General features: G+C 40.0%; 1 protein-coding gene, 3 long non-coding RNA genes and 1 pseudogene across 6 annotated transcripts; 1 reads left to right on the top strand and 4 right to left on the bottom strand.

The window, feature by feature from the left end:
• Positions 1–63,116: 63,116 nt before the first annotated feature.
• On the bottom strand, positions 63,117–241,380 carry LOC145523298 (uncharacterized). The gene is made up of 8 exons (XR_014066473.1): positions 240,901–241,380; positions 212,515–212,619; positions 189,623–189,693; positions 83,816–83,864; positions 83,266–83,499; positions 80,912–81,002; positions 76,540–76,775; positions 63,117–63,277 (listed from the first exon to the last, which is right to left on the bottom strand). It is a non-coding gene; the product is annotated as an uncharacterized LOC145523298 (long non-coding RNA).
• Positions 85,995–133,192, bottom strand: LOC145523296 (uncharacterized). The gene is made up of 7 exons (XR_014066471.1): positions 132,699–133,192; positions 131,611–131,734; positions 112,408–113,865; positions 101,218–101,414; positions 92,995–93,235; positions 92,500–92,723; positions 85,995–86,484 (listed from the first exon to the last, which is right to left on the bottom strand). It is a non-coding gene; the product is annotated as an uncharacterized LOC145523296 (long non-coding RNA).
• Positions 149,663–150,951, top strand: LOC145522767 (ubiquitin-like-conjugating enzyme ATG3 pseudogene; annotated as a pseudogene). The gene has a single exon (XR_014066158.1). The product of XR_014066158.1 is annotated as a ubiquitin-like-conjugating enzyme ATG3 pseudogene (transcript).
• An 11,025-nt stretch (positions 241,381–252,405) lies between the features above and the next one.
• LOC145523297 (uncharacterized) lies at positions 252,406–262,370 on the bottom strand. Its single transcript, XR_014066472.1, has 3 exons — positions 257,553–262,370; positions 252,829–253,836; positions 252,406–252,745 (listed from the first exon to the last, which is right to left on the bottom strand). It is a non-coding gene; the product is annotated as an uncharacterized LOC145523297 (long non-coding RNA).
• Positions 262,371–263,355: 985 nt separating this feature from the next.
• On the bottom strand, positions 263,356–542,597 carry TMEM135 (transmembrane protein 135). 2 transcript variants are annotated; one of them, XM_081533337.1, is made up of 15 exons: positions 542,246–542,597; positions 494,663–494,790; positions 491,929–492,021; positions 474,549–474,582; positions 416,514–416,579; positions 346,757–346,803; positions 291,157–291,198; positions 288,026–288,172; positions 283,985–284,054; positions 280,598–280,765; positions 274,899–274,962; positions 273,851–273,927; positions 268,392–268,490; positions 267,527–267,594; positions 263,356–265,749 (listed from the first exon to the last, which is right to left on the bottom strand). In XM_081533337.1, the coding sequence occupies exons 1-15, from the start codon at positions 542,384–542,386 to the stop codon at positions 265,617–265,619; spliced, it is 1,377 nt and encodes a 458-aa protein (XP_081389463.1). In that variant the 5' UTR covers positions 542,387–542,597; the 3' UTR covers positions 263,356–265,616. The 2 variants fall into 2 exon arrangements, with proteins under 2 accessions (XP_081389463.1, XP_081389464.1); XM_081533338.1 differs by lacking the exon at positions 416,514–416,579.
• Positions 542,598–576,716: the final 34,119 nt, after the last annotated feature.

Raw genomic sequence — 576,716 nt, 5'->3', positions numbered from 1 at the left:
TTCTGCTACTGTCAGTCTGCTGCCTTTTATAGCCCCTTTCATGCTTCCTAATTTGTTGCTTTGAATCTCCTGCAGACTGAGAAAACTAGATAACCAAGCTGGTCGAATTGAGTGTGAAGTCAGATTGACATGTTCCAAATGAGCCCCAGAGGGTTCTTCTAAATTCAAGCCAGTGACCTCCAGTCCCCTCTGCATGCCTGAGATCAGCCACCTTCTTCCCACTCTGCACATAGCCTAGCTTCTTCTCCTCCTTCATATATTTTGTTTGTTCAAGATTGACTTTCGGTGGACTTGCCAGCTAATAGGAACTTTCCTCTCCCCACTGAGTGGCAAACTCACCAGGATGATCGAATTAATCTTCAGGGTTTCAATGGTATGGTTGGTTTTCACTGTTTTTCAGTTCAGTTCAGTTCAGTCGCTCAGTTGTGTCCTACTCTTTGCAACCCCATGAGCTGCTACAGCACACCAGGCCTCCCTGTCCATCACCAACTCCCGGAGCCTACCCAAACTCATGTCCATTGAGTTGGTGATGCCATCCAACCATCTCATCCTCTGTCGTCCCCTTCTCATCCTGCCCTCAATCTTTCCCAGCATCAGGGTCTTTTCAAATGAGTCAGATCTTTCCATCAGGTGGCCAAAGTATTGGAGTTTCAGCTTCAACATCAGACCTTCCAATGAATACCCAGGACTGATCTCCCTTAGGATGGACTGGTTGGGTCTCCTTGCAGTCCAAGGGACTCTCAAGAGTCTTCTCCAACACCACAGTTCAAAAGCATCAATTCTTCAATGCTCAGCTTTCTTTATAGTCCAACTCTCACATCCATACAAGACTACTGGAAAAACCATAGCCTTAACTAGATGGTTTGTCAGCAAAGTAATGTCTCTGCTTTTTGATATGCTGTCTAGGTTGGTCATAACTTTCCTTCCAAGGAGTAAGCCTCTTTTAATTTCATGGCTGCAATCACCATCTGCAGTGATTTTGGAGCCCGCAAAATAAAGTCAGCCACTGTTTCCACTGTTTCCCCATCTATTTCCCATGAAGTGATGGGACCAGATGCCATGATCTTAGTTTTCTGAATGTTGAGCTTTAAGCCAACTTTTTCACTCTCCTCTTTCACTTTCATCACGAGGCTCTTTAGTTCCTCTTTGCTTTCTGCCATAAAGGTGGTGTCATCTGCATATCTGAGATTATTGATATTTCTCCCAGCAATCTTGATTCCAGCTTCTGCTTCCTCCAGCCCAGCGTTTCTCATGATGTACTCTGCATATAAGTTAAATAAGCAGGGTGACAATATACAGCCTTGATGTACTCCTTTTCCTATTTGGAACCAGTCTGTTGTTCCATGTCCAGTTCTAACTGTTGCTTCCTGACCTGCATACAGGTTTTTCAAGAGGCAGATCAGGTGGTCTGGTATTCCCATCTCTTTCAGAATTTTCCACAGTTTATTGTGATCCACACAGTCAAAGGCTTTGGCATAGTCAATAAAGCAGAAATAGATGTTTTTCTGGAACTCTCTTGCTTTTTCGATGATCCAGCAGATGTCAGCAATTTGATCTCTGGTTCCTCTGCTTTTTCGAAAACCAGCTTGAACATCTGAAAGTTCACAGTTCACTTATTGCTGAAGCCTGGCTTGGAGAATTTTAAGCATTACTTTACTAGCGTGTGAGATGAGTGCAATTGTGCGGTAGTTTGAGCATTCTTTGGCATTTCCTTTCTTTGGGATTGGGATGAAAACTGGCCTTTTCCAGTCCTGTAGCCACTGGTGAGTTTTCCAAATTTGCTAACATATTGAGTGCAGGACTTTCACAACATCATCTTTTAGGATTTGAAATAGCTCAACTGGAATTCCATCACCTCCACTAGCTTTGTTTATAGTGGTGCTTCCTAAGGCCCACTTGACTTCACATTCCAGGATGTCTGGCTCTAGGTGAGTGATCACACCATCGTGATTAACTGGGTCATGAAGATATTTTTTGTACAGTTCTTCTGTACTGTTTTTAGATACTTATTAAGGTAAATAAAGCTTCCCTGGTGACTCAAGTGGTAAAGAATCTGCCTGCAATTCGGGAGACCTGGGTTCTATTTCTGGGTTGGGAAGATCCCCTAGAGTAAGGCATGGCAACCCACTCCAGTATTCTTGCCTGGAGAATCCCCAAGGACAGAGGTGCCTGGAAGGCTATAGTTCATGGGATTATGAAGAGTTGGACATGACTGAGCAACTAAACACAAGATAATTAAAAGCCTTCCCAGGTAGCACTAGTGGTAAAGAACCCACTGCCAATGTGGGAGACATAAGAAATGTGGGTTCAATCACTGGGTCAGGAAGATCCTCTGGAGGAGGGTATGGCAGCTGACTCCAGTTTTCTTGCCAGGAGAATCCCTTGGACAGAGGGGCCTGGAGGACTAAAGTTCATAGATTCACAGAGTCAGACATGACTGAAGGGACTTAGCAAACATGCAAGGTATGTAAGAGTCTACCTCTTCCCTTGTCTCATGCAGAAGCTCAAGAATTGGAGGAGTTTTCCTTGAATAAATGGGATTTTACTCTAAAGAGAGTAACACCGAAGACATAAAGCAGTTGTTTGAAGCACGTGGTACCCAGACGAATCAAGCCTAGGTTTAGGTGGTAAAAACCTTGCTCCCTGCTTAGTCACAAAGATTCTCCCTTTTTTTCTATCCAATTAGAATTGTATTAATTACTCCCAACATGGGTTAAAAGGAAGCAGTGGGGAGTAAAACTATTCATTATAAACCTGGGAAGAACTTTGCAGACTGTGGAAGGACGCCAAAGCAAAGAAAGAGATCAGGGTAGAGAATTTCACAAGTACAGAGCAGCCAAGAAGGCGACAGCTTTCATTCCCATCTTGAATTTGAGCGCTTGTCCCTTTCAAGTTGATTGCATGCTTCAAGAATGCATTAAGAACAGCAAGGAAAAGGGAGAAAACGAAATTTGGAACGAAAGTATTATTATGAGCTGAGGCTCTGATTTGGAGAGCAACTCCTTGAAAGGTTTTGGAGACTTGGTCTGACACTTGGCTTTGCGCAGCCAGCTAGGGCCGCCTTTGGGGTACCAGGCAGTACCCCCCACCTTGATGCACAGGTGATGTTAATGACAGGTCAGAACTAAAGGTGAACCAAAATTACAGCACTGTCTTCCCCCCCAAAAAACAGTTATTATCACAATTTTCTACATGCTAGTGAAAGGCCAAAGACTCGGGGCTGGAAGACATTCTGATGGGAAATAAAAAGGCCAGCAAGAACCCAGGTGACTAAGCTTCATCGGGGGGTTAAGAATCGGACCTACTTATATAAAGGAGGCCCGTGTCCTTCTATATCTGCGGAATAACCGGAAACCATACGGCAACTCTAAGTATAGTCCATTGTAGGTAATTTTCCACCCAGGTACATTTTAAAGCTGCTTTCCACCCGAAGTGCTTATTTGGCTCTGTCTTAAAGTGGCCCTTAAAAACCAGGCTACTCGAAGAAGCTATGTTTGTAACAGGCAAAAGAAGGCAGTAGCAGGGGTAAGAACAACAAACGGGTGAGCGCCAAGATGTAGAGGAACGCACCCTAGACAGGGAGCCAGAGATCTGAAGGCTAGTTTCACTATATCACTCAGGAGCTAGCTCTGTGACCTTGAGCAGGGTCCAGTTTCTTCAACTTTAATTGGCAATGTTGCTTCTAAATTTCCTTCCAGCTAATTACAAAAATGTATGATTTTTAGGAATTTTCTGAACCTGCAATCTTGTTTTTCATGATGTTGGATGATCAGAAGGAGGGTGAAGAATAAAAGAAATCCTGGTCATATAGTAAATGGAGCGTTAGACTTGAAATAACAAGTAACAATTGACGTCCCTAAGCCTCAATTTACATCTCTGAAAAATGGGTATAACAATAGTGTACTTCACATGGTGGTTGAGTGGATTAAATAAATACATGTGCACCTAAACTATTCCTATAAATCTTCTTCTAATACGTCATGCCCTATTCTTAAAAGGATCTTCCAGTTTATTGTGTGGGTGGGAGGTGCCAAGGTTAACATAGAGAATCATGGTTTTCAAACTTTAATTACATAGGAGTCACCTGGAAAGCTTGTTAAAAATGCAGATTCTAGGGTGGAACCCACGCTGCACCTCTAACACACTCCCAGGCTAGATTTTGAGTAGGAAGGCTATAGAATAAACACTTAAAACAGGACATTCCATGATAAAGTATGTACATTGTACATACTATGACTGAAAGCCTCTATTCCTTTCCAAATGTGTAAATCCTATGCTTCCTTCTAGACCAGTTCAAGCCCTATCGTTCATAAATGCAGCTCAGACTCCTACAGTTCTCTGCAAACTCTTTCTTCCTAACATCTGTTAAGTCTACTGTTGGTAACTGCTCTCATAATCCCAAAATGTAAGTCTGCTGGCCAACTGCACCAGAACCATAAAGTGAAATTGTTAGTCACATCTGACTCTTTTGTGACCCCATGGACTGCAGCTTGCCAGGACTCTCTGTCCCTCACATCTCCTGGAGTTTGCCCAAGTTCATGTTCCTTGCATCGGGTATGCCATCAAGCCACCTCATCCTCTGATGCCCTCTTCTCCTTCTGCCCTCAATCTTTTCCAGCATGAGGGGCTTTTCCAAAGAGTCGGTTGTTTGCATCAGATGATCAAAATACTGGAGCTTCAGCTTTGGCATCAGTCCTTCCAATGAGTATTCAGGGTTGATTTCCCTTAAGATTGACTGGTTTGATCTCTTTGCTGTCTAAGGGACTCTCAGGAGTCTTCTCCAGCACCACAGTTTGAAGACATCAATTCTTTGGCACTCGGCTCTCCTTATGGTTGAACTCTCACAACCATACGTGACCATTGGGAAGACCATAGCCTTGACTATATGGACCTTTGTCGGGAGAGTGATGTCTGCTTTTCAATACACTATCTAGCTTTGTCATAGCTTTCCTGCCAAGAAGAAATTGTCTTATGATTTCATGGCTGCAGTAACAATCCACAGTGATTTTAGAGCCCAAGAAGAGGAAATCTGTCATGGCTTCCACCTTTTCCCCTTCTATTTGGCATGAAGTGATGGGACTAGAGGCCATGATCTTAGTTTTATTAATATTTAGTTTTAAGTTATCTTTTTCACTCTCCTCCTTCACTGTCATCAACAGGTTCTTTAGTTCCTCTTTGCTTTCTGCCAATAATGTGGTATCATCCACATATCTGAGGTTGTTAATGTTCCTCCCACCTATCTTGATTCCAGCTTGTAACTCATCTAGGTGTGAATCATAACAAACTGTGGAAAGCCCTTAAAGAGATGGGAATACCAGACTGCCTTACCTGTCTCCTGAAAAACCTATATGCAGGTCAAGAAGAAACAGTTAGAACCCTGCATGGAACAACTCATTGGTTCAGGACTAAGAAAGAAGTACAACAGGGCTGTCTATTGTCACCCTGTATATTTAACTTAGCACATCATGAGAAATGCCGGGCAGTATGAGTAAAAATTGATAGCTATTTTTATATTTCATCACTGAACACATGCTTGTTTTTAGAGCTGTGCAAATGCATAGATCATTGAATACTGTCCTGTCATTCAACCAACAGGTATTTCTTAAACACCATTTCTATCGCTATTCAAAGAATTTGTTAGTGTAGACATAGCAGCAAAAGGAGAAAACTGGGACTGCTTTAAGCTTATTTAAAATACAGTAGCCAAGGGGTCGCAAAAGAGACAGACATGACTGAACATACTGAGCACAAAAAGTAAAGGTGTGTGCTGACCTAGTTCTTTCAAAACTGACGAGCCATAGAAAGTTATTTTAAGCGTAGTGATTATTACAAACGGAATCAATCATGAAAACATAGGAAAAGAGTGGGAAAGTAACTACAACAGTGTATAACAGGATCTGTTAATGATATTGATTTCAATGTTATCGGAAGTCAGGCAAGGCTTCCTAGAGGAGGGATTCTCAAACTGGTTTAGCTAAGCAAAGGGAGGAGAGAGGTTGGAGAGCATTCTAGGCAAAGGCAAGAGCCTCTGGAACCAGGGAAAAGCACTGCATGTTTTAGGCACTGCAAGAAGTCAGATGTGGCTGGGGCAGATCATACCGGGGAGGGCTTGGGGACACATGGAAACTTAGATTGGGTTGGGAGTGATGGGTACCATTACGAAAGCGATAAGGAAAACAGAGGTAGTGGAATGCTCTGTGGTTAGGACTCCACAGTTCCACTGCATGGGGCATGGATTCCACCCCTGCTGGCGGAACTAAGCTGCATGGCATGGCCAAAAAATAAAGAACGAAAAAAGAAAACAGAGGGAGTGAAGCAGGAAGGTGAGGGTGAACACGGCATTCATTCATTCATTCAGCTTCTACAGCGTGCTCCAAATTAAACACAAGCAGTGAGTGTACATCCTTTCTTCCCAGGATGTACATTCTAGTTGGAAAAGTAGACAATAAGCAAGTAAACTAAGTAGTTACTTGCTTCCTTATTTAGTTAAACAAGACAATGAGAGATTATTGTAAGAGCCACAAAGGAAGAAAGCAAGATGACGTGATTGGGAATAATATCTTTTTATGGGCAGAAAGGAGCCATGTCTGATAGGATTAAGGAGGACCTGCTGATCACCATGTCATGTGACTCTATGGGAACAGACATGACAACTTACAGCCACCCTAGGGAGCCAAGGAAACTACTACAAAGTCTTTAGGAAACTAAGGCTGCTCACTTCATGGCTGTCTGCCCTGTCTGCCCTCTTTCACCCTCCTCAGGATTCAGTCCTCTTTTCTACTAATGTTCCTTCATTAGCATCTCCCTTCTTTCCTTCTCTTCCAAAAATAAATAGGAGAGGGAAGGGAATGTCATATAAATATCAATGGTGTGTCTCAATCATAAATCAAAAGAAAGAATTTTAAGGTATAACTGTTATTAGCTGTGGGATTTTGATACCTCAGTTTCATTTGTAAAATAGAATAATAATATTTATATTAGATATCTCCAGAGAGAAAGAACCAATAGGATATTTATATACAGAGTATATGTGTAATATATATAAAGAATATGTATACACACATCATACATACATATCCTATTATATATTGGGCTCCCCTCGTGGCTCAGATGGTAAAGAATCTGCCTGCCAATGCAGGAGACCTGGCTTCAATCCCTGGCTTGCGAAGATCCCCTGGAGGAGGGCATGGCAACCCACTCCAGTATTCTTGCCTGGAGAATCCCCATGGACAGAGGAGCCTGGCGGGCTACAGTCCATGGGATTGCAAAGAGTCAAAACATGACTGAGCGACCTAGCACATCATAGTACATTATACATTATACAATACGTATATGATGTGTGTCTATTATATGCATAGTATATGCGTACACACAAAAATATACATCCACATCAAATATACATATATATTCTATTATATATTACACATGTCTGTGCATGCTCAGCCATTTCAGTCATGTCTGACGACTCTTTGTCACCCGATGAACTGTAGCCTGCCAGGGTCCTCTGTCCATGGAATTCTCCAGGCAAGAATGCTGGAGTGGGTAGCCATGCCTTCCTCCAGGGGATCTTCCTGACCAGGAAGTGAACCCACATCTCCTGTGTCTCTTGCTTTGCAGGTGGATTCTTTACTCACTGAGCCACCTGTGAAGCCCCTAGAATACATTACATATTAACATATAAATATATGTTCTATGTAGAATATGTGCTTTAGTCTGTCAGTCGTGTCTGACACTTTGTGACTGCATGGACTATAGCCCACCAGGCTCCTCTGTCCATGAGGATTCTCCAGGCAGGAATACTGGAGTGGGTTTCCATGACCTCCTCCAGGGGATCTTCCCAATCCAGGGGTTGAAACTCCATCTCTTGTGTCTCCTGCACTGGCAGGCTGATTTTTAACCACTGTGCCACCTGAGAAGCCCAACTATGTAGGAGATAAATATATATATAAATATATATATATATATGTCATACTTAATAAGAGAGAAAGATTTATTTTGAGAAATCAGCTCATATGATGGGGACTGGCAAATCTGACGTTTCAGGGCAAGTGTGCAGGCTGGAAACACGCAGAAGAGTTAACGTTGAAGTTCGAGTCTGAAGGCAATTTGGAAGCCGAAATCCTTCTTCCTTCAGTAGCTCAGTCTTTTATTCTTAAGGTCTTCTTCAATGAGGTTCACCCACATTGTGGAGGACAATTTAATTTATCAAAATCTACTCAATGAATGTTAATCATATCTAAAAACACCTTCACAGCAACATCCAGATGGGTGCTTCACAATTATCTGGGCCACATGGCCTAGTCCAGTTGACATATAAAATTAACCATCACATTATCCCTTTACTAACATCAATATTGGATCATATTAATTCATGTTACTCTGTCTCCAGATCTCAGTTTCCTTATCTGTACAATGCAGGTAAGACTACCTCCTCTTAGGGCTATGGTGAGAATTAATGAGCCAGTCCAAATAAAAACCTAACACAGGGCCTGACACACAAAGAATTAATAAATAATGTTTCCTATGATGATGATGCTAGTGATAATTTTAAATTGTATTTATAAGTAATGATTAAGTTAAAATGCCAAAAGAAACCTTATCTGACTATTGCTGCTAACTGCTTTTTATAATAACCAAAACTGCTTCTTTCAGCCTCAAAAACTGGCCTGTTTGCTTAAAATGAAGGGTGATGTTTTTCCTGGATAAACTAACGTACAAGCTTATTTTTCACCAATCTATTTTCCAAAGCCCAAATTGATCTCTCCAAACTCTGAATCTGATTTATGCAGTCATTCCACAAATGCTTACTGAGCACATCCTTTGTGACAGACACTTGATGGATGTGGGCTGCAAGCATGCAACGAATACAAAGATGCTGCCCTCTAGAATTTAATAAACTGGGGAGATAAGATTGCAAACCGTCATAGCTACTATTTTCTTGAAGACCTACTAAGTGGCAAACAACTTTGTACTGATTATGACATTTAATCTTAACTCTTAACTTTATGATGTGGGAATGAGCTCATCCTACAGAGCATAACTTGCCATTTAGAGAAGTATAGTGGCTTGCCCAAGGAAACAAGGGAAAAAATGCTGGAAAGAAGGAGAAATTCTATGGTGGGCATTTGAACCCTTTTCTATCTGACTCAATTCCCATGTGCTCTTTTGCCTTTCAGTTATAAACAGTGGGGATTCAGTGAGATAATTGGTGAAGAAGAGGTGTGTAGAACATTCAGGGTATAAGAAAAGCCATGCCTAACTCTGCCTTGGTGAGTCAGACACAGCTTCGCAATGGTCACACTAACCCTCTGTTTAAAATAACCGCGGGAATTCCCTGGTGGGCCAGTGGCTGAGAATCTGCCTGCCAATGTAGGGCATATGGGTTTGATCCCTGGTCCAAAAGATTCCGCATACTGAGCGGCAACTAAACCTGTGTGTCGGGGTGCCCTAGGGCCTGTGCTCCGCAGCAAGAGAAGCCATCACAACGAAAGCCCAGGCACCGTGACTAGAGAGTAGCCCCCACTCGCCACAACTAGAGCAGACCCTGCTCACAGCAGCCAGAGAAAGCCCACGCACAGTAGTGAAGACTTGGTGCATGAATTAAAAACTAAATAAAAATCACTATGGCCTTTGGGGGAAAATTCCAGAATATTAGCATGGCACGCAAGGCACTGTCCGCTAGCCCTCTTTCACACTGTACTGGGCACTGAGCACTTCACGCTGTCTTCTCTGCTGATTTTCGCATGTTCTTTTATGCATACCACCCTCCCCTTTGACTAAATTCTGCCTATATCTCACAATTCGGTTTAGATGGGAATCCTTCCCTGAACACTTTCTGCCCCACATTCTGGGTTAGCTGCATTGTTTTCATGTGTCTGTCATAGCACTGAGCACACTGTATTTTATTTTGTTTGGCTGGAGGGCTTCCTCACTAATTTTAATCCTAGAGGGTAAAATTGTGACCTCAGTTTCCATACTCCATCACTAAGTGCAAAGCATGACAGATTATTTGATACAATTGCAAAATAACAGAATCACACAGATTTATTTATGTTCATGCAATGCAATGTATATTTTGAAGCATTTTAATCTTCTTCAGGGGCTTCCCTAGTGGCTCAACACTAAAGAATCTGCCTGCCAATGCAGCAGACGCCAGTTCAATCCCTGGGTAGGGAAGATCCACTGGAGGAGGGAATGGCAACCCTTCCAGTATTCTTGCCTGGAGAATCCCATGGACAGAGGAGCCTGGTGGATCACAAGAGTTGGACACGACTGAGTGACTAAACCACCACTACCACCAATCCTCTTCAGATTACACTTATCCACCCCTTCTCAAACCTTCACGGTGATCATGAGAGCCTCCCCAGCCCCCAGCTTCTGGAATCATAATCATTATTTATCTCTCTATTTAGAACTATTGAGTAACACCCTTCGATTTATTACAACTATGTAGTAGTCAAGCAGAAAAGTATGTTCAATGTCCGCTGAATGGAAATGAATTCATGCTGGCATCTTATGGTATAACAGATTCAATGGATTTCACCAGTGATTCACCAGTAAAAGAATGTGCCTGCAATGCAGGAGTCACAAGGACACAAGCTTGATCCCTGGGTCGGGAAGATCCCCTGCAAGAGGAAATGACAACCCACTCCAGTATTCTTGCCTAGAAAATTTCATGAACAGTAGAGCCTGGCAGTCTGCAGTCCATGGGGTCACAAAGAGTTGGACATGACTAAGCAACAGCAAAAAACAATGGAAAAGTCAGGGATGGTTTGTTTATATTTGCAAGAGGGAGTGTTCTCAGTGTGATAAAACTGTTCTGAATCCTGATCGAGATAATGGTTACCTGAATATATCCTTATATCAAAATTCATAGGATTTTATACTGAAAAGGCCAATATTGCTCTAGTGTAATAGAAAAAAAATCAACAAGTGGAAAGTGCAGATAATGAAAGACTGAATATACAATCTGGCAGTGGTCAAGTCATGCATGACAGTAAAATTCTGACATATAATCCCTGCATCAGCTAGCACGGGAAGCCAAACCACAACTTCAGATCACAACTTGGTCAGGGATAACCAGCTTCCCTGTCTGTTGTCCCCACTTTCATCTCTGGACAAATCAGAGCAGGCCAGACTGATCGTATAGGAGGCTCTGCTTCTAATTAGCCCACCTCTAGCTTCCCCAGGCCAACAAACTTTCATCAGCGCACGTTGGATGGCTCCTCTTTGCTTCACTGTAAAGTTTTCCCAGTCTGCTGCCATGCTTTGGGTCTCTGTCAAACATAATGATGGTGGCTGACTTTCTTGCTATGGCAAGCTCTGAATAAACAGGGATTTTTTTCTTATATAGGTGATACTCATTCATTTCTACAATAGTTTGCTATCATTTGGGTTAAAATAGAATTAAGTCAGTATGTGTATGTATGCATAGGATACAACTAAAAGTATACACACAGGAACACACACATCACACACAAGCACAAGCAACAGCTGTTGTTTCCCAGCTAGGGAACTGGTTGGCTAGGGAACAGAGGTACTAATGAGACTGAATTTTCAGAGAATTCTCTTTTGAACATTTTAGATGCACCCCTTCCCAGTCAAATCAATGAATTAATTTAGAACTAAAACCTGAAGCTCAATAAACTATGAGCATTTCATGATTAAAGGGAGTTTGATTTATTACTCAAATTTACAGATGATGGAGAAGGAAATGGCAACCCCCTCCAGTATTATTGCCTGGAAAAGTCCATGGACAGAGGAGCCTGGCACGTGTGCATGAGAGTGGAGGGAGATGGGTTGGTAGCAATAAATTGATAGAACTTTAAAAGAAAAAATTTACAGATGAATACAAATAGTTTCAAAAAGTAATTTCACAATTTGTATGGAAATACAAAAAACCTCGAATAGCCAAAGCAATCTTGAGAAAGAAGAATGGAACTAAAGGAATCAACCTGTCTGACCTCAGGCTCTACTACAAAGCCACAGTCATCAAGACAGTATGGTACTGGCACAAGGACAGAAATATAGATCAATGGAACAAAATAGAAAGCCCAGAGATAAATCCACGCACCTATGGACACCTTATCTTTGACAAAGGAAGCAAGAATATACAATGGAGAAAAGACAATCTCTTTAACAAGTGGTGCTGGGAAAACTGGTCAACTACTTGTAAAAGAATGAAACTAGAACACTTTCTAACACCACACACAAAAATAAACTCAAAATGGATTAAAGATCTAAATGTAAGACCAGAAACTATAAAATTCCTAGAGGAAAACATAGGCAAAACACTCTCCGACATAAATCACAGCAGGATCCTCCATGACCCACCTCCCAGAATATTGAAAATTAAAGCAAAAATAAACAAATTGGACCTAATTAAAATTAAAAGCTTTTGCACAACAAAGGAAACTATAAGCAAGGTGAAAAGACAGCCCTTGGAATGGGAGAAAATAATAGCAAATGAAGCAACGGACAAACAATTAATCTCAAAAATATACAAGCAACTCCTGCAGCTCAATTCCAGAAAAATGAATGACCCAATCAAAAAGTGGGCCAAAGAACTAAACAGACACTTCTCCAAAGAAGACATACAGATGGCTAACAAACACATGAAAATATGCTCAACATCACTCATTATCAGAGAAATGCAAATCAAAACCACAATGAGGTACCATTTCACGCCCATCAGAATGGCTGCTATCCAAAAGACTACAAGCAATAAATTGCTGGAGAGGGTGTGGAGAAAAGGGAACCCTCTTACACTGTTGGTGGGAATGTAAACTAGTACAGCCACTATGGAGAACAGTGTGGAGATTCCTCAAAAAACTGGAAATAGAACTGCTATATGACCCAGCAATCCCACTGCTGGGCATACACACTGAGGAAACCAGACTTGAAAGAGACACATGTACCCCAATGTTCATCGCAGCACTGTTTATAATAGCCAGGACATGGAAGCAGCCTAGATGCCCATCCACAGATGAATGGATAAGGAAGCTGTGGTACATATACACAATGGAATATTACTCAGCCATTAAAAAGAATACATTCGAATCAGTTCTAATGAGGTGGATAAAACTGGAGCCTATTATACAGAGTGAAGTAAGCCAGAAAGAAAAACACCAATACAGTATACTAACACATAAAAATGGTATTTAGTCAATCGGTAAAGATAACCCTGTATGAGAGACATCAAAAGAGACACAGATAAATAGAACAGTATTATGGACTCTATGGGAGAGGGCGAGGGTGGGATGATATGGGAGAATGGCATGGAAGCAAGTAAATTATCATATGTGAAACGAATCGCCAGTCCAGGTTCAATGCATGATACAGGGTGCTCAGGGCTGGTGCACCGGGATGAGCCGGAGGGATGGGATGGGGAGGGAGGTGGAAGGAGGGTTCTGGAAGGGAAAAACATGTACACCCATGGTGGATTCATGTCCATGTATGGCAAAACAAATACAATATTGTAAAGTTAAAAAATAGAAAATAAACTAATTAAAAAAAAAAAAGTAACCAGCTTGAAATGCGGAGCTATGGTTTAATGGGTGCAATGTTTCAGATTGGGAAGAGGAAAGCATTTTGGAGATGAGTGATGTTGATGGTTGCACATCTGTGTGAGTGTATTTAATGTCACTGAACTGATACTTTAAAATGCTGAGATGGGAAATTTTATGTTATGTATATTTTACCACCAAAAAAAATATTACTATGTATATATACACTTTATAGCGCTAAGTCTCTTGTGATCCCATGAACTGTAGCCTGCAAGGATCTTTTGTCCATGGGATTCTCCAGGCAAGAATACTGGAGTGGGCTGCCATTTGCTTCTCCAAGGGAACTTCCCGACCCAGAAATTGAACCCAGGCCTCCCACACTGCAGGCAGATGCTTTACCAACTGAGCCATGCTTGACTGACTGAGCTATGTGGGAAGTCCATTATATTTAGTGATAAGGTATTTGGTAATTTGGGCTTCCCAGGCGCTAGTGGTAAAGGACCTGCCTGCCAATGCAGGAGACATAAGAGACTTGGTTCAATCCCTGGGTTGGGAAGATCCCTTGGAGGAGAACATGGCAACTCACTCCAGTATTCTTGCCTGGAGAGTCCCATGGACAGAGGAGCCTAGTGGGCTACAGTCCGTAGGGTCACAAAGAGTTGGACACGACTGAAGCGACTTAGCATGTATGCACATTTGGTAAGTTGTTTAATAGCTCTGAGTCTCATTCACCCCGTGAGTAAAATGGGAACAAAACCAGTTTGAGGGAATTGTGGGAAGATTAATTACTCATTCATATGGGCGGTTTCTGTCCTGTATTAAGTGTATCATCTGGGCAGGCCACTTGCTGAGGGAAAGAGAACCCCACAGTTTTCATAGCTTAGAGACAGTGGATGTACCTTTCTTGCTCACAGAACAGGACAAAGAGGAAGAATGAATGAGCAGTGGCCCTCCTTCATGCCACCCTCAGTAACCCAGACTGACGGCGGGCCTGCCGTCTTCAATGTCAGGCTTTCAAAGTCTCCCTGAGCATCATCTCTATCCAGCCAGCTCAGTCGGGAAGGACACGGAGGAGCACACTGGGAGGTTTCCGGGAGCTCTGCTTGGGAGTGAAACCTGTCACTCTACTTCCGTCCCGGAATGCCAGATTTAGCAAAATAAAATACAGGACAGGCATCCTGTATTTTAACGAGTTAAATTTGAATTCCAGATAATTAAGACAGTTTTTTAGTATAAGTCATGTGTCCTATGCAGTGTTGGGGACATATTTACACTAAAATGTCATTTATCTAAAATGCAAATTTAACTGAGTATCCTGTATTTTATTGAGCAAGCCTAGAGGCACATTCCATTGGTTAGAACTCAATCTAACAGGCCATGTCTGACTACAGCAGAGGCTGGGAAATGTAGTTTAGCTGTTTCCTATGAAGAACAGGATGTGGACTTTGTTAAGCAACTAGCAGTCCATTCTGTGTGAAGAAATGAACAAAATTTAGGTCCCTTCCCTTTCTCAGTAGTCCAGGAGTTATGGGACCTACGGAACTCCTAGAAATTAGTGGTTCCTGAGCTATGGCATGCATTAAAATCTCCTGAGATGCTAGTTTAAAGTTTCACATCTCTTGCCCCTGCCTCACCCCATCCTTTCAAGTCTGGGGGCTCAGAATCTCCCTTCCTAACCAAGTGGCTCTATGGCAGGCAGCTCACACCTTGAGCTCTCAGGAGCTAGATGTATGTACATAGAGAAGATGGGAGAATCATCTGACAGTCGGAAATGAAGCTGTCTGTTGGTGGGAGGGCACAAGCTTTAGATGTTTGCATCACAATGGAGAGGGGTGTACTTCCCAACCAGTGTGTGCAGGAAAATGACCTGGAATGCTGGCCTTGAACTTTGGGTTCAGGACACAATTCAAACACCTGCCAAAACTGGCTGGGCAGAAGTTCTGCCGCTTGGCACAAGTCCTTGGTAGACTACAGAAATAAAATAACAAGAAGACAGCGACACTACTCAGGCGTTTTCCATCAGAGTCAGACAGCCCTGGCACAGACTCCCCTCCGAGCTTCATGTCGAAGCTCTGGGGCTGGTGGAGCATGCATACAGCCTCTAATAAGCCACCTCCTAGGAGTGATTTGAGTCACGAAGTTGATTGCTGTCTCAGGCAGTTTAAAGAACGCAAGAATTATTTCTTAACAAATACCCTTGTAATGGTTGAGATCCCAGCCAGCATTCATTCGTATTTATTTTGGAAGCTGGCACCCACTGCTTACAGAACTGGTTATAAAACTGACAGTCTGTTCCAGTGGAACTCAGTCAGGTGTTATTAACTTTACCTGAATTGATCTCAACTGTCAGGGATGATGTCGTAACAATTGATTTTTTTTCCAGCTCTGAGAGAATTATCAGTTTACTTATTTCCATCTCTCCACAGTCATTTCCCACCCCACCCCCCCTTTTGCTTGCAGCTTTACAACAGCATCTCTTTCTTCTTGCTTTCTCATTTCAATGTGTACAGTATGCTTTGAAGCACAATGTTTGGAGAGGAAAGGCAATGGAATTTAGTAGTCTCAAAAACAACTCATCCAAGCCCATACATGTGACAGCTATAGAGGATGTTTAAACAGGCTGTGGGAAAGAAGGGCATACTCTCTGAACATGATGCATTTCAACCATGTGTCCCCCGAAATCCACATGTTAAAGTGTAACCCCCAACGCAACCAAATTGAAAGATGTGCTATGCTGTGTTTAGTTGCTTAGTCATGTCCGATTCTTGTGACCCCCATGGACTGTATCCCACCAGGCTCCTCTGTCCATGGGATTCTCTAGGCAAGAGTGGGTAGCCATTCCCTCCTCCAGGGGATCTTCCTGACCCAGGGATTGACCCTGTGCCTTCTGTGTCTCCTGAATAGCAGGCAGATTCTTTACCGCTGAGTCATGGGGGAAGCCCCAGTTGAGAGACAGGGCCTTTAAAAGTAAGTAAGGTTAAATGAGGAGGTAAGGGTGGGTTCTAATCCAATAGGACTAGTGTCTTTATAGGAAGAGAAAGAGACACCAGGGGTGCACAAACATAGAGGAAGGGCCATGTGAGGACACACTGCAAGCCAAGGAGAGAGGAACCAAACCTGCCAGCACCTTGATCTTGGACTTCCAGCCTCCAGACTGTGAGAAAATGACTTTCTATTATTTAAGCCATCCAGTCTGGGGGCTGTTGTTACAGCAGCCCAGGCTGACTAAACAGCTACCTACACAGGCCCCTTTGGGCAGTAACCCCTGTGCTATGGTCTTTCCTAATGGGCTCGGGAAAATAGGTCTTCTCTTAGGAAGAAGTTGTACGAGGCACCAGGATGCACATTCCAGGCATGCACATCCAGTTGCCCAAACCTAGACTTTACACATCCCTCTCCTACGCTCACCTGCATCAGGAGCCAGTGCAGAAACACAGGCTTTACAGGGAAGGATGGAGCATGCAATCTTCATCTCTCTGGGAAGGCTGGTCCTAGTCCTGCAGTTTCCAAGCACCATGACCTTGGGCACTGTGACCTTGGGCAGTGCAGTTCTATAGACTCCACTGTCATTATCTTATTATCTGGACAACAGGGAGAATAATACGGGTTATCACATATCTGTTGCTATAATTATCCAATAGAATAATGAATATATGAAAGTATTTTGTATGATGTACAGTTCAAAACACAGAGTACATGGAAATTTCCACTACCATATGTAAAATAGATAGCCAATGGGAATTTGCTGTATGACTCAGGGAACTCAAACAGGGGCTCTGTGACAATGTAGAAGGGTGGAATGGGGAGGGAGATGGGAGGGAGGTTCAGGAAGGAGGGGACATGGGTGTACCTATGGCTGATTCTGTTGATGTAAGACAGAAAACCACAAAATTCTGTAAAGCAATTGCCCTTAAATTAAAAAAATAAAGTGGCAAAAAAAACCATAGATCAACTGTCAACTACTAACAGGAGTACCAAGACTCTGATAGTAACAGATTATAAAAGTCACTCTGTAACCTTAGGAAAATAATCAGCAATTTATATTTTATATTTTAAACTGGAGACTGTCGGTGGGAGTAGGGATCAGCTCTTCCACTGGCTAGGAATTATATTTATTTTTAACAAAAACAGTAAGATGTTCTGTGCTAAGAGGAGGTCTAATTAAGAGTGACTCCTGAAGATGTAGGCATGAAATAGGATAAATTATAAATAATTCAAGGTATGGGGAAACCTGGTTCCTTAAAGGATAAGGCTCTAGACTCAAAGTCCTACGTCAGAATCCCATTTTCATATTTTCTTTACAGACTGTAAAGTACAAAACACAGGCTCAGACAGTAAAGAATCTACCTGTGATGTGGGAGACCCAGGTTCGATCCCTGGGTCAGGAAGATGCCCTGGAGAAAGGAATGGCAACCGGCCTTGGTATTTTTGCCTGAATTCCATGGACAGAGGAGCCTGGCGGGCTACTGTCCGTAGCGTCACAAAGAGTCGAACACGACTGATACTTTTCACTTTACAAACTGTGTTGTAGGCAGGTTATTTAATCTTTCTAAGGCCCATAGGTTGAAGGTTACATAAAATAATGTATGCATATAAGAACTACTATTTTGGACATAAAATTCTGAAAAGAATTTGGTTCCTTCTTTATATTAGGATGCGATTGCATTGACTTTTTATTGAACCCTAATTTTTCAGTGTTTATTTTCTTTTTTTTTTTTAATAAATTTATTTATTTTAGTTGGGGGCTAATTACTTTACAATATTGTAATAGTTTTTGCCATACATTGACATGAATCAGCCATGAGTTTACATGTGTTCCCCTTCCTGGACCCCTCACCCACCTCCCTCCCCAACCAATCCCTCTGGGTCATCCCATTGCCCCGGCCCTGAGCCTTTGTCTCATGCATCGAACATGGAATGGTGTTCTGTTTCACATATGATAATATACATGTTTCAATGCTATTCTCCCAGAAATTCCCACCCTCACCTTCTCCCTCAGAGTCCATAAAATTGTTCTATGCATCTGTGTCTCTTATTCTGTCTCGCATATAGGGTTATCGTTACCATCTTTCAAATTCCATATATATGCATTAGTATACCGTATTGTTGTTTTTCTTTCTGGCTTACTTCACTCTGTATAATGGGCTCCAGTAGATTTTTTTAACTTAAAAACTTAACTTAGAAAGCATAAATGATAAAATTTTAGACACTAAATAAGAAACATTGGTGACCAGTGTCTTAAATGGGAAGTAAGATTTGAAACAAGTTTCTATCCTTTAAAATAGCACAAAAATGTCAGCTTAAATTCTCTTTGAAGACTATCAGGATGACAAATTTCTGAATTTTGATGTTACACCTTTCGATTCACTTGTCAATACTGATAAAAACAAGGCATTTAAGCAACAGTTTTTTTAATCAAGTAAAGTGAATTAGTTAAAAAAAATGATGCTAGGGTACAATATGTCTCTTTAGAAAGTGCATCGTCCTCTAGAAAGCATTTTTTACAAATTTATGTGGCTGTTCCATGCAAGATTAAGTCTGTCTTTATCTCAAGAACTGCAATATCTGATGATAAACTGTCTTATAATAATATATGATAATAATATATGATAATAATATGATAATAATAATAATATGATAATAATAATAATATATGATAATAATAATATATGATATTCAGAAGGTCTGATAATAACAGATTTCCACCATTGTCCCAGGCAGGGAAGAAACATGGATATTGAAAATAAATGCTTTTAATTATCTTTCAATAAAACATAAATTATTTTAAAAAAAAAAAGAAAAAAAAAGAACTACTATTGTACTTTTTGTATAGGAAATACAAAAAGTTAAATACAAAATATTTAATACAAATACAAAAAATTGAAGTTTTTTTATTTCTAAAAAATTTTATTGGGATGTAGTTTCTTTACGATGTTGTGTTGGTTTCTGCTGTACAACAAAGTGAGTCAGCTATATATATACATATGTTCCCTCCCTCTTGAAAGTATATATATGTCCTCCCACCAATCCCACTCTTTTAGATCCCCACAAAGCACCAAGCTGAGGCCCCTGTGCTATACAGCAGATTCCCACTAGCTGTCTATTTTACATATATCAGTAAATTCTTTCTTGTCACGGCTCCTCCGTGAACTCATTGTCATGGCTGTACCGTGAACCATGAACTCACTGTGTGACCTTGAACTCACTCTTCCTCAGTCCTCATTTTCTCATCTGGTTGCTGGAACTTCCTGCTCTTCTACCACCCTGCGATTTTAAAACAGTGACCATTGTGATTCTGTCACAAGGCTAATCAGTAATTCAAGCTTCTTATGTAACGGTGACATAAGACTTACAAATTAGGACTAAACAGACAAACAACAAAAACAATGAGTTGATTTGAAAACGGCTTTTTGTAAAAATGTTCTACAGAACCATCAATGGAAAACTGTGTCTCATGAACCTAAATATTTCCTTGAATTGGCCTTTCAAAAAATGTTTATCGCATACCTACTGTGTGCAGAGCACAGTTCTAGATGCTGGGGATGTTCCCCGGGCAAAGCCGGCTTTGAGGAGCCCACGTATGGGACTGCAGGGTTTAGAGCAAGTCCTACTGCCTGGGGCACAGGACCTGAGAACGCATCCGGGAGAGCCAGCCAAGTGCTGAGAGGAGGGTAAAGATGTAGGGTTGGATACTGGTCCCTAACAGTTCTTGGAGAGGGCTTCCCTGGTGGCTCAAACAGTAAAGAATCTGCCTGCAGTGGAGGAGACCTGGGTTCAATCCCTGGGTCAGGAAGATCCCCTGCAGAAGGGCATCGCAACCCGCTCCTGTATTCTTGCCTGGAGAATCCCAGGGACAGAGGAGCCCGGTGGGCTACCGTCTATGGGGTCACACAGAGTCCGACACGACTGAAGTGATGCAGCAGCAGCAGCAGCATCTGTGAAACGAGTCTGGCCTCACAGGGTTTTTCTAAAAACAAAATTAGATAATATATGTTAAAGCTGCTCAGAGAAACCACACAAATAAAAGCTCTCATCACGGCTGCCACCATTTGTCTCCACAGGATGCGCCACGTGGCAGGACCCACTCCAGCCTGCTTCTGCAGCAGATGGCTGCCGGAAATATCAATCGCAGCAATTTTTCCAGCTATCCTTCAGATTCCATTTAGTGCTCGTTATCACCTTTGTTGACTTAGCCCAGCTGCAGGCACCGGCCGGCTCTATCATCCTGTCTCCAGGGCTTGGCTGGGCGATCTGTGGTTTCCCAAGGAGGAGGACCCGGGGTAGGAAGGCAAGGGCCGGAGGGGCCGGCGCGCCCCCAGGGCGGTCTCCTTCCTGCACCTCGGCGTCCTGACCCGGTGCCCACAGAGGAGGGGAGGACTGATTCCGCCCTATCCTGGGAGTCTATGTCTGTAATCAGGAGAGGAGAGCTCCAGCAGGAATAGAGATGCAGACGAACGTGGAGAGCGGACTTGTGGACACAGGGTGGGCGCGGGGAGGAGAGGAGGACGTGTGAGACACTGTGGTGGTGTCTCCGCCACAGTCGTGTCCAATTCTTGCGACCTCACGGACAGTAGCCCGCCAGGCTCCTCTGTCCATGGGATTATCCAGGCAAGAATACTGGAGTGGGTTACCATTTCCTTTTCCAGGGGGTCTTCCCAACCCAGGGATCGAACCCAGGTCTCCTGCATTGCAGGCTGATTCTTTACCAAATGAGCCACGAGGGCACCCCCTATGAGACACTGCTACTGCTGCTGCTGCTAGCAGGAAGCCTCTGTAAAGCGCAGGGAGCTCAGCTTACTGTGCTCTGTGATGACCTAGAGGGGTGGCGGAGGGCGGTCCAGGAGGGCGGGGATATATGGACACATGTAGCTGATCCACACGGTTGAACAGCAGAAACCAATACAACATTGTAAAGTAATTATACTCCAATTTAGAAACAAATTTTAAAAAAAAAGGAGAGAGAGGAACAAAACCTTTAGCGGTGCCAGTCATTGCTTCCATAGGAGGACTCTCAGGGCTGTAGAGATTTAGAAGCAATGTGATGCAGATGCAGCGCCTCCATGTGTTAGGGAGGAACCATGTGCCAGACTCTCTGTAGGTACTTTACAGACTGCCTACATTCAAATGCCAACCTTGCCCATCCCTACCTGTGTGACCTTGAGGATGTCACTTTGCCTCTCTCTACCTCAATTTCCTCCTATGTAAAATATTTTTGTGAGGGTTGTTTGAAATATTATATAAATATATAACCTATGAAATGCATATGAATGTAAAATATATAAAACATTAATTAATATGTCAAATAAATGCTAGCTAATATATAAAATCTATATGCATTTATAAAACTTAGAAAAATGTCCAGGACATAGATACTATATTCAGCATTATTATTCATTATTGTTGTCATTAATCATCATTATTATAAATTATCATTATTACTATAAATCTCCCATGTGCATTTCTTATCATTGCAGTAACAAATGACCAGATTTAGTGGCTTAAAACAGCACATACTTGTTATCTTAAGTTCTGGGGGTCAGAAGTCCCAAACTCAAGGTGTCAGTAGAGGTGTGTTCCTTCCAGAGGCTCCAAGGGAGAATTCGTCTCCTTGCCTTTTCCATTGCCTGGAGTCTGCCTGCAGTTCTGGGCTCATGGCTCCTTCCTTGCTTTATCCAACTTCGACTTTCATTGTCACATCCCCTTCTCTGACGCTGACCCTCCTACCATTGTCTTATGTGGACTCTTGTGATTACATTGGGCCCAACAGAGAAATTCAGGATGATCTTCCCATCTCAAGATCCTTCATCCCATCTGCCAAGTGCCTTTTGCCATGGAAGGTAACCTAGTCACAGATTCTGGGATAAGGATGTAGATGTGTCTGAGGGACCAGTATTTCCCAAGAGTGAAGTATTTGTATGGGGATTTTACAGCAAGGGGCTGAGACTTGGAGGAGTTACAAAAAGCTAAGCATGCTAGAAGGGGTTCTGTATACAGGATGCTCTCCTTGTAAAACCCATATTCTTTGTACCAACATCTTCTAGCCATGGAAATGAAAACTCTGAGTCAGCTTCCTAGCTCTGCTACCACGTTACCAGTGGCTCTGGGTTACTGAGAGATGCCAGTGAGAGAATGACTATGAAGTGGATCTAAATGCTGCTTCACACGTACAAGATAGCTCTGTTCCTTGTTTGGGTGTCCGGATGGGAAAACCAGGGTTCAGGAGCTGAGTGATTAGCCAAGGACAGCCAGTAGGTAAATGGTATGACCAAGATTTCACCTTAAATTTGCTTGATCCCGAGGCAAGTAGCACCTTCATACAGTATTGCACCATTGCAAAAGAAATGTGGTTTTGTGACTGGTTGAGGACATAAGGTGTAACCTTTTAATGCGCTCAAGTACATAACCTTGAGAGTCCAGAATATAAATTGCTTCTATTCAGTCTTGCTCTTTATACACTGAAACTGTCATACTTTCAACATGGACATGGTTGAGATGCACTTCCTGCATTTGACTGAAGCTGATTTTTTTTTTTAACTTACTGCTCCCACACATAGCAGACCTCCTCCTCTATTTCTGTTTGTGCTACCAAACCATGTGGCGTAAGCTCTCTATGGCACAGCTGCTTTCCAGAGGCTGTTTCTGCTTCATTTGTGCTGCTGGTTCTAGCAACTCATACATATGCCTACTTTGTGTAGTAGAGACCATCTTTGTCATAAACTCACCTATTATACTGAGGAAAGGAGAACGAAGACTTACCCTAGTATATGGAAGACTGTGTACTATATTGGTTAACAGCTTTGGCTTTGGTAGTTGCAAGCATCGGTCTGCCTCTAAGTAGTTCAGACCATTAGGAGTGATTGTGGACAGCTAAGTCAATCACCCTGGATCTCAGTTTTCTCATCTGTAAAAATGAAGAGAACCATCTCTCCCTCATTTGATTTCGCTGATTAAATAATATATGTAAACCACTTAGCACAGGCCTGGCACCATAGCGAGCACAGAATAAAAGATCACTTTTATTTCTTCTGATAAAACTCCTTTGTTCTCATCAGAATTAATTTAACTTCTCTTAGTACCAATCACAGAATGCAGTGGCCACAATCATTGGCCTCAGCATGTAAAGGACAAGAACCAGGCGGTCATAAGGTCTTTCATCCATCCTAATGGCACAGTTAGATAAAGTCATTTCCTCCTTTAGTCCCTAATTTTTAATCTGCAATAAAATGTGGTTTCTGTGTTCAGTTCTGACTAAAATACTAGCTCTTAGTCATCTGTAAACACTACCCTCTTTAAACCTTAAGGACAGTGATCCTTCATCATAAAGTCTTTACCAAGTATGCTGATTGAAACCATACTGACACAGGACATTCTACTCTAATGAATAATTTGTGAATCTAGCAAAAGCTGTAACTTCAATCTCCTTCTGAGGAGGAAGCATTCCCATCTAGATCCTGAGAGAATGGGAGGGGTTAGTAGCACGGGAAAGCAATTAGACTTAGCTTTGATTGCCTCCCACCAAATGGTCACACAGGGTGATGTCATAGCAATCAGGTGAATCCAGCTCTGGGAATAAAGATACAGAGTAATTATCCTTCAAACAGCTCCAGACATTGCAATGTAATTCAATACAAATATTCCAGCGGAACTGACCACATTGTTTAATCCTGTTGCTCAGTCGCTAAGTCGTGGTCGACTCTTTGCAACCCCATGGACTGTAGCATGCCAGTCTTCCCTGTCCATCACCAACTCCTGGAGCTTGCTCAAACTAGTGTCCATTGAGTCAGTGATACCTTCCAACCATCTCATCCTCTGTCGCCCCCTTCTCCCACCCTCAGTTTTTCCCAGCATCAGGGTCTTTTCCAATGAATGAGCTCTTCTCATCTAGTGGCCAAAGTATTAGAGCTTCAGCTTCAGCATCAACATTGTTTAATAATGTAAAGCATATACCTACTCAACTCTTTCCACCTTCACAAAAAATATAATCACATGTAAGTGGTTCACAGAATCATTAATTCATTTATGGATTCAACCACCTTTACTGAATACCTACCCATGTGATAGATGTTGAACACACAGGGAAATGCAAATGCAGTTTTTTCCCTCAAGTCTAGTGTGCAAAGCAAACAATCAACATGATGCCCATGTGTTAAGGTGATGAAAGCACCAAAACACATGTGAGGGGGGGCAGTGTGCTGATAGCCAGCTCTAGGGGTGGCAGAAGCTCTGATTTATAGCTTTTCCTGATTTCTGTGCTGGAAAAGCTCCCACCGAGGCCAGTGTCAAGCTACCAACAAGACATCGTTGAACAGAAAGTTGGTAAGAGTGATGATAGTTAGTCTTACAAACCAGTACACCCTGGCAGTATAGGGCAGGTTCTCAGAAGCAATAACAAAGGCTTTCTTGTGTGTTTGACCTTTCAACTAAGAGTTCTCTAAACAGAGAGATTCCCCTAAAAAGCTGGGGAACTCAGGATGCACAAAATTTATTAAATTCTGAGCAGAGAGTCTGGACCAACCTAAGCTCAGAGAGACCTTTTGTCATTGAAAGCAGAGCTGCCTGACTGCTGGGTCCCACCTATGTTTACCTGCATCTGGGAAGAGTCTTTGGCATTCTGGAGTGGTGTGTTTGCTCAGATAATCAGCTACATGCCCTTGGAATAAAAAGTCACTGAACCTGCCATCAGAAGAAGTTCCCCCGCAGTGGCAGAGGGCAATCAGCCTCTTTGGTGGAATATAGTTAAATCAATAAGCTGGGACGTTTTAACACATCTCAGAAAATGCCAAGAACCCTAACCAGAGTTTCAGAACATCCCCAAAGTGAAACTTTTCCTGTTTTGTGTAGTGATTCAAGGATACTAGGGAAGTTATTCATGAAATTTAACTTCTCTTTATAGAGTTTAATCCCTTGGTTTAGCCATCTCTAAATGAGGCAGAACCCTTTGGTTTCTTCAGTAAATTTTCATTTAATGTGTATTTCAGAGTAATAGACCTGTGCAATGTTAAGATCAGCAACGCAAAAAACAAACAGATTTACTGCTGCATGGTCTGAATAGTTGAGAAACTGCTTATTTGGTGGGTGTCTTTAGTGCAGATTTCTCAGAACCTTTATTCTGTGTTAATTATGGCTACCTTATTAAGCCATATTTAAGCTATAAGTCAGACAATGTGCCAAGTGCTTTAAATACTTTACCTCATTTAATCTTTTCATCAAATTTGTGAAAAAGATATTATCATCCATTTTTTTGACGATGAAACTATAGCTCATAAAATTGAAATACCATGCTCAAGATCATAAACTCAATGAACAGGTTTTGAACTCAAATCTCGCTGACTTCAAAGCCCATTCTCTTAAGCTTTATAAGGTATGATCCCTACACTATGAATCTCTATCGCTGGGGCAGTATGTGCAGTCTTTTCTAAACATATTTGAGGACTAAATGATTTTCCATAGTACCTTTTTGCTGTCCTAGTGTTCACTACAGTTTGCTTTGTGAAGCCATGAACCACAAGACCATAGCACTTATTTTTGTGGATATAAAACAAAGCAAAGGAATACATAAGGAATCTTGTTTAGCAGTTGAAAATCGTGGTACAGCTGTAAGGAAGATGAACGACAAAAGTAATATAGAGAGTCAAGGGTAGTGCCCTGGAAAGAGTGTCGGGGTTTAAAGTCTGGAGAAATGGGTTTCTGTCCCGCAACAGGTATAGCCGTGAACAGGTCATTTCAGCTCTCAGAGCCTCCGTCTTCTCTGCATCATGTCAAAGTGTCTTCCACCACTTTGGTGCTGGATTCAGCCTGCCACGGGCGTCTCACCCTCCCTACGTGTCTTGGCTGTGAAGGCCCAAATTACAAGTCCCCGTCCAGGCTTTTACTCCGTGGAAATGCCACGTGCTGCTTCTCAGGATTTTTCTGTGTGCAGCTGGAGATCCTGAAAAGTGAGAAATGTGCCACGTGGACCTGTGCTGCCAGGTGCTCTCCATCTGGTCACAGGACAGGCTTGCTCACCGCTTGCTCTAAGAGCAGCAGAGGCTCGAATCTCAAAGCCCCTCTCTGTGGTCACCCACTGAACAGAAGGCTCTACCTGGCCTTTTTGTGGCCTCTTTGTGGCCGAATAGAACTTGGGGATTGTGGAACGGTGCAACTATGCTAATACTCTTGCTACTGATTTTACAGTGGATGATAAAACCCTTTGTCTCTGACCCAGGGGTCTCGTGTTTTCTGTCTATACCCAAGCAGCCATATGAGACGAGCTTATTAAATTAACTTAAGCACTTGTCCTGCTTCTAGCTTTTTTCTGCTCTCGTCAAACTTATTGAGTAAATCCTTAGCAGATGACATCATAAGGGCACACATGGTGCACACTAAATTTAGTAGGGAGAAACACAAAGTACAGGATGTGACAGTTTCCTGCATCACTCACTCATTCATTCTTTCAACAGACATATTTTGAGTCAGTGCCCTGTGTCAGGCTCTAAATGATAAATGATATGGATGAGACAGCTCCTGGGTTCAGCAAGCTCTTCATAGACTATAATCAATCAATTCTATAATAAGCAATTAGACAATTGCTGAAATTACAAATATATTTTTAAGCAGATTCACACAAGTCCAAAATAAAAGGTCAACGATGCAAAAGTTGTCCAACAATGAGATAATTTATAGGAAAGATGCTGAAATTATCATTGACATAATTAGACAAAGGACTGTATATGTAAGTATCTGGCACTATGTAACTCGTGTGTGACCCCTTATATGTGTGTGTTAGTTGCTCAGTTGTGTCCGACTCTGCAACCCCATGGACTATAGCTGGCCACTCTCCTCTGTCCATGGGATTCTCGAAGCAAGAATACTGGAGTGGTTTGCCATTCCTTTCTGCGGGGGATCTTCCTGACCCAGGGATGGAACACAGATCTCCTGCTTTGCAGGCAGATTCTTTACCATCTGAGCCACCAGGGAAGCCCTGACCCCTTGTAAGTAAGTGCTCAATAATTCTTTCCTGAATCTTAAATTCAGATGACCTTTGTATTACATACATTGGTCCCAGTTTTTCCCAAAATCAAGAAAGCAGATTGTTCCCATCAAAAAATAGACAAAATATTAAAGTCTACTCAAAATCTAACAAAGTGCCACTATATTTGAAAGAGCAGTCAAGCCATTCATGGCATGTAACTTTGTGTATGCACGCTCAGTTGTTTCAGTCCTGTCCGGCTCTTTGCAACCCCATGCACTGTAGCCTGCCTGGCTCCTCTGCCCATGAAATTATCCCAGCAAGAACACTGGAGTGGGTTGCATACCCTCCTTCAGGGGATCTTTCTGACCCACCCAGGAATTGAACCCACATCTCCTGCGTTACAAGCAGATTCTTTACTGCTGAGCCACCGGGTAAGTGCCAAGGCATGTGATTACCTGTGCACTAAACAAAGAAATCACACAAAACACCAAGGGCTGTTAGGGCACCCTTGGGAGATATTCAGATTTTTAAATATTAATTTTAATGAATTAGAGGAGCAGAGAAGGAGACAAATTACAATATCTTCTTGTGAAGAGAACTGTTTGCCTTGCTGCTCATAAGGCAAGGCAAACATTTAATGGTTCTAAATAGCCCTGAATATTCCTTGGTGATATTTCCCAGGTCAGCCTATCATACAAGCGACTGCTCTTATTACTGTGGCCCGGGGAATTGTAAAATATAGATAATATTTATCAAAAAGATGGTTGTAAAAATGTCTATGGAGTTGTCCATGTATTAATTCATTTAATAAATATTTATTTAGCTCTTATTTTATGTCAGCTAATATAGGAGGAGCTAGCTACCCCGCACCTGAGGTCGGGGGTGGCGACCGAGAGGAGTTACCCCACATCCAAGGAGCGGCGGCTACACAGGCACAGGAGGGCCGAGAGGAGCTACTCCACATTCAAGATCAGGAGGGGCGGCCATGAGGAGATACCCCTTGTCCAAGGTAAGGAGCAGCGGCTGGGCTTTGATGGAGCAGCCATGAAGAGATAACCCTACGTCCAAGGTAAGAGAAACCCAAGTAAGACTGTGGGTGTTGCGAGAGGGCATCAGAGGGCAGAGACACTGAAACTATAATCACAGAATACTAGCCAATCTGATCACACGGACCACAGCCTTGTCTAACTCAATGAAACTAAGCCATGCCATGTGGGGCCACCCAAGACGGACGGGTCATAGTGGAGAGGTCTGACAGAATGTGGTCCACTGGAGAAGGGCATGGCAAATCGCTTCAGTATTCTTGCCTTGAGAACGCCATGAACAGTATTAAAAGGCAAAAAGATAGGACATTGAAAGTAGAACTCCCCAGGTCGGTAGGTGCCCATTATGCTACTGGAGATCAGTGGAGAAATAATTCCAGAAAGAATGATGGAATGGAGCCAAAGCAAAAACAATACCCAGCTGTGGAAGTGGCTGCTGATAGAAGCAAAGTCTGATGCTGTAAAGAGCAATATTGCATAGGAACCTGGAATGTTAGCTCCATGAATCAAGGCAAATTGGAAGTGGTCAAACAGGAGATGGCAAGAGTGAATGTAGACATTCCAGGAATCAGCGAACTAAGATGGACTGGAATGGGTGAATTTAATTCAGATGACCATTATATCTACTACCATAGTCAGGAATCCCTTAGAAGAAATGGAGTGGCCATCATGATCAACAAAAAAGTCCAAAATGCAGTACTTGGATGCAATCTCAAAAACTACAGAATGATCTCTGTTTGTTTCCAAGGCAAACCATTCATTATCATGGTAATCCAAGTCTATGCGCCGACCAGTAATGCTGAAGAAGCTGAAGTTGAACAGTTCTATGAAGACCTACAAGACCTTTTAGAACTAACATCCAAAAAAGATGTCCTTTTCATTATAAGGGACTGGAATGCAAAAGTAGGAAGTCAGGAAACACCTGTAGTAACAGGCAAATTTGGCCTTGGAGTGCAGAATGAAGCAGGGCAAAGGCTAATAGAGTTTTGCCAAGAGAATGCACTGGTCATAGCAAACACCCTCTTTCAACAACACAAGAGAAGACTCTACATATGGACATTACCAGATGGTCAACATCGAAATCAGATTGATTATATTCTTTGCAGCCAAAGATGGAGAAGCTCTATACAGTCAGCAAAAAAAAGACCAGGAGTGGACTGTGGCTCAGATCATGAAATCTTTATTGCCAAATTCAGACTTAAATTGAAGAAAGTAGGGAAAACCACTAGACCATTCAGGTATGACCTAAATCAAATCCCTTATTTGGAAGTGACAAATAGATTTAAGGGACTAGATCTGATAGACAGAGTGCCTGATGAACTATGGACAGAGGTTCATGACATTGTACAGGAGACAGGGATCAAGACCATCCCCATGGAAAAGAAGTGCAAAAAAGCAAAATGGCTGTCTGAGGAGGCCTTACAAATAGCTGGGAAAAGAAGAGAAGTGAAAAGCAAAGGTGAAAAGGAAAGATATTCTCAACTGAATGCAGAGTTCCAAAGAATAGCAAGGAGAGATAAGAAAGCATTCCTCAGAGATCAAGGCAAAGAAATAGAGGTAAACAACAGAATGGGAATGACTAGAGATCTCTTCAAGAAAATTAGAGCTACCAAGGGAACATTTCATGCAAAGATGGGCTTGATAAAGGACAGAAATGGTATGGACCTAACAGAAGCAGAAGATATTAAGAAGAGGTGGCAAGAATACACAGAGGATCTGTACAAAAAAGATCTTCACGACCCAATCACGATGGTGTGATCACTCACCTAGAGCCAGACATCCTGGAATGTGAAGTCAAGTGGGCCTTAGAAAGCATCACAACGAACAAAGCTAGTGGAGGTGATGGAATTCCAGTTGAGCTATTTCAAATCCTCAAAGGTGATGCTGTGAAAGTGCTGCACTCGATATGCCAGCAAATTTGGAAAACTTAGCAGTGGCCACAGGACTGGAAATGGTCAGTTTTCATCCCAATCCCAAAGAAAGGCAATGCCAAAGAATGCTCAAACTACCACACAATTGCACTCATCTCACACTCTAGTAAAGTAATGCTCAAAATTCTCCAAGCCAGGCTTCAGTAATACATGAACCGTGAACTTCCAGATGTTCAAACTGGTTTTAGAAAAGGCATAGGAACCAGAGATCAAATTGCCAACATCCACTGGATCATCAAAAAAGCAAGAGAGTTCCAGAAAAACATCTATTTCTGCTGTGTTGACTATGCCAAAGCCTTTGACTGTGTGGATCACAATAAACTGTGGAAAATTCTGAAAGAGATGGGAATACCAGACCATCTGACCTGCCTCTTGAGAAACCTGTATGCAGGTCAGGAAGCAACAGTTAGAACTGGACATGGAACAACAGACTGGTTCCAAATAGGAAAAGGAGTACATCAAGGCTGTATATTGTCACCCTGCTTATTTAACTTATATGTAGAGTACATCATGAGAAACGCTGGGCTGTAAGAAACACAAGCTGGAATCTAGATTGCCGGGAGAAATATCAGTAACTTCAGATATGCAGATGATACCACCCTTATGGCAGAAAGCGAAGAAGAACTAAAGAGCCTCTTGATGAAAGTGAAAGAGGAGAGTGAAAAAGTTGGCTTAAAGCTCAACGTTCAGAAAACTAAGATCATGGCATCTGGTCCCATCACTTCATGGGAAATAGATGGGGAAACAGTGGAAACAGTGGCTGACTTTATTTTTGGGGCTCCAAAATCACTGCTGATGGTGATTGCAGCCATGAAATTAAAAGACACTTACTCCTTGGAAGGAAGGTTATGGCCAACCTAGATAGCATATTAAAAAGCAGAGACATTACTTTGCCAACAAAGGTCCATCTAGTCAAGGCTATGGTTTTTCCAATAGTCATGTATAGATGTGAGAGTTGGACAGTGAAGAAAGCTGAGCGCTGAAGAATTGATGCTTTTGAACTGTGGTATTGGAGAAGACTCTTGAGAGTCCCTTGGACTGCAAGGAGATCCAACCAGTCCATCCTAAAGGGGATCAATCCTGGGTGTTCATTGGAAGGACTGATGTTGAAGCTGAAACTCCAATACTTTGGCCACCTCATGCGAAGAGCTGACTCATTGGAAAAGACCCAAATGCTGGGAAGGATTTGGGGCAGGAGGAGAAGGGGACGACAGAGGATGAGATGGCTGGATGGCATCACCGACTCGATGGACATGGGTTTGGGTAGACTCCAGGAGTTGGTGATGGACAGGGAGGCCTGGCATGCTGCGATTCACGGGGTCACAAAGAGTCGGACACGACTGAGCGACTGAACTGAACTGAATATATGAGGTGCTGAGCCAGTGTTTCTGTATTTCCTTGTAGTGTGTTGTGTATTTCCTTGTAGTGTGTTTGAGTGTGAGTTTTTGAAATAACTGGAGCTGACCTCAAACTCAGTAAACACTCTGCAGAAATATAACCCCCTTTTAGAATTCTCCTGAATGAACAAAGCATCTTCTTGTCCAAAGAGATGTATTGTGTTTTTTGTTTTTTTTTTTTTTTTTTTAGTTTTTTGACGGCACCATGCAGCCTGTGGGATCTTAGTTTCCCGACCAGGGATCAAACTCTTGCTTCCTGCCAGTGGAAGAGTGTGGAGTCTTAACCACTGGACCACCAGCTAAGTCGCCATCATTCTCAATGATGAAAATTTTAGTTTTCGTTCCTCTAAGATCAGGAACAAGACAAGGATGTCCATTCTTACCACTGTTATTCAAGATAGGTTTGGAAGTTCTGCCACAGCAATCAGAGGAGAAAAAGAAATAAAAGAAATTCAAATTGGAAAAGAAGAGAATATTATATTTTGGAATCTCATGATTTCATTAACTAACTTAGTTTCTGCCCTAACACAGTAATTCAGAGGAGGGCCTCTGAGGAGGACTAACCTTTGAGGCAAGACATGAATGATGGAAGAAAAACTGTTAATTTGAAGGGTTGGGAGAGAGAATAAACAGTGTAGATGCCTGAAAGAGTTATTCTGTGTTCAAAGAGTCAAAAGAATGCATCATCCAAGCACAATATAAGACATCCTCTCTCTCCGTAAGCAGTAAATGAGCAACACAAGCATTTACCCAATTTGCCTCCAAATAAAGGCTCAATTGTGATCACACAGACGCTGGAAGATGGTCTATTCATTGTTTTGTAGTCCTACATAATGTCCAGAGATATACCTTACTGGCCCTGGAAGCAGTAAAGCAATATCCACTGAAATGTCCCATGTCTAGTATTCATCATCTGTGTCTACACCTTGTTAATCCTGCTCCCTTAACTTTGTCATTCCCTCCCTTCTCCACGCTCACTGTGCTCAAACTTCCTTCCTCAGTTAAACTCAGCTCTCAGCAAAGAACCCAGAAAATACCTTCAGACTCAAATAGAAGCATATGGCCACCCTCAATCCACAACCCAGAATGAGAATATTCACAGTTAGCCTGTCTAAAAGAAAATTATTATACCGGGATTTAAGCATGGGCATGTGTGCATGTTCAGTCGTGTCTGACTCTTTGAGACCCCATGGACTGTAGCCCACCAGGCTCCTCTGTCCATGGGATTTTCCAGGCAAGAATACTGGAGTGGGTTGCCATGTCCTCCTCCAGGAGATCTTCCCCACCCAGGGATCAAACCTGAGTCTCCTGCATTGCCAGGTAGACACTTTACCATCTGAGCCATCTGGAAGTCCTTTAAGCATGGGAGTTGGGACTGTCTGTCTAACTCAGCTACCATGAGGTCACAACCATATCCCAGCCTGATTAAAAAAAAAAAAAAACAACTTTATAATCAGTCAAGACTTTATATTATTTGATACTAAATTTAAGCCAGATATCTATCTGCTGAACCAGTAAAACCTAAGTACTCAAAGCTTAAATAATCTTCATGTGCTTTCCTTCCCAAAAGAGCATCTATGGAGAAGGTGACCTGTTAGAACTTCTCTGGGATTAATTAACTGTGCTTGGTTCTAGGCTAGGTAGCAGCATTTCTGACGGTGAGAGCAGAGCAGGTGACCCAGACAGCCTGGCAAGTGACAAATGGCTTTTCACAGCTGGCCATGGAAACAGAGAGCCAAAGTGCAATAACATTTATTGCTGTAAAAAAAAACATCATCTCCACAATTAAATTTACTGGCCATTAAATAGTTATTGCTTTGCTCATACCAGGGTGGTCAAGTTGCATTTTTGGCTTTATTGGATTTTTTTATTTCCTCTAATGGCTGAGGATGCTTTCCTTCACAAAGAATTTGTAGCTCTAACAGCATGCCCTGTTGGCTGCTTAAAAAGCTCTGAGAAGAGAGGAGACAAAGAAAACAAATCTGGGAATCACTGTGGCAGTGGAGCTGCAGCTTCCAGACTGAAAGCCAAGGACTTAAGGAAGCTGTGGTTATTCTTGGGCTTCCCACAGGTGGCGCTAGTGGGAAAGAACCCGCCTGCCAATGATGGAGATGCAGGTTCAATCCCTGGGTGGGAAGAGTCCCCTGGAGAAGGGCGTGGCAAGCCACTCCTGTATTCTTGCCTGGAGAATCCCATGGACAGAGGAGCCTGGCGGGCTACAGTCCGTGGGGTCACAAAGAGTTGGACACGACTGAAGCGACTTAACAGGCATGCACGCAGTTGTTTCAGAGGGATACAGAGCCCAGCATTTGTGCACCAATGTCACAGCCCCACCTGTAATGGATAAAACATTAACTTCAAAGTGGTGGTCCACTCACAGCAGCTTTTTATCGTTAATTATAATATGGTAACCTGTGATATCTTTTACTTGAAGAAGAAGACTCCATTCTAGAAACTATAGACAACCACTGAAAATTTAACATGGTATAAAACACAAGAATAGCCTTCAATGATAGTAGCTTATTAGGAGTACAGTTCTTCTCAGAACCATGGTCATGTCAAAATGCAGATTTTTCAACCCTTCAGGACTTTAGTTGAGGGAGTAGTGGCTTTTGTAGGCACAAACTAGAGAGTAAATTTTGAACATATCAAAAGTGTACAGATTTTCTTGGGAGAAATGGTTTTGTATGAAGAATGTTCTCCCAAAAGAGAAACTTCAGTAGGCAGGATATCAGCAGAAAAAGTCAACTTGTTCAAGTCTCTAAATAAAAAAGAGGGCATGGCTGCTCATTATTCACAACCTGGGTTGCCAGGAGCCCCAGTTCAACAGGAAATGTTGACTGGTTGTCATGTGAGGGAAATACAGCTCCTAGTTTGTACATGTCCCTGAGACTCAACTCTGCCAGGGGACCAGTACATTCTAGACATGAACCAAAAGACCATGTCCGCCACCAGACGCAACCTCCAAGGGGAAAGAGCCGATCGTGATGTTTCCAGCCCTGGGACCAGGAATGTTGTTCTGGGTGGAAGAAAGTTGTTGTGACTTCATATTTTATGACATGAAAAGTTGCCTCATTTTTTTTCATGCCTGGAGGAAAGAAAGTTTGCTTTGGGTGAAGCATGCACTAAACAAAGTTAAATCAAACTATCTGTCTATAAACAGCTCAAGGCAACCTATTGTCATGTCATAGCACTCCTGGGCTGTAAATTCCTTCAAGAAAAGAATTATGTCCTGACCATTCAACACTGTGCCTGGACTATAGCAAAAATTCGATACATATTTGTGGAATAAATTACTGAATTTCTAAGTAAGACACTCAAAGCTGAGTTGGGTCTCTGAGTTGCCCCCTTTCCTGTTACACTGAGAGATTGTTGCTTTCTGTGCCTCTGAGATGAGTAGCTAATGTAGGAAAGCTAGGTAATTTCCTCAAAAAGTATTGTGATTCTAAGAGACTGATGTCTTTGGCCATTGTCCCATTTTCCAAGCAAATAGATCCAAGCAGTAGGTTGAAAGAGACTTGCCCAAATCTATACTTTGATGCCAAAAGTCTCTTGAAACATTAAAGAGCTCTGAAAAGCCTGACAGTATCAAGTACATTTTGCTATTGAAATTTCTAACTTTCAGAGAAGCAGGAACATTGTACGACATCTCTTATATGCGGCATCTAAAAAGACATGATTTTAAGAAAAGAACTTATTTACAAAACAGAAACAGACTCACAGATTCAGAGAATGAACTAATGGTTGCGGGGGTGGGTGGGAGGGCAGGAAGGATGGGGGAAGGGATAGTTAGGGAGTTTGGGATGGACAGATACACTCTGTTATATTGAAAAAGGATAACCAACAAGGACCTATTGTACAGCACAGGGAACTCTGCTCAATGTTATGTGGCAGCCTGGATGGGAGGGCAGCTTGGGGGAGAATGGATACATGTATATGTATGGCTCAGTTTCTCTGCCTTGCAACTGAAACTATCACAGCATTGTTAATCAGCTATACTCCAATATTAAATAAAAAGTTTAATTAACAATAACACAGTAAAAAAATAAAGACATAAATTTTTGACTTGATTTCCCTTCCCTAAAACTAAAACCATAGAGGAAAAGGGTGGGGGACTTCCCTGGCAGTCCAGTAGTTAAGATGCTGTGCTTCCATTGCAGGGAGCATGGGTTCAACCCTTGGTCAGAGAATTAAGATCCCACATGCTGAGTGGCATGACCAAAAATAAAGTAAAACACTAAAGAAAAAGAAAGAAAGAAAGAAAGAAATGAGTGTTGCCTGAGCGTTACACTGTGAAACTCTCAATGCTCTAGACTACAACCATAATTAAATCAAGTCTTACTCTTGCCCAACATGTACCTGCTCATAGTTCAATCCCAGCTCTCTAGTCTGTAACTGAGAAGACTCTGATGCTGGGAAAGATTAAGGGTAGGAGGAGAAGTGGGTGGGAGATGATGAGATGGTCAGATGGCATCACTGACTCAATGGACATGAGTTTGGACAAACTTCGGGAGACAGTGAAGGACAGGAAAGCCTGACATGCTGCAGTCCGTGAGGTCTCAAAGAGTCAGATAAAGCTTAGCAACTGAACAACAACTCCCCTAAGAGATCATAAGATCCTTGAGGACGACGACAATCTCATGCCATTACCCATGCTATTAGTGTCTGTGACTCCTCAGTCCAGACAGGGATGGGCACAGGCTCAGTGAAGCATCAATGGTTGTCTGATGCCATTTTTGGTCTTTGTTCATGCTGCAGTGAAATCCCTGATAAAACTTCTCATTTCTGTGTTTTTAGACCAGATTTGTATCTCACCTGCCCTTACTCTTCCTGTTATTTCATTTCTTTTACTTTGTTGAGTCCATGACATCGCCAAAGGGCGAGGCTAAAAACCCTAGAGACAGGATCAAGTCAGGCAGTGAGCAACAATGCCACGGCCATCCCTTATTCCCAGCCCCGAGCCTAGAAACAACCTCATTCTTTAAAAGATAAGACTCAGTTAAAACACCCACCTCCAAGGTAGTCCTTCCTTTGCTGAATCTTTTGCCAAAGAAGTCAGACCTTAATAAGAAAGATTTTTTAAATGTAAATTGAGATTTAATAGCCAAGAACCTTCCTATCTTTCTTCCAACCATGCATCATTATCATCATCATCACCATCATTTATTATTTACCACATACTGTTCTAAGTCCTTGGTAGGTAATTAACAATGCTTATATACATTTATATACATATATAAATATACACAATATTTTATATGCATATAGTTTTCCTTTTTGTTTCTTTTTCTTTTATATATATTTTTGCATATATTATTTTTATCTTAATTTTTCAGATAAGAAAACTACCCAATGTCCCACAACTAGTAAATACTACAAACAGCATTGAAACCAAACAAAATGAATCCAAATCTGCCTTCCTTACCTTTCACATCTAAACTGGCAAATATTACTTATAATCTTCCCTGTTAAGAGTGTTAGCTTTCAAGCATGCGATTCTTAGAGAGTGAATATGAGAAAAGGACGTGGAAAATTGCCACCTGAAAACAGTGATTATGGTTTACTTCTGCATCCACATTTATTGAGCAACTACTATATGTTAGGTACTATTTTAGATAATGCAGATGGAAAAAGCAAAAGTTCTTTTTTGAGTCCAGACTCGATCTTCAAATTAGAATTCAAGCTTCCCCACTTGCATACTATGTGACTGTGAACAAATCAAATCACTTAGCCTCTGTTTGGGTTGCAGTTTCTCCATCTCTTAGTCAAAGATGATAAGGTTAATAGTCTCTTAGGGAGTGGTCTAAGGATCAAGTTGAAATCATGAGACCAAGTCGTTGCAATGGCTGATATAGCCATAGGTGATCTCACTACATGACTCTCTTCTTCACGCTATTTAACCACGTTGGTGCTGGCAGATACTTCCCCACATGTGCTCAGAGAACTCTCCCAGCTGTTTTGTTTTGCTCAAATATCACCTTTGAAGGAAGCCAATGATTATTAGAAAATCCCACCTGTCGTTCCCTCCCTCTGACATGCCTGATCTCACTTGCCTTAAATCTATTTTTTTTCCTGTGACATCTATAACCTTTTTAACATGCCATGTAATTTAAGGATTTACTATACTTATAGTCCATCTCTTCCTTATCTATTCATTTCCTTTCATGGAGACAAACATTTTTGTCTATTTTATTCACTGATGTCTCAATTACTGGAAAAGGTCCTAGTTCACAATAGCTACTCAATAAACAGATTAAATGAATAAATATGTATGAGTTTGCATAGTGCTTGGAAAAGACCCTGATACTGGGGAAGACTGGAGGCAAAAGGAGAAGAGGGTGGCAGAGGATGAAAATGTTAGAAAGCACCACCAACTCAGTGGACGTGAATCTGAGCAAATTCCAGGAGATAGCAGAGAACAGATGAGCCTGGCTTGCTGCAGTCCATGGAGTTGCAAAGAGTCAGACACAATGACTCAACAACAACAACAGTGCTTGGCCTATATTGTTCAAGGTACTGTTATAACGTGTCACCTTTCTCTAGGAAGCTCACATTTTATTTAAGAAATAATCAATTTGAAGACATTTCCCGCAAACACTTTTTTTTTTGGTTGCAAATTTTTCTCTCCCTGAAAAAGCTCTTTTCAGTTTGACTGGCATTTACATTTTTCTTGCACACAGCATGTACCTTTCCTGGATGACATATTCTTCTGGAGACTGATTCTGCTCATTCGGGGCTTTTTGCCAATTCTCTTATATGCTGGGCAGTGACTGGGTAGGAAAAGCTAGCCACTCTGCCATTTGCTTCTTGAGAATAGCCTTGACCATCCCACAAAGTGATTATTAGTAATATTTCTTGGAATCTTACCATGTGTCTTTCTCTGTTATCAGGATGCTGGGTATAGAGAAAGGACCAGAGGGGTAAGAAAACATACAGGATGCAGCCAGTAGCTTCACGGACTGCCCAATACATGACTCTTTCAAATATAGTTTAATAGACCAGAGTGCTTGTGTTCAAATCATGGCTCTACCATTCTCTAGTTTTATGTGACCTTGTACAACTTAACCTCTTTCTGTCCTGAATTCCTTGCCTGAAAAAAAAGTGATAATAATACTACTTCATCAGATTGTTGAGAAGTAAAAAATTATGCCTAGGAAAATAAGAGATAAAAATGTTCAGAGCCATGCTTGATGCATTGCAGATACTGCTTAATAAATCCTAACTTTTAATCTAAATATCACCTGACAGAACACAGTGAAAAGTGAAAGTCGCTCAGTCGTGTCTGACTCTTTGCGACCCCAAGGACTATACAGTCCATGGTATTCTCCAGGCCAGAATACTTGAGTGGGTAGCCTTTCCCTTCTCCAGGGGATCTTCCCAACCCAGGGATCGAACCCAGGTCTCCCACATTGCAGGCGGATTCTTTACCAGCTGAGCCACAAGGGAAGAACAAAGGCATATGAAATAAGAACCAATAAAAATCAAGGGTTAAACAAGCATGAGTGGCATTAGAGTCAGAGGATTCAAGATGGTGTCAGTAATCCTGGAGAGCTTCTCTTCATTCCTTAATTCATTTTCTAAACATATAGTGAGAGAATCCGCTGCTTCACCTCCAGGAGTTTTAAATCTGATAGAGGAACCAGGCAAAGAAACAAAATGTATTGTGAAATATGTGATGGGAGCACTACTGAGAAATGTCACTCTGATGACAGTGCAATGTATATAGATATATAGCGCTGGTGAGTTGGCACAAGAAGACCTGTCTGGAATTTTCATGTAAATTTCCAAGTGAGATGTTATGAAAGTTTGAAGCAAGGATACTGACAGTAGGAGAGGATAAAAGCAAGAAATATTTAACAGGTTGCTAAGGGCTTCCCTGGTGGCTCAGTGGTAAAGAACCTGCCTGCCAATGCAGGAGACTTGAGTTCGATCCCTGGCTAGGGAAGGTCCCCTGGAGAAGGAAACGGCAACCCACTCCAGTACTCTTGCCTGGGAAATCCCATGGACAGAGAACCCTGGCGGGCTACAGTCCATGGGGTGGCAAAAGAGTCGGATGTGAAGTAGCGAAACAACTCCTTCCCCTCTTTAAAACACTTCCTTCTGTTGGAGTCTAAGACATCACACTCATGTTTTTCTTCCCACTTCCCTGGTAGCTCCTTTTCAGCAGCCTTGGTTGGCTTGTTTTCTTCTTCTATCCTCTTTACCTTGGGTTTCCCAGGACTTAGCATTAGGGCTTCATCTCTCTTCTAGCTACACTCATCCCCTTGGTATTCCCATTAGTCCCATGATATGACATTCCACCTATATCTTGATAACCTTTAATTTCTTATCTGTAGATCGGATATCTGTCTTGAACTCCAGATTTGTATAATATCTACAATTGTCTTCTTTACCCATCCACTTGGCTATCTAACAGGCATCTTTAAGCTAACACGTACCCAAACAAGCTCCTAACCTTCTGCCCAGTATCTGTTCTATCCATGGTTTTTCACATCTCAGTTCATCACAACTTTATTCCTCAAGTTGTTCAAACATAAAACTCAGAGTGAGGAAAGTGATCTTGACTTCTCGTCTCTCAGTTCTGTTGGTTCTACCTGCAAACTATCCCAAAACTACTTCCCTCCAAGTCCATAGCTCTCATCCTAGTCCAAGCCACCATCCCCCTCACCTTAAAAGCTTCAACCATCTCCTAAATGGCCTCCCTGTTTCCACTCTTGACCACCTGCAGTCCAGTCTCGACCCAGTAGTAAGGCTTGATGCTTTCACGGCCGTGAGTCAGATAATGACACCCCGGGGCTCACAAGATTCACAAGGCTCCTAGTTCGTTCAAAGTCCAAAATAACTTACAATAACTAAAAAGCCCCGAAGCAATACAGTCTCCATCTTCTCCTTGTTCACGTCTTCTAACTCCCTCCACGTCACCCTTGCTGGTCTCTTGCTGTTCTTGAAATATTGCAGGCATGCAGGATTCCAACTGAGGGCTCTGCTCCAGCTCTTCTCTCTACCTGAATCTTTCCTTAAATAGCCCCATGGCTTCTTTCCTCAACTACTTTAAATCTTTGTTGCTCAAATGTCATGTTTCTAAAAACCTTTGCTCATCACATTGTTGTTATTATTTAGTCACTCAGTCCTGTCCTACTCTTTTGCGACCCCCGTGGACTGTAGCCCACCAGTCTCCTCTAATCATGGAAATTTTTAGGCAAGAATACTGGAGTGGGTTGTCATTTTCTTCTGCAGGGGATATTCCCAACCCAAGGACAGATCCCTATTTCCACACCTCCTGCATTGCAGGCAGAGTCTTTACCACTGAGCCACCCGGGAAGCCCTTCCTCATAATACTGTTTTAAATTAAAATTCCCAACTCCTCCACTCCTTACTCCTTCCCTGCCTAATTGTTCTCCATAGTCCATATCATCTTCAAGCATTTTATATAATTTGTTTTCAAAACTGTTTGACTTGCCCTGTAAGAAGGTAAACTACAAGATGCCAGGAATTTTGTCTGTTTTGTTAGTGGGCAATTTTGGTACCTAGAAGATTGATACTCAATACAATAAATAGTATCTGAATGAATAACTGAAATGGCAATTCATTGTATGTGAAGAGAAAGCAATTGGAGATAAAGATGACTCTAACATAACAGTGCTACTTTTGTTGAACAGAATAAATGAAATCCACTTATGTCTGGAAGTTGATAAATTAAGCTTGGAGCATTTTTTATTTAAGGTTTCTTTAAACTAATTAAATAAGTATGTCTAGGTTGGCTATAAGAAGTAGGAGCCAGGAAAGACAAGTTGGAGAGACCTAGATATCACAATGATTTAGAAAAATGCAAGTAGCCACAGGCAGTACAAGAAGGAAGAAACCTGGGAACTGAAAACCTAGAGGGGTACAGAGAAAGAGAAACCTGCTAACTGTCTTCTCCACCACCCTGCCTACAGGCTCAATATTGACCATCGATACTTGCTCCTTGGAAGGAAACCTATGACAAACCTAGACAGCATGTTAAAAAGCAGAGACATCACTTTACATTACTGCTTTATACTTTTCATTAGTGCTTCAGACGTATCAGACACTGTAATAGATGACTTTACAAAAGTGTTGGAGAAGACTCTTGAGGGTCCCTTGGACAGCAAGGAGATCAAACCAGTCAATCTTAAGGGAAATCGACCCTGAATACTCATTGGAAAGACTGATGTTGAAGCTGAGGCTCCAATACTTCGGCCACCTGATGCAAAGAGCCAACTCATTGGAAAAGTCCTTGATGCTGGGAAAGACTGAAGGCAAAATGAGAAGGAGGTGGCAGAGAATAAGATGGTAAAATAGCATCACCAACTCTATGGACATGAATTTGAGCAAATTCTGGGAGATAGTAGAGAACAGAGGAGCCTAGCGTGCTGCAGTCCATGGGGTCACAAAGAATCAGACATGACTTAGCAACGGAAAAACAACAACATTGACTCTCAAAATTCAAATGTCACTGTCCTTGACGTAGTGTGTGCTAAGATGCTTCAGTCATGTCTGACTCTTTGTGACCCTATGGACAGTAGTCATCCAGGCTCCTCTGTTCTTGGGATTCTCTAGGCAAGAATACTGGAATAGGTTGTTGTGCCCTCCTCCCAGGGGATCTTCCAATCCCAGGGATCAAACCCATGTCTCTCATATCTCCTGCACTTGAAGGTGGGTTCTTTACCACTAGCCCAACAGAGTAGCAGGGACTATGTTTACCCTCTAACTGAGAAAAATAATAAAACACAGACAAAATCTATGAAACAACAGTTTCAGACATTGAACAGAAAATTGAACAGGACATTAATTCCTGTCACAGGGGAAACTAAGTAGATTAACACTGTGATAACATACTGTCTTGAAATGATAAACTTACTTTTCATCTTGCTTATGATAAACTTACTGTCTGGAGAGAGTTTTCAGCTGCAGTGTAGGGAAAGTGTACCCAGAGTTCAACAATCTCCCTGAATTGAGAGGACAGAGTTCAGAATTCAGGGGGGGCCATCAGTTCAGTTCAGTCACTCAGTTGTGTCTGACTCTTTGCAACCCCATGGACTGCAGAAACCAGGCCTCCCTGTCCATCACCAACTCCCAGAGTTTACTCAAACTTATGTCCATCGAGTAGGTGATGCCATCAAACCACCTCATCCTCTGTCATCTCCTTCTCCCCCCACCTTCAATCTTTCCCAGCATCAGGGTCTTTTCCAATGAGTCAGTTCCTTGAATCAGGTGGCCAAAGTATTGAAGTTTCAGCTTCAGCATCAGTCCTTCCAATGAACACCCAGGACTGATCTCCTTTAGGATGGACTGGCTGGATCTCCTTTCAGTCCAAGGGACTCTCAAGAGTCTTCTCCAACACCACAGTTCAAAACCATCAATTCTTCAGCACTCAGCTTTCTTTATAGTCCAACTCTCACATCCATACATGACTACTGGAAAAACCATAGCCTTGACCTTTGTTGGCAAAGTAATGTCTCTGCTTTTTAATATGCTGTCTAGGTTGGTCATAACTTTTCTTCCAAGGAGCAAGCATCTTTTAATTTCATGGCTGCAGTCACCATCTGCAGTGATTTTGGAGCCTCAAAAAATAGTCTGTCACTGTTTCCACATCTATATGTTTCCCCATCTATTTGCCATGAAGTGATGGGATCAGATGTCATGATCTTAGTTTTTAGAATGTTGTGTTTTAAGCCAACTTTTTGACTTTCCTCTTTCACTTTCATCAAGAGGCTCTTTAGTTCCTCTTCACTTTCTGCCATAAGGGTGGTGTCATCTACATATCTGAGGTTATTGATATTTCTCCCAACAATCTTGGGATTTCCAGATGTTTTTCTGGAACTCTCTTGCTTTTTTGATGATCCAGCGGATGTTGGCAATTTGATCTCTGGTTCCTCTGCCTTTTCTAAAACCAATTTGAACATCTGGAAGTTCATGGTTCATGTACAGTTGAAGCCTGGCTTGGAGAATTTTTAGCATTGCTCTACTAGCGTGTGAGATGAGTGCAATTGTGTGGTAGTTTGAGCATTTTTTGGCATTGCTTTTCTTTGGGATTGGGATGAAAACTGACCATTTCCAGTCCTGTGGCCACTGCTGAGTTTTCCAAATTTGCTGGCATATTGAGTGCAGCACATTCACAGCATCATCTTTTAGGATTTGAAATAGCTCAGCTGGAATTCTATCACCTCCACTAGCTTTGTTCATAGTGATGCTTCCTAAGGCACACTTGACTTCACATTCCAGGATGTCTAGCTCTAGGTGAGTGAGCACACCATCATGATTATCTGGGTCATGAAGATCTTTTTTGTATAGTTCTTCTGTGTACTCTTGCCACCTCTTCTTAATATCTTCTGCTTCTATCCTTTATTGAGCCCATCTTTGCATGCAATATTCCCTTGGTATCTCTAATTTTCTTGAAGAGATCTCTAGTCTTTCCCATTCTATTGTTTTCCTCTATTTCTTTGCACTGGTCACTGAGGGAGGCTTTCAAACCACTTCAGTATTCTTGCCTTGAGAACGCCATGAACAGTATTAAAAGGCAAAAAGATAGGACACTGAAAGATGAACTCCCCTGGTCAGTAGGTGCCCAGTATGCTACCGGAAATCAGTGGAGAAATAACTCCAGAAAGAATGAAGAGATGGAGCCAAAGGAAAAACAACATCCAATTGTGGATATGACTGATGATAGAAGCAAAGTCTGATGCTGTAAAGAGGAATATTGCATAGGAACCTGGAATGTTAGGTCCATGAATCAAGGCAAATTGGAAGTGTTTAAACAGGAGAAGGCAACAGTGAATGTCGACATTCTAGGAATCAGTGAACTAAAATGGACTGAAATGGGTGACATTAACTCAGATGACCATTATATCTACTACTGAGGGCAAGAATCCCTTAGAAGTAATGGAGTAGCCATCATAGTCAACAAAAGAGTCCGAACTGCAGTAGTTGAATGCAATCTCAAAAACAACAGAATAATCTCTGTTAGTTTCCAAGGCAAAGCATTCAATATCACAGTAATCCAAGTCTATGCCCCAATCAGTAATGCTGTAGAAGCTGAAGTTGAACGGTTCTATGAAGACCTACAAGATATTTGAGAAAAAGTAGGAAGTCAAGAAACACCTGGAGTAACCAGCAAATTTGGCCTTGGAGTACAGAATGAAGCAGGGCAAAGGCTAATAGAGTTCTGCCAAGAGAACACACTGGTCACAGCAAACACCCTCTTCCAACAACACAAGAGAAGAGACTCTACACATGAACATCACCAGATGGTGAATACCAAAATCAGATTGATTATATTCTTTGCAGCCAAAGGTGGAGAAGCTCTATACAGTCAGTAAAAACAAGACCAGGAGCTGATTGTGGCTCAGATCATGAGCTTCTTATTGCCAAATTCAGACTTAAATTGAAGAAAGTAGGGAAAACCACTAGATCATTCAGGTATGACCTAAATCAAATCCCTTACGATTATACAGTGGAAGTGACGAATAGTTTTAAGAGATTAGATATGATAGACAGAGTGCCTGATGAACTGTGGATGGAGGTTCGTGACATTGTACAGGAGACAGGGATCAAGACCATCCCCAAGAAAAAGAAATGCAAAAAAGCAAAATGGCTGTCTGAGGAGGCCTTACAAACAGCTGTGAAAAGCAAAGGAGAAAAGGAAAGATATACCCATTTGAATGCAGGGAGGCCATAGTGGAAGGAATTTGCAACACAAGGAAAGAAGAATACATAGATATACAAGAGTCCTCTAGAGATTTGCAAAGCATGCCCCTCAAAGCTTCAGCTGAGTAGTAATGCTCACATGTATTTGAATAAAACAGTCAAGGCCAGGAGAAAAAAGCACCCAACAGTATCAGGAGGAAACAATCTTGAGAGGTCACACGTGGCTGGGCATAGTTCCTGGGTCCATCAGCTCAAAAGAAAAAAAAAAACTGCCATATGACGCATCAAGCTGAGCCCTTAGAAGAGTATTGCCTCAGTAAAGGGAAAAATTGCTAATGAAGGGAAAGGGAGAGAAAGTGTGTCTCTGGGGCTGTCCAGGTTCTCTCAAGGAGAGAAACCGTCAAGTGTTCAAAAACACTGCTGCGAAAAGATCAAGAAAGTTCTAGTTTAAGAGAATCCATGGTTCTGGCTCTTAAGACATAACCGTTGACTTGAATGAGAGTAAACTTGGTAGACACTGGATAGGCAGAGGGGAGAATGATCTGTAGGGAGGAAATATGGAGCATTCATAGGACAGTAAGGAAGCAATTTTAAGAGTATGATAATAAACTGGTTTATAATCCCAGATCAAACTAACAAGAGCCAAGAAGAATATACTCTGGGGAAAGACAAGGAAGGCAAAAGTATGATAAATTTCATATAACCTATAGGGGAGAATCACAAAGTTACACTATTTGGTTCCTTATTTCAAACTTGCAAACTAATCCCAGGTATAATTAAAAATTGAACTGATATTTTGCAAATCAACAGAGGCTAAAAACAAACAATATATAAAAATCAAAGGAAACTTAAAGAAAGCATTTAAAGTCTAAAACTAAGTGAGAGCCAAACCCCAGTTATGACAGTAAATGCAATTCAGTGAGCATATCTAACTTATTAAAAAGAAGACATACTTTTTTTCCCAAAAGAAGGAGAGCTGCAGAGGGTTGCAAATTTTATATTAAAAAAATGATTGCCCAAAAAGAGAATTGTCTCTTTTGCAGATCTGTTTATACCCTAAAGATAATTCTGTTTTGTTCCTTTTTGCCTGAAGTCAGAGCAACAGATTAAATGACTTTCAAAAGTTCTTTCCATCTGTGATTGCAACAAAACATAACATAAGCAATCAAATACATCAACTCTTCTGGGATAGACTATTATATTTCTAACAGAAATAAATCTGAGAAGGAATATCCATTGAAAGATTGATTGTATTGGAGAAAATATCCATCACATGTAAAGACAGGAAGACATCCATCTGAGATAAACACCAAATGAATTACGATAGCAAAAAAATGGAAAAGTCAACTACAGTAATAAATAATATTGTAGCATTGCATGCCAACTGTTTGCACATTTTAGAGCAAGTTTGTTGAGAACAATAAATTACTCTAAAACTTATTATCAACTGCCAATTCTTTATTAGAAAAGAAATAGAGTAAAGTTGCTATGGTGTGGTTATATACTCATTAATGGATAAATAAGAACATCTAGATATCATTGGCAATCTTCACTGAGGCAAGAGAAACAAGAGAAATTGAAGACCTATCTCATCTCAGAATGTGCAGTAATGTAAAAGTCAAAATACCTGGGAAGAAGAAATAAAATCATTAAAATACATTTCTTTTGGGAGAGTATCAGAGAAAGAAACAACTAGAATCCTGAACTAATGAGTCGTTATTATCGTTTAGTTGCTCAGTCAGTCAGTTCAGTCGCTCAGTTGTGTCCGACTCTTTGCAACCCCATCGACTACAGCACTCCAGGCCTCCCTGTCCATCACCAACTCCTGGAGTCCACCCAAACCCATGTCCATCGAGTTGATGATGTCATCCAACCATCTCATCCTCTGTCATCCCCTTCTCCTTCTACCTTCAATCTTTCCCAGCATCAGGGTCTTTTCCAATGAGTCAGTTCTTTGAATCAGGTGGCCAAAGTATTGGAGTTTCAGCTTCAACATCAGTCCTTCCAATGAATATTCAGGGTTGATTTCTTTTAGGATTGACTGGTTTGATCTCCTTGCAGTCCAAGGGACTCTCAAGAGTCTTATCCAACACCACAGTTCAAAAGCATCAGTTCTTCGGCGCTCAGCTTTCTTTATGGTCCACCTCTCACATCCATACAGGACTACTGGAAAAACCATAGTTTTGACTGTACGGACCTTTATTGGCAAAGTAATGTCTCTGCTTTTCAATGTGCTCTCTAGGTTTCTCAGCCATGTTCAACTCTTTGCAACCCCATGGACTGTAGCCTGCCAGGCTCCTCTGTCCATGGAATTTTCCAGGCAAGAATACTGGAGTGAGTAGGTTGCCATTTCCTTCTCCAGGGGATCTTCCTGATCCAGGGATCAAACCCAAGTCTCCTACATTGCAGGTGTATTCTTTACCACTGAGCCACCTGGGAAGCCTGAGCTAGTACATACCAAGATCATAATCAATCCCATTTGTCCTTAATGATGTGTGAATACAGGATGAGCATAGATGTTATATGTCTTTAAGATGAGGTTTTGGTCCTAAATCGCTGTGGAAACACTGGCATCTACGAATCACAGATTTATTCCAGACAATAAGGAATTTTGTGTATACCATCTTGAATGGCCTAATGGTGTTTTTCCCCAGGAAATATACTTGCAAAAAATTGTATAACATTTTAACGGGAAACATTTTGGCCTGGATTAAATGTATAAAGAAGGCCTTGTTATAACTCCCACTTCACTTATGCAAACACTGAGTTTCCTAGAAACTAGAGAGCTGCTTTTAAAACTCAGACATAAATGGCAGTGCTGGAGTTTCAGCCCCCATCACCAACTCCTAGCGGAGAGAACTTCGCAAGGTCTTTACAAGCAATTAACACTAATAAAAGATTTTATTCCGTCCCTGTGCATCAAGAAGATTTGTGTGCAGTCGCTATTGATCCAGAGCAGATGAGGCAGGTCAAATGTAGTAGATGCCAGAGAAATAAGTTAGAAGAAGCCGTGTGAAGAGTAGTGTGAGCAGAGTCATGTGTCTAGGAATCTGTTCTCAAGTCAACAGGGGAGCAGAGGTTTATGTGCAGGGCAGTCAGAAAGCCAGAGGTCTGATCTGAAGGTGGACAGGCGGCTGAAGATATGTCTTGAGTGGAGACAGGAAGAGTCCTAGAGGCTGGGTGAGCTAATCCAAGGATAGCAAGTTTTCCTTTATTAAGTTAAAGGACTGTTGCTACCCATCAGATAAGGAAACTGAGCTACAGTGGGGTTTGGTGTTTTAACTCTCTGGTCCAACTCTCGGGAAATAAGACCCAGTCCTTCTGAGTCATCATCCCAACAGGCTAAAATTGAACAAAACAAATAGGCAAAGCATATAGATGACTTTGTTTTGTTTTCCTTTTTTGGCCGCGTGGTGCAGTCGGCATGCAGGACCTTAGTTTCCCAACTAGGTATCGAACCCATGCCCCCTGCATTGGGAGCACAGAGTCTTAACCACTGGGCCACCAGGGAATCCCTACATGACTTTAAAATCAGATTATTTAGCCTTCTGAATGGAGACCAAGGGGAAAGGGAGGCAGAAAGAAGGTGAAAGTTTTATTCCACAAATTGGCAAAGTCTAAAAAAATATGGAACTTTGGTGATTTTGTTGAATTTGTGCTCAGTTATTTCTAATGAGCTTGAGCTTAATTAGCCAGAGGTTTCCTCTTTGTTTTCCTGTGTGTGTAAAAGCAAACTAAGGAAAAACTAGGGAAGGAAGAACTGACGACGAAGGGTGAGATTGGTCCAAAGACAACAGCGCTTGCTGAGCCAAATGACAGGCCAGGAAGTGAGCTGATTACCTTTCCCCGTTGTTTTTAAAGGAGAGAGGAAAAAAAAAAAATATAGCAGAAAATGCTATTGTCCAAGTGGGGATAATTATAACAGAGAGGAAGGGAGCCAGACGGAGGAAACAAAATTAAGCCAAGTAGAATGCAGGCTGCCCACCAAGGGAAATGGCAAAGCAAGCACACAGAAGACAATTAGGTTGGGAAGCTATCTTCAAGGGAAATTAGAGGAACCCCATTGCTTGTGTAATTAAACACAGATATGGTACTATAGGGAACATACCTAAGAAGATGGAGGAAGGATAGAAAAGCCCATCTGAGGATCCTGGGCATTCTCATGGAAAATCATGAAAGAGGGAAAAGCCCTGCCTCACCGCAGGTTTATTATGGAGAAAAACTAGCTCACAGCTGATGTTCCTCTGCATCTAAAATGCGGTTCAAAGTCTTCTTCACATCCCCTCCCTCCAATGGTACCTACATGTTTTAAGCATCAGTCTTTCAGCATTTCATCGCGAATATTTGAATTGAACAAATATCTCCCACTGTGTCAACATCTCGTGTATGTTCACACTCTTCTAAGTGGTAATCATTCACACAGTCATAACAAATCACTAGACGTAGCCTAAAGGACTTTACCACGATTTGCATTATAAACTGCAGTGGTTAGGACTTCCCTGGTGGTCCAGTGGGTTGAGAGTCTCACTGCCAATGCAAGGACACGGGGTTTGAACCCTGTTCTGAGAAAATTCCACACGCAGTAGAGTAACTAAGCCCGTGCACCACAACTTTTGAAGCCCGAGTGCCTGCAGTCTGTGCTACACAACAAGAGAAGCCACTGCACCACAACAAGAGACTACCCCCTGCTCGTGGAAAAAGAGAAAGCCTGCACAAATCAACAAAGACTGAGCAGAGCCAGAAATAAATAAATTTTTTTCAATTAAAAAAATAAATAAGTTGCAGTGATCAAAGAAACAGGCTATGGAGTCAGAATTGGGTTTTAATCTCTCATTAGAAGTGGTCTTGACCAAGTCAATTAACCTTTCTCAGTTTTACCATCTGTAAAATGGGTATGAAAATATCTCTCCCTTAAGATTATGTGGTGGTTTAGTCACTAAGTTGTGTCCAACTCTTGTGACCCCATAGACTGTAGCTCACCAGGCTCCTCTGTCCTTGGGATTCTCCAGGCCAGAATACTGGAGTGGGCCATCATTTCCTTCTCCAGGGGATCTTCCCGACCCAGGAATTGAACCTGAGTCTCCTGCAGTGCAGACAGATTCTTACTGACTGAGCTATGTGGGAAGCAGCCTTAAGATTATTGTGGGGAATAAATCAGATGATAAGGTTTTGTTAAATTAACACAGTGTCTGGACAAGACATGCCAAAGAGCCTCTTAGTAAGTGTTATTGATAATAATTATAGTCATAAAAATGAAAAGTAGAGCTCTCAAGGGATTACAGAGAGATCTGGTAGAAAATACAAAGCATGCATTTTACCTCTTAGTTCTAGGTATTAGAAGGTTCTCAGTGACTGTTGACTGATGTCATTTTAGCATATGATAATAAAGGGTAATTATAAGAGAGTGATGACATTCAGGCATTTGTTACATCCAGGGTCATTTTAAGAAACATATAGAGAGAAGAGATTAGGAAATGCCCATTTCTTATATTTGTGTAAGATAGAGAGGTTTCTTTAAAAGTCTGTAACATAAGTAAATATAAATTGTTCACAGGACTTACCTGGCAGTCCAACAGTTAAGATTCTGTGCTTTCAATGCAATGAGTGTGGGTTCGATCCCTGATCAGGGAACTATGATCCTACATGTCATGTCGTGCAGCGAGGAAAAAAAAAATCATTCACACTTTATTGCTGAGGTAATCTTGGCTCTTTGTGATAGAAAGTGTAAGAGGTTTGGATTCAGGAACATGAGAGTCTGAATTCCAAAACCACCACTTTCTCAGTTTTAGTAAGAACTTCTCTGAGACTTCATCCTCATCACAAAGGGAAATAATTATCTTCTCTCTGACTACTTCACAGGGCTGTTATAAGAATTAATTAATAACGTATGTGGAGGTGCTTTGTAACATAATGTCTAAATACTACTTTACCACATTCAGATCTCACAGGAAAGTAAAGTGAGTCTTGAGAAAGAAAACGGGAAGAAAGTGCCAGTAGGGTAGGCACTACATGAGAACCATGTGTCTGGTATTCAGCCATTTATGATGGTGACCCAAGATTTCCTTCTCTTATGCAGCCAGCCACACTACATTTAATCTATTCTTTAGAAAAAAGAATTGTACTTCCATGGAAAACTATGCTCTGCCTAGAGGATACCCCTCCAGATTATCTGATTCTGTACTTTCCTTGTCTTTGAGCTATGTTATAGCCATGTAAATTATAGGTAACCAATCACAATGTAAAATAATTCTTATCTATGGACATGCATATTCTGTTTTGCCCAGTAGAGATTCAATTGTCTCCTCTCCCACTGTGATAAAAAATTAGTTTGCCACCTTTCATATATTCATGCCAATTATTCCTAATCTATGACCCAGATAATCACAATGGTGTGATCACTCATATAGAGCCAGACATCCTGGAATGTGAAGTCAAGTGGGCCTTAGGAAGCATCACTACAAACAAAGCTATTGGAGGTGATGGAATTCCAGTTGAGCTATTTCAAATTCTGAAAGATGATGCTGTGAAAGTGCTGAACTCAATATGCCAGCAAATATGGAAAACTAAGCAGTGGCCACAGGATTGGAAAAGGTCAGTTTTCATTCCAATCTCAAAGAAAGTCAATGCCAAAGAATGCTCAAACTACTGCACAATTGCATTCATCTCACATGCTAGTAAAGTAATGCTTAAAATTCTCCAAGCCAGGCTTCAGCAATATGTGAACCGTGAACTTCCAGATGTTCAAGCTGGTTTTAGAAACGGCAGAGGAACCAGAGATCAAATTGCCAATATCCACTGGATCATCTAAAAAGCAAGAGAGTTCCAGAAAAACATCTATTTCTGCTTTATTGACCATGCCAAAGCCTTTGACTGTGTGGATCACAATACACTGTGGAAAATTCTGAAAGAGATGGGCATACCAGACCACCTGACCTGTCTCTTGAGAAACCTGTATGCAGGTCAGGAAGCAACAGTTAGAACTGGACATGGAACAACAGACTGGTTCCAAATAGGAAGAGGCTGTATATTGTCACCCTGCTTATTTAACTTATATGCAGAGTACATCATGAGAAACGCTGGGCTGGAGGAAGCACAAGCTGGAATCAAGATTGCCGGGAGAAATATCAATAACCTCAGATATGCAGATGACACCACCCTTATGGCAGAAAGTGAAGAAGAACTAAAGAGCCTCTTGATGAAAGTGAAAGAGGAGAGTGAAAAAGTTGGCTTAAAGCTCAACATTCAGAAAACTAAGATCATGGCATCTGGTCCCATCACTTCATGGCAGATAGATGTGGAAACAGTGGCTGACTTTATTTTTTGGGGCTCCAAAATCACTGCAGATGGTGATTGCAGCCATGAAATTAAAAGACACTTACTCCTTGGAAGGAAAGTTATGACCAAACTAGACAGCATATTAAAAAGCAAAGACATTACTTTGCCAACATAGGTCTGTCTAGTCAAGGCTATGGTCTTTCCATTGGTCATGTATGGATATGAGAGTTGGACTATAAAGAAAGCTGAACACTGAAGAATTGATGGTTTTGAACTGTGGTGTTGGAGAAAACTCTTGAGAGTCCCTTGGACTGCAAGGAGATCCAACAAGTCCATCCTAAGGGAGATCAGTCCTGGGTGTTCATTGGAAGAACTGATGTTGAAGCTGAAACTCCAATACTTTGGCCACCTGATGCGAAGAGTTTACTTACTGGAAAAGACCCTGATGCTGGGAAAGATTGAGGGCAGGAGGAGACGGGGACAACAGACGATGAGATGGCTGGATGGCATCATCAACTCGATGGACATGGGTTTGGGTGGACTCTGGGAGTTGGTGATGGACAGAGAGGCCTGGCGTGCTGCGGTTCATGGGATCGCAGAGAGTCAGACACGACTAAGTGACTGAACTGAACTGATAGATATGTCTTTTCTACAAATTTTCTTTTGAATCAGTTATCATATATGCCTGATTCCCTCAGGAGAGGTTAAGCAAAATCTTTAATATGTGTTCATTTTTGTCTGTATGAGAATAACAAATCTAATCTTTTTTAGAAATTACATTTAAATGGCTTGTTCATTTATCACTTATCCCACAAACATTTGCTGGGTAGTTATTCTGTGGTCAGCTCTGGCCAGAGACTTAAGCCTACAGAAGTTAAAGAGGTCATCAGAGCACCACTTAGCATGCTGCAGCAGTATTGTAAATTCAGGTACCTGCCTCCGCCCCCTGCTTCGCCCAGCACGCAACAAACATTTGATCATTGTGTGTTGAATGAATTTTAAGTATCTTTCCCCAAAGACACATAGTCTAGTAATTTCTGTTCTTGTAAAGGCCTTGCAACTAGAGCCTAGACAGTGCTAGGCATGTTGAAGACTTTTGATAAGTGTTTGTTGAATGAATGAATGTAGAGTCTGCTTTTAAAAAGAGACTCACAGTCTGCTGACTTTTCTGGTCATATGAAGGTCCACCATCCCAATTTGCCCAGTGCCCCACACTTGTTAGCTATGCAATCCGTATCTAGCGACTGATTTCTAAGGCATGGAAGGTATAAAAACCCAGCCTAAGCATTAGATCCTCCTCAATTAAATCACCTCCTTATAAGTAAAGCAATTATTAGTCTTTATTATTATTTCTTGAGTGTTTCGATTTCCACAACAAAAATTCAGTGTCTTTGTTAACTTTTTCTTAGTCTGGGAGGTTAAATTTTTATTGTTATTTTCAGGAGTTGATGTCATCCATGTTCCTTTGCTAATGTTTACTCCATCCTCATCAACCACAAACCTAGTGTTCATTTTAATCAGACAAGCTGTAACAGTCTCTGTCACTTAACTAACAAGAACACTGATATGACCATCAGGTTTCTTTCTTAAAATGGGAAATAAGGGTTGTGCTACAAATTCCTAAGCTCTTCACAGAGTGAGGATAAACCTATGTCTGGCAAAGATAATTTAGTAGATAGAATTAGGTATAAATCTTGTCCGAAAAAATAGAAAGAAACTGCATGCTTAGAATGAAGTACAAATCATTGTCTCCAAAAGGGAGCAGGCATAAACCCTGAAGAGACTTATTGATAAGCCTCCATCTGCCCTGAAGCCTTCTCAACACCAGTGGGGAAGAATGTTCTTCACTGACCGTGCTATAAATATAGCTGGCGGCAGAGGGAGTTTTATGGTCTCTGAATGAGTTTGGATCACTGCAAGGGTTGCTCCTGAAACCAGAGGGAATTAAATTGGCTGCTCCAAGAGTTCTCAGAAGGTGGAAATGTGCTATTGTGCCCATAGCACATGTGACAATTGATGTAGTCAGTCTGGTATTTTCAGCAATAAAAAGTTGGGAAAAAAAGGTCAAATTTACTATTTAAATTAACTAATTTTGGGACGTCCACAACAACTGGCATAGAATATATAGACTCATCATCAGATCATACCTTTGAGAGGTCATAGTCTTATGAGGAGAATGAGACTTGAACATAAATAACTAGGTAGGTAACCCCATGTAAGAAGTGCTAAGGAAAATAAGACAGAATGAAATTTAAAATATGGCTCAAGGAAGAGAGATTACAATCCACAGTGGTTTTAAAAGGCTTTCCATGGGAGGGGAATTTGCACCAGGTTATGAAGGATGGTTCCAAATACAACAGACTGGTTCTAGATAGGGAAAGGAGTACGTCAAGGCTGTATATTGTTACCCTGCTTATTCAACTTCTATGCAGAGTACATCATGAGAAATGCTGGGCTGGATGAAGCACAAGTTGGAATCAAGATTGTGGGGAGAAATATCAGTAACCTCAGATATGCAGATGACACCACCCTTATGGCAGAAAGTGAAAAAGAACTAAAGAGCTTCTTGATGAAAGTGAAAGAGGAGAGTCAAAAAGTTGTCTTAAAACTCAATGTTCAGAAAACTAAAACCATGGCATCTGGTCCCATCACTTCATGGCAAATAGATGAGGAAACAGTGACAAGAGTGAGAGACTTTATTTTTGGGGGCTCCAAAATCACTGCAGATGGTGACTGTAGCCATGAAACTGAAAGACTCTTGCTCCTTGGAAGAAAAGTTATGACCAACCTAGACAGCATATTAAAAAGCAGAGATGTTTCTTTGCCAACAAAGGTCCATCTGTTAAAGCTATGGTTTTTCAGTAGTCATGTATGGATGTGAGAGTTGGACTATAAAGAAAGCTGAGAACCAAAGAATCGATTCTGTTGAACTGTGGTGTTGGAGAAGACTCTTCAGAGTCCCTTGGACTGCAAGGAGATCCAACCAGTCCATCCTAAAGGAGATCAGTCCTGACTATTCATTGAAAGGACTGATGCTGAAGCTGAAGCTCCAATATTTTGGCCATCGGATGCGAAGAACTGAGTCATTGGAAAAGACCCTGATGCTGGGAAAGATTGAAGGTGGGAGAAGGGGATGACAGAGGATGAGGTGGTTGGATGGCATCACCGACTCAATGGACATGAGTTTGAGTAAGCTCTGGGAGTTGGTGATGGACAGGGAGGCTTGGTTGCTGCAGTCCATGGGGTCGCAAAGAGTCGGACACGACTGAGCGACTTAACTGAGCTGATGAAGGATGAGAGACTTCGGCTATGTGAACATGAAAGGCTGAATATTCCAGGAACAGGGCCCAATGTTAGCACACAGGGAAGAGCTGAAGGGACATACAATTGGAAGAAGAAGAAGCTCTCTGAACTCCTAGATGCAGGTGCACTGCACATCTGCCTTGCTCTGATGGCTTTCTCCTTGGTGAGACCATCTCCTTGGTGATAATCACTACAGCATTTCTGTGTGTAGAGACTATACTGATGAACATGAACACAAGCACCCAGATATGCGAATGCTTGGAGCATAGATTTGAAAGAGTGAGGGACTCAATTTTTCTGGAAGAGCAATGGTTTTCAAACTATAAATACATGGAAACTCTAGCTTAAACAAAATCTGTGGAATCCCAGAAGCACAATAGAGCTGCTCTGCTTGAAACAGAGATGGTGATCCAGGAGCCCACCTAAACATAGGCTTCTCTTCCTGAAGGTAGACCCTGAGCAGGGGCACCAAGGGTGGACGATGGTCCATTGCTTTCTGGAATACAGTCTATAGAAAGCACTGCTCTGAATAGAGTGTGTACCATAAACAGAGTGGCAGGGAATAGTGGCTCAGGTCAGATGGAGAAGGGCCTGGAATGTCAGCTTACAGATATGGCCTTTGTTCCTTAAGGAGCAGGGAGTCTTGAGAGTTGTCCGGTAGGAGCGAGTGAAACCTGAGTGAGAGGAGACAATAGGAATAGAATGCTGGCAAGACAACATTATTGAGAAAAGGCTTGATACGCAGGATTTAGCAAGTGATTGGTGTGAAGGGCAAAGAAAATAAAGTCCACAAAATAAGGTGGGATTTCAGGCTGGATGACTGAAGTCACTAGAGAGGGACAGCGACTGGCAAAGGCTTGAGAGGAAAGATGCTGAATTCAGTTTAGGACTCGCTGCATAGGCTGGGTGCAGAAGTAAAGGTGCCAACAAAGAACTGAGCTCATGACACTGGACTTTATCCGTGTGGTCAGAGCTTCCAAGGATGAATTCAGCTCAAAGAGCCAGAGACTACTATTCTCGGTATGTATGAAGGTCCATCCATAAAATGCTGGAGTTCCATACTCAAGGAAGGAACTTCTGTAAGAGTTTTCTCTTTTCCATGTCCCTCTTTTTTTCACTGATGAGCTTCCTCAAACTTTAACCTATTTCTTCATACATTCCTTCTTTCATTCATTTGCCCCTGATTAATTAATTACCAGTTGGGTTCTTGGCAAAGTGCTAGAAAGTGTGTTAGTCACTCATTTGTGTCAAATTCTTTGTGACTTTGTGAACTATAGCCCATCAGGCTCCTCTGTCCACGGAATTCTCCAGATCAGAATACTGGAGTGGGTAGCCATTCCCTTCTCCAGGGGATCTTCCTGACCCAGGGATCAAACCACGGTTTCCTGCATTGCAGGTAGATTCTTGACTGTCTGAGCCACCAGGGAAGCCCATAGTGCTGGATCCTGTGTACCACAAAAAATGTGATGCTGACCACTGGAGGCAGAGCGGAGCAAAGAAAAGAGCGAAGATCTGTATGTCAATCAACCTGGACTAGAGTTCTAGCTTCACACCTAACCCCCTGCAACAACTTGGCCAAGTCAGTTTCACTTTCTGTAACAACAACAAAATGGGGAATTTGAATCCAGACCTCAAGGACAGGCCAGCCCAGAGGTGTATACCATGAGACACACCAGAGAGTTTAAGGCATGTGAAAGCGGAGAAGAGACAAAATCAAGAAATCAAGCCCCAAGGCATGAATATGCTAACTCCTTACCCTCTGTTAGTGACAGAATTGAACAGATAGTGAATAGTGGTTACTAATACCAGTGTTACAGCCAGACAGACCCAGGTGCAAATTCCAACTTGGCCCATATCTACTAGTAGATAACAAAAAAAGTACACAAACTATCTCTGAAAGTGAAAGTGGCTCAGTCGGGTCCAACTCTGCCACCCTGTAGTATTCTCCAGGCCAGAATACTGGAGCGGGTAGCCTTTCCCTTCTCCAGGGGATCTTCCCAACCCAGGTCTCCTGCATTGCAGGCGGATTCTTTACCAACTGAGCTATGAGGGAAGCCCCAGGACTATCACTGATATCGCTATCAATGATAGTGAGTGAGGACGATCATTCAGTTCAGTTCAGTCGCTCAGTCGTGTCCGACTCTTTGTGACCCCATGAATCGCAGCACACCAGGCCTCCCTGTCCATCACCAACTCCCGGAGTTTACCCAAACCCATGTCCATCGAGTCAGTGATGCCATCTAACCATCTCATTCTCTGTCATCCCCTTCTCCTCCTGCCCCCAATCCTTCCCAGCATTAGGGTCTTTTCCAATGAGTCAACTCTTCACATGAGGTGGCCAAAGTATTGGAGTTTCAGCTTCAGCATCAGTCCTTCCAATGAATATTCAGGACTGATTTCCTTTAGGATGGACTGGTTGAATCTCCTTGCAGTCCAAAGGAATCTGAGGAGTCTCCTCCAACACCACATTTCAAAAGCATCAATTCTTCAGCGCTCAGTGTTCTTTATAGTCCAACTCTCACATCCATACATAGCTACTGGAAAAAAGAAAGAGAAAAGATACTTTCAGACATCTTTCATTTTTTCTTGTTCTGGGTGGATAATAGCTCATTACTTTATCCTCTTCTTTCCAGATCTTAGTCTCTGAAGAATCAGTTTGTTACAAGATGCCTGTTCTTCATTGTTGCTGTTCAGTCACCCAGTTGTGTCCTACACTTTGTGAGCCCATGGACGGCAGCATGCCAGGCCTCCCCATCCCTCACCATCTCCTGGAGCTTGCCCAGGTTCATATTCATTGCACTTGTGATGCCATAGCAGCTAAAACAAGATGGTGCACATTCCCACTTCATGGAGTCCTGGCAGCACCTTCTCTTCCCCTGGAATCTGCTTTACACAAGGTTTGGTGTCTGAATAATCACACTTGTATAATTTGAGTTAGAAAATCAAAAGGATAAAGGCCAAATCTCCAAGTCCTTAATTATCTTTACCTGACCTATCAGAATAACTGGAGAAAAGTGAAAGTGTTAGCCACTCAGTCGTGTCTGACTCTTTGTGACCCCATGGACTGTAACCCACCAGGCTCCTTTGTTCATAGAATTCTCCAGGCAAGAATACTGCAGTAAAAGTTTGTCTTAAATAAAACAGGTAAACTTTTCCATCTCAAATCAGTGATTGTAGCCTCTTAACAGAGCCCAGGAGCTGATCTAAGGAAACTTTTATCCAGACATCTAATTTTAAAAATTGATTACATGTGCATCACCCCCAGATCCTGTGAGTTAGTTACTACCAGCCCTGATAGTCAATCCTGTTCGGAGAAAACAGACCATGGTTCCTGTAAGAATCAGTTCAGTCATTCAGTCATGTCCAACTCTTTGCAACCCCATGGACTACAGCACGACAGGCTTCCCTGTCCTTCACCAACACCCGGAATTTGCTCAAACTCATGTCCATTGAATCGGTGATGCCATCCAACCATCTAATCCTCTGTCGTCCCCTTCTCCTCCTGCCTTCAATCTTTCACAGCATCAGGGTCTTTTCCAATGAGTCAGTTCTTCGAATCAGGTGGTCAAAGTATTGGAGTTTCAGCATCAACATCAGTCCTCCCAATGAATAGTCAGGACTGATTTCCTTTAGGATGGACTGGCTGAATCTCCTTGCAGTCCAAGGGACTCTCAAGAGTCTTCTCCAACACCACAGTTCAAAAGCATCAATTCTTCTGCGCTCAGCTTTCCTTATAATCCAACTCTCACACGCACATATGACCACTGGAAAAACCATAGCTTTGACAGATGGACCTTTGTTGGCAAAGTAATGTCTCTGCTTTTTAATATGCTGTCTAGGTTGGTCATAGCTTTTTCTTCCAAGGAGCAAGCGTCTTTTAATTTCATGGCTACAGTCACCATCTGCAGTGATTTTGGAGCCTAAGAAAATAAAGTCTGTCACTGTTTCCATTTTTTTCTCCATCTATTTTCCATGAAGTGATGGGACCAGATACCAAGATCTTCGTTTTTTGAATGTTGAGTTTTAAGGCAACTTTTTTACTCTCCTCTTTCACTTTCATCAAGAGACTCTTTAGTTCTCCTTCCCTTTCTGCCATAAGGGTGGTGTCATCTGCATATCTGAGGTTATTTCTCTCGGCAACCTTGATTCCAGCTTGTGCTTCATCTATTCTCACCTATTAATCTATTCTCACACAAAAGGTGTGAGAATAGATTCCTCACATGAACCTACTACACTTACCAAGAAAATGCATATACCTCCCCCACTACAGGTGAAGTCCAAAGCCCTCCATGAAAGCTTTGCTAAGTACTGGGTGGCTAGTAATTTGATCCTGGAAGCCATGGTTTTCTAAGGAAGGAAGGAAAGTCGCTCAGTCGTGTCCGACTCTTTGCGACCCCGTGGACTGTAGCCTACCAGGCTCCTCCATCCATGGGATTCTCCAGCCAAGAATACTGGAGTGGTTTGCCATTTCCTTCTCCAGGGGATCTTCCCGACCCAGGGATCGAACCCAGGTCTCCCGCATTGGAGGCAGACGCTTTAACCTGTGAGCCACCAGGGAAGTCCATGGTTTTCTAAACCGCTCTGTAAATTGTCCCTAAGCCTGTCTTCTTCCCTGCTTTCTGTTAATACTAACTCTTCTGTTTACTCCCCCCGCCCCAATTTTAAACATCCTATGACCCTTCTTTTAAGCATTTTTAATCACTTTAGTCGGAGACGGAAATGGCAACCCACTCCAGTACTCTCGGCTGGAAAATCCCATGGACGGAGGAGCCTGGTAGGCTAAAGTCCATGGGGTCTCGGAGAGTCGGACACGACTGAGTGACTTCACTTTCACTTTTCACTTTCATGCATTGGAAAAGGAAATGGCAAACCACTCCAGTGTTCTTGCCTGGAGAATCCCATGGACAGAGGAGCCTAGTGGGCTGCCGCCTATGGGGTCGCACAGAGTCGGACACGACTGAAGTGACTTAGCAGCAGCAGCAGCAGCAGCAGTCACTTTAGTCATGTCCGACTCTTTGCAACCCTGTGGACTGTAGCCTGCCAGGCTCCTCTATTCACAAGAATCTCCAGGCAAAACTGCTGTAGTGAGTTGCCACGCCCTCCTCCAGGGGATCTTCCCAACCCAGGGATCGAACCTGAGTCTCCTGCGTTGCAGACAAATTCTTTACCACTGAGCCACTGCGGAAGCCCAAGGGTTGCCCTAATAAAGTCTAAAGTTAATCAGTATTCCTTCCCTCCTTTCAAAGGATATAGGAACCTTAAGACTCTGATCTGAACTATACTCTCAATCCCAGTTTTCTGTCTAGTCTAGTTCCTTTTATTCTGAACCTTTCTGTGGCCTTTGTCGTCATGACTCAAAATCCTCTTTTCACAGCACGGATTTTCAGAAATTGTGTGTTTACAGAGACTGAGTGGCCCACCATCTTCCAACTTGATGTTTAAGAGGAAGTTGCTAGACATAGTAGAAGCAGCTCACCTAATAAGGTATAAATTTGTCTCTCCTGATGAAACATCATCTTGAATGATGACTTCCTGTGCTGAAATCTGAGTAGTTTCCACAACTTTCTTCTGCCTTTGGAGTGATATTTTCAGACCAGCTCTGAGTCAGGCTCCACTCCTCAGAGCTGTTGTCCAGCATGTGTGGTGAGAAGGCACACTTCTGGCTCAGTGCTAGAGAAACAATCTATTTCAAGATGCAATTGAGTACTTACATTATGGTTCAAAGAGCCTGGGTGGACTCACCTGGTCATTCACATGTCACTTTGAGTTCTCCTGTTCCTCCTACATAACCAATCTGTGGGAAAGCCCTACCTGCATTCTTCAAAACATGTTCAGCCTTTCTTCCTCAAGCTCTCCTTGCTTAAGCTTTTATTTCATTGTCTACCATCTTTGTTCTATATGAATCTAGTAACTTTATGGAAGGAAGGGTTGTTATAAGAGGAATTGCATCATAATTGGCAGCCTTCTATAACCTCAATAGCTCTCTCTTCCGTTTTCCTATCATGCTCTGATACCCACTTCCTGGTCAAGGCAGATTCTGGAATGTGAATTTCAGTCCTGTCTTCCTCTGATTTCTTTGGAATTCCTTGGCATAAATTTCTCTCTACTTACTCCCGCAGGCTGGGTTAATATCATTAAGAACCGGGTGCTTGGACTTTTTTCTTTTTTTCTTTTTTTTGTTGGGCTTTTTTCTTAAGGCTTTCTGACTCAGTCTTCCCAAAAGTTCACAAAAGTTTCATGGAATACAGTAAATCTACATATGAACCTTCAAGTTGTGAACTGTCAAAGATGTGAACGTGTGTTCCATCAATGTCAGGCATGAGCGAAATGGCAGCTTGCCCTCCATCTCTGTTGCTGACAACCCTTCAGCTCTACCAACTCCCACCACCTCTCCCTCCTCCAGTAAATAACTCTTCTTGCCTGTTCACCCAATGCCAGCCCCTGTGTGCCAATTGTTATACTGTACTACTGTACTTTTCAAACTCCTGTACTGTAAGATTTTAAATGTTTTATTTTGGTGTTTTTTTAATGTATTGTTTGTGTGAAACATATTATAAACCCATTACAATACAGTACTAGGCAGCTGATTGTGTTAGTTGAGTACCTAGGCTAATTTTGTTGGGCTTACTAACAACTTGAATTTACAGATATGCTCTTGGAATAGAATTTGTTTCTATGTAAGGGATGTATTGTAACAGGAAGCCCAAATATATTGGCTTCTAGGCACTCCCTACATCAACCAAATATCTGTAATTGTCAGAGACTTTCCAGTAATGGAAGCAGAAATAAGAGATCAAGACCTCTAACAAGGAAATATCAGTGGAACCAATTAAAAATATGCTGAATGTCACTACTTCTTTACGAACACCGTGACACCTGATAAACTGAAGGTTAATGACTTCCTTTCATAACAAGCAAAGGAAGATGACTTCTTCTCTCATGGGCCTTTAGTGAGATCACTGGCGAGAAAAATATTTAGAAGATAAATGAGATTTCACCAGTGAGTGAGCACTTTACCACCAACGCGATAATAAAAAGCAAACGTTTTTCCACAGTATATTTAAGGCATTATGAAACCACACTGATTTTACTTTATAGCTTCCCCTTACTTCTACCTCCTTTGTGATAAATAACCATTTATTAGTTTCTCCTTTCTTCTTTGTGGATTTTGTTTCACCCGATAGGCAGCAACTAATTACTGGAGCTGAAAGACAAAGAAAAAGAGAAAAAGTCAAGAAACTTCCTTCATCTCTTGGTGACTCTTTAACAGAGATGTGAAATAAAACCTTTACTGTGCTGAGGGTAGTCATTATCCACTACAGATATCTGCTCGATTGGGCTCAGCAGGTCCTAGGAACTTGGAGGGTTTTGCCCAATAAAATCTGGAAAGATAACACAATAGAAGATAAAAGTGAATTTTGCCTTCATTCCATTCACACAGAGAGATGTTTCTCCTCTTTCTAAGCCATAGGAACTTGGAAAACTTAAGAAACATAAGAAAAGATGAAATGGTAACCTAGTTTAAGTAGCGGTGGGAAGACAGTGGTTGAAAACCACGGGATTCAGAATCCTTACCTAGAGAGATGGATTTTTCGTTATGATTGTGATTGTGACTATGATTGTTATTTGCATTCACACTGAGAGGAAAGAAACTTATTTGGGTAGCTAGGATTCAACTGCAAGACTTGTTGTCAACTAATGTATTTAGACTTTTATCTGACAGGTCAAAATGAGGAATCACTGCTGGCCAAGAATGAAATCATTCCAAGCTCCCTAAGTCAAAATAGTTTAAGATTTCACTCCAAGTTGAATTTGTACATTGTAAACCAGACCCAAGTTTCAGGAGAAAAGAAAGTAGGTCTTATACAAGAAGGCAGTCAGTAAATGTACCAATCAATAGCTGAGTGGACAGTGGACCATATTATAAATTGTCTCCATCCTAAACCTGATCAAAGCTGATGGAACTATACATGAGGAATTGACTCAAAGCAGTATATTCATTGGCTTGTGAGTGACCAGATCAATCCTCTTTTTTGTTGTTGTTTGAATTAAGAGACAGAGATGGAGCTTATGAAAAGGTAAGGGATATTATTATGTTCATCAAAAAGCATCTTATTTTCATGTGTATAGATAATGCTGTTGCCTAGAAAATATTTAGAAACTATTATGTCAATAGGAAATGAAAAACCATTGTTACAGTCCTATTTTCTTTTTTGATGACTAAACTACATGAAACTGGATTGGTCATCTGGAACTAATTTACTATGCTTGAAAAACATAATGTTTCTAGAAAATCACAGGTATGAAAATGATATTTTGCCCTTATAAAGGACATAGAGAAATAACTGAGCTGTGAAACTTCTGCAAATTCAGAAATGCTGGATATGATGTAGAAGAGGGTTTGGTGAATAATTAGGGAATGAGGCATCAATTTCCATGACAAGTTAAAATGGAGGAAAAATTTCTGTACTCTTCAGAGTTTATGTGTCCAGATTTGCTTAGGACATGCCTGGTTTATGCCTTGTTTCCAAGCTTTGTTATTCACTATACCAGCTTTCAGACTTCCCTGGTGGCTCAGATGGCAAAGAATCTGCCTGCAATGAGGAAGACTCGGGTTTGATGCCTGGGTCAGGAAGATCCCCTAAAGAAGGGAATGGCTACCCATTTCAGTATTCATGCCTGGAGAATTCCTTGGACAGAGGAGCCTGGCAGATTACAGTCGCTGAGGTCACAAAGAGTTGAATGCAACTGAACAATTGACACTTTCACTTTCACATCAGCTTTCATTCTCAAAAATGTTCCAATATGGATGATAAGTTATGTGATCATACTAATTATGGTCGCAAGGTAAAGACTCACAGATTTAAAGTAAAATGGATAAATGCTGGAATTTGGTTAACTAATAAAATGTATTTCCTGAAGGGATGGATAAAATGGTAGAGTAGGAAGACCTTGAGTTCACCTCCTCCCATAAACACACCAAAGTTGTGACTATTTATAGAGAAATTATTGATGAGCAAGACCAGAATCTAGAAGAAAATGTCTTTCACAACCAAAGATATAAAAAAGGAACAAAAACAAGGCAGGTAGGAGGGGCAGAGACATGGTATAGTTGATACCCATACCTCCAGGTGGGTGACCCACAAAGCGAGAATTAACTATAATTGCAGAAGTCCTCCACAAGGAATGAGAGATGTGAGCTCCACATCCAGCACCCCAACACTGGGGTCCTGCATGGGGAAGATGATCTCCCAGGATGTTTGTCTTTGAAAGCAAGTGGAGCTTCTTTCCTGCAGAGTCAGAGGTCTGTGGGAAACATAGGCTCTACTCTTAAGGGCTCACGTGAAATCTCACATGCTCTGGGACCTTGGGTAGAGGCAGTAATTTAAAAGAAGCCTGGGTCAGACCCAGCTGCTGATCTTACTAGGGTAGAAGCAATATTTAAAAGAAACCTGGGTCAGACCTAGCCACTAATCTTACTAGGGTAGAAGCGATATTTAAAAGAAGCCTGGGTCAGACCCAGCCTCTGATCTTGGTGAGCCCTGCCACAGTGGCAGGGGGCAATTGGAACTCACCCTGGGGACAAAGACTTTGATGGCAGCCATTTGGGGGAGCACATCTACCACAAGGACAGTGGGGCTGGCAAGCAATATTTCACAATCCTCCACAAAGACAGTGGGGCTGACAAGCAACATTTCACAATCCTCCCTCTAGCTTAGTAACACCAGAATCCAGACCTGACCACCAGCCTGTCAGTACCAGAATTGGCATGCCTCATGCCAAGCAGCAAGCCAGGTGGGGACACAGCCCCACCCACTAGAAGGCAGGCTGCTTGAAGACTCCCTGAGCCCACAGCCACCCTAGCACAGGGCCCACTAGAGGGCCCGGGACCCGCCCCAAACACGGTATTCAGGCCCTAACCTACAACACCCAGAGCCCTGCAGCCAGAGGCCCCAGGACCCGGCTCCATCCACTAGCGAGCAGACACAGCCCTGAGATTCCTTGGGCCCCAAGTCAGAGGACACCAGCCCGGGACCACTGCAGCCCTGCAGTCTGCTATGGCAGGACCCAGCCCACCCACCAGCAGGCCAGCACATGCCCTGGGACCCCTGAGTCCTACCTCCACCCTCTACCAGGTGAATCCAGCCCTGGGAGTCCCCAGGCCGAGCCCCTCCCAAAAGCAGGCCTGTACCAGCTCTGAGACATTTTGGACCTTCAGCCAAGGGGAGGAGAGTAGGGGAAGGACAGGAATAGGTCAGGGAGATTAAAAGGTACAAATTCTGTTTACAAAATAAATGAGTCACTGGTATGAAATGTACAATCTGGGGAATATAGTCAATAACTATGTAACATCTTTGGAAGGCGACGGAGTAACTAGACTCACGGTGATCGGTTTAAAATGCATAGAAATATCTAATCATTATGTTGCATGACATGAACTAACAACTTGGTGCAGGTCGGTTATGGTTCAAAAGCAAACAAACTCATGGAAAAAGAGTTCAGAGTTATGATTACCAGAGGCAGGAGGGGGTTGATGGGGGAAAGAAGGAATTTGATGGGGACAGTTAAAAGATGCAAATTTCCAATACTAAATAAATACTAGAAATGTAATGTACAACATAAGAAATACAATTAACACTTCTGTATATATTCTGGGGCTTTTTTCCCTGTACTGGCTACCTAACCCAACCAAATCTTTAGTGTGAAACAAAAGACTCAGTTCAAGTAGGAGCAAAAACAAGAGTAAGAATGAGAAATATAATTAACACTTCCATATATTCTGGGGCTTCCCTTGTGGCTTAGCTGGTAAAGAATCTGCCTGCAATGCTGAAGACCTGGGTTCAATCCCTGGGTCAGGAAGATCCCCTGGAGGAAGGTGTGGCAACCCACTCCAGTATTCTTGACTGGAAAATCCCATGGACAGAGGAGCCTGGCGGGCTACAGTCTGTGGCCTCACAAAGAGTCAGACATGACTCAAGTGACTTAGCACACATGTTCTATATAATAAGTTAAGAATAAAACCTAAGAGTTCTCATCACCATGGAAGAGGAGGGAGGGGTAGGCTCCTATACACATTTAAAAATTGTTATCTTGAGGGGTGGGATGAACTAGGAGATTGGGATTGACATGTATACACTATTGATACTGTGTATAAAATAGATAACTCCCTGATAGCTCAGTTGGTAAAGAATCTGCCTGCAATGCAGGAGACCCCAGTTTAATTCCTGGGTCAGACGATCCCCTGGAGAAGACATAGGCTACCCACTCCAGTATTCTTGGGCTTCCCTTGTGGCTCAGCTGATAAAGAATCTGCCTGCAATGCAGGAGACCTGGGCTTGATACCTAGGTTGGGAAGATCTCCTGAAGAAGGGAAAGGCTACCAACTCCAGTATTCTGGCCTGGAGAATTCCATGGACTACATAATCCATGGGGTCACAGAGACTTGGACATGACTGAGTGACTTTCAAAGAAAAAAAAGAGAGCATATTGTGTAGCATGGGGAACTCTATTCAATGCTCTGTGGTGACCTAAATGGGAAGGACATCCAAAAGAGGGGATATATGTATGCATGTAATTGATTCACTTTGGTGTACAGCAGAAACTAACACAACATTGTAAAGCAACTATAATCCAATAAAAATTAATAAAACAAACCCCTCTGTTTTGTTTGCTATAGACCTATGGGGCTGTGTGTACAAGCACCTGTTAAAAAGGAAACAATAGTCCCCAAATGGAGTCACTTGTGTGAGGTATCCCCACCCCTGGCAGCAGACCAGACTTAACACCTAACCTAATTACTTCCCAAGGAATGTGACCTTTAACTATCCATCCTGGAATTTCCTGGTCAGCCCTAGGAAATCTACTGATAGACCCTTTTCTTTCCCCTTAGGAGGGTTAACTTGCCTAAAGCAATGCATTCTTTGCTAATAATTTCCTTTTTTCTCCCTCTCTGCCTTTACAAACCTTTCCTTTTCAGCGGTTCAATGGAGCTCTTTCTAGCCATAGATGGGATGCTTCCCAGTCTGTGAATCATTTAATAGAACCAATGTGTGGTTGTTCAGTCTCTAAGTCATGTTTAGCTCTTTGGGAGCCCATGGACTGCAGCACACCAGGCTTCCCTGTCCTTCACCATCTCCTGGGGTTTGCTCAAACTCGTGTCCATTGAGTCCGTGATGCCATCCAAACATCTCATTCTTTGTCACCCTCTTCTCTTCCTGCCCTCAATCTTGCCCAGCATCAGGGTCTTTTTCAGTGAGTCAGTTCTTCGCATCAGGTGGCCAAAGTATTAGAGCTTCATCTTCAGCATTAGTCCTCAATGAATATTAGATCTTCATATTTATTCAGTGGAATTTTTGTTATTTAACAGATTTGTTGGCAGTGATGGGGCTGAAGAAAACTTCCTATGGCTTCAGGGACAAAGTGACACATAGATACCTGCAAACTCGTTTTTGAATATGAAGGAGTCCTTGGGCCTAGAAAAGAAAACGATGGTCCCAAAGGCCCTTGCTGAGTCATCTAACTTTGGGGAAAACAAAACCAAACTTTAAGTCCCACTCTGATGGTCCAGGCTGGTTGCATCTACCTGGGACTTATCACCCCCTGCCCAGAAACCTCCCACCCACTACATCTGCCCGAAACTTATCATCCCCTGCCTATAGGACTTATCACCCCCTGCCCAGGGGACTTATCACCCCCTGCCCAAAACCTCCCACCCCCTGTTCAACTGCAAATGCCATCTCAACTAAAGAATACCCAAAACGTCCCTCCTGACTAACATTTCCCTTATTGCTTCCGCAAACTTCCCTTTAAATATGAAGCCTCCCTGATCCCTGTCACGCTCAGCATTGTCCTTAGGCCAACTGTCGCTCCTCCTTGCCTGAATAAAGGTAACCTACCTCCGTTGAGGTCATCTCTCCTTCTTTTCTGTCTCGGCCAGAACTATACCTTACAGAATACACTGTCTTTCTCAGCGTTCCCAGGGATCAGTGGGGATTTCTCTCTTAGTTCTAAGCTCCACTTCTTTGGGTTAAGACCCTGAGCAAACTCCGGGAGACAGTGAAGAACAGGTCACGTTCCTGATCTAAACTGGCTTTACAGTTCAGGGCTTAACAGGTCAACTTGAGTGGCAGACCCGTGATCCATCTCTAAATTGAGTCCCTGGTCCTCAGTTCCATCCGCAGTTCCCAGTTGTTTGGAATCCCTCTCTCCAGTTGTAGTCCACAGTCTCTATTCCCTGGAGTCTGTTGGTGTTTAGTCCACCCTGCATTTGAATTGTTGGTGGAGGGCATGACCTTGTCTCGGTCAGTCCGCAGTGACATCTTTCGCTTACTGCCAGTGTGTTAAGGTACACATTTGTTTGTCTCACAAGCCAAATATCCACAAAAATTGGTGGGCAAAAGTCGAGAATTGACAGGCAGTTAGACTCTTTTCCACCTAACTCCAAGACTCTTGTGTTAGAGTAGGTTAAATTCAGAATGGGTTAGACTGATAGTAGGTCGCCTACCAACCTCAAGAAAATTTCCATGCAACGATGTAAATTATAAAAACATGCAAAATTCCTAACCTAGAGGTCCATCCCTTTTAGGTTTTCAGCTCCAAGAAACTCAAGTCTGAGCCAATGGGACCCTTAAATTCTGAAGTGTCAAGTGTGCCACCTTCCAACATATCTGTTTATTTTATGTCCAAAGTCTATGGTCCCAGGAACTATAAACATCTACAAAAATGGCAAAATGTTTTTAAGAGCAACATAAAATTACAATAGCCATTATGGGAAACATTCTAATTAGGCAAGATCATTCATTTAAGATCGGTTCCCAAATTAAACAAATTGAAAAGGATGCCTATTTTAATTGGTGTGCAGAAGCCTCCAAAAGGTGCCAAGATTCCCAAATAACTTCATTAAAAGACTCCTTACAGAAAGCTAATGAAAATTTAAATACACAAGAGATACCCAAAACAAAAGACAATAGGAATGATGTGACTTCTACAGCCCCTGTCTCTCCTTCTTCACCTGAGTACCCAGGACATTTTACTAATTAACTGCCTTTCCACTTTCAAGAGACTATTAAAGAATTACTTTTAAAAATAAAACTACCCAAGGTTATAGGCAATCCTTCTCAGGTATCTTTCACTCCATGGTCAAAGACAAAACCATTGTTAAAGAAATTACTAAGCCCAGGGAGGATCCACAAAAGTTTTTCAAAAAATTTAGAATCCCTATCAGAGCTTCAAATGGTAAAGAATCTGCCTGTAATGCAGGAGACCCAGGGTCAATCCCTGGGTTGGAAAGATGCCCTGGAGACAGGAATGGCTAACCACTGTGGTATTCATGCCTGAGAATTCCATGGTCAGCCTCATGGGCTATAGTCCCTGAGGTTCTAAAGACCTGGACATAACTGAGTGGCTAACTTTTTCACTTTATAGAACTCTTATCAGGGCTTATGATCCCGGGCTGCCAGAACATTGCTTATGAATATGTTGGTAGGACCTGGTCAAGCCCCAAAATGGAGCTAATAACCAGAAAAAGATCCCAAAATAGCAACTGATCTTTTGAAAACCATTCCTAGAGTCTTCCTGGCTCACATTGATTGGTCTATTATTCAAACATGTAAACAAAAGACAAACCATGGCAGACTTTAGATCCCATTTGGAAAGGCTCCTCCTACAATACTCTGGGTTCCGTACAATAAGTAAGGCCACCCAACCTGCTCTAGTTGCCCTGTTTGTAAATGAATGGAATTTGATGTTAATCGGTTAGTAAAAAGGCAGAAAATAGAATTGGAGGCCACTGCCTGACCGAACCCATGACCACAGCTGAGCAGTTTGAAAGGACTTTGGGCCAAGATCGTAAATAAAGATTCATCAAACTAATGGTCTTACAATTGCAACAGCTCCAAAGCTATAGACCTCAAATAATATCTAGACATCCCTCATTGCACCCCCTTATGGGTCCATCATCAAAATTTGACCCAAGAAGTTCCCTGGTGGTTCAGTGGCTGAAACTCCATGCTCCCAGTGCAGGGGGCCCAGTTCCATCCCTGGTCAGGGAACTAGATCCCACAGGCCACAGTTAAGACCTGACACAGCCCAATAAATAAAATTAAAACAACAACAACAACTGACCCAGAGTTCAGAGTCTCACATGTAAACAATTAGGGCACTGGAGAAAAAAATTGTCCTCTTCGGTCTCATATAAATCCCTCAATATCCACTCATAATTCCTCAAGGGAAAGCCCTCTTATGGGACCCTCCCAGGGCTGATGGGGCTCCCTGGGACCCTCTAGTAAACAGCTACCAGTAATACCCTTAAACAGCCAAGGAGAAACTAAAATTAAAATTAATCAAGAAATCTTTCCAAATTCTGGTAGATACTCAGGCTATACTTTCTCCTTTAAATCCCACTCTCATAAATCAATAGAAGCCTCAGAGTGAACTAAAGTTTTCCATAGCAGAGGTATTTAATAAAGTTCAGAGAGTATTTCTATCTCAACCAGTACAAATGACTCTGGGACCTTTTATTGAAAAGAATTATTTTTTTTTTGCTATGTGACACAGCCCCCGTCAATCTGTGAAGTAAAGATCTCCTTTCTAAATTAAAAAGGCTAATACATTTTACTTCTAATGGAGGCCTCAGCTTAGAATTTGCTGAATAACTTGAATCTGGTCTTTTATGTTCTTTATACTATTTCCTTGATGTAGAAGAGGAAGAATTACAGTAAATTTAACTGAGGCATTTGAAAATCCATGGGCTACCTTTAATGTTGACATTGGGAGAACGAAAAGTTCAGAAACTATGAAAGTAAAGGGATGAGTCCCTCAGTTATGTCTGACTCTTTGTGACCCCATGGACTATAGCCCACCATGCTCCTCTGTCCATGGGATTCTCCAGGGTTCTTCCTGACCTAGGGATCCAACCCAAGTCTTCTGCATCTCCTGTGCTGGCAGATGGATTCTTTACCACTGAAGCATCTGGGAAGCCTCCAAAATTCCAATAAATCTGACTAAGCCTCCCCATTAAAATCTGAGGTCTATAAGGCCTCACACCAATAGTAAAAGATCTATTTATTTCCTGACCAGTTTCCCTAACACACTGATCTCTCCAGTCTGGAGGCCTTATGGGTGATTTGTCATATCATGTCACCCCCATGGGGATGGTGATTTGTCTGGGTCTTAAGAGCCATTAACAAGATGTCACTCCCCATTTCCCAGTTGTTCTAAACTTGAACACTTTTGTTACAAGTTCTATCTGACTCAAAATGGTTGAGTGTTTCAGACCTTTTCCTGCCTTTTTCAGCATTTCTGTAAACCTGAACAGCTAGTATCCATTTGCCTTTACTGGAGACAAGTAACAATGTAGCTGGATAGTCCTGCCTCAGAGTTTACTGAGGCCTTTCTTATTTCTCTCAAGTGCTCCCTCAAGATCTAAGCTCCTGCCAGTTCCTAGGAACCCAACCCCTTTATAATATGTAGATGATCTCATCCTGGGCTCAGGTACCAAAGAAGCGTTCATAAAAGATTTCATTTGTTTGCTGCAATAGTTTGCTGAGAAGGGACATAAAATATCTAAAGAGAAATTACAGTGAACAGCCAATTCATTGGAAAAGATTCTGATGCTGGGAAAGATTGAAGGCAAAAGGAGAAGAGGGCGGCAGAGGATGAGATGATTGAAAAGCATCACTGACTCAATGGACATGAACTTGGGCAAACTCTGGGAGATAGTGAGGGACAGGGAATCTGCAAGTGTGCTGCAGTCTATGGGGTTGCAAAGAGTCAGATACGACTGAGCAACAGAACAACAGCAACAAATTGGACACTGTTCATTACTTAAGGAATAATCGAAGAGCTATCTCCAAAAATGATTAAATTCATCGAAGAACTTCCTAGGCCCACAACTAAATGACAGCCTCAGCTCCATGGATTTCTAGGCAAGGCTAGACTGACAACTGCACACTATGGGTTTCCAAGTTTTTCCTCTGTTGGCTTCCCCAGTCTATGAACTTCATAAAATTGCAGTCCCTGAACCTCTTCCATAGGAAGATAAACATGAGCAGGCCTTTACAAGACTAGAACAAGCACCACAAGAGCCATCTGCCCTAGGGCTGCCGAACCATTCAAAACGTTTCACCAGGACTGATGTTGAAGCTGAAACTCCAAGACTTTGGCCACCTGATGCACAGAGCTGACTCATTCGAAAAGACCCTGATACTGAGAAAGATTGAGGGCAGGAGGAGAAGGGGATGACAGAGGCTGAGATGGTTGGATGGCATCACCGACTCAATGGACATGAGTTTGAGTAAACTCTGGGAGTTGGTGCTGGACAGGGAGGTCTGGCATGCTGCAGTCTATGGGGTCGTAAAGAGTCAGACACGACTGAGTGACTGAACTGAACTGGGACTTCCTTAGTGGTCCAGTGGTTAAGAATCCACTGGTGGTTAAGAAGGCACATGGGTTCAATCCTGGGTAGGGGGACAGTCCACATGTCAGGCAGCTAAGCCCTTGCACCACAGCCACTGAACCCAAGCACCCTAGAGCCTGTGCTCTGCAACAAGAGAAACCCATGTGCCACAACCAGAGAAAGCCCCCAAGAAGCAACAAAGACCCAGCACAGCAAAAAATAAAAAATAAATTTTAAAAATTTCACCTTATTTGTACATGAAAAAGATGTGGAATGCTCACACAAGAACATGGCAATAAGCATGAGTCTAGCGCCTATTAGAGGATGCCACTTGATTCGGTTGCTTTTGCCCATCCCAACTGCCTTAAGGCTAGAGCCACAGCTGCAAAACTGGCAAAGGCCTCTGCAATTCAAACTTAGGGTATGACATTTATCTATAAACCTATATGCTCGCCAGAGTTTTAACTCTGAATTAACTCAGTATCTCTCTGGGATCAGAGTAACCTGCTCTGAGATCTTTCTGCTTTCATCACCTAATCTGCATTCTAAACATGGCAATCATCTTAATCCAGCCACATCACCACCTCTACCTGACGAAGGCGAGCCCCATGACTGTGAGGTCATAATGTCCCGTTTCATGACACTGGTCCCAATTATGAGACACCGTTTTAACTAATCCTGCCCTCATTTTGTTTGTTCATGGGCAATATTGTAAAAATGAGAAAAGGAATTTCTAAGCTGGTTATATCATTACTATCTGATATAAACTACTTGAAAAGGGAGAATCTCCCACAACATAAATCAAACCAACAAGCAGAGCTCTATGCCTTGACCAGAGCATGCCACTTATCAAAGGGGTAAACTGTTAATGTTCATATTTACACTGAGAGCTGATATGCCTTTGAGGTCATCCATGATTTTAGGATGTAATGGAAATAAAGGGGTTGTCTTAAGTCCACAGAGACCCCAATCAAAAATGGGCAACAAGTAAATGAACTTCTTATTGCTATTCTCTTACCTTCTGAAATTGTGGTCATAAAATTGCTTACACTAGAAGACTGAACCCAAAGGCCAGGGATGTGCCCTAGCCACTTACATGCAAAGGGAACAGCAACAGAATCTGTAAAAGTTATGACATGGATGAAGTCCATCCTGTTTCTACAAAAAATGGCCCCTCATTGTCAGATTTTTGCATCCTAATGTCCTTGTAACATGGTGGCTGTTCGTTCAGAGAAATTAAAGTGGGTAAATAATGGTTATAAATTAAATGAACAGGTGGGCTTATGGGAAACCCAAGACAGCTGTTTGGTTCTTCTTCCCTGTTCCCTAGTAAATACCATTTTTTTGCATCCATCAAGGTGCATTTAAGATGATTCAAATTATAACTAAGCATTGGTGGGAAAACGGCTTCCCTGGTGACTCAGTCAGTAAAGAATCCGCCAGCAATTCAGGAGACCACTTGCAATGCAGGAGACCCGAGTTTGATCCCAGGGTTGGGAAGATCCTCTGGAGAAGGGAATGGCAACTCACTCCAGTATTCTTGCCTGGAAAATTCCATGGACAGAGGAGACTGGCAGGTTACAGTCCATGGGGTTGCAAGAGTTGGATATGACTTATCGACTAAACTGCCACCATCACTGTTGGTGGCAAGACTTCTATAAAGCTGCGAAAATAGTTCACCAAGAATGTCTAACTTGTTAGGTCCATAATCCTAGAAAATTATTTTTATTCCTTGGGAGCTCAAAATTCCTCCTTCTGGATCCTTTGAACACCTGCGGCTGAACTTCTTTCAGTTGTCATCTAGTGTGGATCATCAATATGGTCTTGTTGTATTAATATTATGTATGTTTTCTGGGTGAGTAGAAGGCTTCCTCTGATACTCCTAATCTGAAGAAGAAACTGTTAGAAAGGACCTTCCAGCAGTAAATGGAAATGAGAATGTGATCAGGAACCTTTCCTTACTTTTGGAGATATTGCAGATTTTGCTGCTAAGACAGTATCTGCCCCCAAAAGATCCTTAGATTCTCTGGTTAAACTTCTTCTTAAAGGACTTCCCTGGTGTTCCGGTGATTAAGAATCCACCTCGCAATGCAGGGGACCTGGGTTTGACACCTGGTCGGGTAACTAAGATCCCACATGCAGCCGAGTAACTAAGCCGGAGTCACAACTACGAGCGTGTGCAGCACACCTAGAGAATCTGTGCACTGCAGCAGAAGATCTCTATGACGCAGTAAAGGTCCCATGTACCATGACGAAGACTCGACACAGACAAATAGGTAAATATTTTTTTAAAGCTGTTCTTGATAATGGGATGTTGCTATTGTTTAGTTGCTGAGTCATGTCCAACTCTTTGGCAACCCCATGGACTGTAGCCCACCAGGCTCCTCTGTCCATGCGATTTCCCAGGCAAGAATACTGGAGTGAGTTGCCATTTCCTTTTCCAAGGGTTCTTTCTGACCCAGGGCTTGAATCTGCATTTCATGCATTGGCAGGTGGATTCCTTACCACTGAGCCACGAGGAAAGTCCTATAATAGAATTTGTTGCTCAGTTGCTAAGTCATAAATGACTCTGTAACCCCATGGACTCCAGCATATCAGTCCCCTCTGTCCTTCACTATCTCCTGGAGCTTGCTCAAACTCATGTCCATTGAGTCTATGATGCTATCCAGCCATCTTATTCTCTGTCACCCCCTTCTCCTCCAGCCTTCAATCTTTCCCAGCATCAGGGTCTTTTCCAATGAGTTGACTCTGCATCAGGTGGCCAAAGTATTGGAGCCCCAGTGAATAATCAGAGTTTATTTCCTTTAGGATTGACTGATTTGCAGTCAAGGGACTCTCAAGAGTCCTCTCCAGCACGACAACTCCAAAGCATTAATTCTTCAGCACTCAGTCTTCTTTATGGTCCAACTCTCACATCTTGTACATGACTACTGGGAAAACCATAGCTCTAATAGGATAGCCCTCAGTTATGTTTTAGCTGAGCGAGGAGCTAACTGTGCTGTGGCCAACACCACCTGCTGCACCAAGATTAACATTTCCAGGGACACTGAAACTCAGTTACATTCACTCACCAAGCTAGGCACGTGGCTTCAATAGATGATCCTTCCACAGAGTCTGCCTCTGACTTATTTTATTTTGATTGGTTCAGGCCTTAGGGACCATGGCTCTGAAGTGCACTCCAAACAATGGGACTTATCCTGCTTATAATGATCATAATAATCTCCATGGTACACTGAGTTCTCTCAAAGGCTTTACATGCACGTTTGCAGTTGCTAAATACCAAGCAAATGATCTAAGACCGGAATTTCTGAAAAGGAATAAAAAGGATAATCAACTTGAAATTTGTGAACTTAAAAGTCATGGACCGTAAATATAACAGAGATTAAACAACAACAACAACAACAAAAGGTCATGACCTGCAAATACCACAAAAAAAGATCAACCAAATTTCACAAAAGCTGCAAGAACTACAGAGCAGCAGCCAAGAATGGCGCTAGCGTCTAAAATTTTGATCATATCTCTCAGTTAGGCTGAGAGTCTGATCAAAAGGGAGGAACTGTTGAAAAGAAAACGGGCTCCAAATGAAGTCACTTGTGTTAGGTCTCATGGCCGCAGACCAAGACTTAATATCTCATCTAATTACTTCCCCAGAAGTGTAACATTTAACTGGCCAACCTGGACTTTCCTGGTCAGCACTGGGAAATCTGATGACAGTCCCGTTGTTCCTTTCCTATTAGGCGGGAGAACTTGCCTAAACAATAGGTTCTTTGCTAACAGTTTCCTTTTTTTTTGCTCCCTCTTTGCCTACGAAAACCTTGCCTTTTCTGCTGCTCATTTTGGAGAGCTCCTTTCTCTTGCTAAATGGGATGCTTCTTGATGCATGAACCATTTCATAGAATCAGTTGGATCTTCAAGTTTACTCAATTGAATTTTTATTATTTAACACTCCATTGGCTGTCAGAGCTAGGTGATTTGGGGACTCATTCCTTGGATGGCAGCTATGAAAGTTGGGGTGCTAAGTGTGTGGACAAGCTCCTTCCAGGGAGATGCTGGTGACAGTTCTATTGGAGCAAGTCAGAGGGACAAGGCAAAGTAAGTGCCACTGGCTCTTTTCAACCAGATCCAGGTAGCATTTGTCAACTTAAAAAAATATTCATAATCTAAGAGTTATGTTTTATTTAGTGTGAATTTTTAGAACTTCAAGGCTAGGAGACAGCATCTTAAGTAACCCTAAGAGAACTGTTCTGAGGAGGCGTGGGGAGGAGCCAGGTTATACAGAAGTTTTGCAACAAAGGACAAGTAGTTTGAACATCAAAAGATTATTGTTATTTAGAGAAAACCAGATAACCCAGGGTAAGGAATTCAGCACTTTCCTATGTATGAGAAGATGCAAGATTTGGGCTCACTGAAATCATTTCTCTGCTATGCACTGCAGCTCTCTGGGGCCACTATCCTGTGTTTTTCACATCTGGAGCTTCCCTGGGAGTCAGTATAGCACGTGGCCTGTAGCTGCTAGATGGCAGGTGTTCTTTTCCTTCCTGGGTTCCCTCAGAGCTCACCGGCTCACATTGGAGGGCTGCAATTGTTGATGGCTGTGACACTCTTGCTCACTGATATGGCAGGAAATATTTCATTTGTCAGATGCATGCTAATCAGATTACTGATCCTCAGTCAGCAGCTTGTAAAGTATGTAGTCAAACCTCTTCCAGGGGAAGACTAGGACATGGATGTTTTTGCCTTCACCCTCTGCACTGAGCTCTGGGGGACAGGCAAAGCAAGTGAAATCTTTGTTTGCTAGAGGCTGGGGAGTGGGGAGTGGGCTTATGAAAGCCCATTCCAGACTTTAAGCTGGGTGGCAGCTGAAGGTCTAGGTGGCAACCCTCCAGTGGCAGCCTTAGAAGTTGGCACACTAGCTGTATGGTTTGCTCCTCAGAGAGAAGCTGGGATTTGGGAAATCCCCTGGTTGTATGGTGCTCTGCCGGGAGTTTATTTTATTTTGAGAGTGTGTCTACCTCTCTGAAATATCAGTGTGGGTATTTTCAGTCATCAAAGTATTGAAATCACTCAATGGGTTGGTGGGTGTCTCTCAGAGGGAACTGCTCCATGTGTAGTTTGGTGCATCCATGTGGAGGAAATTTCAGGAGCTTTCTGTGTTGCCATCTTGGTCTGGAATTCCCAAAGTTTTCTTAGGAAATGGACAGTTCTTCAGTATTTCTATCCTTCTCCCAGATTACAAGATCATTAGTATACTTTCAAACTCCTGATCTGTTTTTGCTTAGAATTTTGTAATTTCTTTTTGTGTAAAAAAGAGTTAAGTGATTAGCACTTTAATGTTCATTAATTAAATGTTATCAGTATCTGTGTCATGATATTATCCTATTCCTTCTCGTTGGTGACATTTGCTCTTTAATAGTTCTTTAAGTGAGGATTTAGAGGTTGCTTTTTGTACATCTAAGAATGTCATTTTCACTCCCTCTGTAATGATAACTGGGTATAAAATCCCAGGCTAAAAATAAACTTCCCTCAAGAGTTGGACAATATTACTTTACTTTCTTTCCACATCTACTCTCCCTTGTCTTAAATCTACCATTTATCTAATTGCTATTTCTTTGAAGTCAATCTTGCTTTTCCTTCTGATAGTTTTCAATATTATCTTTTTTACCAGCTAAGCCGCCAGGGAAGCCCTATATTATCTTTTTTAAGAGTTGAAAGTAGTTGGATTTATTTTATTTATTTTTAAATTTTATTATTTATTTTCGCTGTACTGGGTCTTTTTTTTAACTTCTAATTTTGTAACAGGGTATAGCCGATTAACAAACAATGTTGTGATAGTTTCAGGTGAACAGTGAAGAGACTCAGCCATACATATCCATGTATCTATTCTCCTGCAAATTACTCTCCCATCCAGGCTGCCACATAATACAGAGCAGAGTGCCAGGTACTATATAGTAGGTCCTTGCTGGTTATCCATTTTAAATATAGCATGTGTACATGACCACCCCAAACTCCGTAACGATCTCTTCCCTCCATCCTTCCCCCTGGAAACCATAAATTTGTTCTCTGAGTCTGTGAGTATCTTTCTGCTTTATAAGTTCAGTTCAGTTGCTCAGTTGTATCCAACGCTTTGCGACCCCAAGGACTGCAGCACACCAGGCCTCCCTGTCCATCACCAACTCCTGGAATTTAGTCAAACTCATGTCCATTGAGTCAGGGATGCCATCCAACCATCTCATCCTCTGTCGTCCCCTTCTCCTCCGGCCCTTGTTTATGTAATGATGAAAACAGAACATGCTTTAGCCTACTCAGCATATCCTATTTTTTCTTTATCTCTTAAATGTTGATAAAGTCAATCTTGATAAAAGCATTTTTAATTGTCCGAGTGTTAACTTATACTTCTTAAATACAACTAAAACCCTCTCAGCTTCAGCTCTCATTCCAGCCACTGCTGCAAACACCTGGGGTTGTTTTTTGTTTCCACTGGAAAACTCCTTCCTCTGGCCCGCCCCCACAAACTCACCCCTGCTTCATCATATCACAATCCAGAAGCAGGGGGTTTAACAACAGGCAGGCAATCCTTGACCAGTGGAAAGGTGAGCTCATGGGTACATGTTTCCTCTTTCTCCAATCAGGTGGATTGGTCTTAGACATATTTTATCCCAAAGGATTAAGCAAAAAATCACGCATCACAGTAGCCATTGTATTAGCTTCAGTGTATTGTCTCTGCTTCTCTGTTTATTCCCTTTCTTCCTCACTTCTGCTCCTAGGACATATTCCAAATAAACCATCTGCATTCAGGCTTTTTACTCAGGCTCCATTTTCAGGGAAACTTATAGTAAAATAAAGATCCTTTTGAAGAACCTGACCATTGAGTGCAGTGGTGGACAGTCAATTGCAAAGCTCTCACCTGTTTAATGAGTCCATTCTTTCCAACTGCAAAGTAAATCGATGTCTACTTTCCCACTGGAGATGAGTATCCACACTTCTATTCTGATGTGTTTTTTTTTTCACAGTATTGGACATTAAACACTTGACATTAAATTCTTGCAATCCAATTGAAATAATCTGCCTTAAATCAAGGCACCTGCACATTCTGCTAGTCTCAAGGGTCCACCAGATAAAATGCCCAGAAACACTTTTTGAGAGAAAACAAAGGTCCAGTGATGCATTTACTAAACTATTAGATTTCATAAATATTTGAAAATATGAAATAGGAGCCATCTCTGCCTTCACTGAACTTATATCATGGTAAGAGAAACAGAGGATAGATCCATATACATACATACATATGCATGTATGATATATTAAAGACAGTATACTTATGTGATGGTAGCTTCCCTGGTGGCTCAGTGGTAAAGAATCTGCCTGCCAATGCAGGAGATGCAAGAGATGCAGGTTCAATCCCTGGATTGGGAAGATCCCCTGGAGGAGGAAATGGCAACTCACTCTAGTATTCTTGCCTGGAGAATCCCATGGACAGAGGATCCTGGAGGGCTATAGTCCATGGGGTTGCAAAGAGCCAGCTATGACTTAGCAACTGAAAAGCAACAAAATTTACATTATATACAAAACATAATTTTGTTGTGTAGAAAATGAATGCAAAAATAATGTGATGTTTAGATTTCAGACCCCACCCCCCCAAACAAAAATCTTAGTTTTAAAAATTTTGGATACATTATTAAATTTCTGAGGCTCAGTGTTCTGAAATGTTACATAGAAACAGTGATAACTACCTTGAAAACTTTCTGTGAAGATTCAAATAGACAATATGTGAAAAGTTTTTGGCATTTAATATGTGGTACCTGTGAAAGTGCTGCACTCAATATGCCAGCAAATTTGGAAAACTCAGCAGTGCCACAGGACTGGAAAAGGTCAGTTTTCATTCCAATCCCAAAGAAAGGCAATGCCAAAGAATGTTCAAACTACCACACAATTGCACTCATCTCACACGCTAGCAAAGTAACGCTCAAAATTCTCCAAGCCAGGCTTCAGCAATACGTGAACCGTGAACTTCCAGATGGTCAAGCTGGTTTTAGAAAAGGCAGAGGAACCAGAGATCAAATTGCCAACATCCGCTGGATCATTGAAAAAGCAAGAGAGTTCCAGAAAAACATCTATTTCTGCTTTATTGACTATGCCAAAGCCTTTGACTGTGTGGATCACAATACACTGTGGAAAATTCTGAAAGAGATGGGAATACCAGACCATCTGACCTGTCTCCTGAGAAACCTGTATGCAGGTCAGGAAGCAACAGTTAGAACTGGACATGGAGCAACAGACTGGTTCCAAATAGGAAAAGGAGGACGTCAAGGCTGTATATTGTCACCCTGCTTATTTAACTTATATGCAGAGTACATCATGAGAAATGCTGGGCTAGAAGAAGCACAAGCTGAAATCAAGATTATCAGGAGAAATATCAGATATGCAGATGACACCACCCTTATGGCAGAAAGTGAGGAGGAACTAAAAAGCCTCTTGATGAAAGTGAAAGAGGAGAGTGAAAAAGTTGGCTTAAAGCTCAACATTCAGAAAACTAAGATCATGGCATCTGGTCCCATCACTTCATGGGAAATAGATGAGGAAACAGTGGAAACAGTGAGAGACTTTATTTTGGGGGGCTCCAAAATCACTGCACATGGTGACTGCAGCCATAAAATTAAAAGACGCTTACTCCTTTGAAGGAAAGTTATGACCAACCTAGATAGCATATTAAAAAGCAGAGACATTACTTTGCCAACAAAGGTCCATCTAATCAAGGCTACGGTTTTTCCAGTGGTCATGTATAGATGTGAGTTTTGGACTATAAAGAAGGCTGAGCACCAAATAATTGATGCTTTTGAACTGTGGTGTTGGAGAGGACTCTTGAGAGTCCCTCGGACTGCAAGAAGATCCAACCAGTCCATCCTAAAGGAGATCAGTCCTGGGTGTTCATTGGAAGGACTGATGTTGAAGCTGAAACTCCAATACTTTGGCCACCTCATGTGAAGAGTTGACTCATTGGAAAAGACCCTGATGCCGGGAAGGGTTGAGGGCAAGAGAAGAAGGGGACGATAGAGGATGAGATGGTAGGATGGCATCACCGACTCGATGGACATGAGTTTGGGTAAACTCTGGGAGTTGGTGATAGACAGCGAGGCCTGGCATGCTGCGGTTCATGGGGTCGAAAAGAGTCAGACATGACTGAGTGACCGAACTGAACTGAACTGAGTACCTACTACTGTTCCTCTTTGCACATGATTTTCATCATTATCATTAATAACAAATTTCATTTGGTGTCACTAATGTTAAGGTGACCATGACCATTAATTCAACAAAAGTTTGAGAACCTACCTAATGACAGGCACTGTGATAAGCAACACAACACAACAAGAAAGCAATAATGGTAAAAAGAAATTCAGTTAGTTTGTTTAGTGGAAAGAGAAGTGGGGAGGGCTAGTTGGACTCTTTAAATAGGCTTTAGACATAAAAGTAAAGAGAAGGGAGAAGTCCTAATAAGAAGCTCACAGCACAGTACCAGAGAACTAGGAGTTCTAACTTGAGCTCATGATTTCCTGAGCCTGGCATTGGGAAAGCAGCAGGATTTCCATCACTTTTGGGATGCAAGACAATGACACCATTGTTGTCTCACTGGCTTCTCTTTAGCAAGTGTTGAGTTGAAACTCACTCAAGCAGAGCTATTTATCTGCCCTTGCCTCTCTGTTCCATTGTCTGTGTTTTGTCATCATGTCTATTCAATTAAGATTGATATCTGTATCAAGGGAATCTGAGTTCTCACCAAGCCCCAAAGAGAAATTACTCACTGGAAACCAAAGTACTGTTGCTCCATTATGTTCTGAGGGCAAACAGCTGCTGAATGATGAATGGCGTGCTCTGTTTTGTTGTGGTTGTTGTAGTTGAATATATTTCAAGCAATAGTTAAGGTGACACTCAGCAGAAACACATCAGTAACCAGTGCAAACAAGATTACTCCTTTCGTTAACGGATGGATAGTCCTTACATTCTTCCTCATTTTATTTTATCCACAGTTATTGTCTCTAAGAACAAGGAAGATTTACTCTTATTTAGACCCATTTGAATTAATAAGATTTATTTCTTCCTTATAAATTGTGTTGAATTAATCCTTTTGGACTACACTGAGGAGCAAGTATTGGATGAGCTACTTAATCAGGAGCTCTATAGAACCCTAGAATTAGTAATGGAAAATTGGGCAATGAGGATATTGACAGAACAGATGAGCTGTCCAGACAAGCTTGAGAAATGACCTCCTTGGGGTGTGTTACAAACCTTTGCACACACGTCAAGAAAGACAAAACATGTCATTATTAGCTAGGATCGCACAGTCTTACTTACCAAACCAGGTTTGGGGAATCCTGGATCTTACCCAGTTTGGAGGGCCATTCTGAAGAAAAAGAATTTTTAAAACATAAATAGGACATTTGGTACAAAATTCAAACTGAAAAAAATAAAGTCCAATAAATTGCAAATCTTAAAAAGCTGACAAATGCCACAAATGTCACCAACATTCAGGAAAATAACACTTACTATGAATGACTGAACCACTTCTGTTATACTTTCTTTATACATGTTTTTGCTGCTTACTCTTTGATTGCTTCTTTATTTGACAATGTTGTTGTATTATTCTTTGTAGAAGAAAATAAAAAGAGCACTTTTTCTAGCATGGTTGATCAAATACTGTTTTATATTATTAACAGTTTCAACAAACCTAGACAGCATATTAAAAAGCAGAGACATCACTTTACCAACAAAGGTCCATAGAGTCAAAGTTATGATTTTTCCAGTAATCATGTACAGATATGAGTTGGACCATAAAGAAGACTGACCTCCGAAGAACCGATGCTTTCAAATTGTGGTGCTAGAGAAGAGCATTGAGAATCTCTTGGCTGCGAGGGGATCAAACAAATCAATCCTAAAGAAAATCAACCTTGAATATTCATTGGAAGGACTGATACTGAACCTGAAGCTCCAATACTTTGGCCACCTAAAAGCCAACTCTTTGGAAAAGACCCCGATGTGGGAAAAATCGAAGGCAGGAGAAGAAGGGGATGACAGAGGACGAGATGGTTGGATGGCATCACCGACCCAATGGACATGAGTTTGAGCAAGCTCCAGGAGATAGTGGAGGACAGGGGAGCCTGGCATGCTGCAGTCCAAGGGGTCACCTCCAAGTAAGCCTGGCCCACATATTCCAGGGTCAGGAAGAGTAGGACATACACTGTGATGTGATGTCTAGCCCTGCATTTTGATATCATAATGTCTAGCAGAGCAAGTGTTAGGACTATTCTTGGAAGCCATTGCTATGCAACTGTTTGTGGAAGAGGCCATTTTTCATGAAAGAGCTGGTAGCATCACTCAGATTGTTAGTGACAAATACCGGTCTACATCCTCATATGGCAACTTTGTTATCCTCTTGTTCTTTCCTAAGTGTGTATGCATTTGAACTCAGATCCTTTCAAATTTCTATTGATATTTTTGGCTTCCTCTGTATTTCTCCAAATCCTTTCTAAGTTGAGAAACCCAGGAAAGAACATAGATCCTTCCTAAGCATGATGTTCCTGCTGCTTTTAATGGAAAGATTATCCCAGTAGTTCTACAGGCATATCAGAGGACACATTTCTGCCAAATACAGCAGATACAGTCATCAAAAGGACATTTAGAAAGTATTTTTACTGAAAACACATTCAAGACTTTCAAAGGTAAAAGAGAAATAAAAATATGATTCTTAAAGCTAATGTAACATTTTGCCTACAAACTTGGCAAAATTTGCCGACAAACGATGACAATTCTTGAATGATTAACCATAAATTAATGATCCTGCATTTTAATTTTGGTATAAGATCTTGGAGTTTTAAGGAAAACATAGCTGAAACCACTAATTTTGAAACTATCTGATAATTATATGACATGCTTTTCTTCCTTTTCTGAAATTTGTCAATGGTTTTATAACTGAAAACAGTGCTAGATATGGAAGCAGGTACAGATTTAACACACAGAATTCCTTAATGTCATTTCTTCTCCTAACAAGCTTGGTGAGAAATGGAAAGAAGAAAGAAAAGACATTTCTTATTTCCATGCTTCCTCCAAGTGAAGCAGAACTGTAACAGATTCCATGCTTTAGTGAACACTCCGTTACCTCATTTTGCCAAGAATCAAACCATAAAGGACATCTGTGCCCAATAACTCCTCTCTCTTCCATACCCACAAGCTGCCACCAGCAGTGGAAGAACTCGGCCATGCCAGAAAGAACCGTTCTGGCTTCAAACAGAACGTTACCATGAAGATCAGGTGTATATACCACCAAAAATGATTAATGCAAATAAAAAAAAATCAAATGGGTAACAGTTGATCTTCTGTTAATCAAATGGTCAGGAAGCCTCCATTAGATTGAATTTGCCAGTTTAAATGAAGGGACAGCACGGCACCATTTTTATGAGAAAAGCGGGCTCATGCTTTTCAATGCTTTTTAAACTATGTTCTTTAAAAAAATAATAATAATAATGTATTTGTCAGATTGCCTTTGCATTCTTTTTATTTGTGAATTTTTTGGCCGTGCTGGGTCTTGGTTGCTGCATACTGACTTCTCTCTATTGCGGCGAGCAGGGGCTACTCTCTATAGTGGGCAGGCTCCTTGTCGCGGAGGATCCCCTCGTCGCGGTGGCTCCCCCTTGTTGCGGAGGCTCCTTGTTGCGCTGGCTCCTCTCGTTGCAGTGGCTGCTCTCGTTGCCGAGGCTCCCCTTGTCGCGGAGGCTCCTCTTGTTGCGTTGCGGGGCTCTAGGCACACAGGCTTCGGTAGTTGTGCTGCACAGGCTTAGTTGCCCCATGGCATGTGGAGTCTTCCCGGACCAGGAATCAAACCTGTGTCCCCTGCATTGGCAGGCGGATTCATAACCACTGGGCCACCAAGGAAGTCCACACTAGGCTCTTCCTTGATGAGCAGCAAAATCTCTCCCACTTTCCAGCATGCATCCCAAGGCCTTGCTCATGTCTTCTTAATGAAATCACTGAGAGACAGAGGAAAGTTTATTTTCTTATGTGAAAGACCTTTCCTTCCGCTTTCCTGATGGAGTTTACATCACAAAAATAATGACTTTGGGTGGCGTCTCAGTTTTAAAATTTGTGTAATATTAAATACATTATTTTCATACACCCTCCAGCAGAGAATGATACGTCCTCCAGGGGAAGAGTGTCTCTGCCCACTCCCTACCCACAAGGGAGAAACGCTGCTCTAAGACTAAATAATTCCAATTTTCTGCTTTAGTAAATAGGATGGAGAGAACATAATTGAATTCCCATTTAGCGTTAGCATCTAATAGTGCCTCAGGCTCTGGGTGATAAACTTGACTCTTCATTCTAGCCCTAGAGCTGCAGATCTACAAGAGAGGAAAGCTAGACTGGAAGGTGCACCACGAAGCCAGGAAACTATAGGGTGCCCCTCTCCAGTTATTTTTTTTTTAAGTCCCTATTAACATGATCATGGTTCTGAATTGAAACTTGAAAATATCTAGACTACATCACGCAGTTCTGTCTTTGGTGTCCCCCTCACCCACCCCCTACCCCGCCCCAAAGCATCTTCTATCATTTATAAAGAAAAAAGCTAATCTCATTTTTACCCACTGGCTTGAAACCCTCCTGTGTTTGCAGATAGGTGACGATTTTCTCATGTTGGTATTTGCTCAGGCTCTGGATATTAACTGCCATAATTCTTCTCACAGGCTCCTGGCAATTAATCCCTCATGTAATATGCATAGTTTAATGCCTGACCTCCACTCTCACATCTCCTCAGGCTAATACCTCACTAACACCTGGACTCTGCCTTCCAATTTTAAGACACATTGAACTCAGGAAACAAAAATAGGAGAGGATGGAAGTATCTCATTTTCATTCCACCTTTTCATGGCCCTTTGAGTTTCACCTTGAAATTAATTAAGAGAGGACAGTAAGGTGAAATTGCATCATTTCATCTGGGTACTATACCCTGCTTCCCCTTTATGCTGACTCCTGAAACATCAAGATTTCAGACATATTTAAACAGTAGTTAAGGATTACAGCAAGTTATACAGTTCCTTGGTCATACAAAAATGTGTTTCTCCTCCTCAATTTTTCTACTCGTTAGTATATAAATCTATTGCCATGGTGTTAAATTACCAAAGAGGGAAATAGATTTTTAAATATGTTCATGAGATGAAGATGTATGGTTGACTCTGGGTGGATAATGAAAAAGAGGTTTTGGACAGCAGATCCTGTATCCCACAAAAAGGCTTGATATCATTATAGTAAAGGTGTGTGTGTGCTCAGTAGAGTCCGACCTTCTGCCGCCCCACGGACTGTAGCTCGCCAGGCTCCTCTGTCCACGGAATTTTCCAGGCAAGACTACTGGAAAGGGTTACCGTTTCCTTATCAGGGGATCTTTCCCACCCAGGGATCGAACCCATGTCTCCTGCCTGCATAGGCAGGCTCATTCCTTACCACTAGCGCCACCTGGGAAGCCCAAGGGACCATAGTGAATACAATCCCTCTGGCTGCAGAGAGATCAGAAGACTAAGAAGGTGCTTCCAGGGCTGCACACAGAGGAGAAGGATGAGAGCAACTGGATATGCCTGCAGGTGAGAGCATGTGGGGTGAACAGTGAGATGAGGCTAAAAATACTCATCTTTTTGCTTCAGTCTCAACTATGTCACTAAGTTTTATAATATTATCAGTTAAAAACTAGTATTAAAAAAAACATAATAGATGCAATGGAGTCCAACAAGTTCATTTAGGCCTGTTACTAGGGGGAGTACTGAAGCTGGTTAGACTGGAAACAGTGTAAATAAAGCAACTAACAGATGCAAAGGAAGTATGGATATGCACCATTCCAAACCAAGAAAGAATCTAGCACCAATCAGACCAGGTATGACTTCTAAACAGGCACACATACAACTTTAAAAAAAAAAAAATTGGAGTATAACTGCTTTACAATGTTCCGTTAGTTTCTGTTGTACATGAATTGAATCAGCTATGTTGTTGTTCAGTCACCAAGTTGTGTCTGACTCTTTGCAACCTCATGGACTGCAAAAAGTGGTACAGATGAACCTATCTGCAAGACAGGAATAGAGATGCAGATGTAGAGATGGATCTGTGGATACAGCAGAAGAACGGGAGGGTGGGATGAATGGGAGATTCAGGTTGACATATATACGCTACCATGGGCTTCCCGAATGGCTCAGTGGTAAAGAATCGCCTGCAAAGCAGGAGACACAGAAGATACAGGTTTGATCCCTGGGTCAGGAAGATCCCCTGGAGGAGGAAATGGCAACCCACTCTGGTATTCTTGCCTGAGAAATCCCATGGACAGAGGAGCCTTGCAGTCTACAGTGCATGGGGTTGCAAAGAGTAAGACACGACTGAGCGTATACACTACCATATGTAAAATAGATAGCTAGTAGGAACATGCTGTATAGCACAGGGAGCTCAACTTGGTGCTCTGTGAAGACCTAGAGGATGGGAGGTGGGAAGGAGGTTCAAGAGGGAGGGATATATATATAGCTGATTCCACTTTCATTAGGATAATACAAATCAAAACCATGATGAGATACCACCTCACACCTGTCAGAATGGCTGTTCTCTGATCCACATTGTTGTACGGCCAAAGCCAACATAATATTGTAAAGCAATTACCCTCTAATTTAAAAAAGCTACATATTCCCCCCTCAAAAAAAAAAAAAAGATAACAAAGTGTTAGCAAGGATTTGGAGAAAAGGGAACACTTGCTAATTGGTGGTGAGACTATAAATTGGTATAGCCAATATGGAAAACAGTATCTAAGCTCCTCGAAAAGTTAAAAATACATTTACCATATGATCCAGCAGTTCCTCTTCTGGATACATATCCAAAGAGAATGAAATCAGCATCTCAAAGAAATATCTGCACTCCTGTGGTCACTGCTGCATGGTTTAGATAGATAGATAGATAGATAGAGATCTCAATATATAGATATATCCCATATCTTCTTTCTCCATTCATTTATGTCTATATATGAGCTTCCCTGGTAGCTCAGTTGGTAAAGAATCTGCCTGCAGTGCAGGAGACCCTGATTTGATCCCTGTGTCTGGGAGATCCCCTGGAGAAGGGAATGGCAACCCACTCCAGTATTCCTGCCTGGAAAATCCTATGGATAGAGGAACCTGGTGGGTTACAGTCCACGAAGTCACAGAGTCGGACATGACTTAGCAGCTAAACCATATATATATATATATATATATATACACACACATACATACATACACACACATATATGGTCACCCCAGGTAGTGCAGTGGTAAAGAATCTGCCTGCCAATGCAGGAGACACAAGAGACACAGGTTCAATCCCTGGGTCTGGAAGATCTCCTGGAGTAGGAAATGGCAGCCCACTCCAGTATTCTTGCCTGGAAAATTCCATGGACAGAGGAGCCTGGTAGGTTATTGTCCATGGGGTTGCAAAGAGTAGGACACACCTGAGCAACTGAGCATGTACACACACAGACACACACAGACACACATACATATACATACAGTGGAATATTATCCATTCATGAAAAATAAAGAAATCTTACCATTTACAACAAGATGCAAAAACCTGGAGGTCATTATGCTAGTTGAAATAAGCCAGACACAGAAAGACATATGTTCTCACTTACGTGTGGAATCTAAGAAGACAAGACTCACAGGAACAGCAAAGAGAACAGTAGCTGCTAAGAACTAGGGGAGGAGGAAATAGAGACTTACTGTTCAATGAGTGTCAAGTTTCAGTTACACAAGATGAATGCATCCTAGAGATCCACTGTACAAACTTTGGCCTACAGTTAATAACACTGTATTATATCCTTGATTTTTGGTAAGAGAGAAGGCCATACTGTTCTCACCATGCCCCCAAATAAGTAACATGTAAAGCAATTATCCTTCAACTAAAAAATAAATTTAAAAAAATCAATAATGATGTAAAGATGATGAATATATTAATTAACTTGATTGTGGTAATCATTTCACATTGTACATGTATATCACAATGTACAATGTATGTCAAAATACCACATTGCAAACTTTAAATATATGTACTTTTCATTTCCAATTACACCTCAATAAACCTGAAAAAAGAAAGAGAAAAATATTTCATATAATTCCCTGCTGTATGAGCACAGGTTTTTGTTAGCTAAGACAGTGGCCATATAATGTGCATTATCCATCCACCTGCTGTATTACAGACAGAGTAGAAGCTGGCTGACTACAAGGACTTTATCATCATAAGCAACTCTTTCTTTCCAGGTGCTGTCAGAGTGATTTGCATTTAAATTCACACATCTGCCCATCTGCCAATCAGGAAATAAGCAGAGGAGAAAAAATAAGGGGAGATTATTCTTGTGTATGGTGTTCCTGGGTCGGGAAGATCTCCTGGAGAAGGGAATGGCAGCCCACTCCAGTACTCTTGCTTGGGAAATCCCATGGACAGAGGAGCCTGGCAGGCTATATATAGTCCATGGGGTCCCAAGAGTCGGACATGACTTAATGACTAAACCACTACCACCATGGTGTTATGAAGTGTTCTAATTTCATTCTTTTACACATAGTTGTCCAGTTTTCCCAGCACCATTTTTTGAAGCTATTGTCTTTTCTCCACTGTGTATTCTTGACTCCTTTGACATAGATTAGGCGACCATAGGTGCACGAGTTTATCTCTGAGCTTTCTACCCTGTTTGATTGATCCATATCTTTGTTTTTGTGCCAGTACCAAACTGTCTTGATTACTGTAGTATAGTCTGAGGTCAGAGAGCCTGATTCCTTCAGCTTTTTTTTTCCCTCAGCCATAAAAAGGAGTGAAAATGGGTCATTTATAGAGACGTGGATGGACCTAGAGTCTGTCACACACAGTGAAGTCAGAAAGAGAAAAACGCATGTCATATATTAATGCATATATGTGGAATCTAGAAAAATGGTACAGATGAACCTATTTACAGGGCAGAAATAGAGAGGAGACGTAGAGAATGGACAGGTAGACACAGGTGGGGAGGGGTGAATTGGGAGATTGGGACTGATGTCTGTGCACTGCCTTGTGTAAAACAGGCAGCTAGCGGGACCCTGCTGTACAGCACAGGAAGCTCAGCTTGGTGCTCTGTGATGACCTGGAGGATGGGGTGGGGGCGGAGGGGAGAGAGATGCCCAAGAGGGAGGGGATATATGTACACGTAGAGCTGATTCAGTTTGTTACGCAGAGGACTCTAACACAACGCTGTAAAAGCTTGTAAAAAAAAAAATTCCCCAATTTAAAAAAGAAAAATGAAGGAAGTGAATCTGTTCCAGTTGGCTTGGCTTTCTCACTGAGACTGCAAAGCTAATTTGGACAGATTTCTTTTAGTACTTTAATGACTAGTAAGTCAAAAACTTCATATATTTTCAAACTTTTGTAACAGCCTTGCATAGATGCAGGCACCACCTTAGAGATCAGGATAGCTTATTAATTAATCTTCATGCTCTTGTCTGGTTTCTGAAATTTTAGAGCCAGCTCAAGCTACAAAATCTGCTTCATCAATAAGTTATTTCCCGTAATGCTAGAGGCACAACGACATCACTTTTTATAACTTCTTGAAAATTTCATACTCAGTTACTCAGTGCAACAAAAACATTTCACAATATTTCCGGCCAGGCATTTCCACCCTGTTTTACTTCAAATGAGGGCTTCCCTGGTGGCTCAGCTGGTAAAGAATCCACCTGCAATGCGGGAGACCTGGGTTCCATCATGGGATTGGGAAGATCCCCTGAAGAAGGGAACAGCTACCCACTCCAGTATCCTAGCCTGGAGAATTCCATGGGCTGTATAGTCCATGGGGTCACAAAGGGTCAGACAGGACTGAGCGACTTTCACACTTTCACTTTCACTTTCCTTCAAATGAATTTCTTTCTGAGATAAGTTTTCAAGCTCTCCATTTTAAGTCGCTTGTTAAAAAAAAAAGAAACTCCCCAAAGTAAACCAACTGTTCTCGTTCAGTTTATGGCCAGAGCTACCTGAGCACCCCCTCCTTTAGCAGTCTCTCTCCTGCCTCCTTTTCCCTTTCTTATCATCGCAGTGATCAACTTTTAATTGGTCCACCAGAGACAACCTGAAATCCAGGGAGAGCAGTTCATTGTCCTCTTCTTCCCTCAGTGTCTAACGCTGGCTCTGTGATGCTCTCCCACTGCTTCCTGACAGGTCTGTGAGGAGCAGTCTCAGGGAGATCCATTTTTAATAGCTGCACAACATGAATGAAGCCAAGAGATGGGATTATAGAAAGATAAATTATACTCCAACTAAATGAAAATATGATACCGCTCTCAGAAGTCAGTCTCCAAACTTTTTACATAAAATTCTACTGAGACCATACTTGGTCAGACTTTAGCAAAAAGTGGAAGATCATTGAAAAGAAAACTTCAAGAAAAGATTTATTGTATATTCACCAGTAGACATGACTTAATATTTGAAAAGTAGGAAATATGATTTGCAGTGAAACCACCCGAACTCACCCTGCCCTACAACGATACCCTCTTGTTCACAAGTGAAAGTGAAAGTTGTTCAGTCGTGTCTGACTCTTTGTGACCTCATGGATTGTAGCTGCCCGGCTCCTCTGTCCATGGGCTTCTCCAGGCCAGAATACTGGAGTGGGTAGCCTTTCCCTTCTCCAGGGGATCTTCCCCACCCAGGGATCGAACCCAGGTCTCCCACATTGCAGACAGATTCTTGACCGTCTCAGCCACCAGGTAAGCCCTGTTCACAAGTTGAGAATACAAATTTTATAGGACAATTTGTAACTTATAAAGGGCCTTCACAGAAATCATCACATGACCTGTCAGATGGATAAAGTATTCTTAGGTCCATTTCTGTGACTAGGAAACTGAGCTCAGCCTTACTTCCCCAAGATCACATAGGTAATCAATGAGGGAGTCAGGCTCTAATCATGTCTTCTCACTTTTGATTTCTGACCATTTTCTTTCCAGTAACCCTCAAACTGATGTTTGCCACTACTTGTTCCATAAAAATTAAGCACTTGACTGTGCCAGTCATTCAAGATGCATAAGGCCCTTACCAGGTCCTCTTCCCTTAGTCCCTCCAAGTTTGAGGGGAATGATGTCAACTGTCCCATCACATTCCAAATATGAAACAGATCAAGAAAGCACATATTTTCACTTTTATTACCATTATAGCCACCTTGTCTATGGAGGGTGCTCAGCAAGAATACATTTCCATATACTTTATAAAATATTTTCTTCTATTATAAATATTTTATACAATTTTTTATTTTGTAAATATTTTCTTCATTTCCTGTTTTGGTCTAGTGATGGATCTTTAGCAGGGGCAAGAAAATCAGTCCAGTCTCATTCTATACAATGAGACAGCCACAAAATCTTTCACATGCTTTAGAGTCTACTAAAAGCCCAGAGTGTGCTCCGTGCTCAGCTGCTCAGCTGTGTCCAACTCTTTGGGACCCCATGGACTATAGCCCACCAGGCTTCTTTGCCCCTGGATTAGCCAGGCAAAAATGCTGGAGTGGATTGCCATTTCCTCTTCCAGGGAATCTCCTGGACTCAGGGATAGAACCTGCATCTCTTGTGTCTCCTGCACTGGCAGGTGGATTCTTTACCACTGACCCACCTGGGAAGCCCAATTCTGCAACCACAGAGAAAGACGAGTCTCCATCCACCATCCATCCTCTGCTAACAGCTTTCTCTATTTGCAACATAATATATTCAAATTCCCTTGGGGCTGCAATGCAGTAGACCCTGGTTTGATCCCTGGGTCGGGAAGATCCCCTGGAGAAGGGAATAGCAACCCACTCCAGTATTCTTGCCTGGAGAATCCCATAGATGAGGAACCTGCTGGACAGCAGTCCATGGGGTCATAACGAGTTGGACACGACTAAGCAACTAACATAAATGCCCCAGCCTTTGCCTAATTCTTGATTTACTTTTTACTTAACATAGTCTCTAAGCAACCTAAAGTTACTTATATTATTTCTGGCCTCTTAAACCACCACTCTCTGCCTTGGCTACATATGAAAAATCTGAATAAAACACAGTGCCAAGCCCTCTTAAGACTTACATTAAAAATAGAACTCACGATGAAGGCAAATTTTGTGTGAATTTTCTGAGTCTACACAGTGCCTAATACCATAGACTACATTTGTTCCTGTTGCTGTTTAGTCACTTGGTCATGTCAAACTCTTTTTGGCACCCCATGGACTGTAGCCCATCAGGCTCCTCTGCCCATGGGATTTCCCAGGCAAGAATATTGGAGTGGGTTGCCATTTTCTCCTCCTCTGAGGAATATCCCCAACCCAGGGATTGAACCCACATCTTCTGCATTGGCAGGCAGATTCTTTACCACAGAGTCGCCGGGGAAGCCATTTTAAGGTACTAAATTAGCATTTATTAAATTGAATTATAATTATGAAAAGAGTCAGGAATGCACATTCTGATAAAATGCTTGTTTTAATCACTGCTTCCAGGGAAATATAAGATAACAGGGAGCAGGAAGAGAACTGATGATAACATCTAAAGGTAACAGAAATGTCTCAAATGTCTCTCATTATTGAGTTGCCTCATTTGTAAAGAAATGTCTCTACACATGAGATAAAGAGTCATGAAACATAGTGGGCTAGTTAGCCACTTTTAAATCAGTTTTAAACAGGTTTTTCTATGTTTCTTTCAGAAATCCAGTTCAGTTTTTGTTGAGCCCCTTTTTTTTCATTTTTGGTCATTGAATCCACCTAACACTTATAAGCTTTTTCCATTCAATGAACCAAAATTTCTTTCTAAAAAGTTTTGAACTAGTTTTCAAGTGGGCTAGTTGCTGTCCTCAATGTTTCATATTTTTCCATTACTCTTTAGCAAAATTGCCACATTAGTTTTATGTGTTGTGATTCAAACACCAAATGATCTCATGGGTTAGATCTATCATTTCCAAGTTATAGATGGAGAAGCTGAGGCTCATGGCACCTAGATGGCTTCATAGGTGACTTTAAGAAGGATACTTATTGAAGATGATAGCTGGATGGAGATTTATGTTGAGGTTTGACAGAAAACAGCAAAATTCTGTAAAGCAATTATCCTACAATAAAAAATAAAAAAAAGAAAGATGCTGAGCAGAACAGACAAACATTCCAGGTGCAGGGAAGAGCCATTCAAGCCTAAATGGAAGTGCAGAGCTGAGAGAGGAGCTGGCTGGCCCAGGATCTTTAATTTGGGGGGAACTCTCCCCTGCCATCATCATCCTAGAGCTGTTTCACATTTCGAAGGACAACCTTACCTCTGGTGAAATATAATAGGTGTGTAATGACTTAAAGGAGATATAGAAAATACTCCTTTACTCTGTAATACTCCTCTCCCTCTGACTCTTCTCTCTAATCCTTTTTTACCATTGACTCTGACCCAAATCTTAAAATTACCAATACACAGTGTGTTAGTATTTCGCTTCTTGCCACTATGAGTGCATGCTAAGTCACTTACTTAAGTCATGTGCTACTTTTTACAACACTATGGACTGCAGCCCACCGGGGTCCTCTGTCCATGGGATTTCCCAAGCAAGAATACTGGAGTGGCTTGCCATGCCCTCCTCCAGGGGATCTTCCCAACCAGGAATTGAACCTGTGTCTCTTAAATCTCCTGCATTAGCAGGCAGGTTCTTTACCAGTAGCGCCAGCCACCTGGGAAGCCTTTCCTGTCACTAACATGCTCTGTAACTTTGCTGATAGGCATCTACAAAGTCAAGATAACACCTACTCCATATGGCTGTTGTGAGAACTAAACAAGGTGATGTGTGAGGGCACCCAGTTAGTGCCCTGCACACACAGACACACGAAAGTGTACTTTGGGGCTGGATGAAATTGGCTGTATTTGGCCACTCTTTTTTTTTGTTTGTTTGTTTTTTGTTTTTTTTTTGGCCACTCTTGACATCCTTCTTCTTCCTGACTTTTCATAGCCCTGCTAACATCTTTGATGTAAAAACTGTCTACAGTAGCCATTCCAGCCTAAAAGAGAAAGCAACAAGCAACTGGAGACTCTAGGCAGCAACTTTCAATAATCTTGTTCTTAAAGCAGTAGCTAGGAATCTAAATTCTACCAGCTGTTTTCAGAAATTGAGAAGTGTTTTCTATTTCTCTCCAGAATCATGCTGATGCCCAAAACACATGTTAAAAATTGTGCGCAGGCCACTGTGTTGGAGCAAGTGGCTTAAATTTTTAAAACCTCCCTCCTGATGGATCAGCTAAGCCATTGACACCAAGGGCAAACCTGGACTTCTTTCTAGGAGCCTAGTTTAAACCATAATCTCCTTACTCTAAGAGAGGAGGTGTTCCTATCACATGAACTGTTGAGAATGACTTTGTTCTAAACAGAGTCTGGTGCCCCGGCTATTTTGTATGGGGAATTTAACAGCTCAGATCATTTCAATGTAAAGAACATATGCTAGGAGTTGACAGGAATAGAAACAATCAGGTAGTGAAGATCAGTCCAAGCAAACCTAAAGTTAGGAGGCACTGGTGGACTGATAAAGGGGATACACAAAGGAGAAGGAAAAGGGTCAGATGGGAAGTTTAGTCCAGTGACCAAGAGGCAAGTCAAGAACCAACAGGTCAGAGGCAGGTGGGAGACCAGGAGCAGCAGCAGCAGAAGCGGCAGATGGAGATTTGCTGGTGCGAGGTCCTCCCTCAAGGGCAAGGATGGCCTGAGGTTAGTATCCGAGACATCTACGGAATGAAAGCTTCTAGAATCCAGAGGACAAAAGCTTTCCATGGCCAACTAGCTAAAGGCCTACTCGCTACAAAATATAAAGCAGAATTTTCAGTTTTCATCTCTCTGATCTTTGTTTTTTGGTTATCTGACCACATTAACCCAAGAATTAAAAACATTTCTTCTTGGCTTCTTGGACACTGAGGTCTTCATGACTAGGTCCTTGCCTTTCCTCAACAGCTCTTTTAGCCAGTCTGCCAGCTTCCAAGTATTAGTGTTTCCTTCCCACTCCCTCTGAATAATCTTGTTCCCTCCATGTTTTATCCACCACCTATCTACAAATACCCTGCACGCAAATTAGTATCTTGACCTAGATCTCAGCCCTGAATGCCAGCCCCATGTTGCACGTGTTTCAAGGACAGCATGTGCACATTTCATTAGCTCCAGCCTGGAATCAATCACTGAGTCATTTTTTTCTCTCCCTGCCTCTTCTGCCTGCCCCCACCTCGTGCCCTGACCCTCTTCCCTTCCTTTCCTACCTTGTTGCCCCTCACACACATACACTTATGCATGCGTGCATGCTCACTCTTTGCGACTGCATGGACTGCAGCCCACCAGTCTCCTCTGTTTACAGAATTCTCCAGGCAAGAACACTGAAATGGGCTGCCATTTCCTCTTTCAGGGGATCTTCCCGATCCAGGGACTGAATGTGCATCTCCTTCATCTCTTGCATTAGCAGATGCATTCTTTATCACTGAGCCACCTGGGAAGCCCATACATACACTTTTACACAGCTGCAAACACCTACAAAAGCAGAAGCTCAATTTAGTATAAAACAGTGCTTCTTAAGCAATATACATAGCAGTCATCTGGGTATGTTGCTACAATTCAGATTCTGATTTAGTAAACCTGGGATAGGGTCCCAGATTCTGAATGTCTGTCATCTCACAGGTTTCATTGATGTTGCTTGTCCCTGGGCCATTCTTGAGTCACAAAGGTAGCCAGGGGGTAGGTCACCTAAGTTAGAATAGCACCTCTGTCACTACCTCTCTTCAGACCTTGATAGTTCACTTCCCTTGTTAGGTCTCAGTGTCTTCATCTGTAAAATGAGACAACTAGACCCCACAGATCCTGAGGTTTTTTTATCCATTTCTAATAGTATGGGTGAAGAGCTGAAACCTAGTAACCTAGCTAACAAGATGTACCCCATTTCTGCATTGTGAATTCTATGAAAAACTAACCAGGATTTAGTAGCAATGCTAGACTAAACTAAGATATAGTAGTGCTACTGAAGTGTTCAGAACACTGTCTGCGATAGATATGGGTCCAGAAAGCACAGATTCTTTTTTATTTTTTTAAATAAATTTATTTATTTTAGTTGGGGGCTAATTACTTTACAATATTGTAGTAGTTTTTGCCATACATTGACATGAATCAGCCATGAGTTTACATGTGTTCCCCATCCTGAACCCCCCTCCCACCTCCCTCCCCATCCCATCCCTTTGGGTCATCCCATTGCCCCAGCCCTGAGCATTTGTCTCATGCATCGAACCTGGAATGGTGTTCTGTTTCACATATGATAATATACATGTTTCAATGCTATTCTCCTAGAACGTCCCACCCTCACCTTCTCCCTCAGAGTCTATAAGACTGTTGTATGCATCTGTGTCTCTTATTCTGTCTCGCATATAGGGTTATCGTTACCATCTTTCAAATTCCATATATATGCATTAGTATACTGTATTGGTGTTTTTCTTTCTGGCTTACTTCACTCTGTATAATGGGCTCCAGTTTCATCCATCTCAATAGAACCGATTCAAATGTATTTTTTTAATGGCTGAGTAATATTCCATTGTGTATATGTACCACAGCTTCCTTATCCATTTGTCTGGAAAGCACAGATTCTTAAAGGCATTAGGCCAGGGGCAAAATTGGAGCTGTTAAAATAGGGCGCTATTTTGTGAACTAATAACAGTTTGAAATTACTTCTTTTCACAATGGGTCTGTAAATCAAATGATAGCCATCAGAAAGACACTTAGAGAATAATCACTAAATAAATAGTACTGAGACAAAACCCAAAGACGAAGTTATTCAGAGCCTAACGGTTATTTTTATGGCTTGAAGCAAAATGTTTAGAGACGTTCTGTATTTTTCCCTGGTAGGTAGATGACACACAAGCCCTGTACTGGTTTTTATTTTCCTCTGGTAGTGGAGTATAGAAGAAATAGGACAAGGCTTGAAATAATAAGATTGGGGTTTAAGTATAAATTTGGCCTCTTACCAACTGTTTCTTGTTTCGTGCATGCTCAGTTGTGTTGGACTGTTTGCAACCCCATGGACTATAGCCTGCCAGGCTCCCCTGTCCGTGGGATTTCCCAGGCAAGAACACTGGAGTGGGTAGCCATTCCCTTCTCCAGAGGATTTTCCTTGACCCAGGGATGGAACCAGCATCTCCTGCATTCAGTTCAGCTCAGTTCAGTCACTCAGTTGTATCTGACTCTTTTCGACCCCATGGACTGCTTCCCTGTCCATTCCCAACTCCCGGAGCTTGCTCAAACTCATGTCCATCAAGTCAGTGATGCCATCCAACCATCTCATCCTCTCTCATGCCCTTCTCCTCCTGCCTTTAATCTTTCCCAGCATCAGCATTCTCTTTTCCAATGAATCAGCTCTTCGCATCAGGTGGCGAAAAGTATTGGAGCTTCAGCTTCAGCATCAGTCCTTCCAATGAACATTCAGGACTGATCTCCTTGAGGATGGACTGGGTGGATCTCCTTGCAGTCCAAGGGACTCTCAAGAGTCTTCTCCAATACCATCTCCTGTTTACCAACTGTGTAATCTTGATCAAAGTGCATGAATGTCCATTTCCTCAGTGGTAAAATGTAGATAGTAATAATGCATATACCAGTATATTGCTTTAGGGATTAAATTAACTAATGGGAATGAATGCTTAATGAAATTTATACAACATTATAGAGATACCAGCAGAAGAGAGTAAGGAGGGGAAGGAGGAGAGGAATAGTGGTAGTTATTTTATGTGAAGAAGTTGAAAATAGATCACTTCCTATCGCCACCTTCCTAAAACCCTTTAATTGCTCCCATTGTCCACCAGAAGGTGTGCTCTTCAAGGACCCCTACAACCTCATCTCTGCCAGCATTTCTAGCCCACTTTCTAATAACATTGCTCTCTATTGACAAGTGTCTGTGGGGTTTCATTGTTGAGTAAATGAGTGACATATGAGTGACTAAATGCTTCAGAGGTCTAAGAGGAAAATAAAATCCATTTAGAACTGCCTGCCCACCATGTTCCAAATACTGTATTTTCCTTGATGAACTTTTACAGCCACCCTGTAGAGATTGAGCTTGGGCCTCATGGCCAATAAACATCAGAGCTGGAGGGTGAACCTCTGAATTATATTACACTTGATAATCCCTTCTGATTGCCTTGGTTCTACCAGTTAAAGATGAAGGGACAGAATCTGCTCCCCAATTCTGTTCAGTTCCCATTTATCCACTCTGTATCATCTCTTTGGCTTATCAAAACAGCATTTTTTTAACTTTTCAAAGATTAGAAATGGAATCTATTTTCTTTTCGTTATGCAACAGTGAAGACAATACTTCTATCATGCTTCTCTGTCATTGGTTGACATAATATTTTCTTTACAAATAACTGAAAGTAGTAACAATTATGTGTATACCCTTATATGCCTAGTCAAGGTTTACTATCGTTATAGAATATCATGTGTCTGATCACTAAGGTGCAAGAATTGATTCACAACTACTGTTTGGGCACTGGTTGTACAAGAAAAGAGGAGAGATACTAACTTGTCTACAATGATCTCATTTTAATTCACTGAATCCCCAGCACACTGTAAGGTAATGATTTGTAGGTTTTTAAAGGGACAGAATTGTTCTTCAGCTCTCTCTACCAGTGTCTTGTTTATTGCCTCACAGGCAAATGTGCAATGTGTGTTCATTGAATCTAATTAATTTTAACACCAAGTCAAAAACAAAAACTTAACTGTGAACTTCATGCAACTTTCAGCTTTCTTCAGGTGATTGCGTGCTCTGTCGCTCAGTCATGTCCAACTCTTTGCAACTGCATGGACTGGAGCCAACCAGGCTCCTTCTATTCATGGGATTATCCCAGGTGAGTTGTCATTTCCTCCTCCAGGGGATCTTCCCAACCCAGAGATCGAACCCATATCTCCTGCAGCTCCTGCATTGACAGGCAGATTCTTTACCACTGAGCCACCCGGGAAATTCTTTCTTCAGGTAAGATTTTTTAATTGATTCATTTAATCCAGTGGTTCTTAACAGGATAATTCTCTTTCCCCATTGTTAACGTATGGCAAGAGCTCTTTTGCACAGCTAAGGATGGACATCTAGTGGGGAAAAGCCAGGTTCGTGGCTCAGCATCTACATATGCAGGCTGGCCTCTAACAATAGTTATTCAGTCTAGAATGTCAACAGTGCCAAGACTCGGGAACTTTGAATTCACTCAGTCAATATGGAGCACCTTTCTGAACCTTAGTTTTCTCGTATATAAATTTGGAAGTCCATGGTTTCTAAAACACAATCTTTGAGTTGAAGGCACTCTCATCCATGCTTGCATTTTCTTTCTAGCAACCCTATCAGCTGTCCCTGGCCATCTACCCAAATAGCTCATCTTCAGAGGCCAGAAATGTATAGACACTGGGGAAGCCCACACATTTCCAGAACCACCCATTTTAATTTCCAATTGCACAAGCATGGCTACGACTCTGCTCAGCGTAACAGCAAATAAACCAGACTCTACTACTGTGGGCTGATAAAAGTACCATTTAAAAAATTGCTCATGACATTTTTCAAATGACTTTTCTTTAACATCCAGTCTCAGTTCACTAACTAAACCATTTCTTCATCTCAAATGCAATTTTCAAAGCAAACTATTCCTGACTAATGGTTCTTAGAGAATCCTCAGAAATGTCAGTACCCTTCACTAACTCAGATCATCAGGGGAAAGCCAGTCTCAAATAAAGGAAATTTCTAAAGTATGGCACAGCTCTAAAATTGCCTCTTTATTACTTTTAAATACTACTTTCATTCATCCAGGCAATAAGCCCTTTTGTATTCCCAGGCTGAACTTTGAAAATGCAAAGATGGAATAGGGCAAAATCCCCATGCTTAAGGATCCACAGGCTGTCAGAAGAGGCAAGCAGGCTGCCTTTCGATTGTACTCAAGGAAAGCATTGCGGTGGAAGTCACCAGCTTGGGGTGGGGGGCAGTTGGAGGAGAATTACAAAGAGCATTTGCTTAAGCTAGGATTTGGAGGACTTGTCACTTTTCTCAGGCAAACAGAGGAATAGCATGTGCACGTACTCTGAGTCTGAAGGAGTAGAGAGCATCAGGTGAATGATGGGGGAGAAACACCCCAAGGCCTGGGTGATGAACAAATGACAAAGCAGGAGATTTTGTGGGTTCCTTTATTTGCCTTTGATAATTCCCTGATGATTCAGATGGTAAAGGATCTGCCTGCAATGCAGGAGACCTGGGTTCAATCCCTGGTTTGGGAAGATCCCCTGGAGAAAGAAATGGCAACACACTCCAGTATCCTTGCCTGGAAAATCCTATGGAAAGAGAAGCCTGGTGGCTACAAGCCCATGGGGTTGCAAAGAGTCAGACAAGACTGAGCAACTAACACTTTCACTTTCACATTATGTGCCTTGCTAGAGAGTATGGACTTTATCCTAAGGGCCTGAGAGCCACTGCATGGGAAGAGACAAGGTCAGAACAGACTCTTGGAAAGATTGCTGGCAAAAGTGAGAAGAACAGATTGGAGCTGGGAGAGACTGGCATTCTAGAAGTATGGCAGTTTATCTAGATGTCGTAGCACAGAATACTCCTTCCTACTACAACGTTTGGGTGGGTTGCCTGGCTTAATGAAAACTTAGGGTTTGTTTTTAGAGTGAACACGTCAACTGTTATTATTGCATTAAGTTATAAAAGTCCATGGAGAATCACTTCTGATTTTATGGTGGAGCCAGCTGAGTCCCAAGGGGAAGGAGGCAGTGTGCTTGAGTTACATGGTTGTGACAGATGAGCTAGAACAAGGCATATACTCAGAACTCTAAACACCTAGCCCTTTCTACCCTACCACTGCTATGAGATTGCTCTTACTTGTTTGTAAAGGGTTGCTTTTATCAAGAGAGCAATTTAAAGCCTCTTGTTCTTCTGCTTGCCTCACCACCCCCCCATCATTCACCTGATGTTCTATTTACCCAGTTAATTTTCACTGTGTATGAAGAAAGTTTTTTCAAAGCATAGGTACATTTCAGTCTAGCTCTTATCAGTCTGCTGGTTGATTCCTAATGAACTGAAATGAAATGAATGGAGGTTTATTGTTATTGAGCTTTTAAAGCCCTCTGGATAGATTGGATTACCAAGCATCTGGCAGGAGAAATGTGTTTAACCCTATGATCTGAAATAGACAACAGACAGATGACAGACAGCAAGGGAGGGATTACCCGCCTCTAGAGCTCCAGGTTGGCAGGATGTTTCCCAAACACCTTACTAACTACTGCTCTGATGAGGGGTGGGTGGGGAGGTGCTCCAGCTAATGGCATTGTTGCAGTAGGGTCTGAGGTCCACATTCGGGACGTCCTTGTATGTATCTTCGAATAGAATAGCTATGAGACCCTGGATGTTAAGATAAGAAAGAATTACTTCTCCAGGGAGGAGAAGCAACTTTAATACTGTGACAGTTCCCACTCACACAAATTTATGGGGCTGGTTATGATCCTGTGGAAGTCAGAAACATAAGACAACTCATCATCACATATGCCTTAGAAGCTGGTATTGTCCTAAGAAAAAGACAGAAAGAGAGGGAGAGAGATGATAGGAGGTAGACGAGGAACACATATTATAAGGTTGTGGGGCAGCTTCAAAGAGGAAGAAATAAGGTTAGGGATTATTTCTTCCACGATCACTTGGAACAGATATCTGCTGTTGAACTCACTCTCTTTATGAGACCATTCATCTCCATTCCTCTAGCTTCCACAGGGAGATACTTTTCTTATTGTGACATTCAAAACCTCTTTCAAAGTCCACACTAGTTATCCCCATGAGAGGAGGAGTTGTTTATCTGTAGAATTTGGGAGATAGAGCTTCACCTATCTCCTCCTCCTCTTTCCTTATGGCATGTCCCTACTTGTCTTGGAGAAACATTCATTTCCCCTTCAGGCTACAAGTTTACCTGGGTGGGTCCCTGAGGTTGGCCTGTATTTTTTCAGGCCATCAGTGACTGGGTTAAGTCTGTCTAAATCACACTGGAATGTTAGTGAGCTGACTGCAAATCTTGGCTACTTTCTCCAACTTTTATAAAAAATGAGCATATCTCAGAGTCACCATTTCTCTCACTCCATAGCTGTCTCCTAATTTAATCTAAATATGAGAAAAGAAAATAAATTTATTTACTAGGTGCCCTTGCAACACATAAAATTTTAACCACTACAGTGTCTGACACCTACTGCCTTGGAGTCCTACTAAGGCGTACATGTCACTGAAGATCTAGAGAGAGAACAATGTACCCTCCCTCTGAAACAATCCAAAAGTGGATGAAATGTATGAAATGGTGGTTCTCAAGATACTGGAAATCAGGCAAAGAAGGACAGTGCACCATGAGAGATGGGAAATATATAAGGTAAGGGCTACAATAATACCACTCTCTTGAGAGTTCAGTGTAGGGAGCAAGAACCAGGCAGAGTACCCTGGACTCCTCCCAGCTTCCTAAGTTGAGGAAATGAAGCTGAAAGTCCAGAAGGGCCAAGCAATTGGAGAGCAGATGACTAATGAGGAAAGAATAGTACAGAGAGTGAACTTGGGGATCTGAAAATACTTTCTTAGGTTATTTAGCTAAGTATAGATCAACATATGCATGTGAGGAAACTACCTGAGATCACAGAAAAACCCACTCAAAAGGATTAGGAGAAACAGTGCCTGGCCGCACATGGGCACATTGGAAAACTTTATAAATAAAAAAAAAAAAGTCTGATAGTGGGACATAGTGACCTCTAAATTGAGCACAACTTCAGACCCACCTAATAGATCATAAAAGCATGACCCAAAAGTATCACGCTATTTCCAAGTAACATAACTACATCCAGAACAAAACTCATGAAAATTTATCGGAACATAAAGATCTGCAGAATCCAACAAGGTAAAAATCCATGTCTGGCATCTAGTCACACATGCAAAGCAGCAGGAAAATATAACCCATAATGAGGAGAAAAATCCTTCAACCAAAACCCACCCAGAACTGACATAAATGTTAAAGTTAGCAGAAAAGGAAGTTAAAACAGATATTATAATGGTATTCCATATGTTAAAAAGTTAACTAGAGACATGGAAGATATTTTTTAAAGTCCCAAGTGGTGCTTCTAGAACTAAAAGCTAAAATGCATAAAATGAAAAATATGCTGGCTAGGATGCATGGCAAATTAGAAAATGCAGAAGAGAAAGCTAGTAACCTGATGACATAGGGATAGAAACTCTGCAAAATGAATCACAGAAAGAGAATGTGTTGCAGGGGAAAGAGAAGGGAAAGGAGGAGAGGGGAGGAAAGCATCAAGAACCCTAAATCACAAATGAGTGGGCCTCTGAAATGCTGGCAGGTATTTGAAGAATAAGGGTCAAAATTGTTCTTTATTTGATGAAAACTGTCTATAAGGCCTTCTCAGGTGGCTCAGTGGTAAAGAATCCATCTGCCAATGCAGGAGATGTGGGTTCAGTTCCTGGGTTGGGAAGATCCCCTGGAGAAGGAAATGGCAGCCCACTCCAGTATCCTTGCCTGGAGAATTCCATGGACAGAGGAGCCTGGCGGACTACAGTTCGGGGGTTCCTAAGAGTCAGACATGACTGAGCAACCGAGCACAAGCACCATAAGTCTATAAAACCAAGAATTTTAAAGAATCCCAAGTACAAGAAACATGAAGAAAACTATACCATGTATCAAATTTCTCAAAACAATGATACAGTGAAAAATCTTGGAAGCAACCAAAAGAAAAAAAATTCAAGTTTCATGTAAACAAGAATAAAGACAAGAACAGCAACAGACGTCTTGTTGGAAAACACAAACATAAAAAGAGTACAGCAACATTTTTAAACGACAATAAGAAAATACTGCTAATTTAGACTTCTATACCCAGAACATATCTTTTACAAATGAAGGTGAAATTTAGACTATTTCAGACATACAAAAGCTGAAAAAATTTGACATCAACAGATCTGCATGGCAAGAAAGGTTGAAGTGATTCCTTCAGGTAGAAGGGAAATTATGTCAGAGGAATATATGAATCTACAAAAAGGAGTGAAGAACACCAGCAAAATCTTTAAAAAGATAAATGATTATTTAAACCAGGGATTTGATATTCAAAGGACTGATGCTGAAACTGAAGCTCCAATACTTCGGCCACCTGATGTGAAGAGCTGACTCATTGGAAAAGACCCTGTTGCTGGGAAAGATTGAAGGCAGGAGGAGAAGGGGATGACAGAGGATGAGATGGTTGGATGACATCACCAACTCAATGGATATGAGTTTGAGCGAACTCCAGAAGATAGTGAAGGGCAGGGGAGCCTTGTGTGCTGCAGTTCATGGGGTCACAGAGTCAGACATGACTTAGCAGCTGAACAACAGCAAACCAGGGATTAACAAATCATAGCTCACAGACAATGCTATGGTCTGAATAGCCTCAAACTTCACATGTTGAGATCCTAATGCTCAAAGATGATAGTATTAGTGGGTGGGGTCTTTTGGAAGTACTTAGGTCATGAAGGTAGAACCCTAGTGAATGGATTTAATGCATTATAAAAGGGGCTCCAGAAAGATCCATAACTCCTTCTCTCATACAGCAAGAAGTCTATGACCTTGAAAGGGCCTTCACCAAACCATGCTGCTTCTGCTGCTGCTAAGTCGCTTCAGTTGTGTCCAACTCTGTGCGACCCCATAGATGGCAGCCCACCAGGCTCTGCCGTCCCTGGGATTCTCCAGGCAAGAACACTGGAGTGGGTTGCTATTTCCTTCTCCAATGCATGAAAGTGATAAGTGAAAGTGAAGTTGCTCAGTCGTGTCTGACTCTTTGCAACCCCATGGACTGCAGCCTACCAGGCTCCTCCGTCCATGGGATTTTCCAGGCAAGAGTACTGGAGTGGGGTGCCACTGCCTTCTCCTCACCTGACCATACTAGCACCCTATTCTCAGACTACCAGTCTCCAAAACTATGAGGAATAAATTTCTGTTGTTTATGAGTCTGTGATATTCTGTTATAGCAGCCCAAATTGACTAAGACAGACAAAACCTTCTTGCTCTTTTTAAAATGAAGTACTATTGGAACACAGTTATGCCTATTCATTTATGTATTTTTTATCTAAGGCTTCTTTGAGCTACAATGGTAGTGGTAAATTGTAATAGAGACCATGTGTCACACAAAGCTTAAAATATTGACTATCTCTTTATAGAAAAAGTTTTCCAATCCCTGGTTTAAACAAAAATAGAAAAAATGTAGTATGATGCTTGTAATATATATAAAAGTAAAATGGGTGACAGAATAGCTCAAAATTCAGGAGGGAAAAATGGGAGTATACTGTTGTTAAGGTTCTTCACTATATGCAAAATGGTACATTACTTGAAGGGCACAATAAATTAAAGGTGTATGTTGTAGACTCTAAGGTGAAAGTGAAAGTGTTAATTACATCCAACTCTTTGCGACTCCCTGGACTGTAGCTCACCAGGCTCTCTGTCCATGGAATTCTCCAGGCAAGATTACTGGGGTTCAGATAAAGAAAAATCGTCTTTCAGTCTTGTATTCCCCATATCAGGAAGGATCCACGGACGCTGTGCAATACCACCCTTCCCGACATGAGGAATACAGACTGAAAGAGGATTTTCTTTTTCTGAACTGATAGTCCAAAAAAAAAAAACCAAATCTATCCACAGACTCATCTTTCTTAAATATGAAAAGGGCAAATTCTGTATTATCACTATATAATGTATTCAATCACATTTCTGTGTCTGAGAGCAGATGAAAAGTGGGATGCCTGGGATTCTAAATTAATTTCTTTTATTCATTTTCAAGACACAGCTTCTGTGCTGTATAAGGGTCTCACTGCTCCCTTCTCATTTCTTATTTATAAGACAAACTCCTAGTCCTAATCATCTCTAGCTCTTCCCCAAAGCTAAATAGTTTCAAAGAAACTGAAGTTTGGCATTTTTTTTTTACTCCTAAAATACTTATCTTTCCCTGGCAGTTAAAAAAAAATAAAGTGAAGTTAGTATATCCAAGGATAACTTCATATACCTACTGCTATATCTGATTCTGACTGCTAATCTCATATGGTCATTGAAATAATCAGAACTCTGACTGCAAGTGACAGAAATCCAACCCAAATGAGTTTATGCCAAAAGGGAAAAGTATTACAGCTACAAAAAAGGAAAAGGGTGGTAAGCTTCTCTCTTTTGCTCTGTGTATGTGTGGATATGTGCTACTCATCTCTGCATCTCTCTGTGCTGTGGCTTATTCTTCCCCATTATAGATAGGATTTTTTTCCTACAAGCCCGTGAATATAGCTGTAAGCAACTCAAACTTATTTCCATGGCCAGAAAGCAAGAAAGCTTCCTGTCTATCTCCAATTCAAGAGATGTTCAGAAAGAACTCTGATTTCTGTATCCCAAGCCTGAGGTATAATGATTTTCATGACTGACAGCACTTAGATTTTGATGTGGGACATATTAATCTCAAATATTTCAACATGCTATTAAAAATAGAAGTCTATCTGAGTGATATCTAGATGATGATAACCTGTTTCAGAAAATGACATTCTCATGGTGGTAGGAAAGATGAAAAAAATCTTGACTAAAATTACATAGTTTGGATGAGGAAGGAGCTATTTAAAATAAGCAAGAAGAAGGAGGAGATACGCTACCATGTATAAAATAGATAGCTAGTGGGCTTCCCAGGTAGCTCAGTGGTAAAGAATCTTCTTGCCAATGCAGGAGACTCGGGTTAGATTTCTGGGCTGGGAAGATCCCCTGGAGGAGGAAATGGCAACCCACTCCAGTGTTCTTGCCTGGGAAATCCTGTGGACAGAGGAGCCTGGTGGGCTACAATCCACGGAGTCACAAACAGTCAGACACGACTGAGAGCTAGTTGCAAAGACAACTTTGTCGCAGAGTGGGACACCACTGAGCGTACAGCATGAACATGAGTGGGCACCTACTGTCTACCGTGTAGAGAGCTCAGCTCAGCGCTCTGTGGTGACCTAGAGGGTGGTTTGAGGTGGACGGGAAGGGGGTCAAGAGGGATGGATATATGTATGCATCTAGCTGATTTACTTTGTTAAACAGCAGAAACTAACACATCATTGTAAAGCAACTATACCCCAATTAGAAAGAAAAGAAGGGGAAGCTGAAGAGGGGACTGGGGAAAAGGTCAGGACACATAAAACCACTCAAAGGATAGTTGGAAATCTGGACCAGTCTGCTACAATCATCCATCTGACACTTCAGATTTGCTTATTCAACTTATAGTTCACCATCAAGTGATGGTGAAAAAAAAGAAAGTGAAAGTGTTAGTCACTCAGTCATGTCTGACTGTTTGTGACACCGTGGACTGTAGCCTGCCAGGCCCCTCTGTCCATGGGGATTCTCCAGGCAAGAATACTGGAGTGGGTATCCTTTTTCTTTCTCCAGGGGATCTTCCCAACTCAGGCATGAAACCCAGGTCTCCCACATTGCAGGCGGATTCTTTACCATCTGAGCCACCAGGGAAGCTCAAGTAATGGTAGGGGTCTTAACTGCACAATCCAAAGAAATAACTAAACTACGAGCAGTCGAACGTGACCTAGTGACTGAACAACAACTAGCAGTTTTATTTGAAGTACAGATCAGAATTTTCTTCCTAACATATCTAAGTTAACAAATTAAAAATATCAAGAATTATGATAGAAATAATAGGTAGACTTTATGTTTCAAATAAAATAGCCCCTGCACAAACCTCCGTGCTCCCTCAGCACTTCTCAAATGTTAGAATTCTTTGCCTTCTGCCTTCTTTCACTTTATAACTTCAAAGAGGAAAATAGTTTCTCCCCTATTCGCCTTTAAGTCTCAAAACTTTGAGGTTTGAACAGCAATTTTCCAACACACGCTTTCACCTAGAACACAAATCTATAACATGTTTTCTGAGTGGTGGATCTGGACTCTGTCCTCTATCTCAGTCATGGGAGGAAGGCTGTTAGGGGATGGGAGGAAGATGTGCTTTGTATTTGAAAAATGTGCAAGAAACACCACGTCAGCAAACAACACATGCTGCCCTACCACCCTCTAATGTGTCCTTCAGCCTCTTATCCAGAGTGAGATCGCCCTTCCTCAGGCAGTGTGTCTAGTAGATGCTGTCCCAAGTCACCACAAAAATTGAAACAAAATTAATTAATTAATTTAAAAAAATGATACTCCCCTGAATTGAAGTCAATCCTTAGGAACCTTGTATGTGTATGGGGGAGTGGGGGCTAAGTCGCTTCAGTCGTGTCCGACTCTTTGCCACCCTATGGGCTGTAGCCCACCGGGCTCCTTTGTCCATGGGGATTCTCCAGGCAAGAATACTGGAGTGGGGTGCCATGCCCTCCTCCAGGGGATCTTCCGGACCCAGGGATTGAAACCACATTTCTTATGTCTCCCACATCAGCAAGTGGGTTCTTTACCACTAGTACCACCTGGGAAGCCCCATAGGAACCTTAGTAGTTTCCATAAGCAATGTCAGCAGGAAGGAGCTAGACATTCCCTTCATAAACACCTGCTATCTCCTCCAGCACAAATTACCTCAATAAGGCTTATTCTTCCAAATTTTCTTATATGTAAACATGTGTTTCTTATAGAAAGCTGAAATTTTAAATATAAAGAGGACATTTCAAGAGATAACTCCAGTTTTTTTCATTAGACATTATATCACAAGTATTTTTCATGCAACTAAATTTTTGAAAACATGGTTATATTGTCTGCAAACTACAATGCAGTCATATTAATGGGCCATAATTTACTTAATCACTATTTAGTATATGTTTCCATGTTTCTTTCTTATTATAAATAAGACTATTAAATATCTATATCCATAAATCTTTCTACAGCATTTATTATTACTTTGAAATTAATCCCCAGAAATAGAATTACTGGATCAATGGGGATAAATCATTTTTAAAACTCTTGGTACACATTGTCAAATTTCTTCTCAGCAAAACTGCATTAATTTCCACTCTTCCTAGCACAATCTGAGAGTGATCATTTCCTCTCATCTTCTCCATCAATAGTATCATCTTGTGAACAAATAATTTAAACAACAAATTTAAGTAAGTTTTCTAAAATAGAAATTTTAAATGGATTCATTGTTCACTCACCAGATGGCTTAATTTGCACTGTGACTAGCATCCAAGTAGCTGATGCCTCTTTCAAATGAAGACATTTTTACCAACAACCTACATGTCTATCATAAAAGGGATGGTTAAATAAATTTTGGTACATCTATACTATGAGATAATACATAAACAAGAAAACAATTGAGGGATATCCATGTTTCTTTTTCTTTAAATTACATACATTACTATATATGTGTGTATATATACACATATACATATGTTCCATATATATATGGGCATGTATGTTTAGTCATTCAATGGTGTCTGACTCTTTTGTGACCTCATAGACTGTAGACCACGAGCCTCCTCTGTCTGTGGGATTTTCCAGGCAAGAATACTGGAGTGGGTGGTCCTTTCCTCCTCCAGGGGATATTCCCAGCCCAGGGATCGAACTCCTGCACTGCAGGTGGGTTTTTTGCCATCAGGGAAGCCCCCACAAACTAATACATCTCAGTAAAAGCCGCTGAACGCCAGCATACAAGATGTAGGAACTGACATTTCCCAGAATTTGACAGTGAACCTGTAACAAATCTTAGCCTTTGAGCTATGAAAGCTTGCATACTCTCAAGTAAAGGAAAACTTACTTTCACTTCTCCTAAAAACATTTCTATATGCCATAAGGATTAGATTTATAGATTAATATTTCTCCTATTGATCAAAAAGTTAAGTGAGTATGTCCTAGGCTGGGTCCCTAGATTAGTTTAGAAGGTGCTTGGAGGAGGGTGCATTGTCTCCCTAGGTTTTTCCATTTCAAGGAGGAATGAACCCCTTACCTTGGGTACCTTTTTGTCACAAGACACTGCTGCTGCTGCTTAGTCGCTTCAGTCATGTCCGACTCTGTGCGACCCCACAGAGCTCACTAGGCTCCGCTGTCTCTGGGATTCTCCAGGCAAGAATACTGGAGTGGGTTGCCATTTCCTTCTCTAGTGCATGAAAGGGAAAAGTGAAAGTGAAGTCGCTCAGTCGTGTCTGACTCTTCGCGACCCCATGGACTGTAGCCTACCAGGCTCCTCCGTCCATGGGATTTTCTAAGCAAGAGTACTGGAGTGGGGTGCCATTGCCTTCTCCACACAAGACACTAGAGGTAAGGAATTCTCAAACTCCTGGAGAGAGGCTATTTGCAAATCAAAGATCTATAGTCTCTTCTTTCAGGAGAGATTGGAGACAACTGCCTTCTCCTTTTATTAAAAAAGTTGACATTTTTTAGATTATTACTTATTTGGCTGTGCCGAGTCTTAGTTGAGGTACACAGCATCTTTGATCTTTGCTGTGGCGTGTGGAATCTTTAGTTGTCGCATGTGAATGCTTAGTTGCGTCATGTGGGATCAAGTTGCCTGACCAGAGATTGAACCCAGGCCCCCTGCATTGGGAGTGTGGAGTCTTAGCCACCAGACCACTAGGGAAGTCCCTGCCTTCTTCTCTTTTGTAAAAAGAGAAAATTATTTTCTTCATTTCTCAACTATAGGGTTTCCAGCTACTTGCATTAGACAGTTGACATGGCTCTCATCACATCATCCCATGAGCCAAAACGAGGGCCAAGAGAAGCCTAGTGCACTTATTCACTTGTTTTTTAGTCTCTAAATCTGTCCAACTCTTTGTGACCTCATGGGCTGCAGCACACCGGGGTTCCCTGTCCTTCACCATCTCCCAGAGTTTGCTAAAACGCATGTCCATTGAGTCGGTGATGCCATCCAACCATCTCATCCTCTGTCATCCCCTTCTCCTCCTGCCCTCCATCTTTCCCAGCATTAGGGTCTATTCCAATGAGTCAGTTCTTTGCATCAGGTGGCCAAAGTATTGGAGCTTCAATATTCACTATGACGTATTTAATAAAGAAAATGTGTCTCATATAGAACACCTCTTGTGCACAGGCAGCCTAAAATTAATGAACATGAATATTAAAAATCTAACACAAGGCCCACAAGAACTTCAATGTGGCCATTACTTGTCTTCATCTGTGTATTTTGCTCTTGTCATTGTCTCTCCCTCAGAGATGCCAGCAGTCAGTGAATTCATTCCCCCAACCATCCTCTCCTCATTCCAGTTACTCATCTCCACCTTTCACAAACTTCATTCATGTTTACTGTTTTGTATGTTGTCGCAATCATGACATATGGCTGCTCATTAAGATATTGTTATTTTCCAGAAGTTATCACTTTTCCATAATGATGCAGAACCTTTGAAATGTAATTATAGGCAGGTGAGATTGTAAGTCAGCTGACCAGGAAGATCTGTGAAAAAGGCATGAAATCATAAATTCCCAATCACACCTCCTTGTACTAGCTTGTAGCCATGAAAAAAAGATGCAGATGGTATTAAAAGAACACGTAGGAGATGGAGGTTAGTGAGCTATGATGACCTATCCATGTTCATTATTCTTCTACTTAATATATTCATGGAAATTCTCACACTTATTTAACATATTCATGAAACTTCTAATACTCACTTAAAATATTCATGAAACTTGCTTATTTCAGTCCTATGATGGTCACAAAAGTTATTACAAACAGACAAGGTGGGAAAAATAATCTGAAGCCACAGTGTGTCTGCCTCTCTCAATTGTATTAGCATCTGGCCGGGGGCAGAAACTGTATCTAATGAATTTTGACTTCTGCAAATATCTGATACTATACTTCACACAGAATGAAGTTTTACAAGATTAAATATTTGTTGAATCAAGTCATTTCCACTAGGAAAAAAAAGTGAGGTTAATAGAGGATAAATTGTGAATTATGTCGATAAAAAAAATTACTCTTCGCACAAAAGAAAGTTATCACAGTGTTGGTAAATGTGTGGGGAAATAATTACAAACACATTGTTAGTGGCTGTATAAATTGGTTCATCCTCTCTGGAGGTCAATTGAAGAATATTTATTAAAATTTTATTATACCCACCATTTGACCCAGCAATTCAGCTTCTGAAAATCCATCCTACAAATAAATGTATGCATATGCAAAAAATAATGTGCACAGATGTTTGCTGCATTATTTTTAAAAACAAAGAAAAATAGCCTATAAGTCTATTAATAGGAAATGGATTACTTAAGCTAAATAGGAAACTAAAGACAATATTACTTCCATTTATTTGGCATATGATGCAGCTATTACCCGGAGAAGGCAATGGCAACCCACTCCAGTACTCTTGCCTAGAAAATCCCATGGACGGAAGAGCCTAGTAGGCTGCAGTCCATGGTGTTGCAAAGAGTCGGACACGACTGAGCGACTTCACTTTCACTTTTCACTTTCATGCATTGGAGAAGGAAATAGCAACCCACTCCAGTGTTCTTGCCTGAAGAATCCCAGGGACAGGGGAGCCTGGTGGGCTGCTGCCTATGGGGTCGCACAGAGTCGGACACGACTGAAGTGACTTAGCAGCAGCAGCAGCAGCTATTACCATGTCATTGACATGAACCAAATGTAGAAGATTTATATGTGTTGACATGGAAAGGTCTTCAAGATAAACTGGCATTGGTGGAAAGTTTGGTTAGGATATAGAACAAGAGATATAAAATAATATGTGTATCTTACTGTGTAAAAGTAAACAGAGAGAGAGAGATAGCCCAAACATTTCCTGAAAGAATACACAAAAGACAGTTGATAGTAGTTAAGGATGTAGATGACAGAGACCAACACCATTCTCCACTCACTGTTGGAATTTTTGTTCTTTGTATTGTTTTATCATAATTAAAAAGTTAAGAACAGAAAAAGAAATAAGTTATAGAATTATAATGGTAGAAGTGGCATTAGCGGTCATTAGCACAGAAAGAAGTGATAAATAAGTTGCTCAAGGGTACGCAGCTGTTTATGGTAGAACTTCAACCTGGACCTGGAGAAGGCAATGGCACCCCACTCCAGTACTCTTGCCTGGAGAATCCCAGGGATGGAGGAGCCTGGTGGGCTGCCATCTATGGGGCTGCAAAGAGTTGGACATGACTGAAGCGACTTAGCAGCAGCAGCAGCAACCTGGACCAGGTCCTCGGAATCCTAGTTCGGATCCCTAACCAAGTTTCTCTAACAATATACATAGTAGCTGGCTTCTCAGGTGGCACAAATAGTAAAGAACCTGCCTGCCAATGCACGAGATGTAAGAGATGCCGGTTCCATTACTGAGTTAGGAAGATCCCCTGGAGGAGGGGATGGCAACCCACTCCAGTATTCTTGCCTGGAAAATCCCCATGGACAGAGGAGCCTGGGGGGCTACAGGCCAGAGGGTCACAAAGAGTCAGACACAACTGAAGCAATTTAACACACACACATGTGTACAAGGTGATATTTAAAACCCAGCTTCTTGGGACTTTCCTGCTGGCCTAGTGGCTAAGACTCTGCGGTTGGTTAGATTCCAACCTGTTTACACAGCTCCCAGATTCTTATTTTTGATACTATCAATACTTCTATTCTACTCCTTAAGGCTATGAATATGCTGAGAGAACTTGATTCAAAGTTTTGTTAATTGTTATGATAAGGCTTCCCTAGCAACTCAGTGGTAAAGAATCCACCTGTAAAGCAGGAGACTCAGGGTTCAATCCCTGGGTCAGGAAGATCCCCTGGAAAAGGAAATGGAAACCCACTCCAGTATTCTTGCTGAGAAATCCCACAGACAGAGAAGCCTTGGCAGACTTCAGTCCATGGGGGCAGAAAAGAATTGGACACGACTTAGTGACTAAACAATTGTTATGATAACTTGTCAATTAGTTATTACCAGCAAATCAATAGTATTATTCCTTTATATATTGGCATCCCACTCAAAAATCATACATTTCCTTGCCGAACTGTAGCATCTAGCTCTTTCACTACCACACTCTTTCATCTGTAATTCCTGAGCCAGAATCTTCTTTCACAGCATTGCTTGCCAACATTCAAGCCCTGGCTCTCTGCAGAAAAATAAATCCTGAAAACACTTCAGATTCTAAATCCAATTCTGCCTGTCCATAGTTACTTCTCCTCTTTTAGAAGGTATTGCAAAAATCACAAAGTAAAAAACTTAGTGCTATAAGTTAATTACTGTACATCTGCCACTGTCTTACTATATTCAGCAACTTACACTTACAACTCAATTCATTTATAATTGGGCTCCGCATAGCTCCCGGTGATAGCTATTTTAGTTTCAAGACTTAAAATTCAACTCAACAGTTATGTTCATCATTAACATTATGAAAATGCCCAGCTCCAACTATACCCCCTAACAAAGAGCCAGTGGGAGCCAAGGTTTCGGCTTCTCGAATATACATTTTTCTGTTTTTCATCTTTGGGGCTAGAATCATGCTGTATATATACCTTAGGTTTATTTCCATGAAGATATTTAAAAGATAAAAATATTTCTAAATGGTTACATTTATGTTTTGCCTAGCATATATATCTCTTATCTTAAAGAAAGAGATAAATAAATAATTCCTCATGAAAGTTGCACAGTTATCTAGTTTGTTTTATTGAGATGTAATTAACATACTATGCACAATACATATGTACAGGGTAAAATTTAATACATTTTGTCATATATGCACATACCTGTGAAACCATCACCACAGTCAAAATAAGCATATTCATTACCCACAGTGAACTCAATGCATCTTTGTAATCTTACCATTACATGGTAGAATGTAATCTACCATTCTCCATTTCAGACAATCACTGATCTGCTTTCTGTCTCTAGCGTGAGATTAGATTGCATTATTTAGAATTTATATAAATGGAATCACACATTGTATACTTTTTTCACTCAGCTTAGTTGTTTTGGGACTCATCCATGTTGTTATGCATATAAATAGTAGTAATAACACAGATAAAGCTTCTTTGAATAGTTATGTATGAATCAGTGTATGGATGTATGCCTTTATTTCTCTTGAGTGGAATGAGTGAATTATGGTAGCCCTATGTACAACTTTTTGTTATATATTTTGCATCACCACCAGCCACAACTGGTGAGCAGAAGTATGAGTCCCAGTTACTCCACACTCTTGCCAATGTTTGATATGACAAATCTTTTTAATTTTAGCCATTCTAAATGGCATGCTGTGTTAACTCACTGTAGTTTTCATTTGGCTTTCCCTAAGTACCAACCTCTTGATGAAAGTGAAAGAGGAGAGTGAAAGTGAAAGAGGAGAGTGAAAAAGTTGGCTTAAAGCTTAACATTCAGAAAACTAAGATCATGGTATCCGGTCCCATCACTTCATGGCAGATATATGAGGAAACAGTGGAAACAGTGGCTGACTTTATTTTTCTGGGCTCCAAAATCACTGCAGAAGGTGATTGCAGCAATGAAATTAAAAGACGCTTACTCCCTGGAAGGAAATTTATGACCAACCTAGACAGTATATTAAAAAGCAGAGACATTACTTTGCCAAAAAAAGTCCGTCTAGTCAAGGCTATGGTTTTTCCAGTGGTCATGTATGGGTGTGAGAGTTGGACTATAAAGAAAGCTGAGTGCCAAAGAATTGATGCTTTTGAACTGTGGTGTTGGATAAGACTCTTGAGAGTCCCTTGGATTGCAAGAAGATCCAACCAGTCCATCCTAGAGGAGATCAGTCCTGGATGTTCATTGGAAGGACTGATGTTGAAGCTGAAACTCCAATACTTTGGCCACCTGATGCGAAGAACTGACTCATGAAAAGACCCTGATGCTGGGAAAGATTGAGGGCAGGAGGAGAAGGGAACGACAGAGGATGAGATGGTTGGATGGCATCATCAACTCGATGGACATGGGTTTGGGTGGATTCCGGGAGCTGGTGAGGGACAGGGAGGCCTGGTATGCTGCGGTTCATGGGGTTGCGAAGAGTCGGACATGACTGAGTGACTGAACTGAACTGAAGTACCAACAACTTTGATGATATTTTCATATGTTTATTTATTATCTGTATATCTTCTTTGGTAAAGTGTCTGCTAAAAGTTATCACCCATTTTTTGTTGTTGCTGAATCATTTGTTCTATCATTATTGAGTGCTGAATGTACTTTAGAAATTCTAGATAAAATTTCTTTATTAGATCTATGATTTGCAAATGTCTTTTTCCAATCTATAGCTAGTCTTTTCATTCTCTTAACTGTGTCTTGCAAGAAAGCAAGGCTAGTTTAATCGAAAGAGAGAGAAGTGAGAAGACAAGTTATCTGCATTATAGATCCCAAAGCCATAGAATAATGAGGATATATTATGAGCAATTTTATGCAAACTAATTTGACTTCTTAGATAAAATGGACGAATTTCTTAAAAACACAACTTGCCAAACTAAAACAAGAAAAAATAAAAAATCTTAATAACTGTATTAATACACAAATACTTCTACAGTTCAGAAAATATCCTCTTCCCAACTCATTTTATTAGGTTAATGTAATCCTGATAAAAAAATTTTTGAGGATATTTTTAAAAAATCCCTCATTAAACCAAAATTGAAAAAGACACATATACCCCAATGTTCATTGCCACACTATTTACAATAGCTAGAACAAGGAAGCAACCTAGATGTCCATCAATGGATGAATGGATAAAGAAACTGTGGTACATATACACAATGGAATTCTTCTCAGCCATAGAAAGGAACACATTTGAGTCAGTTCTAATGAAGTGGACGAAACTAGAGCCTATCGTACAGAGTGAAGTAAGTTAGAAAGAGAAACAAATATTGCATATTGAAGCATATATATGGAATCTAGAAAGATGGTACTGATGAATTTATTTTCAGGGCAGCAATGGAGAAGCAGACATAGAGAACAGATCAATGGACATGGGGAAGGGGAGGAGGGAGGATGTAATGTCGGAGAGAGTAACATGGAAATCTACAAAACATCCGTAGGATAGACAGCCAATGGGAATTTGCTGTATGACTTAGGGGACTCAAACAGGGGCTCTGTGACAATCGAGAAGCGTGGGATGGGGAGGGAGATGGGAGGGAAGGTTGGGAGGGAGGGGACATAGGTGTACCTATGGCTGATTCTTGTTGATGTGTGACAGAAACCACAAAGTTCTGTAAAGCAATTATCCTTCAATTAAAAAAAGAAATAAAGTGGCAAAAATAAAATAAATAATCTCTCATTAATATAGGCACAAAAATTCTGAACAATATAATGGCAAATGAAATCTAGCAATATACAAAAAGAATAATATATCATGACCAAGTGAGACTTATCCTGCAAGTTTGGACAGAGATTACAGAAAGATGCTAAAGAAGTCAGATAAATTTAGGAAAAATTAATTTTATTCATGAATTGGAAGAGTCAATATTATAAAGTTGCTAAGTCTGTCCAATTTCATCTAGTCAAAATTTCAGCATCATAAATCAATTGAGTTAAGACACCCAATAAACAGAATAAAGAAAAAAATATGATCACAGTAATAGGTGCAGAAAAAACACTTGACATAAGTCAACACTCACTCATATTAAAGAGTATCTTTCAGCAAAGAAGATAGAGGAATATTTTTTCAATTTGATAAGGAATATCTACAGAAATTCTCCAACTAACATCACACTTAATGATGCAATGTTAAATGTCATTCTATAATTGGGAATAGGACATGTTGATCCATTTTCAGGATTTCTACTGAACATTGTCCTAGAGATTCTAGCCAGTGCAATAAGTCAAGATAAAAAGTTAAAAGGTATGAAGACTGAAAGTGAAAGTCACTCATTTGTGTCTGACTCTTTACAACCTCATGAACTAGACACTCCAGGCCAGAGTACTGGAGTGGGTAGCCTTTCCCTTCTCAAGGGGATCTTCCCAACACAGGGATCAAACCTAGGTATCCCACTTTGCAGATGTATTCTTTACCAGCTGAGCCACAAGGGAAGCCCAAGAATACTGGAGTGAGTAGCCTACCCCGTCTCCAAGTATAAGTAAAACTGTCTTTATAATAGACAATATGATTCCTTACAGGGGAACGCCATAGCTACCCTACCCCAAAACCTACTGCTATCGATAAGAAAATTTAGCAAAGACACGAGATACAAGTTCAATATCCGAACATCAATTGCATTTATATAGTAGAGGAAAATAACTGAAAAATGAAAACTAAAAAACAATACCACTTACAATAGCATTAAAAAATATAAAATACTTTGGAATGTATTTAACAAAAATGTGTGAGATCTCTATACTGTGGAGTATAAAACGTTACAGACATATACTACAGAAGACAAATAGATTTAGGAAAAAAAATTGATTTTATTCATGGATAGGAAGATTCAATATTACATAGTTGCCAAGTCTACCCGAATTCATCTAGTCAAAATCTCAGCAGGCATGGCAAGACTAACATTTCTAAATGTTATCTAGAAATACAAAGGACTTTGAATAGACAAAATAATTTTGAAACTGAACAAGGATGAAATAATTATACAACCTGATTTCAAGATTTACTGAAAAGCTACAGTAATCAAGTCAGTGTGGTATATGTGAAGAACACACATGTAGATCAAAGAAGACAGACCAAAGATAGATTCACATATACACAATTAATTTATTTTCAACAACACCTCCAAGGTATTTTCATAGGAAAATTACATTCTTTTTAACAAATATTACTGGAAAACCTAGATATCAATATAATACAGATTGATCTTTGACTTTTAGCTCACACAATATGCAAAAATTTATTCAAGATGGATCACAGATCTAAGCATAAAAGATGAAACTATAAAACTGCTAGAGAAAGATGGTGGAAAACACCTCCATATCCTTAGTGTAAGGCAAGTTACCTAAGATGTACAAAGCATCAATTACAAAAGAAAAACTTGGTAAACTGAATTTCATCCAAATTCAAAACATCTGTCCATTAAAATACACTATTAAGATAATGAAAGATAAGTCACAGATTGGGGGAAAAAACCTTAATACATATATTAAACAAAAAATGGAATTCAGAATATGTAAATAACTCCTATAATTTAATATTTTGAAAGACAAATTAAAGAGTGGGCAAAAGATTCAAGCAGGCATTTCTCAAAGAAGATATATGACTGTCCCAGAAAGACATAAAAAGATATTTAACATCATTAGTTATCAGAGAAATACAAATTGAAACCACAGTGAGATACCACTTTACAGTCACTAGAATAATTAAAAAGATCAACAGTGCAAAATATTGGTGAGGATATGGAGCCACTGTAACTCTCCAAGGCTGCTTTCTGGTGGGAAAGCAAAAGAGATGCAACTCCTTTATAAAACAGTTTTGTTAATCATACACTTGCCGTATGACCTAGCAATTCTAGGTATTTACTCAAAAGAAATGAAAACGTGTGTTCACACAAAGTATGATAATGTTCACAGAAACTTTGTTCATAATAGCCCCATATTAAAAAAAATTCAAAACATCAAGAAGTAAATGAATTTTAAAAGCATGGTAAATTCATACAGTGGACTGAGTAATAAAACAAAATGAAAATAACCCCCATGGCATCATGATGAATCTCACAAACATTATGGTGAGTGAACAAAGCTAGACACAAAAGAGTGGCTACATGACTTCAGTTACATGAAATTCTAGAACAGGCAAAACTAAGCTATGTTAGAAATCAGAACCTCGCAGAACCTCATTTGAGGAGAGAAAGAGTAGAAGGTGGGGTGACTGAGTGCACAGAGGACTTTCCTAGGTGATAAAAATCTTGTTTGGGGCTGTGGCTGCACCAGTGTATTCATTTGTGAAAACCCATTTAACTGTGTACTTAAGATCTGGGCGCATCATGTATGTAAATCATATCTCAGACACATTTTTAACGGTGCCAATCTATGGGTAGATAGAAAGGCATTTTAGACAGGAGGACAGCTTTTGCAAAGGCTCAGAAGAGGGGGAAAAAAAAGTACTGCAAAGTGGTTTATAAATTACTTGGATGTTTAATGGCCAATTTTAATCCTCTTTACCTCTGCGTTTTAATCCTTTTTAGTCTGCCCCTATGAATTATACACTCAACAGAGCTCTGTCAGGCTCACCATATACCCATATGGTGTGGGAGAGCATAAATGTTTAGGGGTTGGGCTCTGGAACCAGGAAGCGTGGATTCAAATCCCAGCAACATCTCCCCTCTAGTTAAGTAGCTGTGAAAGTCTTCAAATATTTGATCTCTCAATATCTCTATTTTCATTTCTCTAAACTGGAGATGATGAGAGTACTTCCCTTCTAAGTTTGCAGGGATTACATGAGTTAATACATGCAAAATATTTAGTGCCCATCATATAAAAAATATTAATTAATATTGATGAAGTGGCTCTGCCTCTCTTACTCACCATCACTTCCTGATACTTAGTAGATTCACAATTGATATTTACTAGTTGGCAATAAAAAGAAAAGAGGTCTGATTGCTGGATCTAGAAAACAAAGAAGGGAGAGGCACCAAGTGACCAAGGCTCTTCCGCAGCTCCTGGGCTAGAAAAGGCTCTGTTTCTAGTTCTGGCATTTTGCCTGCAGATAGAAGCTCCTCAAAAACACCCCTAGTAGCACATTCACTGGAATGTGGCCTTTTGTGCAGCTACAGAACTAGAGCTAGTTCATCCTAAGGTCCATGCAGAAAATAGAGGGACAAATAAGTTTAACCTCAACAAATTTATCATGCTCACCCAACAACATTGAATAAAACTTGGAAATTAAAACATGTTCCTATACAAATCTCATTGGCTATGACAAAATTATTTTTATTCATTTATTCAAAATAAAATAGTATAAATCACATACTTAATGCGGCCTCTAGCTCTTCTGCAAATTTGGCCTTGGAGTACAGAATGAAGCAGGGCAAAGGCTAATAGAGTTTTGCCAAGAGAATGCACTGGTAATAGCAAACACCCTATTCCAACAACACAAGAGAAGACTCTACACGTGGACATCACCAGATGGTCAACACCGAAATCAGATTGATTATATTCTTTGTAGCCAAAGATGGAGAAGCTCTATACAGTCAGCAAAAACAAGACCAGGAGCAGACTGTGGCTCAGATCATGAACTGCTTATTGCCAAATTCAGACTTAAATTGAAGAAAGCAGGGAAAACCACTAGTCCATTCAGGTATGACCTAGATCAAATCCCTTATGAGTACACAGTAGAAGTGACAAATAGATTCAAGGGACTAGATCTAATAGACAGAGTGCCTGATGAACTATGCACAGAGGTTTGTGACATTGTACACAAGACAGGGATCAAGACAATCCCCATGGAAAAGAAATGAAAAAAAGCAAAATGGCTGTCTGAGGAGGACTTACAGATAGCTAGGAAGAGAAGAGAAGCAAAAAGCAAAGGAGAAAAGGAAAGATATTCCCATCTGAATGCAGAGTTCCAGAGAATCACAAGGAGAGATAAGAAAGCCTTCCTCAACGATCAGTGCAAAGAAATAGAGGAAAACAACAGATTGGGAAAGACTAGAGATCTCTTCAAGAAAATTAGAGATACCAAAGGAACATTTTATGCAAAGATAGGCTCGATAAAGGACAGAAATGGTATGGACCTAACAGAAGCAGAAGATATTAAGAAGAGGTGGCAAGAATACACAGAAGAACTGTACAAAAAAGATCTTCACGACCCAGATAATCACGATGGTGTGATCACTCACCTAGAGCCAGACATCCTGAAATGTGAAGTCAAGCGGGCCTTAGAAAGCATCACTACGAACAAAGCTAGTGGAGGTGATGGAATTCCAGTTGAGCTATTTCAAATCCTCAAACGTGATGCTGTGAAAGTGCTGCACTTGATATACCAGCAAATTTGGAAAACTCAGCAGTGGCCGCAGGACTGGCAAAAGTCAGTTTTCATTCCAATCCCAAAGAAAGACAATGCCAAAGAATGCTCAAACTACCGCACAATTGCACTCATCTCACATGCTAGTAAAGTAATGCTCAAAATTCTCCAAGCCAGGCTTCAGCAATACGTGAACTGTGAACTTCCAGATGTTCAAGCTGGTTTTAGAAAAGGCAGAGGAACCAGAGATCAAATTGCCAATATCCTCTGAATCATCGAAAAAGGAAGAGAGTTCCAGAAAAACATCTATTTCTGCTTTATTGACTATGCCAAAGCCTTTGACTGTGTGGATCACAATAAACTGTGGAAAATTCTGAAAGAGAAGGGAATACCAGACCATCTCACCTGCCTCTTGAGAAACCTGTATGCAGGTCAGGAAGCAATTGTTAGAACTGGACATGGAACAACAGACTGGTTCCAAATAGGAAAAGGAGTCCGTCAAGGCTGTATATTGTCACCCTGCTTATTTAACTTCTATGCAGAGTACATCATGAGAAACACTGGGCTGGAAGAAACACAAGCTGGAATCAAGATTGCCAGGAGAAATATCAATAATCTCAGATATGCGGATGACACCACCCTTATGGCAGAAAGCAGAGAAGAGCTAAAGAGCCTCTTGATGAAAGTGAAAGAGGAGAGTGAAAAAGTTGGCTTAAAGCTCAACGTTCAGAAAACTAAGATCATGGCATCTGGTCCCATCACTTCATGGGAAATAGATGAGGAAACAGTGGAAACAGTGTCAGACTTTATTTTTTTGGGCTCCAAAATCACTGCAGATGGTGATTGCAGCCATGAAATTAAAAGACGCTTACTCCTTGGAAGGAAGGTTATGGCCAACCTAGATAGCATATTAAAAACCAGAGGCATTACTTTGCCAACAGAAGTCCATCTATTCAAGGCTATGGTTTTTCCAGTGGTCATGTATGGATGTGAGAGTTGGACGGTGAAGAAAGCTGAGCACCGCAGAATTGATGCTTTTGAACTGTGGTGTTGGAGAAGACTCTTGAGAGTCCCTTGGACTGCAAGGAGATCCAATCAATCCATCCTAAAGGAGATCAATCCTGAGTGTTCATTGGAAGGACTGATGTTGAAGCTGAAACTCCAATACTTTGGCCACCTCATGTGAAGAGTTGACTCATTGGAAAAGACCCTAATGCTTGGTAGGATTGGGGGCAGGAGGAGAAGGGGCCGACAGAAGATGAGATGGTTGGATGGCATCACTGACTCGATGGACATGGGTTTGGGTAGACTCTGGGAGTTGGTGATGGACAGATAGGCCTGGTGTGCTGCAATTCATGGGGTCGCAAAGAGTCAGACATGACTTAGCGACTGAACTGAACTGAACTAGCTCTTCTGGGCTTCCGTGGTGGCTCAAACAGTAAAGAATCTGCCTGCAATGCAGGAGATCCAGGTTCAGCCCTTGCGTCAAGAAGATCCCCTGGATAAGGAAATGACAAACTATTCCAGTATTCTTTCCTGGAGAATCCCTTGGACAGAGGAGCCTGGCAGGCTACAGTCCACAGGGTCACAAAGAGTTGGACATGACTTTGCAACTAACCTACCACCAACACTACCTCTTCTTTGGTAATAGGGTTAATCATAAACAACATTTTCCAAGAAAATTCCCCATGTGTATAAGTTGCCCCATGGGCTCATCATAAGCCCTCTAATCATTGTGCTACCCTGGTTCTCAGAGTCTGATCCCAAGGGAACTTGTCTGCTGAATCAGAATCTCTGTCACAGTCTAAAATTCACTAACCTATTCAAACCACCTGTCTGCAGGAGTGGAAAACTCAGACTCAGAGAGGGAAAGAGTCTTGTCCAAGGCCACACAGGTTATTGTTCATTCAACCAACAGAGATGTCAAATAAACATGTGTAGTGTGACAACTACAGTAAGTCCGCTACTTATGGATGAATTCTGTTCCAAGAGTGTGTTCATAAAGTCAGTAAATAAGTCCAAGAAAGTTGGCTAACAAAGTTAGCCTAGGTACCCAACTACCACAGTCGGCTAAAGCTAACTAACTAGTTAACTAACTGGCTAACCAACAGTATATAGTATAGTACTGTAGTAGGTTTGTAATGCTTTCACACAAGTAATATATAAAAAAACAAGCAATCGCAAAAAAATAAAGAAAACATTTTTAATCTTATGGTACCATACCTTGAGAAGTACAGTAGCATAGTACAACATCTGGCTTATAGGGACTGGCATCAGGTGAACACACAAGAAGAGTTACCGATTGGAGGCGGTGGGAGAGCTGAAGGATCGTCAGCAATAGGAGACGGAGGGCAAGCTGCCGTTTCACTTGTGCCTGATGTTGATGGAACACATGTTTGCATCTTTGAAAGTTCACAATTTGAAGGTCTGTATGTAGAGGACTTAGTGTATATGCCTTGTATTGGACATATTCTGGAGCTCCAGGAAAACGAGAATTGGTCAGAGTCTAAGATGCCAACCTTCCTCTTTGGGCGCCCTTTCTCCTTCTCACAGCAACTCAAAAGAAGAAAGGCAGAAAGAGTGTCTCTGAGAGAAGACCAGGAGGAGCCTGGAGTGGATTAAACTGAAGATAATTTGGTAAACTCCCTAAGTCATTTCTATGATGGGCTGCCTGGGATTTATGAACCTTCATGCGTCCCTGGATGGCTAATAGGATGTTTTGTCCTTCCATGGGGGCTGGGGGTCTCAGTTAGTAGAATAGAATTTTATATCTAATAAATGAAATGAAACTTGCAAAACAGATAGATGGAATGGAAGGGGATGGGCTGAGCTGGAATGGGATAGGATGGAATGGGGGAACAGAGGAAGGGACTCCTTTATCTTGAATTGAATGAAATCAGGTAGAATCCCATCTGTGGGGAGTGAGCAGGAAGCTGTGTTCATCCATCCACACTCTCACTTCTCCCTTTGTGGCAAGAAATACCAGGAGGGCAGCAGACTTCTGTGGTGAGAGATGGCTTCACACACCATGTTGGCCTCTCAGCCTAAAGTAATAGTCCATGGGGTCCACGAGTCCCGACCAGAGAGTTGGACTAAGGTCCTAAACCTCTAATGTGTTCAAACTAACACAGACAAGGGAAGGAGAAACGCGCTTTGCTGGGTCTCCATGGTGGTACATGGGCTCATCTAGTTGGGTGCATGTGGGACCTAAGTTCCCCGACCAGAGATCAAACCCACATCCCCTGCATTGGATGGTGGATTCTTAACCACTGGACCACCAGGGAAGTCCCCCATCCTGAGCTTTTTATAACATCTCACCCACAGAAACACAAATTAGCATCAGAAAGGCGTCAGATTTTCAGCTTGCTTTCCACGTGCCAAAAAAAGTTTCTGAGCACTTTCCAAAGGCAACAAGTACGTGGATGAACACAGTATTCTTTGCTTGAAGAAAACAGGCCAGCCAATTTTCCACATCCTGAAGACAGAGAGTGTGGAAAAATGGGCTTAGGAAGGAGCCTGGGACCTGGTCCAATTTCATCTGGAACTAAGACTGAGGACAGCACCACTGCTTGTATCTGTGCCAGATCTTTGTAAACCTGAAACCTAAAGCTATGGTTTATCATTATCTCAGCGAGCACCACACTCACTTCAAAGTTTGCAGGATTTTTTTGCTGCTTCTTTGATGACAAGCACAGCTCTGTGCGGGGAAATCATTTCCATCTACACAGAGGCAGAAGGGCAGCCCTCCAGGGCATAGTGATTGGAGTCAAGGCTACTTCAGACAGAAGACCACTTTGCTTCTGCTGCAGTTCCTCGTGTCAGAATATTTCAGATCCTTTGTAATTGAGAGTCCTCAGAGCAAAATGTGCGGTGGGCACAGGCTTTCACCATCCTCCTTTCAACCTCTGTGTTCATGGGCCAGCTCACTCACGGCCTGATCTACCTGTCTTGTTTTGGACTCAATACCTTCTCCATAAATCTCAATAAATCCTGTGCCTACCCTGTTCTCCCTAATTTGCCTAACCACTAAGCCCCAGATCATAATACACAGGGAATACAAGTTAACGTCCTTATGACTCTTCTTCCCATAGCAAAAGAAAATCAGTCCCTGGGGTGCCATAGCATCACATGCTGGAAAGCTCTACAATGGGAGAGGATGACTCTGTTAATGGTTTGACTTTAGGTTGGTGGTTTTCTGTGGACAAAATAGGGCAGCAAATTGGAGGACTGGGCTTCTACTCACAACTGCACATTGACCACAGAGGCTGTCGAAGCCATTCTCTGTAACCTGTTAGATTCTACACCATCATTCAGTCATTGGACAAAGCTGCCTTCATGTAACAAGAACTGTCCTAGCCGCAGGGGAGTGAGGTGATACAGATATCCAGCACACAGAGTGGCACGTGGGAGCTATTCCTCATGTGGCGGAGCCTTTTATGACTATTACATTCACTACCGTTATTGTCAGCTCTGCTCATGGCCTTCCGTCTTCTTAGGCCAAGGGTTGTTCTCATCTGAGGCTGACAACAGTGACCTTTCCAACACTGAACATTATGTTAGGTGGGCTTCCCAGGTGGTGTTAATGGTAAAGAACCTGCCTACCAATGCAGGAGACATGATGAGACATGGGTTCCATCCTTGGGTCTGGAAGATCCCCTTCCAGAATGGCAGCCCACTCCAGTGTTCTTGCCTGGAGAATCCCATGGATGGAGGAGTCTGGCGGGCTACAGTGCACAATGTTGTAAAGAGTCGGACATGTCTGAAGTGACTTAGCATGCACGCAAGCATTATGTTAGGTGAGATACTTCCTTCTAGACTCAGTGAATCATTCAGAGGATGGTTTTCAGGTCTTCCAGAGAGTCCCAGAGAAATCGTTTATTTGGAGCATGACTGCAATCCATCAGAATCAAGCTAAGGAGATCTTTTTTACATCTATCTAGGCCTTTCTTCCCTGGGATTTGCTAACTCCCCTCAAGTTCACAAATTATCTTTTCTATTGCCTTCCTGACATTTGACTCCAATAGACTGAGAAGCAACAACACCTTGGAAAATGGAGTCTTTCTTGTCAAAGTAAATCAGGTCAAGAAAGCGCAAAAAACAAAAGAACCTTGAAAGTAATGGGAAAGCATGAATGCCTTTTGTCATCTTTGCCAGTTATCACCAATCCAATGTCCGCCTCCCACGCATTAAACTTCTCTTCCAGATAACACAAAGACACCACCTAGTTATTTTCAGTCTCTGTGGTAACTTTCATGGAGATTTCTAGTTCCTGCTGAAGCACACCAGAGCTCAAAGTCCTATCCACCTTGGCAAAGCCACAAAGACAACCAGGAGATGTCAACAAGTCAGGCTTCAGGGGAGGCCCCGCCTGTGGTCCCACCTGCGGCTTTCCTAATTAATAGAGTTGGTCCTGAGCGATGGTGGGAAGTAACACATGGCTGCAAGTGATCTACCTTCTTCTATCAAAGTAGACCCTGCGGGTATCCTCTCAAACTTTGGGTACATTAACAAAAAATGGCTATAGGTCTTTTGACAATCCCACCATGGATTGCCACAGATGGGATCTGTGTCCCCTCCCCTTAAATCTGGGCAAGTTTGTGACATACTTGTAACCAATAGGATGGGATAGAACAGAGGCTTGGAGACTTCTGAGGCTCAGTCAGCAGAGGTGATACTGCCTTGTTCACTGGGATGCTCACTCTTGGATCCCTGGGATTTCACAGAAGATGTGCAACTCCCCTGGGGTTGCCATAATGTTAGCAAGTCCAGGCCGCTTGGAGAAGCCACACATGGGTTTTCTGGTCCACAGCACCAGCTGAGGTCCAAGCTGGTAGCCACCATCAACTGCCAGATATGGAGGTAAAGATGCCTTCTTGTTAATCCAGTCCCAGACATAAACTCACCCTAGCCATTTAGGAGTGAGACAAGGCATTCCCACAGTGCCTTGTCTGGAATTTCTGACCCACGGACTACATGGGCATAATATTAATAAAATGGTTGTTTTCAACTACATTTGCATTAATTTATTAGCAGCAAGAATAACCCCTTATTTGCAAAACAAAAACACGAACAGATTTTGAAAACAAACCTGTGATTACCAAAGGGAAAAACGTGGCTGGGGGGATGGGAGGCAGGGTTCATGCTAAGTCTCTTCAGTCGTGTCCAACTCTTTGTGACCCCATGGACCGTAGCCTGCCAGGCTCCTCTGTCCATGGGATTCTCCAGGCAAGAATACTGGAGTGGGTTGCCATGTTCTCCTCCAGGGGACCTTCCCAACCCAGGAATCAAACCTGCATCTCTTATGTCTCCTGCATTGACGTACAAATTCTTTACCTCTAGTGCCACCTGCGAAGCCCAAATAAGGCGCTTGGGATTAACATACACACTGTACTTTATATAAGATAGCCAACAAGGACGTACTGTATAGCATAGGGAACTCTACTCAATATTCTGTAAAAACCTATACGGGTAAGAATCTAAAAAAAAGTGAATATATGTAAAATTGAATCTTTTTACTGAACACCTGAAGCTAACACAGCATTGTAAATCAATTATACTCCAATATATTTTTTTTTTAATAAAGAGCACCTAGAACAAACAGTGTATATAGGATTTAAAGTCAAACAGGCCTGCATATAAGTTCTAGCTCTACCCCACTACACAGAGTTCATGAGTACTCAGTCTTTCTGGGCCTGTTTCTGGTCTGTAAAGTACTGACAATAAAACTCTTAATAGCGTTTTTGTGAAGAATTAATGAAAGTGTATGGAAATTGTATTCCTCCCACGGGTGTATGTACCCATTTCCCTCGGCCACCCTTCCTTCCCCTCAGATATGACAAGCGAACCGTTCATCAACTATTGCTGTCAATGGTGCTGATGAAACTAATGCATTATCTTTCATCTGAAACTGACTTCATTATATAAATAAAAAGCAGTTGAAGGCCGTGTTTGCTCAGAAGAGAACTAAAAAGAAAAAGGGTTTTCCTCTTCCTGGCTGATTGACAGGAGGGACTTTCAATCAATATTGATATTTGTTCCATGATTCTAATTAGAAGCCTGCTGAAAGCCAGTTTCGTATGGACTCTACCAGTCTGCAGTGCTTCTCAAAGTTCAGTGAACAGGGGAATCAACTGGGGATCTAGTTAAAATGCTGATTTCAGTTCAGTGGCTCCTGTGTGGAGTCTGAGATCCTGTCTTCCTAATGACATGCCAGGTGCTGACCTACCTACAAGGCTTTGAGAGCAATGTCCTAAATGACTGTATGAAAGGCTAGTATCGGTTATTCCATACACAACTCCACCTGCCCCCTCATCCTGCAATAATTCATTCTCACCTTCACTCTGACTAGCATGACTTGAGGTTGCCAAATCCAGAACCTGCCTTCTTAGAAGAGTGGCCCACCTGGCCTCAGGGTATCTAAGAGTCATGGCCATCTTCAACCATCCCTTGTGAGGGTCCTAAAAGTGAAAAGTGAAAGTGAAGTCACTCAGTTGTGTCCGACTCTTTGCGACCCCATGGACTGTAGCCTACCAGGCTCCTCAGTCCGTGGAATTTTCCAGGCAAGAGTACTGGAGTGGGTTGCCGTTTCCTTCTCCAGAGCATCTCCCCAACCCAGGGATTGAACCCGGGTGTCCCACATTGCAGGCTTTACCGACTGAGCCACCTACAATGCCCTAATGTTTTCTCTCCAATTTCTCATGCAGTCTTTACAAAAAGCTGGTGATCTGGGATGATTCCACCCTTTCATGTTGGGAGAGAGTGAAGGAGAGACTACGGTGCAGAACTGGAGTCCAGGTATTCTAACTTCAGGAGCGGTGGGTTTCCCCCTCGGCTACGGCACACTAGAGTAGCGACACCACGGAGGGGCAACTATCTCACACACCATAGCTCACTCAGGTTTACCAGGGCTCCAGGTTGGCAGCTATTGGGAAGATATATGTAAGAAAATACAAGAGAGTTATCTCTGCTCTCTTATGTAACTTAGTGATGTGGGGCTAGAAGAGAAACATGTATTGAGCATTTGCTATGCCCTGAGTGTTTTGCTATGAATTTTCCTGCATTATACATTGTAATACTCCTAAGACATCCCAAGGGAGAGGCTATTAACCTTACTTTCAACACAAGGAAATGGAGCCTAAAAGGAGTTAAGTGAATTTGCTCAAACTCATGAAGGAAGAAGTGATGGAACAGGCTGCAAAGTGGGTGTGTCTGGTTGTAAATATGCTCTTTTAAGACCTCTTATTTCCAGGTATAATGTTTTATTGAATAAGTCCTATAATCAGTGAATTTGTGCAGATTTGATAGAATAGTTGATTTATTGACAGATTAGTTGACAGAGCTGGTAGGGGAGGTGTCAATATATCTTTTGACCAAGTCAGCCCACAGTTTCCTAGCTGACTTCCATGGATTCAAATTGCTTACCATTGATGGGGCTCAGAGCTCTGGTAAGATGATCTCACTTTTGGGGTTTGGCTCCTAAATCCAGAGAGTTTATATATTAAAACTTTCCTCAGATTTGAGTCTTGGTATATTCCAAACAAGACTAAGATTCTCAACCCAGCAAAAGGAAGGGAGAACAACTTTAGCCCAGGATTAAATAGAAAACCAGATGGGATTCATCAAAGTTAAATACAAGATGGCAGCTTGCTGTGGGACCCCCAAGAGCAAGGAGCAATGGGGTAGCTGGTGGCCTTATTTATGCCAAGGTTGCCTGTGGATCTTTCCTTGGCTCACTGTCTTCAGTTTCAAGGGAGAGATTCAAGCAAGCTTAAGATGAGAAGCATTGGTTATAAGGAATTGGGAGGGCAATGAGGGGAAACAGAGCTGAGCCACATAGGAAGCAGAAAACCAGTGAGCTGCTAGCTTCTTGATCCATCCAAACTGCTGCTCTCTGGAGGCACCTGGCCTCTTGTATTGCTAGAAATTGACTACATTCTTCTTTATTCCTTTTCTCTCTGGACCATCTTCTCTGCAAGGCTATTCCTTCATGAAATCTCATAATACCAGCTTGCATGGACCACTGTGTTGCCATGGTACTGACTGTTTGCAACTTGACCTTTCAGCTCCCCTGCCCATGGCCATCTGACAACCTCTGGATCGCTTGGTTTAAGTTCTGAAAACAGAATCTGATGTTCATTCAGGGAAGTTGTGCCTGAAAATTGAAGTCCCTTCAAACAATCGTCATTCTGTTCTTTCTGGACCCAAGAGTGGCAGAAGGGTTTGGGGAAGCACGTCCAAAAAAAGAGAATGACATTAACAGACTCCCCAAATATATTTACTACATTCCTGAGAGGAAAGGGATAGAAATAGCCTCAATAGAATCTAACCTAAAACTTCAAACAAGCATAACAGAAAAATAAGGTTCTAGTGCCCCCTCAAGAGTTTCTATTTTGTGATATTTTTTCCCTCTTGTGCAAACCACCTTTCATGTGAAATATAGGTTTCACTCACAACTCTCACACCCAAACCTGGGTTTTAATGCCAGTTGGGTGTCCCATAAGCATCTTTTTATCAGTAAAATGGTGATCTTTTCCCCTGACTTTCTAGAACAGTGAAAACCTGCTATGCGCCAGACATTGTGCTCAGCACTGGAGCCTCCATCATTTCATGGGAAACAGGCCAGTTCAAACAAATAATTATTTGACCACAGAGTTTTCAAAGTACTGTCAGATGATTCCCCATTTTTGGTGGAGCAATGGGACTCCAATGTTAGGATGCACAAGAATCTCCTGGGGGCTTCTTTAAATGCAGGGTCCTAGCCTCACCCCAGGTATACTGAGCAGAAGTTCTGGGGTTGAAATCCAGGAATCTGTGTTCTAAACAAGCCCCCAAGAAATCTCAGAGTGCAGGGTTTGAGAACCACTGTCTGTCTCGTAGGAATCATAGTTGAGGCCATGCTTTGGCCATGGATTCAAAGGGCTCCCTGCGTAAAGAAGCCAGAGACTGCATCCCCAATGTGACATTGAGTTGAGTCCCAAGTGTGTTTGCCAGGAAGAGAACTCTAAGCAGAGCAAAAGCAAAAGCCCAGAATCATGAAAATCTTGGCACTCTCTGGAGAGGGGCATGGGGGAAGCAGAGAATAGATGTTCCACCTAATTGGAACATCAAAGGGTAGTAGTATATTAGGCCAGAGGCAGACTAGGAAAGGCCAACTATGCAAGCCTTAAAAATAAAGGTTCCACAGTCCTTTAAAACAGTTTCTCTGTATTTTCATTTAATATTGTAGTTGAGGAACAATTTTCCCTCTACCCTTCTAAATTCTTGGCTGAAATTGCCCTATAATTAAAGACAGATTAACAAGAGAAGCACAAAGAGACATTTAATAACATGTATACCTCCTGTACTCATGGCAGAACCCAGGAAAACTGATTAACTCTTGAAATGGTCCAAACCACCACCTTAAGTACCATCTCCAGCTAAAGACAAAAGAGAGATTAAATCCATTCCTTCTCCATTGATAAATTTCTAGAGATTCAGTCATTCTTTTTTTCTGGGTACTAAGAGGAAGACACCCTTACAAATGGAGATTTCACTTGTAAATATTTCTTGTTGTTGTTGTTTAGTCACTAAGTCCTATCTGACTTTTGAGACCCCCATGGACTGTAGCCCCCCAGGCTCCTCTGTCTGTGGGATTTCCCAGGCAAGATTACTGGAGTGGGTTGCCATTTCCTTCTCCAGGGGATCTTCCCAGCACAGGGATCAAACCCACATCCCCTGCACTGGTAGGGGGATTCTTTACCACTGAGCCACCAGGGAAGCCCTTACAAAAGGGTGGCTTCTTTACTCAGAGCTTCTCCAGTAGTCAGCTGTTTGTTAAAAATAATCAAAGTGATTCTTATGCCAAAGAAGTACATTTTGAGGTGGCAAATTCTATTCCCCTTTCATATCATTTCTCTGAACTTTACTTTTCCTGCCATTTCCCTGGCCCTTGAAAGGCCTCCAAAATCTCAGAGAAACTGCTCATGCAACATGATTGTTGAAACAATATGGAGACAGAGGTAGCTGGTTACAGATAACCTCACTAACGTGAGGGAGTGAAAGTTGCTCAGTCGTGTCCGACTCTGTGCGACTCTGCAGGCTCCTCTGTCCATGGGATTCTCCAGCAAGAACACTGGGGTGGGTTGACATTTCCTTCTCCAGGGGATCTTCCTGACCTAAGGATCGACCCCGGGTCTCCCGCGTTGCAGGCAGATTCTTTACCATCTGAGCCACCACTGATGGGAAGGATGCATGAAATGTGTCCTGAGATCTGGCTGCTCAAGGGAAGAGGAATCCCTTCCCAACTTCTCTGGAAAGCCTGAGTAGACTGGGACATCTTTGGCCCTGGTCATCGCTCCTAGAGGGGCCTTGTCTCCCTGCCAGACAGGAGAGGCTGAGATTCTCCGACAACTTCCTCCTCACAGAGGAATACCAGTGACCTTGAGACAGACTTCCTACTGCCTGCTGCCTCCCGGAACCAGGCAATTTTTCATTTCAAAGTCTTCCAAATATCCAGTTAGGTTAAGGGCAAAAATGCATATCCAGAAATGCCCTTGCTTTCCTTTTTTTTTTTCTTTTCATGTCAATAGGGACCATTTGCTTTTAAAATAGTCACCTAAGGTATGATTGATAGGAAATCACTGCTTGTCATTTCCGGCTCCATAGGAAACGTCATTCAGTCAAACTTAACTAAGCCTTTTATTTCTCATGTTTTCTCCCCCATGAACAAGAGCCTGTCAGCCGCTGTTCTAGAAACAGCAGAGAGCTTGAGTATGCTGTGTATTTTCCATAGAGAAATTCCCCCAGCCTAACAGATCAAATTTCCAGGTCTCTTTGTTCTTTCTTCATAAAAATATACCCCTCCCAGAGCTGCATGTCCAACCCTATTTAGGTGCCAGTTAGAACAAAGAGTAAGGGCATAATTTTCTGCCTTTCCTCCTCCTCACCAACTCTAGCCACCACCTCCGCCTGGCAACTCCACAGGAACCCTGGGCTTTCTAAGAGAATCAAATAATCCTCTGAAGTTCGAACATTTTCTTTCTCACCCTTCCAGCATACAGGATTTTCAGGAGCCTGTTTTAGAGCCAGCAGAGATTTTCATGCAGAAAGTCTGAGAATGTACCTGACCATGAGTAAGTTTGAGCCTGCCAGGGCTCAGAGGAAAGACAAGGACTTTGGCATCAGAATGTCCAAGATTTTTGAATTCTAACTCTCCTGGGTACTAGTATGATTTTCCTTATGAAGCCTCCTCAATTTTCTCACATATAGTATGGAAATAATATTAACATCTGAAATAAATAGCATAATTATAACAGACACTTTGGGCCTCATTCTTACTACCCCCGACACTTCTACTTTAGAGACTGAAAGAACTTAATACTCACTTTCCCAGTGTGCCTTTCAGCAAGGCATGACCAGGAAACAAATTTCCAGGGAGTGGGATAAAAGCAGAAGTCTGAGGGCAGGTTCTGGAAATGTTTCTGTTTTCCTAATAAGGATAGATGAAGCTCTTTCCCCCCTTCTTTTACTTCCTGCCTTGAGCAAAAATGTGATGTCTGGAGTTGCAGGAGCCATCTTGTGACCAAGAGAATATCAGAGTCATTAACCCCGAGAGCATCAAGATATGAAATCAATGCTGAAGCCACCGATTTCTCATGATATGTAAAATTGTGCCTGTTCAATTTAAGCCACTGCAAGGTGAGTTCTGTTTCTTGTCACCAAATGCATTATTGATAGGAGTAAATGATGTATTTAAAGCAGTTATAATAGTCACTGTGTTTTTTATACTCAGCTGTGTCCAACTCTTCGTGACCCCATGGTCTGTAACTCACCAGTCTCCTTTCTCCATGGGATTCTCCAGGCAAAAATACTGGAGTGGATTGCCATTTCCTTCTCCAAATAGTCACTGGTATTTGACAAATATTATTTCCATTCTCACCCCCCATATATCTTCTTCTGAAAATGGAAAACCCTCATCTATATCATCGTGTACATTTTTAGGTTGGAGTTGGGGTGTGGAATATGGATCCAGAATGGCTTTTAAGACATTGCAGTCTGTTTCTTCCTTTCATAGCCGCTTGCAGGCTCCTGTAAGAACCCCAGTTAATGCCAGGCAAGCCAGCTAGTTATCCCCTACATGAGTCATGTCTGTCCTGCCCCTAGCTTCCCTCCATTCCTGCCTTCCCTCATTCTCTTCCCTGTCCCTCCCTTCAGCCTGCCTGAATCTTCTCCACCCTTCAGTTCCTAGCTGCAGCCCATCATCTCCCTGAGATACTATCTCTGATATGATCAGCCACAGCCAGGAGCAAGAAAAGTCATATGATACAGACATGGTTGCCCCATTTGGCCATGGCAGTGATCCGACAGGAAATCATGGCTCTCGGAAAAGAGGGATCCAGAGCCTTTATGTCAATTACAAAAGACAGAGCTCTACTGCATGGTTGCAAAGCAGCCATCAGGGCTTGACTTTGGCTGCTGTCATCATGAAAATAAAAGAGCTGGAGTGCCGAGGTCAACCAGCAGTTGCCCTTGAGATAGCAAGAAAAGGCATCTGGGGAGCGCAGGAAAGAAAGACAGGAGGCATAATACAGGCAGAAGCCTGGGAGCTCCACGAGGTCCTTGGACAAAGAAGAGGGGAACTGAATTGCCAAGGCTTTGGAAGACTCCGTCCCCTCCTGCGACAACCCCTCAGTACAGGAGGGGTGTGGGTTACTGGGTGGTCAATCAGATAGATGGTGAAAGGTGACGAAGTAGCCCATATGGACCCTTCAGGTAGAATTCCTGGGGTAGGTCATCACCTGCCCACAGCCCACTTGTGCTCTTCTTGGATAAAGTGTGACACCTGCTGGTTTACAGGGGAGAAAACTGAGACTTCAGGCCTCAGTAAAAAGTTGTGCCGTGCTGACAGTGCAAACGGCCTGCAGACAGACTGAGTTCTCTGCTAGTGTGAAACTGTGTCCTGGAGACACTACAGCCACATACAGTCAGCCTTCTAGGCCACAGTTGCGCCTCAAGTTGTGGAAGAACAATGGAAATAACCAGAAGGTGAGCCACTCTCACAGGACGGTGTCACCGAGATGGACTGAGCACAAAGAGACTTGATTTTAGATCCCCCTTTACTTCTGCCTTTTTGTGGTCTGGAGACATTAAGCAAATTACTTGTTCTGTTGTTATTTATTTATCTTTTTGAAGGAATTTGGTATATTTATTCTACCTACCTTGCAGATGGGGAAACAGTGGAAACAGTGGCTGACTTTATTTTTCTGGGCTCCAAAATCACTGCAGAGGGTGATTGCAGCCATGAAATTAAAAGACACTTACTCCTTGGAAGGAAAGTTATGACCAACCTAGACAGTATATTGAAAAGGAGAGACATTACTTTTTCAACAAAGGTCCATCTAGTCAAGGCTATGGTTTTTCCAGTAGTCATGTATGGATGTGAGAGTTGGACTATAAAGAAAGCTGAGCATCAAAGAATTGATGCTTTTGAACTATGGTGTTGGAGAAGACTCTTGAGAGTCCCTTGGACTGCAAGGAGATCCAACCTGTCCATCATAAAGGAAATCAGTCCTGAATATTCGTTGGTTGGACTGATGTTGAAGCTGAAACTCCAATACTTTGGCTACCTGATGCGAAGAGCTGACTCATTGGAAAAGACCCTGGTGCTGGGAAAGATTGAGGGTAGGAGGAGAAGGGGACAACAGAGGATGAGATGGTTGGATGGCATCACTGACTCAATGGACATGGGTTTGGGCGGACTCCGGGAGTTGGTGATGGACAGGGAGGCCTGGCGTGCTGCGGTTCATGGGGTCGCAAAGAGTCAGACACGACTAGCAACTGAACTGAGCTGAACTGAACCTTGCAGCTTTATGTGTAAGGAATCAAGAGATATGATTATTGAAGCAACATATGTGTTTTTCAAGTGTTTGAGTATCTCCATGTACTAACCACCACAGTACTTATACACATATACATACTTACATGCACAGTACATAATATTGGTGATACAAAAATGAGTAAACCACCATTCTGCTCTAGGAGGAAACCAAAGAATCCTATTCTGTTAGCCTGAAATGCTTCTCCTCCACCAGCAGATCTTTCAAGTCTCAGCTCAGATGTCACCTCCTCCAGGAAGCCTTCCCTCCACACATATCCCAATCAAGCCAGGTCCCTAATGACACTCTCAGAGGGTGCCCTGTCATTCCCCAGGAGCATAGACCCAGGATTCAGGTGGCAGAGGGTTCAAAGACTGGCTTTGGGACCTTGGCCAAGTTACTTAGCATTGCCATGTATTGGCATCCTCTTGAAAAATGGGGATAATAATACCTAATTTCTAGGGTTTTATAAGCATTAAATAAGGTGGTATATGGAAAACTCTTGGAGGAGTGCCTGACAGATAGTAAGGTCTTAGGAAATATTAAGATTTTATTATTGCTTATGAAAGTTTTACTTTAATGTCCACCCCTCCCTCCAGACTGCTAACTTCAAGAAGGCAGAGGCCCTATAGGTTTTGTTCATGCCATATCTACTGCACCTATCACAGGACCTCAAAACGCTAGTTTTTCCCTCTAGAAAAATGCAAATATAGGAACTACTTCATGGGCATGTTATAAAGATTAAAGGCAATAATCTCTCCAATAAGCAGTAAAGCAGTTAGCATATAGCTGAACACATAGATAAGTGTTCAATTGATGTTATTATTATTAATAACTTAAATGGAGCAAATACAGTGTTCAGAAGTAATATAGAAAGGCTAAGTAACTAATTTTCCCTGGGAATAGGAACGTCCTCATCTACGGTAAGGATGCTTGGGTAAGGGCCTACGGGCTGAAAGGAGTTGGCCCAGCTAACTCTGAGATCACTTGTGGATAGATACAGATACTATACCCCGTCCTGGCCCTCCGGGAACTTAGCTCCAGAGAGGAGGACACCTTCTCCCACAGTCCAGGGCCCTTCACGGGCACAGAAGGACACAGCCTACCCCAGAATGCAGCCAGAAAAGGCTTCCAGAAGGTGAGTGGAGTGGAGACAGGAGGACAGGGAGGGTGACCAGGCTGTCAGACCAGACAAGCTGTTCAGGAGGAAGAGCAGGCAAGGGTGTAAATGCCGGGTAACTGCAAAGCGTCCCAGGACACACAGCCTTTGAGAGCACGGGGAGGATGAGACAGAGTGGAGCTGGAGAGGGGAGCCAGGAGCCACATAAGGAAGGGCCTTGCTTGCCATGCTGAGGAATCTGGGTCTCGTTCAGCAAGCAACGGGAGTAGCTGATGTTATTTCAGAAAGGGAAAGTGGGGCTATACTATCACAGTTACACTTTACATAGTCTTTCTAGAGGGACAGTCAGATAGCTTCTGGGGATAAGTTAAGAGGCTGTTGGAAGACTCCAGACAGGTAATGGTGATGGCCTAACTTACAGAAATAGAAGTAATGAGAGGCCTGAGTGAATTCAAAATGTAATTAGGAAGCACAATCAACAGAACTTATGGTCTAATTTAATGAGGGGAGCAAAAAAACAGCAAATGAGCCAGAATCTGATTGGGGCAATCAGGGATCTGGGTGAGCCATGCGCTTGATTTTATTGGGGTATTGTTCATTTCCCATGTTGTGTTGGTTTCTGCTGTACAGCAAGCGAGTCAGCTACATGCATACGTATATCCCCTCCCTCCTGAACCTCCCTGCCACCCCCCAACTCTCCTCCCTAGGTCCCCACAGAGCACTGAGGTCAGCTCCCTGTGCTATACAGCAGCTTCCCACTAGCCATCTATTTTACACATGGTGGTGTATATATGTCAGTCCTAATCTCCCAATTCTTCCCATGCCCCTACCGTGTGTCCATATATCCATTCTCTGTCTCTGTGTCCATTTGTGCTCTGGAAATAGGTTCATCTGTACCATTTTTCTAGATTCCATACATAGGCTCTAATTCAAAGAACAAGAGCAGCAAGCTTCCAACAGGAAAAGGGTCAGCACGGTTTTGTACATATTTCATCTGGTTTCTACATGGCCTGTGATGACCCTGTTTCTTGATATATGGAACACATCATTTCCTCATGCACAGACCTCCTGCGGGTTTATACGGTCATCCCAAACCTTTGTCGTTGAGTTCCAACCAACTCGCGTATTGATCCAGCACTGTCAGTAGTTCTCTCCAGCTTCCCAAGGATTTTGTCACAAGCTGCCCACCTTCCCAAGCTTCTCCCTCACCCACCAACCTCTCCAACAGGGTGACTCAGCCCATCAGGCACCCAAGTCTCCAGTCAGCAGCTTCATGAATGGAGCTGCAGCTCAAAGCGAAATCTGAGTGAGAAGTTTCCACTTGAGATTAATCAGGGCAGAGTTTGTACAAGGGCAGCCCTGAGAAGAGATGTATTCACCCTAGAGACCCCGGTGGCTCAGACGGGCGTCTGCCTGCAATGAACCCACCCAGAGTAAGGAGACCTGGACACAGATAGAAGCCTGAGGAACAAGAACTATTAAGAGAAGAGCAATGCAGAGGGAGAAGAGCTGGCAAAGGGGACAGCAGAGGGGCCAGAGACATGGGAGGAAAATCATGAGAAACTGAAGGTAGGAGGGAACTGGACACACTGCACTCAGAGGCAGCAGGGGCCACGGACAAGTCAGGACTGAAGTCTAAATTGGGGGTTCTGGGTGCTTGGGTTTCTTCTGAGATCTGCTGCAAGCAGCTGAAGATGAAGTGAGGAAGTGGAAAAGATATTTTGTGAAGATGACTCTTTCAAAAAATGTGAGAGATGGGACAGTAGCTAAAGGCAGAAAAAAATATCTTGGATTTCTTTCTGGAACATTTTTGCTTGGGTTGGAGCAGTATGTGGTGAAGAGCATGTATTATAGTTCAAGCTCTAGAAGCAGTCCTAGCTCCACACAAAAGCTGTGTGACCTTGAGTGTATTCCTTAATATCTCAGGATCCTATTTTACTAATCTGTAAAGGTGGAGATATAACAATACTAACCACTATTGCAAGTATTAATAAATAAGTTACAAGATGGCAAGTGCAAAGATAGTATCTGCTACTCTGTAAATAATAAATATTAGCTGGTTCTATGGTTGATATTCCAACTTGATGATAAGAAAGAGCATCAAAAAAAGACACTGAAGGTAAAGAAAAGATAAGGAAGTAGTGATGGAGCATGTTAGAACTCTTTTTCAATCCCATGGACTGGAGCCAGTCAGATTCCTCTGTCCAGAGGATTTCCCAGGCAAGAATACTGGAGTGTGTTGCCATTTCCTTCTCCAGGAGATCTTCTCAACTCAGGGATCGAACCTACATCTCCTGCATTGGCAGGAGGATTCTTTACCACTGAGCCACCTGAGAAGACCCAGGGAAATTTTATTCAGTTCAGTTCAGTTCAGTTCAGTCACTCAGTCATGTCCAACTCTTTGCAACCCCGTGGACTGTAGCACACCAGGCCTCCCTGTCCATCAACACATCCTGGAGCTTGCTCAAACTCATATCCTTTGAGTCGGTGATGCCATAAAACCACCTCATCCTCTGTTGTCACCTTCTCCTCCTGCCTTCAATCTTTCCCAGCATCAGGGTCTTTTCCAATGAGTCAGTTCTTCGCATCAGGTGACCAAAGAATTGGAGTTTCAGCATCAGTCCTTCCAATGAATATTCAGGACTGATTTCCTTTAGGATGGACTGGTTGGATCTCCTTGCAGTCCAAGGGACAATCAAGAGTCTTCTCCAACACCCTAGTTCAAAAGCATCAATTATTTGGCACTCAGGTTTCTTTATAATCCAACTCTCACATCCATACATGACTACTGGAAAAACCATACCTTTGACTAGATGGACCTTTGTTGGTAGAGTAATGTCTCTGCTTTTTAATATGCTGTCTAGGTTGATCATAGCTTTTCTTCCAAGGAACCAGCATCTTTTAATTTCATGTCTTCAGTCACCATGTGCAGTGATTTTAGAGCCCCCCAAAATAAAGTCTGTCACTGTTTCCATTGTTTCTCCATCTATTTGCCATGAAGTGATGGGACTGGATGCCATGATCTTCATTTTTTGGATGTTGAGTTTTAAATCAACTTTTTCACTCTCCTTTTGCAGTTTCATCAAGAGGCTCTATAGTTCTTCTTCACTTTCTGTCGTAAGGCTGGTGTCATCTGTGTATCTGAGGTTGCTGATATTTCTCCCAGCAATCTTGATTCCAGCTTTAGCTTCATTCAGCCCAGCATTTCACATGATATACTCTGCATATAAGTTAAATAAGCAGGGTAACAATATATAGCCTTGACATACTCCTTTCCCAATTTGGAACCAGTTTGTTGTTCCATGTTCAGTTCTAAATGTTGCTTCTTGACCTGCATACAGATTTCTCAGGAGGCAGGTAAGGTGATCTGGTAGTCTCATCTCTTGAAGAATTTTACACAGTTTGTTGTGATCCACATAGTCAAAGGCTTTGGCATAGTCAATAAAGCAGAAGTAGATGTTTTTCTGGAACTCTCTTGCTTTTTCAATGATCCAACGGATGTTGGCAATTTGATCTTTGGTTCCTCTGCCTTTTCTAAATCCAGCTTGAACATCTAGAAGTTCATGGTTCACGTACTGTTGAAGCCCGGCTTGGAGAATTTTGAGCATTATTTGCTAGCATGTGAGATGAGTGCAATTGTGCGGTAGTTTGAATATTCTTTGGCATTTCCTTTCTTTGGGATTGGAATGAAAACAGACTTTTCCAGTCCTGTGGTCACTGCTGAGTTTTCCAAATTTGCTGGCATACTGAGTGCAGCACTTTCACAGCATCATCTTTTAGGATTTGAAATAGCTTGACTGGAATTCCATCACCTCCACTAGCTTTGTTTGTAGGGATGCTTCCTAAGGTCCACTTGACTTCACATTCCAGGATGTCTGGCTCTAGATGAGTGATTACACCATCATGGTTATCTAGGTCATGAAGATCTTTTTCATATAGTTCTTCTGTAGCATTTTTGCTACCTCTTCTTAATATCTTCTGCTTCTGTTAGGTCCATACCATTTCTGTCCTTTATTGTGCCCATCTTTGCATGAAATATTCCTATGGTATGTCTTATTTTCTTGAAGATATCTCTAGTCTTGCCCATTCTATTATTTTCCTCTATTTCTTTGCACTGATCACTGAGGAAGGCTTTCTTATCTCTCCTTGCTATTCTTTGGAACTCTGCATTCAAATGGGTATATCTTTCCTTTTCTCCTTTGCCTTTCACTTCCCTTCTTTTCTCAGCTATTTGTAAGGCCCCCTCAGACAACCATTTTGCCTGTTTGCATTTCTTTTCCTTGGAGATGGTCTTGATCACTGCCTCCTGTACAATGTCATGAACCTCCATCCATAGTTCTTCAGACACTCTGTCTGTCAGATATAATCCCTTGAGTCTATTTGTCACTTCTACTGTATAATCATAAGGGATTTGATTTAGGTCATACCTTAATTGTCTACTGGTTTTCCCTATTTTCTTCAATTTAAGTCGAATTTTGCAATAAGAAGTTCATGATCTGAGCCACAGTCCGCTCTCAGTCTTTTTTTTTTTTTGCTGACTGTATAGAGCTTCTCCATCTTTGGCTGCAAGGAATATAATCAATCTGATTTCAGTATTGACCATCTGGTGATGTCCACGTGTAGAGTCTTCTCTTGTGCTGTTGGAAGAGGGTGTTTGCTATGACCATTGTGTTCTCTTGGCAAAACTCTATTAGCCTTTGCCCTGCTTCATTCTGTACTCCAAGGCCAAATTTGCCTGATACTCTAGGTGTATCAGTCCTGGGTGTTCATTGGAAGGACTGATGTTGAAGCTGAAACTCCAATACTTTGGCCACCTCATGTGAAGAGTTGACTCATTGGAAAAGGCCCTGATGCTGGGAAGGATTGGGGGCAAGAGGAGAAGGGGACGACAGAGGAAGAGATGGCTGGATGGCATCACCGACTCGATGGACATGAGTTTGGGTAGACTCCAGGAGTTGGTGATGGACAGGGAGGCCTGGCGTGCTGCAATTCATGGGGTCGCAAAGCGTCAGACACGACTGAGCGACTGAACTGAACTGACTAGGTGTATCTTGACTTCCTACTTTTGCATTTCAATCCCCTATAATGAAAAGGACATCTTTTCTGGGTGTTAGTTCTAGAAGGTCTTGTATGTCTTCATAGAACCGTTCAGCTTCAGCTTCTTCAGCATTACTGGTTGGGCATAGACTTGGTTTACTGTGATATTGAATGGTTTGCCTTGGAAACAAACAAAGATCATTCTGTCATTTTTGAGATTGCACCCATCTCAGACTCTTTTGTTGACTATGAGGGTTACTCCATTTCTTCCAAGGGATTCTTGCCCACAGTAGTAGATATAGTGGTCATCTGAATTAAATTTTCCCATTCCAGTCCATTTTAGTTCACTGATTTCTAAAATGTCAGTGTTCATTCTTGCCATCTCCTGTTTGACCACTTATAATTTACCTTGATTCATAGACCTAACATTCCCGGTTCCTATGCAATATTTTATTAGACAGCACTAAATAACCAGAACAATTGGACTTAAGCTTTCAGAGGTGTTGCAGTCTAGGCTGAAGAGAAGAGCCAAGGAATAGCCATGATAATATGGGTGGGAGAGAAAAATGAAAGTGAAACTCACTAGGGTCAAGAAGGCCACACCAGAGAAAGAAACCCTTACTCAGGACACAGAGACACCAGACAGAGAGAGGGGAGGAAGAGAGACTTGTCAGATGTGCAAAACCCTGCAAGAAAATAATCTCCTTCTCAAGTACCATAGGAACATCTATTTTTATTTACACATGTTTATTAGGTATCAATCTAACTGTTCATGAACACTGGTCCCAAGGAACATACTTGGCAAGTGTTTAGAGTGTATGATGTTGGCCTAGGTGATCATTCTATCAATGTGAAATGATACATTGCATCTCTTTAAAATAGTTTTCTTAAATATAGATGTCCTATTACTCAACTGATTCTACCACCTCCCCCTCAACTCCCATGTATTGCCACATATAGTCCTATTTCTCTTGTGTTGAAAAACATTCAACAAGTTTGTGTGGAGCATCTGCTCTGTGACAGGTACTGGACTTAGATTTGTGTCCATGAAATAATGTCCATCTTTGGTGATTGTAATGGAGGTGTTTATCAAGCACTGACTATAAGCCACATCAGCTACTATGCACTTTACAAGGTTTATCTCAGTCAAACAACAACAATAAGTTCTATTTCAGGCAGGAATCTATCAGAGAAACAGAACCACTATAAATATATAAGGGGATTTGTTGTAGGAACTTGACCTTACACAATCATGAGAGCTGGTTGCCTTCACACCTGATGCTGGAGCATGAAGCCATCCGGGGAGGCAGTCAGGAAGGGAAGACGGATATAGACTGAGAGGAAGAAAAAAGTGAACCAAAACCCACAAGAATGGGCTGAAACCATGTCAGGTTTTCTTTGTTTCTGATCTTGTCCTGCAAGTGCCTTGTCCTGAAACAAAACAAGACATACCTGGCCTAGGAGTCAGAGACGCTGAAGGAGGATTTAGTCAAGGGAGGAGGGCATGGCAACCGACCTCCAGTATTCTTGCCTGGAGAATCCCCAAGGACAGAGGAGCCTGGCAGGCTACAGTCCATAGGGTCGCGAAGAGTTGGACATGACTGGGTGACTAAGCGCGCACAGACAGAGTCATTGCAGGCCTGGTTATTACTTCCCTCCAATTAGGTGAACCAGCAGGTAAGTGACAACATGTGTGAACTACAAGATGCCTGCTGTCCAACTTGCACTTGGCAAGTCTCCCACTGGCATTTCTATGGGGGCCCGCCCTAACAGGAAATGTACAGGAAAGGGAATTCTGAGAAATGTAGTTCAGCCCCGCCAAGTTGTCAGAGTACAAAGCAGGACAGATATTGTTCAAATAACAGTAGTGAGTAGACACCATCAACCATCATCGTCCAGATTTTAACAAAGGCAGAAACTGAGATTCTGTTCTCAGAAACTGATTCTCTGAGCAGACAGACTTGGACTTGCTTGATGCCAAAGCCTGTGTGTCGAGCCATCACATAGACATTCTTTGCTTCTACTTTAAGAAACTTCAGAATGGTGGGCAGACAACAAAACACCATCTCTGAAGCTCCCAGTTTGGCCCACACATGGGCAAAGGACTTGGGACCTATGAGCTCTTCAGAGGCCTACATAAGAGGTCTAAGATCTGACAAGGAATATATATCAACCGCAAAATACAAAAAGAAAACTTAAATTCAAACAAATATGCACTTAACTGTGTGTCAACACATCTTCAGCTCAGCTACACTTTACTACATGAAATTTTAAATAAATTTTATATCATGCCATATGTATAGGGATTAGTACGTGTGATATAACGAGGTTAGAGCGCTAACACTGAGTACTTAGGGCTTGCTGATATCTTCTGGGCAGGGGAAATCTGTGGGGTGGAGGCAGGGAGGCTGACACTGAAAATCTATTTTAGAGATCACATTTGGGGCAGCTACTGCTGTCCTGTCTTCATCAGCAATTTGAAATCTCAGATGTGGCAAGAAAAGAAAAAATCCTACCTGATATTCACTTGGGTTATATATAAAACGAAGCAAAAACGGGCAGCCTCAGTCCTGGCACGGTGCCCACCTTGCTGATGTGTCGGGAGCATTTTAAACATATCACTGCAGGTGGTTGAATGAGAACAGAAACACGCAGATTAGATTTAGCAGCAAATTGAATTGCACTTCCCGAGATGTTTGCCTCTCTGCCTGGCCCCTTCTTCCTCTCGGCTCAGGCGGCAGGATGCCTAATCACCGAAGGCAGCCTTCCAGTGAATTCAATTAGCCAGAGAGAGCCTTGCATGGGTTAATGGATAAGAGAAATGGAAAGAGACACAACTTCTTCACAGAAACAGCCACGAGCAGCACGGGTAGGATTCAGCCCTCTGCTCGGCAAAGCACATCCTTCTCTGGGGGCCAGATACCTCGACAGGTGTGGCAGCTTCAGGTTCCAGATGTGCTGGGGAAGGAGGACAAGCTCACTATAAGGCAGAACCGGTTTGGTTCCTGCCTCTGCAGGATCTCCGCTCTTTAAGATTGCACAAGTGTTAGTGGCCTGATGTTTATGGATTCGCAGCATTTGTTCTAAATACTCAAAATACTCTAACACAGTGGCAATGGATAAAGGTTGTGGACTGATTGTTTAGTAGTTAGTCAGTCTGTCTTCTGCCTTCACAATGCTTACTCTTGACCACTATGATAAACTGACCTCATGTAACATGGGACGGTCACCCCACCACCACTACCACCTCGTAGGCGCTCACGGCTTTCCCAGCAGGAGGGCACTCCACTTGAGCTTGAACTTCTACAGATGCTTACATTCTAAGATATGATGTTATGTGCATAGTTGACCTATCACAAATCTGGGCCTATCTTATCTATCTTGAGTGAGTGAAAGTCCCTCAGTCGTGTCCGACTCTTTGCAACCCCAGGGACTATACAGTCCATGGAATTCTCCAGGCCAGAATACTGGAGTGGGTAGCCTTTCCTTTCTCCAGGGGACCTTCCCAACCCAGGGATCAAACCCAGGTCTCCTGCATTTCGGGCAGATTCTTTACCAGCTGAGTCATAAGGGAAGCCCAAGAATACTGGAGTGGGTAGCCTAGCCCTTCCCCAGGGGATCTTCCTGACCCAGGAATCAAACCAGGGTCTCCTGCATTGCAGACAGATTCTTCACCAACTGAGCTATCAGGAAAGCCCTCATACATCTTAACTTGTCTGAAATAAGGGGTGTCTCTTTCTCTTGAGGCCTCAGACAGGGAATATTTGTTCATCTCACATTTAATTTAATTCAAACACATATGGAAATAGTATTGGTAGCGTTGTCTTTGTTAGTGCTGTCTGAGTTTGAACTCTGTCTTATTGCTTAGGGTCTCACTTGTAACATCTTTACCAGTGACTTAAAATCCCTGTGATCCTCTGTTTTCTCAGATTTAAAATGGAATAGTACCTCACGTGGGATGTTGAGAGGAATAACGAATTAATTTATGTAAAATATGTTTTTACATATATTACATATGTATTACACCTGTAATACAGTGGGATCAGTACTAGAAAGAAGTCCAGGTTTGCAATGGTTCACAACCTTCTTTCTGCCCCCTGACTCCTGAGGAAGAGGATGGATTCCTATGACGAGTAGTGGCTCAGTGTAGGTTTGGCATGGGTGATGCTTACCAGAATAGAGGACATTTTTACTTCCCAACCAGCCCAAACTACCTGAGCAACTCTGATGACATGATACAGACTGTAGCCCCCTGACTCTTTCAACAGAAGTTTGATAAACACAGATGTGTGAGACCCTGTTTTAGGCATCGCACTGTATTTGTAATCTAGCCAGAAAGATAACATTGAACAAAAAATTGCAAGTGTTCTCTGCCCTCGCGCGCCGCGCCGGCTGCCCCTCCCCCTCGTCCCGCCATCCTGTCGCGACCCGTCCCCTCGGGTGCCGCAGGCCGGGTGCTGAGGCGAATCGGCAGCAGCGGGGACATTTTCTGACTCTCCTCCGTTCCCTGCCCCGTCTGCCCTTTCCACTCCTCCGTGGGGCCAGCCGCCCCTCCGGCCCCAGGATGCAGAATGTGATTAACACGGTGAAGGGAAAGGCATTGGAAGTGGCTGAGTACCTGACCCCGGTCCTCAAGGAATCAAAGTTTAAGGAAACAGGAGTTATCACCTCAGAAGAGTTTGTGGCAGCTGGAGATGACTTAGTCCACCACTGTCCAACACGGCAATGGGCTACAGGGGAAGAATTGAAAGTGAACGCTTACCTACCATCAGGCAAACAATTTTTGGTCACCAAAAATGTTCCATGCTATAAGCGGTGTAAACAGATGGAATATTCAGATGAATTGGAAGCTATCATTGAAGAAGAAGATGATGGCGATGGGGGATGGGTAGATACTTATCATAATACAGGTATTACCGGAGTAGCCGAAGCAGTTAAGGAGATTACACTGGAAAGCAAGGACAGTATAAAACTCCAAGATTGCTCAGCTTTATGTGAGGAGGAGGAAGAGGAAGATGAAGGAGAAGCTGCAGATATAGAAGAATATGAAGAGAGTGGATTGTTGGAAACAGATGAGGCTACTCCAGATACAAGGAAAATAGTAGAAGCTTGTAAAGCTAAAACTGATGCTGGAGGTGAAGATGCTATTTTGCAAACCAGAACTTATGACTTTTACATCACTTATGATAAATATTACCAGACACCACGACTATGGTTGTTTGGCTATGATGAGCAATGGCAGCCTTTAACAGTTGAGCACATATACAAAGACATGAGTCAAGATCATGTGAAGAAAACAGTGACCATTGAAAATCACCCTCATCTCCCACCACCTCCTATGTGTTCAGTTCACCCACGCAGGCATGCTGAGGTGATGAAGAAAATCATTGAGACTGTTGCAGAAGGAGGGGGAGAACTTGGTGTTCATATGTATCTTCTAATTTTCTTGAAATTTGTACAAGCTGTCATTCCGACAATAGAATATGACTACACAAGACACTTCACAATGTAACAAAGAGAGCATAGAATCTATCCTAATTATTGGTTCTGATTTTCAAGGAATTAACCCATAGATGTGACCATTGACCATATTCACCAGTATGTACAATTTCTCTAATAAAGAGACTTATGTTTATGCATTAAATAAAAAAAGTTCCACTACCAGCCTTATTTGTTTAATAAAAATGAGTGTAAAGAGACCAAAAAAAAGTTGCAAGTGTGCTGAATATCAGTAAGTAGAGACACTGATGCCAAGAAATTTAAAACTTCCTGAAGGACATGAGACCAAGGTTTGAGTAGGAGTTAGTTCAGAGAAGGGACTGAGAAGACTTATAAGTATGTTCATCAAAATGAAAGAAACTTCATTCAAAATTATAACCTGTACTATCCTTAAAATATAGATGTAAAAGCAGACACAGAATCACTTAAGATGCATATTGGGGATAGAATTCTAGCTCCTCCATAAGAGTTTGAAAAACTATCTCATGAATAAAACTGACACTGGAATCCTAAAGGATACTATTGTAATTTGTAGCCTTTAATAAGAAATAGGAAAATAGTAGATAGTTATAAGAGTGCAGCTATAAACACAGTTGAGTATAACCTGAATCATCAATACAAATATAAAGCATACATGTAAGCATATATTTTGGATCTCTTCCTCTCTGCCCCTAGAATTTCTCTTCGGGTTGCCAATGACCACTCTTATCTCACAAATTATGAAATCAAAGACCACTACATTCATTCTTGATATAATGTGTCAATAAACTAATTAAATAATGCGGCCACCTTGGTTTTCGTCCTAGGCGTCTCAAACCTTCCTACCCTAAACAGGTCACGGCCATTTCAGTTCCGGTCATTATCTGGCGGTCTCTACTGTCTCCTAAGAAAAAGCCATCTGGGGAAGGGTCCCAGCTTCCCTCATATCTGCGAGATTAATGGGCCCATCACGGCCTGGGTCACAGGCAGCCGGGGAGGAGGCTCCTTCATGGGGCTTGAGTTACTTGAAAGGGAGTGGGGAGGAGTTTAAATAGAAGAGTCTACAAATAAATTTGAATTTGACTAAAGAGGGGACTGAATACACAAAAGAGCAAAGACACGCTGATACTGCTGAGACAGGGTGACCAGGGACCCAGGAGAATGACAGCCCCTTCCCCTTCTCCACAGACTGGCACTGGGGATGCTCAAGGCCATGAGTAGTTGTCAAGGCCACATGTCAAAAGAAGTAATGGAAGTAATCAAGGCAGTAAGGGTTTTAGAATCAGACAGACCTGAATTTGAAACCTATCTTTACCATTTAGTAATTGTGTATTTTTGTACAGGTAACCTCTCTGATTTTATACCTAAAAAGAAGAGAGGGAGACTGTGGTGAAAGTTATGAACCATTTATTCAAGCCAGGGGATCTTGAATCAAAAAGCTTAATTCAGGACCTCCCTGGGAATTTAGTTGCTAATCCTCTGAGTCCCCAGTGCAGGGGTTCTTGGGTTTGATCCCTGGTTGGGGAACTAGATCTCACATGCCACAATTAAGATACTGTACAGCCAAAAATAAAAAGCTTCATTCAAGCTACTTTAAGATTTTAAAAAAATGAATGTGTCACCTAACTAGGAAGTCCAAGGGAAAAAGAGGCCCAGGGACTCCATGGACTCAAACAACATGGTCAAGACTGTTGTCTCCTGTATGTTGATGTTGTCTCCTATATGTTGACCTGATTCACATCTAGTGCAGCTGGTTTTGTTCCATGCAGCTGTAAGGAGTCGAGAAGGAAATGGCAACCCACTCCAGTATTCTTGCTTGGAGAATCCCTTGGACAGAGGAACCTGGTGGGCTACAGTCCATGGGGTCGCAGGGTTGAACACGACTGAGCAACTCACACACACATACACACACACAGCCGTGAGGAGAGAGGAAGAAAAATGGCTGATAATCTACCAGGAGGGACATTCAGCCTGTCTTGCCCAGGCTCTGCATGTGACGCAAGAAGAGGACTTTGATGGGTCCATCTTGGATCCATGCTCACCCCTGTGATAGCCACTGTGGCCAGGATAGTGGAGTATGAGAATGAGTGAAACCAAGTCTCAAACACACCCTGAAGCTGGGGAGTGCATTTCCTGGATTCCGATCGGCACGTTCCAAGAGCACTTTAACTTCTCAGTCTTTCTGCCTTTGAAAAGTACAACTATCATCATACAGAGATCAGAATACCATATCTCACTGGAAAACAAAATCCCCCTTGACACTTCCAACTGCTCAGTAAGTGTGAAGACATTCATCTGTCAAGATCTCCACTATGAAATAATCACCAACCCAACAGAATGAAAGGTAGATGCCTTTTGTCTTTGGCAATTCTTTTATGCAAATGTTTATTATCTTATTCATTTACTGAGCATTTACTAGGTGTCCGACCCATGCTATGCACTTCATGTGCATTACATTGCTTAGTCTTCATAATAACCCTATGAGGCACTATTATTAACCCCATTGCGTGGTAGGAAAACTGAAGCTCAGGGAGGTTAAGTAACTTGCCTAATATTTCACAGCAGCGGACATGAATACAAGTCAAGTCAAAGGCCAGGGTCTTATCCACTAGGCTATCACATGGTAGAAGTATGAACAAAACAGAGGAGCATAGGGAAATAGTGACAAGTTGGCCACGGAAGTCTTCAAGGACAAGGTAGAATTTACCCAGCAGAGACCACGGTAAGGGACACTGAGTGCAGAGGAAAGAAAGTGTGAAAAGACCACATGTGCAGCTTATGCTGTAGTTCAAGATCAATTAATCCCAGTAACTCAAACTGCTAGAGGGGGATGTCTGAATTAGTGAAAGATCCGAACTATGTTCATTTATTGTTGCTATTGTTGTTTAGTCACTAAAGTCATGTCTGATGCTTTTGCCACCCCATGGCCTGTAGCCTGCCAGGCTCCTCTGTCTGTGGGATCCTCCAGGCAAGAATACTGGAGTGGGTTGCCATGCCTTCCTCCAGGGGATCTTCCCAACTCAGGGATCTAACCCACGTCTCTTGTATTGGCAGGCAGATTCTTCACCACAGAGCCACTTGGGAAACCCCTGTTCATTTATAAACAAAACTAAATGTAGTTTTATTACATTTGGTATGCCTACAAACACAAAGTTCTTTTAAAAAAAAAAGAAGAAGAAAGAAAAGTTGTCAAGTGATCTACCTGTTTAATTTTAGTACAAACTATTTTTGGCCCTATTGACATCTGTATATGGACCCAAAACTTTCTTGAATTGTGTATTTAGGGATTATACACACTTTCTGTCTTTGAATTCTCACAACCACCTTTGCCAGCCTAAGAATTCAAACGTTATTACATCTGTAAGTAAGATAGCACTCTTTTCCGTAATATAAATGAAGTTTAATTTTCATTACATGAGTTTTTTAAATCAGAGGTGACAATTACAGCCTTTAAAAAAAACCAGAGGAAAGGTTTAAATAATGATGGCAAGTAAAAGAGGAAGAGTGAATTTCTTCTTTCCCCGTGATAAAATGTTTCTACCTCACCCCTCTGTAAAGACTTCCTTCATACACCCAATGGATCAAGTGCAAAATGGAGGCAACAGCGTCCAGGCTTCAGACTTGCATTCTCCAGCCCTGCCCCTTCAGGCAGTCCCCGTGCCCTGCGAACTCTTCAGAGCTTGGACCTGCCCCTCCACACTCCTCACTTTGTCGCTGCCTCAGTTCAGGATTCAGCATCTTCATCCTCCCCGCCCCTGGCCTCACTGCTCTCCTCTCCATCTTCTGGAGTGAGCTCCTGGATACCCAGTTCTGTCCAGTATCTCACATCACTAGTGAGAGTGACCAGTCCAAGCAAACCTATGCAGAGTGCATCACTAGAACTGCCACACAGGCTGAAAAATGAAACACCCTCTCATGTCTTCTGCCTGGTGGGGAAGGCTGTGTGCAAAAGGCGAGGCTGAGGCCAGTGCTGAAAAGGAGAAATAAGCAGATGCAACACGGAGCATCCTGGCAACATCAGTGCCTTGGTTCTCATCCCTCGTCTGATTCCTTACAGTTACCACTGTATCTCTGTGAACTACAGAAGCTGGTAAGTTACTCTTTTGCTTAAAGACAAGCAAAAAACAATACTGATTGTGTTTACGCCTGGATCTTCACCAAGTCCACAATACTTTGAGTGTGAAGTTCCAGCTTGTAAGTCTGGCAAGCTCAGCCCTTGTTGGCATGCCCTCTGCCTCTCATCTCAGTCTGGTCTCAGTTCTACCACAACCAAAGTTCAGAACTGCCTCCACATGGAGCTGTGTTTTGTTGCTTTTATTGCTGCTGAAATTATTGTTGTTTTTGTTGCTGTTAATGCACTGACTTCACCAGACTCTACTCCTCTTGCTAGACCCTTGCATATCACATAACCATGCTCTGATTGGTATCTACTGAGCTTAGCCTTCCAAAGACACCTTCCTGACCAAGCCCTCTCCCCATGTCCCTTTAGCTTTTGAACACATCTCTACTGCACCAAAATAGACACAGGATTTTGTAAATCTGTTTACTTTGCTCTCCTGTCCTGTGAAAACAGGGAAGGATTGTTCTCTTTCTTCTCCATAGCTAACACAGTGTTGGTTCATAAACTGGTCCCCCATCCTCCCCAGAGGTCATGGAGAGATGAAAGACAGAGACAGACACCCCAGGTTGGTAGCTGCTGTGCTGTGCTCAGTCGTGTCCAACTCTTTGCAACCCCGTCAACTGAGCCCGCCAGGCTCCTCTGTCCATGGGATTTTCCAGACAAGAATACTGGAGTGGGTTGCCATTTCCTTCTCCAGAGGATCTTCCCAACCCAGGAATTGCACCTGCATCTTCTGCATCGGTAGGCGGAGTCTTTACCACTGAGACACTGGGGAAGCCCCAAGATTGGTAGATGGCTTGTTTAATAAGCCGGGGGACTTACCTACAAGCCTTGCTTTGAGCAGTTGCAAGGTGAGTAGACCTCCCAGCAGAACCTTAGAAGTGTACAGAGCTAAACAGACATTTCTCCAAAGAAGACATACAGATGGCTAACAAACACATGAAAAGATGCTCAACATCACTCATTATTAGAGAAATGCAAATCAAAACCACAATGAGGTATCATTTCACACCAGTCAGAATGGCTGCTATCCAAAAGCCTACAAGCAATAAATGCTGGAGAGGATGTGGAGAAAAGGGAACCCTCTTACACTGTTGGTGGGAATGCAAACTAGTACAGCCACTATGGAGAACAGTGTGGAGACTCCTTAAAAAACTGGGAATAGAACTGCCATATGACCCAGCAATCCCACTGCTGGGCATACACACTGAGAAAACCAGAATTGAAAGAGATGTGTGTACCCCAGTGTTCACCGCAGCACTGTTTACAATAGCCAAGACATGGAAGCAACCTAGATGTTCATCAGCAGACGAATGGATAAGGAAGCTGTGATACATATACACAATGGAATATTACTCAGCCATTAAAAAGGATACATTTGAATCAGTTCTATTGAGATGGATGAAACTGGAGCCCATTATACAGAGTGAAGTAAGCCAGAAAGAAAAACACCAATACATACTAATGCATATATATGGAATTTGAAAGATGGTAATGGTAACCCTATATGTGAGACAGAATAAGAGACACAGATGCATAGAACAGTCTTATGGACTCTGAGGGAGAAGGTGAGGGTGGGACGTTCTAGGAGAATAGCATTGAAACATGTATATTATCATATGTGAAACAGAACACCATTCCAGGTTCAACGCATGAGACAAATGCTCAGGGCTGGGCAATGGGATGACCCAGAGAGATGGGATGGGGAGGGAGGTGGGAAGGGGGTTCAGGATGGGGAACACATGTAAACCCATGGCTGATTCATGTCAATGTATGGCAAAAACTACTACAATATTGTAAAGCAATTAGCCCCCAACTAAAATAAATAAATTTATTTAAAAAAAAAAAAAGAAGTGTACAGAGAGGCTTTAACAGGGTTCGGTCATGTACACCATCCTCTCAAGGCTCTCTCAAGGCTCCATCTTTGAAATGGCTCTGGCTTTGAATGGTGGGTGGAATATACATTCCAAAAAAAAGAGTGGGGTGGGAGGGGATGGTGAGGAGCCTCCCATTGCCCAGGGTCATCTCTCAGGTCAACCAGCGATCACATTTTGATGACCTTCTCCAACACACAGCAGGTAGTCAGAAAAGTTTGCTGAATAAAGGAATAAATACTCTGAGATACTTCAGTTTTGACATCTTGAAAATTATATCACTCCATCTTGCTTTAAGGGCTTCCATTATAGCTCAGTTGGTAAATCATCTGCCTGCAGTGCAGGAGACCCAGGTTCAATTCCTGGGTCGGGAAGATCCCCTGGAGAAGGAATGGCAACCCACTCCAGTATTCTTGCCTGGAGAATCCCATGGACAAAGGAGCTTGGCAGGCTATAGTCCACGGGATCGCAAGAGTCAGACACAACTTAGCAACTAAGCCACCACCACCATCTTGCTTTAAAATTCCTGCGAGGCAGGAATGTCCCCCCAACCCCGCAGTCACTGGAGACTGTAGTATATATATATATTCAATGAAGAGTTTAATATTTGCTTTTAATTGCATCCTGCCATGCAACTAGTACTTTGTTAAATGTAAGGGAAGAAACCCCTCTGCATATCAACAGAGGTTAAGTTCAATTCAATAATTGTAGTTAAATAATTTTGTGCTCTAATAGTCAAACTGCTACAGGAGATATCATGTCCATAAACTTGTCACCTGTTACTTGAATACCTTTTAAGGGCTTCCTGTTTGAAGTTGTTTAGTTGCTAAGTCGTGTCCGACTCTTTGCAACCCTATGGACCATAGCCTGCCAGGCTCCTCTGTCCGTGGGGATTCTCCATTCAAGAACACAGGAGTGGGTTGCCAAGTATCTCTCGGGGGATCTGACCCAGGGATTGAACCCACATCTCCTGCCTTGGCAGGTGGATTTTTTACTGCTGAGCCACCAAGGAAGCCCTTCAATGGTCTAACCTACGTGAAAGTTCATCGCCTCATGACTGGCATGAGGTTCAAACCACTGTTCAAACCACTCCTTACAGTCCTGGTGTTTGGGACTTAAACAGCTGTCTGATAGTTACACAAAGGGGACATCTGATAGTCACATTTGATTCTCCTTCAACCAGATTCCACACCCGGTGGTTCTCAGCTAGGCTATGCATCCAAGTACTATGCAAACAGTTTTGCAAAATAGAAATCCTGGGTCCTGCTGAATTGGAATCTCAAGGTCTGAGCTGCACAAATATTAATGGCTCATTTGTTCCATTGATGCTGATAAGAAGCCAGTACTGAGAACTTCCAAAGACACAAAAACAGAAGCACCTCTTCTGCTGAACAGATGACCAGACAGGAGGAGGCTTCATAACCACACATTCCCAGCCCACAGTCATGGAGACGTGGACAATTAGGGAAGTTAATTGGCTCAAGAGGAGGAAACTCCCCGAACCACAGGCAGCTGGTGAATCAACTCATCCAGGTGCGCTGGAAAAAAGAAGGGAAGCCCTTGCCTTTCTGAATGAAAGCAGTCACCTCAGCAGGGGCATGATCAAAAAGACAACTGTGTTTGGTGCACACTCCCAAAAGCTGGCTCTCGTCCAAGCCCCACAGCATCTGCTTGGAAAAGGGGCAGACGAGGATAGCAGTAAGGCTGTCTGGGTCTTGCTGACTTCCACCTGGAGAGCCTTACTATATGCTGAGTCTCTGAATCTTCTCAACAGTCACGGAAGCATCGCTGTTCCCATTTTACAGAGGAGGAAACTGGGGCATAGAAAACTTCTATGACATTGCTAGTATGCAGCAAGGCTGGACTCCAAACTCTGCCCTTCAGGGTTTGGGGGATGTAAGTCATTATTTCAATTCTCTGAGCCTTCCTTGCTTGACCTAAAATAATGGAGATTTTACTATTGTGAAAAGTGAGGTAAGAGATTAGGAAGAACACACAGCCATCAGTAAATGGCAGCTGGTACTGCTGATTAATGCTGCTAAAGGAGCCCTCTGCAATCTACGAAATGAGGCAACGTAACCCGAAGAGCGAGTGCCAGGCATTTGCAAAGGAGATTTGAAAGCTAGATTTAACTCTGTAAGATGACGGCCTAGTTATTTACTGACAGCATGCTTTGCTGTGCTCCTCTTTGTCCTTTTTCAGTTACTCTTGGACAGTGATTGAAAAGACATCCCTGAGTGGAGAAGGCCTTCAAATTAGAGAAATCAGTTATTTAAGGTTGGAAAGTCAGATACTGTTGTGATGGGACGATACACATATTAAAACACACACACACACACACACACACACACACACACACACACACACACACACACACACAGGATCTCCCAACAGAAACACAATTCCAAGCATCTGTTCATACTACAGCCCAAACACCTTCCAGAATCCAAGATCAGGGAGTGCCCAGGAGAACGGAAGGCACCTTTGCCCAGGGTTGTTGCTGTTGTTTAGTCGCTAAGTTGTGTGTGACTCTTTGGGACCCTTTGGACTATAGCCCTCCAGGCTCTTCTGTCCGTGGAATTTCCCAGACAAGAATACTGGAGAGGGTTGCTATTTCCTTCTCCAGGGGATCTTCCCGGCCCAGAGATCGAACTCAAGTCTCCAGCATTGGCAGATGGGTTCTTTACCACTGAACCACCAGGAAAGTCAGGGTGCCTTCTGCTTAAATGTCTTGGCCCTGGGCCTCTCTGCTTCCCTTCTCCTACTGTTCTCTGTTTGCCCCTTCAAGCAGGCAAACAACCCATTTTGTTTACTTCACGTTACACGATTTTCCAATCTCCCCAACTTGGGTTTTGCAGTTTAACCATTTCAAGCCTGCTTCTGTGTCTAAAACAGCAAGCAGCGCCTGGAGGTGAGTAAGCACTGGAAGTGCTGTGTGTTTGTGAACCATGAGGAGCTGAATGAATGTTGGCCCCGCCATACCTGGGTGCCCTGTGTCTTGAGGGTCTCTGCATCGCCAACGAATACACTGCAGCTAACGTCTGACAGGTTTAAATGAACATTCATTCAGTGAGTAAATAAGAAACAGTAGGGTCTATTGGGGTAAATAAAGGCCCAGCATACAGCTCAAAGGCAATCCCTAAGAAGTACTGAAAATTGTTTTACTGAGGACTTCGCTGTATGCTAATGCTTGTGCTAAGGACATCATTTATGGAGGGCCCTTGGTCATTATGCGGAAATGGAAACAAAGAGAGGTAAAGCGGTTACCCCAGACAGAGCTGAGACTAGAACCTGGATGCTCCAGCTCTGGAATCCATGCCTTAATAAACGTGCCTTGCTCTAACGAAAGAGCTGAGCCCACAGAAATTTCGGATTTGGAAGAAAGCGTCAACATTTACAGAATCAAACACATATTTTACTGATGGTGCATATGAGGCATAGATTAATTCCAAACTACATCTACAACCCTCAGTGGTGAAAAGCACTTAGGCTTTTATCGTCAGACCACAGAGGGTTGGAATTCCAGCGGTCACCTGAGAGCTGTGTGGCCTTAAGTTTATCACTGGGCCTCTCTGAGCAACAATGTGCTGTTTCAGTGGATGTTCCCTTTGGGAGCCTGGAAAAGGGGTCCATCACTGTAATTCCGTTGTCAGGCTTAGAGATGCTGAACATAAACACCCAACAAGAGCATCACAAACTGTCTGCTAAATAAATGGCAAATTTGTTATCTGTAACATTTTGTTTCGTACTTCTGTCTCCTTATAGCTCAGTTGGTGAAGAATCTGCCTGCAGTGCAGGAGACCCAGGTTCGATCCCTGGGTCAGGAAGATCCCCTGGAGAAGAAAATGGCAACCCACTCCAGTATCCTTGCCTGGAGAATCCCACAGACAGAGGAGCCTGGTGGAATGCAGTCCACAGGGTTGCAAAGAGTCGGGCACAGCTGAGTGACTAACACTTTTCTTTTTTCTGTCTCTGTACATGCTTTCCTATTACTTCATGTGCCTGATACAATCCTACTCATCCCTTAAGACAGCAGGTCCAGCTCAGACCCTCTGGGAATTCTTTCCTGGCCCTCTCTCCAGCTCTTTTCCCTTAGAGAGGTTCTCATTCCTTCCTTGAAGCCATGAAGGTATCTGGAAGTAGCAGAAAGTTTCAGAGATCAGGGCCATGGCTCTGGGACCAGGCCAGGAGAATGTAGAACAAATTCAACACTCATTGAGCTTCTGCCCCGTGCCATGCCCGGCTCCAGGCACTATTGACTTCTGCATGGTCTCTGTCTTGATGCAGTTAAATGTTAATATGGAGGAGAGAGACAAAACAACTCACCCATCAGGGTTCAGGTTGATAAGAATGAAATCACAGTGCAGATTGAGGCAGAACTCTTGTACTATACTTTGGAAGACAAGCAAGAGTTTGCCGTGAAAAGAAAGGCAGGAAAGGTAGAGGAGGCGGGGCTAAGATGGCAGAGGAATAGGACGGGGAGACCACTCTCTCCTCCACAAATTTATCGAAAGAACATCTGAACGCTGACCAAACTTCACAAAACTACTTCTGAAGGCTGGCAGAGGACGTCAGGCTTCCACAAAAACAGCGCATTATCTTCAAAAGAGTCCTCTATTACACCTTTAACTTTCATTTTCATAATCCACTATTAACTTGCAAAAAAAAAAAAACCCTATTTTTGAAGCAAAATACATACATATATCTTATACCTTTTGTGTTTTCTTATTTTAATGTTTTTTTTCCTGTTCTACATTTTTTTACTGTTTCTTTTTTTACTGTTTTACTGTTTTTTTTTTCTTTTTACACTGTTTCCTTTTTTCTTTTTTGTTTTTTAGATTGTAAGTTTTATAAGAGTCTAACCTCTACTCTAGATTTTTAATCTTTGTTTTACATATTTGATATCAATTTTGTACATTTAAGAACCCAATCTTTAGGACCCATATTTACTCAGGAGTGTGGTCACTGGCCTGATCACTCTCTCCCCCTATTGATGCTCTTTCTTCTCCCTCAGGGAACCTCTATCTCCCACCCTCCTCCTTCTCTTCTCAACCCAATTCTGTGAATCTCTGAGGGTGTTCTGGGTACCGGAGAACACTTCAGGAACAGGATACTGCCCAGATCTCTCTCTCCCCTCTTGATTCCTCCCTTTCTACTCATGCTCACCTCTGTTACCTTCCTCCCCCCTCTCTATGTATCTCTGTGAATCACTCTGAGAGTTCCAAACTGTGGAAAGCACAGAGGGAAGTGCTTACTGGCTAGATTGCTCTCTCCACATTTGAATTCCCCTCTTCCCCTCCTGGTCACCTCAACCCACCCCCCCCACCACCTCATCTCTCCATGTAACTCAGTGAACCTTTTTGGATATCCCTCACTGTGGAGAATCTTTTCATCATTAACCTAAAAGTTTTATTATTGAGGCTGTATGGAAGGAGAAGTCTTGAGGCTACTGCAAGAATAAGACTGAAAGCCAGGGGAAACATTAATTAATAAGAGACCATCCAATAGCCTCCATAAATACACTGAAACCAAGCTCCACCCAAGAGACAATAAGTTCCAGAGCAAGACATACCACGCAAATTCTCCAGCAACGCAGGAACATAGACCTGAGCATCAATATACAGGCTACCCAGAGGCACACCAAATCCATAGACATCTCAAAAATTAATACTGGTCACTCCATTGCACTCTAGAGAGCAGAAATCCAGCTCCACCCACCAGAACACCGACACAAGCTCCCCCAACCAGGAAGCCTTGACAAGCCACCTGTCCAACCCCAACCGCAGTGAGGAACCTCCACAACAAAGAGGAACTTCATACTACCAGAATACAGAAGGGCCACGCCTAACACAGCAATCTAAACAAGATAAAAAGGCAGAGAAATACTCAGCAAGTAAAGGAAAATGAGAAATGCCCACAAAGCCAAACAAAAGAGGAGGAGATAGGGAATCTATCTGAAAAAGAATTTAGAATAATGATAATAAAAATGATCCAAAATCTTGAAAGCAAAATGGAGTTACAGATAAATAGCCTGGAGACAAAGATTGAGAAGATGCAAGAAATGTTTATCAAGGACTTAGAAGAAATAAAAAGGAGTCAATATAGAATGAATAATGAAATAAAGGAGATAAAAGACACTCTGGAGGGAACCAACAGTAGAATAACGGAGGCAGAAGATAGGATAAGTGAGGTAGAAGATAGAATGATGGAAATAAACGAAGCAGAGAGGAAAAAAGAAAAAAGAATCAAAAGAAATGAGGAAAACCTCCAGGACCTCTGGGACAATATGAAACGCCCCAACATTCGAATCATAGGAGTCCCAGAAGAAGAGGATAAAAGGAAAGGCCATGAAAAAATACTCGAGGAGATAATAGTTGAGAATTTCCCTAAATTGAGGAAAGAAATAGTCACAGAAGTCCAAGAAACCCAGAGAGTTCCAAACAGGATAAACCCAAGGCGAAACACCCCAAGACACATATTAATCAAATTAACAAAGATCAAACACAAAGAACAAATATTAAAAGCAGCAAGGGAAAAACAACAAATAACACACAAGGGGATCCCCATAAGGATAACAGCTGATCTTTCAATAGAAACCCTTCAGGCTAGAAGGGAATGGCAGGACATACTTAAAGTAATGAAAGAGAATAATCTACAACCCAGATTACTGTACCCAGCAAGGATCTCATTCAGATATGAAGGAAAATTCAAAAGCTTTACAGACAAGCAAGAGCTGAGGGAATTCAGCACCACCAAACCAGCTCTCCAGCAAATGCTAAAGGATCTTCTCTAAACAGGAAACACAGAAAGGATGTTTCAACACAAACTCAAAACAACAAAGTAAATGGCAACGGGATCATACTTATCAATAATTACCTTAAATGTAAATGGGTTGAATGCCCCAACCAAAAGACAAAGGGTTGCTGAATGGATACAAAAACAAGACCCCTATATATGCTGTCTACAAGAGACCCACCTCAAAACTAGGGACACACACAGGCTGAAAGTGAAAGAATGGAAAAACATATTCCATGCAAACGGAGACCAAAAGAAAGCAGGAGTCGCAATACTCATTTCAGATAAAATAGACTTTAAAATAAAGGATGTGAAAAGGGACAAAGAAGGACACTACATAAAGATCAAAGGATCAATTCAAGAAGAAGACGTAACAATCATAAATATATATGCACCCAACATAGGAGCACCACAATATATAAGGCAAATACTAACAAGTATGAAAGGGGAAATTAACAATAACACAATAATAGTGGGAGACTTTAATACTCCACTCACGCATATGGATAGATCAACTAAACAGAAAATTAACAAGGAAACACAAACTTTAAATGATACAATAGACAAATTAGATTTAATTGATATTTACAGGACTTTCCACCCCAAAACAATCAATTTTACCTTTTTCTCAAGTGCACACGGAACTTTCTCCAGGATAGATCACATCCTGGACCATAAATCTAGCCTTGGTAAATTCAAAAAAATTGAAATCATCCCAGCCATCTTCTCTGACCACAATGCAGTAAGATTAGACCTCAATTACAGGAAAAAAACTATTAAAAGTTCCAACATATGGAGGCTAAACAACACGCTTCTGAATAACCAACAAATCACAGAAGAAATCAAAAAAGAAATAAAATTATGCATAGAAACGACTGAAAATGAAAACACAACAACCCAAAACCTATGGGACACTGTAAAAGCAATACTAAGGGGAAGGTTCATAGCAATACAGGCGTACCTCAAGAAACAAGAAAAAAATCAAATAAATCAACTAACTCTACACCTAAAGCAACTAGAGAAGGAAGAAATGAAAATCCCCAGGGTCAGTAGAAGGAAAGGTAGAAAGTACAGATCCATCAGAATGGCTCCCACAAAGTGTGGGTATAGAAAACCAAGTTACTTTATCCTAAATGATGTGGATGTCCCTGATGGAATATAAGCAGCTCAGTCATGTCTGACTCTTTGCAACCCCATGGACTGCAGCCTGCCAGGCCCCTCTGTCCATGGGATTCTCCAGGCAAGAATACTGGAGGGGGTTGCCATCCCCTTCTCCAGGGGATCTTCCTGACCCAGGGATAGAACTCTGGTCTCCTGCATTGCAGGCAGATTCTTTGCCATCTGAGCCATCAGGGAAACCCAGAAAGTACAGGTCCGTCAGAGTGGCTCCCACAAAATGTGAGTATGGAAAACCAAGCCGCTTTATCCTAAATGATGTGGATGTCCCCAAAGGAATATAAGCAGAGGAGTAACATGAAATTTACTTTCCAAATAACTGCCAAATCCCTCCTTCCATCATGGATCATTCTATGTCTTCCCACACATTCATTAAGACAACGTTCTTCTCAACACCCACTTTGAGATTTCTGTTACTTTCAGCCACTCTTTCAGATGTTGATCAGGACTCAGCCTTGCCTTACAGAGCAGAGATTAATGTAGTCCAACCCCATGTCTTCAATTACATGAAGAAATGTGATAAAGTGGTGATGAAAGCTGTGAACAATTTTTTTTTCAAGAAAGAGAAATACCCAGACACTTGGCAGAACACATTTTATCATCCTGTGTTACAATCAGAGAGAAACAGCCTGTCTCCCCACCCTCTAGGCCTTTTCCACCACTGACTCAGTAAGTAGTTTGCAATCAATCGAGGAGATGGTGCTTGAATTCTGGATGGCATGTCTCTGTCTGTCTCCCCCCACACAAACAAGAAAGACTCTTTGCATGACAGGGCCATTTATTAAGAGCAAGATTTCAGTACTCCTCTCTGTGATAAAACAGCCAGAGTCAGCTTTAGGCCTCCTCTGGGATCAAGATATCCAATGTCTTCAAAGCTCAGCACAAAGACCTTGTATCAACAAAGCTATTGATCTAAGAGAAGAGGAATTCTCTCAAAAGTCCCTCCTCTGGATATCATCATTTTTTAACACCTGCTTTCTTCTCTGACTCCTTGATTTGGTATTTGTCTTCCTAGTTCTCAGACATTGCTATTTCTCTAGCTAACACTGAATTCATTTGCTAGAATTTAATAGTCTTTTAATCATGTCTTTTTTTTTTAAGTCTTTAAAAAATTTTTTTCCAACATTGCTTCTGTTGTTTATGTTCTGGTTTTTTGGCTGTGCGACATGTAGAATCTTGGCTCCCTGACGATCAAACCAGCATTTCCTGCATTGGAAGACAAAGTCTTAACCCCTGGCCTGGACCACCAGGGAAGTCCCTAATCATAACATCTTATCATTACCTATCTCTTTACTAGGTAATGCACTTGCATTACCTGGTCTTAAATGGTCTCTCAGTTATTCTATTTATTGATTTTTTTTAAACTGAATTTCACAATCCTAGTAACCTTGAAAATCTCTCCTCTCTTGAAACGGTTTTTAGTTCCTGATCTTAAGTCCCTAGTCTATGTCTCACTCATCTATTGGTCAGCCTAGAGTATCAGTCAACTTTCACTAGGTAATGCTGTGGTAACAAACAATCCTACTATCTCAGTGACTGATGTCAAAGTTAATTTGTCAGTGCATGTCAGCTGCAAGTTGGCTATAGTTCTATTCCATATGTGCTCCTCTTTCTCGGACTTAGCCTGAAGGAGAAAACCTACTTGGAAGATGCCATTTTTGTGCAGTGAGGAAAGGGGCAGTGCAGTGATATTTCTTAATGACTCTGTTCATCAGAAATGACTTCTACTCACATTTTATTGGCCAAAGTAAATCGCAAAGCTCAGCCTAAAAGCAATGGTACACAGAAGTGTAATCTTACAGGAAAGACAGAAAATAAGTGTAAACAATAATGCAGACTACTACACTCAGAATGCCTTGCTGAATTCACTGCTAAGGAATCTATGATGTTTTCCAGTAATAACGCCCCCGTTCTCTTTCTTGTATCTGTTCTTAACTCTGGAGCCCACTTGGCGCTGTGTCTTGCTCTCTCCCTTCCACTGTAGAATCTGGGAGCGATGGTCTAAAAATGGAGTTAATGATCCCCAACACCTGCAAAGTTGATCATGGCCAAAAGTACACTAGTTATTTTATGAAGAGTTATTGGGTTGGAAGTGCCAGATAAGTTTTCTTAGATTTTATAAATCAAAAGGGTGTTTTAATAGACTGACAGATTTTATTTGGGGGCTTCAAAATCACTGTGGAGGGTGACGGCAGCCATGAAATTAAAAGACACCTGTTCCTTGGAAGAAAAGCTATGACAAATCTAGACAGAGTATTAAAAAACAGAGACATCACATTGCCGACAAAGGTCCATGTAGTCAAAGATACGATTTTTCCAGTAGTCATGTACAGATGTGAGAGCTGTACCATAAAGAAGGCTGAGCACTGAAGAACTGGTGCTTTCTAACCGTAGTGCTGGAGAAGACTCTTGAGAGTCCCTTGCACTGCAAGGAGATCAAACCAGTCAATCCTAAAAGCAATCAGCCCTGAATATTCTTTGGAAGGACTGATGCTGAAGCTGAAGCTCCAATACTTTGGCCACCTGATGCAAAGAACTAACTCATTGGAAAAGACCCTGATGCTGGGAAAGATTGAGGGCAAGAGAAGAGGGTGACAGAGGATGAGATGGTTGGGTGGCATCACTGACTCAATGGACATGAGTTTGAGCAAGCTCCAGAAGACAGTGAAGGACAGAGAAGCCTGGTGTGTTGCAGTCCATGGGGTCACAAAGAGTTGGACACACTTTAGCAACTGAACAACAATTTTATAAACTTCAAAAAGAGAAAACCCTAAGGCTCAGAGAGATATATTTATTTGCCAGTGCTCATAAGTCTAGAGAATGATAAAGCAAAGAATATAACTCAGATTTTTTTTTTTAATCAAGGCTCTTTCTACCACCCAAAGACATGTAACCTGCTACAGACAAATTTCAGCAAAGGCTTTGCCTTGATCTTCCGTAATATACTGCAAGGAAGATTGTAAAATGTGGTCCAGAAGTCATTACATTCAGTTGACCTTATATTTTGTTGAAAGAATGTACCCAAAGGGTACTGATTAATGCATCCATACCCGTCTTAAAGGATATCTCTAGGAGGATACTATAGGGATATTCTCTAGGTCTTATCCTAGCCAACATTTTTATTAATTACAGTGTCAAGAACATGGAGCTCGTGCTGTGATAGTCACTGGCACTGCTCATTAACTATCTCTGAGCACATGATTGAATTGCAATTTCTGACCTCTGTGTGACTGACGAGGTCATGAAACTAATTCCAGCTAATGAGAAAAAGTAATGAGTATTATTTCCAGGCTGGGGCATCTCATTTCTGGCGTGAGAGCTTCAGAGCTTTTCCTTCGCCATGTTGATCAGCAACGTTTGAGGTGTGGTTTCTCTCTGCCTGGCTCCTGGAGTGAGATGACATGGAATAGGGTCTCTGCCAATTCATCATGGACGGTAACATAATCAGAGAATGAGCTCTGGGCTTTTATTGGCCACTGGGGCTTTAGGACTCATTTATCCTTCAATATAGCTAAACATACTCTGACTGACTTTCATATTAAAAAAATCTGTTAAAATAAATCAAAGCTGAGAGAGATTGCCAGTATAACAATTGGCTGATTTAGGGTGGAAAATTCAGCATTGTGATAGGTTGGGATTAAGAGCTCAATATATCTGCAAGATAGACTTGAAGAGCACAAATATAATTTCCGGCACTTTAAGTTTCAGAAACCAATAGAGGTTCATAAAAGGAAAGGTTTGTAACCTATAAGCTCATTAGGAATTAATATTACACTTGGCTGCCAAAAAAACCCCGAACTCATTGGTAGTCTGTATGCATAAAAAAATACAGTGTCTAGAGAGCAAGGAAATTAATAGTCCTACATGACATAGAGAACACACCAAAAGCCCCGGGCTTCGGTGAACAAAAATGTAGCCGATAGAGAATGACTAAGATGCTGAAGGGACTTGAAATTGTGTCAGAAAGGAGTTGTTAAAGGATCTGAGATGTATAACCCAGAGGAGTCTTGGGAGACATGTGATCTCTTTCTTTGAATATCTGGAGAGCAGTGATGAGTGAGGAAGTCCTGTTTTGCGTCAAAGCCCATAGCAGTGAGTAACAGGGGAAAGCTGCAAGGAAGAGGAGGCAGGTTCAGGGAGGTCTCTCTTCATCTTCACAGAGATCTGTCAACAACTCCCTTGGACCCATAGCTAAACTCGACTTTATTGTTAAGATAAGCATCCAGTTGAATTTTTCTATATGAATATGTCTGAAAATTGTGAGATTCTTCAGGGAAAAGAGAGTACGTTATTTATCTATATTCCAGTGTTCAGGACCCACTCAGTATTTATAGGAGTTGCATCAGAATGAATGTTCTAACAAGCAGAATCCCACAGCGGTGGGAAGGGAACAAAGGCCCGCCCTCAGGGAAATCCATCCAGTGATGTGAGGGCTACAGGAGAAGACCCTTCAACATGTGCTTCCACTCCACTCCCACCCTTCTGCAGTTCAATTAAGTTTGCCCTGGGATCTACTCATACTCAACACCCACTAGCAACTCAAGTGCTCTTAGGACATGGATAATTTGTACTGCTTTCTTCAGAAAAGAAAGAAATAGAAAAGCATGATATTCAAAATGGTAGACCATATTAGATGCCTGCTTTCTTTGACTATTCTCCCGTATCTAAATTTCAATAGATGAATTTGTAAATAAATTAGGTACTATACTTTCAGAAACACATTTGATTTTCAAAGCAGTGTGTGTGTGTCTTTAACTTATATATAAGGTCTTATAGAACTATGTAACATGTCTGATGTAGAGACTAGAGACCAGAAATACAGTTTGAAATCTCATGGGGTCACTCTACATGAAAGTGTATTCACTTAGTCAAGAAATATGTATTAAGTATCTACTGGGTACCTCACACTGTACCAGGTCTGAACACATAAAGATTCAGTTCAGTTCATTTCAGTCGCTCAGTCGTGTCCGACTCTTTGCGACCCCATGAACTGCAGCACGCCAGGCCTCTCTGTCCATCACCAACTCCCGGAGTCTACCCAAACCCATGTCCATCGAGTCGGTGATGCCATCCAACCATCTCATCCTCTGTCGTCCCCTTCTCCTCCCGCCCCCAATCCTACCCAGCATTAGGGTCTTTTCCAATGAGTCAACCCTTCGCATGAGGTGGCCAAAGTATTGGAGTTTCAGCTTCAACATCAGACCTTCCAATGAACACCCAGGATTGATCTCTTTTAGGATGGATTGATTGGATCTCCTTGCAGTCCAAGGGACTCTCAAGAGTCTTCTCCAACACCACAGTTCAAAAGCATTAGATAGGTCAATTCCTACATACAAGGAATTCAGAGTTTAGGAGGGATATAGGCAATATATGAGAAATTGTGCACAAAAATCTGTGCAGAAAAAGATCGATTGTCATGCATTTAATCGCAATAAAAATATAAGAGAAAAAGTGTAAATATCCAGCAACTATGGACTGTCTTAATAAATTTACATCCATTCAAAAGAATACCACACTTTTATAATTGACTTATTAGGTGAATAGGTATAAAGTAAAAAGAATTTTTTAAGTAGATAAACTTTATTTCTTGAAACAGAGAAGTTCAGAGCAGAATCAAAAAGAAAGTAAAGAGTTTCCCTACACTCCCCCCTCCACATACGCATGGGTTCTCCCGCTGTCAACACCCGGAACCAGAGTGTCACGTTTGCTACAATGGATGAACCTACGCTGACATCATATTATCACCCAGAGTCCATAGTTAACAGTAGGATTCACTCTTCATGGTGTATATGCTAGGGAATGAGCGACTGTTAGTCGTTCTGTCATATCTGACTCTTTGCGAACCCATGGACTGTAGCCCACTGGGCTTCTCTGTCCATGGAGTTCTCCAGGCAAGAATACTGGAGTGGGTTGCCATTCCCTTCTCCAGGGGGTATTCCCTACCCAGGCATCGAACCCAGGTCTCCTGCACTGCAGACAGATTCTCCACCATCTGAGCCACCAAGGAAGCCACAAGCTATGGGATCTTGACAAATGTATGATGACATAGATCCATCATTATAGTTTCGTACAGAATAGCAAAGCAAACCAAGCTTGAATTCAGCAAAAATTTTATTTCCAAACTCCTATTTGGTGATCAGTCACTTACTGTAACAGACCTTACCAAGTCATCTGTAATGAGCCACCACATTAAAACAAATAGCAGGAACAAAGCAGGCAACAGTGTGCAGACCAGTGCAGAGCTGGCCCATCTAAAAGGTGGGTGAAAGAAAATGTCCAATTCACAGTGGAATCAAGTAGCAACAGACTCCTAGAATCAGAAAAATATGTTTGGATCAGCCAAATTTTAGCACCTCAAATCGAGCCAGCTGGAACTCTATTTCAAATTCAAGATTTGCCTTTTAATGGGAAATCTGTGCAGAGAGAGATCAGAGGAAATAGTTTTATTTTAGCATCATGATTTCAGATTGTAGTGAAGTGACAGTAGAAAATAACTCAGGCAAGACAGAATAAAATCACTTTAATAAAAAGTCCATCTGGGTTTCTGGTGTAAACCGATGGGTTGAAGCCATGTGTTGATTCTTGTTCTGTCCCTCTGCACCCTTCTAAAATGATATTATTGGAATTCAAAAAGCATAGACTGCAAGGGCAATGAACAAGAGAGAGACAGGTGTCAACAAATTTTTGGAAACGAAAAGTAAAAGAAAGCATTGGTGGACTTTGAGAAAGTTGAGTGCCAGATTCCACAGGAAAGGAATTCAGTGAGACAGGGCCCATTCGTGCAGCAAGGCTCCAGAGAAGCCTGTGCAAGGAGGTGCCAGCTCCCACCATAGGGGAGTGTGAAGCAAGGGGGTTTGGGAAAGTCTCTTTAACAAACAGAATCTCATTGTTTGAAGCCAGAAAATTTTCTCTCTCTCTCTCTCTCTCTCACTGGCAGGAAACCAGAGGATTATTATGTGAGAAACTGGCATGAAGCAGTTCCTAATTTGGGGTTAGCAGGAAGAGGGCTATACTGAAAACAAGGGAATGAATTGGGATTTTACACATTGAAATATGGGATTTCCCATTCTGCTAGTACAACCTGGCTCTTGGATTGATAGTATCCAGGTGTGTTTTTTCCAGGGAAGAGACAAGTTTCCAGGAAAAATCAAATGACCCACTGGAAAGCTCTATAAACAGGTGTTTGGGAATCTCCCAACAGAAAGTCCTGGTTCTGACCAAATCAGTCGGTGGTGAAATTGACAGTCCACAGCGAAATTGACACAGAGCTGTCAAACTCCTTCCAGAGATAGGATTTCAAACCACCTGTTACGATGTCTTTCTTAACAGTGAATAATCTAAGAATCCCCAGACATCCATCTAAAGTCTTTATATGAAAGACAGAGACCACAATAAACATATTTTAAAGTAACTCACCTCAGCGAAAACAGAGAAAAATGGCGAGGAAAAAGTTAGAAACTACAATTGATATCTTTAAAGAGCCAGGGAAAGAAGAATAGTATGCTATTTTGTAAGATAAAGTTTGTAACAAAAATTTTATAGAAAAAAGAATCTTGTAAATTAAAAGTATAATAGGAAAAATACAAATTCAATAGAATTATTAAAAGAGAAAATAAAGGAAAACATTGGGAAAATAGACCAACTGATGGGTTACATGGGGAAAAAGTATCATGTAAAATAAAATGGAGAACAGGTTTGACAACCCTCTGATCAGACAAACCCACTTAAGCCACATAAGGAAAACTTAATCTAGTTTATTTCATTTATGTAAGTGAAACAAGTTAATTCTTATAAATACTTCTAATAATCATAATCAAAACTTGTCATCCTCCTAAAATGATATGATAATCATTTTTAATCAATCCCATGCTGTCCACCCTGCAATAACCTATCATCATGAAGATCAAACAGCATCTTCATTCTGGCTTTAGAAGCCATCCTGTAATGTCATGCCACTGAGATTCCTACCAGTCCCAAGTTTGAAATCTCCCAGTTCACAGTTTGTTTTTCGACCAACAAAATTTTCATATCAAGTGAGGCTTTCTAAATTTTCTTTTGGCAAAAGATAAAGCAATTAGAGGATCAGTGTAGGAGGTCCAACATGTAGAATTTCAGGAAAAGAAGACAGGGCTAGAAGGACGTTATATAAGAAGTAATATTGAAAATTTTTCCAGAACAGAAGGATCCGAGTTTCTGAATTGAGTGTTCCCACTCATTGCTTGGAAAAGTTGATGGGAAATGAGCATAAATTTCAGAACTTAGGAGACGAGAGAAGACCATAAAACTTACAGAGAAAAAAGAAAAACAGAAGTGATGTACTAAATACTAGGAATCGGTATTTTATTACTTACAACAACACTGAAAGCCAAAAATCAATCCAACAAAGTCTTCCCAATTCTGAGGTTTCTAACCTAGTGTCCTAACCAGACTTACTACCATTAAAATGTGAGTATGGGAAAAAAGATACTTTCTCCTACATGCGTGTGTGCATGATCAATCGTGTCTGACTCTTTGGGACCCTATGAACTGTAGCCCACCAGGCTCCTCCGTCCATGGAATTTTCCAGGCAACAATATTGGAGTGGGTTGCCGTTTTCGCCTCCAGGGGATATTCCCAAACCAGGGATCAAACCCCCATCTCCTGCATTGGCAGGCAGGTTCTTTATCACTGAGCTACCTGGGAGGCCCTTCCTACATACAACTTTTCAAAAAAATAATCTTTCCTTAATCCCTTTTCTGGAAACTTCTAGCTGATGATCTCCATCAAAGTGAGGAAATAAATCAAGAACTTAAAAATCCAAATGTCCAGGACATAAGATCCATATAATTTATAAATCAGCAAACTGAATGCTAAGAGACTTATCCAGACTCAAGACAGGATCAAACCTAAATCTTAAAAATTTTTAATTTTTTTTAATTTCACATTTCTTTCCCACCCCATCACCTTTTCAAAGGATTTTTTTTTTTTTTAAGGAAAATTAATCTGTTCTTTTCCTTGTTTAGATAGGGGAGAAAACTATTGGAGATGGAAATAAATCTCATGTAAGGAATATTTATCCATGAGTTAGTCAGTGATGAATTTGGTATACCAGGGAATCACTCCAGTCTGGCCAGGGGAAGATAAATATTTTCATTTGACAGGAAAAAAAAAAAGATGACAATGATGGTGGCAGATAAAGGCCCAAGGGCTTCCAGAAGATTCTGTCACTGCCTTCCATGACATAACATCTGCAAAGATTAATAGAAATGTTTTGCACAGTGATACTTAATCTCTGAGTTCGGGGAGTTAAATTTAAACATTCAAGCAAAATTTCTCATCAAAAATGTGATCCTGGGCCACAGATCCTGGTTCACGGAGAATGTGCAGATAGGAGAAATTTGGATAGCATGGCAAGGTATTCAGACAACCACGCCTCATCTTACCTGATCAGTGATTCCAGAAAGGCTTTCTCTCAGGGAGGATGAGCCAGTTAACACCCTGCATAATATTCTTACCTTTCAGGACAGTGCAACGACCGTGGATTGGATGGCTCCAAACTGGGGCTTTGCATTTGGAGGGAACAATATTTTCTTCTGCTGGAAGAGGGATATTATCAGGTATCATCACACATTTTTCTCAATCATTTTCATACAAAAGAAGTATAACTCTGCTTGGGAACCACGTGTCTATCTGAAAGCCGGGGAGACTCAAAGCTCCCACCAAGTTAGCAAGCAGACGGTCCTCTTCTTGCCTCCTGCAAAGTGCCAGCAAGCTTACATTAGAGGTGCTCTGGGCCCCCTGCTTTGACAGTGGAAGCGCACAATTCATAAAGCCACGCAGGCTGGCCCTGAGACCATCCTCAGTGCCTGTTTCGTCCTCACTTAGCATCAGCGGGACAGTGACTGCATCAGCCACTTCCCTTCTCTGAATTCTCCAGGCCATAGCCCAGGCTTTCCCTTCAGCCTTTTTTAGTGGAGGGTACCTACCTCCCGAATAGTTTTCCTCCTTTTAGGTTTGTCTCTTTCTGTTCGCTCGTGCCTGAGTCATTCTGCTTTTTGTTTATTTGTTGTTTGGTTTGGGGAATTCTTTCATAATTTTTTTTTTTTTTACTGAAATATAGTTGCTGTACTGAGTCATTTTTCTACAGCAGACATGACCAAGTTGCTTCTCTGCCTGAAATCCATCAAGATCCTGAAGTCAAATCAGTCTCTGTACCCCAACACTGAATTAAGTCTTGGAGACAGAGATTCGGATGAAGTAGAAAAGACTAGATTTATTGCTTTGCCAGGCAAAGGAGGCCACAGCTGGCTAAGGCCCTCAGAATTGTGTGTCCTGACCTGGAGCAGGTAGTGAGGGATTCAATAGTAATGCCTCAGGGAGGGCGTGGTCAGCTTGTGAACCTTCTTCTGATTGGTTGGTGGCGAGGTAAGTGGGAGTCAGCATCATCAATCTTCTGATTCCAACCAGTCTGGGGTCTATGTGCTTACGGACAGCATACCTTTAACGTCTCCCGCCTGGTGAGGGTTTCCATATCTGCAAAACAGCTCCAAGATAGCGTTAGCTAGATCCCTTGAGGGGGAACCAGGAAGGTTCCCCAAGGCTGCCTTGTTGTTTCTTGACTGTTCCTCCCTTGTCTCCACATGCATGCTCAATCGTCCAATTGTGTCCGACTGCGACCGCATGGACTGTAGCCCGCCGGGCTCCTCTGTCCATGGGATGTTCCAGACAAGAATACTGGAGTGGGTTGCCATTTCCTTCTCCAGGGGATCATCCTGACCCAGGGATTGAACCCGCATCTCCTGCATTGGTGGGTGCTTTCTTTCCCAGTGAGCCACCTGAGAAGCCCTGTCTCCACGTGGCTTCAGTAGTTACTGCACATGGGCTCGGTAGTTGCAGCTCACCGGGTTAGTTGCTCCACAGCACATGGGATCTTCCAGAACTAGGGATCCAACGGGAGTCCCTTGCATTACAAGGCAAATTCTTAACCAAATGGATCCGCAGGGAAGCCCCTCAAGTAACCTTGATGCACTTCTCTGGCTTGTTTGGTCTGGCCTCTTGTGCTCTTCTCCAATATGGGGAATGCTGACCTCTTCCAGTTGTTGGGTTTTATTTCTATGTGTGCTCAGTCACTCAGCTGTGACTGACTCTCTGCAACCCCGTGGACTATAGCTTGCCAGGCTCCTCTGTCCATGGGATTCTCCAGGCAAGAATACTGGAGTGGGTAGGCATCCCCTTGTCCAGGGGATCTTCCAGACCCAGGGATGGAACCCGGGTCTCCTGCTTTGCAGGTGGATTCTGTACCCTCTGAGCCACCAGGAAAGCCCTATTGTTATATATGTCCCTTGAGGTGGAACCAGGATCCTGCTCCAAGGCTGTACTATTGTTTCATGAATGCTTCTCCCTTGATTCTGCATCCCTTCCCAGATTAGCAACTGTCCAAATTTGCTCTTTGGAAGGTCACTGAGGCTGAACAGAAAGGCTCCCCACGCCCAGGAACCCCTACAGGTCCTGCTCGTTTCCAGTTTCTCAAGGTCCAACTCAGGAGTTCCTCTCTTGTGAGCCTTCCTGGAGCTTCCCTGTCACCACTACTGATTTTCACATAGAATTATGTGTTGAAATGTCACAGTTGGTATGTATTTTGTTTGTGTACATGTGGGCTTATTTTCCCTCACAAGATGCTTGAGGGTAGTGAATAAGTTTTTCATTTCTATTTTTCCAGCACTTAGCCTGGTGTCCATTACATAGTAGGCAATAAATGCTTGTTAAATTAGCCTGGTGGAACTGCTTGGCACTGAGTTGTAAAAACATTAATGAATTTAAATTGAAAACAGATTTGCCCCACCAGGAGTGACGCTGTCATGTTTTAATCTATTGTTTAAACAAACTCAACCTTTCAAGGTCAATTCAAGCACAAAGAAAGAAATTAAAAATCATAATCCTGCAATGCAGGTATGCAGGAGTAACCATAATTTTCACTTTGGCATTTGTTCTTCCAATATTTTATATGTATCTTTCTGAACAAATATTTATAAATTATAAAATTTCTAGATTAATATATATATATAATTTAATTCACAATATGACACACATACAGAAGAGTGAAAAAACACAAATGTAAAATGAAAGGACTGGAAGATGAACCACCCAACTCAATAAATTAAACATTGCCTGAAATTAAACACTGATGACTCAGACAGTATAGAATCTACCTGCAATGTGGGAGACCCAGGTTCGATCCCTGAGTCTGGAAGATCCCTTGGAGAAGGGAATGGCAACCCACTCCAGTATTCTTGCCTGGAGAATTACATGGACAGAGGAGCCTGGCAGGCTACAGTCAACCAGGTCACAAAGAGTCAGATACACCTAAACAACTAACACTTTCACTTTCACACTTTTTGATGTGCTTGCCTTAGAAATGAATCAAAACCCAACATTTGCAAAATATTACCATGATTTGCATAACAAATTCTGCCAAATCATGGCACACAACACAAAGCATTGAGGCACAAATTATTTTAACACCAGCTTCTAGACACTGTTTTATCCCCAGCTCCTGAAACTATATTTTCCAAGATAAAAACCATAGTAATAGAAGTTCCTCATGGACTCAAGTATTACAAAGCTAATAACACTAACCGTTTCAACAACTCACCTAGTTTAAAAATTCTGATCAATATTTGCTGAGATGATGTTTGTTAACTTCTCTCCTAAAACTACCATAGGACTAACTCTGGTCCCTAAAATCCTGTATCAATATTCTAATTCCCATCTATGGAGGGACTAATGAGCCTCCTCTCATACCTACCCCCCCTCCCTAACAGTAACCTGATTTTCATGATTATTGCTTCCTTTCTTTTCTCTTCTCTATATTCACACCACCTCAGTACATAACCTTAAACACAACAGTGTCTAGATCAGTCAAAAACATTGAACTTTATATAAATGAGTTTATACAGCATGTACTTGTTTTGCACAGAACTATGCTTCTAATGCCCATCCATGTTGCTCTGTGCAGTTACAGTTTGTTCTTTATCATTGCTGTCTAGTATTCCACTTTACTCTCACTGGACACTCGGGTCTCTTCCAGTTTCCTCCTACCTACTGTTTGTATAAACATTCTTACACACATCTCTGGTGCATGGGCCCCCACCTCACTGCTGGATACATACCTAAGATAGAATTGCTGAGGACTTGGAATAGAAAAACAAGGTGACTTCCATCAATAAGGATACAGTCTTATAAAGGAGACAAATATACCATGAATACCAATTTTACCAACCAAGATATCATGGAAGTCCAAAGATGAGCAGCAAATGCTGGCCAGAATGTAGACAGGAATTCCCATCCTTTACTGGTGGGAGTATAAATCAGCATTCCACATTGGAAATATTTTGGCATTATCTAATAATGCCCTTGTGGCTCAACTGGTAAAGAATCCGCCTGCAATGCAGGAGACCTGGGTTCGATCCCAGGTTGGGAAGATCCCCTGGGAAGGGAAAGGCAACCCACTCCAGTATTCTGGCCTGGAGAATTCCATGAACTGTATAGTCCATGGGGTCACAAAGAGTCGGACACAACTGAGTGACTTTCACTTTCACTTTCAATGATGTTAAAGATATGTGTGCCCCCATGACCCAGTAATCCAGTCTGTCTGGAATACTGCTGGACTACATTTCCCAGCCCCCTTTGAAACTGGAGAAAGAAGGCACATAATTGAGGTCTGGTTTCAGGAGTATGAGTAAGTAGTAATATGTGCCATTTCCAGTACTGGGCATAAAAACCTTACATATGAGGCTCTGATTATGAAAACCAACTGTTGGTTGAAAAATGCATAAAAGCTTAGAAAAAGATAGTGGGGATTAAGCCACGAAGTTATGTCCACTGCATTCATGAAAATGTAACTAAGTGGCTCAACCCATTTGCAAATTACTTTTGATCACTAGGCTGATTATCTATCTGACATCACTGTGTTTACAATATGCATAGCTTCAAAAAGATTGCAACTCGTTCAACAAATCTCGAGTGAAAAACTATGTGTCAGGTACTGAGTTTGTTGATAAGGAAACAAAGTTGAATATGACATAGGACTACCATCAAGATGCTCAGATATTAGTGGAAAGGAAGACAGAGAAATAATTGACTAAATTTAATAGAGTGGGGTGCATGCCCTCAGAGAAGTAGGAGGAGCTGGGAGGAAACCCAGACTCCTGCCGTCTTGGGGCTCAGCCATCTGCATGAGGAAGACAGGAGCAATAAGAAGGGCACAGGATCCAACAAGAAGTTTTAAGGAGAGGAGAAATGAATAGGGTAGAAGGGAAGAGTCTAAACTAAATCAAGAGGAAAGGTTAAATATTGGCCTGGGGGAAAAAAGGGGGATAGGGGAAGGTGGAAAGAGATGAGAAGGGCATTCTGACAAAGAGAACAGAACATAAAGACCCAGACCATGAGAGAGGACGGTGCAGGATGGAATCTGCAAGTACAGTAGGAGCTCTTTTACAGTCCTTTGCTTAAACGACTAGTTGGTTTGGCTGGGGCTCTGTATTTCCTGTAAAATAAAATGACTAATGCCCATGGCACCCAAATACCCATAGCCAGTGGGCTGCTCTCAGTTTATCTGCTCGCTCTGTATCCTTCAGTTGAGTTGTGTAATACCAAGAATCAGTTTGTCCATATCTCCATCTGTTCATCCTGGTTGTACTTATCACTGCAGTTTAATCATTTCATTAAATCCTGTTTAAAACTACAAACTTCCTGCCTGAAAAGGAAGAGAGTTGCTGTTTCTATGGAAACTAAGTTAAGGACTTAGGGAAAATCTGAAAAAGGTGTGGGAGAAACATCCATAAAAGATACAGGAAGAAATCATAAAAATACAGAAGGATGATAAGCTTCGATTGATTTTTCAAGTGTCCTTAGGATCTTTGTCTACTTAAAGGAATCAGTGCAGGAAATTGCAGACAATGCAGTACAGCTCTGGCTTCTGCAAGAAAGATATTAATGACATGTAACTCCAAGCTTGTAGGGCAAAGGTCATCATCTGCGCTTTGCAGATAAGAAAAATGAAGCTCAAACTAGATGATCTTGACGGATCTTGATTTAGGTAAATGAGCAGTGCGTTCAAGGTGCATTGTGCCTCCTTAATGCACTCCTTAAAGAACTTTTAAAACTGTCAACTTATTGCAATACTTGGCACAAAATGTGATTAATAAATAATCATTATTATTATAAAAATAGCTAATGTTTCTTGAGTGCTTATCAGGTACCAAAGTGAGTGCTAAAATCTGCATTATTTTATTTAATGTTATAATAATTCGATGAGAATGGTGTTATCACAACTTCCAGTTTATAGATTAGAAAGCTGAGGCTTGGAGAGGTTCATAACCCAAGGTGATCTGTCTGCAAACCCAGGCTCCCCGGCCTCAGGTAATACCACTCCCTTCCTGACTCCTCCTGACGTCTGCCTGTGGATGCCTTTCCTAAGTTATTCTGTGATTATTCTCTGCTGTTTTTGGCATCTCCAAAACTCACTCTGTACTGGAGTGTCCTGGTGGGTTATAATTAGGCCCCACAGTGTGCCAACTGGGCCAGAGGTGGTTCTCATCCTTGCCCCCCACCTCCAACATCAAGGCCTTCGCCATCTGCCACACAGCCAGGGAGCCTGAGATTTGCTCTTGCTTGAGGGAGCGAGCCTGTAGGAGCCTGCCTCAAAAAGACCCTGTTCAGAGAAGATTCAGGCCACATCCTCGGCCCCGACAACCCTGGCACCTCAACATGTAGCTGCCGGCATCTGGGAGCTTCATTTAGTGATTGCTCAAAGCAGGCAATGAAGCAGTGTCCTAAGACTCCAGCTCACCAAGCGAGGGCACACTCTCCAGTCTAGACACAGAGAGCCCAGTGTCAGCCAGGCTGAGAGTCTCCTTGCAGAGGCGCTGCACTGGCCCCCTTAGTCATGTCAGGGAGACGGAGAGTCCTGGAAATGTGAACTCTGTCCTGTTCACCTCAGGACCAAAACCTGTCACCTGCAGGACCGAGCTTAAGGCCAGAGGTAGGAACCCGGAATAAAGTCAAAGACTATGGGATCCGGAAGGGAACTTGATCACAATCAAGTCCAAGCCTGTTGTTCACAGATGGGCTGGCTCTCACTTCACATTACCTGCTTAACCTGTATCCAACATTTAGGTCTCAGACTTGATGCTGTCAGCTTCCTTCAAGAAGCCCTCCCTGACTCAGCAAGTTAGGATCGGATCTCCTGATAGGCATGCCCCTAGTTCCTACACTCGCCCTAACACTGTCTCTTCCTTTTGTCTACATGCAGACCTCTCCCTAGATTTGAAATTAGTCCTGCTCACAGGCTGTAGCCTAGCTCCTAGGACAGGGCCAGTAATCACTTGGAAAGAATGAGGAAGCGACCTGCTCTATTGGCCCAGGGGAGCTGGGACGTAAGACTCAGTGTGTGAAGTTGAGTCCCAGCCTCCACTTTGCATCCAACCTCAGGGTTCCTGACTACTTCCTCAGCACCACGAAAGTCCTTTCGGACCCTCTGTCTGCCCAGAGACTCCAAGGTGTCCTACACAGACAGGTCTTTCCTGGGGTGACAGTCACTTCCCTGGGTCCCTGGATGGGCTTTCTCTAGCTGCAGTGAGTGCGGTCTACTCTCCTGTCACAGAACATGGGCTTCTCACTGCAGTGGTTTCTTGTTGCAGAGCGTGGGCTCTAGGCACGTGGGTTCAGTAGTTGCAGCTCACAGGACTTAGAGGGCTGGCTCAGCAGTTGTGGTGAACAGGCGTAGCTGTCCCGAGGCATGTGGGATCTTCCCAGACCAGGGAGGGATCAAACTGTGTTCCCTGCATTGGCAGACAGGTTCTTTGCTATTGAGCCACCAGGGAAGTCCCATTCAGCCTTAATAGGAAACTCCAGGCAGGTCAGGAAGCTGTCCCCACCCACCTCTCAGTTTACCCGAGAAGGTCAAAGGCAGAGACACATGTTGGGTTGACTGTAGGTGGATAGAAAGCAGAGATAGATTTATGCGATTAAAAAAGAAGGCACACTTGCATGGGGGGATGTTTTTGAACATTTTGAACTTCACATTCACCAAAGCCTTTTTTCAAGGGGGATCTCATCAACAAGGATAAATGACCTTCCATATCGCTGCTTTGAAAAGGCTTTTAAGGAAATGTATGATTTCAATTAAAATAAGAAAATTTGGATGAGTTGCTAAGAAACAGGACCCTATCTGAGTCCATAAGAGATTTTGCCAATAACTTCTGGTTATAGATGGGTTTCCTTGGAAACAATTCCTGGGAATTCTTAAGTATTAAAACTGAGCAAGAATAAAGTCTTCATAATAGATGGAGATGAGGGCAGTAAAAAAAAAAATGCTAATTGAGCAAATGCGCCAACTATAAAGGTAAGACGTGACTGTAAAAAAAAGGATACTTAAAGACAATAACCTCAATCTGTTCTCTGTTCTTTATTCTACTTTTTTTTTTCCTTTATATAAAAAAGTGATTCATGTTCCTGGAAAAATAATTCTAACAGGAAGAGAATGATGTGAAAAGGAGAGTTGTTCTTTTCCCCCTTTACCCCTGGGACCCATCCTCAGAATTAATCACTAGCTTCTTACGTATTCCTCGAGATTTCTTTGTAGACACCTACATGGATATCTATATCTTTATTTTATACAAGTGAAAATTATATATCTCTTTCTCAGACTTGTGAATTTTTTTTCCACACAAGATGTCTCAGAGACATTTTCATGCCAGGACATAGAGATCTGCTTCCATCTCCTTGACATCTGTGCTCCAGTCTGGGCAATACTGAAAGAAAATGTATTTAACCCATTCTTTAATGCTGAGTTATAGTGTTTCTGTGGTTTGGTTATTGCAAACAACGTATCAATAAACAGTCCTGTGTATTAATGTATCTTTGCAGACATAGGAACATTTTGCTTTCAGATAAATTGCTTAAAATAAAATAGTTAAGTCAAATTTCATATTCTTATTTCTAATAATGTTTTAAAAATTACCTTCCAAATCTATTGCACTAATTTATTCTCCTACCAAAAGCAGAAGGATTCTAACTTCAGGTCCCACTCCTGTCTGTAAGCAACACTGGGTATCATGGAACGTAAAGGTCTATGTCAATCCGACAGGAGAAAACATCTCACCTGTTACATTTGGCATTTCCTTTATTTTGAATGATATTACATCTTTTATATGTTTATTGTCCACTGACATTTCCCCGTATATAGATTGCCTGTTTGTGGTCTTTTACTCACTTTTCTGTTGAATTTTGTTTTTCTTATTGATGCCTAAGCATGCTTTGGGCTTCCCTGGTGGTTCAGACTGTAAAGAATCCGCCTGCAATGCGGGAGACCTGGGTTTGATCCCTGGGTCAAGAAGATCCCCTAGAGGAGAGCATGGCAACCCACTGCAGTATTCTTGCCTGGAGAATCCCCAAGGACAGAGGAGCCTGGTGGGCTAAAGACCATGTGGTTGCAAAGAGTCAGACATGACTGCAAATAAACACAAGCATCCTTTGCTTACTGAGAAAATTAGCCCTTTATGCTTTCAAATATTTGTTTGCCTTCTTTTCTTTGAACAAAAATATCAGTTCTTCCAGCCTCAGGGGGTTGTTATAAGCCTCAGTTAACATTTAATTTACAAATACATGGGGTTTTTAAAGTAACAAAAAATTTAAAAATACAATATATATGAAAGCGTTTTTACTGATGCAAGGTCCTAACTAATGTATATTGGTTTTCTTGATTTGTTCTTATTAGCAAAGCAGGAGTCTGTTGGGAAAGGCACTCACTGAAGAATCCAGCTCAAACTGTAGCTCTGACCCCTACTCACTAGATTCCAACATCACCCCCTCCCAACTTCTGACTGTCAAAAGTATCTCCAGACCTTGCCAACTATCTTTGAGGAACAAAATTGCCCCCAGCTGAAAACTAATGTTCTAACCCCACTCTCACCTTCACCCCTCAAAGCAGGTTTAATGTTCTCAGCCTTCCTAGACCTAATTCTAGTCACGCAACTATGACATTATGTGGTAAACGTTTGTTGCTAGTCTGTCTTTCCCATTAAACTGTGGAATACCCGAAAACAAAAACTGTGCCTTTGATCCCTTTTTCCTTTGGTCTTTGATCAGTTTCTGGAAAAGGGAAAGTGCTCAATGAACATCTAATAAAGATACAAAATAGAATAGCAACGCAGAAATGAAGAGTTGTTTCTTAAACCTGGTTGTACATTATAGTCACCTGATGATATTTTTAAAATACAAATTCTTAGCTATAAGCCCAGATTCCTGAATCAGTACGTTAGGGGATAAAAACCCAGGAATATTTGCTATTTAAATTCTTGGGTGATTCTAACGCAGGTGAGCTATAGCAAGATCTGATCTAGAATAAAAATGGCAGTGACCAACCTTTAATGTCTCTGCAGAGCACCTCATCGTGCTCACCTGCATCACTGAAAAGGTAAAATATTCCTGCATGGAAACTATCCTGCCTGAAATGGTAAATAATTATTTTATAAGGTAAGTAGAGAAGTTGCCAAAGAATAGCAGAGCTGATGATATCATGCTCCCTGATTTCAAACTATACTACAAACCTGCAGCCATCAAAGGAGTATGGTGAATATGTGCATGCTAGGTTGCTTCAGCCTTGTCTGACTCTTTGTGACCCCATGGACTATAGCTGCCATGCTCCTCTGTCCACAGGATTCTCCAGGCAAGAATACTAGTGTGGGTTGCCATGCCCTCTTCCAGGGGATCTTCCCTACCCAGTGATTGAACCCATCGTTTCTGACGTCTCCTGCATTGGCAGGCAGGCTCTTTACAACTAGCACCACCTGGGAAACCCAAGAGTATGGAACTGGCACAAAAACAGGCACGTAAATTAATGGAACAGGGTAGAGAGCCCAGAGAAGAACCCACACTTGTACAGGCAATCTGCAACAAAGGAGTTAAGAATATACAATGGGGAAAAAACAACTTTTTCAGTAAATAATGTCGGGAAAACTGGACAACTGCATCTAAAAGAATTAAGTTGGACTACGCTCTCACACCGTGCACAACAATAAATTCAAATTTTAAAAAGACTGAAAAGTAAGACCTGAAGCCGTAAAACTTTTAGAAAAAAAAACGTAGTATGCTCGTTCACATCGGTCTTAGTAATACTTTTTTGGATGTATCTCCTCAGGCAAGAGAGTGAAACCAAAATAAAACAAATGAAATTATATTAAACTAAAAAGATTTGCTTGCAGTATCTTTGTATGGTGACATATTGTAATTAGACTTATGGTGGTGGCTATCATTTTGAAATGTACAGAAATATCCAGTCACTATACTGTGTAATAGGAACTAACACAATGTTGTTTTAGGTCAATTATACTTCCAATACAAACCCACTCATAGAGAAAGAGATTGGATTTGTGGTTTCCAGAGGTAGGGGTGGCGAGAAGGGGAGTTGGATGAAGGCGGTCAAAATGCACAAACTTCCAGTTATAAGAAAAATAAGTACTGGAGACATAACGTACAACATAAAGATAATTAGCACTGATGTATGTTACACATGAAAACTGTTAGGAAAGAAAGTCCTAAGAGATCTCATCACAAGAAAAAAAATTTAACTTATATAATGTATATCTACATGAGATGAGGGATGACTAAACTTGCAGTAATCATTCTACGATATATATAAATCAAATCATAATGTACACCTTTAACGTATATGGTGCTGTATGTCAATTATACCTGGATAAAACTGAAAGAAAAAGAAATTTTTTTAAGTTCCCAAGAAGCTTCCAGAAAAGGCATGGAGGGCTTCTGCATGTAGTCAGAGCAACCCTTCAGCCAGAATAGCATGTAGAATTCACAGAAACACTCCCTTCTGAGATGGAGCATCTGGTCTACCTTGATTTCCCACTCCCATGGCCCACCAATAGCCAGCAGAGCCCTGCCCCTCGACCTCCAGGGACCACAGGTGGCTCCTTCCCTGGAAAGCACGCTCATTCTCAGTAGCCTTTCCTTTCAACAGAACTCAGAAGGATTTTGTGGTGGAGGATAGAGTGTCAGTTTGCTCTTGAAGAAGTGGTTAGGAGCTGGGGTCTAAAAGCTGTGTCATTTGTAAAGTATTCCCCATACAAAGCAATGCTTAAAATACATTTAAGACTGATAGAGTTGCGGCTGCCGAAAAATCTCTTTGTAAGGGGTCTGCAGAGATGAGGCCTGAAAGAATGACAGAAAATCAGGCCAGAAAGGCATCAAGAGGCAGGGCAGTGGGGATGGATTAGATTAGGAAATTGACGGGATTGACAAGAACACTGTCAGTCACCCTGCCCTGGCCAGAGGCTAGGGATCGTTAACAGGGTGGAGCCTTGTCTGCAGTCCGAGCAGAAAGTCCTCTCTCTGCCACTGCTGGGGACCAGCCATCTCCAGCATCTTTAATGATGCTGTTTTATTCTGAAAGCTAGGGCTCTGTCACGGCAAATCACTTCATGGCAAATAGATGGGGAAACAGTGGAAATAGTGGCAGACTTTATTTTGGGGGGCTCCAAAATCACTGCAGATGGTGACTGCAGCCATGGAATTAAAAGACGCTCCTTGGAAGAAAAGTTATGACCAACCTAGACAGCATACTAAAAAGCAGAGACATTACTTTGCCAACAAAGGTCCGTCTAGTCAAAGCTATGGTTTTTCCAGTAGTCGTTTATATATGTGAGAGTTGGACTATAAAGAAAGCTGAGCACCGAAGAATTGATGTTTTTAAACTGTGGTGTTGGAGAAGACACTTGAGAGTCCCTTGGACAGCAAAGAGATCAAACCAGTGAATCATAAAGGAAATCAGCTCTGAATATTCATTGGAAAGACTGATGCTGAAGCTGAAACTCCAATACTTTGGCCACCTGATGTGAAGAACCAACTCACTGTAAAAGACCCTGATGCTGGGAAAGATTGAAGGCAGGAGGAGAAAGGGACGACAGAGGATGAGATGGTTGGATGGCATCACCGACTCGATGGACATGAGTTTGAATTAGCTCCAGGAGTTGGTGATGGACAGGGAGGCCTGGTGTGCTGCAGTCTTTGGGGTCGCAAAGAGTCAGACACAACTGAGCGAGTGAACTGAACTGAGGGCTCTGTCAGAACACTTTTTAGTCTAGGCTGTCTGTATTAGTTTGCCGGGGCTGCTGTAACAAAATACCCCAGACTGGGTGGCTTTGTTAGGGGAAACACTGATGGAAACTCTCCTCCCTGGCCGGGCAAGCTAGTAGCCACTTACACGAGTTATTTTAGAACAGGAGGTCCTAGTAAGGCACTCAGAACTAACAAGTGACCACCAACTGGAAGAATCTGGGAAAGGTCAAAAGGAGAGAGGAGAGGCCAGTCCACATGTCTAACCAACCTCCCAGAGTCCTCCTCGCTGGAATCCGTCTTGGCTGAGAGATGCACAGAAAGCCAAGAAGGACCTGAGTCAGAGTGATGGGCCAGAGACAAGCTGGAAACTAACCCCATCACAAAAACCCCGAGACTGCGAGCCGTGTGGCAGAGCAGTCCTCCCGGGCTCCCTCACCCTTCGGCTCTCCGCCCAGGCACCCCTTCCCAATGAAGTCTCTTGCTTTGTCAGCACGTGCATCTCCTCAGACAGTTCATTTCTGAGTGTTAGACAGGAGCCCACTCTCGGGCCCTGGAAGGGGTCCCCCTTCCTGCAACAGCTTCAACAGCAGAAACGTCTTTTCTCACAGTCCTGGAGGCTGGATGTCTGAGATCAGGAGTCAGCAAGGTTGGCTCCTTCTGACAGCTGTGAGGAAAGGACCAATACTGGAGTTTCTCCTTGGCTGTAGAGGGGTCACCGTCCCCCTGTGGCTCCTCACATCACTGTCCTCTCTATGGATCTGCCTCCAAGTTTCCCCTTTTTCATCAATGAGATTGGATTAAGGTCCATCCTAATGACCTCAGGTTTCCCTGGTGGTTCAGATGGAAAGAATCCGCCTGCAATGTGCGAGACCTGGATTCGATCCCCTGGGTTGGGAAGATCCCCTGGAGAAGGTAACCGCTACCCAGTCCAGTATTCTTGCCTGGAGAATCCCATGGACAGAGGAGGCTGGTGTGCTACAGTCCATGGGGTCACAAAGAGTCGGACGTGACTGAGTGACTGAACTAAGGCTAAGAAAAGATCCTGTGTCCAAATAAAGTCACATTGTGAGGTATTGGGAGCTAGAATTTCAATACAAGAGTTTCTGGAAGGGGGGCATATAGTCAACCCATAACAATTACATCTCCCTCTATCAACCTATCATTACTTCTCACCTCCTGCATGCCCCTATAGGCCCCTCGACTCTTTCTGTGTTGCCCCGAGGAACCTGGGGAATCTGTCTCATTCCACCAAAATGACTTATTGCAGTAAATTAGGAAGATCCTGTGCTCTTGGAGAAAATAGAGCTGGGTTTAAATCTTGGTTCTAAGCTATAAGAACTGTGTGCCTAGGACAAGTTACTTAACCTCTCTGGGCCCCCGTTTTCTCGTTTCATGGTAAAGAGGTACCTGGTGAGCCACACCTTGAAACCATGGCCAGTTATTTCTGCATCTGGAAGTGACAGCCAGGAGTCACCACGGAGCAAACTTGGACCTTCAGGAAACAAGAACTAAAATGGCCTATCTGAGTCTGCAAATACAAAGTAGTTAACATCTACTTCCCTGGGAAGAGCGTATGGGACATTTATGGCCAAAATCAGGTTTCCGACCATACCTCGGGGTGTGTTGACAGTACCTCTTAGGTCTTAGAGACCTAAGTAAAAGAGCACAATTTCATAGCTCCAAGAAGGATCCTTGGTATAAATGACTAGAAACTCCAACCCTCCTTTTCAGATATAAAGCAAGACTTCTCAAACTACCAGGAGTAAATGACCTTTTTTTTAGATTCCAATCTATAGTATGTACATGTTTTTGGAAAACACAATCAAAATGTATTGCTAAAATGCTAAATAAAAAAGACAAAATGCAAGCCACAATTCTTTAGTATTAGATTCGACGGACATAAAACTAACTTTGTAAAGTTGCTATACAATGTTTCTAGATGCTTTACTGTCAACTTCTAAATGTTTATTTTTCAGCTAGTAATAAAAAGTTCATTGACAAGCACAAGCCAAACACCATACTTTGATTAATAGCACTGTAATGTATAAAAGGGGTGTCTTCCGTCCCCATTATGGACAACCCAAGGCAACCATCCATAGGCAGTGGGGGAGTAATTACTGTTGTAATATTAAGAATGCAACACATAGCTTCAGATGTTCAAGTAAGATTTTCTCATCCACAGCAAGAAAATAGACTTGACAGTCAAACTTTGTCAGGAGAAGAATGCCTGAGTGCGTGCACATATGCTCAGTTACTTCAGTCCTGTCCAACTCTTTGTGACCCTATGGACTGTGGCCCACCAGGCTCCTCTGTCCATGGGATTCTCCAGACGAGAATATTGGAGTGGGTTGCCATGCCCTCCTCCAGGGGATCTTCCCCACCCAGAGATCAAACCCACATCTCCTGTGTCTCCTACATTGTAGGTGGATCCTTTTCCACTGAGCCACTGGGGAAGCCCCAAGAGAAGAAGAGTAGTTTAAAATTGTCCGTTTGCACTTTTAAAATATCAAGATACAAGCATGGAATATAGATTAGTTTTGCTTTATGCCCTGAGTGAGGAAAATGTAGCCCACTTCTCACATAGGTATGGCCATTATTATTATTTAATATCAGAGTGTTAATAGAAATAAAACCTTTCATATGTTTGATGATTAACAACTCACAAAGGATCTTCACATCTGATGCATTTATGTCTCACTTTCCCTAAAGTCATATTTTTATTCCCATTTTACAGATAAAGAAACTGAGACAAGAATAGAATCAGGACATGATCATCTTACCCTGATATAGAGAGGTAGGGTGTGGTATATTCCAAAAAGTTCCAATGGGAAGACTCCTGTGCAGATTATACCTGGGGACAGAGTAAAGGAGTCAGTGGTATAATAAAGACCTCCCATCTTAGAGTCATTCTTGGTCATCATCACCTTCACCATCATCATTAACCACCATTATCTTTATCATGTACTAAGAGACAAATGGGAGAGCAGGAAATAATACAAGAGTCTTACCCTCAAGAATCTTACAACCCATACGTGATTTTAGGCAAGTAGCTGAGTGTCAGTTTTCTCAACTACAAATTGGGATAATTGCCTACCTCCAAGTATTTCTGTAGATTTAATGATAAAATGTACATAAAGTGTTTAACACAGCAAAGACACACAAGTGTCCCTTAACAATTTGCATTTAGCCTTATATCAATCAGCCAAATATACATCTCTTTGCTACACTGAATGACAAACAAATCATCTATATCCATGACTTCATGTCTTTGAAATGCTTACATTTTCATGTATATTAGAAAAAATCCCCACTAAACTAAGAGTTCTATCTACTGCAAGAAAGAATAACCAAATATCCACCCAGAAGAAGGACTCTAGAGAAGCAGCAAGAACACATCCCTGGAGCATCTTGGTAGCACATCATTCCACCATGTGCTTTTGGCAAGTTTAGATCAAGCTCCATTTTCCACTCTGTGTTTGCAGCGACAGGTTTCGCTGGAAGCAAGAGATAGCGGCTCCCTACTTGTTCCCACCGTGGATCCTGGGACAGCCTGTGGGGGAGGAGGAACTGGGAATGGTGAGAGAATCTGTGTCTCAGGGAGAAGCCAACCAGACAGACGCCTCGGCTGAGATGGAAATACACGTGTGAGGCAGAAAAGCAGAAATTGTGGGAAACTGGAGTCAAGGGAGGAGCCGCAGGGATGTTCCAGGAGCCTGGGCTCTGTGCCAGGCAGCCAGGAGGGCCCTGAAGACACCTCAGCAGGCCAGCTCCGCCAGCAGCAGAGAAGGACAGGCTCCCCTGGCCAGAGCCCCTCAGCCAGGAGTCCCTGTGCGAATCCCCTCCCAGCCCCTAGCCTAAGCTCCTCTCACATTGGACATGGTGCCCTTCTTTCTATTGCACCAATTTCTGCAGACTGGGGCAAGATAACAAACACCCTGTAAGTGGCTGAGCCTCTCAGGTGATTCTAACACTTTCCAGGCTTCCCACCACTGCCCTTACAAATAATCCACTGCAACGTCTTATTAGCGTGAACCATCAAATTGGTCCTTCAGGTGAGGACACAGACAGTAGCTTTTGGTCCTGAGAAGTCAGGGGGAAGAAAGCAGGTGCTGGGTGCGTGCAGAGGTGGACAGTTCGGGCTTGATTCCACCCCTCCTTTCATTCTTCAGACAGAGAAGGTATGACTCCCCTTGGACACATCTTCAAGTCCCGCCCCCCCCCCATGTTGTTTTGTTCCTCTCCAAGTTTGCCTTAGTTTCATGGTAACATAATCCCACCCTACTGATGTTGGTTTGCCCTGCCTTCAGGAGAGGAAGAGTGATCGAGAGGAAAGATGTCTTTCTGAGTGTCAGCAAACCTGGATTCAACGTCAGGCTCTGGGGCTAATTGGCTGTGACTTTCAATTGGTCTTTTTTCACTCTCTGGGCTCAAGGAGGTTTGCACAGGGGACACTATGGTCATCTAATCTGGCTCTGCCACAGAATTGGTGTGCATGTGAGCATAATTGTTGTAAGAACATTTAAACAAATGTTTAAGTGTACAGACAGTGTCACTGGGCTTTCCTGGTGGCTCAGTGGTAAAAAAAAAAAAAAAAATCTGCCTGCCGGAGCAGGAGACTTGGGTTCAATCCCTGGGTTGGGAAGATCCCCTGGAGAAGGAAATGGCAACCGGTTCCAGTATTCTTGTGTGGAGAATCCCACGGACCGAGGAACCCAGTGGGCTACAGGCCACAGAATCGCAAAAACGTTGGACATGACTGAGCGACTAAACAACAACAGCATCATTAACTATAGGCACAATATTTGTGGTTTTGACAGTCAGCTCATCCATTCCACTTTAGAGACCAGAAGTCCTGGGGGCGGAGCACTTCCTGCCCACCAGCCGGATCCCCATCTGCCTGCAGACCCGCCAGTGATGAGCTGCATCCGGAGCCTGAAGCGGGGTAGTCCTTCTTCCACCACTAGGTGTCACTGTCCTACCTTAAACACCCCACCTGACGCTGGGAAAGATTGAAGGCGGGAGAAGGGGACAACAGAGGATGAGATGGTTGGATGGCATCACTGACTCAGCGGGCATGAGTTTGAGTAAACTCCGGGAGTTGGTGATGGACAGGGAGGCCTGGCAGGCTGCAGTCCATGGGGTCGCAAAGCATCGGACACGACTGAGCGAATGAACTAACTAAATTCTCAGCCTGATTTACTGGAAGCTCTCCCACGGAGTTTTGGTTCTTGGCACTTGGATCCAGTTTGCATATATCTTTTTGGACGCTTCCTCCCAAGGACTCAGCGCCACTATTTACAGATGTCTGCACACCTTACCTCCCTCACCGCCAGGTTTTGTATCTGACCAGTGACATGGAGTATGAGGAGGAGGGCACAGCAACCCACTCCAGTACTCTTGCCTGGAGAATCCCATGGACAGAGGAGCCTGGTGGGCTACAGCCCATGGAGTCTCAAAGAGTTGGGCATGACTCAGCCCATGGAGTCTCAAAGAGTTAGGCATGACTGAAGTGACTAATACACACAAGCATGGAGTTCAGTTCAGTTCAGTCACTCAGCTGTGTCTGACTCTTTGCAACCCCATGGACCGCAGCACGCCAGGCCTCCCTGTCCATCACCAACTCCCAGAGTCTACTCAAACTCATGTCCATTGAGTTGGTGATGCCATCCAACCATCTCATCCTCTGTCGTCCCCTTCTCCTCCTGCCCTCAATCTTTCCCAGCATCAGGGTCTTTTCCAATGAGTCAGTTCTTCGCATCAGGTGGCCAAAGTATTGGAGTTTTAACTTCAACATCAGTCCTTCCAGTGAATATTCAGGACCGATTTCCTTTAGGATGGACTGGTTGGATCTCCTTGCTGTCCTAGGAGCTCTCAAGGCATGGAGTATGAGGGGGCATATCTGCCTAAGCTAGTAAGGCCAGCCCCGTTATTCACTCTCATTCAATCATGAATTTAATGAGCACGTGCCGGGTCCTGTGCTTGGAGCTAAAGACTCAAAGAAGAAGGGCACCTCCCCCTCCAGGGCTCCCAGTAGACAGACCAGTGTCACTGTAACCTGAAGAGAGGGCTTCCCCAGTGACTCAGCAATAAAAAATCCACCTACAATGAGGAGCTACAGGAGACACTGGTTCGATCCCTGGGTCGGGAAGATCCCCTGGAGGAGGGCATGACAACCCACTTCAGTATTCTTGCCTGGAGAATCCTCATGGACAGGGGATCCTGGCGGGCTACAGTCCATGGGGTCACAAAGTGTCAGACACGACTGAAGTGACTTAGCATGCACGCAACCTGAAGAGAAAATGCAGAATTGAAGGGCCCCATGCCAGGAGCACAGAGAAGAAAGAGCCCTTGAGCTTGCCTTGCTTAGATAGGGAAGCTTCAGAAGGTTTGTCACAGCGTTTAGGCTGACTTGAAATTAGCACAGGTCTTGTGGACAGACGATGCCAGACTGATGGAACAGATCAGCAAACAGGACAGTTCCTAAGCTAAAGGTGCTTTCCTGGTGCCTCAGTGGTAAAAGAATCTGCCCGCCCCACTATGGAGGAGAATGGGGAAGGCAGAGGGCAGGGGTATGGGACCTGGAGGCCAGCCAAGCTGATATCATTGTCTCTAATGTGGACTGGTGGGCTTCCCTGGTGGCTCAGAGGTAAAGAATCTGCCTGCCAATGCAGGAGACGTGGGTTCCATCCCAGATCGGGAAGGTACCCTGGAGGAGAACATGGCAACCCACTCCAGTATTCTTGCCTGGAGAATCCCATGGACAAAGGAGCCTGGCGGGCTACAGTCCACCGGGTCCCAAAAGAGCCTTACAACTTAGCAACTAAGCAATAACAACAAATTAAGCTAAAGGAAAGCTTTTCTTGTAAACACTGAACCATACTGAAATCAGTTTGAACCCAATAACCTTGCATAGGACAAACAGCAGGGTCTTGACCTGTTTCTATTTACATACAATCCCAGTGGTCTGAATTATGCTTGAGGGTATGGATGTGGCTTGAGGGTATGAATTCTGCCTATGGGTTGGATTCTAAGGAGTTCTCAGTTCTCTTTCAGAGAGGAAACTGAGGCCACTAGCAGGAGACCGACACACACCTCCCGGCCCCGCTCACCGCTCTGAAGATTCTGCAGCCACTCATTCTTTTTCTCCGGTGAGTTACTCTGCAGGCTGGTCAGGCTCAGAGAATTGGCTGCACATTTTTACTTACAGTCTCTCTACTCCTCCTTCAGGAACATCCCCTGGGGGCAGGTGGCATAAGGAGCTAATGATATTGTATAATGAAAATATGGAAGCATGTATACTCACCCCCGGCAGAAGCGAGGAGGAAGGTTATGGCCAACCTAGATAGCATGTTTAAAAGCAGAGACATTACTTTGCCAACAAAAGTCCGTCTAGTCAAGGCTATGGTTTTTCCAGTGGTCATGTATGGATGTGAGAGTTGGACGGTGAAGAAAGCTGAGCGCCGCAGAATTGATGCTTTTGAACTGTGGTGTTGGAGAAGACTCTTGAGAGTCCCTTGGACTGCAAGGAGATCCAATCAATCCATCCTAAAAGAGATCAATCCTGGGTGTTCATTGGAAGGTCTGATGTTGAAGCTGAAACTCCAATACTTTGGCCACCTCATGCGCAGGGTTGACTCATTGGAAAAGACCCTAATGCTGGGTAGGATTGGGGGCGGGAGGAGAAGGGGACGACAGAGGATGAGATGGTTGGATGGCATCACCGACTCGATGAACATGTGTTTGGGTAGACTCCGGGAGTTGGTGATGGACAGAGAGGCCTGGCATGTTGCAGTTCATGGGGTCGCAGAGAGTCGGACACGACTGAGCGACTAAACTGAAACTGATACTCACCCCAAGTTGAATCAAAGAGCAGTGTTGAAAGAATTAGTCTCTAAGTTGTAGCCCACCAGGCTCTTCTGTCCATGGGATTTCCCAGACAAGGATACTGGAGTGGGTTGCCATTTCCTTCTCCAGGGGATCTTCCTGACCCAGGGATTGAACCCAGGTCTCCTGCACTGCAGACAGATTCTTTACTGTCTGAGCTACTAGAAAAGTTGAATCAAAAAGGTGAGATACTTATCTGTTAATCCCACACAAACTAACAAATATACCACTCTATATAAAATAGGCAAGCAACAGGATTTACCATATTATAGCACTGGGAATGGTATTCAGTATCTTATAATAACTTACACTGGAAAAGAATCTGAAGTTATATGCCTGAAACTAACACAATATTGCATAGCTTCTTAAATTTTGTAAAAAGCAGAGAGCGAGGTCCTCTCTGCTAATCTCACAATCTAGACCTCTCGGGCTTTAGCAAAAGAAGTGAAAGAGCTTGATAATTCACTCTCTGAGATGGTTTTCCAGTCCCAGAACTCCCTAGTGTTTGTTTCTGCTGAAACTCATTAGGAGCTTTGACACCTGGAATAGTTCACACTAGAGGCAACATGCAGAGTAGAATGAGCAAGAGGGGGAAGGAGAAAGGGGCACAGGAGTGATGCTGGCTCAGACCGGGATGCTGAGAAGGTGGGCAGTGCAGAGCCTGGTTGAGAGCTTGGGAGGGATGTCTGTCATTGCTACAGCACCAGCTCCAGCATAAAGCTTAACAGTTAACTAACATTTTAGCATTAAGTACCCAAGGGCAGAGACTACATGTCTCTCATCTCTAGACCATTGCTTGGCGTGGAGAAAGACTGCAACACGTGTTTATTGAACTAATGTCTCTGCAAGCTGGAAGCGTTAGACATCCACATTAAAAGAGTTTTATGGGTAGGTGACCAACTCATCCCAAGGCAAGTACTGAAAGTCCCAAATCCCAGGAAATTCATCAGTCATGGGCAAAGACCAAGTCAGCTGGTCACCCCACACTATGGCCATAACCCACTTCCAGAATGGACCAGTAGCAGCTCAGGACATAAATTCATGATATTTAATCATTCATTTATTTGTTCAATCAAAAATGGTTCCTGAATATATACACAAATAACTAGATACTGAAAAGTAGTAATTTACAAACATGGTATTACAGAAACCAGTAATCGAGAAACCAAGCACCACACTGGGAGAGTTGGAGAACTCAGGTTTATTACACCGGCGGGCCCAGAGGAGTTAACACTCCAAGTTCTGAGCCCTGAACAAAGGGGTTACAGAGTTTTTACAGACAGACTACAGTGGGTAACACTAGCTGCTAATAGGCTGGTTTAAACTAAGGGGTTTCACGCGCCCAGAAACAGCTGTCAAGACAGGGAGGGGGATGCCTGACCTTCACACGGACAGCCGTGATTAGGCAGGTTTGCAGGGGCTGGGCAATTGCAAAGAGCAGGACAAGAGTGAGTGAGATAAGCTCCAGTTCCTAGTATTGTGAGTCCCCACTTTCTGAGACTACGTGATCTACGTGATCCAGACTTTGCAAGGAGCAAGCTGAGTTACAGAGGCAGAACGAGCAGGAGGTTATGCAAAATTTTAACTTCTCCTCTTCAATGTGGATACATTTTCTTGCTTTGCTCAGTTCATTAATTGGAGAGGCAGAGTTAACAAAAACCAGAGTCTATGCTTCAACTGGCCAACCTTAGCTGAATGAATTAAACTATCCCGGGAGGCGGGGCTAAGATGGCGGAGGAATAGGACGGGGAGACCACTCTCTCCTCCACAAATTTATCGAAAGAACATCTGAACGCTGACCAAACTTCACAAAACTACTTCTGAAGGCAGGCAGAGGACGTCAGGCTTCCACAAAAACTGCGCATTATCTTCAAAAGAGGTAGGAGAAATTATAAAAGATAAAAAGAGAGACAAAAGAGTTAGGGACGGAGACCCGTCCCGGGGAGGGAGTTGTAAAAGAGGAGGAATTTCCAAGCACCAGGAAACCCTTTCACCGGCGGGTGTGGGGGAGGATTTTTTATCTCGGAGGGCAACGTAACTGGGAGGAAAAAAATAAATAAAATCCACAGATTACGTGCCTAAAGCAACTCCCAGCAAAGAACCCCAGACGCTCGCATCACCCGCCACCAGCAAGTGGGGGCTGAACGGAGAGGAGCAGGCGGCATTGCCTAGGGTAAGGACCGGGCCCGAGTGCCCCGAGGGCAATCTGAGGGAGCTAACGTGAGATAGTAACCTAAACTGTGGGACAGCGAGAGAGAGAGAACTATCCCGCGAAAAGCCCAACTCTAAGGCACTGCCGGCCCGCTCACAGAACAAAGGACTGAGCGATACCAGAGGAGAGCTAGCCGGCTGCGGACCGCCCCATCCCCCGCCGGACACAGCGGGCAGGCGGGGCCCGCCAGAGCCGGAAAGGGGCAAACTCGGCTCCAGAGAGGGCACCCCCTACCAAACTGCAAACAGGCTCCCAGTTTCTAAGCAAAGACTGCCTGAGATCCCGGAGGGTCGACAGCCGCCGGGAGGGTCGCAGCCAGAGACCAGCTCCCCAGAACCGACACAAAGCACACCGGAGCCGGGCGCGCCCGTAAACCGAGGCGGGGACCAGGGAGGTGATAAGCCGCACCGCCCCAACAGGGGAGAGCGCCCTCACCAAACTCCTGGCCGCCTGGGCAGCCCCGACCGGGAACGGCATAAGCCGCAGGCGAAACCCACAAGCCGCGGGCGAAACCGAGTCTGCGCCTTTGTGGAGTAACCGGGAGCCTGAACCTGAGCGGCTTAGACTTGGGAAGTGCACGCAGCTCAGGGCCCGCTCCCTGGCCGAGTAACCTGAAGCCTGAGCAGGGTAGACGGGGAAAGCACACACAGCCGTGAGCGGGGGCGAACCCAGTGCGGCCGAGACACTGCGAGCTTACCACACACACGCCAGAATTGCAGTGTTCCTTCTTCCCCACAGCACGATTGAACAAGCGAACCTAAAGAGATCACCTCCACCGCTTTGTTGCAGGGCGGAAATTAGATACTGAAGAGATCTCCAAACAGAAGCCAAATAAACAGAGGGAAGCGCTTTGGAAGGGACAGGCCAACAGATTAAGATCACTGTAGTTAATACCGACTGCATTGAAAAGGACCTATAGATCTTGAAAAATATAAGCAGGAATAAGGATCTATCTAAAACTGAGCAGATCCCACACTGCTCACAACAGCTCCAGAGAAAGTCCGGGATATATATATTTTTTACTATTATTATTATTTTTTTTTTAATTTTTTTTTTTAATTAAAAAAAAAATTTTTTTTTCCTCTTCTTTCCTTTTTCTTCAAGTCCTCTATTACACCTTTAACTTTCATTTTCATAACCCACTATTAACTTGCAAAAAAAAAAAAAAACCCTATTTTTGAAGCAAACTACATACATATATCTTATACCTTTTGTGTTTTCTTTTTTTTAACGTTTTTTTCCTGTTCTACATTTTTTTACTGTTTCTTTTTTTTACTGTTTTACTGGTTTTTTTTCTTTTTACACTGTTTCCTTTTTTTTCCTTTTTTTTTTTTTAGATTGTAAGTTTTATAAGAGTCTAACCTCTACTCTAGATTTTTAATCTTTGTTTTACATATTTGATATCAACTTTGTACATTTAAGAACCCAATCTTTAGGACCCATTTTTACTCAGGAGTGTGATCACTGGCCTGATCACTCTCTCCCCCTATTGATGCTCTTTCTTCTCCCTCAGGGAACCTCTATCTCCCACCCTCCTCCTTCTCTTCTCAACCCAATTCTGTGAATCTCTGAGGGTGTTCTGGGTACCGGAGAACACTTCAGGAACAGGATACTGCCCAGATCTCTCTCTCCCCTCTTAATTCCTCCCTTTCTACTCATGCTCACCTCTGTTACCTTCCTCCCCCCTCTCTATGTATCTCTGTGAACCACTCTGAGGGTTCCAAACTGTGGAAAGCACAGAGGGAAGTGCTTACTGGCTAGATTGCTCTCTCCACATTTGAATTCCCCTCTTCCCCTCCTGGTCACCTCAACCCACCCCCCCCACCTCATCTCTCCATGTAACTCAGTGAACCTTTCTGGGTATCCCTCACTGTGGAGAATCTTTTCACCATTAACCTAAAAGTTTTATTATTGAGGCTGTATGGAAGGAGAAGTCTTGAGGCTACTGCAAGAATAAGACTGAAAGCCAGGGGAAACATTAATTAATAAGAGACCATCCAATAGCCTCCATAAATTCACTGAAACCAAGCTCCACCCAAGAGACAATAAGTTCCAGAGCAAGACATACCACGCAAATTCTCCAGCAACGCAGGAACATAGACCTGAGCATCAATATACAGGCTGCCCAGAGGCACACCAAATCCATAGACATCTCAAAAATTAATACTGGTCACTCCATTACACTCTAGAGAGCAGAAATCCAGCTCCACCCACCAGAACACCGACACAAGCTCCCCCAACCAGGAAGCCTTGACAAGCCACCTGTCCAACCCCAACCGCAGTGAGGAACCTCCACAACAAAGAGGAACTTCATACTACCAGAATACAGAAGGGCCACGCCTAACACAGCAATCTAAACAAGATGAAAAGACAGAGAAATACTCAGCAAGTAAAGGAAAATGAGAAATGCCCACAAAGCCAAACAAAAGAGGAGGAGATAGGGAATCTATCTGAAAAAGAATTTAGAATAAGGATAATAAAAATGATCCAAAATCTTGAAAGCAAAATGGAGTTACAGATAAATAGCCTGGAGACAAAGATTGAGAAGATGCAAGAAATGTTTATCAAGGACTTAGAAGAAATAAAAAGGAATCAATATAGAATGAATAATGAAATAAAGGAGATAAAAGACACTCTGGAGGGAACCAACAGTAGAATAACGGAGGCAGAAGATAGGATAAGTGAGGTAGAAGATAGAATGGTGGAAATAAACGAAGCAGAGAGGAAAAAAGAAAAAAGAATCAAAAGAAATGAGGAAAACCTCCGGGACCTCTGGGACAATATGAAACGCCCCAACATTCGAATCATAGGAGTCCCAGAAGAAGAAGATAAAAGGAAAGGCCATGAAAAAATACTCGAGGAGATAATAGTTGAGAATTTCCCTAAATTGAGGAAAGAAATAGTCACAGAAGTCCAAGAAACCCAGAGAGTTCCAAACAGGATAAACCCAAGGCGAAACACCCCAAGACACATATTAATCAAATTAACAAAGATCAAACACAAAGAACAAATATTAAAAGCAGCAAGGGAAAAACAGCAAATAACACACAAGGGGATCCCCATAAGGATAACAGCTGATCTTTCAATAGAAACCCTTCAGGCTAGAAGGGAATGGCAGGACATACTTAAAGTAATGAAAGAGAATAATCTACAACCCAGATTACTGTACCCAGCAAGGGTCTCATTCAGATATGAAGGAGAATTCAAAAGCTTTACAGACAAGCAAGAGCTGAGGGAATTCAGCACCACCAAACCAGCTCTCCAGCAAATGCTAAAGGATCTTCTCTAAACAGGAAACACAGAAAGGATGTTTCAACACGAACTCAAAACAACAAAGTAAATGGCAACGGGATCATACTTATCAATAATTACCTTAAATGTAAATGGGTTGAATGCCCCAACCAAAAGACAAAGGGTTGCTGAATGGATACAAAAACAAGACCCCTATATATGCTGTCTACAAGAGACCCACCTCAAAACTAGAGACACACACAGGCTGAAAGTGAAAGGATGGAAAAACATATTTCATGCAAACGGAGACCAAAAGAAAGCAGGAGTCGCAATACTCATTTCAGATAAAATAGACTTTAAAATAAAGGATGTGAAAAGGGACAAAGAAGGACACTACATAAAGATCAAAGGATCAATTCAAGAAGAAGACGTAACAATCATAAATATATATGCACCCAACATAGGAGCACCACAATATATAAGGCAAATACTAACAAGTATGAAAGGGGAAATTAACAATAACACAATAATAGTGGGAGACTTTAATACTCCACTCACGCATATGGATAGATCAACTAAACAGAAAATTAACAAGGAAACACAAACTTTAAATGATACAATAGACAAATTAGATTTAATTGATATTTACAGGAGTTTCCACCCCAAAACAATCAATTTTACCTTTTTCTCAAGTGCACATGGAACTTTCTCCAGGATAGATCACATCCTGGGCCATAAATCTAGCCTTGGTAAATTCAAAAAAATTGAAATCATCCCAGCCATCTTCTCTGACCACAATGCAGTAAGATTAGACCTCAATTACAGGAAAAAAACTATTAAAAGTTCCAACATATGGAGGCTAAACAACACGCTTCTGAATAACCAACAAATCACAGAAGAAATCAAAAAAGAAATCAAATTATGCATAGAAACGACTGAAAATGAAAACACAACAACCCAAAACCTATGGGACACTGTAAAAGCAATACTAAGGGGAAGGTTCATAGCAATACAGGCGTACCTCAAGAAACAAGAAAAAAATCAAATAAATCAACTAACTCTACACCTAAAGCAACTAGAGAAGGAAGAAATGAAAAACCCCAGGGTCAGTAGAAGGAAAGAAATCTTAAAAATTAGGGCAGAAATAAATGCAAAAGAAACAAAAGAGACCATGGCAAAAATCAACAAAACTAAAAGCTGGTTTTTCGAGAAGATAAACAAAATTGACAAGCCATTAGCCAGGCTCATCAAGAAACAAAGGGAGAAGAATCAGATCAACAAAATTAGAAATGAAAATGGAGAGATCACAACAGACTCCACAGAAATACAAAGGATCATAAGAGACTACTACCAACAGCTATATGCCAATAAAATGGACAACTTGGAAGAAATGGACAAATTCTTAGAAAAGTGTAACTTTCCAAAACTGAACCAGGAAGAAATAGAAGATCTTAACAGACCCATCACAAGCACAGAAATCGAAACTGTAATCAGAAATCTTCCAGCAAACAAAAGCCCAGGACCAGACGGCTTCACAGCGGAATTCTACCAAAAATTTAGAGAAGAGCTAACACCTATCCTACTCAAACTCTTCCAGAAAATTGCAGAAGATGGTAAACTTCCAAACTCATTCTATGAGGCCACCATCACCCTAATTCCAAAACCAGACAAAGATGTCACAAAAAAGGAAAACTACAGGCCAATATCACTGATGAACATAGATGCAAAAATCCTTAATAAAATTCTAGCAAACAGAATCCAACATCATATTAAAAACATCATACATCATGACCAAGTGGGCTTTATCCCAGGAATGCAAGGTTTTTTTAACATCCGCAAATCAATCAATGTAATACACCACATTAACAAATTGAAAGAAAAAAACCATATGGTTATCTCAATAGATGCAGAAAAAGCCTTTGACAAAATTCAGCATCCATTTATGATTAAAACCCTCCAGAAAGCAGGAATAGAAGGAACATATCTCAACATAATAAAAGCTATATATGACAAACCCACAGCAAACATTATCCTCAATGGTGAAAAATTGAAAGCATTTCCCCTAAAGTCAGGAACAAGGCAAGGATGCCCACTTTCACCACTACTATTCAACATAGTTTTGGAAGTTTTGGCCACAGCAATCAGAGCTGAAAAAGAAATAAAAGGAATACAGATAGGAAAAGAAGAAGTAAAACTCTCACTGTTTGCAGATGACATGATCCTCTACATAGAAAACCCTAAAGATTCTACTAGAAAATTACTAGAGTTGATCAATGAATATAGTAAAGTTGCAGGATATAAAATTAACACACAGAAATCCCTTGCATTCCTATACTCCAATAATGAGAAAACAGAAAGAGAAATTAAGGAAACAATACCATTCACCATTGCATCAAAAAGAATAAAATACTTAGGAATTTATCTACCTAAAGAAACAAAAGACTTATATATAGAAAACTATAAAACACTGATGAAAGAAATCAAAGAGGACACAAACAGATGGAGAAATATACCGTGTTCATGGATTGGAAGAATTAATATAGTGAAAATGAGTATACTACCCAAAGCAATCTATAGATTCAATGCAATCCCTATCAAGCTACCAATGGTATTTTTCACAGAACTAGAACAAATCATCTCACAATTTGTATGGAAATATAAGAAACCTCGAATAGCCAAAGCAATCTTGAGGAAGAAGAATGGAACTGGAGGAATCAACCTGCCTGACTTCAGGCTCTACTACAAAGCCACAGTCATCAAGACAGTATGGTACTGGCACAAAGATAGAAATATAGATCAATGGAACAAAATAGAAAGCCCAGAGATAAACCCACGCACATATGGACACCTTATCTTCGACAAAGAAGGCAAGAATATACAATGGAGAAAAGACAATCTCTTTAACAAGTGGTGCTGGGAAAACTGGTCAACCACTTGTAAAAGAATGAAACTAGAACACTTCCTAACACCATACACAAAAATAAACTCAAAATGGATTAAAGATCTAAACGTAAGACCAGAAACAATAAAACTCCTAGAGGAAAACATAGGCAAAACACTCTCCGACATAAATCACAGCAGGATCCTCCATGACCCACCTCCCAGAATATTGGAAATAAAAGCAAAAATAAACAAATGGGACCTAATTAAAATTAAAAGCTTTTGCACAACAAAGGAAACTATAAACAAGGTGAAAAGACAGCCTTCAGAATGGGAGAAAATAATAGCAAATGAAGCAACAGACAAACAATTAATATCAAAAATATACAAGCAACTTCTGCAGCTGAACTCCCGAAAAATAAACGACCCAATCAAAAAATGGGCCAAAGAACTAAACAGACATTTCTCCAAAGAAGACATACAGATGGCTAACAAACACATGAAAAGATGCTCAACATCACTCATTATTAGAGAAATGCAAATCAAAACCACAATGAGGTATCATTTCACACCAGTCAGAATGGCTGCTATCCAAAAGTCTACAAGCAATAAATGCTGGAGAGGGTGTGGAGAAAAGGGAACCCTCTTACACTGTTGGTGGGAATGCAAACTAGTACAGCCACTATGGAGAACAGTGTGGAGATTCCTTAAAAAACTGGGAATAGAACTGCCATATGACCCAGCAATCCCACTGCTGGGCATATACACCGAGGAAACCAGAATTGAAAGAGACGCGTGTACCCCAATGTTCATCGCAGCACTGTTTACAATAGCCAGGACATGGAAGCAACCTAGATGTCCATCAGTAGACGAATGGATAAGGAAGCTGTGGTACATATACACAATGGAATATTACTCAGCCATTAAAAAAAATACATTTGAATCGGTTCTACTGAGATGGATGAAACTGGAGCCCATTATACAGAGTGAAGTAAGCCAGAAAGAAAAACAACAATACAGTATACTAATGCATAAATATGGAATTTGAAAGATGGTAACGATAACCCTATATGCGAGACAGAATAAGAGACACAGATGCATGGAACAATTTTATGGACTCTGAGGGAGAAGGTGAGGGTGGGACGTTCTGGGAGAATAGCATTGAAACATGTATATTATCATATGTGAAACAGAACACCATTCCATGTTCGATGCATGTGACAAGGGCTCAGGGCCGGGGCAATGGGATGATCCAGAAGGATGGGATGGGGAGGGAGGTGGGTGGGGGGTCCAGGAAGGGGAACACATGTAAACCCATGGCTGATTCATGTCAATGTATGGCAAAAACTATTACAATATTGTAAAGTAATTAGCCCCCAACTAAAATAAATAAATTTATAAAAATAAAAAATAAAAAAAAAAAATAAACTATCCCTCTAACTTGGCAGAAGATGATAAAGGATTTTATTGAAAGGAGTAATCATGGCTTGTGTTGGAGCCCAGGACCTAGTCCACATCCAGGCAGTGGTGCCCTGGGAAGTTGGTTTATCCATAAAATGGTGACTAATAATAGTACTGGTGTAGAGCTTTTGTGGAGAGCAGATGAAACCAAGCCTTCGTAAATGTTAGCATCTTTAGCTTCACCAGCTTTTGAGTTAATCATAATGTTGGTAAGTTTATTACAAACTCCTGACTGTGGGTAAGTTCTGCTGCCGGTTTGTTTGCTGGAAGTCAACCTTTCTCCAAACCTTACCTTTGAAATATTTGAGGGGGATTCCAAGGGATGCCTTATACTCTTATCACAGAATCAGTGAGCTGGGTCACCCCAAGTAGCAGCCAGCACTGTCCCAGGCTCTGAGGGTCCCACAGAGGATCTGGGCCAGCTGTGAATCCGTATCCTGATGCCACTGCTGATGTGGGGTGAGCCACGGCCACTTGAAGTCAGGCGGAAAGAGCTCTTTTAGTGTTTTGTGCAGATGGCAGGAAGGGTTCCCACAGTCAGAATGCTGGAGTCCAGAACGCTATAATCGTAAGGGAGCCTGTGCTCTCCTTCCAGGGTTTATATTAGCCAACAGAGTGGCTGCAGTATGTGCTGATGTTAGCTGCCTCTCTGCCTTCATCTTTCTGGCATTGACTGGGTTCTGTTCACTGTGTCATTTCTTCTCTTAGGGTAGTTGTTCTCAAATGAGGGGCAGTTTTACAGCCCCTCCCCAGGGTACATTTGGCCATGTCTAGGGATGTTTTTGGTTGTCAAACTAGGAAAGAGGGCTGCTAATGAAACTGAGTGAGTGGAGGCAAGGAATGTTGCAAAGCATGCTATCCTGCATTAAAAAAGCCTCCGCAACAAAAGTTATCCACCTAAAATGTCAATAGTACTAATGTTGAGAAATTCTTTGGGTGATTTTTTTCCCTCAAAAAATCCTGATATTCTCCCTTCTGACTTGGCCTCCCTGGAATCTATTCTTATTTCTCACACATATTTCCTTATGTCTAAGCCCTAAGATGGATAGGACTTAAATCTCAGTCCCTGTCCTTGGTCTTATAAATTAGCAGATAAACACAATTATGTATTGGGGTTTTCTCTTAACTATTCAACTCGTAGCATATAAGCTCTAACCTCCACCCATGTATGTTATTATACTGAAGTTTATTATATTAATTTGCTGCTGATTCTTTCATTCAACAAATGTTTGATGAGCACCTACTCTGTACTAGACATGGTAGCAGATACTAGATATGCAACGATTCATCAACCAGACACTGCCCCCTGCCTTCATGGAGGATACAGGATGGTTGGAGAATGAAACGCTAGACAAGGACTTCCCTGATAGTACAGTGGTAAAGAATCCGCCTGCCAATGCAGGGAACACGGGTTTGATCCCTGGTCTATAAGGATTCCACATGCCGTGGAGCAACTAAGCCCATGTGTCTCAACTACTGAAACCCGTACACCCTACCTCCTGTGTTTCACAGGAGAAGCCCACACACCACATCTACAGAGGAGCCCCCACTGCAAGTAGAGAATGCCTGCACAGCAATGAAGACCCAGCTCAGCCAAAACTAAAATGAATTTTAAGAAAAAGCTTAAAAAGAAGATAGACAAATGAACTTTTTGTTGTCTAGTCACTCAGTCATGTCCAGCTCTTTTTCGACCCCATAGAATGTGGCCTGCCAGGCTCCTCTGTCCGTGGGATTTCCCAGGCAATAATACTGGAGTGAGTTGTCATTTCCTTCTCCAGGGGATCTTCCCAATCCAGAGATCAAACCCCCATCTCCTGCATTGGCAGGTGGATTCTTTACTACTGAGCCACCTTGGGAGCCCAGACAAATAAATATGTGATTACAAATTTTAGCACATGCCATGAAGGAAAAGCAGAGGTTACTATGAGGACACAGGATGGGAAGGAGAGCATTTAGGTCAGCAAGGCAGAGAACCTTTCCCTGAAGAAGGAATGTTTGGGTCTGAGGCCTGAGGGAGGCAAAGAAGTAAGACCAGTGAAGAGACAGAGGAATAGAATCAAGTCAAAGGGCTCCTGAGAAAGGAAGGGATTGAGCCATCAGGGAGCAGAACAGGGGCCACGTGCCTGAGTGCGCTGTGACCTAGTTTGTACTGTTTCAAAGGTCGCTCAGCCTGCCATGTGGGCAATGGGTTGAGGCTGACTCAGGGAATTGAGAGAACCATAGGAAGGCAAAGGCCGTGGTCTGGGAGGTGGAAGGGGGCAGCCTGGCCCACAGGATGGCCGTGAGGACTTATCCCAGAAGTCTATATCCCAGAGTGGGCAGTGGGTGGACACTTGGGAAACAAACTATCCCTGCACGAACAGCTCAACAGAAAGCCCTCCCCTCTCCTGCTCCGCATCTGCTGGGGAGGAGCCGTGCACACCACAGGCTTGTCTCTCTTCCTACATTGCACGTGGATTTTTTGCTGTTTCTCCAATTGGTTGAAATATTGAGTGGCTTTTATTTATTTATCTGTGGCTTTGGGGACAGAGGGATGGCGGGCGGAATAATAGATGACTTGTCACAAACAAAACCGAATTTCCTATGCTTTCCAGAGCCATTCATCATCCTCTCTGCCTGTTGCCATTTCTTTCTGGAGTCAGGCTGGCCAAGGTCAGCCCAGAGTCAGAGGTTTGGGATCTTCTCCTTGAAAAACCTTCCTACTGGGTCTGAGCAAGGCCTCCTGAGACTTAGATGTCCTTAACCTCAAGTCAAGCTCCAACATGACAGCTAGTTAGGCAACAGACAAGACCAGGGAAATCCTGGCAGGCAGGCCCAGTCCAAGAGGGTAGAAGCACCAAAGTGCCCGAACTCACAAGGAAACCAACTCATTCACCTTCACTGTCACAGTGGTGACCATCATTTCCACAGAGGGCTCCATCCAACGTGTCGGGACCGATGCCATCCAGACCAATGCCATCCAGACCGGAAGGAATCAGAAGGCCTGGGCCTAGATTCAAGGGGCTGGAGAGATTGTGCTGAAGGCAGGGATGACCTGCTCACAACCAGCTGAGCCTCTGGGGCAGAGTAAGTACCAGGAGCCCATTATAGCAGAAGTCCAGGTGGGAGGTTTTAGTAAACATCTACAGGTAGTGAGACATTTAGTAAACATCTACAGGTAGTAAATGTCTACAGGTACTGAGGATGGAAAGATGCTAAAAACCATAGTTCCTGCCCTCAGGGAGCTGGCATTTGGTTCAGGAAGTAGGTTAATAATTCTAACATGATAAGTCCTATGATGGAAGTAATCACAGGGCATTCTGAGGGATGAGAGGAGACAAAAGGAAGAAGCTGCTAACTCTGCCAGGGGAATCAAGGAAGACTTTCAGGAGGAGGTGATATTTCTCTGTTCCACAGACAGCCCACTGGAACCACCCAGGGTTTAATTAACTGCTCTTAGAAAGACAAGCAGAAATGCCACTGTTAAGGGTATACCTGGTCCATTATTCATTTTAAAAGAACGACCAAGTGAAATTAGTTTCCCTCATAGAGTTTTTCCTCTATGAAATTACCCTGAAGATTGAGTTTTCAAATAGAAAATTTCTTCTTAAAAGTAGATTGCTTTATATTTGGCATTTAAAGTCAAGCTCCAGAAGTATTTATGCTGTTCAGGAAACCTGCCATTCAGGTGGACTTGAGATTTCAGGGATCAGGAACTTCATTGGGAGGAGATAACAAATAAAATGTGGACTGACCCACATGCCCCCAGCCCTGATCTTCTATCAGGAAAACACTTTCAGGTAGAATAAATGGGGGTGAGGGGTTGGGGGTGGGGAGGTACTAGGAGCCTCTATTTAATACCTCTGTCCCAGGCTGCAGAAGCAGGGTAAATTTCTGAAGCCCTGATCAAAGATTTCTTATTAGAAGTAAGGAAATTCTGAGATTATTTTCTCTAAAACTAATTTTCAAGTACAATTTTAAGTGTCACACTTCATCCTGTCTGTCCAGAGAGAAACCATAATGCAAGTTGACAGTGACATATAAGAATTAAAACTCCACTCTTCCCCCTTCCCCTCTCCATCACCTTCCCCCCTCCCAGTTTTTAGAAGGGGACCAAGTAGGTCAACTTCTAGATCTTTTCTGGGCACTCACTGTGGGAGGCCTTGAGCTCTGGAAGGCCCTGGGGTATGGGGGAAAGGGGGTGGTGGGAGTTGGAGGAGAGGAGAGAACCAGATTAACTCATAAGGTAACATTTTGCCTGGAGAAGGAAAGGGCAGCCCACTCCAGTGTCCTTGCCTGGGAAATCCCATGGACAGAAAGCTTGAAGCGCTACAGTCCATAGGGTCCCAAAGAGTACGATACGACTTCATGACTAAACGACAACAACATTTTGACGTTCAAAGTCTCTTCACTTATATCACCTGATGCAAGTCTCTCCACGAACTCCTTGAGGTGGTGGGACCAAAACACATCACCAATTTATTAAAGAACTGAGAGGAGATTAAAATAAATTCATAAAATACGTGAGCTAGGAAATCAACCAAAATTGCTCTGACATTGAGATGCAATTGTAACAAAAAGTGACATTCAGATCACAAACAAGTGTCATTAAATCTTGAAAAGGAAGAGATCAATTCCAAACGGAGGCAATAAATAAGTTCCTGGATTGTTTGATAATCCAATTAATGAAGAGGAAATTATCATTTAATACATTTAAACATTTTTGCTGGTTGACACATAGACAGTGACAAACTGACCAAAGAATGCTCTCATTTCACAGAGTGTTTAGTATACGTTCTATATAAGAAAACTTAAATACAACTTAATGTTCCCTTCTCCAAGGGATTTTCCTGACCCAGGATGGAACCTGGGTCTCCTGCACTGCAGGCAGATTCTTTACCGTTTCAGCCACCGTGGAAGCCCACGACTTATATACACATATGTTTTTGAACTTGATAAAAGTTCTCCCAAATTGACAGTTCTTAAAATTTATACAATATAGGTGGAACTGAAAAACCTCTTAATACTCCTAACAATGAAATAAAAATTTTGATTAGCAAGCAGGAGGAAAGAGTACAGTATCTTTCTATTCTCTCTACAAATATATTCCAAAACCATTGTTGTATGGAAAGGTAATCAGACAACAATTAGCTAAAAATGTAAGCAAAGAGAATATTATGGAAGTATGACATGTAGTTAAATAGTAATAAATATTAGCTTTCTAAATTATATGATGTTTATGGTATTTTTAAATTTTTTTAATGTATAGTTTACAGTGATTTCTTTCCTCATTGTAAGTTTTGTAACGAATTTTGTATTCACAATTTTGTGTTCTTTTGCTTAAACGGGGCCCCCAAATTATATAAGTTTTACCCCCACAAAACCTGGACTTTCCTCTAATTTATGCCCATTTAGCAGGTGAGGAAACAAAACTCAGGCAGAGTCTTACCCTTACCCAGGGTTGCACTATCAGAAAGTGACAGAGGCAGGACACAAAGCCAGTGCTTTTCCTTCTTTGCAATGCTGTTTCTGCCTCAAAGAACTTGAATGCATTAGATAAACCCTCACACATTTCCTTTGCAGAGGCAGAAATAAAGGCAGAACATTTAAGAAACCCAGAGGACCTGATCACATTTCTAAAGAGAGACTCCATGTGGCTTAGAGTGCACATCCCATCTTCCTTCAGGACCCGTGTCTGGACAGAGGAGTTCAATTTACAGGCAGCTCCAACATCACGATTCCAGGCTCAGAGCAGCCCCAGAATCGAGATGTGGATGCGTGCTAAGTCGCTCAGTCGTGTCTGACTCTTTGGGACCCTATGGACTGTAGCCCGCCAGGCTCCCCTGTCCATGGGATTCTCCAGGCAAGAACACTGGAGTGGGTTGCCATGCCCTCCTCCAGGGGATCTTCCTGATCCAAGGATCAAACCTTCGTCTCTTATGTCTCCTGCATTGGCAGGCAGGTTCTTGACCACTGGCGCCCCCTGGGACGCCCGTGTGAAGTAAAGGCAGGTCACATCAAGAGCATTCTGGGAGTTCAGGCGGACTGATTCTTGCTGTGCCCTACTGCTTGGCAGGCTTCACACCTTCATGTGCCTTTACCCTCAGGAACAGTCCTCGGGGTAGCATGCCCAATGTCACAGGGCTATAAAGAAAAAAAACTCAAGCTGAAAGCCAGATCTGTCTGAAAGCCCATCTCCAGGTCTCCAGGTTGCTGTGGAATTCAGAAAAATAATCACCTGCTTATGCCTGAAGGTGAAACCAGAGAAGCGTTAGTGGAAGGCAGAGAGATGGGTTAGTCAACATTTGCCATTCCTTCTGGTTCCCATTTCATGTCTGAGGCAAATGTAGCAGCAGCCATGGCATTCAGCAGGTTCCAGGAGCCAGACAGAATTATGAGAGGTCTTTACCAAGAACCATCCCTCAAACACTGGTATTTGAGAGAGAGTTATTATTGTTGTATTAGTTGTTAAGTCATGTCCGACTCTTTGGTGACCCCATGGAACCCACCAGCCTCCTCTGCCCATGGGATTTCCCAGGCAAGAATACTGGAGTGAGTTGCCATTTCCTTCTCCAGGGGATCTTCCCGACTCAGGGATCGAACCCAAGTCTTCTGCATTGGCAGGAGGATTTTTTTACCACTGAGTCACCAGGGAAGCCCACTTGAGAGGGAGTACCAACAATTAAATCCAAATACAGAGCAAGAGATCTCAAGGTAAGATCAGAAGCAGGTGGGAAAGTGGATTGGAAAGAAAGAGTTTTCAGAAATCATGTTGTGAAACAGTCACAGCCAACAGATTTCTGTTGATATTTTTTCGGCAATCAACATATTAAATACCAAGCTTCCATAGATAATGGCTTCCCAGGTGGTGCTGAAGTGAAGTGGAAGTGAAATTGAAAGTTGCTCAGTTATGTCCAACTCTTTGCGACCCCATGCACTATACAGTCCATGGAATTCTCCAGGCCAGAATACCGGAGTGGGCAGCCGTTCCCTTCTCCAGGGGATCTTCCCAACCCAGGAATCAAACCCAGGTCTCCCACATTGCAGGAGGATTCTTCACTAGCTGAGCTACCAGGGAAGCCCAAGGAATCTGCCTGTCAAAACAAGAAACTCAAGAGACAGGGTTCAATTCCTGGGTCAGAAAGATCCCCTGGAGGAGGAAATAGCAACCCACTCCAGTATTCTTGCCTGGAAAAATCCCATGGACAGAGGAGCTTGGCAGGCTACAGTCCATGGGGTCACAAAGAGTCAAACACAACTGAACACTGAGCACAGTATGCCCCATAGATAATGGAAAGGAAAAAGATGCTTTGTTTTACAATAAATATTGACCACCCATGAATCCCTCAGGCTGATCACATGGGGCATCAGTTATTCATACATTTTTGCTGAATAGAATCCAATGAACATACACATCGGGTCACCTTGGGACAAGGTCATAGAATCCCTTATCTCCAGAGAATGCCAAGGCAAGAATCATGGAAGTTGATGTTCAGTTCATAATAAAAATTGAATTTGAGTTTATGGTTGTTTTTACTTTGTTTTGTCCAGTTCTTAGCCAGGTTTCTATGGTCTTGTTAATAATAAAAATCCCACTGGACAGCCTGGTTTGAACTTAACGCAAGAGTTTAGAGAGTTGAAGTCAGAGATGGTAGTTAGAGACAACTGACTGTGACTTCCAAGTGCTTTCATTGACACGTGGCCCCTGGAATTCAGACAAGCAAGGCCCACAGGGAGGCTCTGCTCTGTAGGGGAACTGGAGAGAGGCCTGGGAGACTTTCCAAGCATGGAGGAGCTTGGATGGATCCAGGGGAGCATGAAAAGTCCAGCCCAGCTGCAGCCCGGCCTCAAGGCAGTCTGGGGACCTCAGGAGCCAAGGTCAGGGGGAGTGAAGTGAAGTTAAAGTCACTGAGTGTATCAGGGGAGGAACAGCTTATCCCCCTTCGGAGATAAGTAGGGCCTGGGGGGCTGTTTCATTTACTTGGCGTTTTCCAAGCTTTACAAAAGAATTCAGAGAGAACTCACCTTCTCACCCTCAGCAGCCTTGTAAGGCAAAAGGCCTGCTCCTTGGCCTGATAGCCCCAAACCCTCCAGGAGCCAAGAAAAAAGTTCCAGGTGTCCTGGAAGTATCTGAGGTTGAAAAGAAAGAGAATCCATTAGAACTGTCAACTATAAATTGGCACTTACCAAGAGCATTGCCAACGACTGAACAACAAAGGCATTTGCCATCTGCCTCTATGGAGATTGAGGGCTTCCTTGGTGGCTCAGACGGCAAAGTGTCTGCCCGCAATGTGGGAGACCCGGGTTCGATCCCTGGGTTGGGAAGATCCCCTGGAGAAGGAAATGGCAACCCACTCTGGTACTCTTGCCTGGAAAATCCCATGGACTGAGGAGACTGGTAGGCTACAGTCCATGGGGTCGCAAAGAATTGAACACGACCGAGCTTTCTTTCTCACATCCATTTCTCTGTGGAGATTGAACCCCATGCTGCTACAGCTGTAGACCTTCAACAACCCCTGAGGGAGTTTAGAGTGGAGTGAGGCACTCTGTGCTCCAGGGAGTCTGGTGGGACAGGTCTTTAGATAGTTGGATATTTTTAGAAACAGATTTTATGATCTCAATCCTTGCATCTCCTCATATGTAGAGAAGCACTAAATCCCTTCATGGTGACATCAGATTCTCATGACTAACAAAAAACCTTTTGTAAAATGAGTGCTTCATGGTGTTGAGCTCCCCTTCACCAAACCTTATACATTGACTTCCCCCACTGCCGCTTTGGAGCAGTCTCTCAGAGCTATCTGAGATGCTGCGCCCCGGGCTGCAGTCCTCATTTTGTCCCAAATAAAACTTAACGCAGCTCTCAAGTTGTGCATCTTGTTTTAGTCGACAGAACTGACTCAAATGTGAATTTGCCGTATGACTTAGGGAGCTCAAGCCCAGCGCTCTGTGACAACCTAGCAGGGTGGGAGGAGGTGGGAGGCAGGAGGGAGGTTCAAGAGGGAGGGACCATGTGTACTTATGGCCGATTCATGTGGATGTGTGACAGAAACCAACACAACATTGTAAAGCTGTTATCCTCCCGTTAAAAATAAACAAAAAAGAAAAAATCCAAACTCCTGGCTACATACATACAATAATACAGTAATTTAACCCAATGCACACTCAGATTTTATGCCTTTGCCCTTCCTGTATTCCTCACTTTACCTCAAGAAAGCAATACAAAGTTTCAGTACTTTTTTTCCCAATTCATGGTCATTGTTACTGATAGAATTTCCACAAAATATAGCCATGAGGGGCTTAGAGACATAGGTTCAATCCCTGGGTCAGGAAGTTCCCTTGGAGGAGGGCATGGCAACCCACTCCAGTATTCTTGCCTGGAGAATCCCATAGAGGTGCCTGGCGGGCTACAGTCCACAGGGTTGCAAAGAGTTGGACATGACTGAGCGACTAAGCACAGCACAGCACAGAGAGGCAGAGAGAAGACAGAAGGAAGAAGCTGGGACTTCCCTGGTGATCCAGGGGCTGGGATTCCAATGTTGCCAAGTTAGGGAGCCCAGGTTCAATCCCTAGTCAGGGAACTAGATCTTATAGGCTACGACTAAGACCCAACGCAGCCAAATAAAATGAAAAATAAATAAATGTTAAAAAAAATTTTTTTTTACAGCAGAAGCCATGTGGCAGCAAGACTCATGAGTAAGTAAAAGCCCTGAGTATGCTAAAAATTCTGAGCTAATAATTGTAGGAATTATTGTACATACAAGATTTTCACAGTGTAAGTCTTTCTAAGGGTAGGGTCAGTTTGAAGGTTTTCATATTAAATTTTTTAATCATTTAAACTCCCATTAACCAGAAAACAATATATCAGTATTTCTTTTTTTATGCTTATTTGAATTAATTTTTATTGGAGTATAGCACTTCCCAGGTGGAGCTGGTGGTAAAGAACCCATCTGCCAATGCAGGAGACACAAGAGATGTGGGTTCAATCCCTGCATTCAGAAACATCTCCTGGAGAAGGGCGTGGTAGCCCACTCCAGTATTCTCGCCTAGGGAGTCCCATGAACAGAGGAGCCTGTTGGGCTACAGTCCATAGGGTCACAAAAGAGTCGGACACGACTGAAGCAACTTAGCACAGAGTTGCTTTACAGTCTTCTATTAATTTCTACTGTCCAGCAAAGCAAATAAGCTCCACACATACATATATCCCTCTGTTTTGGATTTCCTTCCCATTTAGGTCACCACAGCGGATTGAGGAGTTTCCTGAGCTACACAGGGAACTGGATGGCCTCTTATCAGTTATCTATTTCATACGCAGTATCAACAGTGTTTTTACATCAGCTCCAATGTTCCAGTTCATTCCACTTTCCTCCTTCCCTCCTTGCTGACAATACATTTGTTCTCTGCATCTATGTCTCTATTTCTGTTCTGCAAATAAGATCATCTGTACCATTTTTCTAGATTCCACATATATGCACTAATACATGACATTTCTTTTTCTCTTTCTGACTCACTTCACTCTGTATGACAGACTTTACGTCCATTCACATCTCTTAACAAATGACCCAATTTTAATCATTTTAATGGCTGAATAATATTCCATTATATATATGTACCACATCTTCTTTATCTGTATCTCTGTTGATGGACATTTAGAGTTTTTCTTATATCTTGAAAAAAATCCAATCGATATAGAATTATTGTCAAATTAAGTGAAGCAGCCCATGTAGAACCAGGTGGCCAGTGGTTGAGGAGGGAAAAAAAAAGAGGATCTAGATATAGTGGTTAAAATATAGTTTTGTTTCGGGATTTTAGCCCACCTCAAATTCTCTAACTTCAGCCCTATACAATTCAGAGAAATTTGGCGTCAACTCTACATAAATAATATAGACAAAATGGAGTTCCTGTACTTCTAGGATATATTCAGAAAAGAGAAACTTCTCAAGTACTGCATCTTTGGCTTCTTGCCAGGGGTCAGCCCATGAAGACTATTTAAGGCCAATCTACCTGATGCATACCCCTACCCCTACCCCTACCCCTAAACTCAGCCCCGAATATTTCCGCGACATCACTAACTTTGTTGCTCATTTTCCCACACGATGCACACCTGTTCATTGCCTCCTTCAGGCTGACACAACCAGCTACTCCTTCCTCCTGGGCCTTGCCTCCTCTCAAGGCCAATTTCATCTCTTCACCTAGGTTGAGCTCCTCAACATAGCCCTTCCGATACCTAAGGTATGGAGAGCCCCCCAACCAGCATCATCATGTCATCCAAAAGCAAAGCTGATATACTTTCAATTGCCTGCTTCCTGTCTGTCTTTCCCTCCTGGCCAACTACTATGCAGCCTAGCTAGTGTCAAGACTTTCAAGACATCCCTCTGGGGTCTCAACCACTTTCAGCTGACACTTTGCTTCCATTTTACAATATGTTTTTTCTAGATTTTACAAAAATCAATGAGTGCAGGATAACAACTACAGTAGTCTCGTGTGGCCTCCCTAAGATTGATACCACATTGTTGTTGACCTAGTTACTGTGTTTCACTATTATCAGAAATCAACTGATCAGGCAATTTTTAAAGTATTTTGCATCTATTTATTTCATTTTCACTAACTAGAATGACCCCATAAAACTCAATTGGTTATTTCCAAAAGTAGGTTCAATGCTTGGCAATCTTAATACTTATATAATTTCCAAGAATGCTGGATCCACATTCTCTTTGAAGTCAATAATGCAAGCCTCTAATTTTCCACCACTGCCATTTCAATTGGGCCAAAAGATTTAGAATAATTTAGTGCCCAAACAGGATATATATTCAGCATGGAAAGAACAGAGAGATTATCATTAAGTCTTTGATCAAATCACATCTTCCAAGCCTCAGGTTCATCACCAGTAATAAGAGCATTTTTTTAAAACTTTTATCTATCCCCTAAAAGTCTGAGAGTCCTTTGGATTAGGGGTTGCATTTCATCTTTCTCTGAATCTCCAATGCAAAACACAGTTCTGTCAAATAATAACATTAGATTAATCTTGAAAAATGAATATCCACAGATCTATGAACTTGTGACTTGCACAGAAATATCCAAAACCCCTGACTGAAATCATTAACAGCTCTGTATGGCAGCAACAGTCATCCATTTATGATGAAAAAGAGCCCCAGACACATTAAAAGTCTGTCCCAAGTTATGAGATGCAGTTTTATGCCTAGATCCCAGAGGGTAATAAAGCACAATGGAAACTGTGTCAGACTCTTGTTTTAATTCAAGGCAGCACTTGAATCTGTGCTCTGCTGGGTAAACCACGGGATGTGAATAAACCACAGATATGAAGATCAGAGAGGCCCTGAATGTGAACTGAGTTCCATCAGTCTCCCATTTAAATGGTTTTGGTTTTAAGAAACTTCTTTGAGCAATGTTAAGCAAAAACTGAGGTTTTTTGGATGAAAAGAAATATCAAAATGAACTCACAGCCGAGAAGTACGGACAGGTTCTAGGAAGACTTGGTACCAGGAACTGGCACACCCTCTCCAGATCAGGCCCCAGGCCCACCCCTCACTGAACCCCCCTCTCTTTGGGGCCGTCCCTTCTTCCCTCTGATCATCTCTCTACAGAGCAATTTTTCTTTTGCACTTGTAAACAGGCTAAACATGGCTGCCCAGATTCTATTTCTTCTGCTTTTCTATTACTGTACATTTCTTCTCTGAGTAGGAAAAAGGCAGATGGATTCCTGTTTCAGCCTTCGCATCAAACAGGCATTCCCATGGCCTTGGAATCAGAGGAGCCATTGGATTTACATAATTGAGCAAAGAAGAGAATAGATGTATTTTAAGTAAACTAAAATATATTCAGAGAGGAACTAAGCCTAAGCCTACAGGAGCTGCAAATAAATAAGGAAGAAAATAAAATGGCATTCTTTAAAATTCACAGTGGGGTGAAGAAAAAACAGTTGACCCATAGAGAAGGCAATGGCACCCCACTCCAGTACTCTTTCGCCTGGAAAATCCCATGGATGGAGGAGCCTGGCAGGCTTCAGTCCATGGGGTCGCTAAGAGTCAGACACGACTGAGAGACTTCACTTTCACTTTTCACTCTCATGCATTGGAGAAAGAAATGGCAACCCACTCCAGTGTTCTTGCCTGGAGAATCCCAGGGATGGGGGAGCCTGGTGGGCTGCCATCTATGGGGTCGCACAGAGTCAGACATGACTGAAGCGACTTAGCTGCAGTAGCAGCATAGGTTTTTGATTTCAAAGTTGAGGGTTGGCTGATATGCGCAAGCACACTTATTTTTTTTTTCTCAAGCCAGATTGCAAGGGATGGAGAGAATGAGGGGCAAAGCAGTAAAAAAGTGAGACAAACTGCTCTCTCAAGAACTCGAAACTAGGTACTAAGGACCATGAAACGGAAGCTTCAAGCAGATGGGGATACTGTTGGGGTGTGTGTATGTGAGTGTGTAGAAACATGAGAGCTCTCTGCGAGCTGAAAGATGAGAATGAAAAGAACTTAAAAAGGGCATCCTTGAAGCAAGATGCTGGAGAAGGGAGTGTGGCCAGGAAAACAGAGGAGGACAGACGGTTTTTCCCAAGTGATGGAGCTCCCACCAGCTTTCCCAGGTCCTCTCCCAACGTGGCCACCACACGGCCTCCTATCCAGCCCTCTTCTCGCCCTCCCTGATCGTGTCATGCTTGCTCATGCCTCCATGGTCTTGCACGCCTCCACTTGGAGTGCTGGCTGTCCAACTGTCTCCTGTTGAACTCTGACTTCCCCTCTCAGACACAACTCACAGATTACCTTCTCCGGGAAACTTTACTGATCCCTCCACTCAAGGAAAGGAAATGTTCCTCTCTGGTAATCAAAGATATAAGATACATCGGTGTTTTCATTCCTTCTAACTTCCCACCAGAATGGAAGTACCTCGAGGACTATGACCAGTTCATACAGATTGAACATTCAAGAAATTTTGAATGAATGAATAAATGAATGAGGAAAGGAAAATCACTGGGCGCTTTAGGAGCTTTGAGATGGAAAAGAAATTACAGCTTCTTGCTGGGCTGAGAAGGATGGGACTGGCTGAAGCTTGAGAAGAAAATGTAACTGTCGGGACAGTCTCTGTTGGGAATTCACTGGAAAGCCAGAGACGATGGAATAATTTGGAAGCACAATGAGAGCCTAGCTGAAGTTCACATGCCAATGGCATCGACTAATAAATAAAAATCCACACAATTGAAGTTCATGACCTTCCTTTAAAGTGAAAAGCAAGTCTCCCACAGTCAATAGCTTTATCTGGGAAAGAAATTCAGAGTGATCAAGTCAGATTTGTGAGACCTCAGGGACAGAGCGTCTCAGACAGCTGGGGCTTTCTAAAAGGCATAAAAATACTGACATTCTGTCAAGGTCCATGATCAAAGCCTTGCCAGACTCAACTCATGAAGAAGAAAATCCACTTAATAGTATTAAGAAAATCTTTGGTTTCTAATCTGGTACTGTGCAAAAATTGGAATTTTGTTCACCAAGTAGAATTAAGGATCAATTAGAATGTTTTTAACAATTTGTATATAAGCACGATTTAGCAATAGTAACTAATTTGTTTGGCTAGTAAGAAATCATCAGATATAAATCTAATAGTAACTTGAGAGCACTTGCCTCATCTCATTCCCTTTCCTGGAACTCTGCAATTCCAGAACATCATGGAATATCAGACCTCAGAGGAACTTACAGAACCTCTAAGCCAATAACCTCATTTTCTCAGAGGCCAGGAGAAAAAAAAAAAAAGCGGCTTTTCAGGCCTTCCACCTCATTAGTGGTGGAACTGAGCTGAAAACACAACTTTTCTCATCTTTCCATCAAGTGATCTTCCCACTGTACCATGTCATGAAAATAAAGTTAAGTTATGTTCAATTAAAGAATTATTCACCGTGGTTCAAAAGTTTACTGTCTAAAAGTATTAGGTTAAATAATGTTTTCATGCCAAAAATCATAACCACTCAGATTTCCAGAAAATACTGTTGTTTTTTGGAACCCTTTGTTTCCTTGGAGCTTCAGAAAATCAGGGCTGTATAATAGCTAACAAATCTTATGTGCTCTAAGAGTTCTGAAAGGAAACTATTGTTACTGATGTAGGCCATAGCAGGTACAGGGTGGGAAAGCAGGGATTTGACAAAAAGCCCAGAAGACTGAACCCAGAGAGTCAGGAGAAGGAATCACATCCCTGACCAAGATAAAAGGAAACACCACAGTGAAGAGCTCAAGGGAACCTAGTTGCCAAATTTGATTGGAATTAATTTGTTTAGAGGTCTTCCCAGGTGGCTCAGTGGTAAAGAATCCCTCTGCCAATCCAGGAGACATGCAATCAATCCCTGGGTCATGAAGATCCCCTGGAGAAGGAAACAGCAGCCCACTCCAGTATTCTTGCCTGGAAATCACATGGACAGAAGGAGCCTCATGAACTACAGTCCATGGGGTTGCAAAAGAGTCAGACACGACTGAGTGACTAAACAACAACAATTTGTTTAGAACAATGTTTCTCAGAGCATATTCCACTGAACACTGGTTCCATCACATGCTCTATAAAAAAATAATAATAAGGAGGAATTCTATGTTCAAACGTGAGTGAGAAATGCTATTCACCCTCTTGAAAGGCCCCATTGCACATTAGGTTATAAAAGGTGCCGTGTCTTCCTAATGTCAGGTGTCTTAATTTTTTTGTGCAATAATTTAAACATGGGAAAGCCATACTGAGCTCTAGGGGTACGTGGAAAGAGACCACTCATCAACCTTTTCCTCTTTGCAGACACCTGCCATTATAGGGGATGGGAATGCAAAAGTAGGAAGTCAGGAAACACCTGGCGTAACAGGCAAATTTGGCCTTGGAGTACAGAATGAAGCAGGGCAAAGGCTAATTGAGTATTGCCAAGAGAACTCACTGGTCATAGCAAATATCCTCTTCCAACAACACAAGAGAAGACTCTACACATGGACATCACCAGATGGTCAACACCGAAATCAGATTGACTATATTCTTTGCAGCCAAAGATGGAGAAGCTCTATACAGTCAGCAAAAGAAGACCAGGAGCAGACTGTGGCTCAGATCATGAACTGCTTATTGCCAAATTCAGACTTAAATTGAAGAAAGTAGGGAAAACCACTAGACCATTCCGGTATGACCTAAATCAAATCCCTTATGATTATACAGTGGAAGTGAGAAATAGATTTAAGGGACTACATCTGATAGACAGAATGCCTGATGAACTATGGACAGAGGTTTGTGATATTGTACAGGAGATAGTGATAAAGACCATCCTCATGGAAAAGAAATGCAAAAAAGCGAAATGGTTGTCTGAGGAGGCCTTACACATAGCTGGGAAAAGAAGAGAAGCGAAAAGCAAAGGAGACAAGGAAAGATATTCCCATCTGAATGCAGAGTTCCAAAGAATAGCAAGGAGAGATAAGAAAGCCTTCCTCAGCGATCAATGCAAAGAAATAGAGGAAAACAACAGAATGGGAAAGACTAGAGATCTCTTCAAGAAAATTAGAGATACCAAGGGAACATTTTATGCAAAGATGGGCTCAATAAAGGACAGAAATGGTATGGACCTAACAGAAGCAGAAGATATTAAGAAGAGATGGCAAAAATACACAGAAGAACTATACAAAAAAGATCTTCACGACCCAGATAATCATGATGGTGTGATCACTCACCTAGAGCCAGACATCCTGGAATAAGAGGTCAAGTGGGCCTTAGAAAACATCACTACATCACTACGAGCAAAGCTAGTGGAGGTGATGGAATTCCAGTTGAGCTATTTCAAATCCTAAAAGATGATGCTGTGAAACTGCTGCACTCGATACACCAGAAAATCTGGAAAACTCAGCAGTGGCCACAGGACTGGAAAAGGTCAGTTTTCATTCCAATCCCAAAGAAAGGTAATGCCAAAGAATGCTCAAACTACTGCACAATTGCACTCATCTCACACGCTAGTTAAGTAATGCTCAATATTCTCCAAGCCAGGCTTCAGCAATACATGAACCGTGAACTTCCAGATGTTCAAGCTGGTTTTAGAAAAGGCAGAGGAACCAGAGATCAAATTGCCAACATCCGTTGGATCATCGAAAAAGCAAGAGAGTTCCAGAAAAACATCTATTTCTGCTTTATTGACTATGCCAAAGCCTTTGACTGTATGGATCACAATAAACTGTGCAAAATTCTGAAAGAGATGGGAATACCAGACCATCTGACCTGTCTCTTGAGAAACCTGTATGCAGGTCAGGAAGCAACAGTTAGAACTGGACATGGAACAACAGAGTGGTTCCAAATAGGAAAAGGAGTCCGTCAAGGCTGTATATTGTCACCCTGCTTATTTAACTTATATGCAGAGTACATCATGAGAAACACTGGGCTGGAAGAAACACAAGCTGGAATCAAGATTGCCAGGAGAAATATCAATAACCTCAGATATGCAGATGACACCACCCTTATGGCAGAAAGTGAAGAACTAAAGAGCCTCTTGATGAAAGTGAAAGAGGAGAGTGAAAAAGTTGGCTTAAAGCTCAACGTTCAGAAAACTAAGATCATGGCATCTGGTCCCATCACTTCATGGGAAATAGATGGGGAAACAGTGGAAACAGTGTCAGACTTTATTTTTTTGGGCTCCAAAATCACTGCTGATGGTGACTGCAGCCATGAAATTAAAAGATGCTTATTCCTTGGAAGAGGGTTATGACCAACCTAGATAGCATATTTAAAAGCAGAGACATTACTTTTTCAACAAAAGTCCGTCTAGTCAAGGCTATGGTTTTTCCAGTAGTCATGTATGGATGTGAGAGTTGGATGGTGCAGAAAGCTGAGCTCCGAAGAATTGATGCTTTTGAACTGTGGTGTTGGAGAAGACTCTTGAGAGTCCCTTGGACTGCAAGGAGATCCAACCAGTCCATCCTAAAGGAGATCAGTCCTGGGTGTTCATTGGAAGGACTGATGTTGAAGCTGAAACTCCAATACTTTGGCCACCTCATGCAAAGTGTTGACTCATTGGAAAAGACCCTAATGCTGGGAAGGATTGGGGGCAGGAGGAGAAGGGGCCGACAGAAGATGAGACGGTTGGATGGCATCACTGACTCGATGGACATGGGTTTGGGTAAACTCCGGGAGTTGGTGATGGACAGGGAGGCCTGGCGTGCTGCGATTCATGGGGTCGCAAAGAGTTGGACATGACTGAGCATCTGAACTGAACTGAACTGAACTGCCATCAAGGTCTCTCTCGTGATTTTTTTACATGTGTGTGTGCTATTGCTCAGTCACTCAGTCGTGTCCAACTCTGTGCGACCACATGGGCTGTAGCCCATCAGGCTTCTCTGTCTATGGAATTTTCCAGGCAAGAATACTGGAGTGGGTTGCCATTTCCTTCTCCAGGGCATCACATAATGTTTATTAATATCCTATGACCTCCTAGTTCTGCTGGAGACACTTGAGAAAATATAGTTTAGCAAAATGACTCTGGAATGTTAAACCTGATCGTCAACAGGAGAGCATGTTAAATGCAGCTCCCTGGACCTGGAATTTGCATTTTCATCAAGCACTCTAGGTGATTCTGACACAGGTAGTCCAAGAATCACACACTGAAGGGAATGCTGACAGTAATGGGAAAACATAGGTGATGATGACCTTGGGGTTGAAGTTCAAGACATGGCCACACACAATGAAGTTAAATTGAACTAGAGCTCAGTTATCTCAGAGAATATTTCAAAGCTTCTGTAGGGGAAAAAAATCCCATTTCCTTGAAATAATCAGTGGAAGATTTTCTAAGAGCAGGGGCAGTCATAGCCCTACCACCCAGGATGCCCTGTGCCCCTGGGGATGTCTCACTGAATATCTCTGCCACCATCACCAGAGCCTGGTTGGGTGGGCAAGGGGTTCCCCCTTTCCTTAATTTTTTTCTGAGCAAGGAGAGGCATTCATTCACAGCTTCAGTAAATCTTATGGAAAATACAAGAAGAAAGCGTAACATATAACTGAATAAACTAGCTCTTAAGGGCTTCACTGGAGAAGGAAATGGCAACCCACTCCACTATTCTTGCTTGGAGAGTCCCGTGGACAGAGGAGCCTGGTGGGCTGCTGTCCATGGGGTTGCACAGAGTCGGACATGACTGAAGCGACTTAGCAGCAGCAGCAGCAAGGGCTTTACTCAGCTTAATATCAGGCTTTCTTCTCCGGAGCTTGTAGTCTTCACCCTGTAGAAGTTTCTAGCTTGTTTCAGTGGCAGGGGGCCTTCTCTCCAGAGGTGTCCTGGGTCCGCTCAGCTGTGAGCGTCTCTTCCCACCTGTTCACCGAATGTCTCCATTCTGGTAGCTTGAAATCAGCCATGGCTGGAGCGCTTACAGCACAGAAATCAGCACAAATCAGGGGATTGTTTATTATTTTTCAGAGCTACTTGTTAAACGATTATCAGCACATCACTGCTTCAAATGCACCATCCAGAATGCATAATAGCTTCCTGGATAAAAGTGAAGGCTAGTGTGTTAACACAGATCTTGTTTTGAATCCCACAACCGTCTCCCTTACTAGCTACAAAACACTTACTGGACTTTCCCGGTGGAGCAGTGGGTAAGAAGCCACCTGCTAATGCAGGGCACACGCGTTCAGTCCCTGGGCTGGGAAGATTCCACGTGCCACGGGGCAACAGAGCTTGGATGCCACAGCTACTAAGCCTGCTCTCTAGAGCCCACAAGCTGCAACGACTGAAGCCCGAGCACCTTAGAGCCCATGCTCGGCAACAAGAGAAGCCACCGCGGTGAGAAGCCGGGCACCGCAACTAGAGTGTAGTCCCCGCTCGCCACAACCAGAGACAGTCCACACACATCAACAAGGACCCAGTGCAGCCCAAAATAAGTAAATATTAACAAACAAATAAATTTAAAAGAAGCCCTTACTCTATCAGAGTCTCCGTCTACCCTCCTGTAGAAATAATCACTCCTTCCATTTACAGGGCTGGGAGTTCTATACAAAGAAACTTAGCCCGATGCTTGACACACGGGCAGTACCCACAGGTTGAGTCTAGACATCATAAGGCCTTAAATGTAGAACCAGGAGAGGCCCTGAGGAAGACAGGAGTTCTCCATCCATCCTGTCTAATGCTTTCCAAGGTTCACGCTTCTGGCTGAAAACCCTGACTCTTCTGCAGGTGACCGACAGTGAGCATATCTTCAGAGAGCTCTCATTATACCTGCAGGACCTTTCTCGATAGATTAAGTGGACTCCCATCAGGATGCAGGCCAGCTACCCCAAGAGATGCCCACATATTAGCGGGTGGAGTGTGTTTTATTACTGCCCCTCCACACCCATGGTGGCTCAGTGGTAAAGAATCCACCTGCAGTGCAGGAGACAAGGGAGATGCAGGTTTGATTCCTGGGTCGGGAAGATCCTTTGGAAAATGGTATGGCAACCCACTCCAGTATTCTCGCCTGGAGACTCCCATGGACAGAGGAACCTGGTGGGCTGCCGTCCATAGAGTTGCAAAGAGTTGGCCAGGACTGAGCAACTAACTAGCAGGCACAGAGCCACCCCAAATGCATAATTATGCCTTGCCTAGAGCTCTTGTTACTTTCTTCTCCACTCACAGGCCTCAAGGACAGACACTGTGTCTGGGTCCCCTTTGTATAAACTGAATGCACATTTTTTTTAATGACTGAGACAGCAATGAGCAAGAAAAAAATGTTAAATTTTTATGAATCTTAATAGAGATTTCATTTTTCCCACCTCAGTAAGAGCAGTCTGCGTGCAATCAAGCCATCCCCACATATGTGAGGATGCTAGGAGGCCTCCAGAGCCTCATTACCAGCATCAGTTCTCCCCACCTGCTCCTGTAGCCAGAGAAGAAAACTGCGCTAAAGCATATTCACCATGGGGCAGCTCAGAGATGCTGACTGTTTAGACTGAATCCCTAAGATCCAATTGTTTTCTTGTTATTTCAGCCTAAGGGCTGAGATGATTCACGGTGAGGTACGTTTCCACAATCCAAGCGGATTAAGGTCTCAGCACCCAGATCACACTCGTCTGGTGAGAGTTGGTGTTTCCCTCCCTCTGTCTCTTCCTGTCCCCCTGCAAGACCCCACTGTCCCCAGGAGTCTCCAAACATTTCTCTTATTTCTGCTCTATAGGAGGAAAGAGCTGCTTCTTCTTTTTTTTTAAGGACTTTAATTGAATTAGATCAGAAATCAGTATGCAACCCATAGTCCCAGATATGTAGAGCAGGAAGAGAGATCAACGCATCACTTATTTCATTAGCCACAATTTAATTACACGCAGAAACTCTTTGCAATAGTGTGTTCCCCACAGCTCTTGATGTTCCAAGTATAAGGACAGCTTCATTTGGATGAGGCTATCGAGAAGAACCTCTGCAAAAAATCAGGCTTGGAAAATTCAGGTGGCTGCAGGAAATAGCTTCTGAGCTACGAACACTTAACTCTCTAACATCCCAGTGGCTAAAATGGTAAAAGATCCAGCTACAGTGCAGGAAACCTGGGCTCAATCCCTGGGTTGGGAAGTCCCCAGGCAGAGGGCACAGCAACTGACTCCAGAATTTTTGCCTGGAGAATCCCATGGACAGAGGAGACTGGTGGGCAACAGTCCATGAAGTCACAAACAGTTGGACATGACTGAGCAACTAACGCTTTCACTAACATCCTTTATTTAGCTGGTATCTGTCAAAGGTCTACTTCGTACTTACTACACAGTGCCAGGTGCTGGAATCCAGGACAGGAGGCTCCTGCCCCACCAGGGAGCTTACGTCCCAGTGAGGGATCAACACTGTATCACTGCTTCCATTAAAGAAAGACTTGCCAACGAGCTATGGTAAATATTACGAAAACGAAGTGCTATGAGAGGGGCTGGTGGACCTCTGCAGTAGTTAGGAGTGGTGTCCTGAGGAATGGACACTGAAGCTGAGATTTAAAAGGTAAGAAGTGGGCCTCACGTAGCATAGAGAATATTTTAGGGTAAAGGACTACTGAGAGCAAAAGGACCCAAGGTGGAAGAAAGCAAACCAAGAACCAAAACATCAAGGTGGCTGAAGTGTAGCGGGGGAGACAAGGGCCCCTGGTGCATGGTCAAGTCACGGATTTGGGCCATTGTCTTGAGAGCAAGGGGAAACCATGAGAGCATTTCCAGGCCATGAGGGGCCTCCTCGGCTTTGTATTAAACGATTATTCTGGCCACTGCGCAGTGAGCGGGCTGGAGGAAGGCGAGACAGGCTCCAGGAGGCCCGTTAGGAAGCATCGTGTGATCGAGACGAAAAGAAACGGCCTTCCTCCCAAGCACCAGGATGTTGGAGATGCAACCACACAGGAAACATCTATTCCACTAGTTTCCAGAACCACTGAGGGGGAGCTGTGAGCTGTGTCCTATCCGGCAGACCAGAGCCACGGGGATCACTGACAGAGGTTTCCAGCTTGCATGACTCCAGGTCTCTGGAGGGCTCTACGCCCACCGTCCCAGGGCCCGAGTGACCAGCTGCAGGCAGTCCCCATTGTCCCTGCTGGGCCCGGTACTGACCCAGCGGTACCGCACAGCCACCTGGACACAGCCACTGCCTTTGGCTGAGTGGGGACAGCAGGCAGAGAAGGGGAGACAGCGACAAGGTCCCCAAGCGGACGTGCTGAGGACGGAGCCACCGAGTGGCCCGGTGACCCTGCGCAGCCACTGGCCCTCTTGTGCTCCAGCTTCTTCATCTTCCTGCAAAAAGGGGCGAATCCGGCTCTCTCCCAGGTTTCCTGAGGGTCACAGGAAACTCATGTGTTCACACGTGTAAAGGTTATATAGCACAGAATCTTCCCGGAGAAGCCCTCGATTTGGACCCAAGTTTGAATCCCACCAGGACTTCCCTGGTGGCTCAGACAGTAAAGAATCTGCCTGCAATGCAGGAGACCCGGGTTCAGTCCCTGAGCCGGGAAGATCCCCTGGAGAAGGGAAGGGCTACCCACTCCAGTATTCTGGCCTGGATTTTTCCACAGACAGAGGAGCCTGACGGGCTACAGTCCATGGGTAAGAAAGAGTCGGGAACGACTGAGCAACTAACACACACACGTGCGCGCGCACACTTGAATCCCACCTTGGCCACTTAGCCGTTGTGATTTGGGCAAGTTAACCAAGCTCTCTGGGGCTCAGCTTTCTCAGCGGCGAAAACAGGGAGGCTAAGACCTGCCCGGAAAGATGGTCCTGGAGATTAATCGGGCCAGTGCTGCTCAGGGTTGTTTCTGCCTCTGTGTCCGCACAGGAAGGCACACCAGGCGCGGGCTGCTCTCAGAGCTGGGGAGACGGGGATGGAGGGAATGGAAATGAGACAGCTCAGGAGTGTAGACCCAGGACTGCAGAGGTGCGGTCTGTGCAGAGAGAGGACGGAAATGATTCGGGAGTGAAGAGGAATCTGCCAGATAACCCTGGGGGGAGACTGTAATTAGCCTTTAAAGGGATGCTGGAAACAGACAACGCCCGATAAGGTAAAATCCTTCAGCTGGGGACGCTCAGCACAGAACGTGTGCCTCCTGCCCCTCAAGTTGCTCTCCTGTTTTCAGCTGAGGAGCGTGGCTTGTGCTGGTTCTGCCAGCTCCAGGTTGTCAGCGTAGAGCCAGCTTGCTCCGGCTGTTAGTTGCTCAGTCCTATCTAACTCTTTGTGACCCCAAGGACTGTAGCCCACCAGGCTCCTCTGTTCATGAATTCTCCAGGCAAGAATCCTGGAGTGAGTTGCCATTCCTTTCTCCAGGGGAACTTCCCAACCCAGGGATCGAACCCAGGTCTCCTGCACTGCAGGCAGATTCTTTACCTTCTGCACCAGGGAGAAGTTATGCTTTTCTTCCCTTATTCGTCAGTCATAAACATGCACTTGTGCCAGGCACCTTGCCTCAGAGCAGCAAGGCTTGGCGTCTGCTCCAAGGAACTCACAGTCAGTTGGAACGAGGGCAGTAGCATCATAAGTAAGGGGTCCAGACACCAGGCCAAGGCAGCCCAGTTAGGGAGACTTCTTCAAGGGGGGTCATTTGAGCGGTGTTTTGTACTGAGTAGGAGAAAGGAAAACAAAGTGGGCCCCCTGAGCTGAGCCCTGGGAATCATCGTCTCTGAGTTCTGAAGAAAGGCCGTGCAGGTGGAAGAAAGAAACAGCCTGGGCAAAGGCAGGAGGTGGGGGAGGTGATCTCAACCCTGAACTGAACCATTAAACACGTCCAAGAAGAAAAGGCCTGACCAATCAGAATGGAAGCGGAGTTGCCCCGGGGTTCTTCATACCAAGGCAGTTCAGAGATGGGATAAAGCTAAAGAGCAGCAGAGCTAGTGAAGTCCATAGATTAACTGTTCAGTCTCTCAAATGAGAGGAAAGTAGGGGATCAGAGAGGTGAGGACACAAGCCCAGTGCCACACAGGAATGATCTCACAGTTGGGACGGGAAGCCAGGTTTTCTCTCTGCCACCCAGGCGTGGATTCCTTCCTCTGCACTAAAGCAAGGGTCCCTGAGCCAGATATTCATTCTGGCCAACAATCTAGGATTTCTGCCAACATGGTGTGCTAACAGTCCTGTGCCAGCAACACCCTCCAGCCCCCTTGGTTGTATCAAGGGCTGGGAGAGGAAGGGAGGACAAGACACAAACTGAGACTCATCAGGACACAACCGACCAGTCAAAAGAAAACAAGGGCTTATACATTTCCCGGTATTGGGAACAATCCAAACTTCCAGCATTGGGAGAAGGATTAAACAATAATGAATCTGCTCAATTGACTGTTTCCCAGCTGTTAAAATTTTACAAGTATGACAATATTAAAACACTTAAAATATAATACAAGAAAGATATAAAGTAATTTTGTTGATCAATCGTTAAGTTGAGTCTGACTCTTTGCAACCCCATGGACTGCAGAACACCAGGCTTCCCTGGCCATCACCAACTCCTGCAGCTTGCTCAAACGCATGTCCATCGAGTCAGTGACGCCATCCAATCATCTCATCCTCTGTCGTCCCCTAGTCCTCCCGCCTTCAATCTTTCCCAGCATCAGGGTCTTTTCCAATGAGTCGGTTCTTCACATCAGGTGGCCGAAGTATTGGAGCTTCAGCTTCTGCATAAGTTATTCCAATGAATATTCAGGACTGAATTCCTTTAGGATGGACTGTTGGATCTCCTTGCAGTCCAAGGGACTCTCAAGTGTCTTCTCCAACACCACAGTTCAAAGCATCAGTTCTTGCATGCTCAGCCTTCTTTATGGCCCAACTCTCACATCCATACATGACTACTAGAAAAACCACAGCTTTGACTATATGGACCTTTATAATCATATATTAACACTACCTAAAAGAAAAAAACAGAAAAAAAAATAACTGAAAAGGAAAATAAACTAAAAATGTTGGCAAATGATTATTTTGGTAAAAAATGATTTTGCTAAATAAGAATGAACTAAAAATAATTTTTAAAATTTTAATTATGTAGTTTTTCCAAATTGTCTTTCATCAGCATGCTATATCTTTGTGTTACTAAGGCATATACAGCATATACACATAAATATCTACTTTTCTATATGTGCATGTGTGCTCAGTTGCTGAATTGTGTCTCTTTTGCAACCCCGTGGACTGTAGCCCACCAGGCTCCCCTGTCCATGGGATTTCCCAGACAGGAACACTGGAATGGGTTGCTATTTCCTTCTTCAGGAGATCTTCCCTCCTCGGGGACTGAACCCACATCTCCTGCATTGGCGGGTGGATTCTTCACCACTGAGCCATCTGGGAAGCCCGTTGATCTATATAGATATGTGTAAATGATATTTCTCACTTTACCCTCGCTCACTGGGAACACCAGGCTAGTCATGTTTAAGGTCAGTTAACAGGCAATCAGCTTGTGTGCCCAGTGCAATACAGTGGAAGATAGAAAAAATTTAGAAGATGTAAGCTTGTACTCAGAGCCTTGGAGAAAGCTGACTAGTCCAAGTGCAGACTCTGGTGTATGGCAGGTCCTTATTAATTATTTATGGAATGAATGAATGAATATGAGTCTATGAGGGCTATGGATGGAGAGTCTGTGATCAGCTCAGCAGCTCAGTACACTGTCTGTGACCAATTCAGCAGCATCCTCACCTGGTCCACTCAGCAGAAAAGCCTGAAACTGCTTTTCCTAGAATCCCTTGCAGGTCTTGGCTCTGGATCAGTTCTGCCAAGGAGAGGCTCTCAAGGGGCTCTGGAGGATCAAGGAGGAAGAGAAATCATCATACCCAAGGGGCAGCTGCTTGCAGGTATGTGGGCATTTGGCAGAGGCAGACGTTTGGGGGTATCACCCTAAGAATCACACTGTTTGGTGCCACAAGCTATTGAATGACCAACCACAGCTCCCAGCGCCCTGGGAGTTCCTCTTCTTGGAGCAGCCACTGAGGTGAGACAGCTCCCCCGAAACCTCCGCACTTCAGTATTTCCTGAAAATGGAAATCTCTGCATTTCAGGGGCCATGGAAATCTCTAGCTCCCTGTATTAAACCTCTTTCTACTTGAAATACTGAGAGTGACTTCTGCCCAATCCATGACTGATATGGGTGATATGTAATGAAAGGCAAGACTGAGTGGGTCCTGGTGTTCCACAGGTTACATGAATGCTGGCAAAGTTGAGTCATGGGATACAGTCTAAGCTAGAAGAATGGACCAGACATGTGAACATGCGTGTGTTGAATGCCTCTCCTTCCTGCTTACTTCATTCAAGCACCTCTTCAATCCTTCCTTCACTCTTTCAATTTCTTTCTCTAAAGCTTTTGCTTTTACCATCAGGAGAGGTGAGAAAAGGCTTCTCTGCTGGCTTAGTCGGTAAAGAGTCTGCCTGCAAAGCAGGAGACCCAGGTTCTATCCCTGGGTGGGGAAGATCCCCTGGAGAAGGAAATGGCAACCCACTCCAGTATTCTGGCATAGAGAATTCCATGAATGGAGGAGCCTGGGGGCTACGGTCCATGGGGTCATGGAGTTGGACACGACTGAGCATCTATAGAGGTGAGAAAAGCCTATAATCAGCTTTTTTCCTAACAACTGCTAATGAATATTGATTTTTTTCCCCAGGAGGATCTCATTTGGGCAATTAACAGTTTGGTTTCATGGCAGTGGGAGCCAATCCCTGGGAATAAGGCAGATGTGGTCTTTACCAAGTTCCTGAAACATCTCAAGCCCAGGCCACTCCTTTCCTGGGACTGTTTCTGGATGAACCAATCCCTACATCTTCGGGGCCATGGAAGAGTGGCACAAAGCTCACTCCAGAAAGCCCTGTCCAAACCAAGGACATGTTTGCCCATCTCATTCATACTCATTATCCATCCACTCTGAACACATGTCAGACACTGGGGTGGGTGATCGAGACACAATGGCAACAAGACGTGGTCCCCATCTCTGAGGAGCTCACATGGTCTAGGACAGCAACCAATGCTAAAACTGCAGTCACGGAAGACGCATCATTTAGAGTCAAATAGTGTTTTCAACCCAAGTGTTGTTTCAAAAACAAAATGAAGGCCAACAGACTAGAGACTGAACATTCAGTGGAGGTAATATTCCTTTTGTTCCTTCTGAGCAGGGAACATCCTACAGATCCTTCAGGTTCTGGATTAGCCCTCAGGAGCACCTAAGTGCCGACATGGCTACAGGGGTCTCTGCTGTGGACAGGGTGTGCCCTGAGAGCATGGCTTCCAGCTCCTCTTTCCCATGTCTAATTTGAGACGCTGGCTCTCAGTTGTCAATTTAGCAGCAGCGAGGTCTGCGACACTGACAGCAGGATGGATGGTGTGTCAGGGCTCATTAAGATGATGAGTGTGTAATTAATCAGGATTCTGTTTAGAGTGCAAGAGTGACTGCTAACAGTTAAACAGGACAACACAACAGTCGTAACTGGGATGCCCCCAAGGAGGGTGGTGAGTTCCTAAAGCAGGAGGACAGGGGAAAGACCATGTGTTGAGCTCGTATAACACCTTACCAGCTGTCCATAAGAGCTTTCTTTCATTCAATTCTCACTATAACATGTGAAGCAGATGTTACTAACCCTCGTTTTATAAAGACCCGAGGCTCAGATGAAGGAACTTGCCTGAGTTGAAGGGTTAGTAAGAGGTGGAAGTGTAATCTGAACCCAGGTCCATCTGACTCATATCTGTTCTCATCATAGCCATGATGCAAACTCCAAAAATGGTGGCATTTGCCCTAAAAGGGCCTCACTGTCTTTGGGCCAATGATACAGGTTTTCGTTAATAATTGTGATGTAGGCACTTACTGCTGTGTGCCATTACTTTGTTAAAATTCAATCACTGATTCAATTCAATTCAATACACTTTTGAGCTATGGATGCACATTTGAAGAGGTTATTCTGGCCCTGAAGGATCTCACAGAACAGGGGGAAGACAGACAAGAAAACCAGTAATTACTGAACTGTGTAAATGCCAAGATAACTGCATGTTAGTCTCAAGGTCTCACAGAATCACCACAACCATCTGATCCAACAGAGACACACAGGAAACCTTCATAAAGGAGGTGTCAACCCAGATATAATAGATGAGTAGGAATTGCTTAGAAAAAGAATCAGGACTAAAGCCTAGGAAATAACACACGGAATACAGGGATGTGAATGAGCCTTGAAGGATGCAGAGAAACAACAAATGATTCTGTTTGACTGGAAGGGAGGGGGCGGACCCACACAGTGTGGCCAAGGGGGCCTCACGTCACCCCTTTCACTCAGCCCAGCCAAGGATGCCACCTGGGACTCAGCTGTGCCAGCCATTGTGTCCCAACTGGAGGAAACTGGTCAGTAAGAGACACATGACCAAAGGTGGACCAAGAATAGTCTCTTGGAGACCTTTCTTCCAGCAAAGCTCCTACAACCTAGACAGGCACCTTTTCTAGTTAATTCAAAGGTGGATTTTGGACCAGCTAAGCCTCAGGGGACCCAGGAAACAAGGGGGATCTTTTCAGAAAGCAGAGCAGACGGCTGGCAGATGAGATAACCAAGGAATTTAGCACTTTGCGATGGTCGGGAGTCTTCAGAAGTGCTGTCCCAGAGGACTGGCCGTCATGTCAGACCAGGGACAGTGTCACGTTTCCATTCTCTCCTTTCCCAACACTGTGTAGCTGTTCTCCGGCCCCTACTTGGCTGGCGCATGCTGAGCACGTCTGGAGGTGCAGACTGAGGATTTGGCCCTGGAATGTTTAAACCACTGGTCAGTAAGGACATCCAAATGCGAAGGCACATACTGCCCATCATTTAGAGATCCCCGCTTTCAAGTTGGTCAGGACCTTGGGGTTGTCTCCCTCAAGAAGGGAGAGTATTTTTTGTAAAAGTCAAGAGTATTTTTGGTTGGAAATGTCTAGTAATATTTTATAAAGAAATACTTCCAGAGGAAACATTGGAAATACCTCTCAATCACATCACATAGGCTACAGCCAGGAAACGGCAGTGTTCCCAGGTTTGTTGGGCCTGGAGTAAGAGTGAGGGCATGTGTGTAGCTTGTGTGAATGTAGGCTGTGGTCTCTGTGCTCTCGATGCATGAAGTGTGTGTGGCGTGTGCATGGTGCAAACGTGTACACACAGGTATCTTCTGTATGTTGGGGGGAGCTAGAGTTTGGAGGGAGGTTGTAAGTAGAAGAATGAAGGATGCTGGTGTGCCTTCACCATAAACTAACATCCAGGACCATGAGAGATCACCATTTATCTCGTACTTTCCTGTCTTCACACTCCTGTGGGCCCCACAAGAGCTTATGTGTGTGCATGCTAAGTCACTTCAGTCGTGTCTGACTCTTTGCAACTCCATGAACAGTAGCCCACCAGGCTCCTCTGTCCATGGGATTTTCCAGGCAAGAGTACTGGAGTGGGGTGCCATGAGGTAAGCATTAACATTGCTTCTATTTTTCAAGTGAGAAGAATGAGACACAGAGAGGCAGAATCCCCCAAAATGGATCTCCTTCGGGAAGGAGTCACCACGTGGAGCTTTCCACGAGATTGCTGTGTGGACACAGGAACTCGGAGAGAGAGGAGCCCATGCACGTGTTTTTGAGATGTTAGCGCCTGTTTGTCCGTCAGAGGCTCTTGCCTTATTCATTCATTTTTATTCTTTTGTTCTTCATTTGTTCAGTCTCAAACTTGAATTCAAATTCCCCTACATGTAAGGCCCATTCGCCTGGCCAAACGTGGCAGAGACAAGGTAAAAGGCCTGGACACCCCAAGGTGACACCAATCAGGCAAAACGGCAGAAGCTGGAGGTGAGTGGAGGAAGGTGGATCGGGGGAGAAAGAGAGGGCGGAATTTAGTGAGACTATGAATGCATTTCAGGCTTTCTTTCCTTTACATACGAGTTCCACCTGACTGAATTTCGGAACCCTGGAGTTTATGATCAACATGCCTTCTGAGATCAGCGCCCACAGCCCAGCAGGTCCGCAACATCCCCTGGAGCATCAAAGGTACCAGGCCTGCCCTTCTCAGCTGCCCGCTTCCCCGGGTCTCTTCTGGTCTGGAGCCAGCGGGCGTGAGCAGGCCGGGGTCTGGCCTCAGCCCTGTGGGGAGAGAGCTGGGTGACTGACAAGTGACTCTCTCTGGGTCTCCATGTGAAGTTAGCAAGGGAGCGAAGCTGGGGTTTAGGGGAGAGCACGAGCTCCCCTGTGAGCCCTTGTCAGGCTCTGTGCAGAGGACTCTGCTGGCGACAGAACTGGGCCTGTGAGCTTCTGACCCCACACCCACCACCATTCCTTATCCTTTCGGCTTGCCAAGGGCTTTCCCATCTGTTTCACTAGATCCTTAGGTCTTCCCTCCAAGGCCATTCTGTTTGGAGGAAAGTGAAGCTTTAGAGAGGTTTTCAGGTCTCGGTTTCAGAGGCCTCGGGATAAGCCATAGTGGAAACTAGAAATCAGATGCAGGGTCCCCAGGCAGGGATCCAGTCATTTCTCCCTTTTCTCCGGAGGTACTGTGTGCCTTCTGAGTATCGAGTGCACAGTGACAAACTGGGCCTGGTTCCTGCCGGCAGGTGAGTGCAGCCTCGCGGGGGAGAGAGGCCTGTCCACAGGGTGACGACACTGCTAGGGGCTCACCAGCCAGTGGCCGGGGTGCAGAAGGGAGTCCCTCCACCCCGGCCCCCCCGGGGCACTGGGGCTCACTCTGCTTGACGAGTGTGCATTGCAGTGGGCGGGGTGAGGCCTGGCACTCAGCCCCCCCAGATGCTGGCCCGGGGGTTAAGGGGTGGTACAACCTGGCCAGTCTCCCTCCCAGTCTCCTCGACTCCAGCTAACAGGTGAGCCCCGACCTCCATTCCTCCAGGAACCTTGATGCACAGGCTGGAACCCCGCAGGCCTCTCGGCACCACTAGGCCCTGGGGGGTTGAGTCAGACGTTAGGTGAATACTTGCTTCTCTTTTAGTCTCAGCTACTGGAAAGGGCCACTTGGATTTCAGGGAGAATTTTATCCCCTTCCATCCATGTCATTCCTGAGTTTTCTTTATCATTTCATTTTTAACAAAACATGTAGGTTACTTTTCCCAGCTCAAATCTGTTCCCAGCATCAAAGCTGTTAAAAACGTTTTTTTTTTGGGGGGGGGGATTCTGTTGTGGTAAACGTCAGGAGGTGAAAACGTTGTCCTCTTGAAACCTGGCCGCAGAACTCCTCTTCAGAAGGAGTACTACTTTCGTTTGGAGAAACTATCAATACTTCGACAAGCAGCTTGGGGTGGAAGGTGAGACTGACAGGAACTCAGCCACAGAGCCACTGGGTAAAGTGGCCTCTGAGAAAAAGAGCTTTGCTTTGCTCTGGAGTCAGAAGGGGATGACAAAGAGGGAAGGAGAGAAGCAGGGAGAGAATTAAGGGTAAGCCTTACCTAAGGGTAAGGCTCAGACAGTAAAGAATACGCCTGCAATGCAGGAGACCTGAGTTCGATCTCTGGGTTGGGAAGATCCCCTGGAGGAGGCCACAGCAACCCACTCCAGTATTCTGGCCTGGAAAATTCCATGGACAGAGGAGTCTGGCAGCTACAATCCATGGGGTCGCAGAGAGTCAGACATGACTGAGCGACTGAGCACAGCACCACTAGACCACCAGGGAAAGTCTCTGCACTCCCAGAGCAGGGTGTCTGGTTCGATCCCTGGTCAGGGAACTGGATCCCACATGCTGCAACTAAGACCCAGTGTAGCCAATAATACATAAATATGAAAAAGAGTAAACCCAGGTTAGGCGTGGAAGAAGTCAGGAGAGGTTGGTAGAAGGAGACAAACTTAGAATTGTAAGGTGTGGGTATCTAATGCTGTTGTTGTTCAGTCCCTAAGTGCTACGTCTGACTCTGTGACCCCACGCACTGCAGCACATCAGGCTCCTCTGTCGTCCACTATCTCCTCGAGTTTGCTCAAATTCATGTCCATTGAGTAGGTGATGTATAGCATGGTAACTAAAATTGTTAACACTGTATTGTATAATTGAAATTTGCCAGCGAAGTAGAACTTAAAGAAGGTAGATAGGCAAATATGTGTTAATAAACTCGATAAGGACAACATTTTCACAATGTAGACATTAAATCATCATGTTTTACACTTGAAATATCTTATAACTTTGTCAGTTATACCTCTATCAAGCTGGAAAAATATTCTAATTAAAATTTTTTTAAAAAGAGTAAAGCCTGGCTCTAGACAGTTGCCCTGGAACAGGGTGGTGTCCAGACCCTGACCCCAGAGATCAGGTCATTTCCTGCCAGGAATTATAAGAAAAAGGATGCCCAATGCACAACCTGAAAGTGTTCACTGCTGTGTGTAAACCTGTCCGTCTCCTCCCCAAACTTTAGCAAATTCTGTAACACTCACGAATACTCTGGGATTTTTAAAAAATGAAATATAGTTGATGCACGACATTATGTCACTTTCAGGCATATTACATCGTGATCTCACATTTGCATACATTATGAAATGATCGTCACGATAAGTCTAGTAACCATCTGTCCCCATACAGAGTTATTGCAATCTAATTGACCATATTCCTTATGCTGTACTACATTTCTGTGGCTTATTTATTTTATAACTGGAAGTTTGCACCTCTTAATACACTTCTCTTATTTCACACCTCAAACCCCCTCCCCTCTGGAAACCACTCATTTGTTCTTTATGAGCCTGTTTTCATTTTGTTTTGTTTTTCAGATTCCGCTTATAAGTGAGATCATATGGTATTTATCTTTTACTGCCTGACTTATTTCACTTAGCTTCCTTTAGTGTCTGGTGGCTCAGACACTAAAGAATCTGCCTGCCATGTGGGAGACCCAGGTTTGATCCTTGGCTTGCGAAGATCCCCTGGAGAAGGAAATGGCACCCCCACTCCAGTATTCTTGCCTGGAGAATCCCATGGACAGTGGAACCTGGTGGACTATAGTCCATGGATCACAGAGCCTGCCATGGGTCGAGTGACTGTCACTCTCACTCTCAATTCTAAGTCCATCTGTGTTGTTTCAAATGGCAAGATTTCATTCTTTTTTATGGTTTAATAATATTCTATTATATATATATATATATATAATGTGTCTGTATGTGTGCATATATATATATATATATATATATATCACATCTTATTCATCCGTTCATCTATTGCTGTTGTTCGGTTGCTAAGTCACATCTGACTCTCTGACCCCATGGAGTGCAGCATGCCAGGCTTCCACAGAGGACCCTTGGGTTACCTCCATACCTAGATTATCTTAAATAATGCTGCTATGAACATAGAGGTGCATGTGTCTTTTTAAATTTGTGTTTTTTGTTTTTGTGTGTGTGTTTGTTTGTTTTCGGGTAAATACTCAGAAGTGGAATTGCTGGGTCATAAGGCTTTTCTGTTGTTAATTGCTTGAGGAACTGCCATACTGTAGCGGCAGTAGCAATTTACAATCCCACCAGTGGTGCACACGGCTTCCCTTTCTCCACATGAACTTTTCTTAAGAGCTTGGAGAGGGGGCTGATTTTCTGGTCATGGAGACAGAAGGATGCTTGGAAAGATGTACTGCCCTCACTCTCTTGTTGTTGTTTAGTGGTTCAGTTGTGTCCGACCCTTTGCGACTCCATGGACTGTAGCCAGCCAGGCTCCTCTGTCCACGGGATTTCCCAGGCAAGCGTACTGGAGTGGGGTGCCATTGCCTTCTCCAGGAGATCTTCCTGACCCAAGGATTGAACCTGCGTCTCTTGCACTACAGATTCTTTACCGCTATGCCACCAGGGAAGACCCCTGACTCTCTGGGAACTTGAAAAATTCTTCAAGACCACTTTGGACTTCAGCAGAAGCACTGTAGTTTGAAGAAGCCCAAGCTGACATTCAAGTAAACACTAAGAAATTAATTAAACAAGTGACTGGGGTGTAGGACCAAGAAGCTAACTCGATATAATCCTGTGCATGAGCTGGATCAATCCTCTGTGCTTCACAGGGTGCTTTTTCTCAAGCTTCTCTCACACCTCCTCTGGAAGGCAGTTTAGGCAGAGAGGCTGGTGCTCCTTTTATGGGAGCAAAAGCGATGCACCCTCGTCAGGCCCTTTCAGCCTGGACATCTCCCAGGGAGACAGGGACCGTCCTACAGGGCCACCAGGAGCAGGCAGCAGGCAGCTTGCTGGGCCCTGGAACCTGTGAAACCTGGGAGAGATGCAGCAGGAGGGGGAAAGGGTGTGTGCAGGCGGCGGTTTGTCGGAAGTTCTAAAAGCTGTTTGGCTCTGCTTGGAGTTTGGAAAGAAACAATGAGTCCAGTGCTTTTGTGGTTTTCCAACATGCATCTTTAGAGCTTCCCTGGTGGCTCAGTAAAAGAATCTGCCTACGATGTAGGAGACCCGGCTTCAACCCCTGGGTTGGGAAGATCCCCTGGATAAGGGCATTGCAACCCACTCCAGTATTCTTGCCTGGAGAATCCCACGGACAAAGGAGCCTGGCAGGCTACGGGGTAGCAAATAGTCGGACACAACTGAGCGACTAACAGACACAGCATGCATTTTGGTGGACAGTTCATGGGCTCAGACACCTCCAGTGAACAGTGGGTGCTGATGCCCCCGCTCGTGGGTCCAACACAGAGCTGGTGGGTCAGCCTTGTCCTGTGTCTCAGGAGCCCCAGGTTCTGCTGCCGTCTCTCCTCTCTCCAGGCTACCCACAGCCCTCAGCACAAGGCCTGGGTGGGAGCTAGTGAGCCTGAGTTGCGTTTGTGCCCAGGGCTCACCCGAGAGCCCTCTGCTTGTTCTCAGAACATTCAGGATCTTGGCTGCCTCAGGGCAGCCCGACTGGTCAAGCTGTGAGCCAGCAGGGCTCCTTGCTTTCAAGCTCCGAGTCTTGGGGTCCTCTCTCAGATGCATTGTCTCTTATCCATGAGCTCTCTGTAGTGGGCAAGAAGGTATGTTATCCTTTGGGGAGGAGGAGTAATTTCCTAGCTGTGATCCATGCACTAAATGACTCCATGGACCCCGGTGTCCTCCAGGGCCTTGCTGCCTCTACCCCTGAAATCAAGGACTTCCTGGCTAGGCTCCCTCTGTGAGACACACTCCCCCCCCCGCCCCAAAGAGTTTGGGGGAGGCAGGGATTAACCACTTCACGTCCTATGTCCTATTGGCCACCTAAAACCCTCAAAGGCATCCTCTGTTCTAGAACCTTGCATAGACACGGTTGATATCATGCATGAATCCACGGATATGAAGGTTATAATCATTGCCCCTTTGTGCTTGAGCATCAAATGGGCAAAGTGAACCCCACTATGTGCATGAGCTTGTGCTTGCTGAGAGTAAGATCTCTGGTTTCCAAATGAGACCTCACAGTGCCCAACAGCCTCTGACAGGGTGTGGTCAGTCCAGATGGCATGTGCCCAGAGCAGGGGCCCACTGATGGCTGAGGAGCAAGACCTGGGTGCGCACAGAACCCAGGCCCAGGTGGGGAGGAACCCCTGCAGGGAGACGAACTTGAGACACACGGGGTGCGGCTCTCCTTGCTGACTGGCAACCGCAGGAGGGATCCCTGGACCACAAACCTGGCACAGGTGGGCCTGCTGTCCCCAGAGTCGCCCAGTGACCTGCACACCAGGGGGTGCCCTGTGCAGGAGGCTCCCCCCAGATCCACCCCCGACACGCTGAGACACATATTTCCTGCGAGTCACCTGTTTCTCAGGGGGAAAGCCCGTCACTGGCTGGTCACAAACACCAGGGCCAGGCAGATGTGCGGCATTCCTGAGGGTCGGGCTGGGTGCAGGCGGGCAGGGCAGTGAGGCTCCTGGACAACACATTTCCGCAGGCCTGAGCCTCTCGGGCTTCACCCTGAAAGGGCCAACTCCGTGACAGGGAGCAGACTTACCGTGTCCACTGGACTGAGACGCCACCACCCCTGGAGCCTCCTGCCAGCCCTCCTGATGGTCAGATGGGCCGCTGGGAGAGGGGCCTCACCCACAGGAAACACAAAGGAAGGCTTTGGACGGAGGAGAGCGAGCTCACCTAGGGTGGAGACGTGCGGAGGTGGGAACGGATGTCGACTTGTGGCTCTGAGAGCTGGGGGCAGGGTGTATAGTCAATGGATCCCTCCTGTGGCTATGAGTTGCCAGAAATCAACACTGAATATTCTTTGGTAGGACTGATGCTGAAGCTCCAATACTTTGGCCACCTGATGTGAAGAGCTGATCGTTGGAAAAGACCCTGATGCTGGGAAAGATTGAAGGCGGGAGGAGAAGGGGACAACAGAGGATGAGATGGTTGGATGGCATCACTGCCTCGATGGACAAGAGTTTGAGCAGGCTCCGGGAGGTACTGATTGACAGAGAAGCCTGGTGTGCTGCAGTTCGTGGGGTTGCAAAAAGTCCGATAGCACTCAGCAACTGAAAACACAAGGGGAGCCCAGCCCTTACAAAGCAGAGACCATCACTCATGGAGCGCCAGTGCCACCTGGTGGCCAGATACGGCTTGACCAGCGTCATCAGCGACCAGAGAAGCCAAGAACCAGACTTAGAGACAGGAATCACCAAGGTCATCGCCACAGTAACTGTAACGATGGCAACACGTTATCAACACCCCACGTCTTTCCTGCCGTCCTGAAATCCGGCCTCGCTGGGTTTTGAGGAGATCAGCCCTTATTGGACATTCATATATTCTCTTTAAAGCGGCGACCGTGTAATCCTTTGCCATTTTTTAATTCAGTTGTCTTGTCATTAAGTTATAAAAGTTCTTTATATATTTTGGATATAATTTATTAGTCAGATATTGTGAACATTTTCCTTCTGACTTATGGCTTATTTTAGTATTTTTCAAAGAGCAAATGTTTTAAATTTTAATAAAAGTCAATTTACCATTAAAAAAAAAAATCCCATAGACATTGACAGGCCTAGATGTACCAGGCACTGTTCATATGCAAGCCCTTCCCTCCTGGAGGTCAAGTTCTGGAGCACAAGAAGGGAGGGGTAGGAGGGATGGGGAGAAGGAGACAGACACAAGGTACTGCAGAATTAGAATCTCCAGGACAAGATGGCCAGGGGGTAAGGAAGACAGAGATGTTAGAGATTTAGCCTAGGTGACAGGCAGAAGAATAAGGCCCCTGGAGGCTGATGACAGAGGAGAAGTGGCAGGAAGGGGCAAGAAATGAGTCTGCTTTTGGATCAAAATCAACATTACATTACATTACTTTACACTGGTTTCCCAGGTGGCACCAGTGGTAAAGAATCCGCTTGCCAATGCAGGAGATGCAAGAGATGCTGGTTCGATCCCTGAGTCGGGAAGATCCCCTGGAGGAGGGCATGACAGCCCACTCCAGTATCCTTGCCTGGGAAATCCCATGGACAAGGGAGCCTGGTGGGCTACAGTCCACGGGGTCACAAAGAGTTGGACACGACTGAGCACGCACTCACTATATATTTCATTACGATGACCTGCCTTTCCAATCCCATGAAAAGTCAGACTAGGTTTCCTAGAAAATTCTCCTGCCATTAGAGGTTAAAATTGTATTGAATGTTGATTGTCAAATATAAATCTCCATAAACAGATTTTCATTAAAGGCTTGCTGAACCATCCTACGGAAAATAACAATTGCTAACACTTACTGAGTGCTTTGTGAGAAAGAAGCATTGTTCCCAGTGCTTCCTCCAGTACACTCCTTGTGGGCTCTCCACTGGGCTCATGTCAGCAAGCGCAGGGCCAGCCAGCATCTGCAGGAAGGTCACAAGGCCCTTCAGGGAAGTCTCCTACTTTCCCCCCAGGAGGCGGCTGTAGACAGTGGGCACCATGTGGCCTGTTACCACATCCAGCCACTTTCCCATGGCAGTCAACCTGCTTGAAACTTAATTAGAAGAGGTTTCAGGCCTCCCCAGTTTGGTCACCGTTTAGAGACATAAGTGTCAAAAAGCTAGAAAAAGCAGACGGAAAGCAGAATAAAGACGGAGACCTCCGGTAGCATTATAGGCAAAAAAAAAAAAAAAAGGGTTGGGGGGTAGGGTTATCCTTCCTCTTTGGGGATGATGAAAAAAGAAAACGTGGACTTCAGTGGTGGTGTGAAGGCATGAGGCTTTAAATTCTGGAGAATCCAACTCTCACACGTGCCCGTGAGCAGTTGTGGGGACCCACTCACACAGCTTCTCAGCTAAAAGGCAGTCAGCTGAGTAGAGAAGCCCAGCATGGAAGGTTCTGGGCCCTCCTGGGCTTGGACCATCATCCAAGATAAATGACTCTATAAAAAGACTCTGCGTAAAGTTTTACCTTAGTCATGCGGAAATTAAATTTCTTATTTTTGGCAGTTCTAACTTCCCACTATTCTTATTCCTACTGAATAAGGAAAAAGAAAAGATTGTCATATTGAAAAAGATTATTTAATCACAATAAAAGCATGCAAAACAATACTGAAAAAATCTCTAATTGAGTGAAAGCTTTATGATAATAGCAGTAACAATATACCCTAAAATAGTCCCTAGAAAATTGAAAACTGCAATTGATATTGGTTACTTCACCAGTATGGGGAATAAATATGGTCACATTGCCTATGTTTTTTCTTTTTTTAATTTTAAAATTATTTTTATTTTTAATTTTTTTGAATGGATAAAGATGTGGTACGTAGAAACAATGGAATATTACTCAGCCATAAAAAAGAATGAAATAATGCCATTTGCAACAACATGGATGGACCTAGAGATCGTCATACTGACTGAAGTAAATCAGACAGAGACAAATATCATGTGATATCACTTATATGTGGAATGTAAAAAAATGGTACAAGTGAGCTTATTTACAAAACAGAAATAGAGTCATAGGTATAGAAAACAATCTTACGGTTACCAGGGGGGAAAGGTGGGGAGGGGAGGGAGGGATAAATTGGGAGACTAGGACTGTCTACGTTTTATCAGTTGATTTCTCTTATCATCAGGAGATCCAGTAACTCAAATGCCTGCTACGTTGCAGAAACTCTTTGGTACTGGAAATACATCAGTGGATGAAACAAAGATTTCCATCCTTGTGGGGCTTACTCTCTAACAGAGGAGATAGTGAAGCAATAGATTTAATAAATAAGTAAATAATTTAGCATGCTACATGGTGTTAATGTCAAGGATTTTTTTTTTTAGTAGAGGGGTTTAAGATACTAAGATGGGCTAGGCCTCAGAGAGAATGCAACATTTAAGCAAAGCCTTGAAGGTGACTCTGGCCTTCACAAAGCCACATAAGTTGTAGGACATCCTCCAGGACAACAGAGGTCCAGTGCCTTACCTTTACACCATTAGGATGGTCTTCTCCCATGGCGCTTCTTAGAACAAACTTTTACTCCAAAATGACCTGCTGAGTATATTTACACTGAAAAGTAGTAGCAATTTCTCTCACTATACATGTTAATTCTGCTCCCAGAACTTATACAACTAGGGTTATGAGCCAAGTAACAGCTTCCCAAGTGTTTCCATGGTAAAGAATCCGCCTGCCAATGCAGGAGATGTGGGTTTAATCCCTGGGTCGAGAAGATCCCCTGGAGAAGGAAATGGCAACCCACTCCAGTATTCTTGCCTGGGAAATTCCATGGACAGAGGAGCCTGGTGGGCTACAGTCCATGAGGCCAAAAAAGAGTTGAAAACACCTTAGAGACTAAACACACACACGACAGCTTCATAGAGTATAGCTGGTGATACATCTGTGGGTCTCAGACTACTTGGCGATGTGACCATGGTGTTTACTAGATTTATCTACGTGAAGTTCCCAGGAGGCCACATGGCACTCAGAGGAGTCTTATTGAATTTTCCCTGCTATTTCTCTGTATCTTATACAACCACTCCCTTGGGTTCAGGCATATGGCTTCAAGAAATACCATCTAGTTCTAATGAAAAGCCTACATTTAGGACCACTGAGATGACCTTAGGCCTATAGTCCCCAGTAACTGTAAGAATTACTCTTTTAAGGTTGAGAAAAATCCCTTAGCACCCAGTACTGTCTATTGACAGTGGTTGGTTTAGATGCTAAGTCATCATGTCCAACTCTTGCGACTCCATGGGCTGTAACCCGCCAGGCTCCTCTGTCCACGGGATTCTCCAGGCAAGAATCCTGGAGTGGGTTGCCATTTCCTTCTCCAGGGGATCTCCCCGACCCAGGGATCAAAGCCAGGTCTCCTACATTGCAGGCGGTCTCTTTACTAACTGAGCCACAAGGGAAATAGGCACACAATAAATGTTTCCATAAGTAACACATGTCCTGATTCCAGTAATGGTGGAATAAATAATTCTTTCTTCCTGTTCTTTGGTTGGCATAATCTCTATTGATCTATTTTGAAGTTCAGTGATTCTTCTGCTTATTGATGAGCTTTTCCAGTGAATTTGCAATTTCAGCTATTGTTCTTTTCAATGCTGGAATTCCCATTTGGTTCTTTTTAAAAACCCTCTTTATGATATTTTCTGTTTGAAGCAACATTGTCATCATACCTTCCTTTATTCCTTTTAAGCAAGTTTTCCTTTACTATGAACATATTTGTAATGGCTATTTTGAAATATTTTCCTCCTCAATCTGATATCTGATCACTATCACTGTTTCTGTAGCCTGTTTTTACTTTTGTTTTTCCTGGTATACGGGTCATACCGATCCTTTTATTTTTTTGCATGCCTCATTCAATTTTTCTTCTAAGGGATTCCTGCCCACAGTAGTAGATATAATGGTCATTTCAGTTAAATTCACCCATTCCAGTCCATCTTAGTTCACTAATTCCTAGAATGTCAATGTTCACTATTGTCATCTCCATTTTTATTGGAAACTGGACATTCTAGATAACATATTGTAGCCACTCTGGGTAACAGACTTCTCTGTTTCTCCAGGCCTCTTTGTTCTTATTTACTTAGTGACTGGCTAAATTATTTCAGTGAAACCTACCTATCCTTTGCAGTATTAAGCCTCTGATGCTGGCTCTCAGGGAGGTGTAACGTTGTGTATGGCCTGTGATTGTGGGGCAGCAGTAGTACTGACTGGTCTCTTCCATCTTTCTCTGACTCCAGCGTTGGAGCGGGGACAATGGTAAGCTTCTCCTGGAAGGACTCTTTCACTCTAGGCGTGACGTGCTCAGTGGAGCTGGGGAGGAGCGGTAGCCTGAGGTCCTGTTGGATTGCCTTTCAGGGCACAGAACCACCAGCTCAGGAGATGGGGGAAAGGAATCAGGTCCCCAGCATCCTTAGCTACTGCATTTAAGGTAGAACCATCCTCCACGAGTGAGAGGTGGATAAAAGCAGGGAACTCCCACTTCTCAATTGTATTTGCCTGGGACTTGGCCTCAGTATCAGACAGCTAGGGGCAGGATGAGAACTACTGAAGTCCTGCTACTCCTGGAACAAAGCCTCCTGGGTAGGAGTTGGGGAGACAGCGAACCCTGTGCTCCTGGCTTCAGCAGTCTGGAGTGAAGTTTTCCTCTTGTTGGGCTGGGAGGGGAGAGAGGAAGAGTCTTGGTTCAAATATCATAGACTTCCTTACCGAAAGAGTCACCTTCCCTACTCGAAGCAAAATTCACCTTTCTTGTTGACATTTCGTAGATTTTCTTGAGGACATATTTCTTCATTTGCTGTTTTTCTTTAGGACCATTTCTGAAGGTTTAGAATGGTTAAGCTTTTAAAAATAATTTTCATGTTTTCCTGGAAAGCAAGTCAGCGAAGCTGCTAATACTCTCATGCCAGAATTCAATCTCCTTACTGAGTTTCAAGAGTTCTTTATACATTGTAGATAAAACCTGTTATCAGATATGTAATTTGTAAATACTTTCTCGCAGTATGTGGGTTACTTACTCATTTTCTTAAAAGTGTCTCAAAAGCCAAAGTTTCATATTTTTATGAACTCCAATTTATCAAATTTTTCTTTTATGGAGTGAACCTTTGGTGCCTTGTCTAAGAAGTATTCACCTGGAATTACAAAGATTTTCTACTTTTTTCCTACAAGTTTTATAGTTTTAGGTTTCATATTTAGGTCTACGTTACATCTTGATTTTAAAATTTTATACAGCAGACTCTCTTGAATAACACTGGCTGGAACTGCACAGGTCCACTTATACGTGGGTTTTCCTCAGTGAATGCATACTACAGTACTACATGATTTGTAGCTGTCGATGCCGAACCATGATATGGAAGGCTGATAGCAAAGTAACACACAGATTTTCAACAGCACAGAGGGTCAGGACACCTAACTCTTACCTTGTTCAAGGGTCAACTGGACATGGTCCAATTTTTTTTTTTTGGTAAGAAAGGTCAAAGATAATTTTTGGTTTTTGTAGAGCTTTTTGTTGTGTTTGTTCATCATTTCCATATGGTTTGTCAATTGTTCCAGCACATTTGTTGAATAGATTATCGTTTAGTTAATTCCCATGGCATCTTTGTCATAAATCTGTTAACTGAACATGACTAGATTGATACCTGTATTATGTTTCATTGATCTAATTGTCTATCCACATATTTATACTAGAATATCTTGCTTATGGTAGCTTTATAATGTCTTAAAATTAGATGCCCAGTTACGACGGTGGGCACTAAGAGAGGGGATCAGGGGGCAGACAGACTGAAACTATAGTCACGGACAACTAGCCAACATGATCACATGGACCACAGCCTTGTCTAACTCAGTGAAACTAAGCCATGCTGTGTGGGGCCACCCAAGACGAACGGGGCATGGTGGAGAGGTCTGACAGAATGTGGTCCACTGGAGAAGGGAATGGCAAACCACTTCAGTATTCTTACCTTGAGAACCCCATGAACAGTATGAAAAGGCAAAAAGATAGGACACTGAAAGATGAACTCTCCAGGTCAGTAGGTGCCCAATATGCTACTGGAGATCAGTGGAGAAATAACTCCAGCAAGAATGGATGGAGCCACAGCAAAAACAACACCCAGTTGTGAATGGGACAGGTGATAGAAGCAAGATTCAATGCTATAAAGAGCAATATTGCATAGGAACCTGGAATGTTAGGTCCATGAATCAGGGCAAATTGGAAGTGGTCAAACAGGAGATGACAAGAGTCAACATCGACATTCTAAGAATCAATGAACTAAGATGGACTGGAATGGGTGAATTTAACTCAGATGACCATTATATCTACTACTGTGGGCAGGAATCCCTTAGAAGAAATGGAGTAGCCATCATGGTCAACAAAAGAGTCCGAAATGTGTACTTGTATGCAATCTTAAAAATGACAGAATGATCTCTGTTCATTTCCAAGGCAAAACATTCAATATCACAGTAATTCAAGTCTATGCCCCGAGCAGTAACGCCGAAGAAGCTGAAGTTGAATGGTTCTATGAAGACCTACAAGACCTTCTAGAACTAACTCCCAAAAAAGGTGTCCTTTTCATTATAGGGGACCAGAATGCAAAAGTAGGAAGTCAAGAAACACCTGGAGTAACTGGCAAATTTGGCCTTGGAGTACAGAATGAAGCAGGGCAAAGGCTAATAGAGCTCTGCCAAGAGAACGCACTGGTCATAGCAAACACCCTCTTCCAACAACGCAAGACAAGATGCTACACATGGACATCACCAGATGGTCAACACCAAAATCAGATTGATTATATTCTTTGCAGCCAAAGGAGGAGAAGCTCTATACAGTCAGCAAAACAAGACCGGGAGCTGACTGTGGATCAGATCATGAACTCCTTATTGCCAAATTCAGACTGAAATTGAAGAAAGTGGAGAAAACCACTAGACCATTGAGATATGACCTAAATCAAATTCCTTATGACTATACAGCAGAAGTGAGAAATAGATTTAAAGGACTAGATCTGACAGGCAGAATACTTGATGAACTATGGATGGAGGTTCGTGACATTGTACAGGAGACAGGAATCAAGACCATCCCCAAGAAAAAGAAATGCAAAAAAGCGAAATGGCTGTCTGAGGAGGCCTTACAAATAGCTGTGAAAAGACGGAAGCGAAAAGCAAAGGAAAAAAGGAAAGATATACCCATTTGAATGCAGAGTTCCAAAGAATAGCAAGGAGAGATAAGAAAGCCTTCCTCAGTGATCAATGCAAAGAAATAGAGGAAAACAATAGAATGGGAAAGATTAGAGATCTTTTCAAGCAAATTAGAGCTACCAAGGGAACATTTCATGCAAAGATGGGTTCAATAAAGGACAGAAATGGTAGGGACCTAAAAGAAGCAGAAGATATTAAGAAGAGGTGGCAAGAATACACAGAAGAATTGTTCAAAAAAGTTCTTCATGACCCAGATAATCATGATGGTGTGATCACTCACCTAGAGCCAGACATCCTGGAGTGTGAAGTCAAGTGAGCCTTAGGAAGCATCACTAGAAACAAAGCTAGTGGAGGTGATGGAATTCCAGTTGAGTTACTTCAAATCCTCAAAGATGTCGCTGTGAAAGTGCTGCACTCAATATGCCAGCAAATCTGGAAAACTCAGCAGTGGCCACAGGACTGGAAAAGGTCCGTTTTCATTCCAATCCCAAAGAAAGGCAATGCCAAAGAATGCTCAAACTACTGCACAATTGCACTCATCTCACATGCTAGTAAAGTAATGCTGAAAATTCTGCAAGCCAGGCTTCAGCAATATGTGAACCATGAAATTCCAGATGTTCAAGCTGGTTTTAGAAAAGGCAGAGGAACCAGAGATCAAATTGCCAACATCCAACGGATCATTGAAGAAGCAAGAGAGTTCCAGAGAAACATCTATTTCTGCTTTATTGACTATGCCAAAGCCTTTGACTGTGTGGATCACAATAAACTGTGCAAAATTCTTAAAGAGATGGGCATACTAGACCACCTGACCTGCCTCTTGAGAAACCTCTTTGCAGGTCAGGAAGCAACAGTTAGAACTCTACATGGAACAACAGACTGGTTCCAAATAGGAAAAGGAGTACGTCAAGGCTGTATATTGTGACCCTGCTTATTTAACTTATATGCAGAGTACATCATGAGAAACGCTGGGCTGGAGGAAGCACAAGCTGGAATCAAGATTTCTGGGAGAAATATCAATAACCTTAGATATGCAGATGACACCACCCTTATGGCAGAAAGTGAAGAAGCACTAAAGAACCTTTTGATGAAAGTGAAAGTGGAGAGTGAAAAACTTGGCTTAAAGCTCAACATTCAGAAAACTAAGATCATGGCACCTGGTCCCATCATTTCATGGCAGATAGATGGGGAAACAGTGAAACAGTGGCTGACTTTATTTTTCTGGGGTCCAAAATCACTGCTGATGGTGACTGCAGCCATGAAATTAAAAGACGCTTACTCCTTGGAAGGAAAGTTGTGACCAACCTAGATAGCATATTAAAAAGCAGAGACATTCCTTTGCCAACAAAGGTCTGTCTAGTCAAGGCTATGGTTTTTCCAGTGGTCATGTATGGATGTGAGAGTTGGACGGTGAAGAAAGCTGCGTGCTGAAGAATTGATGCTTTTGAACTGTGGTGTTGGAGAAAACTCTTGAGAGTCCCTTGGACTGCAAGGAGATCCAACCAGTCCATCCTAAAGGAGATCAGTCCTGGGTGTTCATTGGAAGGACTGATGTTGAAGCTGAAACTCCTATTCTTTGGCCACCTGATGCGAAGAGGTGACTCACCGGAAAAGACCCTGATGTTCGGAAGGATTGAGGGCAGGAGGACAGAGGATGAGATGGCTGGATGGCATCACCGACTCGAAGGAGATGGGTTTGGGTGGACTCAGGGAGTGGTGATAGACGGGGAGGCCTGGCGTGCTGCTGTTCATGGGGTCGCAAAGAGTCAGACACAACTGAGCGACTGAACTGATACACCCCCCTTGTTCTTTTTCAAAGTAGTTTTGGCATTTTCATATATATTGCATCTTTGGATTTTGGGCTTGCAAAATTCATGTATCATTCTAATGCTTTTTTTTGGTTGAGATTTGATAGGATTTTCTACACCAATAATCATGTTGTCTGTTTTCCAATTTGGATGGTTTTGTCTTTCATATCTTATAGCCATGGCTAGAAACTCCTGTACAATGTTGAAAAGAAGTGAGCAGACACTCACGCCTTGTTGATATCAGAGGAAAATTGCTAAGTCATTCACAATGAAGTATGATGTTAGCTGTGGGGGTTTTAATAGATGTTGTGTATTAGAAAATTCCCTTCACTCCTAGTTTGAAGAAATTCCCTCCTACTCCCTGTTTGCCGAGAAGAATGGAAAAGGGATGATTAGATACTGTCAAATGCTTTTCCCGCTTCAACTGAGATGATCTTTTTCTCTTCTTTTTTAGTAGTTAATATGATGAATTCCTTTGATGAATTTTCCATTGTTACATCAACCTTGAATTCCTGGGATAAACCCTACTTGGTCATGTTGTATCATCCCTTTTAAATACTATGTTCACTTTGCTAATAATTTGTTTAATTTTTTTGTCTGTATGTTCAGGAGGCATGTTGGACTTCAGTTTTCTTCTCTTGTATTTTCCCTGCCTGGTTTTGACATCAGGAAAATAACTGACCTGTACAACTAGATGTTTCCCCTTCTCCTTAACTTTCTAAAAGTGTACACAGAACTGGCGTTACAGAATCATCTTCATGTTTCTTGTCTTCTTTAGATGTCTGTTGGAACTCACTAGTGAACTCAGCTGGTCCTAGAGCTTTGATTGTGGGAAGGCTTTTAATTAACTAAAAATTCCATTTCTTTAATAAATACAGTGCTTTCAGATTATCTAGTTCTTCTTGCATGAGCTTTGTTATTTATATCTTTTGAGGAACTTGTCCATTTGATATAAATTGTCAAATTTATTGGAACAAAGTTGTTTATAGTAGTCAGTGATTATACTTTTCATTTCTGAATTATCTGTAGTGATGATCTCTCTTTATTCCTGATGTCACTGTTGTTTTTTCACTAAGTCATGTCTGACTATTTTGCGACCCTACGGACTGTATCCCGCCAGGTTTCTCAGTCCATGGGATTTCCCAGGCAAGAATATTGGAGTGGGTTGCCATTTCCTCCTCCAGGGGATCTTCCCAACCCAAGGATCCAACCTGTGTCTCCTGCATTGCCAAGCAGGTTCTTTACCACTAAGCCACCAGGGAAGCCCCTCATTCCTGATAGTCCTGTGTTATTTCTTTTCAATTATTTGTTGAGATGTTTATCAATTTTACTGATTTTTCTCAAAAAAACAACTTTTGGTTTCATTTTATCTTGTATTTGAATTTTTATTTTATTGATTTCTTGATATTATCCTTATTACTTTCTTTTTTTCCTGCCCCTCTTTTTTTTTTTTTGGCGACTCTATACAGCTTGCAGGATCTCAGTTCCCCCAACCAGGAACGGAAACTGGCCCCTTGCCTTGGAAGCTCAGAGTCTTAACCACTAGATCACCAGTGAATTCTCTACTTTGGGTTTAATTTGCTCTTTTTCCTGGTTTCTTAAGGTGGTAGGTGAAATCATCGATTTGAGAATTTTCTTCTATTTTAATATAGGCAATTACCATTATAAATTTTCCTTCAGGACTGGTTGCCTAATCTGTATCTAATACATTTTGATATTGCTTTTATTTTCATTCAAACCAATATATTTCTCGTTTTATTTTTTCATTAGAAGTATGTTGTTTAGTTTCCAAATATTGGGGTATTTTCCTGGGAACTGTTACTGATTTCCAATTTTCTTTTTCTTTTGCCAGAGAATATACTTTGTATGGTCTGAACCTTTATTATGACTTGCTTTCCCTCCCAGAATATGGTCTGTATTGAAAATGCTCTGAATGCACATGAAAACAATGTGTATAATGCTGTTGTTCAGTGGAGTGCTCTATCAAGGTCAATTAAGTCAAGATGGTTGATGGTGTTTTTCAAGTCTTCTAAATATTACTGATTTTCTGTCTACATGTTTTAACAATTAATGGAGGTGTTGAATATCCTCAACTATTGGGTTGGCCAAAAACTTCGTTCAGGTTCTTCCATACCATGTTAAAAAACCCAAATGAAATTTTTGGCCAGCACGATACATTTGTGGGTTGGTTATTTCTCCTTGTAATTCACAGTCTTTTCCTCACATATTTAGAAGCTGTTATGAACATGTTTAAGATTGTTAATTTCCTCTTTGCGATTATAGACAACCATCTTAATCCTTAATCTTGGTAACATTTTCAAGCTCTGAAATCTACTCTGTTTACTACTAGTATAGTATATTTGCTTTCTTTAAATTATTGTTAGTGTATCTTTGTTTATACTTTACTTCAAACCTAATGTCTTTGTAGCAAAAGCGGGTTTTGAGAAAATAACATATAATTGGGTCCTGTCTTCTTTTAGTCAGTATAACAATCTTTGCCTTTTTATCAGGTGTTTACAATTTACAATCAATGTGATTATTGATATGGTTAAGCTTAAATCTATTATCTTGCTATTTGTCTTATTTTTCTTTGCTCCTTCCCCCCGCCTCTTGGATTTAACTGAATACTTGCTAGTGATCCCATTGTATTCTGTTGTTGGCTTGTTAGCTATAACACTCTTGGGGGATGAAAGGAATTATTTTAGGGCTTATATTATATATCTTTAACTTATCACAGTTTTCCTTCAAGTAATATTATACCACTTCAGCTATGGCATGCGAATGTTACCATAGTATATTTCCATTCTCCCCTTCCTAAACTTTGTGTAATTGTTATCTTTTATTTTGAAATGTGTTATAAACTCCACAACAAAATATTCCTGTCTTCAACAATTATCTTTTAAATAGATATAATCCCAAAAAAGGGGAGCTTTAGTATTTAGCTACATATTTACTGAATTTTCACACAGTACTATATCTGTTTGAAAGATTTTTAAAACCATTTCTTGTAATGTAGGTCTACTGGTGTATTTATTCAGCTTTTAGATGTTTGAAAAAGTCTTCTTGTTTTGCCTTTGTTTTTGAAAAGATATGTTCACTGCATATAAAATTTTAGGTTGACAGGTTTTATTCTATCTTGTCCCTTTTACATAACATCTTTATATAAATCAGTTCAGTTCAGTCACTCAGTCACGTCTGACTCTTTGCGACCCCATGAACCGAAGCACGTCAGGCCTCCCTGTCCATCACCAACTCCCTGAGTCCACCCAAACCCATCTCCTTCGAGTCGATGATGCCATCCAGCCATCTCATCCTCCGTCGTCCCCTTCTCCTCCTGCCCTCAATCTTTCCCAGCATCAGGGTCTTTTCCAGTGAGTCAGCTCTTCACATCAGGTGGCCAAAGTATTGGAGTTTCAGCTTCAACATCAGTCCTTCCAATGAACACCAGGACTGATCTCCTTTAGGAGGGACTGGTTGGATCTCCTTGCAGTCCAAGGGACTCTCAATAGTCTTCTCCAACACCACAGTTCAAAAGCATCAATTCTTCGGTGCTCAGCTTTCTTCACTGTCCAACTCTCACATCCATACATGACTACTGGAAAAACATAGCCTTGACTGGACGGACCTTTTTTGGCAAAGTAATGCCTCTGCTTTTTAATATGCTATCTAGGTTGGTCATAACTTTCCTTCCAAGGAGTAAGCGTCTTTTAATTTCATGGCTGCAGTCACCATCTGCAGTGATTTTGGAGCCCAGAAAAACAGATGTTGCTCCATTGTCTTCTGACTCCCATAGTTTTCCACGAAAAGTTTCCTATCATTTTTATCTGAGCTTCTCTGTATGTGACATTCCCTCCCCCGACCCTTGGATGTTATTATTTTTTAATCACAGGTTTAAAACCATTTGATTAAGATGTGCCTTAGTATGATCATCTTCATGTTTCTTGTCCCTGGAGTTCATTGAATATCCTAAACTTGTGGGTTTATAATTTTCATCAAATTTGAAAAAATGTTGGCCCTTGTCTTCAAATGACCTGAAGAAATATGAACATATAAAATAAAAACCTTTTTTTCTTTCCCTTTCCATCCCCACATCCATCTCTTCTCCCTTGAGGACTCCAATTGTACATACATCAGGCTGCTTAAAGTTGACTCATAGCTTATTAAAGCTCTGTCCACTTTTTTTCCAGTCATACTTCACTCTAAATTGAGTGTCTACGTTTTCCAGTTTTCTAATCTTTCCTTTTGCTGTCTAATCTACTGTTTAACTCACCCAGATTGTGAGGCTTTGTTTCTTAAATCTGATTGTATATTTTCATCTTTTATATATTCTGGTCCTTTTTATATCTTCTAGGTTCTAATTAACATGGTCAATCTTGCCTCTACTTCTGGACCACTACCTTCTTGACACATATAGTTACAGTCTCTTTTTGCACAAATAATAACTCTATAATTTGTGTCATTTCTGGATCTCTTTTTCCTCCTTCACTTATGGTTTTGTTTTCTGGCTTTTTGCATTCCTGACAAGTTTTTTACTGGGTGCCAGAAGTTTTGCTTCTTACCTTGTTGCATACTGGAAATATTTGTATCCCTACATTCTTGTACTTATTCTAGCAGAGAGTTACTTAGAAAGTAGAGACTCTGTAGCCTTTGGTGCAGGATTAATTCTGCTTTCCTATTGAAGGCACACTTTTCTGACTATCCTACCCAGTGCCCTATGGACTACAAAGTTTTCTACCGTGGTGAGCAGGAATACAAACAGTGACGACTCCCTCTGCTCCTTCCACGTGGTTCTTTCTCCAGCTGCAGCAGCTTCCTCCCATGCAAACAGCAGCATTTGGCTTAAGTCTCAAGGGGACCTTGCCAGCTCTCCACGCTCTCTCTCTCTGTAGCTCGCTTCTCTCTTTTACTCTACTCTATGAGCTTCATCCACTTTGGCCCCTCTGGATTCCCAGGTCTGTTTCCTCAACTCAGGGAGACCTCTGGGCTCTGCGTGATGCTCGCTCCCAGAGCTGCAGTTTTGAATCTCTCGCCAGACATCAGCTGGGGCCATCACAGGACTTGATTCATTTCCCTTCTCTCAGGGATCACTGCCCTGCATTGCTTATGGTCCAATGTACGAAAACTGTTGTTTTATAAACAGTAGAGGGTCTTTCAGATTTTTTGAAAGTATTTCCAGTTTTGCTTCTGAAAATAAATGTCAAAACCATTTTTGAAAGCAAGATTTTTACCACAATGTTAATGATTCCTTTTAAGAAAGGGGAGTGGAAGATATCATTTCTTGGGAGGTTCTGTTATGTTCTGAGAAAAACAAAACAAAACTTTCAACACTGGAAGATCTGAGCTCAAATTCTAGTATTGCCACTTTGGACAAATTACCAGTTCTTTCACTGGTAAAACAGAACTAATAATATATATTATTAGGTTGTAATGTTTGAATGAAATATAAACCATCTATTATATATGAGGCACCTCGGATGATGCTGTGAAAGTGCTACACTCAATACGCCAGCAAATTTGGAAAACTCAGCAGTGGCCACAGGACTGGAAAAGGTCAGTTTTCATTCCAATCCCAAAGAAAGGCAATGCCAAAGAATGCTCAAACTACCGCACAGTTGCACTCATCTCACACGCTAGTAAAGTAATGCTCAAAATTCTCCAAGCCAGGCTTCAGCAATAAATGAACCACGAACTTCCAGATGTTCAAGCTGGTTTTAGAAAAGGCAGAGGAACCAGAGATCAAATTGCCAACATCCGTTGGATCATCGAAAAAGCAAGAGAGTTCCAGAAAAACATCTATTTCTGCTTTATTGACTATGCCAAAGCCTTTGACTGTGTGGATCACAATAAACTGTGCAAAATTCTTAAAGAGTTGGGAATACCAGACCACCTGACCTGCCTCTTGAGAAACCTGTATGCAGGTCAGGAAGCAACAGTTAGAACTGGACATGGAACAACAGACTGGTTCCAAATAGGAAAATGAGTATGTCAAGGCTGTATATTGTCACCCTGCTTATTTAACTTATATGCAGAGTACATCGTGAGAAACGCTGGGCTGGAAGATGCACAAGCTGGAATCAAGATTTCTGGGAGAAATATCAATAACCTCAGATATGCAGATGACACCACCCTTATGACAGAAAGTGAGAAGGAACTAAAAACCTCTTGATGAAAGTGAAAGAGGAGAGTGAAAAAGTTGGCTTAAAGCTCAACATTCAGTAGACTAAGATCATGGCATCTGGCCCCATCACTTCATGGCAAATAGATGGGGAAACAGTGGAAACAGTGTCAGACTTTATTTTGGGGGGCTCCAAAATCACTGCTGATGGTGATTGCAGCCATGAAATTAAAAGATGCTTACTCCTTGGAAGGAAAGTTATGACCAACCTAGATAGCATATTAAAAAGCAGAGACATTCCTTTGCCAACAAAGGTCTGTCTAGTCAAGGCTATAGTTTTTCCAGTAGTCATGTATGGATGTGAGAGTTGGACTGTGAAGAAAGCTGAGCACTGAAGAATTGATGCTTTTGAACTGTGGTGTTGGAGAAGACTATTGAGAGTCCCTTGGACTGCAAGGAGATCCAACCAGTCCATCCTAAAGGAGATCAGTCCTGGGTGTTCATTGGAAGGACTAATGTTGAAGCTGGAAACTCTAATACTTTGGCCACCTCATACGAAGAGTTGAGTCATTGGAAAAGACCCTGATGCTGGGAAGGATTGGGGGCAGGAGGAGAAGGGGACTACAGAGGATGAGATGGCTGGATGGCATCACCGACTCGATGGACATTAGTTTGGGTAAACTCCGGGAGTTGGTGATGGACAGGGAAGCCTGGCGTGCTGCGATTCATGGGGTCTCAAAGAGTCGGACACGACTGAGTGACTGAACTGAACCGATACAGTTTACTTTTCTTCTTTTCCCCCTTAAAAAAATGAGTATCAGAAGTTATTTGTTAGGGCCATGCCTGCACTGGTAAGAGTGATTTCAAGCTTTTTTCCTCTCAAATATCCTCTCATAGGGAAAAAAATAATCATAATATGCTATTGAAAAGCGAGACACAAAGAATAAATCTAGGAAAACTGCCTGTGACTTTTTACCCTGTGAAATGAGTGGGAAGGAAGAGCCTTGTGTCCAGCCCTTCTACTTCTGGTTTGGACCTGGCAGTTTTTAAAGTGGGGAACCATCCAGAATTCTAGCTCTGTCAGGAAAAAGCAAACAAATGAAACAGATGACAAATCATTTCTCTAAGACCTATAGCCAAGCTGGCTCTGATAGCTGCTGGAAGGGTAGTAGAAGTCAATTTCCTGGAGTATTTACAGAATCATTTGTAAGGAAAACATTTTCCAGACTTTTAAAGGGAAGGCTAAGGGTAGCTTTCTAGTCTGCGGACTCCACACTGTCAGCATATATTCAACAGGCAGCTGAAGGACCACTGCCTCCCACCCTTAACGCCTCCCCATCGTCCCCTAGAGAGCCCTGACTTAGGCACTGAAACAGGGATAAGCCATGGTCCGTCCTTTTCAAATACACGCTAGAATCTAAAGAAGCAACAGGGGAGGGCAACAGCTACTAGAAAATGGAATGTGCTTTATGGGTGGTGTTAGCAAACGGCTTCAGAAGGACAGAGATAAAAGATCAGCACACTTTCAGAGGGGAGGTGACTGAGTATTTCAGGATACATGCACACGTGGAGCAGGGGAGGAAAAGATAGCATTCTAAATCAAGGGAGGGAGGCAGGCACTGGGCAATGAGGTCTGACCTATATAGGACTGGAATGTGTCAATCAGAAATGTTTTTAACTGAAAAGTAACAAGAGTCCTCCACTGACAGAGCCTCAAGATCTCGAGGTTTGTTTGCTCAGAATGCCCAGAGGTACCTGGTTACTGGCACTGAGTCAGGGGCTCAAGAATGTCATCTAGGGGGCAGGTTCTTTATTTCTGCTCTGACATCTTTAACATGGTGGGTTTCCATCTTTGTACTTTTCACCTCATATTTGCAAGATGATTGCCACAGATCCAGATCCCTTTAACTAGTGTTATGAACAAGAAAAAAAAAAAAAAAGTTGAAAAGAGCTTTCCTTTAATCAGGGAGAAAAAAAAATCTCCAAGACTTTTCCCCCAGATCTTCCATTACATCTTACTGGCCCAAACTGGGTCACATGACCATCCTCAGAGGAAAGGTTGGGAAAATATCTGGACAAGAAGGAGTAACGTGAAAGGCCTAGAAAAATCATGATCCATCCCCGGGGCTGGGCATATTGCTGCCTTAAACAAAGTTAAGTGTTCTAAGCAAGGAAAAAGGATTAAACAACCATTAGATGAGCAATCAACAGTAACTACAATCCCATTTTTGAACTTTAATTCAAATTCTAGTGAAAGAGAATCTTTCAAGAGTTCTAAAGGAAAATGAAGTCCCAGATGATCAATTATGCCTCTAGTTTTGTAGATTTATTTATTTTGTCCTCTCAGGCCTCAAAAGGATCTTACTGTTATTCCTAAGAATGACAGGCTTCCCCAAACTGCAGTTTCAAATCTAGATGCTATTGAATCTCCTCCTACGGTTCTGTAGATTTTACTTATTCTACAAATTAAATTTCAAAAAGAGGAAGCTAAAATTTTTATTCATATAAAACCTCTCTTTATACATTTGCAACTTAATGAGGAAATAACCGCTGCCTTTCTTAAGCACCTTGAGACCATCCAGTCATTCATGACACAAACACTGAATACTTCGATGAAGCAAATGAACTTGTTAGTCAATAGCTAGTTGGACCTCTGGCCTCCAGTTAGGTTTATATTTATACTAATGCTGCAGACCTGGTACCTACTTCAGTAATTCTGAGAAATAACCCTTTCCTCCCTTCACAGATGGTGTCTCTTCACTGTTCCAAGTCTGGTAGGGCACATACCAGTCACGCGGGCCACTGGGACAGGCCTCTAAACACTCCCACTTTGAAGACCCCCTCTGGCTCACTTCCAAGAGGAGACGGGGGAGAAGGTGCCTCTTTCCCTCACAGCCTCCACAGCACTCCTTCAGGCGCTTACCAGTCTCACCTTCAACTTTCCCTGAAGCAAACAGCAAAATAAGGACTTTGTTTTTTTTTTTCCCCTGGAGAACTCACACTGAAGAAATAAAATGGCAAAGCTGTGGCAGGAAAGCCCAGGCGTAGGAAGGTAAAGGAAGAAAGAGAAGGGAGGAGGTAGGACTTGAAGTGTGTTTGCAGTCTTCTCTTACAGCCCTTCTGGCGCCCTATCCCCTAACGACCAACAACAGGATTACTTCACGCTTTAAATCTTCTTAGACCTTGGGCACCAATCCTGTTTCTCTACAGCCACAGGGTCCTCTTGAGGGGCCGATGTAACACAGAAAGAAAATTCAATGAAGGGGTTAATTGACGACTAAAAAAATTTAATAGATATCAAGGGACGAGGCCTCAAAGATGGCCTGGTTCAAGTGAAAGGACAGAGGAAAGTGGTATCCCTGGGTGACTTCAGCCATTACAGGTGTACAGCTCTGCTTGTGGAGGCCTGGAGCTCCCAGCCAGCCATGGGGAGGCTGGTGTGTGAAGACCAGGGATAGCCCGCCACCTGCAGCCCAGCTTCTCTGACAAGATCAGAAGGTTTCAGAGGTGCAGGCAGAGGATGGGGGTGCGGGGAGGGAATACCCACACCGAACAAAAGACTGAATAGGCAAGCTGCAGTGCTTATGGTCTAGAGAAAAAGTACAAACAATACCTCACCTGAGACCTCTGCTGTGGACCAGATGAGGTGTGAGAGTGTGTGTGTGAATGCATGTGTGTGTGTGTGTGTGTGCGTATAAGATTACTGGGATTTTCCGTCCTGCAAAGACAAAGGTTAAAGCCCAATGCATTATTTCACTTAGGACACATTTGGAGGAGGTAAGGGTGGAAAGAAAATAGATAAAGTGACAGGAAAGAGGAAATGAGTTCCTGCCTCTTCTGTGTAGCCACAGCAACAGTCAGGTGCTGTTACAAGGCTGTTTAGAGGAGACAGACTGTCTGGGATTTAAAGGTCTCACATGCAGAGGTATGTCTCTTTCCACATCTGGGCAGTTATCCTCTGTTCCCTCCTGCGAAGAACTGCAGAGCTATATCAGAAGTCACTGTCCCAAGAAACGTTTACTCCATTTTCACGATCCTTCCAGAGCCCCCAACCTGACCAGCTGTCACCTGAGGGAGCGATGGAGCATCCATATTCAGGGAGTATGGTTGTAATGTAACACCAACCGGCAGAAAAAGGCGAGAGGCACAGGGACAAGGAGTGGGGAGTGGTAACATGAAGCCAGACATAAAGATTCCAAGGCTGGAAGGAGGAAGGAGACAGCTGGGACAGGGGCGTGAGGAGGTGAAGACAGACTACAGCAAGGAGTGAGAAGTCAGCTACCAGGTATTAATTCTTCCCTCCAATTCAATGTCACTTGCTTTTCTCTCAATATAAAAGAGCACCTATTCTCACTCGGCACAGCTATAAGCTCCGGGCTGTGCACTGCCTGGCTGCAGTGTGAGGGCACACACTGCATCCCGGGCACGCTTCTGGTCCCCCTCTGCTTCCAGAAGCCACACGTCAACATCAGTTTCACTTCTTTGTAGTTACCTCTACTGTAGTGAAAGTGAAAGCATTAGCTGTGAACAGTGACTGACTCTGCCACTGGAGCCCACCAGGCTCCATGGGATTCTCCATGGGATTCTCCAGGCCGGAATACTGGAGTGGGTTGCCATTCCCTTCTCCAGGGGATCTTCCCAACCCAGGGATCAAGCCCGTGTCTCCTGCATTGCAGGTGGATTCTTTACCACCTGAGCCACCCCGTTCATAACTACGGAGGGTTTACAAAGTCACCTGAGGCTGTAGCTTAAAACAGAGAACACACCCTTAACCCTGAGGTCCTAGCTGGAGGGAAATGCATGCTGCCCCAGGGCCACAGGCACCCCCCGACCCCCGATCTTAGAGTCACACGAGTCCCCCACACTCCTTTTCTTGCTAATTCCATAAGAAGGAAGTACAGAGTCAGCCAAAGCACTAATTTGCTGTTGTTTATTCATTAAGTCGTGTCTGACTCTGTGATCCTCACAGGACTGTAGCCCATCAGGCTCCTCTGTCCATGGAATTCTCCAGCAAGAACACAGGAGTGGGTTGCCATTTCCTTCTCCAGGGGATCTTCCTGACCCAGGGATTGAACCTGTGTCTCTTGCACCGGCAGGCTGATTCTTTACCACTGAGCCACCTGGGAAGCGCCAAAGCCATAACAGGAACAGGCTATAAGAAGGAGGCACAGGGTTGTAGCAACGGTAAGAACAGTCCCCTGGGCATCCACAGTTAGGCCAGCCTCAGCCCAGGCCCACAGAAAAACTGATTTTTTTTTTGTTTCCCTTACGTCTTTTTGTTGGTCACTCATCTTCAGCTACCTAAACTGTCTATCTGAAAATGACTGTGGAAGAAATAAGCAGCAACAGGTCAAGGTGCTAGGGGAGATCAAGCGTCTCGTGTACCTTAGCAAAGTTACCGTTCAGAAATGAGTGTTTTCCTCTTTGTGGAGCAAAAAAGCATCCATGTAAGAATGATTTTGTGGCTCTACCAGACAACCTTCTGCTTAAGCAAACAAAAACCAGCGGCAGGGCCAGGGCTTCCCTGGTGGTCCGGTAGTCACCAACCCGCCCCGTAGTGCAGCTCGTGCAGATTCGATTCCTCTTCAGGGAACTGAGACCCCACGGGCCGCAGAACAACTGAGCTGGCGCACCTCAACTACAAGGCCTGCTCTGGAGCCTGTGTTCCACCACGAGAGTCTGGACACTGCAGCGAAAGATCCTGCGTGACACAGAGAAGACAGCGGATCAATAAACAGTAAACTGTAGGGAGAGTTCAGGGACTGCCAGGGCTTGAGGAATGCTGATTCGGAGGCCATGCTGCCGTGGGGCTGCCTCACTCCCACTGCGAGAAGGACTTGCCACAGCAAGTGGACAAAACTCCTTGAGGGTAGAGGAAATTGATTCTCCTTAACGAGGCATTGTCAGAGGGCTCAGAAACTCAGGGGTGTGATAAAATACAAGCAGAAACGATTTCATCAGTGAGTTGTTAGCTAGACAAAACCCACAGGAAGATGAATACCCAGTCAAGCTCAGCATGAACACACTGTGTGACAAGTGACTGATTTGGGTTTCCTCACGAAAGACAAGTCTGTTCCAGAAGAAAGTAAGTTATAAAGTCTGAGAGCAAAGAGTAAAGAAGATAAAACTCTATTAAATGACTACTCACTAAAGAACACATGAGAGCAAAAAATATACTAGGCATCAACTGAGAGATAACAACACTTATAGGTCACTGAAAAGGTTACAGGAGAAATCATAGAATTTGTTTTTAAAAAAGACAATTGAATCATGGCTTTCTTTCAGAGATGGGTAATAAAATGGACTAAACTAATGGATGAAAAACGGGTAAGAAGCTCACAGATTTAATTTGTTATCCTGCAACTTGTCTTTTTACTTGGTTGGTACTAATGCTAAGATTTTATTAATTCAGGAAATAGCTAATTAATACAGGAAACACTCATGATCCTATTACGTACCCCAATGGTCTGTTTTTCAGTCTACATAAAGACGTAGCAAGTAAGTGTTTGATATAATCAGGTCTAGTGGAAGGAAACTTACCATAGATAGGACTTCTTCAGCGTATAAATTGGACTAAAAAACATATTGTGGAATGGAGACATCTATTTGACTTTATTTATGATGCCAAGGTGTCAATCAATACTTGGTTAGTTAGAGGTAGAAAGACATTCATTTTGATTGTCTTCAGGAACACAAACACAGTTTCTTTGTGTCTGCTTGAACAACTGTACTTTGCAGTCTGTCCCAATAAAATAAAATTGTATTTCTCTATTCACAACTGCAAACTAGTTAACTGTTCATTTCAGCTATACATTCATTATTATGCTCTGCTTCATGATAGCTATTTCATTTTATATAAAATAAAAAATGACTATAGCTTGTGTTAAAAAAGATAGATCATAGAAATGTACCTTTTGACCAGGAAAATTTTACTAAACAATCTCATCATATTTCAGTCGAATTTGTCTTTCAATTTCATAACTTTTTTTTTTTTTTTTTACTGTGAATGAAAACAACTTATGGATTAGAAAGTTTTCTGCTTAACTGGACAGGAAAAATATTATAAATGTAATTTCTGAATAGAGAAAATAAGATGCAAGTAGCAGTGCTTCACTGCTGTAATACTTCATTTTTAAAGGTAAACACAGTAGAAATCATCATTTTGATTCCAGGGAATAAAAACTTAAAACTGAATTTACTAATCAATTTGGAATACTGAACCCAAAAGGACCCTTTGACTGTACTGCCTAACAGACAAGTCATCCTAAAAAGTTAATCATAATGCAAAATTTTGGCCTAATTAAAATGGCTCTTTCTGATACTATGGTACCAGAGCCTGTCTTTTTTGTTGGGTTTCAATCTGCCATAAAAACCAGGCTAGGATTACATGCAAACAGAAGCATACAAGGCTTGATGAAATTGAATACGGAGGATTAAGCATTTAAAGTTTGGGTTACAATTCTTGTTGCAACACAATTTCTACTGCATAGAATTTAGAACATAATTCTATAGAACATAATTAATTTACAACAGCCTAAGACTTTTCAGCAATAAAATTATACTTAAAAAAATATACCATTATCCCTATATGTTACATTAATTGTAGATTTCACAACCACTTCAGCCTTGTATTAACTTAGAAAAGAATAACTTGTCCCTGAAAAACTCTAAAGAGTGATCGTATTTCAATCAAAACTCCCCTGAACTAACTCACAATCAGCAGTGACCACATTTTGTCACTTCTTTGCTTTAACAGGAGTAAAAATGATGATAATGAGTTTTCGAAAACAGGCTAGAGAATCTGCGTCCAGTTAGTGATGAAATGTATTTCTTCAGGACCACTGGATTTTTAGAATGTTTTTAGTTGTTAAACTAGTGAAACAGCTAAGGGAACAAACTGCCAAACCTGCCCAAACTCCTTTTGTTCCATAGAATTTGATCCCTTCTAAATCGACAATGACATACAAACTTAGCTATGATGAATCCAGGCCTTATAAAAGAAAACAAACATAATGAACCTACAGAAGGAGGTTTAAAAATAACTTCATTTGCTTTTAAATATTCAAGTGTAATGTTTCCATAAGAGACTAAAACAGACATTTCAACTGTATCAGATTTGTCAGTTTCCACCTGATTCTAACCTGCCATTAATACATAAGGTTCACTGGGCTGCCAAAGAGCCCAGCTAAGCGGATCGTGGGGAGATACGAAGGTATCAGTGGAAGGAAACCACGGATGCCACAGCCTTTATCCAAACAGTATGAGACCCGTCTTTGCATCCCTGAAACAAGAATGGCCACTTTCTCCAATTAAATTGCTCTATACGAAATAAAGCAGCATTGTCTGTGAAGAGTCACTCCATACCCATAACATTTCACTACTAATACGAAAGTTAAAAAAAAAAAAGATACAGATCAAATCCATGTACCCGTGATCCTTTTGTATCTTAAAATGTAGCTATATTCTTAGTTTTCACCAAGAATTATATTGGAATGAACTAAAACATCTTTTAAAGTCATTTTAAGTATATTCTTATTTGTTACTACATTTCTACATAGATTATTTAATATTGCTTGTGGACATAATTTAATCGATAATATATCATAATTTCAACCATTACAGTGATCCAGAATGAGATTCTGGCTATAGAGGGAGCTTAATTATTAAGCAACACTTTCCTAAAAAGCTTCTGAATTTCTGATTGGTAAGAAAATCAAACAAAAAAGAGCATCCCTCATTGAAATAACACTGAAGTTCAAGCTCGGGCCCTCTTCTTTGTGTTCAGCATAATTAACTCTCCAGGACAAAATAATGAAACGTTAAGTCACATTAATAAGTTACAGTAATCTTCAAGAAAACTCGATGGGCAACTCTGGCGTTACAACTGTATATCTTGGATCCAACCTAGGGATGAAGTCCGAGAAGTTTTTAGATGCACCGGTACCAAAAACGTCAAGGACTTTCCGGTTCATGACAGCAAACCTATGAAACAGAGGACACGGGGAATAAGTACTTAATGACGTTGTAAAAGAAGATGATTCACTTCATTTATCTTTCATGGGATGGGAAGACAGAAAAGCTGACATGGCAAGAGACTCAATGGCAGATTCAAAAGTCATTTTGCTACTCTTCATCAAGATGGACTGTCTCAAGTTTTCTTTGAAAAGATGATAGACCCTAAACCTGAAACCCCAGAGATTACCATCATCATTTCAAACCCTCCCGGAGCTCTTTCCACTAGATTGTGTCAAACAGAAAAATAGGTTCATTGTGATTTTCTTGATTAATGGATGAATACAATTATAAGAAGCTACATATATAATGAATGAGCTGACATTTACTGACAAGCAAAGGTATTAAAGGTAATTCCTCCCATAATTGAAATTTTAATGTCTCACAATCAACAGAAAATACATTCAAATGTGCAAATATTTAATGACTGAAGAGGAAAGAGCTTACAGGTTTTCAAATTTCTAATACACACAACAGAGTAAAAACATGCCCTCATTTTATCCATCACCTAACCTAAGAGATGAGAAATTTTTAAAAGACACATATTTAGCTAATGTTTAGGATGGACCTTCTGCATCTCTGTGCCTGATTATAAGCTCGTCTTCTTTGGGGAAGATACCAGGGTGAAATTAGCTTTGAGTCATTGGCCAGTGTCACTGTTCCGAGAACCAATAAATGTGACTTTTAGCTCCTTTCCAACGTTAAGTTCCCTTCCAAAATAATCAACGGGTTAAACTCACTGATGTGCAAAAAAACATAAATGACAAAGAAATAAATGATCAAATGATAACAATATAGATTAATAATGTAGATTTTAAATGATTAGATAATAATAATAATTCACAGTGTCATGGCTAAGAGGAAGAATTCTGCAGCCAGACTGCCTGGTTCATCCCACGCTCCATCCTTCACTAGCTTTGTGATTCTGCAAGTGCTTCAACTCTGTGTGCATCTCAGTTCCCCCACAGGTAAAGCCAAGATATTAACAGTACCTAGTACCTATCTCACACAGCTATTTTAAAGATTAAACACATATGTATGTTTATGTATGTTGTATGTGTTAATGTGTGTATCTTAAAATCACTTCTGGGACATAGCGCTATACAACTGTTGGCTGCTATTACTATTAATGACAGCAATGTTAATGGCAGCTGCTATTTACACAATGCTTACTAAGTGCTAAGGGCTGCCCCAAACATATCGATTTTCCCACAGCCACACAAAGTATGTATTATTGTTTCACTGCAGAGAGAAAGAAACTTGAGGCTCATGAGGGTAAACAACTTTCCCAACCAGTGACACAGCGAAGGGTACCAGAGCTGGAGTCAAACCCAGGTTTGTTCAACTCCCAAACTCACAGTCTTTGTATCAGGCTAAGTTGCCTCTCACAGAACTAGATTACAATCAGGAAATGCAAGCACCACCACCAATAAAGAACATGACAGTAAAGGCAAAGAAAAATATGCTTACAAAACTGAGGTAAAAGAATATGATTATTTTTCATTATTTTTTCCAAATGGAAATCAGTCTATTGTTTAGACAGGATTTCTAATGAATCCATTTAGTATTTTTAAACAAAAAGAAATATCCCATGTTATTCTTATTAAATTTTAGTTCAAATTTGTTTTACACCTAGATAGCTACCTTACCAAAGAATACTCCCTCAAGTAGACAAAAAGATTCAAAATCTTTTTTGTGGTAATTGCTTTTTTTTATGATCAGTTAGAATATCTCATAGATATCTTACCTGCCCTTGGTGAGTCTTAAAAGGAACTTCCAGTAAGATGGTCGTAAGGTCTGAACTTCCATGACAGCCTAAAATTATTCAATTTGAGACTTTTTTTAGTAAACAGCAAATCTTATTATCCATCTTAGGCAATAGAATACTTTTATCTCTATTTTTATTGCTCATTGTATTAACAACAACAAAAAAAACCCGACAGTGAAAAAAAAAGTGTAAGTTAACTTTCTAGAATCTTTGTAAATAGGCCTTCAAATAAGAATATTGCTCATGAAATAATGGTTGAGTTAATAGTCATTATTATTAGGAAGCATTTACTAGGTATCCATTAGAAAGTTAGCACTTCATTCATTATAATGAGTTTACCAACCTGGCAGGATTATTGTGAGAAAGTGCAAATAAAAGCTGTCCCCAAAACTCTGCATAAGTCCTAAGATCATTACCATCAATAATGGTGATTACAGAACTTGAAGAGACTGAACAATGCTGTTATTAAACTAGAGTCTACCCCGTCCTCACTGCTGGAGTAATGTTGAGGAAATGCAATTATTTTTATTTATGTCCATGGTATCTTTTTTTCCAGAAGTAAAATTAAATGAGGGCATTCTAGCCAAGATAGTGGAGTGATAATTTTCCTAAAAAACTGTACTCCATTGAAACCTAAAAATGGTTGTGTTCGTAAAACATGACCTGGCCCAGTAAGTTAACATGTTTAATGATTTGATACTTGTAAGCTATCTTGCTAATAAGACAAAAAAGCATACAGTGTAAAAAAAGAAAATGCTTCTAGGCCTTTCTTTTCCCCTCATTGGTTTAATACACATTAGAAACAGAAATAATTCTATTTGTCATTTCAAAAAGCTATACTTACTGCCTGGAAGCAAATTGCTGTAGAGATGGAATAGATGATAGTGTCTGCATGGGGAAAATAGGGAACCTTTCCTGCTTCAATGCCTTTGAAATACATTGTCTGCAAAACAAGCATAATGGGAGATTTATAAGGAAAACAACTTTAAATAGCATTAACAACAAAGTGGAGCCATACGCTCCTTATCTACAACTATTTTTTCTACCTTTCAAAATCTTCACACTCCTCCAGAGCTCAAATCACAGGTATATCTTCCCTGACAGCGTTAAGTGTCAGCCATTTCCTGTCCCTCAGCCCCTCACCCCAAACCCCAGATGCCAGTAATAATACTTTTCTGTGAAATTCAACAGCACCTTATTTCTACCTCTTTCATGTCATTTATTCTTCAATGCTTTCTGTACAATGTCCAAGTCCTCCCTTCTCTGTCAGATCTATTCATTTAGTTCAGTTCATTCGCTCAGTTCTGACCGACTCTGAGACCCCATGGTCTGCAGCACGCCAGGCCTCCCTGTCCATCATCAACTCCTAGAGTGTACTCAAACTCATGCCCGTTGAGTCGGTGATGCCATCCAACCACCTCATCCTCTGTCGTCTCCTTCTCCTCCCACCTTCAATCTTTCCCAGCATCAGGGTCTTTTCAAATGAGTCAGTTCTTCCCATCAGGTGGTCAAAGTATTGGAGTTTCTTTCAGCTTCAGCATCAGTCCTTCCAATGAATATTCAGGACTCATTTCTTTTAGGATGGACTGGTTGGATCTCCTTGCAGTCCAAGGGACTCTCAAGAGTCTTCTCCAACACCACAGTTCAAAAGCATCAATTCTTCGGCGCTCAGCTTTCCTCACAGTCCAACTCTCACATCCATACATGACTACTGAAAAAAATGTAGCCTTGACTAGACGGACCTTTGTTGGCAATGTCTCTGCTTTTTAATAAGCTGTCTAGGTTGGTTATAAGTTTTCTTCCAAGGAGTAAGCATCTTTTAATTTCATGGCTGCAGTCACCATCAGCAGTGATTTTGGAGCTCCCAAAAATAAAGTCTGCCACTGTTTCTACTGTTTCCCCATCTATTTGCCATGAAATGATGGGCCCAGATGCCATGATCTTAGTTTTCTGAATGTTGAGCTTTAAGCCAACTTTTTCACTCTCCTCTTTCACTTTGATCAAGAGGTTCTTTAGTGCTTCCTTGCTTTCTGCCATAAGGGTGGTGTTATCTGCATATCTGAGGTTATTGATATTTCTCCCAGCAATCTTGATTCCAGCTTGTGCTTCATCCAGCCCAGTGTTTCTCATGATGTATTCAGCACATGTTAAATAAGCACGGTGACAATATACAGCCTTGATGTACTCCTTTCCCAATTTGGAACCAGTCTGTTGTTCCATGTAGAGTTCTAACTGTTGCTTCGTGACCTGCATACAGATTTCTCAAGAGGCAGGTCAGGTGGTCTGGTATGCCCATCTCTTTCAGAATTTTCCACAGTTTATTGTGATCCACACAGTCAAAGGCTTTGGCATAGTCAATAAAGCAGAAACAGATGTTTTTGTGGAACTCTCTTGCTTTTTCAATGATCCAACGGATGTTAGCAATTTGATCTCTGGTTCCTCTGCGATTTCTAAAACCAGCTTGAACATCTGGAACTTCACGTACTTCAAGTTCAAGTACTGTTGAAGTCTGGCTTGGAGAATTTTTAGCATTACTTTACTAGCATGTGAGATGAATGCAACTGTGCGGTAGTTTGAGCATTCTTTGGCATTGCCTTTCTTTGGGATTGGAATGAAAACGGACCTTTTTCAGTCCTGTGGCCACTGCTGAGTTTTCCAAATTTGCTGGCATATTGAGTGCAAGCTGGTTTTAGAAAAGGCAGAGGAACCAGAGATCAAATTGCCAATATCCGCTGGATCATCGAAAAAGCAAGAGTTCCAGAAAAACATCTATTTCTGCTTTATTGACTATGCTGAAGCCTTTGACTGTGTGGATCACAATAAACTGTGGAAAATTCTTAAAGAGATGGGAATATCAGACCATCTCATCTGTCTCTTGAGAAACCTGTATGCAGGTCAGGAAGCAACAGTTAGAACTGGACATGGAACAACAGACTGGTTCCAAATAGGAAAAGGAGTACATCAAGTCTATATACTGTCACCCTGCTTATTTAACTTATATGCAGAGTACATCATGAGAAACGCTGGGCTGGAAGAAACACAAGCTGGAATCAAGATTGCTGGGAGAAATATCAATAACCTCAGATATGCAGATGACACCAACCTTATGGCAGAAAGTGAAGAAGAACTAAAGAGCCTCTTGATGAAAGTGAAATAGGAGAGTGAAAAAGTTGGCTTAAAGACAACGTTCAGAAAACTAAGATCATGGCATCTGGTCCCATCACTTCATGGGAAATAGATGAGGAAACAGTGGAAACAGTGTCAGACTTTATTTTTTGGGGCTCCAAAATCACTGCTGATGGTGATTGCAGCCATGAAATCAAAAGAAGCTTACTCCTTGGAAGGAAGGTTATGGCCAACCTAGATAGCATATTGAAAAGCAGAGACATTATTTTGCCAACAAAAGTCCGTCTGGTGAAGGCTATGGTTTTTCCAGGGGTCATGTATGGATGTGAGAGTTGGACGATGAAGAAAGCTGAGCACTGCAGAATTGATGCTTTTGAACTGTGGTGTTGGAGAAGAGTCTTGACAGTCCCTTGGACTGCAAGGAGATCCAATCAATCCATCCTAAAAGAGATCAATCTTGGGTGTTCATTGGAAGGATTGATGTTGAAGCTGAAACTCCAATACTTTGGCCACCTCATGCGAAGAGTTGACTCATTGGAAAAGACCCTAATGCTGGGTAGGATTGGGGGTGGGAGAAGGGGATGAGAGAGGATGAGATGGTTGGATGGCATCACCAACTCAATGGACATGGGTTTGGGTAGACTCCAGGAGTTAGTGATGGACAGAGAGGCCTGGCGTGCTGCAATTCGTGGGGTCGCTAAGAGTCGGACATGACTGAGCGACTGAACTGAACTGAACTGAGTGCAGCACTTTCACAGTATCTTTTAGGATTTGAAATAACTCAACTGGAATTCCATCACCTCCACTAGCTTTGTTCATGGTGATGCTTCCTAAGGCCCACTTGACTTCGCATTACAGGATGTCTGGCTCTAGGTGAGTGATCATACCATTGTGATTATTAGGGTCATGAAGATCTTTTTTGTACACTTCTTCTGTGTATTCTTGCCACCTCTTCTTAATATCTTCTGCTTCTGTTAGGTCCATACCATTTCTGTCCTTTATTGTGCACATCTTTGTCTAGAAAGATCTCTAGTCTTTCCCATTCTATTGTTTTGCTCTATTTCTTTGCACTGATCACTGAGGAAGGCTTTCTTATCTCTCCTTGTTATTCTTTGGAAATCTGCATTCAAATGGGTATATCTTTCCTTTTCTCCTTTGCTTTTCACTTCTCTTCTTTTCACAGCTATTTGTAAGGCCTCCTCAGACAGCCATTTTGCTTGTTTGCATTTCTTTTCCATGGGGATGGTCTTGATCCCTGTCTCCTGTACAATGTCACGAATCTCTGCCCATAGTTCATCAGGCACTCTGTCTATCAGATCTAATCCCTTCAATCTATTTGTCACTTCTACTGTATAGTCATAAGGGATTTGATTTAGGTCATACCGGAATGGTCTAGTGGTTTTCCCTACTTTCTTCAATTTAAGTCTGAATTTGGCAATAAGGAGTTCATGATCTGAGCCACAGTCAGCTCCTGGTCTTGTTTTTGCTGACTGTATAGAGCTTCTCCATCTTTGGCTGTAAAGAATATAATCACTCTGATTTCGGTGTTGACCATCTGATGATGTCCATGTGTAGAGTCTTCTGTTGTGTTGCTGGAAGAGGGTGTTTGCTATGACCAGTGTGTTCTCTTGGCAGAACTCTATTAGCCTTTGCCCTGCTTCATTCTGTATTCCACAGCCAAATTTGCCTGTTACTCCAAATGTTTCCTGACTTCTTACTTTTCCTTCATTTATTCATTCATTAAACATGTACTGGTGTAAACCTGGTTAGTGCATAACAAATACTACTCTAACCAAGATATCTATATAGATTAGATTGTAGGCCATCACTTGTATGTATGTATATTTATGTCTATCATGTATATATGTATGTGTATATATTAATATATACATATATATTATATGTTGGCTCCCCAGAGGAAAGAGCAACTACTCTGTCTAGGACAAAGGACCAAAGAGAATTTCAGAAATGACTACATTGAGTAGTGCTTCTCAAACATAAGAACCACTTCTTAAAAAACAAATTTCCAATTGTCATGGCCTGATTCTTTTATAATACAATAAACATGAATTGTTGGAAAAAAAATTTAAACACAAAATTGAACAATTGAACTAAATTTTTATTATTACATTTAAAAAGCAAATTACTCTACTGAGGTACTATTAAAGTTTCCTAATGCTTCCTCTCGATTTCTATCCTTTCTTTGTCATGAACTGGTAATGAATAGTTCATGGACCAATGTTAGTCTGCTGACCACACATATAATAGTGCGATCTTCTAAGAGGTCTAGGATCAACAACTAAATAAGAGAGGAAAAGCAGGGGTAACAAATAAGGTGAAAATGCATGATATTTATGATGAATTTCCAGCAAATCTATGTGGTTAGAAAATGGGATAATTCATGAAGATGGGTTTTCTGGAATGTGGGAATGCTAAAGTGAAACTAATAAGAAAAGTGGAAAGACAACCAAGACAGAATGGTGTTTCAATAGGTTGGAGGGAGGTTTAAGAAGATATGAGTGGTCCATGAAATAAAGAACATAAAATAATTTTTTCAAAGAAAAAAGTTACCTACGCAGGTGATTTTTACTTAATATTCATTATATAGTAACACAGCATTTTAACATAAAACTAACTTCAACTAAAACAAAGGGACTGTAAAAGACATATGTGAGGTAATATTGAAAATGTAAGGTCTAATTGGATAACGATAATATTAAAGAATTAGCAGACTTCTAAAATGTATGATATGCAGTTTGTTTATACCCTGATGGCACTGTTGATTTGTTTGTTTTAAAGGAGTCTTTATCCTTTAGTTTTATTTTTCAGGGACTCTTTCTCCTGAGTTGTTTATGCATGGAGTGACTTGATGTCTGGGATTTGTTTTAAAATAATTTGGTACCTGGGGATTTGGAGCAGTATAGATGAAAGGAGACTGGCCAAATGCTGTTAACTGTTGAAGCTATACATGGGTACATGAGGGTTATCACGTTATTCTTCCTATGCTTGTGTATATTTGAAAATGACACAGAGAAAAAAAAAGAAACAGGAAAACTGGCTTTTTAAATACTTTTATAAGATTAGAATTTGCTCTTGAAACTGGGATATATATTGTTGCTGAAGTAGCTAAAAGGCTCTATATCATTTGGCTGTACATGCATAAAAATGTTTGCTTACCTCTACCAATTTGGAAGCTAAATACATGGAAATTGTTGTGCTTTTATAAAACATCATTGATACTCCTGCCAAAAATCCTGAAACAATAAATAAGGCAAAACCGATCAGAACTCAAAAGTACTTCTTTGTTATTACGTCACTTGGAAACGTTAATTCACTTAAATAGGTAAGAATGGATTTACAGCACTGCCTTTTGCTACAACAAAATCGAGCACAGTAGTACAAGTAATGATATGAAGATGGGGTGAATTCTTATTTATCATATTTTTTTAAACTTAAAAATTGATCTTCAGAATTAGGAACCACAGTTTTGATAACATAAGAAACCTCACATTTTAAATTAAACTTTTAAAAACAGCAGTGCTCTTATCAAATATAACAATTTTTAAAGGCTACTGGTATCATTTCTCATTTTAAGTGGAAATATTCATTCATTTATTGTCCTAATAGCTCAAATCATACTTAATGCTGTCACCACACTTCTCTCCACTGGTTTCATTCTATAAATGGAAAAGCAAGGTGGCAGGAGGTCTGGAATACTAATGGCAGGGACATTACTAATAAATATCTGAAAAATCATCTAGTCAGCTTAAGTAATAAAATATATTGAGCTTACAGAAAATGTTTAGTTTTTATGTTTATAAAATTACTTGAGTTCCTTAAAAAATTATTTAAAAACATGTCAGCTGCCAGTGGTAAAATCAGAATGCTTTTAAGAAATCATTAGTCACTTATTAATATTTTTATGTTCTTTTGTGACACATTCCCTAGAATTTCTGGCCTGTCACAGGACAGAAACCCAAGTTATTATGTTGCCAACTCAAAACATCAGATGGCAAGAGATCCTTGGTATGTTCAACTTCACAAGTACAAAATATTAATACTAGTGCCTTCATGGGGATTCTATTAGAAAAAGGAAGACACAAGGAAATCAGATGAATTTGACAACCATTTCTGCTTCACTCCTATCATGGATTGATGTGATAATATATGTATGTCATATATATTTTACATATGTTATATTAATATATATATTATATTGTTTTACCAGCTATAATGGCATGCAGTTCATCATCCAGATTTCTGACCCAGCGCAGGAAGCAACTAGTACCCTGTATCAAGAAGAAAATACAATTCCTTCAGTTGTTTCAGTTCTAGGAAAAAAACTGCACATAACATCTGTAATGGGTGAGTCATCAGCTGGCCTTGGAGGCAAATTGGTGATCTTATTTAAATTAAATAAGGTACAAGATACCACGAAAAAAATTGGATTAAAAAAAGAAATGAAGAACTCTGGAAATGGTAAAATGAAGGTCAACTCATTAATTTATTAATATAAGACATGTTTTTCTTATCTTGTGCTGTGCTAAGTCGTTTCAGTCATGTCTGACTCTTTGAGACCCCATGGACTTTAGCCCGCGAAGCTCCTCTGTCTAGGGATTCTCCAGGCAAGAATACTGGAGTGGGTTGCTGTGCCCTCTTCCAGGGGATCTTCCCTATCCAGGGATCAAACTTGCATCTCTTATGTCTCCTGTGTTGGCAGGTGGGTTCTTTGCCACTAGTGACACCTGGGAAGCCCTTTTTTACCTAGAATTGCTATAAAAATGAATCAACTCTCTAAAGCAATGGTCAGAAAACTATGGTCCACTAGCCAAATCTAGCCTGCCATCTATTTTTATATGGCCCATAAGCTAAGAATGTTTTTACATATCTCAATGGATAAAAGTAAATAAAAAATATTTTGTGATGCATGAAAATTATATGAAATTCTAATTCAGTGTGATTAAGTTTTACTGGAATACAGCCATGCTCATTCATTTATATATTGTCTATGACTGCTTTTTTACACTATAAGAGCAGAGTTGAACAGCTATGAATAAGACCAAATGCTTCACAAAGCTTAAAATCTCTACTATCCGGCCTTTTACAGAAAAAAGCTTTCTGACTCCTGGTCCAAAACAAAAATAGAAACAATGCATTGTGGGGTTTATAACATATAAAATAATAAATGAATTGCACAATGGATGGGAAAAGGGAATTAAAAGGTGTGGTAAGATTCTTAAACTATACTAAAGTGGTATCAATATTATTTGAAAATATTGACCAACAAATTAAAAATGCTTATTATAAATGTTAACAAAATCACTGAATTTAAAAAGAGGCATAAAAAATAAGTCAATAGTGAAGATAGAATATGAAAAAATTCAAAAAATTAAAATAAATTTTAAAAATATAATACCCAAAAAATCCAGGAGACAAAAAACAGGAACAAAAAAAGAAACAACAGAAAATAACTAATAAGGAACTAGATATAAATTCAACCATATCAATAAATGCATTAAATGTAATAGTCTAAAGATACCAAATTCAGACTTAAATTGTAGAAAGTAGGGAAAACCACTAGACCATTCAGGTATGACCTAAATCAAACCCCTTATGATTCTACAGTGGAAATGACAAATAGATTTAAGGGGCTAGATCTGATAGACAGAGTGCCTGATGAACTATGGACAGAGGTTCATGACATTGTACAGGAGACAGGGATCAAGACCATCCCCATGGAAAAGAAATGCAAAAAAGCAAAATGGCTGTTTGAGGAGGCCTTATAGATAGCTGGGAAGAAAAGAGAAGTGAAAAGCAAAGGAGAAAAGGAAAGATATTCCCATCTGAATGCAGAGTTCCAAAGGATAGCAAGGAGAGATAAGAAAGCCTTCCTCAGCGATCAATGCAAAGAAATAGAGGAAAACACAGAATGGGAAAGACTAGAGATCTCTTCAAGAAAATTAGAGATACCAAGGGAATATTTCATGCAAAGATAGAACAGGACAGATAAAGGACAGAAATGGGATGGACCTAACAGAAGCAGAAGATATTAAGAAGAGGTGGCAAGAATACACAGAAGAACTGTACAAAAAAGATCTTCATGACCCAGATAATCACGATGGTGTGATCACTCACCTAGAACCAGACATCCTGGAATGTGAAATCAAGTGGGCCTTAGAAAGCATCGCTATGAACAAAGCTAGTGGAGGTGATGGAATTCCAGTTGAGCTATTTCAAATCCTCAAAGATGATGCTGTGAAAGTGCTGCACTCAATATGCCAGCAAATATGGAAAACTCAGCAGTGGCCACAGGACTGGAAAAGGTCAGTTTTCATTCCAATCCCAAAGAAAGGCAATGCCAAAGAATGCTCAAACTACCGCACAATTGCACTCATCTCACACGCTAGTAAAGTAATGCTCAAAATTCTCCAAGCCAGGCTTCAGCAATAAATGAACCATGAACTTCCAGATGTTCAAGCTGGTTTTGGAAAAGGCAGAAGAACCAGAGATCAAATCGCCAACATCCAATGGATCATCGAAAAAGCAAGAGAGTTCCAGAAAAACATCTATTTCTGCTTTATTGACTATGCCAAAGCCTTTGACTGTGTGGATCACCATAAACTGTGGAAAATTCTTAAAGAGTTAGGAATACCAGACCACCTGACCTGTCTTTTGAGAAACCTGTATGCAGGTAAGGAAGCAACAGTTAGAACTGGACATGGAACAACAGACTGGTTCCAAATAGGAAAAGGAGTACGTCAAGAGTGTATATTCTCACCCGCTTATTTAACTTATATGCAGAGTACATCATAAGAAATGCTGGGCTGGAAGAAACACAAGCTGGAATCAAGATTGCTGGGAGAAATATCAATAACCTCAGATATGCAGATGACAACAACCTTATGGCAGAAAGCAAAGAAGAACTAAAGAGCCTCTTGATGAAAGTGAAAGAGGAGAGTGAAAAAGTTGGCTTAAAGCTCAACGTTCAGAAAACTAAGATCATGGCATCTGGTCCCATCACTTCATGGGAAATAGATGAGGAAACAGTGGAAACAGTGTCAGACTTTATTTTTTGGGGCTCCAAAATCACTGCTGATGGTGATTGCAGCCATGAAATTAAAAGACGTTTACTCTTTGGAAGGAAGGTTATGACCAACCTAGATAGCATATTAAAAAGCAGAGACATTACTTTGCCAAGAAAGTCCGTCTAGTCAAGGCTATGGTTTTTCCAGGGGTCATGTATGGATGTGAGAGTTGGACGGTGATGAAAGCTGAATGCCGAAGAATTGATGCTTTTGAACTGTGGTGTTGGAGAAGACTCTTGAGAGTCCCTTGGACTGCAAGAAGATCCAACCAGTCCATTCTAAATGAGATCAGTTCTGGGTGTTCATTGGAAGGACTGATGTTGAAGCTGAAACTCCAATACTTTGGCCACCTCATGTGAAGAGTTGACTCATTGGAAAAGACCCTAATGCTGGGAAGGATTGGGGGCAGGAGAAGGGACGACAGAAAATGAGATTGTTGAATGGCATCACTGACTCGATGGGCATGGGTTTGGGTAAACTCCGGGAGTTGGTGATGGACAGGGAGGCCTGGCGTGCTGCGATTCATGGGGTCGCAAAGAGTCAGACATGACTGAGCGACTGAACTGAACTGAAACATACCAATTAAAAGACAGAGTTTATTAAATTGGATATAAAAGTAAGAATCAACTACATGTGGTCTAAAAGAAACAAAACTGAGGTCATGGGAAGATTAAAGGAAAAGAAAAATATATCATCAAAAATAATCGAGAGAAAGCTGAAGTAGCTGTATTAGTAACAGACAGTAGACTTCAGAGCAAGGAATATTACCAGAGATAAAGAGGGACATTACAAAATGGAAAAAGGGTCAGTTCACCAAGAAGACACAGAAGAAACAAGATTTGTTTGCCTCTCCGTTTCTTAATTACATTTTTATGAAGATGCAAAAAAGTCATAAATTTTTCAAAAATCTCATATGACTTAGAAATATGCTGTATCAGTATTTTTTATAATAGCTTTTCTGACCCAGTTGAATTTTATTTAGTTTAATACCATTAGTTTATATTACCTAAGCAAATAAATGGTAGCTAAAATGAAAACAAAGAAACATACCTATGTTCTCAGACATGCTAGATGTGGACAATAACCAACCTAGGTTAACAATGTTAGAGACAATTCACATACAAACATTTAAGAGTTTATCTTAAGAATAAATACAAACACTATGACTCAAGAAATGAAAAAGAATCTGAATAAAAACATATAATCATCAATATTCTGTTCTATTAGTTACTATATATTAAAGATATAAGTAGTACTTCCTAGTCAAATCATATTGAAAATGTTTTCAATGTTAGTTGTATCATAACAAGTGATTAATTAACTGTAGTTTGGGGCTTCCCTGGTGGGTCAGAAGTAAAGAATCCACCTGCAATGTGGGAGCTCTGGGTTTGATCCCTGAGTCGGGAAGATCCCCTGGAGGAGGGCATGGCTACCCACTCTAGTATTCTTGCCTGTGGAAAATGTTTTCAATGTTAGTAAACAAGTGATTCATTAATGATAGTTTACAGTTTGTCACTTTTCCCTTTTCATTTCAAAATACTTTCTCCATATTTACCTTTTCTTGGAGAAGAAAATGGCAACCCACTCCAGTACTCTTGCCTAGAGAATCCTGTGGACGGAGGAGCCTGATGGGCTGCTGTCCATGGGGTCGCACAGAATCGGACACGACTGAAGCGACTTAGCATGCATGCATGCATTGGAGAAGGAAATGGCAACCCACTCCAGTATTCTTGCCTGGAGAATCCCAGGGACAGAGGAGCCTGGTGGGCTGCCGTCTATGGGGTTGCACAGAGTAGGACATGACTGAAGTGACTTAGCAGCAGCGTATTTACATTTTACAGGTAAACTTTAACATAAAATGATACATAACCATCTTATACAAAATAATTCCAGAATTCAATTTTTCCCAGCAATGTCTTTTAAACAACTGTATCTATATTTGTGTGTGTGCATGCGTATGCAGACAAGTCAACCTTAGTTTACACGCTTTACCATTTAAATTTAGAATATAAATTTTAGATGTTCAATAAAATATGTCAGTAATATAATTTACATATCAGTGATTCCCAAAAAACGAAAGGCCATTACTTTAAATTGCAGAGTACTGTGTCACAGATGATCCATGTACATGCGTTTAGGTGTGTGCTTATTATATATGTGTGGGTACATTTATAGGAACATGTAGAAAGAGGTGGAAGAACATTAACTTTGTTTATTTGAGAGAGTGTAGTAGAACAAGTGAGTAGGAGGGAGATGGAAAATTACTCATTATTTATATAAGCTACAACGGAAAATCCTTACTGGTTCTATCAAGGGTTGATATCAGCTAGAAGGGTCTGAAAATGTTTAAATTAATACTCAGGTAGTAAATGTTATTAAGAAAAACACGTAGGCCAGGTGTATTAATATCACTTTTGACATTAGAAATATTAGGAAGTTCATAATTTCTCAGTGATTACATTATTGGAAAAAAAAGGAGTTTTTGAAAATTCTTTAATATTATGAATAAATGCAACTATATCTAGACTTTCAAGCTTTAAAAGACAAAATGTCTCCAACTTCTATTGCCAATGTATTATGTACATCTGGTGATATTTAGGAATACTACAGAAAGAAGTGTTAAGAAAAGTGACAGATGAGTTAAGGCTATATCTCATTTTAACAGTCAGTTCAGTTCAGTCGCTCAGTCGTGCCCAGCTCCCTGCGACCCCATGGACTGCAGCATGCCAGGCCTCCCTGTCCATCACCAACTCCCGGAGCCTACTCAAACTCATGTCCATCGTGTCGGTGATGCTATGCTATTTGTCTTCCACTTTCTTTCCTCTTCTGAAAGCCTTACCTTGTATATGCTAACAAAAGAGCCCAGAAAAGCTCCGAGCTGGAAGTTTTCTTTATTGTAGAAGAGAGAAAGTAGCCGGGATGGCTGTGTAAACAGATGCCTAAATGCAGAGGGAATTCGGAGGCAGCACTGGATCAAGTATCCCACGCTAAACATTCTGATGAAACCCTAGAGAAAATTGGGAGGAAAGTCTGATTTATAACCAAATTTTGAAGTCTGACAGGTATAAACTCTACTGTCATAGAATCAAAACGGCATTAAAAATTCTAAGCTTATATGGTAGCCATTTTCAAAACTAAGTCCTAAAACCTCAAACAGTTTTAAAACAATTACCTTAAAAATAATCATGAGAGCTTGCAGTGGATATACTTTCTATGATTTACCAAGACTTAAAAAGTTTCCCAAGCACTGGCCAAGTCTGTCTACGTACCAGATTTCTACTTCTTGACATTTTGTTGACAATGACTGGGATTTATAATCCCTAAACCACAAATGAGTTTTAGAAACAAAAGCACTGAAATTCCCCCCCAAAAAAACAAAAAACCCCAAAACACAAAAAACAGTTAACAAAACCAAATGCTTTTTGAAATTTTAACAGAAATTTAAATGACCAAGTTTAAAGAATTTTCCAGGAAAGGAATGAATTCTAGTTAGGCTTTAATTTCTGTGCTCAATGTGTCAGACTAAAACATTTCCAGGGAATGGTACCTTTAAGGTAAACTAAAGAAAATTTGAAAAAGCAAATTTGCTATAAATCCACATTTCCTGTCACCACTTCCCCATATTACCTGCAACTATTTATAGTGTAAAAGGAAGGGAGAGGATGACTAATGTTGGTCAATTTCATTTCAGTACTTAGGAAAATGAAGTTTGAGGTCACTTAATACTGAGAGACTGAAAAATTCCAGTCATCTTGAAACAAGATGTTATTTTAAAAAGTATTTTAAACATGATTCAACTAATACACTATAACATGGGTCTCCTATCACCCTTCTCTCTCACCCCCACTGGAATGGAGAAACATCAATATTCTTAGCAGTGTTTGCTGCTAAGTTCCAAAGATCAGGTTTGTATTTTCTGGATAGCAGCCTTCATTTAGAAAAATTTTGAATTACTATGAAGAAACATTCATCAATTTATCTGAAGCTACCTAATACCTGGTTAAAACATGAAAATTAAATTGTCCAATCAATTAGTATGAATTATCATGCATTTGTTTAACTGAAACTGCTTAGTCCTTGGTTAATTCATGAAATGGTCACACTTTTATCTTGTCATTGGTAATCCTGTAATATTAACCTGAGGGTTCAAAGATCACACTTATGTTCAATCATTTCATGCTATTTTCAAGAGATCTATTATCCCTCCATCTATTCACCCTTTCATGTATTCAGTTCAGGGAATGCCTCTCATGTGCCAAACATTATCTTAAATGCTAGGGATAAAGCAGTGAAGGAGACACAAAATTCTTGCCTTCATGGAGCTTCCATGCCCATTAGAAAAAGAGAAAATAAGTAAACAAACATAATTACAGAATACAAAAAGTGTTGTGAAGGAAATAATCAGGTCACTGGGTGAGATATTAAAAGGACAACCTATATTAGATTACTGCTAAGGGAAGACTACTAAGGAGTTGACGTTTAAACAGACACAAAAAAGAAGGAACTAGCAGGAGAAAGACATTTCAGATAGCTCGGACAAAAAGCCCAAAGCCAAAAAAGAGACTCCACAGGTACCAACCAAAAGTTAGTGTGAATGGAGCGCAGTGAGTTTGGGGGAATGCAATTCATTTGAGTATTTACTCAGGGGTCTGATGTAACATGAGGGGCAATTGAGCCCATGGAATAATGAGGTGCACTGTCAGAATATTTAACTATACTTGTGGGATAAATTCCTCACCCACAAATCTCCAATTTTACATTCACGGATATAATATTAATTACAATGTACACACATTTTAGCAAGTTTATAGTACTGGTACACATTTGAAAGAATGACTATCTTTTTTCATAGATCAGCAATTCTCACTAACTTTCTCATATAATTTAAAAAAATCACCTCTTCTCTCCCCAAAATTTCTCACATACCTCTAATTTAGTCAGAATACTTTTCTTAGTCTCCCTCCTGAAGTCTCCCCCTGAAGTAGAATTCCCTCCAGTTGGAGGGAATAATAACCCTCTCTCGGAACTGGCAGACTCTGAGGCTGCCGGCAACATTCCTTTCCTTTCTTTTTTTTCACTGCTTTAAAAATGGGGCAGGAAATCAGATTTGGAAGGACTGGAGCAGCAATTACTGCCCGATGGAAAAAATACTCTACTGCTTTTACCCCTGCTTCTATCTTTGAGGATTTTAAAGGTAAGCGTTGGCTTGGCTGAGTGCCACCATCAACACCAGGCCACAAGCATTCACATTCATAGGCACCAATGCGATACAGTCCCTCCCTCCCGAGGGGGACCCTCAGGAGGCTGTATTTTGGGGTGCTGTACAGCTCCGCTCCTCTCAACATCAATAAGGCAGGGATTAGATGTTGGGACAAAGAACATAAATTTTCTAAAGCATCAGGATTGTGAGAGCACCATCCAGAACTAAAGAACTTGCAGCAGATGGTACCACCTGTGCCAGACTAACCGCAGTGACAAAACTTTCTTCCCAGAGTCGGTGGGGATGGGGGGGTGGGGGGGCTGTGGTCGGAAGGGGATGGGGGCAGCGATGGTGTGGGGGTGGGGGTGGGGATGGTGCAGGGTGGGGATGGGGAGCTCTGCTCTGGTACACTCATATATTAGGCAGTGGGGAATTTATGCCAGTGGGCATAACTAACTTTCTTAATGTAGAACAACTGTGGACATGCTCCAGTTACCTTCATGCCTTAAAAAATGTAACAGCTTCACAAGTCCAAAAGCAAATGCCACTGTCCCAGATTGGGTAGCCTATGCGCTTGACGGCTGATCCCCCACACAGCACGGTCCAGGGGACTTGTTCTCAGACATATTCTAATGAGGATACACTGCAAAGTATTTATGAATTTTAATGACTTTATTTCTCTGTCGTTTTTGTTGTTGTTGTTTCACCTTCTGGGTTGGCCAAAAAGTTCATTGGAGTTTTCCTATAAGATGGTACAGAAAATCTGAACAAGCTTTTTGGCCAACCGAATATTTTGTTTTACATTAAATAAGCAAGCCAATTTCAAAATTATTTAACAAAAGATCTGGTAAGTGAATCCTAAAAGCTAAATTGTCACCTAGTTCTCAGAAGTATCTTATTCGGCAAGTCAAATGTAAAGAATTATAGCAATTACTGTCAATTTTTCCATTCACTTTGAAATTATGTTTTAATAAATATGTTCTTTCCACACACGTTCCCTGTGGTTATTAGATTTTATATACTTACTTTAATGCAATAAGAGATGCAATTATCCTCATAGTGTTTGCAACATCTATGCCTTGGTCCATGCTTACATCTGAAAACAAACCAAAGGAATAAAAAAAATTAAATTAAAATGTGTGTGTGTGCACATGCATGTATGTCTTTGTGCGCATGTATGTATGTCTGTGTGTGGATCTGCTTAAAACTCTCTAGCCAAAAAAGGAAAAAACATTATCAACTCATTTCTAAATGTGTACATCTTTTGATTTCTTAGGACATACAGAAGCAAAGATAACAGATTTTTTTCCTTTGCTGCTCACCACTTGACACACTGTAAAATACGAGACTGCAGTCAAAGTCTTTTCCACTTAAATGTGGAAAAGAAAGCTATGTTGGTAAATATTTGTGACTAGATATGAAAAATATGTATATGTTATCTCTATACTCTGCCAAATCTTTTGTAAGCTTTAAATCGCTCATTGTAGCGTATAACGGTCATAAATCACCCATGAAGTCAGGACTTGAGCAAAAATCATAATGAGAATGTGCTCAGGTTACAGGAATTTATACTTAATTATATTTGAGAGAAAACATCTGGGAAAGAAACATGATACAGTATTAGAATTTAAAATCCAGTTTTTAAAATAAATATAGAAATAGATCATGTGGGAATTCAAAGTAGGTTATTTGTGATTTAACTGTAAACCACTTAGTCCTCTGGTGTTTAATAAACATTTCTGCTGGGAAGACTACTGTTTAAGACACTTATTTTAGTTATTTGGTATGTCGATTTCAGGATTATTTATTCACTTGAGGCATAAAGAAGTAAGTAGAATACCTAATGTGGGCTTAACTTTCTCTTTCTCTTTAAAGAGTTCATGTCCCAAAATAAGCAGTCTTTATAACTCTTTCAGACCATAGTTAATTAATTATCTTCATAGTTGGGACACATTAACTCTTTCCTGTTTATAATGACAGCTTGTAGAGTGATATTCTGGCTCTTTACTTCCATTTGCAAACTGACTATCAAGACCTTCTCCGAAATCCAATGCTGCACTGCAGCTGGACTGCACAGGCAGCTTTTCCGAGTCAATAGCGACAGCAGTAGTTCTTTCCTTCTGTCGTTTGAGTGATATGACGTATCTGGTCTCGCCAAGGTGCTGAGTGATTAAAGCGAGGGGCCTGAAAAGGGGTGAATCAGAGAAGGGCTGCCTTATGTAAACCATCACTCTTCTAAGTATGTGGACACGTCTAAGTGTCCTCTTCAAAGGCATCTCTCAGTATGGCCACCAGCACTACAGACAGACCGTTCAACTCTCTTTGTTAGCGAACTAACATTCCAATAGCAACTACACTGTCATTCACTCTTTCCTAGTCTTTCCTTAAAACGGCTTCCCACGTGCTGCACCACCCATCTCCTAAATGATCTGCTCTGCCTCTCTATTATCTTGCACCTGCTTTAACATCAGCAGACTCACTGCGGCTGCCCTGACAAGTTCTGCCATGACCAGATCAGCTCTGAGAGCCAAGGCTTCATCCACCCACATCACACATTCTCTGCATTCCCCTATGACTCTTGTTGACGTGGTTCCCATTAACAGGGTTCCCTATCGCAATTAAGTTCACTAGCACAATTATTCCTGCTGTCTACTATCTCTTTCTTTCCTATTACCTTCTTCCGCTGTGTATGCTAAAATGGAGACAAACTCTTTACATTCAATAAAAATTCTGAGTACCCACTCTGTGCTCCTGCCTGTGAAGAAAGTCCTATGTTATTTCATTTAATGCATGCAATACTCCTTAATAGAGGTTATTAACCCCAACTAACTGATGAGGACTTTGGAGTACAGAGTAATTAAATCACTTGTTTAAAGTCCCAAGGCCAGGAGGGGCAAAATGAGTCAAACACAGGTCTTCAGATTTCTTAAAGGGCATCCGCGTCCTGTAACTGATACCCTAACTTTCTATATTGCCTCCTCATTCTACACTGTCTAAAATATCACTACAAGATTATTTTTATTGGCTGATATTCCAATTTTAAACCATCAAATCTATTTTCTAAAATATCTTAAATATTTGAAATGTAATTGAAGACGTATTTGTATGGAATATACATTTCTTTGTATAATGTACAAATAAAGATTTATTTTATTTCCAAAGCTCTAAAAAGTTCCACTCTTGCAACATATCCTTTACCTAAGGTTTGCTCCTCATTATTCCAATATCTACCTACATTTCTCAGAACGTTTCCTTTTCCTTCCCACACTTGGCAGATTCGATTCAGTTCAGTCACTCAGTAGTGTCTGACTCTTTGTGACCCCATGGACTGCAGAACACCAGGCTTCCCCGGCCATCACCAACTCCTGGAGTTTACTTAAACTCATGTCCGTTGAGTCGGTGGTGCCATCCAACCACCTCATCCTCTGTCGTACCCTTCTCCTCCTGCCCTCAATCTTTCCCAACGTTAAGGTCTTTTCAAATGAGTCAGCTCTGCAAATCAGGTGGCCAAAGTATTGGAGTTTCAGCTTCAGCATCAGTCCTTCCAATGAATATTCAGGACTGATCTCCTTTAGGATGGACTGGTTGGATCTCCTTGCAGACCAAGAGACTCTCAAGAGTCTTCTCCAACACCACAGTTCAAAAGCATCAATTCTTCGGTGCTCAGCTTTCTTTATACTCCAACTCTCACATCCATACATGACTACTGGAAAAACCATAGCTTTGACTAGACGGACCTTTGTTGACAAAGTAATGTCTCTGCTTTTTAATAAGGTGTCTAGGTTGGTCATAGCTTTTCTTCCAAGGAGCAAGCGTTTTTTAATTTCATGGCTGCAGTCACCATCTGCAGTGATTTTGAAGCCCAGAAAAATAAAGTCTATCATTGTTTCCACTGTTTCCCCATCCATTTGCCATGAAGAGGTTGGACTGGATGCCATGATCTTAGTTTTCTGAATGTTGAGTTTTAAGCCAACTTTTTCACTCTCCTCTTTCACTTTCATCAGTTCTTCTTCTCTTTCTGCCATAAGGGTGGTATCATCTGCATATCTGAGGTTATTGATACTTCTCCCATAAATCCTGATTCCAGCTTGTGCTTCATCCAGCCCAGCATTCACATGATATACTCTGCATGTAAGTTAAATAAGCAGGGTGACAATATAGCCTCAACGTACTCCTTTCCTGATCTGGAACCAGTCTGCTATTCCATGTCCAGTTCTAACTGTTGCTTCTTGAAATGCATACAGATTTCTCAGGAGACAGGTCAGGTGGTCTGGTATTCCCATCTCTTTCAGAATTTTCCACAGTTTGTTGTGATCCACACAGTCAAAGACTTTGGCGTAGTCAATAAAGCAGAAATAGATGTTTTTCTGGAACGCTCTTGCTTTTTCAATGATCCAGCGGGTGTTGGCAATTTGATCTCTGGTTCCTCTGCCTTTTCTAAAACCAGCTTGAACATCTGGAAGTTTACGGTTCATGTACTGTTGAAGCCTGGTTTGGAGAATTCTGAGCATTACTTTGCTATGGTGTGAGATGAGTGCAATTGTGCGGTAGTTTGAGCATTCTTTGGCATTGCCTTTCTTTGGGATTGGAATGAAAACTGACCTTTTCCAGTCCTGTGGCCACTGCTGAGTTTTCCAGATTTGCTGGCATATTGTGCAACACTTTCACAGAATCATCCCTTAGGATTTGAAATAGCTCAACTGGAATTTCATCACTAGCTTTGACATTAATTCCATCAAAGCTCCACTAGCTTTGTTCACAGCAAATATTAATCTGTTTCTTAAAGTTCCCTATTCTAGCCTCCTGCAACTCTGCTTAGTTTGAAATAGGAAAGTATTTCAATTTCATGTAAATCTATTTTAAAGGCATATAATGGTCTATATTCCTGCCAGAAAAAATAAATACACTCTCTTGCCATCATGTGCCTTTTTATAAAACTTTATGCACAGTTTCTGGTATAAAAAAATTCATTACTTGAAAAGAAAACAAAAGGAAAACTTTGGCATGGCAAAAATATCATATAAAACAGTGACAAAATGTGCTAAAATATCAAGATAAAGAACTCACATTGAATCCACAAGCTTCCTGACTAGAGCAATTATATTCATTCCCTTTGGTTTTTCCTCATGTTTCTCAGTCTTTTGTTCCACTTTTGCATATGCTGCCTCTGGTGAATAAGAATGTGTGGGAATTTCTTCCTTCCCAACAATGAACCTAAAGAAAAGAACACAATGAAAGGCATTTTTTCACCTTAAAAAAAAAATCAATGAGAAAATAAACTGATTTTGTTTATATATAAATACACTCTGAACAGAACCTTATCATTTGAAATAATATTTTCTGCCACTTATATAAAATCTAATCATCCTTTAAAAAAATAGACTTTTGAAATCTGAATACTAAGAAACTGTTAACAGCTGTTTAACAATGTGGTATCTAAAAATCAAATTAACCAAATGAATATAGCATGGCACTTGGATGAAGCACCTTTTAACTTAGGTCACCACCTTTTTTAAGGCATTATGCACCTTAAAGTTTTTTCAAACAGAAAAGCAGATGAACTATTAACTTGGATCTACTAACTAATGACAAAATCTCTATTTTTTTCTCTAAAATGTACTGACAGCTACAACTGAATGCATTTCTTGTCCTTTACTCTAAATTTATATCTAATGTCACTGTGAGTCACAAAAACAGCTACAATACAGTAGATGGTCATCTATACACACACAAGAGACAGAGGGAACTAAAGAATGAGAAACAGAAAGCGTTAAGGTTCTGTGTCTTCCCCACATTATTTCATCATAAAATCTTAAATTTGATGTTACTCTAATCTACTTATTTCTCTTGGGAAAAATCCAGTATCTAGGAGAAGATATCATTCTTGCCTCATGAGAACTGGACTATATTTTTCCTAAGACAGTACAAAGAAAACATTACCAACCGTTAGATATCACTCATAGTATCCTTTATTTGAGTTTTCATCTCTGTTCTTTGTACCATCATTAAAAGAGTTGCTGCTCTTACAAAGAATAACTAAGCTTTCCTTAGTCAACTGTGCCTGCTGAACTTTCAGAAAATATCACAAAATAGAGATAAAACAGGAGATCGATAACACTACACTAAAATTCTGGAACATGTGGGCTATGACAAATTTAAATATTCTTAGGTTTGAGAAAATGGTTCCTTTCAGCAAGTGCAACCCATCTGGTTAGGACAAACTTAAAAGTTTATCTAATTGTAAGGAGCATGCAATGAGATTGTTTGCCACCAGGGGGCACCTGCGCCTCCTTGGTAACTGCTAGTCCAAAGCGTGAATGGAGAGTTTAAGATCTGTATTACTGCTCTTTAAGAAGAAGACAAAACTGTGCTAAAATAGATACAATATCATCTCTCATACTTTTCATAACACTGTCGCTATTTTGGCCAGGACTGAACATTCAAAGTAGAGCTCACTTCCTGCTGCAAGCCTCCTTTCTTTGTGCTCTCAGAGCCCAGGGAACCCCTTCTTTACTATTATATCCAGTGCCTGGCATAGTGCAGCATGTGATACTTAGTTAATACACAGTGAATGAATATAGTATTCATTCTGAGTATTTATGACTATATGACAGGCACAGTACTGAGTACTTTACAAATATATCATTTAACCCTCACAGCAACACTATGAAGTAGGTACCATAATTTCCATGACAGTTAACATGAAAAAGACATCCTGTTACAGCTAAACATAACTGTAATTATTTGAACTTACAATAATTTGACTCTAATGCCTGGGTTCTTAGTCTTCAAGCTTTGTACACTAACTATGCTTTAAACTATGAGGAATCAGGCTCAGTCTACTTTCAGAAGTCTATTTTCAGGTTTCTGCATTGGCTCTTCTCTCATGGTTCTGTCCTTGACTTTTTCTATTCCCATAACTTCCACTATTATCTGACAGAACTAGCAAGAGTTAATAACTATCTTTCCAGAATATGTTCCTATAATACAGAGAAAATGTTAAGTGCAAATAGTCCAAGTCAGTCCTTCATTATAAGCAGATTTGAAGAAAACACATACAAATATCAGACACATTGTGAGTTATTGCAAGGATTCTGGGAGTCTAAGGAAAGATTCAGGAATAAGGTAAAGTTTTCTCTCTAGAAAACCAACTTTTGATTTTGTTACTAACTTTCAGTTTAACAAAGAATTCTATACAGCCAGTGCAACAACAATAAAAAGATATTTTCTAATAAGTTTCATGATCTTTAATGAAACATATGACACAAAGAAATTACTGCTGTGTGTTATGATTCAGTTATTGTTACCAAAGAATTTCCACAACCAAAAATAATCCATTCAATAATATAGAAAGTATAATTTCCGAATGTATGTGAAAATGCTTGGTGAACTATAAAATTCAATGCTAACCAACATCTTTATACTATTGACTATGTGTCAATTCGGAGAAGGCAATGGCACCCCACTCCAGTACTCTTGCCTGGAAAATCCCATGGACGGAGGAGCCTGGTAGGCTGTAGTCCATGGGGTCGCTAAGAGTCAGACATGACTGAGCGACTTCACTTCACTTTTCCTGTTCATGCACTGGAGAAGGAAATGGCAACCCACTCCAGTATTCTTGCCTGGAGAATCCCAGGGATGGCGGAGCCGGGTGGGCTGCTGTCTATGGGGTCGCACAGAGTCGGACACGACTGAAGCGACTTAGCAGCAGCATGTGTCAATTACTGTGATAAGAGATGAACTACCAGGTAAAAAGAAGAGGCCAGTGACTCTAGTGAAGCTTATAATCCAAAATGTGTTTGATAACGCATGAGTCCTGCCCTAACAAAGGCCATAATCTGGTACCACACAATTAAGGACTTAGTTTTCCAGTAATTGTTCACGTGTAGCTTTGTCTTTACAAGCTCTTTGAACAGAGAGTTCTTGTAATCTTCTTTAACACCCTATAGTATAAGGCACACAATAGGCCCCCCAAATAGTGGTTGACTGACTGACTTATTTTTAGGAGGAAAATTAATAAATTACTATGTTAGTGAAATGTCCACAAAGCCACTTTTGTAACTTTTAAAATTACTTGCAACTTAAAAGTGGAGTCATAAATAAATAATTATGTACAATGACATTACATTACATTTTTTTTTAAAAAAGCTAACTTGTAAATTCTCTTAACATAAAGGTATGTAAAAGATGCAACTTACCTAAGTGCAGAGAATGTAAATCCTTTCAAACCATCTTTGCACCTAAAACAATAAAAATTTACAATAATAAAATGATAACTTATTTTGAAATATAAAGCAACAGTATTAAATAGCTATTAAAATTTTTCCTGAAAATGATTTTCTGTTAAGGTGAAATCTTTTAGGACAGTGATGTGAGCAGTACAAATGGTCAAACAAACAACAAACAGCAAAGTAAGCCGCCTAACACAAAACGGTTAAAATGAGAATGCCTTCCCACGTCATACTAACACAATTCAAAGCTCAATTCTCAGATTTGCAGGTTGAAGAGAGATTTTACGTAAATCTTCTATGGGATCCATGTGGACTTAAAATGAAGGCTGCGAGTGGAGTATCTTTCATTCTACCCAATCCTGGGGGGAGCAATTTGTTGTGAAGAAAAAGGCCACATATACCTGCTGAGTGTGTTTTATATATAGGTCAATTCAGGGTCCTGACTCCTCTTTCCTTATTAATACAGTGAGTGCAGAGCAATGTACAGTGGGCAGGTACAAAAAGGCTTCAAGTTTAGTTCAACAGTTTTAACTTCTGAGTAAGCCAATCAGAACAGATAACGCAGCATGAGGAACGGCAGGTGGAGGAGAAGAGTACAGAGTGAAGACTGCAAATATCACTGAGCGTTTACTATTGCTGGGCATTGTTTGCAGCCCTTTATATGTGTTGTCTCATTCAATTATATCATAATTCTATGAATAGGTGTATCTCTATGTCACAGCTGTGCAGAGGCCCCCAAAATGTGGCAATCTCCCAGAGGTCACAAAATAAATAGTAGTCAGAATTCATCTGACTTAAAAGTCATGGTTTTCTCTTACACCTCTTCCTAAAACAGTGTATTTCTTTTAATTGGGGAAGACTCAAGCTACATGGCAATTAAAGGCGGGGGAGAAGGGAAGATTCTCTCATTGTCAAAAAATACTTAAACAAGGTTTTAAAATAGGGGCCTTACTATACTGGTCTTAACGGTCTGCTCCATTGTAGGTGTCATCAAGTTACCAGAGAATCTTTGTGTTTCCGGTATTAAAATTCCTTGGAGAAACTACAGATTGGTCATATAATGATTCTCTAACATATATTACTATTAGACACTGGGTATTCACAGACAAAAAGCATAGCCTTAAATCTAATCGGGCAATTCTATCTGTATGCCTTTTATATGAAAGGTCACAAAGAAAATGAACAAAAATATAAGAAATCTGTCTCAAAATTTTTAAATATAGATTTTTATTGGAAGACATTATGGAGTCTCAGGGGAAAATACTTAATCCATGTACACTGAGATGTTTTAAAGAATTAAGAATTCAATTAAGCACTATAATCCACTTTGTGGTCATGTTAACAGTGAGAATGTAACCAGAGAATTTAGCTAACATGCTACATAATTATCTACCCTGTACAGAATGAGGATAAAGGCAAAATAATTCGTATGTTAAGCTAAAAATGTGCATGGGAAAATTACAGCATTAAAATTCTTTCAGTTATCTGTTTTCATCTGAAGAAAGTGTTTCTCAGTAATTTAAAACCCATAATTGAGTAATTTCTAGATAGATGGGGTGGTGAGGGGGTAGGCTGGGAGTCTATTGACTGGAAAACAGAGAGCAACAGATTGATTAAAAGATTATGTACAACTGGGAACAAATTTTGGTGTTGGTATGTTATTGTTAAAGGATAGCCATTTGTCTTTGCGCAATGCTAAATAAAGGGTTCTGACAACTTGGTCTAGTCAGGATTGCATTATTTGTGACCTTAAACAATAAATCTAACTGCAGACCAAACATCAAAAAGTAGCTTTCCAATCTAAAAGGGCATCCACAAATGAATTTGCAATTTCATTATGATGGAAGTTTGGTTCTTTCAGCAGAACCCTGTGGGAAGCACTTCATATAGATAAAGTCTTAGCATAGATTCAAAAGGGGCTATTCTTCTTTCCATTCATGTGTATAAGGTCTCTTAATGTAATTGAGGGTCAGATGTCTATGTCAAAAGGACAAAAAAGTAATTATTCCCAGAAAAAGAATGTTTAAAACAGCAATACTGGCCTGCATTCTGACATCAAAAGTATCGTCTGAGCCCTAACCTAACTATGAAACACTACAGAAATCTGTGTTAAATGCAAAAAGTATGATATAAACATAAAGATTTATACAAAAGAGATCCCATTAAAAGGCACCTCACTATTAGATGGATCTGGTTATTATAATGTTAATCAAATCACATTCTTCAGTCAGATATTAAGGCTGGTTGATTTATTCCACAAATACTACTATGTAGTGCCTACTATGTGCAAGCTCTGGTTTAGGTTTTAAGGATGTAACAGTGGACAATACAGGGTCTCTGCTTTCCTACCACTGACATTTTAGATGGGGGAAGAGATAGGATTAAAAAAACTAAGTATGTCGTGGTGATAACTACTATGGCAAAAAGCAAAGCAGGGAAAGGGGAGAAACAGTATCAGCCTGGGCCTTTTGTGTTTCTTTTTAACCTAGTGTGGTCAGGAAGTAGGCTTTCCTGGTGGCTCAGAAGGTAAAGAATCTGCCTTCAATGCAGGAGACCTGGGTTCGATCCCTAGATGATCCCCTAGAGCAGGGAATGGCTGCCCACTCCAGTATTCTTGCCTGGAGAAGTGAGGCCAAGAAGGGCCTCTCTGAGGAGGTGGAGTTTGGTAATTTGATCAGAAACCTTACCGAATTGAGGGAAGGGCATTTCAGTCTGAAGGACGAGGACTCTACGCGGTGTGCAAGGAGAACAGCCAGGGGTTACTGCAGCTGGAGTGAAGCAGCAGTTGGAAATGAGGTCATGGTATCAGTGGTGGGAAATGAGGGAGCGAGTGGTCTGCAGTTCCTGCAGGCGCGGCAGGCGTGGGAAGGACTCCGGGAGGTTCTCAGCAGAGGAGTGAAAAGATCTGTCTTAAATTTTAAGATAATAGATTGGCTGCTGGTTGGAAAACAGACTACAGGAGGGCAAGGGTAGAATCACAGGGCCTAATTCGGAGGAGAAAGGTGCCTGTGGCTGGACTAGACTGCAGTGGCAGATGTGGACGGGAATGACTCTGAATGTGTTTCAAGACAGAGTGGGCAGAATTTCTAGATGGTTTAAATGAATGTGGGATATGATAGAGAATTTATAAATTATTAAAATATTTTTGGTTTGAGCGAATGGAAGGATAAAATATCCATTTACTGAAGTGAGGAAGACTATTAGAGAAACAGGTTTTGAGGAGAAAAATCAAAGCTCTGTTTCAGATGCGTTAAGTTTGAGATGCATGCGAGCTGTGAATGGAAATGTTAGGGAAGCAAGCAGCTGGGTAAGCAGATTTGGGTTTAAGGGAGAGGTCTCATCTAGGAATTAAATGTCAATAAAGAAAATAAGAAAATGAGCATTTTTTATTCCTCCATAACTTGTAATGCAGAAAATCTCTTTCATAAAAGAAAAACAAAAATTCATTTTGCTAGTAAAACCATTCTCTAATACAAAGTCATTCTAATTTTTTCATTTTTTGAGTGGGCACAAAAACAATGCATTTAACTCACGTATACACAAATTCTCCTATTAAAGTTAGTCTGTGCAAATGGCATAAATAACTGAATCTACAGTTACTAAATCTCTACAACTGCAAGGTTCTGTGCTACCTATGATATAAAACGAAGCCGGGAGACAAAGAGGAGAAAAGAATTTGCAGCATTATATCAAACAGTTTAGCTGATAAACAACTAATCATAGAGGGTCAGGTTGGAATTGCATACTGTATATAAGAAAGAATTAATAAGTTTGATGTTATTGTTATTAGAATACTACTTTTGGTCAAATATTAATAGGAGGGAATCCACAAAGATAATTTTTTTTCGATTAGAAATGCAAGTGTTGGTAAAAGAAACAGCTCTTCCCAGAAAGATTCTTTATTTCATTCTTAACTTCCATGAAATTACTTCCATGAGATACTGGAAATGTCTCATGATATTTGGGATATACTTTTTTGAGATATGAAATATACTTCATTACAATATTGTACCAGCAGAGGTCACTAGTAAACCATTTTTAGAAGAATTTCTAGTTCTGATGTGATTTCAAAATCAAACATTTTGTTGTACATTTTCCTTTAAAACAAATTCACAGGCATGCAAAATATTAATTCTGAATAAATTTTAGTTAAACTGCATTAAGTTCCCCCAAGTAAATACCACTAACATGAGACTTTCAATGATAGGTGATACTCATGTTCCTATTATTCCACACAGTTATAAAATCTCTAAGAACACCCTAACATTTGGCACCAACATAGAATTTGGCGATGTAAATGTGCGGCTTTATTATGTGCTTCTAGTAACCTGAAAACAATGAGAACTATTTTGACTCCTATAATTTTTTGTTTAGTCAGTTTTCATTTATTTGGTAGATATAATAGACATAAAAGATATACTTTTATAAATCTCCTTGTAAATATTTCTAAGGCAGTGCATGATGCAATGGAACAGAAACTAGTCATAATTTGCCTATCAACCTACAGCAGATCACTGAAGGGCTCCATCTCACTGCCTTCTAAAAAGGGGCTATAAGTAAATGACTGCCATAACTGGCTCCTTAAATGATTTCCAATTGGGAAATTTTATCACTTATTACCATTTTATTTACTGCTACTATTATTATTTAAAATAATGATGGAAAATGAATTATTCCAAATCATTTATAAATAATGATTTTGCCGTCAAGAATTAAAAAAAAAAAATATGTACAAATCCCTGAATTTATTTTGAGATTACTGGCTGCTACTAATATTATTACATTTGCTTATTGCTTATAAAATTTACACATGGAACTTACTCCTGCAAAGGTTGAAAGACACTTTCTCTTTTTTTAACTGTAAGATTACAAGACCAACTACTGCCATAAATATATATATGCTATAGAAAGACCTGTGAGAAACACTGCTAAGTAAAAGAAGCAATTCTATAATCTCAATGATAAGGTTACATTTTTGATATATTAAGCATCAATTCTAAAATATTATCAATGATAAAACATAAAATGCTGTTTTTGGTATACATATAGAATGTTATAGAAAGTGATCAAAAATATACACCCCAAACAGTTACTAGCAGTCTACCTATTGAAGTGCACGCTTAGTCGCTCAGTTGTGTCTGACGCTTTGTAACCCCATGGACTGTAGCCTGACAGGCTCTGCTATCCTTGGGACTTTTTTCCATGCAAGAATATTGGAGTGGGTTGCCATTTCCTCCTCCAGGGCATGGGTTAAAAGACATGAAGGAAGAATATAACTTTTTACTCTCTATATTCATACATCATTTAAATTTTCTATAAGTATACATTTATATATTATTTGTATAGCTTGTTTAATTAAAAACGTCAATATCTGAACATTTAGGAACAGATTAAACACTGTAAAAGTTATTCATCTCTATTTCACCAACACCATGGCAGAGAATGTGAAAGTCAGTCAACTTCACTCATTAATACTGCTATAAAAGTTTTGCTAGAAGGCAAAAAATTAATAACTAAAACAAATGATGTAGATAGAATTTTCTGAAATTATGATCCCAAAGAACATGGATAACTAGGGGACTACAATGACAAAAAAAGAAAACACTGAGTAAGTATCATGTCAGAGTTCTTTTGTCCTTTTTTTACTCATTGAATTGGTTAGAAGGAAACTCACATATTGGTTAAACATTATAGCATCTAGTTTTATTCACTCAACATTTACCAGGCATCTAACATACAGAAGACACTGTGCTGCAGATCATTTGAGTAATGCAAAGATAAACTATATACTATTTCATATCATTTAAAAAGGCATCTGCAAAGTTATATGTATCTTTGTCAAATAAATGAAAATAATCTTAACTAAAAATTCTGACACAATTTCTTGTATCAACAGTGCTAAGAGCTTGATTACTTTATTTCTACTTTATGAGTTCAGCTTCAAATTTCTTTAGTCCTGCATTTTATCTCCTTAAATTGTTTGATTTGAGAAAAGCAGCAGGGCTCTTCTTTCACTTATGATGGATTATGTTCCAATACACCCATCCTAAGTTGAAAGTGAAAGAGGAGAGTGAAAAAAAACTCAACATTCAGAAAACTAAGATCATGGCACGTGGTCCCATCACTTCATAGCAAATTGATGGGGAAACAGTGGAAGCAGTGACAGACTATTTTGGGGGCTCCAAAATCACTGCAGATGGTGACTGCAGCCATGAAATTAAAAGATGCTTGCTCCTTGGAAGAAAAGCTATGACCAACCTATTATTAGACAGCATATTAAAAAGCAGAGACATTACTTTGCCAACAAAGGTCTGTCTAGTCAAAGCTATGGTTTTTCCAGTAGTCATGTATGGATGTGAGAGTTGGACTATAAAGAAAGCTGAGCACCGAAGAATTGATGCTTTTGAACTGTGGTGTTGGAGAAGACTCTCAAGAGTCTCTTGGACTGCAAGGAGATCCAACCAGTCCATCCTAAAGGAAATCAGTCCTGAGTATTCATTGGAAGGACTGATGCATAGAACTGACTCATTGGAAAAGACCCTGACGCTGGGAAAGATTGAAGGCAGGAGGAGAAGGGGACGACAGAGAATGAGATGGTTGGATGGCATCACCAACTCAATGGGCATGAGTTTCAGTAAACATCGGGAGTTGGTGATGGACAAGGAGGTGATGCACAGGACTATGTGCTGCAGTCCATGGGGTCGCAAAGAGTCGGACATGACCGAGTGACTGAACTGAACTGAAAGTTGAAAATATCATTAAGTCGAAAGTTCCTCTAATACACTTAACCAACCAAATATTGTAGCTGAACTTAGCCTGTGACAGTGAAAGTGAAAGTGGTTCAGTTGTGTCCGACTCTTTGTGACCCCATGGACTATACAGTCCATAGAATTCTCTAGGCCAGAACACTGTAGTGGGTAGCCTTTTCCTTCTCCAGGGGATCTTCCCAACCCAGGAATCAAACTGGGGTCTCCTGCATTACAGGTGGATTCTTTACCAACTGAGCTATCAGAGAAGCCCCTAGCCTACTTTACACACACTCAGAACACTTATATCAGCCTACAGTTGGGGAAGATCATCTAACACAAAACCCATTTTATAATAAAGTATTGACTGTCTTACATAGTTTATTGAATATCATACTGAAAGTGAAATTCGAATGGTTGTATGGGTACAGATGGTTGTAAGTGTATGGGGTCCTTTATCCTCTTGATTTGCATAGCTGACAGCTCATTGCTGCTGCCCATCAGTAGGGAGCATCATAAGGAACGGTGCTAGCTTAAGAAAAGATCAGGCTTCTCTGGTGGCTTGGGGCTTCCCTTGTGGCTCAGCTGGTAAAGAATCCACCTGCAATGCGGGAGACCTGGGTTTGATCCCTGTGTTGGGAAGATCCCCTGAAGAAGTGAAAGGCTACCCACTCCAGTATTCTGGCTTGGAGAATTCCACGGACTGTATCGTTCATGGGGTTGCAAAGAGTCAGATACGACTGAGCGACTTTCACTTTTCACTTTCATGCACTGGAGAAGGAAATGGCAACCCACTCCAGTGTTCTTGCCTGGAGAATCCCAGGGATGGGGGAGCCTGGTGGGCTGCCATCTATGGGGTCGCACAGATTTGGACACGACTGAAGCAATTTAGCAGCAGCAGCATATCATTTTATAGTTTTTTCTAAGTTAAATTTTTCTTTTTAAAATCCCACATGAAAAAAATAAACTACTTTTTCCAACCAATTTACCAGGTAGAAAGCTCACATTAAACTTGGCTATAATTTAGCAATCGAAACTGGATTAACAACTATAGATTTTGATTGATATCTATTTATCATAAGAATATCAGAAAAATTGAGATGGGATTAATTTAAAGATTTTATTTTAGCTTTGTTTTTAAAAAATCTTCAGTGTTCTAATTACATATGTACACTCCAACAGGTTAAATCAATCATTTCAATTTACTACTCGGAATCTCTGATGCACAACTGAAACATACTACTTTGCTTAAATATACACAACAGGTTTTTTCCTCTTAGGTCTACTATTATTTTAAGAATAAAACAGACTCAGAGAGTTTGGTTTCAGCCAACATATGGCACTTAATATGAGAAAACAAAATAACTGACGTTATGTTCCTACTTTATGAAAGCTCATAAACAAAAATCTTAAGTTGGAACAGCAACAGATGAAGAAATTTGTGGAAGATTATTCTGTTTGTTCATGAACACATCACAGACTTTCCAAACAATTTTTAACTGTTTTCTTTAAAAGTGATTTTCCCCACTGCATTAAAAATATTATTTTTGATTTTGGTAAATGTTTTACAGTACATTTATTTCACATAGAATGGAACACTGGTGCTTAGCTTTGTTCTCAATAACCTAAGGAAAGTTGGTGAAGCAAGGCAGCAGTTACGGGTAATCAAGTGTGATTGTAAGTCCCCAGATGATTATTGTGTATTTTTTTCTAGTATGTCTTGAATATAAATTGGAAACATTTGGATTCAAAATTACAGTAACAATTCCAATAGAATCATATTTCTCCTTAAACTTGGAGAGGCTGGAACTGTTTTTGCTTTAAAATCTAAACTAAGGAAGGTCATGCTCCAAGACTTCTTCAATTGCTAAGAAACCAAGAATCACCCTCAGACTGTTTCTAAAAGAAATGTTAATTAGGATGAATCTCCCTCTCAAAATGAACTAGTAATAACAATACTTGTTGCTGCTTTTCTCAATCCTGTCCAACTCTGTGTGATCCCATGGACTGCAGCACACCAGGGTTCCCTGTCCTTCTGTATCTCCTGGAGTTTGCTCAAATTCATGTTCCTTGGACTGCAAGGAGATCAAACCAGTCCATCCTAAAGGAAATCAACCCTGAATATTCATCGGAAGGACTGATGCTGAAGCTGAAGCTCCAATACTTTGGCCAGCTGATGGGAAGAGCCAACTCATAACACCCTGATGCTGGGGAAGATTGAAGGCAGGAGGAGAAGGGGATGATAGAGGATGAGATGGTTGGATGGCATCACCGACTCAATGGACATGAGTTTGAGTAAACTCCGGGAGACAGTGAAGGACAGGGATGTCTGGTGTGCTGCAGACGTGGGGTTGCAAAGAGTTGGACACGACTGAACAACAACAACAATACGTCCATTGAGTTGATGATGCCATCCAATCATCTCATCCCCTGTCGTCCCCTTCTCTTCCTGCCCTCAATCTTTCCCAGCATCAAGGTCTTTTCCAATGAGTCAGGTAGTCAAACCAAAATACGTGTAAAAGAAGCAGATTTTACTTCCATTGACCTAAATTGTTTGCAGTTCCTAAGGAAATGGCACATGTTTACACTTGCCAAATTAACAATAGGCGAAAACCAAATTTAGGAGCAAAACTGTGTTTTACATAAATCCGAGGTAAAACTTACCAAGTTTCTTAAAATCATGGCATTGCTATGGACAAAAATTATTTACATTAAACAAAAACTCTAACCACAATACTGAATCAAACTATTTTTTAAAGACCTTAAGACTGTCAAGTATTTTCATTTTTTTCCCCTCCTATAATGGTTGGGAAAAACATTAAAACAAAGGTTTTCAATGATATAGGATCTCTGAATCAATATAATTTATTTTCAAATGCACATTAGAATCTATGTTTGTAAAATAATATAGCAATTGGTTTGCATACTGAACAAAATGAGCAGCTATTTATGCTATACTTTTTAATGAAGTTACGCTTATTTAATATCAAAGTTCACATCTAAAATGAAATATGCATCTTTGAATAATGGAGTAAAAACACTATTTTGGAAGCTTTTGGAAAACTACAGTTTTATGATTAACTGAGGACTACAGAGTCCCTAACTCTAAAAGAAAAGCCTTCATTTACAAATTCTAGCTTATTTCATTTATCTCAAAGATGATGGACTTATTTCATTTATCTCAAAGATGACAAAAATTGGGCGAGTTAAATACTGGAATCTTGCTAGACTATAAACAGTACTAGAAAAATGAAATATTGGAACTAAAGAAACCTAAGAGAGTTATATACTATAAGGTTAAGAAACCAAGGCCTGGGGAGATTAAATGATCTGCCCCCAGACAGAGTCTGGTCTAAGACAGCATCACACACAAGATTATCTGTTTATATCCCAATCAACTCATCTGTGCCTGCTGAGGTCTCTCTGGGGAGAACAAATGCCACAGGGAAGATGAGGGATCCTGGGCTGAAGGAGATAAATCACAAATCACCCGAACGAAAGGAGAGAGCAATATTCCTCCAACTAAAATCATGCAAAGACTTTACAAGGGACAGAAGAGCATGGATAGCAAGGAGCCAAAATCTTCCCAGTGAAACGTGATTGGCCTGACTGTTCAGGACTCTCTGCTGCCTTCTCTTATCTACCTCCTTCTTCACAAGAGTGATTTTTTACATAAGTCTCTCCAAAACTTTGTGGATAATCGCAATCAGTATTAAATCTGCCACTGTTAGCAACTTGAATTCCAAAAGCACATCAATTCCAAATATGAGTACAAAAAACAGGCCTGGAACGAAGCTGTGTTGTGTTTTCTATCATACACCAAATAAGAAATGGTTCTTCTGAAAGAGATTCATGAGATCACTTCTCCCTTATCTGTCTGGCAGTAGCAAACTGTATTAGCAGTTACTTTCAGATACATTTCACACTCTCTCACCTCTCTCACCTTGGTTACCCTGGTCCTTCCACATGCAATCCACTCTTCAACCACCCTCCTTGTTCAAGAGAATTGCTACCAAGTCCAACAGGAATGACAATTTCTCCCACAATTGTATGTGACTCTTTCTCAAACTTCCTTTGCTTTTTGTATATTTTTGGCAGGTTTTATTTGGCTCTCGCTAACGTGATAGCTAGTCAGTCTTAAGGGAAATACTGAATACTTGTTGGAAGGACTAGTGATGAAGCTCCAGTAGTTTGGTCATCTGATGTGAACAGACGACTCACTGGAAAAGTCCCTGATGCTGGGAAAGATCGAGGGCAGAAGGAGAAGAAGGCGTCAGAGGATAAGATGGCTGGATGGCATCACTGATGCAATGGATATGAACTTGGGCAAATTTTGGGAGATGGTGAGGGACAGGGAGGTCTGGCGTGCTGCAGTCCATGGGATCACAAAGAGACGGACAGAACTGGGCAACTGAACAACAGCAACATGATACTCATTTCCAAAGTTATCTATTCCATTCTACAAAATTTATGTTTCCATATGGCATTTTGTGTGTCCATATCTCAAAAGCAGTTTATAGAGTTTATGTCTTCAATAATGACGCTGGGAAATATTTTGCATCTTGTTATTACAGCGTTTGGGCTTCCTTGGTGGCTTAGTGGTAAAGAATACACCTGCCAATGGAGGAGCCTCAGGAGACGTGTGTTCGATCCTTGGCTCACGAAGATCCCCTGGAGAAGGGAATGGCAACCCACTCCAGTATTCTTGCCCGGAGAATCCCATGGATGGAGGAGATGGGCAGGCTACGGTCAATGGGGTCACAAAGAGTCGGACACCACTTAGCAATTAAGCAACAACAACAAAACTGCAGCATTTACTGTGTAATTAAGGTATCTAGACATATAAATTAATAGATCACATAATCAGGAAAGGTTAGGTCAGTGATTCTCAAAGCATGGACCACCTGGAACAGCATCAGCATCCAACTGTAATAACTTGTTAGAAACTGTAATTTTGGTTCCTACTGCAGGTCTCACGAATTTAGAAACTCTTAAGAGTGGAGTCCAACAACCTGTACATTCTGTATTTTAACAAAACCTCCACATGATTTCAGCTCATGCTCAAGCTTGAGAACCATCAGGCCAGCTTACATTGCAGTAATAGAATTTCAACAGTTTGAACAACAAAAGGTTATTTCTTGCTCATGCTACATATCAAACAAGAGTTGGCTAAGGCTCAACTACATGTCATCTTTATTTCGGACCTTAGGGTGATGGAAAAACATCTATTCAGATCTGCTGAATTGTCAAAGCAGAGAAAAAAAGAATATAGGACACTGTGTTCTGACTCAAAGCTTCTGCTCAAAAGTAAACATAAATCATTTCCACTCATATTTTATTAGCCAAAGCAAATCTAAGGCCAGGCATGATGTTAATAGGTCAGTGAGTATAATGCTTCCCCAGGGAGAGACAGCAAAGGCTTTTAAACAATAACACAGCCTACCATAACACGCCAAGCATATTACTGTTGAAGATCAATTGTATTTATTTACTATATTTAATGAAATTGAAGGCACAATTCACCTTTCCTCCCAAATCCAACCATCACTTAGTCTTTTACATAATAACTTCAATGTTTCACTTTAAGTATGATAATTCTTAAAATCTGTTGCTAATTTCAGAAACAGGCTTGTCTACAACATATTAATTAGTATTTTATGTATATGCATAAACATGTGTATATGCATTCTGAGCTCCTTTTTTTTTCTAATTACTACAGCATTCAGGAATAATTCACATTGTTCAGTTATGTATCTCAAGTGCCTACATCAGTGCATAGCATATAGACCACTCAATAAGTTATGTTGAAAGAAAGAAATCTGTATCTATCTAGTAACTGAAAGCACTACTTTTGAGTAATTATATTTCTAATTGGGTATCATGTTTCTTGGATTCATTTTTTAACAGCAATTCTAAGCTTTTTAAAAATATTTAGTATCTAAAAATGTGTTTTATTTTAAAAACAGCTATCCCATTATGTATTAACAACTCCCAGTGTTCAGCCTTAATATAAAATTTTATTAGTTTTTTCACTGATAATTTGGCGTGAATTGACACTTATACATAAATGGGCATAAATAGGGGTCTAAAAAGGAGTCTCTAATCTTTTCTGAATGAGGAGCTATTTTTTAACACCCAAATGAAATATACAAGTGACTGTAATATAAAGCTATCAAGTCCAAAAGGCAGGAATGGGAATGCTGCTATAGATATGTTTGTACTGAACTAGAAATTACAACTGAAAAAAAGAGGGTTGCCAAGGGACCGCTAGTGGTAAAGAATCTGCCTGCCAATGCAGGAGATGCAAGAGATATAGGTTCAATCCCTGGGCCGGGAAGATACCCTGGAGCAGGAAATGGCAATCTGCTCCAGTATTCTTGCCTGGGAAATCCCACGGACAGAAAAGCCTGGTGGGCTACAGTCCATGGGGCTGCAAAGAGTCAGACACGACTGAGCGACGGAACACACAAAAGAGGTGAGACTATAAAGTTCTATAGGTTGGGGCATTATTCACACTCCTTCACTCAGTTAAATATTTCACCAATATTTACTCTGAGTCGACTATGTACCAGATAGGTTGTCAAGTGCTGGGGACAGCCAGTGTCCGTGTTCTCTGGGAGCTCACAATCCAGAGGGGTACACATATAAGTGACAAGAGCTACTGCTTTGTAGGAAGCACTTTAATAAGAAGCACCCAGTGCTCAAGGAGCACAAAGGAGGGGTGTGTAACCCCAGCTTGGTCATGGAAGGCTACCCAGAAGAAAAGACATATTTAAGATGGCACGTGAAGGCAGAAGAGGAGGGAGAGAGTAGAGAGGGACCATCCATGTATGACTTAGACAAGGGGGAATACAAGGTATTCTGGAACTGAGGAGGGTTAACGTGAGTGGCAAATGGAGATGAGGAAACACAGTAGGGAAGGACTTGGCACAGGCCAAGCATGTCAAAAACGAGTTTGAGGGATTTCCCTGGTGGTCCAGTGGTTAAGACTCCAAGCTCCCAATGCAGGGGTCTTGGACCGATCCCTGGTCAGGAAACCAGATCCCACATGCTGCAACTGAGAGTTTGCATGTCACAGCTAAAGACTCCACACCCCGCAACGAAGACTGAGGATCCCATGTGTCACAACCAAGACCGAGGTGGTGCAGGCAAATCAATTAATTCTAAAAAATGAGTTTGACAGGAGCTCTGTATCAACCTAGAGGGGTGGGATGGTGAAGGAGATTGGAGGGAGGTTCAAAAGGGAGGGGATATACGTATACCTATGGCTGATTCATGTTGAGGTTTGACAGAAAACAACAAAATTCTGTAAAGCAATTATCCTTCAATAAAAAAATAAATTAACTTAAAAAAGATGAGTTTGAACTTTACTGCTAAGGCAAAAGGCCCCATGTCCCAGAAAAGTGAAAGTGGCTCAGTCGTGTCTGATTCTTTGTGACCCCATGGACTACACAGTCCATGGAATTCTCCAGGCCAGAATACTGGAGAGGGTAGTCTTTCCCTTCTCCAGGGGATCTTCCTGACCTAGGTCTCCTGCATTGCAGATGGATTCTTTACCAACTGAGCTATCAGGGAAGACATGACCAGATCTGTGTTTAACAAAGATATTCCAAGTGTAGCTTTCATGACTTACTATTGAATCCCATATCGTTGCTTATTTTTAAACTGCAATCTCACTTAATAGCATTTGTTTGAACTTTTTAAATATCAACTTAGAAACTGAATTCTGTTGAAAGCAACTGATATTAAAGCCATCTAAAAACTTAAACTGCTCTTTAAGATAATAGAATAAATTATACATCAACTTTAAGACATTTTAATACATTCTGATAGATTAACAAATTGGTTTTAAAATGACTCTTTTCAAAACCAAATGAGGCCAAAAAGTATCAAGCTTTAAGATACTATAAAATTCAAGTAATTAATACCAGTTAAAAGCCAACAAAAAAAAACAAAAAAAAAACCCCTCTATTCCTTGCTTTGCAATCAGGAGTTCATCTAGACTATCTCTGCCAAAGTAACTTCATTTGCAGCATCCATAATGTAGTTGTAGATATTGCTCTGTGTGCAAACAATTGATAAAGTCACAGAATTTATTTACTGTTGGGAACAGAGAAGGATGCTGAAAACCAAGACTGCCAATAAGGCACATCAGATGGAAGAGTTATATACCTTTGTGTAATTAACAACACATTCAGTTCTCTTGTTATTGTGCTTTTCTTCCCAGCCCATTCGAATGTTGAACATTCAGACACTCACGTTTTCCTGCCATCGGCTGTAGTTCATTCAAACTTCTCTCGCAGGTTACAGGAAAACTGTGTTGTTTTTGAAGTGCTCTCAGTTTTTATGAATAGGTTCCTTCACAAAGGTCCCTTCTATGAGGATGACATGAGAAATCTTAAGTTTGATGACCCTTATCAGCCTTGTAGTTCTGTGGATCTTTTTTTTGGCAGAGTTGGGCAGGAGGAAGGAAGATTAGGGTACTGGTTACAGGAATAACCTGATATTTTTGAAAATTGTAGAAGAAGATGTTCGATTTTCCTTCAAGCTTTCTAAGAAGTAAAATTCTACCAAGGTAGAAAATGAGAATAAAAAGGTTTTATCAAACTTTTGGAAAAACAAAGTTTTTTGAATATACACATAAAATGTGACAACAGATTTATATGCAAACAGTCACACTTATCTTAAAAACAAAACAAAATCCTCTCTAACCAGCCTAAAGGAACAGGGAGGAACTAAAGGTCATCCAAAACTATTGGGAAGGCCCATATTCTTTCAAAGGCTTCCACTGTAAAATACAGTTCAGTAAACAAAAACAAAGCCATCTGGAAAGTATTTCTTAGATATCGATCCCGTGACACTGATAATTTCGAAATGCAGGAGAAAGAAAACACAGCTACTCCTACTTGGCCAATGTTCCATTTACTTTATCAGAGTCAACAACATTAATGACTTAGAACAGTCTTAGGGTTATCATGAATTTCAGTCTTAAGGTTATCATGAATTCCAACAGAAAAGATCAGTCATCCACAAATAGGTCAGTAGATAAATATGGCCTGATATACTGAGAGGTTAATTCCTTTCCTTCTAGTGAGTATTCTCCCATTTTAGACTCCATAATTGATCAGACCAAAGACAGTCTGAGAATCTCATTTTTAATTCTGGCTCTTTCACTAAATAGTTACAAGATCTTAAAATGAAACTTATGTTCCTCATCCTTAGTTTCTCTAAATATAAAACAAAAAGATGGAATTGAATGATACCGAGGAGTCCTTACAACTTAAAAATTCTAATACAGATTATTATCTGCAAATTTTATGATTTGCTGCAACTTGATACAGTTGCAACCTGCTTCTGGGTTCTCAAATTTAAATGTAATTCAACCAATACTAAATTGATATGAAATGGGTTTAAACATTCAGTTTGAGGGGCTACTGAAGATATCTCTTTATAGACTTTAAGTAGAAAAAATATTATAAAATTTACATTCTACCCAAAGTAAAGTACCTTCTAATACAAATGGACAAACTAAATACTCAAATGTTCAAAATTATATTTTTACCTTCAGATAGCTTATCTATTTCTATGTGCATGTCCAGTCGCTCCGTTGTGTCTAATTCTTTGCGACCCTATGGACAGCAGCCCACCATGCTCTTCTTTTCCATGAGTTTTTCAGGCAAGAATACTGGAGTGGGTTCCCATTTCCTCCTCCAGGGGACCTTCCCACCCAGGAACTGAACCTGCATTTCCCATTGCAGGCAGATTCTTTACCACTGTGCCACCAGGGAAGCCCACCTATTTCTATATTAGTCTAATAATTTCTATATGTGAAAATTACCTGAGATCTGTTGAACTAAGTACAGCAAATAACCGAGTTCCGTTGAAATAAAATAGAGCATATTGCTTATAGTACCATCTGTGGGCATCCCAAGTAGCACCAGTGGTAAAGAACCTGCCTGCCAATGTAGGAGATATAAGAGATGCAGGTTTGATTTCCGGATTGAGAAGGCCCCCTGGAGGAGGGTGTGGCAACCCACTCCAGTATTTTTGACTGGAGAAGCCCATGGACAGAGGAGCCTGACAGGCTACAGTCCATAGGGTTGCAAACAGTTGGACACAACTGAAGTGACTTTGTATGCACGCCCCATCTATATTTGTTATAAGCTGACTTTCTGCAATATGCTCTTGCTTTACCAGTTTTGAAAGGTAGAACATACTCATGCAATACTTTATAGGAAAATATCTTAGACTATTTAATATATCTATGTTCTAATGTCTAACAAGAAACCATCTTAAAACATTTAATGAGCCTACATTAGAAATGCTTAAAAATATATTAAAGATACTAGCAAGATCACACACACACACATATTTAGGATTATATATGCTATTTCTCAAAGATGAGCAAAACTGATGTACAAGCACATCTAAGTAGCTCTAATTAAATATTAATTCTTTGCTAAAATACCGTCCTAGCTAGTGCCCATTGGGTCAATTTCCCTGATGGCTGAGAAGGTGAAGAATCTGTCTGCAATGCAGGAGACTCTGGTTCGATCCCTGGGTTGGGAAGATACCCTAGAGAAGGGAATGGCAACCCACTCCAATACTCCTGCCTGGAGAATTCCATGGACAGAGGAGTCTGGTAGGCTACAGTCCATGGGGTCACAAAGAGTCGGACATGACTGAGTGACTAACACTTTTACTTTTCACTAGTGAACATCCCTTGTAATTTTATATTTTCCTTTGCATGTGTAAACTGAAATGCTGCTAAGTCAAAAGCAACAATATTATTTAAAATACAGAAAATAATCTTCTGTTCAGTGCCACATAATTAGGGTCCCTGTGGAGGCTGGCAGTAGGGAAAGTGGGAGGAAAACTAAAATCCAAACTGTCTTGGTTTTTCTCACTGGGACTGGATGAAAAATGTACTCTGTCTTCCAACAAGTTTATATGTATGGGCTATATTTTAGGTTTTCAGCATCCTGCCAGACAAACTTCTAATACACAGAGTGATTTTTTGGCAACAATGCATCAAAACTCTACATTTTCATAGTCGGTCCATTGCCCTTTCCTAAAACATATGGTCACCTAACAGCCAAGTCGCTGAGAGGTAGGCTTTGACCTCCTGGATCCTGTAGCGGTTGCTAGCACTTAAATACAGGAATTTACTTTTGACTTCAAGCCATGCCTTGTTCTGCATCTCTTTTTTTTTTTTTTCCAGAAAAAAAGGAAGGGGATTCAAACTCCGGAGGCAAAATTCCAAGAGGTTAAAGAGGAGAGAAAATCTAGTGAAAACACAAAAGACAATCGCACAGCAGGACAGAAGAAAATAACAGTCTTGTGTTCAGTTTGAAATAAAATTACCCAATGTAATAGTAACACTTTATAGACTTTTTTTTTTAGCAGAAAAATTGTCGGGGCCTGAACATGGAGACAAGGGCTTCTCAAATATCCCTTCATTTAAATAAAACAAAAAATGAAGGAGAAGTTAAAGATGATTTGCTCTAGAAATACAACAGATGCTTCTTAGAATTCCTTAATGGGGAAAAAAAAGATTTCTTCAGAAAGCAGTGCACTTACAAATCATATTTTACGAATGTCTTGCCTAGCCTTCTGTAATATGAGGACAGGAAGCTGAAAATGTGGTATTTATTTCTCTAGAGTTCATTCACTCTTGATACTAATTCTACACTTGAGTCAGGTCAGAGTATCTATCACAAGACAAGATATTGGACCTTTCTGAAAAAGTCAGTCAGAAAGGACCTTTCTGAAAAAGTCAGTCAGAAAGGTACAAGGTAGGAAGGTACTGGTGGAACCTGAGAGAGACATGTATGGAACAGAGTATTAGGGAGCTAATAAGTGAAGCAGTGGAGACAGGGAGAAAAGCTCTGAGGGAAATGGGCAGAGATTGTTTAGAGCTAAATCCCGCCTTATCTGATTGTTCATTTCAAATAAGGCTGGATTTAGCCCTGAAGGCTGCAGCATTAACTCACAAATTCACAATTTGTATTTTCGCTTTGCCTACCAGGACAGGGAGTCGTTGGCAGAATAGTGGGAGCTGGGCCCTGAGGGAATGTGGGAAAGAAAATCAGACACTGAGAAGGGTTTCATTTTTAGCGTTCAGCAGCTTTCAGACTGGCAAGTTTTGCTGACATTTCTAGCTTGGGAGGGGAAGGCTTCCTGAATTACTGCCACACCCATTCCACCCACTCTAAAGACTGGTCTGGAGACCTATATTCCCCAAAACAGTACAAAATACATCTCATAAATCTCATATCTGGTATCCTTGTTTAAAAATACTCAAGTTTCATTTACTTTTGCTAGGACACTTGAGACCAACTCTATCTATACCATTAGCATAGAACTCAAATGCCCAAAGTAAACAATATTTATCAAACAATGTCTGGGAGGAAAACATAGATAAACAATAAGAAGGGACCTGAATAAACTGAAAGGACGTTAGCTAATATACCTGGTCCTCTGTTCCTTCCTCTGTAAGACAGGAGGGGGAATAATTTAAATAATGTAAATGCCTCTACCAAGAGCAATGCCTGGAACAAGAGAGGTATTCAGTACAGGTTAAGCTCCTTTCTCCTTTTTTCCCTAGGGTTTTTTTTTTCTTTGTTTGTTTGTTTTTACAATTCACAGTTTTCTCCTTTTTCCTCCCTGGTGTTTGGAACTTTTTTCTGAATCTATAATCTCAGCCTTTAAAAATCTATGTGGGGAACACATGTAAACCCATGGCTGATTCATGTCAATGTATGGCAAAAACTATTACAATATTGTAAGTAATTAGCCCCCAACTAAAATAAATAAATTTATTAAAAAAAAAAAAATCTATGTGCAGATTCCAAAGGGTGATATCCATTTTGTGAACAATATTATATATTTGTTCTATTTTTCTTTATAACCATAGTCTTTTAGAAGGAATAAAGACTGGTAGAACCACAAATATCAGTGAACAAGGGAATGAAAAGATCTAAAATGATAATAAAAATAAACAGCAAGGAATAAAGGATCCCAGGAAAGGACAGTACCCGTGAAGTCAGTTACGGTCAAGAAGATTAAAAAGACCTCTGACTAACAAGGTGGGTAGGTAATAACAACATCTATATGGTGTTTCATTTGATCCTCACAAGATTCGTTTTACAGATAAAAAGACTGAGGTTTAGAAAGTAATCTTGTCCAGGATTGTTCAGCTGATAAATTATTAGAGAAGGAACCAGATGAGAATCGAAGACTTCTAAATCTAAGACTTTGTGCAGTTCCACATAATCACAAACATAACTACAGCTTGCTTATAAGTGACTTTCTAAAGATTAAAATTAATAGAGTGGTAATACGATGCATGGTACAACTTTCTTTTCTTCATCGATATTAGAATCATGAAAACCTGATAGAAATCCATAGTAAGTTAACGTCACCATACTGTAGTTCTAGGGAGCTCCAGGGAGTTGATATTGATCAACTGAACCCAATAAGACTGAAATTAGCAACATTTATTTTAGTCCTGGTGTATAATTTTGAAGGAGGCTTTTCTTCTAAGGATTATAACTAAGAAGGAAGCAATCATAAGTGATATTTTTAAAATAAACTGATAGGTCACCTGATACAAGAAAAGTATTTTATAGCTGAGACTCCACCTAGAAGAAACCAAATTGAGACTTTTACAGATGTTTCTTCAGGTGCATATAATTTGAATCTGAGAAAAACTGAAGTTCTTGTTCAAAAAAGAAAATCAACATAAATCTGTAGTCTAAGAATAATGACAGCTAATATTTTTTCAGAAAATGTTATTTTTTAGAACTTTTTTTAAGTTTATGGGGTTGTGAAAAAGGCTATGAAACAATTTTAATAATAAACAGAAGAGTTTGACAAGTCATATAAATCAAAACTAGATGTGAAAGTGTTTACATGTTGGTGAATAAAATAAAAAAGCAAAAATTAACAGAAAGATTTAGGATATGACCATAAATCATAATTTACCACAAATCATATGATATGGTAAGTGTGAATAGGAGTCTACCTCCTCACATTAAGGGGTTGTTAACTTCTGAATTAGAAGTTCTAAAGGAAAAGTTCTGTTATAAGCTGTAGGACAGCCTACTGAGTTCTACTGATTCGGCTAATTGAAAAGTGAGTAATTTTTAAAACAGTATAACTCTTCCTTAAAACTAGCCATTTTTTTAAGATCAATTTTGGAATTTATAATCCTATCAATATAAAAATTTAAGCATAAACAGTGATTTTTAACATACAAATCTAAGTAAATTTCTTAGAAACTTAGAAAAACAAAGAATTTTAAACTGCTTAAGACTCAGATAGGCATCTTAACCAGAATTGTCTTCTCAGTCTGGATGCTATCTGAAATCTAGACGTCCAAGAGAAAAACCTCAAACAGCTGGAATCCAGCTTAGATACACAAAATAAATCACTTCTGACTGCAATCCACTCTGAAAAGCTCTCACTGGGTTTCCACAAGCAACAAAACAAACAAAACAAAGAAGGTTAACACTAGTAAACTGGGTTTACTAATTGTGCAGCAGGGGAAAAATTACAAAAGCAACAAAAGACAGATCAGAACTCTGAGATCCATGACCATCTATCTATTCAAGACCTTTGACCCTTAAGGTCAGAATTTTGTTCCCGATATACTTCTGAAATAAAGATATAGAAGGTTTTCTCATTCTAGTTCAAAGTCTTAAATCAGTCATTGAAAATTTAAGTCATTTAAAATGTGTCAGTTGATAGGGTGTGTATAATGAACAAGTCAGGTAAATATTCATATTCAGACCTTTAAAACAGAGTAGATTCTCTAAAAGAGTAGATTCTTAATCTCCTCTGAAGGTAAACAAGGCTTTACTTAGCTATCCTGTATTCCACAGTGCACTGTCTTAGAGGAAAACAGAGTATTGATTATGACACTTAGTTTCATGTATCATTTTTGAAATGTACACCATACATAAAATTCTCTACATTCATGAAAAGTTTTTCTGTATCACCAAAAACAATCATGAAATCTGAGCTGTGAATTAAATACGCAGTAAGCTTAGAAAACTGTTTGCAGTTTACTGTTATCTTCAGTGGGAAGAAAATGCCTTTCCAATGAAACATGCTTTCTTCCAAACTACTTTTTTTATATAATAAAACTCGCACAACCATGTGAAATAAGATATAGTACATCTTCCATACTTTAAAAGGGGATGGACAAGAACACTTATCTCTTGTGAGAAAGGGAGAGTTAGCAAGGAGTTTCCTCCTCATCATTCAGGACTCTCTCAGTTCAATAATCATCTTTTCTTAGGCGTCTAAATAAATGAAACAAACGGGTGAGAATTTTTTCATCCACCCCTCCCCATAAAGGAACTGGAAATCCAATTTAAAAATACTACTTTTCATTAAACTGTTAATAAAATAACATATATTTTAGGTGAATGCATAATTAGACTTCACTTATCACTTCATGGAAGAGTTTCCCTGTAGTTTGGATATGGAACATTTTTAAAGTCATTATTTAATTTGTTATAATATTGTTTCTGTTTTAGGTTTTGGATTTCTGGCCACAAGGCATGTGGGATCTTTGCTCCATGACTAGGTATCGAAACCGCAACCCCTGCACTGGAAGACAAACTCAACCACTGGACTGTCAGGGAAGTCCCTCCCTGTGTGTGTCAGTCACTCAGTCGTGTCAGACTCTTTGTGACCCCGTGGACTATAGCCCATCCCCCAGGCTCCTCTCCATGGGATTTTCCAGGCAAGAACATTGGAGTGGGTTGCCATTCCCTTCTCCAGGGGATCTTCCTGACCCAGGAATTGAAGTTGGGTCTCCCGCATCAGAGGCAGATTCTTAACCGTCTCAGCCTGAAAACTACAGCAATTATGACTTATGTCCTCTCCAATTTGTTTTTTTGCATTACCCTCATCATATGCCATGAGTGGCCCCAAATCCCATTCTACCGTTTCTCAATCTGTGAATTCACCTGTGTCAGTTATCTAAACTCTCAGTTCAAAATGTACTTAAAAAATCAGTATATATAAAAAACAAGTCAGTCTTGAAGAGATGTGGATCCAAGGATGGTGACTGCTAGATACGTATCTAGTACCATTCTCCCTAGAGTTCTCCCTTAGGAGCAGAAACCTATTATGCAGTAAAGCATTTATCCAGAATAAAGACCACAATTCCCACTTTGTATGGCCACGTGACTAAACTCTGAGCAATAAAAGGAGAGCAAAAGTGTTCTGTGGGGATTTGTCTAAAGAAAGCTGGTTTCAATGGGAGGAATCTCTCTTTCTATTTCTGGTCATTTACTTTCCTGCTGGTCTGTAAGACAGATACAGAGGCTGGAGTTCTTACAGCCATCTTAGTATAGGAAGTGATCTTGAGAATGAAGTTTAGAGACCTCCCTGGTGGCCCAGTGACCAAGACTCAGTGCTCCCAAGGCACAAGGCCTAGGTTCGATCGCTAGTCAGGGAACTATATCCCACATGTCACAACTAAAGGAGAACGAAAAAAAAGATCATGCATGCCAGCAGCCAAATAAATATTTTTTTTAAAAAGAAAAAAGAATGAAGTTTATTCAGAAGGGTGGTAAAAGAGTGAGCAAGGACACAATGACTGTGGAGTTATCATATCAGCCCTGTACTGCCCACATGGAGTCCTCTTTTTGTAAGAAATAAATTTATCTCAGGTTTAAGCCACTGTATTTCGAGTTTTTCAATCCTAAGCACTGAAACCAATTCTAAGTAATCCATGCGACTGAGAAAATAAGAAACAGAACACAAGAAAGAAAAAATTTTCTTTTTTATGGGTGATATTCTTACTAAGACCACACTAAACCAGCTTAGCATAATGGTTGGGAGCATCTGGGTCCAGGTCTGACTCTGCCACTTATACCAGTGACTTAATTCAGTTCAGTTCAGTTCAGTCGCTCAGTCGTTTCCGACTCTTTGCAACCCCATGAACCGCAGCACGCCAGGCCTCCCTGTCCATCACTAACTCCCTAAGTCCACCCAAACCCATGTCCATCGAGTCAGTGATGTCATCCAACCATGTCATCTTCTGTCATCCCCTTCTCCTCCTGCCCTCAATCTTTCCCAACATCAGGGTCTTTTCTAATGAGTCAGCTCTTTGCATCAGGTGGCCAAAGTATTGGAGTTTCAGCTTCAAATCAGTCCTTCCAATGAACACCCAGGACTGATCTCCTTTAGAATGGACTGGTTGGATCTCCTTGCAGTCCAAGGGACTCTCAAGAGTCTTCTCCAACACCACAGTTCAAAAGCATCAATTCTTCGGCACTCAGCTTTCTTTAGAGTCCAACTCTCACATCCATACATGACCACTGGAAAAACCATAGCCTTGACTAGACAGACCTTTGTTGGCAAAGTAATGTCTCTGCTTTTTAATACGCTGTCTAGGTTGGTCATAACCTTCCTTCCAAGGAGTAAGCATCTTTTAATTTCATCGCTGCAGTCACCATCTGCAGTGATTTTGGAGCCCAGAAAAATAAAGTCAGCCACTGTTTCCACTGTTTCCCCATCTATCTGCCATGAAGTGATGGGACCGGATACCATGATCTTATTTTTCTGAATGTTGAGCTTTAAGCCAACTTTTTCACTCTCCTCTTTCACTTTCATCAAGAGGTTCTTTAGTTCTTCTTCACTTTTTGCCATAAGGGTGGTGTCGTCTGCATATCTGAGGTTATTGATATTTCTCCCAGCAATCTTGATTCCAGTTTGTGCTTCCTCCAGCCCAGTGTTTCTCATGATGTACTCTGCATATAAGTTAAATAAGCAGGGTGACAATATACAGCCTTGACGTACTCCTTTTCCTATTTGGAACCAGTCTGCTGTTTCATGTCCAGTTCTAACTGTTGCTTCCTGACCTGCATACAGATTTCTCAAAAGGCAAGTCAGGTGGTCTGGTATGCCCATCTCTGTCAGAATTTTCCACAGCTTATTGTGATCCACACAGCCAAAGGCTTTGGCACAGTCAATGAAGCATAAATAGATGTTTTTCTGGAACTCTCTTGCTTTTTTGATGATCCATTGGATGTTGGCAATTTGATCTCTGGTTCCTCTGCCTTTTCTAAAACCAGCTTGAACATCTGGAAGTTCACAGTTCACGTACTGCTGAAGGCTGGCTTGGAGAATTTTGAGCATTACTTTACTAGCACATGAGATGAGTGCATTATGCGGTAGTTTGAGCATTCTTTGGCATTGCCTTTCTTTGGGATTGGAATGAAAACTGACCTTTTCCAGTCCTGTGGCCACTGCTGAGTTTTCCAGATTTGCTGGCATATTGAGTGCAGCACTTTCATAGCATCATCTTTGAGGATTTGAAATAGCTCAACTGGAACTCCATCACCTCCACTAGCTTTGTTCGTAGTGATGTTTCCTAAGGTCCACTTGACTTCACATTCCAGGATGTCTGGCTCTAGGTGAGTGATCACACCGTGATTGTCTGCATCGTGAAGAACTTTTTTGAACAATTCTTCTGTGTATTCTTGCACCTCTTCTTAATATCTTCTGCTTCTGTTAGGTCTCTACCATTTCTGTCCTTTATTGAGCCCATCTTTGCATGAAACATTCCCTTGGTATATCTAATTTGCTTGAAAAGATCTCTAATCTTTCCCATTCTATTGTTTTCATCTATTTCTTTGCATTGATCGCTGAGGAAGGCTTCTTATCTCTCCTTGCTATTCATTGGAACTCTGCATTCAAATGGGTATATCTTTCCTTTTCTCCTTTGCTTTTTTGCTTCCCGTCTTTTCACAGCTATTTGTAAGGCCTCCTCAGACAGCCATTTTGCTTTTTTGCATTTCTTTTTCTTGGGGATGGTCTTGATCACTGCCTCCTGTACAATGTCATGAACCTCCATCCATAGTTCATCAAGTATTCTGTCTATCAGATCCAGTCCTTTAAATCTATTTCTCACTTCTACTGTATAGTCATAAGGGATTTGATTTAGGTCATATCTGAATGGTCTAGTGGTTTTCTCCACTTTCTTCAATTTCAGTCTGAATTTAGCAATAGGGAGTTCATGATGTGATCCACAGTCAACTCCTGGTCTTGTTTTTGCAGACTGTATTCCTCTCTATACCTCAGCTTTGGGCTTCCCAGGTAGCTCAATGGTAAAGAATCTGCCTGCCAATGCAGGAGATGCCAGTTTGATCCCTGGGTCGGGAAGATCCCCTGAAGAAAGATCTCAAACATATACAAGATCCAACATTGTAATATGGGCTCAGCTAAATATATCTGTTTAATAAGAGGTAATTTACTCCACTAGGAAATTTTGGAAACATATTTCCAAGAGAGGATAATGACATCATTTGATAAGAAAGCAATTTTTCTTTTGTTTTACCACTTTATAGGTTAAATGGATCATTAAAGAGAAAGCCATGTTAGTAACTTTTCACACTACATTAGTAGTTTATTCATGTGATCATACAATCATTAACTCAAAGCATATAAAACTTTGAGGTATTTTCTTTAAGCAGCATCAGACACTTAGGGAAACTTAATTTCAATGTGTCCACTGATCAATCTACCACATTAACAAAAAGAATTCTATAGTCCTTAGACAGTAGATGTTTCATTTGACTTATAAATTTTGCACTGCTTTCACTCATAGTACTGACTGTTTCTCTTACCCATCGTGGTACACTCCTGACTTCATTCTATTGATACTGAGATTATTAAAATCTATCTCTAACAGGTATATTCCATTCCAAACACCAATACACATACAAACCAAAAGGTAGATGACATAATATTAATGTTTCAGTCAATGTGTATTATTGTTCAATCAGTAAACCACCTTTACTGAGTACATATTACCTGTTTTACCTTGCCTATAATCTTAACCCCATTTGGAAAACGTGTTTTGTTTTTTTGTGTTGCCTCTCTGCCTTCAGTAAAACTAGGTGCTCCTTAAAGACACACATGTCCTGCAGCCGTCTCAGGGAAAGCTGCTTGTTTACTTACAATTTTCTTCCCTATTCACTACTTTTAGCTTTATTCCATTATCTTCAATTCAGTAGTATACATCTTGATCATTTAAGACTCACGCCTTTCAGTCATTCCACCCCCTGTGCCTCCTCGTCATTGCTGTATTTACCAACCTGTCATTCTCCTTTATTTATCAGAGGCCTTAGAACTTAACTTGAAGTCTTTCTCTCAACTCCAAATCCTTCCATTATTTGGGATGACTCCAGCATTCACATGTGTGATCCATGTGAATGAATCTGCCCTTTTCAATCCAGTAAGGAACTCCACCTCACTTCCGCAATCTACTTCCAAAGTCACTACAACAATCTTGCCATCTTAACTGCTTAGGAATAATTTACTCCAGCAGTTTACCTTATTTCCTTTCCACTTTCTCCTTTACTTCGAATTCTCTTGATGAACCACTCTCACCATGAAGGGGTCTTTGGCCTGCTAAGAGACTTCCAATTCATTAGTTTCATATTTCTTCCCATTTATCAGTGCTTTCTTTCATCATGATGCTTCTTATCCAGCTTAAATTCCAGGACATTAGGAAGCACTCTACTACCCTAAATTCCTTTTCCATCAATCCTTGCATCAACTCCGTTGGCAAAACTGCAACCATACCTGCAACTACCTACTTTCTCCACAACTATAATGAAGCAACTGTGCAATGCTAGGGAAAGGTACACTATAAAATATGGTTGGCATGCCCAAACGCATCCTGAACACAGCCCAGCAATCCTACCCTCTTATTCTAATCTACACAAAACAAATATTGCAAATCCTCTGAATTCTATCCAAGCCTTTGGCTCCCTATCCTTAGTCTCATCCAAGATCGTACCTTCTACTTTATTGAGAAACATAAGCTAACAGACATGATTTTCCAATAGGAAGCTGAGGAGCTTCAAGTCTGCCTGCTTCTGCTCTGTACCATTTTCTCCTTCTTTCCTCCTATTACATATGAACATGGGGTAAGCTGTTTACAATGAGGATACAGAGAGAGACAAGAAGACAGCCGAAAACCAATCTTTGAAGAATTCCAAAATCTGATGGCTGAGTAAAAGAGAACGAAGCTTCAAATCAAACACAAATTTTGTACTAAAAACAAACCAGCTACATTTTGTGTGTGTGTGTGTGTATTCACACATTTCAACTACATTTTGTGTGCATATATACATTCACAAATATACACACACATATATACATATATATACAAGAAGTTGGTTTTGAAGGCAAGTAGAACTCTAGGGTTTTCCAACAATATTAAATGCTAGTCCTTTGACAGATGAAATTTAGTAATGTTATTGTTACCAAGGTCAAAAGAAATCTTCTCCCCTGTGGAAATGAAATAATCTACTTAACGAAATTTTACTAGCCCAGGATGGGGGAGAAACATGAAATTATTACCCTTTGCAGACATAAAACTTTCTCCTTGGAACAAAGATAGCTCTCGCTCATCAAGAACATATGTAGATTTAAGATCTTTAACTATAAACAGTAGGCTTCAGGCTTGGGTGGTCTGTGTTATGTCCAATAATATATGAATTGGCCTATTCTCAAAATAAATATTTCCTTTTTCTTTACTCTGAGTCATGTTAAAGATTTGATCTTTGTGTTCAAAAATAGAAAGGTTTTTAATACAAAATTTTTAGCTAAAAGTCGATATATTCAACAGATAGTTCAGGACACTACCCCTAATTAAATGAATATAAAAAGAGCTTAAACAATTTTCTCTGTATCGAAGGAACACTCTGAGTAAATTGGGAAGATGCTTAATGAAAATAAATCCTCTTTATGCATACAATGATACTTTTTGTACAGTGTTTTATAAAGAACTATGACCCAGGGAATGAAATGAACATATAATACCCTATGCTCCTACTTTCTCTCAGATATATTTGTCACAGTATACAAGTCATCTGAACACTGGCTTAAAGGTGAACATGTCTTTCATTTTAAGTATTATATCAAAATGACAGCTGATTAGGTGAAATCTGTTTCAAAAATACACGAATTTTTATAAATTATACATACCAACCATTTTCAAGAAGTCTTCAGAGCCTTATCAAAATTTGGTGTAAGTAAAAGAAAAAGTAGCATTCAAATGAAAGGAAACATCTTCTTTTTTGGAAGAATAGGAGGAGAAAAGACTGAAGAGTAATATACTCCATTTACATATAATAGAGCAAAATGGCTTCATGAAACCATCCAAAGAATTGTTTTTCTCTTTTAGGATGAAAAGAGTACAGTATTCTTCATGCATGATAGGAACCTGGTCTGACTCAGGATTTGTTTCCATACCTGCTTAATGAGTTGGCCAGAAAATATTCGAAAGTCATAACAAAGACATATCATCAGAGGATCAAGATTCCAATATCACTATGACCAGATGTGTAGAACTAAAAATCTTGGCTTCTAGCTGGGTTTCTCACTATTGGTCTATAAAATGAGCATTAAGTATTATTTGTTCTAGCTCTAAACTTCCTCCATCTAAAAGAGTTGATCTAAGTGTGAAACACTTTCTCTATGGAGAGTTAATGAACATTATGAAGAAATGTTTTAGCTGTGATTGGCTCTATTCCAGATAGTACATATGGACTCAGATGTCCACTTACCTCTTACATAATTAGATTCTCAACAACTGCAGTTGTTGAATACCAACAATACTTCTTTCTCTATACAATTAATATGATACTTTTTATATTATTATCTAAATGAAAGAAAATTTTACATTAGTAAAATTCTTAAGTAATACTACAGCTTTCCTAATTGAGAATTTGTGACAAACACCATAGCCATTTAATAACTGTACAGATCATGATTGTTTTGGGAAATGGGGAAAAAAAGCTACACATCATTGATATTGAGGGAGGTAAGATACAGTTTGAGTTTGAATCTAAACATTATGTAGCTATTAAATACGTTAAGTCTAAATAAACAGAAATCTAATATGTGAAAGGGAGAAAAATACATATTTAAGAAAAAAACTATATGCTTTAAAAAAATAGAGAATGGAAAATAAAGAATGCATGCTAAATTATTCTAGTTAAAATATGAAAACAGAGCATTTCTTTTCTCTTCTATTGTAAGACATTAACAGAAAAGCCATGAGCATGTGATACAAGAAGTCTTTCATGTACTTGTAGTAAACTTTGAAGGTTATCACTTAAATGTTAGCGACTGCTTTAAAAAACAAATATCTCATCAACCCTAGGATTTGTCCATGTGGGAAGAACATATGTTTTCCATTACCTATTTCTTAAAAAATGGTGCTCTTCAATATTTCTGTTACTCATACTCCTTATTCTACTATGATACAAAATCTTGGGTTTATCATTAAAACAATGACTTACATTGTAAATCAATTATCTTCCAAATAAAAAAACAATAACTTGATAACTAACAATTTATTACAATGTTATTTCAAATGGATCAAAATTCTGGATAATGTACTGTTATCTCACACATTAACTCAAATAGCCTTAATTACTCAAGAACTCAACACTCTGATTATGACACAGCCTCACTCAGTCACAGTATGAAATCTAATTCTTGTATGGCATGAAACTCATGAAAAATAAAATAAGGTTATTCCACCATAAGGATTATTTCTAAAACTAAACTAAGAGTTTGCTTTTAAAACTTCTTTATATTGATATCTGTCACCAAAGATGCTACAACTATGCATTACTAAATCTGTAAATTTTATCCCTTCTATAAAATCAATACTGCTAAGTCACCTCAGTCGTGTCCGACTCTTTGCGACCCCATAGATGGCAACCCACAAGGCTCCACCGTCTCTGGGATTCTCCAGGCAAGAACACTGGAGTGGGTTGCCATTTCCTTCTCCAATGCATGAAAGTGAAAGTGAAGTCACTCAGTTGTGTCTGACTCTTAGTGACCCCACGGACTGCAGCCTACCAGGCTCCTCTGTCCATGGGATTTTCCTGGCAAGAGTACTGGAGTGGGGTGCCATTGCTACATAGATTAGACAAATTTGCAGTTGTGGGATTTTTTTTCACTGCTGCTCCAATTTCAGCTGATTATTGCTTCTTTTCTCATGTGGCAAAAATATTCAGGGAGGCCTAAGCAAGGAATCAAGAATTTTTCAAATTTAAGACAATGAACAAAATAGGATTTGATAAGAGAAATCTGCTTCATCAACAACTTTGTGTTATCAGATGAGCATGAGGCAAACAGCATTTTCACAATTTAATTTACTAGACGATTTCTAGTCTAATACTTACTCATTCAGATAAGAGATTATGTATAAGAAATATCTTATAATATTAAAGATGCAGAGTTTATATATAAAATATGAACATGATAACTACACTACTGGATAATTAATGAGGAAATTCAATCTAATCTGCTATACACTGAGGGCCTACACTACAGAAGGACATGGGGGCCCATTTTGATGGCATACTTCGGTAGGTCTTTGGAATAAAAACAGCTCATGCCATTCAAGAAACTCATAGTGTGAGTTTATGTGATATTAAGAAAAATAAAGGGATTTTTATAAAAGGATACTATTCAAAAGAAAAACAATCATGTTATTACTTTTTAAAATTATGTAGAAAAAGGAAGGACTTAATAATGCACCAGCATCACCTTTCTCAACAAATGCAACATATATATCCTACTGTATATAACATAGATAACCAACAAGGGCCTACTGTATAGCGGTATAGCACAGGGAATTATACTCAATATTTTGTAGTAACCTATAAGAAAAAAGAATCTGAAAAAAGTATGTATGTATGTATATGTATATATATATATATATATATATATATATATATATCACTTTCTTGTACACTGGAAACTAACACAACATTGTAAATCTGTGTGAGTGTTATTCACTCAGTTGTGTCTGACTCTTCGTGAACCCATGGACTGTAGCCCCCCAGGCTCTTCTGTCCATAGGATTCTCCAGGCAAGAATACTGGAGTGGGTAGCCATTCCCTTCTACAGGTGAATCTTCCTGACCCAGGGATCAAACCTGGGTCTCCTGCATTACAGGCAGATTCTTTACCATCTGAGATTTTTCCCTGAGCCATCAGGGAAGCCCTTGTAAATCAATTATATATCAATTTTTAAAATGCAGTTAACAAGAGGAGATAGAAAGTCCAGTATTTTTTGCATCTTTCAGACTGTAGTCATATAGCTAAGCATTTGATGTGTTATCCTACATACATAATCTCATATCTTTATATCATCAGTAGGTATTATCCTGCCCATCTTATGGGTAGGAAAACCAAAAGAATTAAAGAAGTTGCTCAAGATTAAGTGGCCATCAGCAAGTGGTGTTTGTTGTTGTTTAGTCACTAAGTCCTATCTGACTCTTTGTAACCCCATGGACTGCAGTACATTTTCACAACTATGGACAAACTGTTCCCATCAATTGATCTGCTTTCTCTTCCAATTCCCACAGCATGCAAAGGAGATGCTCAGACAGGCAACCATAAGCCACAGCAGTGATTTAAGTGGCAAAACTAGCCAAATGTTATGAAATTCCATTAATCTTCAGTTTCTAACCTTCTTTTACCTTTCTCTCAGGGCCTGTGGTGCTCATGGTGTTAAATAGCTACTCGAGCCATTATCAAGTCTGAGGTGCTCTATACTAAATGAAACCCAGAAGTTTTACTGCCTAACAATGCCTTCTCCTCCCCAGTGTCACTCCACATGCACACTCGTTAAGAATTTAACTACTACCCAGCAATACCACTACTTGGCATATACCATAAGGAAACCATAACTGGAAAAGATCACATGTACTCCAATGTTCATTGCAGCACTATTCCCAATAGCTAGGACATGGAAGCAACCTAGATGTCCACTGGCAAATGAATGGATAAGGAAGTTGTGCTACATATATGCAAGGGAATATTACTCGGCCATAAAAAGGAATGCATTTGAGTCAGTTCTAATGAGGTGGATGAACCTAAGCCTACAATACAGAGCAAAGTAAGTCAGAAAGAGAAAGACAAATGTATATGAACACATATATACGGAATCTAGAGAGACAGTACCAAGGATCCTACATGTAGGGCAGCAAAGGGGACACAGACATAAAGAAAAGACTTTTGGACACAGTGGGAGAAGGAGAAGGTGGCATGATTCGCAAGAACAGCACTGAAACATGTATATGTTTTACATATATTACCATATGTAAAATAGACAGCAGCAATGTGATATATGACACAGGGAACGCAAAGCTGGTGCTCTGTGACACCCTGGAGGGATGGGGTGGGGAGGAAGGCTAGAGGGGGGTTTAGGAGGGGGTGACACATATATGCCTATGGCTGATTCATGCTGAGGTATGGCAGAGGCCATCACAATATCGTAAAGTAATTATCCTCCAATTATATAAATGAAAAAAATAAGAATTTAACTACTAGATCCCAATATGCCTTTTAAGCATAACATTCTCACAAAATATATTCTATTTTCAAAGGCCATGGTGTTCAAGATTAATTTTGAGGTAAAAAACTAAGATAAGCAATTTGTGTTTTCTAAAGGTCAAATTTTCATTTACAATAGGTAAAAGGCTTTGTTTATTCACATAAAAAACTGCAAACAATTTTTGAGTGGTCCTGTATCCTTCAGAGTATGGTTCCGTAACAGTAAGGAACAGCCTCCAGATCTCAGTGGTATAACACAATAAAAATTTATTTATACCTCACACTGCAAGATCAACAAGAGGACTACGCTCACTGTAGTCCTCAGGGAACCAGGCCAGTGGATGCTCCACCTTGACATGTTTCCTCAATCAGTGAGACAGAAAGAGAGGCTGTGGCAATGACACATGGCCTCTTAAAGCTTCTGCCCAGAAGTGACATACACTACACTAGTTCTTATTCCTTCGACCAAAGATAGTTAAAGGTAGCTTCAAGAGTCAGAGAAGTATACCCCTAGCACGGGCCCCAAGGTGGGTGTGGAATGGGGGTGGGCGGTAGCAATCTGAAAATAAATGGCACTTAGCACAATGACTATCAAAATCTAACAGCTAATTTTTCACAGCTGAGACAGAATATCTTCCTTAACAGAACTGGCACAATTTCCACAAAGGACTGAGTATTTACTATGAGTCAGACACACACAGGGGTCTTACAAGCATTGTCTCCAATCCTCAACACCATCAGCAGAAGAGACATTACTGTTATTGAATGAAGTAGCGGGCTCCGAGAGACTACATAAATTGCTCAAAGTTACACAACTAGTTAAGTGGTGAAAGTGTAACGTGAATCCAGACTAGCCTAATTCTAAAGCTTGCCTCACTGCACTATAAAATTGCTAACCTTATGTTACCGGCGCAATTAAAAAAAAAAAGAGTTTAAGGTTACACTTCTAATTCAAACTAAAATGGTAGCATGGATGATCAGAAATTACCAATACAGACTAAGTAGTGGAAAAGAGATACCAGTCCCCAAAAAGTCATTTCCAAGACATTACTGAGGCGCAGATGAGGGGGTGGTGCTCAGGGAAGAAGTCCCTGGACTACAACTGCATTAACTAATACAATTAATATGTCTAAGAAAAATCAAAGAAAAAATGCCTCCTTTTATCTGATATTAGTGAAAAGCAGTAAGTCATATTCCCCCAGCTCAATTAACTGGTGAATTCTGTTGTCTACATCTTGACAGTTTTGAACATAGTTTATATCCTCTTTATCAAAGAAACAAGAAGAACAAAAGACTATACACTCCAAAAACTGAAAAATTTTCATAGTTTTAGCCTGCAAGGGCAGGTTATTTATTTTTTCTAAGTATCAAGATTAACTTTAAAAAATTTTTAAAAGAAGGAACAAAAGGTAAACTGTACAAGAGGTATGCACAATATCAAATTAAATTTGAGATGAATGACAATTAATTGTTAGATAATCTTTTCCAATGAAATGAAAGAAAAAAGGTATTATCACATAGTGGCAACCCAAGCCAGTCTGTCTTCACAAGACAATCTAGCTTGTTTGGTGTTTGAAAATATAGTATTTGATGTAACACCATTTCAAGTCTGTCACAAACAACACAAAAACTCAACATAAACATCCTAAATCCTCAAACAAAAGTTCTATTCCAAATGCTCTGCTGTCAACGAAATGTACTAAGCCTACAGCGTCAGATTAAATCAAGCTTGAACAGAACCTATGAACTGTCAATAAGCTATTTAGTTTCTTTACTACATCTGGAGTATTACAAAGGGCCAACAATGAGGTAGACATAATTAACACCAGTTCCTCTAAACATAATTCAGGATGTCTCACTTGAAAAGCCTGAGGTAATACAACTGTAAAATACTTTTTTTTCAATTGAACGTTGTTTATTATATTCTCCCCAAATCTTTCACGTTACAAAAGGCTGATGCTTCGTGTTTTTTTCTTTCTGTACACTATTATAATTTACTTGCAGAATATATTTTCTGCATGAGAAAATCTGGATAAATATACCATATTTTATATATATTTAAAATAATATTAAATTGTTTTTAAACATCATTCGACAGAAAAACAGACTCTTGTGTGTGAGTGCATTTTGCCTTCGAAGAATTGTGACAAGTACAGGAAAACATTTTAAAGCATAAATAATTGGAGGACTTCTTTGTCATCTATTTGGATGTGAATTTTAGCTCCATATTTGACAGGGTTGCCTAATTTTTTAAGCCTCAGTTTCTTCATTGGTAAGTTAGTGCTACAAATAATACCTCTTCAAGCTCTATTGAGGAAAATAATGCACATGAAGTGTTTAACCCAGTGCCTGGCACACAGTAAGGTCTCAATAAATATTAGCTGCTTTAGCTGCTACTACCTTGGTTATCCTTTTAAAGGACAGATCAGATTTTCACGAAATGTCCTTTTTGTTTTTTGAACTCCTATGGTTTTCAATTGCCTATTCTCTCATTTGGTACCAAACACATATAACCATCCATTTTTTGCTAGTGTGTGTCTAAAAGGAACACGGATTACCACATGTTCCCCACATATGCTGAACAACTGTCTCACAGAAATTCTTGCGCTCTGACTAATGAATGATAGTCATAAGATTGAAGTTGTAACAATTACAATAATAGGAGTCAACCTTTATCCTCTAATTGTTATCAACCAAGTCATTCAATAATTCAAGGCCTTATTATCAATCCTATCTTAACACAGCAAACAACTGAGGCAAAGGGAAGATATATAACTTGTCCAGGTTCATACAGCAAGTAAGTGATGTCAAATCTGAAGAAACAGACTCCAATTCCTTCATTCTTAATCCCCTAAATGAGCCAGACATTTACAAAGATCTTATAAGCTATCTGAAAGAGTTTAGAACTTTACTCTGAAGGCAAGACATTCACTGAATGGCTTTGAAGTGGAAGCATCGGACTGGAATGCTCGCTGGTTATGGCTGGGAGACAAATAGGACAAGAGAGACAGTATTCGCGGGCAGACCTATGAGAAGGCAGCTGCGGTAACCAGGGCAACAGAGGCCTGGATGATGGAGCAGAGCACCAGTAGTGGGCACAGAGGGGGCAGGGATTCAAGATATATTGAGGAGGTGAAATAGGTAATTCTCTGTGATTAAATATTCGTGTGATCCAAAAGGTGAAATATTGAGATGATGGCCAAATTTCCACCTGGGGCCAAATGGGCTAGTGCCATTTCCATTCACAAAAATGAACGCTTGCAGAAAAATACAGTTAGATGAAGAAGGGGCTTAGGAAAAGGGTTGAGGCAAAGACAGTAAGTTCAATTTTAGAGACATTTATTTGAGGGGCAGTGAACAACCAGGGAAGCAGTTTAATATATGGACCTGAAACTCAGGAGAAATCTGAGCTACAGAGACAGATTAAGGGGGTTATCAGTATAGAAATGGTCATCGAAGCCACAGAAATATGCAGTATTACCCACAGAGTATATAAAAAGTAAGAAAAGCTGAGGTCCTGGAAAAGAACAGTGAATATATAAATGCTTAAGGGAATATACAGTTTCAAAAGAGAAGAGTAAAAAGGAGATGAAGGAGTAACTAAAGAATAGGCAAAGTATAAAGAGAACATGACTTCAGGGAAACCAAGGAAAAGAGTGCTTTAAGAGACAAGAAGTGGGCAACAATGTCATATAAGCTGGTGACAGATCTTACAAGATAAGAACACCAAGTGTCCATTAGGTTTGGTTACAGGGTGTCTTTGATGAGCACAGTGAGATCTATTTCAGAGGCAAAATGCTGTGGAAATGGGATTACAGTGGCACATGATAAGACCAAACAGCAAATGCAGACAACTGATTTGAGAAATTTGGCTGGAAAGAAGAACAAAGAAATAAGGTACTAAAGGAAAGGGTTGGTTCTTTTCCCCTCTCCTTCACATTCTTCTTTCCCTTCCTTTCTTTCTAACATGTAAACACAGTTCTAAGTGTTCCAACTTCTGAGATTTTGCTGATGCTATCAACTATATTTGCATTGCTGTCCTCATCACCAACCTCTTGATCTCTTGTATTTAAATTCTATTACTTTCAAGTTTTATTAATCTTCCAAGATGCTACTCATTAAGGAAACATTTGCTACACTTCCTAGTTAAAACTAATCACTAGGCTTTGATAATTATAAGAATCTGCTATAGTCTGGATGTTTTTATCCCCGACCCCCTGCTAACCAAATTCATATGTTAGAATCCTAACCTCCTAGGTGACGGCATTAGGAGGTGGGGCCTTGGGAAGTGATTAGGTTGTAAGGGCAGAGCCCTCATGAATGAGATTTGTGTCCTTAAGAAAGGGGCCCCAGGGAGAACCTTTGTGTCTTCCGCCTTGTGAAAACCCAGCAAGAGAGCACCATCTATGCCCCAGGAAGCAAGCCCTCACCAGGTACCCAGTCGGCTGGTGCCTTGGTCTCAAACTTTTCAGCCTTCAGAACTCTTTGAGAAATAAATTTCTGTTGTTTATAAGTTACCTAATCTGTGAATTCTGTTAAAGTAGCTTGAACAGATTAAGCCATTTATACATAAATTACTTTAATATGGCACGTGGAGTTTCATAACATAGTGGCATGAACAGTGCAACACACAGTAAGGGCACTGTGACTAGTTTTAACAAGGAAGTGTAGCGAATGTTTCCCTAATGAGTAGCATCTTGGAAGATGAACAAAACTTGAAAGATTAACAGAATTTATAGCACTGCACATAGTAAATACTCTATAATAAATATTTTCTGAATGAAAAAAATTAACCACTAACTATGTTATCACCATAGCAGACAGAAAAATGAAAGAGAAAGAGGAGCATGACAGAACTGAGAACACAGGGCAAATCCAAACTCCCATTACACAGCCTGTGGTGATGAGGTGAGCTTTGTGGTATTACGAAAAAGGGACTTGCCTCTCACCTCCCACTTCCTGGTGTGGCATCACAGTGTAGAACGGAGCTTCCCAACAGGTGTGCCCGCCACAAATGACTGAATCCCCTCCAAACTTGGCCTTCACATTGCGGGGATGCCAGGGAGACCTTCGGGGTGCCCAGAGCCTCAGGCTGCATTGTCTCCAGCTGTAAGCAACCTCAGTCATTTTCCCCATCATGCTGAAAAGACACACACTACCATTTTCTACGTATGGCATGATGTCACAAAGATTGGGAGGTACTGGTCAAGTCAGCTTGACCAAGAAATGAAGAGAACAGGCTCTGAGGTTACAGAGATCCCAACTCAAACCTAAGCTCTGTTTGTTTCCAGGTGTACAGTCCCTGGCAAGTCACTTAACCTCTCAGTCTGTTTCCTCAGGTGTAAAATGGAGAAAATATCAGTAGCTACCCTAGTAGGAAAGAATTAACCCAATTCTGTTTATAAAGCACTTAGTGCAGTGCCTAGTACATAGTAAACACTCAGTGAATATTAGCCAGCTATTACTATTTCTTTTTTCATCAAAGTCTCACTATTCACAGATTTCTCCAACTGCAATAAAGGGACAGACTGGCTCTGAAACTAAGAGACACAGTCGAGTATGGTGGGTTTATTTGTTTATATTTTTGGCCATGCCACTCAGCTTATAGGACCTTAGTTCCCTGACAAGGGATGGAACCCAGGCCACTGGGCGTGAATGCACCAAGTTCTAACCACTGGATCGCCAGAGAATTCTCCAGTATGGTGGATTTTTTTTAAATCACAGGAGCTTGTATGCGATTCCCATGTAAAATTCTTAATATATGACTCCTTCAAAACTGATAACATTTAGGTAAATATCTCTTCTTCAGATTCATCAGAATCATCTCTCTCACTACTGTGTTATTAGCTCTTCCCGTAAAAATTGAAAACTTTTCCCAATTATGCTACATACCCAGAAATCTGACTTCCTGCACTATATTTCCGACAGAAAAGTATTACAAATGTGTGAGAATATAGACAGGGTCAACTTAGCATACACTAGCATTTAAAAATTACTTTATGCTCCAAATAAAATGGAGCACTGAAAGCAAGTATGATGTGCCTAAAATGTGGCCTGTTTCATCACTCTCACTTTGTAGATGATCCCTTACAGAGAAGACCTAACTGACAGGTGAGAAAAAAATGGGAAGAAGACGCTGGAAAGAAGAGATATGCAGAATCTAAACCAAAGGTTCAAGAGCCAAGAACAGGGAATGTAGTTAGATTTGTAGGGTTAGAAATGGGGCAAGAGGTCAAGATACAGGGCGGATCTGGACATTTTTAACCAGTAAAAACAGTTAAGTCCAAAGGAATTACGATTTGGAAAGAATTTTCAGACAAAACAGAACTTATACAAGGTACATATAATCTGCCTAATATCTATTTAATTCTTGTATGGAACAAGAAGAGATAATATTGGACTGTTGGAATGACATTAAGCAGAGCAGAATTAAAACTTGTATTCAGTAAGTTAAAAAAGAGACTTGTGAGGAGATAATGTTTTAGACGCACAATAAAATTCTAGTCAATCTCTTTTATAACAACAGCTGTTCAAAACATTCCAATTTCTGCTTCATGTCAGAGTTTCATATTTCAATTGTAGCTTACTATTGCTGTGGCAAATTTGATTTGAAAGATAAGAATGTAAAACCTACATTCTGTAACAGGTTTTCAGACTCATGAATTTCTAAGTGCTTCACAGCTTTAAAGAAAATAAACCCCTTTTACAAATCTCTTTCGAAATCTACTCTGTTTTTTTCCCAACAAAATGAACTTCAATACTATAGAAACAAAATAATATGCTCAAAGGTGATAAACACAGATTAAAATTTAAGATGTTTCTGATTTCCTACATGAAATTAATATATCTTAAATTCAGAAGACTGAATTTAAATGACAATTGAATATATTGAGTGAGTTTAAGCCTGGAAATACACCGCAGAGTTTAAATAATTGGAAAAAAAAATCCTTAATTTGTACGAACTGTTCTTTAAATAAAGTGTCAATACATATCTATTTATGTTTCATAAAGGCAGCAGTGATCAATTCATGATAAAAGATCAGAGATGACTATAAATATGTACTAACATAGAGGTTTTTCCTCTCAAGAAATTATTAACAATGTATAAGGAAGTACTAACATAAATTTAACGCCATTGTAAAATACTAGTCATACACACATTTGTCACACTTAAAAGGACATACTGAATATTTAATGTTAAGTATCATAGTGCAACACTAGTTATTTCCTTGACATTCTGTATTAAAACAAAAAACGCAAAAAACAAACAAAACCAAAAAGAAAAGAAACAGGATGAGAAGTGGGGAGGGAGGGGAGAAGAGGGCGAAAGAGAGAGACTGAAACACAGGGATGGACAGCATAGCCATCTGACTACAAAGTAGCTTTTATCCTCCTTTCTGGTTGAAAATCCAGTCACAAGAAAGGAATTCCAAAGATTTCTAATAGCAGCAATCAGAAATATTTATAATTTTAAATAGAAAGATGAATAAACCCCATGAGACATAATTTTTAAACTAGTTAAAACTACTTCATACACAAAACCCAAAATATGCAATAATGAAATTTTGAACAAGTTCCTATCTTCCTTAATTTCTTGGTCTGTTTAATTTCCCTTCCAAAACGGCTTTCCATCACAGTGTAGTATTTAAGGGTACAAGGGGGAAAACCCCCTGAATCTTTGTATTTAACAGTACAAAAATAACTGACTCTTTTGCCATGTTTCTCAAATAAGTTTCAAAATATTCAACTGTTTTGAAATAATTTATGGTATTTAAAGTAAATTACTCAAAATTTTACTTCTACCTCTTTTCTGATCCACTAAAACAAATCACAAAGGTCCTCATTTTCTCACCAGAAAAGTGATGATGGTGTGGAACACAATCTCTAATTTGCCACTTACTCTAAAAGTTCATGATCCTCTGAAATATTTAGTATTGGTATTAGTCACTTGAAAGAAAAATACTTTTATGAAATTTTGCAACATATAAAATTAACTGAAAAGAACACTGAATCAGCATATATTCCATGAATTCTTGAACCTCAGTTACTTTGGGACTGGAATCAATAAGCATCAAGATATATGTAAAAGATATAAACTGGTTTCTATCACAAAAGTATGACTCTGAAGTTTGGTTCTACTAGGATAAATAACAAGCCAAAGGAAAAAAAATTTTAAATAGAAACCAAATCTTGAGGACTTCAAGGCACTGAAAAATTCTCAAAGAATGGAAAAGAGGACAATGATGATAGTGCAGAGACAAAAGATGCTAGTAAATATTTTTTAAATGTGCTCTTTACATTAAAAATTCTCTTATGCAATCTCCACTTAAAAGATTACATTTAATAAAGTAAACTTATCTTAGATTCTCTCTTCTCTGTAAAACATTCTAACGTTCACATTGACTACTGGAAGATAAAAGACCACTACTAATTATGACCACGTATGTCAGTGCACACTAGTTGAGTTACACACATGCCAGAAACCAGCTCTGTTTATCCCCAAATGTGTTTATATCATTTGTATTTGTTAAGGTAATTATGTAACTGACCTACATATTACATAAACCAAAAAGGAAAAAAGTTCTTTTTCCATGGAAACTGAGTTTACTGTTTTGGAAAGCTAATACCTTATAAGTATGATTTATACAACAAAAACAACTCAGGACTCCAGCTGGGGAACTCAAACAAAATGCCTTGGTAAATGAAGATAATTTGTGGGTGCTAGGTTGAAATGAAGTACTTAAAGTACACATGTATGGGTATCTTGGAGATGCTGTTAGTAAAAACAAATCTCATGGCCCTGCCGTGAGGACAGCTTACCCTGTCCCCTCAGTCTGTCCCCTCAGCCTGGACATCAGTATGAATACATGCAAAGCCAGATTGCCCTAACTGACCCACAGGCCTGCAGTGGGACACAGGATTGACCCAGCCAACTTGCTTGCTCCATGCCACTAAAATTTTACGGTAGTTATTTACATATTAGATGACTGACACAACACTGAACCAGGAAAAAATATTAATAGCATACAGAGCTCCTACAAATCAGCACAAAACATTAAAAAAATAAAGACTGGGAAGAGGGATGTAATCAAAATGACAAACCATTCCAGCTTACTAGTCATCAGGGAAATATATAGTAAGGCAGAAATGAGGCATTACCTTTTAGATTATTTGACTGATAAGGTAAAAATCATTGATAGGAACTAAGACTGGGAATCAGCAACTATTCTTGGAGGGAAAGTAGATCAGTAGTGCCTTGTAGGGCTTCCCAGGTGGTACTAGGGGTAAAGAATCTGCCTAGTAATGCAGCAGACAGAAGAGATGAAGGTTTGATCCCTGGGTCAGGAAGAACCCCTGAAGGAGGGCATGGCAACCCACTCTGGTATTCTTGCCTGGAGAATCCCATGGACAGAGGAGCCTGGCAGGGTACAGTCCGTAGGGTTGCAAAGAGCAGGACATGACTGAAGTGACTTAGCACACAGGCAGGCATATAGTGCCTTTTACGAAGGACTACCTGGCAAGATTTGACAAAATTAAATAAATACAGCATATCTGACCCAGAGAATACATTTTTAGGTAGCTGCCCAACCTACAGAAACACTAGAACATGCATACAAAGATATTTTTAAGAGAATGTTCACAGTTGCACAGTTTGTAACTGATTGAAAAACTACAATCAGTATAAACTTTAATAGGACTTAAAATACTATATAAAGGTTTATAAAATTTTTTGCAGCACCTAAAAACAATAAGGTACATCCATAGACAGTGATATACAGAGAGAACCTTAAGATATACTATTACATAGAAAAATACTGCAGGAAATATGTAATATGTGATCCTACTTTTTAAAAATAGAGACATAGATTTGTATAGAAAAAATTCTGGCAGGATATATGCCAAAATGTTAAGATAGTTTCAAATGAAAAGAGAAGCAGGAAGAGGGAGCTGGATAAAGGGGGAAGAACTTTCACTTTTTACTATACACTTCGATGCTATCTGAAGTTTTTGAAAGAACTTAGTAGTGTATTACTTGCACAATTAACACAGTCTTTAAAAACAGAGGAGACATGCTAAGTTTTAGATCAGAAAAGTCTCTCATCAACTCACCTACTGAATAACAGACTCATCATTTTTATCCTACATAGATAATTTGCAGTTAAAATTGGAATGAAAAAGTAAGCTACACATTAAAGTGCTGGAAGAAGTTGATGCTGAGAAGAAAGTTAAGGCAGAGAAAAGGAAACCTCATAATGTTTAGGCACCTAAAGTGATTCTATGAAGAACTGAGGCAAGGACTTCAGGGTAAGCCCATCATTCCCTTTTATTAGAGACTTGGGATATTTGGGGGAAATGTTCTGACCATACATGCTATGAACCACTAAAACTGGTGTACAAGAGAGGAAGGGAGGACTTCTCAGGTGGTGTAGTGGATAAGAATCAGCTTGTCAATGCAGGGAACAGGGGTCTGATTCCTGGCCAGGAAGACTCCACATGCTCTGAAGCAATTAGGCCCACGCACCACAACCACGGAGCCTGAGCACCTAGAGCTCGTGCTCAGCAGCAAGGAGCCTGAGCGCCTAGAGCTGCTGCTCGGCAGCAAGAGCTGCTGCTGCTGCTGCTGCTAAGTCACTTCAGTCGTGTCCGACTCTGTACGACCCTATAGACGGCAGACCACCAGGCTCCCCCGTCCCTGGGATTCTCCAGGCAAGAACACTGGAGTGGGTTGCCATTTCCCCCTCCAATGCATGAAAGTGAAAAGTGAAAGTGAAGTCATTCAGTCGTGTCTGACTCTTCGCAACCCCATGGACTGCAGCCTACCAGGCTTCTCCGTCCATGGGATTTTCCAGGCAAGAGTACTGGAGTGGGGTGCCATTGCCTTCTCCGTGGCAGCAAGAGAAGCCCCCAAAAAGAGAAGCCCGTGCGCTGCACCTGAGAGTGGCCCTGCTCGCTGCAATTAGAGGAAGCCCACGAGCACCAACAAAGACTCAGGGCAACCAAAAACATTTTTTAAATAATTTTTTTTTTTAAAGGAGAGGCAGAGGGATTAAATACTAGGATTCTTTTTCAGTTATAGATTTTAAGGGAAATTTTTATCATTTATTTCTTGATGTGACTTAAAGCTTTGCTACTCAGAATGTGACCCCAGTGCCAGCAGCCCCGGCATCACCTGGGAGCTAAGAAATGCAGATGCTAACACCCCAGCTCAGATCTGCTGAATCATAATCTGCATTTTAATAAGATTCCCCAAGTGATCTGTATGCACAGTAAAGTTTGAGAATTCCTTTACAGCCCTTGGGCTTCCCTGGTAGCTCAGTTGGTAAAGAATCTGCCTGCAATGCAGGAGATCCCGGTTCGATTCCTGAGTCAGGAAGATCCCCTGGAGAAGGGATAGGCTACCCACTCCAGTATTCTTGGGCTTCCCTTGTGGCTCTGCTGGTAAAGAATCTGCCTGTAATGCGGGAGACCTGGGTTGATCCCTCGGTTGGGACGATCCTCTAGAGAAGGGAAAGGCTACACACTCCAGTATTCTGGCCTGGAGAATTCCATGGACTGTATAGTCCACGGAGTCGCAAAGAGTCGGACACACCTGAGCGACTTTCACTTTCACTTACAGCCCTTACATCAGTCATTTACATTTTTAACAGTTCATGTCCCTTGAACTTTAACAAGTACATACTTCAGAATCAGTAAAAGAAATATTTCATTTGATAACAAAACCTTTCTTTCTCATCCTTATAGGTACTATTTCTGCTTTTTCAAATAATAATAAAAAAGCAACAAATTTTTGAGGCCTATATTCTTTCAAGGTGAAAGCCACATTAGTCCAGGTCGCACTCATTCACACAATTCTTCTAATAATAAAATGTAATAGAATGCTACAAGAGATGTAAGCTAAAATCCCAAAGACATAGATAATAACTTCAGTTAAGTGATCAAAAACTTGAATGATGTTTAAATTTTTAGGTCTCAGGTAATTTCCATAGGATTGGCCAACTGTAGTAAATCTCCCTACATGATTCATACCAGTAGAAACTGCTGGTGATTTTACAAGGTGAGGCGAGTCTCATCTTTCATAAGAATCCCTGAAAATATCTTATAATGACCCCTTGCAAGGAAGGTTCATCCAAAATATCAGAATTAGGAATGATCCAATCCGAAAAGCATTTTTTAACACTCAAGGAAGAAACAGAAGTCAAGATAACAATTATGCTTCTGATACTAGAGCTTGATATTTTTGTGATAGAAGAAATTAAACAAGATAAGCTCAACTGCTCTCCATCAAGTAACCCTGAATATCATTCTTCCTCTGAACATGCCTAAGGAGCTCAAAACCATAAGAATTACATACTCCATTTCAGTGAACATCACTTCAGAAAGCATTTCAGGGCAGCTGGGATTCACAAGTCCTGGACAGTAACAAGCAACTTACTCTCAAAGGCCTGAGAACCCAAAGCTATGTTCTTCTTTTATTCTGCATTTTAGGATGACAGGAACATGACAAACAAGCCAGTGCTCAGTCACCAGCAAGGCCCCACCAGTACAAAGAGGCTTTGTGATTGACAAGAGAATACAAAAAAAGGGAGAAGATCCACTTTTTCCTTCCTCTAGGGAAGACTCTGGCTGAAATTTTAGAACTTAAAAGCTTCTCCCATTTCCACTAGCTCACCTTGCAAGTAAACACCTTCCTGGTTCAGTGACTCAGTCACACATTGAAACAGAATCTGTGCTGAAAATTGATAATGGTAGAAAAATATTGTTTTACTGTGAATTTCAGCTCATAACAGCTGTGATGTCCTGGTAAGCTGTCACTGAACCGGCGTAGCATGAAAAGCAGTCTCCATACATGGATGTGTTATTTGAAGCTTTAAGGATATAGACTGGGATAAATCCAAATATTCCCAGTTTTCACTATGTGTGATTTTGTTTTAAGAAACATCTAGAATAGATCATGAAAGAGGAAAAATATGACACGATATTATACAAATATTGATATTTACTTCTATGCCTTGCTACTCATTTCAATAATTTTCTATGTCAAGGGCAGTGATTTTGAAACACCACCCCCAAAATTAACAGAAAATACAGCAAAATTATTCTTTAAAATATAATCAGTATCAATATATAATCAAATATAATCTATGAAATATATACTCAAAATATAATCAGGTTTGGACCTGATAATTTATATTTTCAAAGACTGTAAACATAATTTCCATTCAAACTAAAATGGAATGTATTAGCAGTGGACTTCATAGATATTTAAAGTGCATTCTGGTGATCACAGTCTTTAAATGGTGAGGTATGACATTTTATTTTAATCAGCGGTAATGCATCAGACTTACACTTGAGAATATATTCACTAAAAGCCGAAACATTTCAGGCAAATAAATTTATTTCCATTCTCCAATCTTCTTCTCCTCCAATCAATAGCATGTTTGTTATTACCTCTGCATATATTTCTGAAATCAGTCTTCATTGGCAATCTTATAAGACTTTTTAAAAACTGTACTCTTCAAATGTTACTACCAAGTAAAAGTGCCTTGGACAGCAAGGAGATCAAACCAATCAATCCTAAAGGAAATCAACCCTGAATACTCATTGGAAGGACTGGCGCTGAAGCTGAAGCTCCAATATTTTGGTCACCTGATGCAAATAGCTGACTCATCAGAAAAGACCCTATCTGGGAAAGATTGAAGGCAGAAGGAGAAGATGGTGTCAGCAGATGAGATGGCTAGATGGCATCACCGATGCAATGGACATAAACTTGGGCAAACTCTGGGAGACGGTGAGGAACAGGGAGGCCTGTCATGCCTCCCTTCATGGGGTTGCGAATAGTCGGATACAACTGAGCAACTGAACAACAACCAAATAGAAAAACACCCAAACTCATAAGTATCAAAGACAAATTTCAGCCTTATTAGGACAGTGTTGTAATAATGATCTCATGAATATTTGTGGCTTCCACTATAGCTTCCTCATTGCTACCAGCTGATTCTAAAGGGTCTCAGAACTAAGAATATGCATATTTTGAACTGCAGTTCTGACAGTTCTGGAAAGAGAGGTGGCAAGCTTTGGGGTGCACTGGTCCTTCATCCTCCATGGGAGCACTCCTCCCTAAGATACACCTTAGAACAAGACAAATCTCCTGATGCTCTCTCTCAGTATACGCCTATGTGCCCACAAAAACAGTAACATCCCTGGGAGGTGACAACTGGAGGAAAGTTTAATGGTTTTCACACAAGAAACACCATGCCACTGTGTAACAAAACTCTATTTCCAGGTCAGATTCTTTTAAATAATAGCTCAACTGATAAAATTAGCAGACAACTCACTATTCAAAGTGTATCATTCAATGACTTATTAATATATTCATAGAACTGTGTCGCTATTATCATAATTACTTTTAGAATATTTTCAGCACCATAAAAAGGAAATAACAATTAGTAGTCATTCCCCATTCCCCATAAGTCCCCTAGCCACAGGCAACACAAATCTACTTTCTATCTCTCTGGATTTGCCTATTCTGGACATTTCCTATAGATGGAATTATACAATATACAATCTTTATAGTTCAGAACTAAGTAATAAATATAGCGAACATTTACTGAGAGTTTACAATGTGGCAGTCATTTAATACTCACAGTAATCCCATGAGGTAAGTACTGTTATTATCACCACTTTAAGATGAAAAACCTGAGGCACAGAGAGGCTGAGCAACTGATCCATGATCACAAAGAACTTAGATGGACTGGGGGTTTGAACTGACACCGTCTGGCTCCAGAGTGCATGCTTTTAACCAACTCTGCTATCCTAGAGTGCCCCTTCATTAGCTCGAGGAAAACTCCAGTAGAAAATAATGGAAACAAGAGCCAGGTGTGAAGACAACAGTGAACTGTAGCACTCCTTATAACTGGTAAAACAAGCAGTTAAAACTTAACTGCTTCCAATCTGAGTGTTTGTATCAGCAAAGTCCAGTCTAAGAACTTTCTATGATCTGTAATAAATGTCATTTTTACTCATGAAAATAAAGTTGCAACAAGTTTTTGAAAGGCAACTGAACACTTCTGACCTGACTGTGTCCCATCAAGTCCTTACTTTAGTAATTGCATTTTCAGTTCATACGATTTCTGCATTCACTATTACCCTTTGCCTTCTAACAAAATCAATTAACATTTATGTATGTTAAAAATTTTTGAGCAGTTTCTTTATATAGGCATGGGTATCTCAAAGGCTACCAGGCAAAAAGTGAAAATAGATTTGCCACAACTTTCATCCACAGATGAAGCCCATTCACTGAAGAGGCAGAATAATTTTCTCCTCCCAAAATAGTCAGATAACAGTCATAAGCTTTGCATTCTCAGAAGAAGTGATTCATAACATTTATGAACCCATGTTTTCTATTTGCTTTGAAGAAAGCAACATTCTCCATACTGTCTCTTTTCATAAGACAGGCTTTGTATTTTTTGGCAGGCTGACTGGTTTTATTTGCCAATTATGTTAGTACCTTGTTTCACTTGCATGTATCTTCTGAGGAACACTGGTTTCACAAGTCCATGTCGACTCACTAACAATTTATCTTTCAGGAATGACAATGAATTCAGGAAGCCATAAAAAGCATTAGATTTTTCTATTTCCTATCATTTCTATCTATCAGTCCTCTTTCACTTAAACTGTGTATCCAAGGCTTTCAAACAGAGCTTCAATTTCCTCCCAGTCGTTTATCATGATATCTCTCAGATACATAGGTTTCACAATCTAGACATTTTGTATGTAGACATTTTGGACTGGATCCTAGACCATTTCTCTTTTCTTTCCCATTCCCCAGTGTGCCAATCTCTCCTGCTTGTGCAATCTTATTTTATCCACTTAAGCTTTCTCATAATCTAGTCTCTCTTGATGGGCTTCCCAGGTGGTGCTTGTGGTAAAGAACCTGCCTGCCAACGCAGGAGATGTAAGAGGCGTGAGTTTGATCCCTGGGTCAGGAAGATCCCCCGGAGGAGGGCATGGCAACCCACTCCAGTATTCTTTCCTGGAGAATCCCATGGACAGAGGAGCCTGGCGGGCTACAGTTCACGGGGTCGCAAAGAGTCAGATATGACTGAAGCGACTGAGCATGCATGCACCATCTCTCTTACCTAAATAAAGAAGTAAAGAAGGAAAACAAAAGAAAAATCCTTAATCCTATAACAATTTCCCCTATCTTTCTCCTCTCAAACTCATTCTGCGTCGACACCTCACATTTTTTATGTTTCCTTTTTTTGGTTGTGCAGTGAAGCTTGTGGAATCTTAAGTTCTCTAACCAGGGATTGGACTCGAGGCCTCAGGGGTTACAGCTTGGAGTCCTAACCACTGGACTGCCATTTTCTTTTATTTATTTAAAAAAAGTTTCCCAACTTTATTGAGAAATAATTGACAGATATCACTGTATTTAAAAGTAACATGGCACATTTATTTCTCATCCTACTATTTCAACTCAACTACAGAAATTTCTCAACAGGGTACCATTGAAATTTCTGAACCAGGTTGCTAGAGCAAAATGAACACTTCTTTAACTCTTACCTTACTGGATATATCAACAGCATTAACAGTAAGTATAATTTCATTCCTCAAATTCTCTATTTTAATTTGCTATCTTCCCTAAGTTTAAAAACAACAAACACTTCTCAACTCTATTTTTACTAAAATAACAATCACTGTGCTAGGTGCTCATGTGTATTAGTCCAGTGGTCTTTTACACTGCTAGCAGTTATCCATTATTGGGGCAAAACAGCTTTTAAAATAAATGAAATAAATTAGAATGGAAACTATCCAAATGTATTACATGTAGTAAGGTTATATATTATTCAGGGAAATTTATGTGTGTGTATGCATAGTCACAATTTAAAATATGGTTCTTGTTTAGAGTGTCATCCAAAAAAGTTGGAAAGACATTGCTTTTTATATAATTTCCACAATCCTACCTATGAGGTCCATATAGCAATTTACACTTTTTAATAATGAAAAAGCTGAGGTATACAGAAGTTGTATAATTTGTCCAAAGTCAAATTGCTTGTATGACAATCAAGAATAGCCTCTGTTATTATTGGAGTTCTCATGAATTCCAAATAAATGATATCTATATTTCCCTATGTGAATGTCTTAAAAGCAACTCAATCTCAGTGTTTATAAAACTTGTATGTAATTTCTACATGTTTTCTAATATGCTCACTTTCCAGTGTTTTGCTCTTCCTCCTGTTTTAGATAAATTTACTCTTCATCAGGTCATGACCATAACCTTCAACGATGCCCTCACCATTTCTCTCCTGAATAATTGCCTTGGTGTCCTCCCATTATCTGGTACTATGCCCCCTCAAAACCCCAATTCACTCTCACTCAGCATTGCTGGAACTGACATCCTTGAAATAAAACCTAATTATTTAAGACAAGCTCCCCCAAACCTGAAAGAAACTCTTAAACTCCAAATGCCATATATAATTTTCTAGATTGGATTTTTGTGTCATTTTAGATAATAATTTAAAAATACTCTGAGAGAGAAGGTGAGGGTGGGACGTTCTGGGACAATAGCATTGAAACATGTATATTATCATATGTGAAACAGAACACCATTCCAGGTTCGATGCATGAGACAAATGCTCAGGGCTGGGGCAATGGGATGACCCAGAGGGATGAGATGTGGAGGGAGGTGGGAGGGGGGTTCAGGATGGGGAACACATGTAAACCCATGGCTGATTCATCTCAATATATGGCAAAAACTACTACAATATTGTAAAGTAATTAGCCCCCAACTAAAATAAATAAATTTATTAAAAAATAAAATAAAATAAAAAAATAAAAATACAGAAACTTACTGATATTTAAAGCATTTTTCAAAAATCAGTAAATGGCTGAAAGACCCAGATCAAACGTTTTTACTAGTTGTTATTTCAAAGATATTAAGTTTATGTAAACAGATTCAAGGACAGTCAGAAACATCTTTCACTCGAGAACTGTAGGGTGTCCAATCAATAAATAGTGTTGCTTTCTAAAAAAAAAAATCTATATCCATATGTTGAGACTAATGAAATATTATAATTTATTAATGTTGGCCTTCACAGAGTAGTACAAATTCATGGAGTAGCAGTCATCAATACTGTTCCTAAATATGTATAAAACATAACCACAATAAACTTTAATTTGCACTGATTTTTAACTAAAAATCCAATGTTTATAGCAGATTAACATATGTCTGCTGTGAATCAGTCATATATAGTCTGTAGATTATCTGCTACGACAACAAGTCTGAGCTGTTCAATCTACATGTTTAAACAAATTGTTGGATTTGTTGCTGCCTTTGCATACGCAGGTGGAAAGAATTTCTAGCTAGGTACTCACTAAGATGGGATCAAAATTGTCATAATATGCTTTACGATACTATTTTAAGTTAAAGAAAAATGAAACTGGATTACTTCATTTTTCTAAAATATTAATGCTCTTTACACACAGATCACTAATGTTGACAATAAAACAGATAAAATAACGTTTAAAAGTTGTGAGCAGGATTAAGCATAATAGTTTTGTTGCAGTGTCTGCGTTATTGTTGATTTTTTCCTTTGTTTCCCAATTAAAACAAGAAAGAGCAAGTGGTTCAAAAGAAACTCTATTTTCTCCACACTGACTGTTGGGAAGATCCTAGGCTATTTTCTCCACATTGACTGTTGGCAAGATCCTAAGCAAGCCTGAATCAATAATTATGATAAAACCTTTTACCTGAAAAAAAAAAACCATACATTTCTTTACCCATAAATACACTCTTGGAAGTAAAGAAATACCTTAAAGAGATGCACTTGACAAAACAGTCTGTCAAGTTTTCAAGGATAACTTCTGCTTGGTCTGAATTGATAGTGACAGACATGCTCTCAGGCAAAGTTATGACAATAACATACAAAATAAAATAACGCTTAAACAAAAAAGGCACAATCACTATGAATAATGCCCACTGGAACCATACAGAGAGGCTTTTTCTTTCAAAACACTCTTCAAAATATTGTACCCCAGTTCATATCAACAGACAGCTGGATAGCCAACTGGCTAAGAACTGGAACAAGACTAGAACTTTCTCTTCACATACTGCCTTTCCTCCACTCACACCTTTGAAGTGCTCCCAGAATTTCATTTGAATGTAAGCTTTATTTCTGGGGTACCAATTAAAAATCAAGATCACCATGTATGATGGGGTTTTTAAAGTGTCTTTCATATTAACTTCTCATTTTGGTATTAAATTCTTATTTAAATGCTTCCTTCTCTGCAATTACCCTCTGTGTTTTTTCATTCTTCTAACTTTATTGAGGCTTTCAATGGCTAAGTCAAAGATCTTTCTTGGTAAATGTTGCATCGCACTTGAAAATATGTGGGTTATTTTCAAATATCTTTTGATATTGATTGCTAACATAATTTCACAGTGACAAGAGAACAGACTCTGTATGACTTCAATACCTTTAGACCATGAAATTTTTGCACCTTGTTTTATGTCCTTGGATATATTCTAGTGTCTCCTAGTTTATAGTCTATGGGAACTTGAATAGAATTTGTAGCCTACTGTTGTGTGAAAACTGTATAAATCTTAATTATGTTGAATTGATTCATAGTGTTATTCAGGCCTACTATATCCTTCTACCTTTCTGTATATTCATTCTATTAATTTTTGAGAGTTTGATATTGAAACTCCAACTAAAACTCTTAATTCATCTACTTAAAAAAAATAACTGTAATATATAGTTCCACTATATGTAACTTTGTTCTGTATTTTCCAAGTTTCCTGTAAATATGATATCATACTTTCATAATTTTAAAAATAAAAAAGATAAAAAGAGATCATCATGTATGGGATAATGTAAAAAGACCTATGCCTATAAAATAACTAACAGCTATGCAAAAGTACTTTGCATATGTTGTATATTTTCACTACATATTTTAATAACCATAGTTTCAATACTATGAACACTCTGTTGTTTTTTAAGTAAATTCACTTTATAACTATCACATCCTATGTCACTTTAACAAAATACTTATGGAACTACTTCCTAAGTTCTTTCTTTAAAAAAACATAAAATTGGCAAATTTTCTCTGTATCGAAATGGGGTCTCATTTCCCTTTTTCCCATTTATGGGTTAGGATAAAAACACAAGTTGACTCATTTCTAACACAAAATGTTTCCCTTATCCTCTTCTTAGTAAAGGTTACCATAAATGGAATCACAGGGACAATATTGTTTGATATTTACTGATCTAATTTTATGCAATTAGAATTAAAGTAGTTGTTAACAAATGGAATAAATAAGTCCTAAGATATCTGTATTTATAACAAAGCTGAATTTCAAAAACAAAATATCCTAATGCAATTGGACTTGCTAATTGCTAACTTGTTTGTGCATTCCAAACACATGCTAGAGTTCAGACAAACATATAACACTGTTTTCTTTGGTTGCAGTACATTATAAATGGTTTTATTTTACCATTTACCAAACCTCTTTTGTTGAGTTATTCAAACTAACTTCTGCCAAGAACACTAAGAATTTGGTGATAGTGCTTCTTTTTGGAGAAAAACAACCCCTTTCCTCAGAAAATGGAAAATGTTTATCTTGGCACTAAAACCTTGTATTGAGCCTTCTGGAAAGTATTTTAAATTGTTGTTTTTAACCTAGACTTTGTGACTGAAACAGGAAAAGGTTCCGTAGCTCTGCACCAAAATACATATTTATAGGGTTGATTTTCCTTCTACACCAAAAACACTAGTTTGATGGCAGCAGTTTTCAAAGTACAATATCCTAGGACCCTGACTAACACTGGGCACTATCACTATATTCAACACAATTTTTTTTTAAACCTCAAAAACTTCTGATGACTAAGAAATGCTAAATGTTGATCAAACATGCTGTCTTAAAGTGCCATATTGGGAAGGACTGTTTCACTTAACTACCTGGGTTTGGTAGGAATTCTCACACACACAAACAACTTTACTTGATATTGTACTTTCCTCCTGTGCATGCCAAGAAAAGATATGTTTCTAAGTTTTTATCTTTTTTTTTACATCTCTCCCACTAGGTATCTTCAGATTAGACAGAGGATAAAGATAAACCTCATGAACTTGTAATTCTGTCCTAATAATGCATCTGAATACAATTGAGGTTTTAGAAACTGATAAAATGAAAGTCAGTGTTCTCAACTCCCATACCACACCTCTAAATTACCAAAATATAAGAAAGCGATTATAGGAGTTGTCAAGTATATGTGAAAGTATGTTAAAAATAGTAAGTAGGTCATATGATTTCACAAATGCCCCTAGGTAGCTGCAATGATTTCTCAGTCGCTAATAACTGGCATAAAATACTATGCACTCCATTATGAATAAGTCCTCCTCACCTTAAAAACTTCATCCATTTCTTTCCTTCTAATAGCCTGTCTGTCCTTTACATGAAAAATTAAAGCAACATCATCATTTTATATTTACATATAACATTTTTATAATGTCAAAGGAAGTTAAAATTATATCATGGTGCTTATCAAATATTTATTAGAACATTCTAACAGGAAATTAGCTGTTTAAACATTCTGCTATGGTTGAACTGTCTTATTTAGGTTTAACAAAAAAGATATCTATCAAATTCATCTCACTAAAATCCATAATTGTCTTTGTCAATCACTGTAAATTTTAATTTTAAAAGACTTGTACTTCCTGCTGTGATTGAATTCTGCCTATATCATGAAAAATTAAGAAAGAAGTCTATTCAAATGAGTGTAATAAGAGTGAAACAAACATGAATTATGCTATTACTTCAAATGAAAGAGTGGACTCTTCCTAATCAAAAATCTTACTCCCATACTGTTGTGTTTATGCAACAATGACAGACACCATATTTATTGGCGTTACAATTTTGAGCCATTCTAACACTCCCCCACATTCCTGAGAGTTTCAGTGTAAATGAAAAGTACAACTTTGACATCACAAACTAACTTAATGTTTTACAGAAGTTGATTAGTGTGCTAGGTTACCTTTTGCAAAAGACTTAGATTAAGCCCTACTATCACTTTTCTCTCATTTAAATTTGAAATGTTGATTGTTTTATAAAGAGAGTGATGAGTATCTAAAATGAGGGCCAAAAAAGCAAAATTTCACTTATCAAAATCTGAGGACTATTAATTTATATATTCAGCTTTCCAAGATGAACTTATAAGCATAATGCGAAAAAAATCACATCTTCCTTCCCTCTCTCTCTTCACTAAGAAGCAGTGACTTATCTCTGACCACTCCAGAAAACAAAACAAATCAAACAAAAATTCATGTCATTTATGGGGAATAATAATTAAGAAAACACATTAGTTATACAGATGATTTTAAAATTACCAAGGAAGAGTATTTTTTCTATTAAAGTAAATAGATAGAACATACCTGAAAAAGAACATGTACATGGCAGCTGTGATGCAGAACAAAAGGACCTATAAAAAGGAGATAATATATTACTTGCAAAAGAACACTGACATCATCATTTGTGTGTCTTATCAAAGCAAAATACCTACTATTAAACCTTATACCTGAAACAATGAAAAGGTGTACAAAACCAGTCATATACATATCACATTCCCTACCTTTCAAAAAATTATATCAAGACATAAATGAGTCTGTATATTTACACATATACAAATAAATAAAACTATAGCACACATGTGTATATAATGTTATATATCTAAACATGTACATATTTACACACGTGTGTAATATACATGTGTATACACATGTGTGCATGTATATAGATTCAGTAGAGGTTAACAGGGTTCAAAAAAGAATAGCCAATTGTTAAAATTATATCTAAGAATTTCTGAGGAAAAAAGTAACCCAGGAACAGAGATAATGGCTTTTATATAGTGAAGTCAGCAGAAAAATCATAAAGCTTATTAACTATTATATCAAGATAACCAGATTTTAAAATATAAAACACAGCCCAGTTGACAACCAATTACAATCAATAAGAAAAGCCCCTAAAAATATAATCATCCTGTATGGGATATAGACTCCCTATTAAAAAAAAAAATTCCTCTAAAAGCAAGCATCAGAACACACAATAAATCTTGATTAAAGAAGCTCCCTTAAAATACATCACACTAAACATGATATACTAAAACATATATGAAAAGAATCCAAACCCAAGTCCTGACCAAAAGCTTAGTTACGCCAAGAAAGAGGATCTCCATAAAATTGTTTTAAATCAATAAAACAGATGTTGTAAAATGCATTCCAGCGTCAACAATAACAGCGTAAATTAAACACAAAAATTAATGTCCTCACATCACAGAAAAATGACAAGTGAACAATCATCAACTATTAAAGACTGACCACAAGGGAGCCACAAAAATGGTTTTACAAAATAGTGTTTGGCTATTCCCAACACAAATTCTAGTTGACCTAAGGAAAGGGTAAAAATTTTGCTATTACAAATCAAGCTTGATAGGTTTGCCATCTTGGCTTAAGATACGCATTATAAATACAAACTGAATGACTTAGAAATATATAAGCCTACCAACCCAAAAGAGGATGAGCATCATGCTCTCTGATTTCAAACCATATTTCAAAGCTATAGTAATCAAAATGGTATGGTATTGGCATAAAAAGAGACTAGAGAATGATACAGAATAAAAGGGCCCAGAAATAAACCCATGCATACATGGTTGGCTGATTTACAATAAAGGAGCCAAGAATACACAATGGGAATACAACAGTCTCTTCAATAAATGGTATTACAAAAATAGGATAGACACATGCAAAAGAATGAAGCCAGACCATACCTTACATCACACACAAAATTAACTCAAAATAGATTACAGATTTGAATGTAAGGCCTGAAACCATAAAATTCCCAGAAGAAAACATAGTTGGCAAGCTCCTAGATAGGGGTCGTGGTGATTTTTAAAAATCTGACACCAAATGCAACAAAAGCAAAAATAAAGTGAGAGGGTAAACTAAAAAGTTCTGAAAAACAAAGGTAACCATCAACAAAATGAAAAGGAAACCTACTGAACAGGAGAAAATAATTACAAATGACATAATTGATAAAGGACTAAAATCCAAAATATAAAAAGAACTCCTACAACTCAATATCAAAAGAACAAATAATCCAATTTGAAAATGGTCAGAAGATTAAATTTTTCCAGAGAAGACATATAAATGGCCTACAAGTACATGAAAATATGCTCAACATTAGGGAAATGAAAATCAAAACCATAATACAATATCATCTAACACTTGTTGGAATGGCTATCATCAAAAAGACTAGAGATAACAAGTGTTGATGGGGATATTAAGAAAAGGGAACCCCTGTATACTGTTGGTGGTAAGGTAAATTGGTACAATCACTATGGAAAACAGTATGGAGGCACCTCAAAAAAGTAAAAATAAAACTGCCATATGGTCCAGCAATTCTACGTCCGAATATTTATCCAAAGAAAATGAAAACACTAACTGGAAAAGACATATGTGAAGCACTATTTATAATACCCAAGATATGGAAACACCTCAAGTGTCCATCAATAGATGAATGGATAATTAAACTGTGGTATACACAAACACACACACACACACACACACACACACACACACAGGTGGGGGGATACTATTCAGCCATAAAAAAGAATGAAATCTTGTCATTTGCAACAACATGGAAGGACCCCGAGGGCACTATGCTTTGAGTGAAATAAGTCAGTCAGAGAAAGACAAATATCGTATGATCTCTTCCGTGTGGAACGTGAAGAAGGAGGAAGAAGGGAGAAAGAAGAAAGAAGAAGCAAGAGAGAGAGAAATTTGAGCTCACAGATACCAAGAACAGATATGTTACAGGATGCAGGGGAGTGTTGGGAGAAATGGGGCAGCTGCATTTTTTTTTTTTAGTTTAAATAAATTTAATTTTTTAAAAGGATGTGTGTGTTAATCACTTAGTCATGTCCGACTCTTTGTGACCCCATGGACTGTAGCCCGCCAGACCCCATCCATGGGATACTCCAGGCGAGAATACTGAATGGATTGCTATCTCCTTCTCCAGGGGATCTTCCTGACCCAGGGATCAAACCCAGGTCCCCTACACTGCAGGCCGATTCTTTATCATCTGAGCCAAAGGGAAGTCCATCCTTTTAAAAGGATGAGTATTAATTACTACAAAACAAATACTTACTTTTATTAATTTATTATAAAATAATATATGAAATCTTTTGTTATAAAGTATATAAAATCTAATAAACATGCACACACTCTTCTCTCCTGTCTCCTTCTTTTCCTCTCCCAATCTCTCTTGCCTTTAAAAATACCTTATCCATGATGCATAACGTTCATGTCACTGTTTTCGAAAATGTGACAAAGCATAAAGAATAGTTTTCAGTTACTGCTTAATCAATTATAAAGTCCAAGTGAGTTTGTTTACTGGCAATAATTTGCTAGCCAATGATCCAGATCAAGAAACTCAATTTTTATTTCCCTTTCCTTGAATCCCCTTGGGGCAATGCCAATCTTACCAAATGCTCAGTACTTCATTCTTTCCCTGCATAAGTCATTAGCCCCCTCATAGACTCCTTTCACAAACCACTCTGGAAATGTCCCACAAGTCCTTCCTACGCTCTCTATCTTCTCCAGAGAAAATTTCCAAAAGTCTCCTTCAAAATGTTGCTATGCTCTAACCTCATATACTAAGCCTATCTGTGCTCACATGAAACTAACAATTATCTTCATGAATAATACATTTGAAACTGGGAAAGAATATAATGTTTAAGAACTCAAGCTCTGGAATAAGGCAAATAAAGGTTTGAATCTAGTTCTGTGTGACTTTTGATGCTTTCTAATGAGGTTGATGAACTTGGAGCCTATTATACAGAGTGAAGTAAGTCAGAAAGAGAAAAATCATATATTAATGCATATATATGGCATCTAGAAAGATAGTACCGACGTCCTACTTGCAAGGTAGCAAAGGAGATGCAGACATGATGTGTTTTTTATAACTTCCCCTAAAATCTTAGATCCCTTATTTGTAAAGTGAGTATATCACCTCACTTTGAATTTTTGGGAAGATTAAATGAGACAATACTTGCAAAGTGTCAGGAATTTAGCAGATTATTTTTATTTTGTTCTGTTATTCATGAAAGTGACGTAGATATAAAAACCTCATCTAGAGACAGAGAAACCTGGAAAGGTTTTTAAAACCTTTGTTTAAAAAGCAAGCAGACTTTGACCTTATGAAATCTTCTCAAATCACCAATATTTGGAGTTCACTTTTTTTTTAATAGTTTTAAGACATGAAAATCTGTGCAAGCAGGAGGAAACATGTAAGGGATATTATTAAAGTACAACTGATCAACTCATTCAAGAAATATTCACACATACCATGCGCCAGGCACTAGTGTAGAATTTAAAACAGTATACAAAATGGACCAAGTCCTTGCCCTTGTGGAACTTATCTTCTGGTAAGGTAAGAGAAGATATCAAATTAGTGTGTCAGACAGTAATGAATTTTGAAGCAAAACAAGGTAGGATAAGGAGATAAAGGGGTAGTTTTACACAAAGTGGTCAAGGAAGCAAAGACTTGTTAGTACAGACTCTGAGGAGATGAGGAATAAACAAGGGGACTCTTATCAACAGAACCAATGGAAAATATTTTGGAATTTTATTGAGAAAGATGGTCAGTATTATGTTAAAGATGCCAAAGAAAGGACTTCATTTTTAGCAACATACAGTTTTCAAAGTTTTTTTTTTTAAATTAATCATGCTAAATCTGTTAAACACTAACTTCAACAGACTGCTTTTCCAAATAAATGCAAATTGTAGTTAAATAAAGAATATAGTCTCTATGTTTCGAATTATAGAATTTTAGAGGTAAAAGGCAGAGAAGGCAATGGCACCCCACTCCAGTACTCTTGCCTGGAAAATCCCATGGACGGAGGAGCCTGGTAGGCTGCAGTCCATGGGGTCGCGAAGAGTCAGATACGACTAAAGTGACTTAGCAGCAGCAGCAGCAGCAGAGGTAAAAAGTACTTCAATAATGTATTTTATTTTCATAGTAGGAAACTTAGATCCTTAAAAAGCCAGTGATACAGCCATGCCTACCCTGCTAGTTGTATCTTGCATTTCCTCTATTAAACAAATATTGGTCAAGTATTACTGTTTCCATTCTATACAGAAGATATTTAAAAATTATTCTAACCCTCAAAGATCTTATAGAATACTGCTCCATAGTTTAATTCTGCAGCAATTTTCCACATGTGTGGCTATTTAAAAATTTTTATAGATTTAATGAGGTATAACTGACATTTAATGTGTACGAATTTGTAATTTCTGACATAGGTACATAGCTGTAAAATCAGAATTAAGATAACGAACATATCCATCACACCCAAAATGTTTTTAATAGCATTCCCTCATTATCTCTGTAGTAAGACTCCGTAGTGATTTCACCTTTCTCATTCCCAATACTGGCAATTGTATCTTCTTGTCTTTATTAGTCTGTGAATTTATTAACTGTATTGATTTTTATCAAAAAAAGAGCTTTTGCTTAATCAATTTTGTTTTTCCTTAAACAAAATTTACTTAAATTTAATTTTTATTAATTCCTTTTTGGTTTGATTTTGTTTTCCTAGTTTCTTAAAGGTAGAAATTTAGGCCATTGGTTTAAGTTTTTGTTTGTTTTTTTTCTGATATAGATGTACAATGATATAAGTTTCCCCCTAATATCTGATGTACAAGTATCCTAATTTTAATATGCTAAAGTCCATTTTTGTTCCATTCAAAATACTTTCTAATTTTTGCTTTTGCTCCCTCTTATGATCCATGGCTTAATTCAGTTCAGTTCAGTTCAGTTGCTCAGTCATGCCCGACTCATGCAACCCCATGGACTGCAGCACACCAGGCCTCCCTGTTCATCACCAACTCCCAGAGTTTACCCAAACTCATGTCCATGACTTAATTAGAAGTATGTTATTTGATTTCCAAATACTTGGGGATTTTCAGCTATCTTTTTGTTGTTACTGACTTATTTATTCTATTAGGGTCAGAAAATACTTCATTGGACTTGATTATTCCTAGATTTATCAAAACTTACTTGGTGTCCCAGAATATGCTTTATATGTTTGGTAAATAACCTGTGTGCCTTTTAAAAGAATGTGAATTCAAATGTTGTCAGGCGAGCGTCAAGCTGCTTAACAGTGTTGTTCCAGTCTTATAAATCTTTATTGATTTATTTGTCTACTTGTTCAACAATTATTGAGAGTAAGTATCAAAATATCCTGCTATAATTATGCAGGTGTCTCCATAATCTCTCCTCACAGTTCTATCAGTTTCTCCTTGGTGTATTCTGAAGCTCTGCTATTAGGGACAAGACATTTAGAATTATGCCTACTTTATCATGATGAAATTACCTTCTTTATCTCTGGAATTCTTTGCTTTGAAATCTATTTCATCCAACAGTAATTCCAGCTTTCCTTTGGTTACCGTTAGTTTTCCACTCTTTTAATTGATTTGGTCTTTATATTCAATGCCTATAGGCATCATATTGCTGTTTCTTGCTTTTTTATCCTGTCTGAAACCTCCACCTCTTCATTTGGCATATTTAGATTGTTTACATTTAATACAATTATTGGTAAGTTCAGAACTAAATCTGTCATCTTGCTGTTTTTTCTATAGTTTCTTTTTCATGATTTTATTTATTTATTTTCAGCCCTGCTGGGTCCTGGTGACTGCAGGTGCTTTTCTCCACTCACGGTACACAGGGGCCCCCTCTGCAGTTGCAGTTGTGTGGGCCTCTCTTGTTGTGAAGCACAGGCTCTAGGTGTCCAGGCTTCAGTAGTTGCAGCTCGTGGGCTCAGAGTTGCGGCTTCCAGGCTCTGGAGCACAGGCTCAGTTGCTCTGCAGTAGGTGGGATCCTCTCAGACCAGGGATTGAACCTGGGTCTCCTGTCTTGGCAAGAAGATTCTTTACCAGCAAGCCAGCAGAAAAGCCCTCGATAGTTCCTTATGTGCTTCTTTTTTCTTCCTCTGCCTTTTTTGAATCAACTCAGTTTTTTTTTTTTTAAGACTCCATCTTCTCTCCATTGTTGGCTTGTTTGTTTAAGGCTTTATAGTAAACATCTTTAAATGGATACAGTCTCCATTCAAGTGATATTATACCACTTAACATATAAAATGGAATCCCTCAATAGTATACTTCTGTTTCTTCCCTGTCCCTAACATTTGTGCTCTTGCTGTCATCCACTATAGTTCCATATATTTTATAGAAAACATATTTTAAATCTTTTTCTTAAAAATGTATGTCTAAAAAAGTTTTTACTTTTGTTTTTAAAGTTATTTTTTCTGGGTATCAATTTCCAGGTTGATGGATCATTTTATTTCAGTAGTTGGCTCAATGAGTACTGCTTCACTGTCTTCTTAGAATTTGATTATGAGGTGTCTTAGAGTAGTCTTCTTCATGCTTCTTTTACTAGGGCTTCATTAAATTTCTTCGACCTGTGGATTTGTAGTTTTCATCAAATTTGAAAATTTTTAACCATAATTACATGAAATATATTTTCTCCCTCTCCTTTTCCTCTTTGGGAACTCTAATTATTATATAGTAGGTCACCTAAAGTTGTTCCACAACTCAGTAATTTTCTCTTTATCTTGAAAAAAAAGAAAAAAAAATCCCTTTATTCTCCATGATTCATTTTGGATCATTTCTGTTCTTCCGTCTTCAAGTTCATTAATATTTTCTTTTGTAATGTATAATATGTTATTAATGCCCCCTAGTAAATTTTACACACATAATTATTATATCATAATTAGAAATTTGATTTTATTTTTTTCCCCATTTTCCATGTCTCTAACTCTTGTGAAACTACAGAATTCACTTATAACAATGCTTTCTAATGTCATTGCCTGCCAACTGATAGCTTTTGTCAGTTTTCATTCAGTATTAATTGATTGATTGTCTCCTCATTACAGGTCAATTTTTCTTGTTTCTTACTGCATGCCTGGTAATTCTTATTGGATATCAAACATTCTGAATTTTACCTTGATGGATGTTGTATATTTTTGTATGCCCATAAATCTTCCTGAGCTTTGTTCTTGGTCACAGTTATTTGGAAACAGTCAAATCCTTTAATGACTTGCTTGTAAGATATTTTAGGAGGGAGTGGGGTAGTGCTCAACTTAGGACTAATTATTCATCACAACTGAGATAAGACCCTTATGTGTACTCTACCCAGTGCCACATGAATCTTGAGATTTTCCAGGCTGGCTGATAGGAACAGACGCTATTCCTACTGCTATTTGAATGCCAAGCACTCAATTAAGCACCTCTAATCCTTTCAGGTCATTCTTTCTTTGACCTGGGGTATCTTCCTCATGTACATGCCCTAATCAGTAACCAGCTGAATACCTTCCTCTCTCGTCTTCAGTGGAATCCATCCAGCAGTGGATACCATAACGGACAAGCAGTTAGAGACATATCCATAATTGCAAAAAGTTCTATGAGACCTGTATGGTTAGTAAATGACATTATTTCCACTGTGCATTGTGGTAATGTTATACTTAACATATTCTAACTTTAGCTGTAAAGTATGCATCTGTACACATCTATTTCTATACTTTACATTTTTATGTCTAAATTGACACACAAAATAATCATATCACAGTTTACTCTTTTGTGGAAATAATACAATATTAACTATTACACAGATTGTAAGCATTGAGTGAGATAACATACATAAAGCCTAATAGAATGACCAGTACATCAAAAATGCTCAAGAAATGGTAACTGACAAGAAATAATTTCTCTGTAATTCCCTTCTATTTCACAATAATTGTACAATATACTTAAACAGGATAAGTGCTTTTGAAATTGCTATTATCATTTTGATTTTTTTAATTCAAAAAAATAATGAAGGGCATAATACAACACAAGTGAACCTCAAAAAAACTATTTAAGTGAAGGAAGCCAGTTACAAAAGACCACATGTTGTATGACACCATTTATCTGAAATTTCAGAATAGACAAATGTCCTTACAGCAAGTAGAATTATGGATGTCTAGAGCTAGAGGAGTGAGGACTGACAGGGAGTTTACCCATGGTCTATGGCTTCTTCAGGGGTCGATGAAAATATTCCAAAATTAGACCATATGGAGACGTACACAGTTCTGTAAACATACTAAAAACACATGGGATTGACACTTTAATAAATTTTAGAGCATGCAATATATCTCAAAAACACTTAAAACTTTAAAAAAATTAATACATATACTTGAGACAAACAAAACTCAAACTGAATGACAAAAATACAATGAAAAGAAAGTTCCCTTATATTCTAGAGCTCTGGTATGCTGTCTGTATAGAATTGTGTAGGTGTGTCTGTGTATGTGTGTGTACATTTGTACAAAGATACATGCCAAATAAAGACACTCTTTTATAGTTTTTAATTTTACACACATATACACAGAGGAATGCTAAGGTTTATCTAAACAGTCTATTAATAAATAGAGTGGAGGCAATATATATTGAATACCAAAGTAAACATTGTAAACTTGCAGGCATATTTCTGGAAGTAAATCCTTAGAATTGAATTCACTGTATCAAAGACAGGTGCTGATATACTGATATTTTTAATTCTGATACACTCTCATATCAATGGTATGTCAAAGTAGCCATACCCTGACATGAACAATTTCCCTGTAGCCACAAAACTGCATTTTATCAAACTGTTTTATCCTCGCAATGTGTCAGATGAAAGAAATGATATATTGTAGTTGCATTCTTCTTATGAATGAAACTGAGCATAATAGACTTATAAATCTTTTTGTTTTTTGGTCAGTTGATTTAACTACTTTTTCGACTGTGGATCTTTTAGAAACCATTTTTATTTTTTGAAACTGAATATACTTATGTGAAAACATAGAATTAATTTCATTATTTTCTATTTGCACCAAAAATAGAGGTGGTTAAATAAAATAAAATACTGTGTAACGGAAATTTCATAATGTACTAAACCAAAAGAATATTTAAGTCGAGTGCACAAATAACATGAAAGTAAAGTTCATTCAGCTGAAAAATACTGTTTTCTCTGGAATAACTTTTCAGGAAGTGATAGATTTACAATATATGGCTTCCTGTTAGAGAGCTTACAAAACTTGCAGGGAAAAACTGTACTATGGCTGTCTTCACTATGTCACGTAGGATTATATGAAAACTATCCCTCTCAATGCTCTAACAAAGAAACAATACCATGATATATGAATATTTTATAAACTTAAAAATAACCAGTAATACACAAAATGTGACTATGACCTGGTAAAGAAGGCTGTTTTTACCATTTAAGCCTCAAAATGGTTAAAACACATATCCTGAAGTCATTTAAAGTCTACTAGCGACCTAAACAGATGGCGCGTTTAACTACTTCCTCCCACAGAAATCTTCTGCTTTTCTTTAATATCCTCAATTAAATGTTCCTTAGCCCTGCTCACTGCCTTTGCCCACTCCTGCCTGAATGTGTCCAAAGATGTTCCTTGTTGCTTGGCCTTCATTATTCACATCAAGCCTGTTTCCTCCCCATATTCACTGAGCCCCTTTCCTTCCATTACACAAATAAATACTGAAACCTCATCTCTGCTTTCTGGAAAAGAGCAATAAGTTTCTCTTTGCCTCATGTGTACTTCATTCATATTTTAGCTATGCATCCACCCTTCCTCCCGTTCAAAAAAAAGTGATCAGCTATTTATGCGTTACTAACACTTTGTGCCTGAGCAAGTCAAAAGGAGAGAGATACAGAGACGGTCTGATAAGCTCTAGACTATCAGGAGACCTCATGATCCTCAAGAGAAACAGAATAGACAAGGAACCACTAGTTGTCACCTTTGCCTATCTATTTACTACAGCGCTTGCTATACTGCCAGGGTATTAGGGCAATAAAACCACATAATACTGATTCTTGTTATCGAAGTCAGTCTAATGGAAATGTAAGCATATTAACAAATCAGCCCAATACAATATTCTATTACAGAATATTTACATTTTACCCTACAAGAGGTGCTCACTAAAACATTTAATTATATTATTATTTTAATTATTCAATATATATTTAGACAAAGCTTTTTTGGTTGTCTGTATACCTTTATGTCTCCAACGTAAGTTACTCAAAACACAAACTGCCCAAAAGCAATCGCTATTCCGTGTAATTCCATACAAGGACAGATTCTTGATATCCCATATAAGGCTTCTGATAATAAATTTAATTTCTATGTATAGCAACCATCTTTCAAAAAACTAAATAGTACTCCCATTCATATACTTTGTAAAGGTGGAACTTAAGACTCTACAAGCATTTTCAATTTTCCTAAAAACACAGACCATTACATAGCGTCTTGGGGAAGCCATTCTTATAAGATCAATGAGTGTTATCACAATTTGCAATGCATATATTTTGCTTTGAACACACAACAGATCATTATCACAGTATTAATATGCTTTTAAAAATGCATCGTCTTAAGTAATGGGATTGTTAAATAGCTATGTATTACTTTATAATTTTTAAAAATCCTTATATAATTTGAATCACATAATATATAGTGCATCTTTATAATCTGTCCCTTTGTTTTGGATTAGCAGTTTTGCTTATTGATTTTATTTTTTTTAAGTTTCCTTTCCTTGACATAACAAATACAGGAAAAGTACAAAACACTTTGGGGCCTTTAGGGCCACAAATACCAGACTACTAGTAAGAAAGAAGTCTGGGGGCTCCAGATTAAGAGTATAAACTTCATCAAATCACTTCCATTCTTTAAACCTTAATTTTTCATCCTTAAGAAACAGGGCATTCAAAGCCAGTGCACTGGGACAACCCTGAGGAATGGGATGGGGAGGGGAGGTGGAGGGGGGTTCAGGATGGGGGACACATGTACACCCGTGGCTGATTCATGTCAATGTATGGCAAAAGTAATTAGCCTCCAATTAAAATAAATCATTTTTTTTTAAAGAGAAGTTAGATTAATCTCTAGGATCACAACTCCAAAATTCTATGATTCTATGAGTCAACTTTTTTCAGTGTACAACAAAATTATTTCAAAGCAAATTGTCACTAATATATGATGAGCCAAATCTCAGAATATATGTATATACTAAGCAAAAGAGAGCATTTTCTCTGACTAAACTGAGGGTGGGAAACCACACTAGGTATGCCAGCTCGGCCCAGGCTCCTCCTTGCACTGCTCACCTTTCTTGATTTATACCTTCAAGGTCAGCAAACACAGTCTGGCAACATGTTAACCTTGACATTTTCCAGTTGTAGAAACAGTTCTGTTAGATAGAAGCAAGGAAATACGGACTGTATGATGTGCTGTCCTTTTATGGTAAATAGGTAAGCTGTATTTTGTCTTCCATAAAAGTGAAACAATTTACAGAATCTAACTATAGAACTAACTATACAACATTTCCATATGAAGTAACTATACAACCTGAATATTATAATCCTTATTACAACACAATTCTAATTTGGCTGGCAAATTAAAAAAAAAAAAGCTTTAAATTACAACTTACTATTTAAAGGATTACAGATAAAGATTAAGATATTAAAAAAAAAAGAATTTAAAAGAAAATTCAATGGTGAAGTGAAAACCACAATGTGAATTCACTCTCTAAACAAAATACTTATTGAAAGCATATTCTCTAAATTGGTACTACAAAAATCAATTCAACATTATCATCAAACACTCACAGCACTTTATTTATATCCCCATTATTATCATATAAAGGAAAAGCAATTACTGGAAGCAAAGGTTGTCTAAAGACATATTTAAATGCTTAAAAGCTATCAAGATATTCAGCTACTTCTTTTCTTTTCCATACCCATTTCTCTAGTTTACAGTCAATTAGTTGGTTATTAAAAGTCATTAAAAAAGCAAATCAAAGCAAACAAGAAAGGAAATGTGAAAAGGAAGCATACAGAGCCAAAAAGAAACCATAAGTGTGTTTACAGTTAAAGGTAAATTATAAAAATAAATAATAAAGAACCAGAGAACAGAGAGAGAGAGGAAAGTAGAAGAGTAAACCAGACAGTGAACTGCTACTGACTAACAATGCCAGGCACTGTGTATTTTTAAAATATTACCTCTAATCTTAATAATAGCTCTTCAAGTAGGTGTTCGGTTTTTTGTTGTTGTTTTGGGGGGTAGGAATTGGAGGATAATTGCTTTACAACATTGCGTTGGTTTCTGCCATAGGACAACATGAATCAGCTGTAGGTATGCATACATCCCCTCCCTCTTGAACCTCCCTCCCAGTCCCCCCACACCACCTCACTTCTCTAGGTTGTCAGAGCACCAGGGCACCAGGCTGAGCTCCAAATTAGGTTTTTAATCATTCCCATTTTAAAGATGAGGCAACTACTCACTTAAAATCACAAAATATTTAAGTGGCTGAACTAAGACTCAGAGCTAGGACTGTCTGATTTCAGATTCAAGGCTTTTAATTATATCCCTCTGCCTCTAGAAAAAACTTTATTAATGGTGATCAGGTAGCTACTGTTTCCAAGGTAGGGATAATCCCTATAATGCTTTCTATATGTAATATATATTCACATATTTTTTAATAAATGTCTGTCCTTTAAGAAAGGGGGTTGAGGGGAAACCTTTCAGAGTTCAGCATAATAATTAAAATAATAGTGCAAAAATAACATCAATTACTGATGTTACTGAATGCTCCCTATATGTCACATGCTGCATTCTGTGCTTGACATACACCACTTTATATAATCCTCAAAATAGCCTTGTAATGTAGGGGTTATTATCCCCACTTCAGAGAAGAGCCTTAGGGAGACAGACAATACTGGGATTAAGCCAGATTTGGCAACCAGGTTAGGACTTCCCTGGTGGCTCAGAGGTTAAAGCATCTGCCTCCAATGCGGGAGACCTGGGTTCGATCCCTGGGTCGGGAAGATCCCCTGGAGAAGGAAAGGGCAAGCCACTCCAGTATTCTTGCCTGGAGAATCCCATGGACGGAGGAGCCTGGTAGGCTACAGTCCATGGGGTCGCAAAGAGTCGGACACGACTGAGCGACTTCCCTTCCCTTCCTTTGATTGCATGGTCATGGATTTCTCTCAAAAACTTCTTTGAAAACTCCCATTAGAGAATTACGGCTTCTATAAATTTCATTCAGCTTACTTATAATAAAACACTCAGCTAAGATATAGTCTTTGAAGAGCAAATCAAAACTACAGTGAGGTATCACCTCACATAAATCATTTAAAAGTCTACAAACAAAAAATGCCAGAGAAGGTGTGGAGGAAAAGGAATTCCTATGGTGTTGGGTGTTGGTGGAAATGTAAATGGGTGCAGTGGCTATGGAAAATAGCATGGGGGTTCCTTAAAGAACTAAAAACAAAGTTGCCATGTGATCTGGCAATCCCATTCCTGGGAATATATCCAGAGAACACTATGATTTGAAAAATTACATGTACCCCAATGTTCACTGCAGCACTATTTACAAAAGCCAGGACATAGAAGCAAACTAAATGTCCATCAACAGAGGAATGGATAAACATGTGGTTCACACATACACATACACACACACACACACACACACACACACACACACACACAGAGGAATATTCAGTTCAGTTCAGTTCAGTTCAGTTGCTCAGTCGTGTCCGACTCTCTGCGACCCCATGAATTGCAGCACGCCAGGCCTCTCTGTCCATCACCAACTCCCGGAGTCTACCCAAACCCATGTTCATCGAGTCGGTGATGCCATCCAACCATCTCATCCTCTGTCGTACCCTTCTCCTCCCGCCCCCAATCCTACCCAGCATTAGGGTCTTTTCCAATGAGTCAACCCTTCGCATGAGGTGGCCAAAGTATTGGAGCTTCAGCTTCAACATCAGACCTTCCAATGAACACCCAGGATTGATCTCCTTTAGGATGGATTGATTGGATCTCCTTGCAGTCCAAGAGACTCTCAAGAGTCTTCTCCAACACCACAGTTCAAAAGCATCAATTCTGCAGCGCTCAGCTTTCTTCACCGTCCAACTCTCACATCCATACATGACCACTGGAAAAACCATAGCCTTGACTAGACGGCCTTTGTTGGCAAAGTAATGTCTCTGCTTTTAAATATGCTATCTAGGTTGGCCATAACCTTCCTTCCAAGGAGTAAGCGTCTTTTAATTTCATGGCTGCAGTCACCATCAGCAGTGATTCTGGAGCCCAAAAAAGTAAAGTCTGACACTGTTTCCACTGTTTCCCCATCTATTTCCCATGGAGTGATGGGACCAGATGCCATGATCTTAGTTTTCTGAACGTTGAGCTTTAAGCCAACTTTTTCACTCTCCTCCTTCACCTTCATCAAGAGGCTCTTTAGTTCTTCTTCACTTTCTGCCATAAGGGTAGTGTCATCCGCATATCTGAGGTTATTGATATTTCTCCCGGCAATCTTGATTCCAGCTTGTGTTTCTTCCAGCCCAGCGTTTCTCATGATGTACTCTGCATATAAGGCAATGCCAAAGAATGCTCAAACTACCGCACAATTGCACTCATCTCACACGCTAGTAAAGTAATGCTCAAAATTCTCCAAGCCAGGCTTCAGCAATACGTGAACCGTGAACTTCCAGATGTTCAAGCTGGTTTTAGAAAAGGCAGAGGAACCAGAGATCAAATTGCCAATATCCGCTGGATCATCGAAAAAGCAAGAGAGTTCCAGAAAAACATCTATTTCTGCTTTATTGACTATGCCAAAGCCTTTGACTGTGTGGATCACAATAAACTGTGCAAAATTCTGAAAGAGATGGGAATACCAGACCATCTCACCTGTCTCTTGAGAAACCTGTATGCAGGTCAGGAAGCAACAGTTAGAACTGGACATGGAACAACAGACTGGTTCCAAATAGGCAAAGGAGTACGTCAAGGCTGTATATTGTCACCCTGCTTATTTAACTTATATGCAGAGTACATCATGAGAGGAATATTACTCAGCTATTAAAAAGAAGGAAATAATGCCACCTGCAGCAACATGGATAGAAGTACAAACTGTCATACTGAGTGAAGTAAATAAATAAGTCAAACAGAGAAGGAGAAATATCATGGGACATCCCTTATATGTGGAATCTAAAAAGAAATGATACAAATGAATTTAAAAAACAGAAAGAAAGACTCATAGACTTAGAGAAGGAACTTACGGTTGCAGTGGGGGGAAGGATGGAGGGTAGGGATAGTTAGGGAGTTTGGGATGAACATATTCATACTGCTATATTTAAAATGGATAATCAACAAGGATCTACTCTATAGCACATGGAACTCTGCTGAATGTTATATGGCAGCCTGGATGGGTGGGAGTTGGGGTAGAATGGATATATGTATATGTATGGCAGACTCCCTTAGCTGTTCACATGAAACTATCACAACATGGTTAATCGCCTATACCCCAGTACAAAATAAAAAGCTTTTTTAAAAAAAGATGTGACGTGTATATATATAATGGAGTACTACTCAGCCATAAAAAAGAAATAACACCATTTGCAGCAACATGGATGGACCCAGAGATTAACATATTACATGAAGTCAGAAAGAGAAAGACAAATATCATATGATATCACTATATGTGGAATCTAAATACTATACAAATGAACCTAATTACAAAACAGAAACACAATCACAGACATAGAAAACAAATTTAGGGCTATTAATGGAGAAAGGAGGTGGAGGAGGGATAAATTAGGAGTTTAGGATTAGCAAATACAAAACTACTATATTAAAATAGAAAAACAACAAAGTCTTACTGCATAGGACAGGGAATTATATTCAATATACTGTAATAAATCACAGTGGAAATATATATATATATAACATCAGTTCAGTTCAGTTCAGTTGCTCAGTTGTGTCCAACTCTTTGTGATCCCATGGACTGTAGCATGCCAGGCTTCCCTGTCCATCACCAATTCCCAGAGTTTATTCAAACTCATGTCCATCGAGTCAGTGATGCCATCCAACCATCTCATCCTCTGTGGTACCTTTCTCCTCCTGCCTTCAATCTTTCCCAGCATCAGGGTCTTTTCCAATGAGTCAGTTCTTCACATCAGGTAGCCAAAGTATTGGAGTTTCAGCTTCAGCATCAGTCCTTTCAATGAATATTCAGAACTGATAACATATGTATATGTGTAACAGAATTACTTCCCTTGCAGCACAGTCAGTAAAGAATCTGCAGCAAGGCAGGAGACCTGGGTTCAATTCCTGGGTCGGGAAGATCCCCTGGAGAAGGAAATGGCAACCCATTCCAGAATTGTTGCCTGGAGAATCCCACGGACAGAGGAGCCTGGCGGGCTACAGTCCATGTCGTTGCAGAAGTCAGACATGACTTGGCGACTAAACCACCACCACCACCATACCATAAACTAACACAACAGCTATAAATCAGTAAACAATTTAAAAATTAAAAAAAGATATAGTCTCTGTTATAGAGTGCACAACTTACATAACGAATCGATTTAAGAAAAGCAAAAATGACCAAAGAATTTCCATAATCCTCAAAACTTGTACAGAATATTTATTCTAGTAAAAAAAAAACACATTTTGAAACTAAGGAGCCTAATAGCACAATCAAAGAAACACAGTTTTTACATTTTTAAACTAAGTAACCTAAATACCACAATCAAAAACTTAAAACCTTACACATTGACACATTAGGTGAAAAGAAAAAAAAAGTTACAGGAGCCAGTTTTCTAATATGTTTACGTAACCATGTAAGGGACCATACTTCATACTAATGCTGCCAAACATCTTACTTTTTCAATTCAGAAAACAATACAAAAAAAACTCACATGTCATTCAGCACACAGAGGATGGAGAAAGGTTTTATATGGACTCAGAACAAAGTTAAAGCTGAAAAAGACTATGCCTTCGAGCAGGACAAAGTAGATGGGTTGCCTAAGTGAAACCTCATTATTATAAGTAGACAATTTGTAGTAAGTTAGTTACTTCCATACAAAGGGTGGCATTCCCATTAACCTCAAATAAGAACCAGGCTTAGGGTGACATTATGTTTTTCCCTGAGAGACATAACAAAAATAAATAGGAGCTTCCAGATTACTTCACAGAGGTCACAGCAGGGCCACCTACAAATGGCACATGGCAGTAAAGCAATTCAGAATTTTGCCATTTGATGAAGGTAAGAAAGACCATTAGAGTGAGGGTGATTGTAATCCTAACTAAGGTGGCCACCAGACAGCACTCACTCACTGCTTCCCTAAAGCACACTGTGCTGTGGGTAAAAGCCAACAGCTGCCCTCCAGCTGAGTCCCACATGTCTGTGGTGTCCACCGAGAACCAACTCAACCCCGAGGCACAATTTGCAACTAAACGGTCATCAGCAATAAACAAAAGGATGTATATGATCTCTTTACTGTTGTTTTAAACACAGCATGTGTACTGATGTGCATTCACTCATGTATTGATGTGATGGAATGCGCCTTAGTTTTCCAAGTGGTGTGCCCTATGCCCACACTCAAGTCATCTGCCGGTGATTTGAGCACATGCTCACTCTGGAATTCGTTTGAGAAAATCCTGCCCTGATTAGGCATGGCTTTGCTCTTATCTGCCTTGGTTCTCACTGTTTCTATCCAGCTGCATATTCCTCTCTGCATACTCAGTTCTCACCAACTACCATTTTTTCATGCATGAAATGTCCAAAACCACACTTTCTTTCTAATGAGCATTTAAAAAGTCTTCAAGCACAATGAAAGTGGGCATTAAAAAAAAAGAAGTGGGGAGAGTGCATGAATTCTAACTCAGATGAACTGCGGAAGACTTTACAGTCATCTCCTCCAAACTTATTTCACACACAAGATTTTTCCTTTTATGCCTCCCCAGCTTATTACATCAAGGAAACAGAATAGATCAAGGCTTCTCACTGGGTAACCTTACGAAAACTTCTGTGCTTTTTTTCCCTCCCCGATCAGCATGAAAGATTCAGTATCCAGTTTATCACTAACAGACATAGTGATGTTGAGACACATAATTTTTCAAAATACCACAAAAATATTTTAGCAGTATATACATAAGAGAAGGATAAAAGAATAAAAAAAATCACTGCTGATATTGTTTAAAATCCAAAGTCAACTTTGTTCGATATCAAATGGGTCTAGGGCAGTGAGAAGAAATTTAAGTGCTTACCAAGTTTTGTTCCAACAGTAAAAATGAATTAAGAATAAAGAGATAAAAAATCTAGTGCAACTGTAAAATCAAATTTATATCCAGTATTAGCTATTAGTTATGGATTCCAAAATGATTCAAGAGAAGCAATTTATAGACCAGAGGTTACATCTATCATGGAAAACTCTCTTCTCCTTTGTATTCTATCTAAGTGTGGTCAAGAGCTTGCAGAAAATCTGTGTACAGACAGTTTGAAGGATTCATCTGGACCATGTGACCTTAGACTCAGGCAGGCAATCTGTGTTTATCTAAAAGTCAAAATCATAATTTTAGGCACCAATATCTAGGAATGTCTGTACAAACTCTTCATCCCTTAAAAGCACATTACATTGCTAATGTCAAAATTCTGTTTGGAGGGATGGATGGATGGATGGATGGATGGATGGGGGGAGAGAGAGAAACAGGTTGGTTGACAAGCACAATTCCCCTTAAGAATCCTCTAACTAAAGGATAATATTTCATGATTTTCTAAATAAACTCAAAACAATGTACCTGGAAATCTGAATACAGTTTGTACTTGGAGAAATCTCCACCTTGTTTTCTTTCTCTCCGTCTTATTTGCCTTTTCATGATGTTGCATCTAAGAGAACTAGGAAGTTTCAGAATGAAGAATGTGATCCTCACATGGTATTTTACTTCCTCAAGTGTGTTCACAACCTGATAGTCATCTGCTTCTATAGAAATTTTCATGAAAGGAAATATAAGTTTTGTTTTTTCTTCACAATATTTTTTTCTCCAGAAAATGTCATTAAAAGGCACGGGAAGAAATGAACAAAGGTTTTCTTAAACTTTCTCACAATAGTATTCTTAATGTTCCCACAGTCTTTGTTAGTGGCAACTAGCCCAGCTGCAGAGTTTCAGCTTACTTCTCCAGTATTAAACTTTATGAATGCATCATATAGGTTCTTTTTTATTTAAAAATACCAATAACATAAATGTATACTTACTCTAGGTCATATGCAAAGCAGTTCCTTGAAAATGCAGGTTATTAGACATACAAACATATGGGACATTGATTTCATGGTTAAGAGTAAAAGAAACATTCATTTTATTCATTTGTTTAAATCATAGACTTAAGTTTTTCTTTCATCTAACTATCAGATTTTTTCAAGTGGTTTATTTTTAAAGGTATCTTACAGTTTAGAAAGTTAGAGACTTCTCAGAACAAAATTCTATCAATCACAGCATATACAAAAACCTCCCTGGCATATTTCTAAAACACCATGTCTAAATAACATTGTTGTCTCTGCCCATAAAGTTAGAGTGAGATGAACAAGCAGTGTATCAACTTAATATCATACTGGCAAGATGACTAGGAACGAAACAGAGTAGTATCCTCAAAAATAAGTCCTCACAACACCGAAAGCACTTTGAAACTGATATGACTTGGCCTTCTCAGTCTTCAAAATTTAATTAGTAACAATAAACCACACTAATTGGGGGTGGAAGCTAAAAGCTCTGAAGAGCATTCCAAAACGTAATTTTCTTAGCATATTAAATACAGGGCATGGCAAAAATGAGGCATGTGTGTATGTTAGCCAAATTTTTCACATGGAAATTCTGTCTATAACAACAAACAGTCTGATTAATATTTTAATAGGAAAGGCCCCTAAGGAAAGCAGGTGGTTCCTGGCACACACAGTCGCAGTGTCTGAATTGCTAAGCATACATTCCTTCATCTTAATCAAGCTAGCAGCCAAGGCATAGACTGGCATTTGGGGAAATAAGGTTTCATTTTTATAAAGGAACAAGGGTAAAATTACCAGGTTTTACTGAAAACTAAACATTAAAATATTACTGTGCTTCAAAATTTTCATCAGAACTAGACCTTTACATGCAGTGAGATTCACTTGAACAACAAGTAAATTTTGCAATGAAATATATACTCAGTACTTCAGAATATAGTATGAATGACTAGCAGAAAACTTTCCCCTTTTATCCATAATAACAGAGTGACGTGAATTTCTTTTAACTTTTTGTTTTGTATTGGGGTAGAGCTGATTATAAAGAATCTGCCTGCAAAGCAGGAGACCTGGGTTCAATCTTTGGGTCAGGAAGATCCCCTGGAGAAGGAAATGGCAACCCACTTCAGTATTCTTGCCTGGAGAATTCCATGGATGGAAAAATCTGACAGGCTACAGTCCATGGGGTCTCAAAGAGTCAGACACGACTGAGCGACTTACACACATAGCCGATTAACAAACAATGTTGTGGTAGTTTCAGGAGAACCGCAAAGGGACTTAGCCACACGTATATATCTATCTATTCTCCCCAAAACTCCCCTCCCATCCAGGCTGCCATACAGCATTGAGCAGAATTCCATGTGCTATACAGTGAGTCCTTGTTGGTTATCCATTTTAAATATAGCAGTGTGTACATGTCCATCCCAAACTCCACCAAGCTAAAAATCAGAGCATTTTTTTCAACTAATTTTCAATACAAAACTAGTGCCTGATTACTTCATTTCTGAATACATAAGTGATTAAAACTTACGGTTGGTTAAGAAAAGTTAAGAGATCTCTATCTTAATTAACTGTAGACCATTCTTAGTATCCAGCAGTTGAACTGCTGCCATTAATATTTTAATATACCTGAGCTGTAGCTCTAATGAGCCTCATGTCAATGCATTTATATATTTCTAATGTCTCGTTTGAATTCTTATTTAAGTAATTTTGAATAGATATTAGACAAGAATCCTACTGTCTTGCTTTAATAAAGTATTCACATGTAATCTATGTGAATGACAACTTGCAAATAGCCCTGTGAGTGGACAACTGGCCATCTTGGAAGGTTCCAGTAAATATACCATGAGTCACTGGAGAAGGAAAAAAGATTCAAGCATTATCATCAATTAAGGAAAGACCATTGGTATCAGTGGGTATACACATTTTTCAGATTACCTAGGTAACAGAGAGAAGATGTTGAGGAAACAGACCCAAGTAAGCTAAGTCTGATGAGATAAAGAATTACCAGAGACGACAGGCCCAGAAAGGTGTACAGAAGCAGACCTTACAGAAGCTGAGAGCTATGGAATTGACAATGTGATGGACATGGCAAGACACTGTTGAAAATAACTATATTCTACTTCACACATTTGCCTATAGCCAGTATTAGCTGACTTAATCACTTCAGGCCAAGACAAGTCTCAAAGATCAAATGGACCACCATTTAAGTCACTCACTCTGCCAAACCACAGAGTTTTTCACCCTGGGTACCAGTGACATTTGAGGTGGATAATTCTCTGTTGCTGGAGGCGGGGCTGAGGGAGGCTGTCCTGTGCACTGTGGATGTTCACCAGCATCTGTGGCCTTTCTCACTAGATCCACAACAGCAATCCCCCACTATAGGGAGAACAGCTGAAGAGGTCCTCAAACATGGCCAACTATCCTGCCCTCAGCTGAAACCACTGACCAAGAGGAAACCTAAAGATGCTTTATTCGGACCACTCATGCAATCCTAAGCACTTATAAAGCCCTGAAAGTGAAAAGAGTGAAAGTGAAAGTCGCTCAGTCATGTCTGACTCTTTGTGACCCCATGGACTGTAACCTGCCAGGCTCCTCTGTCCATGGAATTCTCCAGGTGAGAATACTGGAGTGGGTAGCCTGAGGACTTTCTAATCTAAGCCCTTCTCTGAGACAAGAATCCCTTTCTTTAATGACTATAAAAGATCATTGTACAGTGTTTGATTAAGAAACTTCAAGAATGAGAAACTCTCAACTTTACCAGGCCACCAAGTCCATTTTTTGAACAGTTCTAGCTGAATATTCTTCCTTACTATTGCAATGAAATCTGCCTTTCTCTAAATTATTCTCGTAATTCCTAGTTACAAAGATAATGAATTCTTCCTTTACAGAGTCAGTCCTTCCAATATAAGATGATACTCTCTGTACCTTGATTGCTTTGTAGGTAAGAACTAAAAGGGACACATGAATAATCTCAATTGATATCTTAGGTACTCAGTGGACAAGGAGTCACCCAAGTTGTCTCACAGAGGTAGAAACTCCTAGCTCCAGACAGGTCCAGAACTGAATCACATATGCATTTATAACAACATTTATAAACTCATCTGTTTTTTCAATTAAACTTTCATATCTTCAAAATTATACCTATAACTGAGGGAATAACTTTTATTTTTCTAATTATTTCCTTTTCATTTAAATAGGCAGTCAATGTCTGATAAATACTGTTTTTAATTAAAAAATAGGAAAACTCTACTCCCTCACTGGTGGACTAACTAATATGCCTCTGAAAGAGTTTTCATTTTGCTCTTTTACTATATTCACTGCCTTCATAGATATGCTAATCCTTAATTTTATATAATTTTAACTTTTGTGTAATTGATACTCTGAATTTGGAGTTGCTAAATTATACAATATGTTCTCAAAGTATTTGACAAAATCGAAGTATATAGTCTCCATTTTAGAATATATATTCTAGCAATGGCTTAAGGCAAAAATATTTTTATAAGACCTTAAGTCATTACTGTCTTAACTGTATAATTAACCTCATATATCCCAAAGCCAGCTAGCCAACAAGTCTAATTACCTAAAATGGTGGTTTTGTTTTTTAAGCCAAGAAACTCTTTGTCTAAACAAAATCAAACCCGCCAAAACTATACATAAAATAAATGAATGTAGAAATGCTGTGCTGAGGCAGTGCTCTGTCTCCCTTCCACACTACTCAGTTCCTAGGAAGCTCTGCAAACTCTGGAAATATGTGAAGAATATGTTATAAAACAATATCCTGTCACATGGCAAAGAGGGAAAAAAGCTCAGAGACTGAAATGAGATGCGACAACTACCATGCACTTGATCTGAAGAATATCTCAGGTTCTCTCTCAAAGTAAGTCTGTTTCTTAATTTACATATCATTCTATTAATAGCAACATAAGCTAAGTAGTTTTAAAGAAATTTAATAGCAAATTCAGCATAGGAGGCAAAGGAAAAAAAGAGGGGATGCTAGAGGAAGGTATAAAAATAATAATTAAATAATAATTGAAAGCAAAAGAAAAATTATAAGAATGAGACATTTACAAAGTTGGCCACAATGATTTCTCCCACCCCTGCACACAAATCCCCAAGCTATTGACTCTGCACTTCTGCTCAAGATAGTCAGATAAGAGATGGAAACTTGTTCCCCCTCTATTCCTGGCTTAGTCCTATGACTTGCTCTGACCAAGAGAATGTGGCAAAAATGACACTGTATAACTCTACTTTTACTTCTTAGAACCTTGACGCCATTACTTAAAGAAGGCCATTAGTTAAAGAACTTCTTTAAGTAATGTCTCTTCTCTCAACTTGAGAGAAGTCTTTAAGTCTCTTCTCTCAACTTGAGATGAGAGAACAGGAAAAGAGAGAAGCAAACAACTAGCTCATCTAAGGCCATGAAGCCCCAATCAAGGCAGCAGAAGACTGTAGTAGTGTAAGTGATCCCAACAGAGACTAGCAGAAAAACTGTTTGGTTAAGCCCAGACTAAGTTGCAGCTGCACAGATTCATAAGCAAATAAAACTGCTGTTTTAAAGCTACAACGTTTTGTAGTCGTTCATAACATGGCAATAGAAAACAATGTGTTGTTCATTGCTAAGATGTGTCCAATTCTTTGCAGTTCCATGGACTTTAGCACGCCAGGCTTCCCTGTTCTTCACTATCTCCTGGAATTTGCTCAAACTCATGTCCATTGAGTTGGTAATGCCATCCAACCATCTTATCCTCTGTCGCCTCTTCTCTTCCTGCTCTCAATCTCTCCCAACATCAGGGTCTTTTCTAATGAGCCAGCTCTTCGCATCAGGTGGCCAAAGTATTGGAGCTTCAGTTTCAGCATCAGTCCTTCCAATGAATATTCAGGATTTATTTCCTTTAGAATTGACTGGTTTTATCTCCTTGCTGTTCAAGGAACTCTCAAGAGTTTTCTCCAACACCAATTTGAAAACATCAATTCTTCGGCACTCAGCCTTCTTTATGGTCCAACTCTCACATCCATACATGACTACTGGAAAAACCAGTAGACGGACGTTTATCAGAGAAGTGATGTCGTTGCTTTTTAAAATGCTGCCTACGTTTCTCATAGCCTTTCTTCCATAGAGTAAGTGTCTTTTAATTTCATGGCTACAGTCAACGTCCACAGTGATTTTGGAGCCCAAGAAAATAAAATCTGTCACTGCTTCCATTTTTTCCCCCATCTATTTGCCATGAAGTGACCAGATGCCATGCTCTCAGTTTTCTGAATGTTGAGTTTTAAGCCACTCTTTTCACTCTCCTCTTTCACTTTCATCCAGAGGCTCTTTAGTTCTTCTTCGCTTTCTGCCACTAGAGTGGAATCATCCGCATATGGCAGGTTACCGATATTTCTCCTGTCAATCTCAATTCCAGCTTGTGGTTTATCCAGAAGTTAAATAAGCAGGGTGACAACGTACAGCCTGAACGCCCTTCTTTCTCAATTGTGAACCAGTCCATTGCTCCATATTCCATTCTAACTGTTGCTTCTTGGCCTGCATAAGGTTTCTCAGGAAGCAGATAAGGTGGTCTGCTATTCCCATCTCGTTAAGAATTTTCCACAGTTTGTTGTGATCCACATAGTCAAACGCTTTAGTGTAGTCAATGAAGGAAAAGTAGATGTTTCTCTGGAATTCCCTTGCTTTTTTGATGATCCAGTGGATGTTGGCAATTTGATCTCTGGTTCCTCTGCCTTTTCTAAATCCAGCTTGCACATCCAGAACTTTTAAGTTCATGTACTGCTGAAGCCCAGCTAGGATTTTGAGCATGAATCACAGCCTTGGGTAACTCAATGAAACTATAAGCCAGGTCATGCAGGACCATCCAAGTGGACGGGTCATGGTGGAGAGTTCTGACAAAATGTGGCCCACTGGAGAAGGGAATGCATATTCCAGTATTCTTGCCTTGAAAACCCCATGAACAGTAGGAAAAGGCAAAAAGATATGACACTAGAAGATTAACCCCCCAGGTTGGTAGGTGTCAAATATGCTACTGGGGAAGAGGGGAGAAATAGCTCCAGAAAGAATGAGGAGGCTGGGCCAAATAAAAAACAATCCGTAAACAAAATCAAAATTAACAGTCAACAGGAGATCATTTAGTACAGACTAAAGAGCCCTACAGCATTTGATAGGTCCTAAATATATAAATGGGCTTCCTAGTTGGCGCTAGTGGTAAAGAACCTGCCTGCCAATGCAGGAATCGTAAGAGATGAGGGTTCAATCCCTGAGTTGGGAATATCCCCCAGAGAGGGGCATGGCAACCCACGAGTACTCCAGGCAGTATTCTTGTCTGGAGAATCCCATGAACAGAGGAGCCTGGCAAGCTCCAGTCCATTGGGTCACACAGAGTCAGACACGACTGAAGCAAACTAGCACTCACACACATACGTGTAGGCAAATGTATAAATATGATATTAAAAAAGAGTTTTATAATAATAATAAGATTTCAGGGAGAAATATCACTAACCTCAGATATGCAGATGACACCACTCTTCTGGAAGAAAGGGAAGAGGAATTAAAGAGCCTCTTGATGATGGTGAAAGAGGACAGTGAAAAAGCTGGCTAAAAACTGAAATTAAAAACATTTGCTCCTTGGAAGAAAAGCAATGACAAACCTAGACAGTGCATTAAAAAGCAGAGACATTATTTTGCCTAGAAACGTCTGTATAGTCAAAGCTATGGTTTTTCCAGTAGTCATGTACGGATGTGAGAGCTGGACAATAAAAAAGGCTAAGTGCCAAAGAATTGATGCCTTTGAACTGTGGTGTTGGAGAAGACTCTTGAGAGTCCCTTGGAGATCAAGGAGATCAAACCAATCAATCCTAAAGGAAATCAACCCTGAATATTCATTGGAAGGATTGATAATGAAACTGAAGCTCCAGTACTTTGGCCCATCTGATGCGAAGAGCCGACTCATTGGAAAAGACCCTGATGCTGGGAAAGATTGAAGGCAGGAGAAGGGGACAACAGAGGATGAGATGGTTGGATAACATCACCGACTCAATCGACATGAGTTTGAGTAAACCCCTGGAGATGGTGATGGACAGGGAAGCCTGGTGTGCTGCAGTCCATGGGGTCACAAGGAGTCGTACACGACTGAGCAACTGAACAACATAAGTTTGTATTAATAATGAATTATTTAAGTTGTTTAATACATTTTAATTACAAAAGGGACACATGTGACACATTTTAAAAACAAATGAAATTAAAATAATTTAAAGTATTTTAATGTATCCAAAACTTGGTGAAAACTCAGGTTTATTATTATTATAATTAACAATTAAGTTAATTATTAAGTAACAATGGATTCTATTGGTCTTAGACATACAATAGAAATTATAATAGGTAATAGAATAAAACTCTTTAGCACCTATATTTCCATATATATATTCCAACAGCATTGAATAGAAAGTCAGTTATGGATATATAAAACCTAAAACATACTTTTTAATGACCTAATAAAGATGCATATTTTGGCTACAGTCACATTTTTATCCAATACTTTATTCAAAATGTTGGCTGAAAAATGTCTTATAATTTATCAGCTTTTGTAACAGCAGAAACTCTGCAGAAGTGAACCACAGCTCCACTCTTCCCTTTCCACAACATTCCACAGTAATTTAATTTATAGGGAAATGTTTTAAATACTCAAAATAAGACCATTTAATTAAGCAAACACCATAATTAGTAGCATATATATTTTTTGCCTCATAACCTGGTGCTATAGTCAAAAGAAAACATAAAATTATTTCAGAGTCTGATCTACATAGGGAGTGTGTTTTCCTTAAAGAAAACTCTGCTTCACTTGATAATCTATAGGATAGCCTACAAAGATATGACTTCCCAATAGAGATCTTTGATGAATAAGACCTTAGCATACCTACCAACAATCCTACTCTAAGCATAAAAAACTTGAGGAAAAGTAGGTTTTCACTGGCAAGGTACCTAAAGAAGATCGTCTGGTAGACCTAAAATCCCTAGCAGGACTGCATTACTTTGAGGATTCATCAGAATTTAGGACAGAGGTTCTCCACCATTTAGTGTTCTCAGGAATTAAGACTCAGAGCAATACTAAAGTCTGCACAAGTTATAATTCCTACAAAAGAGTAATGTCTCACAGTCTCTGCAAAAGGATTCATTCTTAGTCTCATTTTAGGTACCTAAAACTCTTATTTTCCTACACTCCATCACTATGGAATGTTATGGGAAGGAAAAGACTGAAGTCATAGTTCACTTATATAGACTTTCAGCTGCAACTGAACAGCTGTAAGATCTTTTTCAGACGCCATTTAAGAAGGACAATAGATGTGCTATCAGCCAAAATATACATCTTTATTAGGTCACTGAACACTGTTCTACAAAAAAAAAAATACAGAGAAAGAACAAAGGAGGAGGGAGGAGAAACTTTTGGAGGTGATAGGTATGTTTCTGGCACTGCCTATGGTGATGCTATCACAGGTGTATACTTACCTTCAACAAATTGTATACCTTAAATATGTTATGCTAGTTGTATGTCAGTAACACCTCAGTAAAGTGACTTTTTTAAAAATGAAGTGTGTTTTATATGTACACAACTGACCTTCCATTCAATACTGAATATTCATTCTACTCACTCATCCTACGAAAACTTATTGAACACGTATAATAACTACCATGCTGGGGTGCAGTACAGAACAACAGACACAGTATCTACAAGTTTAGAAGCTTGAAACTGGCTCTTCTGCAGTCTGTGAGTATAATAAAATACTCCTCTGAGTAGTTTCATTTCGTCTCAAGGCAAAGTTCTCAAATGGTCCAGAAATTTTTCTCTGCTGCTGGCTTCTCATTATACCCTTAGGTATCCCACCTTGTATCACTTTGCATGGTTCATTCAGTTCAATGTTCTGCCATGTGCTGCCATAACAGAATTGTATTGTTGCAGCAACAAGAGTTTGTATTTATTAAAATTTAGTAGCACACCTTCCATGGGAGGGGCTTCCCTGGTGGCTCAGTGGTAAAGAATCTGCCTGCAATACAGGAGACACAGGTTCAGTCTCTAAGTTGGTAAGATCCCCCGGAGAAGGAAATGGCAACCCACTCCAGTATTCTTGCCTGGAAAATCCCAAGGACAGAGGAGCCTGGCAGGCTCCTGGGGGTCACAAAAGAGTCAGACATGACTTAGCGAATAAACAACAACAACCTCCATGGGAGACTATCAGAGAAGCGCTAGTTTGGCTCTTGGCAGGCAGAGAAATCTGACCTCTTGGTATGAAAAAGAGATCCATTTACAAATACTACTGACATCAATAAAGCTATCAAGAGACTTCTCTGGTGGTACAGTAGCGGCAGATAAGAATCTGCCTGCCAATGAAGGGAACATGGGTTCAATCCCTGGTCTGGAAAGATCCCATGTGCTGCAGAGCAACTAAGTTCATGTGCTGCAACTACTGAGCCTGCGTGCCTAGAGCCTGTGCTCCACAACAAGGGGAGCCACTGCAGTGAAAAGCCCGCGTACCACAACGAGAAGTAGCCCCCACTTGCTGCAATTAGAAAAAGCCTGTGCACAGCAACAGCCACAAAAATAAAATAAATAAATAATAAAGCTATCAGAGACAGCTCTAGCCAAAATACAACTTACAAAATTTAAACTGCCAAAGGGGCTTTTCACTCTGAGCCTTTTATCACTGAATGCTCTCCCTGAAAGTAAGCTTCATAAGAAACCAGACTATAATCAGATGATATATTGGTGAACACAGGATCATTACAAGATGAGTTAAAGTTTGAATATATACTGACGTCAAGCTAAAACAAACAAACAAAAAAACCCATTATTTCTATGATATCAGTGGATACAAACCTATCATAGATAAGAAGTTCATATTTCTGGACCATGGTATCTCTCTACTGTACTTGCCCTGCTGACCTTAAATTTACCACTTCTTTTTTGAAAGAAAAACTAACTAACTAAGAATGACTAACACCCTCTGTATTCACAATGTTGTCCTTTGGAATGATTGTTATATTCAATTGTATCTCAGTCAAATTTTATTCTTACCTAGGAACAATTCTTAACCTTTAGAGTAATTACATATCTCTGATTTAATCCATTTTATGACTCTCACAACAGGGGCAAGAGGTATTCATAACTACCAACATTTACTGGCAAGAAAGAAATGCAGAAGCGTTCATTTGGGTAGTACTAAAGAAATTAAACAAGGAAGTCTTTAGACTAAGATGGCTCTAATGCTTTGGCAGCCTATATAAGCAAAGCGAGGATAAAATTTCTGTAGATGTCTGAAGGTTCAGAAATCCAAACTTAAGAAAATCAATCACAAGTCAACTAGGCTTTCCCAAAAAAGGCAATATTAAGCTATAGACAATCAAATAATTTTCTTGCTCTGCTTTCACATCTGCTCTTTAAAAATCTTCTTTCCTTCCCTCCCTCCCTCCCTCCCTCTCTCCTTCCCTCCTTCCTTCCACAGAGGAAAGTTTGGCATTGCTCAGTGAGAACTGATATTTGCTGATGTAAATCCTTGTAAAATTTAATATGCCTCATTTATCTTTTAACAGTTCAAAATCGAAAGAAGCCTATAATTTTATTCAAAGCTAATGGCTTTTATGCAGCTTAATTATACTACCAGAAACAAAATGAAAGAGGGAACAAAAAAAGCAAGGGAAAAGACCTTGCAGATTATCTGCATAACTGAGTCAAAAAAAACCCCAAAAAACCAAGAGACCAGAAATGGGTAATGACTGTGAAGCTGGAAAGAAAAGGATAATTCTGAAACATATCTGAATGACTGAGAAGAACCTAGAGAAGGCTACATACAGGAGAAAAGAAAAAGACGCTGTCATGTTGAGGTTTGACAGAAAACAACAAAATTCTGTAAAACAATTATCCTTCAATTAAAAAATAAATAAATTTTTAAAAAAAGAAAGAAAAAGAGACTAAAAGCAAAAATACTTAACTTGAAGAGAGAGTATAACAATGCACACTTAAGACATTCACTCTGTCATTCTACCAACATATGATTAGGAGAAAATTCTGCAGGTCTTTCATATTTTTGCATATTTTATAAGAGAAGCTGTCATCTTTTGTTCTAGACTATCTTTCAAGTATTTCTGCATACAATGACCAACTTTGGGAAGATACAGTGTTTTGCTGAAGCAAAAAGGCATGATTACAAAAAAGATTTTGGTTCCTCAGTCTCAGAATTTTTCTCCTATCATCCTATACAATTCTAGAGGTGTTATTTGGCCCTCTTCACTTCACCCTCTTCCCTGATGGCTCAGGCGGTAAAGCATCTGCCTATAATGCGGGAAACCGGGGTTCGATCCTTAGGTAGGGAAGATCCCCTGGAGAAGGAAATGACAACCCATTCCAGTATTCTTGCCTGGAAAATCGCATGGACAGAGGAGCCTGATAGGCTACAGTTCGTGAGGTTGCAAAGAGTCGGACAGGACCGAGCGACTTCACTTTCACTCTCACTTTTCACTTCACCTGAAGAGAACTGAGATTCAAGGAACTATCACACAACAATGATGATATTCTGTCTACTGCTGTTGCTATGGGATGGGAAGGGAGGTGGGAGAGGGGTTCAGGATGGGGAACACATGTACACTCATGGCTGATTCATGTCAATGTATGGCAAAAACCACTACAATATTGTAAAGTAATTAGCTTCCAATTAAAATAAATAAATTTTTAAAAAAAAAAGAAAAGAAAAAAATAAAAGACTCTTTTGCCTCTGACCAGAAACCTCATGTCTTCTGCTATCATTCATGATGCTATGGATAGCTTCATAAACAAGTTGGTCTGCAAACAGATACTCAAACACTTCATAATTCTTGACAGTATCCCATTTATCAGGAATATGATCCTGTGGCAATTAATTAATTTCAAGCCACAGGTTACTATAAAGTGAAAATAACAGTAGCATCTACTTCATCAGTTATCATGTTATATACATCACAAGTTACCATGTTATATGAGAAAATCCATATAAATAAATTTGCATAATGCTTGACAACAAATATCAATCATTATTATACACATGCTATATGTTATAAACACACATCTGCAAAATATTAGTATATTTTATATACAGACATGTATGGTTTGCCACTTGCTCAACAGTTATACAGATTAATAAAAAATGCAAACTACTAAAATGGCAATGATAGAAATAGCTTTTACAGAATTTTCTTTAAAATAAAAACTAAAAATGTGTGTGCACACATGTGTAGATGTGTTTTAAAATCTCCTACTATGGCTAAGAAAATATAATCATGACAAATTCTACGACAGCACTACAGATGTGCTGTTGTTGTTGCTTAGTTGCTGACTCTTTCGCAACCCCATGTACAACAGCCCACCAGGCTCCTCTGTCCATCGAATTTCCCAGGCAAGAATACTGGAGTGGGTTGTCATTTCCTTCTCCAGGGGATCTTTCCCACCCAGGGATCAAATCTGAATCTCCCACATTAGCAGGTGGATTCTTTATCACTGAGCCACCAGGGAGCCCCAAAGCCCACAGGGCTCTATGCATTTGTAAATATCCCTTCAATGGTCATTAAAATAAAGTTCCTGGATGACTTAATATAAATTCAGTATTAATATATATTTGTAAACAAAGTTAAATTTTTCCAGTATAATATATGTAATTTTCTCAAGTATTAGTTTCCTGAAAACATGAAAGAGAAAGGGCACATTAAACATGAACCTAAATCACTTCTTACATTTTCCAAAGAGCCTTCATAACATATAGCTGACATTAGCTGTCATCATATGATAAAATTAACTCGCCCAAGTAGCAGATGTCTTAACAATGATCTTAATTACCATGTTATATTCATTGGCTGCATTAGCAAAGATATATAATTCACCAAATTACAAAAGGATGAAAGCCAAGGAAGACTTTGTAATGAATGAAATCTTAAAGCTGGTGAAGTTTAAGCTACACCAACTAAGCGTAGTTAAAACCTCAGCAAAATGGCGATAGACACTCTACAGATTTGTTACATTTTCTTTTCCAAAAGTAGCTTATCTTCCATACAAAAAATGTCAATGGAATATGAAAGATTTAAAAAGACAGTGTTTTTAATAAAAATTCATGTTGCACTTAAAATGACAACATGTAAGATCTTATATATATTATACAGTCCTTCTCCAAGACAGGAAGATGCAGCAGCAGGAACAAGGTCTTTCAGGATTCAATTCTCAGATGTGAATTATTTCTTTCAACTAAGGAATTTCTCTGTACCTTAGCTTTCTCATGTGCAAATAGGAATAATTGCATATTACTTAGCAAGAATAAAAATGAAAATGAAAAAAAAAATTTAAATAATAGAACTAACATATGTAGGCTTCTTTCATTCCTAAAAGCTAAGAGAACACAGTGGAATACTATTCAGCACCAAAAAGAAATGAGCTATTAAGCCACACACAGTAAGTCAGTGTGGAACCTTAAACGCATATTACTAAGTGAAAGAAGCCAATCAGAAGCGGCTACACACTGCAAGATTCCAATTATATGACATTCTAGACAAGGCAAAGAGAATGTAAAAAGATCAATGGTTACCAAAGATCTGTGGAGAGGAAGGGTTAGACAGGTAAGAACACAGGAGATTTTTAGGGCAGTGAAACTACTTTGTATGATACTATAATAATAGTCACATGTCATTATAGATTTGTCAAAAGCTATAGAAGGAATACCACCAACTACAAACCCTAAAGTAAAATACAGACTTTGGTTGATAATGATGTGTGAATGTAGGTTCTTCAAATGTAATGAGGAAGACCTGGGGGGCAGGGGTGGTAGGGAGGATACTACTGGTCCTCTCCACACCCTCTGCTCAACTTTGCTGTGAACCTAAAATTGCCTGAAAAACCATTTAAAGCCTATTAGTGTCAAAAACTGGTGAAGGCAATGGCACCCCACTCCAGTACTCTTGCCTGGAAAATCCCATGGATGGAGGAGCCTGGTAGGCCACAGTCCATGGGGTCGCTAAGAGTCGGACACGACTGAGCGACTTCACTTTCACTTTTCCCTTTCATGCACTGGAGAAGGAAATGGCAACCCACTCCAGTGTTCTTGCCTGGAGAACCCCAGGGACGGCGGAACCCGGTGGGCTGCCGTCTATGGGGTCGCACAGAGTCGGACACGACTGAAGCAACTTAGCAGCAGCAGCAGTGTCAAAAACAAACGAATTAAATAATAATTAACACACTGTAAAGATGAATCACTATGTAACTCTGGAAACCTTGAATTCTAAGATTAACAAAAACCTAACAATATAATTCAAATATCCAGTTTTATTCCAAATATTAAGATTTTGGATACATGTAGACAAAACCTAAAGCCTTGTGAATGCCCATATATGTTATAAATGTTTAGATGGATGTGCTATTTCCTATTAAAAACTATCTCAAAATGTAAAAACATCATTTCACTCCTGTAAGATAATTATTAAGTCAATAATTACTAATAATTACACATTTTAATGGAGGATTTTAAACAACAATTACCAGGGTGCACGAGTAGTAAAGAACTCGTCTGCCAATGCAGGAGACCTAAGAAAGGAGGGATTGATCCCTGGGTTGGGAAGATCCCCTGGAGAAGGAAATGGCAATCCACTCCAGAACTACTGCCTGGAGAATCCATGGACAGAGGAACCTGGAGGGCTACAGTCCATGGGGATGCAAAGAGTCAGACACAACTGAAGTGACTCAGCACACAGAGCACAATGAGACTTAAAGAAGGAAGCAAATTATAGTATGGATTAAAGTGAAATTCCATTTAAATAAACAAACTCAAGAAAAAGATGCAAAAATTGATAATGGAAATTCTTTTTCCTGACTTCACAAAGCCAAGTTCTGTTTTCCCCTCTTCTCATTGACTCAGGCCTGCTATCTCAAATGCCTCAACTAGAAATCTGGAAGGGTCCATCTCATGCCCACAAGTTCAGTGATGTCCTACAAGCTCGGTGATTATTAAATACTACCACTACTGCGTGCGCAACTGAGCAAATTATAGTCCGTCCAAGTTCATAGTCAGTAGTTCCAAAGCGAATGTTTGTACATGAAACAAGAGTCCAGAGTAGAGGTCACAGCTTTCTATGTTTACAGCTTCTCCACACAATTACTCTTGCAGCTGCACTTGATTAGTTTTTGACATGAATGCACCGTCTCAGAAAGGTCAATACAAGGAGGTTTCCATCCTCTTGACACTCCCTCTAACCTCCACTATTCACAAACATTAAACCACTTGTAACAGCACATTGCACAAGAAGTTCCCAGTGTCTAGACTCTAAGAAAGCTCTCTATTGGGAGTGTTGCATGCTTTAGACTGCAAAAGGTATCTGAACATGTCCTCTTCTTTATGAATAGCTTTTTGAAAAAACAAGAGTTCATTATCAAGCAACAGCCCACATTTCCAATGACTATGTCATGCCATTTCAGCAAAATCAGATCTGAAACAGTAAGGATAATGATTGCAAACCTCAGACCTGAGGTTAAATTCCTCTCCCCCAAAATATAAATTATAATTTGGGTAACAAAGGAAAAATGATACATGAATACGAAGTCATTCAAGTACTGAATCATGATTTATTTTCCTGAAAGGTGGTTCCTATAATATTTCACAATTTTTTCCAAATATAGTAAAGAAGAAAATATATAGTTCAAGCCATATGTGTGTGTGTATATACATATGTATATATTAAAAGTATCACACTACAAAGTAAGAGTTAAAATGAGGGGAAATGTTTTAAAAAATTATATACAGTATATGTATATATACATACACACACACAGAGGCAATTATAGAGGGAAAACACACATCTTACAAGTATATTCTTCTCATAAAATTAGAGATTTTAATTATATCTCTGTAAAGAGGTATAACTGCACACTGGGAGGTAAGATATAACTAATTGTAGAGAAAAGCTCATTTCTATGATTAAGGATCGATAGTTTGAAAATACATCTATGTTAAAAAAATAAGCTAATAAAAAATTATAACTTCATTTTTACAAAGTAAATAAAAACAATTTCATGCCCAAGTCACCATATTTGTTGCTAAATATGGCACAACTTTATGTGATCCTTATAAATTTATAATGTCTTAGGTCAGTATCTATAAAAATTGCCATTTGCATTCCATTCCATTGGTGTTGGCTTTTAGTGGAAACTTAATCAACTGTAGAGGAACACTACCATAGACGTGACAGATTACAGCAACTAATAATTAGCATTCTTGAACTTCTAACTCTACTAGTAACTTATAATTGACTTTTGGGATGTGGGGTTGTAGGTAAAAATAATTACTACTGTAAAATAATTCATTTAGAACATACATATAGGTACTACTCAAAATCCAGCCAACAAAATGCTTTGGAAATGCAAAAAACAATTATTACAAATCTCAAGAAAAACATTTACTCATTACTTGAAAACTTCTTGGACAATTTTAGTTCGCTATCAATAAGAAGAATCCAATTTAAGCTAACAAGAGACATATTGATCCAGAGTAACACAGAAAACAACAAGTTTTAACTCAGGTTGAATTCTAATGCCTTCATGGTTATTTTAATTCTATAGCTACAATAGTATCAGGCAAAACATTTATATAAGCTAAAACTAGAAATTATAACTCACAGGGCCATCCTAAGAGTTCATTATTTTTCTTCTAACCTGTATTTGAAATAAGACACTCCTAATTTATTCAAAATGACCAAGAATCTTAACTTATCAAAACCTTTCTTCCAACACATTATGTCTCCACTTAAATTTTTTATATTTCCTATCTTCGAGTACTATAAATTCCATTTATAAAGATGGCTGAACAGATTGAGTACACCTAACTGAAGATGGAATTTCTGAAAAAGAACACATCTTCACTATCTCCCCAAAAAGAAGGTTAAAATCTTCATTGGAATTTTCTTCCCTAATTGTGAATCCAAGGAAAATTGGAACAACTAATGAAAGACAAAAGTTGAGAAAATAAAATATTCTCAAAGACATCACTCTGTTGGTTAAACAATCAGCATGACTTAAATTAAAGCAAATCATAATGCTTATCTAGGATTTCTTATTTCCCTTCACAATAACTCATCTTTAATTGAAGAGCTTTCCTGTTTTCTCAGTATTGGCTATTCATTTGATTGACAGTCTTATGACTGATCCCTAGAGAGGACTGTGTTTAAAAATGAGCAATAGCGAACATTTTAACACTGATGTTAACTTCCTTTAAACACCTGTATCTACCCAGGGTCTTTGAAATGAAAATGCTTGGACTTGGCAATAAAAAGCAGGCTCTCCAGAAGTATATTTTTAAATCTACAGAAATTACTAATAACGATTTAAGTTTGTATGTTCTAGGGCAATTTAAAACCTTTCTAAATTCTGATCTCAACCTTTAAATAGTGTCATCTAAAAGTCTGTTTTTAAAATGAGTTGGAGGAAATATCAATACTACTATATGTTAGGTCCAATACAAACTTTTGAGAACAAACCTTAGAGTCTAAAAATCTTAAAAATATTTTTAAGGTAAATATTTTTTGGGTTAAGTAGTGGCAAGAAGATGAGGAACTGTGGTCCATATGTAAAATAGCAGAGGGATTTGTGTTCTGAGTATAGCTATAAGCCATTCTTCGAACATTAAGCCAAAATGAACATTCACTTCATTCATTTTCTGAAGGAAACACATCTTTCCTTATCGCCAGATCACAACTGTGGTGTCTGTGTATTCCCCAGAATACGGGTAAAAGAAAACTCAGTAAGAGTAGAGAATGTTGGCATTTCCAGTGGCTAAGACTTCACCTTCCAATGCAGGGGATACAAGTTCAATCCTTGGCTGGGGGGCTAAGATCCAACAGCCTTGGGGCCAAGAAAACAAAACATAAAATAGAAGCAATACTGTGACAGATTCAATAAAGACTTTAAAAATGGTCCACGTCAAAAATTCTTTTAAAAAAAAAAAAGTAGAGAATGTTTTTCCTACTGCCAGTCACCCACAACTCTAGAGACTCTAGGATAGCATTAAGGCTGTTTCTGGGGAAATGTAGGCTTGAAATTTATAAATTCTGATTTTAATTAAATAAATGTTAATGCACATGAAATATCTCAGCAAGGTTTTCAAATCAGAGCATAAAAAATCTTTTTCGAAGGCTAAGATGCTCCCTTCTCTTTACCCATGGCATTTTGTATGGACTCCCCTTATAGAACTGAATATATTTAAATTATGGACCTCTTGTAGGCAAGAAAATCCCCAGAGCCTAGCAAAGTAAAAAGAGACATTCAAATTATTATTGAATGAATTTATAAAACTAGCTACTCAGTCAAATGTTCTTGATTTTTAAGTATCTTTTAAAAGTTCTTTCCATTAGTTTTACTTGTCCCTACCACCTAGTAAAGTACCTGAACAAGGTAGGTATTCAATCGTCCTTTATTAATTCATTAAAGAACAGAAAGAAAGGAAGAGAATGTGAGAAAGGGAAAGAAGAACAACTAGGAGAAATAAAGATAGGAAGGAAGGAAAGGAGGGAAAGAGGAATGGATGGAGCAAAGAAGGAAAAGAAGGAATAAAGGAAGGGAAGGAATAAAAGGAAGGACCAACTAACCAAACTCATGTGTTAGATGTTTTAAACTAGGAAAATAACCTGCTTTTTTGTTTTTGTTTTGTTCTGTTTTTCTCTAGAACACTATAATGCATTTCAAGTTTCCAAGGTTCCTGCTCTAGTATGCCTCCTCTCTCCTAAATAAATTTAGATTGAAAAGAGATATTAAAAAAAAAGAGGTATCATAATAAAAATATACAAGACAAAAATGCATTCTGAGATGGAATTTATGCTTCAACTGTTTTCCAAATACTGTAAATAAAATGTCACCTTTCTTCTCTGATAACATACAAATTTTAAAACCACTTTATAACTTTTTCATTCTATCAACTACAAGCATTGTATTTATATGACACTCTTGATAGACATGATTTGTAAGAAATGCTTCAAATAACTAAATATGAACATAAAATTTAAGCTTAGATTCATGCCAACCTAACTGACAGCTTTTTGCCAAGCCATACATAAAACCACACTGACTACAAATAAGCCATGAAAATAATGAAAAACTACTAATTTGAACAGAACTGTTAAGTAGCACGATAAAGAACTCTTTCTCATCAATTGCACAAATTCAACAAATTTCACTTGCTAATTCAGAAAGAGATCTGTTTTCAAGTCAAAGTACAGGTACCATCTTCTTTCTTGACTCTGACAGGGAATAGTGTTTATTCTTTTATATGACAATACAGAGGAATTTAGTGTACTTTTCCTTTTATACTACTTTTTTTTTTGAATTAAATAAAGTTTATATATTTCAATATGGTTTTTTGTCACACATCTGCTAGGAAAACAATTGCGTGTTGTTGTTTTTTTAAATAAATTTATTTATTTTAGTTGGTTACTCAGTATAAAAGTCAGATATGTTTTATCATTTAAGTTTAATTGGAATTTCTTGCATTAAATTAAAAGAATATATAACCATGCAACTGTTGTACTTTCCTTTTTATATCAGGAACTTCTAAAACTAGGAAAATAATCTACCTTTGTTGTCTGAAGATAAAAAGAGCCCAAACCTGAAAAATACTTCCTTTCCTTTTTTTTGGGTACCATAAATCAGGCTCATTCTTTTACCTCAGAGAAATATAACCATGCTCCATCAATACCCCTTTAATGTTCCAAATCTGTAACTTATAAATGTCAATGCTTAATATTAGATAATATGTGTCCCAAAATATGTATCTATTCATAAAGTAATTTTAATCCCTTTTGGGCTAGTAATTTTTAAAAATATTTTAGTGTTTTTTAAAGCCCATTAAAAGTATATACTATAGTATCCCACTTTAAAGATTATGCACTAAAGTCTAAAAGTTCAGGTTTCACTGAAAATTTCACTCAATCTGGGCTCTGTCTTATCAGAAAGTCAGGAAATACTGAATAAGTGGTCAGATTGTGCACAATTATATGTGGAATCTACTTCCTGACAACTCTGAAAAGATCTTCCTGTAAGACTAAGCCTCAATTTCAAGTTCCCCTTATCAAACTCCATGAAAATAATGGTCCCAACTGTGCACAAAAAAAAAAAAAAAAAAAAACAATCTAATAGGCATCTAAATCTGACATAGTCAAATAACAACTTTTTGGGTAGAAAGACTAGCATATTCTAAAATAGTCAAACATATAGTGGATTTTAGTGACTTTATCATTCTTACTTTCTAAGCATTTATGCCTAGCTAAGTGAACTATAGTGAAAAATAGTCTATTAAGTGATAGCTAATGTAACTTTAATAACCTTCATTTTAAAGTATACCAAAGGTTATAATTTATATAAATAGATATATTATATATCTAAACCTGAATCATTATGTTGTACACCAGAAATTAATACAACACTGTAAACAAGCTAGACTTTCATTTAAAAAAAAAAAGAGTAGAACTATAAAATGTAAAGGAAACTAAAATAGAAAATAGATAGTTCCAAACAAGACTTGATATACTATAATAGAAAAACTTTATAAAGTCTTTGCCTACTAAAAGATTTGAGAGACTCCTTTTTTTTTAATTTGCAGAATGATACTCAGTTGGCTGAACTATAATACTGCAGACTTTCGGATAGCAGATAGTGTTTTGTAAGTCCAACCATAGCTGCTAGCTGTCTTATGAAAGTATAAGAATTTGTTGATTTTAAGAATATGTGCAAGGAACAGTAGCTTTCCCAACATGTCACTCAATGAAGAGCTACATCTTTTTTTTTTTTTTAACTTGAGCAGAGAAAATGTTGCCTCTCGGGTGAAGCCAAAAAAAACCTTCCTTTTTCATTTAAGTAAAAATAATTAAAAGGCTTAAAATTTGCAGTTCTTCTCAATGAGTAGGACTGATTCAAACAGACATTTTATAAAGATTTTAAAGAATAAGCATGAATATAATTTAAACATTACATTAAGCTTCCCTACCAGTAAGTAAAAAGAACCAAAATAACAAGACCATGCCTAACCACAAAAATATTTTATTTTCCACAGCAATGCTTCCAACATGCACACTGAACAGAAATTTATTATCTACTATATGATAGCATCGGAGAAGGCAACGGCACCCCACTCCAGTACTCTTGCCTGGAAAATCCCATGGATGGAGGAGCCTGGTAGGCCACACTCCATGGGGTCGCTAAGAGTCCGACACGACTGAGCGACTTCGCTTTCACTTTTCCCTTTCACGCACTGGAGAAGGAAATGGCAATCCACTCCAGTATTCTTGCCTGGAGAATCCCAGGGACGGCGAAGCCTGATGGGCTGCCGTCTATGGGGTCGCACAGAGTCGGACACGACTGAAGCGACTTAGCAGCAGCAGCAGCAGCATATGATAGCATGATCCTAGGCCTAGTAAAAATTGAAAACAAGTATAATATATAATTTTCCTTATTAGTGAACACTTAATACATAAATGTGAACCAACTCAAAAAAATAAGAGAAAACTGCGTTCTTGGGAGTTTCCTGGCAATCCAGTTGTTAAGACTGCACTTCCACTGCAGGGGGTGTGGAGTCAATCCCTGGTTGGGCAACTAAGGTCCCACATACTTGCTCAGTGTAGCCAAAAAATAATGATAATAATAATAAACTGGGTTCTTAATTCTTTTTCTGATTATATGATGAAAAGAAAATTCACTTTTAAGGTCATAACCACAAAACTAAAAGCTTAACAGCTTATTCCCTGGGTATTAAGTGACAATTAATAGTTATTTCCACACCCTCTCCAAAATAGGGTTTCTTTCTAATTCTTAGTACAAACAAAAACAATTTTGGTATCTGGAATTTTATTAACATTTAGCTCTATGGGAAAGTAAAATGAAAATAACCTGAAAAAAAATAGATAAATTACAAGGCAAACAGTTAAAAATTAACAGAGACTAAGTTATTTAATGATTTACATTTTTATCTCAGAAAAACTATAGGCAAAGTGATTTTATAAATTTCTCTCAAAACTTTTCAGATACCTCCTAAATGGTTCTCAAATCAAATTTCACTACTACTGCCCTAGTTTAGAATCACCTATACATGAGCTCAACAGCAGATACCATATTTTCTCCATGGTTATGTATCATCCAATCCTAATTTAATAATGGAATATAATATTAATATTGGTGCCTTTTTCATTTCTTTTTATGAGTAAACAAAGTATGAAAACCTGACATCCAAAATATTTGTTATAAACAATATCACATAGCTTATTCACACCTAAAATCACATTCTCACCACTATGCAAAATTGATTTTATTAAGAAATAAACTGAAAAAGACAGTTTAAATGAGAATAGATCATAAAACGAATTCAAATCACCGTATCAAATAACCTGGAATAAAACTTATCTCTGTCATTTATAAGCAATATGATGACTAATGTCTTCAAATATCATACACACTACAAAAAATGTTTTTTTGAAAACTCTTATATTCACTCATATCTACCTAATTAGTAATGCCTTCAGTACAAGTTAAAAAACAAATACTTGTAAGAAAGGTATATTTCTCTTTAAAGAAATGATATATTACTGATGGTTGCCTATATATAAAATATGTAAGTATATAACTTCATTTATATTCTCATAGGCTTATAGTACAAAAACAAAAGATATGGTCTTCTGAGCATAAATTTGCATTCAAAACCTATCTTAAAACATACTGGAATTGGTACCAGAGATGGTTTTAGTCAAGATGGAAAGTCTGCATAAACCAAATATTACAAAAAGAATAGGGAAAATAGTCATACAGAGCCCAAGAAAAAGCTCCAGGCCCAGATGGTTTCTCAGAATTCTAGTGTACTTTTAAAACTTGTAAACACCCAATGATACTTGAAGCTACTCCAAAAACATAAGGAAAATTTCCAAGTCATTTCTGTAAACCAAGTATAATAACATTGATTGCAAAACCTAAAAACAACTTCAAAAACAAATTACAGCACATCTCATTTATTATCATGGCTGCAAACAAATCACAAATAGACTCTCACAGCAATTTTAAAAAATCATGTATCATGACTGTAGTGGTTTTAAAATACATTGCACAAAGTCTGTATACTCCTCCCTTCCAAAGGTAGAGCCTAATTTCCCTCCGAAGTGTTGGCTGTACTTGGTGACTCACTTCTAACACGTAGAATGAGCCAGCAGTGATTCTATGTGGCTTACAAAATTAGGACAGAAAAGTGGCTCTTTCCTTGCTTTCTCTCAGAACATTCAAGGGTTAGGGTACTCCTTTTTTTGTAAACCTTTGAAACTCCAAAAGACTTCTAAGCGTTGGGATGTGATCATCTAAGAGTCAGTTTACAGTTTTCCAATTACTAAAATGTCATCAAGAAAGATGCTGCCACCACTTCTCTTTTAATCAGATGTTTTTTCTATTTTTCCATGGTGACTCTATAGTAAATTCTCAAAGACGGCAGTCAAAGATAAACTGGAATTAGGCAGTGACAGTAATTCTCAAAGATGGTGATTGTTTATCAGGAGTTGGAAGAACTTTGAAGTCTAGAGAATATCTGTAAACAAGTAAGGAAAAGAATTTGAGGGGTCAATCAATTTTGGCCCTATCCAACAAGGATACAAAATAAAGTAAGTGAGATTTTGGTAATAACAGCTCTCTTACTTAAGAATCAGTAGATTCGAAAGTATTAAAGCAGCAGTTCCTTGTTCCGCATGATTGAATTAAAAAGAAAATCTGGATCTGCTGCTCTGTCTTCGCCATTCAACATGACTTTTTTAAATCCTATTTTAACAGCAGTTTCAGAATTCACACTTCCCAGTCCTATAAATATTTTCATCAAGTAAACTTTATCAGAGGGATGCTTCCCACTGAGATACTCTTCCTACCATCTCCATCACTAACCAAAGTCTTTTAACACGTTTATAATGATTAGTATGTGGTTGAGAACGCTTAGATTCCTAAAAGGGAAGCCTGAGAAAGGTCATGAGTACAGCTGGTGTATGATAGGCAATAATCCTATGCATGGGGTTGGTTAAGCCTTTAAAAAGCAGAATACCATCTAATAAGACTTGTAAAAAAAAATAACATAAATGTACTTTATGCATTCATTGAAGGAATACATTGCACTAGAAGAATGTAAACTTTTATGTAATTCAAAGAATGACAAAAACAGTTTCTGAGTTCTGAAAACTTATGAAGCTAATGAAATAATATACTGAAAAATTTGAAAGCAATACAAAAAAATCTAGGAAAGAATGGCTAGCATGGAATAGAATACTTACAGGGGAAAAGTTAAAACATAAGCAAGAAGTCATATGAAATACATGCGTGTATAATTTTAAATATAGAGTTTGGATTTGCATTTGCATTTATTTTAAGTAGTAGCTTCTGTAGCAAGTTTATATTCACAATATAGTCTTTGTAGGATGCTCAGAAGGATCCGTTTGAATTCCCCCGGCAAACTACAGGAAGCATCAGAAAATTATATCAGAGGAAAATATTTCAAAGATGGGGGAATAGCAGAGGGTTGCAGTTAATCAAGATTCAAAACTGGCCATACAAATATTTCATAACAGTAATTACTTGCCTTCCAAGGCAGGTGAGAGCTGACTGTGTTTGGCAAAAAAATACTATTAAGTAAGACTTCACTTCTTTGAACATGAAAATTTGAAACTTTTTCAGTAAAGACATTCCCTTCATGAATTTAGAGGATAAATCAGTGTTCAGTGTCAAATAGTGGATTGTAAGTCAACCGCAATCAATAAATTCTTACCAAGGAGTATCAAGATTCTGTGCAGCAAATCACAGAAATAAAACATACCACCTTGCCCTGGGGGCTTCCCTGGTAGCTCAGCTGGTAAAGAATCCGCCTGCAATGTGAGAAAGCTGGGTTTAATCCCTGGGTTGGGAGGATCCCCTGGAGAAGGGAAAGGCTACCCACTCCAGTATTTTGGCCTAGAGAATTCCATGGACTGTATAATCTGGGGTCACAAAGAGTTGGATACAACTGAGCGACTTTCTACTTTCACTTTCACCTTGCCCTGGAGAGGTTACTATCCCCTAGTTTAAAAAAATCAAGTAAGACTAGAAACTTTAAAAAGAAAAGATAAAAAGAACTATAAAGTTTCACTAATGTAATAGTTTTGGAAACGTGCTACCACACTATGTCATTTTTCATCATTCATCTTTGAAAGCCTTGAGTTTAGTATAAATTATAGAGATATAAATGTTAACAAATGTGATCTGACCCTTCAGCATGAACATAACAAACTTGATTCACATTTGGGCAATAAGAATAAATACTCAGGTTACAAAGAGAAGTTTTCAAGGATGCCAAATAACTACCATTGTTACCCTATCTCATTTCTTCAGTGAAATCTCTGACTATTGCCTATATTCTTCGTAAGCATATATGCGTGATCCATCCTGTCTCTTTGTGACCCCATGGACAGTAGCCCACCAGGCTCCCTCCGTCCATGGGATTCTCCAGGCAAGAATACTCAAGCAGGTTGCCAATGCCTCCTCCAGCGGATCTTTCCCACCCAGAGATGGAACCCACGTCTCCTGTGGCTGCTGTATTGGCAGGCAGGTTCTTTACTACTGAGCCACCTGGGAGTCTGTATTTTACAAACTGTCAATAAAAGTCACAAGTCAGAGGAATAATTCAAGAAGCCTAAGAAGCAGAATTTTAAAAGAAGGGTGAAAACAATGAGTTTTGTTTTGTTTTTTAAGTTTTTTAAAGACCAAAGATGAAGTGCCAGTGCTGGCAAAGGTGTCAGACAAAGAACATTCTCGGAACGTGTGCTGGGGTATAGACTAGTCTTAACCCTTGATGCAACAATTCTTCCTCCAGAAGTTTATCGAACTTAAGAATAAACAGAAGTGTCTAAAAGTAGTATGAGTTCATGGTTGCTTGTTTTACCATTAGAGAAATAAAATATTGAAAACAAACCAAATGTTCAACTATAAGAGAAGGAGTACATAAATAATGATGAATCTGTACCACACAATAATGACACAATTGTTATTAATACAAAGAATAAGTTTGGCATATGTACCAACTGCAAGGATAGTCATGATCTGTTTAGATGTGAAAAAGGTTATATGCAGAATGTATATGATCCTAATAATTGTTCAAATACATAGGTAATGTACACAGCCTTTTCCCATGTTTATACAGATGTATGCTTATATATGTAGATGAATACAAAACAGTTAAGAAGGCTGCAACATCAGACAGTTTACAGTGGTTAATACGGAGGGTGATAATAAAAAAGTGAAAAGAGTTTACATTTTTCCCTTTATACATTTATATACAGCTTGAAAATGTCATACAAGTATATTATTTTTATAATTTAAAAAAAAAACCCAATGGAAACATTAATAAGTGATTTAAAAATATAGACTCCTAAGACTATAACTCGTTTTTTCAAATTTCATTTCAAATAGATTTAATTCAATTAACCCAGAAAAATTACATAATTTACTTTTTTTCATTAAAAAAAAAAATCTCCTCTGTAGGAGACTGGGTTGGGGCATGAATAAAAAGATGACTGCAAACTGCACTGGCTCCCTTTCTATAACACTCTAAAGAAACAGGGATCCTACCACCATGTGGATCACCATAAACTGTGGAAAATTCTGAAAGAGATGGGAATACCAGACCACCTGACGAGAAATCTGTATGCAGATCAGGAAGTAACAGTTAGAACTGGACATAGAACAACAGACTGGTTTCAAATCGGGAAAGGAGTATGTCAAGGCTGTATATTGTTACCCTGAACTTATATGCAGAGTACATCATGAGAAATGCTGTGCTGGATGAAACACAAGCTGGAATCAAGATTGCCGGGAGAAATACCAATAATCTTAGATATGCAGATGACACCACCCTTATGGCAGAAAGTGAAGAACTAAAGAGCCTCTTGATGAAAGTGAAAGAGGAGAGTGAAAAAGTTGGCTTAAAGCTCAACATTCAGAAAACTAAGATCATGGAATCTGGTCCCATCACTTCATGGGAAATGGATGGGGAAACAGTGGCTGACTTTATTTTGGGGGGCTCCAAAATCACTGCAGATGGTGACTGCAGCCATAAAATTAAAAGATGCTTACTCCTTGGAAGAAAGGTTATGCCTAACCTAGATAGCTTCTTAAAAAGCAGAGACATTACTTTGCCAACAAAGGTCTGTCTAGTCAAGGCTATGGTTTTTCCAGTAGTCATGTATGGATGTGAGAGTTGGACTCTAAAGAAAGCTGAGCACTGAAGAATTGATGCTTTTGAACTGTGGTGCTGGAGAAGACTCTTGAGAGTCCCTTGGATTTCAAGGAAATCAAACCAGTCCATCCTAAGGGAGATCAGTCCTGGGTGTTAATTGGAAGGGCTCATGCTGAAGCTGAAACTCCAATACTTTGGCCACCTGATGTGAAGAGCTGATGTATTTGAAAAGACCCTGATGCTGGGAAAGACTGAAGGAGGGAGGAGAAGGGAACAACAGAGGATGAGATGGTTGGATGGCATCACCAACTCAATGAACATGAGTGTCAGTAAACTCTGGGAGTTTGTGATGGACAGGGAGGCCTGGCGTGCTGCAGTCCATGGGATCGCAAAGAGTCAGACATGACTGAGCGACTGAAATGAACTGAACTGAACCCCATGTACTTATCTGCTAAATTTCATCATCACAACAAAGAGGAGTCTGTGGTGACAGTCTCCATCATTGTTCAACTCTGAACTTGTAGCTGGGAACTCTGAATAAACAACTTTATTTAGCAAAATATCCTTTAACATAAATACAAAGCCCTCTTTCTAAACAGGTCAGAGATAGATATTAACTGAGTCTCAAAGTTTAACACAGCCTAAGAAGGTTTAACTTTGAAAGACTGGCAATCCACAGCCTCTAGCCAGGTAAAAGTAATATTCAATATTTTGTGCTAGATGAATGAATGGGAAAGGAATCTGACTTTATTTTACTACAAACAATAAGCACTTGTTGAAACAGCATGGTGACTAGGCACGTCTTTTAGTTTTACATTTTGGATGAAAAATGCTCCAATCTTTGAAATCTAAATTTGTAAAATACCACCCCAAAATTCTCAAAAGTCAAAGTACAACACATATAAAGCAAATCAAATGCTATTACAGGCACACACACAAGTGCACACAGAAACACACATATACACAGCATGATTCAGGTCATCTTACTGTAGTCATGACAACCGATCACATTCTGATTGGGCTCAAAGGCTCCATGGCAGTTAGGGTCAAGATATTAAAAATCCACAAAGCCCATGGGAGGGTTACACATTGAGTTCAACAGGATCTCTTAGATTTGGCACTTCCAACTAAACCACAATACTTTATGATAGACAGTAACTACTTCACCATTCCCTGTTCTCATTCCACGTGAACACATTAATCAGAGTCTGGCCACAGGTATTCTGCTTGGTCACGGTGAGAACACATGCTTTCCCTGCCTGGCCTCTCTAATGCAATGTCTTTACCTCAGAGACTTTCTGTAAAGTACTTGTATGTAACCTCTGACACATAAATTCAAGCTAACTCTATGGGAAATAAATTATAAGAGTTTTATTAATGAATTCTTACTTGGTTTGACTTATCTCCTTTTGTGACACAAACCACACATTAAATTTTAAACATTTAAAATCTCAAAGTCAGAAAAAGTCTGAGAACCCAACAGGATAAAATATTCTCAATTAATCATATAAGCAGTTGGTTACACTACTATTGTGGCTAAAAGACTCGTTTAATTATAAACCATGAAAACAAAGTATTCATAATATTCAGTTCAGTTCAGTCACTCAGTCATGTCCGACTCTTTGCCGACCCCATGAATCACAGCACGCCAGGCCTCCCTGTCCATCACCAACTCCCGGAGTCTACCCAAACCCATGTCCATCGAGTCGGTGATGCCATCCAGCCACCTCATCCTCTGTCGTCCCCTTCTCCTCCGGCCACCAATCCTTCCCAGCATTAGGGTCTTTTCCAATGAGTCAACTCTTCCAATGAGGTGGCCAAAGTATTGGAGTTTCAGCTTCAACATCAGTCCTTCAAATGAACACCCAGGACTGATTTCCTTTGGGATGGACTGGTTGGATCTCCTTGCAGTCCAAGGGACTCTCAAGAGTCTTCTCCAACACCACAGTTCAAAAGCATCAATTCTTCAGCGCTCAGCTTTCTTCACCGTCCAACTCTCACATCCATACATGACTACTGGAAAAACCATAGCCTTGACTAGACAGACTTTGTTGGCAAAGTAATGTCTCTGCTTTTAAATATGCTATCTAGGTTGGTCATAATCTTCCTTCCAAGGAGTAAGCGTCTTTTAATTTCATGGCTGCAATCACCATCAGCAGTGATTTTAGAGCCCCAAAAAATAAAGTCTGACACTGCTTCCACTGTTTCCCCATCCATTTCCCATGAAGTGATGGGACCAGATGCCATGATCTTAGTTTTCTGAATGTTGAGCCTTAAAGCCAACTTTTTCACTCTCCTCTTTCACTTTCATCAAGAGGCTCTTTAGTTCTTCACTTTCTGCCATAAGGGTGGTGTCATCTGCATATCTGAGGTTATTGATATTTCTCCCAGCAATCTTGATTACAGCTTGTGTTTCTTCCAGCCCAGCGCTTCTCATGATGTACTCTGCATATAAGTTAAATAAGCAGGGTGACAATATACACTCTTGACATACTCCTTTTCCTATTTGGAACCAGTCTGTTGTTCCATGTCCAGTTCTAACTGTTGCTTCCTGACCTGCATACAGGTTTCTCAAGAGACAGGTCAGATGGTCTACTATTCCCATCTCTTTCAGAATTTTCCACAGTTTATTGTGATCCACACAGTCAAAGGCTTTGGCATAGTCAATAAAGCGGAAATAGATGTGTTTTGTGGAACTCTCTTGCTTTTTCGATGATCCAGTGGATATTGGCAATTTGATCTCTAGTTCCTCTGCCTTTTCTAAAACCAGCTTGAACATCTGGAAGTTCACGGTTCACATATTGCTGAAGCCTGGCTTGGAAAATTTTGAGCATTACTTCACTAGTGTGTGAGATGAGTACAATTGTGCGGTAGTTTGAGCATTCTTTGGCATTGCCTTTCTTTGGGATTGGAATGAAAACTGACCTTTTCCAGTCCTGTAGCCACTGCTGAGTTATCCAGATTTGCTGGCATATTGAGTGTAGCACTTTCACAGCATCATCTTTGAGGATTTGAAATAGCTCAACTGGAATTCCATCACCTCCACTAGCTTTGTTCGTAGTGATGCTTTCTAAGGCCCGCTTGACTTCACATTCCAGGATGTCTGGCTCTAGGTGAGTGATCACACCATCGTGATTATCTGGGTTGTGAAGATCTTTTTTGTATAGTTCTTCTGTGTATTTTTGCCACCTCTTCTTAATATCTTCTGCTTCTGTTAGGTCCATACCATTTCTGTCCTTTATCAAGCCAATCTTTGCATGAAATGTTCCCTTGGTATCTCTAATTTTCTTGAAGAGATCTCTAGTCTTTCCCATTCTGTTGTTTTCCTCTATTTCTTTGCATTGATCGCTGTATTAGGTTGGCAAAAAAGTTCGCTCAGGTTTTCCTGTAACATTTCATGGAAAACTCCAAATGAACCTTTTGGCCAACCCAATACTAACCACACAATAATAACCTAATTTCTAATACATTATCATTAAACATTGGGCTTTTATCCTTGTTTCCCTCTCTTATTTAATAAAATAATTTTCTATTCACTCTTACACCAGTTTTAAACCTAAAAGTGATACATCAGTGAGTGAAAAATATTGAACCATAAATCAAGTGACTCAGTTACTGTGAAACCAAATTACTAGTTTCACAATGTTTCACAAAGAAAACAAAACCTTAACTTTATAAATCTTTGTTTTCCTACCTACAAAATGGAAATCATTATTTATAAATATATGTATAAAGCTTAATGAGTATTATAAGTCTAATCATTCACATTCTTATCAGAAAAATCCTTTCATAACATAATAAATGTCTCTAAACTTTTATTTAGAAAAGAGGATATTTGCCTCCTGAATTTTCATAAAGAGAGGTAAACCAATGTGTATTATACTTTTCTCCTGAGTATTTTAAAATCTTATAAATTAATGTTCTCTCATGAGAGTGTGTAACACTTTTTATTGCTCAATATACCGCATATACCACGTTGCCTCCTATGCTATGAAGAGCCATGTCGATGGAAGTAGTCAATGCTATCATACTTAATAAATGACTTCTGATTTGAGTGATATAAAGCAGCTGGCCTCCCCTCCCAGGCAAGTAAGGGCCAGTTTAACCATGGAACAGAGGGGATCAAAGGCTGAGTCTTGGACAAAAGCAGCCAAGAAGCAAGAGACTGTTTGAAACACCACTGTTCAGGAGTGAAGGGTCTGCAAAAATGACAGTCAGAACCCAACTGAATCTAGGAGGCAGCATCCAAGGACAGTTCCACCCTAGGTATTAAAGATTTGTGGAGACTCAAATTCCTGCCCAACGAAAATATTTCTCATCATTTACAATTCACAGAACCCTGATTATGGTGCTACCCTTTTAGTCATTATAACATAATAGGTACATGTGATTATTACAGACTATATTGAACAGCCTTCCACCTAATACCACAAATTCAACAGCGAATAAGAAACTAAAATCTAAACAATCATACCTAACAAGAGGGGACTCTCATTTTTAGTTTTTTCCTCTTAATTTATTTTCAGTGTGTTGTTATTAACTCATTGAATATGAACTGGAATTATGCACCAAGTGTCATCCAAAGGAATACAAAGGAAAATGAGACACAAAAACCGTCCTCAAGGAACTTAAACACTAGCCAGAAATGTAAGGCAAACTAACAAATGCATTTTCAGGAAATACTTAGAGAGTACAAATACTGTGCTGTTACACTGCTGAAAAAGGAAAAATGATTTCCAGCTGGGGAAAGAAACACACTTCACAGAGGAGGTAGCAACTGAGATGGGTCTCACTTGAGGAATGAGTAGGATTTGAATATGAAAAGTGGAAAAAACAGGAAAGGGCATAGAGTTCTTTTCAACAAATACTTACTTGCTATTGGATCTTTCATCATCTTTTGACATGGCAGAGCTAGCTATAACCATCTGCTTTTTAGCGTTCTGTGAGGTAAGCAGACATCTTGATTCCTTTCTTCTTTGGTGGTGGTGGTGAGAGAAGAGGCTGTCGTATTCTGCAAAGTCTGGGAGTTTCCCTCCCCATGGGGTTGCACAGCCCAAGTAGCACCAGAAAAGGAAAACGCCTTCATATGCTTTCACCATAATTCTTTGGTCTTACCACCTTTGGTAAATTTGCCTTATTTAAAATGTTAATTTACTATAGGGTCTTAGTAATAAGCCATGTTTAAGGAAACTATAGAAAAGACTATACCTAGTATATAACGTCATTTTCTTCTCAAGGGTTTTTTTTCTGCTTAGCATTTAGGTGAAAATATAACACAATGGTTTTTAAAAAATACTAAATAGGACTGCTAAAACAGTGTTGACAAAACCCATGCAAAATAAAGCTAAGTACAGCTCTTAAGGCAGCAGAATCAGTATCTTTTAAATGCAAGATAAACAATGCTGTAAGACAGCTGTCAGAACTAAAAGATCTGGAGCTAAAATGTGATTGACTGGAAATTCTTATTTGCATCGGTCGTTCTCCACTTAATACACCTGGTTTTCTACTTCATCAAGCGCAACCTCTACCCAATATCACAAGTCTGAGCAATAAACAAGAAACCATAACTTAAACACAGATACAGAAAATGCTTTTGTTTATTTTCCTCCACCTAATTTGAATACAGAATTTTAAAAAGAGACATAGAATGCAGGTCACGAAATGTATATTGTATACACCTACTCTTAAAAGGAAATATAAAAAACATACATATATATTTCACTTTAATATATGAATTTACAAAGTCTGCATAGGAAGAATAAAGATTTCACTTTAATACTGTTAAAATTTTTATTTTTGACAAATGCTTTTCAATTGCTTTTTTTTTTGGCCACGCCACATGGGCTGCAGTACCTTAGTCCTTCAACCAGGGATGAAATCCTTGGCTCTTTTAGTGGAAGTTCAGAGTCTTAACTGACTTTGAACTTTGAAAAAGGACTTTTCAACTTCTTTCTTGGAATTTATTAAAGATAGTAAAATTTATTACTCCTATTTCAAACACTCCATGTTACCAATCTTCTCTTGAACATAAAAATTGGAAACTTAGTTGAAAAGGAACTAAACACTTCAACATCATACAGACATGAATATGGATGAATCTGGGGGACTTAGTTTCTAGTTCCACAGGGGGGGAAACTTGGAAGTTGCCACTCCAACATAACAATTAAAAAGTTGGACAAACGAGACACAGATGTAAAGAACAGACTTTTGGACTATGTGGGAGAAGGTAAGGATGGGATGCTATGAGAGAACAGCACTGAAACATGTACATTGCCATATGTAAAACAGATGACCAGTGCAAGTTCAATGCATGAAGCAGGGCACGCAAAGCCGGTGCTCGGGGACAACCTGGAGGGTTAGGGTGAGGAGGGGGTGGGAGGGGGGTTCAGGATGGGGGACACATGTGCACCTGTGGCTGATTCATGTCGATGTATGGCAAAAACCACCACAATATTGTAAAGCAATTATCCTCCAATTATAATAAATTAATTAGAAATAAAAATTTTTTAAAAAGTTGAACAAAAAAACCAACAACTCTTGGAAACAGAGCAAACCACTCCTGGAAAGCTGGAGAAACAGACTAGCAAATACAGAGAGTCACAGATGACCTTGGTACAGACTCAGAGTAGAAACCATGGGAACCAGTGCCGAGTAGGAAAACCTGTACTGTAACCGACTGAACTGCAAAAGGCTCAGTGTAGACAAACTGGAGAGTTTTAAAAACCCTAGGAGCACCAGTCATAAGGGGACCCTCACACTTCTGTGAGTTTTATCTCCAGGAGTTTAAGTAGGTTCTCACAACAAATAGAGAAAAAAATCTCCTCCCACTTCAGATCATGGGGAGGGGAAAAGGAACCACTTTAAAATAAGCCAGAGCACTCTGTTCTTAATAAGACCGGCCTTCAGGGAAAACTATATTAATGAGAGTCTAACCTGATGGGTGCTTCCCAGGTGGCTCAGTGGTAAAGAATCCACCTGCCAAGCAGGAGATGCAGGTTTGATCCTTGGATTGAGAACATACCCTGGTAAAGGAAATGGCAACCCACTCCAGTATTCTTGCCTGGGATATCCCATGGACAAGATCCATGGAGTCACAAAGAGGTAGACATGACTTAGCAATTAAACAACAACAAAACCTGTATCATGAGAGCCTAACTGGTCTGGAATAACCCAACTCCAGTCTACTTGAGCTGTCCTGCCCTACCTAAGACAAAAAAAATGAAAAACACCTGCAAAGTTTACAGTCCAGAGCACAGGCTTACTAAAGGACTATACATTGCTTCATCTCCTACCACACCACCCTCCACATCTCAACATCACATTGCTGCTGCTGCTAAGTCGCTTCAGTCGTGTCCGACTCTGTGCAACCCCATAGACAGCAGCCCATCAGGCTCCGCCATCCCTGGGCTTCTCCAGGCAAGAACACTGGAGTGGGTTGCCATTTCCTTCTCCAATGCACAAAAGTGAAAAGTGAAAGTGAAGTCGCTTAGTCATGTCCAACTCGTAGCAACCCCATGGACTGCAGCCTACCAGCCTCCTCCGTCCATGGGATTTTCCAGGTAAGAGTACTGGAGTGGGGTGCCATTGCCTTCTCCGCAACATCACATTACTGAAGTCATATTTACAGTGGTTCCTTTTACCCAGTACATCACGTCCAACTATCAAGAAAAAATTACAAAACATACTAAAAGGTAAAAAAACACAGCTTGAAGAGACAAAGCAGGCATCAGAACCAAACACAGCAAAAATGTTGGAATTATCAAACCAGGAATTTAAAACAACTACGATGAATATGCTAAGGTGTCTGTCTAATGGACAAAGAAGACTACGTGCAAAAGTAGATGGAAATGTGAGCAGAGAGGTGGAGGTCCTAAGAGAGAACCAAAAGGAAACACTAGAGATTTAGAACCCAAACAAACCCAGATTGTAACAAGAATGAAGAATGCTTTTGATAGACTTATTATATAGTAGATATGACACGGCTGAGGAAAGAGTTTCTGAGCTTGAAGATGTATCAATAGAAACCTCCAGAAACTGAAAAGCAAATAGAAGAATCAAAACAAAACAAAAACAAAACAGAATATCCAAGGGCTGTGGGCAACTACAGAAGGCATAACATATACATAATAGGGATACCAGGAGAAGAAAAAAAGGAACAGAGCAAATATTTGCAACAATGACTGAGAACTTCCCAAAATTAATGTCAGAAATCAAATAATAGATTCAGCAAGCTCAGAGAAAACTAGGCAGGATAAATGCCCCCAACACTGCCCCCCCCCAAAATACACCTAGGCATATTATTTTCAAACTAGAGAAAATCAAAGATCGGGGGGAAATTCTGAAAGAAGCCCAAGGAAAAAAATAATTTGTAGAACTAGCCTCCTTAATTGTGCTCCTTAATCTTAAACAGTAATAGTACTATCTTCCAAAACACATTTTTTATTGTTTTAACCATTACTTTTTTATTTTTAATTTGAACACAATGAAATTTACAGTTTGCACAGAGTTGTGTACCTACCACCCAGCATCACAATACAGAATAGTTCTGATCTTTTGTAACCAGCCCCTCTTCCACCTTTAATCTCAAGCAACCACTGATCTGTTCTCCCATCCCCTATAGTTTTGGCTTTTGCAGAATATCACATAAACAAAATTATACACTGATGATGAGGGGTTTGCTGAGCTTTATGAATATGTAGATGTTTGTCTTCACCAAATTTGGAAGTTGTCAGCCATTTCTTCAAGTATTTTTTCTTCACAAATCTCTTTGCCTTCTCTAGGATATATAAGACACAAATGTGAGATCTCTGCTATTGTCCTTCAGGTTTTTAAGCTCTGTTTATTTTCTTTAGTCTTTCCTTATTATTTAGATTGTACAATTGAACTATCAAGTTTCTTCAACATTTCCTTCCTCTATCTTCTCCATTCTGCTATTGAAATCATCTAATGAATTCTTAGTTATTTCAACATTTAATATTAATATTTGAGCTATTTTAATTTTCTGTCCCCAAATTTCAATTTGGTTCTTTTTATAGTTTCTTTTTCTCATCTGGGAACTTCAGACTTTCCATTCATTTCAAAAGTGCTTACACACTTTTACACTGGGTTACACAGTGTTTTACACAGTGTTTACACAGCATTAGAATGACTGCTCTGAGAACTTTTATTGTATTTCCAACAGCAAAGTAATTGAATAATTGGTATCTGTTGATTGCTGTTTACCCCACAATTGACTATGATTTCCCTAGTTTTTGGTATATCAAGTACTTCTGGACTATATCCTAGAGACTTACATTTTGACACTCTTAGTCATGTTAAAGACTCGTGGGTCTCTGCAGAACTGATCTGTTGTTTTTGTCATTGTGGTAGGCAATAAACGCTATTAGGTTCCAACCACAAGTCCCAACCCACCGTTTGTGGGCTGTGGTTTCAATATTATTTTCAGTTTTCCAAGTCTTTTCAGTATTATTTAGTCACTCCCCATATGTGCCACCAAAGGGCAGTGGTCTATGCTATGGTTCAGTTCTCAAAACCTTAACGCTTCCTCAAATAAGTTCCACAAATGCTTGGCTCAGGAGTGAATTTCAGACTATATACAGATTTAGATCATCTTTTTCTCTGTCTTCTTCCTTTCCGTGGTTTACCCATAGTCTGTCTCCCACATCCCTTTTCTCAATCCTCTACCTACATTAAATTTTTTGATTCCCCATTCAGTCTCATATTTGTTGCAATGACATCTGCCTCAGGGATAAAGTGGTAAGGAAAGAAAAGGAAGCAAAAGAGTAACACATATTCTCTCCATACTCTTCGGACTACAGGAGATCTTTTTCCCAGCTTCTGATTAAAGAGGAAGATGATCTTTCAGGGTTTTAAATGGTCACACAGTGCCTCTGCCACTACGGCTCCCACCCTTGGAGGACAGCCTCATGATCGGGGCCTGCTTGCTGTCCCATCAGAAGGATAAAACCAAAACACAAAACAAAAAGAAAGGGTGATTTTATGTAGAATCTTCTTTATGCAAGAGTCCTATTTTCCAGGTCTCTGACCATACACAGAGGAAGAGGGGGTTTCTCTTACAGCTTTTTCTGCCTGGATCCATTGTGGGGATCAAGAATAGGGGGTTCCCTAGAGTTCAAGCCAGGAGACAGAGGATGGTGGGTGGGAGCGAAAAGGAAACTCACTGCTGATTAGTCACCAGGCCAGTTTTGACTTCGCTCTGTACACCGCCTGCAATCATTTACTCTTCAGAGGCCTCATGGTAGCTCTATGTGTTCTGTTCAGAGTTTTTAGTTGTAATCAGTGGCAGAGACAGCATGTGTTTCCTCCTCCATCTCAGCAGAACTGGAACCACAAAATTTCCAGAAAGAAACCCCTAACATTTACAGTCAATTGATCTGTGACAAAGGTGTCAAAGCAATTCAATAGGCAAAGAAGAGCTATTTCAACAAATGCTGTTGGGACAACTGGATATCCACATGCAATATAAATAGATAAAACTTTGCCTCACACTGTATAAAAAAGCCAACTCAAAATGGATCACAGATCAAAACATAAAACCAAAAATTATAAAACTTTTAGAAGAAAACATAGGAGGCTCTCAGTTAGCTTAGAAAAAATTTCTTGGTGATGATACAAAAAAACCCAACAAAGTGAACCTTATCAAAATTCAGACCTTTTGAAGAGCACACTTAGACAAGAGAAAGACAGACGACAGACTGGGGGAAAAAAAATTTTTTTCAAGTCATATATTTAATACATTTGTATCCAGAATTTTTTTTTTTAAATCATTTCTACAGAACATATGGAGAGAAGGGAATCCTCTTCCACTATTGGTGGGAATGTAAATTGGTACAGCCATTATGGAGAAGAGTATGGAGGTTCTTCAAAAAAGCTAAAAGTAGAGCTACCATATGACCCCCTCAATCTCACTCCTGGGCATATATCCAGAGAAAAACATGATGCAAACGGATCATGTACCCCAAGGTTCACTGCAGCCCTGTTTACAATAGCCAAGACATGGAAGCAACTTAAATGTCCATCAACAGAGGAATGAATAAAGAAGATGTGGTAAATATATACAATGGAATATTATTCAGCCATTAAAAAGTGTGAAATAATACCATTTGCAGCAACATGGATGGAACTAGAGTGTTAGATGAGTCAGATAGAGAAGGAGAGAAATATCATGACATCCCTCATATGTGGATTCTAAAAAAGAAATTATACAAGTGAACTTACTTACAAAACAGAGAGAGACTCACATACTTAGAAAATGAACTTATGGTTGCTGAGGAGAAGGGATAAAAGGGACTTTAGGAAGGTCATGTACATACTTCTATATTTAAAATGGATAACCAACAAGGACCTACTGTACAGCACATGGAACTCTGCTCAATGTGCCAGCCTGGATGGGAGAGGGGTTTGAGGAAGAATGGATATAGGTATATGCATGGCTGAGTCCCTTTGCTGTTCACCTGAAACTACCACAACATTGTTAACCAGCTATATCCCAATACAAATTAAAAAAAGTTTAAAGTTTGGAAAAAAAATTACCTCCTACAACTTGAGAAACAAAACACAAAACTTGGCAAAAGATTTTAACAGACATTTTATCAAAGATATACCAATGACTAATAAGCACATGAAAAGATTCCCAACATCATTAGTCACTGTTGTTGTTGTTTAGTTGCTAAGTTGTGTCCAACTCTTTTACAACCCCATGGACTGTAGCCCACCAAGCCCTTCTGTCCATGGGATTTCCCAGGCAAGCATAGTGGTGTGAGTTGCCATTTTCTTCTTCAGGGGATCCTCCCAACCCAGCGATTGAACCCATATCTCCTATACTGGCAAGCAGATTCTTTACCACTGAGCTACTGGGGAAGACCCATTAGTCATTAGGTAAAGGCAAATTACAGCCACAACGAGATACAGCAACACATTTTTAGAATGGCTATCATCAAAAAGACTGGTAATGCCAAATGCTGACAAAGATGTTGACAAACTGGACCTCCTGTCCATTGTCACTCTGAATGTAAAATAATATAGCCACTTTTCCTTTAAAAGTTCCTCCTATTATAATAGGAGGGAAGGGGGCAGGGCACAACTTTTGAAAGAGTGACATAGCCCAAGGACACAACACAAACCTATTAAAATCAAATGGGTCCAAGATGGCAGACAAGTCAACTTTGACTAGACCTTGATTCTCAATAAGCAAGCTAAATAACACACCATGACAGTTTTGAGGCACTGTCAAAAGACCAAGGAGTGGGCAGTGGCCCAATTCCTGGAAATCTCCACCTCTTCCCCAAAATAGTTGGAATAATCCTCCCAATCATTAGCATATGAAATTACCCAGCCCATAAAACTAACCATGTCACATTTTCATGGCCACACTCGCCCTCTGCTGTGGCCCACACTCTGTCTGTGGAGGGTGCTTCACTCTGAATCTAAATAAACCCACTTCTTACCTATTACTTTGTCTCTCACTGAATTCTTTCTGCAACGAGATATCAAGATCCTGAGCTTCTTTAGGTCCTGAAACCAGCTACTGTGGGTTTTGGCTTGGTTTGAGTCCTAGCACATGGGTCAATGCCCTATCCAAGGTAAACGGTTTCAATATGACTACGCAATTTCACTCTCAGTGTCAAACCAAGAGACATTAAAACATATGTCAACACACAAGTCTTCTATGCAAATGCTCACTGAAATATTATTCATAATAGCCAAAAACTGGGAACTATCCAAATGTTCATTAGCTGGTTAGTAGATGAACAAAATATTATCCACTCAATGGAATACTACTCAGTCATGAAAAGGAAGAACTTCTATGGATGAATCTCAAAAACATGCTAAGTGAAAGAAGTCAGACATGAAAGAGTGTATATTGTGTGCATGCATGCGTGAGTGCTAAGTCACTTCAGTCGTCTCTGACTCTTTGTGAAGCTTGGACCATAGATAGACCACAAGGCTGCTCTGTCCATGGGATTCTCCAGGCAAGACACTGGAGTGGGTTGCCCTACCCTCCTCCAGGAGATCTTCCTGACTCAGGGATCAAACTCACATCTCTTATGTCTCCCGCATAGGCAGGCAGGTTCTTTACCACTAGTGATACCTGGGAAGCCCCATATATTGTATGATTCCATATATATGAAATTTTCAGAAAAAGGAAATCTATGGATTTGTGCTTTAATAAAGAATATATCTGTGCTTTGCTCCCTGTTCTTGGTACACAGCTTTAAACATCCTTGGAATTTCCTGAGTGGTATAAGTATCTGTTATGCTAATGAAGTGATTCATAGCTTTAGGATCTGGGCTGATCACCAGAAAGACCAACCATACCATTTAACACAAATCTCAAGTTCTGCCACATCCTTACTGTTTTTACATTGCAAACTCATTTATTGAGAACACAGCCAAGAGTCAACAAAGAAAGAAAAAAAGATGTACAAACAAAATGGTAAAAATTATAATTGACAGACATTTTTATAAAAAATTAATTTTTTTTTGAAATTCAAAATGTTTAAGTTACTTGCTGCTAAACTCACCCCGACACTACACACAAAATTCATTTGGTATGTGGGGTACAAAGAAACATTTTCTGTGTATCTAAAAACTTGATTTTCAAAAGAGAGCCTACATTTGCTAATGCTCTCAACCACATACAGCTATATAACCAAAGTAGGCAAGTTTAATAAGTTCACGGGGAGGTAGTTGGAACTGGCCTTACCCATGTGGAAATAATTGCTTTCCTGGCCTACAGCTCTTCCTATTAGGATCAAAACACACTGATGTTATCTTAAGGACCCTTCCAATTTTTGAAAAATAAAACCTAAGTGTTCCATAGTTAGCCAGATATTGTCCAGATATTGTTTGTTTTGTTTAAGGAGAAAATTGTGGCACATTTATTTTTGTACTTAAATCAAAAGCAGAGTTACTATTATGAAGAAAATAAGGGCATTCTGAAAGATAATTATCTCAGTATAGAAAAGCATATACAGAGTTGGTATAGACAAGGCCACCAAGCTTAAACATTGTGATCTGATATTATTAAAACCTCACTTTGGCCCATGGCCTTCTTTGTATCAGAATTTTCCAAATAAACTGTTTGTTCACCAAGAATATGAAATAATGTGACAGCATAGAAATGGTAAGCCATTTAAATTCAATATAGTGACAAGGATAAACTATTAGAGCAAGAATAAAATACAAATTCTGAAGCTCAATGTTTTACAATGCCATTCTGGCATGGATTCTAAATTTTCTAAGCACCTGCCAAAATATAACATGTTGTTTTGATTCATGGAATTGGAAAAGTGGAAAAAAAAAAAAATGATGTCAGACCAGTCTTTTGCCCCTGGCAGTTCAGTATCTATATCATCTAGACTGATAACTATTAAGAAACACAACTTTGTAAAAACAAACAATATAGCCAACCCCAGACCTCCTTGAAGTCTCTTTTAATGTTTTGCCACCTTGAAATCATGACTAATGACTCCAGTTATCTCCAACTTTCTGTCCTATAATCAAAACTCATTTCTTCCCACCTCATCAAGAGACAGGAATGGGACTTCTTTATATATACCTTGCTTATTATAAACACTCCCTAGGCCTTAACCTTGCTCTCTATATCCTTTTCCACATTTGTTTTCTCCTTATCAGGGTGTTATCCATTTTCCCCATATGCTTTTTTAAGCTATACCCTACTTGCTTCTTGAAAGGAAAAAACATCATAGTAACTTTTCTAGGCTAAACTGTAATAGATTACTGTCACCTGTCAGCATCCACAGGGGATTGGCTCCAGAACTGCCACAGATGCCAAAATCCACACATGTTCGGATTCCTTACATAAAATGTCTTAGTACAGTCAGCCCTACACATATGCGGATGTGGAAACCACGAATACCGAGGTCCATCTGCATTTGCATGGTTTACCACTATACCCAGAATGAGGAAATCCCTGCCAGGAGAAAAAACAATAAACTTGAAAATATTATTTGGGGACACTCTACCGTGGTCAGAATTTTTTTTTCGGTTAGTGATATGGGGATATTACAGGAAGCTAGTCAAGTTAACAAAGAGCATATTTCAATGGCAACAGATGTGTAAACTATCTTCATATTTTCTTCCCGTTAAAATACAATACATAAATCAAAGGTGTTATCATAGAAGAGATAATCCAATTTTCCTTTACAGGATTCTTCACTGCTGAGCCACAAGGGAAGCTCGCAGCTATTAGCATAGCTATGGATCCAAAATATCTGTCTTCCATTACCAAAGGTTAGAGATGTCCATATACTCACATTAATATAGAAAATATATCACCCTATTTAATTCAATAAATAGCTATAATTTAATACAGGCTAAATCCTAATAGGCTTACTTTGTGTTATTACATTAGCAGCTTTATAAATCTATTTTTCACAGAGTAATGCATGAGTGGATGCTTTTAATCCTATTTAAAGTGACAACAGGACACTGCATGGCAAGGTCCTAAGTGACAGGTTTATGGACTCAGTCACTGGACTGTAAAGTTTCCTGAGAGCTTAAACCATATTAGTCTTATTTATAGTTAAAACTCAGCACTTTGCATAGAGCCTGGCACTCAATTAATACTTAGGGAAGAAAGGGAGGGGAAATAACACTAGATCTGGTACCAGTGCCATGGGTTACATCTACCTTTAAGATGCACTTGGTAAGTATTGCTCACTGATTAAATTTTACAAGCCACTAGGTACCGGCACTCTACTAGTTTCAGAAACTTCACTATTGGAAATATTAATACATTGCTTATTAAAGACATATATTTCCTGTGTTTCAGTCGCTGCGATCATGTCTGACTCCCTGTCACGTTATGGACTGTAGCCCACCAGGCTCTTCTGTCCATGGGATTTTCTAGACAGGAATATTGGAGTGGGTTGCCATTTCCTTCTCCAGAAGATCTTCCTGACCCAGGAATAGTACAAACGTCTCCTTCTTGGCAGACATATTCTTTACTGCTGATCTACCAGGGAAGCACATATATTTCCAGAGGTGATATTAAAAGAGAAATAGTTTAAAAATATATATTTAATTAAGCAAAAAAACAGATGTAATTTTTAAAATATAAATAAAAGTTTACTTCTAGGTTTCCTTATATAAAGAATTTGCATTCATAATAAGAAAATACTTGGCTTAAGAATTATATTAAATTGAATATAATTTTAACATAATTTCAAGTGTTGGACATGTATCTAATATCAATGATCAACTGATCATTTAACTTTTGTTAAATGATCAACTAACTTTGTGACTAAGAGTGAATATAAATATGTACATTTTATATGCCTTAAGTATTCCTTAAGGCATGAAAAAATTTTGTTAAAAAATGTATCACTGCATTTACGAAATTTATGATTTTAGAATAATATAGCCCTAATATTTCAGTTCAGTTCAGTCGCTCAGTCGTGTCCAACTCTTTGCGACCCCATGAATTGCAGCACGCCAGGCCTCTCTGTCCATCACCAACTCCCGGAGTCTACCCAAACCCATGTCCATCGAGTCGGTGATGCCATCCAACCATCTCATCCTCTGTCGTCCACTTCTCCTCCCGCCCCCAGTCCTACCCAGCATTAGGGTCTTTTCCAATGAGTCAACACTTCGCATGAGGTGGCCAAAGTATTGGAGTTTCAGCTTCAACATCAGACCCTCCAATGAACACCCAGGATTGATCTCTTTTAGGATGGATTGACTGGATCTCCTTGCAGTCCAAGGGACTCTCAAGAGTCTTCTCCAACACCACAGTTCAAAAGCATCAATTCTGCGGCGCTCAGCTTTCTTCACCATCCAACTCTCACATCCATACATGACCACTGGAAAAACCATAGCCTTGACTAGACGGACTTTTGTTGGCAAAGTAATGTCTCTGCTTTTAAATATGCTGTCTAGGTTGGCCATAACCTTCCTTCCAAGGAGTAAGCGTCTTTTAATTTCATGGCTGCAGTCACCATCAGCAGTGATTCTGGAGCCCGAAAAAATAAAGTCTGACACTGTTTCCACTGTTTCCCCATCTATTTCCCATGGAGTGATGGGACCAGATGCCATGATCTTAGTTTTCTGAACATTGAGCTTTAAGCCAACTTTTTCACTCTCCTCCTTCACCTTCATCAAGAGGCTCTTTAGTTCTTCTTCACTCTCTGCCATAAGGGTGGTGTCATCTGCATATCTGAGGTTATTGATATTTCTTCCGGCAATCTTGATTCCAGCTTGTGTTTCTTCCAGCCCAGCGTTTCTCATGATGTATTCTGCATATAAGTTAAATAAGCACGGTGACAATATACAGCCTTGACGGACTCCTTTTCCTATTTGGAACCAGTCTGTTGTTCCATGTCCAGTTCTAACTGTTGCTTCCTGACCTGCATACAGGTTTTTCAAGAGACAGGTCAGATGGTCTGGTATTCCCATCTCTTTCAGAATTTTCCAGTTTATTGTGATCCACACAGTCAAAGGCTTTGGCATAGTCAATAAAGCAGAAATAGATGTTTTTCTGGAACTCTCTTGCTTTTTCAATGATCCAGTGGATATTGGCAATTTGATCTCTGGTTCCTCTGCCTTTTCTAAAACCAGCTTGAACACCTGGAAGTTCACGGTTCACGTATTGCTGAAGCCTGGTTTGGAGAATTTTGAGCATTACTTTACTAGCATGTGAGATGAGTGCAATTGTGCGGTAGTTTGAGCATTCTTTGGCATTGCCTTTCTTTGGGATTGGAATGAAAACTGACCTTTTCCAGTCCTGTGGCCACTGCTGAGTTTTCCAAATTTGCTGGCATATCGAGCATAGCACTTTCACAGCATCACCTTTGAGGATTTGAAATAGCTCAACTGGAATTCCATCACCTCCACTAGCTTTGTTCGTAGTGATGCTTTCTAAGGCCCAGTTGACTTCACATTCCAGGATGTCTGGCTCTAGGTGAGTGATCACACCATCGTGATTATATGGGTCGTGAAGATTTTTTTTGTACAGTTCTTTTGTGTATTCTTGCCACCTCTTCTTAATATCTTCTGCTTCTGTTAGGTCCATACCATTTCTGTCCTTTATTGAGCCCATCTTTGCATGAAATGTTCCTTTGGTATCTCTAATTTTCTTGAACTAACTTACCCTACTCAAATTACTTGTTTCTCCCCTTATTATTTAAACTGCTCATGCTTTTAAACCATACACTTGCTTATACCTCCTTCTGAAGCTCTGCAATTATAATTACTTCCCCCATTGCTTTGTACTTTTCAAGTTTCTTCCATAATTAGAACTAAATTATCAATGGGTTAGAATATAAGCTCCCCAAAGACAAGGATATTAGTCTGTTTTGCTTACTGATAGATTGCAAGCACCTAAAACAATGCCAGGAATATTAGAAGCTGCTCAGTAAATACTTTCAAGGATTATTTCTCCTTTCATTCATCAGTCTTTCTAACATAAAGACACAGATATGAAAGACTAAACTTTTCGGAAAAGTGAAGATAGATATGTTTGTACTTTAGAAATTCGCAAATTTTTTTCAAGTTAATAGAGCTGTAACAGATGAATCAACCTGCTGACTATTGGAAGTCATTAGCTTCTTCATTACATAATACTCTGTGACTCAGTGGATATACAATAGCAGCTAACAGAGAAGGTAAAGGCTTTAAGTCTTTAAAGTCCTAGAGTTTGAAATCCTGCCTTTCTATGGTGAAGAACTGCTTAACTTTGCTCTCTTTTAAAACTATGAATTAAGAATAAGTGAAAGTCGCTCAGTTGTGTCCAAATCTTTGCAACCCTATGGACTATACAGTCCATGGAATTCTCCAGGCCACAGTACTGGAGTGGGTAGCCTTTCCCTTCTCCAGGAGATCTTCCCAACCCAGGGATCAAATCCAGGTCTCCCGCATAACAGGCGGATTCTTGACCAGCTGAGCCACCAGAGAAGCCCAAGAACACTGGAGTGGGTAGGCTATCCCTTCTCCAGGGGATCTTCCTGACCCAGGAATCGAACCAGGGTCTCCAGCATTGCAGGTGGATTCTTTACCAGATGAGCTACCAGGGAAGCTCCTGAATTAAGAACAACCTAATGAAAAAACACCAATTCCTGGATTATTCGGGTTCAAGTTATATAACAGTATATAACTCTTGAAATACATAAATTTAAGAGAAATTTCATCTTATTTTTTTTAAAACAACTTGTTTCATCCTATACATAAGTAAGGCTGAAAATACGATTATCCCTTTCTTGAAAAAGTTTTAAAACTATAATTTTTGAGTCAAGTACATTTAAAAACTATTTTTGATAGTGATAATTTTACAAGTTAGCCTTCCAAAGAAACACACTACAAAATTCTACTCCCCCAAATTACCTGCTTTATAGCATTTTTATGCAATTTAATCAAAATACAAAAATCCAGCTAGCCCATACACAAGACTGTACAAAGAACACATTAGCATGGTTAGGCATTCAGTGACAAAACAGAATTGTGAAGGGTCACTTTTTCTCTCTTCACTTTAAGCCATATATTTCACTACACATATGAAAAGATAACAGTGATAATTAGAATACATCAAAAATATATGGCTAATTACATAATCTCAGAGGTCTTAGCTATTGAGCTAAAGCTATTTTTCAACTGTCAAACTACAGGACAACTGAATGAATAGAAAACTCTAAGTAAGTGAATACACTGAGGGAGATTATATTATATAATGGAATGAATGGGTTTTGGAGACACACTGGGGTTCACATTTCAGGATTCCCATCTCCCAGTTGTTTGATCATAGGCAAAATGTTTAACTTCTCTGACACTTGGTTTATCTATAAAATGGGCATAATTTCTCCCTTGCAGAGTTGTGATAAAGATTTAAAAGGATAATGTGTCATTCATTTGCTTAAATTCTCTAATGATTCATTATAACTTAGAAAAAATATTACAAACCCCTTCAAAAATTACCTTCTTACTTTCAAAGAAAGGAATCATGTTTTCTGGTCTCAACATTTCTTAAAATATGTAAGTAGAAATGTTCAACAGGTAGACAAAACATAAGCTTAAAGTCAGAATTCAGGGAAGGGTATGGCTTACCTGGTGGATCAATGGTAAAGAATCCACCTGCAATGTAGGAAATGTGGGTTCAATCCCTGGGTCAGGAAAATCTCCTGGAAAAGGAAATGGCAACCTATCCCAGCTTTTTTTGCCTAGGATATCCCACAGATAGAGGAGCCTGGTGGACTACAGTCCATAGGGTCACAGAAAGTTGGACACAACTTAGCAACTAAACCACCACCACCACAGGGAAGGGTACACAAGAGACAGGCAAAGCTCAGTGTCATCAAGCATTCAGATCACAAACTTATTCAAAGACTACTATCTTTGTAATTTGATACACCAGTCTTTATTCCTCCTAACTGGTATCATTGTCATGAAGTTACTTATTAATCACTACTTAACAAATATTTTTGCAGTAATGAGCTGAAACAATTTTCCAACTACCCTAGAACAAGTAAGCTCCTTACTGACCACCTCCCTTAGCATGTCATAAGTTTTCTAACAATGTAAACATGGTAAATTCAGCTTCTGCTTTCAGTAAACCAATAAATCGTTAACTTTTAGTTTGTTTCCTACCTCCAAAGTAATTCTCTATTATTGACCAGACGCTAAAATTTAGCACAGTCCCAGGTGGCGCAAGTGATAAAGAACTTGCCTGCCAATGCAGGAGACATAAGAGACATTGGTTCTATCCCTGGGTCGTAAGACCCCCTGGAGAAGGGCATGGCAATCCACTGCAGAATTCTTGCCTGGAGAATGCCCATGGACAGAGGAGCCTGGTGGGCTACAGTCCATAGGGTTGTAAAAAGTCAGACACAACTGAAGTGACTTGGCTTGCATGCAAGTGGAATCTGGACTTGGATTCTAGTTACTTCCGGACTCAACCTTAACTAAACATTTCTACTCTTTTTCAGGTTTTTTCCCATGTATTGATGCCACTGTTTCCCCCACCAAAGAGGAAGCTCCCCTAGAGGCAAGAACCATATTATATCATATATCATCTATTCTCATAGTACTTAGCCTACCATGTCCAAAAATACCTATGCCACTTGCACATACACATATTCAATAATTTCTTTGTTTTCCTTTGTCCTAATTGTCTATTTCCCAAAGTTAAATAATTAAAACTAATTTGTAGCCTATCCCAGCTACCATTTACTGAATACTTACTATGCATCACTCTGTATTTTTTTAATCTACAGAATATTATCATATTTTATCAACTCTAAAATATCATAGACTTAATTTTAGAGGTGTTAAGATGTGAAAAATAGTAAATGGTGACTATGAGGTGTCACTAATTAGAAGACATATTCCATTTTCAGAGATCTTAAAATGCAAGAAAAAAATGTGCAAGAGAGGGATTAAAAATTTTGTCCTCATTAATACCTATAAACTAGTTATTACTCTTATAATCTTCAGTTACAATCTTCAGTAACTAGGGGAGGAATGGATCAGAAGCAAACTGATTTAACTACTTCCTCTCCATAAAGTAAAATATATACATATGCAATATGTGTTGATATGCTCAGAAGAATACTTATAAAACTGTCTTGCATATATTTACTTTCCCAAACTTTTTATAAAGATAAAGTTCAAAAGATCACTGATCACTCCCATGAAAAAAATTCATAGTAATTACTAAAACCTAAAATTCATACTGACAAATTTTAGGCGGATAAATATGCCCAACTTTATTAATGGGAATATTTTCTTCTCTCAAAATGGCAACACAGACATTAGTTTGTTGAGAATACAAAGAGATGAATTAAGTATTTCTCATAGACAAAGTATATATTACAAATCAATACCAAAGTAATTTGCCAATATACATACAATTAAACATTTAAAGGTATATAATTTCCAAATGACTGTACATTCTTACCTAACACATTGATATACCTATTGACTGATAAATTTTATAATCACACAATAATAGTTCCAGTTAACTTCTTAGATATTTACTCACTTCCACTATTAAATGTTTAAGGTGTCAAATTATATATATTACATTAAATTACACAGACCTTAATTCCAGAATAAAAAGAAAGCACTATATTTTATCCGTAAGTATTTGCTGGTAGAATAGAAAAGGGAACATGGCAATGTGACATTATATTCAACCTCAACCTAAGGATATCTTAGTAAGGAAGTGAATAAAGAAAAAGCAGACAGAGTGGTAATGGAACCAGTAATGATTTGGTAATGAAAATTTATTTCAGGTGCTGGATTTTTTTAAGAATTGGTAGGAGCATTTAGAAAAATCTAAACTTAGACTCTTAGTTGAGCCTCAACTACAAGGACAGACTAAACTCCATTTCTCTCCCTTCCTCTACCCCTCCTTCTGTGATAAATACTAACATTTCAGATTATTTTATGCTAAGAAAGAAGTATCACAATTGTAGAATATAAAACAAGAAGAAAGAAAGAAGTATGGGGCTATTTTCAATAAATATATATTTATTTGAAGAAGTTATTATTAAATGTCATTTTCTTTTAAGAGTAAAAACAATTGGTAACTAAAGATTAAAAGGTTCAGCAATTTATATTCAACCCAAGATAAGGTTCTAGTATGACTTAACTGAAATCGATTTGTAGGTCAGATTCATTCAGTATTATGTACTTCAGATATTTTCAATTTGTTATATTAATTTAAAAAACACTATGAATTAAGAACTAATAAGTATATAAAAATTCTCATCTTACTTCTCCATTTCTTAATGTTGTGATGACTCCTCTTGCTACACCCATTCTAAATAGTGTTTCTGTGGCCTGTGAATTTAAAAGAAAAAAAAAATCAAAGCTATATCATCTGTAATCTATTCAACTGTACATCCCAACACCAAAATGCAAAACATTCAATATTACATTTTCCAGGAACTGCTAAAGAAGCATGAATAAGGTATAATAAGCTTTATACTATACTCCAAAAATATCATTTTGAGAATATTTTAATGTTATAAACAGCTCAAACTGCAATGTTTCAAAGGTTATTTTGATCTGTTATTATTATTTCACACCTATAGTTTCAAATTAGAACACTTAAATAGGTATAAAACTTAGCTTTGTTAACAAAGATTAAATAAGAACTTAGAACTTGAATTCACTTCAGAAATTACCATTTATTCTGATTGGTATAAAAATACCAGTCCAAATCACTTGATGGGTACTGAAATACTGACAGAAAATGAAGTAATTCTGTGATGTCGTGTGTTAAATAGTACCTGAAAAGACTTAATGCTTTCTATACACTAACAATGAACAATCCTAAAAGGAAACTAAGAATTTTGTTTATAACAGTTATCAAAAAAAAATTTTAAAGACATAGGAATAAATTTAACCAAAGAAGCAGAAGACTTATTCACTAAAAACTAAAAAACACTGCTCAGAGATCTAAAAATATAAATAAATGGAAAGACAACCTCTGTTCATCAATGAAAAGACATAATATCATTAAGATATCAATATTACCCAAAATGACCTATAGAGTCAATGTTATGTTATTCCTATCAAAATTCCAATGATTTCTTTACATAAATACAAAAATCCATCCAAAAATTCATATGCAACCCCAAAGACCCCAAACAGCCAAAATACTCTTGAAAAAGAGGAACGAAGTTGGAGGACTCATACCTTCTGATTTCAAAACTTACTTTAAAGCTACAGTAATCATAAAGATATGTAGAGGCCAATGAAATAGAAGCGAGAACCTAAAAACAAACTTTACAAACAGTCTAATGATGTTCAAGAAAGGTACTGAGACCATTCTTTGGAGAAACGACTGTCTTTTTAACAAATGGTACTAGGAAAACTGGACAAACACATTACTAAATTTGTGAATTCAGCACAACATGAGCATAATTTCAATCCATAACTCAGAGAGAGTTAAAATAGGCCACTAATAGGGAGGAAGAAGGGTTATCCATACACACAAACAAAAAACAAGTGATAAATGAATCACTTTGCTATGACAGAATTTTACAAATGCATGTACAACTAGATGTTGAAAGATGTACACAAATTTTTATTAGAAGAAAAAATTTCTTACCAATGATACATTGCATTTTTTTCCATTCTTAATGATATGTACACTAAATTACATCTTCCATCTTCCTGTTTCTTTTGAAAACCTTATTTGGTCTAGTGATGTGATTAACAGGCCTCATCTAGGTCACCTTAGTTACTGTATATATTTGAGAAGCAAAAGGGGAAAGGCAGAGGCAGCAAGCACTTGGGATAAAATACACAACTTCTCCTCTAAACCACATCAAACTACTTTACTCTTTTGTGACTCACAAACCTGAGGCAGTTTGAAGATTTAATTATTCTTTGGCACTTTCTCCAATAGAGAAAGAATACCAAATTCAATCTTTTGTTTCCAACTAAATTGATTTATTTCACGAGCTCTTCCCACCAACATTTTTAAGGACGTTTCATTCTGACAGCTCTCTGTCAATTCAGCTCAACTTCCTTTGATTCTTTAAGAAAGCACTGGAGTGGACAACATTCTTTTGACCTCTACCAAAGAGACTGCTTTTCATTTACTTGTACCCAGACAATGACTAACAAGTGTCCGAAACAATGAGATACAGGGCTAATTCTCAGCATCTGTAAATTTACCACTAACAAATTCTTCATTGAAACTTCCCTCTCCTCGAGTTTTGATAATAACTAAAATGATTCATACTAAAAACGTTCATTAAACATTTGTCAGTGGCAGAGAGAAAAACCATCTGTAGGTTCTCACTTAAAAATAGGCTAGCAAGAGAGAATGCTTTTAGGAAAAGTGTTGGATAAAGCAACTCAGGGACATGAAATCTAGATGTAAGAAATGCAAAGTTGAAGAATGGATCCTTGTGTTTGGGTGTGTGGGTGGGTGTATGTATGTATGTGTGTGTGTGTGTGTGTGTGTGTGTGTGCACGTGCACACACACAAGCCAAAAGAAGATCCAGAAGGATCTTTTCTAATATTCTATCATGCACATATACCATTTGCTAACAGTAAAAGGAAAAAGGGAAAAATAAAGGTAACAATTTTAATACACTAAAACATAAAACAGATTTAAAACAGAATTTTGGAACAGTGTAAAATATTATAACACAAGCAATACTACACTGAATGGCTCCCAAAGTGAAAATAATCAAAATTCAACAGAGACTCGTGTTCTTACAGTCCAATGCATTTTAATTCATTAAATCAACACAAAATAAGTCATCTTAACAAGGAAAATATACTTAATAGATTTCACCTTGAAAACCATCATATTATAGAAAGACTTTATTGGGTTAATTTAATATGCAGTTTATACATATAAATACAAAAGCTTTATTTAGCATATATTTATTTCCTATTTCCTATATTTACTTCCTATCAGTCAGGCAACTAGAATTGTAGTTATCTTATTCCCACTATTCAGTTCAGTTCAGTCGCTCAGTCATGCCCAACTCTTTGCGACCCCATGAACTGCAGCACGCCAGGCTTCCCTGTCCATCACCAACTCCCAGAGTTCGCCCAAACCCATATCCATCAAGCCAATGATGCCATCCAGCCATCTCATCCTCTGTCATCCCCTTCTCCTCCTGCCCTCAATCTTTCCCAGCATCAGGGTCTTTTCCAATGAGTCAGCTCTTCGCATCAGGTGGCCAAAGTATTGGAGTTTCAGCTTCAACATAAGTCCTTCCAAAGAACACCCAGGACTGATCTCCTTTAGGATGGACTGAGTGGATCTCCTCTCAGTCGGAGTGACTCTCAAGAGTCTTCTCCAACACCACAGTTTAAAAGTATCAATTCTTCGGTGCTCAGCTTTCTTTACAGTCCAACTCTCACATCCATACATGACCACTGGTAAAACCATAGCCATAGTCTTGACTAGATGGACCTTTGTTGACAAAGTAATGTCTCTCCTTTTTAATATGCTGTCTACGTTGGTAATAACTTTCCTTCCAAGGAGTAAGCGTCTTTTAATTTCATAGCTGCAGTCACCATCTGAAGTGATTTTGGAGCCCAGAAAAATAAAGTCAGCCACTGTTTCCATTGTTTCCCCATCTATCTGCCATGATGTGATGGGACTGGATGCCATGATCTTAGTTTTCTGAATGTTAAGCTTTAAGCCAGCTTTTTCACTCTTGTCTTTCACTTTCATCAAGAGGATCTTTAGGTCTTCATAGAACTGTTCAACTTCAGCTTCTTCGGCGTTACTGGTCGGGACACAGACTTGAATTACCGTGATATTGAATGGTTTGCCTTGGAAACGAAGAGAGATCATTCTGTCGTTTTTGAGATTGCATCCAAGTACTGCATTTTGGACTCTTTTGTTGACTATGATGGCTACTCCATTTCTTCTAAGGGATTCCTGCCCACAGTAATAGATATAATGGTCATCTGAGTTAAATTCACCCATTCCAGCCCATCTTAGTTCACTGATTCCTAGAATGTCGATGTTCACTATTGTCATCTCCTGTTTGACCACTTCCAATTTGCCTTGATTCATGGACCTAACATTCCAGGTTGCTATGCAATATTGCTCTTTACAGCATCGAATCTTCCTTGTATCACCTGTCCCATTCACAACTGGGTGTTGTTTTTGCTTTGGCTCCATCCCTTCATTCTTTCTGGAGTTATTTCTCCACAGATTTCCAGTAGCATATTGGGCACCTACTGACCTGGGGAGTTCATCTTTCAGTGTCCTATCTTTTTGCCTTTTCATACTGTTCATGGGATTCTCAAAGCAAGAATACTGAAGTGGTTTGCCATTCCCTTCTCCAGTGGACCACATTCTGTCAGACCTCTCCACCACGCTCCATCTGTCTTGGGTGGCCCCATATGGCATGGCTTAGTTTCACTGAGTTAGACAAGACTGTGGTCCATGTGATCAGATTGGTCAGTTGTCCGTGACTGTAGTTTCAGCCTGTCTGCCCCCTGATCCCCTCTCTCAGTGCCTACCATCTTACCTGGGTTTCTCATACCTTGGACGCGGGAAATTCCCACTATTACTATCAAGATACCCTCAGATAGGTTACTGAGATAGTAAATAAGACCTGACCTCCTCTGTAAAAAGGTGACAGTCAATATCAGCCTGTTTTCCTGTGTTGGTCAGTGGTTATATTAGCGTACGTAAAAAGCCCAGTAAAGAGCTATATAAAGGCAGAATAGTGAATCCAGGGTCTAGTTTAGGACTTCGTGAGATGAAAAGATGTTTGATAAAACACTCATTTTTATGTATTTCCATGGCCTTACAAAAAATAACATAACATAAAGATTAAGAAAGCAGGTTTTAGAAACAGGCTGTTTCGTTCAAAATCTAGCTTTGCTATTTGTGAGATATGTGATATCCAAACAAACAACTTATTTCTTTGACCACAACTTCACCGTTAACAAAATAAGGATAACACCAGTATGGAACTAAAGGAAAATTATAAATGTTCAATAAATGATTTTATTACTATTAATATCCTAAAGGAAATACAAAATTCCAATTCTACCTTAAAAAGTGGTCATCAGATTAAAGTTAAAACTACAATTAAAAACTACATCAGATCGGAATTAAAAATGTACTGTATAAAACAGTCAACCACAATTAGCACATTATGTCATATGGCTGTTTATTTATGCTAACATTCTTGACAAGACAAATGGAAATAAAGAAAACTTACATTATTTCAAAAAGATTAATTTACCAAAAGATATAATATGCAACAGTCATTCCCCAGCTGTTTATCCTGGCCACAGAAGAAAAAAAGACTTAAATACTGGAGCGTTTAAGCATCAGCTGCTTTCCTTCTTCATGATGATAAAAATACAAAGCAAAAAATAGGAAAATTGAGCATTAGCTATCTCAGTTCAGTTCAGTTCAGAAGCTCAGTCGTGTGCGACTCTTTGCGACCCCATGGACTGCAGCACGCCAGCCCTCCCTGTCCACCACCAACTCCCAGAGCTTACTCAAAGTCATGTCCATTGCGCCTCAGTGATGCCATCCAACCATCTCATCCTCTGTCGTCCCCTTCTCCTCCCCCCTTCAATCTTTCCCAGCATCAGAGTCTTTTCCAATGAGTCAGTTCTTCGCATCAGGTAGACAAAGTACGGGAGTTTCAGCTTCAGCATCAGTCCTTCCAATGAATATCCAGGATTGATTTCCTTTAGGATGGACTGGATAGATCTCCTTGCAGTCCAAGGGACTCTCAAGAGTCTTCTCCAACACCACAGTTCAAAAGCATCAATTCTTCAGCACTCAGCTTTCTTTATAGTCCAACTCACACATCCATATATGACCACTGGAAAAAACAGAACTTTGACTAGATGGACCTTTGTTGGCAAAGTAATGTCTCTGCTTTTTAATATGCTGTCTAGGTTGGTCATAACTTTCCTTCCAAGGAGCAAGTGTCTTTTAATTTCATGGCTGCAGTCACCATCTGCAGTGATTTTGGAGCCCAAAAAAATAAAGTCTCTCACTGTTTCCACTGTTTCCCCATTGATTTGCCATGAAGTGATGGGACCAGATGCCATGATCTTAGTTTTCTGAATGTTGACTTTAAAGCCAGCTTTTTCACTCTAGTCTTTCACTTTCATCAAGAGGCTCTTTAGTTCTTCGCTCTCTGCCATTAGGGTGGGGTCATCTGCATATCTGAGGTTATTGATATTTCTCCCGGCAATCTTGATTCCAGCTTGTGTTTCATCCAGTCTGGCATTTCTCATGATGTACTCTGCATAGAAGTTAAATAAGCAGGGTGACAATATACAGCCTTGACATACTCCTTTCCCGATTTGGAACCAGTCTATTATTCCACGTCCAGTTCTAACTGTTGCTTCCTGACCTGCATACAGATTTCTCAATGAGCTACAAAAGGGAAGCCCAAGAATACTGGAGTGGGTAGCCTATCCTTTTTCCAGTGAATCTTTCGGACCCAGGAATGGAACTGGGGTCTCCTGCATTGTAGGTGGATTCTTTACCAACTGAGCTATGCTGCTGCTGCTAAGTTGCTTCAGTCATGTCCGACTCTGTGCGACCCCACAGACAGCAGCCCACCAGGCTCCCCCGTCCCTGGGATTCTCCAGGCAAGAACACTGGAGTGGGTTACCATTTCCCTCTCCAATACATGAGCGTGAAAAGTGAAAGTGAAGTCTCCCAGTCGTGTCCGACTCTTAGCGACCCCATGGACTGAAGCCTGCCAGGCTCCTCTGTCCATGGGATTTATCAGGCAAGAGTACTAGAGTGTGTTGCCATTGCCTTCTCCAACTGAACTATGAGGGAAGCCCTATTAGCTATCTGCTCCTAACTAAAGAATCACCGCATGACAAAAATCTAGTTATATACCTTCAAAATACACAAAGGCCTTACACCGAGACCTTTATGAAGTCCCCAAACCTTTCTCATACCCTTCCCTCCATACAGCTGCCTGCAGCCCACCCCTTTCTGGCTCATGAATTACAGTTCATAACTTCAGGGCCCTTGCTCCTCAGCAGCTACAGCCCAAGGAGCAAAACCTCTGAGAGGAACTCTGTCTATCTAGCCAGGAAACAGGGAAAGGGGACTCGAGTCTAATAGAGAATGTGTAGGGAATTAATTCCTAGCTTGGGGGTGGGAGGCGGAGCAGGGGTGGACAGGAGGTATTTTCTTTTTTCCTCTTGACTCTGCCCCCAAGGACAGGTCCCAATTACACAATGAAGCGGCACCAGCGCAGGTAGTTAAAGCTACAAAATCAATTCTGTTATTCTGGGCAAGGGTCTATGGAAAGGAGACACTTGTAGTTCAGAAAAGAGAGGAATAATCCTCACTATTTTTTTTTCCCACTCTTTTCTCTATTCATTTTGTCACAACAGCATATCCTGGTCAGTGTGTGCAACTGAGACAGCAGAGCAGACAGCTAGAGCTCTGAGAGCAATCTGTCTTTCTGGCCACAGGTCCAGGAAAAGGAGACCCAGTGAAGCAGAAACTAAAGAAGTAATCCCAGAAAGAAGAGCTACAAAAGGGTATCCCTTGACTAAATCTGTGTTTGAACTAGCAAAAATACAGAGCTCACTCCCCATCAGCTGATGCACGGAATGGAGCTAAGTAGCAAAGCAAAGGCTTTGAGGGCAAAACTACAATTAAAACTACCACCCAAATTCTAGCACAGCCCATGAGGGGCACACAGCAAGGACAGCCACAAAGCAGCACAAGAAAAGCAACTAACATTTGAACTCTTGCCCACTGGAGATGAGACAGAACTTGCAGTCTGAATCTAACAGGTGACTGCTAACTAGAAAAGTAAAAAATAATGATTAAAAAATAAATAAAAATAAATGTTTAAAAAATCATCACTCTCTAGAGCATTTTAACACGACCCAGAATTTCACAGCATTACATTCAAAATACCCAGAAGCAATCCAAAATTACTCAACCTGCAAAAAACAAAAATCTTGACCACTTCTCGAAGGAAAAACAATCAGATGTTGAAATTACCAGACAGGGCTGGGAAAGAAGCTATTATAGCCGTGTTTCATGCGGTAAGGTTAAACACACTTGCAATGGATGGAAAGAGAAGTTCTCAACAGAGAAACGGAAATTGAAAAAAAGTGGAATTATTGGAATGGAAAAATACAATATCTGAAATAAATTCAGTGGATGGGAATTCATGAGTAGAATGAAGATGAAAGAGGAAAGAAGCAGTGAACTTGATAATAAACAAATGAAACTAATCCAGTCTACAGAACAAAGAGAAAATGTTGAAACCAAAAATTGAGCAGAGCTCAAACACTTGCAGGAGAATATCCAAAGATGTACTATTTATAATGTCAGAGACCTCAGTTCAGTTCAGTCCAGTCGCTCAGTCATGTCCGGCTCTTTGCGTCCTCATGGACTGCAGCACGCCAGGCCTCCCTGTCCATCACCAACTCCCCGAGTTTACTCAAACTAATGTCCATTGAGTAGGTGATGCCACCCAACCATCTCATCCTCTGTTGTCCCCTTCTTCTCCCACCTTCCATCTTTCCCAGCATCAGGGTCTTTTTCAAATGAGTCAGTTCTTCACATAAGGTGGCCAAAGTATTGGACTTTCAGCTTTAGCATCCATCAGTCCTTCCAATGAATATTCAGGACTGATTTCCTTTAGGATGGACTAGATAGATCTCCTTGCAGTCCAAGGGACTCTCAAGAGTCTTCTCCAATGCCACAGTTCAAAAGCATCAATTCTTCAGTACTCAACTTTCTCTATAGTTCAACTCTCACATCCATACATGACTCCTGGAACAACCATACCTTTGACTAGATGGACTTTTGTTGGCAAAGTAATGTCTCTGCTCTTTAATATGCTGTCTAGGTTGGTCATAGCTTTTCTTCCAAGGAGCAAGTGTCTTTTAATTTCATGGCTGCAGTCACCATCTGCAATGATTTTGGAGCCTAAAAAAAATAAAATCTCTCACTATTTCCATTGTTTGCCCATCTATTTGCCATGAAGTGATGGGACCAGATGCCATGATCTTAGTTTTCTGAATGTTGAGTTTTAAACCAACTTTTTCACTCTTCTCTTTCACTTTCATCAAGAGGCTCTTTAGTTTTTTACTTTCTGCCATTAGGGTGCTGTCATCTGCATATCTGAGGTTGCTGATATTTCTCCTGGCAATCTTGATTCCAGCTTGTGCTTCATCCAGCCCAGCATTTCTCATGATGTACTCTGCCTATAAGTTAAATAAGCAAGGTGACAATATACAGCCTTGATGTAATCCTTTCACGATTTGGAACCAGTCTGTTATTTCATGTCGAGTTCTAACTGTTGCTTCTTGACCTGCATACAGATTTCTCAGGGGGCAGGTCAGGTGGTCTGGTATTCCCATCTCATGAAGAATTTTCCACAGTTTGTGGCGATCCAGGAAGTCAAAGGCTTTGGCATATGTCAATAAAGCAGAAGTAGATATTTTTCTGGAACTCTCTTGCTTTATCGATCTTCCAACAGACGTTGGCAATTTGATTTCTGGTTCCTCTGCCTTTCCTAAATCGAGCTTGATCATTGGAAGTTCACGGTTCACGTACCGTTGAAGCCTGGCTTGGAGAATTTTGAGTATTGTCTTGCTGGCATGTGAGATGAGTGCAATTGTGCGGTAGTTCGAGCATTCTTGGGCATTGCCTTTCTTTGGGATTGGAACAAAAACTGACCTTTTCCAGTCCTGTGGCCACTGCTGAGTTTTCCAAATTCGCTGACATATTTAGTGCAGCACTTTCACAGCATCATCTTTGAGGATTTGAAGTAGCTCAACTGGAATTCCATCACCTCCACTAGCTTTGTTCGTAGTGATGCTTTCTAAGGCCCACTTGACTTCACATTCCAGGATGTCTGGCTCTAGGTGAGTGATCACACCATCGTGATTATCTGGGTCATGAAGATCTTTTTTGTATAGTTCTTCTGTATATTCTTGCCACCTCTTCTTAATATCTTCTGCTTCTGTTAGGTCCATACCATTTATGTCCTTTGTTGTGCCCATCTTCACATGAAATGTTCCCTTGGTATCTCTAATTTTCTTGAAGGGATCTCTAGTCTTTCCCGTTCTGTTGTTTTCATCTATTTCTTTCCACTGATCACTGAGGAAGGCTTTCTTATCTCTCCTTGCTATTCTTTGGAACTCTGCATTCAAATGGGTATATCTTTCTTTTTCTCCTTTGCCTTTAGCTTCTCTTCTTTTCTCAGCTATTTGTAAGACCTCCTCAGACAACCATTTTGCTTTTTTCCATTTCTTTTTCTTGGGGATGGTTTTGATCACTGCCTCCTGCACAGTGTCACAAATTTCCTTCCATAGTTCTTCAGGTACTCTGTCTATCAGATCTAATCCCCTGAATCTATTTCTCACTTCCACTGTATAAATGTAAGGGATTTGATTTAGGTCATACCTGAATGGTCTTGTGGTTTTCTGTACTTTCTTCTATTTACGTCTGAATTTTGCAATAAGGAGTTCATGATCTGAGCCATAGTCAGCTCCCAGTCCTGTTTTTGCTGACTGTATAGAGCTTCTCCATCTTTGGCTGCAAAGAATATAATCAATCTGATTTCGGTATTGACCATCTGGTGACGTCCATGTGCAGAGTCTTCTCTTGAAGTGAACATCAACATTTTAGGAATCAGAGAGCTAAAATAGACTGGAATGGTTGAATTTAATTCAGTTGACCATTATATCTACTACTATGGGCAAGAATCCCTTAGAAGAAATGGAGTAGCCCTCATAGTCAACAAAAGAGTCTGAAATGCAGTACTTGGATGCAATCTCAAAAACGACAGAATGATCTCTGTTAGTTTCCAAGGCAAACCATTCACTATCAGAGTAATCCAAGTCTATGCCCGGACCAGTAATGCTGAAGAAGCTGAAGTTGAATTGTTCTATGAAGACCAGAAGACCTCTTAGAGCTAACACCCAAAAAAGATGTCCTTTTCATTATAGGGGACTGGAATGCAAAAGTAGGAAGTCAACAGATACCTAGAGTAACAGGCAAATTTGGCCTTGGAGTAGAGAATGAAGCAGGGCAAAAGTAATAGAGTTTTGCCAAGAGAACATAGTGGTCATAGCAAATATCCTCTTCCAACAACACAAGAGAAGACTGTACACATGAACATCAGAGACCTAGAAAGAGGAAAAATAGATTGATAAAAAAAAGATAGGTAAAAACTTCCAAAATTTGGTAAGAGACAAACATTTACAGATTTAAAAAGTCCAGTGAATCCCAAGTAAGATATGCACAAAGAAACCCATACTTAGACATGTCATAAACAAGAATTCAGTTCAGTTCAGTTGCTCAGTAGTGTCCAACTCTCTGCAACCCCATGAATTGCAGCACGCCAGGCCTCCCTGTCCATCACCAACTCCCGGAGTCAATCCAAACCCATGTTCATCGAGTCGGTGATGCCATCGAACCATCTCATCCTCTGTCGTCCACTTCTCCTCCCGCCCCCAATCCTACCCAGCATCAGGGTCTTTTCCAATGAGTCAACCCTTCGCATGAGGTGGCCAAAGTATTGGAGTTTTAGCTTCAACATCAGACCTTCCAATGAACACCCAGGATTGATCTCCTTTAGGATGGATTGATTGGATCTCCTTGCAGTCCAAGGGACTCTCAAGAGTCTTCTCCAACACCACAGTTCAAAAGCATCAATTCTGCAGCGCTCAGCTTCCTTCACCGTCCAACTCTCACAACCATACATGACCACTGGAAAAACCATAGCCTTGACTAGACGGACTTTTGTTGGCAAAGTAATGTCTCTGCTTTTAAATATGCTATCTAGGTTGGCCATAACCTTCCTGCCAAGGAGTAAGCGTCTTTTAATTTCATGGCTGCAGTCACCATCAGCAGTGATTCTGGAGCCCAAAAAAGTAAAGTCTGACACTGTTTCCACTGTTTCCCCATCTATTTCCCATGGAGTGATGGGACCAGATGCCATGATCTTAGTTTTCTGAACGTTGAGCTTTAAGCCAACTTTTTCACTCTCCTCCTTCACTTTCATCAAGAGGCTCTTCAGTTCTTCTTCACTCTCTGCCATAAGGATGGTGTCATCTGCATATCTGAGGTTATTGATATTTCTCCCGGAAATCTAGACTCCAGCTTGTGTTTCTTCCAGCCCAGCGTTTCTCATGATGTACTCTGCATATAAGTTAAATAAGCACGGTGACAATATACAGCCTTGACGGACTCCTTCTCCTATTTGGAACCAGTCTGTTGTTCCATGTCCAGTTCTAACTGTTGCTTCCTGACCTGCATACAGGTTTCTCAAGAGACAGGTCAGATGGTCTGGTATTCCCATCTCTTTCAGAATTTTCCACAGTTTATTGTGATCCACACAGTCAAAGGCTTTGGCATAGTCAATGAAGCAGAAATAGATGTTTTTCTGGGACTCTCTTGCTTTTTCGATGATCCAGCGGATATTGGCAATTTGATCTCTGGTTCCTCTGCCTTTTCTAAAACCAGCTTGAACATCTGGAAGTTCACAGTTCACGTATTGCTGAAGTCTGGCTTGGAGAATTTTGAGCATTACTTTACTAGTGTGTGAGATGAGTGCAATTGTGCGGTAGTTTGAGCATTCTTTGGCATTGCCTTTCTTTGGGATTGGAACAAAAACTGACCTTTTCCAGTCCTGTAGCCACTGCTAAGTTTTCCAGATTTGCTGGCGTATTGAGTGCAGCACTTTCACAGCATCACCTTTGAGGATTTGAAATAGCTCAACTGGAATTCCATCACCTCCACTAGCTTTGTTCGTAGTGATGCTTTCTAAGGCCCACTTGACTTCACATTCCAGGATGTCTGGCTCTAGGTGAGTGATCACACCATCGTGATTATCTGGGTCGTGAAGATCTTTTTTGTACAGTTCTTCTGTGTATTCTTGCTACCTCTTCTTAATATCTTCTGCTTCTGTTAGGTCCATACCATTTCTGTCTTTTATCGAGCCCATCTTTGCATGAAATGTTCCTTTGGTACCTCTAATTTTCTTGAAGAGATCTCTAGTCTTTCCCAATCTGTTGTTTTCCTCTATTTCTTTGCACTGATAGCTGAGGAAGGCTTTCTTATCTCTCCTTGCTATTCTTTGGAACTCTACATTCAGATGGGAATATCTTTCCTTTTCTCCTTTGCTTTTCGCTTCTCTTCTCTTCCCAGGTATCTGTAAGGCCTCCTCAGACAGCCATTTTGCTTTTTTGCATTTCTTTTCCATGGGGATTTTCTTGATCCCTGTCTCCTGTACAATGTCACGAACCTCTGTCCACAGTTCATCAGGCACTCTGTCTACCAGGTCTAGTCCCTTAAATCTATTTGTCACTTCCACAGTATACTCATATGGGATTTGATATAGGTCATACCTGAATGGTCTAGTGGTTTTCCCTACTTTCTTCAATTTAAGTCTGAATTTGGCAATAAGCAGTTCATGATCTGAGCCACAGTCTGCTCCTGGTCTTGTTTTTGCTGACTGTATAGAGCTTCTCCATCTTTGGCTGCAAAGAATATAATCAATCTGATTTCGGTGTTGACCATCTGGTGATGTCCATGTGTAGAGTCTTCTCTTGTGTTGTTGGAATAGAGTGTTTGCTATTACCAGTGCATTCTCACAAGAATAATGAAATCCAAGTAGAAAGAAAGGATCTTGAAAGTAGACAAAAAAAACACAGAAACATGTTATATAGTAGAATAACTATTAAAATGATTATGGTTTTGCCATCAGAAATCATAGAAGAGAAAATATTTTTAAAGGTTTTGAACTATAAGCCCAGAATCCTATATCCAGCAAAAATATAGTTCAGCGATGGAGCCAAAATAAAGACATTCTCATGTAAAAGAGACTAAGATTCTGTCACCAACAGAACTGCTCTAAAGGAAATACTGAAGAAATGTCTACAGGCTGAAGAAAAAGAATCTTAGAAACAAACCCACACTGTATATTCAATTGATTTTCTACAAAAGTATCAAGGTACACAGGAAAAGAGTAGTCTTTTATACAAATGGAGCTTTAACAATTGAATTTCTAAACTGAAATATATGAACATTGACCCACACCTCACTCCATGCACAAAAAGGAACTTAAAAAGGGAACACAGATTTAAATGCTGGCATTCAAACCATAAAACTTCTACAAAACAAAAAAAAAAACCACCGGAAAGAAACACTGTATAATTTGATTTAGGCAAAGATATGATACAAGGAGGAGGGGAGAATAAAACATTAACGAAGAAATTCATTATGGCAGATACTGTCCGAAGATGGCCACACTAATTTATACCTTATCTCAGATGTACTTCTTTAAATGTGACACTGACTCCCCTCCATATGTCAAAAACATTAAAGAAGAAATTCATTATGGCAGATACAGTCCAAAGATGGCCACACTAATTTATATCCTATCTCAGATGTACTTCTTAAAATGTGACACTGACTTCCCTCCACATGTTACATATTCCCTGCCCTTGGGCCTGGGACCTTTGAAACTATCTATGTAACTGTAATTTAAATATAATAAGGTAGAAATGATGCTGATTTTCAGGGATAAATCATAATTGGGCAAAATAGCTTTTCCCTGGTGTTCTCATTTTGCACCAGAGCCTTTGGAGCCCTGAGCTACCATGTAAGAAATCCAACTACCTTGAAAAGATAGTATTTACATAGTTTTTAGATAGTTCTTCACCATGCTAGAAAACCTATGTAAAAATGGAGCGAGATGCTTCAGCAATTCCAACACACAGCTATTTTTTTTAATTAATGAATTTATTTTAATTGGAGGATAATTACAATATTGTGATGGCTTTTGCCATATATCAACATGAAATAGCCACAAGAACACGTGCCCCTCATCCTGTACCCCCCTTCTCACTTCCCTCCCCACCCTATCCCTCTTGGTTATCCCAGAGTACTGAGTGTCCTGCTTCATGCATCGATCATACACTGGTCATCTATTTTGCATATGGTAATATACATGTTTCAATGCTATTCTCTCAAATCATCCCACCCTCATCTTCTCTCACTGAGTCCAAAAATCTATTCTTTATGTCTGTGTCTCCTTTGTTGCCCTGTATATAGGATCATCGTTACTATCTTTCTAAATTCCATACATATGAGTTAATATACGGTATTTGTCTTTCTCTTTCTGACTTACTTCACTCTGTATAATAGCCTCTAGTTTCATCCACCTCATTAGTGAAGTGAAAGTCGCTCAGTCATGTCCGATTCTTTGTGACCCCATGGACTATTCCAGTCCGTGGAATTCTTCAGGCCAGAATACTGGAGTAGGTAGCCTTTCCCTTCTCCAGGGGGGATCTTCCCATTCCAGTGGTCAAACCCAGGTCTCCCACATTGCAGGTGGACTCTTTACCAGCTGAGCCACAAAGGAAGCCCAAGTATACTGGAATGGGTAGCCTATCCCTTCTCCAGCAGATCTCCCCAACCCAGGAATAGAACCAGGGTCTCCTACATTGGGGGCAGATTCTTTACTAACTGAGCTATCAGAGAGCCCCCCACCTCATTAGGACTGACTCAAATGTGTTTGTTTATAGTAGAATAATATTCCATTGTGTAAATGTACCACAACTTCCTTATCCATTCAGCTGCTAATGGACATTAGGTTGCTTCCATGTCCTGGTTATTTTAAACAGTGCTGCAGTGAACACTGGGGTACATGTGTCTCTTTCAATTCTGGTTTCCTCAGGGTGTATGCCCAGCAGTGGGACTGCTGGGCCGTATGGCAGTTGTATTCCCAGTTTTTTAAAGAATCTCCACATTGTTCTCCATAGTGGCTGTACCAGTTTACATTCCTACCAACAGTGTAAGAGGGTTCCCTCTTCTCCACACCCTCTCCAGCATTTATTGTTGTAGACTTTTTGATGATGGCCATTCTGACCGGCGCAGCACACAGCTATTCAACTACTCCCTAGCCAAGGTGACATTTGTGTGAGTGAGTCATCAGATGATTCCAGCCTTCAGCTTTCAAGCTGGACCAGCCAACGTCAAGTTGAACAGTCATGGGCTATCCTGCTCAAGCTTTTCCCAAACTGAAGATTCATGTAAAGTAAACGCCATTATTTTTAGCCACTACATTTTCAGTGATTTGTTATACAGCATCAGATAGCTATACATTGATAAAAATGTGCCTTATAAAAATTAAAGGGCTTTTGCTCATTGAAAGACTCAATTGAGAAAATGACAAAGCAAGCCACAGACTCACAGAAACTATGTCTAAAAACATATCTGACAAGCACTTGCATTTAGAATATATAAATAATTCCTACAACTCAAAAATAAGACATATAACAAAAAAAAATAAAATGAGGAAAGTATTTCAACAGGCATTTCATCCAAAAGAAAAATATAACTACACACATCTATATAGTATATTCATATATATGTATGCATGCATATATGTGTGTAAATACTGTTCATGCACATGTACACTCCTAAACACACAACACACACATATTTGAATGGACAAAAAGTCAACAAAAAGATGTTCAACGTCATTAACCTTTAGGGAAATGCAAATTAAAACCACAGTGAGATAATACTATACATGCACAAGAACAGGTAAAAATACTAAAAAGAAAGACAAGAGCAAGTGATTGTGGGAATATGGAGCTACTAGAACTCTCATACGTTGCTGGTGGGAACACAAAATGGTACAGTCACTTTGGAAAACAGTTGGGCAGTTTCCTATGAAGTTACATGAGAAACAGCAATTCTATTCCTAGGTATCTACCAAAGAGAAATGAAAACATATGTCCATTTGTATGAACTGTAGAAAAGTCAAAATTATAGTGATAGAGAGCAGATTAGTGATTGCTGGGAACCTGAGAAACATGGAGGGAGGGAACTGACTGCCAAGGAGGAAGAGGGACTTTGTTAGGGAAAAGACTGGTTATGGCTGTAGTCACATAGCTACAAACATCTGTCAAACTCATCAAACTGTACACTTAAAACAGGTGACATTCATTAAATACAAAGCTGTTTTTAAAAAATGCACACCTGTCCCCCTCCTCAAAGCAGTTCCCAACTAACTGGTAACTTAATCACCACCAACTATTAGAAAAAACCTGGGTACTACTCTAATGACAAATTTTATAGGAAGAATATATACATGCTTTAGATGCAGATTTCATCTTAAACTCATATAAATTGGGGGCACAGATAGAGGTCGACCAAAGCAGAAGAAAATCAGCAGTAATACTAACGCCAACAAGAAATGCAACAGGTGAACAATATGGGAAATACACAGTCTGCGTGTCACACTCATTAGGAGACTTAGGGACCCACTACAAGCAAATAGTGTGAAAACTCTGCACTCCATACAAATTACACATTATCACCATTCAGGAACCACTGCCCTACCATACACATAACCTTATAATTAAGGAAAATAAGTAGTATATATAAAAACTAAGCAACTGGCAAACAAAAATCACCAATGTTACCATCATTTGCAGGTAAGTGTTCTTGGACCTGTGTATCCATCCACTTATTTGTCCAAGGAGAAACCTGAGTCACCCCTGAATCTTTCTTTTCTCTCAACAATTATAGTATTTGCTATAAGTAATACTTATTACAGTATTTTATGTATAATGCTTATTAGAGTATAATACTTATTATAGTAATTACTTATTCATCTAAAATTCTCACTAGATTGTAGGCTATATTTCACTCATCACTGCACCCCTAGCACCTAACATCTGGGAAACACTTAATAACTGCTGAATGAATGCAAGAATTAAGAGATAATGAGTAAGCAATCATTTGGACTATGACAAGTAAGCACTTATTTATTGATAGTTTGGGGGTATATGTTTTACCAAGGTGTGAACAAATATGTCCCAAACTGTATTATAACAATTTCAAATGCTAAAAGTATAACTCATTAGCCTTTCATGTTAATGAAATCAACTTGATCTTTTTAGACATCACAAATGACATAATGTGTTTTAATTCAATACACAGGAAACATGCATTACATATAGGAGACAACTGACTTTAGGAGTAGTTTTATGGTTAAAAAGACTGTTACTTCTGTTTATAGATGCAGGTTGGTTTAACTTATCCGGAAGTTTAAACAATAAGCAGATGGTTTGTTTCCAAATTGATAGCAGTTATCTGGCTCTAAAGAAGAGTGTACTTTTGTAAATACACATTCTGTCATGTTCTATCCAATAAGACATGATAAAATAATGTACTAAGTTATGTTTTGCTTTATCTCTCTGAACATATTAAAATTTAAGAAAAGTATGGATTTCTCCACCACTTTATCTTCTTAGACTGCGAGTCAAAACAAACTAAAAAAAGGTAACACCAAACAAAAATAAACACACAAATGCTGAGATGTAGAGGTAGATTTCAATTGTTTTGAAACAAAGTAACAGAGTTGAGTCACTCAGGGTTTTCTCAACCATTAAATAGTGATAATATCAAATACAATAACTGAGAGTGTTTAACTTCAAATAAAAGTGAGGAATAAAGAATTATATCTAAATTTGACCTTCCATTTTATTAGCATATAAAATATTTTAATGTAGGCAACATTAGTATATGTAATAATCACTAGATGATTATATAACATCCCTCCCTCTTCCTTCAATCCCTTCCTCTATTCTAAAAAGATGCTGATTTTTTTAGGTAATCTATCTTCTTTCGCAAGGCTACTGGCTTAACTAAATCAGGAATGTCAAATCCATTCCTCTTGCCAGTGATTTTTTTTAGATACATGCATATGATACCAGAGATAAGGCAATTTCATGAAAATAAAGAGGTCAATTCATCAAGAGGACATAATAAACTTAAATATTTATGAATCTAAAAACAAATATTCAAAACATATGAGCCAAAAATTGATGAAACTATATGGACAAATAAGAAAAACCCACAACTAAAGTCAGAGACTTCAATGCCCTCTACAATAACTGATGTAAAAGTATAGAGAAAATCAGTAAAGATATGAGCCTGGAAGACTACTATTAATCAACGTAGCCTCACTGATGTTAATAGATACCACACTAAACAAAAGCAGAATAAACATTCTTTTCAGATCCATACAAAACATTCCCCAGGGTAGTCTACAGTCTGGAAAAAAGAGAGAAGGCACAAGTTATCATTATCAGGAATGAGATTAATATCACTACTAGTTCTTCAGAAGTTAAAAGAGTAACCAGAGAATACAGGAACAATTTTATGCCAATTAATTTGACAAATTAAATGAATGGACAAATTGCTTGAATGGCACAAACTACCAAACCTCACACAAGAAGTACTGCCTCAATAGCCCTGTGTCTATAGAAGAAATTGAAGTAGTAGTTACAGATCGTCCCACAAAGGAAATTCCTAGTCTATATGACTTCGCTGGTAAATTCTTACAAACATTTAAGGAAGCAATAATTCCAGTTCTACACAAACATCCAGGAATTTGAAAAGAAGGGAATGCTTCTTAACTCATTATAAAAGGGCAGTGTTACCCCAACAGCAAAACCAGAGAAAGATATTACAAGAAAATTACAGACCAGTATCCCCCATGAACATGCCTAACACAATTTCAACAGACTGAATCCAACAATGTATAAAAAGAATAGTACATCAGGATTATTATTTCAGGATGCAAGGCTAATTCAACATTTAAACATAGAGCAATGTAATTCACCATACTAAACTAAAAAACAAAACTACAAGATCATTTCTATAGATATAGAAAAAACATCTGACAATAAACATCCATTCCTGATGATAAAAGCCAGGAATAGGAAGGGACTATCTCAAATGGAAAATGGGTATATACAAAAAATCTATAGCTAATATATTAAAGGATGAAAAGATTGAATACAATGCCCTTAAGATCAGGAACAAGGCAAGATGTCAACTTGATATCTATTCAATATTATAGTGGAACTCCTAGCCATTGCAATAATGCAAGGAAAAGAAATAAAACACATCCAGATTACAAAGGAAGAAGTAAAATTTTCCTTATTTTTACACATGACATTGTAATAGCTAAAATACAAATAAACAGATTGTACCCTCCTGTAAACTATGGGTTCTAATTAATAATGATGTATTAATATAGGTTCAAGCTGGTTTTAGAAAAGGCAGAGGAACCAGAGATCAAATTGCCAACATCCGCTGGATCATCAAAAAAGCAAGAGAGTTCCACAAAAACATCTATTTCTGCTTTATTGACTATGCCAAAGCCTTTGACTGTGTGGATCACACTAAACTGCGGAAAATTCTGAAAGAGATGGGCATACCAGACCACCTGACCTGCCTCTTGAGAAACCTGTATGCAGGTCAGGAAGCAACAGTTAGAACTGGACATGGAACACAGACTGGTTCCAAATAGGAAAATGAGTACGTCAAGGCTTATTTAACTTATATGCAGAGTACTCATGAGAAATGCTGGGTTGGAGGAAGCATAAGCTGGAAACAAGATTGCTGGGAGAAATATCAATAACCTCAGATATGCAGATGACACCACCCTTATGGCAGAAAGTGAAGAAGAACTAAAGAGCCTCTTGATGAAAGTAAAAGAGGAGAGTGAAAAAGTTGGCTTAAAGCTCAACGTTCAGAAAACTAAGATCATGGCATTCGGTCCCATCACTTCATGGCAGATAGATGCGAAAACAGTGGAAACAGTGGCTGACTTTATTTTTTTGGGCTCCAAAATCACTGCAGATGGTGATTGCAGCCATGAAATTAAAAGACGCTTACTCCTTGGAAGGAAAGTTATGACCAATCTAGACAGTATATTAAAAAGCAGAGACATTACTTTGCCAGCAAAGGTCCGTCTAGTCAGGGCTATGGTTTTTCCAGTGGTCATGTATGGATGTGAGAGTTGGACTATAAAGAAAGCTGAGCGCCAAAGAATTGATGCTTTTGAACTGTGGTGTTGGAGAAGACTCTTGAGGGTCCCTTGGACTGCAAGGAGATCCAACCAGTCCATCCTAAAGGAGATCAGTCCTGGGTGTTCATTGGAAGGACTGATGTTGAAGCTGAAACTCCAATACTTTGGCCACCTGATGCAAAGAGCTGACTCATTGGAAAAGACCCTGATGCTGGGAAAGATTGAGGGCAGGAGGAGAACGGGACGACAGAGGATGAGATGGTTGGATGTCATCATCGACTTGATGGACATGGGTTTGGGTGGACTCCGGGAGTTGGTGATGGACAGGGAGGCCTGGTGTGCTGCAGTTCATGGGGTCACAAAGAGTCGGACACGACTGCGCAACTGAACTGAACTGAATATAGGTTCATCAAGTGTAACAAATGTGCCAGACTAAATGTAAGATGTTAATAACAGGGGAAGAGAGAAGGGGAGAATGTGGAAACTCAGTTTTTCTATAAACCTAAAACTGCTCTGAAAATTAAGTCTAGTTTTAAAAAGTATATACACACAAACCAAAAAAAAAAAAAACAAACCAAAGGTTATATACCAAGGTAAAAAATGAGAGAAAAAACTCCCTAACAAACTAAATTAGAAATAGATAGCACCTTTTTTACAAGCAAATTAACTTAATAAAAATCAACATATGAGTGAAGTTAGATGATAGTGTGAATTTAAATTCATTTAAAACATCTAACAGCTACTCATTCCATATTAGAATATTAAGAGTCATTAACAATGACTGTCATAGCCAGATATGCAGAACCAATCTCTACAGACCATGAAAAGGATAGTAAGTAAAGAAAGAGCAAAAACAGAAGGAAGAACTACAAAAATGGAAGGCCATTCTTTTTCCATGATATCAGTATTTCAGTCATGTGATTTACAAAATAGCAACAGAACATTACTTTAAAGAGTTATATTCTAACATCCAATCTGTTTATCCAGGTCTTCCCAGAAAAATTAGAAAAATAAACTGCATGTCCTTTACCACCATTACTATCATCATTACCATGGAATTTACTGACAAGCATAAATGTAAAAGGTCAGTGAACCAAAAAGGATAGAGTGGAAGGATTTAAGTGGCCTGAGTTCTTGATAATATCACTGAATTCTGAAACTGCTGGAGACTCCTTGTAATTTATTTTAAAAAAATAAAATGTACTTTTGCATTAAGTCACTTGTAGTTAGTTGTTGTTCAGTCACTAAGCTGTGTCTGACTCTGTGACCCAATGAACTGCAGCATGCCAGGCTTTCCTGTCCTTCACTGTATCCTGGAGTTTGCTCAAATTCATGTCCAATTGAGTCAATGATGCTATCTAATCATCTCATCCACTGCCACCCCCTTCTCTTCTTCCCCTCAATCTTTCCCAGCATCAGGATCTTTTCCAATGTTGGGTATTCAGCTAACTGCATCTAAATAAATCTATAATCCTAGTGAAGAACTTGCCTCAGAAGTTGTTGAAATGTTTATCTCAGAGTGAAACTCTAGCCTTATGTATCATTCCTTAAATTCTGCATTCTAGATGCCTGGAAAATTATAAAATAGTTTCCTAAATATTTATATCTCTTAATTTGGGGTTTATTTTTAACAAAGTAAAAATGTAAAGTTTTATACTACTTGTGATAAAAAGAATAAGGAACATCTATAACAAAAAATAAACTGCTCTGGTAATATAAACCTTGCTGTTGTGTTAATCTATAGCTGTACCACCAATAAGTTTTTTATTTTTTACTATTTTTATTAATTTTTATTAAACTATAGTTGCTTTACAATGTTGTGTTAGTTTCTATTGTACAGCAAAGTGAATCAGCTATATGTATACATATATCCCCTTTTTCTGGATTTCTTTCCCATTTAGGTCACCACAGAGCACTGAGTAGAGTTCCTTGAGCTTTACAATAAATTCTCACTTATACACTGTATCAACAGTGTATATATACCATTTCCAATCTCACAATCCATCTCACTCCCCACATTTCCCCTCGGTGTCCATAGATTTGTTCTCTACGTATGTGTCTATTTCTTTTGTAAATAAGATCATCTGATATTGCTGATATATGTTTTTTTAGATTCCATATATATGCATTAATATACAATATTTAGTTTTCTTTTTCTGACTTACTTCACTCTGTATGATGGTCTCTAGGTCCATCCACATCTCTACAAATGACCCAGTTTTGTTCCTTTGAATGGCTGAGTATTACTCCACTGTGTACATGCACTACAGCTTCTTTAATCGCTCTCCTGTTGATGGACACTTAAGTTGCTTCCATGCCCTGGCTGTTCTGAGTAGTGCTGCAGTGAACACTGGGCTGCATGTGTCTTTCTGAATTATGGTTTCTCTGGATATATGCCCCATAGCAGGACTGCTGCATCATAAAGTAATTCTATTGTTAAGTTTTTTAAGGAACCTCTATACTGTTCTCTTGGAGAAGACAATGGCACCCCACTCCAGTACTCTTGCCTGGAAAATCCCACGGACGGAGAAGCCTGGTGGGCTACAGCCCATGGGGTCGCTAAGAGTCGGACACGACTGAGCGACTTCACTTTCACTTTTCCCTTTCATGCACTGGAGAAGGAAATGGCAACCCACTCCAGTATTCTTGCCTGGAGAATCCCAGGGACAGTGGAGCCTGGTAGTCTGCCGTCTATGGGGTCACACAGAGTCGGACACGACTGAAGCGACTTAGCATACTGTTCTCTATAGCAGCTGTATCAATTTACATTCCCACCAACAGTGCAAGCAGGCTTGCTTTTCCCCATACCCTCTCCAGCATTTATCATTTGTAGATTTTTTGATGATAGCCATTCTGACTGGTGTAAGGTGATACCTTATTGTACTTCTGATTTGCATTTCTCCCACCTGCCAATGCATAAGACAAAGGTTCAATTCCTGGGTCAGGAAGATCCCCTGGAGAAGGGAATACTCCAGTGTTCTTGCCTGGAGAATCCTATGCACAGAGTAGCCTGGCAGGCTACAGTCCATGGGGTCGTAAGGAGTTGGATGCAACTGAGCACATTAAACAATAGTGATGTTAAGCATCTTTTCATGGGTTTTTTTGGCCATCTGTATGTCTTCTTGGGAGAAATGTCTACTTAGATATTCTGTCCATTCTTTTTTTTAATTGGGTTTTCTTGTTTTGCTATTAAGCTGCATGAGCTATTTGTATATTTTAAAGATTAATCCTTTATCAGTTGCTTTGTTTGTAAATATTTTCTCCCATTCTGAGGGCTGTCTTTTTGTCTTGTTTATGGCTTCCTTTGCTGTGCAAAAACTTTTAAGTTTAATTAGGTCCCATTTGTTCATTTTCCTTACCCTAAGAGGTGGATCCAAAAAAAAATCCTGCTGCAATTTATGTCAAAGAGTATTTTGCCTATGTTTTCCTCTAAGAGTTTTAGAGTATCTGGCCTTCCATTCAGGTCTCTAATCCATTTTGAGTTTATTTTTGTGTATGGTGTTAGGGAGTATTCTAATTTCATTCTTTTACCTGTAGCTGTCCAGTTTTCCCATTATCACTTACTGAAGAAACTCTTCTCTAATGGTATATTCTTGTCTCTTTTGTCATAGATTAGGTGACCAAAAGTGCATGGGTTTTTCTCTGGGCTTTCAACCCTTTTCCACTGATCTGTATTTCAGCTTTTGTGTCAGTACCGTACTATATTGATTACTGTAGCTTTGTAGTATAGTCTGAAGGCAGGAAGCCTGGTTCCTCCAGTTTCGTTTTTCTTTCTCAAGATTGCTTTTGCTATTCAGGGTCTTTTGTTTTTCCATGCTTATGAGTTTTTTAAGGAAAGTAGAGGTTAAATTATAAAATCAGAAAGTGTGAAGATACGAAAACCCAAACAGCAATGAAGACCCATCACAGCCAAATACTCAATGTAAAGCCATAACTCTAAGAAGAATAAACCTAAAGCTACTTAATTTCCAAATAGGAAACTACATGGGCATATGGATGAAGTAATTCATTGAAGTTTCTTAGAACCAACCTGAAGCTCCCATGCCATACAGTATTCCAGTATATGAATTTGTTATAAAACTATAAATTTGCTCATCTGTTTAACTGCAGGTAGATCCTTGAATTGAACTGTGTTTTTATAATTATGAACACACTACTCAAAATATTCTTGTTGGTTTCTCCTGTTACACACAAGAAAAAAAGGCCCCTAATATATACTTAAATAATAGACTGATGAGTTTTAAGATGTATATTCAAATTTATTGCATGCGGGCTCAGTCACTTCAGTTGTGTCTAACTCTTTGGGACCCTATGGACTGTAGCCTGCCAGGCTCCTCTGTCCAATTGTTTTCTAAACTGAGTGTACAAATTTGCACTTCTACCAGCAACAGATAACAGTTATTATTTCTAGTAATATTTTCCTCCAGGTTAATAAAAGAAAGTTCATCAAGCATCCTGTAAGTATCTAACAAAACTTCAGAATGAAGTTATTCATTTTTTCATGTATTGACTACCTACCTAATGATACTATATGTGGTAGGAACTCAGTAATCAAAAGCATTTCATAAAGACCCTCTTACTACAAGTAATAGAAACCTATCTTTTGATAGCTTTTCAATTTCTCTACTAACTATGTAATCAACTCAGAGAATATCTGGAACTATACACAATAAAGCCAACATGAGACTCTAGAACCAGCATGATCAGAGTCAGAGAACTTACTTATTTGCCTATTTCGATTTAAGAGATGTTGAAAGTCCCTCTCACATCCAAAACAGATCTTCATTTCCTCTCACAGTGCCTGAAACCACATCTGCACTACTGAATTTTGTTGAACATTCAGCATTTTTCATTCATTAACAAATATTTGCATTGTGCTGCAAATATCTCTGGACCTCGGAAACTTATGAATAATTGGCTGACAAGGATAGGACCTAAAGAAAAACAGAAACAGGAACAGAGATGCTGAAAAAGAAAGTGGGAGACCAAACAAAAAAATCTGAATACTTTCACCATTTTACTGATATCTGGGCCCAAAATTACTGCTATCTTTAACTGACTGGAAATTTCATCTATTGGAGACCAATGTCCTAAATTTGTATAAACTTCTGTTTCTATATGTTTATTTACTGTTATAACTTTTTAGTGTGTTCTACCAAATTACACTCAATTCCAAATTACACTCAGTTCTAACTGCATTCGAGTACAAGCATACAGGCTCAATTTTACACATAACTTAAAATGAGAGAAAGAACTAGGGATAAAATCCTTCTCCAGGGGATCTTCCCAACCCAGGGAAAGAACCTGGGTCTCCTGCATTGCGGGCAGATTCCTTACCATCTGAGCCACCAGGAAAGCCTGATAGAAACAGAGAAGCTAATAAAAAGAAAAACAGGAATTTCAGATACTAAAATGCTAGTGCCACAAAGCCTGGAGGACATGAGTCTTGATTAGTCCCCAGAAAAGCCTGCTTATGGAGACTATGTGGCTGGCACCTACGGTGCAAGTAACTTGGAATGAATGGAACCCTTAGTATTTTGTATTAAATCAACTAAAAACACTTAAGAATCTGGCACTTCAACTGGTTAGTTCACACTAATTGAACACAATGCTAAACATTATCCTTAAACACCAAACAAATACTTAACAACCTATAAACAGTAACTCAATATTGAATTCTTTGTCTTATTTAAGTCAATAGGAACCAGATTACCTCGTTACGGTTTTAACAAAGTAAACAGTTGAGAAAAATCTAAAACTGCTAAATCAATGCTGCTCTCTACAAGGCTCAGGCTGTTACTAAATATCTCATAAATGAACTTAGGTTTTTTTAATCTATGTGTTTTTAAAAAGAATGTAATAGATCCCAATTCTTAATCATTCCCCCTAAATCCACAATTTCTCACCATCTCCTGTACTAATTTGCTTCTGTTGTGGACTTTTATTTCTATCATAAATTACCCTAATAAGAATTCAGAATCCAAACATAAATTGTATAAACACATACAGTATATATGCCTACTTAATAATCAAAACCAGCCTTCTTTAAATGTTATCCTTTCTAGTACTTCCAAATATGCATATACTTCATAGGGTCTTTATTTTATTAGCAATTTTAACACTAAAAATGGAAAACATGCCTTTTTTTTAAAGTTCACACATATTTTTTTTTAATATTTATTTTATTTTTGGCTGTGCTGAGTCTTCGCTGCTGCACAGGCTTTTCTCTAGTTGGGGTGAGCAGGGCCTACTTTCTAGTTGAGATAAAGGAGCTTCTCACTGCAGTGGCTTCTCTGCTTGTGGAACATGGGTTCTAGAGCACAGGCTAAGTAGTTTTGCCACATGGGCTTAGTTGCTCTGTGGTATGTGGGATCTTCCTATACCAAGGATCGAACCCATGCCTCCTGCAGTGACAGGCAGACTCTACCACTGAGCCACCAGGGAAGCCCAAACATGTCTCTTTAAAAACATCAGATTCATAATAGTACAATCAATAAGTCCCTTTCTCCCTTAAGTGTTTATATACACAAACAGTGTCCTATAAGAACAAAAAAATAGTACTGCTAAATCTATGTTAAGCAAGGACTAAATTTCTTTCTCAAAAAAAAAAAAGGCAGAAAAATACAGTATGATAAATTTTTTCTAGCAAGTTAATGTAATTGCTTTAATTATGATTATTTAAAACCATTTTTAATATAAGGATGAGTAATTATCAACTGTTAGATAAAATACTTTAAAATACCTGATGAAAGTGAAATAAAATTAAGGAAAAATTTCTATACTACTATATATGTAAAAATATCCATTTACGTACATAGGCACAATAGTCTAAACTTCTAAAGAGACAGAAAAACTAAGTTTCAAAAGAAAAAGCTACTAATAAGGATGTGTATTATAATTATTTTTCAAAATAATTAATAAAGCTTATATTGACCCTGTGAATTAAAATTCTCTGTATGTGCCTGTGTGCTGTCGCTCAGTTGTGTCTCTTTGTGACCCCATGGACTCTAGCTTGTCAGGCTTCTCTGTTCATGGAATTTTCCAGGCAAGAATACTGGAGTAGGTTGCTACTTACTACTCCAGGGGATCTTCCCAACTCAGGGACAGAACCCACAACTCCTGCATCTCCTACTTTGGCATAAGGATTCTTTACCACTGAGCTACCCAAATAATTTGCAGATATTATGGTCTAATTTAGCATAATTTCTAACTATTAAAAAAATGATTAATAAATAAAATGGTTACCTTTCATTTGGAACAGAGATTTTAATCTGTTTTGTGTCATGACCCTTAAGTTGTTTAACTTGACATTCCCCTGGGTATTTCCAAGAGTATGGATAATTAACATCAGGCTAGTGCTAATTTGACCCTTGTTTCCCATTGAAAAATGTGTATCAGAATGTAATTCAGGGAAAGTTATGTTACTAAATACATAATTATTTTCACTAGTATAAGCAAAATTTTACTGGCACATGCCTCATACAAGATCTTTGTACAATATTGTTTCTTCATATAGTTGCTGAAAGCAACTGATCAAGCAGAAGGGGAAGGAGGCAATGAGAGAGTAGTTACATTCTGTGTACTGACTACAAATTTTGCTTTGGTAAAAGAATAAGACAAATTAGTATAAATTTTTGCAGTTAACCAAAATTTATCTATCTACATGACATTTTAATTTTCTAGAGCTCTTACAACAGCCTGAGAACTGCCCCTAAGGCTTCCAATACTGCTGCCCATCTTCCCTACAATTATTTATTCCCAAATCAGCTAGAGTAACTATTTGAAAAGGCAAATCATATTCTATTGATTTATATTATAAATTTGTATTTGTATTTGTAATACAATGTAATAAAAAGCAGAGACATCACTTTGCCGATAAAGATTTGTATAATCAAAGCTATGGTTTTTCCAATAATCATGTACGAATTTGAGAGTTGGACCATAAAGAAGGCTGAAAGCTGAAGAACTGATGCTTTCAAATTGTGGTGCTGGAGAAGGAAATCAACCCTGAAATTCATTGGAAGGACTGATGCTGAAGCTGAAGTTCCAATACTTTGGCCCCCTAACACAAAGAGCCAACTTACTGGAAAAGACCCTGATACAAAGGCAAAAGGAGAAGGGGACAGAGGATGAGGTGGTTAGGTAGCATCACCAACTCAATGGACATGAATTTGAGCAAACTCCAGGAGATAGTGGAGAACAGAGGAGCCTGGTGTGCTATATAGTCCATGGGGTCGTAAAGAGTCAGAGAAAACCGAGTGACTGAACAACAAATTCCATTTGACTCTTTGAAAAGGCAAATCATATTCTACTGCTCTTTCGTTTAAAAGTCTCCAATGGTTTTCATAGCACATACACATTACCATATATAAAATAAGTAAACAACAAGAACTTACTATACAGCACAGGGAATTATACTCAATATCTTGTATTAATAATAACCTAAAATAGAAAAGAATCCGAAAAAGCATATATATATATATATATACACCTGAAACTAACACGTTGTAAATTAACTATATGTCAATTGAAAATGCATAAAAATGAATTTTTAAAAAAGAATTTTCAAAAATTCTCCAATGCTTTTCTATAAAACGCAAAATAAACTCTAAACTCCTTACCATGGCAACAAAATCCTACATGTAAACTGTCTTTTGCTTATTTCCCCAACCTCATTGTATACCATTCTGTCCACCCACAACAGTCTTCTTGGCTACAAATCAAATGCAGAAAGCTTATTCCCACCTCGGGGTCTAATTTATTTACTATCACACTCCCTGAAAACACTGTCATAAGGTCTTCTCAAGCTCTGGCTCACTGGACTACAGCTGGGACTAGAATAACACCTCTGCTCTGGAAGAGCACACCGAGAATAATGCTAGAGAAGGAAAGAGAAGGGAAAAGAGTGGGGTGGGGGGAACATCGCTACTACAGAATCGCACACTAAGTGCCACAGGACAACAGAAGAGAATGCAACCTATTCCAGAGGAAAGATTTCTAAATTCAGATTTGTCACTGTCTTAGATACATGACCAGGAAATAACAATGACACACACCAACTATTAAATGGAGACGATTCCATTTTGATGCTCTCAAAGTGCCACACTCCATATGGGAAACTCAGCAGTGGCCACAAGACTGGAAAAGGTCAGTTTTCATTCTAATCCCAAAGAAGAGCAATGCCAAACAATGTTCAAACTACCATACAATTGTGCCCATTTCTCAAGCTAGCAAGATCATGCTCAAAATCCTTTAAGCTAGGCTACAGCAGTACATGAACCAAGAACTTCCTGATATACAAGCTGGGTTTTGAAGAGACAGAGGAACCAGAAATCAAATTGCCAACATTCACTGGATCATGGAGAAAGCAAAGGCGTTACAGAAAAACATCTACTTCTGCTTCATTTACTATGCTAAAGCCTTTGACTGGGTAGGTCACAACAAACTGAGGAAAGTTCTTAAAGAGATGGGAGTACCTGTCTCCTGAAAAACCTGTGCACAGGGCAAGAAGCAACAGTTAGAACTGGACATGGTTCCAAATGGGGAAAGGAGTACAACAAGGCTGTATGCTGTCACCTTGCTTATTTAACGTATATGCAGAGTTTATCACGTGAAATGCCAGGCTGGATGACTCACAAGCTCCAATCAAAACTGCCGGGAGAAATACTAACCACCTCAGATATGCAGATGGTACCACTATAACAGCAGAAAGAAAATAATAACTAAAGAACCTTTTGATGAGGGTGAAAGAGGAGAGTGAAAAAGCTGGCTTGAAACTCATTTTTCAAAAAAGCAAGATATAGCATCCGGTCCCAACACTTCATGGCAAACAGAAGAGGAAAAAATGCAAACAATGACAGATTTTATTTTCTTGAATTCCAAAATCACTGGGGATAGTGAGTGAAGCCATGGAATTAAAAGACACTTGCTCCTTAGACAGTGCATTAAAAAGCAGAGATATCACTTTGTCAACAAAGATCTGCATAATCAAACCTATGGTTTTGCCAATAATCATGTACGAATGTGAGAGCGGGACCATAAAGAAGGCTGAGAGTTGAAGAACTGATGCCTTTGAATTGTGGTGCTAGAGAAGACTCTTGAGACTCCCTTGGTCTTCAGGGAGACCAAACCAATCTTTCCTAAAGGAAACTGACCCTTAAATTCACTGGAAGGACTGATGCCGAAGCTGAAGCTCCAATACTTTGGCCCCTGACACAAAGAGCCGATTTATTGGAAAAGACCCTGATGCTGGGAAAGACTAAAGGTAAAAGGAGAAGGGGACGGCAGAGGATAAGATGGTCAGATAGCATCACTGACTCAATGGACATGAATTCAAGCAAATTCCAGGAGACAGTGGAGGACAGAGGAGCCTGGTGTGCTATAGTCTATGGAGTCATAAAGAGTCAGACACAGCCGAGTGACTGAACAACAACAAATTCCACTTGACTCTGCACCACACAGAAACCCCATTAATGTCCATGAATAATAGATGCCATTGACAAAATTTAGGATATTATTTAATTCATAAAAATACTTCAGAGGTTACATTTGGGCTATGCCCCCTCCTTCATTGTCCTCCAAGGCCTTTCTATGGTTTTTTGATCTGGGATCAGATAGATACACTACACCTGAGGTAGGTCAATCAGATTAGGGTAAAGGCAAAGGGGAAGAAGGCGAGGTAGAGATTCAGATCCAAGTCACTTTAATGATAGCATCCTCATATTTCTTTTAAAGGTGCAACTGCTGAGTTCCCCACAGATGCCCTGGTTCCAGTCTTTCCTGAGACTTGATTGTTTAGTACATCCTTCAATTATGTGAGCCTACTCAAAGTCCTTGCCTTAATGCCTGTTTTCGTCTTAAGTTAACCAAGTTGGTTTCTTTTATATAAAACTGAAGCAACTGTGAAACACTTCGAATATACAATCATCCTAGTGAAAAGCTAAAACAGAGATTAACGTTTATGTCTCTATTCCAAGTAGTGTGAAGTTACTACATACCTAAAAACTGTACTGACATAATTGGAAGAACAAAACATTAGTGTCACTCACTTTCAGATGCAGATTCAACTTCTAGATTCACTGTCTGCTACCTATCCGATGTGAGTTTGAACAAGTAATTAAACATTCTCTGTCTCCTAATCTACTGATGACAACACTCATGGGGTTGTTGGAAGATTAAACAAGATAAAAGATGTCAAAACAATCAGCAAAATGTCTGGAAGATAGTAGGGGCTCAATAAATGTTAATCCTCACCTTGTTCCCAATAAGGAAAACATGTTTAATCAAAAATAAGTGAAAAGCCAACTCTGGCTAGAGCGAAAGTGAAAGTCACTCAGTCGTGTCCAATTCTTTGCGACCCCATGGACTATCCAGTCCATGGAATTCTCCAGGCCAGAATACTGGAGTAGGGTAGCCTTTCCCTTCTCCAGGGGATCTTCCCAACCCAGAGATGGAACCCAGGTTTCCCGTATTGCAGGCAGATTCTTTACCAGCTGAGCCACAAGGGAAGAGGGTTAACAAATATAGCCATGAGTTAAACCCACCCCCTCATCTGTTTTGTTTTGTATGGCTCACAAGCCAAGACTGGTTTTTAAATTTTTAAATAGAGTTGTGCAATGAATATTGTGTGCCGCCTCCTCCCCTAAAATTACACACACACACACACACACACACACACACACACATATATATATATGTTGAAATTGTAATCCATGGTATCTATGTGAATGTGATCATACCTTGAGATAGGTCTTTGCACATGCAATCAAGGTGAAGTCATGCTGGATTAAGGTAAGCCTTAAATCACAATGACTGGTATCTATTGGCAGAAAAAGGCCATGTGCTGACGGAGGCAGAGATTGGAAAAATGTGGCAAAAAGCCAAGGAATGTCAAGAATTATCAAGAGCCACCTGAAATTGGAAGAGGTAAGGCCCTGGACACTTCAGGGAGCATGGCTCTGCCGACATCTTAATTTCAGGTTTCTGGTCTCCAGAAGTATGTGAGAACATATTTCTGCTGTCTTAAGCCACCCAGTTTGTGGTAAATTGTTATGGCAGCCCTAGAAAACTAAAATACCAAGTTTGTTCAGGCTATCTATTTTGTATGGCCCACAAAACAGTTAATTCTTTTAATGTTATTTAAATTCCTATACTCAGTATATAATGCCCTAATACAAATAGGTTTTGTTTTTAATCCAAAGACTAGCATTTCCCAACATGTGAAACTATAAAATTCAAATTTTACTCTCCATAAATAAAGTTTTACTGCTCACAGCCACATTCATTTACATCTTTTCTACGGCTGCTTCTGTCCTACAATGGCAATGTTGAATAGTTACCGTAGAGACCACATGGCCCTCAAAACTGGAAATAGCCACTATATGGCTCCATGTAGAAAGTTTGACTATCCCTGGTCTAAGCATTAATGCTAAAGACATGAATAGTAGCTGGACAGGTTAAAAACCTGAAGGAACAAACACACACAAGACCTAGCAATTTTTATCATGGGAAAAAGGTTTAAAGTTTTAAAATAAATCAAGATTTAAGAAAAAAAAGAGTAAATAACAAAGGTGCTAGTCAAGAATAGTCTGATTCTTATCTTGTGAAATAAATTAGATGACAGCAATCATTACTATGGAAAAGCTGGCTACAGTGTAAGGATGTGGAATAAAAACTCAGACAGAAACACACATCCCAGTCTTCTCTTCCCAGTCTAAATGTCAATTCTGAGCAAATTATTTATTGAAATTGTTTATTGGCTAAACATTATAAAAATCTCCCAATTGGCCACATTATAAATCTATCCCTACTATAATCCATCTTTAAGAGTACTTTCAGAATGATTGTCCTAAAACACAAAGTTTGATCATGCTATCTGTTTTGTATGGCCCACAAAAGTTAATTTTTTTAATGTTATTTAAATTCTTATACTCAGTATATAACGCCCTTCACAATAAGACCCAAATCCCCATCCAGTCCCACTTCATACCACTCCTTAATAATTCAGAAGCTTCTCCTGGATTTAACTTTATTATATACATCTATAACATTCTTGCTTTCCCCATCTGTAAACCCACTATAATTTTAATTGTTTATTCTTCCACACTAACCTGAATTTTATGACAGAAGCATGTCTGTCAGGTTCACTATGGTATGATATAATATACAGAGCACTCAAACACTGTACATAGATGCATAATAAGCATAAGTTGAATAAAGAATGAATAAATTGACAAGAATGACTAACTATGCTAGGGCTCAGGACTCCAATTTTTTTGCACATACTGTTACCTCTCTCCTGAGAATTACCTTTGCCTTGTTTACCTATCTGGAAAATTCTTTACTCATCTTTCACATGCAGCCTCTACAGGAAACCCTTTCCTTACATTTTCCTGCCAACTGTTCTTTCCTCCACATCGCTAAAACAGTATATACCATACGATATTGTAATATATCTACTTGCTGGTACTTATGCTTCATTAAACCTTGAGTTTCTCAAGGACAAAAACCCTGTTTAGTTCAGTATTGCTTTCTCTGACTCTTAGTTCAATGTATGGAGCATGTGAAGAATAAAAATGTATTTGCTGAGTACATAAACTAACATTATTTTACAAATATAAAAAAGCTCTAATTCATAGAACAGTGTACATTTTAGTATTCTCATTGTAAGTTAAATTGTTTTAATAATTTATTGAATAGTGTGTTAAACAACTGTGACTACATATTCTAGTTTAAATAAAATTTATAAATGAATGAAATTTCATCTTCTGTTGTAAATTATTATAGCAATAATGTTGTTGTTCAAATAGATTTAAGGGACTAGATCTGATAGACAGAGTGCCTGATGAACTATGGACAGAGGTTCGTGACATTGTACAGGAGACAGGGATCAAGAAAATCCCCATGGAAAAGAAATGCAAAAAAGCAAAATGGCTGTCTGAGGAGGCCTTACACATAGCTGGGAAAAGAAGAGAAGCGAAAAGCAAAGGAGAAAAGGAAAGATATTCCCATCTGAATGCAGAGTTCCAAAGAATAGCAAGGAGAGATAAGAAAGCCTTCCTCAGCTATCAGTGCAAAGAAATAGAGGAAAACAACAGAATGGGAAAGACTAGAGATCTCTTCAAGAAAATTAGAGATACCAAGGGAACATTTCATGCAAAGATGGGCTCGATAAAGGACAGAAATGGTATGGACCTAACAGAAGCAGAAGATATTAAGAAGAGGTGGCAAGAATACACAGAAGAACTATACAAAAAGATCTTCACGACCCAGATAATCACGATGGTGTGATCACTCACCTAGAGCCAGACATCCTGGAATGTGAAGTCAACTGGGCCTTAGAAAGCATCACTACGAACAAAGCCAGTGGAGGTGATGGAATTCCAGTTGAGCTATTTCAAATCCTCAAAGATGATGCTGTGAAAGTGCTGCACTCGATATGCCAGCAAATCTGGAAAACTCAGCAGTGGCTACAGGACTGGAAAAAGTCAGTTCTCATTCCAATCCCAAAGAAAGGCAATGCCAAAGAATGCTCAAACTACTGCACAATTGCACTCATCTCACATGCTAGTAAAGTAATGCTCAAAATTCTCCAAACCAGGCTTCAGCAATACGTGAACCGTGAACTTCCAGATGTTCAAGCTGGATTTAGAAAAGGCAGAGGAACCAGAGATCAAATTGCCAACATCCACTGGATCATCAAAAAAGCAAGAGAGTTCCAGAAAAACATCTATTTCTGCTTTATTGACTGTGCCAAAGCCTTTGGCTGTGTGGATCACAATAAACTGTGGAAAATTCTGAATGAGATGGGAATACCAGACCATCTGACCTGTCTCTTGAGAAACCTGTATGCAGGTCAGGAAGCAACAGTTAGAACTAGACATGGAACAACAGACTGGTTCCAAATAGGAAAAGGAGTACGTCAAGGCTGTATACTGTCACCCTGCTTATTTAACTTATATGCAGCGTACATCATTAGAAATGCTGGGCTGGAAGACACACAAGCTGGAATCAAGATTGCCAGGAGAAATATCAATAACCTCAGATATGCAGATGACACCACCCTTATGGCAGAAAGTGAAGAAGAACTAAAGAGCCTCTTGATGAAAGCGAAAGAGGAGAGTGAAAAAGTTGGCTTAAAGCTCAACATTCAGAAAACTAAGATCATGGCATCTGGTCCCATCACTTCATGGGAAATACATGGGGAAACAGTGGAAACAATGTCAGACTTTATTTTTGGGGGCTCCAAAATCACTGCTGATGGTGACTGCAGCCATGAAATTAAAAGACGCTTATTCCTTGGAAGGAAGGTTATGGCCAACCTAGATTGCATATTGAAAAGCAGAGACATTACTTTGCCAACAAAGGTCTGGCTAGTCAAGGCTATGGTTTTTCCAGTGGTCATGTATGGATGTGAGAGTTGGACGGTGAAGAAAGCTGAGCCCCGAAGAATTGATGCTTTTGAATTGTGGTGTTGGAGATGACTCTTGAGAGTCCCTTGAACTTCAAGGAGATCCAATCAATCCATCCTAAAAGAGATCAATCCTGAGTGTTCATTGGAAGGTCTGATGTTGAAGCTGAAACTCCAATACTTTGGCCACCTCATGCGAAGGGTTGACTCATTGGAAAAGACCCTAATGCTGGGTAGGATTGGGGGCGGGAGGAGAAGGGGATGACCGAGGATGAGATGGTTGGATGGCATCACCGACTCGATGGACATGGGTTTGCATAAACTCCAGGAGTTAGTGATGGACAGGGAGGCCTGGCGTGCTGCGATTCATGGGGTTGCAAAGAGTCAGACACGACTGAGCTACTGAACTGAACTGAACTGAATGCTGTTGTTCAGTTGCCAAGTCATGCCCGACTCTTTGCGACCCCATGGACTGCAGCACACCAGGCTTCTCTGTCCCTCACTATCTCCTGGAGTTTGTTCAAATTTATGTCCATTGTATCAGTGATGCCATCCAACCATCTCATCCTCTGTCGCCCTCTTCTTCTACCTTCAATCTTTCCCATCATCAGGGTCTTTTCCAATGAATCAGCTGTTCACATCAGGTGACCAAAGTTCCGGAGCTTCAGCTTCAGCGTCAGTCCTTCCAGTGAATATTCAGGGTTGATTTCTTTTAAGATTGATTGGTTTGACCCTTCTGTCCAAGGGACTCTCAAGAGTCCACTCCTGCACCACAGTTTGAAAGCATCAATTCTTTGGCACTCTGCCTTCTTTATTGTCTAGCTCTCATATCCTTACATGACCATAGCCTTAACTATATGGACCTTTGTTGGCAAAGTAATGTCTTTGCTTCTTAACACTGTCTAGGTTTATCATAGTTCTGCTGTGAAGAAGCAATCATCTTCTAATTTCATGGCTGCAGTCACCATTCACAGTGATTTTAAGCACATGAAGAGGAAATCTGTCACTGCTTTGCACCTTTTCCCCTTCTGTCTGCCATGAAGTGATGGGACTGGGTGCCATCTTCTTAGTTTTTTTAATACTGAGTTTTAAGGTGGCTTTTTCACTCTCCTCCCTCACTCTCATAAAGAGGTTCTTTAATTCTTCTTCATTTTCTGCCATTAGAAACTCAAAATATTTAGAATAAAATCTAAAATTCTTTTTTCAGCAATATTTCAATTTACAGATATTAACAACAATTAAGTCATTAAGCATTTTCAAATAATCCTTTCTCTACACATTTATATATGTACATATATATATGCTGTGTATGAACACATGATATAAATGTTGTAGATATTAATCATAAACTACATCAATCCTATTAAGACAGTTCAGCTGAAATACATCCAAAATAAATATCTTAATTTAATTGCAATTTTCTAATATCTGGATTCAATTAAGTTCAGGAAAGTTTCAAGAAGGCCACCCAGTAATAAACACAAAATAAATTGTGTCTGCTGTCTTGTTAGCGATAATTTTTTATTGCTACCTCAGTTTCAGATGTCAGAGTAATGACTTCCATATTCTGATTAAAATGCAAATTGAAACCATATGTTAGAAAAGCATACGCTTTCAATGTCACTGTTTTCTGAATTTAGTCACAATAAAAGTATAAAGGCTAACAATAACCCCAATGAATTCTATTGATTCTAGATGTAGAAAATACAGACTTTACATTGCACACTATGTCAACACATGAAGTGATGGCACATCAATTAACAGTTATGGTCATACACACAGACACACACACACATATATATGCATATATATGTATGCATATGTAATCGATGAGGGGTGAAAATTATAAAACAATATGAATCTTGATTAACCTTAAAACAGAATGAATCTTAATTGATTCGATTTTCTTCAAAAGTGAAAACCAAAAACAATTTTATAAACCTCTTTGTAATCTTCAGATTTATTAAAGTAACCACAATTACTTTAATCTATATTCTCAGAAAAATGAAAAGGAAACAATAGACTGATATGTTTGTTTAATTTTGCTAATGAATTAAATAAATCAAATTCTACATAAATCAATTTAACATTTAATGAATTTCTAAGACTATGCTATGAGTTTCCCAACTATCTTCTGAGATTGATTCAAAACTAACCAGCCCAATAATTTAAATATTATAAGCTTTGGTCTGCTTCATTTTCATTTGTAACATTAAAACTGCTGTGTGCATTAAGATTTTCTTTTGTTTTGAAAGGAAAACTTTGAAGTGGTAAAAAAACTTTTCTTATAAATGGAACTCCAAAAAAGGCTGAATCATGAATATTCAAGGGTGAATATTTCTGGGAGTTCCCTGGAAGTTCAGTGGTTAGGACTCAAACGCTTTCACCACTGCAGCCTGGGCTGAATCCTTGGTTGGGGAACTAAGATCCCACAAGGCGCACAGCCACAAAAAGACTGAGTATTTCTCTTTTTTTCTTTTCTTTTTGTTTAGTAAGAGTGAGTATTTCTAAATTTAACATATTTCTTCCCAATATCAGCTAGATGTAAAAAATTAAAAGTCAATGCCAGCTAAGCTTACACAATTTATAGATATCAAAGGCAGTAAACTCAATGTAAGTATAGTTCTGTTGCGTAAGAAAAAAGTGAAGGTGACCATAACAGTGTTCACCTAAAAGAGAGACTGGGATGAGGTAGGGTAGGGGTAAACCACAGCTCTCAAGACGAATAAAATCACTTGACTGTACCTTAAAAAAATGTTCAATTTGAAATACAAATGACATCTTCCTGTATTGTAGCCTATATTTCAGTTGCAGACTAACGAACAGTCGATGTCTCTGATCAGTCTAAAACATGACTTTGGTGTCACACAGTAGTTTACCTTTTCATTGTTTTCTTACACATGAGCAGAGAAGCCCTATATCTCATTTACCTGATAATTTCAGGACAAATTACTTTACATTTTTTTCTTTGTATATCCATAGCAAAGAGAAAAAACAAGGGAGTAAAAATATTTTAGCACTTCCAAGTTCCTAAGACATAACAAATATTCTCCATTGTTATATCTTCCACATTTCACCTCAGCAAAAGAGAGACAATTAAAAATGTCTGTAATATGTTGACACTTCTAAAAGGTTTTGTGCTCCCTGGAGGAAAGACAGCACAATCTACCAGACAGTATTATCGATGACTATATTTCCATTTCTAATTCAAAACTACTAAAACCACATAAAAATAGACATCAATTCTTCTTTATCTAATCACTATTCTATATACCTTGAAGGAAAAAGAGGAGTGAAATGAATTATTTTTAGATACCTAAATAGTTGAATTCTCTATCAGAATGTTACAAGACCAGATAAAAGTACAAAGATTTTGTTCTAAAATTAAGGAAACTTGTGCCTCCATAGAATACAAGTTTCCCAAAAATACACCTTTCCTGGAAGCACAGATAACATTTTTCCATGCTTAGACTTCACAAACATGATCAAACTCAGCCACAACAACGACAAAGCCAATAATAAAAGCAAATATTATTGAGACTTTCCTACTCACTAGTAAGTCTTATATGTACTATTATATATAATTTTCACAATATTACTCTGTGAGGTAGGAGCTATTATGATGCCAATTATGCAAGCTGAGAAAATGGAGGTAGAAGTAAAACGGTTTGACTAAGATCATAATACAAGCAGAAAGTAAACAGCCGTGGCTGGGAAGTCTTTCTTAGTAACAAAATAAAGTACTGAATTAATACTGAAAAGACCTCAGGGTTCCCAGACTAATAAGCAGGGGCCACAGAGTCAAAAGATATGAACACTAATTGGTGTGAACGCTGATACCAGGATTTAAGTCTCCAGATTCCACACCACTATTCCTTCTACCACTGCCCTGTTTTCTTCTGTCTCTTGACCTGCACCAGGTTGCTGCCCTAGTTTCACGGCTAGAAAGTCAACTTAACACTAACAAATATAATAAACCAGATCCTGTCACAAGTGCTGATTTTACAGAATAGAATTAAATCTTTAAAATATCTTCATTAAACGTCTATTTATAATAAACATCTAACAACAACAACAAAATAATTGCAAAGGTCAAATAATAAATGCCAGATCTGAAAAATTTAGGTCTGTGTAGCCCAAGTACATTTTTAAGTAAATGCCTTTTTATTTTTCTTTTCATTTTTTCCTTTCTCTTTTCTTTTTCTATTTTTCTTCAAATAAATACTTCACAAGTACAAGGTCAAGTTTTAGTATGAATAGTCCTTACCTGCAACTTTTTCAGCAAAATGAAAATAATAGTCCATTATTTTTCATCAAATGATATTTACAAGTTGGGCCAGGACATTTCATCCTCTACTTTGCTAATTGCCATTAGAGGTGTAAAGGGCATACCTTAAAAGCATATTCCAAATGACCTTTTTTTCTCCTACACATTAAACTCAGTTGTATCTCTTCAATTTCTTCACTGTACTGCTCACTTTATTGAACCAATTACAGCATATCTTATGTCAGAATGCAAAAAATTCAAGAACCCATACATTGTAGGATGCATCTAATGTAATTTCCCAAACAATGTATTATTTCTGATAAGTAATACAACTAATTGTTAGTTTAATCTCATGCTATGTTTATGAAAGTTGCTAAGAAATACAACTAAATGGTACAAGATTAACTGGCAGAAAAAAAAAATCATAGACCCCTTTTTATCACATGCCAGTCATATAATTTAACAAATGATACAGAATCTACATCTTTTCCTCCAAAAAAAATTTTAACATATAATGCATTATTTTTAATTAAGGAATTTAAGCCCTTAATTAATATACTTTTACTTCTTACCTTTATATTTTCTTTAAGGGTGACAAACATTTTAATGATTTTGTATAGATGATTAAAAGGTGATATTTAGCTTTGTAACTAAATTTGTATCTCACAAGAAGAATGAACATGATAAATGCCACACTACAAAAGTCATAGCTCTTTGCTTCTGTTTTAAAAACTACCAAATATTAATTAGATTATATCAGATCATACTTTTGAATATCAAAATACAAAAAAAAATACATAAATATCATAAAAACCCAGTAGAATACTGACAGATGACCAAGGAGCTACAAAATTAAGTAAAGCACTAAAAGAAGCTTAAATTGTTGGCTAAATGAATATAAATAAGTAATTTACTTTTCCTTAGACTTTAAAAGCACTAAAAGAAGCTTAAATTGTTGGCTAAATGAATATAAACAAGTAATTTATTTTTCCTTTGACTTTAAACTACAACACACTCGAATAATTTAACTCCTAGAAATACAATTAATGCTTACCTTCCTGACAAAAGTGACATAACATGATTTAACACATAAGTGTATTGAGCTAATATCCCATGCTACTGTCTAAAGCTGTCACAGCAGTGCTAAATTTTTTTAAATACTGCCATTACATTCCAGACCTCCAGATTTAACCCTAATTAAAAGACCATAAATGAAAACAATCATGCTCTGTACTGCAACTGTTGCCACATTTAAGGATTATTTTTAATATTCATTAAAAAAGTCTAGGTTCTAAAAAGTCATCAACCAACAGCTTTCAGGTAGGATACAGAAGCCTAGAAAAAGCACTAATAAACCCAGTTAAAACCTGAGGTTTCAATATTACCTTATTACATATCATCAATATGAGATTAGAAGTCACATAACCTTCCATGCTGTTTTCATAATCTATAAATGGTATAATAAAAGCTACCATGCCTATTTAACTGGGTGGCTTTGGTATGTTAAATGCAAAAAGGTATGTGAAAAGAATTTATTAAGGCATTAGATAAACATGATACTATGGAGGTATTATTCACTGAATACAAAGCATTCTGGTTATTCCTGCAAGAAATTATAAAGACAGACATAGAAGACAAAATTCCAAACAATGAAAAGCTTGTTTTAGTGAAAAAAAAAAAGAAATCAAAAACTGTGAATATCTGAAAGGCAAAAAAAAATTAAACTTCATTCATAATTTCCCTTTAAATCTATGCCCTACACACACACACACACACACACACACACACACAAACACACACACACATATATATGCCCTCAATAAATAATTCTTGGCTTATCTAAGGAAAGCAGAGAGAAGGACAAATATAAATTAAGCATTTCTTCTGTCTTCTTCCCTGCTAGGAGTGTCACTTCCCAGTGCAGATCTACATATACTCTATAGCCATGTTAAGGACAGCTATGTTTCCAGACTTATTAATAATGACTTGCACAGTCTGGATTTAGTAAAAGAAGACAGAACTGGAAAAGTGAATAGGTGAACATGGCAGGTTGGGTCCCAGAACCTATCTTCAAATCAGCTTTCAGGCAAAGCATTCTGGGAAACTAATCACACATTATGAAAGTGACTATGCAATGTTAATAACCCAAATATTATTTCCTCTTTGGAACAATGTCTATAATTTTAAAATGTTTCTATGATCGATGTGGTGATGTCACACTCTCCCAGGCCAGATCTAAGCCATAATGGTAATTAGTTACTGATTTTATCATAATATATATAGACATAGATATAGATAGATTCAGATCTTAAACTCCCTGTGCAAACAAATATTTCTATGAATTATGTATCTTTTCTCATTTATTAGAGTAATTATCACAGTAAAGAAATGTTAGGTTTAATGGCTTCTTATTCCTCTTGGACGACATTAATTAATCTTCATAATAATCACAAAAAACAATGTATTAATTATTCCATTTGACAGAGGAGGAAACTGAGAAAAAAAACTAGTAAGTGGTAAACCAGGATTCAAACTGATGAGTGCTGGCAGCACTCAGTCCTGAGAATCAAGACTATCTCCATATCTTGCCAATATCAATCACTCCCGGAGTACAAAATCACTCCTGCTGACCGAAAACCATTGATCTAGTTTTATGAGAACTTTTTGTCAAAAGTTTCTGAATTTTGTCAAAAGTTTATTCTGACTCTATTAAGATGACTTTTCTAAGCATGTTAATAAGTCAATTGTGTTAATTGACTTCTGAATGTTAAGCTAAATTTGAATTCCTAGGCTGAACCTCACTGGAACATGGTATTATTGGATTGATCTGCTAAAATTTTGTTAAGAATACTGTATCTAAATTCATGAGGATTCTGAGTCCGTTGTTTCCATTTTCTTGTAATGTCTTTGTCTTGCTTTGGTATCAAAATTATACTGGCCTCAGAGAATGGATCCTGAAGTGATTACTTCTCTTCAACCTTCTGATGCAGTTTGAGTGGAATGAGTAGAACTGCTATCATGCCTTCTTTAAATATTTATTAAAACTCACCAGGGAAGCTAACCAAGCATGGAATTTTCTTTGGGAAAAGATTTTAAATTATAAATCCTATTTCTTCAATAAATATAGGGCTGGTCAGTTTATATATTTCTTTTTTAGTAAGTTTTGGTGGTTTATATCTTTTAACATACAAAGGAGAAGGAGGCAGCAGAGAATGAGACGGTTAGATAGCATCACGGACTCAATGGACATGAGTCTGAGCAAACTCCAGGAGAAAGTGAAGGACAGAGGAGCCCGGCATGCTAGAGTCCACGGGGTCACAGAGTCGGACACTATTTAACAACTGGAAAATAGCAACAATCTTTAAAGAATATAACCTTTTCACCTAAGTTGACAAATATATGGACATAAACTTATTCAATTACCAAGTTACTATTCAATTAAAGTTACTAGTAACTTTAATTGGTTGGCTCAAAAGTTTGTTCAGCTTTTTCAGTAAGATTCTATGGAAAAACCCAAACAAACGTTTTGGCCAACTCAGTATCACCTGTATAATCTATAATGGAATCACCTCTCTCATTTTTGATGCTGGTAATATGTTATCTTTTCTCTTCTTTTCTCATCAATCTGGCTTAAAGGTTTGTTAATTTTATTCATTTTCTCAAAGAACTAGCTAAAGTTTTTTGTTTGGTTTTAATTTTTTTTCACTTATTTCCACTCTAATATTTACTATTTCTTCACTTATGCTTACTTTGTGTTTAACTGCTCTTCTTTTTCTAGTTTTCTAACGTTGAAACTGAAATCACTGACTTAAGACTTTTTTTTTCTAAACAGGTTATTTCACGTTATAAATGTCCCTCTAAGTAGGCAGTCAATATCTTACCAATTTTGATATGTTTGTTTTTTCATTTAACTCAAAACACTTTCTACTTTACTTCTGATATCTTCTGATATTTTCAAATATTCGGGGATTTTCTAGGTATCTTTTGATTACTGGTTCTAATTTAATTTCATAGACACCAAACAATAAATCGTATGACTTGAATCATTTGAGATTTGTTTTGTAGCACAGAATATGGTAAATTTTGATGATACTTGAAAATAATTTTCACTCCATACTCCAAATAAAATGATCTATAAACGTCGACAATGTCAAGTTAGTTAATAGGGTTACTCAAGGCTTCTGTATCCTTCATGATTTTCTTTTTACATTCTATATCAAGGATGTTGATTATTTCTCATTGCAGTTCTGTCAGTTTTTGCTTTATTTATTTTGAAGCTCTCTTATTAAATGCATAAACATTTAGGAATATTACATCCTCTTAATTCATTTATCCTTTTACTGTTATGAACTTACCCTCTTTCTCTCTGGTAATATGCTCTGCTTTGAAATTTACCATGCACGAGCACATGCTAAATCCCTTCAGTCGTGTCCAACTCTTTGCAGTCCTATGGACTGTAGCCCTCCAGTCTCCTCTGTCCATGGGATTCTCCATACATGAATACTGGAGTGAGTTGCCATGTCCTTCTCCAGGGGATCTTCCTGACCCAGGGATCAAACTCGCGTCTCTTACATCTCCTGCACTGGCGAGCAGGTTCTTTACCACTAGCACCATTGTTATTACAGCCACTCCAGCTTACCTCTAATTAGAGTGAGCATAATATATCTCTTATCAAAACTTTTACTTTTAACCCATTTTAAATTTATTTGTCCCTTTACTTTTAAAGTGACTTCTTGTAGGTTACATATAGTTGAGTTGATCTGAAGTTTATAATACACATACCTTCAAGTGATTCATACAATGTCCCATATGGTATAAAAACCTGTCATTACATTTCCATTTCTCCCTCTTGAACTCTGTATTAATGTTGTTAAACACTACTTTTACATATAACCCTCACAAACTACACAGCCATTATTTTTGTAATCAGTAACGCTGTAATGCTGAAGAAGCTGAACTTGAAAGGTTCTATGAAGACCTACAAGACATTTTAGAACTAACATCAAAAAAAAGATGTCCTTTTCATTATAGGGGACTGGAATGCAAAAGTAGGAAGTCAGGAAACACCTGGCGTAACAGGTAAATTTGGCCTTGGAGTACAGAATGAAGCAGGGCAAAGGCTAATAGAGTTCTGCCAAGAGAACGCACTGGTCATAGCAAACACCCTCTTCCAACAACACAAGAGAATACTCTACACATGGACATCACCAGATGGTCAACACCGAAATCAGACTGATTATATTCTTTGCAGCCAAAGATGGAGAAGCTATATACCGTCAGCAAAACAAGACGGGGAGCTGACTGTGGCTCAGATCATGAACTGCTTATTGCCAAATTCAGACTTAAATTGAAGAAAGTAGGGAAAACCACTAGACCATTCAGGTATCACCTAAATCAAATCCCTTATGATTATACAGTGGAAGTGACAAATAGATTTAAGGGACTAGATCTGATAGACAGAGTGCCTGATGAACTATGGACAGAGGTTTGTGACATTGTATAGGAGACAGGGATCAAGACCATCCCCGTGGAAAAGAAATGCAAAAAAGCAAAATGGCTGTCTGAGGAGGCCTTACACATAGCTGGGAAAAGAAGAGAAGCGAAAAGCAAAGGAGAAAAGGAAAGATATTCCCATCTGAATGCAGAGTTCCAAAGAATAGCAAGGAGAGATAAGAAAGCCTTCCTCAGCTATCAGTGCAAAGAACAAAGGAAAACAACAGAATGGGAAAGACTAGAGATCTCTTCAAGAAAATTAGAGATACCAAGGGAACATTTCATGCAAAGATGGGCTCGATAAAGGACAGAAATGGTATGGACCTAACAGAAGCAGAAGATATTAAGAAGAGGTGGCAAGAATACACAGAACTGTACAAAAAAGATCTTCATGACCTAGATAATTACAATGGTGTGATCACTCACCTAGAGCCAGACATCCTGGAATGTGAAGTCAAGTAGGCCTTAGAAAGCATCACTACGAACAAAGCCAGTGGAGGTGATGGAATTCCAGTTGAGCTATTTCAAATCCTCAAAGGTGATGCTGTGAAAGTGCTATGCTCGATATGCCAGCAAATTTGGAAAACTCAGCAGTGGCCACAGGACTGGAAAAGGTCAGTTCTCATTCCAATCCCAAAGAAAGGCAATGCCAAAGAATGCTCAAACTACTGCACGATTGCACTCATCTCACATGCTAGTAAAGCAATGCTCAACATTCTCCAAGCCAGGCTTCAGCAATACGTGAACCGTGAACTTCCAGATGTTCAAGCTGGTTTTAGAAAAGGCAGAGGAACCAGAGATCAAATTTCCAACATCCGCTGGATCATTGAAAAAGCAAGAGAGTTCCAGAAAAGCATCTATTTCTGTTTTATTGACTATGCCAAAGCCTTTGACTGTGTGGATCACAATAAACTCTGGAAAATTCTGAAAGAGATGGGAATACCAGACCATCTGACCTGTCTCTTGAGAAACCTGTATGCAGGTCAGGAAGCAACAGTTAGAACTGGACATGGAACAACAGACTGGTTCCAAATAGGAGAAGGAGTACGTCAAGGCTGTATAGTGTCACCCTGCTTATTTAACTTACGTGCAGAGTACATCATGAGAAACGCTGGGCTGGAAGACACACAAGCTGGAATCAAGATTTCCGGGAGAAATATCAATAACCTCAGATATGCAGATGACACCACCGTTATGGCAGAAAGCAAAGAAGAACTAAAGACCCTCATGATGAAAGTGAAAGAGGAGAGTGAAAAAGTTGGCTTAAAGCTCAACGTTCAGAAAACTAAGATCATGGCATCTGGTCCCATCACTTCATGGGAAATAGATGGGGAAACAGTGGAAACAGTGTCAGACTTTATTTTTTTGGGCTCCAAAATCACTGCTGATGGTGATTGCAGCCATGAAATTAAAAGATGCTTACTCCTTGGAATGAAGGTTATGACCAACCCAAATAGCATATTTAAAAGCAGAGACATTACTTTGCCAACAAAGGTCTGGCTAGTCAAGGCTATGGTTTTGCCAGTAGTCATGTATGGATGTGAGAATTGGACTCTAAAGAAAGCTGAGCGCCAAAGAATTGATGCTTTTGAATTGTGGTGTTGGAGAAGACTCTTGAGAGTCCCTTGGACTGCAAGGAGATCCAACCAGTCCATCCTAAAGGAGATCAATCCTGAGTGTTCATTGGAAGGACTGATGTTGAAGCTGAAACTCCAATACTTTGGCCACCTCATGTGAAGAGTTGACTCATTGGAAAAGACCCTAATGCTGGGAGGGATTGGGGGCCGGAGCAGAAGGGGACAACAGAGGATGAGATGGTTGGATGGCATCACCGACTCGATGGACACGGGTTTGGGTAAACTCCAGGAACTGGTGATGGACAGGGAGGCCTGGAGTGCTGCGATTCATGGGGTCACAAAGAGTCGGACACGACTGAGCGACTGAACTGAACTGAACTGAACACTTTTAAAGGGGGATATATAAGAAAAGTATCTTTTATATCTACGAAGGTATTGATAGTTACCATTTTCAGTGCTCTTCATTTCTCTGTGTAGGTCTAGATTTCTAACTACTATCATTTGCCTGAAAGCTTCCTGACAAACTTTAACATTTCCTCTAGTACAGGTCTGCTGGTGATGAATTCTTTCAGCTTTTCTATGTCTGGAAATCGTCTTTACTTTGTATGTACCACCTTCAAGGAAAACTGAAGCACATATTACCTTCACAAGGCAAACAAAGTATATAACTAGGTGTATAAAGACTAGCTATGATGAAATCTCATGCCTAAAGAAAAATGGCACCCCTTTTTCCTTTGGCCTAATTGATCCTGTAGTGGTCCTTCAAGCCACTTGGAGCAGAGTACCTACTAGATTCAATGTCAACCTCCAACCCCAAAATCTCTAGGATGAATTATCAAATTACTCAAAGAGAAACACAGGACAAAGAAACACATGACAAAATTATCTCCTAAAGTATCAATAAATCTATGTTCAAATGAACTACTAGAATAATGATATTTCCTCACATTCCAAGCTACTGTGTCCTTTTACCAGAAAGTATCGAATCTAAAAATACATCTTCTTAGCTTTTATCCATGCACATCCAGAGAAATTCACAGAACAGTCATATACAAAGATGATTATCACCATATTGATTGTGACACTGAGGAGCTGGAAGTAATTTGGATGTCCATCAGTGGAAGAATGAACAAGTAAAATGCACTAGATGAACCAGACAGTGTTAATGGTGCACAAGTCTGTAAATGTACTAAAAACCACTCCAAAGGGGTAACTTTTATGGTATGTGATTTATATCTCAATAAAGCTATTATAAGGCATATACAGGGGATCAAGGGATGAACAATCTGGCATACTATGTAGCAGTCAGAGCAATACAGTGGAAGGACATAAAGGAACACACATAGGTCTCAAAAACACGGTGTCAAGCTCAAAGTAAAGACAACAATATGGATAGATCTTCAAATGCATGCATGCTAAGTCACTTCAATCGTGTCTGACTCTGCAACCCTATTGACCAGAGTCCACCAGGCTCCTCTGTCCATGGGGTTCTCCAGGCAAGAATACTGCAGTGGGTTACCATGCCCTCCTCCAAGGGATCTAAAACAGCATTAAATTGCTCAATAAAAGAAAATAAGAGGGAGTCTCTAATAATTCCCCTTTTCATGCTCACAAGTCCTCCTCTATGTCTGCCTTTGTGATCAAGTGGACCATGACAACTTTCAAGAGTCTATTCACTTTGGATAGCAAAGTATCTTCTCTTCTACCAAATGAAGATAAGAGCTCAAGATGACCCAAACGTTATACTGGGTACCAAAATCACATTCCTCAATGTCATTTAAAGAATCAGAGTAAGAATAGTAATGATAACCCTATATGTGAGACAGAATAAGAGACACAGATGCATAGAACAGTCTTAAGGACTCTGAGGGAGAAGGTGAGGGTGGGACGTTCTGAGACAATAGCATTGAAACATGTATATTATCATATGTGAAACAGAACACCATTCCATGTTCGATGCATGAGACAAATGCTCAGGGCTGGGGCAATGGGATGACCCAGAGGGATGGGATGGGGAGGGAGGTGGGAGGAGGGTTCAGAATGGGGAACACATGTAAACCCATGGCTGATTCATGTCAATGTATGGCAAAAACCATTACAATATTGTAAAGTAATTAGCCCCCAACTAAAATAAATAAATTTATAAAAAAATAAAATAAAATAAAATAAAGAATCAGAGTAAGAATAGAGAGAAAAACATCATCCCTAATTCTGGTACTCATAAGAAACCATCCAACAAAGGAATCTCCTAGCTCAGGAGCTCAGTTGATAACAGATTTGCTTACTCTTTTGTTTACCTTCCCTTGAGAAAACAAGGTCATCTGGTTGGCTTAAAGGACTTGGGTCTCAAAGTTAATGGAAGGGGGCAAGGAAAGAAGAAGAACAGATATTATTAATATGTTCACCAACTTAGAAGAAAAGGGTCATTCTCTCTCATCTTTGCCATTTTCTAGCGTATTTGCTCCCAATCTCCATCCATTCAATAACTATTCATTAAGCACATATTATGTTCTAAACACTGTGGATACTAGGGATGTCAGTGAACAAGCAGGAATTCTTGCTGTTAAGCAGCTTATATACAATGTGGGGCAAATGAAGCAAACAAATAAGAAAATTTCTAAATTTTAAAATTTAATTTACTTATAAGAGCCATGAAAAAGAAAAGATTACAAGTTAGAGAGGTGAGGGGAAGCTGATTTAACCATAACAGTAAAGACTCTCTTAGGATGTAACAATAGGTTAAGAAGCATATAAGGAGAAGATGATAGCCAAGAAAATTTTAGGGAAATAGATTTCCAAGCCCCCACCCTTGTCCCCCAGAACTGCTACAACTATAAAGGACTAACAAGCATCAAATACTCTACAGACAAAAACAATCCAGTGTAAAGAATAAGAAGAGCAGATGAGGTCAGAGAGACACCAGCTTTGTGAGGTGTTTGTATTGTACATGGGTGCAGTGAGAAGTGGGAAGGGAAGGTTTTTCTAAATTTTAAGCAGATCCAGAAGCTCTAATTTGTATTTCCAATGACTCTAACTGCTATGTGGAAAACAGACTGTGTAAGAAGACAGGAATGGGAAGATGTAAACGAATAAGGCTGTTCAGGCAGCTGAGGTGAGAGATCTTAGGCTCAGACTCTGGTTATAACTGTGTAGGTAATGAGTCACTATAAGATGCAGGGTATATTTTCCAAGGAGAATAAGATTTTGCAATGGACTGGACCAACAGTATAAGAAGAAAAGAGTTAAAACACCTAAGTTTCTGGCCTGAGCAACTAGACGGATGGTTGATGTCTTTTGATGCAAAAGGAAGGCTTAGGGGAGCAATTTGAAACATTGGTTGCTTTTTGAATTTAATACTTTCAGTTTACTTTTTTTTTGAGTTCATCTATCAAATTTCTCCAACTAGTTTACAATCCACTTTGTATTTCTTTTGTATCCTCACCTGCCTAGCATAGCTGATACATAATAAATACCTGCTGAATCTAATTAAACTGAAGTAGCCTTACAAGAAAACATATGAGACAACATTTTCAAACCGTATGTTTGAAAAATCAAATACAGATGTTTTAATCAAAGACACTGCATGTTTAAAATTAAAAAACAAGTGCTAGAGACAAGTCTGTAGATATATGTTTACAATTTTAAAACGTATGCATTGTTGAATGCTTGGTGGCATAAAGGAAATTGCAGAGAGAAGTTTTCAAAAGACTTACATAGAAAGATTGGTAAATGTCATAACTTATAGTTAAACCAAACAGAAATGAACTACACTTGACATCACACCCTAAATAACTGTTAGCAGCAAATTATAAGTTTTGAAAAACTGGAATCCTCAGTCATCGTCACAACCAACAAACTAAAAGGAACTCATGTAAATGCTAACTTTTATGTGTTCTCTTTTAAATCAAACTGTGGCAAACTTGAATCCTAGCAGCTGGTGTTCTTGTGGGTAATTGGTTCTGGTATATTACCTTCATAAAAACACTTCCATCATCTTATAGACATATCTTGGGCAAAAGCCAGAGAATATATTTAATTCTTTTTTGTTTATCTTCGATACATTTTGCCCTTTAACAACTAATTCTCTAAGAACTCTAAAAATCTGGAAAAAAAAAACTATACAATTTTTAAAATTTTACATTTTTCTTTCCAAAATTTGCTAACATAGAACTTAAAGACTTTCACATGGGTATTAATTAAATTGTAATAAACTATTACAATTAATAAATATGTAAGACTTCATAATTTTTAAAATTGCTACTTAAATTATAATTTATAACATTTATAGCTAAGTCTACAAATCACTTAGGTTTAATAACTGAGAATTATCCGGGCTTACTGACAGATATTACGAATAATAAGAATAGCCCAAGAGAATATCTTCGTATAAAAGCAAAAGCATTAATAGAGATGTCCCTTATTTAGAATATATAGTTCTTCACTCGCTCCCTACAACATTTAACACAGTTCATAAACACAACTAGCAAGATTTATATTCACAACTACACAGTTTAAACACTACTGTTTTCTGCTTTGAGACAACCATCAATGTTAAAAAACAGAGATGAGGTTTTACATCTCTCTCTCCCCTAGCAAAGTATAAGGTCCTCAGAATCAGGAACTATACCTTGTTTACTTGGGTAACCCCAATTTTATCAATTATGTCTAACAGAGTAGAAACTCAACAAATGTTGCTTATTCTTTTTTTTTTGTTCCTAAATTTTGGCCTCAACTTAGCAATCCTTGGAAAGGCAAGAATTTTGTCTTATGATCACCAGTGACACGTCTCGAAGATAGAGCTACCTCCAATTCCTCTCCTTTCTTCAATATTCAGGTCCCATGCAATTCACAAAACCTTCTTGGGGACTTTCCTGGGGGGTCCAGTGGCTAGGACTCCAGGCTCCCAGGGTGCTCGGGTTCAATCCCTAGTCGGAGAACTAGATCTCACATGCAGCAACAAAGATCTACCACAGCCAATAAATAACATATAAAATGTTGTTGTTGTTCAGTTGCTCAGTCATGTCTGACTCTTTGCGACCCCATGGACTGCAGCATGCCAGGCCTCTCTGTCCTTCACTATCTCCTGGAGCTTGCTCAAACGCATGTCCATTGAGTCGGTGATGCCATCCAATCATCTTGTCCTCTGTCGTCCCCTTCTCCTCCTGCCCTCAATCTTCCTCAGCATCAGGGTCTTTTCTAATTGGTTGGCTCTTTCCATCAGGTGGCCAAAGCATTGGAGCTTTAGTTTCAGCATCAGTCCCTCCAATGAATATTCAGGGTTGATATCCTTTAGGGTTGACTGGTTTGATCTCCTTGCTGCCCAAAGGACTCTCAAGAGTCTTCTCCAACACCACAGTTCAAAAGCATCAATTATTCAGCGCTCAGCTTTCTATATGGTCCAACTCTCACATCCATACATGACTGCTGGAAAAATTATAGCTTCGACTAGATGGACCTTTGTCAGCAAAGTAATGTCTCTGCTTTTTAATATGCTGTCTAGGTTGGTCATAGCTTTTCTTCCAAGGAGCAAGCGTCTTTTAATTTTGTGACTGGAGTCACCATCTGCAGTGATTTTGGAACCCAAGAAAATAAAGTCTGTCACTGTTTCCATCGTTTCCCTATTTGCCATGAAGTGATGGGACTGGATGCCATGATCTTAGTTTTTTTGAATGTTGAGTTTTAAGTCAGCTTTTTTCACTCTCTTCTTTCACCTTCAAGAGGCTCTTTAGTTATTATTCACTTTATGCCATAAGGGTGGTGTTGTCTGCATATCTGATGTTATTGATATTTCTCTCAGCAATGTTGATTCCAACTTGTGCTTCATCCTGCCTGGCATTTCACATGATATACTCTGCATATAAGTTAAATAAGCAGGGTGCAATATACAGCCTTGACATACTCCTTTCCCAATTTGGAACCAGTCTGTTGTTCCATGCCTGGTTCTAACTGTTACTTCTTGACCTGCTTACAGGTTTGTCAGGAGACAGGTAAGGTGGTCTGGTATTCCCATCCCTAAAAATTTCCACAATTTGTTGTGATCCACACAGTCAAAGGCTTTAGCATAGTCAATGAAGCAGAAGTAGATACTTTTCTGGGATTCTCTTGCTTTTTCTATGATCCAACTGATGTTGGTAATTTGACCTCTGGTTCCTCTGCCTTTTCTAAATCCAGCTTGAACATCTGGGAGTTCTCAGTTCACATACTATTGAAGTTTAAGTTGGAGAACTTTGAGCATTACTTTGTTAGCATGTGAAATGAGTGCAATTGTGTGTTAGTCTGAACATTCTTCTGCATAGCCCTTCTTTGGGACTGGAATGAAAACTGACCTTTTCCAGTCCTGCAGCCACTGCTGAGTTTTCCAAATTTGCTAGCATACTGAGTGCAGCATTTTCACAGCATCATGTTTTAGAATTTGAAATAGCTCAGCTGGAATTCCATCACCTTCACTAGCTTTGTTCGTAGTGATGCTTCCTAAGGCCCACTTGACTTCACACTCCAAGATGTCTGGCTCTAGGTGAGTGATCACATCATGATCACATCTGTGGTTACCAGGACCCAGGGAATAGAGCAGTGACCTCCAGAAGAGATTCAGCCAGACCTGCCTTTGAATGTATGAGTGTCTCCTGCAGCGGACAGGTCAGCAGTGACCTGCCACAGGGACAGGGGCTCTGGCTGCCGCAGACCTGGGAGGCGCGGCATGTGGCGTAAGTCCTCTTGGAGGAGGTCACCGTTAGCTCCACTATAGAGCTGCCGGGCAGACTACTCACAAACTATAAATATTAAAAAAAATAAAATAAAACCTTCTCATTTCCCCAGCGCAAAGCTAACTTCCTTTCCTAAAGTTCTTAAAACTGTACTGTCTAACCACATATTTGACGATGAATAAACTATCATTTTAATTATTTTTTTACAGCTTACAGGTCAATGCCAATTCTTTTTTTTTAAAAAAACATTTTATTTTGTATAGGGGTCTAGCCAATTAACAAACATTGTTGTGATAGTTTCAGGTGAACAGGGAAGGGATTCAGCCACACATATACATGTATCCATTCTCCCCCAAACTCCTCTCCCATCCAGGCTACCACATAACATTGAGCAGAGTTCCATGTGTTATACAGCAGGCCCTTGTTGTTTATCCATTTTAAATAGAGCAATATATTATCATTTTAAATCCAGATCTAGATATACCTTATTACCTCAACTAAACTACTTTCAAGAACAGAATAATGACTTATGTATTTTTGGTATTTGTTTAGTCACTAGATCGTGTCTGTCTCTTTTGCAATCCCATGGACTATAGTCCTCCAGGCTCTTCTCTGTACAAGGGATGTCCTAGGTAAGAATACTGGAATGGGTTGCCATTTCCTTCTCCAGGGGATCTTCCTGACCCAGGGATTGAACCTGCATCTCCTGCATTGGCAGGCAGACTCTTTACCACTGAGCTACCAGGGAAAACCATAAAGACTTATACTTGTGTCCAAATACACAAGAAAGTGCTTTGCACCCAGTAAATGTTCATTGATAGAAATAAAGACAAAGATGATAAAGATAATACCAAGCCAGTTTTCCATATTTTTCTCAGATATTCATTCAAAGGCATGGCAATGCTTTTGAAATTTTCTGATCAAAATAATTAAGGAATGGATAACTTGTCACAGCCAAAACTAACAAAGTGATATAATTCCTAACCAAATAGTAATTTACTGTCACCCAACATTTTAGTGGGTATATGTGTATATGTTCAAAACCAACTGAATGTAATGAGACTATAACCAAAAATTAAGTGAAAAGGCATGATTACGCTCTCCAAAGAATGGTTACTTAATACTATGAGCTACCAAAACTATACGGCATAGTAACAAAAGATGTCACAAAACAATATGCCCCCAATTTTTTATTGGGTACATAATGTGTAATGTGAATGTGCATCTATGTATATTTATGTAGGGACATTGGAGGAAAGGGAAGGGGATAAAATAATAAACACTAAAATGTTAGTAATTGCTACATGGTAAAACTACAGATAACTTTTACTTTCTTCTTCATATTTTTCTCTACTTTCTAATTCAGAAACACATACCTAAATACAATAAATAACTTTCTTAAAATAAAAGCTCCCAACATTTAGAAATTTTATCATTGATGTTAAAATAAGCCAACAATCTCAACTCAGTCTAGTGAGCAATATAATAGAGTTCTAGAACTTAGTTATTTCTTAAGGCTAAATTTAGGCTCTGAAAATATTTCTTACCTATTCCACACTAACCACCCTGTTACTTAAATAATAGTTACCTAGCAATAGTATAAATAAAAGGCTCTATTTAGAGGAAGGGGAGATGAAGATGAAAGAAGATGAAGATACTAAGACTATCATTAGTATCCCAAATATATCATGTACAAATTTCTTTGAACACAGTCAAAAATCCATAAGGATCTGATCTCATTAAATTTTTAAATTACCGACCTTGGCTGACAAAAGATAAAAGACCAATCTATATCTTGCACTTTCTGAAAAGCTTTTCTAATACTGAAATTTATTAACCTGGACATAAAAATTACAAATCTACTTAACAGACAAATGTTACTCCTCACACCCAAAAAGGTTCACATTTAGAAAGAATTAGAGATTCAAAAGTTTATTCTAGATTGCAAATGCTATCAAAACAACATAGTACAGCTACTCTGGAAAATAGTTTATCAGTTTCTTTAAAAACTTACCCTTCAACTACCATACAATCTGGCAACTGTAATCCAGGGCATTTATCCCAGAGAAATAAAAACTCCTGTTCACACAAAAACTTGCACATGATATTTATAGCATCTTATTTGTAACAGCCAAAAACTGGAAGCAATCCAGATGTTCTTCAATAGGTAAACAGTTAAATAAGCTAGTACAGCCATATCATGGTATACTTACTCGGCTATAAAAAGGAATGAACTACTGATATGCCCAACAACTGGAATCAATCTCCAGAGAATTATGGTAAGTGAAAACAGCTAATGACAAAAAATATGTACTATATAATTCTATTTATAAAACATTCTTGAAATGACTATAGAAACTAAAGAATTACAGAGATAAAGAATAAATTAGTGATTGCCAGAGGTTGGGCAATAGGAGGGAAAGGTCAGAGGTAAGTACTAGGTGGCCAAAAAGTTTGTTCAGGTTTTTCTGTAACATTTTATGGAAAAACTCAAACTTTTTAGCCAACCCAATAAATGTAGCTACAAAACGGCAATGTGAAGAAAATGTTGTCTATCTTGACTATATAATAAACATCAATGTAAATATCCTACTTTTGATCTACTATCGTTTTGTAAGATACTACTATTAAGGGAAACTGTATAGAGAGTACATGATATCTATTATTTCTTACAACTGCATAGGAATCTATGATTATTTCAAAATAAAAAGCTTAATCTTAAAAAAACAGAGTATTTTTAGGGCATCTTCCAACATTGATTATATCAATCAAAATCAAACATCTTCTCTCCAGGAATTTCCAGTCTAAACCAGGTAACCCAAAAAGTTTGTGGAAATTTACTTAAAATTTATGAAAAGTGTATAAACACATATAGTATTTGGGTATTAAAGTATGACCATGTGGTCATATAAAAAAGCATGTGCACAACTAAAAGGAAAACAAATGCATTAAAACTCAAATCCATTCTGGGTATGCAGATGTAATATTTTTAAGTGTTTTACAAAATAAGACAGGAAAGCAGCACCTAGAATAGTTCAGTGCTACTATTATGATTTCCATAGCACCCTATAATTCATCTTTCAGTCCTTTTCAAACATTATTATTTCTACTGTGACTTTTCCACTAGATAGCAAACTCCATCAATACAAAGACTGTCTTCATCTTGCCTTCTAGCACATAGCACAGTAACTTACACAGAGCAAAAATTAAATATCTTAAAGCTGAAATCAGTTGCTAAACACAAGTCTGAACTACAGCCTCCTCTGTTACAGAATTCAAAACCCTATCCTCAGGTAAACAAACAATTATTTATCTTTCCTTAGTTGAATTTTTCAATGTTGCCTATAATTTCTAAGAAACAACTTTAAAAGCTTTTAATACACATATGTTTTTAAAATATGAGCTTGACAATGAAAATCATATACCCTGAATATATATCTACAGCAAAGAGTATCAGACAACATTAATTTCAATTCTGAAAACTTAAGAAATTTTTTTGAAGCCTAGACAATCATATTATTAAATATATTCAGTATTCAAAACTAGAATCAATGCTATTTTGAAATCCAGGAAAACTGTACATCATAAAAGCTTATCCTTAAATCATTTTTCCCATAAGAAGTTAGCAATAGAAGCAGAATATGAAATGAAATTAAAGATACATAGAGAGAGGATACAGATATAGATATGCACACTACCAAAGATGAAGACCTAAGCTTAAAAGAAAAAAGAATCATGAAGAACACAGGGCAGTGAATCTATTTTCCTCCTGAAACAAGTACAATTCAGTCATATAATTTAACAGGAATAAACCAGAGAGCATCAAAGCTATTTTAAACATTTAAGCCTGTCCTTTAAAACAAAAACAGACAACATTCTCAAATTTAAGTGTGTTTCCTTTTTTTAAGGGAATTTTATTCAGAAGACAAAAAAAGGCTAAAAAAAAAAAGTGCAAGGGAAAATCTCAAAAGCAAAAAAAAAAAAAGATTTACTTACCAAATTGGCCATATAAATTGTGAGCAGCCCTCTCCTGCAAATAATTTTAAGAAGAGAGAGAGTGAGACTAAGCACCAACTTGACTTAATAATCACTTCATCATTTTTTTTTAGAAATCTACTAAATCAATTATCAGTAGTGGTGGGAAAGGGATAGATTATGCAGAACTAAGTTTTTAGTACCATAACAGTTAGCTGTATAAATTGATTCTACAAGTCATTCTGTTTGGCAGTCATTAAATATTCTGTTTAGTGCTTGTTGATAAAAACTCTTTAAAATTACTATTGCCTGGAACTTCCCTGGTAGTCTACTGGTAGAATCCACCTTCCAATACAGGCAATGTGGGTTCAATCCCTGGGCAGGGGACTAACATCCCACATGCTGCAGGGCAACTAAGCCCATGCACCATGACTACTGAGCCCATACACCACAGCTACTGAGAACACACACCACAGATAGAGAGCCCCGCTGCAACAAGAGAGAAGCCTGCAGGCTGCAAATAGAGAAGGCCCACATGCCACAACGAAAACCCAGCAGAGCCAAAATCTCTTAAAAGATTAAAAAAAATAAAGTAAAAGCTCTAATATTTCTTAAAAAAAAAAAATATTACTATTGACTAGTAATTGCTAATTAGACTTATTGTGAAGATCATATATCTAACATCAGACGGTAAAGCGCCTGCCTACAATGCGGGAGACCCGGGTTCAATCCCTGGGTTGGGAAGATCTCCTGGAGAAGGAAATGGCAACCCACTCCAGTATCCTTGCTTGGAAAATCCCATGGATTGAGGAGCCTGGTAGACTACAGTCCGTGGGGTCGCAAAGAGTCGGAGATGACTGAGCAACTTCACTTATATCTAACATAATAAACGAATACAGTGTTAAATACACGTCAATTACATCTCAATTTTTAAAATTACTGATACTTTATTATTTATTAATAGGAATAGAGGTACAATTTGCTATTAGTCTACCTTTATGTTAGAGAATTCTAAACTTAATGAAGAATCCTAGCAAATTCATCTTGCCAAGAAGTCAAGGCCATAACATTTCTAACTAAATGCAAATTTATTTTTAAAAAATCAGGTCTTCTATCATTTTATACATAATGCAACTGTTCATTAGACATTGTTACAAATCATACTAAATCATCTTGTCTTAATTTCATTGTTAAGTGAAAAGTCAGGTACTAAGTGAACTTTTTAACACCAAAGGACAAACAAAAGCTCTGTAAACACTTGCTTTACAGAAAAACTACATAGTTACTAAATGCATATTCACTCTTACTTAATGAGAATTCACCTAGAAACTCAAAGATAAGGACAATTTTATGCCCTTATAACTTTAACTTACACTGCACATGAGACCATAAATGACACACATCTCTCTAATAAAGAGGTCTTTAATATTTAAAGCATTCAAGGGCAGGGCTCAAATAAACTCTGAAAATCATAGAAATATATCTGAGTTTCAATAATGAACATTTTTAGTACTCAAAGAAAGAATTACTTTGTAACATAAAAAAGTAATAATATCAAATCACTTTCATTTAAATATCATGCTAGATCTTGATATTAACATCATCAATCAATCTTCTTGATGTCAGATCCAGTCATACAAAACTTTGATTGTTCATCACTTAAAATGGCTTGAAAGGATTTTCAATTTACTAAAGCCATATGGAGGCAGTATGATATAACTGAATAATGCTGCAGTGAAGAAATCAGGGTTCCAGTTAACTTTCTCTGGTACTCTAGCTTTGTCATTAAAATGAGGGAACTAGTTATCTAACATATTTTCAAATATAAAAACTATTTAAAGAAAAAAACTTACATTTATCACTAATACATAGAACATAACATTGGGTCCATCCTGGTTGAAAGGGGGAGGCGCCCTAGGCATACCCACTGGGCCATGCCCCTCAATAATGTCCCTCTTCAGCAGGTCCTAATGTACCTTAGCAGAACAACAGAATTCCACTGCTCCTCTAAAAATGAATTTCAAAATCAGTGATAAGATGATCTGTAAGGTCCCTTTTAGGTCTTCTTTTCTATGATCTATACATACCAATTGAAATTGTTCTTACCAATCCTTACCAATCTTTAGTTTCTACCAAATTCTAAAGCAAAGATGTTCTAATAGTACTTATTTTAAATAAATCATATCAAGAAAAATTAGGGTAACATCATCATCTAAGAGTCACACATACATGGAAAAGCTAAACGCTTCTCAAGGATTTACCTGTTCTTATCAATTGCTGGTTACATATGAACAAAAAAATAGTATTCTTCATTACAAAACCAAAGTAAAAATATTTCTGTAATTTCAGTGGTAGTGCCTGAAAATACATTTCACTATGAACTGAAATTAAAAGACGCTTGCTCCTTGGAAGAAAAGCTATGACAAAACTAGACAGTGTATTAAAAAGCAGAGACATCACTTTGTCAACAAAGGTCCATCTAGTCAAAGCTATGGTTTTTCCAGCAGTCATGTATGGATGTGACAGTTGGACCATATAGAAGGCTAAGTGCCAAAGAACTGATGTTTTAGAGCTCTGTTGGAGAAACCTCTTGAGAGTCCCTTGGACTGCAAGGAGATCCAACCAGTCAACCTTAAAGGACATCAGTCCTGAATGTTCACTGGAAGGACTGATGCTAAAGCTGAAGCTCCAATACTTTGGCCACCTGATGTGAAGAGCTGATTCATTAGAAAAGACCCTCATGCTGGGAAAGATTGAAGGCAGGAGGAGAAGGGGATGACAGAAGATAAGATGGTTAGATGGCATCACCGATGAGATGGACATGAGTTTGAGCAAGCTCCAGGAGATGGTGACGGACCAGGAAGCCTGGCGTGCTGCAGTCCATGGGGTCGCAAAGAGTCAGACGCAACTGAGTGACTGAACAACAACAACAATGAAGTGAACTAATATATGATGCTATCTTCAAAAACATTCGTTCCACTAATTTCATTCTGTCTCTGATAATAACAGTAACCCAACTCTAGAATCATCACTAGCTTCCATCTATAACTGTTTATCTTTACTGAGCAAAGATGATCTTGTTTAACCGTTACATTTTCACAGACCTGCAATAGTACCTGGCATCTAACAGACACTAAACAAATCGTAGAATTACTAAGCAAAGTGTTACTAGGAACCCAGTCTTATAAGAAGGAATACATTATAGACATATATTGTAGAAATATAATCATGAAAGTCAGCCACTAGACAGCCACTAGACAGAGGGAGGACTGACTAACGACACTAATTTATTAGCAAGCAAAAACATGACCCATTTGTATAAAATTTAATAATTTACACAGTATAATTAATATTTTGAAATCAGATTTTATCCTCTCAGTAGTTATACGAAGTATAAAGCAGACACTATCGTCCTCACTCTATTAAAAACCAAGAATCAGAGAAGTGGTTTATTTAAAAATAGGAAGGCAGGAAAAAGCAGGTTCTTCTGACTCAAGTTTCACATTCTTTCCAAGGTACTGCTTCTACAGTAGAAAATCTTTACTAAGTTATCTTTCAATTCTAAAACTCATTGACTTGTTTAATATGGTATCCTAGCACGCTTCTGTGGAGAAGGCAATGGCAACCCACTCCAGTACTCTTGCCTGGAAAATCCCATGGACGGAGGAGCCTGGTAGGCTGCAGTCCATGGAGTCGCTAAGAGTCAGACACGACTGAGCGACTTCACTTTCCCTTTTCACTTTCACGCATTGGAGAAGGCAATGGCAGCCCACTCCAGTGTTCTTGCCTGGAGAATCCCAGGGACGGGGGAGCCTGGTGGGCTGCCGTCTATGGAGTCGCAAAGAGTCGGACACGACTGAAGCAACTTAGCAGCAGCAGCAGCAGAAGGCTTCTGTGCAGCGAGGATGAACAAAGCCTCGACACTGTCTAACTATCAGTAAAAAGCCGAGGATGATTGTTATTAGAGTACTTGAGACTATCATGGTCTCAAGCTTCAATTTGTTTTTGTTGTTCAGTTGCTCAGTCATGTCCAGCACTTTGCAACCCATAAACTGTAGCCCGCCAGGCTCCTCTGTCCATGAAATTTCCCAGGCAAGGATACTGTATCGTTTGCCATTTCCTCCTCCAGGGGATCTTCCTGATCCAGGGATCCAACCCACATCTCCTGCATTGGCAGGCAGATTCTTTACCCACTGAGCCACCTGGGAAGCCTCAAGTTTCAATTCACCATTTCTAAATAATGAGGAAGATCACCTCCTCCTCAGCTTTATCTGAATTCCAACCCAAAGCTAACAGCCTCAAGAATAAGAGGATGGTATTTTATTTGGCAGGTTAGAATATCAGAACAGTAATTTATTTTATCACTTCTCCAAAGATGGTCAGTATTACAGGAAACGAATAAGTTCATTTTATTATTTAACACTTGACTGTATCTAGCCTAAGTCTGAAGACAAACAAGTCACTCCCATCCTAGTGAGTAGATTCTCTCTGGAAACCAAGTTACACATTAAACCACTGCTACAACAGTGGCGGGGAAGAGGGGAGACATCAATTAGAAAAAAGTGGGCCTAGAGGAAGAGGTGGGGCCAATAACTTTTTAAACTTCACAGGAGGCTCTGATACACAAATACTTCCATTCTTCTAATCTAATCACTAGATTAGAAGACTGGTGAAACTCGGTGAATAAGCAGCCTAAAGTTAGTCAAGTATTTCTTTCAACCACAGATAAGCTTTTTTTTTGGATGGGGAAATGAAGTGAATCTTTTAAACTTCCATTAAAAATCTAAGTGGGTGTGTACATCAAGGGGTACTGTCTAAAAAAGTATTAAGAACCACTGTTGTAAGAACTGTGCAATCAGAGTATCACTATTCCTTATGGGGAAATATTAAAATAATTAAATTTTCTTAACATTTCAGTAGAATAAAAGGTATCCTCACATTCTACTGAAATTTCAAGGATTATCTTCTAATGACATTATGTTGTCTAATTAGATGGACAATAATGCTTTTTATTTTCTGGAAATTTTAGTGTAAATATTCTTTAGTTAACTTTCTCAAACTTCTGAATGACACTGTATGTAACACATTTCATAACTAAGGTCACTAGGGAATACAGTAGGAATAGTGTAACTTCTAAATATTTATATATACATATAAAATATGTCTGCATTCAATGGATAAGGAAAAATTAGAGATTAAAGAAAAACAAAGTAAATGTTTCTAAACACTGTAAGTTTACCAAGAGATTTTATTTAATCATTTCAGAAAGTCTTTCAAAATAGAATTTCATTTGTCAGAATATTGTAGAACAGTATAAAATATTTCTTTAAGGTACAGGAATGGGTAAGACAAACTTCTAGTCTAGAGAAAGACTCCATAATTATATTCTATGGTATACAGTGGGTAATAGAAAGGTAAGCTTTTCAGAAGACTGCAAGGTAATCTCATTTTCTTCCTGTGAATATGACACTGAAACTTGAAGATACCAAGAATTTATAGGCCAGTTTCTTTTGATTCCTTTTGGTCACATCTGCTTAGGAGTTTTATAATTACAACAGTGTAATTTAACAACTTAAACCATGAATATGCTTAGAATAAATACCCAATTTTTGATACTTTAATCCATGTCCTTGTTTGAGCACCCTGCAGTTCACTTTCATGCATTGGAGAAGGAAATGGCAACCCACTCCAGTGTTCTCGCCTGGAGAATCCCAGGGACAGCCGAGCCTCGTGGGCTGCTGTCTATGGGGTCGCACAGAGTCGGACACGACTGAAGCGACTTAGCAGCAGCAGCAGCAGTTTTAACTTATCTAAACTAATACTAAATATCAAAGCAAATCCACAATAATTCTACAAAACAAAATCCATCAGAACAACTTCTTTCTGAACCACAAACAAAGCACTTCCTAGAAAAAGAAAGAGAAGACTAGTTCTTAACAGCCCACCTAGGGATAAACTAGATGTTACCAATGCTTCCTGCTGAGTTACTCAGATCACAGTTCTTTGTGGCACAAATTTTTTAAGCAACCCTGGAAACAACTTCAAAGCTTTCGCAGAACCTCATAGTGATGCGATTAAGATTTAAGTAAGCTGCCCTCTTACAAGGTGTTAGGAACTAGCTGGCAAAGCATGTTTAATTCTGTAGATGGAAGGAGACTGAGAAAGATGGAGAGATGGATGGATGGGTGGATGGATGAATAAAAGGATGGATGAGTTGGAGAGAGGGAGAAAAAAGTTGTGAGGAAGTAAATTTAAACCAATATGAATGAAAACATATTCATGAATATAGACAGATTTTTGCTTATGTATCTATACCTATATATACACACACACACATATATATATCCATCACACATATCTGTGTGTATATATAACCGTGTTGTATGTTTGTACCTCATTAAATGCTTTTTCTTTAAAGTGATTATACAATTGAGTACAAAGTGTATAACTTTAGTAAAGATTTCATTACTGAATAGAGCTTCGGAGATTTAAAAATTTAAATTATCATGATTTGCTAATTTGGAAAAAAACTGCTAATCCTCCACATTCTTTTTCTTCTATTCTTTCTAATATATTACTGATATTTACTTTTAAAAGGATGAACTAATAACTGATCAATTACTTTAAAAATCGGTTCAAAACTGATTCCTTAAATGTTGCTTTTCCCAGCCTCTAACCTCAAACTTCCTATTCTGAGCTTTGAGACTCTAATCTTCTCCAATAGCTTCAATAATCACCTACAAGAGGAAACCTCCAGTTTTATTTATATAACTACCATGCTTTTCCTGAATCTAGACTCACACTTCAAGCTGCCTACTGGCAACGTCCAACAACATATCATTGACTTTCTTTGGGAACTAAAGGCATAATTACAAATTCCTCTTCCTTAAATGCTATAATATTAATACATTTCATTAGGGGCTAGATGTAATAATTTTGAAATACATTTATCTTCAACCTTTGCAAATTACTTATATAGTATATAGAAATGCAAGTCTTTTAGCTTTATTTCTTTATAAGTTGTTTTATAGTGTATCTTAGTTTTAAAAAGTCTGGTAGATTACTTTTTACCAGATTCTACTACCAGATTCTACTCAGTAATCTTAGTAGATTACTCAGATATCTTGATGTTTAATGAAATCTTAAGAAAAATTTGTTGCTAAATCAAAAATATTTTCAAAGCAAGTAAGACCACTTGTTAACTTTTGCACAATTCCAGATAAACAGAGACCAGCCTTTCTTAAAGTAAGATACACTATACAACAACTTATAAAGAAACAAAGCTAAAAGATTTGCTTTTCTATGTTTTATTGTTAAAGCCAAAAAAAGTTCTTTAAAACTGCATTTTAAAAAGTAAGTCACTAGCTTCTGAACAATACTATAAAATTTAATTTTAAAGTTTTTAATTAGATCCCAAACCATTTGTGCTTGATGTACATATATACACACAACGCTTGGAAAAAAAAAAAAAAAGAACTTAGAGCTATTTCCAGGTTTTTTAATTGCATCATCTAATAAAGAACAGAACTAAATCAACACCTGTCACAAAAAGTTCAACTACTAAACACTCACATCAAGATAAGGATCATTTTTTCTTCCGAAACCATGGGATAACACTCATAAAGAAGTTAAAATTCTAGAGAGAGAGAAAGAGAGAGAGAAGTCGCTCAGTCATGTCTGACTCTTTAAGACCCCATGGACTATAGCCTACCAGGCTCCTCCATCCACGCAGTTTTTCAGGCAAGAGTACTGGAGTGGGTTGCCATTTCCTTCTCCAGGGGATCTTCCCGACCCAGGGATAGAACCCAGGTCTCCCACCTTGCAAGCAGACGCTTTACCGTCTGAGCCACCAGGGAAGCCTCAAATTCTAATTAGGTCTCAAACAGAGTAAATCCACTCCAACTAATATTTAGAACAAGTCATTATCTAGGACAAATTTTCTATGAATCCCTAGTGTCTGTGAATAAAATACTAGTGCAATAGCTCACTTAAATAAATAAAAACAGAAAGCTTAAAAAACAGTTTACTATCAAATGTAAAAGGAGAATAGGAAATAAACTATTTCCAGGAAACCTCTTTATGCCTTAAGGAGTTACAGCTTTTAATATCAATAACACAATTTTATTTTGGTACTATCATGGTATTTAAATAAACGTTGCTCTTCAAAAAAGAGTGTAACTTTCTGGAAAAATTTAAAAAGAAATAAATACATAAAAATGGAATTCTTAAGAAAAAAAAATTCTTCTTCCAGTTCCTAGTTTACATGTAAGGAGCTTGGAAGTGATCACTTAGTCCTAAAACCAAGGAAAAAGCTGAACAAATGGAAAAGTCAACTTCCACAAGAGAAGTGAGGTCACACTGCAAACTGCTGCCCCCTAAACTGCAGAAACTGCAAGCAGATACAGAGAATAAGACCATAACAGAGCACAAATGCACAAGCTGAAACCTCTGAGGGAATGAGAGTCAGGAGAGGGCAGTCTGCACTGTCACTGATATAAAGCAGGGGGTTCAGTGTGGGAATTACCACAAACAGAGGGAGGCACAGTCTGGGAGTTAAAAATCCCACAGGCATTGGTCTTAAGGGGGTCCCACACTTTTGTGAGTCTTACCTCCAGGAGCTTGACTATAACATCTTATAGAAAAACCTGAATGAATGTTTTTGCCAATCCAATACATAAAACGTTCAGTTAAAACCACAAAAGGCAGAATAAGACTAGAAGATAAAAATCAGAACAAAGAACAAAGGCAACAAAGAATAAATACTAACAAGTATGGTAGAAATCAATCCAACTATATCAATAATCACGTTGCTAGCTATGTGCATGCTCAGTCATGTCTGACTCTGCAACCCCACTGACTATAGCCCGCCTGTCTCCTCTGTCCATGGAATCTTCCAGGCAAGAATATAGGACTGGGTTGCCATTTCATACTCCAGGGGATCTTCCTGACCTAGGGATCCAACCCACATCTCTTGGGTCTCCTGCACTGGCAGGTGGATTCTTTATCATTGCACCAATTACTCTGAATGACAGTTAAAAGACAGATTGTCAAAACTCATCTAAAACATAACCCAATTATATGTCAAATACAAGAAATCTACTTTAAATATATATACACATAGAGATCAAAGTAAATAAGCATGAAGAAATGCCCCAAAACATACATATATCATCAAGGAAATGCAAATTAAAACAACAATGAGATACTACCACACACATATTAGGAAGGCCAAAATTCAGATAATACCAAATGCTGGTGAAGACATGGAACAATAGGAATAGTGAGGATACAAAATTGCCCAGACCCTTTGGAAGACAGTAGGCAGTTTCATACAAAATTAACCAAACTCTTAGTATATGATCCAGCAATCACAACCCTTAGTAATCATCCAAAGGAGTTGAAAATGTATGTCTACATAAAAACCTGCAACTGAAGGTTTACAGCAGCTTTATCCATAATTACCAAAACTTGGAAGCCATCAAGATATCTGTCAGTAGATCAATAGATAAATAAACTGGTACATCCAGACCATGGAATATTATTCAGTTCCAAAAAGAAATGACCCATCAAGCCATGAAAAGACATGGAGGAAACTTAACCGCATATCATTAAGTAAAAGATGTTAACCTGAAGAGCCAACATACTGTATGATTCCAACTATACAACATTCAAGAAAAGATAAAACTATGGAGACAGTTAAAAGATTGGTGGTTACTAGGGGTTGAGGGGAGAGAGGGATTAATAAGCAAGCAGAGAGGATTTTTAAGACAATGAAATTCCTCTGCAAGATACTATAATGGTCTATATGTGTCCTTATACATTTGTCCAAACCCATAAATGTACAAAACCAAGAACCCTAATGTACATTATAGATTTGGACTGATAATGGCATGTCTACGTAAGTGCATCGACTGTAATAAATGCGCCACTCTGTTGGGTGATATTGATAATTAGGGAGGCTATAAGGAATAGGCTACCCACTCCAGTATTCTTGGGCTTCCCTGGTGGTTCAGACAGTAAAGAATCCACCTGCAATGTGAGAGACCTGGGTTCGAACCATGGGTTAGGAAGATCCCCTGGAGGAGGGCATGGCAACCCACTCCAGTATCCTTGCTTGGAGAAGAAGCAAGAATACTGTCCTACGGACAGAGGAGCCTGGTGGGCTAAAGTCCATGGGGTCACAAAGAGTCGGCCATGACTGAGCAACTAAGCACAGCACATCACATCCACGTGTAGGGATCAGGATATATGAAAAATCATTATACTTTCCCTTTAATTTTGCTTTGAACCTAAAACTCCTCCCCTCAAAATATCGTCACTTAAAAAGGGAGTGGAGGATAATTTTTTTAAATTAACACATAGTGTCACCATCTCCCCCAAAAAAATTCAAATAATGGAAAAGAACGCAGGAAAAGGAACAGAGAAAGAAAAAAAGAAGAAAAATAGTAATAAAACTGGATCTAGACACATCATAATAAATATACCAAATGTTAATGGACTAATTAATCTAATTAAAAGACAAAAATTTGCAAAAACAGATTTAAAACACCAAGACCCAGGGAATTCCCTGGCAGTCCAGTGGTAAGGATTTGGCTTTCACTGCAGTGGGCCTGGGTTCGATACCAAGTCAGGGAAACTACGATCCCCCAAGTCACGTGGCTTGGCCAAAAAATAACTTTTTAATATTTAAGTATAAAACTTTTAAAAATTAAAAAATAAAAATCCAAGACCCAATTACATGCTATCTACAAAAATCACATTTAAAATAAAAAACTGAGGGATTTGAAATTAACTGGAAAGAAATTCCATACAATGCAAGCACTACGAGATGGCTGGAGAGGTTATAGCAATACCAAATAAAATAGAATTCAGAGCAAAGGGAATTGCCTGAGCTATGGAGGAACATCTTATATTAATAACAAGTTCAATTTATCACTGAAGAAATGACAACCATAAACGTGTACACACCAAACTGACAGCATGAAAGTGAGAACCAGACAAATCCAGAACCACAGACAGGAGATTTTAATACCTTTCTCTCAGCAAATAATAAAACTAGACAAAAAATTAGTAACGATATAGACTGGTAGTTTTCAACAAAGGACGGATTTATCCCATATGGATAATTGTACTCATCTCACATGCTAGTAACCTAATGCTCAAAATTCTCCAAGCTAGGCTTCAACAGTACATGAATCATGAATTTTCAGATGTTCAAGCTGGATTTAGGAAAGGCAGAGGAGCCAGACATCAAATTGCCAACATCGGCTGGATCATCAAAAAAGCAAGAGAGTTCTAGAAAAATATCTACTTCTGCTTTATTGACTATGCCAAAGCCTTTGACTGTGTGAATCACAACAAACTGTGGAAAATTCTGAAAGAGATAGGAATACCAGACCACCTGACCTGCCTCTTGAGAAATCTGTATGCAGTTCAGGTAGCAACAGTTAGAACTGGACATGGAACAACAGACTGGTTCCAAATAGGAAAAGGAGTATGTCAAGGCTGTATACTGTCACCCTGCTTATTTAACTTATATGCGGAGTACATCATGAGAAACGCCAGGCTGGAAGAAGCACAAGCTGGAATCAAGATTGCCAGGAGAAATATCAATAACCTCAGATATGCAGATGACATCACCCTTATGGCAGAAAGCAAAGAAGAATTAAAAGAGCCTCTTGATGAAAGTGAAAGAGGAGAGTGAAAAAGTTGGCTTAAAACTCAAATATTCAGAAAACTAAGATCATGGCATCTGGTCCCATCACTTCATGGCAAATAGATGGGAAAACAATGAAAACAATGAGAGACTTTATTTTCTTGGGCTCCAAAATCACTGCAGATGGTGACTGCAACCATGAAATTAAAAGATGCTTGCTCCTTGGAAGAAAAGTTATGACCAACCTAGACAGCATATTAAAAAGCAGAGACATTACTTTGCCAACAAAGGTCCATCTAGTCAAAGCTATGGTTTTTCCAGTAGTCATTTATGGATGTGAGAGTTGGACTATAAAGAAAGCTGAGCGCCAAAGAGTTGATGCTTTTGAACTGTGGTGTTGGAGAATACTCTTGAGAGTCCCTTGGACTGTAAGGAGATCCAACCAGTCCATCCTAAAGGAAATCAGTCCTGAATATTCATTGGAAGGACTGATGCTGAAGCTGAAACTCCAATACTTTGGCCACCTGATGCAAAGAGATGACTCATTTGAAAAGACCCTGATGCTGGGAAAGATTGAAGGTGGGAGGAGAAGGGGACAACAGAGGATGAGATGGCTGGATGGCATCACTGACTTAATGGAGATGAGTTTGAGTAAGCTCCAGGAGTTGGTGACAGACACGGAGGCCTGGCGTGATGCAGTCCATGGGGTCACAAAGCGTCGGACACAACTGAGCAACTGAACTGAACTGATCCCATGGGGACATGTTTCCTATGGAAACATTATTTGTTGTCCCAATTTGGTGGGGAGGAGAAAGGAGTGCTAATGGTATGTATTAATACAATACACAGAACAGTCCTCTCCAAAACAAAGAATTATCTGGCCCAAAACAAGTCAATAGTGCCAGGATTGAAAACCCCTCCTAGATATGATAAACTATATCAATTTGACCTTGTTGATATTCTTAAAATGCTAGAAACAGGTTAAAATAAAGCACAAAAACACACATGATCATATCAATGGATCCAGAAAAGACATTTGACAAAATGCTATATCCATTCATGATCAAAGCTCTCATAAAACTAAGAATACATCTCAACTTCCTAAACTTGATAAAGAGTATCTTAGAAAAAACACCTTACAGGTAACATCATACGTAAAGGTGAAAGACTGGATTCCTTCCCCTAAGATCAGGAACAAGGGAAGGATGTACCAATACAATAAAACAAGAAAAGGAAATAAAAGATATACAGACTGGAGAGGAAAAAATAAAATTGTCCCTATTTGCAACAACATTATTTTCAATGTAAAAAAATCTCAAAGAATATGCAAAAAAACTTACTAGAACTAATAAGTAAATTCAGCAAGAACCCAGGAATCAAGATCACATTCAAAAACTCAATACACTTCCATGTGTAGCAACAAACATGTGAAAAGTGATACTAAAAACATAATATACCCCTAACTCACATCACAGACAAAAATTAACTTAAAATGGATCAAAGACTGAAATATGAAAATTAAAACTATAAAACTCTTAAAAGAAAACATATAGGCAATCTTTGTGACCTTAGATTTGATAATGGGTTTCTTAAATATGACACAAAAATACAAGAATAGAATAAAATATATAAATTGGACTTCCCCAAAATGTAAAATATATGTTCTTCAAGTGACATGATCAAGAATATAAAAAGCAAGGCACTGAATGGGAGAAAGTATTTACAAGTCATATATCTCATAATGGCTTTTATTTAGAATAACTAAAGGATGCTTACAAATTAATAATAAAAAGAGAAATAACCCAATAAAAAGCAGGCAAAGGATCTAAATAGACATTTTTCCAAAGAAGATCTACAAACAGCTAGTAGGTACATGAAAAGTAGGTCAATAACAACAGTCACCTGGGAAATGCAAACCTAAACCACACCTTAAATACTATTTCATAGTCTAGGACAACCATAATCAGAAAGCATATATTTACAAGTGTTAGTCACGATGTGAAGTAATTAGACTCGTTACTGCTGAAAAGAATGAAAAATGGTACCATAAACACTTTGGCAGGTCCTCAAATGATGAAGCATAGTTACCATGAAGTGAAGTGAACTGAAGTCACTCAGTCGTGTCAGACTCTTTGCAACCCCATGGACTATAGCCTACAAGGTTCCTCTGTCCATGGGATTTTCCAGGCAGGAGTACTAGAATGGGTTGCCATTTCCTTCTCCAGGGGATCTTCCCGAACCAGGGATAGAACCCAGGTCTCCTGCATTGCAAGCAGAAGCTTCACAGTCTGAGCCACCAGGGAAGCCCAGTTACCACAAGCCAGCAATAACAAAGAGGCCTCACCATTTTAAGCTCTCTACTAAATAATTCTTATATCAAAGAAACAAACCAAAATTACAGAATTTCTAGAAAATTATGATTATGTAAATACAACATATCAGAATCTGTATATAATTAAAGAGGAAAATTCATAGCCTTAAATACTTATATCAATAGAACTTAAAGAATGAAAATAAATAAAGCCTCAAACTAAAAAGATATTTATTACAAAAGGAAAGCAAATTAGCAAAAAAAAAAAAAATGGAAGGGAAAAAAATGACAGCAGAAATGAATTAGAAAACCAAAAAACAGAACTAATAAATGATTCATTGAAAAGCAAAATCAACAAAATTAGTAGCTACCAATAATACAAAATAAATGAGTTGAGAAATAACCATTGACAACAGAAAATTCAATCAAATCATATCCGACTATTTTGTATGAACGTCATGCAAATAAATATAAAAATCTTTATAAATGGATAATTTCGGGGAAATGGAAAATTTTTAAGAGATGGATAACTTTCTGTTAGAGACAGAGTTGAGTGAGTTTAAGCAGACCAGTTTCCACAGAGGAAACAACTTCTTAAGAACGACCATGCCCAAAAGAGGCCCCGTGGCCAGGAGGGGTCACAGAGGGTCAGACTAAAAACTCAAAGCCTAGAAAATTCACTGCTACTTAAATTACACCAGAGTAAGGGGAAAAACAACAAAACTTATAAAACATTTTATACAGTAAATATGACCATGACACTAAAATGGATAAAGAATACACAAACATATAACACATACAAGTAGCCATCTCACAAATAATGATGTCTTAGTGATGTCATGATCAACTGAGCTTTATTCCAGCAAAGCGGAGATTATGGAACATCAGGAAATCCATTCATCTAATTCACCATCAATAACAATTCACTGGAAAGATCTGGTGATTACCACTATAATCACATATTCAAACTTAGAACTACTCAGAACTTTGGGCCTCCTGATGGCGTCAGCGTCATCTATGAAGTAAACTCTTACCAAGAATATTTAATTTGAATCTAATCAAAGATTTAGACTGAACTTCAAGTTCACAGGAAATACCATTTAAACAATTCTGTGAGGAAAAATTTCTGACAAAACCAGAAATGTTTTTACACACAACAAGGTAACCGGCCTGGTCATATCAATAAGTCACTGACATGGATGATAAAAGTGGGATGGATGATTAACCTAGATCAAGAGAAAATAAAGAAACAGAGCACCATACATCAACTTCGACCAGACTCCGGTTCAAAAAAACCAGCTATAAAGTATTTTAGGACAGTATGGAAAAGACAGTAGTTGGGAATGATTGCTAATTTTCTTATGTGTGATAATAGTGCTAGAATTATGTAGGAAAGTATTCTTATTTTAGAATATGCATGATGATAACATATTTAGGAGTGAAAATATCATGATGGCAACAACATACTTTTATGTGGTTCATACACACACACCTAATACCACACATACACAGACTTAGAATCTCATAAAAATAAAGTAAAAATGGTAAAACGTTAACTGTGGTTGACTCTAGATGATGATTATACATTCAACATTTTCTGTTGAAATGCAGGCAAATAACTTCAAAAATGCCACCTTACCATTCAAGTGCTAAAAAATAAATCAAAGCAAACTTGGTCTAAAGCATCTTTAAAGTTTCATTTATGAGTAACATACTTTAAAATCATATTTTCAAAAACCAATATTCATATTTATAAACTGATCAAGTAGTTACAATCGCCAGAAAAATACTCTCATTACTTATGGGGGAGAAAACAATAAAAAATACTTAACACAACACAGTTACCATGTGTCAGACACTCTTCTAAGCACTTTTTACATAACTAACACATTTAATTCTCTGAACAACTATATGAGCACTTAATCACTATCTCCATTTTTCAGATAAGGAATAAGCCATAGAAGTCACACAATAAGTGGCAGAGCTAGTCTCCCGACAGATAATATAGGTCCAGTATCCACACTTATTTAGTGACTACTCTGTACTCTCCTCTTGGGTGGGGTAACCTATATTCCTGAGCAATGTTTTTATTTAGTCTCTTAGTCGTGTCTGACTCTTTTGTGACCCCATGGATTGTAGCCCCCCAGGCTCCTCTGTCCATGGGATTTCCTAGGCAAGGTTACTGGAGTGGGTTGCCATTTCCTCCTCCAGGGCATCTTCCCAGCCCAGGGATCAAACCCACATCACCACATCTCCTGCATTGCAGGAGAATTCTTTACCATTGAGCCTCCAGGGAAGCTCATGTTCCTAGCAATACTGACTTGATTTTGCTGGGGTTATAACACCCTTTGATTTTAGTAATTTTACTAATCCAAAAGCATGATCAAACAGATAATCACGAAAAGTTAGATATTATTACATTTACAAAAATGCGTTAAAATAGCCTTAGGTAGTTTAGGGCTTCCCTGCTGGCTCAGTGGTAAAATAATCCACCTGCCAACGCAGGAGACTTGGGTTCAATCTATGGGTCAAGAAGATCCCCTGGAGAAGGACATGGCAATCCACTCCAGTATCCTTGCCTGGGAAATCCCATGAACAGAGGAGCCTGGGGGGTTACAGTTCAGAGGGTCACAAAGAGTCAGACACGACTTAGTGACTGAAAAATAGCAGGTAGTTTAGGCAAATATTTTGTTATCTAACAAGATCTATCTAGACTCTTACTAGATCGATGCTTATAGCAACATCTTCATCAGCTGAAAGATGACCCCATCTTGATTAACACATGACACTATCTTGATTATCTGGGATAAAGGTGGAATCAAAGCAGGTCTCAGCAGTAAAAATAAATATTCTTGAGATGGCAAAAATTATTTTATGCCAAATGTTCAACTTCAACAGTTTACTTGACTGAAAAACTTACATAACATTTGTAGTATTTTGCAGAAACCTTATTATCCCACATGGAACATTTTCAAGTTGATAACAAAATGTTTTTTTAAATGAGAAGATATCTTAAAAATAACAACTGATTTAATAGAGGTAATGAGTCTAAAGCAAATTATAAATCTAGATGAATAAAGAAAATATTGTTTATTTTCTTAGGTATGATAATGGTATTGTGGTTACGGAAAAGATCTTTAACTGGAATTTATGCATGTCATGTCTTAGTCTGGCACATCAGAGGACTCTCTAGATTTTTAGGAAACAAAGACTAATGGGTATTATTACTATATAATGTCAATCTTCATTTTTCATAGGCTTAAAAACATAAATAAGTATAAAATTAAATTTTCCATCAAATATTTACAAGATTGAGAAATATATGTGGAAATATTTCTCCTCCCTGGACCACAATAAACACTAAGCAAAAAAAAAAAAAACTCTAATTTGGGTGAGAATGGTTCTACTAAAAATGTAGATATGCAAAATTTTACCTGCTTTTTCTCTCAATTAGAATGGCCACATAAGATGCTGGCAAAGCGGCACCAAAGCCGGGACTCCATAAGTAGAATTTTCCAAGTATCTTCCTGAAATTGAAATTGGGAAGGATTAAATAAAATTTCTTATTGGTCACTGCAGTTATTACACACAGAAGTTCCCCTCTGTCTAGGTGTCCCACAGCAAATCAAATTCAACGTGACCGGAGCCAAGCTCATTCTTCTTCTCCCCAGGCTCCATGAACTTGCTCTTCCTCATCTTTTCCTAGGTTAATGACATCAACAACTACTTATTCACCTATGTGTGGCACTTGGAGACATCCATGGCTTCTCTGTCTTCCATACATGAAATCAGCCACTGAAGAATTTCCATATACAATTTATCTCTCAAATTCCTCTCCAACCTACTGCCTTTGCCTCAGTTAAGTCCCTCACCATTTCTTCTTCAGGCTACTACAACAGCAAACTAACAGGTATTCTCTCCTTGCAGTAATTTAATCTGTTATATTCATTCAGACATTCCCTGGATCCAATACTGTTCACTCTGCAAACCCTCTAGGCTCTCAGTTTCCTCATCTATCAAATGGGAATAAATATATTACCTATCTCATACATAATTGTTATGATGGCTACATGAGATACTTCCCAGCACCATGCATGGCACAAAGGAAACACTCAGAAAATGTTAGTGATTGTTACTATTATTACTATTATTATCACTACTAAATTTTTTCAGCTTTTATTGAGGTATAATTGATTTACCACAGTGTGCTAGTTTCATGTGTATAGCAAAGTGATTCAGTTATATATTTTTTTCAGATTCTTTTCCCTTATAGGTTATTATTAATACAAAATATTGAGTAGAGTTCCCTGTGCTACACAGTAGGTCCTTGTTGGTTACCTATCATAGGTCATTATTAATACAAAATATTGAGTAGATTTCCCTGTGCTACCACAGTAGGTCCTTGTTGGTTATATACCTTATATATAGTAGTGTGTATATGCTAATCCCATAGTCCTAATTTAACCCTCACCTTTCCCCTTTCATAAATTTGTTAGTTCTATGTCTGTGGATCTCTTTCTGTTTTGTGTATAAGTTCATTATATCTTTTTTTTTTTACTACTTCTATTTTTTAACACATGATAAATATTCAAGAAATGTCTCTCTTTTGCTTCTACAACCCTGGATAAGTTTTTCTTACATCACTTACTAAAATATTTTATATCTTTTAGTTATATGTGTATATAGAGCTTTTCTTTTACTAGAATACATCATTTGAAAGAAAGAATCTGCAAAGTGTCTCACTACAAATGGCCATTAACTTCTTGGGTTTTCAAAGAGAAAATAAAAAGAAGTCTGGAGATATTAGGAAATTCTTTTTTCCTTTCAAAGATGATATATTCCTAAGAAGGGGAGAAACAAAAAAAATAATAAGAAAGTATCTGAACAAAGGTGCTCAACTGCTAAATGATGTATTATAGGAAAAAATATTTACTATATACATACAGATAAGGATCAAGAATCACAGATAAAATTATCTTTTCAACTGAAGTTTAGCTTTAAAAAATTAGAAAATCTACAAATAACATGGGTATTTCTGCAATGGGCATCAGAAACTTTCTGCCTGAGAAAACTGGAGGTGGTTCTTCCTCTAATAAAATCCACAAATGACTTAATAAATTATTTAATGTAAGAATTAAAGGAAAATAACTCAGTGACTCAGGTATAGGAGGAACATAGATGTTATCTGATAATTAGTATTTAATGTTTCACAACTTAACCAAAGCATTCACATAACATAAATATGCTTCAAGAACAATTTATTATTATTATTAAACCTAATTATCCTACAACTCTATTTTTAGAGTTTTAACAAGTATTAGAAACTTTCCAGAGATTAAGTGATAAAGAGTTTCTTGCACAGATTATTCAGGTTAATTTAAAGGCATGACTTACTCAATAGTATAAATTATATCAATTATTTTCTGCACAATTTAAAAGTTTATAAATGTTATTGTTCTTAAGGAAAAAGAATCTATGAAAGACACCTGGAAATTATATTTCTACCTGCAGAATTTCTTTGGGCAATACTAAGTGGGTAACATAATATTAATAGAATGTGAAGTATTTCAACTTGACAAATTAAATAACTAGTTTGGGTTGTTTGAAAGATAAAAAGTAAATATCCACTAAATATGTTAGGTACATCACAACATCAAAAACTGAATTCTAACTGCATATATATATAGCATGAAGCATGTGACACAGATAATGCACTGAATCAGGACCAAAAGTTTCATCAGTAGGATATGCCAGAAGTTTCACAGATAAACACAAGCATCTTATGGTCCTTTTAAAGTCCGTTCACTGCATATGGACCTAAGCTATATCGTGGACAGTTGCTTTGAATTTCAAATCTATAAAACTGAAAAGAAATCCTCATTAACAACTTAGTAAATATAGTGGGCCCCAGAAAATGTATGATGCATTAAAGCACTTTGGTTATATAATCACAGCAATGATTTGAAGTTTATATCACATCTTAGGCCAAGAGGGCCACAACTCCTGGTTTTGCAAGCTTTCTTTGAGATAAATAAATGCCATGTCACAGAGAGAAAAAAATAAACAAGGAGTGACCTGCACAACATTTATATGAAACAAACATCTGTTTGTTTCAATTTCAATAAAGGAAATTTGCATTAATCTCCAGTGCTTATTATGAGTACCAACCTTAAAATGCAAAAGAAAGCCATAAACAAGGCCCCATTAGCAGTCAGAAATGAAGCAGACTGTAGGATCTCAGGGAGCAGTTTGTGTAAATAATAGTCTAATTTTCGTTTCCGGAGAACTGCTGCAATCTGAAAAGAAAAAGGGTCTTTTGTTTAATCCAAACAACTTTTCCCACTTAAGTTAGCTCTTATGTGGAAGATACTGAAATAATAGCATATATTTAAAAATTAAAGTAAAAACCCTGGTATTTCATAGATCCTCTACGAAAATTCAATTTTGGGGACAGAAAAAAGACACTTCGATTTATTGAAGGGATAATAGGTAAAGGGCCACAAGATGGATCAATCACATGACAGGTAACCTCCAAATTTGAGGTAAATATTTATAGTGCCTTAAAAAGTTTTAAACTGAAAAATAAGATATATTTTTAAACAGAAAAAAGTGAAGTTCAATTCAAATAGAAATTGAATGCTAAACAAAACTGCATTACAGATATTATCAACCTGAATACTAGAGAATGTCAGTGACAAAAACTAGAAAATGATAAAAACCATTCATTCAGTTTAATGAAAAGGGAATATGAGCTAGATAAGTAGCATTCTCACAGGTACCATGAAGAAATGCTGTTCTATTCAAGGTGAAACAATATTATCAAAGGAACAAAAGATGACAGAATTAGGGAATGAGGGAGTGAATGTAAGAAAGGGCAAGACAGACTTGAGAAAAGGAAGACCAGAGAAGCTTGCATTCACTCTTCACCATTCTGGGCAGAACACTTTCCCTGTGCTAAGGGAAATCTAAAGGCCTCTTCTCAGTTTTTTTCTTATTCTACCCCTTAGAAGCTTCTGATAATCTACTTGAATTAAACAAACTGTTATTAAGAATTAAGCCATACACAAGAAACACAATGGTGAGTAAGATCTAATTCTTGCCTGCAAGGAACATAAAAACTCGATAGAGAAACAGACATATAAACAATTAATGACAATATGGCAGTGTGTTAAATGCTAGACTAGAGGAAGGAGAAACTGCTATAGAACCACTATTAGAACACAACCAAAATGGAGATGGGACTGGGCAGACAATAACGTCTGGAAGATGGATCTTGGTAAATAGGTAAAATGTTGACAAAAGAGAAGTTCCTATGGTTTCTGTGACTGCAGTCTTCTCATTCTCCCGTTTTTATCTCTAAATTCTATTTCTTTGTTAGCATTTCTTCCTCAGACTGCTACTCATTCTGTATAATATTCCCTCCCACAGACAGCATCATCTATCATATCAAAGTAGAAATTCCAATATAACCCTATCATTTCCCCTAAATTCTTAATTCATACTTCAAATGTCTATTGGACATGTCAATAAAGATGTACCAGAGATATTCCCCCCCCAAAAAAAAATCAGCCTGTCCAAAGCAGAATTTCTTGTATTTCCTCAATGCTTTTACTTCTGAGTTTCCAACATCAGTGGTCTTCTACCATATTCAGGTTTTAGAAAGTAAAGTCTCTTTCATTTTAGACTTAACCATGGGCAGAATATGGTATGCTGCTTCATACTCAAGTAGTTACAGAAAAAACTTCTTCTGTTCCTGGAAACACACATAATGTCTCTTATAACAAGTATCCCTATAACCTGATCGTCTAGTAAACATAACTTCCAAGCAATTTACATACACACACACCCCTCCTAGAACTAATAAAGCAGTTGAGCAAGGGCATACGATACAAGCTAAACATACAAAACTTACTGGTATTTCTATACGAAACTAATGAATACATGGACCCCCAAATTAAAAATACAACAGCATTTATGACTTCTCAGAAACTAAAACACTTAGGAAAAATCCATAACACCTGTATAGGACTTATATGCTGAAAGTTACCTGATGCTGATGTTAGAAATCAAGAACATATAAATAAATATTCATAGATAGAAAGACTCAATATGCAAAAACATCAGTTCTGCCCCAAAGTGATATATAGGTTTAACACAATTCCTATTACAACCTCAGAAACAGTTTTGGAGAGGTTGAGAAGATTATTTTGAAATTTACATAGAAAAGCAAAGGAATTATAAGAGCTAAAATAACGTTGAAAAAGAGAATGAAGTGGGAGGAATGAGCCTATGCAATTTCAAGACATTATACAGCTACAGCAATGGTTTTGTGATACTGGCAGAGGGACTAACAAATAGATTAATGAAACAGAATAGAGAACCTACATACAGACCCACATAAATATATCCAACTGATTTTTGACAAGGTACATATGCAATTCCATGGAGGAAAAATAGCTTTTTCAGCAAAGAGTACTGGAGCAAAAAGAGCTCCACAGGCAAAAGAAAAAAAAATTAACTTCAAAGTCTCACAGTTTGTACAAAAATTCAAACTATCAGAGACATAAACATAAAACATAAAACAACAAAACTTTTGAGAGAAGAAAAATCAGAGAAAATCTTAGAGATCTAAGTCTAGGCAAAAGCACAATTCATAAAAGGAAAAACTATAAATTACACCTCAAAATTGAAACTTTTTCTCTGTGAAAGACCTGTTAGAAGATAAAAAGCCAAGGTATAGAATGTGAGAAGATACTTGTAAACTACAGACCTAGTGAAGGACTAGTATCTAGAATATAGAAGAAAATCTCAAAATTCAACAGTAAAAAAATAAATGAAGCAATTAGAAACTACAAATGATATGAACAGATATTCACCAAAGAGAATATGCAAGTGGAAGATAAACACATCAGTCATTAAGGAAAAGCAAATTAAAACCACAATAAGTTATCACTAAAGAACTGCCAGAATAATTAAGTTTAAAAATACTGAAAACACCAAATGCTGGCAAGAATGCAGAGAAACTGAATCTCTTATGCATTGTCAGAGGGAATGTGAAATAGCAGAAGCATTCTAAACAACAGTTTGACAGTTTCTTTAGAAACTAAGCAAGCAACTATCATATGATTCAGCAACTGCAGTCTCGGATGTTTACCCTAGAAAAATGAAAATGTTCACCCCAAATTACAGCAGCTTTGTTCATAACAATCAATAAATGGAAACAACCCATATGTCCTTTAGGAGGTAAATGGTTTAAAAACTGAGTTGTGTCCACACTATGGGTTACCATTCAGTAACAAAAAGAAACAAGCTGGTGATACATGACACAATATTGATGTATTTCCAGAGAATTATGCTAAGTGAAAAAAGCCAATCACCAAAGACTACATATATATAATTCCATTTATATAACATACATGAAATGACAAATTTATAGAAATGAAGAATAAATAAACAGTGACCAGGAGTTAAGAGGAGGTGGCTAAGGGGGAGGAAGTAGGTAATGCTATAAAGGAGCACCATGAGGGATCCTTGTGGTGATAGAAATGTCCTGTATATGACTACACTACTGTTCAGTCACCAAGTCAGTCTGACTGTTTCCGACCCCGAGAATGGTAGCCCTCCAGTCTCCTCTGTCCATGGGATTATCCCAGCAAGAATACTGGAGTGGGCTGCATTTCCTCCTCCAGGGAATCTTCCCAACTCAGGGATCAAACCTGTGTCTCCTGCACTGCAGGTGGATTCTTTACCACTGAGCCACCAGAGACTATATCAAGCCAGTTATTTAGGTTATGCTATTTTACTATCATTTTGCAGGATGCTACCACTGGGAGAAACCAGAAAAAGTGTACAGAGAATCTATTATTTCTTCCAACTACTTGAAACTTAGTTGCTCAGTTGTGTCCGACTCTTTGCGACCCCACGAACTGTAGCCCACCAAGCTCCTCCTGTACAGTCCATAGAATTCTCCAGGCCAGAATACTGGAGTGGGTAGCCTTTCCCTTCTCCAGGGGAATCTTCCCAACCCAGGGATCAAACCAAGGTCTCCCACATTGCAGATTCTTTATCTGCTGAGACACAACGGAAACCCTCCAACGACTTAAGAATCTACAATGATTTCAAAATTAAAAGTTCAGTAAAAAAGCTGTCATCCACATGGCCAACAGGCATATGAAATATGCTCAGCATCACTAGTCGTCAGAAAACTGCACAATGAAATACCACTACATACACACACATACCCCAGAATGTCTAAAACAAGGAAAGATGGCAATGCAAAGCACGGTCAGGAATAAAGTAACTGGAGCTTCACACATTGCTGATGGGAATGTAAAACTGCATACTTACTTCAGAAAACTATTATTATCTAATGAAACTAAATGTACTCTTATCCTATAATCTGGCAATTCCACCCCTAGGAATACAACCAAGAGAAATAACTGCTTATTTCCACCAAAAGTCATATTCATAACATAAAAAAAAAATACCACAAAACACCTAAATGTCCATCAGCAGTAAGGTAGATAAATTGTACATATCTGCAACACTGGTAGATCAAACTAACAGTACATTGTAAGAAAAAGGAAAAATATGATGCAATACCAGAGGAAATAATCTAAGACCTTATCAACACTGTGCTGTAACCCAGAGCTTTCAACCAGGATTTTCATGTGGCCAAAATACTGATCCTCTCATCAGTCTGGGTAGCCAGCCAGGACTCAGGTAACAGAGCAACGTGATAACCATCTCAGTTTTCCCTAGTATGCCACACAATTATTATCATTTACTAGATGGGGAAACAATGGAAACAGTGACAGACTTTATTTTGGGGAGCTCCAAAATCACTGCAGATGGTGATTGCAGCCATGAAATTAAAAGACACTTACTCCTTGGAAGAAAAGTTATGACCGACCTAGACAGCACATTAAAAAAGCAGAGACATTACTTTGCCAATAAAGGTCCATCTAGTCAAAGCTATCGTTTTTCCAGTGGTCATGTATGGATGTGAGAGTTGGACTATAAAGAAAGCTGAGTGTCAAAGAATTGATGCTTTTGAACTGCGGCATTGGAGAAGACTCTTGAGAGTCCCTTGGACTGCAAGGAGATCCAACCAGTGTATCCTAAAGGAAATCAGTCCTGAATATTCATTGGAAGGACTGATGCTGAAGCTGAAGCTCCAATACTTTGGCCACCTGATGTGAAGAACCAACTCACTAGAAAATACCCTGATGCTAGGGAAGAGTGAAGGCAGGAGGAGAAGGGGACAACAGAGGATGAGATGGTTGGATGGCATCACCGACTCAATAGACATGAGTATCAGTAAACTCCAGGAGTTGGTGATGGACAGGGAGGCCTGGCATGCTGCAGTCCATGGGGTTGCAAAGAGTCAGACACAACTGAGCAACTGAACTGAATTGTGTATACAACAGCATGCTATAGTATGTAAAAAGTTTAGAAGCACTGATCTAAACAAATAACAATAGCAATTGTACTAGTCATGTAGGAATTATAAGGGTACATGCACATGTGTATAAAATTATCAGAGACCATCAGATACCTCTACAAACATCACATTTTATAGCAAAATAATGCTGCAGTGTTCATATGCTTTGATAAAGTAATGCCACAGGAGTAAATTCCTTATCAATTTTCCAAATATGCATACAAACACTTAGCTCAACAAAGTACATAATAACACTATGATTAAAATATATACTTCTATTTGTTTATTTATATTGATATAACTTTTGAAGACTAATGACCAGGGGGAAAAAACAATCAAAATACATACAGCAATAAGACAGACTACAAAACAATATTTTCTAATGAATATATGAACCAAATACCAGAACATTATGCATTGGGTTATCTTTGAAAGGTTATAACAAATTATTTTCATCTTTTTGTTTTGGGTACTTTCTAGACCAACATGTTATATTTATAAAACTGGTAGGAAGGGAACAAGTATGAGAAAGAGGGGATTATAGGAAAAGATCTGAACAGAGAATAGAAATATTCACCATGATAGAGTATAAAATAATTAGGAGACACACTTTTTACTCTAATTTTACAACTAACAATTTCTATGAAGACTACTTATTTCAATGCTCTTTAGATTTCATCTTCCTCATTTATTAAATAAAGAGGCTGACTTACATGAAACAAGAGTGACGTCAATAAGATGGCAGAATAGCAGTTTCTAGCACTCATTTCCCTGCAGAAATATCAATTTGAACAAATATCCCCATGCAAAATTACCTTCATAAGAGCTAAAGATTCCAGGTGAGAAATTAAAGCACCCAGGTGATACTCAATGGACATGGGTTTGGGTGGACTCTCAGAGTTGGTGATGGACAGGGAGGCCTGGCGTGCTGCGGTTCATGGGGTCACAAAGAGTCAGACACGACTGAGCGACTGAACTGACCGGACAGACATATAGAGAATATCCCAGCCAACAAAACAAAATACACATTCTTTACAAGTCATAGGGAACATTCTTAATGACATGTCATATTTTATGGCTCAAAACAGGTCTTAAAATTTTTAAGAAGACTGACTAGAATCCAGTAACAGGAGCAAAACTGTAAAATTCATAAATATGTGGAAATGTAGAAATTAAACAGTACACTCATGAAAAAAACACTAATTCAAAAAAATTAAAAGGGAAATCAAAAACTATCTTGAGAAAAATGAAAAGGAAACAATATATCAAAACTTTTGGGATACAGCAAACGCAGTTCAAAGAAGGAAGTCTACAGCAATAAATGCCTACCTTTAGGGAAAAAAAAAATCTCAAATAAACTTCATACCTCAAGAAACTAGAAGCAGAACTAACTAAATCAAAAGTTAGCAGAAGGAAGAAAATAATAAAAGTCAGAGCAGAAATAAACGAAACAGAGACTAGAAAATAACACAAAAGATCAATGAAACAAAGAGTTGTTTTGAAAAGATAAAATTGAAAAAACTTTAGCTAGCCTAACTTTTTAAACAAGATATTAATAAATAAAATTAAAAATGAAAAAAAAAAAAGAAAAAAATAAAAAGAAAAAAAAGAAAAAAAAAATTAAAAATGAAAGAGAAGACATTACAACTGACATCAGAGAAATACAAAGGTTCATGGAAACTACTACTACAAAGAGACTACTATGAACAATTATACAGAAAGAAACTCAATAATCCAAAAGAAACGAAACATACAACCTACCAATACTGAATCATGAAGAAACAGAAAATCTGAACAGACCAATAACTAATAAGGAGATCGAATCAATAATCAAAAACCTCACAATCCCAAAATGTAATGGCTTCATCAATTAATTCTACCACACATTGAAAGAAGCAAATCCTGCTCAAACTTTTCCAAAAACTTGAAAAGAACATAAAACTTTAAGACTCATTTTATGAGGCCAGCATTACCATCATACCAAAGCCTGATAAGGACACTGAAGGAAAGGAAACTACAGGTCAGTATCCTTGATGAAGACAGATTAAAATTCTCAACAAAATACTAGCAATCCAAATTCAACAGCACATATATCATGCTCAGGAATGACTTAGCTCTAGAGTGTAAAAATGGTTCAACATATACAAATCAATAGGTGACACATTAACAAAATGAAGGCTAAAAATCATGATCATCTCAGTAGATGGAGATAAAGTATTCAACAAAACTCAATATCCTTTCAAGATATAAACATCAATAAACTTCATCATAATAAAAGGTCATATATGATAAGACCACAGCTAACATCAAACTCACAAGTGAATAAATGAAAGCTTTTCCCCTAAGACAAGAAACAACGCAAAGATGCCCACTCTCACTACTTTTATTAAACTTAGTACAGGAAGTCTTAACCAGAGTAGCAAATCAAGGAAAAGAAATAAAAGGTATCCGTATCAGAAAAACAGAAGCAAAATTCTCTGTGTGCAGAAACCTTGAAACTTCTACCAAAAGAAGAGAAAAAAACATCAAAACTAATAAATGAATTCAGTAAAGCTGTGGGATACAAAATCAACATACAAACATCAGTTATATTTCTAAACATTTATACCAAACAATCTGAAAAACATACTAAGAAAACAATCTCATTTACAATTACATCATCAATAAAATACTTTGGAATAAAGTAAACCAAGGAGATGAAAGATATGTACACTGAAAACTTTAAAACAGTAATGAAAGAAACTGAAGAAGATGCAAATAAATGGAAGTGAAGTGAAAGTCACTTAGTCATGTCCGACTCCTTGCAACCTTTTGGACTGTAGTCCACCAGGCTTCTCTGTCCATGGGATTCACCAGACAAGAATACTGGAGTGGGTTTCCAATACCTTCTCCAGGGGATCTTCTCAACCCAGGGATTGAACCTAAGTATCCTGCACTGCGGGCAGATTCTTTACCATCTGAGCCACCAGTCTAAATAAATGGAAAAACAGTCCATATTCATGGATTGGAAGACTTAATATTATTAAAATGTCCACACTACTCAATGCCATCTCTGGATTCAATGCAATCCGCATCAAAATCCCAAAGGCATTTTTCACAGAAATGGAAAAAGCAATCCTAAAATTCATATGGAATCACATACATAAAAATGTGAATAGCCAAAGCAATCTTGAGAAAGAACAAAGCTGAACACAATGCACTTATACCAGACTTCAAAATACACTACAAAGCCACTGTACAGAGGGATGGGATGGGGAGGGAGGTGGGAGGGGGGTTCAGGATGGGGAACACATGTAAACTCATGGCTGATTCATGTCAATGTGTGGCAAAAACTGCTACAATATTGTAAAGTAATTAGCCCCCAACTAAAATAAATAAATTTATTAAAAAAAAAAAAAATAGCAGAGTACTGGCATAAAAACAGACATGCAGACCAAAGGAACAGAATAGAGCCCAGAAATAAAATCATGCATTTATGGTCAAAGGATTTTCATCAAAGGTTCCAAGAAAAGACAACAGGGAAAGGACAGTCTCTTCAATAAATGGTCTTGTTTATCCACATGTTGAAGAAGGAAACTGAACTCTTACCTTATTCAATAGACACAAAACAATTCAGAATCATTCAATCCTTCAATGTAAGACCTGAAACTAAACTACTAGAAGAAAACAGAGATAAAAAGCTTCTTGGCATTTGTTTGAAAATAATTTTTTGGATATAATTATAAAAGCACAGCAACAAATGCATAAACAGACAGATGAAATTACATCAAACTAAAAAGCTCCTGCATAGAAACTAACAATGTTATTAACAGAGTGAAGAAACAACCTATAAAATGGAAGAAAAAATTTGCAAACCACTTGCAAAATTTCCTAAGAGATTAATGTTCAAAATATAGAAGAAACTCAAACAACTCAATAGCAAGAAAACAATAACCATTTAAAAAATGAGTAAAGGGCCTGAACACACATTTCTCAAAAGAAGACATGCAAATGGCCAACAGGAGCATGAAAAGATGCTCAACATGACTAATTACATCATGGAAGTGCAAATCAAAACAATGAGCTATCACCATACAGCTGTTATAATGGCTATTATCAAAAAGACAAAAAGTCATGTGTTAATGAGAATGTGGAGAAAAGGGAATCCTTGTGGTATACATACACATACACAAACACAAACACACACACACAATGGATTATTCAGCCTTAAAAAAGAAGGAAATCCTGTCATTTGGGACAACTTGGATAAACCTGGGGGAAATTATGCCAAGTAAAATAAACCAGGCACAGAAGGACAAATACTACATTATCTCAGTTATATGTGGAAACTAAAAACCCACAGAAGCAGAGATGATTGTTGCTAGCAGAGAAGGCAATGGCACCCCACTCCAGTACTCTTGCCTGGAAAATCCCATGGACGGAGGAGCCTGGTAGGCTGCAGTCCATGGGGTCGCTAAGGGTCGGACACGACAGAGCGACTTCACTTTCCCTTTTCACTTTCACGCATTGGAGAAGGAAATGGCAACCCACTTCAGTGTTCTTGCCTGGAGAATCCCAGGGACGGGGGAGCCTGGTGGGCTGCCGTCTATGGGGTCGCACAGAGTCGGACACGACTGAAGTGACTTAGCAGCAGCAGCAGCAGCAGCAGCAGCTGAGGGGGTAGGGGACACAAAGAGATGTTGATCAAAGGATACAAAGTTATAGTTATGTAGGATGAATAAATCTAATAACGAACAAGCATAATAACTATAGTTAATAACACTGTACTGAATACTGAAAATATGCTAAGAAGGTAGATTTCAGGTACCACTGAAACATTCACTTTGTTGTGACATTCACTTCATTGCAGTAATCTGAAACTGAATCTGCAGTATCTCTGAAGTATGCATGTGTATCAAATCATCATGTTAAAAAGTAAAAATAAAAAGTCAACACTAAAAATATGACACAGAGCTCTTCTTTCCCACTTCTAAAATTATATCTTTTTTTTCTGTTTTTAATAAATAGTACTTAAGGAACTTGGGGAAGGAAATGGCAACCCACTCCAGTATTCTTGCCTGAAGAATCCCCTGGACAGAGGAGCCTGGAAGGCTACAGTCCATGGGATCTCAAGAGTCAGACATGACTTAGTGACTAAAGGAAGGAACTTGATATCTGTATAGAACAAAAAAGTTAACTTTTTTGTTAACTTCTTCTTCACACTATACATAAAATTTAGTTTGAGATGGATCACAGACTTACGTATGCAAAGTATAAACTATAAAGCATATGGAAGAAAACATAGGTGAATATGAACATTCCAGGCGTAAGTCAAAAGACTGAGACAGCATTAAGCATAGCTCCCATGAAAGGGAAGTATGGAGACTGACTTGACTATCACAAAGGCTATAGACTGAAGACTGATGCAAAATTATGACAGGCCCCAAATTTAGGAGTTTCCTTTTACAAAAATATCACTATTAGACATCTATCAGGCCTATATACATTTCATCTTATTCCTTTATTTCCCCTTATCTGTTTGCCCCTGTGATTAATGCTGCATATTTGCCATACAACTGGTTAACTAGTATCAGGATTGCATGGCTATGGAACAGAACACAGTTAACTGGCCCTCACAAGGGGCTGACCCGATGATCTTAGCCTTACTGTACCAAATCTTACTTTAGTAGTCTTTGTCAGCCCAAGAGCTGACTCTCTCAGATGACTATTTCTAGGGAGTCTAATAAATCAAGTTTTGTGAAAAATAAAGTATGCAGTAAGAGTTGATTTTATGTTTTATTTATTTGTTGCTGTTGCTGTTCAGTCGCTGTCATATTCAATTCTTTGTAACCCCATGGATTGCAGCATGCTAGGCTTCCCTATCCTTCACCATCTCTCAGAGGTGGCTCATGTCCACTGAGTCAGTGACGATATCTAACCATCTTATCCTTTGCTGCTGTCTTCTCCTTTTTGCCTTCAATCTTTCCCAGCATCAGGGTCTCTTCCAGTGAGTTGGCTCTTCGTATCAGGTGGCCAAAGTATTGGAGCTTCAGCATCAGTCCTTCCAGTGAATATGCAATGAGTTGATTTCCTTAAGGATTGACTGGTTTGATCTCCTTGCTGTCCAAGGAACTCTCAAGAGTCTTCTCTAGTACCACAGTTCAGTTCAGTCGCTCAGTCGTGTCCGACTCTTTGCGACCCCATGAATCACAGCACGCCAGGACTCCCTGTCCATCACCAACTCCTGGAGTTTACCCAAACCCATGTCCATCGAGTCGGTGATGCCATCCAACCATCTCATCCTCTGTCATCCCCTTCTCCTCCTGCCCCCAATCCTTCCCAGCATTAGGGTCTTTTCCAATGAGTCAACTCTTCGCATGAGGTGGCCAAAGTATTGGAGTTTCAGATTCAACATCAGTCCTTCCAATGAACACCCAGGACTGATCTCCTTTAGGATGGACTGGTTGGATCTTCTTGCAGTCCAAGGGACTCTCAAGAGTCTTCTCCAACACCACAGTTCAAAAGCATCAATTCTTCGGCGCTCAGCTTTCTTCACCGTCCAACTCTCACATCCATACATGACCACTGGAAAAACCATAGCCTTGACCAGACGGACCTTTGTTGGCAAAGTAACGTCTCTGCTTTTAAATATGCTATCAAGGTTGGTCATAAACTTCCTTCCAAGGAGTAAGCGTCTTTTAATTTCATGGCTGCAATCACCATCAGCAGTGATTTAGGAGCCCCCCAAAATAAAGTCTGACACTGTTTCCACTGTTTCCCCATCTATTTCCCCATCTATTTCTATGAAGTGATGGGACCAGAAGCCATGATCTTAGTTTTCTGAACGTTGAACTTTAAGCCAACTTTTTCACTCTCCTCTTTCACTTTCATCAAGAGGCTCTTTAGTTCTTCTTTGCTTTCTTCCATAAGGGTGGTGTCATCTGCATATCTGAGGTTATTGATATTTCTCCCGGAAATCTTGATTCCAGCTTGTGTTTCTTCCAGCCCAGCGTTTCTCATGATGTACTCTGCATATAAGTTAAATAAGCAGGGTGACAATATACAGCCTTGACAGACTCCTTTTCCTATTTGGAACCAGTCTGTTGTTCCATGTCCAGTTCTAACTGTTGCTTCCTGACCTGCATACAGGTTTCTCAAGAGACAGGTCAGATGGTTTGGTATTCCCATCTCTTTCAGAATTTTCCAGAGTTTATTGTGATCCACACAGTCAAAGGCTTTGGCATAGTCAATAAAGCAGAAATAGATGCTTTTCTGGAACTCTCTTGCTTTTTCAATGATCCAGTGGATGTTGGCAATTTGATCTCTGGTTCCTCTGCCTTTTCTAAAACCAGCTTGAACATCTGGAGGTTCATGGTTCACGTATTGCTGAAGCCTGGCTTGGAGAATGTTGAGCATTACTTTACTAGCATGTGAGATGAGTGCAATTGTGCGGTAGTTTGAACATTCTTTGGTATTGCCTTTCTTTGGGATTGGAATGAAAACTTACCTTTTCCAGTCCTGTGGCCACTGCTGAGTTTTCCAGATTTGCTGGCATATCGAGTGCAGCACTTTCACAGCATCATCTTTGAGGATTTGAAGTAGCTCAACTGGAATTCCATCACCTCCACTAGCTTTGTTCGTAGTGATGCTTTCTAAGGCCCACTTGACTTCACATTCCAGGATATCTGGTTCTAGATGAGTGATCACAGCATTGTGATTATCTGGGTCATGAAAATCTTTTTTGTACAGTTCTTCTGTGTATTCTTGCCACTTATTCTTAATATCTTCTGCTTCTGTTAGTACCACAGTTTGAAAGCATAAATTCGTCAGCACTCAGACTTTGTTATGGTCCAGCTCTGACATCTGTATATGACTACTGAAAAACCACAGCTTTGATTAGAAGGACCTTTGTCAGCAAAATGATGTCTTTGCTTTTTAATATGCTGTCTGCATTTGTCATAGCTTTCCTTCCAAGGAACAAGTATTTTATTTATTTAATCACCATCAAATAATGATTTCTTTAAAGCAGAGTCTCTCAACTTCTACACTAACTACATTTTGGGTCAGATAATCTGCTGCTTTGGAGGGTTATCCAACATATTATAGGATGTTTAGCAGCATCCCTAGGTTCTACTCTATAAATGCCTGTAGCACAGTCTGAGCTGTGACAACCAATACTGTCTCCATGCAGTGACAAGTGTCTCCTAGAAGGCAAGATTACCTCTTATTGAAAACAATGTTTTAAAGAAAACAGCATAATATAAGGATTCAGGCACAGTTTTTTTTTAACTTTTTATTTTATATTCGAGTATAGCTGATTAACAATGCTGTGATAGTTTCAGGTGGACAGCAAAGGGACTCAGCCATACACACATATACATATATCCATTCTCCTCCAAACTCCCCTCCCATCCAGGCTGCCATATGACACTGACCAGAGTTCCTTGTACTATACAGTAGGTCCATGTTGCTTATCCATTTTAAACACAGCAGTGTGTACATGTCGATACCAAACTCCCTAACTATCTCTTTCCCTCATTCTTCCCCCACTGACAACCATAAGTTTGTTTTCTAGTTTGTGAGTCTGTTTCTGTTTCATAAATAAGCTCATTTGTATTATTTCTTTTTAGACTCCAAATATAAGGGATGTCATATGCTATTTCTTCCTCTGTCTGACTTATTTCACTCAGCACGACAATCTCTACGTCCATCCATGTTGCTGCAAGTGGTGTTATTTCACTCTTTTTAATGACTGAGTAATATTCCATTGTATGTATGTACCACATCTTGTTTATCCCTCTGTTAATGCACATTTAGGTTGCTTCCATGTCTTGACTACTGTAGACACAGCTGCAGTGAACACTGGGGTGCATGTATTCTTTCAGACCATGCTTGTCTCCAGTATATAGCAGGGTCATATGGTAGCTCTATTTTTAGTTTTTTAAGGAAACTCCATACTGTTCTTCACAGTGGCTACACCAATTTACATTCCTACCAATAGTGCAGGAGGGTTCCCTTCAGGACTGAGGCACTTTTTGACAAAGGGTCAAATATGTGAGACATCCTACACATAATACACATAATAGGACTGTCTGAAAAAGTTAAAACTAGTCCTGAGTGTCCAATAAGACTTCTAAATATCCTATCAGTCATATAGGTGAAATACTTAATTACTGTGACCTGGGTCTAAAACCTAATTTCATCTTACAAATGAACACAAACTATTTTTGTAAGATTTTAATATTTACTAAAAATTTTAAGAATAAATTTAGTATGTTAAAAAAGGGGGGGGAGAGGGGAGAAAACAGCAAAATGAATTTACATTTTTACAATATTAACAGAATATCTACTTTATTTAACAAACACCTGTAACACTTTCTACATGCCAGGCACTGTTCTAAACACTGTACAAATGTTAACTCAGTGCTTATTAACAATCTATGAGATGGAATGATCACCATTCCACTTTAGAGATAAGAAAACATGGGCACAAAGAGATTATGGTGCCCAAAGTCACGCAGTGAATAAGCAGGAGAGCAGGGACTGCACACAGGTAAGTGCTCCAGAGTCCATGCTCTCAAGCACCGTACCTGATGCTGAAGCCTGATGTTCTAAGTGAGGGGAGAATCACACATAGTGAGTGCCTCCAAAAAAGACCAAAAACCCAAAAACCCAACAACAACAGCAATCTGTGACTTACTAGCCCCTACAGGAATTGAGGCTGCCCATTCTGAAAGAAGAAATGCTAAAATATAGTGAAAACACAACACATATATATATATATATCCTAATAAAATAGTCATAAATTTGGTATATACATATGCCAGTTCTATAACTAACTAAGGTAGCATGATGACTCCAGGACTAGAAATTACATTCCCAGTATACAAGAGCTAGAAGTGAAAGAGGAAAGAAATGAAAATGAAATGAAACACTATGTTCACAAGACTAAGTCAAGGAAAGTGAAACCAACCAGCCATGCGCCTATTTACCCTGCTTTCCTTCTTTCAAGATCTCAGTACATTTTAAATAAATGAAATAATAAATATAAGTATTAAGCAGAATAATTAGCACATAGAAGGCACTTAAAAAAATATCAGTTTCCTTCACTCTACACAATGGCTCCCTGCTCTAACCCCAGTTCATTTTTGTGCTGTGCAGATCTTTTCTGGGTTTCCATGGTGGCTCAGACAGTAAAGAATTCACCTGCAATGCAGGAGACTCAGGTTCGATCCCTGGGTCAGGAAGATACCCTGGAGAAGGAAACGGCTACCCACTCCAGTATTCTTGCCTGGAAAATTCCATGGACAGAGGAGCTTGGTGGAGATGGTTAGATAGCATCACTGACTCAAAGGACATGAATTTGAGCAAACTCCAGGAGATAGTGAAGGACAGGGAAGCCCGGTGTGCTGCAGTCCATGGGATTGCAAAGAGTCGCACATGACTTAGTAACTGAACAACAACATGGTCTGTTCTATGAAGTGTTCTGAAGACATTTCTCTCTCTAGTAATTCAAGATGTTTGGAGAAAATGAACGGCAATTACAGCAACTACAGAAAAAGCTGAGTGGTCCTCATGAGACTCAAAACTAAACTACATTTTTATAGGACAAACTGATTCAAACTAAAAACAGAACTTCAATGAACAGAACCGAAGTAGAACATTCATCTCAGGTCAGAAGACTTCCCCTATTTTTTCTCCAACAAATTTCAAAACTCTTCTAGAAGAATAAGATCTCATTTATAAAAATACTTAGCATAATAAGGGAGGTTGAATTACTCTGTTGTCACTTAGAACTTAATGCTGCATGTGCTGGTTAAATCTGTGTCAACTTAACTAGGCTGCCACACATTCTGGGTGTGACCATGAAGGTGTTTCTAAAAGAAATTAATGTTTTCAGTATACTGAGTATAAAGCAGATTACCCTCCCTAATGTGAGTGGGGCCTCATCTAATAAACTGAAGATCTGAACAGGACAAAATAGCTGAGTAAGAGAGACTGCCTCTTGCCTGTATGCCCTCAGGCGGGGACATTAATCTTTCCCCACCCCACCTCAGAGATGGCCTTAAACTGGAGCTGACACTACTGGTTTTCCTTGTTATCAGGCGTTAGGATAGGGACTAGAAGGAACTACAGCTTGCCAACTGTGGATCTTGAAATTCCCCAGCCTCTGTAATGGTTGAGCCAATGCTTTATAAGAAGTTACTCAAGATGACGGAGGAATAGGACGGGGAGACGACTTTCTCTCCCACAAATTCACCAAAAGAACATTTAGATGCCCAGCAAATTCCACAAAACAACTTGTGAATGCTGGCAGAGGACATCAGACACACAGAAAGGCAGATCATAGTCTTCAAAAGGAAGTAGGATAAAATATAAAAGATAAAAAGAGAGACAAAAGAGGTAGGGATGGAGATCCGTCCTGGGAAGGGAGTCTTAAAAAAGAGAGAAGTTTCCAAACACCAGGAAACAGTCTCTCTGGTGGGTTGGTGGCGAGCCTTGGAATCGCAAAGGGCAAAATAACCGGGAGGAAAAATAAATAAATAATTAAACCCCGCGGTTTATGTACCTAGCAGCAGATCCCAGCGGGCGCGCAGCCCAGACTCTCGCTTCCCCAACTAGCAAGTGGGGCTGGGCAGGGAGGGGCGGGCTGCATGAGCCTGAATGTCCCGCGGGCAATGTGAGGGAACTAGATTGAGACAGCAACCTAGACCGTGGGATAGCTTTCCCGCGAAAAGCCTTAACCAAGACACCGCCAGGCCCGCTCACAAAGGACTAAGCAGAGTAAACCGGCCGCGGACCAGCCCATCCGCAGCAGAAGACAGACAGGGGAGGGCAGCCAGAGCCGGAAGGGCAGAATCGCGGCCCCAGAGAGACACTCTATACCAAACTGCAAACAGACCTCGCTGCTAACCAGTACAGCCTGGGACTCTGGAGGGTCGACACCCGCCGAGAGGGTCGCAGCCAGAGATCAGCTCCCCAGTGGAGAGCATGGCACACCTGGGAAGCTGCGCCCGTTGTACACCCAGAAAACCGAGCGGCTGGGACGGGAGAAGGGAAAAAGGCACAGCCTCCGACCGCGCTAGCCAAAAACCTGGTCACTGGCGCTGCTCGGACCCGGGAAGGGCACAAAACCCAGGCTCAACCAAGTCTGCACCTTTGTGAAGTATCCGGGAACCAGAACCTGAACGGCTTAGACTTGGGAAATACAGGCAACCCCAGAGGCCGCTTCAGACAGTTCCCAGCAGTGCAACCTAGAGCCTGAGCAGTGTAGACTGGGAAAGCACACATGCCGTGAGGGGGGCAAACTCAGAGTGGCCGAAACATTGTGAGCACATGCCAGTGAGATTTGTTTGCAGTGTTCCTCCCTCCCCACAGCACGACTGAACAAGTGAGACTAAAAAAGAAAAAGTGACCACCACCTCCCACCTTGTGTCAGGGCGGAAATTAGACATTAGACACTGAAGAAACCAGAAAACAGAAGAAGCTAAAAGAAACAGAAGGAATCGCTTTGGAAGTGACAGATGCAACAGATTAAAACCCTGTAATTAGCACCGACTACATAAGAAGGGGCCTAGAGACCTTGACAAGTACAAGCTGGACCAAGGAACTATCTAAAAATGAACTGACCCCACACAGTCCATAACAGTTCCAGAGAAACTCTGAGATATGTTTTTACTAGTATCATTTTTTTAAATTTTTAAAATTGTTTTTATCATTTTTCTGTTAATTTTTTTAAATTTCATTTTCTTATTTTATTTTTATTTTTAAGTCCAATATTACTCCTTCAATTTTCATTTTTATAGCCTACTATAACCTTGCAAAAAGAAAAAAAAGACCCTATTTTTCTTTTTTTTTCTTTTTTTCTCTTTAAGGCATTATTTTTAAAGTAAACTTCATATATATATATTTTATATTTTTTGTGACTTTGGTGGGGTTTTTTTCTGTTTTTTGTTTTTTTTTTCTTTTTTTCTTTTTTCTTTCTTTTTTTTCATCTTTTCTTTCTGCTTTTTTAATATGGTATTTTTGAGAACCTAATCTCTACTCTAGATTTTTAATCTTTGCTTTTTAGTATTTGTTATCAACTTTGTATCTTCAAGAACCCAATCTTCAGCACCCATTTTTACTTGGGAAGGAGATCACTGGCTTGATTGCTCTCTCCCCCTTTTAGCTCTCCTTTTTCTCCACCAAGTCGCCTCCATCTCCCCACTCCCACTTTTCTTCTCTACCCAACTCTGTGGATCTCTTTGTGTGTTCTGAGCTGTGGAGAACACTTAGAGAACTGATTACTGGCTGGATCTGTCTCTCCTCTTTTGAGTCCCCCTTTTCTCCTCCAGGCCACCTCTGTCTCCTTCCTCCCTCTTCTCTTCCCTGTGTAACTCCATGAACATCTCTGAGAGATCCAGACAGTGGAGAGCACATAGGGAAGTGATTACTGGCTAGCTTGCTCTCTCCCCTTTTTACTCCCTTCTTCTCCTCCTGGCCACCTCTATCTCCCTCCTCCCTCTTCTCTTCTCCATGTAACTCTGTGAACCTCTCTGGGTGTCTCTCACTGTGGAGAAACCTTTCATCATTAACCTAGATGTTTTATCATCAGTGCTGTACAGATGGAGAAGTCTTGAGGCTACTTAAGAATGAGACTGAAAACCAGAGACAGGTGACTTAAGTCCAAATCTTGAGAACACCAGAGAACTCCTGAAGCCAGGAAGCATTAAACAAGAGGAGCTCATCAAACGCCTCCATACCTACACTGAAACCAAGCACCACGCAAGGGCCAACAAGTCCCAGAGTAAGATATACCACGCAAATTCTCCAGCAACACAAGAACATAGCCCTGAACTTCAACATACAGGCTGCTCAAATTCACACCAAACCCACTGACATCTCAAAACTCATTACTAGACACTTCATTGCACTCCAGAGAGAAGGAATCAAGCTCACCCACCATAACACCGACACAAGCTTCCCCAACCAGGAAACCTTGACAAGCCACCCGTCTAACCCCACCCACAGTGAGGAACCTCCACAATAAAGAGGAACCACAAACTGCCAGAAAACAGAAAGGCCACCCCAAACACAGCAATATAAACAAGATGAAAAGGCAGAGAAATACCCAGCAGGTAAAGGAACAGGATAAATGCCCTCCAAATCAAACAAAAGAGGAAGAGATAGGGAATCTACCTGATAAAGAATTCCAAATAATGATAGTGAAAATGATCCAAAACCTGGAAAACAAGTTGGAGTTACAGATAAATAACCGGGAGACAAGAATCGAGAAGATGCAAGAAAGGTTTAATAAGGACTTAGAAGAAACAAAAAAGAGTAATTATATAATGAATAATGCAATAAATGAGATCAAAAACACTCTGAAGGGAACCAACAGAATAACGGAGGCAGAAGATAGGATAAGTGAGATAGAAGATAGAATGACAGAAATAAATGAAACAGTGAGGAAAAAAGAAAAAAGAATTAAAAATGAGGACAACCTCAGAGACCTCTGGGACAATGTTAAATGCAACAACATATGAATCATAGGACTCCCAGAAGAAGAAGACAAAAAGAAAGACCATGAGAAAATACTCGAGGAGATAATAGTTGAAAATTTCCCTAAAGTGGGGAAGGAAACAATCACCCAAGTCCAAGAAACCCAGAGAGTCCCAAACAGGATAAAACCAAGGCGAAACAACCCAAGACACATAATAATCAAATTAGCAAAGACCAAACACAAAGAACAAATATTAAAAGCAGCAAGGGAAAAACAACAAATAACACACAAGGGGATTCCCATAAGGATAACAGCTGATTTTTCAATAGAAACTCTTCAGGCCAGAAGGGAATGGCAGGACATACTTAAAGTGATGAAAGAAAATAATCTACAGCCCAGATTACTGTATCCTGCAAGAATCTCATTCAAATACAAAGGAGAAATCAAAAGCTTTACAGACAAGCAAAAGCTCAGAGAATTCAGCACCACCAAACCAGCTATCCAACAAATGCTAAAGGATCTTCTCTAAACAGGATACACAGAAAGGGTGTATCATCTCAAACCCAAAACAATAAAGTAAATGGCAATGGAATCATACTTACCAATAATTACCTTAAATGTAAATGGGTTGAATGCCCCAACCAAAAGACAAACACTGGCTGAGTGGATACAAAAAAAAAAGACCACTATATATGTTGTCTACAAGAGACCCACCTCGAAACAAGGGACACACACAGACTGAAAGTGAAGGGCTGGAAAAAGATATTTCGTGCAAATAGAGACCAAAAGAAAGCAGGAGTAGCAATACTCATATCACATAACATAGACTTTAAAACAAAGGTGGTAAAAAGAGACAAAGATGGACACTACATAATGATCAAAGGATCAATCCAAGAAGAAGATATAACAATTATAAATATATATGCACCCAACATAGGAGCACCACAATATGTAAGGCAAATGCTAACAAGTATGAAAGAGGAAATTAACAATAACACAATAATAGTGGGAGACTTTAATACCCCACTCACACCTATGGACAGATCAACTAAACAGAAAATTAACAAGGAAACACAAACTTTAAATGATACAATGGACCAGTTAGACCTAATTGATACCTATAGGACATTTCACCCCGAAACAATGAATTTCACCTTTTTCTCAAGCGCACACGGAAACTTCTTCAGAATAGATCACATCCTGGGCCATAAATCTAGTCTTGGTAAATTCAAAAAAATTGAAATCATTCCAAGCATCTTTTCTGACCACAATGCAGTAAGATTAGATGTCAATTACAGGAGAGAAACAATTAAAAACTCCAACATATGGAGGCTGAACAACATACTGCTGAATGGCCAACAAATCACATAAGAAATCAAAAAAGAAACCAAAATATGCATAGACACGAACGAAAATGAAAACACAACAACCCAAAACCTATGGGACACGGTAAAAGCAGTGCTAAGGGGAAGATTCATAGCAATACAGGCTCATCTCAAGAAGAAAAAAGTCAAATAAATAACCTAACTCTACGTCTAAAGCAACTAGAAAAGGAAGAAATGAAGAACCCCAGTGTTAGTAGAAGGAAAGAAATCTTAAAAATTAGGGCAGAAATAAATGCAAAAGAAACAAAAGAGACCATAGCAAAAATCAACAAAGCCAAAAGCTGGTTCTTTGAGAAGATAAATAAAATTGACAAGCCATTAGCCAGACTCATCAAGAAACAAAGGGAGAAGAATCAAACCAACAAAATTAGAAATGAAAACGGAGAGATCACAACAGACAACACAGAAATACAAAGGATCATAAGAGACTATTATCAGCAAGTATATGCAAATAAAATGGACAACTTGGAAAAAATGGATAAATTCTTAGAAAAGAACGACTTCCCAAAACTGAACCAGGAAGAAATAGAAAATCTCAACAGACCCATCACAAGCACAGAAATTGAAACTGTAATCAGAGATCTTCCATCCAACAAAAGCCCAGAACCAGATGGCTTCACAGCTGAATTCCACCAAAAATTTAGAGAAGAGCTAACACCTATCCTACTCAAACTCTTCCAGAAAATTGCAAAGGAAGGTAAACTGCCAAACTCATTCTATGAGGCCACCATCACGCTAACACCAAAACCTGACAAAGATGCTACAAAAAAAGAAAACTACAAGCCAATATCACTGATGAACATAGATGCAAAAATCTTAACAAAATCCTAGCAAACAGAATCCAACAACATATTAAAGAGATCATACATCATGACCAAGTGGGCTTTATCCCAGGGATGCAAGGATTCTTCAATATCCGCAAATCAATCAATGTAATACACCACATAAACAAATTGAAAAATAAAAACCATATGATTATCTCAATAGATGCAGAGAAAGCCTTTGACAAAATTCAACATAAATTTATGATAAAAGCCCTCCAAAAAGCAGGAATAGAAGGAACATACCTCAACATAATAAAAGCTATATATGACAAACCCAAGGCAAACATTATCCTAAATGGGGAAAAACTGAAAGCATTTCCCCTAAAATCAGGAAGAAGACAAGGGTGCCCACTCTCACCACTACTATTCAACATAGTTTTGGAAGTTTTGGCCACAGAAAACAGAGCAGAAAAAGAAATAAAAGGAATCCAGATTGGAAAAGAAGAAGTAAAACTCTCACTGTTTGCAGATGACATGATCCTCCACATAGAAAACCCTAAAGAGTCCACCAGAAAATTACTAGAGCTAATCAAGAAATATAGTAAAGTTGCAGGAGATAAAATTAACACACACAAATCCCTTGCATTCTTATACACTAACAACGAGAAAACAGAAAGAGAAATTAAGGAAACAATTCCATTCACTATCGCAACGAAAAGAATAAAATACTTAGGAATATATCTACCTAAAGAAACAAAAGACCTATATATAGAAAACTATAAAACACTTGTGAAAGAAATCAAAGAGGACACAAACAGATGGAGAAATATACCGTGTTCATGGATAGGAAGAATCAATATAGTGAAAATGAGTATACTACCCAAAGCAATCTATAGATTCAATGCAATCCCTATCAAGCGTCCAACGGTATTCTTCAGAAAACTAGAACAAATAATTTCACAATTTGTATGGAATTACAAAAAACCTCGAATAGCCAAAGCAATCTTGAGAAAGAAGAATGGAACTGGAGGAATCAACCTGCCTGACCTCAGGCTCTACTACAAAGCCACAGTCATCAAGACAGTATGGTACTGGCACAAGGACAGAAATATAGATCAATTGAACAAAACAGAAAGCCCAGAGATAAATCCACGCACCTATGGACACCTTATCTTTGACAAAGGAGGCAAGGATATACAATGGAGAAAAAATCTCTTTAACAAGTGGTGCTGGGAAAACTGGTCAACCCCTTGTAAAAGAATGAAACTAGAACACTTTCTAACACCGTACACAAAAACCAACTCAAAATGGATTAAAGATCTAAACGTAAGACCAGAAACTATAAAACTCCTAGAGGAAAATATAGGCAAAACACTCCCCAACATAAACCACAGCAGGATCCTCTATGACCCACCTCCCAGAATATTGGAAATAAAAGCAAAAAAAAACAAATGGGACCTAATTAAACTTAAAAGCTTTTGCACAACAAAGGAAACTATAAGCAAGGTGAAAAGACAGCCTTCAGAATGGGAGAAAATAATAGCAAATGAAGCAATGGACAAACAATTAATCTCAAAAATATACAAGCAACTCCTGCAGCTCAATTCCAGAAAAATAAACGATCCAATCAAAAAATGGGTCAAAGAACTAAACAGACATTTCTCTAAAGAAGACATACAGTTGGCTAACAAACACATGAAAAGATGCTCAACATCACTCATTATTAGAGAAATGCAAATCAAAACCACAATGAGGTACCATTTCACGCCCGTCAGAATGGCTGCTATCCAAAAGACTACAAGCAATAAATGCTGGAGAGGGTGTGGAGAAAAGGGAACCCTCTTACACTGTTGGTGGGAATGCAAACTAGTACAGCCACTATGGAGAACAGTGTGGAGATTCCTCAAAAACCTGGAAATAGAAATGCCATATGACCCAGCAATCCCACTGCTGGGCATACACACTGAGGAAACCAGACTTGAAAGAGACACGTGTACCCCAATGTTCATCACAGCACTGTTTATAATAGCCAGGACATGGAAGCAGCCTAGATGCCCATCAGCTGATGAATGGATAAGGAAGCTGTGGTACAGATACACAATGGAATATTACTCAGCCATTAAAAAGAATACATTTGAATCAGTTCTGATGAGGTGGATGAAACTGGAGCCTATTATACAGAGTGAAGTAAGCCAGAAAGAAAAACACCAATACAGTATACTAAGAAAGCATCACTACGAACAAAGCTAATGGAGGTGATGGAATTCCAGTTGAGCTATTTTAAATTCTCAAAGATGATGCTGTGAAAGCGCTGCACTCGATATGCCAGCAAATCTGGAAAACTCAGCAGTAGCCACAGGACTGGAAAAGGTCAGTTCTCATTCCAATCCCAAAGAAAGGCAATGCCAAAGAATGCTCAAACTACTGCACAATTGCACTCATCTCACACGCTAGTAAAGTAATGCTCAAAATTCTCCAAACCAGGCTTCAGCAATACGTGAACTGTGAACTTCCAGATGTTCAAGCTGGATTTAGAAAAGGCAGAGGAACCAGAGATCAAATTGCCAATATCCACTGGATCATCGCAAAAGCAAGAGAGTTCCAGAAAAACATCTATTTCTGCTTTATTGACTATGCCAAAGCCTTTGACTATGTGGATCACAATAAATTGTGTAAAATTCTGAAAGAGATGGGAATACCAGACCATCTGACCTGTCGCTTGAGAAGCCTGTATGCAGGTCAGGAAGCAACAGTTAGAACTGGACATGGAACAACAGACTGGTTCCAAATAGGAAAAGGAGTACATCAAGGCTGTATATTGTCACCCTGCTTATTTAACTTATATGTGGAGTACATCATGAGAAACGCTGGGCTGGAAGACACACAAGCTGGAATCAAGATTTCTGTGAGAAATATCAATAACGTCAGATATGCAGATGACACCACCCTTATGGCAGAAAGTGAAGAAGAACTAAAGAGCCTCTTGATGAAAGTGAAAGAGGAGAGTGAAAAAGTTGGCTTAAAGCTCAACGTTCAGAAAACTAAGATCATGGCATCTGGTCCCATCACTTCATGGCAAATAGATGGGGAAACAGTGGAAACAGTGTCAGACTTTATTTTGGGGGGCTCCAAAATCACTGCTGATGGTGCTTGCAGCCATGAAATTAAAAGACGCTTACTCCTTGGAAGGAAGGTTATGGCCAACCTAGATTGCATATTGAAAAGCAGAGACATTACTTTGCCAACAAAGGTCCGTCTAGTCAAGGCTATGGTTTTCCCAGTGGTCATGTATGGATGTGAGAGTTGGATGGTGAAGAAAGCTCAGCACTGAAGAATTGATGCTTTTGAGCTGTGGTGTTGGAGAAGACTCTTGAGAGTCCCTTGGACTGCAAGGAGATCCAATCACTCCATCCTAAAGGAGATCAGTCCTGGGTGTTCATTGGAAGGACTGATGTTGAAGCTGAAACTCCAATACTTTGGCCACCTCATGCGAAGAGTTGACTCATTGGAAAAGACCCTGATGCTGGGAAGGATTGGGGGCTGGAGGAGAAGGAGACAACAGAGGATGAGATGGTTGGATGGCATCACTGACTTGATGGACATGGGTTTGGGTAAACTCCGGGAGTTGGAGATGGACAGAGAGGCCTGGCATGCTGCGATTCATGGGGTCGCAAAGAGTCGGACATGACTGAGTGACTGAACTGAACTGAACTGGACACATATATATGGTATTTAGTCAATCAGTAAAGATAACTCTGTATGCGAGACATCAAAAGAGACACAGATAAAAGGAACAGCATTATGGACTCTATGGGAGAGGGCGAGGGTGAGATGATATGGGAGAATGGCATGGAAGCATGTAAATTATCATATGTGAAACGAATCGCCAGTCCAGGTTCAATGCATGATACATGGTGCTCGGGGCTGGTGCATCGAGATGACCCGGAGGGATAGGATGTGGAAGGAGGTGGAAGAGGGGTTCTGGAAGGGGAAAACATGTACACCCATGGTGGATTCATGTCAATGTATGGCAAAACAAATACAACCTTGAAAAGTTAAAAAATATAAAATAAACTAATGAAAAAAAAAAGTTACTCAATTTGTCTGTCTATACATATATATACACTGCGTGTGTGTGTGCACACCACACACTCTCATACATAACACACACACTTTCACATACTCACACACACCCCCCTTCAGGTTCTGTGTCTCTGGAGAACTCTAACAAATACGCTGAACTTAAACTGCTTTCCAACACTTTTATTTTTAAGGTTAAAACTATTTTTAAGCTACAAAGGCCAAATTTAAATTCTAAAACAAAAAGACAAGGAACCTAGTATCACAGACCAATATTTACATATCTTTTTGCAGTTTTCAAAGCTTTCACACATGTACTATCTCGTATGATTACTGAAGCATGTCATGAGTAGTTAAGACAGAGTTATCACCTACTTACATAAGGAAACTGGGAGTCAAACGATAAGTTGCAGAGCAAAACAGAAACTCAGACCCAGTGCACTGCCTCATCACATACAGATAATCAGCTTATTAAAAACTGTAAGTTTCCGTTCGTCTCTCATGGTCAGCCAATGGGCGATCAGGCTGCCCAAGATGGTCGTTCTGTTGCTCTTGGTACATCCCCTGATGGACCAGTGCCTACTTCACCTTCAGCCTACTCACACGCCTACACACTTGTACCACTAGTCACACAGCTAGTCTAAATATTAGAGCTAGAATACCTCCACAGTGATAGCTTATCAAAGGGACAGTGAGCGGGATGCCTCCTGCTAGTTTCCCGGGTAACCTACATGCCAATCAGATGCCACTCTCCCCTATAACTGGTAACATCCCTTCCCCCAGTAGTGGGGGCTGCTGGCATGACCTGCCTACCATCCATAGCATGTGGTGGGCTGTCGCTCCAGGGCCTTGCTTCAGACATATAAGATCCCCCCAATCCATTAAATCACGGATGTCTCTGTTGCCAACTCTGGGCTCTCCCCTTGGTTTTGAAGCTGGGCAGCTACAGGGATTGCATGCCTGCAGGGTACGGTCCAACACTGAATAAGCATGCTTATGAAAAACCACAATATCACTAGCACCCAAAAAGCACTGTCTCCTCCAGTGACCATCCCCTCAAAAGAAGAGGAAATCAAGATGGCAAAGAAGGACACTTGAGTTCACTTCCCCCTGTGAACAGATCTACAGCTACATGTAGAACAACTCTCACTGAAAACAAACAAGACTGGCAGAAAGACTCTCCCACACAAACGCTGTAAAGATCCACACAGAGCCAGGAAAGAAGGGAGGAGAAGTGATCAGGTCAGTACCTGTAGTCCGAGGATGGGACACAGATGATGAGAGAGATATCCTGGGCTGGGAGAGCCTCCCTGAGACATGAAGGATTCAAACCACATATTTGATACCCTACCCCTAGGGCCCAACACCAGGAAGACAAGTCCCCTTAGGTGGTTTGAAAAACAGTAGTATTTACAAGAGAGCTCAAAGAAATTGAGACTCCACTCACATAGAACACATGCACATACTTGCCTACTCCTGGGAACAAGGCAGAGGAAGCAAACTGAGACCTTTCAGGGCTCTGGTCAGTTTCTCAAGAGGGCCCCACATTCTCGGGCCACACCCACGGCCTGCTCCAACATCTCTTGCTCTAGTGTTGCTTCCCCTCTGGGATGAAGCTGCCCTTTCCAGGAGCGAGGAGAATGCACACTTAGAGGGAATGGAACCAGCTCGGACCCAACCATCAGGGTTTCTGCTCTAGCACCTTGGGACCCAACCACATCTCAAACAGGGCAATAATGACCACTGAGTAGAGGGAAAGGTCTGGCTCAGATTTGGCCCTGGACCTGGCCCATCAATCTCCAGCCCCACCTCCCACCAAGGTGACAGCTGCCAGCACACCCTGGGTGAAGACATGACCTATGCTCACTGCAGATCAAGTTCTCCCACCAAAGCCTGGCACATGCAGACTGCATACGGATGCTCCCACACAAGGACATGCAATAATGCCATTTTCAGCAACACGGATGGACCTAGAGATTGCACTAGGGATGCACTGCAGGGAGCATGGGTTTGATCCTCGATTGGGGAACTAAGATCCTGCAAGCTGTGCAGTGCAACCAAAAAATAAAAATTGTTTTAAACATCAAAAAGAAAATGGGCCGAAGATTTACACAGACATTTTTCCAAAGAAGATATACAGATGACCAACAGGCACATGAAAACATGCTTAACACTGCTAATCCACCGGAGAAATGCAAATCAAAACCATGAGCGTATCACCTCACACCTGGCAGAGTGGCTTATCATCAAAAAGACAAAAACAACAAATGGTGGTGAGACTGTAGTGAAAAGGAAACCCTAATATACTGTTGGCGGGGGTGTAAATTGGTACAGCCACTGTGGAAGACAGTATAAATGTCTCTCAAAAAACTAAAAATGGAACTACCATGCGACCCAGCAATTTCACTCCTAAGTATACACTTGAAGAAAACAAAAACACTAATTCAAAAAGAGATAGGCACCACAATGTTCACAGCAACACTATTTACAATAGCCAAGATATGGAAGCAACCTAAGTGTCCATCAACACATGAATGGATAAAGAAGATGAATGGGGAGGCGGGGCTAAGATGGCGGAGGAATAGGACGGAGAGACCACTCTCTCCTCTACAAATTTATCGAAAGAACATCTGAACGCTGACCAACTTCACAAAACTACTTCTGAAGGCTGGCTGAGGACGTCAGGCTTTCACAAAAACTGCGCATTATCTTCAAAAGAGGTAGGAGAAATTATAAAAGGTAAAAAGAGAGACAAAAGAGTTAGGGACGGAGACCCGTCCCGGGGAGGGAGTCGTAAAAGAGGAGGAATTTCCAAGCACCAGGAAACCCTCTCACCGGCGGGTGTGGGGGAGGATTTTTTATCTCGGAGGGCAACGTAACTGGGAGGAAAAAATAAATAAAATCCACAGATTACGTGCCTAAAGCAACTCCCAGCAAAGAACCCCAGACGCTCGCATCATCCGCCACCAGCAAGTGGGGGCTGAACGGAGAGGAGCGGGCGGCATTGCCTAGGGTAAGGACCGGGCCCGAGTGCCCCGAGGGCGATCTGAGGGAGCTAACGTGAGATAGTAACCTAAACTGTGGGACAGCGAGAGAGAGAGAGAACTATCCCGCGAAAAGCCCAACTCTAAGGCACTGCCGGCCCGCTCACAGAACAAAGGACTGAGCGATACCAGAGGAGAGCTAGCCGGCTGCGGACCGCCCCATCCCCCGCCGGACACAGTGGGCAGGCGGGGCCCGCCAGAGCCGGAAAGGGGCAATCTCGGCTCCAGAGAGGGCACCCCCTACCAAACTGCAAACAGGCTCCCAGTTTCTAAGCAAAGACTGCCTGAGATCCCGGAGGGTCGACAGCCGCCGGGAGGGTAGCAGCCAGAGACCAGCTCCCCAGAACCGACACAAAGCACACCGGAGCAGGGCGCGCCCGTAAACCGAGGCGGGGACCAGGGTGGTGATAAGCCGCACCGCCCCAACAGGGGACAGAGCCCTCGCCAAACTTCTGGCCGCCTGGGCAGCTCCGACCGGGAACGGCACAAGCCGCGGGCGAAACCGAGTCTGCGCCTTTGTGGAGTAACCGGGAGCCTGAACCTGAGCGGCTTAGACCTGGGAAGTGCACGCAGCTCAGGGCCCGCTCCCCGGCCGAGTAACCTGAAGCCTGAGCAGGGTAGACGGGGAAAGCACACACGCCGTGAGCGGGGGCGAACCCAGTGCGGCCGAGACACTGCGAGCTTACCACACACACGCCAGAATTGCAGTGTTCCTTCCTCCCCACAGCACGATTGAACAAGCGAACCTAAAGAGATCACCTCCACCGCTTTGTTGCAGGGCGGAAATTAGATACTGAAGAGATCTCCAAACAGAAGCCAAATAAACAGAGGGAAGCGCTTTGGAAGGGACAGGCCAACAGATTAAGATCCCTGTAGTTAATACCGATTGCATTAAAAAGGACCTATAGATCTTGAAAAGTATAAGCAGGAATAAGGATCTATCTAAAACTGAGCAGATCCCACACTGCTCACAACAGCTCCAGAGAAAGTCCGGGATATATATATTTTTTACTATTATATTTTTTTTTTTTAATTTTTTTTTTTAATTAAAAAAAATTTTTTTTTCTCTTCTTTCCTTTTTCTTCAAGTCCTCTATTACACCTTTAACTTTCATTTTCATAACCCACTATTAACTTGCAAAAAAAAAAAAAACAACCCTATTTTTGAAGCAAACTACATACATATATCTTATACCTTTTGTGTTTTCTTTTTTTTAATGTTTTTTTTCCTGTTCTACATTTTTTTACTGTTTCTTTTTTTACTGTTTTACTGTTTTTTTTCTTTTTACAGTTTCCTTTTTTCTTTTTTTTTTAGATTGTAAGTTTTATAAGAGTCTAACCTCTACTCTAGATTTTTAATCTTTGTTTTACATATTTGATATCAACTTTGTACATTTAAGAACCCAATCTTTAGGACCCATTTTTACTCAGGAGTGTGATCACTGGCCTGATCACTCTCTCCCCCTATTGATGCTCTTTCTTCTCCCCCAGGGAACCTCTATCTCCCACTCTCCTCCTTCTCTTCTCAACCCAATTCTGTGAATCTCTGAGGGTGTTCTGGGTACCGGAGAACACTTCAGGAACAAGATACTGCCCAGATCTCTCTCTCCCCTCTTAATTCCTCCCTTTCTACTCATGCTCACCTCTATTACCTTCCTCCCCCCTCTCTATGTATCTCTGTGAATCACTCTGAGGGTTCCAAACTGTGGAAAGCACAGAGGGAAGTGCTTACTGGCTAGATTGCTCTCTCCACATTTGAATTCCCCTCTTCCCCTCCTGGTCACCTCAAACCCACCCCCCACCTCATCTCTCCATGTAACTCAGTGAACCTTTCTGGGTATCCCTCACTGTGGAGAATCTTTTCAACATTAACCTAAAAGTTTTATTATTGAGGCTGTATGGAAGGAGAAGTCTTCAGGCTACTGCAAGAATAAGACTGAAAGCCAGGGGAAACATTAATTAATAAGAGACCATCCAATAGCTTCCATAAATTCACTGAAACCAAGCTCCACCCAAGAGACAATAAGTTCCAGAGCAAGACATACCACACAAATTCTCCAGCAACGCAGGAACATAGACCTGAGCATCAATATACAGGCTGCCCAGAGGCACACCAAATCCATAGACATCTCAAAAATTAATACTGGTCACTCCATTACACTCTAGAGAGCAGAAATCCAGCTCCACCCACCAGAACACCGACACAAGCTCCCCCAACCAGGAAACCTTGACAAGCCACCTGTCCAACCCCAACCGCAGTGAGGAACCTCCACAACAAAGAGGAACTTCATACTACCAGAATACAGAAGGGCCACGCCTAACACAGCAATCTAAACAAGATGAAAAGGCAGAGAAATACTCAGCAAGTAAAGGAAAATGAGAAATGCCCACAAAGCCAAACAAAAGAGGAGGAGATAGGGAATCTATCTGAAAAAGAATTTAGAATAAGGATAATAAAAATGATCCAAAATCTTGAAAGCAAAATGGAGTTACAGATAAATAGCCTGGAGACAAAGATTGAGAAGATGCAAGAAATGTTTATCAAGGACTTAGAAGAAATAAAAAGGAATCAATATAGAATGAATAATGAAATAAAGGAGATAAAAGACACTCTGGAGGGAACCAACAGTAGAATAACGGAGGCAGAAGATAGGATAAGTGAGGTAGAAGATAGAATGATGGAAATAAACGAAGCAGAGAGGAAAAAAGAAAAAAGAATCAAAAGAAATGAGGAAAACCTCCGGGACCTCTGGGACAATATGAAACGCCCCAACATTCGAATCATAGGAGTCCCAGAAGAAGAAGATAAAAGGAAAGGCCATGAAAAAATACTCGAGGAGATAATAGTTGAGAATTTCCCTAAATTGAGGAAAGAAATAGTCACAGAAGTCCAAGAAACCCAGAGAGTTCCAAACAGGATAAACCCAAGGCGAAACACCCCAAGACACATATTAATCAAATTAACAAAGATCAAACACAAAGAACAAATATTAAAAGCAGCAAGGGAAAAACAACAAATAACACACAAGGGGATCCCCATAAGGATAACAGCTGATCTTTCAATAGAAACCCTTCAGGCTAGAAGGGAATGGCAGGACATACTTAAAGTAATGAAAGAGAATAATCTACAACCCAGATTACTGTACCCAGCAAGGATCTCATTCAGATATGAAGGAGAATTCAAAAGCTTTACAGACAAGCAAGAGCTGAGGGAATTCAGCACCACCAAACCAGCTCTCCAGCAAATGCTAAAGGATCTTCTCTAAACAGGAAACACAGAAAGGATGTTTCAACACGAACTCAAAACAACAAAGTAAATGGCAACGGGATCATACTTATCAATAATTACCTTAAATGTAAATGGGTTGAATGCCCCAACCAAAAGACAAAGGGTTGCTGAATGGATACAAAAACAAGACCCCTATATATGCTGTCTACAAGAGACCCACCTCAAAACTAGGGACACACACAGGCTGAAAGTGAAAGGATGGAAAAACATATTCCATGCAAACGGAGACCAAAAGAAAGCAGGAGTCGCAATACTCATTTCAGATAAAATAGACTTTAAAATAAAGGATGTGAAAAGGGACAAAAAAGGACACTACATAAAGATCAAAGGATCAATTCAAGAAGAAGACGTAACAATCATAAATATATATGCACCCAACATAGGAGCACCACAATATATAAGGCAAATACTAACAAGTATGAAAGGAGAAATTAACAACAACACAATAATAGTGGGAGACTTTAATACTCCACTCACGCATATGGATAGATCAACTAAACAGAAAATTAACAAGGAAACACAAACTTTAAATGATACAATAGACAAATTAGATTTAATTGATATTTACAGGAGTTTCCACCCCAAAACAATCAATTTTACCTTTTTCTCAAGTGCACATGGAACTTTCTCCAGGATAGATCACATCCTGGGCCATAAATCTAGCCTTGGTAAATTCAAAAAAATTGAAATCATCCCAGCCATCTTCTCTGACCACAATGCAGTAAGATTAGACCTCAATTACAGGAAAAAAACTATTAAAAGTTCCAACATATGGAGGCTAAACAACACGCTTCTGAATAACCAACAAATCACAGAAGAAATCAAAAAAGAAATCAAATTATGCATAGAAACGAATGAAAATGAAAGCACAACAACCCAAAACCTATGGGACACTGTAAAAGCAATACTAAGGGGAAGGTTCATAGCAATACAGGCGTACCTCAAGAAACAAGAAAAAAATCAAATAAATCAACTAACTCTACACCTAAAGCAACTAGAGAAGGAAGAAATGAAAAACCCCAGGGTCAGTAGAAGGAAAGAAATCTTAAAAATTAGGGCAGAAATAAATGCAAAAGAAACAAAAGAGACCATAGCAAAAATCAACAAAACTAAAAGCTGGTTTTTCGAGAAGATAAACAAAATTGATAAGCCATTAGCCAGACTCATCAAGAAACAAAGGGAGAAGAATCAGATCAACAAAATTAGAAATGAAAATGGAGAGATCACAACAGACTCCACAGAAATACAAAGGATCATAAGAGACTACTACCAACAGCTATATGCCAATAAAATGGACAACTTGGAAGAAATGGACAAATTCTTAGAAAAGTATAACTTTCCAAAACTGAACCAGGAAGAAATAGAAGATCTTAACAGACCCATCACAAGCACGGAAATCGAAACTGTAATCAGAAATCTTCCAGCAAACAAAAGCCCAGGACCAGACGGCTTCACAGCGGAATTCTACCAAAAATTTAGAGAAGAGCTAACACCTATCCTACTCAAACTCTTCCAGAAAATTGCAGAAGATGGTAAACTTCCAAACTCATTCTATGAGGCCACCATCACCCTAATTCCAAAACCAGACAAAGATGTCACAAAAAAGGAAAACTACAGGCCAATATCACTGATGAACATAGATGCAAAAATCCTTAATAAAATTCTAGCAAACAGAATCCAACATCATATTAAAAAGATCATACATCATGACCAAGTGGGCTTTATCCCAGGAATGCAAGGTTTTTTTAACATCCGCAAATCAATCAATGTAATACACCACATTAACAAATTGAAAGAAAAAAACCATATGGTTATCTCAATAGATGCAGAAAAAGCCTTTGACAAAATTCAGCATCCATTTATGATTAAAACCCTCCAGAAAGCAGGAATAGAAGGAACATATCTCAACATAATAAAAGCTATATATGACAAACCCACAGCAAACATTATCCTCAATGGTGAAAAATTGAAAGCATTTCCCCTAAAGTCAGGAACAAGGCAAGGATGCCCACTTTCACCACTACTATTCAACATAGTTTTGGAAGTTTTGGCCACAGCAATCAGAGCGGAAAAAGAAATAAAAGGAATACAGATAGGAAAAGAAGAAGTAAAACTCTCACTGTTTGCAGATGACATGATCCTCTACATAGAAAACCCTAAAGACTCTACTAGAAAATTACTAGAGTTGATCAATGAATATAGTAAAGTTGCAGGATATAAAATTAACACACAGAAATCCCTTGCATTCCTATACTCCAATATTGAGAAAACAGAAAGAGAAATTAAGGAAACAATACCATTCACCACTGCATCAAAAAGAATAAAATACTTAGGAATATATCTACCTAAAGAAACAAAAGACTTATATATAGAAAACTATAAAACACTGATGAAAGAAATCAAAGAGGACACAAACAGATGGAGAAATATACCGTGTTCATGGATTGGAAGAATTAATATAGTGAAAATGAGTATTCTACCCAAAGCAATCTACAGATTCAATGCAATCCCTATCAAGCTACCAATGGTATTTTTCACAGAACTAGAACAAATCATCTCACAATTTGTATGGAAATATAAGAAACCTCGAATAGCCAAAGCAATCTTGAGGAAGAAGAATGGAACTGGAGGAATCAACCTGCCTGACTTCAGGCTCTACTACAAAGCCACAGTCATCAAGACAGTATGGTATTGGCACAAAGATAGAAATATAGATCAATGGAACAAAATAGAAAGCCCAGAGATAAACCCACGCACATATGGACACCTTATCTTCGACAAAGGAGGCAAGAATATACAATGGAGAAAAGACAATCTCTTTAACAAGTGGTGCTGGGAAAACTGGTCAACCACTTGTAAAAGAATGAAACTAGAACACTTCCTAACACCGTACACAAAAATAAACTCAAAATGGATTAAAGATCTAAACGTAAGACCAGAAACTATAAAACTCCTAGAGGAAAACATAGGCAAAACACTCTCCGACATAAATCACAGCAGGATCCTCCATGACCCACCTCCCAGAATATTGGAAATAAAAGCAAAAATAAACAAATGGGACCTAATTAAAATTAAAAGCTTTTGCACAACAAAGGAAACTATAAACAAGGTGAAAAGACAGCCTTCAGAATGGGAGAAAATAATAGCAAATGAAGCAACAGACAAACAATTAATCTCAAAAATATACAAGCAACTTCTGCAGCTCAATTCCAGAAAAATAAACGACCCGATCAAAAAATGGGCCAAAGAACTAAACAGACATTTCTCCAAAGAAGACATACAGATGGCTAACAAACACATGAAAAGATGCTCAACATCACTCATTATTAGAGAAATGCAAATCAAAACCACAATGAGGTATCATTTCACACCAGTCAGAATGGCTGCTATCCAAAAGTCTACAAGCAATAAATGCTGGAGAGGGTGTGGAGAAAAGGGAACCCTCTTACACTGTTGGTGGGAATGCAAACTAGTACAGCCACTATGGAGAACAGTGTGGAGATTCCTTAAAAAACTGGGAATAGAACTGCCATATGACCCAGCAATCCCACTGCTGGGCATATACACCGAGGAAACCAGAATTGAAAGAGACGCGTGTACCCCAATGTTCATCGCAGCACTGTTTACAATAGCCAGGACATGGAAGCAACCTAGATGTCCATCAGCAGACGAATGGATAAGGAAGCTGTGGTACATATACACAATGGAATATTACTCAGCCATTAAAAAAAATACATTTGAATCGGTTCTACTGAGATGGATGAAACTGGAGCCCATTATACAGAGTGAAGTAAGCCAGAAAGAAAAACAACAATACAGTATACTAATGCATATATATGGAATTTGAAAGATGGTAACGATAACCCTATATGAGAGACAGAATAAGAGACACAGATGCATGGAACAATTATATGGACTCTGAGGGAGAAGGTGAGGGTGGGACGTTCTGGGAGAATGGCATTGAGACATGTGTATTGTCATATGTGAAACAGAGCACCATTCCATGTTCGATGCATGTGACAAGGGCTCAGGGCCGGGGCAATGGGATGATCCAGAAGGATGGGATGGGGAGGGAGGTGGGTGGGGGGTCCGGGAAGGGGAACACATGTAAACCCATGGCTGATTCATGTCAATGTATGGCAAAAACTATTACAATATTGTAAAGTAATTAGCCCCCAACTAAAATAAATAAATTTATAAAAAAAAAAAAAAAAGAAGATGAATGGATAAAGAACATAGTCATAAAAAAATGAAATTATGCCATTTGCAACAACAGGGACAGTCTGGAAGGTATTGAGATCTGTGAAATAAGTCACAAAGAGAAAGACAAATACTGTATGTTACCACTTACGTGAAATCTAAAAAACAAAAGTATGAGTATAACAGAAACAGACTCACAGATATAGAGAACAAAATAGTGATTGCGGCTGAGGTGAAGGAAGAGGATAGGGGCAAGATACAGGTAGGAGATTACTACACATAAAATATATTATATAGCACAGGGAATATAACCAATATTTTAGAATAACTATAAATGGAGTATAATCTATAAAAAGTCTGAATCACTATGTTGTATACCTGAAATAAATATGATATTATAAATCAACTATACTTCATTAAATATAGAATTTTTAAATAATAATAAAATAAAAACAAACAAAAAAAAAACTTTGTTACTAATATATGCCAGAGAATACAGGCAAATCTTCAAAAGTTTCCTTAGCTACTTACTATTAAACCTCCCTGTAATGAAAATCATACTATCAGGCTTCAGTGACGACCATTAAGCTTATAATCATCTACTCTCAATTAAAGGGCCAGTTTCACACTTATAAGGAAGTTGACACAGGCTTTAAAGATAAATCTGAAAATATATTTCACATATAACATTGAGACAAAATATGATCAAAAACAAAACTCAGATTGAGCCCTATGTGTATTATAGCCATGTTCTAAACTGAGTAAGTAATATTAATATTTTTGGTAATATAGGGATAGTCTTGAAAATACACACCTGTTACTTCAATTTATTGCTATAATTCTCCAAGGAATATTATAATCTTAAACCAAAACAATTTTTATAACCTGCCATCTTCTGCATACTTAAATACAAATATCATGGGCTCTAATATGAAAATACCTTAATGAAGAAAAATTCAAATAATACACTTCTTATTGAAGAACTAAGTTCAGACGAAAAATAGAAGGTATGTACACACATTCCAGTCTCTGCAATAAGAATACTGGATATACTGAATTGAATCCTTAAAACAGAACTGTAGCAAACTAATAGTTCAAGCCAGAGAAGTAGCGACAATTTGAGCAAGAGAAGAAACCACAGACATCAGAAGCCCATGTGGCTAAAAAATATCAAACTGCCTCATCATTTGTTGTTATAAAAATTTCCTTTAACAGAAAATAAAGCTAGTCTCAAAAGGGTTAAACTGTACTTGTAGTCACACATTTGCTAAAACTCTCCCACACTGAAGTCTGATAATTAACAAATATAGAATCCCAGACTATTTTTTGATGGGGAGGACCCTGACCATCATCTAAACCAGCAAAGAAATTTAACCATAAATTTAACCACAGGAAAAAAAGAGAGAGAGAGAGAGAGAGAGCACAGAAAAAAGAAAGCTTTAAAAAGATGCTTACCTTCCCAGATCTTTATAGACAATTTTGTCTAAAACAACCTTGAAAGTGAAAGTGTTAGTCACTCAGTCGTGTCCAACTCTTTGTGACCCCATGGACTGTAGCCCTCCAGGCTTCTCTGTCCATGGGATTTCCCAGCAAGAATACTAGAGTGGGTAGCCACTCCCTCCTCCAGGGGATCTTCCCAACCCAGGGATCAAACCTAGGTCTCCTGCATTGTAGAAGATTCTTTACCATATGAGCAAACAGGGAAGCCCAAAACCACCTTGATTTACCTTTAAATGGTGAAGGAAAATAGAGGTTAAAACAGTTTTTCTAACATTTGTAACTGAAAATTTCTGACTACTTTAATTTAAAATGTAAGTTTTATTAGAAGAGGATCCAACCCCAGAGAATCTGTTAACCCAGGTATTTATATCGTCTGAGTTGCTTTATTATTGCCTTAAGCTTCAAATAAAGACCAAAGTCAAAAGGAAAAAAAATCAAATTCTTGCCCAGGGTATCAGATTTAAGAAATCATTAAATAATCTCTCTTTCTGTAAAGTAACTACGTCTTACTTCTCTGAATTTCCACATGCTAAAATTTGGGTTATGTGCCATAAATGTTAAGCCTGATACATATTCACTTAACAGATATTCATATATTCACTTTGTTACTTCATTGGGAAAGCCTTCCCAAACCCGCCACACTAGGGTAGGGCATGTAACACTCTCCAGTAACATCCTGTACTTCTCAATAGCACTTAATACAGTTGAAATCAATTTTTGCATGCTTCTTTCAAGTTTATCTTCCCCCTTAACCTAAATGTCCACAAACATCTTGTTACCCCACCCCTGTATTTCTGATACATTGTAGGCAATCTGTAATAGTTGAAAAATAAAATAAGGATAGGAAAGAGAAAATGAAGATTCAGGTAAATGCAGTTACACTCCATGAGCTCCAAATGGAGCTACGAACACATGCACTCTGAAATTCAATCTGAATTCTGATTAAATCCCTGTCTCCTGGGCTGGAGGATTTCTGAGATACAGATCTGACAAAGATGGGTCCATGTCTACTTTTTTCAAGGTTTAGAAATCAAAAATGATCAGAATAACAAGCTTTCTTCTGTCACTGCTAATAGACACTGAATCCTTCAAGGTAACTCCCAAACTGGACTAACCACAAACCAAACTCCAAAGATCTAGACTCAAGAAGCCAAAGCAACCTGACACATGTAATGAGTCCAAAGACTAGACAAAATAAATGATAAGTTAAAAATGCTGTAAATTCAGCATTCATATAAAAGCAACCTGCTCAAACCTGATGACACTTGATCCAGCATTCTTCCCTCTTTTCACACTTTTTTCCACACATAAATCCATTTCATTGAATATTTTTCAATGTAGCTGAAAGCAAAATTACTTAAAATCCTTATCCATTCACAGAGATTGATTCTCCTCAAGTATAATTATGAGGAGAGAGCTTCATATACAATTTGTAATATCAATTTACAATACCAATTTGATTCACTAAGAAATCAAGCTCATTAACAAATACTTATTAACTACATTCCTATTTTCCCAAGATGAAACAGATGTGTTAGGAGAAACACACCGACAGAAACTGAGTCAGAACCAAGTCAAAATGTTTGGCCAAAGAAAACCCAGAAACGAACCCCATCACCATAAAACCCAAGACTGCAAGCCACGTGGCACAGCAGTCCTCCTGGGCTCCCTCACCTTCCTGCTCTCCGCCCAGGGGCCCCTTCCCAATAAACTCTCTTGCTTTGTCAGCATGTGTGACTCCTCAGACAATTCATTCCATATGTTAGACAAGAGCCCACTCTCAGGCCTTGGAAGAGGTTCCCCTTCCCATAACAGATCCATGCACTCAAAAAAATCTTAAATCACAACAACATCTTTTTTTTTTTTTTTTGGCCACACTGTGCAGTTTGTGGGATCTCAGATCCCAGACCAGGGATTGAACCCAGGCCCCTTGAGGTGGAAGCTCCAAGATGTAACCAACAGACCACCAGGGAAATTCCCACACCTTCTGATTTGAAGATAATTCTCTAGTGACAAGGCAAGCGGAAATAATGCTGACATTGAAAAATGCTTACTAAGGATTTAAAGGCTTTAAAAATTTTTTTTTATCAAATCAACATCCATTTTAATAAGAATCTACTGACTCAGAAACATGAACAGTAATGGATCATAATTATTTAGATCCTATATTCCAATGTTTATATTAATTTTTATCCCTGATCTATGATGACTAAAGAGATAAGCAACAGTAAAGAAGATTTGGCCAGCTATATACTCAGATTGCTACAGAAAACAGTGAGATACAGAAGTGTTCAGTACAAGAGACTTCAACTTTCAACTAGAAGTAATATGCTGAAAGTGTATTTTGAACTCAATAGAGGTCAGCCAAAGAATAACAAAATGTCACACAGAAAACCATGCTCAACATACTCACAAACTCTTATTAATGAATGGGAAAACTCATTATCTAATTGCTCATTTGAAAGCCAAATACCAAATGACTGTTACACTTCAAAAGGGACAATAACAAATCTTGTTAAAAAATCTTCATTTACTTACCGACTAGAATGATACAATGAGCCCTTCACCTTCACCTCTAAAGTAGGCCTCAGGTGAAAAATCAAAGGGGGATTAGTCCAAAATATTTACAAATTCCATGGTCTCCAATTGTCAAATAATCCAAATATTCCCAGCAGTCTATATTGCTTAATGACTTTAATTTCTCTTCTTTATTACCAAAAAAGAAAACAAAAGCTTCAAAAAGTCTCATTTCTGGTCTCATTTTCTGAAGAAAATCTGCCAAAACAGTGCTTTTAAAAACTCAGTGCATACTACATGCCAGAAACACTTTACATATTATGCCTCATTTAATCCTCACCAGGGCCTCTGGAGTTAAAATTCACCATTTCTCCCACAGTACAGATACAAAAACTGAGGCTTAGAGTAGTTAGGTCATTTGTCTGAGACTTCCCAGCTAGTAAGAAGTGAGCAAGAATTCTAACACAGGCAATTTGATCCCAGAATCCAGGCTCCCCCCTCCTAAGCCATAGTGAAATATAGAAATCTGAACAGCATCTTGTAAGTGGAGGTAAGCTTGGGAAGTTTTGTAGAATTATTGGGTTTTTTCCATAAAATAAAACTATATGAGAACATTAAAAAAAAAAAACAACAAAACCTCTGTCCATATCACTTAAATTTTACAGTTCACTTCAGTTCAGTTGCTCAGTTATGTCCAACTCTTTGTGACCCCATGGACTGCAGCACGCCAGGCCTCCCTGTCCATCACCAACTCCCTGGAGTTTACTCAAACTCATGTCCATTGAGTCGGTGATGCCATCCAACTATCTCATCCATTGTCGTCCCCTTCTTCTCCTGCCTTCAATCTTTCCCAGCATCAGGGTCTTTTCAAATGAGTCAGCTCTTTGCATCAGGTGGCCAAAGTATTGGAGTTTCAGCTTCAACATCAGTCCTTCCAATGAATATTCAGGACTGATCTCCTTTAGGATGGACTGGTTGGATCTCCTTGCAGTCCAAGGGACTCTCAAGAGTATTCTCCAACACCACAGTTCAAAAGCATCAATTCTTTGGCGCTAAGCTTTCTTTGTAGTCCAACTCTCACAACTACACATGACTATTGGAAAAACCATACCTTTGACTAGACGGACCTTTGTTGGCAAAGTAATGTCTCTGCTTTTTAATATGCTGTCTAGGTTGGTCATAACTTTTCTTCCAAGGAGCAAGTGTCTTTTAATTTCATGGCTGCAGTCACCATCTGCAGTCATTTTGGAGCCCAGAAAAATAAAGTCTGACACTGTTTCCATTGCTTCCCCATCTATTTGCCATGAAGTGATGGGACCAATGCCATGATCTTAGTTTTCTGAATGTTGAATTTTAAACCAACTTTTTCACTCTCCTCTTTCACTTTCATCAAGAGGCTCTTTAGTTCTTCACTTTCTGCCATAAGGGTGGTGTTGTCTGTGTATCTGAGGTTATTGATATTTCTCCCAGCAATCTTGATTCCAGTTTGTGCTTCCTCCAGCCCAGCGTTTCTCATGATGTACTCTGCATTTATGTTAAATAAGCAGGGTGACAATATACAGCCTTGACGTACTCCTTTGCCTATTTGGAACCAGTCTGTTGTTCTATGTCCAGTTCTAACTGTTGCTTCCTGACCTGCATACATGTTTCTCAAGAGGCAGGTCAGGTGGTCTGGTATTCCCATCTCTTTCAGAATTTTCCACTGTTTGTAGTGATCCCTACAGTCAAAGGCTTTGGCATAGTCAATAAAGCAGATGTTTTTTGGAACTCTCTTGCTTTTTCGATGATACAACAGATGTTGGCCATTTGATCTCTGGTTCCTCTGCCTCTTCTAAATCCAGCTTGAACATCTGGAAGTTCACGGTTCACAAACTGTTGAAGCCTAGCTTGGAGAATTTTGAGCATTACTTTGCTAGCGTGTGAGGTGAGTGCAATTGTGGAGTAGTTTGAGCATTCTTTGGCATTGCCTTTCAAGTCTTTCACAACTAACTAAAAACTGTCCACAAGTTGTTTTTTCTTTTTCTTTTTTATTCCTAGAAGTCCAACTCTTGCTTAAGCATTTATTCAGTCCAAAGGTAATGAACTAACCCTTTATAATCTAATAAGTCTGTTAAGATTCAACGGAAGTAAATATTAAGTAACCATTTTCATACTCTGAAGAAGGGTGTAAACATCTGAAGGTCAATAAAGAAGTAGGTTTTTAAATTACTCTTTCCCAAAACTGAGAAAGGTTCTTCTCTGAAGTCAGTTAATGATAAATGCCAGTACCCTAATCTGGAAGTCCTGTGGAAAGACACCAGGAAAAACATAAGGAAGCTGTTACAACCACCTGAGGTAAGTTAACAAGTTTCCTTTTAGAAAAGGCACCTAAGAATTGGAACAGCAGAGTCCTTCCTCCTAAATGAGTAACTGTGTATTTTAACTTTGCCACAAAGTACAAAAGACACTATGCTTTCATTAATTTTAGTGGTTTAACAACTGTTTCATGTGTGTAGCAATGGGTACCACTTATTGTGAATATGTGACAATACCAAAGATTCAAGAAATAAAATAAAGCTTTCTGAAATATATTTTTGGTATATACATAAATTGTTAGCATATATTATAACATTTGTAGGTTCTTAAAAAAACTCTATCAAGTGGATTGATAATGAGTATTGATTCTTTTTACAAATCATGAAAACACAAAGATTCAATGTGAAAAGGCATAGATCACTACATTTCTAATGGTTTAAGCATTAGAAAGTGAAGGTGATACCAAGACATGATGTGAGATACCAAGATGAAAAAGAAACATGAGAGCAGAGGTACAGACCGAGAGGAAACCTGGAAGGAACAAAAGGAATCGGTTTAGTACAACACACATGGTAATATTTCAAATGAAAAGCAGATTTCTATAAGCTCTAAAAAACACTTCTGATTAAAATTTTCCCCCAACCCAGTTTCCCTTAAACTTCTCCTCTTCTATCAATGATGATGGTGACAGCATCAGTCAGACTTGAAATCCTGGAAGCATAAACAAGCCTTCACACTCCCCCAACCTTCTCAGTCTCTAAGTCCTGTTCATTCTTCCTATGAAATGTCTCTAAAGCTGCCCTTCCATTCTCTCTGCCACTACCTTAGGCTTGCCAAATACTATTTCTTCACTCCTGAATTGTTCATGAGTTCATTCATTCATACTTGCACTCATTCAAACACTTTCTGAAGCACCTACTGAAGTACCATGCTAGTTCTGAATACAAGCCACCATTCTAATCAGAGGTGGAGGCAAAGATCATAACAAATGCACTATTTTAATAACACCAACCCTTGATTAGGGCCCTCCTATGTGATAGCTGCTATTCCTACACACTATTATCCCATTTAAATCATCCAAAAGCCCGAAAGAGATGGGTATAATTATACCCAAAGAGACTAAGGCTCAAAGAGGTGAGATAACTTTCCTGAGGTCACACTGCTAACAAGTTACAAAGTGGGATTCCCTGAGAATGGATTTCCTATCACTTAAATGAATCCACTGTATCAACTCCTAAACAGTCTTTCCAATCCAGTCTACCCATTTCAACCAGATTCATCATCTGAAAACACCATTCTGTACTTGTAACCCCTTTGTTAAAAAAAAAAAAAAACCTCATGACATCCTCAGCCTGAACTTCAGTCTTTGAGTCAAAAAAAAACCAAAAGCCTGTCTCTTCCCTTACTAACTCTTCATCTTGGAAACTGCTTAAAGTCTCTAATTTTCAGTTTTCCTACCTATGAGATGGGGATAAGAGAGAGTTGTGTAAGCATTAAATAAGATACGTAAAGGTCTAAGCACATGAAAGTGAAAGTGAAAGTTACTCAGTCGTGTCCGACTCTTTGCGACCCCATGGACTATACAGTCCATGGAATTCTCCAGGCCAGAATACTGGAGTGGGTAGCCTTTCCCTTCTCCAGGGGATCTTCCCAACCCAGGGATGGAACTCAGGTCTCCCACACTGCAGGCTGATTCTTTACCAGCTGAGCCACAAGGGAAGCCCAAGAATACTTGAGTGGGTAGCCTATCCCTTTTCCTGTGGATCTTCCTGACCCAGCAATCGAACCGGGGTCTCCTGCATTGCAGGCAGATTCTTTACCAAATGAGATATCAGGGAAGCTAGCTCCATGAGTGTTCAGTAAATGAGAGTTGTCATTACTCATACAGCCTATATGCAAAACCTCTGCCTCAGTCAATCAGTACAGCTACTACTTCTTTTCTAAAACCATTTGGATTTCTGCCTCAATTCACACTTTTCTCCCTCTGCTCCATTAAGTATTCTATAAACATCTACTACATGAATCAATGTCTGTGATCCCTTCTCTTCAAGGCCCAAGTCAAATGTTACTTCTTCCAAGAAGCCCTCCTTACCTGCATCTAACTTAAGTGCCACCGAGGGAATGGGGGACAAAAAAATGCCTAATTATTCAGGACCTATTATGAACTAGAAAATGTGATAGTCTTCAGTGTATCACTTCACTTAATTCTCACAGAGGAAGTCAAAGTAACTTGCACAAAGCCAAACAGCGAGTGACTGAGTTGAGACTCAAAATCAGAAGTGGCTGATAGCCTTTAAAAGCCCATTTCTTCCCCCTACTGCCTTGTGGCACCTGGATTACACATTTAAACAACTGCCCAACATGGACAAAGAACAAAGTGCTGCTATATGCTCTAAGAGCGCCAGCCACCTATACAAATATAACAAATAAAACTGTAATGAAACAACGCTTATCCATACCACCTGTGGTGCCCTCTCACTTTTTTTTCCTATTCTTTTCTATTTCACTTAAAATAAAATACTGGTCAGTTCCCACTAATTTTACTTCACAACCACTCATGAATAGCAACCCAAAGTTTGAATTACCCAGCTATATTCTAAACACAGATACAAGATCAAATAAGATCAAGAATTTGTTTTCAAGAAGTATTTAACCTAGCTGGAGAGAGAATAGTAAAACACAAACTTCTCTTGACCCTTTTGCCCCTACCCCACCTGCTGGCATAGAAGAACCTATGTTTCTGTTGCTCCCCTGAACTACTCATCATGGAACAAAACCAATAAATTATCTAGGCTGTACATATGCAAAATATCAGGCATTCAACAAATCATTGCTGAATGAATAAATGAGGCACAATAAAAGTGCTATGGATTTTCAGAGAGAGAAAGTAAATACCATAGACTCTCTCCCCACATAACTTCATAATCCTATGCTGCTGCTGCTGCTGCTAAGTTGCTTCAGTTGTGTCCAACTCTGTGCGACCCCATAGACGGCAGCCCACCAGGCTCTCCCGTCCTTGGGATTCTCCAGGCAAGAACACTGGAGTGGGTTGCCATTTCCCTCTCCAATGCATGAAAGTGAAAAGTGAAAGTGAAGTCGCTCAGTCGTGTCAGACTCTCAGCGACCCCATGGACTGAAGCCTGCCAGGCTCCTCCATCCATGGGATTTTCCAGGCAAAAGAGTATTGGAGTGGGGTGCCATTGCCTTCTCCCATAATCCTATAAGGGAATGAAAAACCTCTGAATACACCAAAAGCTCAATCATGTTTGTAGATATTCTTTTTTTTTTTTTAGTAAATGAGCTATAGACTAGCGACCATTCAAGTGGAAAAGCATGGATCTGTGCCAAAGAAAATCAAAGAAGACATTTATTGCTCTAATGACAAGTTTATTATCAGCCTCTGCTCTAGATCCTTACTATTCAAAGCATGACTCTTGGTCCAGAAGCATTAATATCACCTGGAAGTTTGTCAGAAATGTAAAATTTCATGCCCCACCAAGATCTACTGGATCAGAACCCCCATTTTAACATGCTCCCCCAGCAGACTCCTAACACACATTAAAGTTTTAAAAAGCACCAGTGTATATGATACAAATGAAACTGGCTTCTGCAAGCTCAGAGAAAGTTAACGTCTTCTCCTTGGTTATCTCTGTAATAAATAATCAGATTTCTGAAGAAGTTCTACAGCTATGGCCATGACACACCTTCAGAAATATTAGGGTAAAAATCTAAATTATTACTCAATGAGAAGAACTGATCATCCACTGAATACTGACTAGAACTTTTAGGAAACATACAAAAAATATACCTCTGCCTTCTTAGGACATAGACTCTATTGGGCAAGAAAATAAGACAATAAACTTAAATAACCAAAGTGATCTTGGTTAATGAAAGATTAAAAATTAAAGATTAAAGAAACCTTTAATACCAAGGATAAGATTACTGAGAAAAAAAAAAAAGAGAGAGAGAGATGCTGGTTAGAACATTTAAGAACAAACTAAAAACTCTCAGTGATACATACACATATTTTCAAATAGGCTCTATTTAAACTCCAAATTTAGATTGACCCACCTGTAAGCTGTGGAATAAAGGACCTACAAGTGACATACAGTCAGATCTCCTAGACACTTTCAGTGACTCATAGACTGGAACCACCCTTTACAACACCAAGCAAAATCTCAACCTGGAGACCACTTTGTGAACTTGCAAAAACACTCTGCAAAACCTTCAAGCCACAATCCTGTCATTCCCAAATTGACACAAGATCTGAGGTCATGGGAACCTGATGTCAAATATGCCCTTAAAAAAAAAAAAAAAAAAAAAACCTGGGTTGGGGGGACGCCAAATCAGAGGGAATTAGGTGAGGAATGATTGCAGGCCATTTCTCATCCCCTCGCTGACCTACCAAGACCTCGCCATCACAAGGCAGGAGAGAGGGAAAGCAACGCAGGTGTGTGCATTCACAGTTTGAAGAGGCCCCCAAACTTAATCCTTAAGTTGAGAAGGCATCCTCTCCCCCAACAGCAGACGTACAGATGACAGCTCAACGTCTAACTCCCTTCCCCCTTCTTCCGTGCCAGCGGGATTTAGGGTATCAGCCCCTCGCGATCTCCCCCCTCCCCAAGCCCACCCACTCCTGCCCCCCCAAAAAAACACCCCTGATCGCTCCCAAGGAGAGGCTGACCAGACAGCGAGCGCCCCGAGCCCGCCCCCTCCCCGGAGCCCACAGCGCACACCGCTCTCGGCCTGGGGGAGGGCTGACGGGGCTCACCAAGTACAGGGGGGCATAGATCCTCAGGGACTCCTCCAGGGCGCCCCTGGTGATGTGCAGGAAGGAGAGCCAGCAGGACGGCTGCCAAGTGTGGCCGATCTCGTAGCAGTTGTGAGGGATGGACTTGCTGAGCGCCGCCATGACGAGGAGCCGCGCACGGGGGCCGGGAGGGGCTGAGCCGGCGCTCGCGAGGGAGGAAGCGGGGTGTGCGGCGCGCGCCCAGCCGCGACGGGCCAGCCGGGGCCGGCCCCGGGGGAGGCGCGGAAAAGAGGGGAAAGGTAACGCCAGCGGGGTTACTCGGGGCCAAAGTCCTCGGATGTTGGGCGCTCGGCGTATGGCAGCTCGAGGGGGCGGGGCGCGCAGCCGGGGAGGCGGGGAGAGGCGGAGCGTGCGCGCCGCCGCCGGCGCCCGCGGCCGCGCGCGTCCCCGAGCGGCGCGCGCCGCCGACGCGGGGAGAGAGGGCGCCCCTCGGCGACGCGCCGGCCGCCCGCCTCCTCACGGCCCGCGCCGCGCGCGCCCTGACAGATGCGCCCCAGTGGGCGCGTTGGGTCACTGTGTACTCCAGCCTCGGTCCTCTCAAAGCCCAGCCAAGTAGAACTGAGGGCAGTGGAAGAAACAGATGAAATGTCTTTGTTGGGAGCTGGTGGAGGAAGATGGTTGCCAGAGGCGAGCCCAGACAACCATCCTCCTCGGAAGGGCCAGCTCCCCTGCCCTGGAGCGCCAGGTAATAAATAGTCTGAGGCTCTCTGCTGTTTGGGACCCAGCAGTGCCCTCGATGACTCGGCTTTCTAAGCTCTGCGGTGCCTGAGAAGGCTCAACAAATTTGCTAGTTGTGCACTTTCCCTTCATGTAAGGGAAAGGACGCTAGTAGGTCTTCGTCTCCAAACCCTGGGCCACTGAGCCATCCATCCTATCTACAGCATCGTCACAGGTACGCATCAGCCAAGTATGTAACCCAGCAAGGACTCACTTGACCCAGGCGCAGGAAGCCAGACTCTGACAGCAAATGTTTGCAGCAAAGGAAGGGTTTATTGCAGGGTACAGGGAGATTGTGAAGGACAGGAAAGCCTGACGTGCTGTAGTCCTTGGGGTCGCAAAGAGTCGGACACGACTGAACACCAACCACCACCAAGCAAGGGTGTGAGAGAGACTGACTTCTTGACAAGCCTCAGATCCGCTCCCACTTGGTCTGTGAGTTAGTTCAGTTCAGTTCAGTCGCTCAGTCTTGTCCGACTCTTTGCGACCCCATGAATTGCAGCACGCCAGGCCTCCCTGTCCATCACCAACTCCCGGAGTCCATCCAAACCCATGTCCATCGAGTCAGTGATGCCATCCAACCATCTCATCCTCTGTCATCCCCTTCTCCTCTTGACCCCAATCCTTCCCAGCGTCAGGGTCTTTTCCAATGAGTCAACCCTTCGCATGAGGTGGCCAAAGTATTGGAGTTTCAGCTTCAACATCAGACCTTCCAATGAACACCCAGGATTGATCTCTTTTAGGATGGATTGATTGGATCTCCTTGCAGTCCAAGGGACTCTCAAGAGTTTTCTCCAACACCACAGTTCAAAAGCATCAATTCTTCGGCGCTCAGCTTTCTTCACCATCCAACTCTCACATCCATGAATGACCACTGGAAAAACCATAGCCTTGACGAGACGGACTTTTGTGAGTTAGGGGTTTCTTAAAAATGGAAAACAGAGACTAGGACGAATAATCTTGTGACTTTTTTTATTATATGATAGTTTTGGAAATCAAGATGTCTTGGATTCTCAGGTCAAGTGGCCCATGGCTTGGGGGTCTGTGAGCTCATCTTGCTGTGGAGAAATAGGCTGAGTTTGTACATTAATGATGTTATCTACAATAGCTATTTTAGTATATTAGCAATGTTATCAGCAACAGCAGTTTTAGTCATCTGACTAGTTGATTAGTGTTCACTTAGCACAGGATTGAGGTCGTGGGAGGGTGAGAAAGGAAATTAAGTTTTAGGTAGTGAGATTAATCATAAACTTGGGAAGGGAACTCGATTTTAGGGGGACTCTGCTTCAAATTGTACACCTAGTAGAGGCAGCCGTGATCTTAGAACTGGTGCCTGGCTAGAGGGCTGCCAACAGTTGGCATGACAAGAAACCTATGTGGCCCATAAGACTTATAAACTCTGTAAGAGTCAGTTTCCTCACACATAACTTTCCAGGTTCCCTGGAATTTCAAATTCTAAAGTATCTTAAAGCAAGAGCTTGTAATTAGACTGTCTAATACTATTACTTTTATATACAGCCCTTAGGCGAACCCCATTCTAATCTAGTCTTCATTTGTTCATTCTGTAAATATTTACCAAGCACATACTGTTTTCAGGCAGGCTTCCCAGGTGGCTCCGTGGCAGAGAATCTGCCTGCAGGAAAGGCGGGTTTAATCCCTGGGTCAAGAAGATCCCCTGGAGTAGGAAATGGTAACCTGCTCCAGTATACTTGTCTCAAAAATTCCATAGACAAAGAAGCTAGCAGGCTGCACTCCATGGGGTCACAAAGAGTGAGACATGGCTGAGCACACACACACACATTATTTTCAGGCACTATTCTAAGCTCGGAAGCAAAACTGATCTTAACAAATGACACTAATGATAACCACGGAGGATCCCAACACATTTTGTTGTGAAGTTGCTACCTGTGAATGATTACCAGTTTGCTATGTATGATGCCATATAAACAACAAAAACGTCTAAGAATACCTAATATTGATCTACTGATGCCATATACACAACAAAAAAGACTAAGAATACCTACTATCAATACCTAGTATTGATAGTCTGGGCTCCTAAGAGTGCACCTTTTAAAAGCAAGATGATTTATGCTAGCTCTAAAGAGGCCATTAAAAAGAAATCTACATATATTAAATTTGAGTGATATGTAAATGGAAGGGATGAGGTTAAGGAGCAATTGTCACTTGGAGAGAAATTGGGAAACATTGTAGTTGTCTCACTTGAAGGAAAACTCATAAAATGACAGTCGATTACCATCTGGAGTGTTAAGCAACTTCCACTTCTACAGCTCAGTCAGTTGGAATAGTGTTAGATTTTCTTTTTCTTTTTCCTCTTCCCCAATGGAGAAATTGGAGTTGGTGATGGACAGGGAAGCCTGGCATGCTGCCGTCCTTGGGGTCGCAAAGAGTCAGACACAACTGAACAACTGAACTGAACTGAACTTCCCCAACGGGCCCTTGTAAAATAATAAATGAAGGAAATATCATTCATTTAAGTGACATTTCAAAGATTGCCAGTAGACTGTGTAATACCATTCCTTTTATGCACAACTCAAGAAATGCCTTCCCATATATTTTAAACAAAACAACTAGTTTCCTGAAAACTAAGTTATAAGAAAGCCAAACAAGATAAGATAGGTGTGATAATAATATATTGATAGTATAAACTGAGATAATAAAAGAAAAGTACTCAGATTGAAAGTCCAGAGTAACAGTGGCAGGAAAGATAAAAGTTGGTCTCTCTCTCAGACCAACATAGACAATCCTAGTCTAAGATGGTGGCTCTATATCCATCAAGGATCCCAAACTCCTTCTGACAGATTGCTCTGCAAACTGTTACCTGTGATTTCCATCCTAACTTGTAAGTTGGCCAATTCACCTTGAGCCATGACATCCACATGCTAGAGAGGAAGACCAGCCAAAGAGGAACAGAGGATATAACTTCCTCTTAAGTAAACTTCACAGTAGATCTATGCAAACCACTTCTCCTTACAAACATTGTGCAGCTTTGTCACATGCCACACTTAGTTGCAAGAGAGACTGGGAACTATAACATTTTTTATTGGTTGGACGAATGCCCAGCTAACATTTGGGGTTTCATTTCTGAGCAAAACAAAAAGCACAGGTACTGGGGGCAACCAGCAGTGTCTGCTGTAGTTCTATGCCTCTGGCTGCCCAAATATCTGGGCACATCCTTTTCCGCCAGGTAACAATAACCTCTCCTTCTCAAGGGGAACAACCTAAATTCCCATGCGTTTACCTCATGCTGTTCAACTTAGGAAAAAATACACTCTCCCGTTCAAGTTATCTCCCTCTTTAACATAGCCAGTACACAAAGATAGGATAGGAACAGGATAATCACAGTTTTGTTTTGTTTTTAAATCTCCAGTTCAAAATGTGAGAGGCTTATTGACTTCCCTGGTGGTGCAGTGGATAAGAATCCACATGCCAGTGCAAGGGGCCCTGGGTTTGATCCCTGGTTCAGGAAGATTCCTGAACATGCTGCGGAACAGTTAAGCCTGTGCACCACGACTACTGAGCCACGACTACTGTGCCACCACTACTGGATCCCACGTGCCGCGAGCCAGTGCTCCACAACAAGAGAAGCCACTGCAGTGAGAAGCCCGTGCTCGGCAACCAAGAGTAGCCTCCACACAACACAACCAGAGAAAGCCTGTGCAAAGCAATGGAGACACAGTGCAACCAAAAATAAACAAACAAATAAATTTTTTAAAAATTTAAGAGTATAAGAAAGACAGCATGAACTTGTCCACAGAAATTAAAGGACTGATCACACAGGCTTATCCTACTTAATTTGAATAATCCATCCCTGAAAATCTGATGGTCCTCAAGCAAAGGCTGAATGGGAAACCTATTATCAAATGGGAAAAAATAAAATATGCTATGCATCAACCCCCAAATTCCTAACACATATCTAAAATAAAGTGAAATGCCAATTATGAGCAACAAACTGTCAAGTTAGGATGTACAATACTTAAAGAATAGCATTTTAATCACCAAACAAGGAATACAGTCACTAATTATCAGTTGCTTCTGAATGTAATAGCACCTGTAGTTTTCATGCATAATGATAAGCATTATGTTTACAATGTGGCACAGCAAATACCTACCAAGAAATAAGGAAATTTTTAAAATTACAATTAAAAGCATGCAGTTTCTCTTAATGAACTCTTAAATGGAGACTTGAAGCTTTAAAGATATTAGTGTAGTCAATGAAGCAGAGTAGATTTTTTTTTAATTCTCTTTTCAAATATCTTTTAAGCTTCAAGTCTCCATTTAAGAGTTCATTAAGAGAAACTGCATGCTTTTAATTGTAATTCTCACAGTTATTGTTGTCACAGATGCCAAAAATGACAGTACTAATGAGGGCTTCCCTGGTGGCTCAGATGGTAAAGAATCTGCCTGCAATGCAGGAGACCCAGGTTCAGTCCCTGGGTAGGGAAGATCTCCTGGAAGAGGGAATGGCAATCCACTCCAGTATTCTTGCCTGGAGAACTCCATGGACAAAGGAGCCTGGCAGGCCACAGTTCATGGGTCACAAAGAGTCAGACATGACTGAGGAGCTAACACTTTCATATTTTCACAGTGAGTTGGATGGTGAATGGGAAATTTCAGTCAAACCCTCATATCCAAAGGAATGCAAAAAGTATCTAATAAATCTAAGGGAGAATGATCTCTGTTTTAGGATTAGAAAAAATACAAAAAGGAGTAGTTTACATTTGTAATCCTCTGTATGGATTACAGTACATGACTACTGGAAAAACCATAGCTTTGACTATACCGACATTTGTAAGCAAAATAATGTCTTTGCTTTTTCATACTCTATCTAGGTTTGTCATAGCTTTTCTTCCAAGGAGCAAACATCTTTTATTTTCATGACTGCAGTCACCATCTGCAGTGGTTTTGGAGCCCAAGAAAATAAAGTCTCTCACTGTCCCCATCTATTTGCCATGAGGTGATAGGGCCGGATGCCATGATCTTGGTTTTTTGAATGTTGAGTTTTAAGCCAGCTTTTTCACTCTCCTCTTTCACTTTCATCAAGAGGCTCTTTAGTACCTCCTTGCTTTCTGCCATAAGGGTGGTGTCATCTGCATATCTAAGGTTATGGACTTTTCTCCTGGCAATCTTGATTCCAGCTTGTGCTTCATTCTGCCTGGCATTTCGCATAATGTACTCTGCATATAAGTTAAATAAGCAGGGTGACAATATACAGCCCTGACATACTCCTTTCCAATAATTTGGAACCAGTCAGTTGTTCCATGTTGCTTGTTGACTTGCATACAGGTTTCTCAGGAGGCAGGTCAGGTGGTCTGATATTCCCATCTCTTGAAGAATTTTCCACAGTTTGTCGTGATCCATTCAGTCAAAGGCTTTAGTGTAGTCAATGAAGCAGAGTAGATTTTTTTTTTAATTCTCTTGCTTTTTCTATGATCCAACGGATGTTGGCAATTTGATCTCTGGTTCCTGTGCCTTTTCTAAATCTAGCTTATACATCCTGGAAGTTCACGGTTCACATACTGTTGAATCCTAGCTTGGAGGATTTTGAGCATTACTTTGCTAACATTTGAAATGAGAGCAATTGTGCAGTAGTTTGAACATTCTTTGGTATTGCTCTTCTCTGGGATTGGAATGAAAACTGACCTTTTCCAGTCCTGTAGCCACTGCCAAGTTTTCCAAATATGCTGGCATCTTGAGTGCAGCACTTTCACAGCATCATCTATTTCAACATCTATCTTGAAACAGCTCAGCTGGAATTCCATTACCTCCACTAGCTTTGTTCGTAGTGATGCTTTCTAAGGCCCACTTGACTTCACACTCCAGGATGCCTGGCTCTAGGTGAGTGATCACACCATCATGGTTATCGGATCATTAAGATCTTTTTGTATAGTTCTTCTGTGTATTCTTACCACTTCTTCTTAATTTCTTCTGCCTTTGTTAGGTCCATACCATTTCTGTCCTTTATTGAGCCCATCTTTGCATGAAATGTTCCCTTGGCATCTCTAATTTTCTTGAAGAGATCTCTAGTCTTTCCCATTATTGTTGACCATAACGAGACTCAAACAATTGTTCGTTCTGGGATTTAGCTACATCTTGTGTCCTTCCTTAATGTGTGTGCTTAGTCACTCAGTCGTGTCCGACTATTTGTGACCCCATAGACTGCAGCTGCTCTGACCATGGGGATTCTCGAGGCAAGAATACTGGAGTGTTTCCATACCCTCCTCCAAGGGATCTTCCCAATCCAGGGATCAAACCCAGGTCTCCCGCTTTGCAGGTGGATTCTTTACCAACTGAGCCACCAGGGAAGCCCAAGCATACTGGAGTGAGTAGCCTATCCCTTCTCCCTAGGATCTTCCTTGCCCAGGATTTGAACCAGGGGTCTCTCGCATTACAGGCGGATTTTTTACCAGCTTGAGCTACCTGGGAAGCCCTGTCCTTCCTTAATAAGGTGCCTCTTCTAAATTTTCACAAGTTCTTTAAAAACCTAAGCATGAAATATAGTACCAGCATTTTGCTTCTCTTTGTGAAAATTCTACTGCTTTTCTTTAAACAACATTTTTTTGAAACTCTGGTACTTAAAAGCCTACAAGTGATTTGAAGGGTCAGGACACTGCTCTTTTACTTATATTTTATACTACTGTATTACTTAATGTTTTCCCACTTAGTGTACATTATACTTGCATTCCAACACTTCCTTTTCTTGATACAGTTTATGTTAGGTCATGAGTGCTAATGATTCTAAATCTTTAATGTCCAAAAAAGGCTTTATTTTCACTCTCCCTCAGAACTACTGATAATCTGGTTATGAATGGAGTTGTAGATTCACAATAAATTTCCCCTCAGTATTTAAAAAAAAAAAATCTGCATTGTTTGCTTCTGTAAATTTGCTAATCAGATATCCAGGGTTATTTGAACCCCCTTCCGTTGTAGTTCATCTTTCTACTCTGGTAGTTTTACGGTTTTCTCTTTATGACTGATATTTTACCAAAAGTTTCAGTCATGTTTCTTTATTTCATTTTTTGTATTATTCTGCTAGAATTTCATGAACTTTCTTAATCTGAAGTATCATGTCTTTTTTTCAGGTCTAGAAATTAAAGAATCACATATCCTCTGTTCCAAGGAAATCTCCTGGAAGCTCTATTAGGCCAGAATTTTTTTAACTTGAGGTCTTTGGATAGAATTCAAGGGAGTCCATGTAATTGGATGAAAAACCTATTATGTTTTAATTTTCACTAGCCTCTAACTGAAATAAATTATTTTATTTTGAATAAAATAAATAAAATAAAATAAAAAATAGAAATAAATTGTTCTATTTGCATATAGGCAACAAAATACATTAATGCACCAAAATGCAGTATCTGTGACATTGTCACCAACAGAAATCACAGTTGTTATCATATTATGTTACAACTGTGGCAGATATCTCAAAAATGGTAATAAACTGCCTATCATGTCTTATTGGGCTTCCCTTGTGGCTCAGCTGGTAAAGAATCCGCCTGCAATGTGAGAGACCTGGATTCGATTCCTGAGTTGGGAAGATCCCCCAGAGAAGGGAAAGGCTATCCACTCCAGTATTCTGGCCTGGAGAATTCCATGGACCATATAGTCCATGGGGTCACAAAGAGTCGGACACAACTGAGCAACTTTCCGACGTTCACATCACGTCTTATTATTCAATTTGTTAATATGTTAACACATAATGAAATATTAATATTTTGATAACTGCATTTCAATATAGTTGATTTCTTACATAATTTTATATACTTTCTTTTATGCATTTGAAGGTATTAATCTGGTCTGAATGTTTGTGTTCCCCTAAAATTCATATGTTGAAATTCTAATGCCCAATGTGATAGTATTAGGAGGTAGGGACTTGAGAGGTGTTTAGGTAGTGAGGATGGAGCCTTCATAAATGGGATTTGTTGTGGTTGTTGCTTAGTTGCTCTGTCGTGTCTGACTCTTTGTGACCCTATGTACTAGAGCCCTCTGTCCTTGGGATTTCCCAGGCAAGAATACTGGAGTGGGTTGCTATTTCCTTTTCCAGGGTATCTTCCCGACCCAGGGATTGGACCCCCGTCACCCGCATTGGCAGGCAGATTCTTTACCAGGGAGCCACCATAAATGGGATTAGTGCCCCTGTAATAGAAGCCGCAGGGTACTCTCTCTCACCCCTTCCATCATGTGAGGGATAGCAAGAGTACTGGCTGTGGACCAGTAAAATAGCCCTCAACAGAACACGACCATGCCAAACACCTCGATCTTAGAGTGCTCAGCCTCCAGAATTGTGAGAAATAAATTTCTGTTGTTATAAGCTCTCCAGTCTGTGGTATTTTGTTATAGCAGCCAGACAGGACTTAAGACAGAAGGGCTTCCACAGTCTTCACTAAACTGCTAAAGAGAGATCCACGGCACAAAACATTTTCAAAACACCTGCATTAGACTGATGATAAAATCCCTGTAACCTCAAGGCCTCTTATCTTTCCTGTCAGTTTCAATTATTTTCTATCTCTTCATTACTTTGGTTAGATCAGAGAAAACCGGAAGGACCTCAGTCGGAGCAGCACATGGCAAAGAACAAGAGCTTTGGGGTGGTGGGAGCCTCAGCCTGCCCCTCTGGTTTCCACCTGATCGTGGCTTCTGCTCCAAAGAAACTTCCTTCTTTGTTTCTGAGTATTTACTAACCTGTTTTGTTTTTTTTTTAATCAGCCTTTCAATTTTGGTGAGGGAGGAAGAAATGACCGGTATGCACTCCGTCTGCATCTTAAAGTTGGAAATGTGCTCAGATGCTTAGTCATGTCCAACTCTTTGTGACTCCGTGGACTGTAGCCCTCCAGGCTCCTCTGTCCATGGAATTCCCAGGCAAGAATACTGGAGTTGGTTGCCATTTCCTCCTCCAGGGAATCTTCTCCACCCAGGAATCAAACCCCAGTCTCTTGCATCTCCTGCATTAGTGGGTTCTTTACCACTAGCGCCTCCTGGGAAGCCCTAAAAGTGGGAAGCATGTATTAATTTTGCATTTAGAAAATAAGAGAAAATACGCGGTGCTACATTCTTTTCCCTTCTAGTAATCTTTTTTTTTGTTTTTATTTTCTTTACAGTATATAATATTGTAATAATAAATGACATTTTACAAGTGAGAAGACTTAGGTCGGTACAGGATAATCATTGATTCAAAGTCAGGTAACTCGTTAATAACAGGACTGGGTCTAAAACTCGGGTCACAGCTTCCTCTCTAGAGTCTACTCTTTTGAGCTATCTTGGGAGAGTTCTCTTTCCTTTCCAGGAGCTGATGGTGCTGATATTATAAAACACAGTCTAGAAACATCATTGTGTTATTTATTTGTTATTGTACATGTGGTTCTCTCTGCCAAGGATATTTTTAGTCAATCGGGTCAACTAATATTTTAGAACACTTGATGTGTGCCAGGTGCTGAGCTGGGTGCCAGGCATACAACAATGAAAAAGATTAATCCCAACCATACGGCATTTACTAACAGTGTCCATAAGAAAGCTAGGCATCAAACGGGCATTGAATTCCTCTCCTCTTCTTTGGTGACCTTCTTTTCATCTTTCAAGATCAGATTCAAGTGCATCTTCTCTTGGAAGTTTTCTGGGCAGAGTTAGTTGTTTTCTATGCTTCTATACTGCATGACTCACCCATGTGTTATCAACTGAGAACAGACTTTTTATTTTAATACTTTAGTTAGCAGTGTTTCCTGCCGCTTCTCTCACCTTGCTTCCCAACTGGGTGGTAAAGAACTCAAGGGCAGGCTTCTTCATTCATCTATTTTTTTTTTTTAACTTTTGACCACACCCCTCAGCATATGGGACCTTAGATCCCTGACCAGGGATCAAACCCACACCCCCTACATTGGAAGGTGGAATCTTAACCACTGGGCCACCAGGGAAGTCCCTGTCACTCATCGTGATAGCAACTTCAGGACCTAGCACAGGGCCTGGCACATAGGCAATAAGTATTTGAATAAATGCAACTGATGCTGAGAGAAAAGAATGGAAAGTTCCATTTCTATACACTGTATTTCCACTTGTGGTTTTGCAATTTAAAATGGCTTTCCCTATTGACGATTTTAGCTTTATGACTGGCAAAAATCCATTTCTCTTATTTGGGCTAGTGGCCTGTACAAATGGAAAGAGACGTAAGAGTTTGCCAGCTGTTGTTAATTACATTTAAAGCCTATTCAGAAATATTGAGAAAATCCACCTTTTGCTTCAGTTTATCTGAGTTGACAATCTCCACAACGTAAGCCCGCTAAAATCCACACCTCCAAATTCATTTAATTCTGCTTGACCTATGACTACAGAAATTGAGTCCCTAAAGAGTCTCAATTTCACAATTTGGCTAACTCTAATTCTTTAACCTTCATAAAATTCTTTTTGAATGACTGTTGACAAGCCAGGTATCTAAGTTGCAAGAAAAAGAAATCAAAATTAGTTCCATATTTATGTGGGGAGGGAAAGGGCTGTGGTCCCTGGAAGGAGGAAACAGTTTTCCTTCTTAGAGCTTGACTACCTTAGAGTTAGATGCTGGGGAAAATCCATAATCTCCAGGGGTAAACGGGCACATGATCTTTGTAACCAGAGCCCTAACAAAGAATGGGCAAAGATTATTTGAAGGCCAGGATGGGGAGAGTGGCTTGAATGTTGTAATTTCAGATCTTCGAGGAGTTTTTTTAAAGGTAATTTTGGTTTGGGGGGAATGATCTAAATGAACATAGTTAAATTATACTGACAGGCTTCCCGGGTGGCTCACAGATAAACAATCTGCCTGAAATGCAAGAGATGGTGGGTTCAGTCCCTGGGTGGGGAAGATCCCCTGAAGGAAAGCATGTAACCCACTTCAGCATTCTTTTCTGGAGAATCCCATGGACTGAGGATCCTGGAGAGCTACAGTCCATGGACACTGTCCACATGTCACAAAGAGTCAGACACGACTAAAGCGCCTTAACACAGATATTCTGTACTGAACCAGACCAATTTCTGAAATGGAAGTTTGACAGCTCCAACTCCAGAAACCTAAACTTTTCTGCAACATGGTATCAAAAGTTGCCTTGATTATAGGTGGAGATACATCTCTGTAGTTGCAGATGATTTTGGAGAAACATTTCCTTTAAGGTGTGGGTGTAAACTCCCTTAGCCTGTATGGGATTGTTTATTTTCGTAGAGATGGCTTGTGCTTCCTGTTTAAGGAGTTTCTCACAGGAGACGGGGGAGTGAGGAGTTTGGGACGACAGGGAAGCCACTGTTCTGAGTTTTTACTCCATGTGCAGAAAAATGCCAGGAAAAGAAACGGGGACTGGTGTAGGCTTAGTACAAAAAGACGGGCCTGTGATTATCTCACATGTGGTAATACTCAAACACTGACGCAGGGAATGTCGTCCTATAGGATCTTTTGCTTTGCTGAGATGATCTCTCAGAGGCTGTAGGAGCGGACCTGACCCCGCGAGTCGGGGACGGCTGGAGTTTCCTCAGAGGAAGTGGACAGGAAATGGCGGTAGGAGGGGCAGCCTTGACGCTGGAGGGACTGCAGGGAGAAACGCGGTCTTCTCCTGAGGCCTCTGGAGATGGGGGCCTGACTTTCGGTAGAGCGGACTCGCCAGAGGTCACTCCCACAGGGAGAAGACAAGCAGCCGGTGCCAGAGAGCCCAAGCCTGGGAACTAGGCAAGAAGGCACCTCTGAGGCCCCCGTCAGTCTGAGCTCCCGCTCTCTGCCTCCTAGCACGTTCAGAACTCACGGCCATTTTAAAATCTGTGTTTTATCCTTCCTTTCTCTCTCTCTCTCTTTTTTTTTTTTTGATATGAATCATTTTTTAAAAAGTCTTGATTGAATTCGTTACAATATTGCTTCTGTTTTATGTTTTGGCTTCTTGGCCAAGAGGCAGATGGGTTCTTAACTCCCTGACCAGGGATTCAACCTGTGCCCCCTGCACTGGCAGGCCAAGTGTTAACCACTGGACTGCCACGGAAGTCCCTAAGGTTCCTTTCTCTTATCCTGAATCCTTTAATCAAATTTTGCTAAACGTTGTAGCCTAGTCCTTGTCATGTGATAGGAAATGAAAGGAAGGATCTGTGTCCATCCTTGGGAACATTTGGTAAAGGGAAGAAGAGACTTCCCCTGAGGCCAGCGTAACTGTGGTGGCTTCAGCTGTGGGTTTACAGGAGGTGAGAGGCGGCAGTCAGGGAGCTGTAATGAACAGTCTGGAAACACATCACTGCCCGGGGTTTGTGGAGTCTGGATTTGTGGAGCACGTGAGCCACTGGGAAGCGCAAAGACCTGGGTGTAGAGAGGAACCTCATAAATGATGAGACTGCCTGTCATCAGACACGATGAATGTCTAAGCTACAGTAATTTGGACGTTACAGGGTAAACCTGACCTCGTTTTTAATCATAGTCTGGTGAAGTCTGGGAGGCTGGGTATATGCATCTGGAATGCACTATAAAGTCTATCTTAGTAACCTATTTAACATAAGGTTTGCAGAATATAAAAGTGATCCTAAAAGGAATTCCCAACCAAATCTGTTGAAATCATAATTATCATGAACTGTTTATCCATTCATTAGTAATCATGTACTGGATTCCACCACGTGCCAAACAGCATGGTAGAAATCAAAGTGGATCCAATGAAATATAGCTGGTATAAACTGCTTCTTCATGCTCAAGGTAGAACTAGGATTACATATTCAACTAGGATTCATATTCTCCTAATTAAAGAGAAAAATGACTGACCCCCCCCCCCCCCCATGTGAGATTAGTGTGAAATCTGGTGTCACTTTCTTAGGGCCATTTTCCCTTCTTCTATATCAGGGGTCCCCAACCCCTGAGCCTCAGACCAGCACTGGTACATGGCCTGTTAGAAACTGGGCCACATGGCAGGAAGTAAGCAGCTGGCAAATGAGTGTAGCTTCATCTGCCGCTCCCCATCGTTAGCATTACTGCCTGAACCATTTGCCTTTCCCCCACCCCACCCCACCCTACCCCCCACAGGGAAAAATTGTCTTTCATGAAACTGATCTCAAATTTGGGGACCACTGTTCTAGATCTTCTGGGAACCCTAGAGGGTGTACACTGTTCAATTAGGAAGTTCTACTTCAGGTTAAGAAAAGCCCTGGTATCTAAGCATCCATGCTAGCCCATGATGCCTCAAGGCATTGTTGTTGAAAGTTGGTCCCCCATTGTAGGCTAGGCATGGTCAGAGGCTGGTCCCATTCACTGCACAGGCCAGCATGTTACCTCCATGGAAGGTGACTTCGTAAGAGACCCCATTCCCTCGGTCGACAGAGAACAGCTCTCACTAGATCTCCCAGGCAGTGGTATTTAAGGCTCAGTCCTTTTAATCATGTATAAATAACCATCCTCCTTCCAGCCCCAACAGCAACTACATCATCATAGTACTCAGACCAGTTCAGGAGTCAGCCCTTCACAGACAGCAAAACCAAGACAATTCTGGTACTGGGATCCCACCACGGGCCAGCCCACTTTCCTTTTCAACCATAAAAATATGGAAGTACTATTTTCATTCCTCTCCCAAAAAACAGACCCTTTCTTGTCCTCAGCTAGAGTGTTTATGTAGCTAACCTCCGGGGCCCTCACTCTCACGGGCACAGTTTTCTGTTGATGCCTGGACAACAAAAGCCCTTCCTTGGCGGTAGAATTTAGAAAGCTTGCTCTGGTCACCTCCTCTTCATTGATGAACAGATATCATTCACCATTTTGTTGCTAAACTGATACACCTGCCTGCCTTGGATAAAAGGTTCCGTGACCATGATGATGAATTTTAATGTTTCCTAAATATCTCTGATCCTAAGAGCTATTTATTTTTTTGAGGGTGTTTTAACAACTACCTAGTCATTTATTTTAATTTTTAATTTTTTTGGCCACACCATGCAACATGTGGGATCTTAATTGCTTGACCAGGGATTGAACCTGTGCACCCCCTGGAGTGGAAGTATAGAGTCTTAACCACTGGACCTCCAGGGAAGTCCCCTAGGAGCTACTTAATATAAATGAAAATACCCCAGGCTTTACTTTTGTAAATTCTGATCCAGTGGGCTTCTAGTTGGACCTAAGAATCTATATTTTTTTCCAAGCCCTTTTATATGACAAAGAAGCCCATGTGAGAAAGGAATATCCAAGTTAATAAGGACCCACTCACATCGTATGGCCCAGTAACTTCCAATGCAGAACAGTGGGATCATCTGGGAAACTTGTACTCCACAAGAGATCCCTGGACTCACCTGGAAATTTTTTTTCACTTTTTAGTTGGAAAAATCTCAAACTTGGCTTCCCAGGTGACTCAGTGGTAAAAAATCTACCTACCAAAGTAGGAGTTGCAGGTTCAATCCCTGGGTCAGGAAGATCCCCTGGAGAAGCAAATGGCAACCAACTCCGGTAATCTTGCTTGAAAAACCCCATGGACAGAAGATCCTGGTGGGCTACAGTCCATGGGGCCACAAAGAGTTGGACATGGCTTAGGGAAACAATAGCAACAATCTCAAACTTACAGAAAAGTTGCAAAAAGATTACAAATAACTTCACTTTGCTGAACCATTCAAATGTTGGTTGTTGACATGGTACCCTAGCACTCTTAAATATCTTTTTCTTTTTAAATTGTTTTCTTTTCTTTTTGGATACTTTATTCTTTCCTACAAACAAGGACATTCTACTATTTAGCCAAAGAAAACCCCTCAGAACAAGGAAATGTAATATCATCATATCACCCTCTCTCTGCTGCTCGGACCCCATTCAAGTTCTGCCATTTGTTCATAAAACGTTCATTTAAAGTAAAAGAGAATGGAATCATGTATCGTATTTATGCCATGTCTCTTCAGTCTCTTACTTTGAAAACAGTTTCTCAGACATTCCTTGATTTTCATGACCTTGACATTTTAAAATTACAGTCCTTTTATTTTGTAGAATGACTCTCAGTTTGCTTGTCTGAAGTTTTCTCATGATTAGACTTGGGTTATGCACCTGAGAAGGGAATACCATAGAAGTGATGCCCTGTTTTCATAGCATCCTGTCAGGTGGTACGTGACTTTGCCATGTCCCGTTGCCGGTATGGGTACTTTAATGACTTGTTTAAGATGGTGCCTGCCAGACTGTCCACTATGAAGTCATTCTTTCTGTCTCTGTAATTAATAAGTTTTTTTTTTTAATGAGAGAGAGCCTCAAGATTATGTAAGATTATCTGGTTCCTCATCAAAATTTCAAATTATTTATGTATTAATTTATGTCAGTATGTACTCATGGATTCTGATTTTATTCAATGAGTTGTATATAACCCACTACTATCCTTACTTATTTTGATGCTCCCATTGTCCCAGGTATGTCCAGTGAGAACTCCTTCAAGCTGGCTCAGGTGCTCTTTAGTCATTATTCTTTGACTTGTTTTTTTGACACAATATGTCCAGGTTCACTGTTTGCTTTCACTGCCCCAGCACTGAAATCAGTCAATCCTGCAAAGAACTTTTAGAAATGGAGATGCTAAATCAAGATGCTCCTTGCTCCTGAGATGTTGCTATTTTCAAACCCTTCAGGTAAACAAGGCTAAGGAAAAGATAGATAGATAAACACATCCATTCCTGTATATTATACATGCACACCATTTACACCTGTATTTATTTCTGTGTCTATTTCTATATTGAAAACCATGAGAGTTTCCAACACCAGAAAATTCATTCTAGTTTTCTCCTGTTCCATATTTGTAATTCTGTAACAGAAAGAGACTTACCAGTGATAAATATACTTATTTACTAATTTTTTCTTATCCTAGTCCCCTAATACCCATGTGGATACTCTCCCCACCCCTCTGGACACAGATGCTCCATCCAAGCAAGAAATCGCTGCATTGAGGGGCCTCTCATCTTGCTTGGACTCCTCCCAGCGACACCCTTTTGTTAGGCTCTGACACTCCCTGGCCACCTCTGTGTGATCCCCTGTTAAATGCCCTCTTCACTCTGCTGAGGCTCCGGCATCCATACTGGGCTTTGTCACCCCACACTGGGTCTCTGTCCCCCTACCACCACATGGATGCCTACTTTGTTCAGAGCCAGTCAATGGCTTTGGACTGAACTGTTCAGAAAGCAAAGCAATGGGAAGAGGAGGAGGGGGAGGAAGAAGAAGAAGAACCATTTGGGAGATTGGAATTGAGCATCAATCTCCGGGGGTATTAGTACTTGTGTTTATAAATGCACTCCCAGGAGATTCTGCTAATAGCCACATTTTGTAGAGATGTGGATGGACCTAGATAGAGCCTGTCATACAGAGTGAAGTAAATCAGAAAGAGAAAAACCAGTATCATATATTAATGCATATATGTGGACTCTAGAAAAGTGGTACAGATGAACCTAGTTCCAGGACAGGAATAGAAATGCAGATGTAGAGTACGGACATGTGGACACAGAGGGAGAAGGCGAGGGTGGGACAAACTAGGAGATTAGGATTGACATATATACACTACCATGTGCAAGATAGATAGCTGGTGCGAACTTGCTATAAAGCACAGGAAGCTCAGCTCGGGGCTGTGATGACCTAGATGGGTGGGATAGGGTGGTGTGGGAGGCAGGTCCAAGAAAGAGGGGATATACTTATTCATATAGCTGACTCACTTCATTGTACAGCAGAAAGTATCACAAAATTGTAAAGCAATTATATTCCAATAAAAAGAAAGTTTTAAAAAATAACCATGTTTGGGGTCCACCAGATTTAAAACTCTTATATTAGGGTGGGCTGAGGAAACAAATCAATTGAACACTAACTAAGTACTGTTCATTATTTTAAGCTCCGAGACAGATACATAGAGTCAGGAAGATCCCCTGGAGAAGGGAATGTCTACCCACTCCAGCATTCTTGCCTAGAGAATTCCGTGGATAGAGAAGCCTGGTGGGCTATGATCCATAGGGACCATTGCAAAGTGTTGGGATACAACTGAGTGACTAACACTTTCACTTTTCATCCCTGCTCTGTGAAAGTGAAAGTGTTAGTTGCTCAGTCGTATCCAACTCTTTGAGACCCCATGGACTATACCTGCCAGGCTCCTCTGTCCATGGAATTCTCTAGACAAGAATACTGGAGTGGGTTGCCATTTCCTTCTCCAGGGGATCTTCCGGACCCAGGGATGAAACCCAGGTCTCCTGCATTGCAAGCAGATTCTTTACTGTCTGAGCCACCAGGGAAGCCCACCCCTGCTCTGAGGAGCTATCGGTTCAGAAGAGGAGACTTGCTGAAAATAGAACTAGAATAAGGCTAGAAGCCTTTTACCCCAGGCTTATGGAAACAGAGGTATGCGTAAATGCTATGGGAGCAAAGCGGAAATGATTAATTCATTCCAGGGAGTTAGGAAAAGTTGATAGTTGAGCTGAGTTTTAAAGGAGGAGAATATGAGTTTACCAGGGGAAGAAGGGAATTGTAGCAGAAGGAACTACTTATTTAAGGTAGGTACAGATGTGAAAACTGGGATCTTTATTAAGTATGAGAACCTCCTATGAACACTATCATTTGGGCTGGGAGGTGAGTTAGCAGTTCAGATCAGTCAATGTGGTGTTCCATATTGGCCCATTAAAGCCAATTTGGTCAGTCTTTTGAGGGCAATGTCAAGTACACAGGGGCATAATACTATTCAGCCAACTTGTTTGCTAGAAAAATCAATACATGCTAATATTTAACATTTTAACTATTCTAGGAAATACCCAATATAGAAAGTTAAAATCTCCATCTCCTTTTCCATCTCCCACAAATAACCACAGCAATAATTTATTGTATTTTCCTTGTGATTTTTCCTATGCATATACTACCAATTATATGTGGGTATATTTGCATTTTTCCCCCAAATTGAACTTTTGGTACCACTTTACACTTGCTATTTTTAACTTAACATTTCTTGGAAAGTTTTACATGCTACTACATCAAATTCTATTTAGTTCTTTTAAAATTTTTCTACTTTAAATCAATTTTTCTTTATGTTTATTCACACATTAAATAAATAAATTGGTAATATAAAAAAATGTGATGTATGTTAATCAATAGTCTGCTACTACTCCTATCTAATTACATGGCCTTTCCCAGAGCTTAAAGTATGCATACATGCTCAGTCATGTCCAACTCTTTGCGATTCCATGAACTGTAGCCTGCTAGGCTCCTCTGTCCATGAGATTCTCCAGAGAAGAATACTGGAGTGGGTAGCCGTTTGCTCCTCCAGGGGATCTTCGTGATCCAGGGATTTAACCCGCATCTCTGCGTCTCCTGCATTTGCAGGTGGGGATTCTCTGCCACTGGCGCCACCTGGGAAACCAGAGCTAAACATCGTCATCTGTTAGCATGTGTCTTCCTACTTTTTCTTTATTTATCTACACATAAACACACATACACACACTGGATTTTCTTTTTCTTAAATGGGCTCATAGACAATGTTGAGTTTCAGGTATTATTAAATTTCAAAGCTTGAAATAACATACAATACAGACTGCAACCCATCCATCATTCCAGGACTTTTCTTCTCAAGACCCTCCAGTCTCACTTGGAGCCACTGCAAACACATCATAGGCTCTGGGAACTGAGCCACATCAAAGAAAGTGGTGCACCGATAAGGTCACCTGGGACAGCGGACCCTCGGCACTCCTCTCACGGCTTTAACAGTGCATGATCGCGCTGAGGAGGAACAGATGGAAGAAAGAGGACAGGAAGGGAAAGATGGACGTGTCCCTCGGGTCTTCAGGCTTAGCCAGAGTTCTCACCAGAGCGCTAGACTTATTGCCTCTTGTAGCCAGAAGGATGAAGTTTGAAGCATGTACGATCTTGGAAAATGTGCAATTGAGCAAGGTCTAATCATCAGTGATTGGAAGAGAAACATGCAGTAAGAGCCAACTGGGATTTAACCAACTCAAAGGCATTTTGAAAGTTTACTTCAGTGAGTTAGAATTGGAGCCTTTTACCCCAAATTTCTCTACAAATATTCTATAGGCAATTGTTTAAGCCCCAGAGCCCTTAACTAATGTTATTTAAGGCAATTTCATGTGTCTAATTGTATAGATTGTTTGCTAACTTTTGAACAAGAAATTATCTCCAAATACCCTTGTGTCTACTGATATTTCAAGGTAAGAGAATGCTCTGGAATGCTTCCCATTTTCCGAATGTAATATTTTCCAAAATAAATGTTGGAGTAACTGCATGGCTGATACCATGTGAACAGTTTAATTCACACAATAATATTTCTGGAGTTTATGGAAGCTTGGCCTTTTTCCAGGAGGCTTGGAAGTCCAAAAGTCAGCTGTTTCTTCTCAGTGGGAGAAAAGATGGAGGATGTGAATCAGAATTGGTAAATTGGAGAGGAGGTCACAAACTGAATGAAGTTAAGTATAAAAAAGTGCCTTGCAATCTTCGGTGGGAGTAAAGCCAGTTGCACAGAGAGGAAGGACTGGTTACCATTAACAGCTTCAAAATGAGGGCCTTCAAGGAGAATTGAATGAGGAAGTTAACAACCGCTCCCTCCTCTCTCTCTTCTAGAGGATGGGGCTCTTGTAATGAGATCCAGATGCAACCCTGGGATATCAGGGATCCCCAACCTTATCTGTTCAGAAGGTCCCCAAACCTTCAGGGCTTGTAGCTCACATGCCTCCTCTTCCGAGGAGTCTGCCCTGATGGCCAGATTGCATCAGATGACATCACGCTGTCAAGATGATCTGTTTCTTTGTCCTTTTCCCCTTCGTCTGGGAAATTCTTGAGACCAGGATGGAAAAAGCTTGCAATGATTATGTGCTTAAGTTTGATTGTATGAGCCTCTCTGGCTGGAAATAAGCCCTCCCTTCTCTAAGCTTCTTGGTGAGTTGCATTTACCTCACTCCTGTAGTTTTTTTCACAATCTTCCTTATACTGTAATTTCTGTTTTAAAATATATTTTAACTCCATTATTAGACTCAGAATTTTTCTGTAAAAGAGATGAGATAATGCATGTAAAGTACTAGTGCCATATCAGCTAAATGAATGACAGCTATTATTATTTGTGTAATGGGAAACCTAGCTGTTGTTTAGTCTGACTCTGCAACCCCATGGCCTATAGCCCACCAGGTTTCTCTGTCCATGGGATTTCCCAGGCAAGAATACTGGAGTGGGTTGCCATGCCCTTCTCCAGAGGATCTTCCCAACCCAGGGATTGAACTCATGTCTCCTGCATTGGCAGGCAGACTCTTTACCACTGAGCCACCTGGGAAGCTCCTAAAGGGATGGGGCCAGCAAAACTTTCCAAGGATGCTATCAGGAAGCTATGACAGAATACATGGACTTGTGTATCAGATGAACTGAGGAGCTGAATCTTGAAGGCAAATCTTGGTGCATCATGTGGCCAGGGCAATATCTTGAACAGCAAGAGCAGTATGTCCACCATAGAGAGGCCCAGTAGATGACGAAGGGGCAGTGGGGACCCAGTATGGCAGACTCGGAACAAAGAAACTTTTGGATTGATCGACTCACAAGTTCTCTTTCACCCTGGCTTTTGGTAGCAGGTTATAAACCTTTAGACTGAGGAAATGTTTTGAATTCATTTTTTTAAATTTTTTGTTAAAAATATTCATTTATTTAGCTGTGTTGAATAATAATATTCATTTATTTAGTTATGTCTTCGTTGTGGCATGTGGGCTTGTTCATCACAGAGCAATTACTCTTTAGTTACAGCACACGTGCTTAGTGACTCCATGGCGTGCAAGACCAGAGCAGTTCCCTGACCAGGGATCGAACCCTCATCCCCTGCATTGCAAGACAGCTTCTTAACCCCTGGGCCATCAGGGAAGTCCCTTGAATTCTTAAATAACTCAGGCAAACAAGATATTGGACTTTCAGCTAATGGAGATATATGGGTAGAGCAGTGAACTGAAAAAAATTAGGCGTGATTATATTAGGATTCCAGGATGGTAAATGAGGTCAGAGTGGTTTTATCTTCTTTCTTATCATCACTGGCTCAGAGCATCTGGCACATGACGGGTGATCCATGAGACCAAGGGACCTCAGGGAGCCCACTTTCTTAATACAAGTGAGAATTCAAGTTTTCTCAGGAAGAACCCAGAGTCCCAGTGTGGAAAAGATTCCAGGCCAGCTCAAGAATGGACCTGGGTCCCCACAAGGATACTGTAACAAAAACACTTTTCTGGGCCGCCTCCACCACAGGTAGGAAACAGCAAGGTGGGTCTCAAACCCTCCTTCCCTGCTGTTCTGTATTTCACCTGCTGCTTTTCCTCGAAAGTCCGTGAAGTTGAGGCTGACACCTTAATTCCACTTCAGGTTCAACGTCCTGTACAACGTGCGCTCAGCTTGTGTTAATGACTGACTAGCTAGCTGGCTGAGTGCAAAGTTTTGACACTGAAAGAACCAGAGTAGTTATCAATTAGTTCCAGACATGAAATCAGAGTGACAATTCAAGTAAACTATTTCTTTCTGATTTTATTTGTGTCTGTGTGATTTTTCATTATTAAAAATTAAATCTATCATTTCAAAAGAAGCATTCCATTTATAATCTTACGACTGGATAAACAACAGTACCCTTTGGCCCTGCCTTATCTCCCAGTTCTACAGTATTGGGCAAGACCTTGGGCTTTGGGTCAATCCAATCACGTTTGAATCTTTTTTTTTTAACTAAACTTTTTATTTTGTATTGGGGTATAGCTGATTAACAATGTTATGATAGTTTCAGGTGGAAAGCAAAGGGACTCAGCCATACATATGCTGCTGAGTCACTTCAGTCGTGTCCGACTCTGTGCGATCCCACAGACGGCAGCCCACCAGGCTCCTCCGTCCCCGGGATTCTCCAGGCAAGAATACTGGAGTAGGTTGCCATTTCCTTCTCCAACGCATGAAAGTGAAAGGTGAAAGTGAAGTCACTCGGTCGTTCGTGTCCGACTCCTAGCGACTCCATGGACTGTAGCCTACCACGCTCCTCTGTCCATGGGATTTTCCAGGCAAGAGTACTGGAGTGGGTTGCCATTGACTTCTCCAAGCCATACATGTACCCAATTTGAATCACGTTTTTACAACCTACTAGTTGAGTGATCTTCAGCAACTCATTTAACTTCCATAGTGTGTTGCTGGTATATAAAGGGGGATTATAATTGTACATGGTTTGAAAAATGAAATGAGATGTTATATGTCAGGCACTGTGCCTGACACAGAATAAGCAGTCAATAAATATTAGTTATCACTGTTATTTATTATTTCCTTCATCACCAAACTCCTCTCTGCTCCCTTTAACTCCTTATTTCATGTTCACACTTGAACCCACAGAACTCCAGTGGACACACCACACACACTCAGATGTCCTTTTAAAAGATCTTCAATGACCTTCTTATTGCCAAGGGCAGTAAATACTTTCCATCATTCCTCCTGTTTTCTCTGGGGTATTTGACATCATCAAACTCTATTCTCTTTTTGGAATTTTCTCCTCTCCTGGTTTCCATGACAGTTCATTCTCCTGATTCTTCTGATGAATCTCAACATCTCTCTTCTCAACTTTCTTACCCATCTTCTTCCTTCATTGGTCTGTCCTTTTATATTACTATTTCCAATTTCACCCTTCACCTGTTTTCTTTTCACCTCATACACTACTCTTTTGTGTAGTGCAATCATTTATAACCCTATTATCCTTAAATTTATATTTATACATCTATCTTAATCTCTGTGTGCGTGCTAAGTAGCTTCAGTTGTGTCTGACTCTTTGTGACCCTATGGACTGTAACCCACCAGGACTCCTCTCTCCATGGGATTCTCAAGGCAAGATTACTGGAGTGGGTTGCCATGCCCTCCTCTAGGATCTTAATCTCTAGACATGTATTTCTGACTTTGTAACTGACATCTGGATTTCCCTTGGGAACCTCAAACCTAACATACATACATAGTAAAATGTGTCCTCTCCCATCCCAAAGCAGCTCCTTATCTTTTGACCTTTTTCCTATTTAGTGGCGTTACTATTCCTTCAGTCATTTAAGCAAACTGGCTTTGTTTATAACTTCTCCCTCTCTCTCATCTGTCCCCCCACCTCAATATTCAATCATTCTATTCATCCCACTCCTTAACAGTTCTCAGTTCTATCCTTTCTTCTCTAGCCTCACTGCCACAACCTTGATTTAGGCCATCGGTAGCTCTTGCCCAAATCTGCAGTAGCATTCTACATAGCTGCCATTTTGCATTTCTAAAACGCAAATATAATCACATCACTCATCTACTAAAGGCTTTTACAGACTGCACCCTCAAAAGTAAACAGACCAAAGTGTTTGTTGCCCTCCCTCCCCCAATTTCATACGTTAAAATCTTAACCCCCAAAGATGATAGTTATCAGTAGGTGAGACCTTTGGGAGATGCTTAACTCATGAGGGTAAGGCCCTTATGAATGAGACTAGAGCCTTAGATAAGAGATTCAAGAAGGACCTCTAGCTCCTTCCATTGTCTGAGGACACAGCAAGAAGGCACTGGCTATGAACCATGAGGTGGGCACTCACGAGAGCATGACCATGCTGGCAACTTGACCTTGGGCTTCCAGCTTCCCAAGCTGTGAGAAATAAATTTCTGTTGCTTATAAGCTAAAAACAACAAACAACCAAAAACTGGACAGACCAGAGTGGAGCTGCTGGAAAGAAAAAAAAAAAGTAATTTACATTTAAAAAGAAATTAGAGCAGATTCAAGGTCTCCATGGTGACTTTATAACCATATGGTTCTTACTTGCTTTCTGATATGCTTTCTTAAATAGAAAAGAAAGAAATGGAGTGAGACCCAGAACACTGGGAAGTCACATAAGCCTAGGACAGTCCATGGGAACTGTTCATGTGAACACCGTTCACCATGGCTGCTGTGGAACAAAGGTTGAGAACTACTGGCCTGTGTCTTGATGACTGCCAAATTCTAAGACCGCTTCCTTTGCTCTCCCAGTATATACACTCTCTGAGTTCGGTGTTCAGGGATGAGAGAGGCCTGCCAGTGACTCAGGATAAATAAAATGCACAGAAGGCTAAAAACAGACACCAGGATGATTACTGAATAATTTTCAGTGAGAACTAAAACAGTCAAATAGATTGGAATGTCAATATTACATTGAAGGATGCTTCTTGTTATTAAGCTACTTAGGAAGTCTATAGTCATAATATTAATTTGTGGGCCTGGCTAAGATATTCTGTTATATCTTTCTCACAAGTAAGGATTGGTCTTGCTGATGAGACTGGAAATTGATAACTTCCTGTGTCTATCACCACAGTAGAAACCACCTTTTCATTAGACCTGGAAATGATTCACATAGTTTCTCCAGCAGTAAGTTTCTCCCCTTGGGGCCATGCTGTGATGGGAAACATTCATGTGTGCTTCTCAGACTCTTTTTCTGTGCTTTGCAATTGAACAGTCTCTCTCAGAGTTGTACCTTTTTTCTTTCAATCAAGTTGCAGTCAAATCCTCTAGGTTTGAGAATTTTCCTGTCTCTAGGTGATTTTTCGTATCTGCTCTGATCCAGAGATGATTCATTGTCTTTAGGGTTTCAGTGTCGTGTGGGCAGTTTATTCCAAAGGTTTCCAACTTCTTGAGCGTCCTCTAGACCTCAAGTACTGACAACAACTAGAACTGATCACCAGAATGGAGGAATTAATCCTTTCAGAAACTGACTGGGGCCTCAGAAGTGACATATGAGTTGATTCTTAAAGAATGGGTGTAGATTTTCCAGGCAAAGTAACTGGCAATTACTAAGGCAAAGAGACTTACAAAAAGCATGCTATGTGCTGGGAACGCTAGGACATTTTTTATGGTTGTTTTGATAGAGGATGGGAACTGGTAGGGGAAGAAACAGGGCAAACAGGTCAGGGTCAGGTTAATGGAGAGCCACATGTTGCCATGGTGGGTCATGGATACTCAACAGGGCCATTACTAGTAAAACATGGACCCCAGTGAAAAGTCTACTGCCCACTCCAACTCCAATTTAAGAAAAAGCACTTCCTTTCTCTTCTGCCTAGTGAGAAGGTGGATATGCTCAGATGGGGTTTTGGGGAGGGAGGAGAGAGTATGTTTTATCTTCTGTGGTAGAAGCAATCTTACCACAGAATGAGTACCTGACATATGGCCCAGCACACAGTAGGCACTCAGCAAACACTAGTTGAGTGGAGAGTTGGATGGATGGATGGATGGGTGGGTAGCTGGCTGGCTAGCTGTCTGCATGGGTGGGTGGATGGATGGATGGATGGGTGGATGGGTGGATGGATGGGTGGGTGGTTAGATGGATGGATGGATGGCTGCCTAGGTGGGTGGGTGGATGGATGGATGGATGGCAGATGCTTTTGTAATACAGATAAGTAGTTCCCAAAACCCTAGAGTTGTTAGTGGGTCCGATGACTAATCGTATTCATGAAGCTATGATTTGAGCAAAACAAGTCACAAATCAAGAACGTGGGTAAAGGTGGCCAAAGCATCGAGTCCCACATCAGCTTAGTGCTGCCTTCACAGTTTCCCCTTGGCCTCCCAGCCCGTGGTGCTTGATTATGCTGCCCCACCACATCTCACGGAGCCCACGTTCACACTGCTCTACACTGGCCACACTATTCAATTTTGTCTTAACTTCACCTCTGGGTTCCAGGCTTGCTCCTCCCCTAAAAAAGGTTTAAATCTTTTCCCCTATTTCCCACTCATAATCTTCTATTACAAAAATCAATCTTAGAAAACAACCAAAATCCAAGAAAAAAATTTTCACACAACTATCATTTAAGCAAATTAATGTCTTATTTAATATTTGCCCTTGTTACCATCTTTCCTAAATGCATACTCAGTTATTACATATTTACAGTAATACTACTATGGCCTTTTCATATTTGACACTTTAACCTGATGTTATGCCACGCATATTGTTCCATTTTGTTTTCTTACCTTTCCTTGTGTCCATTTCCTCCCACTCCCAATATAAAAAGCCTGATATATTCTAACTCCACTCAATTCTCATGGAATCACATACAAATGTAGATAGTCTTTGATCATTGTTTTGTAAAAATGGATCACACTACATATAGTTCTTGGCTCTTTGCTTTGCTTTTCTAAATGATACAGCATGGATATACCTCTAGGTTAACAGATCTAGATCAAATTCATTCCCAAATATACCTGCCAAAGATGACCGATTCACAGTTAATTCTGTCTCCACTTATTGATGGACATTCAGACATTTTCCAGTTCCTAGCAATGACACTGCAATGCATATTCTCGTATGTAAATTCTTTAGTATATTTATTTCTTCTGTAGAACATGTTCCTAGACTGTTAGGTCAGAGACATGTGTAATTTAATCTTTGGGGGAGGGGAGAAGTCCACGTATCATGCAGGATCTTAGTTTGACCTTGTGTTCCCTACAGTGGAAGCATGGAGCTTTAGCCACTGGACTGCCAGGGAAGTCTCCTGTGTAATTTAAATTTTAATAGATGTTGGAAGATGACCTTCCCAAAGGTCACAGTCCCCTGTTCTCACAAGCTTATTTGCACTTGTTTGTGCAAATGTTCCAAGAAGTAGTGAAGCATGATGGTTAATGACAGAAGCTCTGGAGCAGAACTAGCTGGCATGACGCCTAGCTCTTCCATTACAACCTGTGTGACCTTGAGCAAGTTAAGTAATCATGTGGCACTCCAGTTTCATATCTGTAAAATGGGGATAATAACTACCTATTATTGATATGTGTAAAGTGCCCTGGCATGCAGTAAATATTCAGTAAGGGTCAGCTACAATTATAGATATTATGAATTGGAATATTAATATGATCAACTCAAGATATTTCCTCTAGTGTTTTTGGTTTTTGTCATAAAGATATGGCGTGAAGTCGCTCAGTCATGTCTGATTCTTTGCAACCCTGTGGACTGTAGCCTACCAGGCTCTGTCCATGGGATTTTCCAAGCAAGAGTACTGGAATGGGTTGCCATTTCCTCCTCCAGGGGATCTTCCTGAACCAGGGATCGAACCCAGGTCTCCCCCATTGTAGGCAGATGCTTTACCGTCTGAGCCACTAGGGAAGTCCTATGGTGTAGAAAACTCTCCCTTCCTTTCAATGGGAAACACCCTCAGCATTTATTAGTACCAGCAGATCAGGATTTTTCAGCCGTCCATAGCTGTGACACATCATTTAACAGCATTTCTCACTGTGTTCTGAAAGTGAATCTGCAGTGTTTCTCAGCGTGTTCTAAAGTGTATTTTTCTCTCTGTGTTGTTGCTGGTTAATGAGCCCAGCCAGCTTCCTAAACTCTGCACAACATCAATAGCTCAAGGCCTTTTGGGCACAGAATTGCTGCCACGTTTTCACAGAAATACCCAGAAAAACAGCCTGTTCCTCTACCCAATTTTTATTTGAGAGGATGTCAGTCTCTCTGTGTGAAAGGAACGAAGCCCCAGAGAAAAACACTAGTTTTTTGCAGAGGACGGAAAAATGAGCATTTCATTTTATTGAAGCACTCACAGGGCAATCCACTCTGACTCCTTCAAGCTGTTCCGGTGGAGCACGCAGTGAACATTCCAAGCACGCATTGACATTAAATTCCAGTTTAATATGGAATCAAACAAATGGAAAGATCAAATATTTGGAGATTTTGTTGTAGGTTACTTCTGTAATTAAGAGACAAAATGATAGCGAGGTTATAGACAGGAAGCTTTTCTGATGCAGTTTTCAAGGACTGTTGAGGAATCAGCCCACATTCAATTCTACTGAACCCATCAAGCATTTACTAAATACTTACTACACACATGGCATCACCATAGGCATTGATAGGATGCAGCACAAATTGAAATATGGTAGGATTAGGGCACTCTTGACTAACATTCTATTGGGAAGAAAATACCATGCAGGTGGTGCTAAGCTACACATTAGATCTTCCTTGGTATTAAGTGAGAGAAAAGCCTGTTCAAACTAATTTAAACTAGCCAAGTTAGCTCATGTAATGAAAAGTAAGGCTTTCCTGGTGGCTCAGCAGTAAAGAACCCGCCTGCCAATGCAGGAGACTCAAGTTCGATCCCTGGGTCAGGAAGATCCCCTGGAGAAGGGCATGGCAACCCACTCCAGCATTCTTGCCTGGAGAATCCCATGGACAGAGGAGCCTGGTGGGCTACAGACCATGGGATCACAAAGAGTCAGACACGACTTAGTGACTAAACAACAACAAAAATGAGAAGTACAAAAGTGCTGGCCTCAAAGGGGGCTTGATTCAAGGGCTCATTGGGAACCCAGTCCTCTTAGCCTCTTCTAAGTCTGCTCTCCCAAGTATAGGTTTACTCTCAGATTCTATGTGAAGAGATGATGACTTCCTACAGCTCCAGGTCTATGTCTTCCAAGATTCAAATATCACAGAAAACAGGACTTCTTTTCCACCACAATGTAAGTCTTGGATGCGATTTTCGGTGGCTTGAATTTGTTTGCAAGTTTAACCCTAATCTTATCATAATAGCTAGAGGGATGCCAAGTTGAAACTGGTCAAGACTCAGACCTCCCCAGACCTAGAGACAAGGATCAAGGCAGCACTTGCTGAAGCAAGTAGACAGGGGCAGAGAATGGGTGGTTCCTCAGAGGAAAAACAAGCAGACTTCTATTACCAGAAAGGAGAGAAATGATTCAAAAACAAATATAACAGAAGGATAAGCATAGAATGATGAGTGCAAGCATGCTAAGTCACTTCAGTCATGTCCAACTCTTTGTGATCCTATGGGCTCTAGCCCGCCAGGCTCCTCTGTCCATGGAATTCTCCAGGCAAGAACACTAGAGTGGGTTGCCATTCCTTTCTCCAGGGGATCTTCCCAACCCAGGGATCAAACCCACATCTCTTATGTCTCCTGCACTGGTAAGAGGGTTCTTTACCACTAGAGCCTCCTGGAAAGCTCTAGAATGGTGAGAGGATGGGGTAAAGACACACTCTGGCTTTAAGGATCTAAGAAAGAAGCATGAAAGTGGAACCAAGTGATGGAACAGAGTTAAAACCCCTTCTTATTGTGAGAGTCTGTTATGATGGGGATTGCCCTACGGCACAGTGATATTGTGAAATGTTGGTAGGGTGCTCCAGCGCCCAAGGGTTCTTTCTAATCCTGATGTCAGGTGAGTGTGAGATCCAGATCTGCCCTTTACATGACTTTGGATCTCCTTTGTAGTGTAGGGATAACAACAGCCTCTACCTCGTACGACTTCACATAGATCAAATAGGATGATGTTTATTACAGCACGCACATGTTCGGACTAGATCCCTAAGTCCTGAGGGACTGTATGTCTTTATATCATCATCTTTCATTTCCTTTTCAACCCACTGAAACTGAATTGAACTGAGTTGAATTTCTGTTTCCTTCTCATCACATGAATTAAACTTCTGTTACTAAGACTGTTAAATGAACTTCTAATGACTAAAGGCAATGAATAAATCTCAGCATTTATCTTACTTCTGTATAGAACTAACATTCTTGGTCACTACTCTCTCCTTGGACTTCTTTAATCCTTTTCTTCCATTATTTTTCTTTATGTTCTGTCTTCCCATTGATACCCTTCTTCCTTTCTATATTCTCTGGATCCTCTTCCTTTGTCCACCTCTAAGATTTGGGGTTTTCTGAGAGTCTTTGTCCTTGTATCTGATTATAATCATGACTATTCATTGTCCTTTAAAAAACTGCTCTTTCTAAATTTAAAAAAATATATTTCTTTATTTTTGGCTGTGCTGGGTCTTTGTTGCGGCATGCGGACCCTCTCCAGTTGTGGCGTGCGGGCTTCTCATTGTGGCGGCTACTCTCATTGTGGAGCGTGGGTTCTAGGGCATGCAGGCTTCAGTTTTTGCAGCTCACAGGCTCTTGACCATTCACGCTTCAGTAGTTGTGGCACACTGGCTTAGTTGTCTTGCAGCATGCGGAATCTTCCCAGACTAGGGATCGAACCCATGTCCCTTGCAATTGGCAGGAGGATTCTTAAACCACTGGACCACCACGGAAATCCTGTTCATCGTCTTTTGAAGGACCTTTCTATGTTGGGGGAAATTCCCATATTTATACGGCAATATAAATTATATTTATATAGTAAATATTCCAGTGTAGTAGTTGGTGTCCTTTTGGAAAAGAAATGGCAACCCCCTCCAGCGTTCTTGCCTGGAGAATCCCATGCACTGAGGAGCCTGGCAGGCTATAGTCCATAGGGTCACAAAGAGTCGGACATGACTGAAGCTACTTGGCATGCACACACATAGTTGGCATCCTTTGCAACAAGAGTGCGAGCACACAATTTTGGTACCATCACTCAGTTAAAAGTACATGAGAGTTAACTGTTAACAGAAACCCATAGCCTTTAGTTATCATCCTCCAGGTTTCCCATCTCCTCAGGCTCTAGGCAACAACTAATCTACCTTATGTCTCTATAGATTTGCCTGTTCTGGACATTGCATATGAATGGAATCATAAAATATTAATATATGATCTTTGGTGACTGGCTTCTTTCATTTAGCATAATGTTTTCAAGGTTCATCCATGCTGTAACATATACCATACTTCACTCCTTTTTACGATCAAATACTATTCTGTTGTGTGGATACATCATGTTCTGGTTATTTATTCATTAGTTGATACACGTTTGTGTTTTGGCAGCTTCTCCTAGCATGAATTCTACTTTATTTGAGAGATGAGAAATCTGCATCTCAGGGAAGTGCCCTGACTAAGGTTAGGCAGCTAGAATGCAGCATAACCAAGATGCATACACTCCCTGGTGTAATGATGCCTTAATTCTTGTCTTAACCACTGTTCTGTTGTCCTTTACCTTCCTATACAGCCTTGTGAGCTTACAGAAAAGAAGATGGGGAAGGGCCAATAAAACTCCCTTTGTAAATCTTTTTAGGAGCATGACTGAAATTTCAAAAATCAAGTAGGTGAAATTATCCAAGAGATATTTGAGAAATAAGAATTTTTCTTTTTTTTGGCTGAACCACACAGCTTATGGGATCTTAGTTCTCTGACCAGGGATTGAACCGGTGCTGCCTGCAGTGGAAACCTGGAGTCCTAACTACTGGATCACCAAGGAATTCCCCAAAATTTTTTAAAATAGCAAACTAGAACTTTTAGATTTTAAATCAACGTAAGTCTACGAAAATTAAATATTAATATCCAACAGTTACATAGCACTTACTCTAAGCTTCTAAGGACAGTTCTAACTGATTTAACTTTCACAGCAACTGTTTGCAGTACATGTGTATTAGTGTCTACATTTTGCAGATGAGAAAATCAGGATACTGGGAATTTAAGTAACTTGCCCCACATTATAGAGTTTGTGGGTGGTAGAGGTGGTTATTTGAGTTCAAGCAGTCTGACTCTGGATTTGGGCTTCTTAATCACTACCCTCATAAGCCAGACAAACAAATACAATAAGCTAACATAATCAAAGCAAACAAAGAAAAGAATGATTATCAAATGTGTAGGAGGTAAACTACTTAAAAGTAACAGAAGAGGGACTTTCCTTGGTGGTCCAGTGGTTAAAACTTTGACTTCCAATGAAGGGGGTGTGAGTTCAATCCCTGGTCAAGGAGCTAAGATCCTACATGCTTTGTGGCCAAAAAACTGAAACATAAAACAGAAGCAACATTGTAACAAATTCTTAAAAGACTTTAAAAATGCTCCACCTCAAGAAAAAAGATCTTTAAAAATAAATAAATAAAAGTAACAGACAATAACACAATGTTAAAAAGCAATACATCAAAGTACAAAAAATAATTTTCTGTACCCCAGACAAACCAAAATCAAATGGAAAAGAACATATAGAAAGAAGTATTCCCAGTATATATGGAAGATAAGAATTAAGTCACATGAAAATTAACAAGAAAAATAGTATAAGGCTGAATAGAGAGAGAAAAGACATAAATAGATTATGTCTGAAACAGAAATACTTGATAAACATGTTTAACTTCATTAATAATAAAGGAAATGCAACTTAAACCCATGATGAAATTTTTTCCTACCAAACAAGAAAAATATACAATATTGAAGAAGACCATCTAGTTTGGGCTAGGGTGTAATAAACTGGCATTCTCAAACATTGCTGATAGAAGCATAAATTAGTAGTGCCTTTCTGTCAATTATCTTGCAAGGAAAGCCAAGAATCTTAAATACTCATATTATTTGGTTCCTCTCCTGGGATTCCAGCCTAAGGAAGTAAGTGTAAATTCAGAAAAGGCTTTATGTTCAATGACATTCATAACAATTTAAATGAAAAATACTGGAAACCACCTAAATACCTAACAATGGAGAAATAAAATATTCAGTAAATACACATGAGGCAGCCATTAAAACCATATTTACCCAATTATGTAAAAAGTTGGGGAAATATTCCTGCTACACTTTTAAATGCAAAAAAAAAAAAAGCCAGAATACAAATGTATATTGATAACAAAATGTGTATGCTGACAACTATTAAGGAAATCACCTACTAAAAAACTAAAGAGAAACATGTCAAATATACTAAATTGTTAAGGAGCATTTTGCTGTGCACATTTTGGTATTTGCCAAATTTTCAGTGAGTGCTGATTACTTTTACAATGGTGAAAAAAAAAAAAAAACTTTTGCTTTTAAAAACTGGTGAATGGCTTGTGTTACATATGTGTTAAGGTGACGGAACCCAATTACTCCCGTCTCTCCCTGGCACAGCTATCTGACCCAGGGGAGTGGTGTGCATATATCTCTTTGAAGAGCCAGCTCTGGAGATAAGGCTCCATTGACCTGTGGGCCTGCTGACTTGCTAGCAATGCCAGATAAGGAATTTTAAACACCGAAGGAAACTTCAGAGCCACTGGCTGGTTCCCATCAGGGGAGCCCAATCAGTGTGCTTTTGTTTCCTCTGGTCCGTGGCCCTGAGAATAAGCAAGATTACACTGTAGCTTTTGCACTCTGTCCAGGGCGCCAGGCTCCAGCACTTACGGCTGAGGTGCAGTCGCTTTGGCTGCAGAGGAAGGCCTGGCTGGAGAGACAGAGGAAAACGACACCCCACAGTGAAGGATAGTGGGGGGGGATAAGATCTCCAAACAGAGGAGCTCCTGGTTAACAGTTCCCAAAGTCGGAGGAAAAAACAGAAACCTCAAGGGAAGAGTCAATCCAGTGTAACTAGGAATTCCCAGGCCTGACCCGTGGGATTCTTACCACTGCTCTTGTTCTTTCACAGATCAGTCACTAATTGAGCGCATAGGATAAGCCGCATGCGGCTCCACGGAGGTTTTACTTACAGACCCAAACGAGATAATCTGGCAGACAGGCAATTAGGCCAAATGATATAGGATGCTATGGCTGTGCTATCAGGGGCATCTTTAAATGCTGAAGCAGGCTTTGGGGAAGAAAGTTGACTCTAAAGTAGAATCTTAGAAGGGGAGGTAGCCTGAGGAAGGGGAAGGGAATGGAGAGGAACTATCTCCCAAGCTAAGGAAATGGCTAAGACCAGCAGGCAAGAGAGATAGAGAGCATCTAAGGAAGCTGAAGACGTCTGGGCTGGAAGATGGGAAGAGGCGAAGTGATCTCTTCCTATTCCCCTTAGACTGAGTTATGGAAAAAGGTGAGAAGAAAAACAAGAATATATTTGCAAAAGCCTTCCTCTTCTTCAGTTCAAAACTTTGCCCTTTGTATTCATCCCAGAGTACGCTGATAACAGCTGATCCGGTTAATAACAGCTGATAACAGCTAAGGGTTAATAGCTGTCTTAACCCTTGTGCC

Source organism: Giraffa tippelskirchi, chromosome 10 (assembly GCF_054371585.1).
Source record: "Giraffa tippelskirchi isolate mGirTip1 chromosome 10, T2T-mGirTip1v1.2.pri, whole genome shotgun sequence".
NCBI classification, from domain to species: Eukaryota; Metazoa; Chordata; class Mammalia; order Artiodactyla; family Giraffidae; genus Giraffa; species Giraffa tippelskirchi.
This window is presented reverse-complemented; position numbering and strand designations above follow the sequence as displayed.

What these genes read in the sequence shown, in the direction of transcription:
- TMEM135 (XM_081533337.1), bottom strand. Translation starts at nt 542,386, where the DNA reads ATGGCGGCGCTCAGCAAGTCCATCCCTCACAACTGCTACGAGATCGGC. An exon ending in TTTACATTCTCTGCACTTAG is followed by an intron (nt 288,173 to 291,156) that starts GTAAGTTGCATC and finishes TCTTTTCTTTAG; the next exon opens with GTTCATTGTTGGGAAGGAAG. An exon ending in AGGAAGCTTGTGGATTCAAT is followed by an intron (nt 284,055 to 288,025) that starts GTGAGTTCTTTA and finishes GTTTGTTTTCAG; the next exon opens with ATGTAAGCATGGACCAAGGC.